Raw genomic sequence first — 450,861 nt, 5'->3', positions numbered from 1 at the left:
GGGAGGTGAGAGAGTGGGGATCCGGGAGCCGGAGCCCGCGTGGGTCCTAGCGCCCCACCTTTCTCCGAAGTAGTGCACAGCTCTAACCTTCCCCCTACCCCCCTCTCCCGACCAATATAGATATACACGCACACATACAGGCCAGAGTGGGAATTCCCCCAACCCCTCAATAGGAGAGACGACACACCCTACCCACCAAAAGCAAAGAAAAACAACGGGGTCATGTAGCCCTGCTCTGCAGTGCCCCCCCAGATCCTGCAGCGGGTTCTTGGGGAAAACCCCCTTCTCTCACTTAACCCTTGCTGCCTAGGCTTCTCCAAGCCCAGGTTTCCTGCATTCACACTCAATCCTTGCAGAACTCTGGCCCCTAGGCTCAACGATTGATTGCCCTAACATCCAGCACTGAGCTTAGGGACAGCAGCCCCTCCTCTCCCCCTGGCCTGAGTCAAAAGCCTGCCCCACCAGTTTGCCTAGCCCCCGGGGCACGGCTTCTTGCCTGCAGTTCTCTTTACGTCCAGCAGAGTCCACTGCACTCTGTCTCAGCACTGAGGATGGGGACAGCAGCCCCACAGCCCCACTGCTTCCCCTCAACCCTCACCACCCTCACCCCTCCAACTTTAGCCCAAGGGCCTACATTCTCTGGTTAAGATTTTCTGGAATAAAACCCAGCTGGGCCCAACCCAGGTCAAAGGTCAGAATTTTAGTGCTTTTGGCTAAAGGCCAAGGCAGAGACCAAGTGAGGCTCTAGACTCTTTCCATTCGGTCTCTCTCAGAACTTCTTGCCTCACATCCTATGCCCTGCTATCTTCCTCCCTGACTTCAGCATCTATAGGGAGATGTCTCCCTTGAAACACTGACCTCAAAGTTTTTGTTCTCCTACACTCCATTAGATACTGATCTCCACCACTGACCTCAAAGTTTTTAGTTCTCTTACATTCCATTAGATACTGATTTCCACCCCAATTGTTAATACTCTACCTCCAAAAAAATTCTTTGCATGTTTATATTTACTTATCTATGTATGTGTTGTTTTCTAGAAGCTCCTTGAAATCAGATACTGTCTCATTTTTGCTTTTGTATCCCTAGCCCTAGCATATGACCAAGTACATAGCAGAAAACAATTAATAAATGCTTGTTGCATTGAATTGAGTTGGAGGAATATCAGGGAAGGCTTCAAAAAGGATGTGGCATCTGAATTCTGGTGCTGAATAAAAAAAGGAACTTCAATAGGCAGAGGGTTCAAAACAGAGAAATGGAGAGTCCATTCAGGGCATAGGGGTGATATAATAAAGGCTCAGGCATAGGAGTGAGAGGGCAGTGCTAGAACAGGTTGGGCTGAAACATGCTAAATGTGAAGGGGACTATCATAAAGGCAATGCCAGCTGGTAAGAGAAAACTGGTGATAGAAAGGCACCAGTTTACAAGGGTGGCTGTGAAAAAAAGCATTTGTCAACACAATAGTACAATATTTATGAATTTCCATTATTTGATAATTTCATAGATACACAATCTCACTGATGTGGACATTCACTCTGCAATGCAGATTGCAACTCATTCACACTTCCTAATCCTTTGTAATTCTTGTTCAAGTTGTCCCATAAAGCCTTCATGGCACCTTAGATTTGGAACTGAAAGGGACCTCAGACATTATCTGGTCTGATTCCAATTATTTTATGGATGAGGTAACCAAGATCCAGAGGGTTGGATGACTTGATCAAGGTCACATAAGGAACAGGGTCTGGATTTAAATCCCAATCCTCTGACTCCAAATCCAATATTCTTTCTACTCCACAACATCCTTGTCCATCCTAGGCATTTAATAATACTAATAGCTACCATTTATAAAGCACTTTAAGGTTTGCAGAGTCCTTTTCATACATTATCTCATTTGATCCTTATAACTACCCTTAAAGGAAGATACTTTCATTATGCCTATTTTATAAATGAGGAAACTGAGGCTGAGAAAAGTTAAGTGACTTGCCCAGGTCATACAGCTTGTTAGTGTCTGAAGCAGGATTAAATTCAGGTCTTCCAATCTCTCCAATGAGCCAGTTAATTGTCTACATTTAGGGGATGTTAGTAGGGCACTCAGGCAGGTTTTCCTTACTTTGTAAAATTGTTATTTTCAGTTCCAAAACCTCTCCTTCCCTCCACCACCTCTTTTACCCATTGAGAAGGCAAGAAATAGGATACACATTATACAGAAGAAGTAATGCAAAACATCTCCACATTAATTACTTGGGGGGGGCCACCAAGAAAAATAAATAAAGACAAAATGCTTCAATCTGCATTCAGAGTTAATCAGTTCTCTCTCTGGAGGTGGATATCATTTTCCATCATGAATCAGTTCAAATTATTGTGGATTATTGTAGTGATCTGAGTTTTTCACGGTTGATTATTGTTACAATATCACTATTACTATCAACATCTCCTAGTTCTACACAACTCACTTTGCATCAGTTCATATGAGTTTTCCCAGGTTTTTCTGAAAACATTCTCTTCATTATTTCTCACAGCACAATAGTATTACATTACAATTATATACCACAACATTTTTGGCCATTCCCCAATCAACAGGTATCCCCTCAGCTTCCAATTCTTTGCCACCACTAAAAGAGTTGATATATTATTTTTTTTTACATATGGGTCTTTTTCCTTTTTCTTTGGTCTCTTTGGGGTATAGACCTACCTAGTAATAGTATTGCTGGGTCAAAGGGTATGCACAATTTTATAGCCCTTTGGGCATAGTTCCAAATTGTTGTCTAGAATGGTTGGACCAGTTCATAGCTTCACCAATAGTGTATTAGTGTACCTATCTTTCCACATCCCCTCCAGTATTTGTTATTTTCCTTTTCTGTAATGTCAGCCAATTTAATAGATGTGAAGTGGTATCTCAGTTATCTTAATTAGTCCCTCTCTAATTATTAGTGGTTTACAGCATTTTTATATGACTATTGATAATTTTGATTTCTTCTTCTGAAGACTGACTGATATACCCTTTGATTATTTGTCATTTGGGGAATGACTTTGAAAAAAATAATTTTGACTCAGCTCCCTGTATATTATTATTGGGATTGTAAGCTCCTTGAGGGTGGGGACTGTCTTTTGCCTCTTTGCATTCCCAGTGCTTAGCACTATTTGCCTAGCACACAGGAGGTGCTTAATAAATGCTTATTGATTAATTGAAATCTTCCCCTATTCATGTATCTGACAGGTATTTTTTTCTCCTGTCCCCCTGATTTGCTGATAATATCACCCTTTATGTCTAAATCATGTACCCATTTTTAGCTTATCTTGATTTATGGTATATTATATTAATCAAATCCTAGCTTCTACCTGGCTGTTTTCCAGTTTTCCTAGCAGTTTTTGTCAAATAGTGATTTCTTGACTCCAAAGCTTGGCTCTTCGGGTTTGACAAACACTAGGTTATTATGGCCATTTACTACTATTTTATTATGTACCTAATCTATTCCATTGATCAACCACTGTATTTCTTATCTGGTTTCAAATTACTATTATTATTTTGTGAGGTATTTGGGGTTAAGTGACTTGCCCAGGGTCACACAACTAGAAAGTATCAAGTGTCTGGTGTGAGACTGGATTTGAACTCTGTTCCTCCTGACTCCAGGACCAGTGCTCTATCTACTGGGTCACCTAGCTACCTCCAGATTATTTTGATGATTACCATTTTCTGGCATAGTTTGAGATCTAGTACCACTAGGTCAACTTCCTTCACTTTTTTTATTGATTCCCCTGATAGTCTTGACCTTTAGTTCTTCCAGATGAATTTTGTTATTTTTTTTCAAGCTCTAAAAATCATTATTTGGTGGGTTGATTGGCATGGAACTAAATAAGCAAATTAATTTAGGTAGTATTGTCATTTTCATTATATTGGCTTAGCCTACACATAAGCAATTAATATTTCTCTGATTGTTTTGATCTGTCTTTATTTGTTTGAAAAGTGTTTTGTAATTGTGTTCATACAGTTCCTGTGTGTGTCTTGGCAGCTAGACTACTAAACATTTCATACTATCTACAGATATTTTATTTTATTTTATTTTTTTGTTTTACCGAATCTTTTTTTCTGTATTTTCCATCATGAGTCTTTTGGAATTGTCTTGGATCATTGTATTGCTGAGAAGAGCTAAATCAATTATAGTTGATTATTGCACAATGTTACACTTACTGTGTACAATGTTTTCCTGGTTCTGCACACTTCACTCAGCATCAGTTCATGGAAAATCTTTCCAGCTTTTTCTGAAATCTGCCTCATTATTTCTTATAGCACAATAGTATTCCATTATATTCACATACCATAACTTGTTCAGCCACTCCCCAAATTATGGACATCCCCTCAATTTCCAATTCTTTGCTACCACAAAAAGAGCTGCTATAACTATTTTTGTACATGTGGGTCCCTTCCCCTTTTTTATGATCTCTTTGGGATACAGACCCAGTAGTGGCATTGCTGGATCAAAGGGTATGCACAGTTTTGTAGCCCTTTGGGCACAGTTCCAACTTGCTCTCCAGAATGGTTGGATCAGTTCACAACTCCAACAACAATGCATTAGTGTTCCAATTTTCCTGCATCTTCTCCAGCATTCATCATTTTCCTGTTTTGTCATGTTGGCCAATCTGATAGGTGTGATGAGGTACCTCAGAGTTGCTTTAATTTGCATTTCTCGAATCAATTGTGATTTAGAGCATTTTTCATATGACTATAGATTGCTTTGATTTCTTCATCTGAAAACTGCTGTTCATATCTTTTGGCCATTTATCAGTTGGAGAATGACTTATATTCTTATGAAATTGACTCAGTTCTCTATATATTTGAGAAATGAAACCTTTATCAGAGAATACTTACTGTAAAAATTGTTTCCCAGCTTTACTGCAGTTATTTTTTAGGCCTCTCTTTGGTCTTGATATTGGAGATCAAATTTTTTGTCCAGTTCCGGTCTTCTCCTTATGAAAGCTTGAAATCCTTCTATTTCATTGAATGACCATTTTTCCCTTTGAAGTGTTATGCTTAATTTTGCCAGGTTGGTTATTCTTGGTTGTAGTCCTAGCTCCTTTGCTTTCCAGAATATCATGTTCCATGACCTCCAGTTCTTTGATGCTGCAGCTGCTCAGTCCTGTGTAATCTTGATTTTGGCTCCCTGACATTTGAATTATTTCTTTCTGGTCACTTGCAGCACTTTTTTTCCTTGACCAGATGGTTCTGTAATTTGGCTATCATGTTCCTTGGAGTTTTTATTTGTGGATCTCTTTCCTGAGGTGATTGGTGGATTCTTTCAATGCCTATTTTGCCCACTGGTTCCAGGATATTGGGGCAGTTTTCCTTGATAATTTCTTGAAAGATGCTGTCCAGGTCCTTCTTTTGGTTATGGTTTTCAGGTAGTCCAATAATTTTGACATTGTCTCTTCTGGATCTATTTTCCAGGTCAGCTGTTTTCCCAATGAGATATTTTACATTTTCTTCTATTTTTTCATTCTTTTGAATTTGTTTGATAGATTCTTGATATCTCAGAGTCATTAGCTTCCACTTGACCAATTTGAACTTTTAAGGAGTTGTTTTCTTGTGATTTTTTGTACCTCCTTTTCCATTTGGCCAATTATCCTTTTTAAGCAGTTCTTTTCTTTTTCCAAAGCTCTTGCCTCTTTTTTTTCATAATTCTCTGGCATCACTCTCATTTCTTATCCCAATTTTTTTCTATCTCTCTTACATGATTTTAAGCTCCTTTTTTCCCCATTCTTCATCTTTCTTCTTCCTTCTTCCAGTTTATCCCTCTTTCTCACCCTTTTGTTCTTTAAAAAAAATCTCAACATAATAGACTCATACCCATGTCTTCCATCTAAGTAGACTACTTCTAACTGATCTAATAATGATAAAGTTTTTAGGAGTTACATGTGTCATCTTCCCATTTGGGGATGTAAACAGTTTAATCTTATTAAGTTCTTTATGATTTCTCAATCATAATTAACTTTTTTTGCTTCTTTTGAGCCTTGTGTTTGAATGGCAAATTTTCTACTCATCACTAATCTTTTCATCAGGAATGCTTGAAATTCCTCTATTTCATTAAATACAACTTTTTCCCTTGAAGGACTATACTCAATTTTTCTGGGTAGGCTATTTTTGGTTGTATTCCTAGCTCTTTTGCCTTCTGGAATATTATATTCCATGACCTCAACTCCTTTATAGTGGTAGCTGTTAAATCTTGTGTGATCCTGTCTGTGGCTCCACAGTATTTAAACTATTTCTTTCTGGCTGCTTGAAGTATTTTCTCTTTGACCTGGTAGCTCAGGAAGTAGGATATCATATTCCTGAAAGTTTTCATTTTTGGATCTCTTTCAGGAGGTGATCAATGGATTCTTTCAATTTCTACTTTACAGTCTGGTTTTACGATATCTGGGTAGTTTTAGTTTATAATTCCTTGAAATGTGATGTCCAGGATCACTTTTAAAATTATGGCTTTCAGGTAGTCACATAATTCTTTTTTTTAAGTGTTTTTTTAGGCAATTTGGGGTTAAGTGACTTGCCCAGGGTGACACAGCTAGTAAGTGTCAAGTGCTTGGTCTGAAGCCAGATTTGAAGTCAGGTCCTCCCGACTTCAGGGCTGGTGCTCTATCCACTGCGCCACCTAGCTGCCCCCAAACAATATTTGTAAGGCAAGACCTCTTCTTTTTTTTTGTTTTAGTTTTTTTTTTTAGGCAATTGGAGTTAAGTGACTTGCCCAGGGTCACACAGCTAATAAGTATTAAGTGTTTGGTCTGAGGCCAGATTTGAACTCAGATCCTCCTGACTTCAGGGCCGGTGCTCTATCCACTGCATCACCTAGCTGCCCCCACATGATTCTTAAATTATCTTCCCTAAATCTATTTTTCAAGTCAGTTATTTTTCTGATGAGTTATTTCACATTTTCTTCTATTTTTCATTCTTTTGATTGTGTTTTCCTGTGTCTTGATGTCCCGCGGAGTCATTAGCTTCCACTTGACCAATTTTAATTCTTAAAGACTTATTTTCTTTAGCAAGGTTTTATACTTCTTAACAACCAATCTGTTAATTCTGTTTTCATAATTCTCTTGCATTGCTTCCATTTCTTTTCTCAGTTTTTCCTCTACTGCTCTTCTTTGATTTTTCAAGTCTTTTATTTACTTCTTTTTCTTTAGCTCTTCTAGGAATTTTTGTGGGGCTTGTGTCCAATCTGAATTTGTTCTTTGAGCCTTTGCCTATAGTTGTTTTCAAGTCATTGTCTTCTGAGTTTGTGTCTTGAGCTTCCCCATCACTGTAAAAGCTCTTTTATGGTTCATTTCTTCGTTGTTGTTGTTGTTTGCTCATTTACCTCATCTATTTCTTGACTTTGGACTTCTTGTTGCAGTTGGGCTCTGCTCACCTTGGGGGTAGGGGGATAACCAGCTTGAGCCCCTGTAGCTTAATAAGAGTAGCTTAATGTAGGTTTTTGATGCCTCTCACTCTGTGCTCTGATCCTTACCCAGTAAGCTCCCTGCTCCCTTATTTTTGTAACCACTCCTCTCCATGATGGAATTGTGACCTGGAATTGTGTGATAGACTATTTAGCTGCCAAATGGCACCAGATCCTGTGCCCAGTGCTAGCCCAGGGGTCCCCTGCAATCTCTTTCTAACCAAGTATTCAGTCACTTCACCATCCCTGTGCGTTTTGCATGCTCGATGTTCCTGCTACTATTGCTGCTACAGCTACTGCCTCCAAGGTCCAGAGCCTGTGCTGCTTCCATCACAACTTGAACCAGGCCAGCACCCACCTCAGTGCTTCTTTTTCTTTCTGTCTAAGCTGCCTTGGGCTGGAACAATGACTCAGCCATACTTTTTGTTGGTTTTTCTGCTCAGAATTTGATTTGTCATTTTCTGTGTTTGTTTTGTAGGAGAGATCTTGGGGAAAGTCTCGCACTTGTGACCCTTCACTCTGCCATCTTGACTCCTTCCTCACTCTTAATATATTTCCTTTTCCAATAATATATTTCCTTGATATTATCTTCCAGGATACTTCTTACACGCAAATCATCATTAGCAATAGACAGCAGCCTACTAATCCCTATGCCTCTATCTATTGCCTTTGAGTCACTTATAATTTGATTCTTCAAAGATCATGGTGTTCCATAATTCATTGTCAGACAGCATCAGTGGGAGATAATTGTTGTTAAAAATATGGGCTGTTGTGTCAAGGGGCAACTTGGGACCATTGAAGGTCGTACGTAATTTCTGAAATGTTCTCCAGCTTCCTGCCTTCCTTCTATTCTGTAGGCTGTGCTTCTCACTTTCCTCGGACTTCATCTCCTTGCCAGCAGTTTTCTTACCCTAAAGATATCTCTGACTTAAGGCCCACTCTCCTGATTGGTAAGTCTTTAGCTCAGACCACAACTTTGTGAGCTACTCAGGTCATGCTCATATCATTTCTGGATCTATTTCTCATTCTCTGGGTTTCTTCACCTCCTCACCAACAGCCTTACCTCCCTCCCCTGCTTTTCAGCTTCCCTTTATGTCTTGTTCCGCCCCATTATACACATCTTGAGGATAAGGACTGACTTTTGTGCTTATATTTTTATCCCTAGAACTTATTAGAGTACCTGGCACATAGTAGATATATAATAAATGCTTGATTTAGCCATGCAATTCGGGGCCTTTCTCAGTTTAGCGTCTATTCAAGATATCTAAACTGATGGATTCATTGGGTTGTCCATCCAGCTGTATGGCATAGTTTGGGTCGTGTGCACTTGTCATTCACTTGGTTTTTCTAGTATGAGTTGTTGGTCCAATATCTTTTGAGGAGCCAGGATTTCACTGAGGAGATCCTATAGTTTTCTTGTGCTGAGCTCAATAAACACAATGTCACCCACAGACAGTAGCATCTGGAGCATCTCATTGTCAACTAAGAATTCTTCTTTCAGTTGCACTATGTGTAGGACATCATCCATGTCAGTGACAAATATCTTTGGTGAGCATGTGTCTCCATATTTGATCTCACTTGGTACTGATAAACAGAATTGTTAATAGTTGTATTTGTGTTTTAATTAGCCTGTGAAGGAATCTTATTACTCTTTTGCTCAGGAAGCTCATGCAACTGTAGAATGAACCATAAATTCATCTATTTGATATTTAAAGCCCCTCACAATATGGCTCCTGCCTACTTTTCCAAACTGACTATCCCTTACTACTCACACTCATGCATTCCACCTTCCTGCCTACTAGTTGGTCCCTGGTTATACCTCTGTGCCTCATGCTGAAAATGTCCTCCCTCCTCATCTCTTTCTCTAAGAACCACTAGCTCTCTTTAAGGCTTAGCTTAAGTACCACCTCCTTTAAGAGACTTTTCTTGATTCTGTAGATTGTTAGTACCTACCCCCACCTTCTTTCACGTCTTATGTATTTTGTATGTATCCCACATTTACTTACCTGTGAAAATATTCAAGCTCCTTAAGGGCAAGGTCAGACTCACATATTCTTTTTTATCCCCAGCAGGAGCACCTGAAACAGTTACACTTAATAAATACTTGTTGGATTGATTGTTTGAATAGGTCATATTGGAGCTGTTGTACAGTGTCTTCTGGCTCTCTTTATTTTTCAGTCTAATTTGTTGCTCATTTTTTTTGGGTGGGGGTTAGGCAATTGGGGTTAAGTGACTTACCCGGGGTCACACAGCTAGCATCAAGTGTCTGAGCTGGATTTGAACTCAAGTCCTCCTAATTCCAGGGCTGCTGCTCTATTCACTGCACCACCTAGCTGCCCCTAATTTGTAACTCATTTTGACCTTTGCTTTAACTACTTGATAGTCTGGCTGCATATAGACGGCTGATTTGGAAATGTCTCATTCATTTCTTGCCTGTTAAGACTGAGTCAGTTTTATTCTTTGTGGTAATATTCAGTGATCACTAGGTCTTCCAAGTCAATATTTTTAGTCTTCTAATTACTCCTATTTAAACATAGTTTTCAAGGATGGTAGTGTTCAGATAGATTGCACAAATTTTTAAAAGGTAGTTATTTGCTCCTCTAGAATATCTATTTTAACTTTATAATCTCTAACTGCATATCAGATTTAAAAACTATTAATGCCAAATCCCACCAAAGATTACCCTGATTGAATCATCTGCCTGAATGTTTCTGATATAATCCTCCCATCTAACTATACCTGCTTCATCTGATCAAGGTTTCACTTCCTCTAAGAGGAAGGATTTGGCAACAAATACAGACTTTTTGGACTTCTTTGATATGTACTAAGCAAGGCATTCTTATTTTTGTATCTTTGCTTTCTTAATTCTCTTCCTCATCAGATCCAAAGAGATAAAAAAAATCAGTATTATCACCTCCTTTGTTCTTGTAGGTTCCACTTTTTATAGTGTCTTCTGCATCAATGGCGCCATAGTTGTCCTTCACCTTCATAATCTCTACTTCATCCAGTCTTACAGGTTTTTTTTCAGGCTTCATTTGAATTCTTATCCAGCCTGGACTCCATGGTCTATTCCAAGTCATTCTATCTGTATGATCTCTTAGGTAAGTGACTTAACCTGTCTGAGTCTTAATTCCTTTTTTTTTTTTTGTAAAATAGAGATGAAAATAATGCCTTTGGGTTCTCATCATTAATATGTATTGTCTATATCTTGACAGAAAATGACTGTTCATCGGTCATTTCTGAATCTTATATCTGTGTATGGTCAGATCAAAAGGTTCAAAACTTCACCAAATTAGAAAAAGTAATTTTTTTTAGGTAATTGGGGTTAAGTGACTTGCCCAGGGTCACACAGCTAGTAAGTGTCAAGTGTTTGGTCTGAGGTCAGATTTGAACTCAGGTCCTCCTGACTTAAGAGCCGGTGCTCTCTCCACTGTACCACCTAGCTGCCCTAGAAAAAAATGATTTTTAAAAGACATGAAAATATGACACAGAAATACGACAGCTCCAAAATAACCTACTCAAGTGTACTACTGATGCTGAAAAATGGGAAATAGATAAAAGAAAGACAGACACAGATTATCACCATTTTCTATGGAAGTTTAACAAAGTTACAGTAATTGCCACAATGGGGAATTCAATTAAATTTAAATCAGCACACATTTCTTAAGACCTCTAGCTACTTAAGCCAGGTGGGGAGAAGCCTTGATCTCTTTGTCAAGTACAGAGATAGCAATAGAGGGCAAGAGCAGTTCAGAATAGAAACTTAAAAAAAAAATCCATTTATTCATTGTCTTTCTTCCTTCCTGCTTCTAAAATGGGAAGCCCCAACTCTTAAAGATTTGTGCACTGATCAACTATGATTCCAGAGGACTGGTTTTTGTTTGTTTGTTGTTGTTTTTAAGTGAGGCAATTTGGGGCCAAGTGACTTGCCTAGAGTCACACAGCTAGGAAGTATTATGTGTCTGAGGTCACATTTGAACTCAGGTCCTTCTGACTCCAAGGCCAGTGCTCTATCCACTGCACCACCTAGCTGCCCCAAATAAATGTTTATTAAGCACCTACAATGATCTAGACACTATGCTAAACATTGAAAAAGAAAAGTAATCCCTGCCCCTAAGGAGTTTACCGTCTAATGAGAGAAGATATCACACACATACACAAAGCTGAAAGAGGGGGGGGGGAGTGGTAAGGTATGGGACATGGTGAAGTGCAAAAAAGTGCAGTCTGCAGAGGAGTGGGAAATGAAGAGATAGCTGACTTGCAAACCCTTCTTAAATAGAGGCCTTGGGAGGAGCTTCTTCACTCCTCCAATCGGGGGGCAAAGGTACTGATGAGGTCTTAGTACCAAAGCAGTTGTTTCCTTAAATGCTCTAACTTCCAAATTCCTTAATCTGTTCAACTCTCATAACTTACTCTTCCATTCTAACTCACCAGCACAAGGGAAGGTCATACCCTTGATCTTGCTTTCATGTACAATCATTCCATTTCCATATTTAGGAATTCTGAAATTCCTCTATCAGATCATTGTCTTTTATTTTCCTATCTCTCCTTATGCCTCATACTTCCTAAACCCATTCTTCATTCTCACCATGACCTCCAATCCCTCCAGGACTTGGTACTTTTCCAGGCCATCACCTGGTTACACTGCTCTGGCTACACTCTCCTTCCCAATCGCAACTCAACTGTTAGGTGAACCAGGTCAAATCTACACCATTTCTTATTCTAGAATCTCGTATCCCTTGAGCTATCAATGACCATCTCAAACTTGGATCGCTCCCATCAGCCACCCCCTTTGATCTCACATACTGCTGAATTCTAAATGGAGCTAGAGGAAATTATGAAACTATGCTTATTGGGTTCACTACAAATTTGTGTTACCTAGTCTCAACTGTACCTTCACTGCAGTAGGGTAATCCTATTACTTCTATCTAATCGAGTCCCTACAACAGCTCTTCCAAAACTTGTCTCCTTAAACTTTCCACATCCCTTCCACCTCTCACTTTCTCAGCTAAGAATCTTGCTGGCTACTTCAATGGGAAAATTGAGGCCATTCACTGAAAGTTTCCTCATCCCCTACCATCTTCATTATAGTCTTTGAAGAAAAAATTGCCCTTTCTTGCCAAGACAATCCCACTTTGTGAACCATTGTTTCCTCCCATTACCTCACATCTTATACGACATATTGCCCCCAATGTTATCCTCACTCTCTCTAATCTTCAGCCTCTCCTTATCTACTGATTTCTTCCTTACTGTTTCAAAACATGTCCAAATCTCTCCTATCCTTAAAAACCCTCACTAGATCCTGCTACGCTTGCTAGTTATCACCTCTATCTCTCCTAATCTTTTTAGATGAACTCATTACTCTAGTTCCTCTCTTTTCACTCTCTTCTAAATAATCTACAATTTGGTTTCAGATTTCATTATTCAACTGAAATTGCTTTCTCCAAAGATACTAATGGTTTCTTAATAATAGCTAGTTTACATATAGCACTTTAGGGTTTACAAAGCACTTTACCCAGGTTATTTCATTTTATGATCACAAAATTCCATGAGGTAGGTGATATTCTTATCCTCATTTTATAGCTGAGGAAACAGGTTGAAAAGGGTTTATTGACTTGCCTAAGGTCACACATCTAATAAAGTACCTGAGGTAGGATTTGAACTCCAGTCCTTCTGACTTGAAGTCCAACACTCTACCCATTTTGTCACTTAGTTGCCTCCAACTAATGGCTTTTTCTTGACCTTTTTCTTCTTGAGTTCTCTGAAGCATTTGACACCATTGACCACCTTCTAATTTCTTGATACTCTCTTCTATCTGTGCTTTTGTGATACTGTGTCCTTTTAGTTCTCTTACATCTCTGACTGCTCCTCATCTGACTTTGCTCCTTGCTGACTCTTCATCCATGTCACACATACCATTGTGGCTGTCACCAAGGGCTCTGTCCTCAGCCCTCTTCTTTTTTTCCTCTGTACTCTCACATGGTGATCTCACTGGTTCCAATAGATTCAATTATTATCTCTATGCAGATGATCCCTGATCTACATAATTGATCCCAATCTCTATGCTAAGCTTCAATTCCATGTTACCAAATGTCTCTTGGACATTTCTAACTGTTCATTCTATGAGCATCTTAAACCAACATGTTCAAAACAAAACTCATTTTATTTACCTCCAAACTTACTCTCCTTCCCAATTTTTCCATAACTATAGGAAGCACCACTCTTAATTATCTATTCTCTTAACCTCAGTGTCATTGTTGACTCCGAATTCTCCTTCATTGTATATCTCCAATCAGTTGTCAAATCTTGTTGCGTCTTTCTCCGAAATATCTCTTGCATCTGTATGGCTCCTTTGCTCCATTCACACAGGCGCTATCCTAGTTCAGTTTCTCACCATCTCTAGCCTGGATTAGTACTGTCTCAAGTCTTTCTCCATTTCAATTCAACTTCTACCCAGCTGCCAAAGTGATCTTTTTAAAGCATAGATTTGACCATATCATTTCCCTCTCAATAAACATCAATAGCTCCTCATAACATCTTCTGTTTGGCATTTAAAGTGCTTTACACTCAGACACATTACTTTCCTTCAGCCATACTGACTGACTTGCTGTTCCTTACACATGACACTCCATCTCCCTTTTCTGTGCCTTTGATTGTCTTTTTTTGCCCCCTGGAATTCACTCCCTCTTCACCTTCACCTCTTAGAATTCCCTTTTTGATTCAGGCTTCAGCCCAAGTGACACCTCATGTAAAAGTTCTTTCTTGGTCCCCCTAACTGCTAGTACCCTCCTTTCTAAGGCTACCTTCCACCTATTCTGCATGTGTGGTACTAATTATATGTGCTTTAGAATGTAATTTTCTTTATGGAAGGGACTGTTTTAATTTTCTCTGTATTCTCTGCTTAGCACAGTGTGTGGCCCATGATAAGCACTTTAATAAAAGCTTGTCAATTGATTTATTGGTTGTAAGAGCAAAGATGAAAGTGGAAGGAGAATAACAAAAAGGCAGAAAAATTGAATAGGTCTCTCTGCATTCTGACATGAGTGGCAGTGGAATCACCACATCTGGACTCTAACATCTCAATCCTTAATGTGCTTCATGAGGAGGTTGATGACTGAAAGTATAACTATTATATATATATATATATATATATATATATATATATATATATATATATATATATATATATATATATATATATATATGTATACATTTCCCCTCTGTGAGACTGTACTGAAGTTGATGAAGATAAAGCCTAACCACACTAAGCATCCACAGTGAAAACCCATGCTGAAGGTGTCACAGTTTTGTAGGCAGTGAGCAATCAATTGTTAAGATATTTGGTAGGGGGGAAGATACCAGACAACTGGAAAAAGCAGAAGAAAGTTTTTACTACTGAAAAAAAAATACAGATAATATCAGTAACCACTGACCCACATGCCTACTTCTTTATCTCTATAACAGTTGTAGGAGGGATCCATACATGTGTCTAGTGCATCCTTGAGAGAAAGTTCGAAAACCTTCCCATAATCAGTTTTCTATAATAGGCCACACCTTTACAGCCACCTGATTGAATGAAAGGTGAAGAGAATGCAAAATTTCAGTGTGTTTATTGTTTGTTGACTATAAAAAAAAAGCATTTGACTTGGTAGAGAAAAGGGCAACCTTAAAGACTCTTCTCAAACAAGGCGTCTCCCACAATGTGATATGATCATGTGAGATTCTTTGACAAATGCAACAAAGGTGATAACATAGTTCAACAGGTCTCTAATGATCAATTATTAGTATTAAGTGAGGCAAAAACAAGGCAATTCTATTCTTACTATGGTTATTTGCCACTGTCATATGAGGTGCTCACCAAAGAGTCCAAACTGAGGAAGGATTTCCTATAGATGGTGAAATCATCCCACCACTCTCATTTGCAGATGACATTGTGCTGATTGTCCCATGGTCCTGTGTCTTTCCTTTCCCTGTAAAGCTTTACTCAGAAAAGTTCTATCCCCACAGCATGCATTTCCCCTCTTACTGCTTTGTCCTTAGCCCCTTAAAACGTTACTTCCAGGCTAAACACTCTACTTAAGTTTTCATTTTGAAGGTCCAAAAAAAAAAAAAGAGAGAAAGAAAAATGGGGACGTGCATTCCCAGATCTCCAATTATACAACAAAGCAATACTTACCAAAACTATTTAGAACTGAATAACATACAGAAAAAAAAGTCAAAGGCATAGATTGACCTAGATTCGTATAGTAGTTTAATGTTCAATAAGCTTCAGAACACAAGAAACTAGGCAAAGCAATCTCTGTAAAATAGTATTTGTTGAGAGTTGGGTTTAAAAAAAGGGAAAAGACTAGCATCTCATACAATACACTACCACAATAAATTCCAAATAGCTCAATGATACCTGTTATGGCTAGCCATTATTTAAACTTCTGCCCTCTAGAGCAGAGAAGAATAAATTTACTTCCTCTACCACAGGGTAGTCCTCCAAATATTCCCCTTATATTTTCTCTCTTTTCTAGTCCCCTCATACTTTGTTCCACTCTGGGAAGTGAATTATCTCTCACTGCCATTAACAATCTTTTCTCTCTAAAACCTGAAAGCCAAGCCTCTTTCGGTGTGGTGTAATGGAAAGAACACTGATCTCTTGGAGCTCTGAAGGGAGTTGGCTAACCCCTGGGCAGAACTGCAGTTCATCAAAAAATTAAGGGAATTTATTGATCATCTCCCACACACTTAGCACTGGGCAAGGTGATGTGAAGGATACTAAACTCTAAGGCTTGGCTTCTGCTCTCAAGATTGTTCAGTCTAGTTGGGGAGGCAGGACTAAAAAACACAAAACAAAATGAAACAAGATGGAGCAATAGGAGACATAGTCTTTCCTATCTAAATCTCAAGACTCAAACCCTATTTTTTAGCTTTCGTTATGCTCCTACTCCTCTGAAATCCTGTAGCACATACAATCTGACACATTTCAATAATGCACTATTTTGTATTGTTCCTCACTCTTCTTTACCAACATATCCTATGAATTGTCAAATATTGTTGTTTCTTTCTCCACAACATTTTTTGGATCCATTCTTCCCCCCCCTCCCCCGCCCCCAGCTACCACAATAGTTAAGGCCTTTAACATCTCTCACCTGGACTATTGCTATAGCTTTCTAATTGGCTTCCCTGATTCTAATCTCTTTATACTCCAATCCATCCTCTCCATGGCTACTAAATTGATTTCATTCACACACACATAAACACAATATAGTCAGAAGAGATACATGCATGTATATATATAAATACATATATACACACACATATCTCTATGTGCATACACACACACACACACACACACACACACACATACACACATCTATCTTTCTTGACTATATTGTAAGGTCCCCAAGGTTAGGACCACTTTACTTTTGTCTTTGTGTTACTAGCACCTAGCACAGTACCTGGCACATAGAAGATGCTTAAAGAGGACCTGGATGGTTCATGAGTTCAACATGCGTTTGGAAAATTTGATTTTTAAAAGAAAGAGATAATTTTGCTAAAGGGATAGCAAAATGGATGAGCACTAGAGATAAAAATTCATAAGCAAAAATATATAAGTTCCCATTCTCAACAAGCATACATTCTAAAGTGGAGGATGTGTGCATGTGTGTGTGTGTGTGTGTGTGTGTGTGTGTGTGTGTGTGTGTGGTGGCTAGGGAGAGATATTTTGGTTTGGAAAGTTACAAGGATAGAGAGTAGAGAGGGAATAAATATGTATTAAGTGCTTACTATGTGCCAAGCACTGTGTTAAGTGATTTACAAATAATATCTCATTTGAGCCTCACAGCAACCCTGGGAGGCAGATGCTATTGTTGTTTTTTAAATAATATTTCATTTTTTCCCCAATTCATGTTAAAACAATTCTCAATGTTTTTTTTAAGTTGTGAGTTCCAAATTCTAACCCTCCATCCCTCCCTAGTGTTCCCCTTCCCTGAGACAGCAAACAATCTGATATACATTATACATGTGCAATTGTGTAAAGCATTTCCATGTTAGCCATTCTATACAAGAAGACTCAAACTAAAAAAAAGAATGAAAGAAAGTGAAAAATAGTATGCTTCAGTCTGTATTCAGGCAATATAAATTTTTTTGCTGGAGGCAGATAACATGTTTCATCATGAGTCCTTTAGGATTGTCTTGGATCATTGTGTTGCTGAGAATAGTTAAGTCACTCACAGTTCTTCATCATACAACATTGCTGTTATTGTGTACACTGTTCTCCTCCTGGTTCTGCTCACTTCACTTTGCATCAGTCCATGTAAATCTTTCTAGGTTTTTCTGAAATTCACCTCTCATCATCACAATAGTATTCCATTGCATTCATATACCACAGCTTGTTCAGCCATTCCCCAATTGATGGGCATTCCTTCAATTTCCAGTTCTTTGCCACCCCAAAAAGAGCTACTATAAATATTTTTATATAGGTAGGTCCTATTCTCTCTCTTTTTTTGAAGGTAGATGCTATTATTATTACTATTATTATCATTTTCATTTCGCAGTTGAAGAAACTGAGACAGACTTCCCCAGGGTCATACCACTAGCAAGTGTTTGAGGCTAAATTTGAGCTCAGGTCTTCCTGACTACAAGTCCAATGCTCTATCCCCTGAACCACTTAGTTGCCTAGGGTCCTAGGAGAGCACATTCCCTTTCCAAGAACAATTATTGGATTATGGTTGGCTGATGGTTAGAAGTCCATGGATTGTCATGAATCATGATTGGAGCCAAGGTCTAGATATAGTGAGGCAGTTAAGGCCACCACTAATCATCACTGGGGTCCCAGAGCCAGAGTTCCAGGCATTAAAGCACCAATTCTTCCTGTATTTGGTTGAAGACAGAGATGAAAGTACCAATGGAAAAGAAGAAACTGAAGATTTTAGAGGAGAGAAATATGGAGAAAGTCAGGAGTGTGCTGATAAATGTATAGCAATGGGGGGGCGATGTATGCACACATACTTTTAAGTTTAATTTGCATTAATAACACTTTTTAAAGTCTAGACAATCTACAAAACAATAGATCAAGCCCTATTTTATAAGCATTACCTATTTCTGAGGTGTAAAGGCTTGTATTGAACATTTAATGATAGTTTCTTGTAAGCCTCAGTCAGTTAGAGCTGGCTCCAGCACACCACTGGAGAAGGTCCCTTAGCAGCTGGAAAGCAATGGAAGATAAGCTAAAGGCAGAGATGGTTTAGTCCAAGAGAGGAGGGGCTCCGAGATGCAGCTCAAGCATCACTTTTTCATGGATTATTTCTTCATATTCCCAAATGCTGGTGCCCTCCCCCAAATGACTGTATATTTATTCTCTATTTATTCTGTGTACATACTCAGACATGTACTCGTTGTCTTCACTAATTGAATATAAATTTCATGAGAGTAGTTATTGTATCATTTTTGTATTCTTAGCATCCAGCATGTTGCCTTAAATGTAGTAGGAACTTTTTTTGGACATTCTCTCCTCCCTTGTCTTCTCATCCTCCCCCAGGGGAAAAAAAGAAAACAAAAACAAAGCCCTTGTAACAAATATGTAGGATGTTCCAAAAGTCTTAGTGAAGTTTTAAGTTTAGCTTAAACTTAAGCTTTAAAAAAGTGGAAAACCTTTTAAGTTCAGCTTAAAATTATATAAAATCATTTTTGGATGCCCTGTATATAGTCAAGAAAAACAAATTACAACATGGCTGTGTCTGAAAATGTATTTCTTATTCCACATCTTTATCTCTGTGGTAAGAAGTGTGTAGCAAGCTTTATCATCAGGCTTCTGGAATCATGGATGATCATTGAAATATCAGACCTTTCAAAAACATTTTCTTTATAATTTTGTTATTGTATAAATTGTTCACCTATTTCACTCTGCATCAATTCATTCTGATCTTCCCAGATTTTCCTGAAAACTGAACACTGCACAATTTCTTATGGCACAATAATATTCCATAACATTCATATATCATAATTTGTTTACCCATTCCCTAATATATAGGTACCCCCTTAGTTTCCAGTTCTTTGCTATTACAAAAAATGCTGTTATAAATGCTTTTTGTACATATGGATCTTTTCTTTCCTTTTCTCTCTTTGGCATCCTATCCAAAACTTAAAGAGTAGAGCTGAAGCTCTTATTTACTGATCACTGTCCCACACCGATACCTCCTTCCAAGGAGTTCTTGTCACAGCTATGAGGTGATCTGGGGTACAAGGTATAAGTATGAGGGTGCAGAATTTTCCCAGTGGTCCTTGATGATACTCCTGTGGGTAATAGCTCTAAGGGAGACATGGTAGAGGGAGAGAGCAGAGTGGAAGAATATTGAAGAATAATGTGGGTGTTGTTATATTGGAGACAAGCTCCATAATTGGGTGTCATAGGGAGAGTGGGATGTGACACATCCTTCCACCCTCATCTTTGTTGATTACACACCTTTTGAAATCAGTCTTGTTTGTCTTTTGTTTTCTAAGAAGACCAATGACAAGGGATGATGTCTTCACTTGTGTGTGAATTAGATTGAAGTCAAGCAGAATTACACAAAGTCATCAGCTTCACTCTCTTTCCAAAGCCATTGAAGTCCAGCTGCAATACAAAAGTCAGGACAACTGTTGGTGACCTTGGATACAGTGGATGACCTTGGCATCTTTGATATCTGAGCAAGATCTAAGCATTCTAAGGTGCCTGCTTCAGGCACCTTCATAGCTGTTGGAACAAATTGTTTTTATCTGCCCGTTACACTGGGGGAAGTCTTCACACCCTTGGGGTAGACTTCCCTTTAACTCACCAACAGGTTTTAGGCCTATTGGTTACCCTCAACCTCATTTAGCCCATCTGCTGACCTGTTTTTACCAGGGTATGGCTGCTGTACATGCTATAGCTTTTTGGAGCCACAGGGAAGAGCTAGGTGACTGGAAACCAAAGGTGGATGAGCAGCCTTGAAAAGGGCTCAGCAAGCCCTCACACCAGAGGTGCCAGTCGTTACTTAACATTCCATATACCCCTGGAGTTAGTCTAAGGCCCCTTTAGACTCAGTTCACAGCCTTGCAGGGGACACTAGCCCTTACTTTGGAGAATATATGACTATAAGTTATAAAACAGTTGCCTACCTTCCCTGGTCAAAGGAATTTCCTACCAAGAGTTCTGTACATTAACGAAGTCATAAATCTGGGGAAAATACACATATATACAAATTAATTTCCAGGGAAAGGGTACAAGTCTCATATGAAGAGCAGCTTGGTAATCATAGAAAGCAAGTTCCAGTGGGTACAATGGAAAGATAGAGGAGGGTGGGATAGGGACACAGCAAGGATGGGACTGGCATGGGTGGGTGTTCTATAGATACAAGTTTATTAAGGCAGAGGCTGAAGTGAACTAACTCTTCAGGTCACTAAGTTCACCACCTCCATTCAGCATCAATGAGAAAACCTGGGGAGGGGCTGCAGTACATGTGGCAGAGGCATTGTCAAGATAGAAAACCTTGGTGTAAAGCAAGGCATAACTTTGCAAAAGTGAGGGAAGGAATCATACACTATAGTATGACCTCCTGCTTGGATAAATCCATGATACTCCTTGCCAACTTATTTTGTGCCACAGAAGCTCTACTTCCTCCTTTTTTGCTTTGGCATATCTACAAGTTGGCCAATAGTTACTGCTGGCATAGATGATGGAGGACAGTTACAAGCAATTCTGTTTGCACAGGTGTAAATGAGAATATGATCAAAACAACCTACCACTACCACCTCTCCACTACCTCCAGTAGGTCTTGAATAATGAATCCATGAATCTTTGAAAATCTATGAGGGGCACTGAACCAAATAAGGCATGTGAATTTTAGGCATACCAGGTCTGTAAAACTGTCCTCCATTCATACCCTTTCTCTATCTAGACTACCCCCTAGGGTCCAACTTGGTGAATATCAACACAGTCACTTGTCAACTGGTCCACCAGGTCTAATGGTAGCAGTACTGGATGGTGATGATATTCAGGACTTGTGCCAGAGTTTTAATTCCTCACTTGTTAAACAGTCTTGAGGTTCTGGAGGGAAAGGTAGAAAGCTGGGTGAATTGCTTCTTTCAGTCCTTTCCCAAGAATTCTGTTAGGACTACCATCTCTGACCTGGTCAATAAGAATATCTGGACAGCTGAGATTGGAGGTCCTGGAAGCTATATTGATTACACAATGACATATGTCAATGTGGGGTAACTTCTCTGCCTTGATCACACTGAGGGTACCTTGATAGTCCTGCTATAGGACAGGTAAGCTCAGTCTCATTATCTGACTGGGAGTTGGGGGCAGGAAGGTGGAATGGTCAAAGCCACAGTCTGCAAGAGGATAATCCCAGAATTACAAAGTTTCAGAATTGGAAGGGACCTTAGAGGCCTTCTAGTTTAACTTGTACCTGAAAAAGAATTAGTATCAGAATACACTCAACACAGTCATCCAATCTCTGTGTGAAGACTTCCATGATGTCTTCCCCCACTGAGGGACCCAGTACCTCCTGAGGTAGCCCGTTTTGTTCTGGAATAGCCCTGTAGCTCAGGGGAGAGACTAGGGCTAGAAGCTATGAGAGGTGACGAGATTATCAAGTGAGAAACTACAGATAAAAAGAGAAGAGGGCCCAGGACAGAGCCTTGGTGGAGATTTATAATAAGTGGGTGGCGTGGCATGAGTGATTCTTCACCCATCTTCACTCGTGGCAAAGAAGACTGCTGTGTTTTTGGATAGATAGGAGGTGAACAAAGAGCTTTCTCATGAAAACCTCAAGAAGAAAGACTATTCAGGAGAAAGTGAATAGTATCAAATGTTTCATTGAGTCAAGAAGGATAAGAATTGAGAAAATTATATTAGATTTGGCATCTAAAAGATCTTGGGAACTTGCCAGATTGCAGAGCATTTATAAAAGTGGGGGGGGACAGGAAGTAGGGTTGCTGAGTGTCAATTGCTACTTTAATGAGCTTAATTATGAAGAGGGGAGAGATATAGGACAATAGCTAGAAGAGCTGGTAGAATCAAGAGAGAATTTTAAAAGGGTGGGCATATTTGTGGACAGCTGGAAAGGAACATTTCAGGGAAAGGAGAATTGACAGGGAAGGACTGAAGATAGAAGATAGTGGGAGAAAAATTTTGCTAGAGAAGTTGAGAGGAGATGGCATCAATGGTGTACATTGGCAAAAAAGGACTGTCTCTTCATCAGAGACTTGATTGAAGGATGAGATAGTGGGAGATGTCTGAATGATGTCAGATGAAGACAGGAGAAGAGGGAGCTCCTGTTAAATGGTACTTTTTTTTTTCTCAGCGAAGAATGAGGATTCACTATTATGGTTGTTCTCCTCTGGACACTGTTCAGCTTTTCTAGCCCAACCTCCACCTCTCAACTCCGATCTCCATCCTTCCCAAGTCTACTACACCAATGTCCTATCTTAATCTTGCTCATCCTTTCCACTGTGCTTCCAAGAAATTTGTTCCATAATGAGAAAACTTTCCTTTATCCTGGGGCTCTTTCTCTCATATTCCTTCCACGTACTAATTCTTAATGAGACCTATCTCTGTCTAATGATAGCACTAGCTGTACCTTCTCTCACATCCCCCAAATACACCAGTGCTGTCAAAGGTAATTAGAATACTCCTTGTTCTCCAGTGCCACTTCTTTTACCTCCATCACTCAGTAACCTCTCCCCCTTTTAATTTCATTCAATCCAATTTTCCACCCATTCGAATCATGATGGTGGTAGTGTACCAACTCTTAGGTCATTATTTTCCTCCCCTCCCTGATTCCTGCCCCCAGCTTCAGTATTGGTGGATGGAAGGGAGAAAGGGAATAATCATTTATTAAGTGCTTCCTATCTAGCAGGCATTGTGCTAAGCACTTTATAAATATTATGTCATTTGATGCTCACAACAACCTTGGGAGGTAGGTGCAATTATTATCTTCATTTTACAAATGGAGAAAACAAGGCAGATAGAGGTTAAGTGACTTGCCCAGAGTCACACAGCTAGTAAGTATCTGAGACTGGATTGAACTCAGGTCTTCCCGACTCTAGACCCAGGGCTGTATCTTCTGTATCACCTATTCCCATCAACGCTCTTTCAAAGTCCCTACCCTCTCAATTCCTTAGCCTCCTTAAATCCCATGACCAGCTCCTTGAACCTACTTCAGCCACATGTAGGAATGGTCACACAGAGAGATCTCACCATTGACCACAAATGTTCCACTTAATTAATTAAAAATTCTGAACTTAACTTTGAGGAAACCTCATGTTATCCCAAATCTCCTTATGTCTCACCTATCCTAAACAGATTCCTTGACCTCATTGGGACCTTCAATCCCTCCATACTTTATTAGGAGATTAATCCTGTTCTGATTTCACCTTCTTCTCTTTCTAGTCTAAACCCAGGAGTTAGCTATTTCAGTTCTACACTGTCTTCTGCTCTCAAATCCTTTTCCCCTTGTCCCATTGCAGCTCATTTCTTGCCAAACTCTAGTTCTCTATTATTTGCAACATCCAATTTCCCTACTTCTACCTACTAGCTGCTGACTGGAGTTGGAGGAAACCTCATACCTGTACCTACCAGGCACATTAAAAATTCATGTTCTCCATCTTCAGTTGGGTCCTCACTGCAGCCAGGGAGTCCTTTTGTTCCTCTCTAATTGATTCCCTATCCCATTCTCCACAGAAGTTATTCCAAATATTCGGTTTTTTCCAACAGCCCCCCCCTTCTCCTTCCTCTCCCCATTCTCTCTCAGGTAAGGACTTTGCCTCTTATTTCTCTGAGAAAATTGAGATCTTTTGATGCAAGTCCTCTCTTCTCCTATCCTTTCTCTTTACTGAAAAGTAGCATTTTAGTGATAGATATGGGAGAAACAAAATATACACAGGCCCTCCCAAATGAAGAAAACACAATGTTGAAATGTCAGTTTTATATCAGTAACTTCTCTTTAATAAAAGTTTTGATAAAATAACAAAAGACAACTTGAAACTGACGTGTAACGTGGACATTTAGAATTCAAGTTTTAAGAGATTTTGCTTAGACGTTAGGACAGAAGAACAACATTTAATCATGCTAACATAAAGGGTTAAATAAATATTTCTCATGGAAGATTTAATACCCTCTGTAAATTTTTTTAAAATCCAATTTAGAAATTCCTATCACTGCTGCACCTCTCCATTAAGGGAACGAAACTGGGTGGGGGTTACTGTTTCGATGGTAATTTGCCCAAGGAATCATCAGACTTCAAAAAAGAGAATTTGCCTCGAAAAGCACTAGGCTTCCTGAAAAAAAAAAGCACAGTCTTTTTAACACAAGAAAAATTTTCTCCAACTCTTTTCATCTAAAAACCCAGTGACAGCATCCCCCACTATCCTCCTTTCCCTCAGTCCCTGAAAAAGAGGTGGCCTTTCTCCAACCTTCTACACATGCATTTGGTTCCACCTCCTCCTGCTTCTCCAACAGATTGCAAACTCTACCCCCATCCCACCACCTTGAATCTTTAATCTTTCCCTAACTTCTGTAGCATTTTATTTTATTCTCTACTGCCTTCAAACAAGCCCAAGGTTTGCCCATCTTTAAAAAACTTTCATTAGACCTTACCATTCCCTCAAGCTATCATTCATTATCTTCCTCCTTTTCTGAGCTAGATTCCTTGAAAAAGTTCCCTATGCTTGTTGCCTCCACTTCCTCTCCTCCACACTTCACAATCCTTTTCTGTTTGGCTTCCAGTCTCATCACTTGGTGGAAACTGCTCTCTCCAGTTACCAGTGATCTCTTAATTGCCAAAACTGGTGGTATCTTCTCAATCTTTTTTGATCTCTCTGATGAATGACACTGTTAACTGCCCTCTCCTTTTAGATACTCTCTCCTCTTGGTGTTTTCATGACATTCCTCTCTTCTGGTTCTTCTCTTACCTGTCTGCTACTGGCTCATCCTCCATCTTGTAATTGTAAGTTTTCCCCACGGTTCTGCTCTAGGTCCCTTTTCTCCAACCTGTCTTTTCCCTAAGCCTCAGTCCTGTATTGCTAATTGCTTTTTGGATGCATCGAACTGGGTATCCCAGAGACATCTCAAAATCCAACATGTCCAGAATTCATTATCTTTTCCCCAAAATCTTCCCTTCTTTCAAACTTCTCTACTTCTGTCAAAGGACACACCGTTCACCCATTCTTTCACATTTGTAACCTCAGCATTGTCTTCATCTTTTCCCTCACCCTATATATCCCACCTGTTGCCAAATCTTGTCCTTCCTACCTCTATAGCCCTAGCATTCAACTCCTTTCTCTCTATAGACACTGCTGCCACCTTAGCTCAGGCCCCAATCATCTCTTGCCTGAATTATTGCAACAGTTTCTTAATTAATCTTCCTCCCTCAGATCTCCCTCTGTTCTAGTCTATCCTATATACACTACTGCCAGGTACAGATGTGACTATGTCCTGCTCCCTACTCACTAAACTCTAGCATTTCCTATTGCCTCTAGGATAAAATATAAATTCCTCTGTTTAGCTTTTAAAACCCTTGACAACCTGGGCCCAATTTTTCTTTCCAGCTTTAATGACATCACTCTCCCTGCTTCCCACTTTTCACACATACACACTGCAATCCAGCCAAATTGGCCTTCTCTCTGCTCCTCATACACCACATCCCATGTGTCTCATCTCTATGCCTCTGCACTGATTGACCCCAATGCTGAGAATGCATTTCTTCCTTACTTCTGCTTCATAGAGTTCCTGTTTTCCTCCAAGACCCAGCTCAGGCAACCTCTTCTACATAAAACCTTTATTAATCCTCCTAGCACTCTTCCTCACAAACTTCCTTACATTTAACTGCTTTGTATATATTTGTATTTATTTACTTCGTATTTATTCTATATATACACATATATGCATTGTTGTCTTCTCCATTAGAATGTAAGCTCTTTACAAGTAGGGATTGCTTCATTCTTTGTATTTGTTACCCCACACTTATTATAGTGCCTGAAAGAAAGTAGATATTTGAATGTAATCCTTGGCTCAGAGGGCCAATTGCATGAGACTGTCTTCATTGGTGGAAATGGATTGATTAATCAGTGCTCCAACCTTGTATGAGATGTGGTGTTTAAGAGAGCTAAAGAGGAGAACTCCTGGTCTCCTGGCTTCCAGCTTTGAAGGAGAAGACATAGTTGCAACTTCTCTTCAACCTGGAAGAAGCCAATGTGTTGAGGAGCCAGTACTTCCTATTAAAATGCTTGCTTGAGGTCAAAGGATATGAACAGACAGTTCTCAGATGAAGAAATTAAAGTCATTTATAGTCATATGAAAAAATGTTCTAAATCATTATTGATTAGAGAAATGCAAATCAAAACAACTCTAAGGTATCACATCACACCTATCAGATTGGCCAACATGACAAAACAGGAAAATGGTAAATGCTGGAGAAGATGTGGGAAAATTGGAACACTAATGCATTGTTGGTGGAATTGTGAAATGATCCAACCATTTTGGAGAACAATTTGGAACTATGCCCAAAGGGCTATAAAAATGTACATACCCTTTGACCCAGCAATAGCACTTCTAGGGCTGTATCCCAAAGAGATCATACAAATGGGAAAAGGACCCACATGTACAAAATATTCATAGCAGCTCTTTTTGTGGTGGCAAAGAATTGGAAATTGAGAGGATGCCCATCAACTGGGGAATAGCTGAGCAATAAGAAATGATGAACAGGTTGACTTCAGAAAAACCTGGAAAGACTTGTATGGTCTGATGCTGAGTAAAATGAGCAGAACCAAGAGAATGTTGTACAGAATAACAGCCACGTTATTCGATGACTAATATTAATAAACTTAACCCTTCCCAGCAATACAAGGATCTGAGACATCTCCAGAAGCCTCATGATGGAAAATGTTATCCACATCCAAAGAAAGAACTATGGAGTTGAATCGCTATCTTTTTTTCTCTCTTCTGTTGAGTTTTGTTTCCTCTTTCTGATGGTTCCTCCTATTGGTTTTAATTTTTACTTACAATTTCACTAATGTAAAAATATGTTTAATAGGAATGTAAATGTATAGCCTATATCAGATTGTGCGCTGTCTTGGGGAGGGTGGTGGGGAGGAAGGGGGAGAAAAATTTTAAACTCAAAAGTATATGGAAGCGATTGTTGATAAATCAAAATAAATTAATAAAATAAATTTTTAAAAAAAATACTTGTTTGATCATCTATGTCCTTCCCAAAATGTGGTAGCTAGAATACAATACTCCAGGTGTGGTCTGACAATAACCAATAATCATCTCCTCATTCAAGGAATTTTCATCATATAGTCTAAGCTTGCAACAGTTTTTTGGTTTCTCTACCATATTGTTGACCCACATTGAGCTCATTGTAGCCTAAAACCTTTAGATCTTTTAAAGACAAACTTCTGCCTAACCATGTCTCTTCTCTCTCATGCTTGGGAATTTAACATTTTGAACCCTACAGTAAAAATTTGTATTTTTCTTTCTTGATGACACTTCTGATTTCATCTGTGGAGGGATCTCCAAATGAGGAACTTCCTTTACCAAGACCTTACAATTATTCCTATTGTTTATCGTTCTTTGATCCCATCAAGTGGTCTAGCCTCTAAGACTTCTTTGGATCCCATCATCCAAGGATTCCAGCTAGCCTGTCCAGCTTTGTGTCATCTGCAAACTTGATAAGCATGCCTTTATTGAAATCATTGGTGAAAACATTAAACAGCCTAAGGCTAAACATAGACCTCTGTAGACTTCCTGGACTATTCTTTGAGAATGGCCGTTCAACTGGGTCCAAATCAGTACAATTATCTAATACAAGAGTTCTTAACTTTGGATCCATGAACTTCTTTTAAAAATATTTTGATAACTGTATTTTAATATAACTAGTATCTTTTGTAACCTTTTGTATTTTATTTTATGCCTTTAAAAATGTTATTTTTAAGAAGGGGTCCAGGCTTCACCAGATAGCCAAAGGAATCCATGATGCAGAGAAAGGTTCAGAACCCCTGCCCTAATCCATATTTTTCCATTTTTTCCACAAGAACAGTGTATTTTTATCCAAAACTTTGCTAAAACATAAGTAAACTAAATCTATAGCTTTTTGCTCATCTACTAGTTTAGTAATCTTGTCAAAAAAAAGGAAATGAGGTTGTTCTGGCATGACCTGTTCCTGATTAGGCCATGCTGACTTTTTGTCAACACCACTTCCTTTTCTATAGTTTCATTACTCAGAGGCCAGGGCAGGTCAAGAACCAGTTTCTCAGGGATACCCAACTCCAAGGCATTAGGAATGGAGATGGGAACAGGGGATACTGAGGAAGTTTCAATCTGGGTCGGTCTGCATAAAACTGACAGAATGGTGGTTCTTCTAACACAGTCTTTCTTCTTGTGGCTTTTCCTCCCTTTCCTGAGGATGATGTGTGTATTCTCTGTTCTCACCTTGCTCTGACACATCAGCATGCTCACAAGTGGGTGGGTTTGTCATTTTGGTGATACTGTGAGATTTTCCCCTCTCTGTTCTCTCTTGTCACTTCCTATCCTGAACCCATTACAGGGGGCTAATACCCTGCCCTTTCTGGGGTCTTTCTGTAGCATATAACTGAGATTAACAGAGGCCAGTCCTCCTAAGGACTCCTAAGGAGCTCAACCCATACTGGATCTGCCTTAGGATCAAGTCAAACAATTTATCAATTCCCCGCATTTGCTGTCCTGTGTCTTCTTTTTCTAATTCCTCATAATCCTAGGCAAATTTTTCTAATACACTTACCCATAACCCCCAACCTTGCACTAACACACATATAGAACACTGTAGGCCAAGGTGATATTCCTAAAGTACAAGTATGACTATGTCATTTCCCTATTTAAAATACCAGAGGGTCAAAGTACAAAATTCCTATCTTTGGATTTAAAGGCCAACCTGTTTTTAAAAGACTTTTTTATTGTGAACTTAACAATCATCTACAAATAAACATTTCAACATATGAAGAAGAATAAGAAAGAGGACTATTCAGGGAACTGTGAACTATTACATAATTTTAAAAAATAAGCATGTGCTGTATATATTACATTTAATAAAGCAATAACTAAACTGATCTATTTGTTTCCCTGTCTGTACTTTTTATTTTCTTCTGTGCATTTTAAAAAATGGGGCAGCTATTTATTTCCTCTCCAGGGTCAGGTAACTACAGCCAAAAGACCAAATCTAGCCCTCCTCCTGTTTTATATGGCCCCATGAGCTAAGAATGGTTTTTACACTCTAAAATACAATTAACTTTTATTTACAAATGTAAAAGCCATTCTCAGCTCATAAAAAACAGGCAGTGGGCTAGATTTGATCCGAAGGCCATCGTTTGCTGACCCCTCATCCATACAAAAGACTTACAAGTGTGCATTAACAGATGACTTAAACAAGCAGCAGCAGTAACCGTAATTACTATTAATATTATCAATAGGTTGAAGCTTAAAACATTAAGACATGATACGGTTTGTGGAACTGCTGAATAAACATTTTACATTTACCCCAGCTCTGCACTATCAAAACAATTCCATCCAGTTCCCCACTTTTTGGCAAATCACATCCTCCTTGGAGCTCAACCTCTCTAAGACAGAAACTCCTCCTGATGCCAGTCAACTCTCATCAAAGGGACCCAAGGTCTCTGGCTCTCAGGACCTCTTGAACTCACCATGTTACTTTTAAGGCTGGACATATCCATCTTAGAATTGCTGTTCATTCATCTATACTCAGGAAAGAAATAAAAGAGAAGTAGCAGCCAGGGGTCCAAGGCCCGTGCTCAGGTTCACCTAATTCCATAGTCCTCCAGGGAAAGGCTTAAAGACTCCTGCTATGCTCAGCAAATAGGAAGAGCAGCCCTTCTGGGCATTTAAAAAGGTTTTATTGGTGCTCTGTGTATGTTTGTGTGTGTGTTGCATGTATTACTGCCCACTAACAACTCCCCCACCCCCATCCCAGAATAGAAGCCCTCCTTTTTTTTTTTTAACAAAGATATATAATTTAGTAAAATAATCGAACCCGTTGGCCATATCTGAGAATATCTCTGCCAAGAAGTGGGAGGCAGGTTTCATCATCAATCTTTTGAAGTCACTACTGTTTACTGCTTTGATCAGAGTTCTGAGGTCTTTCAAAGTTGTTTTCCTTCACATTATTATTATTCTGATGGCATAAGTAAGGCAGCTAGGTTGAGCAGTGGATAGAGTGTTGGACCTGGAGTCAGGAAGACCTGAGTTCAAATTTGACTTCAGACACTTAGTAACTTTGTGACTGTAAGCAAGCCAGTAAAACTCAGCCTGCCTCAGTTTCTTCATCATCTATAAAAGCAGGTTAATAGCACCTACACTTCAGGATTGTCATAAGGATAAAATGAGATAATATTTACAAAGTGCTTTGCAAACCTTAGAGTGCTAGATAAATGATAGCTATTTTCCTGATTCTTCTCACGTCACTCTATATCAGTTCATTCAAGTCTTCCCATGTTTTCCTGAATCCATCATTTTCACCATTTTTTATGGTACAATAATATTCTATTATATTTATATATTGCAATTTATTCAGCTACTCCTTGATGGTTAGGTACCTGTTTTGTTTTCAGGTTTTTTGCTATGATTAAAAAGACCCCCAAAACCTACTGCTATAAATATTCTTGTACATGAATCCTGTACCTCTTCCTTGTCCTCCTTCGGACATATGCCCAACAGTAGTATTGCTGGGTCAAAGGAGATGTACAATTTAGTGACTTTTTGGTTATATTTCCAAATTGTTTCCCAGAATGGTTGAATTAGTTCATAACTCTGTCAATAGTGTATTAAGGTGTGTTGCCTCTCCCCTCTCCTCCAATTGTTATTTTCCTCTGTTGTCATTCTTGACAATCTTATGAATAGGAAATTGAAGTTCAAAATTCTCTTAATTGGAATTTTATTATTATGGATTTGGAACTTTCTCCCATATAATTATAGATTCTTTGTATCTCTTCATTTGAGAACTACTCATTCATACCCTTTGGCCAATTATCTATTGAGGAATGGTGTTTGTTCTTATGTATTTATATTAATGCTTTATATGCCTTGAATATTGGGTCTTTATCAGAGAAATTTACTCTGAAAATGTTTAATTATTAGTTATTCAACATTAATAATTTTCTTCTCATTTGCTTGTGTAAATCCATTCTCTTTTCTATAATCAAAATTGTCCATTTTATCTTTTGTAATCACCTCTATACTTTGTTCATGTAAGAACTCTTTTTCTAAATAGAGTTGTGAAAGGTATATTCATTCCTTTCCCTCTAATTTTAAATGATCTGACCTTTTCTATCTAGGGAATATATCCATTTGACATTTATTGCCACATATGGTACAGTTCCAAACTGTTTTCTAGGCTACACATTGTTCCCTTCTTACACCCTCTGCTTCAGCCAAATTGGCCTCGGTGCTATTCCACATATGCCATTCTAGGTCCTTTCCCCCTGTCCTTGCATGGACTTGCCTCCCTTGAATATCTCCCTCCTCAGTTCTACTTCTGGATCCCCTAACTCCCTTTAAGGCTGTGCTCAAGCACTGCTGCCTTCAAGAGACCTTTCCTGATTGCCCCGGTCGTTAAGCCTGTCTTTCAATTGCTCCGCGGTATTTATTTTGTATATGTAGCCCTCCTCCACGCTACCCCCAAATTGTACTCCCTAGTTGGGTCCCCAAAGGGAATGACTACCTCAGGTTCCTTGGGCCTGTATTCATAAGACAATAGCTCACAAGTCCGCACTAGTACACTGATCTTTAAAAAGTCAGTCAGTAGATACAATTAGCTTAATGAAGAAGCATATATAATGATAATGTCACTCTAAGAACAATCAAACCAAAACATTCCCTCCAAAATCCAGGGTGTACTCTCCCACAACTATATACAGCATCAGTGGGAGGAGTGGGCAGTTGCATAGGAAGGCATACACATGGGGAATACATGTGACCCAGGTAGCTTATAGGTGACAACTGGCACCTTAAAATCCTGATGTCCTTTCCCTTTTTGTGGTGCAGTTTGATGGTTAAGTCATTCAGCTGGGATCCTTGGGCCTCTTAATCGACACAGGTCAATTTCCCGTGGTCCAAGGCTACCTCTCTTCTCAGCTCACAGAGCTCATCCTCTTCATAATTGTCTCTTGCCTTGATTCCTTGATTGACTTGGGGATCTCTGCTTTGTGTTTCCTTCTGGACCTGTAGCTCTATCAGACCCGATAGTCAATGTTGTGAGATGGGAATGGGGAAGTTGGCTCTCTTCTTTGCTCCCAAAGGCAGTCAACCCTCAACAAGCAAAGCAAAGGTCAATCCTCAAAATTGTCTCCTGATCAATTTCTTAAAGGGTGTGTCTTGCTTTCCAAAGGGCTGCCGGGGGTCTGGCCAATCCTTTGGTCAGCCAGGGGTTATTTGTCCTCTTGTTCCATCTGGCTTAACAGAAGAATTTCTTCACACCTCTTATTAAAGAAGTAACAAAGTGTGACTTTGAAGTTACTCCAGTAAAGAAACAACTTCTTCCCTCCTCATTTAAGACTTTAACATCTTGTCTCAGTTATATTCTATATTTATATTTTATAATTTCTATAATTCTATAACTTTATCACCAGGGTGGTGGCAGCGGTGGAGGGGATGGGACCAATCCATCAGGAGTGTTCTGACCAGCTCTTTCCAATTATATCTGTATTCTCTAATTACTTATCCATGAACACATCGTATCTCCCCAGTATAACGTGAACTCCTTGAGGGCAGGACTTGTCTCACTTTTGTATTTGAGTCCCTCACACCCAGCGTAGCAATTGGCATATAGTAGGTATTTAATAAATGCTTATTGAGGGACTGGCTGAAACGTGGCTGACAGATAACAATGCTCTGATTGATAAACATGCTTCAATAGCACACCCAAGTCTGGTAAGGCAGGCTTTCAATTACACTCTCTGCTTTAAAGAAATGATGGGGAACAGGAAGGCAGATGGTCTACATCTGTCATGTCTTCTGCTAACTTCCTTATGATACTAAATGAGATAAAAATGATCTTCTGAGCCAGGTGCTTTGACCATATCCTTCCTTTGCTTAAAGTCTTCCCTTCTGCCACATTCTGTCTGGTTTGATGATTACTCATCAGATGTGTTGCAGTAGAGATTCTTTCTAGGGTATGACCAGGGCTGTATGCTCACTTGAGGTCCCTTCTAACGCTAAAACTATGGAATTCTGTAACTAACATTCCTCTTGTGGATTGTGGTTGGGTTCAGAGGCCAGTAGGACAATGAGCCAGAACACTCTAACTCCTTATGACCCTAACCCATGGAGCCTCTTTCTTCTCTCATTCAACTGTTTTCCTTTAATTCTCATCATATCTTGCCTCACGCAGGAAGCCTTTCCAGGAGAAAAAAGTAATCAAATTTTAAAAGGCTTTTAATGGGGTGCATCATTTCTAGCCTTTTATTTAAGAGTGTGTGAGAACAGAGTTCCTGGTTGATCCCTTTTTCCCTATGTCATGAATGCATCAGGAAGAGGATTGACTCCTCAACCAGGAAGAGCCATCCCCCTCCTTTGGATTTAAGGGGAGTGACTCCACGCTTTCTCACTCTCTTTTTCCATCTACATCAATTCGGTTTCAGACAGTCTCTTCCCTGGAGTTCTATCAAGGGGTGGGAGGGAACCTTTCCTTCTCTCTTCCCAGTGGCTCTGATGGCTGGCTACAAGCACATGATAGTAAATACATGTGCTGGGCTAGGTGAGCCTGAGATTCTTGGCAACCTCTTCTGCCCTGGGTTCCTTTCCCTGAACACAGGTGACCAAACATTAATGGTGAGATGAATGTTTCTAGGTTTGGCAGCTACTTTATGAACTCAAGAGGTTAGTAGCTACTGAGTCTAAGTATTGACTCCTAAGAAGGAAGTGATCTCCATAACAACTTCTCAGGGAATTTGACCACCACCAGAAGGATGAGCGATTATCTCTCACGACACTCAGATTCTGTGATTCTGTGGTGATATAGATCTTAAATGAGTTGTTTAGACACTGCAAATCACAGTGGATGTGAAATGCATGTTCAACAATATCAGAATATGTTTCATGCTTTCGTGATCCTAGTATCAATTTCCTGAGTGAATATGAGGTGTTACGTGTTAGAGTTACATTTTAAGTATTTGTCAATATGTGCTTATGAGTCTTTTGTGTCTTAAGCATTTCTTTTGCGGTGGAGGAAACAGCTGTCCTATACCTCATCTACGAAGCACATTGAAAATGTTTTTAGAAATGATCTTATTAATCTCTTTTGATGGTAACTTTATATAAAAATTTTTTTGAGACTGCATCTCCCTATTTTACCTAGACTGGAATGCAGCAGCTGCTCACAGTCCTGATTCCATTGCTGACTGGCATAAGAGCTTTGCTTGCTTTGCCCCGCCTTAGGCAACCTGGTGGGTCCCCGCTCTCACAAGCTTTCCATACTGGTGCTGGATTTGGTTGCAGATACTTGATTGGCTCAGCACACAGCAGCTCAGAACTCCCAACCTCAAGCCCTCCACCAGACTCAACCTCCCCGATAGGAGGGATTGATTACAGGTATGGACCACCATGCCTAGCATGTGAGCTCCTGCTTAGTTTTGTTTAAGAGGCTCTTCTGGAATTGCTAGGTAGGGACATAATACATGAGAAAGTTCAATGAAAGCCTGGTCTCGTCTTTGGGGACAGATTTCCCAGAGACAGAATCCTGTGTACTTGAGACCAGAAATCTTCACAGGTTGCTCACTTTTAATACAGATTTTTAAAGTTAGAAAGCACTTAGAGACCATCTGGTTCACCACCTCACTTTTTGTTGTTATTGTTGTTGTTTTTGCTGAGGCAGTCAGGGTTAAGTGACTTGCCCAGGGTCACACAGCTAGTAAGTGTCAGAGGCCAGATTTAAACTCAGGTCTTCCTGACTCAAAGGTCAGAGCTCTATCTACTGTGCCACCTAGCTACCCCCTTACCACCTCATTTTACAGGTGAAGGAACAGAATCCCAGTTAGTTGATTCAACTGATCCATCCATCCTTCCTTCCTTGCTTCCTTCCTTCTTCCTTCCTTCTTCCCTCACTTCCTGCTTTTCTTCCTCTTCCTCCTCCCCCTCCTCTTTGGTGTGAGCAAGTATGAGACAATATATTTAGGAAATTATATATAAAAATAGCATAAGGTTATGGGTTATGAGTTACAAACAAGAAAAGGGACTCAGGAGTTCCCTTAACATAGTGGCACACCATGCTGCTACGGTTAAAAAGCAGAAAATACAGATCCTCATTGAGAAACATATTTAAAGCCAGACAATTATATTATTGCTATTAATTACTATATTTTACTGTATTATTGCTATTAATTACTATATTTTACTATATTATTGTTATTAATTACTATAACACCTAGATGTACACAACCAAGAATATTGAAACTTCTCTTTTTTGCAGTCCCTGAAAGACCCAATGAAATAGGCAAATGTACAGGAAAGGGCGGCTCAGGCAAGCAAAGGGCTTCAGTTTAAGGACAGAATAAAAAGTTAGAATAAATCAGTCTGCAAAGACAAAAGCTGTACAGGACCAGTGTTTATGAAACTATAGAAACATATAGAAGTGAATCTGGACTTGTTCCCCAAATCCTGAAACATAGAACTAATGAGGCACTTGAAACTCAGAAACCATTTTGGGACAAATAAAAGGACTGCTTTCTGTGGCAGGCAGTAAATATATGGATAGTAGTACCCTGAAGGATGGCATAGGCTGAATATTAAGAGGTTCGGAAAGGACTTGGAAAAAAAAGACACTAGGGGTAGCTAGGTGGCGCAGTGGATAGAGCACTGACCTTCAAGTCAGGAGGACCTGAGTTCAAATCTGACCTCAGACCTAACACTTGACACTTACTAGCTGTGTGACCCTGGGCAAGTCACTTAACTCCAACTGCCCCCCCAAAAAAAACAAGGAAAAAAAAGACACTGGTTATAGAATCATTATAGGTCATCTATTCACCTCTTAGCCTCAGTGTCAGAAGCTGGATATTATATCCCTGTGTGGCATTTATGGTTTTATGATGTGAAAAAAAAAGACTTTAAATTTTCATCATGTAGGGTTCAAGCTAAGATAAACTTACAAGTAGGTCACAGAATCAGAATTGGAATGAACCTTAGTGATATGGTGCAAACCTCTCAACTTATTCTCATGCTCATCTTTCTTTCTTCCTTGTTTTTATTTTAAAAGTGTTTTTAAATGGATTTATAGCCTTCGTTCTGAAATCACCTTTATTTCCAAATATTCTCCTCCCTCTTCTTTAACCAGAGATCCATCTTCTGTAAGAATGATTTAAAAATAAAAAGAGAAAAAAGCAGTTCAGCAAAATGAACCAAAACACCAACTGCTTCTAACAATATATATGATGTTCCCCACCTTGGAAAAGAAGTGAAGGAGATTCATTTTCTCATTTCTTCTTTGTGACCAAGCATGGTCATTATTATTATACAACATTCTGTTGTTGTTGTTGTTTGCTTTTTCATTTTCATTGCTATTGTGATTGGATGCATTGTTTTTGCTTTGCATCAGTTCATATAAATCATCCCATGCTTCTCTATAGTCTTCATAGCCATTTCTTGTGGTGCAGTGATTTTCAGTTTCATATATCTACCACAATTTATTTATCCATTTCCCAACTGATAGGTTATCTATTTAATTTCCAGTACTTTGCTACTCCAAAAAAGCACGATTATCAGTATCTTGGTCTATGTGGGCCCTTTCTTTCTATCTTTGACTTCCTAAGTGTATCTGCCTAGTGGTGGGATCTTTGGGATAAAGGATATTGACATTTAAATATGCTTTTACATCACAATCATTCCCTATACCTCCTCCATATTGAACCTTCCCTTTTGACCAAGAAAAACATTTAAAGAAAAATATCTGAGACAGAAATCGTCTGACACTCTATATAATATTCTAGTAGCACCCTGTTTCTGTGCCATGACAGAGAAGATAGAGTTTAATATCTCTTCTCCAGAATCTTCACTGGTTTTTCCATTACTCAGAACCCAGCTTCTTCTTAGAGACTTTTTGATTTACACAATTATATCCACAATTCAATACTTTCTATATTATACCAGCACGCTTCCTCAATTGCACATTGTCATATCTGTTTATTAGTGATGCTGTTATCCTTAGCACTGAGAAATTGTTGGGTCTAGAGGGGGCTGTGAATCTGAACCATTCCCTGTTGTATACCCAGGCATGCAATATGGAATAGGTTCATTTCTGAACTGGGCCTATAATAACAATAAATCATTTATATAGTGCAAAGTACTTGGCAAATCTCACTTAATTTCATCTTTATAACAAGTTGAGGCAGCTAGAGGTTAAATGACTTGCCCAGGGTTATACAGCTAGTAAGTGTCTAAGGCCAGACTTGAACTCAGGTCTTCTTGACTCTAGGTCCCATGCTTTATGCACTAGGCCACCAGGCTGCCTCTATAATGAGAGAGGATAGGATCCCTATTCTCACATTGACTCAGGGAGAAGTTACTTAGGGCTTAGGTCATGGTTTCTGCCTAGACTTCCTCAAAGTGTGAAGTGAAAGATGTACTCAATGTACAATATGAATCTAGCATGTGACAGATAATTGATTCTTACCCGACAAGGAATTCTGAACATAGAATATTCACAATTAACAAAAACAAACTTAAAGTTGTATTCAGTAGCAACATATAACTACTGGTAAGTCAGCTAGGAGGCTACTGTAAAAACCTCATCAGAACAAAAAGTCATTTGTAGTACTACTAATTAGGCATTTTGTATTTCACCTCTGCTCAGCACTACCTTTACAACCACTGATAAAATGGCCAGACTGGGGCCAGTCCTCCCATCAGCAGCCATTCTCTCTAATGCAGAAGCTTGCCCTTCCACCAACCACCTGCAGCCAGATGAAAACCAGGCCTCTGGACCTCTTAAACTCACAAGGTTTCTTCCAAGCTTGGACATGTATATCACAGGCACTTGTTCCTCTAAGATCAGGAAAAAACCAAACACAAAAGAGGCAAAGGCAGTCAGGCATACAAGCACAAACTTGCTTAAGCAGGGCATGTGTTCACAGACACATGGAAGCTAGGCGGGAGATAAGAGGCAATAGCCCATCCCCCCCCAACTTTGAGGAAACAGCTTAAAACAGTTCTTCACAGGCTAGAAAGGAAGAGAGGGGGAGGGGCAGGGGAGGTTGCTCCTTTTTGTACATCCACTGAATCATTTTTATTTTGGCTTCACAGATGAAACAGGGGATTCTTCTTCCTCTTCAAGACCCTCAACAATGAGTCATATGTAGCTGGAAGTAGTTCTCTCATCCCAAGCTTCCACATGGTTACCTGGAACCAGAAATCTTGATTGAGCATGCTCCATGGGAGAGAGAAGGAAGGGCCCCAACTATAGCATGTTTTGGTATCTCTTTTCCAAGATCTTCATTGTTTTTTCCATTACTCAGTTCAGTTTCCTTTCAGTGACCTTTCCACTTACATTATTTTAGTCATAATCTATTGGGTTTTTTTTCCACCAGGCCAGCTTCCTTTATCAATTGTATACTGTTAATTCTGTTTGTAAGTGACATTTCTCCTATAGTTCAATTCAACAAGCTCTTCATAAATGCCTATTATGTGCAAAGTACTATGACAGTTATTGGGATAAAAGAGGAATATGGCTCATATCCTGTTCTTGAGATGCTTATGATAGGACATGTGCCCAGAGCTGTTTTTCCCCCCAAGGCAATAATTTGCATTGAATCAGACTCTTCTCAGCATCCCCACATGTGACCAGTGCTGTGCATTTGTAAATTTGTAAGAGGGCTATGAGACAATGATTATACATATCACCGAAATCGTCATTTCACAATCCTCCTATGGGGGTTGGAGAGGGAGAAAGGGAGAGAAAGAGAAGGAGAAGAAGCAGAGTTTTCATCCTTTTTTGTGAAGAAAGAAGCTCTAACTACCTATATGGCCCTGGGCAAGTCATTGACTTCTCTGGCCTTAGTGTCCTCATCTATAAAATAGGAGAATTATACTAGAAGACATCTGGTGTTCCTTCAAGCTCTAAATTTATGAAACTATGAAACTAAGATTGGTAATGTAGATAGGGTCACAAACCAAGAAAAACTAAGATTCAAATTCAGATAAATCCTATATTTCTTCTCCCTTTCAAATGTTAGAACATGAATCAACAAGAAACGAAGAAGTAGAGTCATTGCATGAAGATTTATAATTTATAGGAAGAGTATATCCAGACCTAGAGGTTTCTGTAAAATGGGGGTAGAGTGGCATTGGACTTTGACCTACTATGGATTGTTTAAGGTCTAAGATTCTATGATTGTTTTACCCAAGCCTTCTTGCAATCAACAATCAAACCTGTGTAATCTATGGCTTCAGAATCCATTGGCAAATTATTGTCCTTAGACTAATTCAACATTTGTTAAGCACTTATGTCTAAGACATTGAGCTATGCTCTTCCCTATATACAATCTAAGAAAGACTATGGTCATTAGTGCCCAGTACCATGTGTAATTAGGTACTTAATTGCTTTTGATAATGGTGGTTATGACGATGACTGCTGACAATAAACAGGAACTTCTGTTGTGCTGATTTTCTATTTCTCCTTTCCTTCAAGGCCTACTCACTATATGCTCTATACTCTCACTATATACTATTATGAGCTCAATCAGGACTCCTGTCTTCTGTCTTATAATTTACTACCATCTCCCAAACTACATGCAACTACAGGTCATAGTTTCTTTACGAGTTACTTCTAGAAGGGACTTTCAAGGTTACCTAGTTCAACTCTCTCGTTTTGTTTGTGGAGAAACTAGGGCCCAGAAGGTTGATCTGACTTCCACTCAAGATTACACAGATAATGGCAAAGTCAAGATTAAAACTCAGGTTGGATATGCAAGGAGCAATAATGAGTATAGCCTCGTGAACGCAGAACAAAGGTCATTTTCAAAACTCCATTTTGACCCTCTTATTTTGCTTAGTAAAAGTCCAGACTAATTTGCAGGGCCCTAGTGCTAAATGCCAGGGACATAATGATAATTTAAATTAATATCTTCATAACTTTCTAAATATCAAGCAGGCCTAGAGTAAGATCCACTGAATGAGAAACAGAATACTTCCAAAAAAGGTAGATTTGATCTGAGTGCTTTTGCTGTGCTGGCTAGGTACTTTCTGATTCACAAAAGAGCAGAAACAATCCTGGGGCTAAGGAGTGGCTCACAAAGGCTTGAAACACTCCTTGCCATCAAGCAAGTGCCATTTAGTAGAGAAGCAGCAGGTGGCAGTAGCAGATAGTGGAGAAAGAGCCTATCAGCAATTCGCTGGGGAAGCAGCAGATGGCAGTGGCAGGTTAGTAGAGAGCAGCTGATGGCAGTGACATCTCAGAAGAAAAGCAGTCTAGCAATTCAACACAGAACAGCAGATGACAATGTAAGGCAGAGAGCAGCCCAGCAGTTAACACCAACATCTCTTCAGGAAAATAGCTGGTTGTGTAGGAGAATATGCTTTTATGTGTATGGGATGGATTTTGCCTTGTTCTCACCTCCACGCCTTTGCACACCATCCCTCACACCTGGAATGTAATTCCTCATGACTCCACTTCATACAATAATAGAGGGGTCCTGAGGGCCACAACAACACAATGTTGTAGTGGAAAGAGCATTGAACTTGGAGTCAGAAAACCAGGGTTTGAGTCTCAGCTCTGCAACCCTGAGGGTCACCAAGTGCCTACATTTTCCTTTAGAACAGGGGAACACTGGTGCCTGAGACTGAAAGATGCCTGGAGAGATTCTAGAAAGGTTCAAATCTTCTGCTAAGACTTGAAGATTTGGGTTAGAGATGCTTGCCATCTTTTACCTTCCCTATTGGGTTGAACCTATGATCGGAACAGGACTGACAGCAGGAAAATCAAACATTTAAGGAGCTTCTAAAAGTCCGGGTTCCTAGCTATTGGCTAGTATTGATGCTCTGATGGGTATGAATGCTCCTGACTAAATAGCAGTGACAACTTATGTTTGTTTGCCCTTTAAGGCTTACCCAACATTTTCCTTACAATAACATTGTGAAATAGGCATTAAAAAAACCCCCAACCATTCATATCTATCCCTATGGTTTACAAAGAATTTGAAATATGTTACCCTATTAGATCCTCACGATAGTCCCACGAAATAGGTCAGTCAGTAAACTAGTCAGTCATCTTGCCTATGATGTACCCAGCATTGTGTTAAGTTCTGGTACTGCAGGTGTTATGATCCCCATTTTATAAAAGAGAAAGGCGAGCCTCAGATGTTACGTGACTTGCCCAAGGTCAAAATCAATAAGTGGCAGAGCCGGGATTTGAACGTGAATCTATGGGCTCCAAGGCCAGTGCTGTTTCCACTATAACACTGCAGCTTCTATAAATCAGAATGTGTGCTGAGGTCCAGACATATGCTATTGATAATAGCAGGAACACAGAGCTGCTTCAGAAAACCCCGCTCTTTGGACACTCAGCAGGAAGCTTAAAGCCTCACTAAGCTCTGGGGGAAAGACACACCTGATGATGGAAACTTCATAGCCTTGCTCTGAGCAACAGGAGGAGTCCAAGAATGTGGACAAATCAGACAAAGTGACCAGGTTTCCAACTAGACAAGTGGGGATCATAGCAGCACATACTGAGTATGGCAAGTGTGCCCAGGCAACTTCTAATGTCTCAAAAACAATTGGGCATTTTCATTTTCAAAGTTTCTATTTTTAAAGAGGCAACATGGAATAGTGGATATAGAGACAGCCTCATTATCAGGAAAATCTGGGTTCAAATCCCACCCCCAACACATTATGGATGTGAGCTCAGGTGAATCACTTAAACTCTCTGAATTCTACTTAACCCTTTTAGACTACAGGTTGTAATGGAAATATTGTATGCTTGACATAACCTATATCAATTTGTTTGCCTTCTCAATGGGGAAGGGGGAAGGAGGAAGGGAGAGAATTTAAAGCTCAACAATTTTTAAAAAACATATGTTAAAAATGGATTTTACATATAATTGGTGGGAAAATAAAGTATGAAATTAAAAAAAAAAAGACTAGAGGCTGTAGAAAAGGTGTAGACCTGCACTGATAGGGGGAGTTTCTTCACTTCCCAGTACCAAAGAAATCACAATTCCAGTATCTATCTTTTAAACCTTTTAAAGTTTAGTTGTTAGTTTTTTTTAAAATTAAGTTTAAACTTAGTTGCTTGTTGAATAAAAATAATATTCTTTGTAATTCAGTATTTGATAAATATCCAACTTAAAATAAAAATAAAGTTCCCTGGGTGCATACCCCAGAGAAATGTACTTTGTAGGCCTATGGGTGGGATAGTGTTTATGGGTGAGGCAAAGGGGTAATTCAGATGGTAGTGGGAGGAGGTGACAGAAGTCTGCCTCCACTTCCTCCATAACCCTCCAGGCTGAACTCTGTGGTGGTGATAAGCAGAGTTTTTCTGATTAGCTGTATTGATCCAGAAATTCCAATTTTAGGTCATATCCCCAAAAAAGTCAAAGACAGAAGGAAAAATACCATATACGTAGTGTTCCAAAAGTCTCAGTGCAGTTTTAACTACTCATAATGCAGTGCACAATATTTCATCATTGTTCTATGGGGCTGTCATGGATACTTCCCTAGGACACCCACCCACCCAGCACAGATCATCAGAAACAGTGATAGCAGCAAAGAAGGTGAGGTTTGTTTGGGGGTGCATTCACTCCATATTTCAGCATTCTACTTTGCTTATTCAGATCCTGTTCTCCTCTTTCTTTTCAGCACCCCCCTTTCCCTCCAGTCCCTTATCTTCCTGGGGCACATTCTTAAGGTCCCACCTTCCCTGTCCTCTCTCTACCTCCCATCAGCTATTTAGGTTTTCTCTCTGCTTCCCCAAGAAGGCCACCCCATAACAAAAAATCCCACATGACTGTGTGAATTCTATTTCTATGGGGTGTATTAGGGGGCTGGGTTAATGGTATATAAACCATGGCTTGGAAAAGGATTCTGGCTTATGTAAAGTCTCTTGACTTCCATTCACCTTTTCTTTTTGTTTCTTTCCTGCATTCCTCAGACCACACACAGATGAGACACCGGGGTGATAGTGCACAGCTCAGCAAAGTGGTCAGGCTCCAGCTGGCCTTGCTGGGCTCCCAGATCAGTAAACATTAGGCCAAAGGTAGGTTTAGTCCTGCCTGCATTGGAAGAAGATTTGGGGAGGGGACAAGTAGCACCCAGACCTGTCAGCTAAAATGAACTTGGCAACTGAGTTGTCATCTTTGTAGATATAGTAACTCTTTGTTAAGTATTTATTGGGTACTTGGATGTCTGGAGAGAGCTCTGGGCTTACTATTGAGGGATTTATCTACCTTGTGGATTCGAATTTCAAGAACCATCCTGTGGATTGAACCTTTTAGGGCTTTTAAATTCTGAAACAATAGGTAGAGTGTCAGGGGCCTCTGAAAAAATTCATAGACTTTCTAGAGTGGGAAAGGAATTTTGAGATAATTTTTGTCCAACCTTCCCCCCCCCCCTGCAATCACTTTGTTTTTACACATGGGAGAACTGAGATCCGTGGCAGCAAAATGATTTTCCCAAGATTGCACAGGTAGTTACTATGACCAGAACCCATTTATTTCACTGATCACACCATGCTGACCCTTCCTCACAGGACCATCAATTTAGAGCTTAAAAATAATGGAAAGGTCATCTAATCTGATCTCATTCTGTTTACAGGTGAGGAAACTGAAGTTAGTAGAGGTTAAATGACCTTTCTAAGGTCACATGTGGACAGCAAGGTGGTACAGTGGATAGAGTACCAAGCCTAGACTCAGGAAGACTCATCTTCCTAAGTTCAAATCTGGCCTCAGATACTTACTAGCTTTGTGACCCTGGCCAAGTCACCTACCCTATTTGCCTCAGTTTCCACATCTGTAAAATGAGCTGGAGAAGGAAATGGCAAACCATTCTGGTATCTTTCAAATGGGGTCACAAAAAGTCAAATACAACTGAAAAACAACTAAACAATGAGGTCATATAAGCAGTAAGTGAAACAGCCAGGACATGACCCCGAATCCTCTGACTTTCCCAGTCAGGAGTTAATTTCTTTTTTGGCAGTCTGATGAAGCCCATGGACCCCTTCCTGTTGGGTCCCAAGTTAAGAATCTTTGCCACCACGTTACATATGCATCAACCCCTTAGTTCTCTCTTCTATCACATGCTATACCCCTCCCTACTTCCTATTTCATCCTCGTTAACACTTATACAAAATAGGCACCCCCACTTTTTTTTTAAAGCTCTCCTAATCATTATTGAGGAAGGAAGATCCTTTCTGTTTGGACCCTAAGTCCAATTTGTAGTCCCACATCAAAAAAGCTCTTTTTCCTTCTACCAAAAAAAAAAAAACCCAACTAACCCAGCTTGCCTGGTTTCTATCCACGAGCTCTTTTGACATGGGCTCCTCCTTTCCTGACACATAGCCCAGGATCAAGGTCCCAGAAAGGCTTCACAGTCTAGCCTAACTCAAATCTGCCATAAGGCCCTAAAATGTCCAGCTTCTCTAAAAGCCTTCTGTTTCTTTTTTTCTTTCCCCATAATTACACACAACCAACCCACCTAATGGCTATGAAACTCACATCCCAAACTCCAGTTCTCAGTCTGTTCTGGGATAAACATTAGCATAAGCATTAACACAGTGAAAAGGGTCCAAAGATAGGTGAAGAGAGAGTAAGACGGCCAGCAGCTAGTGTCCAGGCTCCGGTGAATTCCATCCCAGGGCAGCAAAGGAAGTGAGCAGTGAGGAGCCCTTTGAGGGCAGGCACTTTGTGCTACCTCTATCTTTTCCTCTTTTCCCTAGCCTTGTACAATGTCATGCAGATGAATGCTTAATAAATCTTTGTGGACTCTGCCCCAGAGAATGGATGATGAAATATAAGTTTCTCCTCTTCATAGAGAAATAGGAGACTGGATGAGATATTTGATATAGGCCATCAGACACTACCCCTTTGCCTGAAGGTTTTGTCTAAATATTTTTCTTTGCTATAAGAGAGTGTTTGGTAGTAAGGTGGGTGTGGGGGATGGGATGGGGTAAGGGAGGAATGATTGCTGTATTTAAAAAGGCACCAATAAAAACTTTTTTAAAAAAATCCTACCCAAGATATCCTCTGTGTAAATTGGATGTTTCTCTGTAACTATATAACTTTACTTAGCAAATTTAAAATAGAATTTTCCTTACTGGCTTGAAATATTGGTTGAACATTATTTCAGGAACTACTGTTGATAATGTTTGATAAATCATGGGAAATTAAAGCAATTGCAGAAGACTAGAGATTGGCAAAACTTTTTTTTTTGTCAAAAAGATTCTGGAAACAACAGATTGGCAAGCTTAGCATCTGTTGATAACAAAATTCCAGGACAGGTTACTAAACAGATGGTTTATGAGCACCTACAAATTTACATTACACATTCTCAGTTGGGGTCTTATTGCTCTTAGGCAATCCTACCACGCTCTTATCAATTCATGTTCCAACTCTCCATAGAGGCTCCTCCCAACTTTTTTTTTTAATCCCTACTCCAACCTCCCATGGCTTTTCTCCCCATCCACTCTCAACTGAGAACTTTGACTCATATTTTACCAAAAAACCTGAGACAATTTAGCATGAGCTCCCCCTTTTCCCTTTTTCCTCATTTCATATCATTTCATGGTGGCTTTCTGCCACTGTATCCTCCTTCACCTTTCTCATATACAAAGATGTGGCCTTACTTCTTACCAAATTTGCACAAGCAATACCATTCCATCTTGTATCTTTCAACTGATTGTCCCCCTCTCCTGTCTCACTTATCTTCAGTTTCTTCTTATTACTGGCTCTTTGCCCGCTGCCTACGAACATGCCCATATCTCCCCATCCTCAAAAAAATCTTCCATCCTTCATTCTTGATCCTTCCAGTCCTGCTAACTATGATCTTATATCTCTTCTGCCCTTTGTGGCTAAAGTCCTTGAGGCATCCTACAACAGGTGCCTCTACTTTCTCTCCTCTCACTCTCTTCTTAACCCCTTACAATCCAGCTTCTGACCTCCCCATTCCACCAAAACTGTTCTCTCCAAAGTTACCAGTAATTTCTTAATTGACAAATCCAGCGGCCTTTTCTCAATCCTCATTGTTCTTGACCTCTCTACAGCTTTTGACACTATGGATCATTCTGTCCTCCTTGATACTCTCTTATCTCTAGGGTGTTGGAATATCACTCTCTCCTGGTTCTTCTCCTACCTATCTGATGGTGCCTACTTTATCTCCTTTGTTGGAGCTTCATCCAGATCATGTCCTCTAACTGTAGGTGTCCACAAGGATGCTCTTCTTTTCTCTCTCTATCCTCTTTCACTTAGTGGTTTCACCAGCTCTTACAGATTGAATTACTATCTTTATGCTGATGATTTTCCTTCATTTGGGAGGGGTGTCAGGCAATGAGGTTAAGTGACTTGCCCAGGGTCACACAGCTAGTAAGTGTTATATGTCTGAGGCCGGATTTGAACTCAGGTCCTCCTGACTCCAGGGCCAGTGCTCCATCCACTGTGCTACCTAGCTGCCCCAACTTGATACTATTTAACAGGAAAGGTCTGCCACTGGGTGTACCATGCTCACCCTGGTAAATATAGCAGAAGTTCTGGAGAAGAGCCAACCTCTCTGTGGTTCTCAGAGAGTGAGGGACCTTCTGTCCTCTAACTCTGCTTTTCTTTGGGTGGCCTTCTCAGCTTCACAGTTAGAGGATGGGGCTAGTATGTGTTTACCCCATCAAAACCAGCTCTCAAACCCACACTTCTGACAATCTCTGCCTTTTTCTTAAACTTGCTGTGTTCCACTGAGCCCTAATCGTGTGCTCTTGGGATTATGTAGTTGATACCTGGATACTGTATATAGCATTTTACTCATGGCATGCCATCAATAAAAGCTATTAAAATAAGCTTAATAAATGTTTATTTCTTTTCACCAGTCTAAGGGTGTGTGTGTGTGTGTGTGTGTGTGTGTGTGTGTATGTGATGTACTCCTTTGGAAAACTACAGATCCCTTCTTAGAAAAATGTTTTGAAATGCATTCAATAAAATATATAGGACTACAAAGGAAACCAATGATATTGAAATAGTAATCAAAAGACATTTTTTTAAGAAAAGTTCATAGACCCCATATAAAGAACCAAAGGGACCAAGGAATGAGTGACAGAGAATCAGCTAGAGTCAGACAAATGCAAACTCCCTAGTACTCCCTGGATCTCAGTTTCCTAAACTCATACTTTTTTTTTTATTCTGAATTTCTACCTAGTAAACAGTCTTCCATCTCTCTTAATCCTTAATTCTGCTTTGTAGACATAAGGTTACAAACCTGGGTTAGCTTTTCAGTTTATACTGTTTCTTCTTCCAATTTGAACTCTGCCCCCTTGGTCCCAAGCAGGAGCTGGCCTTGTCTTACCTGGAGGTTTGCATAGTGCTTGGTTTTGGCTCACCCAAACTGGAAGGCCACAGGTAGAGTTAACAGTGTGGTTCAATGACCATTCCCAATGTCAAGAGGAATACTCCCAAGAATTCTTCACTCAAGGCAGGAGAAAAACAAACAAATCCACCTGCAAGCAGCATAAGTCGTATCTACCATGTAATACCAGGGAGTAAACAGAGCTGTCAATGCTGTGGAGAGAAGCCGGCAGCACGTAATGGTACAGCAGGTCCCCAGGGGCCATGTGGTCGCCATCACTGTCATTCACTGTTTCTTCCCCATGCAAAGCAATTATCATTCAGGGAGTAAAAGCCAGAAGAAAATGTAAACTTCACCTGGCTTTGATATCAGGGGTCCCTTATTCTTAAATGCCAGAATGAGTATTGAAGCTTGAGTACCATTAAAAAAAATACCTGTATGACAGGTATCATTTATTCATCCCAAGTCTGAAAACTGAGGGAGTTCCTGTGTTGGCAACTGTTAGGTGAGTCCCTTTCTGCTCATCACTCTGTCTGTCTGTCTGTCTGTCTGTCTCTATCTCTCTCTCTCTGCATGTGTGTGTGTGTGTGTGTGTGTGTGTGTGTGTGTGTGTGTGTATCTGTCTATCTGTCTGTCTTTTGTTCTACTTGGGGCCCATTCCAGGGTCTGCTGTCCAGGCTGTGAATATCTACAAGGGACAAGTCCTTTGGTAAAAAGCCTGTCATTCTGCTTGTCTGCAATGAAGTATAATGAAACCAGGATAAGCCTATATGAGTGAGCCTAAGTAAAATCAGGCTACAGGCTACATATAAGCCATGTCTAAGATATCTCGTTGTTGAGGTGTTCAATTTATGTTTTGTGGAGAATCTACTCTCAGGAAGTGAACAGTTTCCTCATACCCCAAAATCATTGATTAATGTGTAATGGGGACTGGCCACCATGCAGGGTACATTAGTGTGCTCAGCTGATGAAAATTTCTCATGTGGAAGAGGATGGAAAGCCCGCTTGTGGGACGGTCATGAATGATGCCTAATGGACAGATATTGGAGTATATGTAGACATTTTGTAAGTGACTCAGGTTGGCTAACTACACGCTGAATAGGAGGTTCTTCATGGTAGATTTTTTAAAAAAATAAGTTTTTATTGATATCTTTTGTTTTTTATATCATATTTATCTCTAGTACCCTTTTCCTTCTCCCCTTCCCTGAAAACCATCCCACATAACAGCTAGTATTTTTTAAAGACAAAAAAAGGAGAGGGGTGGGAGGAAATCAATACCACTGATCAATACATTGACAAATTCTATAAATATGTGCAGTGTATAATACCTGTGGACTTCCCACCTCCATGAAGGGGTGGATTGAAGGTGTTCTCTTATATTTCTCCGTTTGAGTCCTGCTTGATCTTTATAATTTTGTTACATTCGCCTCTGATTTTTTTGTATGTAGTTATTCACATTGTTAGAGTTACTGTGTATACATACACTTCACTTTGTGTAGATCACTCCATGCTTCTCTGAATTCATCATTTATATTGTTTCTCAAAGCACAGCAACATTTTATTACATTCATGGGCCACCATTTGTTTAGCCATTCCCCAACACATGGGCATCTACTTTGTTTCTAGTTCTTTGGTATTCCAAAAAGTGCTGCTATAAATATTTTGGAGTTCATGGGGATTTTTTTCTGATCAATGGCCTCCTTGGGGTTTAAGCCTAGGAATGGAGTCTCTGATTTGAAAGGTATGGACATTTTAGTCAATGTGCTTAGTTTCAAATTGCTTTCCAAAATGGTTGTACCATTTCACAACTACACTAACAATGTATTAGTGTGATTATCATTCCACAGCCCTTCAACATTGATATTGCCATCCTTTGTCACTTTTACCAGTTTGTAGGATTGTTTTGATTTGATACGCATTTCTCTGATTAATAGCGATTTGGAACATTCTTCATGTGGTTGTGAATATTTTACAGTTATTTTGAGAACTGTTTGTATCCTTTGACCATTTATCTGTTTAGAAATGGCTATCATACATATATGTATGTATATATACATATGTATATACACATATACACACATGTATATATAGATATAGATATAGATATATTTATTGTTTAAATGTCTTGGATACCAAACCCTTACTAGAGAAATTTGATACAAAGATTTTCCCCCCCACTTGACCACTTCCTTTCTTATCATGGGTGCATTAATTTTGCCTATGCAGAAAGTTTTCAGTATCATGTAATCAGAGTTACATATTTCATCTTTTGTTTTCCTCTATTTCTTGCTTGGTTAAGAATACATATCCCATCCATTGCTGTGAGAGGTGGCTATGGAGGCATTTAAAAAGGATAGGTAACCAGAGCCATCAATATTTTTCCTTAAGTTGTGCATTTGGTAGATCTATTGACCTCCTTTAACGATGGTGTTCAGTGAGAGACATTGCTATAAGGCAAGAGGACTTTGAACCTCCCCACTAAGGCTAATATGGGGCCTTTGAATAGAGGCCTAGGTCCTTTGCCTGTCTCATCATTTCTCTTTTTTTTTCTTTTTCTGTTTTAGGTGAAGAGATCAAAGACTCTGACCTTCCTAGCATCTGGGTTTTATAGCATGCCTGATATCAGTACTGGAAAGAGTTCTCTTTGGGAGCTATATTCAGCACTCACTCCAACAGTAACCAAAACAAGGACTCACCCAGCAGTCATGTAGCATATGGATGCAAATGTGATGTGAGCAATAATATGTAGGAGCTGAGCTAAATTTGAGCCCACTCTCCCCAGAGATCAAGGTGAAATAAGAGAGAATGTGTCCACAGAGCTTTGGGGGGGGAGTATTTATACTTTGGTTTTTGCCTTATCTTCAAAGCAAATAAACGCTTGTAAGAGCTAAGTTATGCTATGTGGCAAAATAGAACTGGGGCACTACTCACTGGCACCTGCCAGCAGGAAGAACATAGCCAGTGGTGGCTTGATCCAATAGCACTGGAGAAAATAATAATAGTAACTAACATTTATATAGCATTTAATATGTGCTAAGCACTTTATAATTATCTTATTTAATAACATGAGATAATCACATCTTCACAACATCTTTGAGAAGTAGTAGGTACTATTATTATCCTCATCTTACAGATAAAGAAACCAAGGCAAATGGAGATTAAGTGACTTGCCTAGGGTCACATAGCTAGAAGTGTCTAAGACTGGATTTGAACTCAGCTCTTCCTGACTCTGGGCCCAGAGCTCTTTCCACTGCACCACTTAGCTGCCCCTAAAAGCAGTATCCCTAAATCCCTCAGGGTACCTGTAGAACCAGGAGGGGTATATGTAGCTGGCCTGATTCTGGGAAAGTGAGTGGGAATGTGCTTGCTACAAATAGATCAATGACAATCTTATGGGACATTGTAGGGCTCTATAACTGGTTTTATTTTGTTCAATATTTTCATTATTGATTGGTTAAAGGAAATGAAAAAATTTATCCAGTCTCTGAACAATTCCAATCTAGGAAGGAGAGTTAATATATATAATTAAAAGGTGTTACTAATACGTTGGGCTGAAGAATAAAGACTTTAAGAGATTGACAGCTTGAACCAATAGCCTGAAAATTAGAAAATAAAGTTTAACAGAGATAAATGAAGTTTGATACTTAGATTTTTTTAAAAAAATCATATATAAATACAGGATATGGGAGAATAGATTTGCCAGCAGTCCAGGTAAAAAAGACTTAGAATTTTTAATAGACCTTCCAAAAATTAGTTACTTCTTTGAAAAAGAGCTTGTTAACACAAATTAATTGATAATTGTTGGAATATACAGAGAGAGACAGTTGTTGTTGTTTTTAATAGGGTGACCTTCCTGGTGTACTTTCCCTGTTTTGGAGTGATACATAGACACCCCTGTCAGAATAGGGATTAGCAACTTCATGTCTGACTTAAGAAAATTTGCCAACCCATGATCTAATGGATATTGAAGTTCATCCCAATTTCCTCTATGTGCGGCATATGATGGAGCTGCCAAAAAATGAATGTAATCTTAGGCTGCATTAATAGAAGTAGCATGCCTGCATCAAGGACAAGAATAATCCATCTATTCTACCCTGGTCAGAACATGTTTAGAGGATTGTGTTCTGTTCTGATGAACATATTTTAGGACAAAACAAAAACATCCCAAGGAGAGTAAGTAGGAGAGTGAAGGGCTTAGAAACAATGTTATATAGGGAAAGGTTGAAGTGACCAGGGATTTTTCCCCCACTTAGTATTTTATTTTTTCCAATTACATATTTTATAAGATTTTGAGTTCCATTTTTTTTCTCCCTCCCTGCCTCCTTCCCCTCCTCCCACCCCAAGACAGCAAACAATCTGATACAGGTTATACATGTACAATCATATTAAACATTTTCCCACATTAGTCGTGTTGTGAAAGAAGAATCAGAACAAAAGTGAAAAACTACAAGAAAGAAAAAAAAGTGAAAATAGTATGCTTCATTCTGCATTCAGGCTCCATAGTTCTTTCTCTGGATGTGGATAGCATTTTCCATCATGGATCTTTTGGAATTGTCTTAGATCATTGTATTGCTGAGAAGAGCTAAGTCTATCATAAGTGATCATCAAATAATGTTCCTGTTACTATATGCAATGTTCTCCTGGTTCTGCTCACTTCACTCAGCATCAGTTCATGTAAGTTTTTCTAGGTTTTTCTGAAATCCACCTGCTCATCATTTCTTATAGCACAATAGCATTCCATTACATTCATATTCCACAGCTTGTTCAGCCATTCCCCAATTGATGGGCATCCCCTCAATTACCAATTCTTGGTCACCACAGAAAGAGTTGCTATAAATATTTTTGTTTGTGTGAGTCCTTTTCCCTTTTTTTATGATTTCTTTGGGATACAGACCTAGTAGTGGTATTGCTGGATCAAAGGGTATGCACAGTTTTATAGTTCCAACTTGCTCTCCAGAATGGTTGGATCAGTTCACAACTCCAACAACAATGCATTAGTGTTCCAATTTTCCTGCATCTTCTCCAATATTCATCATTTTCCTTTTCTGTCATATTAGCTAGTCCGATAGGTGGGAGGTGGTACCTCAGAGTTGTTTTAATTTGCATTTCTCTAATCAATTGTGATTTAGAGCATTTTTTCATATGATTATATATTGCTTTGATTTCTTCATCTGAAAACTACTGTTCATATCTTTTGACAATTTGTCAGTTGGGGAATGACTTGTATTCTTATGAAATTGACTCAGTTTTCTATATATTTGAGAAATGAGACCTTTATCAGAGACACTTGCTGTAAAAATTGTTTCCCAGCTTTACTGCAGTTATTAGTTTTTTCGATGTGCATTTCTCTAATAAATAGTGATTTAGAGCATTTTTTTCATGTGACTATAGTTAGATTCAATTTCTTCATCTAGAACTGCCTGTTGATATCCTTTGACCACTTATCAATTGGAGGATGACTTGTATTCTTATAAATTTGACTCAATTCTCTATTTTAGGAATGGGGATGTTTAATCTGGAGAAGAGAAGGAAGAATACAATAGGCTTCTGTTATTTGGATGGATTAGATGTTCTGTGTGACTTTATAGAGCAGTACTAGGACTGATAGATGGAAATTACAGAGAGGGAAATTTTACCTCATTATAGGAAGAAGAAAAAAAACCAGCTTCTAATAACCAGAGTCATGCAAAATGGAATGGGTTGCTTTCTTAGGCAAATACAAGTTCAAGTAGTAGATGGGTGTATAGGATTAGAAATTAGACAAGATAATCAATCAAGTATTTTATTTTATTTTTTGCTTTTTGGTGAGGCAGTTGGGGTTAAGTGACTTGCCCAGGGTCACACAGCTAGTAAGTGTCAAGTGTCTGAGATCGAATTTGAACTCAGGTCCTCCTGGCTCTAAGACTGGAACTCTATCCACTGCACCACCTAGTTGCCCCAATCAAGTATTTTAACATTCCTTGCTTCTATAATGAATAAACAGTCCCTGCCATGGTGGAGTTTACATTCTAACGGGGGAGACAACATGAACATATATAGGTATGTGCAAAACACATTTTACTGTGTATATGTGTGTGTGTGTGTGTATACACACACACACACACATATACAATATAGATGTATACACACATATGCACATATATAATATCTATAAGGATACCTTGTTTCTGCAGCATAATCTTGGAGGGAAAGGCTCCAGTAGTTTAGAAAACCATGAAATGCATTCTGCAGAAGAAAAGGCTTGAATTGAATTTTAAGTTCCTTCCAATGATAAGATTTTAAGAGTACTATACACAGGATGTCCTAAAAGTCTTGGCGCAGTTTAAAGCTTTAGTAGCTTAAAGGTTTAACCACGAGTAGCTTAAAACTAAACCAAAACTTTTGGGACACTCCCAGTAAAAACCTGATTGCATTTCAGTTAGCCCATCCTAATCAGACTAGGGTTCCTGTCACCTACACAGATTTTTAAGGAAGGCTGTTTTCCTGGTTATGGGCAATATCGAGATGGTATCTAGGGCTAGGAATGAGGACAAGAGATTAGAGAAGGTCTTGCTGGTTACTGAGACTCATTTCCCCTTCCTCCCACCCTCAAATTCCTAGGACTCTGTGAAGTATATCTCTTTTTAGTTTCCAGATTCCATTCCCAGACAGTCATACTAACTAAAATGACAACAACTCACATATCTATAGTTCTGTAAGGTTTACAGAACTCTTTCCTGCCCAAAATCCTGTGAGGTAGGTTTTATAATATTTTTCAGATGAGGCAAGAGGCTCAGACTTTGATTTGAATGGAAAAAAAAAGTGCTAGAGATGCAAATAGAAAAAGGATATAGTCCCTGCCTAAAGGGACTTTCATTATAATAAGCAGAAACAACAGTTTCTTTTTTGGGGCCAAGTTTGATCACTATAATTATTAAGGTAGGGGTTGACTGAATAAATCAACCAAATCACCCCATCCCCTCAGAAGTAAGTGATGAGATGCTGACTCACCTGGATTGTTCGCCCAGTCTGAATAAGGTCTGAATGCCTCCCTTGGTGTGACAAAAAGTGTTTTGATTTGTTGAGGGACTTTGTAACACTCTCTTGGGCCTGTATAGGACCAGGGAGCTAGTTGGAATCAGAAATTTGAGTGAGCATACACCCAGAAGAAAATATTCTAGCGAAGTCCTTGAGAAGGAATCACTTGTAAGGGTGAAGAGAAGAGAGCACCTTAGCCCCAGCCTCAATCTTCTCCTTCCCACTTCGGTCAGAGGAGGACTTAGTGAGTTTCAAAGGGTCCAGAGGATTTTGGACTTCCCATTTTCCTATCAGAGTCCTGGCAGTGTCCCTGGAACAAACAGCTTATGTCACTGTCTGGATCTGGAGCCAAGGACAGACTAGATGTAGAATTAAAGTTCTACAAAGAGCCCACTGCTGTGGGGAGAGAGGGTGATGAGGGGATGAAGTGGGGATGGGACAACAACAAAACCCAAAAAACTGACACCATACCTAAGAAGGGACATCTTGAGAATACCAGTAAAGAGAATCCCAGGAACTGTCTTGCCAACCCCAGCCCCATGCCCCTTGCCACATGTGCTTTTTTTTTTAACTTTTTCTAAAATTCTGTTTTATTTTATTTTCAGTTCCAAATTCTCTCCTCCCCCTCCTCTTCCTTCACCTATTGAGAAGGTAAGAAAAAGTATGTACCAGAAATAGGTATAGTCATGTGAAACAAATTCTCATATTAGGTATGTTTAAAAAAAACAGAAAGAAAAAGAATCTTCAGTCTGTATTGAGTCAGCTCTCTATCTGGAGGTGGATAGCATGTTGTGAGACCTTTGGAATTGTGGTTGGTCAGGTCCCATGTACTTCCTAAGCTGGAGCCCACTTTCCCCTGGCTCTGCATGTCTTTGTGGGAGAGTGAGTCACAGACTTTTGGAGGGGGGTGTTTGTACCAGTCATCTTTTTTTTTTTTTTTAGGCAATTGGGGTTAAGTGACTTGCCCAGGGTCACACAGCCAGTAAGTACCAGTTATTCTTATGACACAATTTTTAGTAAACAGCCCTTTCTAAAAGCTCATTAACTCTGGTTGATTAATTGATCTCAACTGATAATCATGGTGGGAAACACATTTACTAGAGTTCAAGAGCTAAAGCATTAGGAAAGAAGCTCTCATCCCCTCAAGATTAATCCTAGAGTCCTGAGGGCATACATAGTAGTACATGTAGTAGTGCATACATACACTCTGGGGACCTAACAGTGCAAGCAGGAGTTGGGAAAGTTTTTTCTGAACATGAGCTATGTAATTATACATTGAAAAGCTTGTTTCTTCCACCTTGTTGTTCTTTCCCTTTACATTGTTTTAATTATATAGGTATTGTTTTCCTGTTTCTTTTTACCTTGCATCAGTTCATATAAGTTTTCCCATGGCTCTCCAAGTTCTTCAGATTGTTACGCACAGTAATATTCCACTACATTCTTGGCTCATAATTTGTTCAGCCATTTCCCAATCAATGGCCACCTACTTTGTCTCCAGTTCTTTGCTGCCACAAAAAGTACCAATCGATTTATGTCTTGCTTAATCCAGCCATCTCAATTTACAAATGAAGAAACTGAGGCCCAGTGTGTTTACCACACCGAATAGGGAAAGGTCATCAGGAAGATCAACCTGATGAAAAAGACTCCCCTACACCTTCCAACAACTAGCAATTCATTTGTGCTTGGTCTAGTCCAATTGTCTTAATTTAGAGATGAAAAAGAGAGATACAAATTGTAAAAGTGACTTGCCTAAAGTCACACAGGGAGTGTCAGGGACAGGATTTGAACCCAAGCCTACTGACTCCAAATCCAGTGCTTTCCTCCAACATGTTTAGTTTATAAACCAGAGGTGATTATACAGAAAGGAAGACTCTCAAGGAGTTTAAAATATGTGTCAAGCCACATATTATACACTGACAGTACAAATTATATTACAAATATATGGGAGAGTGTGAATAAGAGAACTAGTTTGGATGTGTGTCTACAACTCTTAATTCCTCCTTAAGACTTTTCCAAATGGATTTAAATGGACTTTTCTTGATTCAGCTTTTAGCCTAAGACTCTATCAAATACCTCCTCTGGCTGCCCTGCCCTGTCACACTGGACATCAGTTTTGGACACCTAGGCAAGTGATGACCCTCTCTTGAAGCTGTACTGACAGCAGCCTCTGTGTGTGTGTGTGTGTGTGTGTGTGTGTGTGTGTGTGTGTGTGTGTGTGTGTGTTTAGGACAAGACTAGGGGAGGATGGAGGTGAAGGGTGGGACTACTGAGTATGGAAATTTTTTTTCTATTGAGAATCATTAACCTATATGAAATAATAAATTGAAACTGATTTGAAAGTATCTTAATTTAGTTTTTATTTTTAAAGAAATTCATCTGTTTTTTTTAAATAAGAGCAGAGAACTTAAAATTAGGTAAGAAATTACTTCATATGTTGTTTTTAAATTAAATTTTATTTTATTTTCAAACAAAGATCAGCCTCCTCTCCTTCCCCCCTCTCCCCTTCCCTTTGAGAAAGCAATAAAAACAAAACTCCAGTTACAAACACATATCGTTAAGCAAAACACATTTTCATATTGACAGTCTGGAAAAAAAAACCACGTTTCAATCTGTACTCTGAGTCCATCACCTTTCTGTCAGGAGTTAGGCAGCATATTTCATCATGAGTCCTTAGGAATTAATTGGTCATTGTATTGATCAGAGTTCTCAAGTTTTATTTCTTTAAATTTTTTTTTGTTTTAATCAGCCAATACCTACCTTCTCACCTTCCCATCCCACTCACCCCAATTGAGAACACACACACACACACACAAATCCATTACAGACATGTATAGTTTATCAGAACAAATTTCCACAGTGGCTATGTTCTAAAAAAAAAAAATCTTTGTCTCATTCTGAATTCTGAGTCCTCTATTCTCTATCAGCATGTTACATCCTGTAATCCTGGTTGGCCATTACGATGATGAGTTTAGCATAATAGTATTCTATCACATTTATATAGCTTAACTTGTTCATCCATTCCCCAATTTATGAGTACCCCCTCAGGTCCTCATTCTTTGCCACCTCAAAAAGAGTTATAAATATTTTTATATATGCTTAGAATTCATTCTGCTTAGGATTAATTCCTTCCTTTATCTATCCTTTCTGTAATTCCCCCTTCTCCTTTCTCCCCTTTCCCTCCTATTTCTATGTGGAGTAAAATGCATTTCTATACTGCAACTCCTATGTGTTTTCTTCCTTCTTTTGACCAGTTTGTGAGAATGAGGTTCAAGTGATAGCCACTCTGCTGCCTCCCCTCCTCCTTGTTTGTATAGATATATACTTGTACACCCTGTTACATGAGATAAATTTTCCTAACCTTCCTTTCCCTTCCCCTCCAGTGCATTTCCCTCTCCCCCCTCCACTCTTCTTAAGATCATCAAGACATAATAGGGCCACTCCTAAGCCTTCTCTAATTGGACTCCTTTTATGAACCCTGGCTATGATGAAGGAGCAGAAGGGACACACATGCATTGTATCCCATATTTGAATGCAAGCAGTTGCTACTTGTTTAGTTCTTTATTATTGTTCATTCATACTTACCTTTTTATACTTCTCTTGAGTTTTGTGTTTGAACATCAGATTTTCTCTTCAGTTCTGGTCTTTTTATCAGGAATGCTTGAAAGTCCTCTATTTCATTAGAAAGCCATTTTTTACTTTGTAGTATTATATTCAGGTTTGCTGAGTGTTATTCTTGGTTATAAGCCTTTGCCTTCTGGAACATCATATTCCAAGTTCTCTGCTCCTTTATAATGTTGACTGCTAAATTATGTGTGATCCTGACTGTGACTTCTTGGTACTTGACTTTCTTTCTGGCTGCTTACAGTATTATTTCTTGCAACTGGAAGCTCCGGATTTTGGCTGTAGTATTCCTGGACATTTTTATTTCTCGGTTTCTCTCTGAAGGTAACTGGTGAATTCTATTTCTACTTTGCCCTTCTAAGAGATCTGAGCAATTTGCTTTTAAGATTTCTTTGATGGGATGTCTGGACTCCTTCTTTGGTCATGGTGTTCAGATAGTCCAATTATTCTGAATTTTTTCCACCTCTGTTTTCTAGGTCAGTTGCTTTTGCTCTGAGGTACTTTATATTTTCTTCTATTTTTTTCAGCCTTCCATTTTTGTTTTAATATTTCTTGTTGCTTCATGGGGTCATTAGCTTCTATTTGGTCTATTCGAGTTATCAGGCAGTTTGTTCTTCGGCAAGGTTTTGTATCTCTTGTGACAAACTGTTCATTTCCTTTCTAACTCTTTCTTCTATACCTCTCATTTCTTTTCCATCTCCACTGTCAACACCTGTTGCTTTCAGTGGGTTCTTTTTTTCTTTTTAAATGTCTTATTAACAACACCATTACTAGGATTATACCCCAGAGAGAACACAGAAAGGAAACGATCATATGTGTACAAAAATATTTATAGCACTTCTTTTCACGGTGGCAAAGAATTGGAAATTTAGGGGATGCCGATCAGTTGGGGAATGGCTGAAAAAATCATACATGCGTATGACGGAATACTATTGTGCTGTCAAAAATTGATGAAGGTGATGGTTTTAGAGAAATCTGGGAAGACTTGTATGAATTGAGACTAAATGAAATGAACAGAACTAGAATAATTTATATAATAACAATATTGTAAAAACAAAAAGCTTTGAAAGACTTAAGAACTCTGATTAATGCAATGGCCAACCACAAACCCAGAAGACTCAAGATGAAACATGCCTCCCAGCTCCTGATACGGAGTTGATGGACTCAAAGTGCAGCCTGAGACATATTTTCAGACAAGGCCAGTGAAGAAATTGTTTTCTTTGACTATACGTGTTTGTAACAGGAGTTTTGTTTTTCTTGCTTTCTCAATTGTGGGGGGGGGGAGAATGTAGAAAAGAGAAAACACAGATCTGAAAATAAAATAAAATTTAATTTAAAAAATAAATGTTTTATCAATTTTTAAATATCATTCTTTCCAATTATCTCCCTTCTTCTATCATACTCCCCTACCTTGTAACAAATAAATATAGCCAAGCCAAAAAAAAAATTAATGCATTGGTCATATATGTCTACAATACAATTGGAATAGTATTGGTTCTGGAATCATAGGATCTATCAAATATGGCCTCTGATACTTACTACCTGCGTAAGGAAATAAGGGATAGGGAAGGAATGATTCAGTATAAGGAACAGTTAGCTAGCAAGAGAGGCTAGAACTGAATGGCCAGGGGATTCTGTAAAAGATGGTACCAGTTTGAGGTGAATTAGGGCTCAATTAGTTAATCAACATAATATGAGGACCTAGGGGAAATACAAAATTATAAAATATATGCCTCCTGCCCCCATAAAACTCATAATCTAATTGGAAAAATGATACAAATATAAAAAGGGGAACTAATACACATTTATATTTTTAAGGCTTACAAAGCACTTAATATACATGACTTCATTTGAGTTTCACAAGCAGGTACTATGGGTAATATTGATCTCTGTTTTACAAATGAGGAAATTGAGAGTCAGAGAGCCCAGATGAAACATGCCTTTAAGTATGTCACTAGGTATGACAGATGGGATTTGAAGCCACATTTCCCCTGACTCCAAGTCTAGAAGGCTTTCCAGTACATCACATTGCCAGTTAGTATAAAATAGGTGTAAAAGAATAGCATACACAAGAAATGATCTAGGAGTTCAAAGGAAGGAAGTTAACAAAGAATGGATGAGGCTCAGGGCACAGGTAGGAGATGATTGAACAGGTTCCTTGAATAATAACAATAATAACATTTATATAGCACTTTACAAACATCATCTCACTTTATCATAGCACCAACCCTTAGAGGTAGGTGCAATTATTATCTCATTTTTTTAGGAGAAAAGATGAAAGTTTTATTAAAGATTTCTTTTTTTAATTTAATTTTTTATTTTTTATGGAAGAAAATAAGCATTTCCATAACATAATATAATAAAAAAGACAAATCTACATGAAACTGTGAATCTGCTATACACAACTTGCTATTCCTTTCAAATATACAAGAGACTCATCATGTAAATTTTTTTCTTTTTTTTCTTCCCTCCCCCCCCAACCCTAGAGATTAGACACAAATAGGCATGTATGGAGATATATATATACACACACATATGTATTTACATATATATGTAAAGTTATTCTACACATACTTCTATTTATGAGTTCTTTCTACAGATGAAGATAGCATCTTTCTTCATATAGGAAATTGAAGCTGAGAGGTTAAGCAATTTATCTAGGGTCACATAGTCTGAGGTCAAAATTGAACTCAGGGCTTCTTAATTCTAGGTCTTGTGTTGTATCTACAGGACCACCTAACTGCCTTGAAGATTGGGTAGGGTTAAGGTAGGTACAGAGGAGGTGTTGAGGGCATTGAAGGTAGGGGGAGCATCAAAGGCAAATGTACAGATGCAAGAATAAGGAAGGCTTATTTGAAGGAAGCAAAGGGAAATCTAGTTAGTATTGGTTGGGTAAAGAGCTTACAGAGGGAGACAGTGGGAGATAAATTCTGAAAAGTAGGCTGGGACTAGACTATAGCCCAGCCAAAATAGTAATGTTCAGACTTTATCCTGTCAGTAATGAGTAAACACTGAGGGTTTATGAACAGGGAAGTAACATGATGAAAGTTATGTTTCAAGGATGGTTATTCTAGCAACAATGTGCTAGAGAGAAATGGGGAGGAGGAATGGAAGCTGAGTAGAGCATGCAAGCTCTGTGTCACAGTCCATGATAAAGACTTGGAGCTAGGAACTTTCTGTGGAGGAAGAAATGAAAGTGAGAGAATCAACAAGACTTTGGGATTAGGGAACTACTTTGTTTCCTCAGTAGCTAGAATTCAGAGAGTTCTAAGTTTAATTGGCAATAACAAATTTCCATGGTTTCCTATTACCACTAGGTTCAAGTATAAACTCTTATGTTTAGTAATGCCCTTTGCAACTTAGATCCAACTTATCTTTCCAGTCTTATGGCACTTCATTCTCCTTTACAAAATTGTAAGACCATTCAAGCTGTCGCTTTTGCTGTTCCTCACATATAACACTACATCTCCCCACACTGAATACACTCCATCTATACCTCTCATAATCCTTAGTTTCCTTCAAAGCCCAACTCACATAGCACCTCCTACATGTGGCCTTTCCTGATTCTACCCTTCCCTGACTCTTAGCTGCTAGGGCCTTACCACATTGACTTATTTATTTTGTATGTGTTTTGTGTGTAATTTCACCTCCAGGCAGCCCCACTGATGCTGCATATGTAGAAAGTCATGATTCCTGATTGACTGAAAAACTTTTAGGAGAGAAAATCAGAAGGAGACCAAGGAGATGGGCAAGGACAGAAGGTATGGAATTGGAGTGGTGCACATATGGACTCAAGGGCCATAGGAATCAGGGGAGGAGCTGGCAGATCCTCAAAGACTGCCAAGAATGATTAATTAGTTGGCTTTGATTGTTCTCTCCTTCCTTGATCTGAGATTCCATCCTGCTCCCAGGTCACAGAGTCACCTGACTCTTGTGTTCCATTGCCCAAACTAATCTGTATGACTTGCTCAATGACCATTTTATTGCTCACTTTGATAAATATCTTTGCTTGCTACCTATGATTAGTTTTTGTGTAATAAATGTATGGTGGAGCAGGGAAGTTAAGCTGGCTGAGATTAAACTGTTTCTTCCAACTCTGGACAGAACTACTTTTTCCCTATAGAAAATCACTTTTATCTTGAACTTCTCCAAAATTATCATGCCCCTAGACTTCAAATATATGTTATGTAATAGATAGATTATAATTTCCAGCCCATTATCCCTTCTGAACATAAGAGAATGAGAGATTAGAAATTAAGAGTGGACTATGGCTAGGAGTGATTGCCCAGCCAAAATCATCCTTCTGCTACTCACAAAGGTGGGTCTCCAGTCTTCCTGAGACATGGAGTAGGATTCCAGATCTTTCTACATATTCCTATAACAGGCAGGCTGCATTGTCTCTGATACATGGTCTAATTATTACATGGATAGACTTCTTTTGCATGAGAGACAGCAATAGCACAGTAGATAGAATACTAGCCTTTGAGCCAGGAAGAGCCTGGTTCAAGTTCTTCCTTATTTACCTGCTGTGATCTTGAGCATATCACTTAATCTCTCAATGCTCTAGGTCATTCTCTAAACTATAGTAGGGGAAGTTTCCTCCTTAAGAGTTCCCTTTACCAATGAATTCACAAGTCCAGTCCTCATCCTTCTTTTGTATGGACTCATTTATATGCATGCTGTTCATATTGTCTTCTCCTATAGGTTGTAAGATCCTTAAGAGCAAGGAATATTTTTTTTGTCTTGTATTCCCAGCAGCAACTACAGTGCCTAGAACTTGAATGAATGAATGAATGAATGATAAAGCATTTATTGGGTGTTAACTCTGTGTCAGGTCTGGTGATAAGTAAAGGGCATAGCAGGATGAACAAACAAGCCAGGAAGTCACTACCCTCATGGACATAAAGAGAAACTGGATGGGGGAGGGGCTCACATGTACAGCCATGTGGTTTGGAAATGACCAGGAAGTGATATCACTGCAGGGAAGATAAGGTCACCCATCAGAACCCAGAGTCACAGGGGCAGAGTCCAGGGTCTCACAGCAGAGGAATGAGTTTGATGAGTATGATGCTCAAAGTCAAGGTGACATGGTATAGAAATGGCTAGAATGTGCTTAATAAAGCACATGTGGTGCTTGGTGATTGGTTAATTAAATAGAAACAGGCAGAACCAAAAAGGGAAGAAAAAAAACTTGGGCAGCCAAGCAAAGATGATAATTTATGAGACTAGATAGGGATTTAGAATAGAAAACAAAAACAAAAACAAAACAACAACTTCCTTCAAGGTGGTCTACTGGGAGATGGATCAGACATTGTCACAGGATGAAAAATGGCAAGGCTTACAGTTCTAAGGTCCAGAGAGACAATCTTCTACCCCGAAGCCATCCTGCTGCCTGCTAACTTTGGGGAGATAGGGTGAGAAAGTTGAAGATACTTCCTTTATGAGCCACCCTTGAGAGTCAAGGTCCCCTTTAAGTGCAGGGTTAGCAACAGATGGCCCATAGTAGGGCTAGGTGTGGCCAGAGCCAACCAGGTTGCTAACTTCACAGAAAGACTCCAGCTGACTCCCATCCCTGACTGCTTTCCCATGGGGCCAGAACTTAGACCTACCTCTTCCTTTTTAGGATCTGACCTACCTTTCCTCTCTCTTGCTTTGAAACTTCTTGGCTTTGGCTCATGATTACTCTCTTAATATTCTGTCTGAACCTGGCCAATGGCCAACTGTTTCTGCACTTGAACTCCAGCTCTTCCCACCCACTGGCTGGCTCCAGCAGATCTACCCCAGTAAGCACCTTCAAGGGTTTCTCTCTGTTTGAACAGAGATAATGTGTGTGGGGATTATAATTGCCCAATCTGCAAGAAAAAACATTGAGGCAGAGCTCTGAACCAATGGCACTTTATTAAAGAGCCCATGGTCCCCTCTAATGAAGTGGAACTCAGATCTTGTTCATAATCTGAGATGCCTTCTTCTTCCAAGGCCTTATTTTTATAGGGTTTGATACCAGATTTGATACATGAACATTCTAGAGGGGTCATACAAAGGACAGAATCCTATTAGTTGATAAACCTTGCTTTGAGGGCCAAAAAATGATGTGTCAGATAGAAATGGTATGTCACTGGGGGTGGGGGTGGGGTGGATTTCAGGTTGGGCGAAGCATGGGGCATCTCCATTGATTAAGTGGTCATAAGATGGTCACCTGCTCATGTTGGACAAGAGAAAGTGGTCCAGAGCTACAAAAATAAGTTGGGGGACTTTCCGTGTAATTGAGTCACCTCTGTCACACTGATCTTGGTCACCATAACAAGGAAAAACAAGAGTGGAGGGTTTCTAGTTAGCTTCCTATGATTAAGCAAGTGAATTTGCAATCTGCAGTTCACAGCTCTGGGGCCTGATATACAGAACCTGTAATCACTACCCTGTGGACTCATATCAAACTGATTAATACTGATTGGTATAGAGCAGGGGTCCAAATGAATCATTTCTCTCAAATGGTTCATTCCGGACAAGAATGTCTTCTATGGTTCCTAACTGTAGGGAAATGGAATAGGTCATTATAAACTAGAGTGGGTGCTACCCATCTCTCTTTCTAGTCTGTAAACTCCTCTAGGCAAAGAACCATATCTTCAAGGTGATCAGGTACCTTTGCATGGAAGAATTGACCTCTACACTGCCCTGGTCTTTGAGGGCCAAGCTAAGTGGAAGGTCCCTGAAAGATCTAGGAGAACCTAGGACTGGTTGAGGCAGCTGGGTGACTAAGTGAATAGAGCACTGGGTTTGGAATCAGGAAAACTCATCTTCATGAGTTCAAATTCAACCTCCAACACTTATTAGCTGTGTGACCCTGGGCAAGTCACTTAATCCTGTTTGCCTCAGTTCCCTCATCTGCAAAATGAGCTGGAGAAGGAAATGGCAAACCATTCCAGTATCTTTGCCTAGAAAACCCCAAATGGGGTTATGAATCATTGAGTATGACTGAAAAACAGGGACTGTTTGAACTTTTATCACTTGGCTAAATTAAATTTAATTTATTAAAATGGTCCCAGTATCATATTTTGTTGTCTGATATATAGCAATTCATATATCTATATAATCTACATGAGAGGTTGCTTCAGAGCTGGCCTCAGAGTCCAGAGTACCTGGCTTCAAGTTTTCCTTCTGACACATGGTGGCTGTGTGACCTGGGGTGAGTTACTTAATCTCCCAGTGCACCACAGGCAATTTTCTAAAACTATAAATTACAAAGAAGGTGTCTGTCTTTATGGAGAATTCCCCATAGCAATGAAATCACAGGTCTAGTGCTATCTTTTATATAAACAGCATATTGCTGAACAATATAAATAATTTGTACCATATGTATTTGTTTTGTTCAAATACAAACTCTGGGAACCCTAAAGGATAAAGTCTTTCCCTAAGTACAATGAGGGATACAAAAAAAGTATATCTCTCACAGGCTTCATTTTCGTTTTTTGTGTCCTTAATTCTGAGCCTAGAGCTTCACACATAGTAGGTTCTTCATACAGGATGTCCCAGAAGTCTTTGTGCAGTTTTAAGCTAGCACAAAGACTTATGGGACACCCTGTACATACTTGTTAAATTGAAGCATGGCCCCTGCCCTTAGGAAGAACACAGTCAAGTTGGGAGAAACATAAAATAACACACATGGGAAGTTAAATAAGACTATGAGTTTATGTGTGACTCAAAGGCAAGTGGGTGGGATGTGTGCATCAGGGTTCAGAGGAAGCAAAGCTCCCTGTGGGCTGGAGGGGTTGGGAAAAGAATCACGGAGGTGGAGAGATATGAGCTGGGCTTTAAAGAATAGGGCAGATTTAATTCACAGAGTAAAGGAGGGGGGGGGAAAAAACCTCTTTAATTCCATCTCCAATACAAGCCAGAATGGTTTCTCATGGTCCCTTTACTTACTTGAGGAAGTTGTCTGGGATCTTGGTTCCCCCTTTCAATGTCAGGAAGACATTGTTCTTGGGGCCATTCAACCCTTTGGACTCTTCCCAGCACCCCTTTCTCATGGGTGTCTTTTCCAGACTCTTTTAATCATCATAATGAACAACAGACATTCACATAGCACTTTAAGGTTTGCTGAGTACTGTACACACACGATCTCATGCGAGCCTCCTCCAGCCGACCCTGTGAAGGTCAGTCAGTATTACAGGTATAATCTTCATTTTACAGTTCGAGGAACTAAGGCTCAAATTTGTCTTGCATGACTACACATATTTATAATGGGCTTTGTTTTTCTTGCCTTCTCAATAGGTGGGGGGAGGGAAAGAAGAGGGAGAGAATTTGAAACTGAAAATAAAATAAATTTGAATTTAGAAAAAAAAAGAAACTGAGGCACAGAGAAGCTGTTTTACTATGTCACAGTTCAAGAGGCACCAGTGACTACCTTATTGTCTCCATTGGGCATTTAAAGCCCTTCATCATCTGGCTCCAACTTGTCTCTTCAAACTGATTTCACATTAATGTTGACTGCACTCCACCCCCACTCTCCGCTCGTGGTTTCAGCCAAACTCTGTTTTTTACTGTTCCCTGCATACAAGATCCCATCTCCCACATCTAGTCCTCTGCATATGCTTGGGGTATTCTCCCTCTTTTATTTAAACTTCATGAAATCCCTATTATTCTCCAAAAGACAGTGTAGGAACCACCTCCCACACAAGATCTTCCCTGATTCCCTATTGTTAGTGCTCTCTAATCTACCTGAAAATTACTTTCTATTAATCGTATTACATATTTTATATTTACTTGTCTGTCTACATGTTGTTTTCCACTCCCCCTCCCAAGCCCCTTGAAGGCAGGGGGCTGCTTCATTTTCATCTCTGTGCCTTTATTCTGAGCCCAGAACTTCACACATAGTAGGTTTTTCATACAGGGTATCCCAAAAATCTTTGTGCAGTTTTAAGCTAGCACAAAGACTTATGGGACACCTTGCACATGCTTGCCAAATTGAATTGTAGTGAAGTGTAGACGTGGTCACATAACTAGTAAATGTTGGGAGTGGGATGTGAATCCAGGTCCCCCTGCCTCTCATGTCACCTTTGACATGCCTTTGAAGTGCTAAGCAAACTACCCAGTTTGGCTACTTCCTGCTTTCTTGCTTTCAAACCTCTTGTCACCAATTTTTCTTTGTTGTGTTAGACTCTTTTAGTTGTCTGTATGAGGCTTTATTGAAAAATATGAAAACCATTCTTAGCTCAGGGCCAAATTCAGCTGTAATTTGCCAACTTCTGAACTAGAGTAATCATGTTCTCCCCTTTTCAGTTTCCTCATACTTTCTGGATTCCCTAATTCTTCAAAATCTCTTCCCTTTTACTATTAATTCTCATTCCTCCTACCCCCTGCCCTTAAATTAACACCCAGGGATTGGTTCTGCCTGTCCTAAGATGGTCCCATAGATGTTGTGTCTGTAAAGTGTGTATCTCCTGCCTCTGTTATTTACCTGTGTGACCTTGGTCAAGCTGCTTAACCTTCTGGGCCTCAGTTTCCTCACCTCTAGAGTGATGAGGTTGAACTAAATGCTTCTAAAGCCCTTTCCAACTCAAGATCTGTGATCCCATGATCCTGGCATTACCAGAAGGCTGATGTCCAGATCAACATAGAAGAACCCCTTGTTTGCCTTTATACACTGTTACAGTGCAACTCCCACACAGCTGGGCAGTAAGGCTGTCATCACAAGAGGCTCAGTTCCTTGGGTGGGGAGCAGAGAAGTAACAGCAAGAATGAGCTGCCGGAGCTGGGCATGTTGCTGGTGGCCAACCCAAGCCATGAAAGACCTTCCCTGAAAGCGCTTTAATTAAGTGTTTCAGCTTGATCCTATCCTGAAGTTCAAGTGTGGCTTCGTTATTCCTCCTGGGCACCACTACATCATGATAGTAACAATTCACATAGAACACACAGTGATTACCAACATTTGGGGAAGGCTACATGTCAGAGCTCAACAGTGAACACCATTTTAGAGGCAGGGCAGTGCAGTGCAGTGGACACTGCTGGACTTGGAATCAAAAAGCCCTGGGTTCAAATCCCAGCCCTGAATACCTGTGTGACTACGGGCACCATCACTTAAAGACTCTAGCCTCATCTTCTTTACCTATAAAATGAGGGGTGTTAAGTATAGTACCTACCTCACAGGCTTAGTGTGAGGCTCAAATGAGGCCATGGATGTAAAAGCACTTTGTGAACTTTAAGGCACTATGCAGGGGGTCCCAAGCAAGTTTTAAGTTAGTCAGTTTTTATTTAAAGCATTGTTAGGCTCTATTCTAGTCCCTAGTAATTGCCTCTTGGCCCATCCGTAGAACACTCCAATATCTGAAGTCCTCATTAAATGTTTACTACATATACAGTATTCTTCATGGTTTGGAAGCTGGTTCAGAGAGAGAAATAAACAATTCAGGCCATGGAAAAAAACAATGGCACCTTTGTTCTTTGTTTGGCCATGTGGCCCCCCAAAAGTCTCAAGCAGCTCACGTTTAATAAAGGAAGACAGCACATGGAAGTGACCTAGAGTTGGAAGGGGTGTGTGCTGAGAGTCCACAGAAGATGCCTGGTTTGGAAATGGCCAGGAAGTGGTGGAGAGACCTGGTTCGAGGAGGAGGAGGAGGAGAAGGAGGAAGGCCAGAGTACAGGTGGTATGTTTGAGAAAGTGTGTGGAAGAGAGATTCTATGGGAACACAGATTTAGAACTGGGAGGAACCTTAAAAGTCATCTTGTTAACTCCCTCCTCTCTCTTTTTGCAGATGAGGAAATTGAGGCCCAGGTTGGTAAAGGTCACAGGCAGTCAAGATTTGAACTCATAGCCTCTCATACCAAATTCAATTGTCTTTCTACTGTACTGTTCTAGGTATGGATTTCAGTCTTCTTTCTGCTACTTACAGATAATTTGACCTCTGAGCCTCAGTTTCCTCATCTGTAAAATGGCAATGACAGTAACTACCTATCTTACAGGGTTGTTGTGAAGAATAAAAAGTTCTTTGTGAGCCTTAAAGTACTATTAGAAGGTGAGGTACTATTATTGAGCATAGCCATCCAAATCACCAAAGATAGGCTGAAGATGAATACAAGATCTGCACTGCGGCCTAACTGGACCTCTGACCGGAGAGAGTGTAAGAACTCTGGGGACCAGGCTTAGGCTCCAGTCACTAGGCCTTAGAACTCTGGAATTCACACTGAGGAAAAGGAAGACACAGAATTCTTAAGTCAGTCTGCAGAGGCAGCAATCATGTATTGGAAATCCTAGTTCCACTCTGGATTAATAGAGTTTTTTGTGGAAAATATTTTGGAACTTCTGCATATAACCCCAAATCAGAGTAAGAGACAAGGAGAAAAAAGCAGTTGAAGTGAGGATATTAGAATCAAAAGAATTGTACAAAATAATAGGGATAATGAGTCAGGGGTACACAAAGGTGTAAACTAGCCTGCAAAATAGACTTCAAGCCTCAGTCTCTGGGTCTGCAGAGTTAAGCCAATAGAATTCTCTAAGTGATGGGAGGGCCTTCAGTCTCATCCTCACTCTAATTTTTAGCTTGTTTGAGTTCATTCTGATTCCTTCTCTCTTCAATCCCTCACGCTCTTCACCTGGGGAACATGATACGTTGAGAGGAATTTGAAGCTTCTGCCGTTCATTTACATGCTTGCTAGAAACTCTTGGTTTTCTTAGCTTAATGAGGCTGTTTTTCAGGCTGGAATCAGAATTCATCAATGGGTTCATTCCTCTCTCAGTCACTGTCAAGCAAGGCCAGAGGAGAGATTTTTCTCATGAAGGTGACTTCAGAGAGTGTGCCCTATGGGGACAGCAAATAGAAGTGTGGAGGTACAAACCATTTTAAGCCCAGAGCTTGGAGCCACTGTCCTCTTTACCCAAATGGGATCCTTGGGCCTTTGATATGATGGGCTCCATGCTATGTTCTTAAGAAGCTTGGGATCTATTACTGATACTGCTTGTCTTCTGAATTGTTCCTAGCTGCTGTCTCTCCTTTTGAGACACTGGGGCTCAGTGGGGAAATGGAAGAAGCCACAGGGGCAGATTTCCAACATTACTGTTACCAGCAGCTACTGTCTGCCAATAGTTCAGTTGAATCAAGGGACTCTAAAGCAGATTTATTCTTTCACATGCTAGACTTCCTCATCCCTTAAGAATCACAGGAAACAATGCTGAGTAGTGAATATATGCAAAAGAATATTAGGTAAGCCTTCCTGTTGTTCACCCCATCCACCTTCTGAGGATAGGTTAAAAGGAGGCACAGGAAAGATACAGGGAGACAGAGATGCTGGCCATTCTGTTCTCACCAGACCATACTCTACTATGGGGAAGTACTTCTTCCTCACCTCCATTTCTTAGCATCTATAGCTCCCTTCGAAGCTCAGCCCAAGGGCTATCCTTTACATGAAGCTTACCTGATCCCCCTTTGGCTTGTGCATCCCACCACACCAAATTATTTGGTGGTGGTGGTGGTGGTGGGGTGTGTGTGTGTGTATGTGCGTGTGTGTGTGTGTGTGTGTGTGTGTGTGTGTGTGTGTGTGTGTGTACATGTTGGTTTTGATTGCCCTGATAGAATGAAACCTTCTTGAGGACAGGGATGTTGTTTTTTTTCCCTTTCTTTCTATCCCCAGCATCCTAGCATATAGTAGGTGCATAATAAATGCTTGTTGATTGATTAGTTAGAGCAAAAGGTGATTGTCAGAAATAATTAAACAACGATATAAACAGGATTGGATAGGCCAGGTCCTGGCCCAAAGAGGCTGAATATTTTTTTTTGCTCATCCCTTCCTTCATCCCTTGAACTGAGGGAGCTGAATTAGATGGAAATATATGAAGGAACCTCATTGGCCTGGCATCTTGAAGAGTCTCAAGCAAACTTGCTTTGCTCAGATTGCCCTACATCTCATTTCTAAGCCTTCCAGCTTATAGTTTTAGAGCTGGCTAGGACCTTAGAGCCCAGACAGGTTAAGTCCAGGGTCACACATCTCAATAAAGGTCAGCTGTGAAATCCAAAACTAGGTCTTCCTGATTCCAGAGCCAATGTTCTTTCTACTATACCAGATGTATTTGTGAGGTAATCCTTTTTTTTTTTTTGCTTATGTTTTATGTATTGGGTTAACTTTGTATCAAAATGACTCTGACCCTTTACAAAGTCAGCCTGCTAAGTTATTCACCCCATTTCACCTTGAGGGGTTTAGCTTAAATTAGCATATTCAGAATGATATCGTAACAGGTCTCAATATTAAATGGAACTTTCTCTAAAAACAGCTATGAATAGGCTGTGTGACAGACAGGTAGGAAAAGTAATTGTAGCTCAAACCTGTCCACATAACCCCCGTATTCAAAAACCTTTAATGCCTCTAGGATTAGATACAAACTCCTCAGCCTGGCATTTAATTTTCCATGATATGGTTCTCATCTACCTTTTCAATCATATTTCTTACTTTTCTTCACTCACCATTCAGGCAAAGTGGGCTGCCAATTAACCTCCAGATTAGACATTTTATCTCTCCTATCTCTGGCACTTTGTAAAAAGATTTGCCATATCTGGAATTCACTTCCTCCTCACCTTCTAGAACCCTTAGCCTTGTTCAAAAAGCACTGTTCATTTGCCACCTCCTCCATAAGGTCTTTCCTGATTTTTTCCTATCCCATGAAATTACCTTGAATACATTTCCTATTTACTTACATGTGTACATATTGTATTTCCTCAGTAGAATGAAAAGTCCCTGAGGGTAGGAATGGTTTCATCCCTCCATCAATAAGAGCAATGCCTGGCACATAATAGCTGTTTAATGTTTGTTGGGTGTGCTTATTGTACTCAAATCCATTATTTGTAATTTTTTAAATATTGCTCAACATATTCATATTATTTTTGTTTTCATTGTGACTTCTTCCTTCTCTGAATTTCTATAATACTGATAATAATATTTACACCACTCAAATGCATCTATGATCTCATCAATAAAAATGTTCCCTTGAACAATGTGGAGAGCAGCCTATCTCTGCCTGTTCTTCTTGTGAGCCTTCTTGTCTATCTCCTCCTATAAGTTTGCAACAGGAGGTCCACTTCTTCTTTGTTCTGTCCTGATATTTCAAATGTACCAGTGAAGGGGACCATTTGAAAGGTCCCACTCTGGCTGTTCACCTGTGATCCCTCACCAGACCAGACCATCTTTTTTACTTATCGTACAATTCCTCGATGACATCTTTTATTCTTGTTTCTCTTGGTTATATGCTGCAGCCTGTTTGTACCTACCATGTGGATCTCCATTGCCTGCTGTGTGATACTCACTCTTAAGTTTTCCAGGGAGGTTGCATTCCATGTCTCTATTTCATATAGCAATATTGATAGAATGTTACTATTAAGAAATATGGGCCTTTGCTCTCATGGGAATCTTGAAATCAACAAAGAAGCTTTGCACTTTTCTGAAGAACATCCAGCAGGAGGGAAAGAGGCTTTCTTCCTACAGTTCAACTCTGGGCCCAACTTTTTGTCCATTTGTACTGTGTCACATATATGCATACATTGTGTGTGTGTGTGTGTGTGTGTGTGTGTGTGTATGTGTGTGTATAGACAAGCTGTACAGAGTCTATGTCTTTCCAAATATAAGTTGAAATCTGTCCAAAAGACATTTTTCATCCACTTGGTCTTTCTCGTGTGGATGGACAGGCAAACTCCTTTGATTAATTACAGATCTCTCCCAGTTCTGCTCCTGCTGTAGCATCTGGAGGACCTCATCCTCTACAAGGAACATCTCTTCAACAAGGACTCTACACTGGATGTTGTCCATCATGGTGCCAGCATTCATCTGCTGTATTTTGGGTTTTTTTTTTTTGCCTTACCTGATGTTTATGATCAGAAGGTTATTAAACAGGGTTATTTCTATTACGGCTTCTTAGGAATTTTGAATTATTTTGATGTATGGATGGGAATTACCTTGCTGCAAAGACCCTATAAGGTAGTATTTTGCAACAAACAAAGAATAGGCATGATGGAATCCTATGCCCTCTACATTTTTCAATTAACTGTGAAATGGTAAAGATATTGCCCACTGTTGAATATCACTAGCAAAAGTCTGTTTATTCCCAACTAATGCTCACATCAAATATGTGATTGATTTGGGTATAGGCTATTCTTATAAAGTCTTTAGGAGAGTAGGCCTATAGGTTGTTAGTTAGTGATGTTCTCCTCTGTCTTTTGGGGGTATTAATAAGGTCTGGAAATTTTTTCGATACTTTTGCTACTTCTCTTCCTTCAGACACCTGGGACATAAGTCTCTCAATGCCCTTCGCATTCTTTTACCTCGAGCACGAATCTATTCTATATACACTGGATCCAATCTAGCTGCTTTTTCCTTTTTCGTTCTCTTTAGTATCTCTTAACTCCTTTATTAGCACATCCAGAACTGTGATGCTGGGGCCCAAATATAGTGGTTCTGCTATTCTAGATGGAGAAAACAATTTGTTTAAATCATTTTTGGAAATATTTTCCATTTTTTTCTGTTTGTAGTACTTCTTCCATTTTCCTACTTGAATGCTCTTGGGATGACTTTGTTTAGTTGGATACCTTGCCAAGTTTTCTTTAAACTTATTTAATGCCTCATTGCTTCTCTCTGCTTTGTGTGAAAATACTGTTTGTAATCTCTTGTTTCATCATCTTCAAGCATAAGATTTTTAAAATAAGTTTACATTTTAAGTCAGTATTGTCTTTGGTAACCATCTCCATTTGGCAAGTAAGAGAGTGACAGATAAATGTGATAGAGAGATAAGAGTGGGGCAGATATGTGCCATATAACATTGTTAGTTGACTTTGGGGGAAATTTTCAGAGCTTTCTGTCTCAACTAGATAGTAAGCTCCTAAAAGGGCAGGGATCTCTTTGTATCCCACAATGGTCTACACACAGGGAATATTTGACACAATTTTATTAGTGAAAATTTAACTATTGCTTTGCCTTTGGTAGCCATCTCCATTTGGCAAGGAAGTCAGGTGTTTTTGATTAAGGCACTTTCTGGCATTTTTGCTCCTCCTCTTGTGACAAAAATTTGTGGATAATATGATTATAATTGATGTTGTTATCATTTTTGTTGTCCATTTTCCATTGTTGATTGTCAGCTGCTTGGTTAAGTAGTTCTGGGTCAGGTTATTTCACTTTTACACTATCTTTTTCTTATTCTTTCTCTCTTCCTTTTTTCTTAAAAAAGATCAACACTAAGTCTGATCTTAGCTTCGATAAGTTGATGGTATGATTATGCACAGATAGCTGACTTGGGGCTAACTTGTGCATCAATAGCAAGTTTTTTTCTAGTTGGCTAAAATATTTTATCTCATTCTTTATGGTGTTATTTGGTACTCATCATGTCCAATGACTACCAATTATTTCATTTTATTTTTTAGGCAATTGGGGTTAAGTGAGTTGCCTAGGGTCACACAGTTAGTAAGTGTCAAGTGTTTGGTCTGAGGCTGGATTTGAACTCAGGTCCTCCTGACTTCAGGGCCAGTGCTCTATCCACTGTGCCGCCTAGCTGCCCCCTACCAATTATTTTCTTAAAGAGAATGATAAAGAGAGGTAGGTATTTGTGCAATCTATTAGTCTTTGGTTTTTCTCATTCTTTCTTCCTAAACATATTTTCTCATCTATTTCTCTCTATTTCTCTCCTTTTTCCACCTTTCCACCAATGTCACCAGGTATCAATGTATAGGTTGGTCTGATTTGGAGGGTCTTAACAAGTTCTTCACAGACTTCACTCTTTGTCAGCAGCCAATGTTGTGCACAAGCTGAAATTATTTTCATGGTGGTCTTTATGCAAATGCTCATCATTAGTACTGCAATATGATGATCAAATATACTTATATATACTTGATATAATACTTATTATTGCCTTTGGACATTCAACAAAATCCACTCTCCCAATTCCTTTCATTGCCTCTCCAAGGAACCAAGGAGAGCCATCCTTCCATTTAGATACAACTTCTTTCTATCTTCTGGTTCTGTTTATAGTAAGAATGTCAAGATAGAAATAATTCAGCTCTTCCAGCAATATATTCATTCATTATTCACTGGACAGGAGTTTTACATCTAGAGATCCAATAGTAAAATTAAGTTTATTGACAGCCTAAAAGCTGTGATTCTTAGCATCCTCTGTCCCCTTTTCCAACAGTCTGACATTACTTAGAAACAGAATGAGAGGAAAGGGAAAGGTCCATTTAAAATTTTTCTTTATTTTATGGGTTGTTCTGTGTGTGTATTTATATATATAGGATAAATACACGTGCATGTGTTTACCCACATATGGGTATATATGCATACATGCATGCACAATACATATATGTGTATGTGTACATGTCGGGTAGCCAGCCTTCTGGTGATGTGCCTCTCTGTGGTTTGCTAGGTTGGTCCTTAAAATAATGGACTTGGGCTGTTGCAAAGCTTTTCCAGCATAGTAGAACTAGCTGTAGCTTGTACCCTGTTGGCAAAGCCTTCAAGAACCCAGGGCCACCTCTATGCCATGTTGAGACACCGGAATAGGACTTGAAGCAGATGTATGTGCCATATAACATTATTTGTCTTTAAAAAAATGTTTTAGAGTTTCCTGTCCCAACTAGATTGTAAGCTCCTGTGAGGGAAGGCATCTTGTTGTATCCCCTACTCTTTTATTCACAGGGGATATTTGATACAATTATATTGGTTGAAAAGTAATGATTTCCTTGTTATCATAAATAAAAGCCTGTACTTGTGACTAAAGAAGGATATTACTTTATCTGGGAAATTATTTGCTTCAACTGAAGTAAGAACTTTAGAAAGGCATCACATGGGATCAGTGGAGCAAGGGGACATGTACCTAGCCTGACAAATTACTTTTGTCATTGGAGTGGTAGCCAGAGCACCCTCCTATCTATGGGTGTATATTATACATAATCACTCAACAACCAACCACTATTCATGAGCCATTGTGTTAGATGGCTGATGAAGACAGGGCCAGGCTTAATGATAACTAGGACATCTTTGCTGTTTTATTCTATTCTCCTGTCATTTGGCTTTTATGGGAGCCTGTGTTTGCCAAGGAGCTCTGAGCAGCTGTGGCAGTTAGAGGCTGCATTCTTTTAACCTGGTGCTATGGGGAATGAGAAGAGATGGGAATGCCCAGAGGTGGAAAGGATGGCATTGGGAAATGCAGTTAGAAAAATGGTAAATTTTGTGTGTCTAAAAGTATTTTTTTGGTGTTAAATAGTTTTTGAAAACTTTCAGTAGACCTGTCTAAGAATATGTCTCCTGCTGTGATTTTCAAAATCACTAACAAACAACCAAGCACCAGTCAGACTAATCTACTTATGACCTCACACCTGATTCCTTGTTTCCTACCCTAGGACTTCTTATCCTTTTTATTTTAAACTTATGCAAAGAAGGAAATGAGCATTTATCAAGCACAAACTATGTGCCAGGAGCTGTACTAAGTGTTTTACAAATGGTATCTTATTTGATCCCCACAACAACCTAGATGCTATTATTATCCCCATTTTACAGTCAAGGAAACTAAGGCAAACAGAGATTAAGTGATGCCCCCAAGGCCACACAGCTAGTATCTGAGGCTGAATTTGAACTCAGGTCTTCCTTACTCCATATCCAGCACACTGTCCACTGAGCCACCAAGTTATCTTTAGCTTATTTTCTCTTCAGCAAAATTTTCCTAAAGACTCGTCTCTTTTATGAAGCCATCTTAGAAATTTCTCCATGGCTCCATTTGCCCAATCACTTCAGCATCCTCTTCCCAGTAATGTAGATACCTCTCTTTCAACTATAATTGATGATGTGTTTTGATGTTGCTGTTGTTTATACTCCCTCCCTCCTTTTCCCCACCCAATTTGTGTCTGTTTTAGAAGCCTCTTAAACAAAGAAGTCATGTCTTCTATTTCTCTCTCCTTACAGCACTTGATGAGGTTGTCTCTACACAATATGTGTTGAGAAAATGGAATTGATTGATTGGTGTTTCCCTTGCCTTATGGCTCCTGGATCACTCAACAATTCACTCTCCTGCCAAGTCTTCTCTTGTCCTGTGTATATCTCTGAGAGGGTAGTTGCTTCATGGACCCGACTTTGTGAATGCTGTTGAATTTGATCCTTAAGAAAGTGCATCGGGGCAGCTAGGTAGTGCAATGGATAGAGCACCGGCCCTGAAGTCAGGGACCTGAGTTCAAATCCAGCTTCAGACCAAACTATTGACACTTACTAGCTGTGTGACCCTGGGCAAGTCACTTAACCCCAATTGCCTGCAAAAATTAAAAAAAAAGAAAGTACATCAACTAAGGGGGAAAAACCACTTTATATCAAAAGTGGACCAGTAGTTGAGATATAAACAGTTTTGGAGTCAGGCTAGGAGTAAGCTGTGGGCAGACTGTAGCAAGGGTATGTAATGAAGATAAATATGAAATAAGTAGATTTCTTGTTCTGTCTTTACTCAGGGCCTCCAGTTCTTATGGATTGGCCCAATCTCCTCAGACCTTCTAATCATCCTTCCCAGCTCATCTTAAATCTTGGGGCAAGAATGGAAGATGAACTGTGTTCTCTGAAGCAGATTGCCTCCAAGGAAATTTTACTAATTCCCTTGGCTAATACAAATTAAGTTGGGAGTAGGAGAAAGGAGGAACAGTGTTTGGAGAGTGGGCCAGGCCTGGCAGCCAGGTCTAACTTTCCCATTCTGTGAATTAATAAGGGAGTACAGTGACAGGTAAGGGATGGAATTGGGGCAGGAACAAACATTTGTGGTTACAGACCCTGAGATTAAGCCATCTGCAGTTCCATGTACATATGTGCTAATCCAGGTTCTAGGATGGTGGAAACAATGGAAGGTGTAATTAGGGACAAACATAAAGGGCAGCATAAAGCACCTGGACTTCAGGATCAGGGACAGGCCATGGAGTTTCTACTCTATTCTGCTTTCTTTCCTGCCTACTTTTTCCCTGGCTACCACCTCTTTTCATCACCGTAAAGGCAACTAGGTCCAGCACTGAGTCTAGAGTCAGGAAGACTTGAGCTCAAATCTTGACTTAGATGCTTACTGGCTGTGTGACCCTGCAAGTCATGTAACCTCTGTCTACCTCAGTTTCTTCAACTATAAGATGAGGTTAACAATAGCACTTGCCTCCCACTTTTTTTTTAAGATTAAATGTGATATTTGTAAGGCTCTTCGCACAATGCCTGGCACATAGTAGGCATTTAATAAATGCTTGTTTCTTCATTCTACTCTTGTACTAGCCTCACATTTTCAGTCTGATTGAAAGACCTCCAAGGATCAAATAATTTCTTCTTTGAACTCCTCCTACGATGTCCAACAGTCCTTTCCTTTTATAATCTTCCTACTCTTCCATGCTCTTCTATCTTCTTCTTCACACTCCATTGTAGTTTAGCCCCTTCCCCACCACCCAACTGCCTTTAGCTCTCTTCTTTACTATTCTCTTTGTCTGTTCTTTAGCCATTAGTGCTTAGCTTTTAATAAATAAATTGATTGATTGACCATATGGGAAGGAAAAGAGGATTTGGGTTCACTGAAATGGATATAACAGGGATTCTGGTGAGGGAAAAGGTAGCAAGCATAACTGATAGGGAACCCAAGTTCCTTTAAAAAAAAAAGTCCCACGGAGGAGAGGTAGAGATTAGCTAGAAACTTCCTTCTTCAGGATAGTTACTTCCTGTGATGGGTAGTCCCTGCTGCCTGGATTCTGCCTATTTCTTCCTAGACACCCTGGACAGCTCCTTACTCCCTTGCCTAGGCAAGCTTTTGGGACTAGGAAGGACCAAAGAGTCTGGGGCTTGAGGAGTCTACCTGGAATCATTACCATATCTTAGCCTGAGGATTCATGTTCAAAACCTCATCTCTACAATCTTAGGCAATTTCCTGAATCACTCTGGACCTCAGTTTTCTCATTTGTAAAATGAAGAGATTGAACTAGAAGATCCTTAGAGTCCCTCCCAGTCCTATGACCATATGTTGTAGAGACAAGGCAAGTCAAAATAATGAAAGAAGGCCAAGGAAGAAAGCTGACATTTAGCCAACCCTGGTCTAATCACTGTCTAGGTCTTCACAGGCTTCTCACCCTAATACTAATTGTGAAGAATGTATAGTTGGTCCAGAAGAAACTGAGGACCTGATTGTACTTCGAAATATGAAAACTGCATGGGCTCTGTCACTTTGGACCTCATACTCTTAAAGTTTGGTCATCAAGCCCAGCTTGGTGTGATTTATCATAGCCCTCGGAGCCCTGTACTTGGAGGCAGAAGACCTAGGTTTGAGTCCCAGCTCTGCAAGGTACTTGGTAGTGGGACTTTGAGTAGCCCACTTAATTTCTCAGCGCCTCATTTTTCTTATAAATAACATGAAAGGGTTGAGTGACATGATTTCTAAAGCCTCTTCTAGCTTTAGTTACCATTCTATGATTCTGATCAGCTCATTTCACCCCTCAGGGTGAAAACCATTATCAGGCTCACAAGTATATTCCCTTGAATCATTTAGTTTCCTTAGTTCCCCATCCTTTTAGTTCTAACCTGACCCTTCCCTTCCACACTGTTCCCCTCTTAACACATGGAAGTTATTCCAAGAGATCCCTTATTTTAGGACATTAAAGAAGAATGGAATAAGATGGGAATGAAATTAAAGAGAGAGAAAATGTGGGGAGAAAGGGTAAATGAAGGCCAGAGTAAAAGCCCAGTGACTGTTGTAGGGCTGGGGAGGCTGAGTAAATGAAAGACAAGATTTTCATCATCACCTCATGATTATTACCATGTAAAATAGTGGGGAGCATAGACTTTAGATCTGGAAGGGAACTTAGAAATCATCCAGTCCAGGCCTCATTTTATAGATAGGAAACTGAGGCCCAGAGATGTTTGGACTTTACCAAGGTCTTAAAGGTAGCAAAAAGAAGAGCCCAAGTCTTCTGACTCTGACTCCTGGACTTTTGCCATTATCCTATGCTGAGAGAGCCAAAAGGTTGGTTTTTTAGAAAGGATTTAGAACAGCTGAGAGATAAGGATTAAAGGGAAGTCAGTGAATTCAGGTAGAGAGATGACCCTTTAGAGGCCTTCCTTCCAGGACACAGAATAAAAGGCTTCTTTGGGAGAAGGAGCAGGATAAGGGGAAAGAACTATTATTATGGAAACCTTCCTTGTGGAGAAGAGCACAATTTGAAAGAATGAGGTCATGGAGCTGGCTATAGCCATTGCTAAAGGCTAAGAGGACTGATACAGAATCTAGATTCTCAGAGAGGAATAAACTTTATTAGAGACATTGAGCACCTCTAGCCTAGGGGCTCAATTCTACCTAGGTGGTGCTGAGTCTAAGGTCTTGACCAAGCAATAAAATGATAAGCACCTAACTGGCCTAAACAATGGGACTTTAGCTCTTTATGGAAGAAGCCACTGTGCTCCCTACCTGAAACCTAGTGGTATTCTTGTCTGATAGCCACCCAAGGGTGTTAAGCTTTATAGAATCGTAGGATTTTTGAGCTGCAAGGGACTTTAAAGGTCATCTAATCCATCCTCATTTTATAGATGAGGAAATAAGCACAAAAAGGTAAAGAGTTACTCAAGCTCATATAGGTAATAAGTGGCAGAATCAGGATTTGGACCCAGATCTTTTAACTTCAAATCCAATACTGTTTCCACTATACCACATTGCCTCTAGTTAAATAAAATGCCTGTGAATCACTGGGAGAGTAATATAATTGTCACTTAGGAGTTTTCCCTCAACCAGTTGAGACTTTTTCTTAGTTACAGTAGAAATTCCTGATCTAGGCTTGGAGACTGGTTGCTGGTTTCTTCATTTGGGCTCTGATTAATTTTGAATTTCAATAAACTCATTAGCTAAAGCATTTCTGGGCTACAGTGGGGATTATAATGGGTTTATCCTGTACTCTGATGTAGTCCCACTGCATCCAAGCTCTTTATCTCACTCAGGGTTCCAGAAAAACTTTGATAATCTAGACTGAGACTACACCAGTATTTGAGCCTATGAGCTGCAAACCTTCACTTTTGTCTTGTCCTAAGCGGCACCACTTAGCTTACATAATCCTCGTGGGCAGAGATCCATTTTTTTCTCAAACATTACTCCCTAATTCAACCAGAAGCATCTGTACCCTCCCTATCTTTGAAGAATAGTTGTCATGTAAACTGGCATGCTGGCATATAGCCTATAGAGACCTGAACACTATCTTGGGAATATACCCTAACTCAAGTTGGGGGATGAAGCCTCCTAGAACTAAGATACATTGTGCAATAGAATATTCCTATTCATTTATAGATGAGGACAGGACCTGTGATTTCAAGTATAGGAAACTTTTGGGTGAGAAAACTCCAATGCAGGTTGGCACCTTTACTGAAGCTGATATTTACTTAGAGAATTGCTTATAAGACTGAGTGGTTGTACCTTACCAAGGATCACATGGCCACATAGGTGTCAGAGGGAGGACTAGAACTCAGGTCTTTCTGGTTTTGAGGGCAGCTCTTCATCCATTTTGCCATACTTTCTCTAAAACAGGCAAAATAGCCTTTTCTAACATCAGCAAAATAACACCATCTACTTACTAAGGTTCTGGATCCCTGTACTGCTCACACTCAGCCTGATAGACTTCACTTAAGAAAATCTTCTATGAGCAGCAAATGGAGGTCACTATGCTGTGCCCATTTCTTACCAGAGATATTTAGTCAATGTCTATTGAATTGAATGTTGAATTAATGGCTAGCATATAAAGAGGTATTTAGGTTATAGGCACCAGCCCAAGCCTATTGTGTCCAGAATTCTCAGGCACACAAGGTATAGTGATGTGATTTTGGCACTCCCTTCTTTCTTTTCTTCCTCCTGTAGATAGTTTCTTTTCCTAGCACTTTCCTACCTGACTGGATAGAATTCTTCCATCTCTTCAGGGGTCAGGCTGGAGGTGGGGGTGAAGGGTCTCATTTTTACAAGCGTATTATATTATTTATTCACCCTAGGACCCACCTTTTCATACACAGCATCAACTGCTCATAGATTGCAGCTTTGTCTAATACAGGCACAGGGAGAATATCTGCGTGGGCTCTGGTAGGGAAGGTTTCCTCTAACCCAGACTGACCTGCCTATTAGCTGAACCCCTTCTTGCCCAGGGGCTCATCTGGCACTCAAATAGGCTAAGTTAGCTGCGTGATTGCTTTGAAGCCAGTCTTACCTGTATAAACAAAAACATCCCAATACCAGAGAGTGCAGCAGGTATAAGGGAGGACCATATCCATTCTCTAGGCAGGTATGGCTTAAAATCATAGCATCTCAGAGACGGAAGGGACTTCAACCATCATTCAGTCCAATCCAGAACTGAGAGGGAGCATACACTTACAGCCTGACAAATGATTTAAAAGCCCTACCAGAAAGTGACAGAGAGCATCCTTCTAAGGGAGTTCATTTCAGTTTTGGACAGCTCTAATTGTATTGTCCTAATGTTGAGCTAACACCCACTTTACTGTAATGGATAACTTGCCAGTGATTATATGGCATGGAGTAAGCAAGGAGGGGCAGCAGCTTTCATCTGAGTCTATATCTATGGTTGAAAGACGAACCAGCTGGGTAGGCTATAAGAACAAATGGAATCACAGGAAGAAGCCACTCTAGGGTAGAGTGACCAGCATGAAAATAACAAACATAATTGACACATGCAGTGCTTTAAGGTTTGCAAAGTTTTTACACATTATCACCAGAAAAATTCTCCATAGAGAAGGATGATTTATTGGTTTCTACCTTGGCATAATGGAAATGAGGAGAATGTGGTACAGTAAAAAGAGTCTGAGAACCTGGGTTCAAATCCTGGCTCTGCTAATGTATGACCTTGGGCAAATCACAATCTCTTTCTCTGGTCCTTAGTTCGTGGCCTGGGGACCATGTCATATAAGAATCAGCAGAAGGAGCTGTGGATGTTTAGCCTAGAGAGAAGACTGGTGGGGAAGGGAGTAGCAATTGGATAGCTGTCTTCCAGTAATTGAAAAGCTATCATACAGAAGGGATATTGGTCTTTTTTCTCTTGGCACCAGATGACAGACTTGGGAACAACTATTTGAAGCTGCAGAGCTGCAGATTTAGGCTTGGTATAAGGATCAAATCAAATGATGCTCATTAAAGCTATTTGTAACCTTCAAAGTGCTATATTAATGTGAGCTCTTATTATTGAAGGAAAAATCTCTGAATAATTAGAGCTCTCCAAGAGTAGAATAGGTAACTTTAGGTAGTCATAGGTTCCTTCAGTGGAGGTCTTCAAGCAGAGGATGGGTGGAAGGGATGCTGTAGGAGTGATTAGTTGTTCATGGATGGATTGGCTTGGTGACCCTTTAATGTCAGATGACATTCTGACACCAAAATATTGTAAATGGGTTTTTATTGGTCGAAACACTACTGTGGCCAGTGCTTGCTTCTTAAAGACTCTGATGTTCACCTACTGAGAGGTACCACTAAGGCTGGAGTCCCTACTCTTTAAGCAAATGCTCTAAGGTTAATAGTATGTGTGTATGCCAATTTTGCCAAAGTCAATGCTCCTCATGTCCAAATCAGGTATTTAAATGATCCTAAAACAATTAGTAAGGAGGCTTACACTTCCAATCTCCATAAGAACTGGGATAAGAATGTACTCTAGGATCCACTGAAAAAATGTCATAATGTGACAGTACCTTATATTCATATAACATCTTGGACATTGCCAAGCATTTTCCCATCCATTATCTCATCTGACCTAATCAATAACTGTTTGAGGTAGACAAGAAAGTTATGTGCTTCCATTTTATGATGGGGGAAACTTCAGCTTGTCAATTCACTGTCTTCCAAACCTGGTTTGAAAAGAAAGTGGGGCAGCCTGAGTATGGGGTCATTTTGGGAGGATCACGTCCTCTGCTGCTGATTTGTAGGTGTCCTGAAAAAAAATTAAAGCCACGTGCTGACTGGGCCATGGACTGGAGGTAGAGGTCTATGAGAACTACTACCTTTATCTGAAGTGTTAGAAAATAAATTAGTCTGGGAAATTAAACAATAATTTATACAAAAATAGAAAATATAGTCTACCACATTACTGGCCCCATACTTCATCACTGACCCTTATGTCTTATCCTCAGGACACTGTAAATGTAAGAAGGGGGATTTTCTTAGGGGTAGTAGTTTCTTTGAGCCTTTGATGTTGAGTGTGTTGTTTCCTGCTTGTGGCCTGTCATTCCCACCCCCCCAACCCAAACACTGGAAGAAAGTTGGTCAAAAATGGCTCCCTGTGGTAAGCAAAAGGCAAAACCCTTAATGTTTCTGGAGACCTCAGGCAACTTTGCAGAGGCTAGGTGACCTTGTAATGAACAGAGTAGGCCTCAGAGACAACCATTTGAGACCTGACATCCTAGCTCCATAGCTCTCTTTGAGGCTCTCTCTCACATCATTTGGGACTCCTCAAGGCCCAAGTCACAATGATGGGGGCGGGGGGGGGTACTGTGCTGTCCTGAGCACATGCTATTTGATTTGGAATTCCAAGAGCCCCTAAACCCTGGGAAAGTAGCTATCCTCCTCATCTCCCATTTTCCTTCTTGCCCTTTAATAATGATTCAGCTCTTTTTCTGGCCCTTTCTCCTTCACATCCAGGCCTCAAAGAAATGCTAAATGTCTCAGCCTAAAAGTGTCCATGATTTCCATTCCTAGATTCCTTAAGGGTAGTAGAAAAGGAGAGATGACAGGGTAGATGGGGATGTAAACAATCTGTTGTCCATAAATATTTCTGTTCCAGCCTGACAGACTCTACTTGTTTCCATAGGAAACCATTTGTAGCCACGGGGCCCAGTTCACAGGCCTTCCTGGGCTCTTCAGGCAGAGGCTAGAGGTCAGCTGAGGCAGAGAGTATGCAGGGAGCCAGCTGTGGAGTCTGTTACTTCATTCCAGCCACTGCCCTTTATAAATATTTATAGCAGCTCTCCTTCTAAAAATAACACACTGGAGCCCAAAAAGGAGGGAAAAAAATGAAAAAAAAATCACCAAGAATTGGAACTGATTATCATGTATGCCAAGGAACTATTTAAGCACAATGAAAGGCAGAGCATGGCTTCACCAAATGGCCTCCAGGGAAAACCAGACAGGGCACATTGCTCCCGTCCACATCCTCCCTGGCCTACAATATACTTGCTTGTATTCCCGGTATAGGAAATGGTTTGGACTCTATGAAGCCATAGCAGTGAGCACTTTCTTTCCCCAGGTTACAGAGCATGCAATGTCAAATGTAGCGGAAACCCAATAGTGAGAGGCAAGACTATTTTTAGCATGTGGCCTGGGTAAGGGTGTCTATAAAGCTGAGTACGGGCCTGAAGCTTTCTCTGTGTGATAGAAGAAAACCTGCTGGTGTGGTTTTTTTAAGGTCAAAGGTCATGTGCGAAAACAGTGTCCCCCGCCCTGGGAAATCACCCACATTTTAGCAGCAAGTCAGAAAGAAACCCAGGTCACTGACACAGAATAAGCGCTTTTTTTCTTTCTTTCTTTTTCTTTGTTCCTTGTTGCAGAGATGAGCCCATGCCCTGAGGGGAGTGGTGATGATGCTAGTACATGCAGGAATCTGAGAGGGAAGGGCCCACCAGGAGGACCCTCTGGCAGCCCCTACCCTCCTCCCATCATCATTGGCTCTTCTTGTCCTGGCGCTGTGGTGACAGGCAGACTGCAGGCTTGGTCCAGGTGTGCACTGGGAAGATGATGGATGGGAAGGTGCCTCTGGGGGAAGGCTCTGCCTTCATCATGTCAATGCCAGCTTGCTCTGTTGTCCTCCGAGTCTCTGCAGGACAGATCTACTGTTAGTAAAAAGAGAGATATACGTTCTTTCTTGCAATGGGTTCTGGGCATATGTTGTTAGGGTTTGTTATCAAGAGAGTAATCTATGTGGGTCCCAAGCTGCTGAGATCCTTATCTTAAAAGCACAGTGTATCTTAAGAAGGGTTGGGCAAATTATTTCTGGTACTCTTCTAAGGCAGGGGAACACTGTTCCCCTCATGTGTGGGGGAAGGGGCAGGGAGAGGGAAGGAGTGTCTTTTGGGGCACCTTTCAAGGTCATGTTCAGGCTTCAGGTATAGGGCATGTTTTCGAGGGGAAAAGGCCAGGGTTGTGATGTCTTTTTATCTTACAATACTGGTCAGCTTACTTGCCTTCCAGCTCTGTGAGTCTACGAGATGAGAGGTATCAAATGGAGTCTACTAAAGATACAGACAAAAGGGTCTGGAAGAGGGGATGGGAGAGGAGGGAAAAGCATCTGGAAATATCAGGAAGGGAAAGCAGCATTGCCTATGAATTAGGAAAAGAGCAGAAACTGAAGGATATTTCATGTGATACAAGGTATCAATAACTCAGTTACTAAGAGTCTGTGTTACAAATGAACAAACTATGGTAAGCAGGATTCTCTTACAAATCCTACCAGATAGAGAGATTGGTGAAGAGCAAGTCCCCTGGGCTGGGATTCTGTCCTAGCTGACCACTTACGGAAAGCCCCCTTCCCTGGGGATCAGGGGACTTTGACTGTAATGCCTGCTCTGCCACTGGCTATCTGTGTGACCATGGGTGAGTCACCTCATTTCTAGGGCCTCTGTCTGCTCCTCTGTAAAATAAATGAGTTAGATGAGATGGTCTCTGAGGGCTTTCTCATCTCTGGGAGTCTATGTATTCTCATCTGTTCTTTAGGGAAGTCAGGTTTGTTATTCCCAAGTTACCAGCAGGAAAAGCAAGAGAGGACTTCCTTAAAGAGAGTAGATACATGGAAGAGCTACTCAAAGGTCATTATCTCAGAAGAAGAAAGGATTGCTTTTCCTTTGGATACTAAGCTGATCTTTTTGTATCTAATCAGTCTTTGTTGCAGAGCTAGGCTTTGTGAGATGCCCTATAAACAAAAGAAACTACATAAGAATTAGGGAAGAGGAGGTAGTAAGAGGGGAGATGCTCAGGAGGAGAATTAGAGTTTGACCCACAACAGGAAAAAAAGTCACTGGAGAGTTTGTGATTGCAATACTGTCTTCCTCCTCCATCCCCTCCCGAGGTGTTCATTGGTTATAGTTTTTGGGGCTGAGCAATTCTTTCCTTATCCTGTTGTGGTAGCTCTGGCTACCACAATGGATACCAGACTGGCCTGGAAGACTTGAACAATTAGCCCTGAAAAACTGTAACCTAGAAAGATGATTATGGGGAGAAATCAAGGAGAAGATATCATGGCTCCCCCTGAAGAACCTGTGCTTCAAGAATTATGCCTCTGTTTACTGTTCCCTGGCATCTTAATCTGATTCCACTTCCTTTTGTATTAGTTAAGCAGCCATGAAATTGTATCATTTGGGAGAAGGAACTAGAGTCGAGGTCTTTAGTTAAAAATGAAGAAAGGATGAGACTGGAGAAGAATGAAGCTATCTCAGAGGGAAGTCAACATTTTTCTTGAAGCCTATGTAGGAATCTGTAGTTTCATATTTTTCTAGGTGGTAGGGAGGTACAAGAATGGCCTGACACTTCTGGACACCAGTAAGTGGACTGACGTCACGGGGATTTGTACCACTTGCTTTGCAGACACAGTTTGACCCTGGACAGCTTACTGTCAGCCTGTGGTATAAGTATTTGTGTCCAAGTTAATGCTCCAGGATTAGATCCTAAGGAGGAATGGGAGAAATGGTCTAGATTATTTGGGGAGGGGGGGCAGGAGAGGAGAAACTGTGGAGGGAAAAGTTGTTGCTGTTAAAGTGGCCAGGGGAGAAGGGGATGTGCAGCTCCATCCTTTCACACTCCACCACTGGGTGTAGAAATTGACAGCTGCTTTTAAGGTAGTGATTTCTCTGATTTGCTAACCTCTTCCCAACTCAATTCCCTCAAATAACAGCTTCTCACAGAGGACTAGCCACATTTAAAGTATAGTTCCTGAAATGTATTGGTTTTAGAAAAAGAATAATGGGATTAGGGTGACAGGTTGAAGTGAGGCCTTTTTTCATTCAGCATGGACTTGGCCTCTATAGTGTATTTTGTAAGCAGGAAGAGAGAAACTAAACCTCATTTATGAAATGGAGAGATGGGAGAAATATGAGGAAAGAGGAGAAAGGGATGGAAAGAGAGGGAACAAGGCTAGCCCATACTCACTTGCACTACCTCTTGGTCCAGACTCTCCTGGCTAACCTGTGCAGCAGAGACAGAAACAATATATTTAGGTCACACTTAGGTTTCCCAGTCAAAAGCCAGCTTTTCAGAGGCTATTTGTCATATCCCCATGATTTCTTTGTTTTCCCTTCTCCCCTTTGTAAACTGATTTCAGGCCCCTCTAACTCTTACTACAGGGTAGGGACAAGTAAGGCCATGTAGCTCTTAATAGCAAATGCAATGGACACTAAACGAAATGCCCACATAGAGAAATGCCTGGCAGGAGGCAAAAATCAGCAGGAAATGAATATCTGACAGACAGATGAATATAACTTAGTGAAGGCCAAAAAGGCACCAAAAATCTGCCCCTAAAAATGAACAAGAATGTTTTTTTTCCTGCTTTTGTGCTTTGCTCAAAATGTAAAACTGTAACTATACACACCCTAGAAGCCTCTAATATTGCCTCAGAACATAAGACATTCAAATCTGGCTTCCAGCCTGTTCTGATTACCTCTGCTTACTTGCCATGAGAGGCAGTGTGCCCTAGAGAATGAATGTTGGACTTAGTGCCAGGTGAGACCTGGGTTTCAACCCCATCTCTGACATTTACCTGCTCTGTGACCTTGGGCAAGTTGCTTAAATTTTCCAACCCTTAGGTTCCTCATCTGTAAAATGGGGATGAAATGCCCCTAGTGCTTATCTTCCAGGGTTGTAAGCATAAAACAAGATAATATATGTAAAATGCTGCATCAATATATATATGTAAAATGTTATATGCACTATAAATGTCAGTTATCATTACCAAGCACTCAGAGTATCTTTTAAGTAGGAAATTGAATTCCTAGCCTTCTACTACTTGGACAGCTGATAAAACAATACCAATATTTTTCTTATAAGATAAAATTCAATTTAGGCGGGGGAGAGGTATGGAATCTGTATCAGGAAATGATGCAAAAAATGGTGTAAAAAAACAAAGGGCATCAATAAAGCAAAACAAAAATGCCAAGAGTTGACACAGGGCCTCAATAAGACAAACAAACAAAAAGCTGAGAGTTGACATTTATATAGTGCTTCATCCTTACAAAACACAAGATATGGATGAGGTCATTTCATCCTCCATTTTACAGATGAGAAAATGAAGGCTCAGACAAGTAAACTAACTAGTCAGGGTCCCACAAGCTAGTGAATAGCAGAGCAGGACTACAGCCTCCATTCCAGTTGCGGTCTTCTGACTCCAAGTCGACTATTCCTTCTACTACATCATGACTCCTTTACAGAATAATCAAGGAAAAGATTCTACGGGGGACAGGAATCTACTGTGAGGGTCTGGAGGACCTGAGATGAAATTGGGATTCCAGGGTAATTTGGGTAGAGTTTGGGATAGTCCATTTTTAACCAAGTGATTTGGGAATACTATTTGTCACCCCTAAAGCTATTTTGGGATCAGGTTAGTGGGTGGGATGTAGGAAGAGGATCTAGATGAAGCAGAAACACCTTGAAGGATAGAGGATTTACTAGGCAGAGCTGGCAGGGGCCTAGGATGGGCAAGAATATAGTTGGGAAGATTGAGAAAGTCACTGAATGTTTTATATGTGGTCCTTTTTGGCCTCATTTTTGTACTGAGCATACCAAAACTGCCTCACTGCGACAAGTTGTATGCAATTTATCTAAAAGGACTGAGACCATTTTTATTTCATTCATTTTTGTTCAGTATTATTGATCTTAGTATCTTAAACCAGAGATGAGTATTTAATATATTATCAGCTCCAGAAGCTTCATATATAAAAAGGACTGATCTCAGGACCATATCCAAATCTAGTGAGCTTTTACCATAAGAGGAGCCATACATTTTGGCTTCAGGACCACATCTCAAATCCTATTAAATTTTGCAGATCACAAACTTATGGTCCACCTCAATCTCCTAATATCTCAGCCTCATCTAAAATCCTGTCTCATGGGCAGACACTTTCCAAACCTCTCCCAGGAGGAAGCAGACCCAGGCATCTAGAGACAGAAACTCTGTACACATGGAAAAGCAAGTGGTGAAAAACACAGAGTAGATGAGGCATAAAGATCAAGAAGGGCCGGAGTCCAGGAGACACAGGTCAGGGGCCACTATACCTGTTGTTGCTGCTGTCCCCATGGTGCGGCACCAGTTATAGCTGTTTGTAGAGGGCTGGGAACCTTCACTGAGTAGCCACTGCTTTCTCTGTGGGCCATCCACCCACTGCCATAGTTCTAACAAGTTACGGGTTGCTAATGAGGGAATTAAATCACTGCCAATTGTACCCCTCTCTCCCTCTCTTCCCCTAAAGTGGTAATGTGGCTGCACATTGGATAAAACAGAGTCATCAATCCCTAGTCCTCTATCATGATATTTGTCAACCATAATGGTACTCTAGGCTAGTGTTTGGCTCAGGGAAAATAGCTTAGTAGGCCAAGACTGCCATTTTTCTCAATACTGCTATAACTTACACATTCTAAGAGAAGCTTAGGATCAAGATCAGACCCCAACAGGAATTACAATCAGGCCTACACCTGTAGGATGACAATTACCACAAAATACTAAGCCCTTAGGGTAGTCTTCTCTAGTGGTGCCAGTTGTGAATGCATACAGGAAGCCGAGGAGGTGATTACATGGCATTTCAAAGCCTCTGTGTACAGGCTGTTTACATGCTACAGATGGGAGAAGCTGTGTGAATTGTCAGGCTTCCTTGGAAAAATCCCTGCCCCTAGGGCATATTAGGGGCAGCTAAGTAGCCCAGTGGATAGAGTGCTGGACCTGAAGACAGGAAGACTCATCTTCCTGAGTTCACATCTGGCCTTAGACACTTACTAGCTGTGTGACCCTGGGCAAGTCACTTAACCCTCTTTGTCTCAGTTCCTCATCTGTAAAATGAACTAGAGAAGGAAATGGCAAAGTGCTCCAATATCTTTGCAAAGAAAACTCCAAATGGAGTTTTGAAGAGTTGGACATGAATGAAATGACTGAATAACAACAACAAAGGACATGTTAAGAGAGAAATTGGGGTGCAGGGAACAGAATAATCACCATTTATTGTTGTTTCCTTCTCCAGCTCATTTTACAGATGAGGAAACTGAGGCAAACAGGGTTAAGAGACTTGCCCAGGGTCACACACCTAATAAGTGTCTGAGGCCAGATTTGAACTCAGGAAGACGAGTCTTCCTGACTCTAGACCCTCCTTCTATCCACTGTATCATTCACCTAAGCTTCCCCATTTGTGCTAGGACCGGGAGCCAAGGCTCACTTATTTGACATATAGAACATGATAGTTTTGAAAATATGGAAGAAGGTTGTATAGTGGAGGAAGAGGTAGGGGGAATATGAAAAGAATCTGTGGGGTACTGTTGCATGGGAAGGGAGATAAGTAGAGAAAGAGGAGGAAGACCATACCTTAAACAGTACATTTACAATGATGGGGTCATATGTACACTACTGTTGTACTTACACATTGGTATATCTTAGTGTCTGTATGTTTGCACTTCACCTCTTTGCTTTTCCCTAACAGAAACCTGGCTCTTCCCTTGACGACTATCCTCTCATATTGAGGCTTCACTTTCTCTCATGTTCCTGATTCAATGGCCAAGGTAGAGGTAAGCACCTGCTACCATTTCTGGACCATTGAAACAACATGCTATTCTCCACTTGTCACTTGCCATTAATCTAGGCCGTCCTCTTCAAATCATCCTGTGGTCTATTGTCCCTCATGGACCCATTCCACCCTTTTAGAAGCTCCAGCACCTAGCCTACGTTCAAAGTCCATATTGACAACTTTCAGCCTCTTTGAATTCAAAGTTCCTTTTTCTCCTTGACTCCCCGAACCCTCATTTCCACTCTATACTGGTCACTCCAAACAGCCGATCTCTAACCTGGAACTCAGTATCACAGGCTATATTCTCCCTCCAAACACAGTGTCTTTACCTGTTATCAATCTCATTGTTCTAAACTGCTCACCTCTAGTCTTTCTATTCCTTAATGGTAATTTTGCCCTGTACATTTGGCTGACTCCTAGTTACAAGACCACTTTCTTACTCTAGATACTATGATGGACTACTTCAATACTGTCCTCATCACATGAACCCTCAAACTATTATCACCCCTTTGCAGTCTACTTCTTTTTTCTTTCAAAACAGTCTTGATCTATTAAAGATTACTGTAGTCCAACTTCAGATTGGCTTTCTGTGCTACTTGTCAACTTTAAAATTAATTTTCATCGTATCTCTAATATTCCCATTATGGCTATTCCAGACCTATCCTCAGACCCCAATTCTCCTTTCCCCATCTCTATTTTAGAAAATTATATTTCCTCCTACTGTGATAATGAGGTTCACAATATGGCTGATCTGGAATGGAGATGAAGGTCAGTGGAACTGAGGAAATCAAGGAACTCTTAAGTCATGTTACCATCCTTCCATTAGCTTTATTTTCTGACTTATTTCTTCTTATTTTTTCTTTGTCTTACACACTTTTTAAAATGAATCCTGAAGTTATTTCCTTCAGGGGGCAGCACACTACTGTTTTCCTGCTGCATTATATACTACAACTAGTTTTAGGAAGATGCCCTCATTTTTCTCTTTGATGTATGTAGCCATAAGTGTGGATATGTTTGTGTCAGCCCTTAGAGAAGGCAGCCTCTGGTTTCTCTAGTTTGGCAAAGATGATGGTGATGTTTTGTTCCTCCTCTTGTTAGAGGTAGGGACGTAGGTAAGGTTAGAGGTAAGGGGTAGGGACGAAAATGAATTGACATTGTAATGACTATTTGAAATCTTTGCCCCGAAGTTGAAGGCCCCTACACCAGGTCTTACTGAAAGAGAAAGGAGGAAGATATTCTTATTTTTGTTTTCTGGCTAGCCTGGAGAGAAAGAAATCAGACTCTAACCGAGCAATTAGGTTATGTGTATATGGCTTATAAAGTAGGAATAGAATCAAGGTCAAGAGAAGGTGATGTGATTGGCCTTTACGAGTCCTATGTCAGAAGAATTATGATTAATATGGCTGGAGTAGGTATGAATGATAGTGGAACACAAGTGTTCAATAAGTCAATAGTCAGATATGGTAGCCCAAAAAAAGCTAATGTGCTCTTAACCCACATTAAGAGAAGACTAGTATCCAGAATAAAGAAATTGATAGTTCGACTGTGCTCTTGACTGGTCAGAGCAAATTTGGAGTATTATGTTTGCTTCAGGATATCACATCATAGGAAGACTGTGCTAACCTTGAGTGTGTCTAGCGAAAGGCAACCACTTTAGTGAATGGCCTGGAGATCATGCCATACAAGGACAGGCTGAAAGAATGAGTGGTTTTTTAACCTGGAAAAAAAAGAGGCTCGGGAGCCCATATTTGAAGGGCTTTCATGTATAAGAAGAGGCAGCTAGGTGATGTAGCAGATAGAGTTATATGCCTGGAGTCAAGAAGACTCATCTTCTGGGTTCAAATATGGTTTCTTGAGTTCAAATCTGGCCTCAGATACTTACTAGCTGTGTGACCCTATGTACTTAACCCTCTTTGCCTCAGTTTCCTCATCTGTAAAATGAGCTGGAGGAGGAAATTGCAAATCACTTTAGTATCTGCCAAGAAAACTCCAAATGGGGTCATGAAGAGTCAAACACAACTGAAATGACTGAACAATAACATATGTAAGGAAGAGGGATTAGACTTGTTTTGCTTGGTTCTACAGTTCAGAACTAGGACCACTGGGTGGAGATTGTGTTGAGATAGACTTTGGCTGGATGTGAGGAATAACTTCCCAATAATTAAGATATTCCAAAGTGAAGTGGTCTGATCCATGAGGTGGTAGGTGCTTTCTCACCTGAGATTCTCAAGTGAAGGCTGGATGGGTATTTGTTGAGGATATCATAGAGGTGATTCTTCACTGGGATAGGCTGGACTACATGGTCTCTGAGATTTTGTCATTTCCCAATTGCTATTTGTCTATATAAACTGGGGTATATGGAAAGAAACACTGTATCCAACTAAATTGCATTAGTGTCTTGGTTATTTTACTGACTCTAATACCCATTCTTCCTATGTCTTAACTCTCACCTTTACTAATCTGTTCTCTGTCTCTGTCTCTCTCCCCCTCTTTTGTACTTACAACAATGGACAATAAGCTGACTCAAAAGTGCCCAAGACAAACCTAAGGAAGAGCTGTGGGTCTCTGAGTTCACAGCCTTGTCATACTCCAGAAGAATCCTAGTAGGACCACAGAATGCCATGTGCCACACTGCAGAGGGTGCTCTGACAACTACCACTGCATGTTTGGATTCTGTGCTATGAAAAAATGTGGCAGGCCCTTTAAATAAACAACCCTGGGCAGGCAGCAGGCCAGGAAAGGACTGGAAATGCTAGAGAAATAGGGGCTGCTAGTTTCAGTAGTTCTGGTTTTATGTAGAAAGAAGAGGAAAAAAATTAGGTAGAGTTGTTCCTTCAAGTACTGCTTCTTGCCTGGAGTCATTTCTTGACGGCTACTCTAGAGAATTTTACACAGTGGTTAGTCTGCTCTATGGCGGAACGGATAAAGTGCTAGGCCTGTAGTTAAGAGATTTAGATTTGAATTCTGTCTCAGATGCTTATGAGCTGTGTGAGCATAGGTGAGTCACTTAATTTATCAAACTCTCAGCTTTCTCTTACACAAAATGGAAATAATCATACTTGTATAAAGGTGGTAATTGGGGGCAGCTAGGTGGTGCAGTAGATAGAACTTGGAGTCAGGAGGACCTGAGTTCAAGTCTGACCTCAGACACTTGACACTTACTAGCTGTGTGACACTGGGCAAGTCACTTAACCCCAACTGCCTTGCCAAGAAGAAATAAAAGTGGTAATCAATTGAGTCAATTAACCACACACAGACCCCTCCCCACTTCAAGTAACTAACAAATCACTTTAGCCTTTACATCAGGTGAGAACACCTCTAATGAATGAATAAATCAATGACATTAAACTAATACATGTCCAGATGTACCTTGTTTTCTATAAAACAGCTTGCCAGTTCAAACCCCACTATTCTGGGGGCAGCTAGGTGGCGCAGTGGATACAGCACTGACCCTGAAGTCAGGAGGACCTGAGTTCAAATCCGGCCTCAGACCAAATACTTGACACTTACTAGCTGTGTGACCCTGGGCAAGTCACTTAACCCCAATTGCCTAAAAAAGCAAAAAAAAAAAAACCCAAACAAAGAAAAAACCCACTATTCTGGTGTCTGGCAGTTTACAGCAAAGAACAGTTCTAGCCAAGCCCCTGAGAGAGAATCACTTCAGGAGTTGAGGAGGAGGAAGGGAAAAGCTTTAATCTACCTACAGCCCCCTTGACCAGAGGAGGAATCTGTGAGCTTTGGAGGGCTGAAAAATCTGGACATCTCCCTGGCTTTCTAACAGTGTTCCCACAACAGCAGTGACTGGCTGCACTGACTGTATCAGGGGCTGAGGATAAGCTGGATCATCTAAGGGAAGGAAGCTTTTGGATTCTACCAGGAGCACAAATGGCTAAGGGAAATGTCATGATGGTCCCAGGAAGGGAAGAACTGGACTTCTAGGAACGTAAGTTAAGTTATCCCTTTGCTACAACACCTGCTCTAATCTTGAGGCCTCTTCCCCTTGGATTCTTTCTGCCTGTACTTCTGGTAAGTAAGCACCTTGTTAGTAGGGATGTTTGTACCAACTTTTCTTACTGTACTACCTTAGTAAATACTGGTTTCTAATAGCTATTTAAGTCTGGTGGACTGATATCAACTGATAATCAGTAGAGGGAAGCACACCAGTGGGGGGATTGTGAGCTTCTGTATTTGAAAAAACCACCCATAACCCCTCAAGGGTTACCCTAGACCACTGAGAGAAGAAGCCATCCCTGGAACATGGTTTCTGAGTCAAGGCTGGAATAGTTAACTCCAAAGCATTTGCTACACGTGCATTAGCTGCCTCACAGGGTTGTTGTGAGGGAACTGCTTTGTAACTAAGTGCTATATAAATGTATATTATTATTATTTGTGTATAGGGTGGAGTGATGCATTAGGCTTTTATTTCTATGGTGGTATGTGTCTGCTGAGAATAATTATGGATAATAACAGCTGATATGTAGAGTACTTTAAGATTTTGCAAAGTGTAAATATGATCTCATTTGAACTTCACAAAAGCCCTGTAAATACCACAGGATCAATATGCCCATTTTACAGATAAGAAAACTAGGGATGCTAAGGGATTTGTCCACAAAACAAAACAAAAATCAACCAACAAAATCCCCAAACAATTTATAAGTGCCAGAAGGAACTGAACCCAGCCTCCTTGATTTCAAGTCCAGCACTCAACCCACGGCACCATATTGTCTGATGCATGAATTTTTATATGCATACATTGCAGAACAGGTGCCCATCTGCATTAGCAGAGGTAGTTTTTCCAATAAAAGTACCCTATATCAATGAAACCATAAGTGTGATCTAAAAAATGTCAATTATCTATATCCATATGCACATACTACATCTAAGTAAGTGTGTACACCTGCATATCAATTTAGGGTACTGTTTGTATACATTTGACTATCACATATGTATATTCTTGAGTGTTTTTATAGTTGCATGTCCATATAGGGTATGGGTAGGATTACCTACATTTGTATGCATGGAGAGGAGTGTGCCTAAAATTAAGATATGTTGTATGAATTGGGTTGGGAAGGTTACCTCAATTTCTTCTTCATTTTCTTCTAAAGCTGCCTTAATTTCTCTGTATCTGACCATTTGCAAGAGGAATAGACTTATAGGTTTTTCTTCCTTTTTATTTCTTGTCTGGATACAATGGCTCTTCAAGCTCTCTCCAGCCTACTTCCTAACTTCCCCTCCCCTAAACCTTGATGGCTTTTTTCTAGCAGTATCTCAGGAGTAGGGGTGTGGTTTGGTAGTGGAGGGTAACAATCATTCACCTGAATTAAATTAGGAAGCAATGAAAAGTCTGCCCAGAGACTGTTTCTGGACCAACAGGAATCCTGTGTGTTACTGTAAGAAACATCAATATGTGTCAGAAATAAGTCAACTCTCAATTATCCAAGGGAAGATTATCCATGGGAAATCTTTTCAATTTCTGACATCATAAACCAGGAAAAAAAAATTACTTCCTTTGCTGACATTCTGGTTGAATTTTACTCTGCTAGGCACCCTATAGCACAGTATAAGCCCTTTTAAGCCTAAATCTTCATCTTTGGTTCCAAGGAAGGTATAACTGGACAAAAAGGGTAAAGAGAGAGAGGACAAATCCACTTAGGCTTCTTTGTTTTGCCTCAGTCAAGGCTAAATATGTACAGCACACAGAAGGGAGGTGAGAAGAGCCCTGAACAAGAGGACAAAATAGAGAACTTTCCAGCTCTTCTTGAGTCATATCGTCACCATGTGACTCCATTATTCTAAATACTGTAATTCCCCAAAAGTAAAGGCACAGCTATATTCAACTATTAAGTCCATGAATACAAATGGGCTACAGTCTCCATATTTGATTTACACCCAGAGTTTGGGGATCTTGTCAGAAAATGTAACTTACTAAAATGGAAGTAAGAATCAACAGAAACTATAGGCTATTGGTCACTTGCAGAAGAAACCCAATTTAAGAGATGGCTTGTAAATGTCTCATTTACTGATAAGAATAGGCTATTCTCCCATATTTTATCATGGAAACCAATAGGTAACTAACATAAGTAAAACTGTAGTCTAATTGTGACGTATCCAAGGATAGTGATCTGCATGGGGTCCAGGGGGGAAAAGAGCAAAAAGTAGTAATTTCTCATTTTTTATCCAGCTACATTTTCTCAGAGAAAAAGTGATCCTTTCCAGCTCTAATTCTATGATCTTGTGATCCATGTCTAGTGGACATGAGTATGCTAGTCACTAGGAAAGTGTTTTGTATAATGAATTTGATCTAGTCTGTACATACACATATATATGTATGTATTCTGAACACTTATAGTGATACATAGTCTGATCAATTATAGAATTACAGGACTCAGGGTTCAAGGTACCATCTCATTTTATAGATGAGGAAACTGGGATCCTGAGAAGTCAAGTGACTTGTCCAAGATTATAAGTAGTAGAGTTGGAATTTAAACTCAGATTTTCTCAATCCAAAGGAGTCCAAACATCCAACTGTGCTTGGTTTCCATATTCACCAACAAACCTGGGATCACTCATTCATTTTTCTAAATATGTCCACAGCAGGTAGGGAACAGACTGGATGAACTGTCAGGTAGGGAATAGACTGGATAACTGATGGATACTGAAAAAGCCCACTCTCATTATAAATTTATACATGGCTTTCTGGTTTGTCAGTTGGGTTAGTGTGAATCAGTCCCCTAGAGCATTAACACCTCCAGAGGAATTGATAAAATGGAGTTCCTGAATAGGAAAAGCTGAGAACCACACCCTGCAATCATGTTAGACATCCATGAGTCTCCAACTGAACAGTCAGTTGAAGTCACCTCCTCTTTTTCAATACCATCTCAACTACAACAAACACAGACATTCCAAAGCCAAAGAGAACTAACTTATTTTTAGATTGTCTGTAACCAGAGCTCCCCCTCATTTTGGTGGATAACCAAGAGTTGACTGTATCCAAACTGACTACTTGTTCATTGAATATTGATAAAAAGTGCAGGTTAACTTTGTGGTACCTATGATTCTGATCACACAAATTCAGGAATTTAAGCCCTCACAAGGGCCAGCAGTGCCTCATTCTGTCACTCCCTTTGTCCCCATACAGAATGGGTTTCCTTAAGATATTAGCCACCGGTTTTTCTAGTTAGGAAGCATTGAATTAATTAAAGACATGTACAATGGCCATGGGAGGTTGAATATTTGGGGGCTTTTACAAAACCAGGATCCAAGAAGCCCCATTACTGACATTGGTACAATCTACTGATGATACAGCTATAGGAGGAGAAGGGCAGATGGGCACACATCTACAGAGAGAAGGTACAATGGAGCACATAGACACAATAGCACTTACTTTCACTGTTATTTTTCTATTATAGCAGTCTTTTCTCCAGGCTTTCAAGGTCTTCCACAGTCTGGCTCCTCTATACCAATCAAGCTCATTTACTACTAGAATGTCCTCTGAGTCTCCATGTGGATTTCCCTCCTTCCTCCTCTCTACTCATTTAAATTCTATCCATCCCCCAAGGTCTAGCTCAATTCCCAGCTCCTCTGTGAAGCTTTTGGTGACTACAGCTCACACGGACTTCCGTTTGCACTTATATTCCAAATCACAGTTAAGCACTGAACTGTTCCCTAATTGTTTCATGTGTATAGTCTGATACTGTTTCTGAACAGATTATAAACTGATTGAAGGAAGAGGCCATATCTGATATTTCTTTGATATTCTTGCCTTTCCTCTGGCTCCCCCATAACTCAATAATATCTAGCACATGGATGGTCATGTAGGAGGCTCAGCATTTAAATGCTTGTGGATGTGGTGCTTTCATGGGCTTGGGAAAGTGGCAGTAGGGAAAGAAGCACAGAGGAGGAGAAGGGAGATATGTGCTTCATGGAATGTATGGTTTTGACTTTCTTCTAGGCCAAGGGACCTGCCAAGCTGCCTTTACCTCTGTCTTTCTTATTCTGTGTCTTCTCCTCCTCTTCCTCTCCACCTTCCTCTGCTGAAAAAAATAGAAGTCCAAGGAGGCCAATGACCCTTCAGCATAGTGAGCAGAATAAGAGGAGCAGGGGAGTGACACATTGGGTTGATGAGCCTATGTAAGTGTTTGTAAGTAAAGGTTGCGAGGCTTGCTTGGTGGAGGTGTGTGAGCATGGGGTGTGTGTGTGTGTGTACGCACACGTGTGCATGCATGCGGCACACATATGTATATATGCATGCATGTGGGTGTAGTGTTGGTATAAATTTACCACCAACCTTCTTCATCAGAAATGAATAGAAATCACATGGCTATGATGTACAGAACTGTAGTGCTGCTCTGCTACTTGCTCACCTTGAAGATCTTTGTTCTTCCTAAAAGGAATATTCTATCCTCTTCTCTTGGAGCAATATGAAATTCAATTTCATCTGAATGAAGCCTGGAGCTTACTAAGGGCCAGTATATGGCCCCCTCTGACTAGTGATTTATAAGAATACACTGACTAAAAAAACCAAACTGAACCATTTTCACTTATCCTGATGAAAAATTGTCATCAAACAGCTAAATAATGTTTATAGGCTCATAGATCTAGAGTTGGAAAGGACTCCACAGGTCATCAAGTTCAACCTTCTCATTTTATAGAGGAGGAAACTGAGGTCCAGAAGCATCAAGTGGCTTGTCCAATGCTTTAGAGATAATAAACGAAAAACACAGAATCAGAATGAAGGTCCTGCAATTCCAAATCCAGTGCTTTGACTATTGTACCACATTGCATCCTCCACTGTAGGGCCAGCTTATGAAGGCCTTGAAATCCAGACAACAGATGTTAAGATACCATGGTAGGAAACAGGGAGTCATTGCAGGTTCTTAAGTAGAGGAATGACATGATGAAAGAGATGTTAGAGGCAGATCAAAGTATGTCAGAATAGGAAAGGACCTTAGAGAGATAATTTCATTTTACAAAAGAATAAAGTATATCACAAAGAAGTGAAATGCCCACAATCACACAGAATTACAGTAATATGTGAGGTTGGTTAGAAGGATAAACTGGAAGTGGAGGTAGTCAATAAGGCTATTACAGTAACTCAAGATGATGAAAGTAGTGAAAGAAGAAATGGAGAGAAGGGATAGATCTGCGCAGGCATGACCTCAGATACAATTCTGAAGTAAACAAGTATAATAAACCTTATGTGAGAAGCTCTGATGAGACATTAAGAACCTGAGTACACTTTGGGGGACTGCTTATCTCCCTTGCTGACAGCCATATGTTGAAGGTACTCAAACTGCCTTTACAATGGATGGACCATTCCAATGAGTCATATGCTCCCAGACCCGTCTAGGCTGCAGGGTCCAAGAAGGGAGGGCTTGTAGCCAAGTTGACTTCTCTTAACCTCCTCTTCACATCTTTGCCTTTACCAGCACCTGGGGGGATCAACTAAGCCACTGGCTACAATAAGCGGTCCCCTAAGTACCAACAAAAGCTAAGAATGTTCTCTTTCTCTATTGGTGCTAAGGCTTCAGAGTTGCTCTTTGGGAAGTATAAAGAACAGGACCCTGCCACACCTATTAACCAAACAATCCATAGCTTTCCTTGCAGATTAAGGCATATTTGGAAACATATTTTTGAGGAAAACAAGATCTTAGGTCATGCTTTGGTTTGCTTGTGCAAGGTTAAAGGTTGGTTATAATGGATACTACTTTCTATATGAAGTATTTACTGGTCTATCAACTACTTAGTGCCCTCTCTCCCAAACTACCTTGTATTGAATTTCTTTGTTTTTCTTAATATTTATTCTATAGGTGTGTATATGTTTGTATACATATCTTCCTTTAGAGTGCAAGATCCTTAAGAATAGGGATTGGTTAATTGTTGTATTTAATCCCCAGAGCCTAGTACAATGCATGGCACATAATAGGTACTTAATAAATGCTTGCTGATTGATTGATCAAATGAGACAGTGTATAGGAGGTATTTCTTGAATCTCAAAGGGCTTTATAAATGTCAGATATTATGGACAAGTCCAAACTTTCAGAGCCTCCTTTCTCATCTGTAAATGAAGATAAGGGAAGGGAATCTCTATTTCATGGAGCTATTTTGAGTAAGTAATCTTAGTAATGTATAAAGTGATGCCTAAATGTGAGATATGCTCATAATTTTTATTAATGAAATTAGTAATAATAATAATTCCTGTACTATAGTAAAAACTCAACTGCACAAATGCAGAATGGGGAAGAACTGGATTAATGTCAGTTCATATGGAAAATATCTAAGGGTCTAATATCTAAGGGTTGTCTACAATCTCAAATTCTGACAGAAAGACTGTAGGAAGTATTGCTATGGATTGCAAGTCTTTGGCAAGAAATCAAAGCATACGGTGACCCAAGGGGTATTCTCATGATTTCTACCATTGGAAGGTAAGGTCTTCAGAAGAGAAGGCAAGATAGGAATTGAACAGCTAGTTAAGAAAGTAGTATCTGAGGAGGGAGAACTTAAGGATTATGGCTTAAAATATAGGAATTATTGGACAGGAATGGAGCTCGCCTAACAAAGGACTAATGAGGCCATATTTGTTTGGTGTCTTAGAAATAAAATCAAAACTTCAAAGTGAAAATGAAAAAAAAACTGCCTAGGCATATCCAAGCTAGATACCACAGTCACTATAATGAAGGAAGAACAGTAACAGAGATGTCCAAATATTTGTAAGAGACAAAACCCAAGAAAGAGTACACAGTACAGCTCATGGCTTCAGATATTTATATGCAAATTCACAAAGTACAGATAAGCAGAATGGACTAGAGATCCTAAAAGAAAGAGGCCATTTTGACCCTATACAAACACTAAAACTTGGTGGGATGAAGTTCATGATAGGAATATGGTTCTGGAAGGCTATACCTGGTTCAAAAAGATAAAAGTAAGCAGAAGGCTAGGGATAGGGATGGAGTAGTATTGTATGGCAATTAGACATATATTCACTTGAGTAAATCAAGGAATGAGAGAATGGTTCCATAAAATGATAAAGGGTCTCAAAATCATGCCATATAAAGATAAGGACCTAAAGATGTAAAAAAGTAGACTTGCAGGGGGGTTAGGAGGATATAATTGTTTTCAAGTATGAGGACTGTTACATGGAAAAGGGAATAGACTAGTTCTGCTTGGCTTCAATTAGAGCAATTAAAAGAACAAAGTAGAATGGGCTGCCCAAGGAGGGAGAGGAGTTTTTTTTCATTGGAAGCATTCAAATGAAGGCTGGATGACCACTTGCCTAATATGTTTGTAGTAGGGGTTCTTGTTCAGGGATTATATGGCACCTAAGGTCCTTTCAACTCCCAAATTGTGTGATTCTATGAGAGAAGGCAGCTAGGTTGTAAAAATTATAGAAGAATTGGAAGTTAGTGGGACAACTACTTTATTTAGTAATTACTAAATATATAGCAGTTAGTTAACTGATCTATTCTTTGGCAGTGGAAAAAGAAAATCACCAAAATTCAGTTTCTGATAGACAATTCTGAATGTCAACTAATCATTCCTCTTTTGGTTTCTACCAAATCAAGTGGAAAAGAAAAGAAGAAGGGGCTAAAAGTCTCTGGTAGATTACTTCAAGAGCCAAGAGAAGAGAAAACAATCAAAGAAGAAAATAAGCATTATACTGTGAAGGAAGAGGCCAGGTGGGATTCTTTCTTTCCAAGTGAAGTCAGATTGGAGTCAGGGAGTCAGATACAGAAATGCAGAGGAACCAGCAGGATAGTAGAGCTGAAAGAGCACCAGATAAAATGTATTTGCCTGGAGCCTTGAATGCTGACTCTGCCACTTAATATCTGTTTTACCTTGGACAAATCATATCCCCTCTGTGGACTTTTCTTTCCTCATTTGTAACCGGAGATGGTTGGACTACATGATGTTTAAATTCCCTTCCAACTCTTTACCTATGATCTTAGAAATGGCAACACCATCTCTTTAATCAGGGTAAGTAGAAGTTGCAGTAGCCTGGGGAAAAAATGATCAGGAGCTTTTGTTATTAACTTGGATTAATGATGTTAAGCTGTCCTCAAAGCAGGGTCCAACTCCAAGTAAAATTCATAGTGAATTAGTTCTATTCAAGCCTAGAGGAAAAGCAAGGTTAAATTAAGCAGCAGTTAAAAAGGGTTATGGATCGGTAAGTAAGGTACCTAAACAGCAAATTGCTTACTTCAAAAATTATTATTCTAACTTCTGTACCCTATTTATAGGTTTTGACAATACCAGGTAATGCCTATACTTAGCTGTTTTGATATCATTTGTTATTGGAAAAAGTTTGAGTGAAAAGGTATAGTATTCTATATTTTTTAGCTAACACAGGAAACCAAATTGTTCAGACCATGAGGCCCTAGACAAAGCAGCACTGTCCACCTGTGGCCAGCTTACCCTGACAGCAGGTCAAAGACCTGGGAGGAAATAAACAACCTTTTGGTTAGCCTAGACTTGCAAACTCAAACTTATAATGGTAAAGGCAAATATGAGTGTCTTTCCACATTTGTTTTGTATATTCATTGTATGTTCATTTTTGTCTTTATGAATTATCATCATAATGTTAAATTTGTGCAAAATGTACAAGTACCTCTATAAAGACATGTGGGTGCTGGACACGAGGAAACAAATGAAGTCTGCCCTCACTTAATGGGAAATCCTTAACCGAGGAGCTCACTCATGTAGGATTTGTAATGAAGTAAGAAACATGTGTATGTGTAAGAGGATGATGTGGCAACATGGGGCTGGAGCTCTGGGCTTCACCTGAATGGAGTTCCTTCACCAGAGATGACATGGTGTTGGTGATGGAATCAGCAGCCACAAGCAGATCATTTCGGAGGTTTCTCCTCGTACCTGAGGGGAGTCAGAGCAGATGGCGATGCCAGAGTGGGCATGGAGAGGAGATATCCAGGTTGATGAGCCACTTCTGCAAGGTCCCAAGACATAGATAGCCATAGAGGTGCTGAGAGGTGCTGGCAACATCAATGCCATCTGCTTCCAGCCACAGAAGGTGGGTGCTTTGAAGCCTGATACTGCATCTCAGGATGCAGCATACCAGTTTGCTGGATGCAGTTTACCAGATACCCACACATGCTAGCCTCATTTCATATGCCCCTTTCAGACAAATAGCAGACTCCTGCCACCTCTGTTCTCTGGTGCTAACTATATCAGAGGAAGTTCAGGACTCAGCTTACGGCACAGTATTTTTTTGCATCTTTGGCTGGACTTTATTTGTACCAGTGCCCCTTCCAACTTCTCAAAGGGTCATCACCCAGTCAACCCAGCACTTGCTGTTGCTACTATTCTGCTACTAACATCCAGTTCTCCAGGAGAACTAGTCTGTGCCAAATTTATAATTGTGCCACCTTCAGCAGGTCTATGCAGGATGTGGAATACAGATGATGTATGTTAAGAATATTACCCACAGACCCAGGTATTTGGTCTGTTTTAAGCCTTCCCAAGGTAGGACATCCTTTTGACAGACATCTACCATATGCCTTCCATAGGAAGGAAGCAGAGCCCAAATGACAAGAAGCACGTCTCTCCTAAAGAGAAAGGAGATGTCAGGATCCAAGCCTCTGGATTGGCACTTGGTCCAAGTCTATGAGGCCTCTCCTATACGTGTGCACCAAGACTGTATTGTACTGCTTATATTTAGTACTTTCAATTTCAGGTTAAGTCCATTTGAAAGTAAAATACTCTGGACCAGTTCTTTGGGTCAATTTATTTACAGTTCATATGAAGGTTTCAATATTTAAAGTTCAGACTTTAAAAAGTACTGGAGAAGTCTCAAGATGCATGTAGTTCCCCAACTCCCTTCTTTCCATTGTGCTCCACTACTGAAACTTACCTTGTGCAAAAGCTTCCTGGATGTCTCCCCCAACTCCACTCAATGAGTCCTGTGGCCCGTGAGTAGGAGTAGAGCCAGCAGATGTTGAACGGACAGGCATGGGCATTGGGCGGCCACTTCCATGAGTTGGAGAAGTGTGTGGGGATCCGGTAGCCTGGGCCTAGGAGAAACAAAGACATGAAACAGATTATCCCCGAGACTCTGTTGTCTTGCTGCTTTGGAGAGGGAAAAGACCCTATCTTGAGTCACTGCTGTGAACTCAGTAAAGGACTGTGGCAGAGATTCACATTGTAGATGAGTCTGAGAACAAGTCAGACTACCCCTGAGGTTACTGGAGAAGGGCAGACAAAGGTAAAAGAAAAAGAGAAGGAAGAGAGGAAGCAGGGATTAAAACATGGACTGGAGGGAAAGGGTAGGAATAGCACAGAATGGAGATTTAGAGGTAGCAGTTTGAGGCTAGAGGTGGACTTCAGGTAGACAATGAAAGGAATATGTGGGTCAAAGGTGGAAGAAGGATGGTACAAGTCATCACAAAACAGGCTACGCTGCTGAGAATCTATGTGTGAGGGATTCAGCTTCACAGAAGCCAGAGCTCAGCATGTCTGTCATGGTGAACACAAATGCAACGAGTTTCTGATGAAACCAGGAAAGTAGGACATAAGTGAGAGCTGGAGTTGCTAAGTAGAAATCGACTCGTGATTTGGGAGGGCCCACAGGAAGTTTGTGAGAAGGTTTGGTGCAATGGGGATGACATATAGAAATAAGTTCAAAAACAAATAATCCCCACTCCCACTCTACCCCTGTGACCACTCCCTAGGGCCCAGGGTCTGAGTTCTGTTGCTGTTCATAGAAAGAAATGCAGAGCTTGGAATATCGGCCAGGACCTTCTAAGGAAATACAACTGGGAAAAACTAAGTCATGAGGAAAGGTTATGATTTGAGCATCTCAGAAAGACAAACACAGAAGGATCTTGTCTTGGATAGGTTACATCTATGACCCTAACCTGACATCACATTAATCATCATCAGAGCTTCAACCTGCAAATGGTTCTGGGCTAGTCCCCAAGCTAAACATATGATTTTTTTTTATAGCAAACAGAATCACAAAATTTTAAGAGTTGAGGGTAAAGGGCCCTTAGAGGTCATTTAATCAAATCTTTTTATTGTAGAAGTTCCTGCTATAAAATCTCTTGAAGTAGCTGGGAACTCCATTACTTTACCAGATAGGCAATCCCTTTATAGAATAAATGAATGAACAAATGAAAAAGCATTTATTATTTTGTGATAAGCTCTGAGGATATGCATAGAAAAAGCAAGACCGTCCCTGTTCTCAACACGCTCCCACTCTAAATTAGTGAGAAAATACAAAAAAGAAAATTCAAACATGGGGTATATAGAAAATTCCAGAAGCCCTAAATATTTAGCTTTGGGTATGTGGCAGTATCCAAGCGTTCTAGGTTACTTCATTAAGTCAGATGACAGTGCTGATGGTCTGGTCTAGAGGATATGGAGGCAGAGAAAAGGCCAATAGGAGCTAAGGGAAGTAGTGTCCCTGACTCTTGTTCAACTCTGGGCCCAATTTGTCCATCTACGCTGTTTACCCCAGATAGACAAATTCCATAGGGTGTTCTCGAAATGCATGTTGAAGTATGGGCCGTAGACATTTTTAATCCACTTGTAGAATATATGGTCAAACTCCTTTGAGGGATTAGGTGCAGCGGATAGAGTACTGGGCTTGGAATCAAGGAGACTCATCTTCATGAGTTCAAATACAGCCTCAGACACTTAACAGATATGTGACCCTGGGCAATTTTTACTTAACCCTGTTTGCTTCAGTTTCCTCATCTGTAAAATAAGCTGGAGAAGGAAATGACAAAACATTCTAGTATCTTTGCCAAGAAAACCCCAAATGGGGTCATGAAGAGCCAAACACAACTGAAACTGAACAACAATAGCAAAGATCTCTTCTAGAAAGTTCTGCAATGTTTAATGCAATCAGTGCAATGTCCTCCACAAATGAAGCAGTTGGTAGATCTCACATTTCCAAAATCCTTCTGTATTCTGTCATCACAGAATACATCTGTATTCTGACTCTCCTCCATCACTGTTGTGAATACTTTTGATGAGTATACATTTCTCTGTTTTTGCCTCACCTGGTATTTATTATCAGAGGAATGTTAAAAAGGGGGTATTTCTATTGCTGTATCTTCCAAGGAATCTGAAATGATTTTGATATGACAGATGGGAGAAACAGTATTGTAACAGAGCCTAGAAAGCAGCATTTTGTTTTACTGAATTAAATGCTCCCTCTCCACCTCCCGCCAGTCAACAACAGTAAGCACACTGGGAGCGGGCACAAACTACAGAATGTGAGTGCATGTGTGGTGAAACGACAGTAATGCACAACTCCCAGTTACTGGAAGTCCTCTTCTCCCTTCATGGAGTCCTCATGAAGTATCCTGAGGTGTAGTTCTCTACTGGGCTCCAAGGGTGGGTGCCTTTGTAGAGTCTATAATAAACACTTTTCTCCATCATAAGGGATCATGCTCATAAGAAGCTGCCTTTTCTCAATTAATTATTATTCCTGGCTGGCTGTGTTGTATTCTACTTGTCCAATTTTTCTATTCCCAGCTGGATGCACTATGTGCTACTGGCTCAGTCTCTCTGTTGACATGATTAATAGGGGTGGGGTGGGGAGGGAAGACTAAGAAATTCTCTCTCCTCCTCCCCCTCTAAGGGTTATTCTCTCTTGGGGCTTGGCTCTAACTCTTGAACAAGTATTCTTTAAACTGGAATTCTTCTACTGCTGGACAACAAAAACTCATTCGCTGCCTGACTGGCTGACTCCAAACTGGCTTGATGTTTTTTAGATGTAGTTAAGGTGTGATCTGATCTACTCAAACCAATTGCGAGATATTTCCTGTTTCCTGTGTGGGGTCCTGTTTTTATACAATGGCCAAAACCCCTCAAATTGATTAAGGACTAATTCACAAGTAAATTTATGCTTTTGATTGATTGATTCAATCAAGGAGTGTGTGTGTGTGTGTGTGTGCGCGCACGCGCACACACACACACACACACACACACACACACACACGCCTTTGTTAACTGGATTGGATGGAATAGAATCCCACCCTTACATCTTGCTGGAGTATGTCCTTCATACATTTAGATGATCCTCCAAAAGACTGCATAAAGATGGGGGAGTAAGCATATAAGTCAATAGTTACTGAAGTTATCTTGCAGTTTTTTTCTGATATTATTAAGGTCTAATTTTTTTCCATGCCTTTGCTATCTTTTACTCCTTTAGATATCCTGTATATTGTTCCCTTAACACCCTCATAATTGTGTTATCTTCAGAATTAATAAATGTAGATGACAATATTTATCAAATGAACGGAACATTCTCTGTGTTAGATGCTACAGACAGCAGAAATATATGAATAGTATTTATACATATGAAACAATATTTTCCCTCAAGGAGCTTACATTCCAGCTGTGTAGAAAAACATTTATTCAAATACATATAATACAAGTCAATATATGATAAATGCTGAAAAACATATAAATAAGGAACTCTAAGAGAAGAAGGAACACTTTTGGGCTCTCTCTTATAGCACTTACTGTTTATACAATTAACTTGGCAACTGCTCTTCATAATCTGGTACTCACTCACTTTCCAGTCTTCTTATACCTTTTACCCCATTTCTCTCCTCTACTCTGTGATTTAGTAACACTGTTTTGCTTGTTGTTCCTTGAATAAGACATTCCATCTCCTGACTCTGGGCATTTTTCCTGGCTGTCTCCCATACATAAAATGCATTCTGTCCTCTCCTCTGCCTCCTGTCTTCCCTGGCTTCCTGCAAGTCCTAGCTAAAACTCCACCTTCCACGGGAAGCCTTTCCCTAACCCCCTTAATTCTGGTGACTTCCCTCTCTGTGATTACCTCTAATTTATCCTGCACATAGCTTGTTTGTACATAGTTATTTCTACGTTGTTCCCCATCCCCCCATCCCTCATTAGACCACAAGCTCCTCTGAGGGCTGAGACTGTCTTTGGCCTTTCTTTGTATCCCCAGCACTTAGTGCAATACCTGGCACATAGTAGGTGCTTAACAAATGTTTACTAATTGGGAGCTCTCATATAGGGTTGTACATTATTGTACATAGTAGGGTATTAATAAATATCATTTTACTTTTCCAATGTTTATGCTGGCTCCCCAACTGTAGCCACTCTTTTTTTTTTAAACTTCTATATTTCCTTTCCCTCTCTCAGAGGAAGTACAGCACCATGCACACAGCAAACATTTAATGAGTATTTATTGATTTCATTTTGCATAGGAGTTATTCTCTCTGAAAACCCTTCTAGGGATCTCTAGAGGCCCAAGGGATGGTAGGGGAGAAAAAAGCAAAAAAAAAAAAATATATATACATACATACATACATACATACATACATATATATATATATACATATATGTAGGTCTCAATAACTGAAGTGTAAATATTTCATGAAAATAGTTGTAGACATGAGACTAGAGCGATGGGGGTCTACATCTGCACACAGCTGATTCTCTGAGTTTATAGCACATGGAACCAAATCACTCCACCTTTAGTTTGAGAAGGACCAGATCATACCCAGTAAGCTTGCTACAGAACACAAACTTTTAATAGGAAAATAAAGACTTAAAGGGGTCATTATCAATGGCTCAGGATATGAACCTAGCTGGTAGTGGAAGAGTCAAAGCTGAGAAATACTGGTAGAATTCTTCCTTTTTATCAAGGCAGACTTCACACATACCTGGCTCTATTCCTTTCAGAATCAAGTGACTTTGTAGGTGCTAATATTTTAAAATGGCTATTATATATGGAAATGTTTTACATGATCGCACATGTATAACCTATATCAGATTGCTTACCACTAAAGGGAGGGGGGAGAGGAGGGAGACATGGATAGAATCTGAAATTCAAAACAAAACAAAAACATTAAAAATTGTTTTTACATTTAAGTGGGGAAAAACAAAATATCATTTAAAAAAGGGCTATTATACGTCCTATACTCATCAAAGCTATCATAACATATATCATTCTCATGAGTGCTAGAGTAATAGGCACGAAGAGATACTCCAATAAATGAAAATATACCAAGACTTTGGAAACACTAGCTCATAACTTGAGACATGGAGGTCGGAGAGATGATCTCTGGAGTGCAGGTTACAACCAATCCAGTGAGAGACCATTCTATTAACAGACGAATTCTCATTCTCCAGCCTTCTCACCCTGGAAACCTCTGCCTTGTGGCCCTCTCCTGATTTCTGAGGTGTCCTGGGCCACCATTTCATGAAGTGTACACACATCTCTAATTCCTGGAATTAATTATAATGTCTATGCAGATGACTTGTAGATTTATATACATTCAGCTCTAGTGTCCCTCCTGAGAGGGAGGATAGAAGTGGATGCCCCATAATAAACTTAAATTCAATCTATTTTTTTAAAAATTAAAAATTTTTATTTATTAATTTTTAATAGAAAATAGAAAAAAGCTAAATTTTAATTCAACATCTTTTCTTTTTTTTAAAGACATGATTTTTATTGGACATTTGTGAGACTTGCTCTCACATTATTACAAATACCTTACAATAAAAAAAAATCAGCGTTAAAAAAAGGTACATTTTCCTGGATTTATCATTTCAACATTTTTTAATGAATAAAAATTTTTCTCTCTCCTACTTCCTCCCTCCATTAAAAACAAAAACAAATCCAAAATCTTTTTTTAAACAAATATTGCCGAACAAATTTGTTCACTGATCATGTCCTAAAAAGATGTCCCTTATTTGTCCTCTGGAATTGTAGTTGGTCACTTGGTGTTCCTAAGTCTTGCAAAGCTGCTTGTCTTAAACAACCAAATGACAAACCACTATTCCAGAGGGCTCATGAGAAAACATGTTACTCACAACTCCAGATACAGGAGTAATGGACTCTGATAGCAGATTGAGGTATCTATTTTTTTCTGACAAGGCTAATGTGGGGATTTGTTTTGCTTGACTAAATACATTAGTAATGGATTTTGTTTTTCTTGCTGTCTCAGTGGGATAGGAGAGAGAATTGGGAGGGAATGAATTTGGAGGTGAAAATGAAATAAAATTGAATTAAAAAATAAACAAAGGTATTTGTCTCAACAATATTGTAAAACTTCACATGTCCAAAACAGGACTCATTATTTGTACTGCATTCTCTTGCCCTCTTCTGAACTCCCCTATTACTACTAAGGGTACTACTGTCCTCACCCAGTCACCCAGGTTGGCCACTTTGGAATCCTCCTTGAGGCTTCACTTTTATTCACCCCTTCTATCCAAACGGTAGCCAAATCTTACTGTATCTACCTGCACAGCCTCTCTTGTATACATACCCTTCCCTCTACTCACACAGCTCCACCATAGTTCAGTCCATTACCTCTCACTTGGATTACTGCAACAGTCTGCCTCCTTTCTCTCTTCATCTACATAGCTGCCAAAGTCATTTTCCTCAAGTTTTCCTAAAGCATAAGTCTGACCATGTCATGCCACTCCCTTCCCCCCCAACTTAGTAAATTCCAGTCACTTACTATTACCACTAAGATCAAATACAAAATCTTCTATTTGTCATTGAAGGCTCTTAACCTTGATCCCTTCCTATATTGCCTGTCTTCTCATACTTTACTCTTCTCCATGCATTTGAAGGTCCAGTGACATTGGCCTACATCCTGCTCCTCATGTCCATTCTCCATCTCACATCTCTTTGCTTTTGCATTGGCGTCTTCATGCTTGAAGTATTTTCCCTTCTCACCTCTTTCTTTTGACATCTTTTGGTTTCTTTCAAAATTCAACTCAATGCCACCTTTTTCAGGAGGTCTTCCTGGTTCCTTCTGCCATGTGAACAAGAATTTCCTTTTAATGTTACCTTCTTTTTACTCTGTAATCTTGTATGTACCTATTTATTTACATGTTGTCTCCTCCATTAGAATGTAAACTCCTTCAAGGAAGGGGCTATTTTTGCCTTTCTTTGAACCCCTACCATGGGGCCTGGCATACAGTAAGCACTTAATAGTACTTATTGATTTAATCAATTGATATCAAAGGCAGAATTCTTTATCTCTCCCTCAAAATCCAGTCCCCTCTTCTTAGTGTCCACTTTTTCTGTCAAGTATAGCACCATCTTTCCAATTACCAGGTTCAAAACCTCATTGTCACCTTTCACTTCTCATTTTCACTCGCCCCAAATATTCAGTCAGTTTTCAGATCTTGTTATTCCTACCTCCACAATGTCTTTCAGGAAACCAGCCTCATCCTTCCCTGGACTACAGCCATAGCCTCCTTATTAACTTCCCTGCCTTGTCTCTCCCTATTTCAAATCATTCTTCTATTCGATAAACTCCAGTGGTTTCCTACTACTACTGCTGCTGCTGCTGCTGCAAATACTACTAAAAGCTAACATTTATATTGTGTTTTAAGGTTTGCACAATGCTTTATATACATTATCTTATTTGGTCTATTAGCATTCCCATTTTATAGATGAAGAAATTAAGGCTCAGAGAGTACGAAATGACCTGACCATGATTATATAGCTATTAAGTGTCAGAGATAGCATTCAAATACAGGTCTCCTCCGGCTCTGAATCCAGTGTTATTTTTATTGTGCCAAGCTGCTTTTCTTTAATCATCTTCAAGGTTTGATTAATTTATGACTCTGGCAATAGCCTCCTAACTGGTCTCCTTACTTCTGTCTCTTGCCTTTCTAATTCATGCCCTATACAACTGAGGTCAGATTAAGTTTCCTAATTCATAGGTGTGATCTGTTATGTAACTCTACTATTGAAAAATCTATTGAACAATGAACAATGGCCTGCCATTTATTACCAAAATCTAAACTCCTTAATCTGGCATTTATAGCTACTTTATCTCATTACTTCCCTTCACATAGCTCATACTCAAGTTAAACCATACTACTCACTTGTTCCCTGAGCATCTCAGACTTTCTTATATTTATGCCATTGCTCACCCCCTCCTGTCTTCTGCTTGGCGAATGTTCTCCCTTTTCTATTTGCTGAAATTATATCAGTCCTACAAGGCCTAGTTCAAATACCACCTTAACCATGAAACTCTCTGATGACCCTAGCTAGAAGTGCTCTCTCTTCCACTGAACTCTCATAAAGTTTCACATGTACATCTTGCCCATTTACCATCTTCCATTTTGTATTATAGTTACATACACACATAGCTTCCAGACTTTATAAGCCTCTTGAAGGCAGGGACCAGGTACCAAAATTATATTCTTATTTCCTTTAACACCTAACAAAAACAATTTTTGAGCTGTTGTTGGAGTCATTTCATCTTGGAAAGCTTTAATAAATAGAGAGAGTCACCAACTGAAGTACTTCTAGACAGAAGCCATGAGCCAGAGGATCATAGAACTCTCTATGTACTAGTTCTGACCCATACTTCCCACAAGTGAGATCATGACTTAAACCTTCCTCAGGACCTGAGTTCAAATCTGGCCTCAGACACATGATACTCATTGGCTATGTGACCCTAGGCAAGTCACTTAACCCTGATTGCCTCACCAAAAAAACAAACAAAAGCTCCCTCAGCAGAATTCTGGAGGGGAGATTCAGTTAGCCTATAGCAAAAAAAAGATCTGTTGAGACATTCCCAAAAAGACCCACTGACATAACCAGGTATTCTTAACCAATTAATCAGTTACTCAAATGTCCACCATGTGCAAGACACTGGGCTAGATTATATATTAAGTGGAGTTAGATAACTATGTCATCTTCAAGGTCCCTTCCAACTCTAAAATTCTGTAACTATGATTCCAAAGGATACAGTTTTTATAATGTCATTTCCTCATACAAACACAGTACATTTGCTTTACAAATTTGTTATACAAAGTGCAATACTTGAGGGAATATCACATATGTCTGCTTGAACCCTTAGTTACCTCACTTTCCCACACTGCCCTTTATCTAAATACTTTGGAATGAGTAGATTTGAATTCTGTTTGGTCAGATCAGAGATGTACCTTTTCTTTTAAAACACATCTCAGGCTTTGATACACACATACACACATAAACATATATATGTATATTATATATATATATATATAGAGAGAGTGAGAGAGAGAGAGATAATGTGTATGTGTGAGTGTATATATATATACATATATACATATATACATATATACATATATATATATATATACACACACACACATATATACATATATACATATATACTTAGCCCAGAGATATGAAAAGTCATGGTCCTGGGTACTCTCCATCCATCTATAGCTCACAACAGCAGCGGGCAATACAGGAAACACATCACAAAAGTATTATTGATTAACAAATACATATGACAAATGTGCTGGTTACCTTGCTTGTGGAGAATCAACTGTTCTCTCCAGCATCTGTTTGTACCTCATCACAACCTCAGGGCTGCAGGGACCTAAGGATCAGGCACAAACCTTCAAAGGGTTTGCTATAAGAAGAGTGAACTGATAGGATAGTTCCCTAGAAACTCCTCTTTGGCACTGCTCCCTGGCAATGAACAAAAGATCAGGAGAAACTACAGAATAAAATGACTGATGAATGTTTAAAATGGTTTTGTGCCTCTAGGCTCCAGCTGGCTAAGAGAGGGGTTTGGGGTGGGGGAGAGGTGGGACAAGACAGAGCTTTATGCCATCGCACAGTACCTTTCAAACCTTCCTCAATACAAGTATAGTGTAATGTTTTTATAATAGAGCTTGTTATTATATAGATTTGGACATACTATAGGTCCAATCATATTCCTTGAAACATAACTATATACTAAAGGTCTAATATACCATGGTTGACCTATAATGTACTTCCTAACACATAAATTATAATGCACTTTCCCTGCATTTGAAATTGCCACTGTCTTTTGGACATAGATAGGATGGGAAGTTGAAATGGATTGCAGAAATAACTCAATTCAATACAAACACTTAACAGATGAAGAAACTGAGGCTTGGAGATGCAGAAGAATAGTGTCAGGGCTGAAACTAGAATCAGGATCTCCTCATTGTTTTACATGTCTGGGAGGGCCTAATATAGATAGGATAATAGCTTCAGCTACAGGTATGTATCAAGTGAATAATTTTCAACAAGCCCTTTGCTGAAATATAGGTGTATTCTAAAAATGACATTTCTCTGATCTGATCTACCTATTAGTGTAATAACTTTGTCATAAAAGGAAGTGAACTTGCCTAGCATGGTAAACAAGTCTTTCTCAATAAACTCATAGCAATATTTTGATTATAATTGACTCATAACAATAACAGCTTCCCTTTTCTAAATGATGGGAAATCAATCACTCCTTTAATTTTTACATTCTAGAATCTTGCTAGGAATTCAAGTTAAAATCACTAGACTACTCTGGAAAATTCACGTTCTTTATGTTTTGAAAACTGAGACATCTGCTCAACTCTGGTCTTGCAGCATCTTTCCTATTTTCCATTATTTTTCAAATATCACCTTCAGCAGACTCAACATTTATCTGTTCAAGTTCTTCCAGTATCCTGGAATACCATCCGTCAGAGTCTGGTAACTCAATTTTGTTGAAAGGAAGTAGGTTCTCTCTTCATATTGAATCTTCACTTTTCATGGGTCTCAATATACTGTTCTATCCTTTCCATTCTGAAAATTGTTTTCCTTGCTAGAGAAAACATAGGAACAAAGTAAGAATTCATTAATTTTGCTATCTCTGTGCCATACATCAACAATGTTTGATTCAACTATTCCTTTTCTGATCTTCCTCTTTCCTCCACATAACCTAATTGGTATTTGGCATTCATCTCAAGCTTCAGCTCATTCTAGGCTTTAGAGTTCCTGGAGTATTCTTAGAAGATCATGCTACTCAGTCACTTTTCTTTGCTTTCATCTTAATAAGTGCTTGATTCTCTGTCAGTCTTTTACAATATGTTTTTATTGATGTATTTTGCTTTCACATCACTTAGATTTTCCTCTGTATATGTCTTCCAAACCTCCCCACTAAGAGATATAATAAAGAATAAAGTATAATAAAGAATTTTTAAAAAGTGAAAGAAGAAAAAAGTTTCACAAAACTAATAAATCAAAGTTGTCTGATATCATATATGGTATTCTCCACTCATGGTTCTCCAACTCTGAAAATAGTTGTGTGCAGGTCTTATCTGGTTTTTGGGGTCCAGACTTGGCCAATAAAAGTTTGCAGATTTCAGTTTTGATCCATTTACATTGTTGTAGTCATCATGTATTTTATTTTTCAAGTTATGTTTACTTCCTTCTTCATCAGATCACACAAGTCTTTCCATGCCTCCCTTTATTCATTATGTTCATTTTTTCTTACAATGCAATGATATTCCATTACATTCATGTGCCACAGTTTGTTGGCCATTTCTCAATCAATAGGCCTCTACTTTGTTTCAAGTTCTTTGATATCACATAAAGTACTGCTATAAATATTTTGATACATAGGGGCCTTTATTTTTATCAATGGTCTCCTTGGGCTATATGACTAACAGTGAAACCTTTGGGTCAAAGGGTATGGACATTTTAGTCATTTTTTAACATAATTCAAAATTGTTTTCTGGAATGGTTAGACCAAGTCATAGCTTCAGCAACAGTGCATTGGTGTGTCTACCTTTCCACAAGACCTTCACTGTGGAGTATTCCCATCTTTTGTCATTTTTGCTAGGTATGAGAAAACACCTCAGCATTATTTTGATTTCCATTTCTCTTGTTATTGTGATTTGGAGCATTCTTTCACATGGTTAATAGTTTACAATTCTTTTGAGAACCACTATTCATATCCTTTGACCACTTATCTATTGGGGAATGGCTTTTGGTTTTATATATTTCTGTTAGTTGTTGAAATAGCTTGGATTTCAGACTCTTACCAGAAATATTTGATTTCCCAGTTGACTTTTTACTTCCCTTCATTCTAGTTACATTAATTTTGCTTATGCAAGAACTTTTCAATTCCATGTAATCAAAATGTTCTATTTTGTCTTTTGTAATTGCCTCTATCCCTTGTTTAGTTAAGAATTCAGCCTTACCCATAGCTGTGAAAGGTATTATGGTCTACTTTTCTTCTAATTTTTTGTTATCTGATATTTAATATTCATGTCATGTATCCATTTAAAATTTATTGTGGAACATGGTGAAAGATGTTCATCTAAACTAGAAATTCACCAGATTGTTTTCTACTTTTCCCAGCCATTCTTGTCAAACAGAAAGTTCTTTCCTGGGTAATTTAATTCTGGGGTTTATCAAATACTGATTGTATACGTCTTTTTAAAATGTGAATTAACTGATGGATTCCCTACATTTCTACAATAACTCTTTTATGGACAATTCCTTTTCTAACTTGTAAGAAATATTTGTGGGGCAGCTAGGTGGTGCAGTGGATAAAGCACTGGCCCTGAAATCAGGAGGACCTGAGTTCAAATCCAGTCTCAGACCAAACACTTGACACGTACTAGCTATGTGACCTTGGGCAAGTTACTTAATCCCAATTGCCTAAAAGCAAAACAAAACAAAAAACATTTGTTTGTAATATCAGAATTTTGTTCATGAAAGTATCCCATCCATTGTGGGTCAACTTCTCTTTTGTCATTTTAGACCATGAGATCTTATCTTTTCTTTTAATTCTTTGAAATTGGATTTGCCAAAACCTGTAGTGGCCAGCTTTCCCCTTTTCATCTATCATGAGCTCTAAGATAGTGTGTTAAGGTTTTTGTCATTTCTCTTTTGCCGGAATTTCTCATCAGCCAGAATCAAATCCAAGAACAGTAGCAACTATATATAATATACTACCTCCACTGAAATTAACTTACAACAAGAAGGGTGCTTAGAGACCATCTGATCTGAGCCCCAGAATTTAAAGATGAATAAACTGAGGCCCAGAGAGGAAAAGTGATGAAGGTACTCTTAGATGAACTTGTAGTTTGCTACATTGATTATGTAGAGGAAAAATTAATAAAGAAAAAAAATAGGTCATACCAAATGGGCAAATATGACAGAAGATGAGATTTGTCAATGTTGGAGGAGCTGTAGAAAGACACACACACTAAAAACCTGGCTTTGGAAGGATATATCTTAGTCAAAGGAGCCACGAGAGGTAACTTAGCACGGGAATGACACGGTCAGATCTGTGCTTAAAATGCAAAAACTGTAATTGTTCCCCAATATCCAGAATGCAAATCCAGAATGTGAACTGGGAATGCAGGAGAGTTTGATTCATATGGCAATGTGACTTCAATTGAAATAAATAATTAAATGCATACTTATTCACTGCTTTATTACATACAAAACACTGACCTAGGGGTGGGGAACCTTGGCCTGAAGGTCACATGTAACCTTCTAGGTCCTTGGGTGTGGTCTTTCATCTGAGTCCAAGTTTTACAGAACAAATCCTTTAATTAAGGGGATTTGTTCTGTGAAGTTTGAATTCAGTCAAAGGGCTACACTTGAGGGCCTTGAGGCCACAAGTTTCCCACAGTGACTGACCTACATATCTACATTTCCACCAATATAAAATGCTGGTGAAAATAGTCTACAAATACATCAAAGACTTTCTTTTTTTAAATATAAATTTGTTTATTTTTGGTTTTCAACATTCACTTCCACAAGTTTTTGAGTTCCAAATTTTCACCCCATCTCCCCCCTCCCCCCACCCCAAGATGTCATGCATTCTGAATATCCCTTCCCCTAGTCTGTCCTCTCTTCTATCTCTCTCCCTTCTCTTATCCCCTTCCCCTTCTTTTTTCCTATAGGGTAGGACAGACTTCTGTACCCTATTTCCTATATTTCTTATTTCCCAGTAGCATGTGAAAACATTTTTTTTAAACATGTTTTTAAAACTTTAGGTTTCAAATTTTCTGTCTTCCTCCCCACCCACCCTCATTGAAAAGGCAAGTAACTCAATATAGGTTGTACATGTGCAGTTATGCAAAACACGTCCATAGTAGACATGTTGTGAAAAACTAACTCTATTTCCCTTAATCCTATCCTGCCCTCCCATTTATTCTATTCTTTCTTTTGACCCTGTCCCTTCTCAGAAGTATTTACTTCTGATTACCCCCTTTCCTAATATGCCCTCCCCTCTATCATCCCCCTGTTCTCTTGTCCCCTTCTCCCCCTATTTTCCTGTAGGGTAAGACAGATTTCCATACCCAATTGAATGTGTATGTTATTCCCTCCTTAAGCCAAATCCTATGAGAATAAGATTCATTCATTCCCTCTCACTTTCCCCCGTTTCCCCTTCTACTGTAAGAGACTTTTCTTTTCTGTTTTTTTTGTGAGATAATTTACCCCATTCTACCTCTCCCTTTCTTCTCTGAGTATAATCCTCTCTCATCCCTTAATTTTATTCTCCAGATATGACCCCTTAATCTTCACTCACCCTGTGCCCTCTATCTATCTATCTATCATATATACATACATATAATTTTTTCCTCCAACTACCCTAATACTGACAAAGGTCTCATGAGTTATAAATATCATCTTTCCATGCAGGAATGTAAACAGTTCAATCTTAATAAGTCTCTTATGATTTCTCTTTCCTGTTTACCTCTTCATGTTCCACTGAGTCCTGTATTTGAAAGTCAAATTTTCTATTCAGCTCTGGTCTTTTCATCAAGAATGCTTGAAAGTCCTCTATTTCACTGAATGACCATTTTTTCCCCTGAAGGATTATACTCAGTTTTGCTGGGTAGGTGATTCTTGGTTGTAATCCTATCTCCTTTGCCCTCCAGAATATTATATTCCATGCCCTGGGTCCTTTAATGTAGAAGCTGCTAAATCTTGTGTTATCCTGATTGTGTTTCCACAGTACTTGAACTGTTTCCTTCTGGCAGCTTGTAATATTTTCTCCTTGACCTGGGAACTCTGGAATTTGGCTATAATATTCCTAGGAGTTTTCCTTTGGGGATCTCTTTCAGGAGGAGATCTGTGGATTCTTTCAATTTCTATTTTGCCCTCTGGTTCTAATATATCAGGGCAGTTTTCCTTGATAATTTCTTGAAAGATGATGTCTAGGCTCTTTTTTTGATCATGGCTTTCAGATAGTCCAATAATTTTTAAATTCTCTCTCCTGGATCTATTTTCCAGGTCAGTTGTTTTTCCAATGAGATATTTCACATTGTTTTCTAATTTTTCATTCTTTTGGATTTGTTCTAGTGTCTTGATTTCTCATAAAGTCACTAGCTTCCAATTGCTCTATTCTAATTTTTAAGGAAGTATTTTCTTCAGTAAGCTTTTGGACTTCCTTTTCCATTTGGCCAATTTTTCTTTTTAGGGCATTTTTCTCCTCATTGGCTTTTTGGACCTCTTTTGCCATTTGGGTTAGGCTATTTTTAAGGCGTTATTTTCTTCAATATTTTTTGGGTCTCCTTTAGCAAGCTGTTGACTTGTTTTTCATGATTTTCTTGCATCACTCTCATTTCTCTTCCCAGTTTTTCCTCTACTTCCCTTACTTGCTTCTCAAAATCCCTTTTGAGCTCTTCCAAGGCCTGGGACTGATTCATATTTTTCTTGGAGGCTTTGGATGTAGGAGCTTTGACTTTGTTGTCTTCTTCTGGTTGTATATTTTGATCTCCTTTTTCACCAAACTAAGATAATATAATCTGACTCTTTTTGCGCTGCTTGCTCATGATCCCAGACAATTATTTGAGTTTTAAACTCTTTGTTAAGGTACGAATCTGCTTCCAATGTGGAGAATGTACTGTCCCAAGCTTCAGGGGTTTGTACAGCTGTTTTCAGAGATACTTGTAGGGACCTGTAAATTTTCAGTTCTTCCAAGGTGGTATGATAAGGGGTGAGGTGTTTACTCCTTTCCTGGCCTGCGACTACAAGTACTCCTTTCTGTCCTGTAACTGTGAGGAGGGGCTCCTCTCCACAATCACTACAAGCTCCACCAAGCCAGTGGTCCTCCTCACCCCAGCACTGCCTCCCAGAACTGTGACCCAGATCCACACACGGGCAAAGAAAGAGGCTCCTGTCTCAGCACTGGCAAAGAGATCCCTGCAATCCCTCTCTGATCAGCCACTGGATTCCCTCCCCAGTCTGTGGGCCAGAAGCTCGGGAAGCAGCTGTCCCCCCAGTGCCAAGTTCTTGGGGAATGGAGCCAAAACCCCACCTTCCTTTCTCAGCACCGACAGAAACAGACTTTTCCCACTGACCTTCTAAGCTGTCTTTGGCGTTGGTGGATTGAGGAGTCTGGAAACCTCCACAGCTGCCCACGATTCAGTCCTCTGGGGCCTGCTCCAGGTTCATCGTGGCCTGTGCACCCACACTGCGCTGCGCTCCCAACCCGGCGTGATACACCTTTCTGATCAATCATCCAGGTTGTCTTGGGCTGGAAATTTGTTTCACTCTGTCTTTTTGTGGGTTCTGCTGCTTCAGAATTTGTTTAGAGCCATTTTTTATGAGTATTTGCAGGGGTTTAGAGGAGAGCTCAAGCAAGTCACTGCTTTCACTCCATCAAAGACTTTTTTCACAAGAGTATTAATAAGAAATAGATCATCTTTTGCAAATGATATTTCACAAGAGATCACATTTTTTACTATTATACAACTGAATAAAGATGTAGAGAATATAACATCCCGGGATGTCCATTGTCTGTTGACTCTTAAATTATCTGGTTGAACAAAATGCAGGCTTTAAAATCTCTCTGCTAACAAGGTGTCTACACACACACATAAAAATTGGGTAAGATTACTTGAATGTTATATGGAAAGAGTAGAGGGCAATCAGTATGTGCCACTGGCATTCTCATGTCATGACTATATAAGGAAGGGCCCAGGACATTAAATGGACATCTCATGAGAAGCTTATGGGAGGATATGAACAAGGGTGGCATAGGTTGGACAGGTGTGAGTAGGCTGCTATCTGCAATGTCCATGTCATTGAGATTACATATCCATTTGAGCATATGCAAAGCAGTATATCAAGCAATGAAGATTTGAAGACAAGCATGAGAAAGCCCCTGTCCAAAGAAGCTTTTTCTACTATTACATGTGCAAAGACAACTCAGTGTAAAGAATACACAAACTTAATACAAAACAATTTTAGGACAGCAAGAGAGGTAACATGTGTGTGTGTGTGTGTGTGTGTGTGTAAACAGAAAAAAACTTTGTGTAGGAAGTGGTACCCAAGTTTTACCTGGAAGGAAAGAGAGTGTCTAATATGTAGATGGGAAGAGAGAATGCCTTTCAGGCATGTTGTTCATCATGTGCTCTGAGGTGGGAGAGGTAATGATTCATACAACAGACAGCAAGTGGGCTGATTTGGCTAGAATATAAAATGTATGAGGGCAAGTAATGTGAAATAATTTTGTCACAGTGAAGTGGGGCCAAAGTGCCTAATATGTGCAAGGTACTGGGGATATACCACATATACTTAATGTGTGTAGACTTAGTCAATTATGGTATTTAGAAGAAATCCACAACCCACTGGAGGGTGACCTGGCTAGGCAGGAGACTAGCTGTCCTGAGAATAGGATCCTGTCTTTGTTAGGAAAACAATGCAGCATCTCAGTTCTTGTCTGTGGTTAACTTCCACTCTATCTCATTATTGAGTGTGTGCATATTTTATGTCTCCTCAGAACAGATTAGTGAGGCTTGGGATCAGTCCCCCAGAAGCCCATGGAAAAAGCCTAACTTTGAGAGCTAATACTCTCTATGGAGCATTAATAAAAAAGAAAAAAAACCCAACAACAACCCACTAAAACTCTGAGCGAGGCTGTTATCATGGTAACAGAATGAAAGAGACACTTCAGCCTACATTTCTGTCTCCCTGACTCATGGATACCCGCCAGGTAGCAGATGGTTTGTGTGGACAATTACCTTCATTCTGCTGCAGTGTGTTTAAATTAAACAAACTCTGGCCTCTTTGCTGCTGATTTTCAGAGTCACTGTTTGGAGAGGAGGAAAATGGCTGGTAGAAAGGTAGTCTGAAATTTGGATGAGGACACAACAAACATAGAGAGGTGAGATTCACAAATGGAATGGATTTTATTAGTTTTTTTTTTCTTTCAAGGAAATGAAAAACAAAACAAAACAAAAATCCCACGTAGTATTTTGAGCTGGGGCTAGCAGCAACTCTGTTAGGAAAATATAACTGTCTAATCAAACATTGGAGTAGAGAGGGGTGACAGGATGATTAGATGCTATATTATCTGTCACCCTGCAAGGTTTGCCTATAATTGTTTGACATGAAAAGATTTAAGGCTACAGGACATATAAGGGGGAGCCAAAAGGCTCAGGAGGGAAAGCATGTATGTAGATTATGTATAGAAATGGGAGTGGAGGGGGTGAGGGGACACTCAGATGGCAGTGAAAGAGCCAAGTTAGCCACAACCCTTTCTGGCAGCCCCATGCATTTCACACATTGGAATAAATTAGAAACAGTCAAACTGGTAAAGAATGTGGCTGGAAGCCTTTCCTTCCCTAGAAGAGGCCCTGCCTGAAAGCTTAAGTGCATAGCAGTCTCTTAAAGACCAGCTTGGCTCCTCATCACCTGAAAGAAGAGTGGTGGGGAGTTTCAGAATTATTGTGAATGTAACAACACAAATTAGCCCTGTCAAAGGACTGCATCCACCTAAAGGAGGCAATGTTGACCGTTAGCAGGGAAAGCCAATCAGTCAATAAGCATTTATTAAGTTCCCTCTATATGCTAGACTCTGTGCTAAGTGCTGGGAACACAAAGAAAGGCAAAAAGTAGTCCCTACTCTTGCAGTTCATAGTCTAATGGGGGTGACACCATGCATATAACTGTGTACAAACAATAATATACATATTACATATGTATACATACATACACACACACATATATATCTATTATGTGTGTATACATATACACATATACAGGATAAACTGGGGATAACCTCAGAGGGAAGAACTAAAAATAAGGAAGCCTAGGAAAGGCTTCTTGTAGAAGGAAGGACTTTAGCTGAGACTTGAAGGAAGCCAGGGAAGCCAGAAGGCAGAGATAAGAGGGAAGGAATTCCAGGCGTGGGGAACAGCCAGTGACAATGCTTGGAGCTGGGAGATGAAATGTACAAGATAAAGCAAGGCAACCAGAGTTACTGAATTAGAGTATGTGAAGGGGCACTAGGTGTGAGAAGACTGGAAATGTAGGAAAGGGCAAGGTTATGAAGGGCTTAAAAAGTCAAACACGATCTTAAATTTGGTTCTAAAGGTACCAGAAGCCACTGGGGTTTACTGAATATGGGGGTGACATGGTCAGACTTATGCTTAAGGGAGATCAGTTTGACAGCTGAGTAGAAGATAGACTGAAATGGAGAGACGCATGAGGAAGGTAGACCAGTCAGCAGACTACTGTAATAATCTAGGCATGAGAAGATGTGGCCAGCACCAGGGTGGTGGCAATGTTAGAGGAGAGAAGGGGGTGAATATGGGAGATGTTAGAATGGCCAATAACAGTCCGCAGCCCAAGCCTCTCTGGATCATTGTTTAAGGTCTCACAGCTGATAGCATGCCTGTACAACCTGCAGCCCCCCAAAAGATTTGGGGTGGCCTGCGAAAAATGTAGAGGAAAACATTTGCAGCCTGTGAGCTGCAGGTTGTGCAGGCCTGACTTAGAGAAAGTATAAACAGAAATTGTTTTCTATTCTGGCCAGAAACTTTGAGGATCTTCCCTTCTCAAGACTAACATTTTTTTTTATGGTAAATCAGGCCATCTTCTGTCTCAACTGTTACCTAGCCCCTAACCAATGAATGGGTGTTGCCTCAGACACACTGAGGCCTAGGAAAGACCTTAATTTAGAAAGGCTAAGGTCATCCATTGCATCCCTGGGTCTTGCCACTGGACTTCAATGACTCTGGAGTGAGGCTGACAATTTTGCACAGCTCTGCCTCACTTAAATCCAATTCACAAGCAAGGCCAGACATCACTCTTGTGATATCATTGGTTCTTTTCAAGAAAGAAGGATGAAAAACAAGAGAACTAATGAAAATGAATGCAAGGGAAGGTGGCCTAGCTTCACTAGATCTTAAATTGTATTATAAAGCAGCAATCATCAAAACTACTTGGTATTGGCTAAAAACACAGTGTGGTGGAACAGTGGAATAGGTTTGATACACAAGACACAGTAGTCAATGACTATAGTAATCTACTGTTGGATAAACCCAAAGACCTCAGCTTCTGGGATAAGAACTCACTATTTGACAAAAACTGCTTGGAAAACTGGAAAATAGTATGGCAGAAACTAGGCATAGATCTTACACCATATACCAAAATATAGTCAAAACGAGTACATGATTTAGATGTAAAGGCTGATACTATAAGCAAACTGGGAGAGCAAGGAATAATTTACCTGTCAGATTTATAGAGAAGAGAAGAATTTATGACCAAACAAGAGACAGAGAACATTAGAAAATGCAAAATGAATAATTTTGATCACATTAAATTAAAAAAGTTTTTGTACAAACAAAGCCAAGATTAGGAAGGAAGCAGAAAACTGGGAAAGAATTTTTATAATCAGTGTCATTGATAAGGGCCTCATTTCTAAACTATATAGAGAACTGAGTCAAATTTATAAGAATTCAAGTCATTCCCCAATTGATAAATGGTCAAATGATATGAATAGGCAGTTCTCAGATGAAGAAATTAAAGCTATCTATAGTCATATGAAAAAATCACTATTGATTAGAGAAATGCAAATCAAAACAACTCTGAGGTACCACATCACACCTATCAGATTGGCCAACATGACAAAACAGGAAAATGATAAATGTTGGAGAAGATGTGGGAAAATAGGAACATTAATACATTGTTGGTGAAGTTGTGAACTGATCCAACCATTTTGGAGAGCAATTTGGAACTATGCCCAAAAGGCTATAAAAATGTGCATACCCTCTGACCCAGAAATACCCATACTAGGTCTGTATCCCAAAGAGATCATTAAAATGGGAAAAGACTCACATATACAAAAATATTTATAGCAGCTCTTTCTGTGGTAGCAAAGAATTGGAAATTGAGGGGATGTCCATCAATTGGGGAACGGCTGAACAAGTTGTGGTATGTGAATGTAATGGAATACTATTGTGCTATAAGAAATGAAGAGGAAGCAGACTTCGGAAAACCTGGAAAGACTTGTATGGGCTGATGCTGAGTGAAGTGAGCAAAATCAGGAGAACTTTGTACACAGTAACAGCCATGTTGTGCGATAACTAACTTTGATAGACTTAGCTCTTCTCAGCAATGCAAGGATCTAAGACGTCTCCAAAAGTCTCATGATGGAAAATGTTATCCACATCCAGAGATAGAACTATGGCATTTGAATGCAGATTGAAGCACACTATTTGCTTTCTTTTTTCCCTTCTGTTTTGTTTTGTTTCTTCTATCTTGTGGTTTCTCCTATTGGTTCTAATTCTTTACAACATGACTAATGTGAAAATATGGTTAATAGGAATGTATATGTAGAGCCTATATCAGATTGCACATCATCTTGGGGAGGGAGGGGGAGAAAATCAAAAATTCAAAAGCTTATGGAAGTGAATGTTGAAAACTAAAAATAAACTAATATTAAAAAAAAGAAAGAAAGAAGGATGAACAACAACATCGTTCCATATAAAGATAAAAAGGACAGGAGTTGACAACTTTATCTGTCGCTGGGAGTAGCTTCCTTTCTCAAAGCTAAGATTATAAGTCGTTTTGGTGACCTAAGAAGAGGTTGTCCTGATGTCCCAATCCTGGGGGCTGACTCTCACTTGCCTATGTTATCACTCTGAGTATAAACATAGAGGCTTCTTACATATAGCCCCTCTTTCCCCTTCTCAATTGTGGCAGGGGGATAAGGGAGGGCAATGACAGCCAATCATGAGGCTTGTCTCCAAGACAACCATATTTGCTCTTCACCCATAATCAACCAATACTTCCTTACTCCATCCCCAACTATAGCTATGCAATCTCCCAACTTTCCCTCATCTATACTGCCCTTGGCCCCTCAGGACACATGTCCAAACCCCAACCTGAGTACCTACTATAGCAGCTGTACAGATGCTACTGTGAAAACTACCTTTTCTTTAGCATTCCCATCCAAGTTTACCTTGCGGACATAGTGTCGCCCCTCCAGCAGTAGGCAGAGCCCAATAACAGCCCCAAACTCTCCCTTTTTTTAGGTGGCACAGAAGGAGTCATGGGATGATCAGGAATGAATAGTTCATAATGTGCATTTCGGATCTCATTACATCATCTTTCCCCTGTCCCTTTTTTGAATGTTCCTATTTCGGTTTAGAACATCACCATTCTATGAGTCACCAAGGTTTATAAACTTGGGGTCATCTTCAACTCACTTTTACTCACCCCATATATTCAAACAGATGCCAACTCCAGTCATTTCTGTCGCCACAATGTCTCTCACATCCACCTCCTTCTATATCATAATGGTCTCCTAATTGGTCTCCCCGACTCAAGTCTTTCCCCATTTCATTCAATCATGAACACAGCTGCCAAAATGACTTTCCTAAAGTGAAGCTCTAACCATGAACTTCTCACTTCCCTATTAAATAAAATTCAGTGGCCTTTAGGCCAAAATACAAACCTCTTTGCTTGGCAGTGGAAGTCTTGTTAATCATGCCCCAACCTCCTTATCTAGTCTATTATATGTTACTCCCTTCCTGCACTCTATGGTCCAGTTAAGTGAATCTTTTTCTGCTGTTTGCTCTTATACAAAAACACTACTAAACTATTCAAACATGAGTGGGAAATTAAGAAATGATACCATCCATTAAACAGAACCATATAAAGAAAGAATAGATTTATACAGAAAACTTTTGAGTGATTTGAAATTAGATCTCATTTGGTTTTGCTTTCTGCTTTTACACTTGGGATGGTGAATGTCTATATGGAGAGAAACATGACTCCTGCTGAAAAGCTATGTTCAGATCTATTTGACTGTTATACTCTGTATCTTTTATTTTAAAAAGTACCTTAAAAATGGAAACTTGTTTATTTCATCTTCATATCAGTCTTTAAAAATTTTGATTCTAGGTATATTTTGAAAGGCATCTGTACACTTGTATATGTCTTGCTGTGGTGAGATATGGCCCCCTTATGCCTTATGACCCAAGAGAACTATATATGGCTGCCAAGCCTGAGAAGCTAGATGTCTCCACATGGATGTCTTTAGGTATCTCAAATGCAACATATCCAAATGTGGAACTACTTGCCATATTTCCCCTCAAGCCTACCCCTCCTCCAAACTTCCCTATCTATTTTGAGGACACCACCATCCTGGCAGTCACAGAACCACAAAAGCATAGAATTACAAATTTCGAGGGTTGGAATGTTCCTTGGAAGCCATCTAGTCCAACTCATACATGAGAGGAATTCCCAACATGGCATACCCCAATTGTTACTGCTCTAATTCTTAGAAAAATTTTCCTGACATTGGGCTTAAATTTGTTTCTTTACAATTCCTATCTAGTATTACTTTTGGCTCTGTCTTCTGAGGTGATAGTCTAGTCCCTTTTCTATATGATGGACTTTTAAATACTTGAAAAACACTGTCATATACCCCATGAGTCTTCTCTTCTTCAGGGCAAACATGCCAGGTTCCATCAATTGACATGGATTCTATGTCTTTCAACATCCTGGCTGCCATCTTGTGAACACTTCTCACCTTTTCAATGTCATTCTTTCAATGTCTCATGGTGCCTAGAACTGAACAAGATGCTCAAGATGGGGTCTAATGAGGGATTATCAATTTCCTATTCCAGGAAGCCATAGTTCTCTTAACACACCCCAAAAGTGCATTAAGTTTTTTAGTTGCCACATGACACCGTTGACTGAAATTGAGCTTGCAGTTAACTAAAACCCTCATACTTTTTCCAAACTGTTGTCTAACCATTCATCTCCCTCCACCTACCCACACCCTTCCCATCACCATTCTGCCAATCTTTTACTTATGAAGCTCTTGAATTGTTTCCAATTTCTTTGCCAAAAGCTTCAAACACCAGTTGACTCTGTACCTATTATTAGACTTCTAGTACACAACTGGGTCAGCTACAAATTTATGTTATAAAATTTCAACTGGGCCTTCATGGCAGGAAGGAAATCATTTTATAAGTGATTCATTATCCCACTCATCACAGCAGCTATCCTGAACCTTTCCTCCCTCAAGTATCCCAAGCATCCCTTTCCTCTACTTTTGCAGCTGAGGATCTTGCCTCATACTTCAGTGAAAAAATTAAGGCTATTTGCAAAGAGTTCTCTCTTATTCCCCCCCCATTGCATCTCACATTACTCAGATATCTTTTCCCATTATCTTGTCCTTAATCTCTGTTTCACACAAAGAGGTGGCCTTTCTCTTTGCCAAAGCAAACCCTGTGCTGTGCACCCTTGAGCCCATCCCCTTCTGTCTTCTCAGGCAGAATGCTTCAGTCTCTTACTAATCTTCAGTCTCCTTATCTATTAGTAGGCTTTCTTCTGGCTGCCTTCATGCTGGCTCTCCTTCATGCCTAGATTGTTCTTCCTCCCCGTCTCTGTCTCCTGGCTTCCTTCAAGACTCGGTGCAAATTCTAGCTCCCACAAGTGGTCTTTCCTGGTACTTCCCACTGTTAGTGCCTTCTCTCTGAGATGACCGCTATATTACCTTCCCTCTGAGATTTACACTCTCTAGCTCTTGTACGAATATAGTTGCTCACATTTTGTTATGCCCCTTCCCTCTTAGAATGTCAACTCCTTGAGGGCAGAAGACTGTATTTTTGCTTTTCATTGTATCCCCTTTCCTTAGCACAATGTTGTTGCCTTTCTTTGTATCCCCAGTTCTTAACACAATCCCTGGCACATTGTAAGGACTTCAAAAATACTGCTTGACTAATGGAACAAAGAAATGAAGTTAGTCTGCTATGATGACTTACTCTTGATGAAGAAGCTGTGCTGACTCTTTACAATTGCCACTATGGTTTGCAGATTCTTGCCCCCACTTTTTAAAAATCAGTACATTTGCCTTTCTTTGATTTCGCAATATCTCTTCTGTCTTTCATGTCATCAAATATCACTGATGGTGGCTGAGCAATCACATTGGCCAGTTATTTCTGCATATGAGGATATGATTCATTTGGGCCAAGTTACGTGAATCAGTCATGTACAAGAAGATGTTCTTTTACTGTCTCATTACTTATCTTTGATGTTGACTCCCTGCTTGTTACTTTTTGTACTTTTATTTCCAGTACAAAGATCATTCTCCTTGGCAGAGAAAACAGAAGTAAAGCAAGAATCGAGCAGTTTTTGCTTTCTTTGCCATCAGTTATCATCGTCACATCAATCCCAATGGTCCTGTTCTTTTTTTTTTGTTCTCCTTCCCACTCAGTTATGATAAAATGAACAAACAAACAAGCCCAACCCTTTCTTCTGTCTTTATCTTCTCTCATCAGCCTCGGTTCAATTCCCATCTTCAGCACTCCTGATAATTTTATAGGATTCAGCATACTCTTATATTGTCTATTTCTTGGCCTAGCTTTCATCTTCTGTACATTTCTTAAAATATAAATTAACTGGTGACTTCCCTGCATACCACCATTGGTCTCTTGAACAAGTCCTTTTTTTCCTCCACACTGGAATTATTTTCTTTTTTATCTTCTGAATTTCGTTCCTGAGCATCTCTTGACTGTCTTAGGATGACCTCCTCTGTAGCTTTGCAGTCCATTGCATTCTACCTAAATTTTCTCTGAAAGCCTGGAAATCTGCTTTCCCCCAAATCTAGGATACATGACAGACTGATTATACCCTTATTTCTTCTTTCCCTTTATCACAAATTCCATGAGAGAGTGGTCTCTGCTCCCTGGAATTTTCTTAATTTCAATCTAGCAAACAGTTCCTCTCAGTGAGAATCAGATCCAGAATGGATTTTCTCCTTATCATGAAAGTGAATCAAGAAGTTATTAGCTGCTCTGCTTTTGGTGTGTGTGTGTGTGTGTGTGTGTGTGTGTGTGTGTGTGTGTGAGAGAGTGAGAGAGAAGAGAGAGAGAGAGAGAGAGAGAGAGAGAGAGAGAGAGAGAGAGAGCGAGCTGCAGCAGATAGATGTTTAGATAACTGAAATTCCCCATCACTATTCTATCATGCCTCAGTACAGGGTTGTGATCTGCTTCCCAAAATGTTCATCTATTTTCTCTCTCTGTCCACGTGGCTTGTATTATATTACAATGACAAAAATCACTTCTGTTTCTACCACCATTGACTTTCACCAAATTACTCTTACTATATTGAGGTATGCCCTTGAAGCTTTACCTTCACTAAAGGGTATGCCAAGCTACCATTGTCTTTTTCCTATCTACACCTACCACCACATGTTTTCTTTCTCTCTGGTTCCTGGATAGTCTCACATGAATATACTTTTTTAATATAAAATTCTCCCCACTCCCATTGTCTAGCTTGTTTCTTTTTGAATACCCATCATATACTCATTCAGTTTCCAAGCCTTGTCTATTCTACTTTTACAACATATCTTGTATCCAGGCCCTTCTCTCTACTCACATAGTCTCTATCTTACTTCTGCCCTTATTGTGTCTTACCTAGACTTAGGCAAGTCTACTTGCCCAACTAATTAAAACAGCCTCCTAATTTGCCTCCTTGTTGCAAGTTTCTCACCTCTCTAATTCATTTTCCACACAGATACCAAAGTGATATGCTGCTACTGTGCCCCTGTGCTTCTCCTCTAGCTCTCACCTTAGGACCTGAGTTATTTTTAAGGGTTTTACTATTTTTATGGAAATGGATCAAGTTGGGGGAGGAAGGGTCCTCTCCCTATGTACTGACCCCCAAAAGATCATCTCGGAGGTGAGACTGGGTGGAGTTGAACCTCTGGGAAGGAATAGATGAGGGCATACTCTCAAGTCAGAACTCCCCAGTCTCCTTGGATAATCCAGAAAATGCCCTGAGAAAACAGGGTTCTATGAGAAGGGCTAACTTAGGAAGAGGGTGGCCCTGTTGATTGACTTCCACAAGCAACTGGAAACATACACCCCCTCCCATCACTATCCCAAACAGAAAAATACATCCAAGGGAGCCACATAACACTCCTGGGGAAATAAACTTGAAGGGACCTTTGAGGTCTGCTTCAATCCATTCTTCAGATGAGTAAAAGTCACATGCAGCAGAGGGAGGATTTTGAAACCATGTCCTTTGACTTTCAATGCCTTTCATGACCTAAGCCTCCCCTCTTTCAGTCTTCTTATACCTTAATCCCACACTGGCCTCCTTGCTCTTCTTTAAAGACCCATCTTCCCACTCCCAGTATTTTCAGTCTGTCCCTCATGCTTGGAATGCTCTCCCTTGCTTCTACCTTGCTTCCTTCAAGACCCAGCTAAAATCCTACCTTCTACAAGAAGCCCTTCCCAATCACCCTTAATTCTAGCACCTTCTTTCTGTTGATTATTCCTTGTTTGTCCTCTCTGTGGTTTGTTTGTGGCAGCTTATAGGTTTGTTATGGTTTATTTGTGATAGTTTGTAAGTGGTGCAGTAGATGGAATGCTGGGCCTGAAATCAGGAAGACTTATCTTCCCAAGTTCAAATTGGGCTTCATATGCTCACTAGCTGTGTGCCTCTGAGCAAGTCACTTAACCTTGTTTGCCTCAGTTCCTTATCTGTAATATGAGGTGGAGAAGGAAATGGCAAACCGCTCCAGTGTCTTTGCCAAGAAAACCCCAAATGGGATCATGAAGAGTAAGGCCCGTCTGAAATGACTGAATAACAAATGGTTTGTCTGTACATAGCCATGTACAAGTTGTCTCCTCAAAAAGACCGTGAACTCCTCAAGGTCAGGAACATTTTTTTTTGCCTTTGTTTATATCCTCAGCTCTTAGCACAGGACCTAGCACATAACAGGAGCTTAATAAATGCTTTACCCTTAGGGATTATCTAGTCCAAACCCTCTCATTTCACAAACAGAGAAAATGAGATCCAGAGAAGGTAAGGGACTTGACTGGAAACAGTTAATGGCAGAGCCAAGAAGACTAACAGTTATGTCCCAGATATATGACCATCCCAGGGGCTCTTCCCACTTAGCCCTAATTTCTCCATTTCTCTCCTCCCAACCCCAAACTGCATTTGCAGACACCCTTAGGCAAAGGGGAATCAACTCTCAGATCACTGAAACATCAACTCACAGTCAACAATACCCAAAACAGTTCCCATTATAACAATAATGTGGGGGTGAAGATAGGCTGTCCATGGGCTCTGCAGGGACCTCCCATTTCTCCAAGCTCACCCACCAGTCCACAGATCTTCACAACTTTTCCAACTTATTTAAAAAAAAACCAAGCACACTCTTTAAAAAATAGCTAAGCTCCCAGTACTGGACTTCTGTAGTGTTTCCAAACTGTTTCTCATGGGTCTGTGGGACACAGCTGGTGTGAGGAGGCTGTTGGACTGAATTGGCCTGAAATTTCCTCATGTTCTTGGACCATGTACAGTTCTGTTAGGGGTTTGTAAGCTGTGTCAGTGTAGGTGAGGTTTTCATGATGGAATTGCCTTACAGCTGAGCCAGCCCTTTGAAGTTCAGTTTTTGTGGGGCTTTTTTCTTTTTTTTGCAGGTTGGGAAGATTTCTTTGAAGGACTCCATAAGGTTAACTTAACGGCTTTAAGGTTGGTTTATTTTTTTTCCTGATCATCATTTCATGCAGTATTGCCATTTTAGAAATGGGAGGGATCTTAGACACCACCAAGTCCAACCCTTTCATTTTATAGATGAAGACACTGGAGTTATGAGAGCAAGAACTGACTATCCAAGGTCACACATGTGGTAAATGATGTGGATTTTAACAGGGGTGCGGGTGCTGGCTCAAAAAATCCAGTATTCCTTCTATCGCACCAAGGAGAGGCAAATCACTCAACATTCTATGAAAATCATGTCCTTTCCTACTCGGGGAGGAGGGCAAGAGAGCTGGTTGTTCCAGCTATTCGAGTCATTTTGGGGGTAGACCCTATTATTTTTGATTTTTCATTCTTCTAAATTATAGCATGACAGGATGTCCAAGATCACAATGAGCCACGACTTAGAACTGAGATCCTCTCTCTCCAGCCCAAACCAGGCCTTTTCCTTCCATTATAAGCTAGTAGAGCCTTTGGGAATTGTCTAGCTCCACCCCCAAAATTCTGTAGGAAGGGAAATTGAGGCCCAGAAAGGAGAAGAGAATTGTTTAAGGTTACAGAGGTGATAAATGGGCAACTAAGATTTGAACCGAGATCCGGAATCCAAATAATGAGGTTTTCCTTTACAAACAAATTTCTTTCTCATTAAGAAATTCTTATTTCTGAGCCAGGAGATAGGTGGTTTGTGGGAGAAAACCTCTTGATTTGGATTTCGGATCTCGGTTCAAATCTTGGTTGCTCATTTTGATTCAGCATAGAGCAGGGAAGGACCCGGCACTCCCTTCATTCCTCTATAACACCTGAAATTTCCATAACCCCTGATCCTTGTAATCCAGGAAATCAGCTATTGTGTTAAAATTGTGTTTCCAGGCACTTCTGGGAACTTTGTAATCCAGGCAGTCCACAGAGCTGAAGCTCAGGACCCCAGCCCAAAATTTTGAACTGAGAGGGAGGTTAGAAACCAGGCCTGAGCTTTTGATGATGAAACTTTATCATATCCAGGTACTTGCAGAGCCCTCCAGGATGGACTTTGGTACATGTACAGTAAAATTCTCCTTCCTGCCCCCCTTCACTTCTTGTTCTGGAAAGAGTAATCAAATCAACTCTACCATTCCTAGAAAGGAAGAATCAATCAATTGCCCAATGACTCCATTCACCAACCCAGTGAGTTCCAGTACAAAACACTCTTCCCTCAGCCCCTAGTCTTTTCTAATTATTGTCTTTCCCTATTGGAATGTAAGTTCCTTAATGGCAGGGATTATATTGTTTTTTGGATTTGTATCTGTGCAGTGCCTGGTACAGATTAAGTATTAAATGTTTTTTTAATTTAACATGGCTCCTATCTACCTTTCCAGTTATTCAAGTATATAGTAATATCTAATATTCATAATTCTCCCTTTCAGTCAAACTGGCCCACTTTCTGGTTCCGCATTCACGACATTCCATCTCTTTCTCTGAACTTTTGCAAAGTACTTCTCTCAGGTTTGTTCTCCTTCTTCACCTTTGCCTCTTAGCATCTCTAACTTCCTTCAGAACAACTCAGATATTACCATCTTGACAAGGTGATTCTACCAATTGCTTGTTCTCTCTCTCTCTTGAAATTACTTTGAACAAATCTGTATAAACTTTGTCTCATGGAGGAGAGGTCATGTGAAAGACTTTACAAGTTCTGACACTCTGGAAGGGTCGGTCAGTAGGAGAGGGATGGGATGGAAATTACACTACTTCAAAATAATTTTTTTAACTACCTAGATCATCATCAGAGCAACTTAGAACCTCTAAGGAGGCTCTGGAGTTGAGATTTCCCTACTCCCTCAAACTCTATGGGCCTTTGTGTCTCCCTCAGAATAGTTTTAGGTCCAAGTAAGTGTCCTAGATTCCTGCCCTGACCCTCCCCCTCCCCCTACCTTATGCTAGGATCAGTTCCACAAAGGGGCAAAAAAGCAGTTGCTAGAGAACAAAAGACCTGTCCTTGGAGTTGGTTTTGTATACAGCAGTTACTTGTCGGCATGAAGCCACAGTTAAGCTGGCACTTGAGGTAAAGCTAAGGTCACTCTCTCCATGGACTACCTCTAATATTAAAGTTACCCTTCCATACCTTTTAACACTGAGGCATCGACACAGCAGCCCTAATGAGAAAAAACCTATAACTGACAGCTTTTTTAGAATTGGAATTCATTAGCAGCAAATTTAAGAGACTTTAAAATACATGGTGGTTAATGTACTTGAACTAAACTATCCTCCTCTACCCTTTCTAACCTATACCTAGCAGAACCCCATGACCAGATTCAACCTACTCAGGTAAGGAAGCTTCTTGGTTAAGTCCTGGGCTAGAAAGCTCTCTGCCTTACAATGAATTGTTGATCTTGAAAAACAACACAATCCTGGAACTCACTCTGAGTAGATACTATAGGTTAGTGGAAGAGGAGTCAAAAAGTTCTCGTTCAAATCTTGTCTCAGACTCTTACTTGCTGTGTGACCCTGGTATCTTGCTGTAGGTGTAGGAATGCTCGTAATACCTTTAGCATAAGGAAACATGGAGCACACAACAAGACAGTAAAGAAAGTCAGCTTTATTGAGGAAACATACTTACAATATGAAGGGCAGTTAGGGAGGATGTCTGCTGGGACACAGGTGAAGCTAAGCACCTGGCTGGGGCACTGGATGGAATGGAAAATCTCCAACCAGTAAAGCCTAGAGAGTTTTTATAGGGTTTTTCTCTAGGTCAAACAAGACCATGCACTGGGGGAAGGTAGTAAGGAGCTCTGACCTGGGGACTGGTGGTGATCATGCTAGTTGGGGTGGGGAGAAGGCAGGGGAGACTCTAGAGTATTTGGTAGCTAGCTAACTGATACTCAAAGTCTCCTGAGAGAATGGGATTTTTGGTCATTTATCTTATTTGGACAGAGTGCCTTATTTGGACAAAACCCCTCAGGGGTTTTGAGCTTCCCTGGCCTTCTTTATTTTGTAAGGATGGAAGGGGCTATATATATGGAATAGGGTCATTATACCTATTCAAGTCACTTAACTTCTCTGAGACTCAGTTTCTTCATCTGTAATCTGGGATTAATAATAGCAATTATTCCACAAAGGGCCATTATGAGGATCGAATGAAATAATATAAATGAAGCATTTTACAAACCTTTAAGAGCAATTATTTGCACAGATCTTACTCCAGGGTGGGAATCAATGTCATGAATTGAAAGAACTATGGAAGCTCTCTCAGTAAAGGGTCACATATTTAATTCTCAGCCAAGGTAGAGCTGAGAAAGGGGGCTGGCTGCTGGAGAAAAGCCAAGCAGAGAGTGCCAAGGAATCCTTCCCTCTTGCCAGAATGGTCTTTGGCTTTGGATCACAGAAATAAGCCAGAGAAAGGCATGGTGGAAACAGCTGATGATGTCTTAGAATACTTAGACCAGTATAGGGAAGAAAAGCAGGAGATGGGAGTCTGGCATGAGTGCTGCCTGAAAGAGAGCCCAGGCTTTATTAAATTTATTGGCAAGGAAGTCAGGGCAGAGGATTTCAAAGGAACAAAAGAAGAAGCCAGTCGACAGACCTTGGGGAAGCTCTATATCTGAAAAATGGGCTTCCTATAATAAATAGAAGGGCAGAGCCTAGGATCACATAACTATAGAATTTTAGAGTTAAAAGAGATCTTAGAAATCATTTAGTCCTACTCCTTCCTCCTTTCTCTCCTCTTTACAGATATGGGTACTGAGGCCTAGCAAGTGTAAATAACTTGCCTGGATCAAGATACTGAAGTAAAATAAGGTTTAGCCAATGGGTCTTAAGACAATTCCTTGATAGACACAGGCTAAGTGAGAGAGATACCATAAAAGGTGTTGAGCTGGACAAAAGGTAAATCTCCCTCTTACTCAGATCCTGTTGGGAAGGCATCTAAGACAAAGTTCCTTTCCTTTGTTTCTGATTTGTTTGTTGTGCTTATTTTTTTCTGTTCTGGAATGATTTTCATTTCTCATTTCTACTTGTTCAAGTTTCTTATAAGAGCTGTATAATGGTGATAAGAAATTTGAAGGGGTTTCCATATTTCCTGACATTGCTGACTTTTCTGTTTTGTTGGAACACCCAAAATGGCTTGACAGGAGGTGGCTCATTGCCAGCACAGGTGTTGGTATGCTTGTACCTAGAGACCAAAGCCAGAGTCTGAGTGCTATGCCACACAATGCAAAACAACTGCAGTGTAGTCATCCACACTAAGGCATAGCCAGCCCTGGTAAATGGTAGATAAATTCCTTGAACAATTTCTTTTGAAGAGACAAGGTCATGAGACTTAATATCCAAGAGGTGAAGGGAAAATCACCAAAAATGAATCACCAAGGAAATATCTCTGTATAGTTGTCTATATCTACTATTCTATTTCCTCACTACCGACTCTCTCTAGAATCTTCTTATAATCTAGCTTATGCTCCCACTTTGTCTATTGAAACTGCTCACTCATTCACTTGTGACCTCTTTTATTAGTCAAATCCAATGGGCTTTTCCTTCGTAATTTTCTTCTTGGACACTGCTGACTCCTTTCCTTGAAAATCTCTTTTGGTTTTTATATTATTACCTTGGTAGTCTTCCTACCTCTAGGACAGCCCCTTCCCTAGATCCATTTCTTCCTCCAATTTCCTAGCTTTGCATTTTCCCTGCGTTAGCCCTCAGACCTCTGATCTCTTTTCAGAAAGCTCTCACTCATGTAGAAGAAAGTGAGCACACTTCTGGAGAGCTCATTCATTCTCAGAGTTTCAACTATCACCTACATCCTGAAGACTGTAAGACTCATATCCTAGTTTCTGTCCTCTTATCAAAACCTCAGTCCTATCTACTCCTCTAAAAAAACTGAAGCACAGCCAGAAAAGGATAGCCAGAATGATGAAGGGTTTGGAAACCATGTTATATAGTTAGCATAGAAAAGGAAAGACTTAGGAGGGACAGGGTAGCTGACCTTAAGAGCTGCATAATTTAGACAGCTGAATAGGAACAAATGATATAAGACTCAAGGAAGTAGACTAGGTTAATGTAAGGAACAATTTTCTACCAATTAGAGCTGCTCATAAGTGGAACATGCTGCCTCATAAACTAAAAAGTTCCCTGTCACCAATAGTGTTCAAATAGAGGTTGGATGACTCTCTGCCAGGTGTGGTATAACAGGGATTCTTGTATATGGTGGGAAGTTGAATAAGATGATCTCTAACATAACTTCCAACTCTATAGTTCCATGATTCTTTGACCGTCCCCCCCCATCCATTCTTGCAATATGAGATTTCGTCAGTAGAGGCCCTCTCTCTACCAATATAGAACAAACAAATCCTTTTACAATTCACATCTTTATGAGTTCTGTGATCAAAAAATTAATCACTTAGTGGCCGACTTTCTAATGATGAACATTTTCATAGCTAGCTAGTTTGGTCTTTAGGAGACAGACATTTTGTGGAACTAGTATTCACATGCTTAATAGTACCTTGTGCTCAGTTGAAATGAATCTAAGGTTACTTCAGACTTCTGTAGGAGATGCTGTGTTACATTGCTACCTCAATTTACACTCAATGTCTCCTCTGACTGGGGCATTTATGGCTCTTCATAATTTAATCCAAATCCACATTTTTCTAACTATATTTCCTACTACTTACCAATCAACAACCTCCACTCTAGTCAGGAATGTCTCACCAAGCATGAATATGTTAATGTTCGTACCCATTTCTGTGGGACTCAATGCACACACACTTTGGAAACTATGATGAATTTAGCAAATGTCAGCTACTGTTATTCCTTTCCTCTTCACCAAACCAAATCCAATTTATCCTCCATTATTGAGCTCCAGGTTCACAATATTTTAAGGCAAAAATTACAAATGGGGGCAGGCCAGGCCTGGCAGCTATAATGTACAGAAGGGATCTGGTAAGACAGTGCAGATCAGACAGACAAGGGGTCACATATTTATGGAAATTACAGGATTAAAGAACAAGTAAGTACAGAAAGCCAGGTAGGCCACATCAAACCCAGGGAAGTTGGCTAAGATTGTCTAGAAACTTAAGAGATCAGTCAGTTATTACAAGTGATAGTAGTTCTTCTCCTACATCAGAGATCATTCGCTATTATAGTATTTACTCAGTGTGTTCTGCCTTGGGTCCATAAGTATTTGATTGTAGCCAAGAGGTAATCAGAGTGAACACTGTCCTTGATCACTGTAGGAGGGAAGAGGTATCTGAATCAGTAGATCACAACTACTTCCCATTCTATTGAGGTGGGAGATGTTCTTACTATAGCTAAAGGCTGTAACACTAGTGTGGAGAATGGACCTGTCTTACAGACTCTTGTGATCATTCTTCTCCTCATACCCCATTCAGTCTATTCGATAACATTTGGTCTATTGGATATCCTTAGATTTACCTGGATACCAAGAAAAATGGACATAATAGTTGTCCTATCCTTGAATTATCACTGGGTGGAGGAAGGAAACAAGCCCTTATCAGGCACCTACTATGTGCTAGGCTCTGTGTTAAGCACATTACAAATACTATTTTGCTTGATCCTCATAACAATCCCAGATGTCAAGTGCTTTTCTTTTCTCCATTTTACAGTTGAGAAAGCTGAAACAAGACCGATGTTAACAGATTTGCCAAGGGTCACTTGCCTAGTAAGTGTCTGAGGCTGGATTAGAATGCAGATCTTCCTCACAGCAGAACTAGTGATCTATCCAGCATACCACCTGAGGAAGAATAATTCAGCCTAGGAAGGAATTTTCTAAGAAAGACATGGTATTAGTATTGTATTAATAATATTACTAATAATATCTTATTAGTACTTCAGACTGGCAAAGTACTTTACATATTCTCATTCAATCTTTACAACCACCTCGAGAAGTTGATGCTATTATCCAAATTTTACAAATGAGATTCAGAGAATTAAGATACTTCCTCACGTTCACATAGCTCCTAAGCGTTTGAGGAAGGAATTAAACCTAGGTCCCTCTGACTCCAAGAAGCCAGTGTTCCTTCCATTATGCCATGTCATATGAACCTTGAGCAAGTTTGGGAAAGCAAGCTTGAAGACAGAAGAAGAAATCTAGATAATGGAAAAGGGGCTGTATCATTGACGACTGAGTTTTGCAAAAGTGTGATTGTTTCAGTGGTGCTTGAGATATACTTGGGCCTTGTATTCTATGGAAAACAAGAGGCTCTTGTACCTGGCTTTCTCACCACAACTGATCTGCCTAGTCTTTGTAAGCTTGATTGGCCTTCTTTAGCCACTAAGTCAGGTTGTTCTAGGTCACGCACCACTCTCAAATAAAAATTGTAGGGGTTGGTGAAGGGTTTTGCATAGTAAGGTTCTTGGTGTAGAAGGGCCTCTGCCGGGCTGAAGCAGCAGAGCAATTGGTTTAGGCACACTCATAAGACTCAGGAAGGGGAGTCAATGCTCTCACAGACACTCAGGAGGGCACCTAAAGAAATACTCAATTATAGGGTCCATCCTCTCTTGTCAGGCAGCTACCTTGGAGATGAAATGCAGGGAGCAGATAATCCAATTCATAAAAGAGCCCAGCAGGGAACACCATGACAATATGGGAATTGAACAGGGAAGAAATGACATTTCCGTTGCTGTTAGTGTAATGTGTTATTGTATTTAAAAGCATATCAGAGTTTGTAAAAATGTAAGAAGGGATTCCAGGACAGGGTCACAGTTAATAAGTACCAGAGACAGGATTTAAACCCAGGGGAGCACTTGAGGAATGACTCATCCATATGAAGACCTAGGGAAGTCTGTAGGGGCAAAGAAAGGTGTGAAATATTGACTGGACTCAGGGGTATCTGTTATCCCAAAACATGTTGGGTGTGTTTTAGTCAGGAAGAAGAAAAATATTCAAATATCTTCTGGTCAGGCAACCATGAAGTCATTGAGTGAATTTCTAAATGTATTACTGACAGTCTTAAAAAGGCAACAAAGACATGACACAACCTAAGAGCCATCACTTTGTATTAGAAAGGTCCATGTCTAATTCCAAATATAGTTTTTCTACTTGTCTCTCTTACATCTTCCAACTGGAATGCAAGCTCCTCATTGATCCAGTTTCAGTGTAATTTAGTGTTTAAAAGCATGGCTCTTAAAGTTCTTTGTTTGACTCCATTGAATAACACTTACTATGTGACTCTGGTTAAGTCTCAAATTCTCTGAACCTCAGTTTCCTTATTTGCAAAATGGAGATATTAGTGCTTGTACTATCTACTTTGCAGTGCTTTGTAAACTTTAAAAGATTGCATAACCCTTATTATTTTGATCATAAGCCACTGGTCCCCTTATAGACAGCTAAAAATCACTGGCATGAGGGGAAGTAAATATTCATTTTTAATAATTATACTGAATGAGTTCTCTACCTTTCTGAGAGAGAGAGAGAGAGAGAGAGAGAGAGAAGAGGGGCAGACCCACATCCCAACATATGATATAGTCCTGCTCTTTAGGAATATATATTGTAATCAGGGAAATAAAACCAACACAACATAAGATGATAAACAACTGTCCTCAAGGAACTGTTGGAACCAAGTCAATAAAATCCAATCATCTCTGTTAGTGCAAAAATCAGAGCATGTTTCCCTTGCAAGAACTCTAACTTTTTTCTAATTATGGATCACCCTGGCTCTGATAGATGAGTCTTTTGCCTTATCTTGTTAGGAACCAGGCCTTCATGCCATTTCAGAGAGTGTCTTTGTTATGGCCCTATTTCTGACCATCTCCATTCCACCAGAAGCTTGGACTCTAAGAGGTGAGTCTTTTGTTTTATTTTGCCAGGAATCAGGCTTCTATGACACTTCTTGCAATCTCCTTGACATGTCCCTGGTACCTTCTCTCTCTTTTCCCCACTCTTCTAGCTTCCCTTTATGTTTTGTCTTCCCCCATTAGTACATAACTTCTTTAAGGGCAGGAATTGTCTTTTTTGCTTGTTTGCATCTTCAGTGCTTAGTAGAGTAGCTGGCATATTTTTGTTTGTTCGTTTGTTTTCAGTCATGTCCCATATCACCTGTCACTCTTCATGACCCCATTTAGGATTTTCTTGGCAGAGATATTGGAATAGTTTGCCATTTCCTTCTTCAGCTCATTTTACAGATGGGGAAACTGAGGCAAACAGGGTTAAGTGATTTGCCCAGGGTCACATAGCAAGTGTCTGAGGTTAGATTTGAACTTGGAAAGATACAAGTATTCCTGACTCCTGGCCCAGCACTCTATCTTTGCCACCTAGCTGCCTACAGTAAGGGCTTAGACGTTTCATCTATCTATCTATCTATCTATCTATCTATCTATCTATCTATCTATCTAACTATCTATCTATATCAACACATGTTGGTGTGGCATTCCTATTCTTAGCAAGCAGAAAAAAAAAGATGACAGAAAGCAAATAGCTTCAGCACTAGGATTAGAGGTAACTTTTAAGCATCATCTGTTCCTGAGTGGCCCTCTTGCTTATTTTTTCTCCTTTTCTACACTACAGACTTTGCCAAATTCTCTCCTCCTTTAGCTGACTTTCTTGGACTTGACCTTTTGCCTGAAATTCAGAATATGCCATATTCTTCTAGCTCTGTCTGCTACTCTGGCACTTGAATTCAGTTTGTCTGACCTCTGGCATCTGCCAGACCTTATCTATTTTGTTAGACTCCCTGTTCTGATTCCTTCCCCTGCCCAGTGTAGTTAACACAAAATGGAGATTAGTCATTTAGAGGAAGCTTCCCAGAAATAACTTATTTTACATTGTGATTTAGAGATAGCTTACTGATGAAGATTATGTTGTCAGGAAGCAACCACCCTAGAATGTAACTAATGAAAGATAAGTTTTGTCATGAGATTTTTAATAGCTGAAGCATCTGGTGCCTAGTAAGGAATATTTTTTAAAAAGACAGTTGGAATCTCTCTGCTGATCTCTAAACTTGCATCTTCAAATGCTTTTTAGACATCACAAACTGGATGTCCAGCAGACATCTTAAACTCAATGTCTAAAACTGAACTCATCATCTTTCCCCCCCCCACTCTCTCCCCTTCCAAACTTCCCTATGACCATTGAGGGCAACACCCTACCCCCAGTCACCCACGCACGAAGAACCTAGGGGTCATCCTCTACTTCTCACTAATTCTCACCCCCATACCCAATCTGTTGTGAAGAACTGTTGATTTCACCTTTGCAACATCTCTCAAATATGCTCCCTCTTCTCATCTGATACTGTCACTACTCTGGTGCAGCCTTATGCTTGAATCATTGCAATAGTCTGCTGGAGATGTGGAGGGGGTCTTCCTGCATCAAGTCTCTCCTTACTCTAATACATCCTCCATTCAGCAACCAAATTTTCAGAGTACAGGTCTAACTAGGTCACTCCCCTACTTAATAAATTTCAGTGACATATACTAAATCCACTGTTTGGCATTCAAAGCCCTTCATAACCACCCCTCCTGCCTTCTTATATCTTATGCCCCTCTTCCCCTTTCTTTTTGATCCAGTGTTACTGGCTTCCTTGCTGTTCCCCAAACAAGTCACTCTATCTCCTGGGCTCGCTGTCTCCCAAGCTTGGAATGCTCTCCCTTACCTCTACCTCTTGGCTTCCCTGGATTGCTTCAAGTCTCAGCTAAAATCTTACCCTCTACAGGAAGCCTTTCCTAATCTCTTTTAATTCTAGTGTATTCTCTCTGTTGGTTATTTCCTATTTATCCTGCACATAGCTTGTTTGTACATATTTGTCTGCATGTTGTCTCCCCCATTAGATTGTGCTTTTGCCTTTTTTTGCATGTCTAGCACTTGGCACAGTGCCTGGCACATAGTAGGCACTTAATAAGTGCTTATTTACTGACTATGTCAATGAGCACTGGACAAGGGAAAGGGTAATCTGGTTCCAAATGATGAATACCTGTTCTTTAGCTAGAAACATTTCCTAACTTGTGGCATAGCAACATTCTAAGCTATATACAAATATCTTTTTGGCAACATCTCATTTAATTTACCCACAAAGTAAATTTTTCCTCCATCAGTTAGTTTTCAAGTGAACCTACCTACTTGAGCAGATGACTTGAAATTGGTTTTCCAGCTAGGCATATCACATCCTTCATTATAAAATAATAAATTATCATTACGGTTTCTTTGTTGTTTGTGATTTTGGTTAGTATGAATAAAACCCAAAACGCTGGAAGAAACTAATAAAATCTAGTTCCTGGACCTTCGAGCCTGAAGATCAGGTTCCAAGTGGCAGTGACCCCATCAAGACCCAACTACACAGTGAAGCCCTGACAGAAATGACCCACTGTCTTTATCCTTAATTAGAAAATTCAGGCACAGGGAAAAAATTAAAATAAAGAATTATTAGTTGAAGCAGAAATGTTACCTGAAACATGAGGAAAAAAATTGACAAGACAGATGAAAAAACCCAGAATACACATAGCTTCCATAATACTTTCAAATCTGTAGTAGTCATTATTGAGCATCTCTCTTATATTTCCAGTTGTCCCACTGTATTACTAGTTATTACCTTATTCTCTTCAATTCCTACAGGGACATGATCATGTTTCGGTTGCCTGCAGAAACTGAGAAGAGACACTGCTAATCACAGCAATGTTGTCAAAGTTGTACTGTAGAGGCCACAGCTCCTAATCTGGAATTTTTTTTCCCTAGATAACTCTATTCTTTTAAAGTCCTTGGTGTTATCTCATGTTTGCTGAGGTTAGTATTTTCCCACATTTTGAAGACAGATGAAATTTGGGGCTCATACCTGAGCCTTATTGACCATATTCTCTACACTACAGTCAGAAGGCCCATGTTTCTAATTACATTTGATTCAGCTTCTGTTCTTCAGGCTCTATTTATATCTGTAGAACAACAATAATTTTCCTAACATCAAAGAAGAGAAAACTGAGGGAAAAACCTACACATATCCATGTGTGAGACAGAGAATTCCAATTTTCTAATTCTTTGCTGCAGTGAATGAGCTCAGTTCCTGATCAGTGAATGCTTCACTAAGCCCCCTAAATTCTGGCAAGCTCCTCCCTTGTTTTACTTTACTCTCATCTACTTCATCCTCTGGTGGCCCAGTGGATAGAGCATCAGGCCTGGAGTCTGGAAGACTCATATTCTTGAGTTCAAATCTGGCTTTAGATGGTATGACCCTGGGCAAGTCACTTAACTTTGCCTCAGTTTCTTCATCTGTAAAATGAGTTGGAGAAATAAATGGCAAACCACTCTAGTATCTTTGCCAAGACAATGGGGTCACAAAGAGTTGGAAATGCACCATCTCTATAAATCTAAATCACTTACGTCCCTCCCCTGCTATATATGTTGTCCCCTCTATTAAAAGGTAAGCTCCCTGAGAACAGAGCCTATTTTTGCTTTTGTATGTTTATCCCTAGTACTTATCACAGAGCATGGCACATAGTAAATGATTAATAAATGCCTTTTAATTAATTAACTCACTTTCTCCACTAGTGGTAGTTTTTACCAGTCTAGATTATAGCTATTGCTGAGTCATTTTTCAGTCACATCCAATTTTTCATGAAGGGTGAACTTTGTGAAGCCAGTGAACTGAATATACAGTTATTTAATTTCTTGACCCTTACAGATTGTCTCTAGGTTGGTTGAGAAAATGGTCCAGTAGGGGTGGGCAGCTAGATGCACAGTGGATAGAGCACCGGGCTTGGAATCAGGAAGACTCATCTCACTGAATTGAAATCTGGCATCAGACACTTACAAGTTATGTGACTCTGGGCAAGTCACTTAACCCTGTTTGCCTCAGTTTCTTCATCTGTAAAATGAGCTGGAGGAGCAAATGACAAACCACTCCAATATCTTTGCCAAGGAAAAACCCCAAAATGAGGTTAGGAACTGCTGAACACAACTGAAAAACAACCAATAATAACAATAATGACAATAATGATGATGATGATGATGATGATGATGTGTTGGGAGCCTCTTGGCTGTGTGCTGATCTCAGTTGGCTTACAGGAAAAAAATTCCTAAGAGTTTCAACTGTTCAAATCAACAAGCACAACATTCTGTGCAGCGTGGAGAAAGTCTCCACGTTAAGACGTGTGGGGCCTGACGTCCTACGGCAGGGATACTTCTCCATTTGGAGACAACCCTCAGGAGCTTTGGGTCAGGTTAAGATGTTAGGGATTTTAAGCACATCAAGCACTGGACTAAAGGAAGAGTGATCTGGAATATTTGAGATTCGAAAAGTAGCTGGGAGACAACGGATGCAGATGGTCTTTCTTACCTTTTGGTCCATTTGCTCTGTTTAATTCTCAATCAACCTCTCTCTTCGGCATTCTCTCTCTTCCCTTTTACTCTCTATCCTTGCTCAGTTCTAGCTTCTATCCCTTTCTTCACTTTTTCCTCCTTGACTCAATATTTTTCTGCCTCCTTCATTGTTTCATTGTCTTTTTTTTTCTCTCAGCCTTAACTGGCTAGAATATGGAACTGCAGCCTATTTTAAAAAGCCATTATCTTTATCAAATAGTTTTATGTTCCTAATTCTAAATCTAAAAAGTGAATGAACTAAGCAATTTATATTTCCCTTTCTCTCTCATAAAATTAAGTTGCTTTTTACTTGTGTATGGCCTCAACTGAGTTTCTGTGGAATCAGTGTCCCTCAGGGAATAAAAGGTCCCTTCCCTATCCCCTGTGCTATAATAATGCATTTCAGAAAAGCAAAACAACTCCCTCTGGAGTAGATCTCAAGAATAACATTAGATGGAGGATTCTTAACAGGAAAACTGGTTAGACAGCATATTAAAAATTAGCTTTCATTAGGTAGCAAATTCTACTAGTGAAGCTGGGGCAGCCAGAGAAATCTGATCAATTCTGTGGAATGACACAGACAAATCTAAGGTTATGAAAAGTAATTATTTTTATACACATACTTGTCCTTAGAAAAACATTCAGATTTAAGATTCCTCCTACCTTCCACCATCTCCCCATCAAACCCATGAAGGCTTTTTCAAGCAGATATAAAGTCACTCCAGAGGCAAAGGAGCAGGGTATGTCTCATACAGTTATTTGGTGACCGTGAGCTCAAAATCATATCTACAGCTGATCATGCATAATCAAACACACATACACATACATGATGAATGTGGACTTGTGGACACGAACTAAACAAGCTTAGGTTTCTCATAGGAGCATGCTTTACTGGGTGAAAGCTGGAAGGCTTTCACTTGGAATTGTGAAAAGCTCTGGGATACCTCTTAGGCCATAGCATAAGAGGTTTGGAGAGAAGCTAATCCTTTATGTGAATCCAATTTAACCTAGTTGAGTTATGGATGAGGAGTAGGAATGGAGTATGACAACTGGAAGGGGGGGGTTATCATGCAAAAAGAGCAAGGGTCAGATGGTGCTCACACTGACAATCACTTACTGCCTGCTTTTGCTCTTCTTCCTGCAGGTGTTGGCCATGGGGAAAAAAACAGGCAGAGGGAGAAAAGGAATAAATTAGTAGCAACTCTGAAAGGTAGCTCATCCCCATAAACCTTCAGCAGAAGTGATTAGAAGAACCAGGCACATCAGAAAATAGAGGTTCTCTGAGAGCAACAGGTAAATCAAGCACCAGTTTTTCCTGCCTTACCAAATGAATCAGTAACAGTATCTGGAAGGGACTGATGAGATCATTAGTTCAAATCCCTTATTTTATAGGTGAGGAAACAAAGGCCTAGAGATATTCAATGACTTGCCCAATGTTGTAAGGTTGATTATTGGCAAAAACTAAGACTGGAACCTAGGTCTCTCCCCACTGCATGATGCAGCTCCTGAGGTGAGATGGACTTCGATATCACTATCTAAGTATTTTACCTCAATTTCCAAACCATCTTATTTATCATTATCTCTTTGCTATAATCTATGTTGACTTCCCCACCTAAGAATGTCTTTCTTCCACTTCTGTTTTTAAATTCTGCAATTCCTTCAGGGCCCAACTGAAGACCTGTCTTCTCCAACAGCTTTTCCTTGACTATAGTTCAACTCCTCAGATAGTCTAGCAAGGTCTTAATTGAACAAGTGTCTAGCCAGTACCAGGGATGGGATGTGCTGCTGTGCTTAAATAGCCAACCAGCTGCTCTTGGTGGAAAGACAGCACTCCCTACACCAATGCGGTGGCAACTTATCTGAAGCATCATCTAAGTGAGTTGTCTGGGGCACCGAGAAGTTAAGTGATTTAACAAAGGTCATGTAGAATGTATCAGAGGTAAGATTTGAACTCAGGTTTTAATGACTCCAAGTTTAGAACTCTCATTGACCATACCAGGCTGCCCCTCTAATAGTAAGATGAAATTGATATAACAATCTCAAAGTTTGTAAAGTTCTTTACATTTACCTTATTTTATTCTCAAAAAATAATCCTGTTTTAAAGAATCATTGTTGCAATTTTGTAAAAGAGGAGACTGAGGCTCAGGGGGTTAAGTGACTTGCCCAAGGTCACACAATCAATAAATGTGGGATTTAAACTCAGGTTTCTCCAGATTTCAAGTACGATACTCTTATTTCTAGACCACAAGGTTTCTCTGGTCAGGATGGGATAAGTATAGGTAGGGAGGAAACAACTGGAGAAACCCAGAGTGTGGAAGCTAATAGGGCTCAATCCCAAGAAGAAGGCTTGTTCTGGGTCATGCTCCCAGAGGTTTCTAGGCGATTGTAATAACAACCCCAGGTAACTAAGGTTACAGGAAACTAAATGCATAGCAATAACCTTTACTCAGAGGAAGCCAGGCAAAGATGGTTTTAATAATTAGCTTATAATGAAAAGAATGAGAATGAGAATTTGAAGCCTCTTCTTTTCAACTTTTGATATCCCTGGCTCCATTTGAAGGAGAAATTAGGATCGGAGAGATGTTTTGCCGTTGGTACGTCTTTTCCTGAGATTGAAGGATGGGGATTTCCATACCCATAAAAGGTCAAGAGAGGTCTTTGTAGTTGGAAAATATTTTTCTTCCATGCAACCACACCACACTCTGGGAATATTTCATTACTTCCTCCAAAAAATGGGCCATAAGGGGAGTCATCTAACCTATTTCCAAATAATGATATAATTTTTCAGACCTTGTCAAGTTCAGCTCTCATGTATGGATTGGAACTGGACATAGGGGAATGCAGTGATAGGCTGAAACTACTCCTGAGGATAGAAAAACAGAATATAATTCTCCAGAGCTATTCTTTGGGTTCCTCCCTACTTCCATCCTCAGAACTACTCTTGTTTGGATCCCAAATAACAAGTCCTGCTGGGTCAGCAGAATATGGAACTAACATTCCCACATGCCAGTGTACCAAAAGTTTTACACTTGCACTATTAGGTGAAATGACTGCAATTTTTGTCTAATGACAAACATGAAGCCATCACCTAAAGTTTGAGAGGGGATATGTTTGAGTGGGGTGCAGGGACTGGGGAGGTGTTCAGAGACAGAACTTCTAGTATACATGAGAGAGTCTGATGGGCAATAGCTGCAATTTTTTTTCAAGGAAGCTGCATTTCAAACTCACAAAATCCACGTTTCTGCCTCAGTACAGGCAGCAATATTCTTACTCGCTAAGAGGTTCTATTTAGAATTTTTTTGTTAGCAATTAGTCTTTAGGGTCAATAAACATAGGATGACAGTAGCAGAAGGAGGTCACTTAAACATAGCAGGGATAGTAACACCTTCTTTGTAAATTCAAATCAGGAATTACTTATAATTGTCTGAAAACACCTGAAAATATCTTTGCCACTTTTAAATAGGGTGTTTGGTTAAACACCCAGAAGCAATGGCGCTGCTAAGGTGGTTGCTTATACAACCTATTTCAATATAACAGGTACACAGTCTGGCTGTTGATTCACATTAGCTGTAATGATCTGCTTTTCCAGTCCTCGTGACGTTATCCCCTATTCTCACCTCCTTTTTCTTTGAATGTCTCTGGTGAAGAGATGCTGATCCAAGGTTAAATCCTTCCATTTGATCTTATTCCCTTCCATCTTCTCTGGCAGATTACCTCCACGATTATTACTTTAAATTTAAATCTGTTCCTACTTACTGCCTCATTCCCTGCTGCCTTGAAAACATGTCACTCTTTCATGGGTTTTTTTGTGTTTTTTTTTGGGGGGGGTTGTCAGGGCATTCTTTTTGCAGACTGAAATAAAGACTGTCTTGTATTGGATACTGTTAACTTGAGTGCTTGCATGGCAGCTATTGAGACTATAGATGTAATCTCTATTTTGAACTTTCCAGGGAAACCTAAGTGTAGGCAAGACAAAGCAAATAAATAATAATAAAAAATAGAAATAATTTGCTGTGGCATTTGCCCTGCCCTATGTCTCCCATAATGATTGAACTCAGTTGATATAAATACAGAATTCGGGTTGTGGGTCATACACAAGTTATACCTGTGTTTGCTATCTATTAATGTATATTTTATATCTCTTCCCCTTTTACCTCCAATTAGAATGTAAGATTCTAGAGGGAGTGGATTGTTTCATTTTTCCTTTGTATTCTCAGTGCCTTGTACATAATGGTGCTTGATATATGTTTGTTGAACTGCAGACTACAAGCAGACTACACGTCAAAAATGGCAGGACGTGCCTGTGAAATGAAAATCAGGATTCTTTAGAGATGATTTTTGTTGTACTAGGGGACAATTTTTTTTCCCTGTGGGAGAACATCTATAAAATTATAATAGAAATCAGCAGGGGAAATGACTTATTACATACTCTTAGAGCAGAAGAAACCTGATTCAAATTTCTTCATGTTCTAGATGAGGCCCAAAGAGTTTAAAGTTAAGTTGTTTATGGTCATGTAGCTAGTTAGTACAGATGAAAGCCCATATGTACTTCTCTTAGAAATTTGTCCACTAAAGAAATGAGATTTGCACACTATTAAAAAGATAAAAATTTATTTTTGCGTCTAGCATGTACCAAATGATCTTATGACCTGTTTCTATATTGCCTCCACAGATCATAGGAAGGGGTTAAAATCTGGCTCTACATCTAGACTTCACTCCCTTCCTTTTAACAGGGAGTTTTTTCCCCTTCTTTAATTATAGCTTTCAGGGGTTCAGAGAAAGAGTTGTAGTCTGTGTTCGTGGCACTTGAACCATTCCAACTGGTGGTATTCAACATAATGGTGGTTGTGCTCACAGAACATAGAAGAGAGTACATGAGGACCTATGACCAAGAGGCAGTAATTTAAGGCCTCTATTAGAGCAACCAACTGATCTAAAAGGACCTACTCCAGGTGACCCAGTTGGAGATTAGGATAAATCATTTCTCCTGGAATTAAAAAAAAATAATTATATGTCACATGGGCATTTGTGTTTGAATAGTAACTGAGAACAACTCTCTAACTGCTTAATAGGGAGACAGTGAGTAGATCTGACCACAGTGTTCTGCCCTCAGAGTGTCCTAGTGCTAATTCCACATGGAGTTGTCATGAAGCAAGGCTTTCAAAGTCCCTCATGGCTCCAAATTCTGACATGAGCCAAACACATTTACAGGTCTATGTTCCCCAAACTGTGATACTTTAAACTGGTTAGAGTACAGTCTATCTGCCTGACAACCAACAGGAACCTTGGGTTGGACCTTGGCTCTGTCTCCATTGTATATGCTTTAAATAAGACATACTATTTTTGAGATGACATTTCCGTGCTCTCTTCAGGGAAGTCCTTGGAGATGGGGAAGCTGAACTAGCTTCATTTTACTGATGAATTATCTTAGCAGAGCACAGGAGAGCTAAACAAGCTAAGGCCATAAATGAAAGATGCTCTGAGATCACTGCCATACCCCCTGCTAATTATTTCAGTCCAATGCCTAGTGCTCACTGTATAATTCAGGGTATCTGATATATGGGCTGTATGGTATAGCTGAAGGAGTACTAGACTTAGAATCAGAATAAGGCTGGATTCAAACTCTGTCTCTGATAATTGCTAGCTATATGTTGATGGATAAGTCACTTAACCTGAGCCTTAGTTTACTCCGATGTTAGACAAGGATAATAATAGCCATGATGTTCACTTCCTATGAGTGCTGCAAGGTTCAAATGAGATAATAAATGGTGCTTTGTCAACCTTAAAGTACTATCGAAATGACAGTTATTATTATTGATATAAACTCATTGAGAGCAGAAACCATATCTAGAACAATCCCTTGAATATATTTGGTATTTAATAAATTTTGTTGAATATAAAGACGTTCCTCACATAAATTTTCATGATTATATAGGCTCGGAGTCAGAAAAAAATAAATTTGGACCAAAAGAAACCAGGCCTTAACCAAAGGAAATGTATAATAAAAACGTAAAGTATAACTCCTAACATTAGTATTACATTTTTTCAATTTCCTCAGGCTAACTAGAGTCAGAGATTACAATGTCAGGCAAGTGTCTAATATGGAAAATTTACATCTTGATCTTCCTCTTGTCCTTGCTATTATTCTGTTGTTGTTGTTCAGTCATTTCAGTTGTTTCTGACTCTTCATGACCCCATCTGGGGTTTTCTTGGAAAAGATACTGGAGTGGTTTGCTATTTCCTTTCCAGCTTGTTGTACAGATGAGGAAACTGAGGTAAACAGGGTTAAGTGACTTGTCCAGGGTCACACAGATAGTAACTGACTCTAGGCCTGGCACTATCCACTGTGCCACCTAGTTGCCCATTAAAATTCTACCTCTCCTTTAAATTTCAACCCAAGTCTCCTCTCCCCAAAGCTTTCTCATATGACTCCATTCTAGCACTTATTTCCATATTAGTCATTTTTTTGAATCATACAGGTACTAGTTTGTGGTTGAAGTGTTTCATGTACTTACGGCCTTTTCCCTCAGCTAGATTATGAACCCTTTAAGGGGAGGTATTCATCACAACACCTAATAGAATGTTGGACACATAGTGGTCACTAAAATATCTGTTGAATTGAATTGTATGAACAAGCCTGCATTTGTACCATGACCTTGAAATAACCCCAGTTAATCACAATCTTTCCTCACTCCCAAAATATGTCTCTTTGAAGGAGGTAGGAGAAGTCAAGGAGCATGACTGATCCCTGGAAAAGAATTTGGGGATATCTGAATGGTAACGGAATCATGGCTTTTATTCTGGCAGGCAAGTTAGTGTCCTCCCTGTATAGCTTAATGGTGTTAAACAGACAGGACCTCAAAACTAAGAGCATAAGCAAAAGCTGCTTTTGGATTGCTGACACATTGCTTTGTGAACAATGCCCAGGACATAGTGTCAGAGGGAGAACATTCAAGTGTCAGGATGGTCTTTCCTTGTTTCAGGTGCTTATTTAAAAAGGCCCAAGTGCTGTAGCATATTTTCTTTCCCCAAAGGAAAGTGGGACCTCAATAAGCCCTCTCCTATACAGCATCCTAATATGCTTAACTTAAAGCCAGCCACTTGTTTCACTCCAAAGAAAAGAATTTAACTAGAACAAGGACCAGATTGGTCTTTCTTTGTATTGTCCATGAAGAAAGGGTTTCTTAAGTAATGCTTTATACTTACTATTTGGTGCACCTCTCCCCACACCCCCAATAATAAGAATCACACAGAATAGGTATGACAGATGAGTTGTGGTCAGCATTATTGAAGATTACAGATCCATTTGAGTATCTGTTTATACTTAAACACCATACCTAATGTTTCTTTAATATGTCAATAATGTAAATAACTATAGGCAGAATGCATAAAATAATGTAAGTGAAAACTATTTTCCTAAGAAGCAACTATTTTAGAAACATTAACCTGTAGATAAATTACAAGCCATTCTCATCTAGTCATTAAAGCAATTATCTCAAGGTCATTAATTTAGTTCCAGTTGCCTTATATACATAAAAGTAATAAAGCTGTACTTATTTTAAAATATTCACTTTTTCCCTAATTGAGATGGGCATTTCCAATAACTAATGAGCTTTTGCAAAATACTGGTCCCAGAAGGAGCAATTAACACTTAGTCCTGAAATTGAGTGGACATCCATCGATTGTGGAATAGTTGAACAAGTTGTGGTATATGAGTGCAATGGAATACTGTTGTGCTGTAAGAAATAATGAACAGGCAAACTTCAGAAAAACCTGGAAAGACTTACATGAACTGATGCTGAGTGAAGTGAGCAGAACCAGGAGAAGACTGTACATAGCAACAGCAACATTATGCAATGATTAACTATGATAGACTTAGCTCTTCTCAGCAATACAATGATCCAAGACAATTCCAAAAGACTCATGATAGAAAATGCTATCCACATCCAGAGAAAGAACTATGAAGTATGAGTGCAGATCGAAGCATACTATTTTCACTTTTTTTGTTTTTTCCTTCTCATGGTTTCTCCCTTTTGTTCTGATTCTTCTTTCACAACATGACTAATGTGGAAATATGTTTAACGTGATTGTACATGTATAACCTATATCAGATTGATTGCTGTCTTGGGGGGGTGGGAGGAAGGAAGGAAGAGAAGGAGAAAAATTTAGAACTCAAAAATTTATAAAAATGAATGTTGAATATTATCTTTACATGTAACTGGAAAAGAATGAAATACTATTAAGGGGGGGAAAACTTAGTCCTGCTCCAATATCACAATCAGGGCAGAAACTGCAGCTACGGAGGAAGATGGAGAAAAGGTCCTGGGAGGATGAGAGATTTCTAAGTGGGTCGACAGGTCTTACCTTCAGTAGTTTCATGAGCCCTTCTAGCTGTACCATCAGCTCTCGCCGGCTCTCCTGAAGTGCAGACATCCTTTGTTCCAATTCATCCTTCCTCTGCCTGTTCAGGAAGGAAAAAATTATCAGAGAAGAAATCTTTGAGAAGAGGATTATAAAAGAGAGTAACTCTTGCTTCTTCTCCATGCTGAAATTCTCATTTTGAAAAACTATAAAATCAGTTTTTTAATCATGGATAAAAACTGCCTTGGGAAAATAGAAATTTAGAATTCACATAATCATAGCATTTTAGAGCTCATGGAGACCCTCCTCAGAGGCTATCTAGTCCAGTCCAGACCCCAGAAGGAATCTACATTGCAGTATACCTGCCACTGGTTCTTAGACTTCTATCTAAAGACTTCCAGTGAAGAGGAAGTCACTACCTCAGGAAGGAGTTGACTTCACTTTAGGACAGTTCTAATTATTAGGAAGTTTTTCCTGACATCAATTTGCCTCTTTGAAATTTTTACCTACTGCTCCTGCTTCTTCCTTTTGAGGCAGAATAGAACAAATCTAATCCCTCCCTCACAAAAAGCCATCCAAATACTTGCATACAGCTATCATGTCCGTTCTCTTCAAGCTAACCACACCCAAATGATCCTCATATCACACAGACTCAAGGCCCTCCACCTTCCTGGTCACCCTCTTCTGGACACTCTCCAACTTATCAATGGCCTCTTTAAACTGTGATAGCCAGAACTGAATATGATGTCTGGATGTGCTCTGACCAGGACAAAGTATAACAAAACCATCACCTTCTTGGTTCCCTGCCTTTCTTTAAGCCTAAGCTCCTCTTATCTTTTTTGGGATGCCACATTACTCTCTTAACTCATATTGAGCTTCTGGTCTATTACAGCTATTAGATCTTTTTCTGACAATTACTTTCTAGTCATACCTTCCCCATCTTATACTTACAAAACATGATTTTTAAAAATCCAAATGTAAGACTACATACAATTATCTAAAATGAATTTCATCCTATTGGATTCAGCCCAGTCTTCTAACTTACAAAGATCTTTTTCAGGATCATGACTGTCATTCAGTGGGTTGGCTATCACTGCCAGCTCTGTGTCATCTACAAACCTTATAAACATGCCATTTATCCTATGCCTTCATCCATGTCATTGATAAAAATGTTACCCAGAAACGACCAAGCAGAGATCCCTGGGACACTCCACTGTAGACTTTCTGCCAAGTTGACATTGAACCATTAATAAATACATGGAGTCAGAAAGAGTTCAAACTTGCAAATCCATCTAATTGTATTATCATCTAGTACATATCTCTCCATCTTTTCCATAAGAATGAGATCTTTTATCAAATGCCTCACCAAAATCCAATCATACTTTATAGTGTTGCCTTGATCTACCCATTTAGAAACTGTTAAAAAAAATGTTAGTTTGATATGACCTGTTCTTTCCTTTAAGATAGCTATTGATTGATGTCTTTTGTTTTTACATCACCTTAATTTCCAAATATATTACCCTCCCTTCTTCGATTAGTGAGTCATTCCTTACAACAGGGAAAAAGAAGGGGGAAAAAAGCATTTCAGCCAAACTACCCAATACATAGACCAAGACTGAGAGGATATGCAATATTTCACATTTATAGTTCCCCACCTCTTCAAAGAAGGGAAGGGAGGAACACTTTCTCAGTTCTTCTCTAGGACCAGGCTTAGTCATTATAGTTACAAAGTATAACAGCCTTGGGCCTTAAGCACACCCATTTTCCTTCTTTGAAGATGTGGGTGGCTGTGGATGTGGGACATAGCACATCCTGCCAGACTTGGCTGATGGGTTATTGGTTGGTTTTGCTGAAATTCTTTCACCTTCTTTCTTTTTCATTCTTTGTTATGAGATGGCTTTTTAGGTGTAGGAGAGGGGAGGTATACATTCAAAAATGAGGGTGATGAGGTTTTGTGTGTGTGTTATATTGTTACAGTAGTTTTGGTTCTGCTTATTTTATTCAGCATTAGTTTTCCCAAGCTCCTCTATACACATCATATTCAATGTTTCAAATGCCACAGAATTATCCCATTATATTCAAATACTGCTTAGATACTCCTCCAACTGATGGATATCTACTTTGTTTCCAGTTCTTTGATGTCACAAAAAGTACTGCTCAGTGTATTCTGGTGTATATGGGGCCTGACAGGGGAAACAAGCCAGACTAGCTGAAATAGCAAGGAAGCCTGAGGAAGCCTGAGGGACAGAGCATGTCCCAGAGAAGTCAAACCACTTGCGCCACCTCAAACACAACCTTGTCCTACCCCTTCCCCCCAGACCCTGATGGAGACAGTCTACGACCCTGAGCCCAGAAGTCCTTGGAATAGCAGTGGCTCTGTATCAACAGGCCTGCTCTCACCTCAGCCCTCTACATTTTGTATTGTCTCCTAGCTTAATGGTACATGGCCCTATCTATGTTCATACATCAGCAGTTGTCTTAAGATACTATCATGCGGTTATAGGTGTTTTGCCTCCCTTATGTCTAATATACCTGCTCTTAGGTTTGAAAGATTCTCAATGTCCCCCTGGTACATTTGTCTATTCTAAGGTATCATTCTCCCTCTCTTCAGTGAAATCTTTCTTCTCTTTGTACTTTATAACTAGAATAGAGAGATCTTTGAGAAAGAAATGTCTGTAACAAGAAGTCATTAGAGAGGAAATCCTCTGCTTCCATGGAGCTCAGCCTGCCTTCCCCCTTCTGCACAAAGGCAAGGTGCCCTAGTGCACAGAGAACTCTGGGAGACAGGACTAACTCTATATGTACTCATTCAGTTTGAGAGTAAATATAGGGAGCACCATCAGTTGTTATTATGATGCTCATCAGGGTGGGCAGCTGCCCAGAATGGCTTAACATAATAATGACAAAGATTAACTGATCCAAGTCTGTCTTCCTGCTCAAGCTTATTGAAGTCTTTATTTTTTATCTCTACACCAACAGCACAGAATTTTTTTTTTACAATTTTATGTGTGATATTCTGGTGTCAGGGCTTTTGGGTAGTAAGACCTTTAGTATAAGACATTACTCCATGAACCTTTAGGGATCCCAGGACCACTGATGAGCTATATGAGATTCTATGTAGCTTAAGGTCTCATTTGTTTTCTCTCTCTTCTAATTTCATTCACTGCACTAACAGGCACTATTTAAATGTAAAACATAATATTATTCTCAAGAAGAGACTCAAAAGTTAAATAATGCATGGTCCTTTTGAACCATTCTCTCTTTTACTGGCAAAGAACCTAGGTTCACATTTAGTTCTACTAGTTAATATCTGAGTGAGCTTATATAAGTCATTGAAACTTCTTGGCCCTAAGTTCCCTCATGTGTAAAATAAGGAATTAAACTAAATTATTTCTAAGTTCTTTGTAGCACTAAATCATATCCTAATCAATCAATCAATAAGCATTTATTAAGCTCTTACTATGTGCCAGGCACTATGCCAACCACTGGGGATACAAAGAAAAAGGAAAAACAGTCTCTGCCCTCAAGAAGCTTATGTTTTAATGGGGGAAACAACATATACAAATCAAGATATATAAGATAAATACAGAGTAGATGGAAGACCACCTTAGTGGGGATGGGTGGGGTGGAAAGGCCTCCTATGGGAGGTAGCATTTGAGCCAAGTTTTAAAGGAAGTCAGGGATTCTAAGAGGCCAAAGTTGGGAGAGAAGCATTCCAGGCATGAGGAATAGTTAATACAAAGGCTTGGAGATGGGAGATAGAATATTCCATACAAGGGACAGCAAGTAGGTTAATATGGCTGGATTTCACAGAACCTGGAGGGGAGTAAATGTAAAAAAGATTAAAAGAACTTATAAATTGAAAGTTTGGGGGAAAAGAATTTCTGTTTTGGACATGCTGAACTTGAGAATCCTAACATACATCTAGTTTAAAATGTCCAACAGGCATCTGGCAGATGGGACTGGTGCTTTGGAGAGAGACTAGAGCTGGATAAATAGATCTGGGAATCTTCAGCGGATAGTTGATATTTCAACCTACAGTAACTGAGGAGATCACTGAGTCAGAAGAGGGTCCACAATAGTTCATGTTTACAAATGGTCTAAAAACTTTATAATTCTTAATACCTTGTGTTCCCCTTTTTGCAATTCTGGCACCTTCACTGAAGGAGGTCACACAGGATTGAGAATCATTTTGTATTTTTGTTTTCACAGCCAAAGATTATATCACTCAGTGGCCACTGTACTAGTGATGGGCTGCTCCATATTTAGTGAGGCCAGTCCTTGGAAGGCAAACACAGTCTGCTACTGAAACCAACCAAAACCCTGCAGCATAGCTGAATCTGCTGGAGCTTGTACCATGCGAAAAAAGTCTCTAAGAATGCAGGGTTACTTTCACCCCTCTATGTGGCAAAAGAGTAGGACTTTGTGGAGGTTTATAAAAAGAGAACTATAAAATTCATCTACCTCTATACAGACATGAGGTACAACTCTGACAGGAAGTTATGAGTGACCCAAAGGAAAATGGAGGGAGACATAGAGTAGTCAAAAGTAGGTTGAAGCATTTTTCAAATGATGGCTTATGGGCAAGAACTGATATTTAAGATATCATTAAAGACTTACATGGAGGTATAAAAGAAATGGAGGTACATAGGTTATAAGGCTATATGGTAGGTAGGTTATATGGTTATAAGAGCAAAATGGGTAACTAGACCAACATAGAGTATGAATGCTTCCCTTGTACTCAGAGACTATAAAATGACCTAGAAGACCTCTACTGTATCAAGTAGGTCCTCAGTAGCTGATCTATGGAAGACCATGGATAAGAATAACAGAAAATTAAAAGACATGAATTAGTTACAATCTTTACCAAAGAAGAGAATACTAACATTGAGTGGATCACAGATCCACCGAAGTAAAACATTAAAAATGAAGATAATGAACTGAATCTTGTTGCCTCTTCTATTCCAAAAAAAGACTCCTCTAATAGTCACTGACAGTGTGTCCTATTGTTTCTGTCTCCAAGGAGTTAAATTCTCCCCCTAAAATAGCGTGAAAAGCAAATTTGGCCACAAAAACTGATGGTGTGGAGAGCTGCTTCTTACCTAAGTAGCCGGAGCTCTGCCAAGAGTGTGGGGTTCTGCTGAGCCTTCTCAGGAGTTGGTTGAGAAGCTTGCTCATGCTCTAAGCGGAGGCGCTGAATCTCCTGAAGAATTTCTCTGGAAAGAAAGGGGAATGTCAATCAGGATAATGACAGCTATTCAAGAGGTAACATTTTCTAGACTTCATAGTTTTATTTTCCAAAAATGATGCTGTCTACGAAAACACCCTATCTAACCATCCCTTCCCTGCCTCAACACTCTTCCTGGTATTGAATGTTCCAATATGAATTAAAATATGAAATGAATATCTTTCAAATACAATTTCATTTAACATTTTCTTGAAGACAAAAACCATGATAATAGCTAAGGTTAAGAGAAATACTATTGCTCAGAATTTTAAGAAGTTTAGAAAAAAGGCAACTGGGAAATGTTAATCAATTCTTCCCTGGGTAAAGTAAAGGGAATGTTTTATGGTCTTGTAATGAGAATTTAGGAGAAACCCTTATGCCACTCATCTCCTAGGAGCATAGACCTTAGTCATGCTCTGCTTCTGATTGCTATATTCCATTTTTCCCAGTCAGATTCATTGTCTCACCCTCAAAAGCCCTAACCCTGTGCCCTGGTTCATTTCTCTTCTAAGCAGGCAATAAGTTGTTTGTTCTGCCAATATTTTAACTAATTCTTAATTAATTTTACTTATGATGATCCTTGAGTTTCCTTTTGGTAGACAGCTGGTTATCTGTAATGTTGTTAGTTGGGCCAGACCAACTAACATGTAAGAAATTGGCTAGATAAAACGGTGAACAAAAGGCAAGAGTAGGAAACTGGAGAGGAATAACCGGAGGCTGCATTGGATGGCACTGGGGAAGTGATGGACAGAAAGACATCTATTTTACAATGAGTTAATTTCTTAAAGAAAAATGTAAGTTAACAACTATTTTTCAAATGACAGTTTGGGGCACTCCTTCAAACAGGAATGAACTAACTAAGCAGTGCTCTAAAGGGTGCTTCCTTCCTGAGTGATGAGTTTGCTGCCCTGTAGGACCAAGGCTGAACACCTATCATAGTACAATCTACAAAATAACTGCTTGTTTGCAGTGAATAGAATTACCTGTTTTTGTTTTCCAGTTCTGCGATGAGCTGCCTTTGCTGTTTGTTAGCATCAAAGTTAAAGCTGAGGTCAGTTGGGGGCCGGGTCTGGAATGAAGAAGGGAGCAGAGGATCGTGAAAAGGGCCATTAAAAATGATTCAGAATCCTATATTTCCCTCTAATGGATTTTCATCCTATATTTCCCTCTAATGGATTTTCAATCCTTTCTGCTTTGTGTAGATTGAAAGGCTTATGGTAAAGAAGAAGGTGGGATCTGAGTGTGAATTTTGTTCTTAACATTTAACTAGTTGAAGACCCCAGACAAGCCACTTAACCTCTGGCAATATATATTTTCTGAAAGGTAAGGTGGAGATAGATAATAATACCTATAGTTGCTAAGTCACAGAATTGTTGTATGTGTTCTGGACTCACACAGATTAGGTCTAATTATAAAGGCTTTTGAACAACTTTATGGCTTTTGCCCCAACCCAGGATTTTTCCTGGGAAGATCAGAACTTAGCTCATGTCTAGGCTTTCCCTCCCAAAAGGAAAAGGGTCCATAACTTCCATTCAAATACATCAGCTAATAAAACATTGGTTTTATTTAATAAGCAAATCCAACAGGCATATACTCAGCCCAGGGATAGTCAAGAAAAACTTTTCTTCACAAGGGTTCTTAAACTGGAGTCCAGGAACTTTTAAAACATACATATTTTTATAGCTATTTCAATATAATTGGTTTCCTTTGTATTCCTGTGTATTTTATATTATGTATTTTAAGGCATTTTTTCTGAGAAGCAGAATAATGTACCTTCTCAACTGCTTCTCCCCTCTGATTAGAGAGTGGAACAATAAACTCCTCCCAGACCCTTCCTTTATAAAGTGCTCAGAGCTTTTCAGGTAACTTCATTTTCCATCAGCTGCTCTGCTTGGTTTTGACTTCAAGAACATCATGCCCAGCACTCCCTTAGGCCTACCTCTACCTCCTTCAGCTTCCTTTTGTGTTTTGTCATCTCCTATTAGATTATAAGACCCATGAGGGCAGGGGCAGTCTTTCTTATTCTTATCTATGTCCCCAGCACTTAGCATAGTTCCTTTCACATAGTAGGCACTTAATAAATGTTTATCGACCTTATTGACTAAGAAAGGGTCCATAGGCACTACCAGACTGTGCCAAAGGGGTCCATGATACCAAAAAGGTTAAGAATCTACACTCTACTGTCCCACTTTCCCTAAGCACTTAGTTCATGGGCCGTATAGCATCCTTTCATTGAAAAGGTACTGTACCTCTTCCAAGTCTCAGATCTTTCTCCTGGGGGCAGGGTAGGGGGAAAGGGGATACACAGACTTCTCCAAGGAGCTCAATCCACCCTAGCTCTATGCTTCCACTCCTGGTATATGAGTGTGTGTCACTTCCCTGTTGATAGGTGTGTGACTGCTACTCTGCTGCTCTCTCTGAAGAGGGAGATGTCTTTCTGTTTCTTGCCTTGTACCAGGGCTTCTAATTCAAGGTTCTATACCAATCTACCTGTTCTCATAAGTGATCCTTCTTGATGGGCAGTGGCTCTCTTTCTTGTTCCAGCTGCCTCCTACTGGTGAGTATTTGTATAATTTTAAAGATATTCCAAGAGCCAATTCCTCTCTGAACTTCATCAGAAGTAATGTGCCAATTTATTAATAATCTTTGCTGCTGCCAACAACATAAATTATAATAAAAGGTAATATGTAAGTGCTAGGACCTCTATTTTTTTGGAGGGTAGGGTATCAGTGTGATTTCATTTTGTGGCAAATTCCTTTACCAATATAGTCATTTTACCACTTAGTCTTATAAAGTTACTTGGAGCAGTGAGAGGTTAAGTCAATTTTAGAAGCTTTTATCAAGTACATACCATGTTCCGGGCACTGGGTTGTACTTTCGTTGGAATAGGTTGTCCCCTTCTACCAACACAGAGTTAGCACCTGCTCTACAACCTGTAGTTTTTGAGAGTGGCTTGGGACATTGGGAGGTTAAACTGAGGATCACACAAGCATAAGGTGTCAGAGGCAGGATTTAAACCTGGGTCTTCCTGCCTGTGAGGCCAGATCTCTGAGGTACCCTATTCCATGCTGCCTCTCATCCAAGATCCATGTGTCCCCCAGACCCCAACAAAATCTTCCCTCATAATAAATAAGTACAGTCAGCTAAGACAAATTGACACACTGGTGACATCTGCAAAGTATGCCTCATTTTGCACTTAGAGTCTCTGCTGAAAGGCAGAGATATGATTCATTATCAGTTCTCCACATATGCTATCCAACTGTGACTACATATCGTAGACCAAAATGCAGTCACACCTGCATGTTGTGGCATTCTATATTCTTTATTCATGTCTTCCCCCTCATGTGAATCGCTAACACCTTGTTGAAGAAGCTTTGTAAGTGCTCTATATTTCAATGCAATCAATTCAATGTCATCTGTAAAGAAGAACATATGAAAGACTTCACCATTTATAGGGAAAATCTCTTCCACTTGTTCTTTGTGTAGGATATCCTTCATGACATTGGTGAATACCTTTGGTGAGCATGTTGCTCTTACTGTTCACTTGATACTAATGATCAGAAGGTAACAGAGCAAATTTTCCTCTACGGTTGCAACTAACAAGGGATCTTGTATGACAGTAACAGGTATGGGCCACATTTTGAAGGAACCCTTAAGACTGCATTTTGCTCTGAGTCAAATTTTTTTGCAATGAGTAATAAACAATAAAATCTTATATCTCCCCCACAATTTTTGATCAATCAAGTGGACATGGTCTGTGTTGAAAATCAACTGGGGATATTTGTCTGTTTCCTTTTGATATTTTCACTAAGCATGCCTTTGATATATGCATAGATCATTGCGAGATCTTATAAAGATGAGAAGGAAATGACAAACCTCTCCACTATCTTTGCCCCCCAAAAAACCCCCATGGATGGTGTATTGATGTGCTATGGTCCATGGAGTCACAGAGAGTTGGACATGACTGAAAGACTGAACACCAAAAATAAAGATGAGAAAATAGATACTTGAGCTTATTAGCTGCTGCTGTCTTCTTCTTACTCCTTAAAAAATAATACTACTACTTGTGATCTTTTCCATTTTGAGGAAGTTTTCCTTCTTAGATGTCTTTAAAATCAAGTCCTGAGTGCCTTTAAAATTGTGCTCCAAAAACAGACCTCTTCTATGCATATTTGGTCAGGTCCAACCACTCTTCTTGGCTTACTTTTCTAAAGTGCCCATTTATGTTTCTTCTTCATTTAATAATGTATGTGTCTAAATGTGATAGTTCAAATGTCATAAATGGTGACAGATTGTTAAAGAAATGCTAGCAAATTTATTCCACTGGATGTCTATTTGTTGTCCTTCCATTTCATTTGTTGGTGCTCTCAGAATGGTGGAAGGAAATTTCTCTTGCCTATGCTTATTATGAATATTGTAAGGCAAGATGATCAAAGATCCTATAAAATGATGTTTCTTGATGGGTTTGGGAATATAGCAAACTCCTAAAACTCTCCTTATTCGCCTTTTCAAGAAGACCCTGTGGGTAATCCTTTCACTCAATTGCAACTTCTCTGTATCTTCTTATTTATCTATTGGTTGGTGTCTTTCATTTGAGAAGAAGACCAAAATGACATCACTATGTTAGAATCAAGTCACAGTATGTCCTACTGTGGTTGATCAAACCAAATATGAGCTCAGGATGTTCTACATGTGATACTAATAATGTATCACAGAATGCTCTACCATAGGTCAGGCACAAATAGTCCATGTGAACTTTTGGGGTGGATTCTCTAAATTTGTGCACCTCATGTTTCTTTTGAGCTACTTCAATTCTGCTTTGCTCACAGAGCACAGCACCTTCTCTGATGAGGGCATGCCATGCTGGGAGGTCCTGTGTAAGTGCCTCCCATGTCACACAATCAATTCCAAAGTTCTTATGAAAGACCTTGAGGGTGTCCTTGTATTGCCTTTTCTAACCACCATGTGAGCATTTGTCCTGTGTGAGTTCTCCATAAAATAGTCTTTTTGGCAAGTGTATGTTTGGCATTCAAACAACATGGCCAGCCCACTGGAGTTGCGCTTTCTGTGGTAGAGTTTGAATACTTGGCAATTTAGGTCAATAAAGGACCTCAGTGTCCAGTATCTTATCCTGCCAGGTGATCTTCAGAATCATTTGAATTGCTATTTTGTTTGTAGTAAGAATGTCAACATAGGTATGGTTCAATTTCTCTAAAAGTGTATACACTCACACTGGTCATGAGACTAAGATCTCATATTTATAGCATGAATATAATGTTTATACAGAGTCTAAAAACTCTTGAGTCTCAGGACCTGTTGTTACCCTTCTGTACCATACAGAAGTGGCTGAAAGCTGCTCGGGATTATATTTATGTATTTTTGTTTATTTCACAGATTGCCATGACAAAAGAATCCATCATTGTGTGGTTAGCAAGTGGCTGATGAGTCTTTCTATGCTTAGTTATCTGGGTCCTCAGATGCACTCAGACAGAATCCAAAACCAAAACTGTGCCAACAGCTTTTCTGGCCTTGCACATAGCTTGTGTTTTATTGGCACAGCTTTTGAGAACCCAGGGTCATTTCTATACCACAACGAAACATAAGAGTAAGACTTTACTAAAGAGCAAAGTGGAAGGTTAGGATCATTTTCAGTTCTGCAATTGGAATATGTATTTTGCTCTGCACATTTTCCTGTTGGCTTGAGGTCATTTTCCTCTCTGTATCAAGAAGCAGACATTTCATGTCTGAGCTAGAGCCTTTTTTTTCTAGTTTCAAGCTAGAAGACTTAACAGATACCTCTTTAAATGAATGGTGTCTTGCAAATAGTGGATGTTCAATAAATGTCTGTTGAATTAAAATTGAATTACATTTAGTATTCCAAAATAAATAGGGAAGAGAGAACAGAATAAAATAAATCCAAGTTGGTTATTTATGACTAAATCTTAGCAAATTAATAAACAAGCATTTATTAAACATATACTATGTACAAGACCCTGTGCTTGCTGTTGGGGATACAAAAACGAAAGTGAAGCAGTCCTTGTCCTGTCCCTGAGGAACTTATGATCCAGGGAAGGAAGACAACATGCAGGTATATAAAAATAAAACATAACTTTTGAGAGGTCATTAATAGCAAGGAGAGGACCAGGAAAACATGAAAGGCTCACGTAGAAGGTGTCATTTGAACTGAGCCTTAAAGGAAACCACGGATCGTAAGATGTGGAGGTGAGGAAGAAGTACATTCTTAGCATGGTGAACAACCAGTGCCAAGGCATGGAGACGGGAACTGGAATGACATGTATGAAGAACATACTAGGTACGAGGACCACAATATGTGTACAGGGAAGTAAGGTGTAATAAGGCTGGAAAGGCAGATTGGGGCCAGGCAGTGAAAAGCTTTAAATGCCAAAGGATTTTACATTTGATCTATCTCACCTATTATCTTAAAGATAATACAGAGTTACTTGAGTTTACTGAGTAAGGGGGTGACATAGTCAGATCTATGCTTCAGGAAAATCACTTTGGCAGCTAAGACGAAGATAGATGGGAGGGGAATGAGGAATGAAGCAGGAAGACCAGTTATGAGCAGATGTTCCCAAACTTATTTGGCCTACTACCCCCTTTAAAAAAAATTACTCAGTGCTCCCTTGGAAATCTACTTTCTTTAACCCTTTAAATTTTTTTATTTGTGTCATTTCAAATATATATATATATATATATATATATATATAAATTTGATAATTTATCATAAATTTGTGGGGTTTTTCCTGCATTGAAATTTTGATGATGCAGTACTGTGTCATGTAACTGTATATTATTGCATTGTAATCAAGTCATTACACGACATATTCCTGCTGATGCATGCTGGACTTCCCAACAATGAGTAACACACTCTACTGCCAACACTTGCTTGTTAAGACCTGTTGGTGGATTTGACCACTGATTGGTTATAAGTTGCATTTTGTCTGTTTATTTAGAAAATGATGTAATCCCCACTATTTTAACCCTGTTACATAACAGATGAAACCTATAGGAACGGTTTTTCAAAATTTTTCTTCTCTTCTCTTCTTTCTTTATGCTTCTACCACTCTCTTATTTTTATTCAATGCCCCCTAATTGCACCTGAGGGTACTACCATCCCTCAGGATCATTTCAGTGCCCCCCAGGGGTGGTATCACCCACTGTGGGAACCTATGAATTATAAGGATATTACATGAGTCCAGGCAGGAGGTGATGAAGTATGGAACTAGAATGATGATCATGTGAGTGGAGAGAAGGGAATATATATGAGATATCAAAGTATAAATGACAAAATCTGGCAATAGATTGGATATGTGGAGTAAACGAGAGTAAGAAATTGAGGATGGCTCACCAAATGTAAGAGTTGTAGTGTCTTCAACGGGAATAGTGAAGTTCATAACAGGGGCAGGTTTTGGGAGAAACATGAATTCTATTTTAGATATGTTGAGTTTGAGGTGTCTATAAGACATCCAATTTGAAATGTCTAAAAGGCAGCTGGTGATGCGGGACTGGACGTCAAGTGGGAAATTAAGGCTAGACATAAAAAACTGAGAATCATCAGAATAAAGTTGATTAATAAACTCTTGCAAGCTTATGAGGTCATGAAGAGAGCATGTAGAAGAAGAGGCTTGTGGGACACTCACAGAGCATGACATGGAAGATGATTTACCAAAGGAAAATAAGGAGTATTCAGATAAGTAGGAAAAGAAATAAGAGCAGTGCCATGTGAATCCAGAGAAGAAACAGATGGTTAACAGTGTCAAATACTAAAAAAGTTGAAGAAGAATGTGAATTGATAAAAGACTATCAGATTAGGCAGTTTGGAGATAATTGGTAACTTTGGAGAGAGGAGTTTCAGTTTTGACTCAGGAATTTTACATTTAGAATACTAAATGTAATTTAATCAAAAAACTCCATAATTCTGGTTTTTTAAAATGTTAGTTTCTTATTCTCACAAATTTCTAGGTCACTCTAGGAACAAAGGTATCATTAATTCATAAAATCAAACAATATCAGAATGAAAGCAACCTTAGACATGATCTAATCCAACTCCCTAATTTCTGCAAGCTACACAAACTAAATTTAGGGAGGTTAAATATTTATTCAAGGGCACACAACTAATTAGTGGCTGAGACTAGGACATATTCAATATAATAGGATTTCCTTCATAATTAAAGATGATACTACTGACCCATCAATTGGATATGAAGTTTATGCTAAAATACTCTAATGCATTTGTGATCTCATCAATCAAATCCCTCCAATGACATATATTTCAATCCATACATACCCACCCACCCTATGCAATTCTCCAATTGATTTAAATCTATGAAACTTCTATATAAAATCATTATAATCAATGGTTCTATTCTTTCTTCCATTAATTTTCCATTTTCAGCATCAAAAATTCTTTTAAGTAGAATTATTTTAATTATATGTCGTATCTTTTCTCATTTTTCATTTTTCTAGTTTTGTATTAATTGTTATCTTTGCTCTAAGCTCTAACAAGTTGGTGGTCTGACTGCATGTAGACAGTTATTCATGTCTATTAAATATTATCAATTAAAAAAAATTTTTTAGTTGAATATATCCTATGCCTCCCAATTCTTTCCTTGGAGAAAGCATTCATGAAGTATAGCTGTGAGGCTTCTGCATAATATCTTAGTCTTTGGTCTCTGTCATTCTTTATTCCTGAATTGTATTTTCCAACATATAATTTGCTATTCTCTCCTATGCCTACCTTTGCATTGAAGTCACTGAATATCAAAGTACATACTGATTTCTTTGGAAAGTTTTATTGCACTATTTGCATAATTTCTCTACTTCTGTATCCCCTGTAAGAAGCTGGTGCATAAGCTATGTAATTATTTGTATGACCGTCTTTTTTAAAAAAAAATATGAATTCTTATGAGCCCTGCAATATGTTGACCAAATGTCCTATGAAATAATGATTCTTGTTGCCTTTGGATGTATAATAAAAATTTGCTAGGCTAACTCCTTTGTTTGCTTCTGAAATGAAATTCTGTGATCCATTCTGTTATTGAGCCACAACTTTCTTCTGTCTTCTAGTTTCATTTGTAATAAGAGTGTCAATTAATTTCCTCTAATATTAGGTCCATTTACTGGTTATTGGACAGATATCTTACATTTATAATACCACAAGTAAGTTTAATTTTTACAGATTGTCTAAAATGGTGGGATTCTCAGAACTCTCTCCTCCTTTTGCTGACATTCTACTACACACAATGTAGCAACATAGCACTGAGGGCCAATTGGTACGGATTTTTTTTTGGTGGGTTGCCTGGGATAAAGAATTTATCACCATGTGGACAACCTACTAGAGATGAATTTCTCCATATTCAGCAAGGTTGTAACCTTGAAAAATAGATAAGGTCGATTACTGTGACCATTCTCAAAACCTTCCAGCATGGATCATGTATTGCTGGCATAACCTTCAATAACCTACTTACTGCCACACTCTGATACAACAGTGGAGTAAGGTTTACTGGTTTATGTGGTTCTACAAAATTTTGCATTCCTCCCATAGCATTTCTGCCATTCAGAATTTTATGACCCATAAGCTATAAAACTCAGATTGGGTTTCAAGTTCCATGAGTTCCTTTGGGGTCATAAGATCTACCTTGGATTAAGCCCTAGGGATAAACTCTGACATAAGACTAGCAACAGGGGAAAAATTCTATGCCAGGGCCAATCTGGATGACTTTTACATAAGTGCACTGTTTCTCAGGTTCTGCAATTGATTTTTGAGTCAGCTGGAGAAGGACCCGAAAGTCTCCAATTAAATAAAAATCCCTTTAAAATTTATCCTATAATTCCAAAAATGAATCAGAACCTTTTGGAACCAACATTTCTATCATAAAAGGCCTTTAGCACCACCTTGGATTTTTAATGTAGATCTAAGGCCAGTCTACAACAGAGCCTCCCTTGGGCAATTGGAGCCTATACTCTAGGAGTCTCAGAGTAAGCCTAAAGATATGGCTCAGACCCTGAGCTACAAAACGGCACATCTTTCTTAGGCAAAAGTACTGTTCCATGAGGACAGCATTTTTGATAACCTAACAAATGTCAAATACTTGGATAACTCTAGGTATATGAGTCTTCTTTCAGTAAGTAATGGAGAGAAATAAAACTTTATGCTTGTCATTTTCCAGTGTCACCTTTTGGATATCCTGCTAAAGTCAGCTCTTAATTCCCAAGGGAGGAAAATTTAAGCTCTCTAAAGATGCTAGTCTCATCATATTTAGAGAAGATACATTTGGTAAAATTACGCTGACAGTTTTCAAGATACACTGTCATGTGAAACCTCTCCCTAGTGACAAATACTATACTTGGAAATTCAATATTGTGTTGAGGTTATGGGTCAGTTTAAGAACATCTAACTATTTTCATGTGGGTCTCATGTTATACTTTATATTTACTGGCTTCTTGAATTATCCTAATTACAAAAGAATGATTCTTCTCTAAAATTTCAACAGACCTCTGAGATAATGTGGTTACTCTTTCTAACAGTATAGACTGCAACCCATTCCAACATTATCCTGTGTGATATTCACAATGCTCTACCACAGATCCTCCACAGAGCATCAACCCAATGTGTTAGAGATCTTCTCTAGGTCTTCTTACATTTTGTGGGCACCAATGTACACTCAAGCTGGTTATCTATTTAGGCTGTTCGTCTATCTCCCTTTCTTGCTAGGTGACTAGGCCATTTCCTTTTCTGGACATAGATTTTTGGACGATATTCTGAATATAACTTCTTGCATGTGAGTCATTACTGGGAATGTGTTCCATATACTCTGTACCCACTATGTATCTCCATTTACCTTTAGATCACCTCCAACTTTGATTTTTCAGTGACCAGGTGTCTCCAGATTTGCCAGTATACACGATCATCAGGAGACCTTTTTTCTATTGTGCTGATTTCCTTTTGTTTTTAGATAAGTCATTTCCCCATAGGATTCCTCCACTGATCCCTCCCTCATAATAAAGAAAATTTATTAAATCCAACCATTTCATATAATGACCACATTTTAAGAGTATTTACAGGATAAGATAGTGGAAAAATGGCAGCAACTTGTCTGAGCTCTCCCCAAAATCTCTCTGAATACCTTTAAATAATGTCAAAAAACAATCTACAGAGTGGAAGAACCCAGAAAAAGGACAGAGCGAAATGCTTTTCCAGCCAAAGAGAACTTAAAAGGTCAGCAGGAAAGGTGTGTCCCACCTGGGTGAGAGTGGAGCACAGTCCACCACAGGCTAAGCCAACTCAGACCGCAGCAAACCATGAGCAGACCTTGGTAGCCACTGAATCAGCAGCAGCAGTAACAGCTCCTTCCAGAGTTCTCAGCCCATAGATAGTAAGGGTGTCAAACAACTGGTCAGAAGGAAATTACAGATTTGCTAGCACTGAGGCAGGACTTATTGCTCTGCCCATACTCAGATCCGGGTTGCGGTCCTCAGTGGCAGTCTCAGGGCAAGGAGCAGCACCACTACACCAGAACTTGTGGCCACAGTGCAGCAGGAACCCTCATGATAGTTTCAGGGCAGAAAAGAGTGGTTGTGGTCACTCACAGACCAGAGCAGATACCACCTTGGAAGAACTGAAAACTCTGAAAACAGATGTAGAAAACATCTGAAGCTTGGGACAGGGTGCCCTTCATCATGGAAGCAGAGCCCCACTTTAGCAAAGAGTTAAAAGTCAAAAAAATAGGGTAGAAAAATGAGCAAACAACAGAAAAAAATTCTGACCACAGAAAGTTACTATGGTAACAAGGAAAATCAAAACACACACTCAGAAGAAGATAACAAAGTCAAAGCTCCTACATCCAAAGCCTCCAAGAAAAATACGAATTGGTCTCAGGCCATGGAAGAGCTCAAAAAGGATTTTGAAAATCAAGTAAGAGAGGTAGAGAAAAAAATTGGGAAGAGAAATGAAAGTGATGCAAGAAAATCATGAAAAATGAGTCAACAGCTTGGTAAAAGAGACACAAAAAATACTGAAGAAAATAACACCTTAAAAAACAGACTAGACCAATTGTTAAAGAGGCACAAAAAACCAATGAGGAGAATGCCTTAAAAAAGCAGAATTGGCCAAATAGAAAAAGAGGCATAAAAATTCACTGAAGAAAAAAACTCCTTAAAAAGTAGAATTGGCCAAATTGAAAAGGAGGTATAAAAGCTCATTGAAGAAAATAATTCCTTAAAAATTAGAATTGAGCAAATAGAAGCTAATGACTTTATGAGAAATCAAGAAACAATCAAACAAAACCAAAATAATGAAAAAATAGGAGACAACATGAACTATCTCATTGTGAAAACAACTGACCTGGAAAATAGATCCAGCGAGATAATTTAAAAATTATTGGACTATCTGAAAGCCATGATCAAAAAGAGCCTAGATAGCATCTTTCAAGAAATTATCAAGGAAAACTGCCCTTATATGCTAGAACCAGATTTTGAAAGAACCCACTGATCATCTCCTGAAAGACAGCCCAAAATGAAAACTCCCAGGAATATTATAGCCAAATTCCAGAACTCAAAGAGGTCAAGGAGAAAATATCACAAGCAGCCAGAAAGAAACAATTCAAGTGGAGCCACAGTCAGGATAACACAAGATCTAGCAGCTTCTACATTAAAGAATCAGAGGAATATGATATTCCAGAGGGCAAAGGAGCTAGGATTACAACCAAGAATCACCTATCCAGCAAAACTGAGTATAATCCTTCAGGGGGAAAACGAAGATTCATTGAAATAGAAGGTTTTCAAATAACATTGATGAAAAGATGAGAAGTGAATAGAAAATCTGACTTTCAAATACAAGACTCAAGAGAAGCATAAAAAGGTAAACAGGAAAGGGAAATCATAAGGGACTTAACAAGGTTAAACTATTTACATTCCTACATGGAAGATGATACTTGTAACTCATAACTTTTCATTATTAGGGCAGTTAGAAGGAATATACATAGACAGAGGGCACAGGCGTGAGTTGAATATGAAGGGATGATATCTAAAAAAATAAAATTAAAGGGTGAGAGGAATGCACTGGGAAAAAGGGAAAGAGAGAGGTAGAATGGCGTAAATTACCTGACAGAAAAGAGGCAAGAAAAAAGCTTTTACAGTGGAGGGGAAGATAGGGATGGTAGGGAGGAATGAATGAACCTTACTCTCATCAGAATTGGTTCAAAGAGGGAATAACATACATACATACTCAACTGGGTATAGAAATCTATTTTACCCTACAGGACAGTAGGAGAAGGGGATAAAAGAAGGTAGTGGGTGATAGAAGGGAGGGCAGATTGGGGGAGGGGGTAGTCAGAAGGAAAACACTTTTGAGGACGTATCAGGTAAAAAGAGAGAGAATAGAATAAATGGGATAGGATAGAGGGAAATAAAATTAGCAATAGTGACTGCAAAAATTTTGCAGCAAATTTCTCTAATAAAAGTCTCATTTCTCAAATATATAGAGAACTGAATCAAATTTATAAAAATAAGAGCTATCCCCAATTGATAAATGATTAAAAGATATGAATAGTTTTCAGATGAAGTAATCAAAGCTATCTCTAGCCATATGAAAAAATGCTCAAAATCATTACTGATTGGAAAAATGAAAATTAAAACAATTCTGAGGTACTACCTCATAACTATTAGACTTGCTAATAGGAAATAAAAGGAAAATGACAACTGGTGGAAGGGATGTGGGAAAAATGATACATTAATACATTACTGGTGCAGTTGTGAACTGATTCAACCATTCCGCAGAGCCATTTGGAACTATGCCCAAAAGGCTATAAAACCAGCAATACCACTATGAGGTTTGTATCTCAAAAGAGATAAAAACCAAAAAGAAAAAGAAGCTATATGTATAAAAATATTTATAGCAACTCTTTTCTGGGGGCAAAGAACTGGAAATTGAGGGGATGCCCATCAAGTGGGAATGGCTAAACAAACTGTAGTATGTGATTATAATTGAATACTATTGTGGTATAAGAATTGATGAGCAGGATGCTCTCAGAAAAACCTTGAAAGACTTACATGAGCTGATGCAAAGTAAAATGTACTGTGTACAAAGTAACAGCAGTATTTTGAGATGATCAGCTGTGAACAACTTAGTTATTCTTAGCAATACAATGATTTAAGACAAGTCTGAAAGATTTATAATGAAAAATTCTATCCACCCCTAGACAAAGAACTGATGGTGATTGAATACAGATTGAAGCATACTTTTTAAACTTTATTTTTCCTTAGCTTTTTTTTTTTGGGGGGGTCTATGTTTTCTTCCACAACATGACTAATATGGAAATGTTTTGCATGACTACACATGTGTAACCTATATTGAATTGCTTGGCTTCTCAATGATGGAGTTCAGTAGGGAGGGAGGAAGAGAATTTGGAATTCAAAGCTTTAAAAATGAATTTTAAAAATTGTTTTTACATGTAACTGGGGAAAAATAAAATACTAAATTAAATTTAAAAAGAGCACATACAACATTCTGTACTCATGGAGCTGCATTTCTGTACTGATGGATGGGGCAAGCATTTATGAAGCGCCTTCTCTGCATCACATGCTGTGCTAAGTACTATACAAATACCTGATCTGAGGAGAGAAATATGGCTTATCATCTGTTCTCCTGAACTGGCACTGGTCATTATAATTAATCAGAGGTTGGCAACTTCTTAGCATTATGTTCATTTACACTATAGCATTTGTTTTCTATAGTTTTTCCTAGTTTTGCTTATTTCAAAATGTACGACTTCATATTAGTCGTCCAATATTTCCCTGAATTCCTCATACTTGTCATATCTCATGGCATAATAGTATTCCATTGCAATCAAATGTCATAATTTGTCCAGTCATTCCCTAAGTACTAAGTATCTATTTTATTTCTAGATTTTTCCTACCACAAAATGTGCAGCTATTAATATTTTGGTGGTACATATTAATATTTGGTGTATATAAAGAAGGAATTCCCTGCCCCCCCAACCTTGGGATACATCCTAGTAATGGAATCACTGGATTAAGTTTAATAACTTTCCTCCCATAATTCTAATTGTTTTATAAAACAGTGGCAATGATTCAGTCCCAAAATCATGTATTAGTATGTCTATCTGTGCCCTTCAATATAGACTTTTAACCTTTTTTTTGACCAATTTGAGGAGTACAGGGTGAAATTTCAGGCTTGTTTTAATTTCTATTTTCTTGTCTTCAGTAATTTGAAGCACTCTATTACATAAATGGTAATTGATAGTCTGCAATTCTATTTTTGAAAACTGCTCTTTAATTACTTTTGATCACTTGTCTAAAATCAGTCAAACAACAGGCATTATTGTCTGTGTGCTAGAGGCACTGTGGATACCAAGATAAAAATTAAATATTATCTGCCTAAAATTCAAGGAGCTTACATTCTACTGGAGGAGATAATTCATATGTATGTGTGTGTGTGTGTGTGTGTGTGTGTGTGTGTGTGTGTGAGTGTGTGTGTGTGTATATATATATATATATATATATATATATATATATGAAAGTATATACCAAAACATGTAAAATAAATACAAGGTAATTTTTTAGGGGGAGATATGAGGAGCTGGGCTCATCATATCTGTGTAAATTCCCTGTATATCTTACATGTCAGCAATATGTGATTCAAATATTCTTCCTGCTCAACAGTTTCCTTTCTTATTCTAGGTGCAATAATTTGATTTGCATATAAAGTACTGCTCCTTTTGCATATGAACAGTTTGGTTGCAGAAAGGGAACTTAAAAAGAATATATGTATAAGGAAAAAGTATGAAGTAAACTTATGAAAAAAAGTTTCACAGATGAAATGCTGAGGGGAAACACACTTAGGAGGAATAGGTAGAGAACTGCCCCCCAAATGAATGTACTAAGAGGTCCTGTTTGAAAGCAAAGAAATAACTGAGATAAATGATTTCTGCAGAGCATTATGATCCATTATCTCATTTGCATGTGACTGTTTCTGAGAATTTTAAAGTTTAGAGAAGATTCTGGGAAGATGGCAGAGAAGGTCAGAAAACTTTTGGCTCACCAAATCTCCTCCACAAAAAATACAGAACATCACCTCAGAACAGCAGAAATAAACATAGGGTAAAGCAATTGTCCTCCTAGATAATTTGAGAAGGCCTCAGGAAAGACCCGACCACCAGGGACAGAGGTTCAGCTTGTGCGAACACCTCCAGGCTGACTCTGCAGAATCAGTGAACCAACCCTGTGGGAAGTTGGGTTGAGAGGCAGCCTTAGCCTTAGAAACTTTCATCTTGAAGACTTGTCTAGGTCTGATGGCTTAGTAGGAAAAGATTGAAGGACCTTCCACCGTCAATGCCAAGCACAGCTGTGCTGACCAGATGAGTCCTGGCTGTGGCTGTGGGGAGAAGGAGGTAGCACAAGTGCAGTAGCGAAGGGCAAGGACCCTGCTGGCTGTGGGCACTGGCAGGAGAGCAGAGTCCCTGGTTTCAGTTCTAGGGCAGAGAAGACTGCTGTAGTTTGCAGCCACCAAGGGACTGCAGGGAGCAAGATAATTTGTGGGACAGTGTGGCTGGGGCCCCTTGCCATGGCTTAGGAGTGAAGATGAGAGCCCAAAGTTAGGACCTGAGACAGATGTCAGAAAATAACAGTAAGAAGGACCTGAGACTTGGGGCATCATTCCCCATACCTCAAGACTACATCTTAATTACACTAATAGCGCTAAAAACAAAATAAAACAAAAAATAAAGAAAAATGAGCAAGCAAAGGAGAAAGAACCCAACCATAGATAGTTATTATGGGGATAGAGAAGACCTGGGCTCATATTCAGAGGAAGGTAATGGAGCTAAAAAAGACACACCTTTTTCAATGAGAAACTTCAAATGGTCCCAAGCACAAAAAAAGTTCTTAGAAGAACTTAAAAAGGACTTTGAAAATCATATAAGAGAGACTGAGGAAAAAATATAATAGCAATCCAAGAAAATAAAGAAAATTATGGGAAAAAAAGTCAACCAACTTGAAACAGAGAGGCAAAAACTTAAGGAAGTAAATAATTCATTGAAAACTAGAATTGGGCAAAGGGAAGCTAAGCTAGTGATATTCTAAGACGCCAAGAAATCATAAAACAAAATTAAAAGAATGAAAAAATAGAAGAGAAAATGAAATATCTTTTATTTTTCCTTTATTTTTTTCATGAATCAACTGTGGTTAAGTGACTTGCCCAGGGTTACACAGCTAGTAAGGTGTCATGTGTCTGAGGCCAGATTTGAACTCAGATCCTCCCAAATCCAGGGCTGGTACTCTATCCACTGCACCACCTAGCTGCCCCGAGAAAATGAAATATCTCATCAGAAAAACAATTCATCTGGAGAGCAGATTGAGGAGAAATAATATATGAATAGTTGGACTAACTGAAAACTGTGATTGGAAAAAAAGAATCTTGATACAATATACAAAGAATTATCAAGGAAAATTGCCCTGAAGTTCTAGAAGAAGAAGGCAAAGCAGAAATAAAAAAAATCCACTGCTCACCACCTGAAAGAGATCCCAGGAAGAAAACTTACAAGAATATCATAATCAAGTTGCAAAGCTCCCAGATTAAGGAGAAAATATCAGAAGCAACAAGGAAAAAAAACCAATTTAAATACCATGGAGCTACAATGAGGAGTACACAAGATCTAACAGCTACTACGTTGAAGGACCGTAGGTCTTGAAACATTATATTCCATAAAGCAAGAGGGCTGGGATTACAACCAAGGGTAACTTACCCAGCAAAGTTAAGTATAATCCTGAATGGAAAATAAAGTGAACATTTAACAAACTCAAAGATTTTCAGGTTTTTGTGACAAAAACTTTAGAAATTAAGGAAAATTTTGACATATAACATCCAGAAGAAAGCTATGGTAAACATTAAAGACCAACTAAGGACTCAATGAGGTCAAATTGTTTACTTTGTATATATGAAAATATCAGCAGCACTCTTACGATTGTCATCAGTATTTGGGTAGTTTGAAAGAAAGGCTTGGAAGAGCTGAGTATGACGGGGTGATTCTAAAAAAATAGAATTGTGTAAGGAGAGATAAAAAGGATTAATTATCTCATACAAATGAGGCATAAAAGGAAAACTGATCCACAAGAAGCTAGTAGGGAGGAGGATGGGTAGGGCTGGAACCTTACTCTCACTGGGAATAGGTTAAAAAGCAAAATACACACACACATGCACACACACATATGTATAAAAGTCTTCTAAATTCAGAAAGAAATAAAAGGGCAAGGGGATAGGGTGGGGAGATGATAAGAGAGGGACTTTTAGAGGAGTGGGTAAGGTTAAGGAATACGATGGCAAGGTAGCAGGTAGAAGTGAAGCAGAGGAGTGAGAAGAGATAGAGTAAATAGGGTGAGAAGAATAGTGAGGAAAAATAGGAAGGAGAAAAATATACAAGTAACTGTAGCTTAGAATGTGCATGGGATGAATTTACCCACAAAATGGAAAATGATAGTAGATTAAAAATTTGAATTTACAATATGTTGCTTTCAGGAAACATTATAAAAATGAGAGATACACACAAAGATAAAATAAAGGGTAGCAGTAGAATTTATTATGTAAAAAAAGCAGTGATAGTAATCATGATCTCAGACAAAGTTAAAGTTAAAATAAAGTTAATCAAAAGTGAAAAATAGAGAAACTACACGGTGTCAGCAATATTAGTCAATATTGTTTTAAACCATTTAAAATGCTTAGTATAAGATACCTGAGCATATACCTGCCAAAACAGACACAGGAACAATATGAATGTAAACATAAAACACTTTTTATGCAAATAAACTCAGATCTAAATAACTAAAGTAATATTTATTGTTCATGGTTAGGTAAAGCCAATGTAATTTTTAAAATGATAATTTTACCTAACTAATCAATGTCACCCCAATTAAATTATTAAAAATTATTTTACTGAGTTAGAAAAAAATAATAACAAAGTTCATTTGGAAGAGCAAGGTCAGGAACTTCAAAGAAACCAGGAAAAAAGATGTAAAGGAAGTAGATTCAATAGTATCAGACCCTAAACTATATTATAAGGGAAAGCATTGTTGAAGTATAAAAAGCATAATTTTGATTATTTTAAATTAAAATTTTCTTGTATAAATAAAATCTATGTAGCCAAGGATAGAAGGAATACAGAAAATTGGACGGAAACTTTCATAGACAATCTCTCAGATAGGATGTGATTGGGTTGGAATATTGCTGTGGTATAGGAAATGATGAGCTGGTTGATGTAGAAAAACATGGAAAGACTCCACCTTCAGAGAAACAGATGACAGGTGGAAATGGGCATAGCAAGGTCTTACAGATGTGTGTATGAGTTTATATGTGTGAATCCATACTTAATTATAGCCTTCTTTGGCGGGGCGGGGGGGGGGGGGATACAAAGTAAAAAGTCACAGCAGAGAACAAAAGAAAGCCAACAAGGAAGCAAAGAAAAGCTAGGCATCTTTGAAAACAATGTATAGTATTTATTATATAAGTTTTCTTGAAAGGGAAATTTATTGTTTTATATTAAATCCTCTCTAATGGTCTGGCAATTTTTTCCTCATTTTGTATTTAAGTTTAAAATTTTAAAAATACCAAAAAAAGTTTAAAGGTCATAACTGACAAAATGGCAAATTAAATAGCTGGAGACTATGGAAAGATTAAATAAGGATTGCTGGGTTCACACCTGATGGAAGGCTGGATTTGTGAGTTTTACTTCAGAAAGTAAAGATGAGTTGTTAACTACCAGGAAGCTCTGATTTAAAGGATTAAGAGATTAAGAAAAGTAAAAGCCAGGTATGAAAAAATTGAGTGTGAAGAAGATAGCAGGAAAATGAGTCCAGGAAAGGTTCAGCGGCTGAGCTGGGAGCCTGCTCACTGGAAGAGGGGCGTAATTTTGCTGACTGGATGGAGAAAGGTGGGAGCTGCCGAGAAACTCACAAAAGACAGCTGCATTCAGCCACTGTTTGAGATTCTTATTTTCTAGTGCCATTTACAGTTTGAGAAAGGGGAAACTTCTCAGAGATATCTAATTGCTCCCTACTGCTCCCTCTAATTCAACGGGGAGAAATAGAAGGGGAAATACAGGCTTTGTATCTTATTTGTTGTGAGAAAGGGTTTGACTGGCTGAAAGCTGATTGAATAAAGCAAAATGCTATTGGTTGAAGAGCTAGTCTTGTTACATTGCTCAGAGAGTCAACCCCAAGAGCTTTATTATTTCTTTGGCTTATGATAGCATGATACTCTCTTAGCTGTTAGGGTGACTGTTAAGTTAAAAGAACATGTCACTGCTTTTTAGGTTTAAGAGCAAAACAGGTGCAGTTTTGTTTTTTTGGTTTTTTTTGGTTAGGCAATGGGATTAAGTGACTTGCCCAGGGTTACATAGCTAGTGTTATGTCTCTGAGGCCACATTTGAACTCAGGTCCTCCTGAATCCAGGGCTGGTGCTCTATCCACTGCGCCACCTAGCTGCCCCCCCAAACAGGAGCAGTTTTAGCCAGTAGGAGAGCAGCTATCAGAGAAACAGCTTCATGTGTGAGCTGCCTCAAGAACATGGATTTACCTACTCATGCATTTGTTTTGCATTACATAATTGTGACATGATTGTTCTTTTTGTTTTACTTCATTAAATTACCATATTATACTTAGATCCTTAGAAAGTTTGAGCTATAGCCTTGTAGCGGTGGCCCCCTCTCTGAAAACTCTAGACCTGCCAGTGTAAAGACAAGTAATAATAGTAACAATATTAATAATAGCTGGTATTTAAATAGCACCTACTATGTGCCAGGCACTGTGCTTAACATATAGTATCCTCACAACAGCCCTGCAAGATAGGTCCTATTATTATCTTCATTTTACAGTTAAGAAAACTGAGGTAAACAGAGGATAAATGACTTGTCCAGTGTCCTACAGCTAGTAAGTTCTGACACTGGATTTGAATTCACCTCTTCAGGCCCAGTACTCTATGTGAAGTACCATCCAGCTACACAATTAAGTGACATAAGTTAACCAGGTGAATCAGTCCTGGGAGAGAGGAGATAGTCTACACCTTGAATGGGCTACATGATCAAAAGTCTTTTAGTTTTATGTAGTCAAAATTGTCCATTTTTATCTTTTATGATCCTCTCCGTGAATTGTTTATGAATATCCCACCTAGCTGTATCTGTGAAAGGTGACCCTCAACTTCCATAACTCTACATCCTTAGTCCTCCTTAGCCATCCACTAGAATGGTCATACTTTAGCCATGATCTTTCTACACTTCTCTAATTTTCTGATGATGTGATTGTTCTGAATTTTTAGATTGAATATTAATTGGAACTTAGTGTAAGTTGACGTTCTAAATCTGATTTCTGCCAAGCTGCTTACTATTTTCACAGCAGTTCTTATCCAACAGAAAGTCCTCCTTCTACCCCCATCCTCCCAGTTTTTTTGTGTTCTTGGCTTTACTGCACACTGGACTGCTATTTTTAATTGCTTGTCTAGTCTGTGCCATTGGTCTACTTTTCTGTGTTTTAACCAGGGACAAATAGCTTTGGTGATTATTGTTTTGTGATATAATTTGACATTTGGCAATGCTATGGGGCTTTCATTCCTGCTTTTTTTCATTATTTCTCTTGTGATTCTATAACTTGCAGTAGAGCATTTTGAAAATGGATTTTTGAGCCAGGAAACAGCTCTATACAATTTCCCAAATGCAACCCAGTTTGATATTTTCTTCCTAATCAATTCTGGGCCCAGCTTGGTGTGTGTAGTACCTATCCTAGACAGATGTAATCATATATTAATTAAATGGATTGACTGCCTGAATAATTAACCTTTATCCCCAAATCATCAGCTTCTCTTTAGTGTATTCATGGACCTAGTCCAAGCCGAAATTAAAAACAAGTTTAACCTGGACCAAATTTAAACCATGGCTGGGTTTCTATCTGGAAAGGTTTTCTCCCAAAAAAAGTTCACAGAAGTTGCTAAACAATGAAAATAAATGTCTAGTTTCTTAGGTCAAACTCTCCTTCAATCTAATCTTTTTCTTCTTATTCTTTTCATCTTGTGCTCACAGAATCCTGGATCTCTCCAGAAGACAATGAAGTCTATGTCTTCCTCCAAAACTGGATGCTCTTTCTCTCATGCCCTCTGACACTCTGAAGGAGTAAGCGTACTCCCACTTCTAGACTTTTCTCTGATGCCCTCACTCAGTGACTGTGTCTTCTTTAGACAGAAATAAGTCTTTTTTTTTTAAAGGCAATGGGGGTTAAGTGACTTGCCCAGGGTCACACAGCTAGTAAGTGTCAAGTGTTTGGTCTGAGGCCAGATTTGAACTCAGCTCCTGCTGACTTTAGGGCCAGTGCTCCATCCACTGCGCAACCTGGATGCCCCAATAAGTCTTTCTTTTTAAGTCCATCTGTCTAAATCAGCTTGTCTGGATCCTTACTATAAGTAATGTACCTGCTTTCAGGTAATCTTCCTTTCTTTCTTAAGGAGTTTGGTACTTGGCTCACAGATTTCCTCTCTACTCAACCTCTTCCCTAATGAAAAAAGGACTTCAACACTCTGGCTTTTCAGCTTATTAGTATCCTTACCTCCAATGACTTAACATGTTTACTCCCCTCAACCACCCACAGGGAAAGTTATACCTTATATCTCACCATCATCCATTTTTGTCCTACCTGCGTGATCCTGAATTTTGAAATTCCACCTTTCTGATCATATTCTTTTATCCTTCTGTCTCTACATCTGTTTCACTTTCCCCAAACATATACTTTGTCATCAGCATGACTTTCAGTACCTTCAAACCCTCCTTATTTCCCAAGTCTATCTATCACCATTGTTCTGGCCTCACTTTTGTTCCTTTAGGGCCTTGACCCTATAGATGACCAGTTCTACGATGACTCTTTTTAACCCTTGAATCTACTGCCTTCTTGTCCTATCACCACTCATAGTTTACCAGATCTTAACCTTGGTTACCCCTTTACTATACACCTTCTATGCTATTTATATGCTGCTGAGTACCTCTTTAGACAGTAACAGAAAGGTGTTGACTGGTCTACTATAGATTTATTTTATTTCATCTTAACTTGGCTCTTTCTGCTATATCTGAATCTCTATTACATTCCATTCGGGAAATATTCCTAAACATCTCACTCCCCAATCCCTGTATAACATTCCCTTATCACCACCCCTGTGCAGAGGACCTGAAAAGCAATGTTATCCATCATGAGCTCCTTCTTCTCTCTACTATATACCCCAAAACTCATCTGTTCCCCATCCTCTCCTCCTTTACATTAGTCTCTGAGTTAGTTGATAAACACTTAGAAGTATCAGCTATATACCAGGAAGCTCTGGGGATACAAAGAAAGGCAAAACAGAGCCCTGGCTCTCAAGGGGTTCACAGTGTAATGGGGGAGATGACATGTAAACTGTTTAAGTGAGATGCATAGAGGACAAATTGGTGATACTTAACTGAGTAAAGGCATCAGCATTAAGTTTTCTGGTATAAAGTAAGACTTTAGCTAGGATTTGAAGGAAGCCAGCAAAGGGGAGGAAAAGTATTCAAGGCACACAGAGGACAGCCAGTGAAAATGCCCAGATCAGGAGATGGAGTATCTTATCTGAGGAACAACAATGAGGCCAGTGTCACTGCACTGTGTAGTATGTGGGTAGTGAGTAAGGTGTAAAAAGACTGGAAATGTGTGGGGTGGGGGGAAAGGTGTGAAGGACTTTGAATATAAAACAGAGGATTTTATATTTGGTTCTAGAGGTTATAGGGAGCCACTAGAGTTCATCAGGTGAGGTTCTTTGGGAAGATCATTTGGTAGCTGAGTTGAGGGTGGATTGCAGTAGGGAAAGCCTTTGGCAGGGAGTCCAACAAGCAGTCTAAATTGCATTTACTTCAGGTGTGAGGTAATGAGGGCCTGCGCCAAGATCCTAGCAGTGTCAGAGGACAGAGGGGGATGTATATGCGGAATGTTATGAAGGTAAAATCGATGAGACTTGAAAACATTAGCTGGAGGGGGGCATGAGAGAGAGGAATGTAAGAAAAGGCGCCACTTTCTCTTTACCTTTACTTGTACCCTCCATCACTTCTCCTCTAAGAGATTCCTGCTTCAATCCCGTTCTCTCTCATTTTTGATCCCTCCTTTCTATTAGCTCTTCCCCAGTTGCTGGCAAACATTCTCAGGCTTCCTTCTTCATTAAAAGATCTATTGATATCCCTCAAAATATTGTTCTAAATCTCTTCTCCTTTCCTCTAAAGTAATCTATATTCCTTGTCTTCACTTCTTCAACTCCCATTCACTGCAATCTATCTTTTGACCCTACTTTTCCTCTGAAAATGCTTTCCAAAATTACCAAGGCTCTCTTAACTCTGAAGTTCTATGGCTCTCTCTCATTCCTCTTTCTGCTTAACCTCTCTTCAGCTTCTGACATTGTTGGCCACTCCTGAGGCTCCAGGAAAGTCTCTTCCTCCTCGACTTCTATTACACTGTTCTTATCTGGTTCTCCACTTTCTCTCTGCCTCTTAGAAATTCTAGCTTCCTTCAAGGTTCAGCTCCAATGCCACCTTCTAGGGGGGGCCTTTCCAAGTTACCTAGGTTGTGCTTATGTAGTCTTAATCTTCAGTGACCTTTCATATACTTATGTGTGTATACATTGTATCTTACCCTTCCATTCCTCTAACCCCCATGCTCCCTTCCAGTAGAATCTAAACGCTTTGGAGGCAGGAACAATCTTGTTTTTGCTTATGCATCACCAATGCCATGCATTCAGTAGGCACTTGATATAGGATAAATGCTACCTCAGAAGAAGCTAACATCCAAGAAGTACCTTTTCAATTTTTATTTAGTTATATTTTTCTTGATGTGTTCTAAATGTAATTAAGATCTCCAGAACTAAGGAAACCAGAAATTTGCCTTTAATTTTGCATGCTTGGCCTCTTTAGTCCAATACCAGATAATAAAGTTTCTACAGTGGGGGAAGCTAAGTCTAGGAATTCAGAGAGATTCTGAAGAGTCAGACTAAAAAAAAAGATTTGTTCAGTAGGCAAATAGAAAAACTGAAACCAGAACCCAAAATTGTTGCTTTACGGTAATTTCTAGATAGTTAAACATCAGATTCTAGGCCCCATAACCCCTAAATCTTTTAATATCCATATAAAATGAGTACCAAAATACACATCTCAATTTGTTACCCACTAAAAACCAGAAACATGGGTTAGCTCTCAAAAGGGTTATGGCTTATTTAAAATATGAAAGCTCTTTGTAACACAAAGTTGTTGGTTGATTACCAATAAATCTTGCCCCTGCTTTAGATGGCTAAATCACAGAAGAATTCCAAGCTAAATCAGGTTGGGGAAGGAGAAGGGAGAGAATTCAAATAAAAGATATGTCACACATCAGTGAAGACAACTAGTGGATGCCAGAAGATTAGAATTTAATTAGGGATCAGAGGAAAAAAAGGTCAGGTGCCAGAAGATCAGAATTCAAGCTTGGCTCACAGGAAAGGAAAAAGCTAAATGATGAGAAAGAAGATGAAGCTTCAAAAGAGCTTCATCTACATATTGCTGCATTGTGAATTAAGTTCTTTGAAGTATTTTTTTCTGTGAGGAAAGGTAATGTGACTCAGAATCTTTGAAGTTTGATGGGTTAACCCACAGGAGGCCAGGGTAATAGGGCATTCACAGAGTTCACACCCTCCAGAGAAGGACAAGAGAAAAACTTCAAAAAAACAACAATATCTCCAATTGATAAATGGTCAAAGGATATGAATACGCAATTTTTGATGAAGAAATCAAAGCTATATAAAAACATATAAAATGCTCTAAATAATTATTGATTAGAGAAATAAAAATTAAAACAACTTTGAGATAACTCACACCTATCAGAATGGCTAAAATGATAGAAGAGTAAAATGGCAACTATTAGAAGGGATGTGGAAAAATTGGGATACTGATACACCACTGGTGGAACTGTGAACTGATCCAACATTTTGGAGAGCAATTTGGAATTATGCCCAAAGAGTTATTAAACTGTGTATCCCCTCTGACTCAGCAATAACACTATTAGGTCTATTTCCCAAGGAGATCAGGAAAGAAGGAAAAGAACCTATATTTTCTAAAATGTTTATAGCAGCTCTCTTGGTGGTGGCAAAGAACTGGAAATTGAGGGGATACCCATTAATTGAGGAATTGCTAAACAACTTGTGGTATATAGTTGTGATAGCATACTACTGTGATATAAGAAATGATGAACAGGTTGATTTTAGAAAAACATGCAAAGACTTGTATAAAACAATGAAGAGTGAAATACGCAGAACCAAGAGAATGTTGTATACAGTAACAGTAATATTGTTCTAAGAATAACTGTGAATGATTAAGTTATTCTGAGTATTATAAATACTCAAATCAACTACAAGCTATCTCCTTCCCTTCCCACCCCATACTAGAGAAGGATACCACTTGACACAGTTATGTGTGTGTGTGTGTGTGTGTGTGTGTTTATGTGAAACCATACTTTTCATATTTCTATTTATCAGTTCTTTCTGTGGAGGTGGATAGTATCTTCCTTCATAGGTCCTATGAAGTCAGCTCAGAACTTAAAATGTAAAAAATAAAAATAAAAAAATGACATCTAGCATTTGTATAGCTTTAAAGTTTGCAAAATGCTTTATGTATTTTAGTTAATTTGATCATCACAACAACCCTCTGAGGTAAATGGTGCTATTTCCATTTTACAAATGAGGAAACTGAGGCTACGAGAGGTTAAATGACTCATTGTTTGAGGCACAATTTGAGCACAGGTCTTCCTTTCTGACACCAAGTCTAGTACTCTATCAGCTGAACTACCTACCTGCCAAGTAAAACATAATTTTTCTTGGTATAGAAATGAGCAAGTGTTAAAAGAGAAAACAAATCAGAAACAACTGGCAAAGGATACAACACAAAAATATTTTTTCTAGGATGTAACATGAGAAAATTTAAAACTACCAATCTTTATTTTTGAGAAGAAAGAACACTGGACTAAGAAAACCTGGGGTACATATCTGGGCTCTGCAGTGATGTGACCATAGGTAAGTTACTAAACTTGAGTTCATGCTTATTCTCTGGGTTGCCTAAGAGAAAATGATTTTCTTTTTTCATTTGTAAAATGGGAATAATAAAATTAGTATGACTTACTTCATAGAGCTGTTTTGAAGATCAAATTAGATGACACTGGTAATTCACCTTATAACTCTAAACCATTACACAAATGTGAGTTGTTATATGCCACCTATATTTTACTTAAGGCTTGTTTTAAGTCTGCCAGTGGGCACTCAGTCCACCTTAAAGACTGTTAACCCTCACTCTGCCACATAACTCACTAATGAAAAACATGATGAATTGGTTAGGGATTTCCAGGCTACTCTGTCAATCAACATTGTTTCCTAAGAATGGAATATGCACTGGGTAATTCCTTTACCTGTGAAGACAGCTTAAAAATCATCTACATTTTGTCAGAAGTACCTGCATTCAAATAATGTTGTATAATTGTTCCTAGGGACTAAAGAGTAACTGGAACAGCATCAGAAGTCTACTCTAAAACATAATTAAGATGTATCCTCTCCTTAGCAACTTTCTGCAGTTTCCTATGAATTAGCTTTTCTTTTGGCTTTTCTAAATCTGTGCATTTGTAAGGAGTAATAATGAAGGCTGTATCACAGAGTTTAGAAAACATCTGCTTGTTGGGTTTATAAAAAAAGCATTGAGAAATAATAGGACCTGTGGTCTTTAGGTAAACATACCAGCATCAAGTATTTCTACACAAGTATTTCACCCCTCTAGGGACTGGAAGGACCCCCTAGAAGTTCTCATAGAATGCCGACATTGGTGAGACACTGTAAAATGACAAGATCTGTGTGCAGGTAGATACTTTCAGGGTGCCCTACTTCCTTTTCCTTTGTCATTGAGAGATATTTCCTGTCTGCCACTGTGGGTGGCAGGTAGCCTAGGGCTCCTTGCCTGAAGAGTTTTGTTACTGATATCTTCTTTAACTCTGTCAAAGATGAAGTCCTTCTCCTGGTCAAAGTAAACCCTTTACTTGCACAAATGATCCCATTCCATCCTATGTTTTCCAGCACATTTGCCCCTGAATCAACCCCATTCACTCATTAATCTTCAATCTCTCCCCAGGCTGCTTCCCTATCTACAAACACACCCATGTCTCACTTATCCTCAAAAACCCCTCACTTGATCCACCCAACCCCACAAACTGTCACCCTATATTTCTTCTCCCTTTTGTGGCTAAATTCCGAGAAGGCTGTTTACAACTGGTGTCTTTACTTCCATTTCTCTTACTCTCTTCTTAAGTCTGAAATCTGGCTTCTGACTCCATCACTCAACTAAAATTGCTCTTTCCAAGTTACCAATAATCCTTAGCTGCCAAATCTTCTCAACCCTCTTCTCCCTGATACTCTCTTCTCTCTAGGTTTTTGTGACACTGCTTTCTCCTTGTTCTCTTCCTACCTGTTGGAGTGCCCCTTTTCAGTCTTCTTTGCTGGATCTTATCCAGGTCTCACTTGCTAAATGTGGATAATACTTCTCATATATACTCCTTCTCTCCTTTTATAGTGCTACCACCCTGGTGCAGACCTTCATCACCTCATACCTGGACTACTATAATAGCCGGATAGTTGGGCTCCCTGACTCAAGTCTCTTCTCATTTGTCCATCTTTTATTATTCAGGTGTAAAAATGGATCTTCCTTAACAACAAAGTTCTCTCTCTCTCTCTCTCTCTCTCTCTCTCTCTCTCTCTCTCTCTCTCTCTCTCTCACACACACACACACACACACACACACACACACACACACACACTTCAGTAGACTCCAGTGGCTCTCAATTATCCCTAGAATCAAATACAAAATCCTCTGTTTGGCTTTTAAAGCCCTTCATAACTTGGTCCCCTACTTTCCCATTCTTTTTTCCCCTTGCTCATCTCCAAGTACATAATCCAGTGATACTGGTGTTCATGCTGTCTCCCTCAGACAACACACTGACACAATATCTTCTTATTCTGGGTATTTTCACTGGCTGTGACCTATGCCTGGAATTCTCTTCTTCTTCATTTCAGCATTCCCTGGATTCCTCCAAATCCTAGCAAAAATCTCACCTTTTACAAGAAGTCTTTCCTGAGCCACTTTAATACCACCTTCCCTCTTTTTATTATCTCTAATTTATCCTGTATACACACACACATACACACATAATACAGGGCTACTGTTGTTGGCAACTCAGGAGTGTGATCAAATCAAGTCAGATCAACAAGTATATACATATTTACACACACACACACACACACACACAGTTTGTACACAGTTATTTGGATGTTGTCTCTCCCATTAGACTGTTGCATCCCCAAAGGTTAATACAATGTGGCACATAACAGGTGCTTAATAAATGCTCATTGACCTGACTTGGTTTGATCAGACTCCTGAGTTGCCAACAACAGTAGTCCCACACCTTTACCTTAGAGAAGTCCAAGTCAGTACTGAAATCAGTATGTTGAGCTGGACAAACAAGGACCAGAGTACAAAGGCAAGGAGGAAACAGTGGCCAGGAACTCACAGATTTTGAAAATCTTTATTAGGTGGTGAGCTTGATCAATAAAGCAAATATTTATTAAGGGCTTATTATGTGGCAGGCACAGTGACAGGTGCTGAGAATACAAAGAAAAACAAAACTGTCTTTACCCTCAAGTTTCGACTCTAGAGAGAGAGATAGCTACAAAATATATCCATAAGACTAAACACATACAGAGCAATTGAGAAGGTATTAGAAGCTACAGATCAATATAGGGGTAGAAGAATCAAGAAACACCTGATGAAAGAAGGAGTATTAGAGCTAAGCTTTATTTTATTTTATTTTATTCATTTAAATTTAATTTTTTTAATAAATTTATTTATTTTCAGTTTTCAATATTTACTTCCACAAGATTTTGAGTTCCAAATTTTCACTCCATCTCACCCCTCCCCCCACCCCAAGATGGCATGCATTCTGCATATCCCTTCCCCTAGTCTGCCCTCTCTTCTATCTCTTCCCCCTTCTCTTATCCCCTTCCCCTTCTATTTTCATGTAGGGCAGGACAGACTTCTGTACCCCATTTGCTGTATTGCTTATTTCCCAGTAGCATGTGCAAACATTTTTTTTAAACATATGTTTTTAAAACTTTAGGTTTCAAATCTTCTCCCTTCCTCCCTCCCCACCTACCCTCATTGAAAAGACAAGCAACTCAAAATAGGTTATACCTGTGCAGTTATGCAAAACACGTCCATAGTAGACATGTTGTGAAAAACTAACTCTGTTTCCCTTAATACTATCCTGCCCTCCCATTTATTCTATTCCTTCTTTTGACCCTGTCCCTCTTCAGAAGTATTTGCTTCTGATTACCCCCTTTCCCAATCTGCCCTCCTCTCTATCCTCCCCCTGTTCTCTTGTCCCCCTATTTTCCCATAGGGTAAGACATATTTCCTTACCCAATAAGCCAAATCCTATGAGAATAAGATTCACTCATTCCCTCTCACCTTCCCCCATTTCCCTCTCACTGTAAGAGCATTTTCTTTTCTGTTTTTTTTTGTGAGATAATTTACCCCATTCTACCTCTCCCTTTCTTCTTCCCCAAATATAATCCTCTCTCATCCCTTAATTTTATTCTCTGGATATGACCCCTTAATCTTCAACTCACCCTGTGCCCTCTATCTACCTATCTATCTATCTATCTACCTATACATACATATAATTTTTTTCTTCCAACTACCCTAATACTGACAAAGGTCTCATGAGTTATAAATATCATCTTTCCATGCAGGAATGTAAACAGTTCAACCTTAATAAGTCTCTTATGATCTCTCTTTCCTGTTTACCTCTTCATGTTCCACTTGAGTCTTGTATTTGAAAGTCAAATTTTCTATTCAGCTCTGGTCTTTTCATCAAGAATGTTTGAAAGTCCTCTATTTCACTGAATGACCATTTTTTCCCCTGAAGGATTATACTCAGTTTTGCTGGGTAGGTGATTCTTGGTTGTAATCCTATCTCCTTTGCCCTCCTGAATATTATATTCCATGCCCTTTGGTCCTTTAATGTACAAGCTGCTAAATCTTGTGTTATCCTGATTGTGTTTCCACAGTACTTGAATTGTTTCTTTCTGGCAGCTTGTAATATTTTCTCCTCGACCTGGGATTGAGCTAAGCTTTAAAGTAAACTAAAAATTCTAAGAGGCAAAGGGGAGGGGATGGGACATATGTTCCAACTGTTGCTACTGCAACCGTTCAGGTCTGAGGTGACTGAGGTCCGAATTAAGATGGCAGCCATGTGGGTAGAGGGAAGCAAATAGCTGTGAGAAATGCTATGGAAGCAGAATTGACAATATTTGGCAAGATGTTAGCTATATGGAATGAGGGAAAATAAGATGGAACCTCAGCAACTACAAGAACAATTACGGCCTTGATTGAAACAAGACAAGTTTAGAAAAAGGGTGGGTTTGGGTAGGTAGGACTTCTGTTATAAATATGTACACTTTCTGGAAAAACTGATGCATAGTGAAGTGAAAACCAGGAGAACGTAGTACACAGTAACAGGGATATTATTTGATGAAGAACTGTGAATGACATTTATTCTCAGCAATATAATGATCCAAAACAATCCCAAAGGACTAATGATGAAGCATACTATCCACCTCCAGAGAAAGAACAGATATTGTTCGAATACAGACTGAAGTATGCTATTTTTCACTTTCTTTCAAGTCTTCTTGTATAAAATGACTAACGTGCAAATGTTTTACATAATTGCACACGTACAACCTATATCTAATTGCTTACTGTCTCAGAGAGGGGACAGAGGAAGAAACAGAGGAAGGGGTAGAATTCGGAACTCAAAACTTTTTAAAAATATTAAAAAATTGTTTTAACATGTAATTGGGGGGAAACAAAATATATATATAAAAAATTTAAAAAGAAAAAGAAAAATGAATATGTTGACTTTGAAACATCTATAGGACATCCAGTTTGAAATGTCTAACAAGTGGTGGGCAATTTGGGACCAAAGCTCATGAGTGAACTTAGGGCTCCAGATACATAGCTAAGAGTCATCTGGTCATCTGCGTAACAATGAAAAATAAACCCACAGTAGCTGATGAGGTCACCAAGAGAGAAAATGTAGAGAGAGAAGGTAAGGGGGCCAGTATAATGCCATGGGATAAACCTACATACAATTAAGGGGTGGGGTATAGATGATTATACAGAAAAGGGACATCAGATGGGTAGGAAGAAATACAAGAAAATGGTGTCACCAAAGCCTAGAGAGAAAAGAGTAATCAAGAGAAGAGAGAGCATGGCCAATAATGTTAAAGTCCTAAAGAAAAGTCAAACAGGATGAAGATTGAGAAAAGGTCATAAGAACTGGCAACTAAAGAGACTGCAGATTACTTTGGATAGAACAGTTTCAGTTGAGTGATGAAGTTGGAAACCACATTGCAAGGTGATAAAGAAGTGAGAGGAGAAAAATATGGAAGAAATAATCTTAGACAGTCTTTTATAGGAATTTGACTGTGAATGAAGAGGAATAGGCTATAGCTTGAATAGATGGTATGATCAAATGACGGTGTTTTAAGGACAGAGGAAAAGTGGGTATGATTGTAGGCAATAGATAGCTTTCTTCCTCCCTTGTGTCTCCTCTTAATAAGAGTTTAGACCCAGAGCTAAGTCCCAGGTCCTCAAAGACACCATTCATTCCTTTCCATGATCTACAGTTATGGAAGAACTTCCTGGGGATGGTTGTATAGACAGACTGGACATGAACACTTGGTTGATTTTTTTTTATGAGTTTAAGTCAAACATTTGTAAATCATCTCCTATGTGAAGAGCAACATGCCAGGCATGGAGAAAGATAGAAAGTTTAAGACAGATACTATCCTGCCTTCATAGAGCTTACAGATTGGTTATGGGTATGATAAAAGAAATAATTGCTATTTAAAATACAACAATACTATAGGGTCAGTGACTTCCATGCAAGTCTTCCCTATAACAAATCATCTTTTTTTTTCATCAGCTCTCATTCCCGTCACCTCTTATCACAGAATTAACAACATCAGAAGTTCTCTCATTTAGCAGTCCATCTTTTTAATGATCCTCTACCAGGCATTTCAGTCACTATTAAGTAATTCCCCTCAGAGGAGGAGCTAAGCTTTCTGAATAACAAAGGATTTTGATAGAAGATTCATTAGAACTTATCTGTGTGAACCATATTCATATATGACTCAGTATCTGATCAAAGTTACATACTCAGCCACATCTTTTAGCATCTACTAGTTTTTTCCACATTGGAAAAGCTTTATACAACATGACTTGGTTTACTCAAGACTTTTTCATACCAAAACAGCAAATACGAGGTCAAAAAGCATGAATATTATAGAGTCAACATTTTAATTGTTTTTATTATGAAAATTTTAAAAAGATGAAGCTTAGAACTAGATCATTTGGTTTTTCTCTTCTAGTCTCCTCCCAGTTCTAACTGCCTCCATCATTTAATGGCCAGCATTCTCAAAAACCAGAAGTTGGGTTCAACACATTCAAACCTCAGTTCAATCTTCTTGATGGTCTTGGCCTTTTTTTGGGGGTGGGGCTGGGAAATTGGCTTTATCTAACCATGAGAGGGACTGTGCTTCTGGTCATAGTACCCTTTTTTCCAAGCATATTTGGCATTACTTGTACTGTATAGTTTTTGTGAAGGTGGTACTTGTCATACTTGCAATAAGTTTTGTGGTTTGGGGGAGGTTTATCATGATTACAACACACTATTATCAAGAAGAGGGTCCATTTTTCTACTTTCTACAATCTCCAATAAATTAGGTGGCCATAGTAAACTGAGGGTCTGCATTCTATGAATGTGAGAGGTTATTCAGAAAGGAAGGTTATAGATGTAGGATTAGATGGAGCCTTAGGTTGTTTTATTTTAAAAAAAAATTCTGAGCAATACAAGGTGTCCCCCAAAACTCTTCATGCCATTTTAAGCTATTAAAGCTCAATACATTCTGTATTTAATTATCCTCTAGTATACGTGTAGAACCCAGCCAGTATGGAGTTTAACTATATAGTTGCCTGGAGCTACAACATTTAGTGACATGAGAGGCTTCTAAGCACATGTGCACCAAAGGGACACTGATGAAAGAAACCATTTGGTTGGTAGTTTGTGTACAGTGCCACTTGGTGGATAACTCAGATATAACATGTCTTTATCACTGGTTAATTACCACAGATAGATAGATATTCTTTGTGTAAGTTTAAGAAAGGATCGACATGTAGTTATTAAGCACTTACCATGTGCCAGGCACTATGCTAAGCACTTTACAAATATCTCATTTGATCCTTACAACAACGCTGGAAGGTAGGTCTATTTTACAATTAAGGAAACTGAGACTGATTTGGCCAGGGTCACAAAGTTAATAAGTGTTCGAGGCTAGAACTTAACTCAGGTTTTCCTTTCTCCAGGTCCAGTGTGCCATATACTATGCTGCCTCAGTGGACCATTTACACCAATGTCCCAAGTATAACATAGGTATTCAGTAAGGGTCACATGTAGCCTACGCCCTTGTCTTATATTTTCTTAAACAGTGTCAATTCTTTTAAGCAAGCAATACATTTCTTGAATAATCTCTTTATTCAAATGATAGCAGCCTGAAGAAATTACCAAGGTAGAGGAACTGAGGTGTGTGTGTGTATGTGTGCACATGTGCACATGCATAGACATATAATTCTCCATATATAGCTATAATTTCTATACACACATGTACATATAGATGTGTGTATATATACACATATGTGTGTATATATGTATATATGTGTGTAGGTATATATATGTATGAATACACACACACACACACACACATTCACATACATATATTCCTGTCCACGTCTACTACCCAGGAAGGAGAACTGGTTACAATGAAACTAAAGTAGACACAAGTATGGAGATGGAAAGAGTTCATAATCAAATCAAATAAAGGACAGACAATCACAGATGATAAAATGAACAATTTTGGTTACACAAAATTAAAAAGTTTTTGCACAAATAAAATCAATGTAGTTCAAATTATAAGGCAAACAGTTAACTGGGGGAAAACTTTAAAACTTTTAAGTTTTTCTGATAAAGGTTTTATATCCAAAAAATATACAGAACTGATTCAAATTTATAAAACAAAAGCCATTCCATAATAGATAAATGGTGAAAAAATATGAACAGGGAGTTTTCAAAGAAAGAAATGCAAGATAGAAACAATCATATAAAAATGCTCCAAATCGGGGCAGCTAGGTAGTGCAGTGGATAGAAAACCAGCCCTGGAGTCAGGAGGACCTGAATTCAAATCCAGCTTCAGACACATAACACTTACTAGCTGTGTGACCTTGGGCAAGTCACTTAACTCCATTTGCCTCATCAAAAAAACAAAACAAAACCAAAAAAGCTCCAAATAACAAATGATTAGAGAAATCCAAATTAAAACAACTTTGAGGTTTCACTTCATGCCCATCAGATCAGTAAAGCCGACAAAAAGAAAGAAAATGACAATTGTTGGAAGGTCTATCTGAAAATACACACATTAAATGTACTGTTGATGTACTGCAATTTGGAACCATGACCAAAAATTTACTACTGTACATACATTTTGACCCAATTATACAATTAAGTAGGCGTTTATTCCAAAGAGATCAGAGAAAGAGGAAAGGGACTCATTTGTATAAAACTATTTATAGCAGAGTAGTGGCAGAGAAGTGGAAACTATCAGTTTGGGAATGACTGAACAAATGGTATCTGAATATAGTAGAATACTTGTGCCATAAGAAATGACAAAAAGGATGGCTTTACAGAAAACTAGGAAGACTTGTGCGAAGTGAACAGAACCAGGAGAACCATTTATATTATAATGAGTGTTGTGGTAAAGATACACAACTGAAAAAGACCTAGGAACTCTCATCAATGCAACAACCAACCACAGTTCCAGAGGACTGATGATGAAGTATGGTACTCATCTCGTAAAAGACTCAAGTTGGAGAATAAGATATGTTTTCAGACATGTCTAATGCGAGGATTTGTTTTGTTATGTTATGCACATTTGTCACATAAGTCTTTGTTTTTTCACCCTGTGGGGATAGGGTAGCTCTCCAAAAAAGGAAAAAATAAAGGAGGTAAAGAGGCTTTTTTGATGATTTTTTTAAAATGTACAAAAGAGAACAAAAGGAAGTCTGAAAGGACCACAGTTAAGCAGGACAGCTTTAAAAGTTACAAACTGAAATTATTATATATTCAAAAAGAAAATCAAATTGTACATAATAGACTTCCAATTTCACATATAATTTTCTTTTTCTGTTCTACTATATAATATAGCTGTATTTGTTTTATTTGGTGTTTGTTAAATTTTTAAAAATCTAAAAAAGAGGAAATTGAATCCACAGGAGGCTACTCATTGCTTAGACCTTTAAGGATTTAATTATTGTTAAAGAAGAATTTGAGAAAGTCAAGCAACTGGACTCTGTAAAGCACTTGTATTAGCTATAGAAATGTTGGTTTAGTAAATTAAAGAAGTTCTCCAGTTCCTTTCTAGCCAACAAACATGTGTTAGCTGCCCGCTAAGAGAAAAGACCTGCTGATACACAAGTAGTGAAAAGCAAAGACAGAGCTCAAGTCAAGCATTCTTTTCACTATGCCTCTCAGAGTAGCATAAGACCAAGCCCTGGAAGGTTCATGCCCATGAATCATATAGTTAATACATCTGTACCTTGTTGGCAGAAAAGAGTGTATTCTTTCTATCAAAGCCAAATGTCTTCTGTGCTCTCATTTACTTTCTATAACGAAACCAGAAGAAGTATGACTATACGAGGGCTTTAGATTTAACTCATTAACCACCAACTCTCTCCTGTTTCCTGTCCTGGAGTTCTCGATATTCTGTTTTATTGTTTCTTTTTTACTAATAAGTTTACTTTTATGATTTCAAAATCAAATATGTGAGGAGCATTAGCATTTCAAAGAGTGGATGTTGAATTCCTAAGTGTTTATGTTACAACAAAATAATTACTCTCATTTATCTTTCCAGGTTAACTTTGAAAGTTAGATGTTGAAATCATCATCATTACTATATATATATATATATATAATAAAATACATATTCTACATATCTTCCACTTCGGCCAATGACTACAAGACCTTTTTCCCCCCCTCATAATATAAGCTATTAAAAAGTCTTTGAAGCTATCAAGTATACATATACTCTGGTACTCTTAAGAGAAACTCATTGTTGTTTGGGGAAAGCAGGAACTCATTTCCAATTTGAGCTTTGTCAGTCTCCTCATTCCTTAGAAAACAAAAACTTAGAAAAGGGAGAAGGAAAGAGGATAGAGGCAACCTAAAATGGGCATGTACTACTTAACAGTTCTCCTCCATTCACTTACTACATTTCCTGCCTCTGCAGCTAGCCGGGCAGCATAACGGGCAATAAGTCTGTGTTCTTCATCTAGTCGGCTGGGGCTGTCCAGGACACTGCCAAAGAGACAAAAAGACAATAGATACCCATTAATTATGCCTCACCTTTTCTTTATTCTTGGAAAATTGGGGCATTTTTCTATAGAAGGGAAAAGGGAAATCCTTCTAAAATCAGGATGGTAATTTTAAAAAGAATGTTCAAGTCACAGGTATTATCAGTCCTCTGAGTCAAAAAGGACTTATAGGGGTAGCAGGCTGAGTATTTAGGTCCCATTTAAAAAGTGCTTTGGTTCCTTCTCACTTACCCATTTTGCTGCGGCAATCAGTGGTGGAGCTGCAAGTTTATGTCATTTTACAGAGAAAAGACCTACCACTTGTAAAAACTGAAGAGACATTTTATCAAGATGTTGAGAAATAAGGAGGGCATCAAAGCCCCAAAATAAGTGAGCTCTGAAAACACAGAAACCAAGGAGAAACTAAAACATCATAAATAAAATAAGTATTGAGAAAAAGTAATAATTTACCTCAAGCTAATGAATTTTTCAGGGTCACCTTTTGAATCTCAACTGTTTTAAAACTGACATTTAACTCTCGCATTATATAGAGCACTTCCTGGTCAAAAAGTGAAGTTAGATATTCCTTGTTTTCTCTTTTTAACTTCCTTTTTCTCTTTGAATCTTAGTTCTCTATGCCACAAGTACCCTCTCCTCCAACTTTAATGAGTCATTAATACCTTAATGTGAATTTGTTTAATGTATTCTTCCCAGAAATACGTTTAAAATTTTATTTTTGTTTCTATTCAATCAATTCCCCAAAATTTACCCAAAAGGCCTTCCTATTAAAGTGTTAAGCAAAGTTGCTTCAATCATATTATGATCCCCATTGTTTCATCCATATAAGTATTGTATTAGACTATTAAGGACTATGTCTATGGAATTATCTTTGTATAGCACTTAGCAAAGTGCTTGTCACACAACTTGGAGCTTAAAAATGGCTTTTGGATAAGGGTCTTTTTACATCAGCCTTAGAAATGAACAATAATGATAGCTCGGACTCCTTTCTTACTAGTTCATCAGAAGAGGTTACTATAGAGCTCTTTGACATCCCTTTGGGCTTGATTAACTGGAAAAATCTTTTGCAAAAATCTACTTGCAGACAAAAGATGCAAATCACAAGAAAATACACCTTGATTAGGGACTCCATTAAAAAAGGGCCTATGAGGGTACATACTGGGGTCAATCCAATTCAGCTCAGGGTCCTACAGATCCCATACCCATGGTACAATAGTCACGTACAGTACAGTACACTAACCAAGGTTCAGAATAATGACTACAAGGTTATTACAAGATAATTAACTGCCAAAGAAAAATGCAAGAATGCCCTCCCTACTTTTCCCCTCTGATAGGAAGGAAAAGGAGAGAACCATTTATATTTTTGTTTTGTTTTGTGAGTTGCCAGGACCAAGGCACTACCACCACCTGATGGCAGTTTATGATAATTGCTAATATAAAGTGATGGCAGAAGTCCCTGTTGAAGAAAAGACTAAAAGTCAATAAGAAATATTCTTAAAAGCAAAGTTTAAAGACCTCGAAGAGGGAAAAATAATTATGTTTCAAAACAATCTTTGTACATGCCCAATATATTGAGATGAGAGATGTAGATAGCATATGTTGAGAAAACAGCAAGAAGAGGATCCAGGGCATAAAAAAGTTGGCCTTTTTGTGATTTGTCTTCACTCTTTCTAGATTCTTCCTGTTCCAGTAACAGGACTTGGTTAATGTTGAACTCATTTGTCTTTGGATATCATTCAGAATCTAAAGTTGTTTCAGCAGTATTGTCCAAGTGATTAATCATAACTGATAGGGGAACACCGGTTAATTTAATTTTCTGATTAACTGAGCATTGGTTTAAAAAATCTATTCTGTTTCAACTTTTGTTCTAAAATGAAGTAGTTCACTTTCTTGCCTTAAGTGCAATTGCATTTTTCTCTGACAATTAAGCCTCTTGCAATAACCTTATAGTCATTATTCTGTTTTGGGAGGAGATAGAAAGTTTTTCTATTCTATTGCATAGGGTTTCCTCTTTTTATAATACTACATAGTAACTTGAGTGCCTTCTAGAAAGTATCATGTTGAATTCTTGGTCTTGTTTCTTGGACACCACACCTCAAGAAGAGATGAATTCCCACATGGCTTTTGGCCAGCAGATCCTTGCTCATGCACCCTATATTCTCTAGTCACCAAAGTTAAAGACCTTGGCAAAACCTTCACAAATCTTCCTGAGTTAAGCAGCAGCTTCAGGCCAGCCTTCTAGAATTCTGAAATTATATTGGACCAATGGATAGCAGGGATTCAGTCCTCCCCATGGAGTATAGTGAGATCTTCTTTTCAGTAAGCATAAAAGTTTGGGTCAGAGCTCACAGTGGATATTTCCTAGATGGGTAAAATAATAATAGTTGAAATTTACATAGCAATTTATTGTTTAAAAAGCACTTCTTCACAACAACCCTGTGAGGTAGGTAACATAGATACTTTCAGAATAGGAAACTGAGGCTTAGAGAGATGAAATTACATGCCCAATATCACACAGAAAATAAACAGCAGGGCTGAAATTTCAATCTATGTTTGCAGACTCGAAATGCAGGGCTCTTTCCACTATATCATAGGTACTTCTTTGTGTCACAACCATCAATGATCAAGTCATATTTTTTCTCCTAAAGATATGGGAAAGATCTCCTAAATTTTGTGAAGCTTCAGGGATAGATAAAAGGACAAAAATCAGGGGAATAGATTGCTTCTATGAGACAAAAGGAAACACTATGAGGAGGCATTATGTAGAACTGGCTCTTTGCATCTCAAAACTTGTGTGTCATCCTTTTAGGCAAAGTTGAGGAAAAGAGGACAAAAGTCTGGAGAAAGGCAGATGGGGGACTGCATGGTATGGTTTTTCTCAAGGATCCATGGTTTATTATTGATAAAGTTTCTCAGTAAAGGCCGCGGTGATTTGCTTTTTCAGTTGGCAATCCCAGGAAAAGGAAGACCTCCCTCCCCTTTGTATGCCCAGCTGCTGTTCAAACACTGACCGTGCACAATGCTGTAGACGTGACACATACGAAGCTATCAGTGCATGCTCATCAGCCAAGTGACTGGATATTTCCTGGCTATACTGTAACCTGGGAACAATGGAGGCAAAGACAGCAAGTGTAACACACACACACAAAGAGGGAGAAATAAACATGGATTAACATGGGCAAATGATAGGGAAAAATGGGGAAAATCATAAACCGTAATGAGAAAAACAATTTTAAAAGCACATTGCACAATGGTGACGTTATTAGGATGGGACACTTCACAAATATGTCCAGTGTACCCTGTAGATTAGTTTGGCAGGCTGTACCAAATCATGAGAAGAGCCAATATTACCAGGCTTTTCTAGAATTTTGGGCCCTGTAAAAGATATGCCTCCTAGGAAAGCAGGAAAAGAAAGCTTAGCACTCAGAATGGTGTGGAGAATGGCTGTGTGTAAAACATAAGTAGAAATAATTCCTCTTCATTCAGGTAACAATCCAATTATAAAAGGATGGGGACCAATGATTACTATTGGTCATGTTGGAAAATTTACTTAATTACTTAGGTAACATTTTGAAGAAAATGTTAGGAACTGTGAACCCTTCTATGATTATACAGCTGGCTGGCTGCTAGCTTTGTCTGCTACCCCATCTAGTCTCTCTCAGGGAGATGAAGAAGCATTCCTTTCTTTCCTATAAATTGTTCCACATGCAACCATGGACACATTCAAATGCACACAAGGTGGAGTCTAAAGGGGGTAAATTAATTCTACTATAAGATAAGAAAATCATGGAGAACTACCCTCAGTTGTATGATATTCAATGAATCAACATTAAACATCTATAGTATCACCAAAATTGCACTAGGTGTTGGGGGAGGGGAGAATACAAAGATGAAAAGGAGATAGTCTCTGGTCAAAGAAACTAACATTCTATTAGGGGAGACAACATTGACATGTAGGAAAGAACAGAATACAAGCTAATTTTGTTTGGAGGGAGACTCTAATATTTGGGAAGGGAGTGAGGATAGAAAAAGCCTCATGCAAGAGATAGTACTTAAGCTGAGCTTTGAAGGAAACTGGGGATTCTAAGAGATGGGGGTGAGAAAGGAATACATTCCAGGTGGGAGGGACAATTTCTGCAAAGGCATTGAGAGGGAGATGGAGTGTCTTGGGTGAGAACAACAAGCCAGCCAAGTTGGCTGGACTTTAGAGTATATGAAGGGGTGTGATGTATAATAAAGGTAGAAGGGTAGGCCTGTGGAGGAAAATTGGGCGAAATTACAATGGTGTCAACACTGGAGTAGAATAGTGAGAAAATTTAGAAGGGAGACAACAAGCAAACAAATATATGCTAACAAGCTATATATAGGAAAATAGAAAGTAATGAAAAGAGAGAAGGTATTAGAATTAAGAAGTGTTGGGAAAGGTTTCCTATAGAAAATGGGAATTTAGTTGGTACTTGAAGGCAGTCAGGGAAGCCAGTAGGTAGAGATGAGGAGGAAGGACATTTTAGGTAAGGAGGAGAGTCAATAAAAATGCTGGAGCCGAGAGATGGAGCATCTTGTTAGAGGAACAAGGAGGCCATTATAACTGGATCAAAAAATATGTGAAGGAGAGTAAGTTCTAAGAAAACTGGAAAGGTGTGTAGGTGTGTGTGTGTCCACTGTCAGTGAAGGGCAGCAAAGTTAGCTGCACCATAAACATGGGTTGGAAAAAAGTTGGATCAAAGTACATTCAGTTAGTTCTCCTTCCAGAAGAAATAAGATACCTGTTCTTTCTTCCTCTCTAGAGGCCCCAGTATCTATTCAATCAACAAAGCATTACACCTGCGTGCCTAGGGCATTAGATGTAGGAACAAAAGACCTTTCACACAGAGCAAAGTATAGGCAACTGTCGAGGAGTTTCATAAGATCTTCACGGTAACTGACACCAGTAACTAATTATTTCAGCAGGGTGTTATACTCTTCTCCCCAACCAAAGAACATTTCAAGGCTATGTTCAAAGGATGTTAAAAATCCATGAATTCACAGCACCATTTGGACAATGGTTTAGATAGAAGTGGTCCTGTCATGTGAAATGCATGTAATGCCAAACAAGTTTAGGCTTTTAGTTATTATGAAACAGGGCTGGGTTAGGTCAAGTGGTTGGAGAAAAATGTGTATTAAGCCTTGGCTCAAAAAAAGGAAGATAAAGTTCGCAAAGAATGCAAAAACAAACCTTCCCAATCATAGATTGTGCCCCTAATTTCTATTTTATTTATATAAAATTATATATTATATAGAATATATTAACATATTATATTCTATATAATATATAACATATTTATTATGTAAAATATAATTATATAAATATAATAATATAACTTGTGCCCTAATTCTTTTTGACAAGTACATGCTACACAAAATGCCAAGCTAGTTGTCAATGTGTAACACCCTGCTGAAATAATTAGCTCATTTTAAGCCTAGGAGTTGATAGAATGGCCCCCAAGATCCACATGCTTCCCTTTTCTTCAGCTTTAGGAAATTATGAGATGAAGTTATAAGTATAGCCACAATTGCTCTGAGCCACCAGTTAAGAAAATTTTCAACATTTGGTCAAAGGTTGAGTACTCTGCCTAACTTTATGTCAATCTCTCATTAACCCCCAGGCTCTTTGGTTGAGGCAAAAATTCAGTTTTCTGGAAAAGCTTGGGTAATGAAACAACAGACTGTTATAGTGTCTGTGGTTAGAAAGGCACAGGGAGGAGAAGTTGGGGGGAAAGCTGACCTTTTCCTGCAACTTCACTCCATCAGGGTCTTCTGCACCAAGATATCTGTGGTGCTGATGACTTTCCTCTATTTCTCCTTTGGGTTATGACTCAGTTCTACTTTTGCTCTATAGGAGTTGGCTGGAGTACTCTCCAACCTCTCAAAATCTATCCCTCATCAACCCATTTGGTAATTTATAGGTAATCTCTGGGGTATGACCAAATTTCCTTGGACTTTATGAATACAGTTTTTGTGCAGTGTCACTACAGCTTGAAGGACGTGATTTTTGTTATTCTTTCTATATTTACTTTGCCCTCAGGCTCTCATATGTCTGGAAGGTTTTCAATTATGACTTCTTGAAATATATTGTATAGCCTTTTTAAAAATCATGTTTTTCATAAAGTTCAATGATTCTTAAAATATCTCTCCTTGGCCTATTTTATAGGTCTGTTGTTTTTATATCATATATCTTATATTCTCTTCTATTATTTTAATCTTTTGATTTTGACCTAATATTTCTTATTGGCTCATACAGTCACTGATTTCCACTTGATCTAGTTTAGTTTTCAGAAATTCCATTTAAGATAAAGGTTTGCCCCTTTCTCTTCTAAGCTACTTACTCTACTTTTAATTCTTTCCTGAAGAGCTTTATTTTTTCTTTGCTTCATTTCTTCTAAATATCCATGTAGTACTTCTGAAAAATCCATTTTTCCTTTGAATGTCTGCTTGTTGTAGTTATGGAGTCAAACTTGCAATAATTTGTAATACAATACCAGATAGTGTTTTATTTGACTTTTTCACTTCTCCAGCTTTAGTTCCTGAATTGGGGCTTTGTGTCAGGGCTAGGTTATGCCCCCTGCTAGACTTCTGGATGTAGTGATGGACTCTGCTTAGTCTCATCCCAGGTCACTTGTGCTCTTGCACTGATCTCTTCTACTACATTGGTTTGGTCCTCTACACCTTTTGAACTTCAGAGCACTAGGTTTCAGGACCTTCTCTATCAGCTCTGGACAAAGTTTTAAAAATTTCAGAGCCCTAGGCCACGGATGTCCCAGTATGAATACTGCAGCACTGAGCTGGTCATTCCAGTCAATGCTTCCCAAGGAAGTCCTCTGCTCTTGCTGCTCTTGGACACAGAGCCTTGCAGGCTACATATGCCTTGTCTTGGGTTGCTCTGGGAGGCCATGGAGTTAATCTGGCTGGAAGAGGGGAGCTCTTTTCTCTGGGCTGTGGCCTTTTGGCTGTTTGTGCTCTTCTGTGGTGGAAGATATTACTGTAGTCTCTCATTGGATTTCTTGATCATTATTTGATCTGGTGCCAACTTCAAGGTTTTGCTGAAAGAATTAAGTGGGAGCTGGACAGCCTACCTCCCATTCAAGCAACCATTTAGAGTTCTATTATAATAGTTTAATTGAGAGGTGAAAAGACCTGAAGTAAAACTGTGGCTTTATCAGTGGGGAAAAAAAGGAGATGTTATAGAGGTAGAAATAATAATTAGCAGTTTATTGAATATATGGGGTGAGGGTAAGGAGTCAAAGATGACACCAAGGTTTGCAAGTCTGGGTGACTGAGAGGATAGTGGTACCCTTGACAATTCAAGGGTGGCAGGACAGCTAGGTGCGCAGTGGATAGAGCACTGGCCCTGGATTCAGCAGGACCTCAGTTCAAATCCGACCTCAGACACATAACACTTACTAGCTGTGTGACCCTGGGCAAGTCACTTAACTCCACTGCCTAGCCCAAATAAAACAAAACAGGACAATTCAAGGGTGGAAAGGGAAACACTTTGAGTTCTGTTTTGGACATGTTGAATTTAAGATGCATATAGCATATATAATCCTAGAAGTCTGAGACTAGAGCTCAGGAGAAAAATTCAGGCTGAAAATGTACATCTGGGCATCATCCATAGTAATGATAACTGAATCCACTGGAGATGATGAAATCACCAAATGAGATAGGTTAGGGTTAAGAAAAGAAGGGTCCCAGAACAGAGCCCTAGGGGACACCCATTATCAGCAGACATGACTTCAGCACTAGACCTGTGCTTACATTGATGCAGAGCTCTCTCAGATGAAGATACCCAACCAGTGCAATCTGGCACCTTCTCCACAACTTACATCTTAGAGAATTGCCTAGACCCGCAGAAGTAGGGAACGTGTGGCCTCGAGGACAGACGTAGCCCTCTAGGTCCTCAAGTGCAGCCCTTTGACAGAACATTCTATGAAGTGTGAATTCAGTCAAAGGGCCACACTTGAGGACCTAGAGGGCCACGTGTGGCCTCAAGGCTACAGCTTCCTCACTCCTGGCCTAGGGCATTGAGAAGTTAATTGGTTTTCACCAGGATCATAAAACCAATGTGTTACAAGTGGGTCTTTAATCCAAGTGTTTCATACTAAGAGATCAGTACTGTATCTACTATGCCATACTGCTAGTTTTACATTCCCGCTACATTCAATATCTCAGAATCATAGAATATGAAAACTGGAAGGACTTCTGTGGCCAATTAGGAAACTTCAGGATAATGTACCTGACAAGTGATCATTCAGCCTTTGCTTGAACACCTTTACGGGGATGGAGCCCACCACCACCTGTTAAGGCAGTCCACTCTGCCTCTGGTGTTGAGTCATTTTTCAGTCGTGTCTGACTCTTCACGACCCAATCTGGAGCTCACTATATCCCCCAGTTTTTTCACCAATCACCTTGCTAGATGGACTAGAGACCACACTTTTGGAGGACTTTCTCCTCCAGAACTCATATGCTAAGGACTCAGTGTCCTGTTTCATGAGTGTCTCATGCCACTGCAGTGTACTTTATTTCAGCCAGTTCAAGCCATGTCTCACTTTATTTCCTGTCCATCTTCTAGCTGGCTACCTTTCTACTGTATCTGTTGCTACACTCCAGTTCTAGAACCATAATCAAGTCAATGGCGTTATTGTTATTGGAAAAGGTGTGTCAGTCTATTCCACTGTGGTTCTACTTACTATCCCTGTAACTTTCCAAACCAAGATATTCCTACCTAGCTACTACTCCCCTACATGTGTTGTCTATTCATGTAAGGGCAAAGACTCCTTGCTCCTTAAGGCAAAGACTGCTTCATTTTAAAATTTGTATTCCCAGCATTTACATATACATATACATATATATATATATATATATATATATATATATATGTACACACACACACACACATATATACATATATACACACACATATACATATATACACACACATATATATACATATATACATATATATATATAAGGTACTTAATAAATGCTTTATCATTTATTCATTCCTATGACATGGTAATAAGGGCCTCTACCATCCTCATTACCCTCCTCTGGGCACTCTCTGACTTCTCAAAGTCTTTCTTTAAGCACAGCACCCAAACTGAAAGTGTTCCAAATGATGACTTGGCAAGCGCAGGGTATAGTGTTATGCTGTGCTGTGTTGCTATTATCTCCCCTCTTCTGGAAGCTTTACCTCTCTTAATTCAGCTCAAGATCATATTAGTTTTTTTGGCTGCCACAACACACTGCTGACTCATATTGAGATCCCCAGTCCACTAAAACACTCCTATCTTTTTCAGAACAGCTTTAGTCTATCCATTCCTCCTCAATCTTATATTGCAGACCTGATTTTTTTTTTATACTCAAGTAGAAAACTTCATATTTATCTCTATTAAATTTCATCTTATTAAATTCAGGCCAATGCTCTAGGTCAAAGGTGTCAAACACATAGCCTGAAAATACAGCTCACAACACTCAAGTACAGCCTGAATCAGATTAAAATGTAATTGGGAAATATTTAACAAAATAAATAAAAATATAATTAAAGTTAGATAACATTACATTTTAAAACTAAATTTAAAATGTGGCCCACAGGGATCCTTATGTACAGGTTAGTGGCCCCTGCTTCTATTTGAATTTGATATCACTGCTCTAGCCTGTAAAGATCATTTTAAATCCTGACTCTTTTAACCACTGTTGTTAGCTATCACTCCCATCTGTGTGTCACAGGCATATACACTACCTATGCCTTTTTTCAATTCACTGATAAAAATGTTAAGTAGAACATGGCCAAGCAGAGATGACTAGAACACTAGAACCTCTTGTCATGTTGATGTTGAACAATAAATGACTCTTTGAAAATGGTCATCTGACCCATCTTAAATCCATCTAATTCTATTTCCGCCTAATCTAAATCTCTCTACCTTCTCCTCAAGAACAGTATGAGAAACAATCAGAAAGCCTCAGCTAAAATTTAGATAAGCTATATCCATGGCATTTTCCTCATACAGTAGGTTTAGTAATCCTATCAAAGAAGGAAATGGGGCTAACCTGGCATGATGTATTCTTGAGAGAGCCATGGTCATGAGTTTTGTAATTATGACTTCCCTTTCTATACGCTCCCCAAACAGCTTTTTCGCTGTCTAATCTAGAATTTTCCAGGGGATCAACCAAATTACATTAGACTTTTTTCTTCCCTAAAAATTAAAACATTTGCCTAGTCTTGTGGTACTCCTCCTGTTTTCCATCCTTCTTTAAGGATCACTAACAAGGATCTGATAATGACCTAAAGCAGTGGTGTCAAACTCAAATAGAAATGGGGGCCACTAATCTATATGTTTGGATCCTTGCAGGTCACATATTGACTTAGTTTTAAAAAGTAAAATTATCTGTCATTGTATTTTAATTTGTTAAATATTTCCTAATTATATTTTAATCTGCGTTGCGCTGTACTCCAGAGAGTTGTGGGCTGTATGTGGTCAATGGGCCACGTGTTTGACCACTCTGGTCTAAAGGTTTGCAAAGTACTTTACTCCCACAATTCTGCAAAGTTAAAAGTAAAACAAGTATTTTTTAAATCCTCATTTTACAGATGAGGAAACTAGAGCTCAGAAAACTTAAGTGAACTTCTCATAGTAATAGATCTAGAATGTGTCAGAGTGGTGAATCAAACCCAAGGTAAGCACAAGTATTTTCACTCTTATTTTATAGATGAGAAAACTTAGGCAGAGAAAAGTTAAATGGCCTACTTATAGTAAGAGAACTAGAAAGTATAAGAGTTGAGAATTAAACACAAGCTCTTCTGACTTCAGATCCAATGTTCTTTTCTGTTCACCACAGCTTTTAAGTTCAAGTATCTGTGCTTTAAGTCCAAGAGTCATGGGGCTATAAGTAAGCATTGACATCTGAAATAATATGGGTAAAAATGAATTATAAGTTCTCTCTTTAAATGGCATAGAAAACAATTAAGATTCATAATGGTTGGAGCAGCTAGATGGCACAGTGGATAGAGTACTGGCGCTGGAGTCAAGAGGACCTGAGTTCAAATTCCACATCAAACACTTATTAGCTGTATGACCCTGGACAAGTCACTTAACCTCGATTGCCTAAAAAAATATATTCATAATGATTAAGACTAATTGGAAAGGTCACTAAGTCCTTTAAATATTGTTCTAAATTATGGCTCTTAAAATGTCATCCACCTGATAGCAGAATAACCAAACTATAGTACCTAAGAAGCAGGATCATACTTTTAGAGCTGGAAGTGACCTTAGTGGACATCTAGTCCAACCTTCTCATTGGAAACTGAGTCCAGAGAAGTTATACAACTTGGCCAAGGTCATATAAGTAATGAGGGGAAAGGCCAGGATTCTAGAGCTGGAATTGGAACCAAAAATCCTTTACTTCAAACCCAGTGTCCTTTCTGCTACATCATGCTACTTCCCTACTGTAAATAAACAATATAAATGGAATTAGCCTTGCAAATTTACCCCTAAAAAGTGATGCAAATGCTACAAGGAAGATATAGATAGATAGATAGATAGATAGATAGATAGATAGATAGATAGATAGATAGATAGATATAGATATATCTTTGACAGCGAGAGCTGATACACGTCAATTTGCATATAGATCATAGTATCATATTTAGAGATAGAAATGACCTGGGAAATCATTCAGTCTAATATTACAAGCAGAAACATCAGGGTTTGAACCTCAAATCCTTTGATTCCAAATTCGGTGTTAAGTCAACATAGAGTTATAGTATATGAATCTCTACCCTGTTTTGGTGAAAAGTATGGTTGGAGGAAATTGGGGGAAATGTTTACAGCAAGTTTCTCTGATAAAAAGCCTAATTTCTTAAATATATAGGGAACTGAGTCAAATTTATAAAAATAAGAGCCATTCCCCAATTGACAGTCACATAAAAAATGCTCTAAATCACTAATAATTAGAAAAATGAAAATTTAAACAACTCTGAGGTACCACCTCATACCTATCAGATTGGCTTACATAACAGAAAAGAAAAAGGACAAATGTTAGAGGGGTTGTGGAAAAAACAGATACATTAAGGCACTATTGGTAGAGTTGTAAGCTGTTCTGGCCAATTTGCAACTATGACCAAAGAGCTATAAAACTGTGTGAACCCTTTGACCTAGCAATACTGTTACTAGTTCTGTCCCCCAAAAAGATCCAAGAAAAAGGAAAAGGACCCATATTTACAAAAATATTTGTAACAGTTTTTTTTGTGGTGGCAAAGTACTTGAAACTGAGAGTATGTCCATCAACTAGGGAACTGTTAAACACATTGTGATATATGATTACGATGGAATACTATTGTGCTATAAGAAATGATGAAGGGGATGGTTTCAGAAAAACATGAGAAGACTTATATGAACTGATGCTGATGCAAAGTGAAGTGAATGGAACTAGAAGAACATTGTACACAGTAAGAGCAATATTGTAATAATAATCAACTGTGAAAGACTTAGCTACTATGATTAATACAATGATCTGTGACAATTCCAAGGTACTCATGATGAAAAATTTTATCTACCTCCAGAGAGAAGTAATAGATCCTGAGTTCAGACTGAAGCATATTTTTTCACTTTTTAAATTTTTTTGCATTTTTTTTACAATGTAACTAAATGTGGAAACGTTTTACATGGCTTCATTTGTATAATGGGCATCATATTTCTTTCCTTCTCAATGGGTGGTGGGGGTGGGAAGATGGGGGTGGAGAGAGGAAGAGAATTTGGAACTAAAAATAATTTTGTAAAAAAAGTATAGTAGACATATCTTTTCAGTTGTTCTTCACTTTCTCCTATGACTACCTGGATTTTGTTCTTCTGGCGTGAGGCTGACAAACCTACTTCCTTTTACTAATGTGCTATTAAATTCTCATGTAGATATATCGGGAGACTTCTGTCCAGACCTAGTCTTGTTTGTCAGATAATTAGGGGAATGAGTCAAAATAAAAGGGCTCATGAACCCACAGGTATTTGTAGTAAGAAAATGTAATAGCCAAGAATTTTCAAGAAGTAGCTTCATTACAAAAATCTTTATGCAGAAGTAATAATTCTAATAACATCTCAAGCAAATGTAATTTTTCCAGTTATATTTTGTAAATTTAATCTCTTTCTCTTGATGTCTCATATCTGACATATCATAGTCTTAGTGCCCAACTCACAAAAAGATTTTGTTGTGAAAAGCTGTTTATTAATTGAAATTTGAATTTTTTATAGAAATATTATAAATAATGGTTCCATGCTCAGGCCAAACTATAAAAGGTTTGTTTATTTATTTAACCCATAACTATAGTAGAATAACAAAACTAAAGCACTATAAAACCCAACTACCATTTATAATATTTCTATGGAAAAATTCATTTAGAGCCCCAATTTGTTATGAAAACAAGTGGTAGTGGGAATACAGTGAGTGGTGGCTTGCAAGGCTTAAGGTAGAGGGAGTATAATTGGTGGGGGTGGACTCTCATACCTGGGTGATGGAAATGGGAAGTGGGCTTCAGAGAGGAATGGGGTTCTAACCCCATACAGGGGTCAGTTAGGAAGAGCTGTGACATTTTGAGAATTGAAGTTCTTTATAATAAGAGAAGCTTCAAATTTATATATGATTTAGATATAAAAGGTCACATCATATCCAAGACACATAAGAAACTGATTCAAATTTATAAGAGCTACTACCCAACTGATAAATGTTCACAGGAAAGAAAAAGGAATTTTCAAAGGAAGAAATCCAACCTAGCAGTAACATATTGAAAAAACACTCCAAGTCATTAATAATTACAGAAATGCATATTAAAACAACTCTGAGGAGCCACTTCCCACCTATCAGACTGACAAAGTTGACAAAAAGGAAAAATGACAAACGTTGGAGGGATTTCAGAAAAACAAGCATAATGGTGCACTGTGGGTTAAGCTATGAATTAGTTCAGCCATTCAGGAAAACAATTTAGAACTATGCCCCAAAAGTTACTCAACTATATATACCCTTTGAACCAGCAATGCCACTACTAGGTCTATATTTCAAAGAGATCAAAGAAAGAAGAAAATGTATATGTACAAAAATATTTATAGCAGCTCTTTTTGTAGTGGCAGAGAACTAAAAATTAAGGGGGTGCCTATCTACTGAGGAATAGCTGAATGAATTTCAGCATATGAGTGTAATGAAACACTACCATGCCAAAATAAATTATGAAAGGGAGGTTTTAGATAAATTTGGGAAGACTTGTATGAATTGCTGCAGAGTGAAGTGAACAGGACCATGGGAACAATTTGTACAATAACAATAATGAAGACAAAAACTTTGAAAGAAAGATGATAGACTCAAGATGCAGAATGAGATACATTTTTGGATGCGGACATTCAATGTTAACAGTTATGTTTATATTTTCCTCCATCTGTCTCTAATATTTTTTCAAGTTATAGCTTTTTCCTCTCTTTTGCTGTAAACATGGTACTAAGTTTCTTCAATTATTTTAGCTTCTTTTTTTAAAAGTGGCTCTATTCCCAATGGCTCTCACCTCCTTTCCTCTTCCTGTTCATCCTCTTATTCATTAGTTCTTTAAAATTTCATTTTTGCACTTTCTTTTCAGAGAGGGTTTCTCTCACTCTCTTGTCTTCTCTTGTAGTCTAGCCTAGACTTTCATTCTCTCATTTTTGCACCCTATAATTATCTAGTCTCTATTCTCTGTATTAAGGCAGCTAGGTGGCACAGTGGACAGAGTGCCAGATGTGGAGTCAGGAAGACTTCTTGAGTTCATCTTCTTGAAGTTCCAATCTGGCCTCAGATACTTACTAACTGTGTGACTCTGGGCAAGTCACTTAACCCTGCTTACCTCAGTTCCTCATCTGTAAAATGAGCTGGAGAAAGAAATGGCAAACCACTCCAGTATATTTGCCAAGAAAACCCCAAATGGAGTCATGAAGAGTCGGACATGCTTGAAATGACTGAGCAGCAACATTCTTTTTATTCCTGATAGACTCATAACTTCCAAGGTATCTATTCTGGGCTCTCCCCTCTTGACAGTTTTTGCCACTGACTTGTACAGCTTGCACCAAAGAATACCCTTTTCCATTGTGCCTCACTCCCAAAACAAAGTTGATTACTGCACGTAACAGAGAAGACTTTTTTATAGTAGGATTCCCAAGTCCCCAACTACAACTCTTGATTATACAGTCCACCACTAATAAATATCTTTCCTCTGGTTACCTTCTTTTTTCCATTTGCTTCAAAATCTTCTCCCTAGGGTCATGCCCTTCCACTCTCCCAGGCACCAGGTGCCCCCAACAGTTCCAATTCCCCAACTTCTGAGGCAGGACAAGTGGTATTTTCAAGTATCAAATCCCCCAGACATACACCACAAAAAGTACCCATCTTCCTTCCACAATATGTTTCTTCACCCATAGGAGCCTCTATCAATGGGACTCTCTTCCACTACTAAACCAAAACTTTCGCCCCCCCTCCCTTTTCATTTCTTTCCCCTACCTCCTCTCCTGTAGGCATTTCTCTTTCTGACACCACAGCGGTCATCTTCTCCTCACTGTTAACCCTTGATTTGACACATGTACATCACATACTTCCTTCTATCTTCTTGCTCCCCTCCTCCCCTTTAATCCTCCCTCCCATTTTGTAATATTGTCCTACAAAAACAAAACAAAACAAAACAAAACAAAACAAAACAGTGATTCACCTGTAGGCAGGGTATCACCAAGTTCTGTCCATAATACCCCAGGCTTATCTCTTCATTGTTACACACTGGCCTTCACCTCTATTTTTTGTGTACATTTAGAAAAAAGTCTCTTATTGGTCTGAAGTGAATTTTTAAATTTAACCATTGCATGTCTTGGAATTTGCAGTCTTGGGGTTTTTTCTGGAGGCAATCTGTGAATTCTTTCAGTTGATATTTCATTCTCTATGTTCAGAAGCTCTGGGCAGTTTTCTTCTATTATTTTATGCATTATTGCATTATGGTTTGATCCTGTTATGTTCTTCTGGGAGACCTATTGGTTCTTAGGCTTTCTTTATACATCCTATCTTCAAGATTAATATGTTTTGTTTGCATGGTGAGCATATTTTTTAAAAAGAAAGTTATTGATTTTTGCTTCTCCTAAATTGTCCTTTGCTTCTGTGTATTTGCATTCCCAATCTATTGTTCTCTCTTTTGCTTTTGTTTTGTTTTGTTTTTGGTGAGACTTGCCATGGCAGATTCCAGTTTTTTTCTATTCTGTCCATTATTTTTGCAGTGTAAGGCACAAATTCTTCTCATACTATTCATTTCTGTTTTGAACCAGTCAGGATCAGCATACAGGATCTTCTGTCTCATCAAGTGTTAGATCATTGTCCTTTGTGCTGCAATATGTACCTAAGCTAATTTACTAGATCTGAAGGCTATTTCTTTCTGCTATTAATGTTTTCCCTGTTGATTTATGTTCGTCTTTAAATTTTTTTCTTCTTGAAACTTTTGAAATTCTAGTCTCCCCCCCACCCATTTTTGCCTCTATTGTTCTCTTTATGACTCTCTGACTTGCTCTCCTTAGAAAGGTTTCTTTGGGGGCTGAATCTCAAAGCATCTCAGCCTTCTCTCATGCTTAGTAATTCACAGTACACCAGCCTAGGTCTCTGCCTCAAGGGACTTTTGGGTGGTCAGAACCATATCCAGCTGGATGCTTAAGTACTTTCCCTCAGGCTTAGTGGAATATTGGGCAGCCCTTGTCCCCCTCCCACTCCCACACACACTATGTCCTCTCCTGCTCCCTTTGTTCCTCAGTTCTTTGGCCCAGCACCAGCAGTTCAGAGAGCTGTCATGCTGGTGCTACAGAGTCAATGTTTGTAGTTTGGGTCAGGAGGCTCTAGAAGAAGAGAGTAGATCTGGTGTTGAGGTCTATTTCCAGCCCCAATACATGTCCTGCATCTTTACCTGTGTTACCAGCTCTCCTGCAGAGTTCTACTGCAGTACAGAAAGCAGCCTACTGAGGTGCTGACTGTATGGCCTCAGCAAGTTCCCATAGTCTGGTGTGCTATAATAAGTATATTATTTGTCTTGGTCCAAGCAGATGCCCTCAGCCTAAAGCTGGGATCTCTACTTCATTAAGAGACCAGGATATGGGGTTGGGTTTTGTTGTGAGTTTGCGTGGGTTGGCTAATACAGCTCCTCTGATGGTTGTGTAGGGTGTAGGAGAGGGGTGCTGAGTTAATTCAATATATTAATCAGTTCATGTGTTAGTTTGTTTTTTAACCTTGTTTTGGATTCTGGGTGTCATCAATCATGGAAATAGCTTAAGTTTCTTTATCTTTGGCATATAATTTCTGTTTTGAAGAGGTCTGAGAGATTGAGTAGATCAGAGGAAATTTCTAGCTCTCCATCTTGCTTATCACATCAGAGCCATAGATTCTTTTGATTATTGGAATGAATAGGTTTGGCAATGGAAAAGTAAGCAACAGTTTGGGGCAAAAGGGAAGGAAAAAACCAGCATTGATATTAAGGAGTTAAAGGAAATTAGATTAAAGATCACTAAGGTCCCTTCCAGCTTCTATGATCATCTAGTCATACTAGCCATGGAAGTGAGTCTGTCAACTAGGACAGCAGTTTACCCATGAAAAGAATTCATAATGGAGGACTGCTTATTACTGGGGAAAGGCAGCTCTGAGATGCAATTTGGGGCTGGAGATTGTGTTCTACTTTAAGCTCATACTTTCACTGTAAAAATGAATTAAAGAGCTTATTTCCTCATGATGCCTCAATTTCCTGGTCTGATAAAATTAAAGAATTAACAATACAATATCTGACATCTGAAGAATTTAGTAAAAATCCCAAAGTTTTTGCCATAATAGAATTGTATATATCTATCCTCTTCATATCTTTTATCCAACAAAGAGAACCCCTAAGAATAAGCTGACCCTGCCTACTACCATTTTTAAATATTAAACATTTGGGGGAGTAAACTGTGAGAAAAGCTAAAGGTCCAAATAGCCTTCTCCAAGTGATCCTTGGACTGAGTTGAATTTAATGGGACCAATTAAACTATTTGAGATTATTTACCTCCTAGACCAAATTGCACCAAGCAGAGGACCCTGCCCCTACTGATTAATTAATTACAAGCCAAAGCCTCTGCACTAGACATCAATCATACTCTTGCGTGTGTTTGTTTGTTTTCACAGTGAATTGACCACTTAGCTTCTCCTCTCATATGGCCCTACAAGGTGATGAAGTAAGATAATGCAAATTAGTCTCTACTCTGTACTAAAATTTCAAACTGAAATAGATCTGTATCTTTTGACAACTGCTATCATAGTAATACTAATGATGAATTACAGATTAAAAAAGCTTAAAAGTACAGTAATACATTTATTTATCTGACTTCACAGAGGCTAAAAATGAATTGCTGTTTGTTGATCTCTAAGGTCTTTAACTTCTAAAATTCTATGGTTCTAAGAAATGAAGAAAAACTTAAGACATAGCTCAGTCTTAAATTTTAACATTTTCATCAGTGATCCAGAAGAAAAGATGAACATCTTAAAATAAACTGACCCATAATATAAAGCTGGGATATTTAATAAATACCCACAAGACCAGAAATAATACCCAGAGGCCTCAAGAGGTAGAGGCTTGAGCCAAAAATAACAAAGGAATTAACCTGGGAAAATGAAACTTCCATGAAACCAAATTAGAAACAGTCAGTGGAAGGCAGAAGTCTAAAAAGTGCTAAGTTGAAGGACATTAGATCCAGAGTTGAAAAAAGAGATCAATTTGCTCCACAGTCAGACAACAATTTGGTGTTAAGGCTCAAAAACCTTGAAACAAAGTCATCTGCCAACAGCTCTCTACATTTTCTGCTTTCCCCTCTATAGTAGTTATACCACAGTTTGCTACTGCCACAATCATCAGCTGGGGATTCACTTTCCTAAACTGCACCCTAACAATTAACTCTAAGGCTTATTTGCAACTGGCATAATTACTCCTCCTCATTCCCTGTCACACTGTTCTTAGTTCCTGGGCCAGCCAAAACTTAAGCTTGGTATCCCAGACTGGCCACCATTCATTGCTTTTGGCCAAGAAGCTTATCAGTTTGTTAATAACATTCGCTAGACATCACTCCCATGCCAAGAACTACAAGGAAACATGAAAGAAATAAAAACAAAGATCTAAATCTGTTTAAGAGGCTAGAATGCATGAAGATCACGTATAATGTAATTAATTAGCATTTGCTAAGTGCCTACTAAGTGCCAGGCAATGTGCTAGATGCTACAGAAAGTAAGATAAAAAATGTGCTAGTCTCTTATGACATTACAAATACATGTAAAATGATACATTTTAGATATCTCCCATGATTGGAATACATTATCCAACTGCTGGATGGGGTAGAAGGGATGTCTCCTTCTGGATGAGTCACTCCACTCTGAGATGCCATAGCCAATCAGGTGGAGTCTGAGGGAGGGGGGAAGAGTAATAGGAAGAGAACATTTTTTCTCCACATGCTTCATCTGGCCTCTAATCCTTTGAACTCTCAAATTCTGACTGTCTCCAGGGCTTATCTATTTAAAGCCACCAACAGTACAGCCAGTTTTCAGTCCAGCCAATTGGATTGTTCCTTATGATTCAAGCAGAGTGAAATGTTCAAACTTAGAAAGGGATCATCAGGTATTAGTTTTATTATGACATCCACGTCTAATCATGTATGACTACATTACTGAAGGAGAAATCCTTCCTCTCTTACACTTATAAATGAAATTGGAAGAACAACAAATAGATGTGAAAGGAATCAGATGTACCAGGTTTTTGGTAGTGATTTATTCTTATTGCTGATAATAATGGAAGTGCTTCACTTCAGTAGTTGATATGCTACATGAGGATGCAGAAATGGCTCATATTACAAAGTCTAGATGAACAGTTGGATCCATTCACATATAAACATAAGAAATCCATACTAGAAGAAACAAAATTTTAAAGCCACTCAGGTTCAATATCTTTGTATCTTAATAAATATATCAAAGAAAGGAAAATTCCAAAGGAACGGAAGACTGTGGTTAACAACATCATCAAATATCAATCTATTTTCCATTTTGAAAGAATCTTTATGGCAATAATCTATGAATCAAAAGTATATTTGATGAAAACACAAAAAATAATAAGCAGACTTCTCATACCATTTGCTACATCAAAGCATGGTTAAACAGATTGACTGTAAGATATGGAAAATATCAAATCACTCATGTGTTTACTGTTTGTTGATCACAAAACAGAGTTTTTCCAGAGATCAATAAACAGTATCAGATAAATAAAGCATTTATTGTTTACTATGTGCTAGGCCCTATACAAAACACTGGAAATATAAATACAAGCAAAAAAAGAGTCCCTGTCCTCAAGGAGCTTACATTCTAATGAAGGAAGATAACACAAAAAGGAGAGGTGGAAATGGTGTGGACATATGGCATGGTGTGAATATGGCTAAGAAGTGGCACGGTGGCTTGGTTCCAGGTAAGATAAGATGAAAGCTCGCCTATCAGAGCAGAGTGACACAGAGTTGGTGTTCCAAAGGAATCCTTCAAATAAGGTGCCTCCCATACATATTTTAAAACTGTACAGTCTCCATTATAGAGGCTCTAAGTATGAACATCAAGAGGCATAAAACAGAAAAATAAAAGCACCCCAAAGGTATTCATCAATGTCAATGAATATACCATGCACAAAATCCAAACAGAAAATTCCCTATATAAAGTCAGGCTCTCCATATACTACATTTTCACTTTGTATTAGGCTGATTGCATCAAACAAGGTCTTCTCAGCTGAGTGACTGACACAGGCAGAAAAAAACTAAGTGAATGAGAAATATCTATTGTATAGATTATAACACATTCACATATAATAAGATGGGTAATCCAGTGAATCAATCCTTCAGTACCCATAGCTTAGACAGGCACTACAGGTAGGCAGTGAGCTGGCCCAGAGATGAATAGGAGGAAATATGGCTGGATCTCATTTGGGAATCTCATCTCAAATTGCTCCCTGCTACAAGAGCCTGTCTTTTGAAAGAAAAAGAAATTCATCATATATTTATTAAGCACCATGATGTGCTGAGTAAGCACTGGGGATCTGTGTATAAAGATCAATCTAGAAAGAGTACAAAGGATAGATTGGAAAGGGGAGAGAGTAGAAGTAGGAAGCTCTACTAGAGGCCATTTGTAATAATACTTCAGGCAGAGGGAAATGTGAACCTATACTAGGATGATGATAGTAAGAAAGGGAGCAGCTAGGTGGCACCATAGTGCATAGAGCACCAGGCCTGGAGTCTAGAAGACTCATCTTCCTGAGTTCAAATCTCCCTGGTCCTCACACATGATACACTATCCCCTGGCCATCTCCCATGCACTCCCTCTTTACACCCATCTTAAAGAATCCTCTCTTCCTTTAGGATACACCACAGGTGCTTCTTTCTTTCATAAGTGAAGCCTTTTCTGATCCCTGTTGTGCCTTCTTTCTTAGGCTACCTTGTATTTAATTATTTTATATTTGTATTTATTTTCTTTATATTTACATTCTTTATGTTTATATTCTTTATATATTTCTTCATATATTTATGTCTTTGTCATCTCTCTCATTAGAATGTAAACTTTTCTGAGTAGCAATTGTTTCATTTGTTGTATTTGTGTCTTCAGTATCTAGAAAAGTGCCTCCCGTATTATGTGCACTTAATAATTACTTGTTGATTGATTCAGGTGAAAGCTGTTGACCACTTGTCATAAGTGTTTTATTTTAGACTTTAGTTTCAGAAGAATTGAACTAAATAATAGAAATCCCTTGCAACTCTGAGAGTCTGATTCTTTGTGCTTCTACTTTTGTCATTGGTACCACCACTCACCTGATTTTCCATCTTCAAACACTTGACTGATTCTCCCTTCCATCCCCCTTACCTCCATATCCAATCATTAAATTCTATTATGCAACATCTTTTATATCTGTCCTTTCCTCTTTCTTACTTCTTGTTGTTGAGTCACTTTCAGTTCTGTCTGACTCTTCATGACTCCATTTGGGGTTTTCTTGGCAAAGATCCTGGAGTGGTTCACCATTTCCTTCTCCAGCTCATTCTAGAGGAAATTGAGGCAAAGGGGGTTAACTGACCTGCCCAGGGTCACACAGCTAGTAAGTGTTTGAGGCAGGATTTAAACTTAGAAAAATGAGTCTTCTTAACCTCAGGCCTTGAGCTCTATCCACCTCATTGACCTTTTAGCATATGCTATAAAAAAAAACTTGCATTAATTTTGTATATATTCTATATATACTCATACAGAGGAGGTGTGGTGCCTTCTCATATCTCTTCTTTAGAGTTAAGCTTATTTTTTTGTAATTCCGCAACATTAATTTTCCATTGTTTTACTGTTGTTCTTTCCAATTACACTGATATAGTTATATATACTGGTTTCCTGGTTCTGCCTACTTCACTTAATCTATATATTTCCATGCTTTTCTGTATTCATCATATTTGTTTCTTACAGCATAGTTACATTCCACTATATTCAAGTCTTATTCAAGTCAAGGTTTAGTCATTCCACAATCAGTGAGCTTCTATGTTTCCAATTCTTTGTTGTTACAAAAAGATGTTGCTATGAATATTGTGGTGTATGTCAAGGGTCTTTCTTTTTGTCACTGACCTCCTGAGGCTATATGCCTAGCAATGGAATCTGTGGATCAAAGAGTATATTCTTTCTAGTCACTGTATTTGAATAATTCCAAATTGTTTTCAAGAATGGTTGGACCAATTCAAAGCTCCATCAAAGGTCCATTAATGTACCCTACAAGCTCTCCAATATTTACTATTCCCATTTTATTTTGCCATTTTTACCAATTTGCTCTATGGGGATTGCTTTGATTTGCATTTTTATTATTATTAATGATCTGGAGCTATTTTCAAATAGTTGTTAAATAATGTTCCTTCCTTTGAGAACTATTTGTTTATAGCCTTTGATATTTATTTAATGGGAAATAAAATTATTTTTAGTCTTATATTTCTATTAACTTTATTAAAGGTTATCATAACCTTATTAAAGATATTTGATAATAAAGATTTTCCTCTAGTAAACAACTTCTTATCCTAGCTACATTAATTTTGTTCATGTAAAAATGTTTCATTGTCATGGAATCAAATTGAACTATTTTATCTATTGTAATCACTTTTATCTTTCATTTGGTTAAGAATTTATCCCACACCCATAGTTGTCATGCCCATAGCTGTGAGAAGTATATGATCTGCTTCTCTCTCTCTCTCTTTTTTTTTTGGTATGACCTTTAATATTCAGGCCACACATGTTTTAAATTTACTGTAATATATGGTATAAGATGTTGGTCTAAACCTAATTCCTCCCAGACTGTTTCCTAGTTTTCCTAGTAGTTCTTAGCAAATAAAGAGTTCTTTCCTAGGCTAGTTATCTTTTGGGGTTTATTGAAAACTGGACTAGTGCAATTATTTCTGATTTCTGTTCTACTGATTCACTTTCCATTATTTAACCAGTACTAAATGGTTTTGATGATTACTACTTAAGAGTGGTTCAGAGAACTCTTATTGGTATCTACAATGACAAAAGATCTAGGAGATGGCCTCTAACATACTGAATCCCTTGTGTAAGATTTATAGGAGGACAGCATAGTTAAATTAAACAAGCATTCATTAACTACCTACTATGCTAAAGCTACTAAAGATACAAAGACAAAAATGAAACTTCCACAGGCTGGTGAGGCATGAATGAAATGCAATCTTTGCCACTGGAGGGATTCTCTCTCTCTCTCCTCCCTCTGTCTCTCTATATATAATGTACATACACACACACACATATACATACACATTATATGTGTGTGGGTATACATATACATATACATACATACACACATACATATATACACACACACACACATATATACTTATATGTATGTGTATATATATATATATATATATATGTATAAATGAGAGTATAGCTCCAAGGAAAGAAAGAAATGTTTCCCAGGAAATGACAAAGGGGTTTTCTATTCAAGTAAGACCAAAGACTCTGGAATTCCTTGCTAGCTCTAGAAGCTTTGAGCAGTCACAATTATGCAAATATGGGTTAAATTCTCATCCAATGCCTTCTCTACCAAAAGCAGTCAGGAACCATGAACTCAAATAGCATTTAATTAAAACAGAATAGCAACCATAGATAAGGAAGTTGTCATCTCTCATAAATTTCCATCCTGGTGGGAGAGGACATACTGCCTAGATAACTGAGGCTGCTAAGATGACTGGATATGTAATATGATTGGAACACTTGTCAGAGCCGCCTTTCCTGGCAACCTGCTATGCTTCAATATTGCTTTACTTTTTATAACTAGTGAACCCTCTGACTCCTAAGCTGCCTTTACCAAGTTACTGCTGCCATTTGCTGCAGTATTCAAGTGTTTCTGGGGACTCTTCTTCCTTAGAGGTAGAAGAAATTTTTCCTCATGACATCACTTTTATGAGTCTAGCCTGAGGCAAGATGTCTGGGGACTAATCAAAACATTTTACATCTTCTGACAGCTCAAAATCGAGGACAGCACACAAAAGAGACTCTCAGCTAACTGACAAAACATCTTTTCAACTTCATTTATCTTTCCCTCCATTTTGAACAAATAGGAAGTATCCTAGGATCCCTTGAGTTAGGTTAGGGAGAATAAATTCCTTTAAACCTCAGTGGGAATGGTGCTGGTGACCTTTGTTCTCCATTCCTGTCACTGTGGCAAAGGCCCTTGTTCTCCTTGTATTGCCTCGAGTCTCATGTTATTAATTTGTCAGTAGCTATCAGAACAGGACGTACCAGAAACAGGTTATTCACCTTAGCACTGCTTAATAATGTTGGCTGACTTCCCAAACAATCAAAATTTCTTAAAATGAACCTGGGTTATAGTTGCCTTACTTACCCATCATTAGATTTCATTTTAGTTGAAATAGCTGAGGTGCAGATAGAACATTTTGGCCTGCCCTGAGACTACTGGGACTGGCCTGTAGTACACAAGGAGGGCAGACAGCTGATCTCTGGCCCAAACTCATGAAACTTGGGTTGATTTCTTGGACTTCAAAAGATCTGATGCTACATTAAAATCTTTTATGGCCTTCAAGGTACTCCTAGAAGTCTGAAACAATTGCATCTGGTTTTAGAAATTCATTTTGGCTCAGAGAAGATATTAAACATTTTAGACTCACCTTTAAGAGTAATATAAACCCTCAGGGAAATGAAGCTTTGAATAAAGGTCCTTAATCTGGAGTTCATAGACTCCCCCAAGCACTTGGGGGGGGGGGCTCTAGATAGAGTTCAGGGTATCTGTGGACTTTTCTGTGGACTCAGATGGGGGGAAATGACATCTTTATTTTTAGTAACTTCTAATTGGAATTTAGTATTTCTTTCAATTATTTAAAAATATTCTGATAAAGGGTTTACAGGCTTCATCAGACTGCCAAAGAGGTCTTAACTAAAAAGGCTAAGAATGCCTGCTCTCAAATGAACACAGGCGTCTTGGGGTCAGCTAGGGTGTGTTCCCTAAGTGTTGGAGCAGTTCCAGACTAGAATGGGGTCTTTAGGTCTGCTGTTATACACACTCATCCTTGTGATGCAGGAAGCTTAGTTACTTCTGTTCTTAAGTTTTGCAACTGAGCCTAGGCTCCTGGATACCAGAGATCACCTCAAAGCCTAGGAGCCAGTGTTAATATCTTGGCACAGGGCCAGGTCATGAGGATAGAAAGCAAATAGTGCCCTAGTAAGTAATCATCATGAAGAACCAAACATTAATCAAAATCAAGAACCACAGGACTAGCTAAGCCAAAACGCAAGCTAGAAGGCAGAAGGCAGAAACTGAAGCTGGAGTCCTAAAAGAAGTGAGGTTGTTGCAGCATCAAACATCTAAACAGAAATTATTGTTGAACAAACAGTACTTTCAATTTTTTTCCTTTTTCAGCAAAAACAATAGTATTTTCTTATTCCCTCTCAAAGACAGGAATAGTCTAAGAGGGCCCTTCTAGCAACAAAAATGCTATGAAAATCAACCAAGAAGGAAAGTAAGGAATTTATGACATTTGTTGTATTTCTTTCTATCAAAAATTTCCATTAATGAACTACTTTATTGACAAAATTGTAGTATTAAATCTTTGAAGAATTTATTCAATCCTTTTGTTTTTAGTGATGACTTATTTTAAAAGCATTTATTAATGCATTTTGTCGCTACAGCATATTTATTTCTATTTCCTTTGCTACCCCCAACCCAGCAAGCACTTCCTTGACACAAAGATTTTAAAATAAAATGGGAAAAAAGTAGTTAAACAAAACCAACCAACAATTAACCATGTTAGACAGTATATGCTAAATTCCATATCTGCAATCTCCCATCTTTGCAGTAAAGGAAAGGAGATACATTTTTTCCTTTTTTCCCAAGGTTAATCTTGGTAATTATAATACAGAGTTCCATTTCACTTTATCTTTCCTTTAATTTACATTGTCATATTTACCACATATTACTTTTCTGGTTTTGCTTACTTTGCTTGGTATTTGTTCACAGAAATTATTTATGCTTCCATGAATTCTTTATTTTTTTGTTTCAGGAAGACCCATCTTCCTGAGTTCAAATCTGGCTTATGATACTTACTAGCTATGGGACCTGGGGCAAATCACTTAACCCTCTTTGCCTCAGTTCCCTCATCTATAAAATGAACTGGAGAAGGAAATGGCAAACCACTCCAGTGTTTTGGCCAAGAAAGCCTCAAATAGGGTCATGGAGAGTTGGACATGCCTGAAAAATGACTGAACAACACCATCCTATTACATTCATGTACCACAATTTGTTTAGCCATTGCCCAATTAATGGGAACTTTTATTTCTAGTTATTTGCTACCCCCAAAAGAGCTGTATTATGTTGGTATACAGGAAATCTTTCTTTTTGTCCTCGATTTGCTTGGAGTATATATGTGCCTATAGCAGTGAGATCTCTAATGAGAATGGATATCGTGATCACTTTTAAAGCATCATTGCTTTACCGCATATGACTGACCTAAGTCATAACTGCAGCAACACTGTACTATAAATGAGAGATTTTATTATAAAAAGAATGGAAATATTATAGTTGAATATGGCATATCTGAGCAGTGTGACCATAGCAATCTTGGACTTTTTAGGGCTTAAGGCTTTAGTCCTCAAACTGCATGGCTGTGAGATCCATCTGCCACCTGGTGGCAGCATACCAAATTGCAAAATCAGTTTTTAGACCCTGAAATAAACCCCTTTTTTTATTTTTTGAGTTTCTTTTCTTTTCTTTTTCCTCATTTACTTGTGAAACAAATTTTAACATTTTTTAAAAACTTTGAGTTCCAAATTCTCTCCCTTCCTCCTTCCCCACCCCTCCCCCCTCACTGAGAAGGCAAGCAATTTGATATACATGTATAGTCATGCAAAATATTTCCATAAAAGTCATGTTGTGAAAGAAAACATAGGGAAAAACCCTCGAGAAAAATAAAGTAAAATAAAAGTTTGCTTTAATCAGCATTCAGACACCATCAGTTCTTTCTCTGAGGATGGACAGCACCTTTCATAAGTCTTTCAGAGTTGTCTTGGATCACAGCATTGCCAAGAATAGCCAAGTCGTTCACAGCCAAACATCTTACAGTATTGCAGCTACTTTGTACACAGTACATTTCATTTTGCATCAACTCATGTAAGTCTTCAAGGTTTTTCTTAGAGCATCCTGCTCATCATTTCTTATAGTACTATAGTATTCCATTATAATCACATACCACAAATTGTTCAGCCATTCCCTAATTGACGGGCATCCTCTCAATTTCTAATTCTTTGCCACCAGAAAAGAGCTGCTATAAACGTTTTTGTACATATGGGTCCTTTTCCTTTTTGTTTTTTATCTTTTTTGGGATACAGACCTAGTAGTGGTATTGCTAGGTCAAAGGGTATGCATGGTTTTATAGCCCTTTGGGCATAGTTCCAAATTGCTTTACAGAATGGTTGAATCAGTTCACAATTCTACCGACAATGCATTAATGTCTCATTTTTCCCATATCCCCTCCAACATTTCTCATTTTCCTTTTCTTTCCTATTAGCCACTCTAATAGGTATGAGACAGTACCTCAGAATTGTTGTAATTGCCATTTTTCCAATCAATAGTGAGTTAGAGCATTTTTTTGATATGACTATAGATGGCTTTGATTATTTCATCTAAAAACTGTTCATATCTTTTGATCATTTATCAATTGGGGAATGGCTTTTATTTTTATAAATTTGACTCAGTTCTCTATATCTTTGAGAAATGAGGCCTTTATCAGAGAAATCTGCTTCAAAAATTTGCTTCAAAAAATTACTATTGCTAACTGTATTTCCCTGTAACCTATTTCCCCACTGTTTATTCTATTCTCTCTCTCCCCCGTCCCTCCTCAAAAGTGTTTTGCATCTGACTATCCTCTCCCCCAATCTGCCCTCCCTTCTATCATCCCCCTTCTTTCTCCCCTTCCCCTTCTACTACTTCCCTTTAGGGTAAGATAAATTTCTATACCAACTTAAGTCTGTATATAATTTCCTCTTTGAGCCAATTCTAATGAGAGTAATGTTTATTCACTCTCCCTCACATTCCCCCTCTTCCCCTCCACTATAAAAGCTTTCTTGCCTCTTTTATGTGACATAATTTACCCCACTCTATCTCTCTCTTTCCCTTTCTCCTAGTACATTCCTCTCTCACACCTTAATTTTATTTTTTAAACATCCCTTTTTGATTCAAAATGGCAACAGTGATTGTATTCCTTTAGAAAGGCTATTACTTCTTTGCAAACAAGGCACAATATTTTGTCTCTCACGTAAGTAAATGAGTATCTATTTGTCCACTCCAGATTACACACTCCATGTTCTGATTCAATCTTCCATTTTTTTTATCACCCATTTTACAAAATCACCCCCAAAACTTTAATGTTAGAACCAAAAAAATCTCCACTGCAACTGCTCACATACAAAGAAATATTGAATTGAGTGTCTGACCTTGGAGAGAACACCAAACATTCATGTAACTTGGAGGTCGGCCAAGCAGGGAGGAAGGGGAAGAAGCCCTTGAGGTATTGCCGCTCATTGCATAGCAGGCATCAGTTGCATTGGTGTGTGGCTGCACTTACTTCATCCCTGTTCAATATCAGTAATAACTGAAAACACAGAGAAAAGATAAGACTCTTGCTCTTCTCGGACAAGAGACAAACTGATGATGGTTGGTTGCTGTGGGTCATGTAACAAATAGCAGAAAATGCGCAGTGGCAACCCACCTGACAGGCGTAATAGTTACCAGTGGAAGGCAGATTAAGTGGGGCACAGAAAAAGTACTTATTACATCTTTACTTTCTTTTACATCCTCTACATTTTTTTGTAGGTCATGTGAAATCCTTTGGCAGGCCACAAGCAGCCTGCAGACCATATATTATGTAGACCTGGTCTATATATACTCCTCCTATCTGCCCCAATAATGAGAAAGTTCTTATGAGTTACCAGTGACATCTTCCCATGTAGGAATGTAAACAGTTTAACCTTATTAAGTCACTTATGACTTCCCTTTCCTGTTTACCTTTTTATGCTTCTCTTGAATCCTCGTATTTGAAAGTCAAATTTTCTATTCAGCTCTGATCCTTTCATCAAGAATACTTGAAAGTCCTCTATTTCATTAAATATCAATTTTTTCTCCCTGAAGGATTATACTCAGTTGGATAGGTGGATTCTTGGTTGTAATCCTAGCTCCTTTGCCCTCTGGAATATCATATTCTAAGCCCTCTGGTCCTTTAAAGTAGAAGTTGCTAAATCTTGTGTTATCCTGATTGTGGTTCCATGATACTTGAATTGTTTCCTTCTCGCTGCTTGCAATATTTTCTCCTTGACCTGGGAGCTCTGGAATTTGACTTTAATATTCCTTGGAGTTTTCATTTTGGGATCTCTTTCAGGAGGTGATCAGTGGATTCTTTCAATTTTCTATTTTATCCTCTGGTTCTAGAATATCAGGGCAGTTTTCCTTGATAATTTCTTGAAAGATGATATCTAGGGTCTTTTTTTGATCATGGCTTTCAGGTAGTCCAATAATTTTTAAATGATCACTCCTGGATCTATTTTGCAGGTCAGTTGTTTTTCCAATTAGTTCACATTATCTTCTATTTTTTCATTCTTTTAGTTTTGTTTTATTGTTTCTTGATTACTCATAAAGTCATCAGCTTCCATTTGCTCAATACTAATTTCCAAGGAATTATTTTCTTCAGTCAGCTTTTGTACCTCCTTTTCCATTTGGCCAATTCTACTTTTTTTAAAAGAGTTTTTTAATTCAGTGAATTTCTATGCCTCTTTTTCCATTTGGCCAACTCTGCTTTTTCAGACATTCTCCCTGCTCCACTGTGGCCACAAGTTCTGGTGTGCTATTGTTCCTCCTTGCCCTGGGACTGCCCCTGAGGACCGTGACTTGGATCCAAGTATGGGCAAAGTAATAAGTCCTGCCTCAGGGCTAGCAAAGAGACCCCTGTAATCTCCTTCTGACCAGTTGTTTGACCCTCTTAGCATCTGTGGGCTAAGAGCTCTGGAAGCAGCTGCTGCTGCTGCTGCTGATTCAGTAGCTACCAAAGCTTGTTCCTGGTTTGCTGGGACCTGGGTTGTGCTGCCATGGCCTTTGCTGGACTCTGTTCTACTCTCACCCAAGTGCAACAGACCATTCCTGCTGATCTTTCAAGTAGTCTTTGGCTAGAAAGTTATTTCACCCCATGCTTCTGTGGGTTCTGCTCCAGGAACTGTTTTATGGAATTATTTAAAGGTGTTCAGAGGGGTTTTGGGGAAAGCTTAGGAGAGCCGCTGCCTCTTCTCCAATGAACCCCTTTTAGAAGCAGAAACTGAAATTTGAGTTATGAAGTGACAGCAAAATGTCACCAAAAATATCACTGTTACTAAAATCCTTATAACAGACTTCCCATTCAATGACCCATGTCAACATTAAAGACAACAAAATTCTATTGGACAAGCCTTTGGAGTTCAGTGTAACCAGAATGGAGGTGTGTGTACCTACCAGTTTTTGTCCTTGCAAATCCCAGAAAGTAATCTGACTGGGGAAGGGGGTGGGGTGGGATAAAGATATATGTGTGTGTGTGTGTGTGTGTGTATACATACACACACACACACACACACACACACACACACACACATATATATATATATATATATATATATATATATATATATAATTTAAATTGATCTATTAAATGTCATTTTCCAAGTTCTGAACTTTTCTTAGATTTTAGTTTTATTAGGTATTCATCAATTTAATTAATAACAATTATATAGGCATCCAGGAGAAATACAGAGAAAGAGAGCTCTTAAGAAAGCCAGAAAAGTACATCTTGACAGGAACATGCCCTGAGGATCTGAAAATAGGGGCTGTGTCATCTTCTCCCCATCATATGGGACTGGGCATACTGTTCATTCCTTAGAATCATAAGAGTTTGAGTTTAAAGGAATCAAAGGTCATCTAGTCCAACTCTCTAAATTATATGAGGCAACTGGGGCTTAAAAGCTAATTGACATACCCAAGATCACATAGCTATCTGTCCCTGGAACCAAGGTCCTCTGACTTCAAATATAGAACTCTTCCTAATATATCACACTGCACTTCTTTCAGTAGGGAACACATTATAGTTTTTTGCATTCCTCTACCTGTAAATCTCTCTAAGAGGTAGGTAAAGCTTCCTTACTTGACTCCACCATTGTTGACCCTTTCTAGTGTCTAGAGAGAAAATTATGTAGGTGGAAAAAATGTCCCATGCCTATGTTCAAAGCTAAATAAGACAGGACCCTTTGATGAGAGGTCTCCCTAAAGCTGTCAGATGATGATTTGCTTAGCAGTTAATCAACATAATGTATTTACTTTTTCTTTAGCTATACAGCCAGTCAACATTTTTTAAGCACCTACTACGACCAGGGACTCTGCTAAGTGCTCACCTGTTCACTTGCCTGGCCAGTTTAGATTCAAAATTATAAATGAGGCTGAAAAATTTCTCAAGACAATCTCTGAACTTAAAATGAAACTCAATAGTACTTTGAAGGTTCTATTGCTTTTCCTAAAGCAACCTCAGAGAGAAATTTTAAAATAGTTCTGCATTACTTTAAGTAATTTCCTGAATGCTACCTAAAAGCTTTTAAATCTGTATGGGTCTTACCTCCTCCAGCAATTGTTATTTCTTCTTATCCCTAATCCTTATTACTTTCCTGTTCTTTAAGGCTGCCCCTCTTTGTTACTTGGACTCACTACCATGAAAATGAAGGGTATATGATTAGAAGGACTTATAAACAGAAAATTGAAGAGACTGAAAATAAAAAAAAAGACAAAATTAACATCAACACATAAGAAGGAATGATTTGTGACAATTCCCAGATAATAAAGCTTGGATAGTGTGGGGAATAAAAAAAATAGTACTTGGCTTACAACTAGCTTTTTATAGCTTTTCAAGTTCCAATCAATCATAAACATCAAGTAATATTAATTAAATTACATATGCACACGTACACACACACATGAGGCTAATACCTAATCCTGCCTCATCACTGTAGTTGTCTATTAATTGACAATCTATATATGGAACTATGCCTAGGCTCAGTTAAATAACAGTTATAAAGTTTTGGATGGTAGGTGTTATACAAACACTTCTGAATGTTAATGACTGCAGCAGCCACTGCAGCCAGGAGGAGCTGCCAAAGGGCTCTTGCCCTTGCTTTGTGGGCTGGATTGGTCATGAAATGCAGCCAGTATGGGCTGAAGCCTATAATGGATGTGATTCCTGCTCTAGTTTAAAGCAGCAAGTCTAAGTCTGACAGGAGAGGGAAACTAATAATTACTGTGTTTGTCAGAAACAATTCTTTCCAATGATAATTCTCTTAAATGATGATTTAGAAATATTCAAGCTTTTAATCGATGATATCTCTCAGAGTCAGATTTGGTGAATGTCTATGCCAGAAGGTCTCAGTTAAATGAGAATGGAATTCAGCCACAAAAATGGAGCAGTGGGAAAGCTGGAAGTTTGCTCAGTCCTTTGGGTGGACTCTGGAAATCTGCCAGGATGGAGGACCCTGAAGTCATATAGGATTATGGGTTAATTTTGTAATTACTCAACTTTTGTTTCTACTTTTTGAAAGAAGAAAAAAATCAAGAACAATGAATTCCTGCTTAGACTCGGAAAGAATGTATAAGGACTAGTTATTTCATGACCATATTAAATGATTTTTTTATAATCATACAGGAGAAAACAAATCACTAGTCCCAACTCCCATATGGGTTTCGATCTGGGGATCAATTTTTCCTTTTATGTTAAGTTCATTAGCCTCCTCGTAAAATTTCTTCCATATCTATTTTTAATAAGAATGCAGTGTAAAGCTGAAAAAAATACACTCATTTCTATCATACTCAAGCTGGACCTTTAATTTAGAAATAAACTGATACATCATTCTGTAACTGTGGTAGTGCCACTTGACTTTTAACCTGTTTGTGCTTCTGAGGCTCAAAGACAGAGACATGTACATGTATACTGACCCTTTCTGCCCTTTAATTTTCCATCTTGTGAGTCATCTTTTAGAATAAAGTTCATATTTGAACAAATTTTGCCTATATATAAAGTATAACATGTTCCTCTTCGTATAAATAAAGTTAAAGGCATAAATATAATAAAATTGTAGCAGTCTTGGAGAAGTGGTTAAATAAAAAAGGGCCTAAAGAAAAAGGACAGAAGCTATAAATAGAAATAGGAAAAGATATCTGATACTATACAAATATCATGGAAATGGGTTTATGGGTTTAAATAATATTTAGGTCTGGAAAGAACTTTAGAGATAACCTAGTTCAACTTCCTTATTTTACAGATGAGGACACTGAGGCCCAGAGAATTTGCCAAAGGGAGTGAGTGGCAAAGCTCGGTTTAGAACTCAGGTCTTCTGCCTCCAAATCATGGTATTATAGAAAATGCCCCAGATTTTACGTCAGCTCTTTCAAATATTTTAAGATATCAACCATGTTCTCTTTAAAGCTTTTATTTTCTAAGCTGAACTTTAGTTCCTTCAACCAATTCTCCTATGATGTAATTTCAAAGAATTTCAACATAATGACTAATGAGCTGGACAGAGTCGATCCAGAGGAAGGCAAACCATTTGTATAACAGGCAATTAGAACTGAACATGATATTCTACATAAGCTGTGATAGGACATCAGAGTACAGTGAGGCCATCACCGACCTTGTTCTGAACACTATATTTCTGTTCATATACCCCAAATTTTATTAGCTCTTTCCTGACTGTCAAGTTGCCTTGGTATTACTATGATGATGAGCTTCAGAATGTAGTTGCATTGTTTTACAGCTGAGGTAGAAGAGCAATTAAAGTCACAGAACATCAAAAGTTGGACAACAGATCAGAGATCATCTAGTCCAACCTGCATCTGACCAAGGATCTCCTTTGCAACTCCTCCCCCAATAAGGAATCACTCAGACCTTGCTTGCAAAAGGAAGCATCTGACAAGAATGCCATCTATGTCTGTGTCCGTTATTGACAGTCTCTGTAACCAAGAACAATGAAGTCAGTGGTTTCTTTTCTCTCATCCCGAAATACTTTATTATATCCTATTTCTAAGTTTTCAAAAAGATAGGCAGAGAGTTACTAAACACAACTATATTTAATAATATGAACTGCAGCCTCAAAAGGCAAAAAACTAGGGAAGAAGGCAACCATTTTGCTACTCTGTCTTAGGAGTAAGAAATAGTCTTTCATATCACAGACCATATTTTTGTAACTTTAAGATTTTGACACCTTTGAAAATTAAATTCATTTTATATCTAAGATCAAAAGATCACAGAATTAGAGTTGGAAGGGGCCCCAGAGATCATCTAGCAGGGTAGCCTAACACTCTCATAAGAGCTAGTAAGTGTCTGAGGCAGGATTTGAACTAAGGACTTTTTGATGCCAAGTCCAGTACTCCACCCATTATACCATAATGTCACCACCTTATATTTGTTAGTATGGTTTTACTGCCATTGTTGTTCTGTTACTTCATGTCTGTAGAGGAAAAACTTTTTTCCCGAAATCTTTGTATTTACTAGCTTCTCTCACTGTGTCCATGTCACAAAGAAGTTGTTAAGAACCCCTGTTGCAGGACACCATCTGATCTGATATAGTCTGTCAGGGGGCACAATTCTGAATGCATTCAACTTCAGACTCTTCTCTTTTAGCTGCATTGTAGAATGAACAAAGAAAAAAGAGTAAGTCTTTTGAGGAGGTACATATAACTACTGTCTAGGAATCTTCATCATTTATCACAGGGATCATGAAGAACCAATGAAGAAGCTCACATTTATACAACAAATGCTCACCTCTCATATTTTGAGTCCATGCTAAATATGCAAGGGTTATCTCCTTGGAAAAGCCAAGTTGTCCAAACAGTATTTTACCATAAATTCACCTCTTTTCCTAAGTACTGTATTCCTGACCAGTTTGACCCAGTTCAACAATCTCTTTTAGACCTGTTACCTAGCTTTTAACTCATTTATTTTGCTGTCCATCCTCCAAGGCAAATACTCATGGACCTAAAGATTCAGGCACTCAGAAAGCTAACAATTTCACCCAGAAACCTCCTTGGTTAAACCGCTGGATGCTGGAAAATGTCTTAATTCCAACTGAACAATAGATCTGATGGTGACTTTTGAATGTGATTGTTAGTTGTTACTAGCTAGCTTACAAGGGTCAGATGCTAAAGAATATTGGAAGCATGGCTGCAGGATGACTTTTATGCCATGACCACTGATGCTACTCAATCATCTCCTGCCCTCCCCACAAGTTAATACCTTTTTCACAACAGCAATGGCAAGAAACAGTCAATTCCTCTAGCAGCCATGTTGCTACAGTAACAAATGTAGCATGTTTTATAGCCTTTCATCGGTACTCATATCCAGCAAGCATTTATTAAGGACTGACTACATGCAAGACACTGTGCTAGGTACGGGGGATACAAAATCGAAACAAAAAACAGCTCTTGGGGGAACTTCCATATTAAGAGTCTTGAAAGAAGAGAAGTATTTTAAGAGGCAGAAGTAAGGATGAAGTGCATTCTAGACACGGAAGACAGCTTGTGCAAAGGCAGACAGGCAACAAGCCTGGAAAGGTAGGCTGCAGCCAGAAAGCGAATAACAGGCATTCAGCTGCCTTGGGTACGCAGCAGTGATGTTAAGAACAAAAACTTAAGTGACATACATACACAGAAGAATGGTTCTCATGGTAGACTTCTCCATTGTACAACTGTGAGTTAACTTTTTGGTGACTTACTTTTGCCTCTTGGATCTGTAATGGCAAAGTTCCTCTATTATAATTTTGCTTGTTTTTTTCCATCTGAAACTGCCCTTTAAGGTAAAACACTACATGTGTTTCACACAAAAAATCTGAGCAGTAAGGACAGGAGAATTTCTCTGGCATATCTAGGGAGTTAGGAGAGATTTAGTTATTTTGAACTCTCTAAATCCAAGGTTTGATAGCATATGAACATTTTCAGTCAAACCTCAAATGCAAGAGGGTCTTCCTTATTTTGCCATCTGAGGATAACAGAAGTTAGAGTGAGAAGAGACCTTGGAGTTCTTGTAGTCGAATTCCATCATCATTTTTCAGATGCAGAACTCAGTATCAGAGAGGATCAATGATTTTCTAGAGGTCTTCTCAGAGGGACTTGAACTCTGTGGAGTTTGTGGACATTGAACTGGTCACCTGCCAGAAGCCCAACTGCCATGACTGATTAGACTAAAAAGAAACCAAATACATCTTCCTAACTGCTGTCCAAGTCATTGGAAAAGTGCTCATGTCCTACAATCAGGTATTTATATTCAGGTAAAACAAATCTGCAGGGTTTTGTGTCTTCAAGTGGACCCTACATCACCTGCTTATGCCTACTGTAATAAGTTCCTAACTCATTAATTCTAGAACATCCAGTACTATGTTATACTCTTTCTCTCCAGGGGATATGGCCAGTGAAAACTTCACAAAGATAACTATAGATGGAGACCAATATAATAATAAGGAAGGATAGTCTAAATGACTTTAGAAACCTGAGATAGTTAAATTAACATAAAGTTATGTTTTGAAAGGGAAACTTGGGGAATGGGTTGTAATTTGTTCCTAATTTTTTTCCTACTGAAGTAATAACTGCAAAAAAGGATTCTCTGGTTACTATATATACACCCTTAAGGAACTTCTGTTTGCTACAGTATAAAATAAAGGTAAATCAAATAGAAAGGGAGCCATTTTATACTGCCCTCTCAAGTCCTGATGGAAGAGCTGATACTTGAGATAAATGAACAAGAAACACTGTTCTCAGTGCCTTGACGGTTCCTAATGGAAACCCCCATACTCCTCTCAGAGATGGAGTTAAGTGCTTGAATAAAGATGTGTGTGCATTTTAGAATCATAGATTATTAGAGCTAGAAGTAACACTAGAAATGGTTTTTAGTTGAATCCTCATGATTTACAAAGCAGCAAATTGAAGCTAAAATGAGTAAACGAACTTGCCAAAAGTCTAACAACCAGTCAGTCAGGAGCAGAATTCAGGAAACTTGAATAATGTTCTGTGACAGCATGCTGTCACCTTTCTGCATGAATGATCAAAAGGAAGTTCAGATGATTAACTCAAGAAATACCTTTCAGGAACCAAAATGGATCTTCTGGGAATCAAAGAACTAAAATTCTACACTTGCTGTACCTCCTAGCTGAGACTATCTGGGTCCTACCAGCCATCACCAAGGTGAAGGCATACATAAACATAAGCTCAGGGAAGTAGTAATACATACTTGAACCTATCTGCAACACTGGCAATGAAATGTTGAAATAAAATACAACTGCATGAAAATGCTTTTTTTGGGGGGGGAGGGAGTCTGTAGTAGACTTGATCTGCCTTGGTAAAATATTCTGAGTAATAATAGCTAGCATTTAAATAGTGTGTTCAGGTTTGCAAAGTGCTTCACATATTAGCTCCTTTGATATTCAAAACAACCTTTTAAAGTAGATGCCATTATTATCTTCACGAAGAAACTGAGCCAAAGAGGAGTTAAATTGCTTACACACGAGTGGTATGCAGCAAGATTCAAACCTAAGTCTTTCTGGCTCCAAGTCCAGCATACTTTCCACTAAGCCACATTGTCTTCCACAATAAACACTACTTAAAACTAACCTAATTCTACCACTATGTTTTTGGTGTTTATGAGTAAGCAAGAGAAGAAAAAAACCCAAACACTGACTTCATAGAAATTAATAAAAGGGAAAAATAACAACTCATATGGCATATTACATTTTACAAAGTGCTTTCCTCATCTAGTGTTTAGCATGGTGCCAGGCACCCAGTGAATGCTTAACAAATGCTTGTGGACTTTACTGTATTGTGAAGTGAATAGTTTAAATATTATCATATCCATTATCAAGATAAGGAGACTAAGGCTCAAGGGTTGAGTGACTTGACCACGGTAACATTAAGACTTGAATCCAGGATGTTTTCCATATACAGAGGAGTCAGCCATGTAAAAAGCACAAGAAGACAAGAGGAAGGCCTTCTCTCTGGGGAGGTGATCAGCAGAAGAAGAGAAGCATGACATACTGGGTAGACATCACTGATGCTTTCTAACTTCTATGACCATGTGCAAGTCACTTAATTTCTCTGAGCTTCAAGTTTCCTCAAAAGAGGAATGGGGATAATCACACACATAGTAACTACCTCACAGGATTGCTATAAGATTAAAATGATATACTCATTTGAGAACACTCAAATACTATATATTACATAAAGCTCTTTGCCAACCTGAAAATACCAGTTTGTGTCAGTTTTGTTGTTGCTGTTTTCTTGTCATTAATATAGCTCCTAGGAGCAAGGAACTAGGTAACAATACACATACCTTTTGGTGGGAGTGGGAACTCCAGAGGACGTATGACTAACCACTGTATCATTCATGTTGGTCAGGGGGCGAGGAGGGCTGGAAGAAAAGATATTTCATCTCTATTAATCATTACTCATATGACTTAAAAAAACATGAGAGAAAGCAGCAAAGACAAAAGAACCAACCCTTTGTCACATGTGAGAAGCCTGTGGCAGCCAAGCAGATAGGGCACAGAAAAATTTTAAGCATAAACAAGTTAAATGTAAGCCATATCCTCTTTCAGAGGCCCCATAACCTTTGTTGCAAAGATTATGCAAATAACTTTAAACATCTCATCAGAAAGATGTCACTGAATGTTGTTTCTGCAGTTTTAGAACTGAGGTCCTAAACATGCACCTCTACTCAACTACCATGTGGGGGCAGTGTGCTGCATATGCCACAGTCAAGCAAGGCTGGCTCTTAAAACTAAAATATCACATGGTAGTTCTACATTTTCATCCATCACCCACTCATATTTATAATCACAAAGTTTCACTTTTAGTTATATAAAATAGATAACATTAATAAATCAACTAATCTTACAACTTTAAAGAAACATTAAATCCAAAGAAGATACCCCAGGATCTTGACTTTTTTCCAGTATGAAGTATTTTTTTAACATAAATTTTTTTTCTAGACTCTTACTGGACAGTAGTTATATTATTAGTATTAATTAAGGAAATATATGATTATGAAAAAATACAGTGAATTCAGCAATTCTACTAAAATAGTCTATGTTTCATTAAACTTAACAGTATCTACCAACATCTATCAATATATACTTATTAAATTCCAGTTATGTGCCAGTAACTGCGCTAAGCACTGGTGATACAATGAGAGGCAAAAGACAATCCCTACCCTCAAGGAGTTTACAATCTAACAGAGATAACATGGAAACAAATACATTCAAACAAGCTATATACAAGATAAATAAGAAATAATTAACAGAAGACACCAGAATTAAGATGAGATGAGGAAGGCTTCCAGCAAAAGAGATATTAGTTGGTAATCAAAACAAAGTCAGTAGTCAAAGCAGAGGAGAGAGTGGTCCTGGTGTGGGAGACAGCTAGGGAAAATGCCTAGAGCATGGGCAGCTAAGTGGCGCAGTGGATAGAGCACCAGCCCTGAAGTCAGGAGGACCTGAGTTCCAATCCAGCCTCAGACCAAACACTTGACACTTACTAGCTGTGTGACCCTGGGCAAGTCACTTAACCCCAATTGCCTAAAAAAAAAAAAAAGAAAAAGAAAGAAAAGAAAATGCCTAGAGCCAAGAGATAGCGTCTTGTTGATGGAACAGCCAAGAGGCCAGTGTAACTGGAATGAAGAGTATGTGTTGGAGAGTAAGATGTAAGAAGACTGGAAAGGTAGGAGAGGGCTAGGTTAATGAAGGGCTTTGAATGCCAAACAGAACATTTTGTTTTTGATCCTGGAGGCAATAGGGAGTCAGTGGAGTTTACTGAGTGGGCTGGGTTGGGGTGTGTGATATTTCAGACTTGTGCTTGAACCAAATAACTTCAGTGGCTGAATGGAGGATGGGCTGGAAGAGTGAGAGACTTGAGTCAGGAAGACAGACCCAACAGTAAACTTTTCCAACAGTCTAGGAGTGAGGTGATGAGGGCCTGCACCAGAGTAGTGGAAAAGTCAGAAGACAGAAAGGGATGCATTTGAGAGATGTTGCAAAAGTGAAATCAACAGGTCTTGGCAACAGACTAGATATGGGAGGTTAGAGACAGTGAGAAGTCCAGGATGACTCCTAGGTTGCAAGCCTGAGGGACGGGAAGGATGGTGTTACACTCCATAGTAATAAGGGAGGTGGGGAAGGTTTCACTGGGTCAAAGGGTATGCATAGTTTAATAGCTTTTTGGACATAGTTCCAAATTGCTTTCTAGAATGATTGGATAAATTCACAGCTCCACCAACAGTGTATTAATATACCTGTCTACTTACATCCCCTTTAGCATTTATCATTTTTGTTTTTTCTTAACTTTGCCAATCTGGTGGGGATGAGGTAGTACTTCAGAACTTTTTTTAAAAATTGTATTTCTCTATTATTAATTAGAGCTTTTTAAAAAAATTGTATTTCTCTAATTATTATTGATCAAGAACATTTTTTCATATGGCTATTGATAACCTTGAATTTCTTTCACTAAATGAGTCTTGAAGGAAATTATGAGGTTGAGGTGAGGGAGAGCATTTCAGGAATGAGGGGCCTCCAATAAAAAGACGGAGTTAGGAAATGGAATTTTATGTGCAAGAAACAGCAAGAAGGCTAGCATATATGGATGTTAGAATGTGTGGAAGGGAGTAAAGTATAAGAAGCCTAGAAAGATAAGAAAGGGTCAAGTTATAAAGGACTTTAAAAAAAGAACAAATAGCAGATTCTGTATTTGATCCTGGAAGTAATAGGGAGCTACTGTAATTTACTGAGTGGGGGAGAAGCATAGTCAGAAATGTGCTTTTAGTACTTTGGCAGCTGAGTGAAGGATGAACTGCAACTTGAAAAGACTTTGGACAGGAGGAAGCTTTCTCCCATCATACAAAATAGCACGAGGAAAAAGTTCTAAAATTCATGTCATTCACAAATGACATGAAAAAAATGAGTAAAGAAACATGTCATGAGCTGATTCTTGTTTCCCCCTCCAAAAGCTGAAAAAGAAGGCCCATCATTGTGGATATATCTATCTGCCATCCAGACCACACACTGCTCTCAAGGCTACTACAATTTGGGGGCACCTGGCTTTTAAGGTTAGCTCCTTCTTTGTTTCCAATGGAGTTCTCCACTCTCAGGCCCAAAGCAGTACTCCAGCCACTAGTCACAATCTATATTGGCTGGCAGGGACACAACAGTGCTGGGCCTCCTGATGGGAAGGCATTGACAGTAAACATAGATTACTGTGAGGACTAGAGAGAAAACTGCCTCTCAGATAGATGTACTGAGAGGTTCTGTTTGAAGCACAACACCGATTGAGCCAACAATTTACAAGGCATTGCAGTCCATCAGCTCAAGCTGCATGGAAATGTTTTCAATTTTGAAAGAAATGGCTGATAAATTATAAATCAAACATGGGAAAATTATGTAATAACTGTTTGGATCATAAATGAGAGGTAAAATTTTTTAGTTTTATATCATGTCAAAGATGGGTAACTGCTCTTGAGGCACTGGAAGCCATTGGATAGGAAGGGTAGGAGATGAAGAGATAAAGGTAGAAGAAAGAGAAAGCTGAGCATAGAGGTGGTCAGAGACAAAAGAAATAAAAAGTGTGAAAAGAGGCAAGAAGCTGCTTAGAAAACTGCTTATTGGACATTTCAAACTAAATGTCCTATAGGCATCACAAATTCAAAAGATCAAAAACAGAAATGTTATTTTCCCTTGCTAAGCTTCTCACACACACATTCTAATTTACCCATTTCTTCCAAGGAGACCATACTTCTAGCTCCTGAGGTTACTAAATTCAGTCATACCCAATTCCTCTTAGTCAGTCAATAAGCATTTATTAAGCACCTATTATTTACCAGGCAGGTTGGGGTATAGGGTGTGTTCAGGGAAGACTAATACCTCTGGTGTGAGGGCTACAGAGCCCTTTTCAGGCTTGCTTTCCACCTTTGGTGTCCACCTGATCCACCTAACTCTCACCTGTGACTCCAAGAAGCTGTAGCATGCACAGCAGCCACACCCTGGCAAACCATTTTGGCAGATGGGCTAACCAGGTTGAGGGTAACCAAGGGGTCTCAAACCCATTGGTGAGTTGGGGGGTATCTACCCCAAGTATCTGAATACTTCCCCAGGTGGAATGGGTGGATGAGAACAATTTGTTCCAACAGCCACAAAGGCAGCTGAAACAGGTACTGTGGGTCATCCATCCACTGTATCTCAAGGCATCACCAGTCATCTTGATTCTATCCTGCCACTGTACTGTGATGACGCTGGAAGAGAGAGTGAGGCTGATGACTTTGTGCTACTCTGCCTCACTTAAATCCAATTTACACATGGATCAAAAGATATCACCCATACCATTTTACCATTTTTGTCTATCTCAAAGTCCTACCATGACAGGTAAGTGATGAAGCTCTATTTTATGGAGAACTCACACAGGGCAAGCGCTTACATGGTGGTCAGAAAAGGTGATACAAGGACACTCTCAAGGTCTGTCTTAAGAGCTCTGGAATTGATTGTATGATGTGGGATACACTGGCACAGGACCTCCCAGCATGACATGCCCTCATCAGAGAAGGTGCTGTGCTCAATAAGCAAAGCAGAATTGAAGTAGCTCAAAAGTAACGTGAGATGTCCACATTTAGAGAATCCACCCCAAATGTTCACATGGACAATTTGTGCCCAACCTGTAGTAGAGCATTCTGAACTCGTATTGGTTGGATCAGCCACAGTCAGACACACCAAAACTTGACTCTAACATAGTGATGTCATTTTGGTCCTCTTCGAGAGTGAAGGACAACAACCAACCAACAAGCCGGGTCAATTCTACCTCCACAGCATCCTTTACATCTGCCTTTTTTTCTCTATTCACATGGTCATCATTTTAGTCATGGTTCTCATGAACAATAGTTGATGTAATTGTCTTCTAATTCATCTCCCGGCCTCAAGTTTCTCTCTTTTCTAAACCATCTTCCACACAGCTGCTAAAGTGATATTCCTAAAGCAGAGGTCTGCCATGTTACGCTCCCGCGCATAAACTCCAGTGATCACCTAACACTTCTAGGATCAAATATAAACTCCTCTGTTTAGCATTTAAAGTCATTCACAATGTGGTTCCAAACAATTCTTTCAGTCACATCATACATTACTCACTTTTATGCATTTTACAGTTCAGCCAAGGCAGCTAGGTAGCTCAGTGTCATGCCTGGAGTCAGGAAGACTCATCTTCCTGAGTTCAAATCTGGTCTCAGAAACTTGCTAGCTGTGTGATTCTGGGCAGGTCACTTAATCCTGTTTGCCTCAGTTTCCTCATCTATAAAATGAGCTGGAGAAAGAAATGGCAAACCTCTCCAAAGTCTCTGCCAAGAAAACCCCCAATGGGGTCAAGAAGAGTCAGGCATGACTGAAATAATTCAACAACAAACAGTTCAGCCAATACAGCTTGATTGATACTTCTCTGCCAATATTCCATACCCTTTCTTGTTGCTTTTGCCCAGGCTACCCATCCCACCTATCCACCCACTTTTCTAGTATGGTCTCCTTGGAAGAATTTGGTAAGTTAGAAAGTGTGTGTGAGAAGCTTAGCAAGGGAAAATAATATTTGTTTTGGATCTTTTGAATTTGTGATGCCTATAGGACATTTAGTTTTAAGTGTTCAATAAGCAGTTTTCTAAGCAGCTTTTTGCCTCTTTTCTCACTTTCTATTCCTTTTGTCTCTGCCCACCTCTTTGCTCAGCTTTCTCTTTCTTCTACCTTTATTTCTTCATCTCCTACCCTTCCTATCCAATGGCTTCCAATGTCTCAAAAGCAGTTACCCATCTTTGACATGATATAGACCTCCTTTGACATGGAATAAACCTCCTTTTCACCTCAGCTTTTTAGACTCTCTAGTTTCTTTTAAAGTTCAATTCAAATGTCACTGTCTATATGAAGTCTTTCCTGATCCCTTCCCCTCTTCCTAGCCAATAGCAACTTCTCCACCAAAATGGCTTTGTATTTATTTTAAATTTATTCTTCTCTACCTACATGTATATACATTATCTCTCCCAACAGAATATGAACTCCTTGAGGACAGAGACTGTTTCTCTTTTGTCTTTAGTACCTAATATAGTGCCTTGTACATTTTTAGCAGTTAATAAATGTTTATGGACTGCTCTGACTTCAAATTTAAATTTCCTTCTTTGTAACTTCCATTCATTGCTTCTACTTCTGCTTTCTGGTGCCAAAAGAAACAAATTGAATCCCTCCTCCTTATGACAGTGTTTCAAAAACTTAAAAATACTACCTCCATTTTCCTTCAAGAAATCTTCATATGATATGGCCTCAAGGCCTCCCTCATTCTAGCTGCCTCCTTTGGACACTCTTTAGCTTAGCAATGTCTTTCCTAAACTGAAGTCTCAAAGCGAACACATTTCTCCACAACTGGTATGACCAGAGCTGAGAGCAAGAGTACTATCACCTTCCCCTCCCTCCACCTCTGGAAGCTAAGTTTCTCTTAATGGAACCCAAATTTACATTAGCTGCTTGGATTGCTTTATCTCACTCATAATGCATACGGAGCTTACAGTCTACTAAAACTCCCAGATATTTTTCAGACAAAACGCTATATAAGTATGCTTTGCCCATCTTGTACTTGTAAAGCTAATTTTTTGTACCCAAGTATAAAACTTTATATTTATCCCAATGAACTTCCATACCTGATTTAGTTTGGTGTGCTAGTCTATCAAATCTTTTTGGATCCTGACTCTGTCACTCAATATGTTAGTCCCTCCCAGTTTTATATCACTTGTGAATTTGAATACTTCACTCTCTATGCTTTTATCCAAGAAACTTATAAAATATTAAATAGCATATAGCAGGCAAAGGTCTCTAGGTCACTCCTTTAGAGAATCCTTTCAAAGGGTCATAGAATCATTTTTTTCAAATCAATCAATAAACATTAATTACATTAGTACTTTGTGGCAAGCATTGTACTTAGTGTTGGAGATACAAAGCCAAAAGTAAAACAGCCTGTACTTTCAAGAACCTTATTTTCTTTTTTAAATTTTTTAAAATTTCTTTTATTAATTTATTTTGATTTATCAACAATCACTTCCATATGCTTTTGAGTTTAAAATTTTTCTCCCCTTTCCTCCCCACCACCCACCCCAAGACGGCACACAATCTGATATAGGCTATACATTTACATTCCTATTTAACATATTTTCACATTAGTGAAGTTGTAAGTAAAAATTACTCACTAGTGTTTTGCTTTTGACCACCACCTCCATGGTGTAATAACAATACAGTTCTCAAGAGTTGCAAGTGTCATCTTCCCTTGCAGGGATGTAAACAGTCCACCCTTATTAACAATATATTGTATCTTTCTGTCCCATTTACCTTTTTATGTCTTTCTTGGATCTTGTACTTGAAGATCAAATTTTTTGTTGAGCTCTGGTCTTTTTATCAGGAAGGTTTGGAAGTCCCCCTATTTCATTGAATATCCATCTCCTCCCTTGAAAAATCATGCTCATTTTTGCAGGGTAGCTGATCCTTGGTTGCAATCCAAGCTCCTTTGCCTTAAGGAATATCATGTTCCATGCCCTGCAGTCTTTTAATGTAGAAGCTGCAAGGTCCTGTGTAATCCTGACTGTGGTTCCGTGATATTTAAATTGTTTCTTTCTGCCTGCTTGCAGCACCTTCTCTTTCATCTGGTAATTTTGGAATTTTGCTATTATATTCCTTGCATTGTCAATTTGGGATCTCTTTCAGGTGGTGACAGTGTATTCTTTCTATGGTTATTTTACCTTCTGGTTCTAGGACTTCAAGGCAGTTTTCCTTTATGATTTCCTGAAAGATACTGTCCAGGCTCTTTTTTTCATCATGATTTTCAGGTAGTCCAGTAATTTTTAAATTGTCTCTCCTGGATTGATTTTCCAGGTCGGTTGTTTTACCGATGATATTTTAAGTTTTCATCTATTTTTTCATTTTTTTGTTTCTGTTTGACTGATTCTTGCTCTCTCATAGAGTCATTAGTTTCCATTTGTCCAATTCTAGTTTTTAACAGATTGTTTTCTTCTGTTAGTTTTTGTACTTCCTTCTTCAATTGGCCAATTGTATTTTTAAGGGATTTGTTTTCTTCAGTGTACTTTTTTTCCAATTGGCCAATTGTATTTTTTAAGGACTTTTCTACCTCTCTCATGAGACTTTTAAAATCCTTCTTGAGCTCTTCTAAGAAGGCTTTTTGGGCTTCAGACCAGTTCATATTCCCTTTTGATGTTGCAGAGGTGGGTTTGTTGACAATATTGTCCTCTTCAGAATTTCTGTCTTGATCTTTACTCTTCTCATAATATGAATCTATGGTACGTTTCTTTTTACTCATGGTGTTTCTTTATTCCCTGGCCTTTAAAGAGATTGAGCTCTCCTGCTGGAGCACAGAGGGCACTGACCCAAGCTTCTTGTGTTGGGAGCCTAGGTCTTGGTCACTGGTTTTGTGTGCTGGGGCCTCTTATGTTGGCAATTGGAGGCTGTAGGGTTCTGGAAATTTACCTCGTGTTGGGCTGGAATCAGCAAGGCTAGAACTTTCAGGCAATTCTAGGTTGCCTGCTTTTCCTTTCCTTTAGCTTTCTTCAGCTCCTTTTAGATGGGTGCTGCAGGGTGTTTATCTGCCTGAGGCCCCTTGTAATGCTGCCTCCCTCTTTCCTTTGCAGTAGAGTGCTGAGGTACCTGGTGGTTTTCTGATCTGGTTTCCACTGGTTTCCCTGCCCTCACTGAGGCACTTGGAGGTCCAGGTGTTGCTGTTTGCCTGCTCTACTGCCTAGGCTTCAGGATCTTCTCCTGGTTGACAGTTGGAGGCTGTAGGATTTTGACAGCTTACCTGGTATTGGGTTGGAATCAGCAAGGCTGGGACTTTAGGAAGACTCTAGGTTGCTTTCTTCAGCTCCTTTCAGATGAATGCTGCAGGGTGCTTATCCACCTGGGGCCCTTTGTTGCTGCTTCCCTTATTTTTGCTAAGGAATTGGGAGACCCATTTGCTGGGCTGTTGTACTGCTGTTCCCCGCCTTTCTTCTAGTTCAGCTGTTCCAGGTTTTTTTTTTCTGGGTTTTCAGAGGTTGATAGGGGAGGGTGAGAGTGACTACCTTTTTACTCTGCCCAAGAACCTTATATTCTAATCAAGGAAACAACATGTACATATATAGGTACAAGATATATAAAGGAAATACAAGATAATCTTGATTGTATATCCAATTACTAAAAATGAAAGCTAATATTTCCATTCTATTTTGAAGGTAAATAATATTTTTGTATCCTCATAGTATTCTAATGCAGGTATTTAATCAATATTTGAATGAATGAAACCAACTTTTCTAGCCAACTTCCTTGCCTATAAGTACAGATACTCTGTAGTAAATGCCACTGCCAAATCTTCTTCTGTGCTCATTAACATGATACTGTTCCCTTCCTTAGGAAGGGAGGAAGAAAACAAGCATTTATTAAGTTGCTACTTTGTGCCAGGCACTCTGCAAAGAACTTTACAAATAACAACCCTGGGAGGTGGGTATTGTTATGATTTATTTTACACTTGAGGAAACTTAGGCCTGAGGAGTTTAAATGACCTGCTTAGGGTTACATAGTAAGTGTCTGAGGTCAAATTTGAACATAACTCTTCCTAATGCCAGGCCTAGTGCTCTCTCCACTGTGTCTTCTAGCTGCCTAGAGCTTGCTGCCTTAGGGAGTGGGGACCCTGGTTACAGTTCCAGGGCAGAGAAGAGTGCTTGTGGTTGCAGACCACAGGCCAGGAGAGTAGCAACCATACTTCTCCTTATATCATATCACCTTGGAAGAACTGAAAACTTACTGACTCCTCGAACTAATTCTGAAAAGAGCAGCATGAAAAACCTGAAGCTTGGGACAGCACCCCATCCATCCCAGGAACACAGTCCAACTTTAACATGAAGTTAAAAGTCAAGAAATAAGCTGGAAAAATGAACAAACAACAAAAAAGGAACCTGACCACAGAAAGTTACTATGATTACAGGGAGATCATAACACAAAATCAGAAGACAATAAAGTCAAAACAGCTTCATCCAAAGCCTCAAAAAACAATGTGAACTGATCTCAGTCAAAAAAACAAACAAACAAACAAGAATTCCTGGAAGAGCTCAAAAAGGATTTTAAAAATAAAATAAGAGAGGTAGAGGGAAAATTGGGAAAAGAAATGAGTGATGCAAGGAAATCATGAAAAAGATTCAACAGCTTGATAAAGGAAGCACAAAAAATACTCAAGAAAATAACACCTTAAAAAACAGAATAGGCCAAATGGTAAATAAATAAATAAAATTTTAAAAAGGCACAAAAATCCACTGAAGAGAAGCAGAATTCACCAAATGGAAAAAAATGTGCAAAAATTCACTGAAGAGAACTCCTTAAAAAGTAGAATTGGAAAAATAAGGTGCAAAAGCTCACTGAAGAAAATAATTCCTTAAATTCCTTAAAAGTGATAATTGAACAAATAGAAGCTAACGACTCCATGAGACATCAAGAAACAATCAAACAAAACAAAAAGAGTGGGAAAAAATAAAAGAAAATATTAAATATCTCATTGGAAAAACAACTGACCTGGAAAATAGATCCAGGAGAGGTAATTTAAGAATTATTGGATTGCCTGAAAGCCATGATCAAAAAAATAGCCTAGACAGCATCTTTCATCCTGATATCCTAGAACCAGAGACTAAATTAGAAATTGAAAAACTCCAATGGGGGTAGCAAGGTGGCATAATGGATAGAGCACTGGCCTTGAAGTCAGGAGGACCTGAGTTCAAATCTGGCCTCAGACCAAACACTTAACACTTACTAGCTGTGTGACCCTAGGCAAGTCACTTAACCCCAATTGCCTAAAAATAAAATTTTAAAAAAAGAAAAACTCCAATGATCATCTCCTAAAAGAGATCTCAAAATAAAAGCTCCCAGGAATATTACAGCCAAATTCTAGAGCTCCCAGATCAAGAAGAAATTAGTGCAAACAGTCAGAAAGAAGCAATTCAAATACCATGGAGCCACAGTCAGGATAAAGAAGATTTAGCAACTTCTACATTAAAGGATCAGAAGACTTGGAATGTAAGATTCTGGAGGTCAGAGGACTTGGAATTACAACCAAGAATCAATTACCCAGCAAAACAGTATAATCCTTCAGGGGAAAAAAGGAATATTTAATGAAATAGAGGACTTTCAAGTATTCCTGATGAAAAGACCAAAGCAGAATAGAAAATTTGACTTTCAAGTACAAGAGAGGCATAAAAAGGTACACAGTCAAGAGAAATCATAAGGGATTCAATAAGATTAAATTGTTTACATTCTTATATGAGAAGATGATACTTATAACTCCTAAGAATTTTATCATTGTTAGGGCAGTTAGAAGGAGTATACGTAGACAGAGGACACAGGTATGGATTATGATACAGCAATATAAAAAATATAAAATAAAATGAAGGGGTGAGAAAGAGGGATGGACTTGGAGAAGGGGAAGGGAGAAGTAGAATAGGTAAATTATCTCACATAAAATAGGTGTGAAAGAGCTTTTACAGTGGAAGGAAGATAAGGAAGGTAGCAGACAGTACTTGAACTATACTGTCACTTAAACTGGCTCAAAGATAGAATAGAGAGAATAATATACAGACTCAGTTGAGTATAGATAGATTTCTATCTTAAGATAGATAATCTATCTTAGCCTACACAGAAGTAGAAGGGGAAAGTGACAAAACAATATGGAGATGATAGAAGGGAGGGAAGACTGGGGGGAGTGGTAGTCAGAAACAAAACACTTTTGAGGATGGACAGGTGGTATAGTTTCTCCTGTGTTTCTGAAGAGGACCATGATATCAGGAAGGTGATATCATGACTTGCAAGTGAATTAGATTTAAGTGAGGGAGGATTGTGCAAAGTTGCCAGCTTTATTCTTTCCTCTGTAGCCATCTGGGTCCAGTGGCAAGATATAGATCAGGATGACTGGAGATGACCCTGGATGCAGTGGGAGACCTTGGCTTTTTTAAGTTAAGATCTTTCCCAGATCTCAGTTTGTCTGAGGTAACACCCATTCAGTAATTAGGGCTAGGTAAGAAATGAGGCAAAGAATGGCCTCTTTTACCTAGTTAAAAAAAAATCAATCTAGGAGGGGAAGACGCTCAGGGTTTCTGGCCAAAACAGAAACAATTGCTATTTACACTCACCCTGAGTCATCAGGATCCCAACAACGACCAACTGAGGCTTTAGCTGGGATATATTATTGGCCAATCAATGAGGGCCAGAGCGATTTAGGTCTAAGGCATGGCCCTCTGGAAATAAATCTAGCCCATAAACCCCAAGATATCTTGGGAGGTTTCAATGATCAAAATTTACGTTACTTTGGGCAGACCATTCACAGATAAGGGTATGATACCCTACATGGACAGAGGGAGAAGAGGGAGGGAGATAAGAAGGGAGAGAGGGAGAGAAGGAAGGATGGACAGTGAAAGAAGAGAAAAATATGGATAAATATGGAAAAACTAGGGAGGTGGGAAATACACAGTAATCAACTGTGTAAATTTTTATTTTTAATTATTTTGATAGTTATAATTTATTTTTAATAATATTTTTCCAATTACTTGTAAACACAATTTTAACATTCATTTTTTTAAAATTTCAGGTACTAAATTCTCTCTCCCTCCCTCCCTCCTCTCCTACCCCTCCAGACCATAAACATTTTGATATAGTATACATGTATAATCATGTAAAACATATTTCCATATTAGTCATGTTGTACAAGAAAACACAGGCCAAAAAAACAAAAAATAAATAAAGTAAAAGGTAGTAAAAAATTCAGATTCTATCAGTTCTTTCTCTGAATGTGCATAGCATTTTTCATTATGAGTCCTTTGTAATTGTTTTGGATTATTATATTGCTGAGAAAAGCTAAGTCATTCACAATTTATCACGGTAAAATATCACTGTTACTGTGTATAATGTTCTCTTGTTCTGCTCACATCACTCTGCATCAGGTCATGTAAGTTTTTTTACGTTTTTCTGAAATCAATCTTGTCATTCCTTAAAGTCCAATAGCAATCCATTACAATCATATACCACAACTTGTTCAGCCATTCCCCAATTGATGGACATTCCGTCAATGTCCAATTCTTTGCTACCACAAAAAGTGCAGCTATAAATATTTTTGTACGATAGGGCCTTCCCCTCCCCTTTTTAAAAACAATTTCTTTGGGATACAGACCTAGTAATGGTATTGATGGATCAAAGGGTGTGCACAGTTTTTAAAGCCCTTTGGCATAGTTTGAAATTACTCTCTAGAAAGGCTGGATCAGTTCACAACTCTACCAAGAGTGCATTTGTGTCCCTGTTTTCCCACATCTAATCCAACATTTATCATTTTCCTTTTCTTTCGAATTAGCCAATCTGATAGGTGTGATATAGAGTTGTTTTAATTTGCATTTTGCTAATCAATAATGATTTAAACTGCATAGTTTCCCAAAGTGCCCCCTGAGGGGAGCTGGAATGATCCAGGGGGGCTGTAGTAGCCTCAGGTACAATTGGGGGCATTGAATAAAAATAAGGGTTAACCTAACCTAACCCCAGAGGAGCACTGAGCAAATTTTTTTAAAAGGGGATGATAGGACACATAAGTTTGGCAACCTCTGATTTAGAGCAATTTTTCCTATGACTATAGATAGTTTTGATTTCTTTGTCTAAAAATTGACTACCTGTTCATATCCTTTAACCATTTACCAACTGGGGAATAATGTGCATTCTTATAAATTTGACTCAGTTCTCTATATATGTTAGAAATGAGGGCTTTATCAGAGATACTTGCTGTAAATCCCCCTCCCCCACCAGCTTTTTGCTTTCCTTCTAATCTTGGTTGCATTGGTTTTGTTTGTGCAACCCCTTTTTAATTTAATATAATTAAAATTATCCATTTTATACCTCATAATGCTCTCTATCTCCTGCTTGGCCATAAATTCTTTCCTTCTCCATAGATCTGACAGGCAAACTATTCCTTGCTCTCCTAATTTGTTGATGGTATCACTCTAAATCTTGTACCCATTTTGACTTTATCTTGACATATGCTGTAAGATATTGGTCTATGAAAAAAATTTTATTACAAGTATCTCTGATAAAGGACCAATTTCTCAAATATATAGAGAACTAAATCAAATTTAAAAGAATGCAAGTCATTCCCCAATTGATAAATGGTCAAAGGATATGAACAGGCAGTTTTCAGAAAAAGAAATCAAAGCTTTTTATAGCCATGTGAAAAAATGCTCTAAATCACTCTTGATAAAGAAAACACAAATTGGAACAACTCTAAGATACCATCTCACACTTATAAGAAAAAATGACAAATGTTGGAGAAGATGTGGGAAAATTGGGACACTAAAGCACTGTTGGTAGAATTGTGAACTTATCCAACTATTCTGGAGAACAATTTGGAACTATGCCCAAAGGGCTATGAAATTGTGGATACCCTTTCACTCAGCAATATCACTACTAGGTCTGTATCCCAAGGAGATTTAAAAAAAGAAAACACAAAGGTCCTATATGTACAAAAATATTTATAATGGCTCTTCTTGTGGTGGCAATGAACTGGAAATTGAAAGGATGCCCATCAATTGGGGAAGGACTGAACAAGTTGTGGTATGTGACTGTGATGGAATACTATTACGATATAGGAAATGATGAGCAGGATGCTTTCAGAAAAATCTGGAAAGACATATATGAACTGATGCAGAGTGAAGTGAGCAGAAACAGAACAGTATATACAGTAATGGCAACATTATACCATGATCAACTTTGAATGACCTAGCTATTCTCAGCAATACATAATAAAGGCAATTCTGAAGAACTTATGATGAAAAATGTTATCCACCTCCAGAGAAAGAATTGATTAAGTCAAAATGTAAATCAAAGCATACCTTTCTAATTACTTTATTTTTCTTGTTTTGTTTCTTTTTTGTCTGTGCTTTCTTTCATAACATGACCAATATGGAAATAAGTTTTTCAGCACTTAACATGCATAATCCATATCAAATTGCTTGCCTTCCCAAGGAGAGGAAAGGGAGGGAAGGAAGGAGGGAGAAAATGTAGCACTTAAAATTTCAAAAAGCAAATGTTAAAAACTGTTTTTACATATAATTGGAAAAAACACATTAAAAAATTTCATCATTGCAGAAGCTTATCAGTTCCGTGTAATCAAAGTTATTTATTTTATCTTTTGTAATTACCTTTATCTCATTTAGTTAACAATATAACTTCTACCAACAACTGTGAGAGGTATATGATTTGCTTCTCTTCCATTTTTTTATAGTCTTACCTTTAATATTAAGGTTGCATATCCATTTGGAATGAATGGGGGAATATGGTGTAAGATGTTTTGAGCTTAATTCCACCCAGACTGCTTTCTAGTTTTCCTAACAGTTTTTTATCACACAAGGAATTTTTTCCTAGGTAATTAATGTTTTCTACTTTATCAAACATTGAATATTGAGCTCCATTGTTTAGGATTCTTTTCTATCTAGTCTCTTCTGCTGACCTCTCTATTTTTTTTAACCAATATTAGATGGTTTTGATGACTGTTGCTTTATCATATAGTTTGGGGACAGCTAGGTGGCACAGTGGATATGCACTGGCCCTGGAGTCAGGAGGACTTGAGTGCAAATCCTGCCTCAGACACTTGACACTTCCCAGCTGTGTGACCCTGGGCAAGTCACTTAACCCCAATTGCCTCACCAAAAATAAATAAATAAATAAAATTTTTAAGGCATATAGTCTGAAGTCTAGAAGTGGTATTTCTCCTGTCTCTACCTCTATGCATTAATTCCCTTGATATTCTAGATCTTTTGTTTTCCAAATGAAATTTGTTACTATTTTATCAAGTTCTATAAAGTTTCCTCTTGAATGACATTTTAACCTAACTAATCTATATATTCAATGACATCCCAATTAAATTACTAAAAAATTATCTTAGTTAGAAAAAAATATAACAAAGTTCATATGGAAGAACAAAAGGTCAGGGACTTCAAGGAAACCAGGGAAAAAAAATGTAAAGGAAGCAGATTCAGCAGTATCAGACCTTAATCTATATTAAAAGGTGAGAGCATTGTTGAAGTATGAAATGCATAAATTCAATTATTTTAAATAAAAAATTTCTTGTATAAATAAAACCTATGCAGCCAAGAATAGAAGGAACACAGAAAACTGGGGGGAGGGGACTTTCATAGACAATTTCTCATGTAGGATGTGACTGAGTTGGAATATTGTTGGGGTGTAGGAAATGATGAGCTGGTCGATTTTGAAAAACATGGGAAGACTTGGACTTATGAAGAAAGATGCTGTCCAGCTTCAGAGAAATAGGTAACAAGTAGAAATAAACAGTACAGACGTAATTACACGTATGTGTATGAGTCTATATGTATATGTATGTGTGTATGTTTATCTATCTATCTATCTATCTATCTATCTATCTATCTATCTATCTATCTATCTATCTATATGTCTGTCTATCTCCAACCTTAATTGCAACTTTTCTTTCTTTCTTTCTTTTTTTTTTTGGTGAGGCAATTGGGGTTAAGTGACTTGCCCAGGGTCACACAGCTAGTGAGTGTTATGTGTCTGAGGTCACATTTGAACTCAGGTCCTCCTGACTCCAGGGCTGGAACTCTATCCACTGCGCCACCTAGCCGCCCCTAATTGTAACTTCCTTTAGGAAGGAGGTGGGGAGGGAGAGGGGAAAAAATAAAGTACAAGTGTTCAGCAGAGAACAAAAGAAAACCTACAAGGAAGCAAAGAAAAGCCAGGCAGCTTTGAATACAATGTGTAGTATTTATTACATAGGTTTTCTTGAAATGGAAATTGCTTGCTTTATCTCATGTTGTGCTGTATACATAGCAATGTTTTATTTTTTCTTTTTTCACTTTGTGTTTAAGTTTAAAATAAATAATAAAATTTACCCAAAAAAAAGTATTCCCTTGGCAATTTAATTGGTATAGCATTAAAACAGTACACTAATTTTGGCAGTTTGTCATTTTAATTATATTGTCAAAGCCTAGCCACCAGCACTGAATATTCCTCCAGCCATTAAAGTTATTCTTTGTTTCTTTATGGAGACCTTGGTAACTGAATCTATATGAATCTTTCGTGTGCTCTGGCAGGTCAATCCCCAGATATTTTAAGCATTTTGCAGTTTTTTGAAATAGGATTTCCCTTCCTATTATGGCTTCTTGGGTTTTGTTGTTATTATTATATAGAAATGCTGTAATTTTTGCCAGTTTGCAGTATGTGAGGTAAAACCCCAGAGTTGTATTAATTTGCATGTCTCTCATTATTAATAATTAGGAACCTTCTTTCATGCAGATATTTTGAAATCCTTCTTTAGAGAACTGTTTGTTTATATCTAGCAATTTTGCTGAAGCTATCGCCTCAATTAGTATCCTTGTGATTCCCTAGGATTTTCCAAGTAAACCATCATACATGAGTACCTTCACACCTTTAATTTCTTTCTTTTGTCTTCTTGCTATTGCTAGCATTTCTAGAACCACATCAAATAATAGTGAGGAGAGTGGACATTCTTGTTTTACTTTTGCATTTATGTGATAAAGGCTCTACTTGATCTCCATTCCATATGATGCTTGCTTTTGGTTTTAGACAAATGCTTTTTACAATGTTAAAAAAAAAAGGTCCCTCCAGGCCTGTACTTCATAAGGTTTTTCATATTAAAGTGTTGTACTTTGTCAAAGGCCTTTTCTCAATCTGCTGAAATGACTGTGTGGTTTGGGATATTTTAGTTTTTAATGCCAATTACTTGTATTGATTGTTTTCTTAAGGTCAAACCACCCTTGCATCCCTGGTATAGGTCCCTCTTAGTCATAATGAACTAGTTCTTGGATAATTTGCTGTAGTCTGTTTGACAGGATTTTGTTTAAAAGTTTTAAGTCAATGTTCATTAATGATATTTGACCTATTAGTTTTTTTTGTGCATTGTGTTTCATCTTTTTCTCGTTTAGGTATTAGTACTATATTTGTCTCATAAAAGGATCTTGGTAGAGTGCTTTCTTTCTTAGTTTTTGAGAAAAATTTTATGAAGTACTGGTACTGTTCTTTCAAAGTTTCACAGAATTTTCCTGTGAATCCATCAGGACCAGGAATATTTTTCCCGCTTTGGTAGCTCCTTTACAGCTAGACCTGTTTCCTTTTCTGGGTTATTTTAGATTTCTATCTGGTCTTCTTATAGTTTGGGTATTTTTCAGAAGGTATCTCTCTATATTTGTGTTCTCAGTTTTGTCAACATAATAACTGTGTATAATATGTTTTAATTATTCTTTTTATTTCCCCCGGTTTTGTTGTTATTTCATTTTGGTAGGACTTGTCATTGCCAATCCAAGTTTTCTATTCTGCCCCTTATTTTTGCTGTGTAGGCCATAAATTGTGCATTCATAATTCTTATTTCTCTTTTGAATCACACAGGAATGGTGTGTTGTGGTTCCACAGTCTCCTCACATTCTGCAGAGTCCATTGTCTCATCAAATGTTGGATCATCTTCCTTGCTTTACAGTATTTATTCATAAATGTATGAACTCATGTACTAGATCCAGGGGGCATATTTCCTTCTGCTGTTGATGTTTTCCCTGTTAATTTATTTGCTTATGTTCAAGGTCTTTGAGTTTTCTTCTTCTTGAGATCTTTGGCAACTTCAGTCTCCTAGCCCCCCCCCCAATTTTTCCTTATTCATTTTCTGACTCTGTCCCTGAAGGTAGTTTCCCCTGGGGGCTAGATCTCAAATGTCCTCCTACACTGAGCAATTCATGGTTCACCAGCCTAAGTCTCTGCTCCAGGTGACTTCTGAATGTTCAGATATGACTCCAGCTGGATGCTGTGGTCTTCCCCTCAGGCTTACTGGAGTCTAGCACAGCACCACATCCCCACCCCCACCCCCACCCCCCAACACACAGAGTATCCTATCCTGTTCCTTCTGTTCCTCAGTTCTTGGCCCAGCACTGGCAGTTTAGAGACCTGCTGCACTGGTGCTATGGGGTTCTCCATCCAAGTACACAGCACAGAGCTTTGCACTGCTGGTGATACAGAGTTATCTGCCCCAGTACCAAGTAGTTCAGAACTTTGCCACACTGATGCTATGGGGTTGTCCACCCCACATTTGCTAAGTAAATGAAGAGAAGGGTGTTGAGTGAGCTCACAGTTAGTGAGCATCAGTTCATGTGTTTTTCGTTTTATCTTGTTTTGGACTCCTGATGTCCTAGTCTACAGAGACAGCTAAAGTTGCTTCATCTTTGGCTCATAATTTCTGTTTTGGAGAAATCTGAGAGTTTGTGGGAATCAGAGAAAATTGTCTACTCTTCCATTTTGTTGCTCATGTGACCCACTAGCTGCCTCCTTATGGTTTATACAGGTCTTTCCCATTGTTCTACAAAGCAGGCCAAAGATAAAACAATCTTTGCTTCAAAGGTTTTGCTAAAATATCTCCAAATACTTAATATCCCTTGTCTCCTACTCCATAGCCCATCTCCTCTCGTTCATTTATCTTATTCTTAATTAAAGTTTTCTACTACAAGTTATACTCATAATTTCCTTCTCAAATTAGTTCTCCTTTCTTACATTCAAGTAGTACCTTAAGTCCTATGTCCTCCATTAAGTTTTTGAGAAGTATAGCAAATTGCCATCAACTCCACCCAATTAAATATGTTTTAATCAATTTCACACGCCTAACACTACCACCACAGAACACTACATGACTTTGCATTTATATAGCACTTTAATATTTTCAAAACACTTTTTTTAGGCAATTGAGGTTAAGTGACTTGCCCAGGGTCACACAGCTAGTAAGTAAGTATCAAATGTCTGGTCTGAGGCCGGATTTGAACTCAGCTCCTCCTGACTCCAGGGCCAGTGCTCTAGCCACTGCACCACCTCGCTGCCCCTCAAAACACTTTCAAATAAACTATATTTCATATGATCTTTATGCTATCCCTCTAAGTTAAGCAGAAAAGATATCATCTACATTTTGTAGATGAGAAAAAGAATTAGGCTAAATTATTTGCCCAAAGTCACAATATATGTAAGTGGCAGACACAGTAAGATCTGAGTAAGCCCTCTGTTTCTTCCTCAACTGTATTTTAATTTAATTTGATTTACAATCTCATCAATTCACATGACTACTCATCATTCACCTGATATTTTATATACTCATTTCTCTATGTTATTACAATATTTACACATAAAAAATCTATTTTGACAAGTACCATTTTAACTCAACAACCTGTGTGACATTATATTAACAAGTCTTAAAACTCTCGACCAATTATTTCAAGATACATTAAATAACCAAGATTCCAGTATAAAAAAATAATTTTCATAATTCTTTCAGTTCATTGTAATAGAATTTAACATGCATTTTGTCAACTACAATAATTCTTGTCCATTGCTCAGTTGCTCAAAATTTTTGCTGATAGACTACTCAATGAGGGAGATCTTAAGGTATTAAATTTCTTTTCTTTTCATTAATTTCAAAGAAAAACAGTCCAATGTTCTTAATTCATCACACTCAATACACTGATCAAAAAGGACACGAGTATATGATATTAATCAACAGACATTTATTAAATACTTTCCTGGGCTACGGGCCATAGGGCTAGTTAGGTTCTAGGTATATAAATGTAAGAATGAAACAATTTCTATTTTAACAAAGCTTTATTCCTAATTTACTTCTTATATTTATTCAGAGAGTTAGCTTTCTTAACTTCCACAACTTTCCAAATTTCTACCAAGATAATATTATTATTCTCCATCCAAATCTTACACTGATTTAGGGATGGTAAAAAGTCCTGGCTGACAACTCCATTACTCCTTACTCCATTTCTCAATTCTAAAAACAGGCACTAAATTACTGACATCAGCAAGGAAACACTATGCCAATGTGTGCCCCTTCCTTTCACCCTGAATTAGGGGTGATTTGCTCTCAAAGGAAAGGGATCTAAATGTCAATCTTTAGAATACTATCTTGTTTAGATCTCTCCAGAGGTGATTATCCTAAACTTGAGATATTTGTAGATCGAAGTTGTATTTATTCTTTTCATGGTCATTTACTTTATCTTTCACTTACCAACCTATAGATCTTTACACAGGACTAGAAATATCACCATAACCAGGAAAGAAAACCAGCTTGTCCATCCAAGTACGCTGCAGAGAAAACATAGGATTTGATTTGTCCATTAATGCTGCTACACTGGAACTCTGCTGGAGCTCTCTGTTGGAGTTCAGAAAACAGATTCCAGAAATCTGGACTCTCTATAGCAATGCCTTGCCTCTAGAGACAGCAGATCTGACAAATGTAGGTTCTTTTTAATCCTCCTTGACAGTGTCATTTTTTGTTCTTTATTTATCTCCATATAATAAAATAACCACCTCAACATTAAGTCAGGTTGTACAGTACCTTCTGTCATATGAAAGAAACCACCTTTTAAAAAATTACAAGCTTTAAAAAATTTATAGGCAAATGATTTTACAGTTTAAATATTATATGTTTAAAATAGGACCTTGGACTTTCAGGGAAAGGTTGTTTTGTTTCTTACCAAAGGAAGCCAAAAGGAAAAAAATAAATTCTGAAAACCAACTCCAAAATATAAATGAACTGCCTTGCAATAATTTTTTTTTAATTGAAGCAGGGCTAGTACAGCACTTGTTTTAGATTTCACATCTCTGGCAGCTCCAAATACAACAACTATAATATATATATGGTAAAATCCTTCCTGAATTGAGGTTTAACACATATGCATCCCTATATACTTATTCCAATATAATACTTTTACAATGAAGCAATGGTTCTGAGTCAGAGATAGGGATGAATCCCAGCTCTCTCCTGTTTGGTTCCGGGAAGGGGCAAGCTGCATAATGAGGTAGGAATTAGCATAACAATTCCAGTGAACTATCTGATGCCATGTGTCAATTCAGAATCACTGCAATGAAAAACCAGCCAAAGGTTCTCCAAATTGGTAATCAGACCAAAGGAACCCAGCCACTTTTTCCTTAGAAAGCTCTCTATTAATCCTCCTTCATTCATCCTTGTTTTCATCCTCCATTAAGGAGTTAGAGAACAAATTGTCACCACTCCACACAGACTTGGCTCATAGCATTTCTAGAAAGATGATGAGAAAATACTGCGATTTAAATGCTTCAACAAGTTACTGCTAAAAGGTCAAGAAAACAGCCCAAACAATACCCCTTCATGAACTATTGCTGTAATCTACCTACGATAGCAGAAACAAATATACCTCCATAGAGGACAGGCATACTCTCAGGATGTTAACCATACAGGAACACATAAACGGGTCACCTCTTTTACATCAACTCCCAGAGAAGTTACAGAGGGTTGTGGCATCCTGCCAAGAATACATAATCTCCATAAGCCCAGCAGTAAAACATAAATGCAAGCAAAAGACATCAAACCTTGGTGCTCTGTAGCAAATGTCTCTTCTTTCTCTATAGAACTGGCATCTTAATGCACTACACTGCTGGTGTCTCTAAGGAAACAGAACGATCACATGACGAAGGATCTCCTCCACAAGATAGTTTACCCTACCGAGCACAATGAGGGAAGAGTAGGTACAAGAGAACAATTCATTAGGCGAGCACACGTCTGTACTTCGTCAGCAAGTCCAGAAGAGAGTCAAATTCAGCCAATGATAGAAAGTCACATGAGGCACAGAGAGTAGGTGCCACTATAGAGATGCTTAAAAATTAAACCCACACACACACATATACACTGGAGTATAAGCCTTGCTGCAAAAATCTCGTTACCAGCAAGCCAGTTACCAATGCAGTTCTGAAGTAGATTTTCAGAAGAATCCCTCATCACCACCATAAAGACTACTGGACGCTGTGTACAGACTTTCTAGTTGTAAATTGCTGGTAGCAAGAAGGTAGCAGGAAGGGTTTATCTATCTGCTAAGAAACATGAGAGATTTTGGGGATGGGGAGGGACACTATTAAGGGAAAATCTGTTGCAGAGTAGAATAGCAAGCAGAATGGAAGTAGTAGCAAAAGGAAATCAGAGCACCTTCCCATCTCTTTGCGCCTGAAGCAAGGGGCTCCCATAGAAAACAAAAGTATATTCTATAAGAGATGGCAGCTGAGCGTGCCATTTGTCGGGAAGGCTTTCAGGGTCATTATGACAGAAGAGTCCAAAATCTAGCAGGATAAACCTCAGACTGCTGAGAAGAAACAGTGTCTCAAGGAAATAGGGAATCCACATGGTGAGGAAAAAAGGACTTTAGAGGGGAAGCACCTTCCAACCAATGCCACAGTGTCCTCTTGTCATATGGATGTTCCTCCAAGAAATGAGACAATTCTAGGTCAGACAATGGCAGGTGATGGTAATGGGAGACGAAGTTATTGCACGTACAGATAGCTGAGCTTGTATAATTGTGAGGGTCACATGACAAAGAGAAACATCATGCAGTACATAAAAGGCATTTTTCAGGAGCAGAGAAATACTGTTGATAGCTGGAAGCAGGAACATACAGAAGAACAAACGAGGTATGTTCATCTTGTTGACTGATAAATTAGGTAGAAACTTCGTTAAAGTCAGACTGTGTTGGACAATTTGTTTGAAGTCTGGCCTAACCTCAGACTGAGGCTGGTACTTTCTTCATGGATAGCGTCCGTGCTTCATTGCTAACCTATTCTTCTTACCATGAAACATGAAACCTGCCTTGGGCCCTTGGCTTATTTGCTACCTACACAAATGGAGAAGCAGTACTTCTTCAACTATGGGTCGCAATCCCAGAAAAATTTGTCAACAATAAAAGGATTCTGAAAACGTAATGATCAAAACTCAATTAAAAATCAAATGCATAATGAGTCTGAGGTGTTTCTGGGCAGCGCCCTGCCCATGTTACATAGCACAACTTCACTGCAGCCTTGGTTCTGAACACACAGCATGCACATTTTGCACTGCACATGCCCTCAGGCCATTCAACACCACTAAGGCTGCCCAAACAGGAAAAGAGGTCCCTAGTGGAAAGTTTAAGAAGTCCTGGTCTAGAAAACCAGTGTTGAGTCAGGACACACTGGGTTGAAGTCTTGTCTATGATATTTGGCTGTATGATCCTGGGCAAATGACTTAACTTCTCATTCACTGTACCAGGCAACTCTGTGTAAACTGTAGGTCAACAAAACAGTTTCCAATCTGCGTTAGCAGAGAGTTTCCCTATAGCTTCCCACACTGTTGAAATCACCCTTTGACCCAGTTTTTGCTTCTATTTCTTCATGAACAGAGACTTTATCACTGTGGATGTTTTCTGCATTGAACAGGCTCTCAGTCACAGAGGAATCTTAGCTCTGCCTCTGCCCTCACACCTGTGGGTAACAGTACGTAAAGCATTTTGGGTCAAGGAACTTGCATATCCAGCTAGCTGTGGGTGGTATTAAAAGGCCTCAGACTTAGAACTGCCCTTGTTGAAACCATTTCATTAACTTCTCATCCTGTCCTACCACTAAAACCCAGAGCTTATATACTAATAATCAGTCCACAGCTAGTACTCTGATCCATTCCGCTTTTGGCTCTTTTTACTTCACAAATATTGTGCTGATTCCTATTTTGATATGAGTAAACATTTCTGTCTAAGCTGTCCTGATTTTACCTTACCAACTACCAATTTTACTTACCAACCGGCATTAAGCCGGACTTGCTATTCCTCAACCAAGACACTTCATCTTTCCACTCTGGGCATTTTCATTAGCTATCCCTCATGCCTGGGCTGCTCTCCTTCATATCCACTTCCTAGATTCCCTGGTTTCCTTCAAGTCCCAGCTAAAATCCCACCTATCACAGGAGTCTTTCCTTTCCCAGTCCTCCCTCTGTTGATTATCACCAATTTATCCTATATATGGCTTATCTGAACAGAGTTGTTTGCACGTTGTCTCCCACATTATATTGTGAGTCCCTTGAGGGCAGGCTCTGTCTTTTTACCTTTCTTTGTATCTCCAGCACAATGTCTGGCATATAGTAGTTACATATTAAAAGTGTATTGACTGACTATCAATTACCACAGCAATGTAAAAATGCATAATATTTTAAATTACCAATCTCCTGACTACAAATCATTCAATTTGTTTTCACTATGCTTAACCTGTAGTTGGGAGAAATATTCATAATAGTGTGATTTTATCTACCTTGCAACAGTTCACAAAGCATAAATATAAAAGAATAATAGTAGGAGAGTGACATCCCTTGAACATGCCTTACATGGTTATATTTCTGTACCTTTGCCATGCCATCCTCACTTAAATAAATGCCTTTCACCTCTTCCAGTGTTTTAGAACTTCATTCCAGTCTTACATTCTACATCTTCCTTAACCACCTCCATCTCCCAATTTTCTCATCCTTCTCTGAACTCCTATAATATTTTCTCCCTATTTGGCATGTCTCTATCTTATATTGTTAGTTTTTCATGTATACATGGCAAAATAGACAAAGCACTGAACTTCAGAGTCAGGAAGACCTAGATTTGAAATCTGTCTCAGACAAGTGATAGTGTGTGGCTCTGAGCAAGTTACTCAATATCTCTGAACCTCAATTTCCTCATCTGTAAAATGGGACTAAGAGATTGTACCTTACAGAGTTGTCAAGAAATTCACATGTGATAAAGTATTTTAAAACACTTTGTAAAACTTAAAAGTATATGTAAATGTAAAATGCTGTTAAAATATCTTATTCTTAACTTTTTAGATGGAGTTCAGATAAAAATAATCCTAAGACAAATTGCTATCCTACTATTACATTTTGTATTTATGTTCTGAGAACTAGTACACAGGTGGATAAAATGCCTTCTTTTGATTATTATTTTTCCCCCAGCTAGAGGCTGAACTCAATAGAAATAGACTGGACTATCTGTAGCCAGGGGCCCTAAAGTTCCAGCTCTGACATTTACTAGCCATGTGTTTCTAAGTAAGTTCCTTGACTTCTCTAAATCAAAACATCATAGATTTAGAACTAGGAGGGGCCTCACAGGCTGTCTAGTCCAACCATATCATTTTAGAGGTGAGGAAATTGAAGCTCAGATAGGCTAAATCACTTGCCCTTAGTCATATAGCTATTACATGTTAGAAGCAGAATTTGAATCCAGGTCTTTTGACTCCAAATACAGCATATTCTCTATAACACTATGCTTCTTCTCAAATCTGTTTCCTGTTCTGTAATATGAGATTAACAGTGTTTATATTATTTCACAGAAGTGTGAGCAAAATATTCTGTAAACCATAAAGTGCTATATAAATGCAAACTATTATTAGAATGCCATGGATTACTTAGAATTCCTTGTTATCTCCTATACAGTTATTAGTAAAGAGTTTTACATGTAGTAAGCCTCAGATATCTATGGATTGCCTAATAATAGCCACAAAGGACATCAGAACCAAGTGAAAGGATCTGTGACTTTTTTTTTAAGATAGGGAGACATGGATGTGCTTGAAGGTAGGAGAGACACCCAACAGAGAGGTAAAAATCAAAGTTTTTGAAGAGAGGAGGAAAAAGTCTAAGAGCGAGATTTCCATTTAAAAGATGAACTCTAGAGCAGAGGAGGATAAGACAGCTTTAAAAAAGGAAACTGCTGCCTCTTTCTCCAAAATTGGTGAGATTAACAACAACAATGACTAACATTTACACAGTGTTTACTATGTGTCAGGCACTGTGCTAAGCACTTTACAATTATTATTTCATTTGATCTTCACAGCAAGGTGATATTATTATCCCCATTTTACAGATAAGGAAACTGAGGCAAACAAATGTTAAGGTATTTGAGGTAGGATTTGAACTCAGGTCTTCCTGACTTCAGTCCCAGTGCTATATCCATTGTACCACCTAGTTGCCTAAATTTTCTATCCCATCCAGCACCTAGAAATCTGAATATAGCAAGCATTCCTGAAATATGCAGGAATATTTATGCTGAATAAATATTCGGGACAGACATAGGTATGGTAATATGTTGAAGTGAGGACAAGAGGGAATACATGAACAAAGCCACAGAGGTATAAATACATGGTTATAGTTACAAAAGCCGATAGGGAGAAGATATTTGGATGCCAATATTTATCTCGCAGACATTGAAGAACCACTGCAGATTTTTGGTAAGGGAAGTCAAATGAGAAGAGATATATTACTCAACCCATCTTAATTCTAGTGCCTTTCTTGTCTTAACTCTTTCCTATTTATCTTGAATAGAGCTTGTTTGTACATATTTGCTTGTTGTCTCCCTCATTAGATTGAGAGCTCTTTAAGGAAAGGGACTGTCTTTTACCTCTTTCTGTATCCCTCTTTTAGCACAGTGTCTGGCCCATAGTAGGTGTTTAATAAATATTTACTGACGGCTTGATAGCCAGTGCTATCAAGGAAATGGAGTGCTGTGTGTGAGGAAAGGGAAGTAGGCTAGTATAGCTGGATTTTAGAGTGCATGGAGGGAAATGTAGTGACTGGAAAGGCAGGAAGTAGTCAGGTTCAAAGGTCTTTAAATAGCAAAGGGAGAATTTCATGTTTGTTCTTGGAGGTAGAAGAGAACCACTGGAGTTTATGAGTAGGGGCATGGCATGGTCAGACATGTACTTTAGGAGGATCACTTTAGGAAAAGTAGGAAAGGAGGGAAGGGATACAATCAGGGATACCACCAGAACCCTAGGCACAATGGTCTTTTAGCCATGGTAAGAGTAGGGAATCCATGATGGTTCTGCTTCAAGCATACAGTATAAAGCATGACACAAAAATGAGAAGAAAAAAATGAGAGGTTAGGTAACTTGACTAAGGGTACACAGCTAGTAAATATCTGATATGGGATTAGAACTGAGGTCTTTCTGATTTCAGCTTCAATACTCTAACTCACTACATTTCCTCTTATTACTACGCTCCTCTTATTATTTGACATAGTTTAGAAATGCCAGTAATAACGATGAGACAATACAAACAAATCCAGGGAACAAGGCCTGGCAAAGATGGGGCAAAATGATCTCTATTCATGAATGAGAGTTAATGTGGAAATCCTTAAGAATCTATTCTTTAAATTTGTTTCAGCAAAGTAAAAGGACATATAATAAGTACACAAAAATCACTAGCATTTCCGTATTACTAACAAAAACCAGGAAGAAGAGACAGAAAGAGAAATGCCACTTCAAACAATAAGAGGCAATACATATCCTGAAGTCAACCCACTAGGACTTAGGATATAAATACAAGTAGAAAAAAATTTTCACAGATAAATGATTTACATAAGTGGAGAGAGAATTAATTAGTATAATATTATAAAAATGATATGAAAGTAATTAATCTATAGATTAAATACTACAACAAATTACTAAAAGGATAATTTTTAGAGTTTGACAAAATAATTTTAAAATTCATATAGAAAAACAAAAGATCTTAAATAATGACCAAAAAAGTATGAAAGAAAGTGGTCTAACACTGGCTGATATCAGATTACATAATATAGCCATAATTATCAAAACTATTTGGTGCTAGACAAAGAAAATGGAAAATCTGACCAAGGAAACAGATTAGATAAGCAAACAAAAACACAAAGTACCAGGGAAAGTTCTGTTTATGCAGTAAGAAGTATTGGGAAAATTGCATAGCCATAAGGTGGAAAATAAATTTAGACAAACATTTTCTACCATGCATCATTAAAACATTCCAAATAGATAAAATAAGGCAAGTATAAAAACTTACACCATTAAAAAAGTTAAGAGTTGAAGGTTCTCTCTCTCTTAATTACGGATAAGGAATGAATTCATAACAAACTGTAACAAGGAGTATCAAAAAAGAAAAAAAACTTTGATTTATAAAAGTAAAAAAACTTTTAAAAAAGAAACATAGACATAATAATAAAAGATATGGACGGATAAAAAAATCTTTATATGAAACCTCTAATTAAAGTCTGGCTCCAAAATCAATAGGAAATTGTGATGAATATATAATATTGAGAACTATTGTCCAATAGATAGGTCAAAGCATATCAACAAAAAATTCTGAAAAGAAGCGCAAACTATCAACAACCATATAAAAGTATTCAAAATTGATTAACAGAAAGATACAAATTATAACAACCATCACCTAAGAAGAGCTATCATCCATGGCACAACACTATTTTAAATAGAATAGCAAAGGCAATGAGTGCCAAAAGCCACTGAAGTTTCTGAATTAGAAGAGGCAGATGTTGTTTTCCCTTTCTTTGTATCTCTAATAATTAGCCTGGGACACAGTAAGCACTTAACAAATGGATGTTCACTTGAATATCTATGGATAAGTAAATTTTTTTTACTATTATAATGGGAGGGAATAACACTTTTTATTTATTTATTCTTTTAACCAAGAAGCAATCATCCAATATAGCCAATTAATTGTGAAATATTTTTACTTCTAACTTCGCCACATCTGTTCCATCTGATACCCTCTCATCATGTACCTGGCTAACATTTTATCTTCAGGCCCTCATCGCCACTCATGTGGATTATTCCAACAATTATTCCTAATTTTTCTCCCTGCCTTAAATCTCTCCCATTCCAGTCCATCCAACATATTGCTACTGAACTAATTTTCCCTAAGTACAAATCTGACTATTTTCTGTGAGTCTGTCATATCATTCTCATTCATTCTCTCTCTCTCACTCTCTCTCTCTCTCTCTCTCTCTCTCTCTCTCTCTCTCTCTCTCTCTCTCTCTCTCTCTCTCTCTCTCTCTCTCCCTTTCTCTCTCTCTCTCTTTCTCTCTGTCTATCCAAGCTTTGGTCTTTCTTGAACCTCCCCCAACTGGCCACAATACGTATATTTTAAAATATGATTATAAAGATTAAGCTTTATGCTCTTAATTTACATATCAGGTAAATTCAACCCCATATTTTTTGTCTCTGTCACAAAAATGAGGGCAAATATTAAGAAACATGGAAAGACTTTTATGAGGACCAAAAAAATAATTCACATAATTACCTCAAAAAAGTAAATGAAGACACCAAAAAAGCAACCACTCAATGTTGGTTCCAAATTATAAGTTTAAAACCACACTCTTCCTTTCTGTTAACAAATGATATATTATAAAAAGTGAAGACTTATACTGTGAGTAATCACTATATTAGATGATTTTGCTCAAATATTTTATAGGAATGTAAGGGTGGTGATTGTTTCTTGGGCAGAAATTGACATGTCAAAATTACATCACTTTTAAAACTGTTTTGCTTTTCATTTCTTGGTGGTTCCACAAATGGCACTTTCATTTGTAGAACAAATGATCCACAGTGTAGTACAGGGTTCCTCTATAAAGAAAGGCTGCTCTCTCCTAAGGAAAGAACAAATTATATTATACCTAGTGCAATAACAATTTTTTAAAAGTGCTAGTGTCCTTCTTAAAAACGAGTTTCTAACACTTAGGTCCTAAACTTACATGTAGATGATGTTAATGTAAGACTCAACAAATCCCAGGCAAGCTCATTTCATTCTTCACCACCAAGCAATTTGAATTATACTACCACAAGTGGAAGGAAGTCCATAACACTTAACAGTATTGTTAAGGTGTGCCTGAACTTCCTAATCTACTACTCTAGCTTAAATGAGGGCTTGGGGTCTGTTTCCTATATGCACTCCAAGAAAAAAGAAAGGTGGGTAGATAGGGTAGGCAAAGGGACTTCTGGTTACTGTGGTTTCTACTTGATCTGTACAAGAGTTAGGCTGGTCAGAAGTTCCTACCTCCTTCTTTGACTCTTTCCAGAGGTTCCCCAGTGATCATAATTGAATTTTTTCCTAAAGCTAGGAACAGAATGTTCTACAGTAGCGTGCCTTTTTTTTCTTTCCTTAAACACTAAGAAATTTCTTTTGGATCCTAAATTTAGGGATTAATTCCTAGAAAAGAAAATCTATCAAGTCTTCTGTTATTATCGCTGCTAAATTTAGTTGTTGTAGAGAACCAGCTTCCATGCACATCCCCACACCTAGGGAACCAAATGGCAATTGCAGTATGGCTGTGAGTTAGCACTTGATCTTGGACTGCAACATATATATAAAGTCAGATCTCAAGAGGAAAATAATTCACACGTAGGTTTTTACTTACACTATATGTGCAAGGTCAAGTGGCTTCTCTGGTTGCTCAGGAAAAACAGGATGTGGGGGCTCCCTGGTGGGTACACAACCCAGAGATTTACTAATTGCATGGCTCAGCTTCTTTGCAGGTGATTTCTGTATCAAAGGAAAAAATAATCCATTAAACCTTCAAATGAACTGACCATTGTGCTTCCAGAGATGGTAAGAAACATCTTTTCAAATACAGAGCAAGGTATCACAAAGACTACTAGGTTAGAAATTAAAGATCGTAGGTTCTTGTACTGTTTGCCATTAATGAGCTTTTTTTTTTAGTCATTTAACTGTTCTTGGTCTCAACTAGATGAGATGATATTGATGGTGTCTTTTAGCTGGAACACTGCTTGGCTATGACTGAACAATTAAATAATGGCAAGAAATGAAAGGAAATCAAAGCTGCTCCAAGGTGATTTCTATTTCATATATTCTCAGCACACTATATTCCAAACATTTCCACCATGAAGCAGTTTTCCAAATCAAACTTTCTTTTCCTTTCTGTTCATCTTGAAAATTTTTATGTCAATTCCCTCTGTCTCTATAATTATAGCACCGTCCAAGCATCACCACAGTTAAAATACTATATTTCCTCAATCATATGCAAGCAACCTTGCCTCCCAGTGAAAGAAAATATGAAGGGATATGTACTAAAAGAAAAGAAATAGACTTTAAAAACATTTGTAAAACTTTCGGGTATAGTATAAGAGAATGAGTAGTTCAAAGAGAAATTTTTAACACATGGGCATAAATACAATTTTTACACATACTATCAAGTTCCCTCTTTTGCCTTTTGAAACACAGTACAGACACTGCTATGATAGGGATAGCAACATTCTCATACCAAAAATCTTTATTTGCTAGATACATGTCAGAAATGGAAAATATGATTATTCTTTTAGTCTTAATCTAAAGGAATAAGGACTGTTCCAAAACTAAACTCTTCCTCTCCTATCTAATGTTTATTTTAAAAAATCAAATTACAGAACTAAAATCACTTGTGATACAACTAATTTAAATCTATATTTCAAACTCTTGTTCAAATTCAATTTAAAATATTCAAGAAAAAAACAGGTCTTTTAGGGGGAAAAAAGCTCTGAACAATTGTTACTTTAATGTTATAGCTAGACTGAAAAACAATGCATGATCCCTGTTAAACAGAATCAACTTTCTTTTGAAATTTATCCTATGATAATTTATATTACAAATAACCATATCATTAAAAATTTGGCCACCAGGAGATGAATTATTTTGGCCACAGCAAAACATTGCAAACCATGAAGGCTGTCTACTAAAGGCAGAGACGGTTTGCCATCTGCAGTGAACTTGCAAATTCCCAAGGGAAATCTGATCAAAAATATTAGCAGACTCTAAATCCTTAGAGTGAACTCAATAATTAAATAGCAGTAAAATAGTTTTGTTATTAAAACAGTAGTTCTGTGAAGATTTATCTCAATTTGTAAAAAGGGATGATTAGATTCAAGTCCTTCCTGAAGTATTGTTATGCATATTCAATTAGATGTATCCAACAACTACAGGTGAAAATATTCGATGGAGTGGCAAGGATATTTTATTCTTCTTTAGGAGATCCAATAGGAAATGACGTCCTTTTGATTGCTGTCAGGACGGTAATGGGAGATTTTTACACTTAACATGGAAATATCTACCTTGTTTTTTCTCTATTTTTCTTTCTGCAACATAATAGGGAATGAGAAGAGTCAGAAGACTAATTTGGCTTGCTGGAAAAGCAAATTAATACTATCCATTTAATTAGCTTCAACTGGCTTATTAGCAGGTTGAATGGACTACCCCTGGCTGAAAATGGAAAGAAGTCACTGAACTGAAAAAAACTACTTAAAAGGGTTTTCAGATGCCAAGCTTCTAATTTTGGCAGAGAATCTAATTTTAAAGTGGGATTGAGAGTATAAAGTGAATTCATTCTAAATCAAATCTAGCAGCCAATAATCTTTTAAAAAAAAAACCTATGTATACTAATCTTTAACTCTTAGCAATCATAACCTAATAATAAGAATGGAGATTTGATTAAGTTGCAATTGCTCAGTTATGAAACAGTGAGAAAGGTACTAAATAATAACTAGATGTTTCTTTAAAAGTTCATTAAAAATCACCTTTAAATATACTATTTTTTTTAAATCAAGAGAGCTGAGAGGTCAAAGTGCAAGTCTGAGAGCTTGATATCCTTATGTTAGTAGCTGGGGGACTTTACAAGTTATGTTAATGTTATTTTATGCCTAGCTTTATAAATAGAATTATATTCTTCATTTTCAAATGCTGTTAAAAATCTATTACTATAATCATGGTCTTATGTAAAAGTTGCCCATAGCACATACATCATGTTTGGACTATATTTGGTTAGGCCATGGCTCTAGTATCAACATCTGCCATATTCCCCAGATGTAGGAAAAACAATGAAAAACCAAGGGGAAAGTCACCTGAGTGTTATTGTTATAAAGAATATAATAAACTGACCCTTGTGTAACTATAATGACCAAGAATATCTCCAGGGAAGAGTTAGGAAAATACATCTTCCTGTTTGATTGGACTATATGTGGAATATGGCTTGTTTTGTCAGATGTGTCCAATGCATTAGTTGGTTTAAATGATTTTTTTTCTCTTTTTTTAATATAAAGGGAATGTCTTAGACTGGGTAGGAGAGAAAGAAGGGATATATTTAGAAATGGCAGTTATATAACAATAAAAAGCATCAATAGAAATTTTTTAAATATTTAAATTAAGTGACAATAAAGGTCACATTTCTTAAAATGTAACACAGTACAAATCCCTTCTAAATCATGTTAGACAAATTTTTGCGTATTTAAAAGATTTTAGTTTTATTTATTTAAGCACCAAAAATGAGAATTTCCATACATACAGAACATAAAAAGAGGATTTCATATGAAACTGGGAAGCTCTATCTAATATCCTTTGGCTTAAAAAAAGTATATATCAAATTTTATATATTACTTTCAAAACTGATCTACCTATCTGTTTTTCTTTCTGAGCTTCCTTTCATTGGCCCCCTTCTCTTTTTTTTTCAGTCATCAGTATTGCTAACCCTTTCTTCCCCCAACACCCCTCCCAATAAAAAACTGAAAGAAATGGGAGGGGAGGGGGTAAACCCTTGCAACATATAAGCGCAGTCAAACAAAAGATATCCATACAATGGCCATGTCCAAAACACATGTCTCTTTCTGCACCTTGTGTCCATCACTTCTTTGGCTATGTCTCACCATAAGTTTTTCTGGGGACACGATTGGTCACTGCATTGATTAGAGTTTTTAAGTCTTGCAAAACTGTTTCTTTTACAATATTGTTGTCCTTTATAAAGTGCTCCCCTGCTTCTACTCATTTAATATTTCAACAATTCATATTACCCAAGATTCTCTGAAATATTTTATCATTTCTTATGGTGCAATGATATTCCATTATATTCATATAACATGATTTGTCCAGCCATTCCTCAAATGATAAGCACCCTGTGAGATGCTAGTGCTTTTCCTTTTTTCCCTTTTAATTCCCATTTCAGGATGAGGAACTTTGTTTCACTTGTGATTATTTTGAGTAATTCCTGTCCCATTTGCATCCTCACTTGTTTCCTGGTTCAGTTTGATGAATATCTATGCCAAAACGTGTCTGTGTACTCAAACCTCCTCTGTGAGGTTCTTCTGAAGCCCTTTTCCCTACTCCTTCCATATTTGTATACAGTCTTTTTTTTCCTCATGTACACCTATAAGAAATCACAAGTTCCATCTCTTCTTCCTCCTTTTTATACTAGTGTATTCCCTTCTCTCCTCTTTCCTTCCTTTCCCCACTCTAAAATTCTCTCTTACAAGAGAACCAACTTACCCAAGGACCTCTGTTTTCCTTATTTAACTCCTTCAATACCCTTTGAAGACATTAAGATCCTGAAAAGATACTTGTTTCTTTTCCCACTATTTGTATGTTAACCCCATATCATCATGTAACACCAGCTAGTCGCTCAAATAATCTTTTTTTGTTTCCCTAGACTTTTTTGTTTGATTTTCAAAGATCCTGGTCAGCTCAGATCTTTTCATCAGAAATACTTTAAAAAGCCTTCTAATTACACTAAAACTCTAATTTTTTCCTCATGTAGAAGTATACTCAACCTTGCAGGATAAGTTAGTTTTAACTGTAAGCCCATATCCTTTATCTTTTGGAATACTGTATTGTATTATATTTGTTTATATAGAAGCTCTGAGGTCTTTTGTGGTCCTGAGTATGTTTCCCTGGTACCTGAACTTTCCTTCTTTCTGTATGTTTGCAATATTTTTACTTGATGTGTGAGTTCTGGATCTTAATTATGACATTTCTAGGACTTTTCTTTTCGGGGTTCCTGTCAGAAGGTAAGCAGATTCTTCCTATCTTCACTTTGTCCTCTGGTTCTAATAGATCTAGGGAGTTTTGATTTCTGATTTCTTGAAATACAGTCTAAGCTTTTTTCTTTAATTATTGTTTTCAGGGAGTCCAAATGTTCTTAAATTATTTTTCATTGACTTATTTTCCAGCTCCGTTATATTTTTAATCAGCTATCTTGAATTTTCTATTTTTCAATCTTCTAATTGTGTTCTAATATTTTTTTTCTTGTGTCATAGAGTCATTGGTTTCTGTTTGATCTATTCACTGAGTCAATTGCTTGGATAAGGTTTACTACTTTCTCAGTAGCCTTTTTTTCCCACCCCTCCTAAACCATACCCTACCCCACAAATCCCACTTCTGATCTACCCACTCATTCCACTTTGCTCTCTGGAATGCCTGCTCTATCTTTAACAAGGTTGCTTTCATATTAAACCTTTTCCTTTCCTACGCTTTCCATTTTCTGGCACTCACTGAAACCAAGTTCCCTTCTGATGGCATGTGACTCTTTCCAGTACTGATTGCACTTTCATTCATGCCCTCTGCCTCACTGGTTGTGGTACAAGTGTGTTCCCCACTATATCTTCTAGAGTCTCCTTCTACCACCATTATTCAGTAATCTTTCCTCCTCTCTGAAGTTCATTCAATCCATATTTATCAACTAATCAATATTCTGGTAGCTGTTAATTACTGATTCCCAGGACACTCTCATTCCTTTCCCAGTGAGTTTAATGCCTGGCTCACAATCTTTCTCTTCATTCCAACTCCTGACTTCATTTTAGGGGACTTTAACATATATACTGATATGCTCTCAAAAACTCAACTTTTGAGTTCCTCAATTCACTCATTTGTCTTGACCTACTCTTCTACTCTACCTTAGTTAAAAACAAATGGTCATCACCCATAAGTGTTCTACTTCAATGTTCATGAACTCTGAAATTCCATTATATGATTATAGTCCCTTGTCTTTCTATCTTTCCCTCTGCTTTATAACTTGTGAAACTGTTCTTCACCCACCCCGTAACCTCTAATTCCTCCATAACCCTCACTACTTTTCCACTAGCTACCAATTAAATACCACACTTTCAAATGAGTTCCTTGTCCTCTTTTTCCTATCACTGACACATTTTGCTGATCTCAAAACTTATTACTTCCACCATCTGCTGTCTTCATTCCTATTTATGTGCTACTGAATGGAACAGGAAAAAAATCACAAAACTATGTTAAAACTAGGTCCACCACAAACTTTTGTTAAATATTTCCAACTGGGTTCTCACTGCAGCAAAGCAATTTTTTTATACATCCCTAACTGATTTTCTATCCCACTCATCAGAGTAGCTATTCCAAACCTGTTTCATCTTTCCTCAAATTTCCCATGGCACCCATTCCCCACCCCCTCTCAGCTGAGAACCTTGGCCTTATATGTCACTGAAAAAAATTGAAGCCATTCACCAAAAGCTTCCTCTTCTCTCTTCTCCGGCCTACATCACTTAGACTTGTTTCTCCACTATAAGAGGGAAAAAAACCAACCATGCTTCACATGATCTGACCCTTTATGGTTAAAGTCGTTGAGAAAGCCATACACAATCAGTGACTCCACTCCTCCTTTCACTAAACCCTCTGCAATCTAGCTTTCCACCTCATCACTCAACTGAAACTACTCTCTCAGAAGTTACCAATGATTTCTTAACTGTCAAGGCTACCCATTTCTTAATCTTCACCCTTCTTAGCCTCTCTCCAGTCTATATTTATATGTAATCATGCTTGGCTCTTAGAGCCCTTCACAACTTGGCTCCTTATTTTTCTGGTCTTCTACTTTACCCCCAATCCATAACAGCTCTGACATTCTTGCTATTCCTCAAATATGACACTCTTTCTCTAACTCCATGCCTTTTAACTGGCTGTTCTCTATACCTAGAATGCTCTTCCCCCTCACCTCTGCCTCCTTGCTTCCCTCAGGACTCAGCTCAGATCTGACCTTCTTCAAGGCTTTCCTAGAGGCAGCTAGGTGGCGCAGTGGATAGAGCACGGACGCTGAAGTCAGGAGGACCTGAGTTCAAATCCAGCCTCAGACCAAACACTTGACACTTACTAGCTGTGTGACCCTGGGCAAGTCACTTAACCCCAATTGTCTTAAAAAAAAGAAAAAAAAAGAAGTCTTTCCTAGATTCTTTCCCTCCCTCTGACTGCTACTGCCTTACCAGAGCTACTGCTCCCACAATCACACAGATTACTTCCAATTTACCCTATATGTATCCTGAAAGTTCAATCCTATGCCCTCTTCTTTTCTCCATCTATACTATTTTTCTTGGTCCCTTGCACTTCAGCTCCAGATCAACAATTACCTAGTGGACATTTAAAACTGTGTATCCTGCAGACATCCTAAACTTAAACTCATTATCTTTCCCCCCATATCTTCCCCTCTTCCAAACTATAATTACTCAAGAGTTTGACCTGACCATCCGCAGAGAAAAGACAAATGGATCAAGAATGTCTATTGCCCAGATTACAAAATGCATTTGGATAGAAGACCTATAATGCTTGTCCATCAGTATATAATCGGGATTACATAGTACAGATGGACAATAAGCTAGATCCAGAGTTAAATAGAAAAAAAGTAAGCTGGATTGCTTTTGGGAAATTACAAAGCTCTTTTACTGATCCCAAGCTTCCCATGAAAGTAAAAGCCCATCTTTTTAATAGCAACATTCTACCTTTGTTATTATATGGCAGAAAAAAACAAAGAATAAAAGTCTTCAAAGAGTTCAATGGAGAGGTGTATTCTGAACATGAGAAAACTATAACATGAAACCAATAAGTAACTATGAAGATTAGGAATAAAAGATATCAAAGAGAAATTTCATAATAGGAAGAGAAAATGGGCTAGTCACACAGGATGAGGAAGGGATGGCAGGTGGAAAGCTAAAGTCCTGCAATGGTACCTTCACAATGTCCAAAGAAAGTGAAGAAGGCCACCAACAAAGTGGGTGTATACCCTGTGAAAAACTTATGGGAGGTCATAAAAGAATCGCATAGGAGGTACAAGCATGGATATGTTACAATCTGCTTCATTAGGTTTATCAAATCAATGAAATGACAGATCTGAGTTAGGAACTATGAGTATGAAGATTCAGAAAAGTATAGGAAGACTTATAAGAACTTATATGCAAAATGAAATAAGGTGATGAACACAGAAAACAATATAAAAATGAATACAAAAATGTTAATAGAACTGAACAACAACAAAAACTCAAAACTTATTTTATTATAATGGTCAAGCTTGGCCCTGAAGAAATGAAAAAGCAAAAATTTTCTCTTCATGGGCAACTTTGGGTATTGAACAATATGTACATGGTCAGACTCGGTGACTTTTCTAGTTTCGCTGAATTGTTTTTCGTAAAAAAAAAATTCTTTTAACTTTTTTTTGTTACAAAGGAAGTACCACTAAATAGCAGAGGCAGAAGGGATATATTTAGAAATGAACATGATAGCAAAACAAGATAGCATAATTTTTAAAGGTGCTATCATAATAGTCTATATGAAGAGTAGACTAGACTAAGATAAGGGAAATGCAACTGAGAGAAAGGAAAATGTTTAAGAGATGCTATGGAGATACAATTAACAATATTTAGCAACTTATTATATATGAAGCATAAAGAAGAGAAATCTTGAAGAATGTTCTAAGATTACATTATCTCAATTACATAATACACTGAAATCCCCAGATTCTTTTTCAGATGAATTATTTTCTGGCCATGCTTCCCCATCCTGAATTTCTGGAAGTGATTTTTTGAAATGAAATATAAGGCATTATATTTATCCCTATAAATTTCACCTTATTAGATTTGACTCAATGTTCAAGGCTGTCAAAATGTTGTGGATCCCAGTTTTGTCATCCAGTAAGTTAGCTACCCTTCTCTGCTTTATATCATCTATAGATTTAATAAGTACACTATCTGTACCTTTATCCAAGTTGCTGATAAAAACAGTTAAGACAGTACAAGGCCAAGCAACAGATCCCTAGGGCACTTCACCAAAGAACTTCCAAAATAACATTGAATGACAGATGGTTCCTTTTTGGATCCAACCATTCAATTCGTTCTCTATTTAGGTCAAATCTATCTTTTTCTCAACAACATGAGACACTCATATGCTTCATTAAAATCTAGGTGAACAATATCTACAGTCTCCTCCTGATCTACCAGTCTATTAGCTGTATCAAAAAAGTCAATTAGTCTGGCATAACCCATTCTTGATGAAGATGTACTTTGTTCATTTAATATCATAAAGGTCCCTGTAAAAGGCAACAGGAGAGCACTGAGCACTGAGTAGTACAATGTGGACTATTTTCTCAGCCAGCCATACATAAAGGTACAAGAGAAATGTGCTAAAAGCTCACATCAGAAAGTGTTCCAGTTACTCTGCATCTCAAAAGCAGGAATAGAAGAGAAGATGAAAGCCAACAGAGTCAAGCCTTTAAGGGTTTGGGATTGGCACTGGTGAAAAGAACACCCATTCACAGGTGAAGTGCTGGATCTTTTAAAGTACCCCTAATGAGCTTCCAAACTCTCAATGATACAAATATGGTCTTGATCCTTAAACTGGAGGGAGACAAAGAAAACTACAAAATAATATCACTAATGAATACCAATGCTTACATAGTAAATAAAATATTAGCAAAGAGTTTGCAACAACATATTTTTAAAATTATGTATTACGACCAGACTGAGTTTATGCGAAGAATACAGGGTTGGATCAATATATGAGGAAAACTATAAACATAACAGACCATGTTAATAACAAACATAATAAAAACCACATGATTACATCAACAGATGCTGAAAAAGATCTTGACAAAATCTCACATCTATTTCTGCTAAAAACACTAGGAAGAATAAAACTAAATGAATCTTCACTTTATATGGTTAAGTAGAAGCTATCCAAAACTGAGAACCAACATTATATATAAAACGGAAAAAGACTAGAAGCTCCACCATAAGAGAAGACTGCTAAAGCAAGAATGTTCATTATCACCACAATTAATTTAACAAAGTGCTGGAAATACTAGCTATAGCAATAAGACAAGAAAAAAAATAGAAGGAATGCTATCACTTTTTGTAGATGATACAAGAGTCTATAGAACCCCAAAGAGTCAACTAAAAATTAAATAAAATGGTGACAGAGAAAGAGACTTTCTCCCTCCCCTTCCTCGCCCCCATATGAGGTAGGCAGTACAATGGATAGAGTGCCAGTCATGGAGTCAGCAAATCCAGCAGCAAGTCACTTAAGCTCTGTTTGCCTCAGTTTACTCATCTGTAAATTGAGGGTAATAACAGTAACAACCTCCCAGAGTCATTGCAAAAATCAAATGAGATAATCATTGTAAAGTGTTTAGCACAGTGTCTGGCACACAGTAGATACTATATAAACGTTAGCCACTACTTCTACTACTACTATTATTATTACCAGTTCGTCCCTGGGAGATAACTTCACAGGAGGGTCCAGCTTTGTGTCCTAGACTCTATGTCTCTCCTTTCTCAGTGTTTATCTCTAGCCACTTCTCCTGTCTCTTTCTCCTAGGATTTGCCACCCTCCCTACAGTACTTAAGCAGTATCTTTTATTTTTGTCAACATCTCTCTGCCTCTGCTGTCCTCCTTGTCTCTGTCTCACTCCACTGATTTCCACATCTATATTTCTGTTATTTGTAAGCATCTGTCTCCCTTGGTTACACTCTTTGTCTGTTTCTCTCAGCATTACTCCCCCTTCCCCCAACCACATAGAGTGAAGTAAGCTGAACAATTTATACAATAATGACATCATTATGAAGGGAAAAAAAAACTTTGAAAGATTGAAGAACTCTGATCAATGCAATGACCAGTCATGATTCTAGAAAAACAATGATGGAGCATGCTACCCACCCTCTAACAGAGAGAGGTAGATTAAAGATGTAGAATAAGTTAGACATTTTCAGACTGTGCCATTATAGGTATCTGTTTTGCTTGTCTATGAATATTTTTACAAGAGTCTTGTTTTTCTTTTTTTCCAGTAGAGGAATGGTGAAGGGGGAGAGGGACAGGCATAGATAAGGTTGTCCAAACCAAAGGAGAAAGAAAAAACTGTCACTGAAGAAAGAAAAATGCACAGAAGAAAACAGAAGGAAAGCCAGAAGAAATTACAACAAGCAGCATGGCTTTGAGAGTTACACGTTGAATTTATTACATACTTGAAAAGCAAACTGTACATCACAAAAATTCACAGTTTCATGTATATTTCCCAAAATCTCCATTTTATTTGGTGTTTAAGTTCAGAACAAAAGTAAATAAATCCCCTCCCCTCAAAAGTATCCCTAGCACTCAGCATAAAGCATGCCTAGTATTTTAACCTAATGCCAAGCTTAAAAATTGAACGAGGAATCACAAAAGATTAAAATTGCAATGAAAAGCCATTTTAATAAATCAAAAATTAAAGAGACAATGTAAAGGATATAAGGTGTGTTATTGTTGTTATTATTTCTCAGGGTCCCATTTAATTGGTTTTTATATAGACAATGGTATGGGGGTTCTTGTAGGAATATAAGTCTCTTCCAGAATACACAGGGAGAGCTTTTAGAAAGAACAGGGACAAGGGAGGTGGTGGAAAGGAGAAGAATTAAACTAATTTTTACAATTTTCCATAATACAGTCTAAGTCCAAGAATGCAGCAGCTCACCCCACAGGCCAAAACGATCTCCAGCAGAAGAAAAAGGTCGATCTCAAATTCTGACCATGCCCCACATGAAACCAAACTCTGACTTCCCAGAGACTGACAGTTGATATTGGTTTCAACAGTCCCTTGACAATAGTCATAGGACTAACTCCCACTTCTTACCAGGGGCATGGTTTCCCCAGCAGTGTAGTCTCAAGTTCAGGAAGCTTAAGCACTTATAGCTCCCATAGGAAAAAGGGCAACCTCCCTGGCCAGAAACATTAGATCTCCTCTGTAAAAGTCTTTCCATAGGCTGGACAATAGCATGATCACAGGGTGGTAGCAACAAGGTACCCATGGAGATGGATGGAGCCAACTTGTACATGGAAGCGAGGAGTAGAAGCAGAAGGAAGAAGAGCCACAAGAAACAAAATAAACCAGATATAGATTCTGGGTTTGGGGCAGAGATGGTGGCCATTGTCAGGTATTTCTACTGGCCCCTAAAAGGCACCCTAGATCTGGGACCCTCCATTAAATCCTCTCAGGAGGTTTCTGTTCCATGCCTCTTTGGCAGAAAATTCAACCCTATCCTTAAGGTTCACCATCTGCACAAGATCATTACCTAACAGCTCTTTCAACTTTTTGGTCCTATGGGCAGTCAATATGCTCTTCTCCTCCTACACAACCTGCAGTGTTTTCTTTCTGGATGAACCACTGCAGCCCAAAGTCCCCATAACAACATAAAGAATACAGTAGCTTCTTTGACCTGATAAATAAAGAGGCCTCCAGGAAACTTCAAAACAAAACACACACACAAAAAAAAACCCTTTAGTAATCCTGTCAAAGTAACAGCCCAAAGCCCCTTTTCCCCAGCTGCAAATTTCTTCCTGCATTCTCTCCAGTGAGTCAGCATCAGTCTTGAACCTCGATAAATACCCAGGTCTAAACTCTCCACTCCCTGCCTCCAATGCCTGGTGTTACTTGATACAGATAAAAATCCTTTAAAAATCCACCCTCCTTCACCCACATGGGATGCCTAACTCAACTCAGGATCCCAGCAGATTTCTCTATGTCCATCTTCCTTGACTGCATCTGCACTATTTGAGTATCCCCTCCTCAATAAAGCTTGCTGCTTTACTTTTTCGCTACCCCCTCCCACCTTGGGTTGCATTTTGTCTGGCAGTTCTCTTCTTAGAAGCATAACATCATTCAAGTCTGTGACTAGTGGTTAATTAGCTGCACCTATTTCCCAAGTTTTTGATTCAGGGAATATTGAGATCAAGGGCTGAACTGGAACCATGTGCCTTGATGGCAGAGCTCCTCTCTTTCTCCCCAACACCAGGGCTATGACAAGGGATCTTCCCCAAACCTCAAGTCTCTCAGGTTTTCTTCCTCTCCCACATAAGCAGCAGATAAGGTTAAGAAGGCTGTCTTTTCTTTCACTGGGATGTTTGTATTCTGAATCTCCTCACTACCAGTATTAAGATACACAGAAGCTATTGGCAATGTGACAGGGTGCATAGGCACACACAGCTGTTCAAAACATAGGTTAAACGGCGTCCACAGCTCCAAAAGCCCCAGTCCTAAGCCTAGTTCCACCACCCTCTGTACCATTCTATCTGCCAGTACACCTTGTACAACCCTCTACCTCACCAGCCTGCCAGACCAATATGATGTTTAAAATAACCACTCTGCTTTTCCTGGAGAGTCAACACCACCAGCAGGGGATTCCTGAGTAGGCAAGAGGCAAGGTAAGACTTCTAACCTCAACTGCCCCTGGGCTGACTAGATCAAGCAACAAGGAAGAGACATGGCTTTGCCAGCCCCTTAAAGGACTAGAACAGCTGAACTTGCACAAGATTGGAGTTGCCCTTACAACAGTAGAAACCTAACAAAATTTTCCAATTGAATTGACTATGCTAAATTTACATAGAGCCTTAATATACAAATGGCTACTTAGGCACAATCACCCCAACCAGGGGGCTGCATGGCCATTCTCAACCCAACCATTACTAGTTCTCGTCTCCTCTCCTTTCACCCCCTTCCCCCCCACTCCTAGCTGCTCAAGAGGATATCTTCCCCAACCTCACTGTTGATTTCATTCACAGCATCCTAACTCCTTTTCTACCTTACACCTTGATCTATGCTCCTCTTTAAATCAGAGCACCTGCCTGTTTTTCTTATGCCAGGTACTCAATGGACTTGGAGACATGAGGTTCATGAGCTTCAGTCCTAGTTCTGATCCTTACCAGCCATGTGATTCTAAGTGACTTCACCTCTGTGAATCTGTTTCATCTTCAATAAAATGGGGATATTTGTATTATCTGTCTTATAAGGTTTTGTGGAGAAAGAGCATTGTAAACTTCATATATAAATATATATCATATATAAATATATATCATATATAAATATTATCATTATAAGGAGAATTTTCAATTCAACAAAAAGAAATACTCCCTAACAATAAGAGCTATGCCAAAGTGTCATAGGCTGCCTTAGCAGGTTAAGTTCCCCTTCATCAAAAGACTTCAAGTAAAGGCTGGATGACCATTTATTAAGGATGCTTAAGAGGGAATTCATACCACACTGATGGTAAATTATTTAATTTGAAAAGACTATAAGCCAAGACTAAAATGGAAGGAGAGTTGGTGCATGACTTGTTATTCGCAGATAATTGTGCACTCAATGCAGCCTTTGGGGCTGAGATACAACAGAGTAGGGATCAGTTCTCTGCAGCATGTGCTAATTTTGGCCTGACAATTAACACCAAGAAAACAGAGGTTCTCCACCAGCCAGCATCACACCATCTACACGAACCATAGGTTACAGCAAATAGAAAATTTTTGAATGCCATGGATAAGTTCACTTACACTGATAGCATACTTTCCAGAGATGTACACATAAGTGATGAGGTTGACATACACATTGCCAGAGATAGCTCAGTGTTTAAGAGGCTCTGAAGAAAAATGTGGGAGAGAAGTATTAGGCTGCCTACCAAACTGAAGGTCTACAGAGCCATCATGCTCACCTCATTGTTGTATGCCTGTGAAATCTGGACAGTATGCCAGCTCCATGGCAGAAACTGAATTGCCTCCATTTGAATTGTATTAGGAAGATTCTGAAGATCATCTGGCAAGATAAGGTACTGGACACTGATGTCCTTTCTTGAGCTGAATTCCCAAGCATTCAAACTCTTCTGCAGAGAGCACAACTCTGGCCACATTATTCGAATGCAAAACATTTGTTTGCCTAAAAGACTATTTTACAGAGAACTCAAAAAAGGCAAGCACTCACAGGAGGTCAGAAGAAGCTATACAAAGACACTTTCACAGTCTCTCTAAAGGACTGTGGAATCAGTAGTGAGACATGGGAGACAATGGCACAGGACTGCCCAGCATGCATTACCCACATCAAAGGAGGTGCTGAGCTCTAAGAGCAAAGCAGAATTGTAATAGCTCAAAAGAAACATGAGCTGTATAAATTTAGAGATATCTCCACTCCAAATGGTCATATGGATTATTTGTGCCCAAACTTGTGGTAGATCCTTCCAAGATTACAATGGTCTGATCAGCCAGAGCCAGGCACACTAGACCTTGACCCCAAAAGATAACAAACAATGGTTGGACTAGATCAGGGGTGGGAAACCTGCAGCCTCAAGGCCACATGAGGACCTGTACGTCTTCAAGTGCGGCCTTTTGACTGAATCCAAACTTCGCAGAACAGATCTTTTTAATTTATTATTTATTTATTTATTTATTTGCCAACTCCTCATAAGTATGAATGAGCCAGCAATGGAGGAGTTTGCTGCCATTGATAATGTTACTGCTTCACCTCCTCCATGAATGTCACTATCACTGCTGCCATCTCAGGAGCTCTTAGCCCCACTGCTAGAGCTCCAATATTGGAGTTGATAAATTAGGTGCTCCTACCCTGGAGACTAATATGACCACCACTTAACTGTGGGCTAAAATTTCAACTCCCATCAGATAACAGAAAGAGAAATGTTACATGGCTGAATACTTATTACTTTTTTCTAAATTAGTGTATATCCATAGAGATACATATATATTCATTACATTTTCAGTTTATTCAGAAAAACAGCTGTATCCCACATTTGTAGTATGTGTAAAAAGGATTAGTCACAAGTCACTCAGACAGAATAACTTACATTTCTATAGTACTGTAGGTTTTATATAGCACGCTATTTTTGCTTGTAATGTATTATGATTAATATAAAAACAGGCAAATATCTCCATTTAATAAAGCCACATCTCAGGGGGTTACTAAAAACACCATAAAAACAGAGGAGAAGAAACACATTCCCTCAAATCCCACCCTTTCCTACACATGGAAATTAGATGTGCATTCCTCATATTAGCTCTGGTGGCCACCTGTCAGGCTCAAAAGAGATCTAAAGAAGTGGGAAGGTTTTTGGAAAAGTGATGAATTGCTCAAAGGAAATTGTTCTTTTGAATAACTGCTTGGAGTAAGTCATCCATGTCATCTCCTTACTGTCAAAGTTTCACTGCTTATCATCTACATACCAATTCTTCCTTTGTTAGGTCTCCATCTCTTGAATAGTTGGAAATACTTCAAATATTCTGTTTTTGGAATCAAAGTTTATGCATCTGGACATGACAACAAGAAGAAAATAATTCAAAAAAATAAAACAAATGTCACATGATATGGATTGTGTTAATATTCAGCTGCTGAAATGACCAAGACTTAAGTGTTTCCAACAACCTGCTGACAAGTGCCATTAGGCTCACCAGCAATCCTTCTAGTACCTGGAGAAGCTCAGAAATCTCAAGGATCCTGAGCAAGAGAGGCTTTTAGTGATCTAGGGCTCTTAGTGATCTAACTCTGGAGACTGGCTTCCAGTCTAGAGTACTTCTGACTGGTTTAACAAGGTCAAGGTCTCCTTGGGAATATCCCACCACTTATGAGAAGAATCCTGCAAATTCTACTTTGCTTTAAACCATTAAACTGGATTAGAATCCCCTGATGGCCCTAGGATCAACCAAACTATGGAGGGGCAAACCCAGGGTCAGAAGTTTCTTCTTCTTTTCTTCTGGTTTCCTCTTGAGATCCACAGTTCCCTGGAAAAGAATTAGGAAGTCTAGCATTCTCTGAGAAGTATGTATTTGTAAAACTGATGAGCTAAAATGTGTAAGTCAGCAAGCTATGGGATACTAAGTTGTCTATGGGGAGATACTTTCTCCATAAAGACAAAAGATCAAAAATACTCCCCGCTGAAGTAAACAAGTTACTAACTTCTCTATCCAAAGATGCTCTATTTCCAAAAAACTTTAAGCACAACTGAAACTCCTCTCTGCAAGCAGATATAAAATGGAGGTCACATGGGTGTGAAGAACCTTTCTAACCCCCAAACCACTCCATAATCTTTACCCAATTGCCTCAATTTTAAAGCAATCTTACAAACAGCCCAGGGCAAGTAATAACTTCTGCTGTAAGAGAAATAAATGTTAATTTTGTTTACTTCACAGTACACCATATGAATCTCTTAGGATGTGGTGGAAGCAGCTGGATGTGGGGGTGAGGAAAGTGCATGGGGCTTTACAACAAGGGAGAGATAATCTTCCAGATGAATAGACTCTATACTAACCATCTGTACTTCCCCCTACCATCCTCACTCCAGAAAATAAAGTTCTAGAATTCCATAAGTAGCAGGAACATTGGTTCTGACGATCAGTTTGGGGTTCAGGCCACAAAAGCAGGAGAGGTAACAGGGCAGGGGGCTCCACACCATTCTTTGGCTAGTTAGACAGGATTTCAGAGCCACATGCTAGATCTGTAAAAATTTGATATTTATTTTTAAGATTAATTAAAGAAATCTATTCTGGACCTTGGCAGCAGAAGAGATAAATAACAGCAAATGGGAATAAAAATAAACAATTCTCTGTGAAGAACAAGCCAATTAAAAGGTAGTGAGTTCCCAAGGACAAAGCCAGAATTCAACAGCATTCCACAGCTATCATTTTCAAGTACCATCACCCGTAATCATAATCCTTAGTGAGATGGTGCTAGGAGAAAAATAATTTACCTTACACTTAATCTGTATATTTTGTTTGCACTTACATGGGTACATTTTGTCTCTCCTGATAAAATGTATGCTCCTTGAGGGCAGGGCATATTCCATTTTTGTCTTTGTATCCTTAACATTCAGCACAGTGCCTAGAATGTAGTGGACACAATAAATGCTTGATTGTTGAAAACTGAATAATTGGTGAAAAACTCTCCTTACTGGCCCCTAGGTCATACCATGCCATAACCTCATACCTATCTCCACTTATATTCACCCTAATATAGATAACACTGATCCTTTTCTTAACTCCTTTTTCACTATTCTATATAATCTGACATGATATATTATCTTGTTTTTCACTCTATTTATGCCCTCCTTTAAGCCTCATAGTGGAATGGAGGTGACCCTAAAGCAGGGGTTTGAACCTGCAGTCCACTGTACATGTATAAATGTCAGGGGTCCATGAACCTGGAAAGAAAAAAATCTTTGGTTTCCTTTGTAATCCTACGGTTTTTATTTTATGTACTTAAAAACACTGTTCTGAAAAGGGGTCCACAGACTTCACCAGATTGCCAAAGGAGCTAAAGACAAAAAAAAGGTACTCCTACCCTAAAGATTCTAAAAAGATACATCCGAAGGACATAAAGACTGGAAGTTCCTTTCAAGATAGGCCATCTGACTTTCTATCATGTGAGGACTAGCTTCATTGAAGCTCATCACCAGAAGGCTGAACCTCATGGGATGAGTTTGTTTTGTCATAATAACTCATGGAGGATCATTCATTACATTACAGAGGGGCTGTGGCCTGTGCTAGTGGACGAAGCACCCAAGATGAAAAAAAAACAGAGACCTTCTAAGTACTGAAATATGTCTTTCTGTTTAATCAATTCAAGTGTATAAGTCTTCCTCAAAAATCTGCAAACCCCTTGAGGGTAAGAGTTATTTCTTATGTTTCCCTCTGTAACCCCAAGTGTTTAATGATGTGTTAGGTACATAGTGGTCCTTCAGTGAGAGCTGTTGGATAGACAATTAGTACCAGGCAACACAATGATGAACTAGAGACACAATGGACCCATATTACTTGATAGAATTTAGGGGAGATGAAGCAAATGGTGAATGTCCAGCTACAAGAACATGATATGCTGCTCTTGACAAGAATAAGTTACCAAATTCTTGTTAAGTACAAGGTCTAGATAAGACCATTAACCCATTCACACAACTTCTTTCATAGGATTATAGATTTACAGCTGGAAGGGACCTCAAAGATCATCTTGTCGGACCCTTTGTTTTATAGGGAAGGAGGCTGATTGAGGCCTAGAGCAGATGATTTGCTCAGGGGCACAAAAGTGGTTGGCAGGGCCAGAATCTGAACCCAATCTTCTGAATCTAGATCCATTGCTCTTTCCATGGTTCCACTAGACACTGGCTTAAATGGTCACCAAACATCCAAACGACTCCATTGAGCTGGTGTAAATTGTTTCTTAGAGTATGTAAAATGTGTCAATATACTATTATATTACTGTAGGTTGTTAAACCAAAATAAATTACTGCTACCAAAAAGAATGAAGCCAGTTAAGTTTGCTGAATGGAGGAGACTGCCATCTGCTGGGAAGAGATATGAAATGGTCTAAGAATTTCTGTCAGGCAGAAACACAAAAGGTCTTCAGACAAAAGCAAATGCAGGCTAGGCGTCTGAATAAGCTGGAGGCAAAGTATAAAAGCCAACTTGAAAAATAAATTTAAAAGCACCATACCGGTATTGAATATACATATTACCTAAAGTCATTTTAATTGTGCCAAGAAAAAAATACATGCATATATATTTATATATAAATGTAACATATACACATATAATGTTTAAAATATATAAAGAGAGGGCTAAAAGTATTTTTAATTACTTGAATTTCTCATATTCCTAAATACTACAGCACAAGTCACCAGAATCAAATTATCAGTAGCACTTCCAGTACAATACCACATACACTTTTCTGGCAGTCTGAACTTGCTAAGCCATCTAAAATGTGGGCATTATAGTTCATTGTTATGGAAATAGGCCTGGACTGAGAGTCAGGAAACTTAGGACGCAGCCCCAGACTTACCACTAACTGACCCTCACTTTGTGACCTTAGACAAACCTCTTTCATCTATGTCTCATGATTTCCTCATTTGCAAAATAAAGAAGTTGAACTAAATGATCTGCAAAGTTCCTTCTACCCCCAAATATTATCAGCATCTATATAACAGAAATTCAAAATTAAAACATGAAGTCTTTTCAATAAATATTGTCCCACTATGAAAAAAAGAATATACCAAAATATAGTAAATATGTCCTTCTTGAATAACTTATTGGAATGGGCCAAAATTCCATTAAAAAATAAAACTTCTGGGGCAGCTAGGTGGCTCAGAGGATAAAGCACTGGCTCTGGAGTCAGGAGGGGACCTGAGTTCAAATCCAGTCTCAGACAGTTACTTAGCTGTGTGACCCTGGGCAAGTCACTTAATCCCAATCACCTTGCAAAATACATACATACATACATAAACAAATAAATAAATAAAGTTTCTATTAAATACAATACTTACCTTTCTAAAAAAGTGTATACTCAAGGTTTCAAGGAGCAAGCAATAATATCAAAATAACAATCTGATTCTTCAAAAAGAATCAAGTCATTTTAAGAGTTTAGTCATCAAAGAAGAACTAACTAGTTTAAAGATATTAAATAGAGGGTGGGAATGTATAACAGTGAGTCTCTCCAGGCCTCAAAAATCACTTATTATTTTTAATAAAAATTCTTTAATTTTGCTGAAGACCCAAAACACTTTCATGTTACAAAATCCCAGTAGTGTTAACTAGCCAGAATATCTTACAAAGCCATGTGAAAGAGCAAAAAAGTGGCGAATAAGTTATAATGTGGACAAGTCTAATATACAACAAAGTCATACTTGTTGATAATCCAAATTTTATGTTGGTTCATGGGCTCCTGGCCACTGGCTATTACCTAGAGACCTGGGAATCAACATAAAAGGTTTCCTGAACAACTCAAATATACTGCTGTAGCCAAAAGGCCCAACAGAGTGTTTGACACCATAAGCAATGAAATAAAACAAATTACATTCTTACAAAATCTATGTTATAACTTTACATGGAATACCCTGTATAGATCTGGTTCCTCCATCTCAGAAAGACATAATGGACCCAGAAAAGATCCACCGAAAATAAATTAGTATGATATAGTCAAAAGAGCACTGAATTTGTAATCAAGAAACCTGGGTTCAAATTCTGACACTACTTGATTCAATATTCAACATAAAATTATTAAGTGCCTACTATGAAAGGCGTTATATTAGGTGTGAGGTACAGGTATTTATAAAGATAAATAAATACATGACAATTTGAGTAAGGAAAGAGCACTAACAATTAAAGGGATCAGTAAAGGTTTCTCATGTGAAGTGGAACATGGGTTAAGCCTTGATAGAAACTAAAGACTCTAAGTAGATGAGGAAGGAAGGACTTATATTCCCAGGTATATGGGGCAGATAGCTTTGGTAAAAGCTTGGGGAATAGAGATGCAATATCACGTTCAGGGAAAAAGCACACAGATCAAGTGAGTAAAGGGAAGAAATGTGAAATAATTCTGGAAAGGTAGAATGGAGCCAGACTGCAAAAGGCTTTAAATACCAAGCTGAGAAATTTCCATATTATCCCACAGGCAATGGAGAGTCATGGATAAATTACAAGTATGTGAGAAAACAGTCAGACTTATACTTTAAGGAGGTTGCTTTGGCAGCTATGGAGAGAAAGTACTGACTGAAAAGGGAAGAAATCAACAGCAAAAAGGCCAATTAGAATGGGACAGATTTGGGAGATATTTGGAGACTGAACTGACAAGATCTGACAATGGACTGAATATGGGGGAGAGGAGTCCTTGCCCTTAAGGACAAGAGAAACAATATGTACCCACAAAAACATATACAAAATATATACACAGTAGTTTTGTAAGATAGGGTGCTAGTAGCTGAAGGCATGGGGGAGTGGAGTCCAGGAAAGCCTTCTTATAAAAAAAGATAGGACATGGACAATGATTAGGCAAAGGTGTGATTAAACCAGCAAAAGAAAAACCAGGATCATATAAACCAAGGGAAGAGAAAGTGTCCAGGAGTGAGGTCAAACAGTGTCAAAAGCAACAGAGAGGTCAAGTAGGATGGGGGCTAAGAAAAAGCCACCAAGTTTCACAATTAACAGGTACCTGGTAACCTTGAAAAGAACAGATTCAGTCAAATTATGGGATTTGAAGCTAAAATGCAAAAGATAAAAAAATGAACTAGAGGTAAGTCGATGGAGGTAAGGATTGTATATTCCACCTTCTAGGCCTTGGTCTGCCCATCTCTAAGAGGAAAGAATTGGACTAGATAATCTCTAAATCTACCTCCCTTTGCTACAAAGAGGTAAAGGAGGAGAAATAAGAAATATTTTGTCTATGGTCACAGCTTTCCATAATTCTTTCACTTCTGGGTTTCCAAATATCTTTCCCTGGAAATATTTGAAATCTATTCTCCCAAAATCTTGGGTGTATGTCAGATCATGCCGAGCTTTTCTCTCCTCTATTACCAATTCTAGGACAGGAGGTCCTTTTCTTTCTGCACACGCGCACACAAAAAAAAATTGTATTTTGCACCCTCCAAGTTATATTTAATAGGGAATTCTGGAAGAAATTAGAGGTAAGGTGTAGAACAACATGAGGAAAGAGTTATGGGGTGGGAGACACAGAAGGTAGTGGTAGCTGTACTCCAATTAGTTTTTATACTGAAAATGTTTTTCTTCTCATTGAGAAGACCTGTATAGATGAGCTTCTCTGTCGTTGCATAAAGGTCATGGATAGCAAAGCAGCAGAAGTCTTTAAATTAGTCCTTCTTTTCCTGGTCAACTATCCTAGGAATATGTATACTGGCTTTGTGGTTGGACACACCAGCAGAGAACTAAATGATGTTGGATGTCTCATGGAAAATTGTTAGGTGATGGCCATGTTGCAGGCCAGAGGGTCCCTGAATTTATTGTTTTTAAAAAAATAATTTGTAAATTGTTTTTAGTAGAATTAGTTTCCTTTGTAATCTTATATATTTTATTTTATGCATTTAAAAATATTATTCTAAGAAGGGATCCTTTGGTTTGAACAGATTCCACCAAAAGAGGAGGAAAGCTAAACCCAGTCTGATTTTGCACCCACAATTTTGGTAAAATTAAGTTTGAAGAACATCCATATGATGTCACAGCTTAAAACACTATATATTAACTTAAAATACTGTATATAAGGGAAGTCAACATGAGAAGGATAGAATGTTCTCAATAATGAAATTTTGACAACATAGAAACAAGTCATTCTAGGAAGTAAGAAAAGGAAGTGCTGTCTGTATAAACATACACAGGGAACTCATCAACCAATTTGCCCAAGAATAGTGTGTGAAGGAACTGGGAACAGTCAGCCTGAAGAAAAGACATAGGTAAATATTTTAGCTGTCTTCAATACCAGCAGGGCTATGTGAAAGAACAAATAGGTTTGCTTTATTTGGCTCCAGAAGACAGAAGTAGGAACAATAAGTAGAAACTGTAGAGAGGTAAATTTTGGCTCTATACATGGCAATTAGATCTGACTCAGAGTGGAATGGACTGTTTTGGGACATACTGGAGTCCCAAAAACCAGAAGTTTTCAGGCAGAGGGTGCCTCTGGGATCCAGCAGAGGGGACTTCTTTCAGGTATATATGGGACTACATGGCCTCTGAGGTACCTTCCAATTAATATACCAAGACTTCACATTAAAAAAATGATGATGATTCTGTTAAGCATTCCTCATGTGTCACTGGGTCACAGACCAGGAACTATTTTTTTTACCGTGTGGAAGTCTATGTATATTATGGGCTAAATACAAAGAAATCTTCTCATGAAAGCTAACTTTGCAAACCCATATCGTTACTACTATTATGAGCATATCATTACCAAATAAGGATTACTGTGTTGGAGAGACCCTGGGTTTAATTCGGTATGGCAAATATTATAATTCCAGGACAAAATGAAACAAAAACAAGCCACAGAACTTCTGAATCTCATAGAAAATTTGAGAGAAAAAAAAATTTATATATTTGGATTTTATATATCACATATTTATTAAAAAATTTTATTTCAGTATAGAAAAGAACAACTTTAGGATCACAGACGATAGTATTTTAATTTTGGAACAAGTATTTTAGTTTATCTAGTCTAAAGCTCCTCATTTTCTTTATAAGAAAGCTGAAGGCTATGGAGTTGTGACTCACTTAAGGGCATAGCAAGTAAATAAGAGCTCAAAGACTTGAACCTAGGTCCTCTGATCCCAGATTCAGTGTTACTTCCACTGTAACTCATTAACTCTAGCCAACAGCTAGTTACAGTTAACATTGCAACTCTTAGACAAAAAAGTGCAGTCATCAAAACCTACAATGTACTACATAACACAGGAATAGACAAAATGAACTCACAAGTTCTTCTATCATAAACACATAAAACTAACACCTGTACAGAACAGACAAAGTGACTTCTTTCTGAACTGGAACTGTGGGCATGCTGATTCTTGACCTCAGACTAGTCAGGCATATTTTCACTCAGAGCAGGTTTCCCATGTCCTCACTTTTCCACTAGAAAAAGACTTTATTTTTTTCTTTACTGTCAAGAGTTAAAAACACTAAACTTAGTCTAAACCTGAGTATACCTTAAGACGTCACGCAGACACAAAGAAAATAAACATTAATTTGAACACCATATTCAAATACAATTGCAATAAACCTCACATACATCTATACCACAATCCAAAACTATGAGATATCTATGACTATGCATCAATTTTAATATTAAGAATGCCTCTAAGATCTGATTTTTAAATTTGTAATCCTCATGACTCTTAAGTTACAAGTAGAAATGAAACCAATAATGAAATAGGTTAAACTTAATTTGCAACTAAAACACCAAGAAACAAATGCCAATAAAGAAAAGAATAAAGAAAACTTTAGTCATCATTCAACTACCACCTTATAGGGAAAAGTCACTTTTAGAAATTAATAATGTGCCATGTCCTAAAAGTTAGTAAAAGCACATAATCCAAGTCAGGGTGCATGAGGAATTCTTCTGCTTTATTTCTAATACTAGAATTTGAGAACTCTTAGAGGAAACACACCAGCTGAACCAAGTGCTCTGAAAGGCAATGAGGAAGGATGACATCTCTAAGAAGGCCAGGCCCTAAATAAGATCAATTGGAAAAAAATGTGGAACATCAGCAGAGCATACTTTAGAGGAAGTAGAAAGTGGTACAATTAAACACACTTCTGACTCATGATGGAAAATGCTATCCACCTCCAAAGAAAGAACTGATGGAGTCTAAATGGAGATCAAAGCATACTATTTTCACTTTATTTTTTTCGTGGTTTTTTCCCTTCGCAAACCATAATTTTTTTGCAAACCGTTTCTTCTTCCACAACATGACTAATATGGAAATGTGTTTTACATGATTGCACATATATGACCTATATTAGTTGCTAACAATCTCAGAGACAGGGGAGGGAAGAGAGAAAGGAAGAAAACTTGGAACTCAAAATTTTATTAAAATTGAATGTCAAAAATCATCTTTACATGTAATTGGAAAAAATAAAATATGATTTAAGTAATGTGTATGCGTGTGTTTGTGGAGTACTGAAAACTTACAGTTCTCAGCCTGAGATCCAGGAATAACACAACACATAATACCTCCAAACAAGTAACAGAAAGACCATTCCAAACCATCTCTCCAGATGTACACAGGATCACACACAAGCTAGCAGCAGCCACTTATAAAGGCACAGAAAGCTTAGAATACTATATTCCAGAGGGCAAAAGATACATAGGCTTATAGCCAAGAACACCCTACCCAGCAAAACTGAGTATAATCATACAAAGGGAAAATTGGACCTTTAATTAGAAGACTTCCAATCCTTCCTAATGAAAAGTGCAGAGCTGTGTAGACATAGGAGGGAAGAAAAACATAAAAAGCTCAACATGAATACTCCATCATAAGGGACTAAGCAAAGAAAAACTGCTAACATTAAAATTATGGGGATATGATTCATGTGTTCTCTCTGAAAAAACCTAGGAATGGTTGTTATATGTTTGTGATCACAGAAGAATGGGAAGAGAGGAGAAAAGTAATATACTAGGGGAAGAAGGGAAAGGAAGCTTAGGGAAAATTATCCCATGTAATCTCAGTGCACAAGTAGATATTTATACAGACAAGGAGGAGGAGGATGTGGGGACAGGAGCAGCTGACACTTGAACCTCACTCTTATTTGACCTGGCCAAAGGAAGAAAGAACACACACACACACACACACACACACACACACACACACACGATTTTAGAAATGATGAAGGGCATAGTTTCAGAGAAACCTGGGAAGACTTGGGTGAACTGATGCAGAATACAGTGAACAGAACCAGGAGAACAATTTATACAATGAAAAAAACATGACAAACAACTTTAAAAGAATTAGGTACTATGATCAGTGTAATGACAAACCATGATTCCAGAGGATTTATGATGAAGCAAGCTATCCACCTCATAATGGAGTGGTGAATGACTCAGAGGGCAGAAGAGACATAATTTTTAGAATATGACCAATGCAAAAATTTGTTTTTTGTACGTTTGTAATATGTGTTTGGTTTTCTTTCATTCTCAATTTGTGAGGAAGAATTGGAGAAGTTGGAGGAAGAAGAGAGATAAAGTGGATTTTTACTGATTAAAAATACATATACATACATATGTGCATATATTTTTTAATAAATTCCTACACAGCTCAGAAAAGTAGGAATAGAGTATTACATGTCTTTTTTTTAACTGAAGTCTGTCATGATACATAAAATTAATTACCTTAAAAATAAAGTGAACCAAGCCTTCTTCTAAAGCACAAATTAACTAAAACACTCCATTCCCCCAAATCTTTGGTGATAGAAATCTTTCTAATTTGTATTTTTCATTATTATCACTACCGTCAATTTAAAGGACACAACCCACTTTCCAATTCACATTGGATAAATCAACTGCAGTTATTTACCAGGGAATGCAGAGTATATTTCATTAGAGTGTGAATGTTTGTTGGGAATGTTGTATTGTAACAAACTAAAATATCACAAAGTTTTAAAAAGTAAAACGCATTCATCTTCCTAACTTAAGTACATAAAACATTATTTCTTTGGTAATTTAGGATCTTGTAGAACCTTAGTTAAAATTTTTAACACAATTTCCACAGCACTAAGAGATTTCTAAAGATTATCATACAGTCAACACAACCTTTCAGTGCCCCTAAGAAATTTTCTAAGAGGAAGCTGCAGAGAATTTGCTCATTTGCATTGATGAAGGAAAACTCCTCTTTGGTGTTTCTAACCCTGAAGTCACAGATTCCCTCAAAAAACATAAACCCACAAAAAAAACCCTGAAAATAGAGCATCAAAAGACCCTTTCACCTCAAAGAATCTATAACTATGACTGGTCTTACTATTGCTATAAGAAGGTATGGAAAACTTGTATTGGTTTTAGGGCATGTTCTAGAAGTTTAGTATATTTTATCCTTGTTTTTACTGAAGTTAGATTTTTTAAAAATGTATCTTATTTATGCCCTTTTTCTTTACATCACAGTCATTTTCCATCCACCCTCCAGAATGAACCCTCTTTTGTGACAAAGAAAAACAATTTTTAAAAAGAATCTGATTGAATGATCATACCTGAAAATCTATACAACATTCTATCCTAGTAGCCCTGAGCCTCATAAATTTTTCTTCTTAATTTGTCATTCAAGTAAATAAAAAAAAATTCAGTTAACTGAGGATTCCTGTTAGATGAGTTCTGGTAAGCCACATAGATTTAAGAACCTTGCTCTCATATGAACTGTACATATCTGAGTACAGTACCTTTACATTTGCCTGAAGGCAAAAATCTCCCTAATTTATTAAATTCTTTTAAAATTTCAACTTTATATAAGACAAAGAGAAAACTTGATCAGAATTTACACTGTAAAATGTTTTAATGCTTATCCAAAGCTAGAAATTATGCTTGTTGAATTAAATTAGAAGTCCAAATATTTTGAGGGCCATCTTTCTGACTCAATTTTGAAAAGTTTAAAAATGCCTCATACTCCTTGTTCCAGAAAGAAATTGATTTTATATCTCCTTTCTTCAGCTAAACATTGACTGGGGAATGCAAAAGCAATTTTTTTTCAGGTCTAGGTCAGCCCAGAGGACCAATGAGTCTCCTTCCAACTCTGAAATTCTGTGACCTTTCTTTATATGAAAATGCACCTTTTATCTGGAGTTTTCACATATTACCTATCTTTCTAGAGACAAGTAGTGATGCAGTCTATTTTATAAACTAGGGGCATACTAGTTAACTATTATATTAGATAAAGGGATTTCAGTGCTGACAGGGAACCTAAAGGGTAACTAATGTCCTCATTTTACAGAGAGAAGATTTAATGTGCCAAACACTTATTAACCTATTAGCAATATCTGTCCATTTAGAAGTTGTATGTTTCTGGACATTTGCTCAGCAAAGACTCAAGGCAAAGACAGAAGGCAAAGTTACCCAAGAGGAGTGTTCCTTCATCTGGTGTTGGTTGCTGTGAGGGCCATTGGCATGGCCCCGCCAAAAGCAGTTTTGGCAGAGCTGGTAGTTGTGGCACTGCTGGCATCTATATCGGAAACCCATCATACTCTCACACCGGCAATATGAACACTCCACAGGATGGAAGACTTGAAGAAGGGAAGTAAAAAAGGGTGGGGAGAGAAGTGGAGTAGGGGAAAGAAAAGAGAAAAACATTCTTTATTTAAGTGAATGAAATCAGAACGAAAGAGTTGAAACTAACAAAAGAAATCAATGATTGAATCTAAAATAGAACTGAAAGCCAGCTATGTTGTTCCCTGTCGTCTTTCCCCTCTAAAACACCTTTTTTTAATATTAAATGATTTAGTCAAAATAGTATTAGTACATTTGTACATAAAACATGTTAAATTTTTAAAATACATTTCAAATTATATCTTAAATGAAAACAAAATTGGGCACCCAAAAGCATCTTCATTTTTATAATAATAATTGTCATTGTTATTATACCTAGGGCAGAGGTGGGGAACCTTCAGCCTTGAGGCCACATGCAGCCTTCTAGATCTTTAAGTGTGGCCTTTTGACTGAATCCAAATTTTATAGAACAAATAAAATTTAGATTCAATCAAAAGGCTGCACTTAAGAATCTAGAAGGCTACATCTGGCCTCAAGGCGACCCTCCCTGATCTAGGGGTCTATAAAGCTAGAAATGGCCCAGGCCTCTCTAGATCTCTGAAAGTCCTTGAGTAAACAATTTCTAAAAATCAAAACATAAATCTTTAGTGGTGAATGAAGAATGGAATTTGGGAGTCAAGAGCCCCTAAGCACTAATTACTGCTTCACAAGTTAGTACCTGTGCAACTTTAGGCAAGTGACTTAATCTCTCTTTATCTCACTAATTTTCCCCACCTATAAAACAGAAGCCCCTCTTTTCTCCATAACACTTGATTGTTGGGAGCTGTCTATAGTGTAAAATACAAAATATTATTTTCAAAAGAAATCATATTCACATAGGCAGGAAAAAAAAGGCCAAAACTACTGCCGCTACTCAAATATCAAGAAATAGGGTACTTTAACTTCTCAAAGGCATGAAATTACATTTTCTGGCTTGTTCACCTTCTCTGTAAAATAATCTTAACCTACGTTTCAATCAAGAGTCTCAATTTTGTGCTTAGCTTTTAACAAAGAACACTGCATATTCAATTGTTAGCATTCAAAATTGTGAACAGAATTAAAGCTAACGTACAAAAATTAAAATGTTCCTTACTTTTCAATACTCCTTAAAAATCCACATTCATAAATTCATAACTCATAAATTCAAGTTCAGAGCCAAGGCATATTTCTGTGGTCAGGAAAATATAAGAAGCTAATTCAATTTTACGACATATGATTATATCTAACTTTGGGTGAGTGATTTATACCTGATTCTTCTACTACATTTGATGAAATTATAGATTCATAAAACGTTTTCTTTCTTTAGGCTAAAACTTAGGTCTCAGAAAGCTAGAATAACATAGAAGAGAGCAATGGAAAAGATGAAAGGAATAAATAAGATTGCACTTTTAAATTTACTGTTGCTGTCTAGGAATATCCCAACTATGACCGAGGAAAAGTGAGCAGCTCTATACAAAGGAAGATTGGGAACACCTATACTACAAGTAGTTTGCAAATGAAAATTATATTCATGACCAAAACCAAGAAAAATATTCTGCACCAACAAGTGGGCAATTACAGGGAGGTTTGGAGGGTGGGATTCTGCTGCCACTTGTTACTTTCTCCCCACATCATGGGGCACAGAAATATAGGAACAGGGCACCTTCCACAGTATAGTGCCTATTCAGTAAGATTGCTCCAGTCTAGACCTCCAGGGGTTCTAAAAGATTCATGTACTTTACTGGTGTCCCCCCTCAGCTTTCTCTCAAACTGGGATATGTTTCAGGTGCCATTAATTCATTGGGTGGTGAGTTCACATCATAATATGCAATACATACCTGCATACTAAGCTATACTTCACTATGACACAAGGTTCTGATTCAATATTTAACTGTTAATATAATTTTTTTTCCTGTTAGATCATATCTCTAAGTACACACAATGGAAGACAACAGGAAAGTACAATTTGTTATACAACCATGAGCTTTGCAAACTTTTTCAAGAATATATCTCATATGCAAATCAAAGCTGAACAGAATTATAATTCAATCTAATCTCCACATGTTTAGAATTTAGATTCTCTCTAGGAAAACTAGTTTCTAAAAGAATAGAGCAGGTGGGGGCAGCTAGGTAGTGCAGTAGATAGAGCACCAGCCCTGGAGTCAGGAGGACTTGAGTTCAAATCTGGCCTCAGACAAAATAACAGTCACTAGCTGTGCGACTCCGTGCAAGCCACTTAACCGTAATTGGCTCACCAATAAAAAAAAATAAAAAAAAAGAACAGAGCAGGTGAGGGAAATTACAAAATGTTAAGAGTTCAATACATTGTTAGTGGAGCTGTGAATTGGTCCAACCCTAGAGAAAGCAATTTTTAATTACACACAGAGTAACTAAAATATCTGTGTAATAATAATGATAACAATAACATTTACATAGTGCCTACTATGTGCCAAAGACAATGATAAGCACTTTACAAATATTATCTCACTGATTACATCCTTTAACCCAGAGCTTACAATGTTAGGCATATGTTCCAAGAAGGTTAGCAAAACAATAAAGTTCTCCCTTATACACAAAAAAATTTATAGCAGCACTATTTGTGAAAGCAAAGAACTGGAAACAAAGTAAAGGCTCATTGGTGGGTAATGGTTAAACAAATTGTAGACCATAAAAGTAATAAAATGTTATTACTAAGCTGTAAGAAATTGTTAATACAAATACTACAAAGAAATATGGAAAGTCTTCTATGAACTGCCTCAAAGTGAAGTTATCAAAAGCAGGAAAACAATACACAATGATCACAATAATGTAAATGTAAAGAACAACAACAAAATAATTGAAAGGTAGTACTATGAAATTATAATGACCAGACTTGGCCCCAAATAAGAGACATGAAAATAAATCTCCCCTCACTTCTTTGTAGAGGTGGAAGACCATTGACAGGGGACATTGTGAAACACTGCATATAACATCCAATTTTTAGCTTTGCTGAACTTTCTTCTTCTTCTTTTAAAATTCTTTATAATGTGATTTGAAGGAAGGGATACTGTGAAAAATTTATATTATTATGTAATAGATTTAGAGCTGGAAGAGACCTCTGAAAACACAAAATGTAACTCTCATTTTACAAATAAAAAGGCTGAGGAACCAAGAGATGGAGTGATTTACCCAGAGTTGCAGAGTTAATAAACTTCTGAGGTGGGATTTGAACCCTAGACTTCCTGCATTCTATTCACTACTCTGAGATCTTAAAACACTAAGAGTTAGCATGTTTTGGGAATTGTTTCACATAATAGAAAAACTTTTAAGTACTTAGATAAATGCTAATGTATTTAGTAGGCAATACATGGAATCCCTGTCTGTGGTTTCCTACCATTCTTTATCCCTAAGATTAGAGTTGTAAAAATGACTCAAGGGAATCTAAAAAAAATAATTAAGAGATATTCTAAGACATCATAAAACAAAGTGCTAAAGCTTAATAAAAATGCTGCGATTTGTTTGTGTTTACCTAGGAACACTGAAAGCAGAATGACTTGATTAAAATATTTTTCCCTGTAACTGAATTGGATATGAGACAAATGACAAATTCTGAAGACTTTAAAAGAGGTATTGCCGAGGGCAGAAATTAATAAGTTAGTACATTGTCATGAAACCAACTTAAATCTGTACAAAATATTCAAAGAGTTTAATCTGTTTAAAAGATTCAAGGATTCTAAGTTTTGAAAAGCTCATCATTTCTAGCTGCAACACTTGGGAAAGCAAAGTAATACTGTGTACAAAGCAAGCTACACCTAGCCCTAATTAAGAAGCTAAACTGTTAGTTTACTAGTTTAAGCTTTAGCACTTTGTTTTATGATGTCTTAGAATATCTCTTAATTATTTTTTTTAAATTCCCTTGAGTCATTTTTACAACTCTAATCTTAGGGATAAAGAATGGTAGGAAACCACAGGTAGGGATTCCATTTATTGCCTACTAAATACATTAGCATTTATCTAAGTACTTAAAAAGAGAGAAAAGATTTCTATCTCTCTAGTGGGAAAAAAAAAACAGAGAAGGAGGCTTCCATGTTTTTCAATGGCAAGAGGAATGGAAGTAATAGTGGGGGCAAAAAGCAAGGTAGAGAAGACAAAGGCCTTCCTTTGATTTAGGCCTAACGTCCTAGCTAAGGAAATAACTACCACTTGCTAGATCTGAGAAAAGGCATAATGGACCTTTGAGGAATAAACTCAAAGACTGAAGATAAATCGCTGGAAAAGACTTCTGATTCCAACCTAAGAATAAAAGTGATTGACAAAAGAAAAGTCAGTGACTGGTTAAAAAAAAAATTAAATATCAACAGTACCAAATTGTCCTTGAGGCACTTATATCTTTAAAAATTCTCTGCAAAGCAATTAAATGTTTGTATATTTGATTTTAAGTTCAACTGCTTTAAGGAAGAAAGGCATCCCAGACATCAAAAACAAGTGGAAAATCCATGGATAAATCAAGTGGGCTCATGAAAAAAGCCACTCCATGTAAACCCATACAAAAGTGCCTCTGTAGCCATGGTACCTGAGTACCACCTGGTGGCAATGTACCTAAAAGTTACAGATTTAGCTTGAGAAGAAAAGTCATCAAAATAGAAACCAAAAAGTTAAAATCATGAAATGACTGCAAATGTCAGTTATGATCATCAATTATAATACCTAAGACCCTATTTATATTTATTACATACAATTTTCTACAGAGTAAAGAAACATTATTAAATAGTCTACTTACCATTTTCAACATGGGCAAGTCTGTGCATGAGAGGTAGCCAGACAAGGCACTGGGGAGGAGGATCAGCCATCAATGTGTCTAAAAACATATTTAGCATTATCTTTTTCTGTAAATAGAACAGAAAACAATTTCTTTAACAGAAAAGATTTTTTTCTTTCCCAAATATCTCTCCAATACAAACTTTTAATTCAATTTAATAAACATTTACTAAAACCTACTATTTACAAGGTACTAGGCTTTTAAGATTTAAATTATTTTCTTAAATTCAAATCTTTACTACATGTGAAATTACAATAACAAAAACAAAATACCACCATGTATATGTACGTATATATTATATATGCCTATATGTATGTATGTGTATATGTGTATGTACATATGTCCATATATACACATAACCCACTTGTTTTTATAAATTATTGAAATGTATTTCCATTTGTACCCTGTAAAAATGTACTTATAGCACTGTTGGGTACATATGCTGAAAGTACAGTGATTGCTCAAATATAAGGAAATAGCCCAATGAACATGGTTGTGGAAGGGGAAAGAGGGAAAAAAACCTAGTCAGATGTAACTTGTCTCTGTTGTAATAAACATGTTAAAACAGAAAAAAGTGTGTATATCTGTATGTATATGTATCTGTGTGTGTATATATATATGTATGTGTGTGTCATTTGATCCTAACAACAATTTTATAATAAAAAGATCACACATTTTCACCTGCATTTTATAGAAGTGAAAAGTCATACAGAGGAAATGTATGCAAGTTAGTGACAGAACCAGTTACAGAACAAGTTAGAAAATATAAACTCATTATGAGTTAAAATTATTTCATTCTTTGTACCTACATCTTCAGCACCTAGAAGAATGCTTCACACATAACAGGTGCTTAATATATTGTGACCTCTCCCATTGATTGTTGATTTACTAAATTACAACACAGGCTTCCTGCCTCTAGGTCAGGGCTTTCTTTCTGTTAACCACCATGGCTTTATATCCTAGCAGTGCATGGATTGCTTTTATTACCTGAGATATAAGGAGTTTCTCTTGTTCTTCTTCATCCCACAGGCCCTGGGATTGGAGACTCTCCACCTGTCCCAGTAGTGGGAGGTAGGAGCTCTAAAAGGAGGCTGGGGACACCAGCGTGGAGCGGAAGGAAGAAACAAGGAGAAACAAACCAGGAATAAGAGATACTGGGCATCAGGGATTCTACAATTCTCTGTCAATAAATAGGTTGCCTTATGATACATCAGAAGTGATGGGAGAGGTTACAAATGTAGCGGATTGATACCCATTGGTGATTGGTTCCATGTAATGTATATATTGTATATAACTTATGCTTGATTTATAGAATGCTTCTATGCTATATTATATAACTTTGCTATATGTACATAAATTATATTTCAGCATGTGACCTAACATCTGATTACTCTATGCAACTTTGATATGACACTGTCATATTATATAAGGTCTACATGATTGGTCTACACTATCTAAATCTAATTACCTATGACTGTTATATGTTAGTTTATGAATGCGTATTGTATGTAGCTATAGACAGTCCAGAGTACCCCATGTAATTTATAGTGATTGCAAATGTTTTACATAAGGGAGAAGGTTAAGATAATCTTTAGTCAAGTTCTAGAGATCACAGTCTGCCTGTCCAAGATGACTATTCACAGGAACACTCCCTGAAAGAATTTTTTTCTTTAAAAAAAAAAAGAAATTGTTGCTATATTTGTAACATAATCTTCATTTCCGTGTGTGTGTGTGTGTGTGTGTGTGTGTGTGTGTGTAGTTGTTCGACCATTTCAGTTGTGTCTGACCTCTTTATGACTCCATTTAAGGTTCTCTTGGCAAAGATACTGGAGTGGTTTGCCATTTCTATCTACAGCTTATTTTACAGATGAGGAACACAGGCAAATAAGGTTCAGGGACTTGCCCAGGGTCATGTTGCTCATATCTGAAACCACATCTGAACTCCAGAGAATGAATCTTCCTGACTCAAAGCACCTTGCTCTATACATCGGGGTGTGTGTGTGTGTGTGTGTGTGTGTGTGTGTGTGTGTGTGTGTGTGTGTGTGTGTGTGTGTGTACTGTGTGTGTTTACCTCTACCTCCCCCCCCAGAGAGCCATGCCTCATAATAATAAAAACAAAAGACAAAAATTTAAGAGAAAAAAAAGTTCAACAAAACTGACACATCAACTGAATCTAGCAGTATATACAATGCTCCACACCCTTCATCTCCCACTTCAGCAAAGGAGGAACAGAAAAGTATTTTCTCCTCTTTTGGGGCAAGCTTGAATACTAAAATGCAAAGCATTCAGCTAACTTTTTTATTCATGTTCTCTCTACTCACACCACAGTGACATTGCACACAGTTTTCTGGTTCTACCTCACTTGGTCTTAGTTCTTATAAGTCTCCTTATATTTCTCTGGAGTCTTCATGCACACCATTTTTTACTGTGCAATAACATTCCATTAAATTCAAGTACCAAGCTTTGTTGAACATTTTCCAATAAATGTACATCTTATTTTGCATCACATTTTTTTACTACTACAAAAAGTGGCCCTACAAATATTCTGGTGCATAGGGGAACTTCTTATCTTTGATCTTCTCGGAGTTTATGCCTAGTAGAGGGACCTCTAAATCAAAGGGTATGGAGATTTTAGTCATGTTATTAGCATAATTTCAAACTGCCTAGTCGAATGGCTAGATTAACCAAAAGGTCCGATATTATAGTGTTTGTTTTTTCCCAACCTGAAGAAGGCTAGGGATACTCAGATAGATGAAAGTGAAGGAAATGGTTGTAAAGAGAGGATTATGAGTCATCCAAATGTGGTCTGCAGACACTGAGACTTTATACCTCTCCTCCAGCAATTCGATCACACATGCTTTGATGTACCAGAGGAGCTAGAGATTGCCAATAGTTCTGGAAACAAAACAGGAAGGTCAGACTAGGAAAAGAAATGTTAGAGAGAAAGTCTGCGAAGAGATGTGATGAGTAGCAATTCCAGATGTCCTATTCACTCAATAACTGTGCAAAGAGAACGATGACTAATGGCTATGGTTTGATCAAGTGAGGGTTATTTTTTTTTTAAGAATAGGGGAGACACATTTGTAGACAGCAGGAAAGGAGCCATTAAATAGGGAGAGACTAAATATAAAAGAACAGGAATGAAAGTGGAGGTAATCTGTTAGGGAAGATGAGAAGGAATGGGATCAAGGTGCCATATAGAGGGGCTGGCCTTGGCAAAGAGAAGGGCCATCTCTTCATCCAAGATCGGAGAAAAGAAAAAAATAGCTCAGGAAGATGTGTGAGTGATGTGGGAGAGGAGACCTTACAGAAAATAGCTTCAATTTTTTTTAGTGGAGTAGAGGCAAGATCCTTAGCAGAAAGGGTGGGGAAAGTAATGAGAATGGACACCTGAAGAGAAACAAAAAGCTTTGGAATAGTAGCTGAAGAGAGTGGGATAGCAAACTGATTAGGAGGACTAGAATGATTGCCTTACTAAAGCAAAGAGTCAGTTGAGATCAGATAACATAAATTTATAGTGAACCCAACTGCCATAGCTTCATGCTTTCCTTTAGCTACTGACAGCCGCATGTGAAAAGGACTGAAGGAGGTGGATGAAGAGAGTAATCCAGGGTTAGGGTTTATAAGTTGTGATAAGTGATAGTACAAGGACACAGAGGATTTAAGAGTAGAAGATAGTTGAGTTGGTTCAATGAGAAGTCAAGACAGAGAAGGGAAGAGAGTATAATTGGTAGAAGAGTAATAGGGTTGAGTTGTTTCAACAAGGGGTCAAGATGGAGAAGGGAAGACAGTCATAATGGGTAAAGGGGCAATAGTCTGGGAAAGAACTGAAGGATGGAGAGAATGGAGGTCATGGTGAGGATGCAGAACAGGGTTAGTGGTCAACAGGTATAGGTAAAAATGGAAAGATGAAAAAATACTATCAGATTAAAGAATTTGGATTTCATGAAACAGAAATGGAAAAACTCTGTAGGTGATGGCAAAATGAAGCAAATAACCATATCTGTGTGCATCTCAGGTTACACAGAAGAGGAGTTCATGGAAATTGAGCAGATGAAAGAACTTGGAATTTAAGATATTTGAGGGAGTATTAATATATATGCTGAAGCCCCCTCACTGAGGAAGGAAGGAGAACGTTGATTAGATGATAAATTTGGACAGCATGAACCCCCAAGAAGACCTTGCTAAGTGATAAGAGTCAGAAAAGGACAATGGGAAGCAAGGACAATTCCAATTCCCACCCTTCAACCAGTCAGTCAGAGGTTATGAGAGACTATAATCAGTGCTAGCAAGGGCAGAGAGGGAAGCAGTGTTAGCAGAAGGGTACTAGAGCTGCTAATCAGTCAATGCCAGTGAGAAAGGCAGAGATTTAAGGTGAAAAAAAAAGTTTGTTAAACCTGAAGCAGGCATTCAAGAGGGGAAAGTAGAAGGGGTAGGTAGATCTGGAGCAAAACATTAGGGGTGTAGGATTGAGGTCGACGGAAATAAAAGAGCAGACAGTTGGGGATTGAGTAAAACCTTAGAGGTTTGTATATCAATAGTTGGGATATACAAGGGAGTAGAAGTATGCTAACCATTGAGGAATAAGTCCAGGCAAAGTATCAATGGTTGGAGAGCAGTCCCTTGAAGGAAATATGTCTGAGATCCTCCACTGAGGCCCAGCCTTGTGGCAGATAATGATACTGTGTACTATGAAGACTCAGGAAACCAGACTCACAGCAGCCAGGAGCAGGAAATTTGGGAGCTCAGTTAGGAGGCAATGGTGTCTTGCCTGTCTTGAAGAAGGGTAGGAAGTAGAAACTATCTTGTCTTGGGACAGGCCTACACTGGAAAAAGTCCAGGAGGCCATGGAAAACAGAGGTACGAAGCAGAAGTCTTGTCCCCAGCAGGCAGCCAGACGCTTGAAATCAAATGCAAACTCCTGTGTTTGACATTTAAATAACTTTACGACCTAGGAATCAAATCTAGACTTGTGTTTCTGACATTTAAATCTCATCACAATCTTACCCATCCTTCCAGCTTTCTTACATATTAATGCCCTCCACATAATCTATGATCCAGCCACTCTGGTACACTTGTGGTTTCTGCACATACAACACATCGGCTCCCATTTGTATGTATGCCTTTGCACTGATGGTCCACCAGTTCTTGGAAAGCTCTTCTGCCTCACCTGCATCTCTTGAAAACCCTGATTTCCTTCAAGCCTCAGCACAAGCACCAACATATGCAGGAAGCCTTTCCCAATGTAAGCCTTCCCATAACTAGTTTGTATTCATTTGTACATATTATGTAAAAACATGTATATACACATGTCTCCCTGTCAAAATGTAAAGCTTGAGGACAGAGACTGTGCCACTTTTGTCTTTGAATTCTCAGCATACTAGATACAGTACCCTTAATAAATATTTTTTTAAATGACAGATATACAAACACTTAGTTTGTGGTTATTTAGCTCCTTCTCATCGATTAAATGTATTTATTTTTCTAAGTTTCTCTTGACTGCTGTTTATACTTGAAATTTTCAGTTCAGGTCTGGTCTTTTTATTAGGAATGTTTCAAAATCCTCTATTTTACTAAAGGCCACACCCACCCTCATCCCATAAGATTACACTCAGTCTTGAAGGTCAGGTTTTTCCTGGTTGTAAGGCTGTATTGTTAGTCTTTTGGAATATTGTATTTTGTGATTTTCTTTTTTTAACATAGTTGTACAGTCTTAAATTATCCTGACTAAGGTTTCTTGGTAAACTTTTTTTTCTTTTTAGCTACTTACATAATTTTTTTTCTGTCTACTCATATCTCCAGCCTCAATGTCTGGACTGCAACTTTGAATAGTCACAGCAGAGTATGGCCCCACTCCCACAAGCTTGCCTTCTGTAACATAACACTGTACCCAACTCTAGTTAGAATCAGATGTTGAAAATCTCCAGCAAGTATATTAATATGACACAACTATAATCACAACTCTCTCATCCTGAGTAGAATTCTACCCTAAATTTGAATAATAGAATTCATGATAAGGACAAAGCCACTTCTTACTAGAATCTGGGATGGGGATGGGCCCACACTGATTCCATTCCCTCTCTCATCAAGATACACTCGTACTGAATGTCTGGAAAGGGTGGTTAAGATTATGCTCTACCCTTTGCCATCATCCCTGCCTTCTGAGTGCATTTTCTTGTGTCCCAAAGTGGATTTTTGGCTCTTCTATGGCTCCTCCGTGAATAATCTACAATTGGCAGTTGACTTTCTCCCATGTGGTTCTCCCAACAGGCCTGCTGCAAAGCCTCCCCTACTAAGGCTCTCTGGCAGTTATGTTAGGTTGTCTCTTCTGTTGTTTCCAATAGGAACACTGGTTCCATGCCTCTCAGAGAGCCCACCAGTGCACAGGCTGCCCACAAGCTGGGGTAACCCTGTCTTTTAATGTGGTTCCAACACACAGGTTGTCCAGGCACTACATTGGCTTTTTCTCTTGTTGTGGCTCTGACAAAGACCCAGAGGGCTCCAAATCCAAGTGTCTGAAGGGTTCAGCTATCTGTGCACTGCCCAGCCCTGTCTCTGAGTGATTTGTAGGGGTTACCTCAGTCCCCTGATCCTCGGATAGACTATGGCCTAGACCCACGGGCTTTAAGTCCCAGGTCTTCCTCTTCTCTGGGTTGCTTCACCTCCGAAGGCTGGCACACTTGTAAAGCCTTGGGCTGGATGAACAAGCTTACTACTATTTTTCCATTCATTGTAACTTCTGCTGCATTTTAGATCATTGCTGGAGTATTTGTGGAAGAACTGGTCTCCTCAAGCATTTCTCATGTCATCATCTTATCCAGAAGTCTAGCAAAGATATATTACCTTGTATTTTTAATTTAATTTTTTTTCTGAACTTAAACACCAAAAAAGAGACCATTTCACACAGCAGAACAATAGAACTGTATGTGAAACTATGAATCTCAATTTTATACAGCTTGGGATTTTTCTTTTGAAGGATGTAATAATTCTACTTGCTAATTTCAAAACTATCCTGCTTATTTGTGCTTACTTCTGAACTTCATTCTATTCCCTCCTGTGTATTAAAAAATAAATATCTCGATGATCCTCCTTTTTTGGAACAATTATTGCTAACCCTCTCTCCTCCTTCCTATGTCCCCCCCAACTAAAAATACAAGAAAATGAAAAAAATTGGTAACAATCATAGTTAAGCAACAGTTTTATCTAAAAAGGTATGCCTGTTTTTGCCGCTTGTGTCCATCACCTGTCTTTTATGAAATGAATAATATGCTTCATGTCACAGGGTCCTCTGGATATGTAAAGTTGGTCATTGCACTGGTTAGAGTTAAATTTTTCAAAATCATTTTTCTTTACAATGTTGTTGCCCTTGTATAAATTATTATCCTGGTTCTGCTCACTTCATTTGGCATTAGTTCATACAAGTCTTTCTAGGTTTCTCTGAAACTGTCCCCTTCATCATTTCTTGTACGATAATAATATTCCACTGTATTCATATTCCACACGTTGCTTAGCCATTTCTCAATTAGCAGACACACCCCCTTAGATTCTAGGATTTTTTTTCTTTTCTTTCTTTATAATCCCTTCTTCTACATCAGGAAGTTTGCTCTACTTACTACCATTCCTCCTCCAGCATTTCTTCCATGTTCACTCCCTTCCCTCATTACTGTTTGTTTCCTTGTTGAGTCTGATATATTTCTTCACCTAATTGTGCACATGTTCAATTCTCCTTTGTCTATTTTAGATAAGAATGAGGTTCTTCTTATGCCTGTTCCCCCACCCCCTCCTCCATGATTGTTTACTTCTTATGCACCCCAATTATGAGAATTAATCATTTCACCCTTTTCCTCTTTCTACGCCTGCATATTCCTTTTATACTCTTTTTTCTTTTCCATCTTAAAATCCTCAGAAAAGTAACAATATACCTCAACCCCGGACCTCACTACACCTTGAAGACAAGTTTCAGAAGGAACATATGTTTCTTTTCCTTCTATTAGAATGTTACTATTACATCAACCCCTTATAACTGCTCAAATAAATTTTATCTTTATAGATTTCTCTTCATTCATGTTTACATTTCAGTTTCTACACAGATCTAGCCTTTTCAGACTGAAACCCTTTGTTATATTAAAGGTCCATTTTCCCCCATGTAAATATACTCAAAATTGCGGGGTAGTTAATTCTTGATTATAAGCCTATATTCTTTGCCTTTGAAATATTGTATTGCAAGATCTCCTTTATAATAGAACCTCTTTATAGTAGAAGCTGCCAAGTCTTGTGAGATCCTTATTGAGGTTCCTTGGTACTTAAACTGCTTCTTTTTGGATGCTTGCAGTATTTTTTCTTTAGAAAAGGATGCAGATTTTTACCATGAAATTTCAGGAACCTTTCATTTTGGGGTTCTCTTAGGAGGTGATCAGTTGAATCTACCTTCATTTTGCCTTCTAGTTCTAACAGATCTGGACAGTTAACACTTAACGATTTTTTAAAATATAGGGTCCAAATGCAGGTCTTCTTAATTCCAGGTCCAATAATGTATTCACTGGGCACCTGCTTATCACTCTGCTATTGTATTTTTACTGACCTAATTTTACTTCTTCTGGCAACTAGGTGACACAATGGATAGAGTGCTGGGCCTGGGGTCAAGAAGACCTAAATTCAAATCTGGCCTCAGACACCTACTAGCTGTGTGATACTGAACAAGTCATTTAACCCTGTTTCCCTCATCTGTGAAAGGAGCTGGAGAAGGAAGTGGCAAACCACTCCATTATCTTTCTCAAGAAAACCCCAAATGGTGTCATAAAGAGTCACATACAACTGAAAAGGACTAAACAACAACAATTTTACTTCTCACAAAAATCTTTAGTTAACCCAGATATGGGTCTTTCCTTGAGTCCATTTGTGGGTAGTATGAGTGTATAGTCAAATACCACAGGCAATTCTAGCCACAAAGAAGGAAAATGACCACGAAACTTTCTTCCTAGTTCAAGGGTGGGGTCCCAATTGCTGGCTCATTGTTAGAGATTATCCCTCTGCCAGGGAATTTATTTCACCAGGTATTCATCCTGTATTTCTGTTTAAAAATAAAAAATAAAAACAGGAAGAAAAAACAAACTTCTAAGGATAAAGTGCTTCAGAAAGGTACTGATCTGCATTGGTAGACAGACCAATAGGAGCCTCATACTCAGAGCAGGCTCAGTGTGCATTTACTGTTGCCCAACACATCCAAAAGAGGCTGGGGGACTTGCTTCAGAAAGGTGTGCTGATTTGTAATGGGAGGGTCCAGCTTCCTAACTGAGAGCATGCACAGGTGTTACCTGTTGAGCTCAAACTGAAACTGCTTACATAGAGCACTAACCAAGTAATTTGCTCCTTTTCCTTCTCTGGTGGTCAGGATGCTCCAGGTGAGAGAATGGCCTTGTCCCCTCTTTCAGGAAAAGCCATGGAGCATTTTCCTTCATGCCCAGTCCAACATGTGGCCTATGAATAGGGCCTCTATTCTTTGCCTCCTTGTGTTGGTTCTTTTTTGCTTTTAGGAAAAGAAGTATTAGTGATGCTTATGATCTTATGAGTTTCAAAATGTCAGAAGAGGGACCTCAAGTCAAGGCACTGGAATCCATGCTGGAGCCCAGATGAGGTAGGAGCAGAGGCCCTGAAGAGCCTAGCAGTGGTTAAAGCACCAGTTCATGCAGCTACCATGCTGCAAAAGGAAAGGAACCTGGTGAGATGAGTGGTTGGTAGCAAATGTTTTATGTAGGAGACCATTCTTCCCAGGGACTGAGGTGATAGGTGAGAAACCCCCCACACACACACACCAGCTCAAGGGTTATTTTATGCTTCCATTCTTGCTATATTTTCTCAGTAAATATCCCCTTTTAAAAGCTGAATAACAATCTCATAGAACTCATGATGAAACATGTTATCTACCTCCAGATAGAAGAGCTAATGAACTCAAGAGTACAGATTGAGACATGTTTTCTTCTCTTTTTCTTTCTTTCTTTTTTTTGGACATGGTTAATGCCTAAGTTTATTTTGCATGACTTATACACATTTGTAATGTATGTGTTTTCTAGCCTTCTCAATGGAATCCCCTCAAGGGGAAGGAGAGGAAGAAGGGAGAGATTTTGGAATTGAAAACAAAGTTGAATTAAAAATAAATTTTTTTTAAAAAAGCTAATTGATGTTACTAGGTTCAATGTAACTGGGGCTCTAATCATCGATGACTGATTTGGGGTAGAACATTCCCCAGTTTAAGGAAAAGTTTACATTACTGGTCTTGCTATATCTCCTCCATAAATATTCCTTTGTGAAACCTAATTGATGTTAACTGGTTAAATGAAATTCTAATCACTGGTGATTAACACTGGGGAGAACACACCAAAAAATGTGTACGTGAGCTGACAGCATTAAAAAAAAATCACCTTGACCCCTCAAGGATACCCCCAGAATCCAAAGGAGGGGTAGATTTGTTTGGGAATGTGGGGGGGGGGAGGCTTGACACATTATTTGTGAGTGTGAATTGGGATGAAATTCTTTAGAGTCTATAAGGTCAACAGCTAGAGAGATAAAACATTTATTAAGTGCTTACTAGAAATCAGGCCCTGTGCTAATAAACCCTAGGGATACAAATACAAGCAAATAAGACAATCCTTATTCTAATGGAGCTTGCATTCTAATAAGGGAGGGGAAGGTGGAAAATAAAGAAGAGCTGGGGGGGAGGGGTGCAAAGAGGGAGAGAAAAGCAGAGCAAGAAAGTTGATGGCAAGGTAGTTAGTGAGATGAAAGAAAATTGCAGAGTGAGTCAAAGAGTGAGATAAAGCATGGCCTCAAGGTGGAGGTTTCTACCTCATCAGGAAATGTCTCTATACAAATGAAATCATAGGACCAGTAATTCCGTCCCTCCTCTCCCTCCAATTCTTATAGAAATTCTTTAAGATTTCTAAAACTATGTCACGTAGGAAAAGCAAGCGTAAAGAGTATATATATATATATATTTCTACTGGAAAATAGTGTTTCTCTGTTGAATTAGCTAGTAGTCTTAGAATATACTTTTAATCATTGTGAAAAAAAAGTCTTCTTAAAAGAAAAAGAAAAAGCTTTCTATTCCTGTTTTGAATTTATAACACAAATAAAGGTTATGTAACTGTGTGCCTTTTATTTTGTCTTGTTATGGTTGGTAGGGACTGTTTTCCCTGTAATAAATCATTCCTGCATTCCAATTAAAGATCTTTTGGTCATTTGGATTGTTTTTTTTTAAATGTACAACTATATTCTAACATTTTAGTGTAGATTTACCTTAATGACATTGGTCTATAATTTCTTCTCACTTTGGCTTTGTCTGGTTTTCATATCAATATTAAATATGCCTCATAAAAGGAACTGAATAACATATCATTTTCCTCTATATTCCAAAACAGTCCAGCATTTATTTGTAAATCCATGTAAATCTATCTTTTCACAAGTCTTAAAGATTTCTCTGAGATTGATCTATTTAGACTATAAACTTCCTCTATACATTTTAGTATTTTGTATTTTTTGTAAATAATTCTCCGTTAGCAAAGAGATGGATAATCTTCTCTGATAAATGACTTAAGTTCTTTTGATGTTGCTGTGATGACTCATTGTTAGTTATTTCAATGATCGGGATAATTGCTTATCTTACATTATATGTTATTCAGTCCAACATAACATATTTTATGATATTTTATAGCAAATATGTTGTCATGTCATCTGCCTGTATTACCCCCTACTCAATAAAATCCAGTATTTCTTATTATCTTTGGGACCAAATACAAAATCCGTTGCCACTTAAATCTCTTCATGACCTGGCTCCTTACTACCCTTTCAGTCTTCTTACACATTATTCCCCTCCATGTACTCTGCTATCCAGGAATACTGGCCTTCTTGTTGCTATTGAGAAAAAAAAACACTTCATCTCTAAGTCTTAACACAATCTATCTTCTGTGATGCTTTCCCCTTTCACCTCTACCTTTTAATTTCCATAGCTTCTTTTAAGACTGACCTCCAATAATACCTTATTTTGAAGGCTTTTCCTGGTCATTCCACTCACCTCAGTGTCTTATTTGTGGAGACTGCATTCCATCTACTCTCTTCATATCTTATATGCACTCAGTTATTTGCCTGTTTGTCTATCAGAACGTGAGTTCCTGGAAGGTGAGGACCGTTTTGCCTTTCATTGTATCCCTAGTCCTAAGCACAATACCTGGCATGCCATAAGGACTTAATAAATGCTTAGGGACTAAATGACTACTAAGGACATCTTTTTGTCAACTAAATGAAGAAAGCTGTCTCTTGTTTAATAGTGACCACACTAAAAGAGGGAACAGTCATTTTCAGGAAGACATCTTATTCCAGGCAATGTGCAACTGTGAACATTGACCTCTTTCATATGTAACTGAAAAGATCCTAAATGAAGTTATTTGCTTCTGTTTTACCACTGCTACGGAATTTCATCATCTGCTTCACCTGATATAGGAATTTCTCCTATAACTTATACGAACATTGGCTACCTTGACTTCACTTAAAGAAAAACATCTAGTGAGGAAAAACTCACAGTGACTTGCAAACAGGAAGGGTTTAATAAATACTTTGAAATACATTAAACTGAACTTACTATCTCCTATTCCACTCTTCAAAAGTTCTAATTCTTAAGAAGCTTTTTCCTTACAAAAATCTGTTTTTCTAAAAAAAAAAAAAAGTAAAAATGAAATTTAAAATCTGTCTTTCTGCAAGGAAGACCACTGCTTTTGGTTGTACCTTTTGAGGCCAGGAAAACATCTAACCCCTCTTCTATATGAAAGCCTTCCAAATATTTAAAGAAAGCTATTTACTTACTTCCCAAGTCTTTTTTTTAAGGCTAAATATCCTTAATTACATTAAAATAATCCTCCTAAAACATGATCTCAACACCTTTTACCATGCTGGTTATCCTCTTCTCAATACTACCCAGCTTGTCAAGGTCCTTAAAATGTAGGTCCAAGAACAGAATACAATACTCTAGATGTGATCTGACAAGTGCAAGTAGAGCAGGACTGTCACATACCCAACCCTGGATGCTACATCTCTCAATGTAGTCTAAGATCAAATTAGCATTTTTTGGCTATTTTATCACCTTGTTGACACACGCTAAGCTTATTTATATTTCATTAAAATGTTTTTTAGATGAACCGCTGAATACAATCATCTCCTGTCTTCTACTAGTTAAGTTAATCTTTTGAGAAAAGGCCTAGTGACATGCATGAACACTTTATCTTAAATATAAAAATGAAATATTTCAATAAAATTTGTACACAAAGGATTTGTGGTTTCATCAGCATGGGGAACTTCTACCAATATATATTACAACCCATTTATAAAACTTAGATTAAGTTTTAGGAAGTTGCTTCTAGAGGGAATGAAGCAATTACCCATCATAACCTAAAATGTTTCATGTTTCATGACTTTTTTTTTCAGAAACATGCATAAAAAATGGTCCCTTTACCCAATTTTATTTTTCAGTTCTCCCAACCCTGCCTTGCTCCATCCCTAAGTCCTTTGTATTCTAGAAGCCATTTCAGAAGCAACTGGGTAGATAGGTAGTCAAATCTACCCCAAAGTAAGGGGATTAAATCCCCTCTAGCATTAAGAGTCTAAGAATATTATATAACAGCAATTGTACTTACCTGCTGTGGAAAACATGTTCGTACTGAATGTTCTGTGTACCCAAAAGAAGGGCCTTCAAAAACAGCTGTAGGGAGCTTCAAGACTTCCTTCAGAAACTGGTCAAATTTATTAAATATCATTAAGCCATTGGAATCTGACATCTGAGAGAAAATATCTACAAGCACAAAACAGAATGAAAAAAGTCAGAGCATGCTGTGTTATGTCATGTTATATTATATTACCCTTCTATAAACTACTACATAGCTCTTGGAACTACTTAACAATTTGAAAGTACCTTAAAATAACTGTGATTTTCAGAAAAGGATATAATCTATTTTCACTGTTTCTTGCTGTTACTTAACCGATGGCACACTCTGTGTCAAACATTCACCCTTTTTCCAGCCATGAATGCAACCTAACAATTTAATCTTATGAATGTGCTCATAAGAGTCACCTATATCTATGTACCTTGATCTTTCTTTGCATTTATGAAAGATGCTTTTGTGCACATATATACATATACTTGAGAACTAGTAAAGTGCCATAAGTGCCAATACTAGTGTATGTTGGTAAAGGGTGTTCAAAGGGAATGATACCTGCGTGCCAGGGATATGATGCACAAATATTAGAGCTGGAAGGCCCTTACTGATATCTAGTCTAACTCCTTTATTATATAGATAAGAAAACTGGGGCCTACAGAAATATACTAACTATGTATGATGCAATGGGTAAAGACAGTGTATGTCCATTTTCTGTTCAACGTACACCAAACTGAAATAGGAAGGTTACTGAGAGAAATGACTCTTAAATAACAAATTGTTGGGGAGATCCAGTGTTTTTTCCCTTCCTATATCTTCATTCTCTACTAGGGCAAGCCAGCATCTGAAGGACATTGCTGATAAGGAGATTGGATCAACTGTCTCCTCAATCTTATTCAGACTCCACCCAAGTGGGGAAGCCATTTGTGTTGTACTCAGGCTTTTTTTGGGGGGGAGGGGAGGGGTGTTCCTGGTAGTGAAAGTGATTAGCCCCTCATTGGAATGGGTCCACTTCTCATTATAATATTAATTCTTCTTATTAATTGTTGACCACCACTCTCTCTTCCAAGGGCATATAAGTATTGAGTGAGTTTGAGGATTGTTGTCAGGATCAAATGAGATAACATTTGCAAAAAAAAAAAAAACAGTGCTTAGTACAGTGCCTGGTCCATAGTAGGTACTATATAAATGGTTATTCCCTTCCCTTCCCCTCTCCCTAGCCACTTCCACATAAGGGTAGACAGGTAATCAAGGTAACATTTTTCTGCTAAATTTGTTTTACCTTCTATTTGGACTTCTATGATGCCAGCTAGTTAATCCTTTTCCACTTAAGAGTTAATATTGAATTCTCCTTAGAAACAATGAGGCTAGGGTGAGGAAGTGGAGGAAGAAGAATAACCACACATTTAGAAACCATGTCTTCACTGAATGAATAGGAGTTTAGGGATTAGACTCATACCAACAGGAAGTTCTATGGATCACAGATGGATAAACTCTTAAATCAAACAAACATAATAAAGGCAGAGCAATCAGCTCTTCCCAAATCCTTTTCTCAAACATGAAAGGTCATCCCATTGAGAACATAAAGGAAGTAGCAAGAAGAGAAACACAAAAATGAGATTCTCAAGAACCAAACAGAGATGGGCTGGGATTATCAATATAGTTGCTGTCTAGGGACCCACTAAATCCAGGATCCCAGAGCCTCAGAACTAGCACTGACCTGGACCTGGTCCTTTCCTCCACTGGCATCTGCATCTAGTCCCTATCTCCCACTATTGAATCAGAGGGATAGTGGCTGCTAAAGTCCTTTGCCAACTTCCCTCCTGTACTAGAACAAGTCCAAAAGCCTGATCCATGGATCAACACAAAGAGGAGACCCCAGGATGATCTAACCAGAGGTCAGCCTGAGTTAATACAAACCCATGGAAACCATTCCATGTTCACAGAACATTCAGACCTGAGTATAAAAATACTTATGTGCTCTGAACTGACCACAATCTAAGAAATTCCTGGCCCACCTTAACCAAGCTCAAGAAAAAATGAAGGGAACTCTCATCCATTAGGCCCAATTTCCCCCAAATCACATGGCAATAGGCTGAAAGCTGCTGGATATCCCCACTTCTCAGTCACAGTATTTTTGGCTAGTGGCAGAAGACCACATTCCCTGCAGCCCAGTCTCACATGTTAGTAGGCACTGGAGAATACAGGCTTAGAAGCACCTATCCCTGTTTTCCAGAAACTGACAATAAGGCTCATGCTCCCACTTGTAGGGGAGTGCAGGTGGGGCCAACTTCCTTACCAATTTGAAAACTTCTTTAAAGTTGAACCAATTGAAAACTTCAAATTCAAATTCTTTGAACCAACTTCTCAAGCTAAGAGGACTCTGCCTTGGCCTTTCCCTAATAATTAGATTATAAACATTGCCTGAACCCTTGCTAACTCCAAAAGTAGACAAAAATCTTAAACCTGGTCCAAAAATTCCAAATCATACCTAGGCTCTTTTACACTCCCATCGTGGGATAGGAAAAAATGTGCAGTACATTAAAGAAAACCTACAGTTTAATAAAGATATTTTGCAAAGTGTAAGAGCTCCTCCAGAAATCCATGTTGAAGCATCAATGGATGGGACCAAAAATGATCCAAGGCAGTTTTCAAAAACTACAACAGACAAAGCAACAACTAGAGAAAGTGTTAATTAAAGGAAAAACTCATTTAGTAATAGAATTGAAAAGGTCACTAATGAATTTGGAAGACAAAATAATATATTTGTAGGATAAAGCAAGAAGCACAGACAACAGATTAACAGGAATCTCAGAGGATCCTCAGAAAAGAAAATAACAGCTTGCATTTAGTAACAGCTAACAGTTACATAATGCTTCAAGGTTTTTTTAAGTGCTTAGCAAATATCTCATTTTATCCTTACAACATCAGAGGGAGTTTGGTGCTGTTATTATCCTCCTCTTTACAGATGAGGAAACAGGCAGACAGAAGTTCAGTAATTTGCCCCAGGTCACACAGCTAGTAAGGGTCTAGAAGACATATTTGAACCAGGGGCATCCTGACTCCAGGTCCAGCATCCTATCCACTGTGCCATTTGGCTGCCACAGCTAGAATACACAAGTAACTAGAGGACATCTTTCCTTAATGGCTTTGATCAAGGAACTTTCTACAAGCAGAAAGAATATACAAGACACCAGAAAGAAGAAATTCTAAGCTTAATCTCAAAGTTATATAATCATAAAATACATACAAGAAAATATTATTTAGTCATCAATTTTAAAAAAATTTTAAATCACAGGAAGAAATATGAATTAGAGGAAAAACATCAAAACTGTACAAAAATATACAAGATTTTATAAATATGTATATGGGACAAGACTCCAAATTTATATGCCATGTAAGCATGATTATATTATTCACACACAGAAGAACTCACTTGAAAGATAAATAAAATATGGGAAAATTTCTTAACAACTGCCAACATGAAAGATATTCCTAACAAGCAGGAGAAAAGGAAATTGAAATGACTGAATAATTTATTTAGGAAAATAATAACATACCTGAAGCCTGTTGTTGCCTTATGTTAAGATTTAATGTACAGATGTTAATATATACATTTAACATCTAGAAACTTTTCTAACTATAGTAGAAATAATTTGTAATAAAATGTACATTACACTAATCAACAGAAAGTGTAAAACACATTAAAATCCATATATCCACTATTAAAAAAGGACTTAGCAAACATGAAAAAGTCATAAGAACAAAAAAGAGAAAAGAGGAAGAAAGAAGATAACAATCCCAAAGACAAAAAGCTCCTCTAGCTGGACTAATAAATGGGGTTTAAAATTCAAGGAAGTATAAGAATTAAAAGTTTGAAGCCTAGTAATACTTTTTTTTAATCTCTATCCTTGAGAGACTTTAGGAATTATTCTTCTATCATTGTTTACCCATGGACTTGATCAGAGTACATTACACATTCCCCTTTTTCTCCACCTCCCCTTTCTCTTTATGTATCTTCCCATTCTGCAACTTCATCCTACATAATACACTGAATTTACCTGAAGAGGCTATTACAGGATTTAGTATATGGTGTTTGAAGGCTGATCCTCTACCATGACTTCTCCCATTTCTTTACATTCTACTTCTGAGTCTATTTGCATATGTACTTTTAGAAAGAAATCTCATAATAGTCTCATGATTGTTATTGTCATTTCTTTAACTCAATAGATGTCCTCCTCATTCTGGATTTTTTCTTGTAACACTCTACTGATAGGGTAATTTGTTTCATTTCTAATTCATTCCTTGCTTATGGTTATTTACTTTCTTGAGTTTTGAGATGTTTCCAAGTCAAACAGTAAATTCGCACCTGTTTTGTTTTGTTTTGGTAGGAATGCTTCAAATGCCTTTTATTGTCTTTTTTTACTGTCCTTTTACATTGATGATTATGCTCAGATTTGGAGAATATGTCATTTTAGGTTGTATTCTGAGCACTTTTACTTTTAAAAATATATTATTTCACTTTCTTCTGCCATTTCTGGGGGCAGAGAAGTCCTCTGTTACTAGAATCTCCATTCCTTTATATTCAAAAATAATTTGCATACTGCTTACATTACTTGTTTGTAACTGGAACTGTTAGGTTTAACCACTCTGTCTCAGTGTTTTTTTTTCCCTAGAAACAATGTGTACATTTTTTAAAATCTGTGCTTTGTCTTCTGTATTCAGAAGTTCTGGGTAGTTTTCACGTATTATATTTCACACTATGGTGTTTAGGTTTTTTAATTTGGCATGACTAACAGTCCTTAACACATCCCATCTTCAAGATCAATGAGTTTTGCTTGAATAAAGGTCATATGTTTTTTTTAATGTTAAAGAGTTAGAAAAAAAATAACAAAATTAATCCGGAAGAACAAAAGGTCAAGAACAACAAGGGAATCAATGAAAAAAAAAACATGAAGGAAGCAGCCTAGCTGCACCAGATTTCAAACTACATAGCAAAGCAGTAATCATGAAAACAATCTGGTACTGGCTAAGAAATAGACTGATGAATCATTGGAACAGATAAGGTACCCAATACACAGTAGTAAATGACCATAGTAATCTAGTGTTTGATAAACCCAAAGATCCAAGTCATGGGGGCAAGTATTCACCATTTGAAAATAACATTGCTGGGAAAAGTAGAAAGCAGTTTGGCAGAAACCAGGCATAAACCAACCTCTCATACCAAGATGAAGTCAAAATGGATAAATAATTTAGACATAAAGGGTGACATCATAAGTATATAAGGCAAATAGGGAAAAATTTACCTGTCAGATCTATGGATAAAGAAAGAGTTCATGACCAAACAAGAGACAGAGATGATCAATCAAATGCAACAAAGCAACTGAATTAAATGCTATGATATTATGATGACCAAGCTTCACACTAAAGAAGAGATGAGAAAAAAACAGTCTCCTGTCTTCTTTGAAGAGGTAGGTGACTGTGAGTGTGGAATATGGTATATACTATGAGAGTCCACTCATCTGTTGGTTAGTTTGTGAGATGCTTTTTCTGTGTGTTTCTCTCGTATTTTTTGGTACAAAGGATGGCTCTTCTAGGTAAGAAAGAAAGAGGAGATATTGAAAAAGAAGTGACATAAACAACAAAAGATCAATAATGTTTTAAATACAGGGAAAAAAGAGGGAAGGGAATAAACATTTACAAATATTATCTTAATTGATCCTCACAGCAACCCTGCAAGATAGGTGCTGTTCTCCCACTTTGACAGCTGAGGAAATTGGAGAAAACAGAGGTTAAGTGACTTGCCTAAGGTCACAAAGCTAGTGAAATGCCTGAGGTTGAATTTGAACTTAGCTCTTCCTGACTCCAGACCCACTGCTCTCTCCACTGTACCACCTAGTTGCCTCTAATAAAAAAATAAAAAAATAATAAAAATCAATGGTCAAAATTATTCTGCAAAATGTTACAGAATGGATCAAGAAACAAAACCCATCAACATGTTGTTTACAGAAAATGCCTTTAATGTAAAAAGATGGTAATAAATTGTTCTAAAGTATATCATGTAACATCAAGTTGAAGAAAAAAGTAAGGATAGCAATAACACTATAGGATAAAACAGAATGCAAATTGGAAAAATTCAAGAGATAATGAAATTATACAACAGCTAAGAAAATAATGAATGACAAATATGTACTAGTTCTCAATTTTCTATATACTAAACCACTTGATAAGTTCATAAAGAAAAAATAATCTGCATTTAAGCAGAAGCAGACAGAAATATAATAATAGTAAGGGGCCACAACACTCCATTATCAGAATGTGGAAAAAATGAATAAGAAAATTTAATTAAAGCAAACAGATTTAAATTGTCTACTTAATTTGGGGTTAACAAGACAAGAAAACAAAATAGAAATATGCAATTTTTTTCAAGTACAAATGGAATGTTCAGAAAAACAGATTATAAAAAGAGAAAATTTATGTAGATAAGATTTAAAAGGAAGAAAATACATTTCAAATCAAATTGAAATAAAATAAGAACTTTAAAATAGTTACAGGTATAAAACTACATGGAAGCAGAAGTTTTATTCAACAAAAAATGGGTTAAAGAAGAAGTCAGAAAAATAGCAAACATTAAACATTTTCTTTTAGCTTAAATGGTTCTGAGGACTAAGGCTTGGGCCATTGACTAGCATCCTAGTGACATAAATAAAAAAGCCAGCCTATAAGAAGTCAGAAGTAGCTAGCTCATGTGTTTGGATCACAGAGTTCAAAGAAGGGAGGTTAAGAAAACCAAAAAAGTGGAAAGGGGTCAGGTTGTGAAAAGTTTAAATGTTAAATAGACTTGATCTTAATCCTGGTAGCAACGGGATGCCACTGGAATTTGGAGTTAGAGGAGAAGGGAGAAGCTTGATCTGAACTGTGCTTTTGACAGACAGCTGTGTAGAAGATGGATTAGAATGGGGAGAGGCTTGAGGCAGAAAACCCATGTAGGAAGATATTGCACAAGTACAGTAGTACAAGTGAATGGTAGTGAGGGCCTGAAACAGGGTGCTTGTTGTAACTGGAGAAAAAGAAAAAAGGATTATATAAGAGATAGAAATAGAAACTGTAAGATCTGGCAACTAAATGGATATGTGGGATAAGTGAGAGTGAAAAGTTTAGGATGACACTAAGTTTGGGAACACAGCTGAGTAAAGGATGGATAAGTTGTAATCTCTGTCAATAGGAAAAGTCACCTATATCCATTAAATAACTGATTAAAGTATTAAAGTCAAATATAAATATTGATAGCTTGTAATGAATTTTGGGTGGTGGTTTTTTGTTTGTTTTTCAGAAAAGGAAACCTGTCTATAGTATCACAGAAGTGGAAGAGATCTTAGAAGTCATCTAGTCCAAAACCTAATTTTTCTTTTTTTTAAATAAGTGTTTATTGATATATCTTCTATTTCTTAAATTATCAGTTATCCCAAGTACGCTTCTACTTGTCCCTTCCAGAGAGCCATGCCATAATACAAGTGATATTTTCTAGAGAGGGGGAGAAAATCAGCAAAACTGATCAATACATTGAAAAAAGTCCAAAAATATGTGTGATATTTAACACCTGTCGACCTCACACTTCCACAAAGGGGTGGGTATGGGATGTTATCTCATTTATCTTCATTCAAGTCTTGCTTGATCTTTATAATTTTGTTACATGTTAATTTTTTTTTAATATGTAGTTGTTCTTTCCCTTTACATTGTTGTAACTCTTCCATATATTGCCTCTTGGCTCTACCTACTTGACTCTGCATCAGTTCAGTCTGTTGGGATCCACTGATCTCTTTATTTTTTTAACCAATATCAGATGGTTTTGATGATGGCAGCTTTAGAACATAGTATGAGGTCTGGAAATGTTACTCCCCTTTTGTCCCTACTTTCTTTGTCCCTTCTTTTCATCATTTCCCTGGATATTCCAGATATTTTGCTTTTTCCAAATGAATTTTGTTATTATTTTATCAAGTTTTACAAAGTGTCACTATGATAATTTAATTAATACGGTATTAAAAACACAAATTAATTTTGGTAGTAGTCTTTTTCATGGTGTATGGTGTAGCCATGAGCACAAAATATCCTGCTAGCTATTTAAGTCGCTAAATATTCCTCTAGCTTTTAAAGTTGTTCTTCATTTTTTTAAAGAGCACTTTATGATTGAATCCATAGAAGTCCTTTGTGTGCTTTGGTCAGCCACTCTCCTGATACTTTATGTGTTTTGTAGTTATCTGGAATAGGTTTGCCCCTTATATATTTGTTTCTTGGGTTTTGTTATTATATAGAAATGTTTTTGATTTCTGAGGATATAGCGTGTAGCCTGCAACTTTGCTGAAGGCTATTAACTGTCTCAATTAGTATCTTTGCTAATTTCCTAGGATTTTCCATGTAAATCATATCAGCAAATAGGGGTAGTTTTATCTCCTTTTTGCCTGTGTGCCTCTAATTTTTTTCTCTTATCTTATTGCTGTTGTTATCATTTCAAAACTATATCAAATGATAGAGGGGAGAGTGGCATCCTTGCTTCACTCCTATATTTGATGGAAAGGCTCTTATCACCATTGCATGTGATTCTTGCTTTTGGTTTCAGATACATACTTTTTATATTAAAAAAAAGGTTCCTCTATGCCCATACTTTGTATGGTTTTTAGAATAAAGGAATGTTGTACTTTGCCAAAAGTTTTTTACTGAGATGATCATGTGGTTTTGAATGTTTAGGTTTTTAATATGATTATGTTGCTTGTTTTCCTAATGTTGAATATTCTTGCAACCCTGGTATAAATCCCACTTGATCATGATGTATGATTTCTTTTTTATATAATTAATTTATTTTTTGTTTTCAACATTGACTTCCATAAGATTTTGAGTTTTCAATTTTCTCCTCCATCCCCTTCTCCCCCCTCCCCAAGACAGCGTGCAATCTGACATAGGCTCTACTTATACTTTCATATTAAACCTATTTTCACATTAGTCATGATGAAAAGAAGAATTAGAACCAGTGGGAGGAACCACAAGAAAGAAGAAACAAAACAACAAAAGAGAAGGAGAGCAAATAGTATGCTTCACTGCATTCAGACTCCAAAGTTCTTTCTCTAGATGTGGACAGCATTGTCCATTGTGAGTCTTTTGGAGTTGTCTTAGATCCTTGCATTGCTGAGAAGAGCTAAGTCTTTCAAGGTCAGTCATCACCCAATATGGTTTTACAGTGTACAGTGTTCTCCTGGTTCTGCTCATTTCACTCAGTATCAGTTAATATAAGGCTTTCCAGGTTTTTCTGAAGTCTTCCTGCTCATCATTCTTATAGCACAATAGTATTTCATTACACTCATATACCATAACTTGTTCAGCCATTCCCCAATTGATGGACATCCTCTCAATTTCCAATTCTTTGCCACCACAAAAAGAGCTGCTATAAATAGTGTTGTACTTCTGAATCCTTTTCCCAGTTTTATGATCTCTTTGGGATACAGACTTAGAAGTGGTATTTCTGGATCAAAAGACATGCACAATTTTATAGCCCTTTGGGCATAGTTTCACAACTCTACCAACAATGCATTAGTGTTACAATTTTCCCACATCTTCTCCAACGTTTATCATTTTCCTGTTTTGTCATGCTAGCCAATCTGACAGGTGTGATGTGTTATCTCAGAGTCATTTTGATTTGCATTTCTCTAATCAATAGTGATTTAGGGCATTTTTCATATGACTACCGATAGCTTTAATTTCTTCCTCTGAAAACTGCCTGTTCATATCCTTTGACCATTTATCAATTGGGGAATGACTTGTATTCTTATAAATTCAACTCAGTTCTCTACATACTTTAGAAATGAGAACTTTATGATATACAATTTCTTAGATAAATTGCTATAGTTTGTTTGATAGAATTTTGTTTAAAATTCTTGGGTCAATATTCATTAATGATACTGACCTGTAGTTTACCTTCTGTGTTTTATCTTTTCCTGGTTTAGGTACTGGGACTACATTAGTATTATAAAAAGATTGTAGAAAGGTACTTTATTTCTCAATGCTTGAGAATAATTTGTGAATTGTAAGTACTAATTGTTCTTTAAAGTTTAACAGAATTTGGGGCAGCTAAGTGGTGCAGTGGATAGAGTACTGGCCCTGAAGTCAGTAGGAACGGAGTTCAAATCTGGCCTCAGACCAAACACTTCACACTTACTAGCTGTGTGACCCTGGGCAAGTCACTTAACCCCAACTGCCCAAAAAATTAAAAAAAAAATTTTTAAGTTTGACAGAATTCTCCTGCAAATCCATCAGAAACAGGAATTGTTGGGTTTGTTTGTTTGTTTTTCCTTTGGGGAATTTCTTCATAGCTAGATCTATTTCCTACTTTGATACTGGGTTATTTGATAACTCTATGTGGGCAGCTAGGTGGCACAGTAGATAGAGTACTGGGCCTGCGGTCAGGAAGACTCCTCTTCATAAGTTCAAATCTGGCCTCAGACACTTATTAGCTGTGTGACCATAGGCAAGTCACTTAATCCTGCTTGCCTCAGTTTCTTCACCTATAAAATAAGCTGGAGAAAGAAATGGCAAACAACTCCAATATCTTTGCCATGCAAAACCCAAAGGCAGTCACAAAATATTGGACAAAATAACAAAAAAAAGTTTTCTGATAGTGAGGGTATTTTGTATTTTTTAAGGTACTCCTCATTTTTTTTGCGTGTTCTCAATTTTGTTATTATATAACTGTGCATAATATGTTCTGATTATTCTTATTTCTTCTGATTTTGTTGTGATACTTTGCTTATTTGCTATTTTTCTTATTTGATTTTCAGCTCTCTTCTTATTTAATCAAATTAGCTAAAGGTTTATCCATTTTATTAGTCTTTTCAAAGAACCCAGCTTTTAGTTTTATTTATTGTTTCTACAACACCCTAATTTTTCAAATGGAGAAAGAGAGGTTGAGGGAGGTTGAATGACTTGCCCAATGTTTTAGGAGTAGTAAATAACACAGCTGATATTTAAAACTAAGACTTCTAACTCCAAATTTAGTGCTTTTTCTGGCACACCATCCTGTCTCCCTGAAAAGAATGGGACAAGAGACAGAGCGAAATTAAAGATTGTTGGAGAAAGAGTCAATAAGTGTGAAAATAAAATTTTTCAAGAATTGAAAGGAAGAAGGCATAGAGGTACACCAAACCACCTAACCCTTATCCTCTGTGATGTGAAAGGGATCACTGTATGTGTTACCTGATAGCTCTTGTCTTCACTTTAGATTATTCTATCATGTACAATGGTTTCTGTCTTAACCTCAGCAACATTCTCACCAGTTTTTTTTCCCTAAACCTGGGTTATCTTTGTTTTCTCAATTTCATCTGTTCTATTTATTGACTTGACATTCTGTTTTGGTTCCCTGTACTCACTCCTCTTCTCTTAGCTTCCGAATAGCAGCTGTCATGAGAGGATAAATGTACTTCATACAGTGATTGGGGTCACTGAGGATTTTCTTATATTGCCTTAAAGCAAACTGAGGGGAATTTACTTTTGTAATAAGATCCATTTTGTGGTTGGCATGCTTCCTATAACTGTATGAAAACCTCTAGTACAGTATTAGTATAAATCATGTAAAACATGAAAAGTAAAAGTATGCTCCAGTAGAAAGTGCATGATGAGGGGCAGCTAGGTGGCACAGTGCATAGAGCACCGACCCTGAAGTCAGGAGGACTTGAGTTCAAATCTGACCTCAGACCAAACACTTAGCACTTACTAACTGTGTGGCCTTGGGCAAGTCACTTAACCCCAAACTGCCGAAAAAAAAAAAGAACAAAACAGAAAGAGCATGATGTATAAGATAAATTTTAAATTTATTTTTAGAATGTCCTCAGAAAATTCATGGAATTATAAGTAGCTGTTAAAGAGTGATCTATATATGTGGGTAGGTATTTAAAATTAAATGTTTTCTTAAAAAAATTTTAAATTTAAAAATTAAAATTTTAAATGTTTTCTTAAAAATTAAGACTGAACATCAACATGCCAACTAAAATGCTTGGCAACTATTTATATTTGAATTAACTGAAGCACAAAGCAACATCATAATTTTTCAGCAATTCCTAAGTGTCCATCAATATTCTTTGTCCATTAATTCTCTAGCACTTTTCCTCTTATATCTATGGTTATAGTTATTATATGCTGAATTTCTGCATTTTGATTTTTTGAAGCTTTGCGTTATTGAATAAATAACGCAATATTTCTTTGTATTCCTCATTTTTATTGGTTTTGACTACATTATAACATTACATTATAACTCACGTAACCATTCCCCTAAGGTTGGATATTTAGATTGCTTCCTTTATATGATGGTATGATAAAAATTTTAAATAGCATTTTTTGTTTTTTATAACATTTTAAGGATATATTTCTAACAATGGAATTCATGAGTTGAATGATATAATCATTTTCATAATTTTTGCTGCATGTTGCTAGATGTTGTCCAGAATGATTTTAGTTTACAATTAAACTAGCAACGAACAATTGTACCTGTCTCTAGAACCTTGCCAGCATCAAATTTAACTGCTTTTAATTATTCTTGCCAATTTCATGAATGTAAGCTGATTAATAATTTTTAAATTTGCATCTCTTTTGCCCATCAAATAGGAAATGGCTAAACAAAACATGATACGCGAATGTAATGAGTATTACTGTGCTATGAGAAATAACAACTATAATGAATACAGAGACATATGGAAGGACTGATACAAAGTTAAGTAAGCAGAACCAGGAAAATGATATACACAATAACTGTAACAACGTAAATGGAAAGAACAACTACAAAACAAAGGAAAATTAATGTTTCAGAGTTACAAAGAACAGACTTGGCCCCAAAGGAAGAGATAAGGGAAGATATCTTCCCAATGCCTTTGCAGAGACAGGGGGTCTAGAGAAGTGGAATACATATAATGTAACATATTTTATAATAATTTTTTAAAAAGCCAAAGAAAACATAGACCCAAATCTCACACCATATACCAAAATAAAGTCAAAATGGGTTTATGATTTAGATATAAAGGCTGATACTATAAGCAAACTGGGAGAACAAGGAATAGTTTACCTATCACATCTATGGAGAACAGAAGAATTCATGACCAAACAGGAGATAGAGAACATTATGATAAGCAAAATGGATAACTTTGATTACATTAAATTGAAAAGTTTTTACACAAACAAAGCCAATGCAACTAAGATTAGAAGGAAGGTAGGAAAGAATTTTTACAACCAGTCTCTCTGATAAGGGCCTCATTTCTAAAATATATAGAGAATTAAGACAAATTTATAAGAATACAAGCCATATTGATAAATAGTCTAAGAATATGAACAGACAGTTCTCAGATGAAGAAATTAAAGCCATCTATAGTCATATGAAAAAATGCTCTAAATCATTATTGATTAGAGACATGCAAATCAAAACAACTCTGAGGTACCACATCACACCTACCACATTGGCCAACATGACAAAACAGGAAAATGATAAATGTTGGAGAAGATGTGGGAAAATTGGAACACTAATATATTATTGGTGGACTTGTGAAATGATCCAACCATTTTGGAGAACAATTTGGAACTATGCCCAAAGGGTTATAAAAATGTGCATATCCTTTGACCCAGCAATAGCACTTCTAGGGCTATATCCCAAAGAGATTATACAAATGGGAAAAGGACCCACATATACAAAAATACTTATAGCAGCTTGTTTTGTGGTGGCAAAGAATTAGAAATTGAGAGGATGCCCATCAACTGGGGAATGGCTGAGAAAGGCGTGGTATATGAATGCAATGGAATACTATTGTGCTATAAGAAATGATGAAAAGGCTGACTTCAGAAAAACCTGGAAAGACTTGTATGGTCTGATACTGAGTGAAGTGAGCAGAACCAAGAGAACACTGCACACAATAACAGCCACATTGTGTGATGACTAATAAACTTAACCCTTCTCAGCAAGACAAGGATCTAAGACATCTCCAGAGGCCTCATGATGGAAAATGCTATCCACATCCAAAGAAAGAACTACAGAAGTTGAATCGCTACCATTTTTTTCACTCTTCTGTTGAGTTTTATTTCCTCTTTCTGATGGTTCCTCCTATTGGTTTTAATTTTTACTTACAACTTCACTAACATGAAAATATGCTTAATAGAAATGTCAATGCATAGCCTATATCAGATTGTGTGCCGTCTTGGGAAGGATGGTGGGGAAGAAGGAGGAGAAAAATTTTCAACTCAAAAGCATATGGAAGTGATTGTTGATAAATCAAAACAAATTAATAAACATTTTTTTAAAAGTCAAAGAAAAAGAGCTAAAGGCAACTCCATCCAATCTACAAGTGCATAAAACAACTGTCAGAATCATGCCAAAGCAGAGTGAACACAAAGGAAGGCAAGCAGAAGCACAAGCACAGGTACAGCCCATACTAAGTTCAGATGTCCACTTACAACTTTTGGTCAATTCCAAGGAATATTTATTGCATATTTTCTGGTAGAGTAGAAGTTGTGTGAGCAGAGGAGGGCTGGTCCACAACCATGAACACCACCCCCTGCCCAATCTTTCCCAGATGGTGGGAACCAAGGCACAGGCCCAGCAACAGCCTGAAGCCAAAGACACCACCACTTTTTATTGTACTATTTATGTATTTCTTAGCCATTTAACATGCATAAAACTGTTGCTACTGTTTTTATTAAGTATTACTGTTTTATGACTTAAGCCATCAAACCTCAGATCTGAAAGGGACTCTTAGGATCATCTAGTCCAAGGATTCTTGACCTTTCTTTGTGTCATGTACTCCTTCTTAGAAGAAGATTTTTAAATACATAAAAAGAATTACAAATGAAATCAATAATAGAAGAATGGAGATGTATTTTTCCCACTCAAGTTCCTAGACAACCTCTTAAAGTCAATCCATCTACCCCTTGGGATCTATGGACCCCAGATAAAGAACCCCAATCTAGTCTAATCCTCAGATTTTACAAAGTAGAAAAGTGAGGCTCAGAGAAATTAAGGGAATTACCCAAGCTTCACTGATTGTTAGTAGAAGAATGAGGGCTCTCTCATATCTCCAAATTTCAAATGCAGTGCTTTTGCTTTTATATTGCTTCCTGCCATATTCTGATGGGTAGTGGCAGTTGGATTTGAGTCCCAGACTGACTAAGCACATTTCTAAAAGATCATATTTCAGAACCAGAAGAAGTAAATAATTACATCTTTGCATTTTCATTTAAGTAAATGAACTTACTTTGCTAGATAGTTAATTATTTCATGAATTTGCTTTGAGGTATATATATTCTCAGTTTAGTCACTGTGCTATAACTTAAAATTTTATATTTTGATAAAAATCCTAAGTATATAGAGTCCTAACTATGCTCCCTCAGAATTTAGTGTAAGTATATGTGTATATATACATATATGTATGTATATATACACACATATAAAAATATATAAAACATATACACATATACATATATATGCATGTGTGAATATGTACATATACACATACATGCATATATATATATATATATACATATATGAGAAAGAGAGAGAGAGAGAGAGAGAGAGAGAGAGAGAGAGAGAGAGAGAGAGAGAGAGATGTTGATTCCTGAGGCTGTCAAATTGTTTAGCCATCACATCCACAGAACTGGCACCAAGTCACTGTAAAATCTGAGGGTCGAAATGTTAGATGAAATCTGAAAAAAAACTAATTAAAAATTACCTCAAATCTTTGACAACAGTCAGAAAGGTTATTTGATACTAAAGGAAATTATATAGAAAAGAATAGAAAGAACAATTTTTTTTAAAAAAAGAAAGGATTGAAAAATGAAATGTACAAGTGTGATCAGAAAAGGCCAAATTAGGAAAAGGAAGAAAACTGGATAAGTGAGCACAGTAAATATGAATCTGAAGGTATAAGAAAATTAAAGATAAATATTACATAGAACAGAATCAAAGATTTGAAGAATAGGAGACAACAGAAAGTGTGAACAAATGGTAGGAAAAAAGCACATCATCAAAGTACCAAAAAATAATCATTTAATATTTCCCTCTGGTACTTATTAATACATTGACATTTCATTTATAAGACAATCTGAACTACTTGCAACATTCTCAAAAATTAAGAAGGAACCAAAATATAAGTCTCTGGACATGTAGAGGTCATAAAGTCCGTATACTTTACTCAAAGGAGAATCCTCTAATATCCTTACTTAAGTCTCATTTACTTTACAGATACAATTTTTAAAAGATTGTTCAATAGTTTTCTTATCTGAATTTATTCTTACCTTTATCTGATCTGCTAAGAGAAGAAGCCAAGTACACAGTACATATATAAAGTATATATGGAGTGTGTCTTATGCCTTGTACATCTTAAAATAGATGAAGCTAAGGAGCTTATGTCCTCCAGGTGTTCAGTCTTGGTCCCAAAAACTCAATCATCAGGTTGAACTTCCTTTCATCCTATTTCTCTTACTTTCACACACTATGTCTTCTTGCACTCACTCTGGAAGACATTCCTGGTCTTCTTTAGAGCTGGTTGCTCCTTCTCTCATGTCTCCCGACAAACAGAGCCAGGAAAATGAGCTGGTATATTCCTTGCTCCCCACGGCTACTTCCAGCCTCTGTCTGTCATCATTAGTTAGTAACTTCTCAAGTATTCTGGCCTCCCAGTTCAGTCACTCCCTCAACTCCCATACAAGGATCAGTCCTTCTAATTGCTGTACCAATTCCATGATCTCAAACTATGAAATTCTGTTCTCTGATCACAATTTCCAATCCTTTTATCTTTCCTTTTGGATCATTCCTTCTGAACTTGATCTTTGTACACATTCCAACCTTTAATCCCACTATATGTTTCTGCTCTCAGTCCATCACTCCAGCTCTAGTTTCACTGCTCCTTACAGTCTCAACCTTAGAGCTGACTAGTTCAGCTGCATACTTTGTTCTACCTTTGAATCACTTTCACCCTTGTCATATCATTATTCACAGCTTGCCAATCCCTGGCCACAGGTTAAACCTTCTGTGTTCCTACTTCCAGGATGAAAACTGCTGAAGGAAGTCCCCATCATCTGCTACCCACAGAGCCAGTAAACTAGCCTAGCTTACCAAACAAGGAACCCTGAGGACAGATAGAAAGGAGCATGTACCAGGGAAGTCAAACCATTGCTACAACCTTGACCAGCACCCTCCCTTCAAATTCTGATAGAAAGAGCCTAAGACCCTGGGCGCAAGAATCCTAGAATAGCAGTGTCTCTTCTACCCCCACCCCATAGACTACCACCCATGTTTCCAGTCTAGTTCCTACAATCATAATCCAGTGAATGTACCCTTGTTAAGATGCCACAGGCCAACTACACTCTTGCAGGTACTATAGCCCCTTCCTTCACGGCAGATATAGCAAAAGAAGACCCAGAAAAGTCCCCAGCATTGTCAAAGGGTTCAACATCAAAAGTTGTTAAAGCTTTAACCGTGGAAAGAACATTAAAGAAGATGATAATGCATCTGTTACAACACCCTAACAACCAGAGTCATTCCATCTGACTCATAGTTGAAAATCTCCTATTTTTGCCTTCTCCCCTATTAGAACGTAAACTCCTTGAGAGAAGGAACTGTCTTTCATTTCTATTTGTATCATCAGAATTCAGTACGGTGCTTAGCACATAAGAGCTTAATGAATATTTTTTCCAATCATTCTCTCTTGAATTCCAGTGTTGTATTATCAATTGCCTATTGGGCGTTCTCTTGGCAAGGCAAGGAAGGAAGGAGAGAGAGATGGCCAGGGATTGGCAAGCTGTGAATAATGATATGACAAGGGTGAAAGTGATTCAAAGGTAGAACAAAGGGAAGAAAGAGACAAAATATTTATAAAGCACTTACTATGTACCAGGCACTGTTCTAAGTGTTGGGCAGACAAGCACAAATACAAGCAAGCAAGACAGTACTTGTCCTCTAGGATCTTACATTGTAATGAAGGAAGATAATACATAAAAGCATACTGGAAAAGAGGTGGGAGGTGAGGAAATGTGAACAGACTAAAAGCTAGCTCCCATATTCCATGCCTGGAATATACCCCCTTCTTCATTTCTGCCTCTTAGAATCCTTTAGAGTTCAGTTGAGGTACCACCTAATCTGCGAAGCCTTTTCTAATCAGTCCAGTAATTAGTGTTTTCTCCTTCCTATTACCTTGCTTTTCCTTTTCTGTGTATTAAAAAAAAAAGGCAGAATTGTAGAGGCATTTAGTCCCTGTCTGTAGTCCCTGACGACATTAAGTACTTAAATGCTCTGTTTAGGAAGTTAAGGATGGATGTTATACATTTTGGAAAATCTTCCATCTAAAATGGTTAATCTAACAAAAGGCTTTTTGTCTTTTTAAAAAATATATTTTAAGAAAAAAAAAGATACAAGCCATAAAGTATATTTCCCCTGAGCAAAACATAACAAAAAACTGAATACAAAGGAATTGCTTGTAACCCTAGTGATTGTGGGTGTTGCTGGAAGGTACAGTTGGTCACATCTTCATCTCCTTAACACTGGGAGATTTAATCAGTCACCACCTCTTATAGCAATTAGCTCCTTTAAAAAAATAGTAATATAATTGCTCCTCGGGTCAATGGGGTTCCTTGTTCTGTTGTATTATGGAGTTTATATTAAACAAAAAGTTAGGAACACAATCACAATTACTCAGTGCCCTCAGTCAGGAAAATTCCTAACATTTAGGCAAAAGTCTAGCTTTCTGCACTAATTCAATATTTTTTATTTATAACTAACCCCTAGTCTTTTTACAGTCAAAGCAAATATTTAGGTAACCAGAAATGCTGTAGATCTACATCAGTACAGAATTGTGGAGGAAGAGCAAACTTTCATAGAGGCAGTGTGGGGTTGTGGATAGAGGGCTGGATTTGGAGTTAGGAAGACCAGAGTTCAAATCCCATCTCAGACACTAACTAGATGTGTTACTCTGTGCCTCTGTTTCCCTATCTATAAAATGAGAGTTTGACTCAATGGCCTCTAAATTCACTTCAAGCTGTAAATCTATGATACTATGTTCTATGTTTCTCCAAAAAAAGAAAGATGCTGAAAGTTTCAATTATCTAAACAGTTTTCATCAAGTGATTTGTTGGTATCACTGGAGATGTGAGGCATAACAGAGTTATAGTGAGGATAAAATAACCATAACATCGACTCTCCTTATTAACGCTAAAGCACATTACTGCTTTTACTTAACTGGCACAATGTTCAAACAAATAATGTAAGAGGTTAACCTCATCACACATGATAGAAGCTACACTATCAGAAATCCCCCAGTCAGTAGAGTTTTATTCATTGCCTGTTAGCTAATTTTGCTCTTCTATAAGGTTTACGTTAGAGGCCATTTAAAGAAAATTGTCACCATCTGAGTTTTAGGGACCCCGATATACCTCAATACACATAAGTACAACAATCTGAACACAAGAATACCCATCTTCGGGGGCAGCTAGGTGGTGCAGCAGATAGAGCACCAGCCCTGAAGTCAGAAGGACCTGAGTTCAAATCCACCTCAGAGCAAACACTTGACACTTACTAGCTGTGTGACCCTAGGCAAGTCACTTACCCCCAATTGCCAAAAAAAAAAATACACATCTTCCCCAAACCAACAGTAACATGAAGAAATTAGAGTAATTATGATACCCCACTAACAATGATTGCCAATCCTGTTTTCTGTAAATGTAAAATATTTTATCACTCACAGAAACCATACACATCATATCCCACACACATTATATCAACCTCCCTCCTGCCCTCCCAGCTGAGAAAGCTACTGTTGCTTCCAATTGTTTAGCACATAGCAAGCCCTTAATAAATACTTGTGCATTGATTAATTGATCATGCATAGTATACAACCAATTCCCTATTTCTCAGTTTTTGCTACTCCTAATTAAACTGGCAATTTTAGCAGTCTGGAGACTACACTTTTCAATCACCTCCATAAGAAATCTCAACTTAGTTTCTTTTTCTCCTCAAATTTATCTCATTTCATTATAGTTCTCTCTACTACTTCTCTAGTTTGGCATGAGAGAATACAAAATGAATTCTAGCCCTCAGATACAATATCTATGGATGCCATCTTATAAATCACCAGAAAAGGGAAATTTTAATTATATTTTTATCATCAAATGCTTTCAGCCTTTTGTGGTCAAGGGTAATTCTATTCTAACCTTTTTTTTAAAATTCTCAGATAATTGAGATGATCCTACAGATCAAAATCTTTCATTAAAACACAAATGCAGGCAATATTCACTACCATGATAAAGTACAAGATATGGACAATTGGGGCTCACACCTAACATCAAACTGACTTGTAAGTCAGGTGTTTCAATCTCACCTATTATGAATCTACCAGAGAAAAAGAAGTAAAATTAATTAGGTTTGGATTTCATCTCCTCTTTTCCCCTAAGCTCTACTGGAGGGCTTAAGAAATAATGAAATGGCCAAAAGTGAGCTACCACAGGGAAAAGTAGCAATGACTGAAAAAAAACCAAGTTGTCAGAACCTAAGTGCCTAAGCTATAGTGAAATAATAAACAGCTTAAATATAATAAATACTCTTGATAAAGAATGGGGAAATGAAAAGTAAGCAAAAAGCAGTTATCAGATTTCTTCTCCAAATACAAGAGACCAATACTTTCCTGTTGTTTTATAAATCTTTTGATATTGTATAACATACTAAGGATGGGGCAACAAAATAAATGTCACTATTGACTCTGACTCTTTCCTCCTCCTCCAAAATGAAAGACTGGTTAACGAAAATTAATCAAGTCAATTAGTCAGAAATGTTTCATCTGAACACTAGCCAACATTAATTACAAACACATCTGAAGTGAGCAGCTAGCTAGGAACACAGGGCAGAAAAAATAAAATGTATCAGCTCAAACATTTTAAAAGTTAACTGCAGACTGTACAAAGGCCTAGTCTGATAAAAGAATCTTTGAAATAAGAAGAAAATACTTACATCTTAATTTGTCCAGCATTTTTCCACCACACATAGTTGCTAACATAGCTTTAACTGAAAATACCGTCAACTTTCCTCGGCCCTCACTGCAAAACAAATTACATTAGAAATAATTGCTACCTGGAGCCATTAAGTCAAATAAACAAACTGAATTAATAAAGAAAAAACAACCAGTTAATCTGTATTGGGCTGTCAATCCACATGTGATAGAAGTTTCTCAAAGTTCAAGTATTACTCAAGTATTTTCTGGAATTCTTGGAAACACTGGATTATTCTCAAGCTGAGCCATGGCTTCTTCTAAACTAACACAATAATACTTAGATTAATAAAAGTAATTTGATAGTGAATTTTTTAAAAGGCCATAACAGCTAATGAAGAGAGACTGGACACCTGTAGTTTCACTGTTATAGGGAACTCTCAGGTAAGAAAACTCCCCTCTACCAATTCAAGTAAGCACCTGGTCTGCAACTTACTGTCTTGGAGGACAGAGAGGTTAGAGGCTTAGAGGACTGAGAAGTTAAATAACTTCAGGGTCATACAACCAGTATTTATCAGAGATGAGACTTGAACCCAGACCATCCTGGCTTTGAGATCAGCTCACTATCTACTATACCACAATACCTCTCTTGCTTTAAAAGCACCATTTGGGCATTATTCACATTTGACATTATACAGATAGACAGATGAACAGGCATTTCAACCTAGTCATAAAGAAATTTGTATACATGACATGTTATTGGCGTAGAAAAGCAAAAAGGATATTAATGGCAATGAGTGTGAATATGGACTAATGATACATTAAATTCTTCATTATTTATTGCCTTCAAAGGATTAACAATAAAATATAATGAAAGAGCTAAGGCAAACAAAGAAAGTGAAGAATGGTCAAGGCACACTCTTAGCTGGAATGGTTTCATGCACACTAATCTGTCACCAATCTGGCTTCTGTCTCAACCAAATTGCTCTATCTAAGGTTACCGATGGATATCATTACTGCCACTTCTAGTCTTCATCCATTCTAACCCCTGCAGCATTTAACACTGTCGACAATGACCACCACTTCCTCCTCCTCCTCTTCTTCTTCTTCCTCTTTCTCCCCCCTATCTTTTTCCCTCCCACCCCCTCCCAGCTCATCAGTTCCTTTGGCTTAAACTATCAGCTCTATATATATAACTTTCAAATCTATACATCCAGCCCTAACCTCTTCTGAGATTCAGTCCCATATCTCCAACTGACTATTAGACATTTCTACTTGATTGTATCATGGGCATCTTAAACTCAACATGTCTAAAAACAGAATTTATTATCCCCCACCCACCCTGACTTACCCCTCTTCCTCATGTAACTATTTCTATTAAGGGCACCAACATTCTTCCATTTATCTATAAAACAGCTTTGGAGAATATGGGTGGGAAAGAAGGGATAGTGACCATGTTAATATATTTTTGGCAATTAAATAAATTAAGACTAAAGAAATTAAATGAGCGTATTATCTCAGGTTTCCTCTGGAACCTTATTCTATTATTACCTTGCTCATTCCCTGGCATCTTCAATTTCTCCCTGTGTTAACTCAATTCCTTCTGCCTAAAAATATTAGATTTCACCATTCTAAAAAAGCTAATATAACAACCACTACCTTAACTTTACTTTGCCCTCAAGGCAGCTATTTGGTATGGTGGAAAGACGGCTCAGCCTGGAGTCAGGAAGACCCAAATTAAAGTCCCATTTCAGACACTTACATGTCCTCGGGTAAGTCAACTGACCTCTGTTTGCCTTGGTTTCCTCAACTACAAAATGAGGAAAATAACAGCACCTACTTCCCAGGGTAGTTGTAAGGATCAAAGGAGATGATATTTGTAAAGTGCTTAGCACAATGCCTGGCACATAGTAGGAATAATACAAATGCTAGCTATCATTATTAAATTATCATCTACTATTTCTACATACACACACACACACACACACCCCAATGCCAAATTCCCACTAATCAACAAGCACTTAATTAAAGTCCTTAAAAAGAAATCTACATTTCCATTTCCTAATACACTCAGTTTCCTGCAACTTTACTTCCATACCCAGAATTCTATTTAAACTGTTTCCTCCAAGATAGCCTTTTCTCAGCTGTCATCCTCCCTGACTTTTCTAAAACAAATCTCTACTTTAAAATAATCTCTCCTCTCTCAGTTTCCATTATAATACTTTCTCTATGTTTTTCATTCTTCTACGACCAATGATTAGTTATCATTTGTGTCCTTCTCTCCTCATTACATTCTGTCACTTGGCAAAAAGTATTTGTTGCCATTGCTTCATTATCCCCTCTACATTTTTAACTAAAATATTTCCCCATAATGAAAATTCCACATCACCAACTGCCTCATGCTCATCTCCAACAAAATGTGCTACAAATATTTCCAACTCAATACTGTAAAAATCAAACTCAGCATCTTTCCCACAAGACTCATCCCTTCAACCAGTCTCCTACTGCTGCCACCATTCTCCTGCTGACCCTAACTAAAAATCTTAGGGTGACATCATAATATAGTAAACAAAGCAATGGACTTTGAATCAGATAGACTTGGGTAAGTTATTTTTATCTTCATAATCCCACTGCCTAACTGACAGGAAGCACCACTAAAGTTGGTTAAATTTACTGAATTAAATAAGAGTACAGGGTAAAGAGCACTAGATTAAAAGTCAAGGGATCTAGGTTCAAACCTCAGTTCTACCACGTACTGCCTTTGTGACCCTGGGTAAGTTGTGTCATCTCTCTGGGGTCTCATTTACTTATATTGTAAAATGAAGAGAGTTAGACTAAATGACCTCTTAAGATCCCTATAAGAAAACTATTATCTACAGCATTACTCACTCTACCAGTTTATTAAGTCAAAGGGGAAGAGAGGGGAGTGAGGTTAGCCTGGCATAACCTGTTTTGGATAAAGCCATTCTGGCTCTTCATAATAACTGCTTCCTTATCTAAATGTTCAATAACCATTTAAAAATGATCTTTTATGGACTTCTCTCAGGAATTAACTCAATCAAGCTCACTGGCTAGTAATAATATACTTGACCCTCTTTCATTTTTTTTAATGGCATAATTGGGCAGTAGTCCTGAAAAAAAATCTAATGGTTTTAGTGAGCTGAAGTTCAATAAGAATTAAAAGTGTCATGAAGCAGATTAAAAAACAAATGCTGTCTTGGGCTGAATTAAGAAGAATATAACTTCAGGAAATAGAAGTGACAGTCCCACAATAATTCTGCCGCTGTCACACTTCATATGGAACATTGTGTTCAGTTCTGGGCACCATAGTTTAAAAAGGCCATTGATAGGTCAGAGAGTATTCTGAGGAGAGCAACTAGAAAGGGGACTTTGAGCCCATATTATATAAGGAGGGATTAAAGAAACTGGGAATATTTGGCCCACAGAAGAGAAGATTCGAGGAGGACATGGTAGCTGTTTTCAAGTGTTTAAAGGGCAGATATTAGAAGATAGATCAGATTTTTTTTTCTGTTTGTCCCCAGTGGGTAAAACCGGGAAATGGATAGAAATTGCAAAAAGGACATTTTAGGCTTGATATCAAGAAAAACTTCATTATAATTAGAGCTGTCTAAAAGTAAAAGAGACTGCCTCAAGAGGTGGGTGAGTCCTCCTACCTTGCAGGCCTTGTTGGGCATGTTATAGGAGGTATTCCTTTTGCATACAGGTTGGCTTAGATGGCATGCAGAAAGTATTAATGAGTGTTAGGGTAAAAAGCTAGAAACCAAAAGAATACACGATGTATGATCATTATTGCTGTTGATATGAAGCAAAGGACTCAGAAGATCTGGAAGGTACACAGTTGATTGAGTAGATGGGGTCAAAAAATCAAATTTAGATTTTTGGAACATGGCTTAAAATACAATACAGACTTTCTAGCTAAGGATACTTAATAGGCCCTAGAGTGTGTGTTTTCCTGGAACCCTTCCAATAACTATCGTTTTCATATTTTCTCATCCTTGCCATTCCCATGAGTGTGAAGTACAACATCAAAAATGCTTTACTTTGCATTTCTCTAATTATCAGTGGCTTGAAGCATTTTTAAAATGTTTGTTAATAGTCTGGATTTCTTCTTTTTGGGGGGAAGGGAGGACTAGGCAATGGGGTTAAGTGACTTGCCCAGGGTCACACAGCTAGTAAGTGTCAAGTGTCTGAAGCTGAATTTGAACTCAGGTCCTCCTGACTCCAAGACCAGTGCTCTATCCACTGTGCCACCTAGCTGCCACCAGATTTCTTCTTTTATAAACTACATATTCATATCCTTTCACCATTTATTTACTGGGGAATAGCCTTTGATCTTATAAACTTTAATTAGTTCCTTATATATCTTGTATATGAGATCTTTATCCAATAAGCTTAATATGAAGATTTTTTCCCCCAATTACCTGTGTCCATTCTAATTTTATCTACATTAATTCTGTTTGTGCAAATTTTTTTTAATTTAATGCAATCAAAATTACTTTTTCTTCATAACATTATCACTTTATAAATTGTTTTCATTTTGTTTCAATCCATATAAGTCTTTTCAGTTTTTTCTCTGAAACTATCCATTTTGTCATTCCTTATGTCATATTATGTTACACTGCATTCCTATACCATAATTTCTTTAGTCATCCCTCACTAGGTGAGCACCGTCTTAGTTTTCATTTTTGCTACTACAAAAAGAGTAGCTGGAAATATTTTTGTATGATAGGGTTCTTTTCCTTTCTTCAATCTCTTTGGGGTTATAGGGCTAGTAGTGGTATTGCTAAGTAAAAGAGTTTGAAGAGTTCAGTAGTATTTTCTGGCATAATTACAAATTGCTTTCCAGAATGGCTAGACCAATTGTATGTGTTTTCTTCTCACATGGAAGGGAAATTAGACTCTTCTGTTAACCTCAAAAGATAAAGATAGGAAGAACAGGAGAAAGAAGCAAAGAGACAAATTCAGACTTTGTGTCAGGGAAAGCTTTTTGACATTTTGTGCTGTATAAAAGTAGAATGGGGGGCAGCGGGGTGGTGCAGTGGATAGAGCACCGGCCCTGGAGTCAGGAGGACCTGAGTTCAAATCCAGCCTCAGACACATGATACTCACTAGCTGTATGACCCTGGGCAAGCTGCTTAACCCCAATTGCCCCGTAAAAAAAAAAAAAAGCAGAATGAGCTTCCTTGGGAGGTAGGAGGTACCCCCTATCTAGAGGTCTTCAGGCAAAGGATGGATGATCCTTTGTGGGGTATGTTATAGAAGGGATTATTTTCAGAGTATGGGTTGCACTAATGGTTACTTAAGACCTCAATTCTGAAATTCTGTGATTCTGTGAATATTGGATATAGTCAATCAATCAATCAATAAACATTTATTAAGCATCCACTATGTGCCAGGCACTATGCTAAGTGCTGTCACATATGTGCCCTACATTTTCAGAAAGTAAAATTTCAAAGGAACTAAAGAAAGGATAGATAAGAGTCCATGAACTAAAATCTTCCAGGGAAAGTCAGCCTACAGAGATGGGAAATTAAAAATAAAATTTTGAAAATTTAGCATAAATTATAAATCCATAACAGGGTGCATTTAATGTGTCAAAATTTGACTAATGCAATTTGCATGAACTAATACAGGGTTTTAACATAGATCATCAGTCTGCATTTGCCTATCATAGCATGTGGATGTGACGCACTGCTGCATACCATATAGCAACATTTGGGTTAAAAAATAATTTGTGTCCTTTTTTGTTAATGGACAAAAGGAAGAATACTTCAGATGGAAACTGCCAACATAAAAAAAGAGGCTTGATATTACATTAGAACAAAATTTGCATAATTAATAAGCATGAATATGATCATAGTGACTCTGAAATAGAGCAAGATGTCAAATTGCCTGAATCTAAGTAAAAGTATTATAAAATACAGGTAAAACAAAATAAAAAGGCAAAGTTGAATCAGCTTTTTGGGGTTTGTTTTTGTGATACAATGTTATTTGTCTTGTGATACAATGACAGAAATGGAGAATGTGTTAAAGGTATAGTTTGAGGATTGCAATCAAAGTGCATTCCTTTTGCCAGAGTAACCATTCAAACAAAAGCTTTAAGTTTATTTAAGGTAGTGAAAGAAAATGGAAATGAAATGGATAATGAAAAAACTTTTATTATAAGGAATGGTTCAATTGCTTTAAAAAGTGAGTTCAAATGTGTGTTAAAATTACCAGAGAAGTGAACAATGCAGATGAAGACATGGCAACCAAATAACCTAATGTCTTGAAGAAAATATTAGAAGGTGGATATGCTAAATAAAAAATTCACTAAGATGCACATAAATCTTTCTGTACTTACAAGTATGTGTATAAAGACTTAAAGAGAATCCAGTTGATGATGCTAAAATATTTTAAATGACAATAACAATGTTTTTGTCATATCATTAGTGTAGGCTTATCCTTAGGTATTATATCCAGTAATTTTTTTTAAGTTTGCTTTCTGTAACTACTTTACTTTGTAATAAACTTGAGTCAGAAATATACTTTCTCTAATCTTTTGCTGTTATGTTACACGAAAAAACATAAACTTAATTTTTAAAAATTCCATTGCATATTTCCATTGAGCTAGAACCAACTACCATATTTTACATATAACTATAACTTCAAATAGTGTAAACAAAAAAAGCAACTTCAATGGATTTGTTGATCACATTGACTAAGAACTAGCTGTACCAAAAATGACCCAAACTTATAAGAATAAGAGCCATTCTCTAACTGAGATAAATGGTCAAAGAGTGTGTGTACGTTCAATCATCTTGCAGTCATGTCTGACTGTTTGTGACCCCATTTGAGGTTTTCTTAGCAAAGATATAGAAGTGGTTTGCCATTTCCTTCTCCAGCTCATTTTACAGATGAGAAAACTGAGGCAAATAGGGTTAAGTGACTTGCCCAGTGTCACATAGCTACTAAATGTTTGAGGCTAGATTTGAACACAAGAAGATGAGGTTTTTTTACTACAGGTCCTGCACTGTATTCACTGTGCCTCCTAGCTGCCCAGTCAAAGACTAGGAATAAGAAATTTTTAAAAGAAATCTAAACTATCAACAGTCATATGAAAAAATGTTCTAAATCACTAATAATCAGAGAAATGCACACTCAAATAACTTTGAAGTTCCACCTCACACACATGAGATTAATATATCTGATAAAAAAAAAAAAGGAAAAATGACAAATACTTGAGGAGCTGTGGGAAAACAGATACATTAATGCAGTCAGTAGAACCATAAACTGGTACCGTCATTCTGGGTAGCAATTTGGAACTATACCCAAAAAGCTATTAAACTGTTCATACTCTTTGATTCAGCAATACTACTACTAGATTTATAGTCCCAAGAGAACAAAAGGAATAAGAAAGAAAAGATCTATTTATATAAAAATATTTGTAGCTGGTCTTTTTGCAGTGGCAAAAAAATGGAAATCAAGAGGATGTCCATCAATTAGAAATTGGCCAAAGAAGCATGAATGTAATGGAATACTATTGTGCTATGAGAAATGATGAGGAGGATGGTTTCAGAGAAACCTGGGAAGACTTGTATGAACTGATACAGAGTAAAGTGAATAGAACCAGGACAACAATTACACAATTACAACATTGTAAGTCAAACACCTTTAGGAACACTAATCAACATGATGACTAACCACAATTGCAGCGAATGAATGATCAAACATGCTACTGATCTCCTGACATAGAGTAGATGGACTCAGTGTACAAATTTAGACTTTTTTTGACATGGCCAATGCAAGAATTTGTTTTGTTTGACTATACATGCATGTAACAAAGATTTTGGTCTTTTTTGCTTTCTCAGTATGAGGTAGGGGAATTGGAAGGGAAAGAAAGTAAATTTTCATTCATTGAAAAAAGAAAATTTAATTTTAAAAAGATGCAACACTTTTAAGGGGTAGCATGTTGAAGTAGAAAAAGCAGTAGGCTTGAAGTGGATAAAACAAAATGCTCAAGATTACTAATAAATACAAAAATGCAAATTGAAATAACTCTAATGTACCACTGCACACCTACCAGATTGGCAAAGCTGACAAAAACGGAAAACAGCATTTGAAGGGCTACAGCAAAATAGGCATATTAATGTGCAGTTGGTGAAGGTAGGAATTCACGCAGCCATTCTAGAAAGAATTTGGGATAATGCTATAACTACAAAAAACACTGAATTGTGCAAACCCTTTGACCAAGAGAAATATGTGAAATATATCAAAGAAAGAAGAAAAATCCCTATACGTACAAAAATATTTATAGCAGCTCTTTTTGTAGAAGCAAAGAAGTGGAATTAATGGGGTACCCATCCCATTGGGAAGTGACTAAATAATCACATAAGAATATAATGAAAGTTCCCTCAACCTCTGGGGCCTGCCAACCTTGGAACATCCATCTTCCCATACTGTCCCCTTTTTCAATTGATGAGTTCTTCCTGGAACCCTCTATTTTGAGAAAGAGCATAGACTAGGCATCCTACATCCTTTCCTGGCTCTACTTCTGACACTCCCAACTTCACCATCATTTCCTCCTACCCTTGCCTGCTTTTCAGCTCTTTCATGTTGTCTCCCATCATGTTCTTCCTGGAATCCTCTATTTTGAGAAAGAGCATAGACCAGGCATCCTACATCCTCTCCTGGCTCTACTTCTGACACTCCCAACTTCACCATCATTTCCTCCTACACTTGCCTGCTTTTCAGCTCTTTCATGTTGTCTCCCATCTATTAGAAAGTAAACTGCTTGAGAGCAAGGATTATCTTTCTTTTTGCTTCTATTTGCAGACTCAGCACACAGCACAGTGCCTGGTAGATAGTTAGCATTTAATAAATGCTTATTGACTTAACTTGAAATACTATTATGCTTTAAGAAATAATGAAAAAAAATGGTTTCAGAGAAACCTGAGAAAACTTAAACAAATTGGTGTGGAGGGAAGTGAGTAGAACCAAGACAACAAATTTTACAATAACATTGTAAAAACAATCAGTTTTGAAAGACTTAAGCAATCTGATTGACAACATAATGACTAACCATGATTCCAGAAGACCAATGATAACAGAAAGGTGAGAGACTCAGGGTGCAGAACAAAAAATATACTTTTTGGGGGTAGCTAGGTGGCACAGTGGATAGAGCACCGGCCCTGAAGTCAGAAAGACCTGAGTTCAAATCCGGCCTCAGATCAAACACTTGACACTTACTAGCTGTGTGACCCTGGGCAAGTCATTTAACCCCAACTGCCTAAAAGCAAAAAAAAAATATATATACACACACACACACACACACACACACACACACACTTTTTGGCCATTACCAATTACGAAATTTATTTTGCTAGGCAATATGTGTATATGTGTGCATACATGCGCATATATACAGATATATACACATACACACATATATATTACATGTGTGTGTGCATGTATGTATACATATATGTTACCAGGTGGATGCTTGTCTCTTCCTCTTAATGGGAAGAGGAGTGGGGATTGACAGAAAATAGCAATTTTTGTACCTATTTGTACATTAAAAAAAATTTTTAAGGGAATCTGACTCCAGATACATCAAAACAGTTATAACAGTACTTGTAGGGGGAAAAGAATTGCCTACTATGTGCCAAACACTTGACAAATATTATCTCATTTGATCCTCACAACAACCCTGGGTGATAAGTGTTATTATTACCCCTATTTTTACAATTGAAGAAAATCAGGCAGAAAGAAGTCAAGTGACTCTCCCTGGTTTACATACTTAGTAAACGTTTGAAGATAGACAGCATTTAAACTTAGGTCTTTCTTCCTGAGTCCAGGCCTGGCACCCTAACCACTGTACTACTTAGCTGCCTCTATTTGTAATAACGAAGAACTGGAAATAAAGCAGATTCCCACAGGTTGGTTAATTGCCAAATATGTTGTGGTAATATACAGGAATATTATTGTGCTGTAAGAAACAACAAAGATGAGGAATACAAAGAAGCACAGACTTACATAAAGCGTAAGAGAAGAAAACAGCAACAAGCAAACACAATATACAATCACACAATATAGATGGCAAGAACTACCACAAAAATCAAAAATGAATGTTGCAAAAATGATCATAAATATGTTTGGCTCCAAAAAAGGGAGACAAAAAGACACCTCCTCCCGCTGCTTTCTAGAGGTAGAGGAGTGGAATGTTGCTTATAATGTCAAATTTTTTATTTTATTGATCAATTTCACATTATTTCCTCTTCATCCAATTTCCCTTTTCTTTCAAAAAATTATTTGATATGTGAACTGATTCCATGGAAAGGGTAAGGGGGAGGGATACAGGGGAAAATGAAGACAATGTTAAAAACAAAAATGATCAAAAATGTATTTTGCAAAAAATAATTTTGTTAAGTATAATATATGGTTTCCCAAAAACTGCATCTTTTTAAAGAATGAAATGTTTTAAGAACTATTAGATTTTCAAGAACTGTTTTAACTATTTCAAATTTCCAACAAATAAATTTAAATAAATTCTCTCTAATGTTATTATCTATAATTTTTTAAAAAGTAAAATGATAATCCTTTCATGACAGAAAAATTACATAACCGGTTTGAAGATAAAATTCACTCAAGCAGCTGGAACAGAAACAAAGACAACAAAAATAACTTAAGTAGCATACAAGCAGGAACACAAAGTAAAAATAGTCAAAAAGCATTTATTAAACACCTACTATATGCCAGGCATTGTGCTAAGTGCTGGGAATACAAAGAAAGTAAAAAGACAGGCCCTTTTGTCAAGGATGTCACAGTCTAAAGAGGGATGCAACATGAAAATAACTATGTGTGAACAAGATATATACGTGATAAATTGGAGGTAATCAACAGAAGGAATTAACATCATTAAAAAGAGTCAGGAAAGCCTTCTCATAGAGGATGGAATTTTATCTGTAACTTGAAAGAAACCATGGAAGCCAGGAAGTAGAAATGAGGGAGACAGCCAATGAAAATGACCAGAGTTTGGAAATGGAGTATCTTGTACAAGAAACTACATAGAGGCCAGTGTTGCTGGATCAGAGAACGTTTAGGGAAGTAAGGTATAAGGAAGCTGAAAATGTAGAAGGATAGGTTGCGAAGGGCCTTGAATGCCAAACTGAAGATTTTACGTCTGATCCTGGAGGTGAAAGGATGCTACTAGAGTTTACTGAGTAGCAGAGTGGCATGGTCAGATCTGTGCTGAAGGAAGTTCAGTTTGGCAGGGGGAACGGAAGATGGACTGGAGCAAGAAGAGACCTGAGGCAGGAAGACCAGCCAGTGAAGTACAGCAATAGCCAAGGCAGAAGATAATGAAGGTTTCCACTGGGGTGGTAGTGTGTCAAAGGGGAGAATGGAGTATATATGCAAATGTTATGAAGGCAAAATTCTAGGACCCGGCAACAAAGCGGATAAGGCAGGATAAGAGAACTTCATAGGAATGCTTTAGCTGCAGAAAGCATAAAACCCTCTAAACTGAAATGATAGCCTGAAATCCTGTCTGTAGCATTTACTTTCCATGTGTTCTTAGCAAATCACAAATCCCTGGGTCAGTTTCCTCATGTATAAAATGAGGGGGATAGATCACACGGCTTACTAAGGTCCTAACTAGCTCTACATCTATGATCTAAATCTAAGTGTACATGCAGTCTACTGCCAAGTTTGGTAAATGTGTTGGTTAATTTTGCTGAACCACTTTTTTTTTAATTCACTTTTTTTTATTCTTTGATGTTTCCCTTGTCAGAGGAATGGGAAGGGATATAGTCAATCAGTAAATAATATCAATCCATAAACATTTATTAAGTACTTTATGCACTGTGCTAAGCACTAAAAAATGAAGGTGACAAAAATCAATTAAAACGCTAAAAAGAAAATGTATAAATATATTAGTAAATATATGCTTGACCTGTGGTAGAACCTTCTGAGGTTATATTGGTCTGATTAGCCACAGTTAGAACACTGTACCTTGACCCCAACATAACGATGTCATTTTCGTCCTCTTTGAGAATGAAGGACCACAACCCAACCATTACTGAAACAAAAGAATTTCCTGAGAAAATTAGATATTTTCAATAAATAAAGACTAAGTTTTTCACAAGTCATATTTTGTGATATCAAAAGGATTGCCTGCATCATAAGAAGGTTGCTTACAGAGAACTAAGTATAAAAAACCTCATTCGATATGAGAAATGTTGATGCTACTTACAACTACCACTGTAGTTGAAATGATGCGTACCAAATGATATGTATAACAGCTTCAAATGCAGATAATATTGTGAGGAAAGTCAATTACCCATATGTCTAAAGACATCTGGAATCAATTAATCAAGAAACTAAAAGCTCCCTAGTTTGCTCTGCACTGAATAAAATAAAGGAAAGATATGATTAAAGATGCTCAGTTTATTATAGATGTATATATAATATATTGGTGAAACTAATGGTAGCTTAGGTAAGGTTTTTTCATTTCAAAAATCCATTCGTGGTAATGTCATATCAAGATAAATTTTCAATAGACAAAATTTTTAAATGAAATTGCTATGTGAGATAACATATACACTGATTACGCACTGAAGGAGCATAATCAGGATTGATTTTCTTTATATTGCTAGTGCTTAGCATAATTACTGGCACACTATATACGTGTTTTAAAAGCACCTCCTAACCAAAACACTGACCTATAAGTATTAGTTTACATGTGATCCTTTATCCTTATTATGACAGTAATATCCTTATTATGACAATAAAATCACTGTCATAATCATTTATGCAGAAAAATGAGTGAAAACCTACGTAGTTTTTCAAATTGTTATAAGTAACTGATTTATAAAAATATTCCATTAAAAAGCAGACTTTTAAAAATTGTGAAAACAAAATACAGAAAGCTTTCTCAAGCCAAAGCACTTAATGCTAGCTGATCTAAGAGAAATTAAAAACTTTTGTCATAATAATAAAGTAAATTCATTTCATAACAAAAATTTCCTCCAGAAATAGGTAGTTACTATTCTTAGAAAACTATTCTCCTGAAAAATCAATGTAAAGTCTTCTAATTTACACTCTGATCAAGAATGATCAAATAAATATTTGGAAAAAAAAGAATAATCAAATAATAACTTAAATGTGTTAGAGCTATTGGTAACAAATATACAAAATAATATTCTTGATGTTTCCAAATTTAAATATCTGCTGCTAAATGAAACAGAAGTAAAGACCTGTTTATTAACTCTTTTGCAAGTCTACAGAAATAATTCTCATTTCATTTTGAAAGTCTAAATATTTATAAATGTGAACGGCTGAAGAACCTGTCTCAGACAAATATGATATATTTGGTTTTACTCTATCTGAACAAGAACTTATCTTCTGTTACCTATTATGCTGAAATAAGCATTTAAGCCTGAAAATCTTACATTTTGGCTACAGGTGAATAAAAAAAAATCCTGGTTTATCAAACAAAGCATTACAAATTTATTACCAAGAACTTATTTGCATAAAGTGGGGTTTTCTGATGTTGCTGTAAGGATAAAATATCAATTAGTAGCTAAAAAATATAAGTAACAACATAATGGCACCACATATTTAGAGAAATTGCATCTGAAAATAAGTTCACATATTTCACTAATAATATTAATATAGTTATTTTATGGATTGAAAATATGAAAATCATAAAGAATTTTATCAATTGAGAATCTGTATGTTATCTCATTTTCATAATATTTTTGAAATTTTTATATTATAAAAATGTGACTTCTTGATTTTATTTGAAGTTCATTACCAGTAGGCTTGCCACTTGGTGATGACTTCTTTGGCCATCTCAACTCATGAAACCAAAAAAAGAAAAAGATACAAAATGACCCTCAGTCTCAAGGAGTTCCCTCCCTTCCACTTCTGAAGAGAAAGAAGAACAAGAGAACAAAGGGTGCTAAAGAGCTTACTGTTCTCAGACTGACTCTATAAACTTGAGCTTGGGCTTTAAATGAGAGATCTTTGTCCAATAAATAATTGGATATGTTAATCGAAGAAATGAACTTTATGCATCTTGACATTCTCACTCTAAATGAAATCAGAAAACAGAAAGTAGAAGCAGCTAAACAGGATGGTTTATGGGCCCTCCATAGAGAAGGAATTAAATAAGTTGACAGAATTGGTTTTATTTTCTGTCCAAAGGCAACAAAAAATATTGCATGGGGCATTTGACTATTTCATATTTCAGTGCTCATAAATATTTGCAAAAAGACCACTAGATAAATAACTGTAGCTCATGTACTAACATCAGCTGCAAAGGATGAAAAGATAAGAAAATTGCAGCTAGGTCCTGATTAGTTCAAGTAATGGAGCCTCTGTAGAGCTCATATATATGCAGATTCACACGATTCAAACTTGTAATTATGTCAAATACGGTTAAGTGGTTCCAGTGCAATGGAAATACAGTGCTAATTTGAGTAATGGAAGATAATGGAACCTAGAGGAGTCTAACACTCTCCCAGATGTGTTTATTTTATAGAAGGTAGAAACACCACTGAAGAGAACAAAGATAGGAAAAAGAGATGGATTAGGCCAAATATACAAAGAGAATACTTGTGCAAGAGGTCACACAACTGTAAAAGACGCTGAAGGATCAAGTCACAAGATAGCTGAATGATGCAAAGATACCAAAGATATGAAAAAATCAGACTTGACTAATACCAAAAACAAAAAAAAAACACAAAACAGAAAAACCAAAAATCTAACCAGGAAAAAAAAATCAACAACTACAGAGTTATTTTACTACTCTCCCATCTATAAAATGCTTTCTTGAGAATCCCCTACACACACACTGCAGATATCCTTGATGAGGGTGTCACAGGGAAAATAGCACACCATATTACTGTCATCATACTTTTGACTAAACAACATGGGATCCCTCTGTGTTTAGTTTCATTACAGAAAAGCCTCACATTCTCTGAAGGTGTTCTTCATCTTCACTGGAACCTCCTATCTCTCAATTCCTCAGGACTCTCCCAGGTCATCATACTGGTTCTAAATTCACTTTCTTCCCTTTCCAATCTGGACTCTAAAACATTAGCCAGTTCACATTTACACTGTACTCCACAGTTTGCTCCTTCATCCTATCAACTCTCTTGACTTGCCAAAACCCAACCCTCCCAACATTCTCCTCCTTTCCTCACATGTTACCAAACAGAGCTGGAAGAAATCATGTAATCAAGCCAACTGTTTGTCCATTCTCAATGTTGTCAAATCTCAACCAGGCCCTCACCACAACAGCAAAGCAATTCTTTCATTTCTCTTTGATTTTCTATACCTCTCCCTACAAAACGGCTATTCCATAATTCTTTCTTCAGATCTACTATACTACTACCCTTTCATCAGATGACTTTGCCTTATACTTTACTAAGAAAATTTTTAAATCTAAGGGGTAAACACACTATTCTAGTAGAAACCCCTGCAGGAAAGACAAGGGCAGCATGTGCCAGGCAAGTCAAACCACTACAAGCGCTTCATAACCACCTACCCTCACATCCTAATGGAAAAAATCCTAAGAACCTGAAACCATGAACACTGGAAATAGCAGGGCCCTCCAGACCACTGCATTTTGACCCTGGGCTCCAAATCCATAAAATGGAGCAATCACTGAGGAAAACAAGCCCACTTTCTTCAATACCACCATACCAACTGCCACTGGTGGAAAGGTAAGGACCAGTGTGCTAGCAGTGGCAGCATCCACCCACACCACTAGTCCAGCTTCCAGCACAGGCTCCATACCATGATTTCAGGAAGCAACCATTATGGATAGAAATACGACCTCACGGTAGCATCTGTGGGCACTATAGTCCTGCTTCCTTAGAAGTCACAGCTAATGAAGACCAAGAAAAGAAAATTCTTGCTACCAATGACTTTCGCATTGTCAAATGGTTCAACAAGAGAAATGGATATGACTCTACCAGTGGAAATGACATCAAAGAAAATTCATTACTATCTGCTTTGCTGCTATACCCTAAAGACCACAAATTCTTTTATCTGGCTTGCTTCTCAAAGTTCCAGTATGTGTTCTCTCTCCCATTAGAATGTAAGTTCCTTGACAGCAGGAACTGTCTTACTTTAACATCTGCATCCCCAGCACTTAGCATAAAGTACTTTGCACATAGTAAGTGCTTAATAAAAGGGTTTTTTTACTCATTAAAAAATAAAATTCACTTGATACAAACTCTTCTCTATATCTCACATGCTTTTGACATTATGTACTATACTCTTTTCCTTTACTCTAGTTTTTAATGAAGAGGTGATTCTGATATTATCCCCTCCCATCTTTTTTAGCATATTGCCCCCACAATCATCCACCTTCATCTGATTCTTTAATCTGCTCTTAGTTACTGCGTCCCTCTGTCGTGCTTATAAACATGCCCAAGATTCCTCCATCCTGTAAACAAATACACTATACCTTACCATCTCTTTAATCAATCACTCTATATCTCTTCTCTCTTTCAAAGTCAAACTGATGATGATGGTGATAGCTAATATTTATACTAGACTAAATGGACTCTAAGGTCCTTTCTACTTCTAATTCCTATGATGCTATAAAATAAAATTATGTGTAAATACTTTTGAGTTCCAGGCAAGAAACAGTACACTTGAAATGTAATATATTTCCTTTTACCAAATGTATTTTTGCTGAAAGTAATTCTGTGGCAGGTAATATATTCAAGTAAATTTATGTTTTCAATGTTAAAATATTTAGACTCTTAAAATCTAATTGTTTTGTAATATATTTCCTTTAAATTATTTAAATGTTTAAAAATATAAAACATGCTAAATATAAAACACCAATATTTTGATGATAAGGACATAGGTTCATTTTAAGTGGAATTTAATGGTGAAATAATATACAAAGTTGTTTTAAAGTCAACTTTCTTAGAACACATATATTAAAAGATATCTATTTTCTTTTGCATTCAGAAAAAGCAGGAATATTAGCTATTCTTCCAGGCTAACTTAAGTCACCTGAAAAATGGGTCGATATTCATCTGTGACTATGACCTCTTTCAGAAACCACTATGTTCAATCATTTAGTGACATCTCAAGAGACAAGCTATTAGGCTTTTGGCTAACTTCCAAACTCAGTAATCATTTATTTCCCTTAATTCTAGGCTTAACCTCCATCAGATACAATAGTTCTGCCTCCACTGATAAAGTGTTTTGTTGTATTAATGGGTTAGGAAAGTTTAATTTACCTCTTCAAAATGGGCCATTAACAAAATTGAATCAAGAAGAGTATGTCACACCTAATGCATTTACTAGCTGTATGACACTGGGCAAATTACAATCTCTCTAACTTCAGTTTTTCTGTAAAATGAGAACAACAACAAATGTAACAATTATCTCACAGGGATACTGTAAGGATCAAATGAGAAAACGTTTTAAAGTGCATTCTAGGGGTAGCTACGTGGCGCAGTGGATAGAGCACCGGCCCTGGAGTCAAGAGGATCTGAGTTCAAATCTGGCCTCAGTCACATAACACTTATGAGTTGTGTGACCCTGGGCAAGTCACTTAACCCCATTGCCTAGCCAAAAAAAAAAAGTACATTCTAAGTTTTAATGTGCCATAAAAATATCAGTTATTATTATTAAATTAGTATGTAGATTTTTAAAGCCATAATTAACTACAATTCATGGTTTTATGTGTTAAATGGAACCTATTTGAAGGGTTTTTATGTTTATCTGTAATTCCTTGAGATGAAGGTATAGCAGTGAGCCCAAGGAAGAATAATTTCTTGGTTTGCTGCAACTCAATTTAATCATTTTGCATTTGGAAGTATTATATTCAGCAACATTCATTTAATTTGAACAGTGCTAACATTCAAGGTTGATATCTTGTTCACTACTCTATAGAGGCGTTGTTTCTTTTGACTTGATGTCTTATTACTGTATAGACAGCAAAGAAGCAATTTACAAAAGGGAGATATGTATTTTTTGGAGGGTGTCAGTGTGTCCTTGAGCTTGATATGGTGGATATAATTCCTCTTTGTAGATATCAGAGAGTTTGAGGGAAAAAAAATCAAACCCTATAGTTACAAAAGAAAAAATTAGTTAGTAAAAATATATTAAATACATATGCATACTTTTTCATGTAACTAGATCTTCATGAGGCTAAAAGCTCATAAGAACACAAAATCTACACAAGAAACAAAATTAGTTTTAAATGAATATTAACCCATTTATTCTGGAGGTTGGGGAGTAAGCAAAAAAGATCAGTAAGTCCCTATTATAGACACACCAGGAACCATTTGGAATGAAAACTTTGATCTGAATCACCAAAAAGGTTCTGAACAAGTAAACAAATATTGTTTCAACATCATAATTTTCAAGTACTATGGAATGAGACAGCCTGAATCTTGGGTTTTGTTTTGTTTTGTTTGTCTTTTGTGTTTTGTTGTTTTGTTTTTTCAAAAGAGTGATGAAGGTAGCATGAAGGTAGCAATGTATACTAGATAACTGATCTTGTTCCCTAAGGGTGAAAATTAAAGTCCTATAATCCAAATCATTCCCTGAGATGTTCAAATTACTTAGAATTCCATGGGAAAATAGACCTCAATTTCAAAAAAAAACTTTAAACAGAAAAGCTAAAGTTAAATTGCAGGAAATTATGTTAGTATGCATATGGTCACTAAAATGATACCGCTTATTCTGATGCCCATAGTTCAAATAAACCAGGTCTAACATATGCACAAACACATCACGAAATCTACTTACTCTATCCATTTCCCTTTCTCCTCTCTTTTAACATTTTTCTGATTTCTTACCTCTCTTCATCTAGCTTAAATTAAATTCAATAAGCATTTATTAAGCACTTACTAGGTGCCAGGCACTGTGGTAGACACCACAAATACGAATTCAAAATGCAAATATTCCCTGCCCTGAAGGAACTTATATTCAGCTGAAGAAAAAAAATTACATTTACGTAGATAAATCCACACAAAATATTTACAAAATGATTTCAGAGGGGAAATGTTAATGGAAGGAATCAGAAAAGGCCTCATATAAGAGTTAGCACTTAAGTGGAACACTGAAGGGATTCAGAAACTCCAAGAGGCAGAAGCGAAAGAAGAGGGAATTACAAGGACAGGAGACACATCTGTGCAAAGATGGAAAGTCATTTATGGAGAACAGCATGTTGGCCAGTCTATCAGAAACATGAAACATACGATGGAAGCAATGTAAAATCATCCTAGGAAGATGGAGCTCACAGGGATTTCAGGAGGTCATCTATTCTAAACTCCTTATTTTAAAGATAAGGAAACTGAGACACCAGAATAATGAAGTGGCTTATCCAAGGTCACAAAAGTAATAAGTGGTACAGCTAGGATTGGAACACAAGTTCTCTGAATTTGGCATACAGTTTGGCGTTGGAGCTAAGTTGTAAAGGGCTTCAAATACCAAATACTGTAGAAAGAATCATTGTTGTTGTTGTGGAGTCATTTCAGTCACGTCTAACTCTTTGTGACCCCATTTGAAGTGTTTTGGGCAAAGATACTGCAGTGGTTTGCCATTTCTTTCTCTAAGTCATTTTACAGATAAAGAAACTGAAGCAAACAGGGTTAAATGCCCAGGATCACACAGCTAGTGAGACTGTGTAAGTGTCTGAGACTGGGTTTGAACTCATGAAAACAAATCTTCCTGATTCCAAGACCAGTGTTCTATCCACTGTGCCACCAAGCTACCCCCATAGGAGTCTACTAAAGATTCTTCATCATGAGAGAGAGATGCCAATCCTGCATTCTGTTGTTGTTATCGTTGAGTTGTTTCAGTCACGTTCACTCTTTATGATCCCTTTCGGGGTTTTCCTGGCAATGGTACTGGAGTAGTTTGCCATTTCCTTCTCTAGCTCATTTTATAGATGAAGAAATCTGACATAAACAGAGTTAAGTGATTTACACAGGGTCACACAGCAATAAATGTCTAAGGCCAGACTGGAATTCAGGAAGCTGAATCTTCCTGACTTCAGGATAGGCACTCTACCCACTATGCCACCTAGCTGCCCCAGCCTGTACTTTAGGAATAAATATTTGGCACTGAGGAGGCTAATTTAAATCAACCTCTGCCTATATATACTATATGAAAACTATCATTTATAAAGCACCTACCATGTGCCAGGCATGTTTATAAATGTCTATAAATATTATCTTCTTTTTTTTTTTCGTGAGGCAATTGAGGTTAAGTGACTTGCCCAGACTCATACAGCTAGTAAGTGTTATATGTCTGATGCCAGATTTGAATTCAGGTGCTCCTGCAAATATTATCTCATTTGACCCTCACAACAACGTGGCAAGGTAGACTGGAATTTGTATTTCCATTTTACAGTTAAGGAAAGAAAGTTTACAAATTTACAAAGAGAAGTTAAGTGCTAATTTAATTATTCCGGGTTACACAGATAGGCCATATTTGAATTCCTGATTCCAGGTCTAGCACTCAATACACTGGCATGTATTCCTCTCTGTAAACCTTTTTCTTTCATTTTATATATTCCTATTCTTCCTTTTCTCTTTCTATCTTTTCTCATTAATTAACTATAATATATACAGAACCAAAGAACAATTTTCATTATGGTTACAATTACTGAGTGATGTTCTTCTGATATAAACTTTAAAAACAGGTGAGTAAAATATTTTATATTACTTTATCTTAAAACAAAAATTTAAGCTGCTTTTTTATACTACATGGGTCCTCATTAGATTTGTTCTATGGGTCAGTGACATACAAAAATGTTTCACATCCCTCCCTTAGAACAATTTTAACTAAAATTTCTTAGGTTAAGAACACATGTTATCAATTAGAATGAAATGAATCCTAGAGAATCATTCAAATCTGAGTCCTTTACAATGAAAAACAGTTCTGACATTGGCATAATCTGGCTGACATTGCATCTAAATTCTTTATTTTCAAAGAGCAAATTTCTGTATGTCTTTTGACAGGAAAAAGCAGGAAAGCATACCAAAATGATATGCATTTTAATGGAAGTTACCTTACCCAAACAGTGAAAAAAAAACTAAACATCATAATAATTTGCCCATGCCATATTTATCATCAAATATAATAGCCACTATATCATTTTACAGATTCATATGATATTGCATAATGGTTTTACAAAGAAGGAAAGTGAGGCAATGAAAGGAAAAATTCCTCTTTTTTTCTAGGTTCTAATGGTTAGACTTTGTCCTTTTTAAAATTATTTCTATCTCCTGTAGAACGGCCAACTTTTTGTTATTACCATGAAAAGTAGAGGACAAAATATTTTTTTTAGTTGTGGAATGCTGTTTTGTAGGGCCTTTTTCAAACAGTAAGTTTACCTTTCTCATTACATTTTTCAAAGGCTATCATTAAAATGGGCTTGTACTTCCTAAATGTAACAGAATAGAGAGCAGGAAAAGTCAGTCCAAACTTTTGCTCCTGCAGGGGAGCAGAGATTCAATATAATGCTTTGACCCATGTGTAATGTTGTTAGAGAGAATCAAGTCACAAGACTGAATTTTTCCCTATGTTTCATAACTGGAAAAGGTACATAAACAATGGCACTTACTTTTTAATTGTGTTTCTACAGTCAGCAATATTTGACAAGGCCAAATTATGAAAAGGAAAATCAGCATAATATTATCAAAATGAAGCACACAATCACATAGAGTACTAGCCTGTCATATGCTGCAATCATGAAATTGAGGAGAAGGCTGATTGACTGTTCCACACTGATCTGGTGAGTAGAAGGCAGGCGCTTGTTCAGTTGGTAGTAGATGGATGAAATGATGGTTTCCAGACGGGACACACTGATCTCAGTGTTATGGTCCAGTGTGTTAAGGCCATTGTCTCGGAAGGCTTCAATCATGTTCCAGATATCAACAAGGTGCACTAAAAATGAAGAAAAAAATAAACTATCACCTATTTTAAAGCATAAAACATGTTTCATATCTATCAGATTTGTATCTTGGACTTCAGGAAAACAGATTCCCAAAAATTCAGAGAAAACATAGTTCCAATCATTCATTCATCAAGCACTTATTAAGAGGCTACTATGTTATATGTAAGGCAATGCTAGGTATTGGGAGATACAGAAAAAAAAAAGTAACATCTGTACTTGAAGTTTACTTATATTCCACTGGGGGAAATGACATGTATATAGATAAGTCAAAACAAGGTACATAAAAATGAAATACAAAGTAATTTTTGGGTCTGGGGGAAGGGAAGAACAGAAGAATGACAGGGTCCCACTTCTACTTTAGGAACATCAAGGTGGTAGCTATGTGAGAATGGATTAGGGGACAGAGATTGAAAGTTGACAGGGTGACCTAGGAAGAGGGATCAGGGTACATTAGTGGGGCTGGTGTGGACCAGAAGAGAAAATGGGGAATGGTTTCAGGATTTGGGGGTATAGAAAAGGTAGCTCAGGACAAATGAATAAGAATTTCTAGTAAGAAATTACAAAATCAGGCAAAGTCCTCTGTGGAAAGGAAAGAAGAAGGAATGGCACAGGGCTTAAGGAGAGAAGTTAATGTTTTGCACAGCATTCTGAAGAGAATAAATGAAAAGGCCACTCATGGAAAAATAAAGGGATTATCATATACTAGTTAAAATTAGATAGGATAAATCCACAGGGAACCCAATCAGTACGGCAGTATTACTTCTTCCAGAACCAATAAGCAGTACATAAAAAGCATTCAGAAGGCAGGTAGTGAAGGTCACCCTGGGCTGGGGTTTGGCAAGGCATGAACAATGAGAAGTTAAGGGAGCAAGGGTTTCAAGATGAGAGAAGTGGGTTCATTAAATTATTACCTACAGGGTCAAAATTAGAAAGAAAAGAAAGTAAGATCAGGCCAGGGGTGATAGGTTGGGTAGAATAACTGGAAATTATGATGAGGATGAAAAACAGATTTAGACATGAAGGGCAGGGGAAGATGGAGGAACAGGAAGTTAAGGTCAAAATGACTCCAGAGTTCTTGACCAAAAAAGTGAAAAACTTCTATGACAAGTGATAGTAAAATCACAGGTATGACTTTCACTATGAGTAACTGAGACAAGAGTACATGATACAGGTTATGAAAATTGGGGAGACTAATGAACTTGTTGGCCAGGGTATTACAGACTCTAAAATGGTATAATTGAAAAAACAATGAACTGGGTGTCAAAGACCTTGTGTAGTCAATTGACAACCTCTCAGTATTTCTGGGAGTGGGCTTCAAAGTCACATAATACAACCTTCTCATTTTAAAGTTTAAGAAAAACTGTGGTTCAAAGAAATTAAGTGACTCAGCCAAGATCATACAAGTATAGGTATAAAGTATCAGGGTGGAGATTCAGGTAATTGTTCTGCCTATCTCACAGAATTGTCATAAGGATTAAAGAAGATAATGTCAAATAACAAAGTACTCTGTAAACTATAAAACACTATATAAACATAATATATGGCAATGTAAGATGAAGCAATGTGATTTATTAGGCAGGAATGAGTACAGAATGAAATTCCAATTATATAATCACAAATAATTTACACATTGAATTGTCTTAGCAGATAGAGAGCCAATCTTGAAGCCAAGAAGATCTGAGTTCAAGTCTTGTCTCAGGTACTGACTGACTATGCAACCCTAAGTAAGCAACTTAACCTTTCAGTGCTCTAGACAAATCCCCAAGATTGTTGTTACTGAAAGGTGAGTATCTGCATTGATAGAGGGGATTCCCAGTGAAATCACAGGTCCAATTCTTTTTCTAATCTTTATCCCTATTCAATTTTTAAGTATAAGGAAAAACACAGCTATCAGTTCCAAGGTAAACATAACCAGCTATCCACGTGACCAGATATCTCTTTCAATAACAAAATCACTTTGTAATCTGTTTTTTCTTTTTTTTCCAATTTTATTAATTTATTGATTTATCAACAATCGCTTCCATATGCTTTTGAGTTGAAAATTTTTCTCCCCCTTCCTCCCCATCACCCTCCCCAAGACAGCACGCAATCTGATATAGGTTTTACACATACATTCCTATTAAACATATTTTCACATTAGTGAAGTTGTAAGTAAAAATTAAAACCAATAAGAGGAACCATCAGAAAGATGAAACAAAACTCAACAGAAGGTAAAAATAAGTGATAACGATTTGACTTCCATAGTTCACTCTTTGGATGTGGATAGCATTTTCCATCTCGAGGCCTCTGGAGATGTCTTAGATCCTTGTAAAGCTGAGAAGGGTTCAGTTTAACAATATTAGTCATCGCATAATGTGGCTGTTATTGTGTACAAAGTCCTCTTGGTTCTGCTCACTTCACTCAGCATCAGACCATATACGTCTTTCCAGGTTTTTCTGAAGTCAGCCTATTCATCATTCCTTATAGCACAATAGTATTTCATTACATTCATATATCACAACTTGCTCAGCCATTCCCCAATTGATGGGCATCCTCTCAATTTCCAATTCTTTGCCACCACAAAAAGAGCTGCTATGAATATTTTTGTACATGTGGGTCTTTTCCCATTTGTTTGATCTTTTTGGGATATAGCCCTAGAAGTGCTATTGCTGGATCAAAGGGTATGCACATTTTTTTAGCCCTTTGGGCATAGTTCCAAATTGTTCTCCAAAATGGTTGGATCATTTCACAACTCCACCAATAATATATTAGTGTTCCAATTTTCCCACAACCTCTCCAACATTTATCATTTTCCTGTTTTGTCATGTTGACCAATCTGATAGGTGTGATGTGGTACCTCAGTGTTGTTTTATTTGCATGTAATCTGTTTTGTTTTGGCACCATAATCACTAAATAACACAATATAAAATTGTACAGTATTACATAAACCTAGACATCCAACTTCACAGTACAAATGATGTAACATATTTTTGCCTAGGTAACAACTCCATGAGACACAAGAAATATTAAAACAAAGTCAAAAGACAAATAGAAGAAAATGGAAGATATTTCAAAGCAAACCAACTAACCCTGAAAACAAGTTTGGGAGAAAAAAATTAAGAATAATTGGGTCATCTGAATGCCATGACCCAGAAAAGAGCTGGAATCCTATTTCAAGAAAAGTAAGAAAACTACCCAGATCTACTAGAATAAGAAGGCAAAGAAGACATTAAAAAATCTACTGGTTACCTCCTGCAAGAAACTCCAAAATGAAAATTCTCAGGAACACCAAGCCAAAATCGACTTTAAAGTCAAAGAAAAAATACTGCAAACAGCCAGAAAGAAAGAATTCAAATACAAAGGATTCACAGTCAGGTTCACACGTGATTTAGCAACTTCCATTACAGAGACCCAGAAAATTTGGAATACAGTATTCCAGAAGGCAAAGGCTATTGGCTTACAGCCAAGAATAACTTAACCAGCAAAACTGAATATAATACTGCAGGAGGAAAAAAATGGATTTTGGAGAAAATAGAAGATTTCTAAGCATTCCTGATGAAAAAATCAGAGCTATATAGAAGTTCTGAAGTTCAAACATAGCAGCAAAGAGAAACATTAAAAAGGTAAACATGAATGAAGAACGACAAAAGATTAAACAAGGATAAACTACTTACACTGAAGTATGGGCAGATGATACATGCATACTCTCTTAACCATAACACCACTGGGATCATAGAAGGAGTCCAATTAGATAAAATTTCATAGTGGTTCTGTTATGTTCTGATGATCTTATGAAAAGAATGGAAGTAGAGAAGAAGACCACACTTGGGTGGGAGGGAAGAGAGGAGGCAAGGCAGGCTGAAGAAAATTATCTCACATAATCATGGTGCCCAGGAAGACATCTACACAAATGGGGGTAGGGAGAGAGAGCTGGAGGGGAGTGACTGACATTTGAACCTTATTCTCATCTGGTAAGAAAAAAAAAAGGAAGAATATACAAACATAGTTGGGTACAGACACATATTTCACTCAACAAGAAAATAGGAGGGAAAAGGAGAAAAGGAGAGGGGGAATTAGAAGGAGGATAGATTAATGGAAGGATTAATCCTAAGCAAAAACAAACTTCATGTAAAATATATATATGGCTCTTTTTGAGGTGACAAAGGACCACAAAGCTTCAGTGACTTGCCAAGGTCATACAGGAAATAAGCATCAAAAACAAGACTTGAACCCAGGTCCTCTGATTCTAAAGCTATTGATTTTTCTAGCTAGTTTTCTTTGAACACCAAATCCTACAGCTGTCTACCTACATCTGTAGTGGAACATTCCAGATTTCTTCCAACACATATTTGTTCTTAAATTTATTATCTTAGATTTTCTTCTATATGTCTTTTGACTTTGTTTTAATATTTCTTGTGTCTCATGGAGTCATACATTCTGCCGCCACCACAAATTTATTCCTCCATTTAATACATTCTTTTAATAGTATGTATAATATACTGTACTGTGATATCTATAATGTCTTCTTTACACAGTTTAAAATTTTAATTTAGTTTTGTTACTTTATACCAGTGTATTAAAAATGGGTATTTGGAGCCATAAGTATTTGTTACAAGTATCTTTCTCGCTATTTTTACCTAAGGCTTACTGGATCCCACTTTTATGCTAAAGTTTTCTATATCATACATTGTCCTCCTTTGAATGTGGTTCTGTGATTTTTTTAAAGTACTTATCCCTCTAAATAGAATTCAAAGCTTTCTTAGTCAGGTGAGTAAGCTTCCTGCAAAATATGCATATTGCTTCCAGTCTTCAAGATCTATACTCTCTCCCTCAGTCATCTTCCTGGTATCAGAAGCTATATCTTAGGGAAAACCAGATATTTCTGTGATGGCATCTATATCACTAACTATTCATTTTCTATATTGTCTTCTCTTACAAATCCAGTGTCATCTAAAATGAGAATAAAAAACTATGACTCCAAATCCTACAACTGTCTACCTATATTTGTAGTGGAACATTCCAGATTTCTTCCAACACATATTTGTTCTAAATTTATTCAATGTTGAAAAGTAAAAATATTAATTTAATATTAATTAATTCATATTAATTTAATGTTAATTAATGTTAATTTAATATTAATTAATTAATATTAATTAGCAGGTTTGATGAGTCTTACAAGCACATATCACATCTCATAGAGTGCTCCCTTCAAGAATAGTGCATACTAGTTTACAATGCCAGGTCTACAACCAACTGATTATGTCTCTTGCCCTTGAGTTCTGCCTGTAATGTCTATAAATCCTTTGTGTTTCACTGAGGATGGAATTTCCTCAGAAAATCCAGAATCAGTCTCTGAAATGAACCCTTTATCTGTTATATAAGGTGAGTGATACAGGATTACTTCTGCTCTGTCACTATGTAAATCCCAAAATGTGACAGTGCTTTTTCCCTTTGAGGAACAGACCAGTCCAAAGCAAGCCTGCTATAAAAGGAACGCACCACTAGAGAGCGCATTCAGGGCATCAAACTGCCACAGAGCATTTCAGTTTACTCCCTGCTTCCTCAACCCTTTGAAGTATCCAGATACCTAAATTCAACTTCTATTTTCTGTCTTTTCCCCATGGACTAATCCAAGTTGAACTTTAAAGTAAACTAGGTATTATTACAAGAGAAAGTGAGGAGGAAATACATTCTACCTTAACAGAACCCAAAGAGATGTCTGGGCTTTGGTGAGTGGGAAGCTGAGGATGTTAGGAAGCAACATTCTTCAGGACCCTGGACTAGGGTGCATTATTTACCCACCAGCTGCCACTTCTCTTTATTACTAAGATCAAAGGGCAAACAGACATCAATAACTTTGATGAGGAATTCACTGGAGAAGTCCCAGATCTGACACTATCCTGGGAAGGTCATCCCCCTCTTAGCAGCTGAGCAAGAGGCATTCAGGGACTTTAACTATGTTCCTAAAGGTTGCTGGCACTGGCTCTCCAAAGAACAAGGAATAGACCCAGGAGTGGGGAACCTGACATCTTGAGGCCATATGTGGTCCTCTAGGTCCTCAAGTGTGGCCCTTTGACTGAATCCAAACTTCACAGAACAAAACCCCTTAATAAAAGGACTCAAAACCAGATCAGGAATTTGCAGAGCTCAGACCAGGTAGGTAGTGAGCTAGTTATTTTACAGATCACTTTGGGAGCACTGCGAAGAATACTAAGTCCTCCATTGGAGATGTTCAATCTGAGATGCCTATAATAAATTTAGTTGGAAAGATCAAAAAGGCAATTTATCGTGCAGGACTAGAGCTCAGGAGACAGTGTAGGGTTGGATATCGTTTGCAAAGAGATGATAGTAGAACCCATGGAAGCTGATAAGACCATACTATATAAGGAAAAGAAAAGAGGACCCAGGACAGAATCATGCTCCCCAACTTCTTTGCAAAGTGGAGGATCAACAATGCATATGTCAGACTTTTTGGTTGGTTAGCTTTGCTGAAGTATTTTTTCTTTTTTTTCTTTTGTTATAAGGTATGTTTCTCTGGGAGGATATATTGGGAAATGACAGTGATAAATTAAAGTGATGACAAAAAATACCAAAAAATTACTGTCTTAAAATCAGAGCAAATATGGCAAATGCATTTCACTACAAAAAAAATACAGGAAAAATACATCCCTCCCATTAAAGTATGCTGACATGATAAAAATAACAACTAACAAATAGTGCTTGAGTACCCATCGTGGGGCAAAGTGTCATGCTGTTCACTGTAGGAGATATAAAAGAATGTGAAACCCAAACTTGTGCTTAAGGAATTTATAATCCAAATGAAAAGATAAGGCATAAATACATAAAAGATAAAGAATAATGCAGCTAGCACATTAAAATTTCTTACATTATAATACTAGGCATTAAAAAGATTCACGCATGATCTCACAATGTCAAAAAAACAAGTAGAAATAACTTACATTACATCTTTTTTGTACAAATCTTAGTTTGCAAGCTGTCCGGTATGTTGATAGCCTGATGACATCAAAATTCTGAGCACCTGGCAATCAAAAACAAAACATATATATTAAATACATATACAAATCCTTTAACAAAGTCCTACTGTAATGTTTCATAGAGTGGAGGTAACCCTGGGTTCGCAAACACTATACCAGAAAGTGACAAAATCTAGTAAGTCCTACCAAGGCTTCATGTAATCAGTAAGTGTTGAAATATGTCTGGGATCCAAGGATGATCTAATAAGGTGAAAAGAGTAGCGAACTACAGTGGTGAAGGGTGTGCCTATGCAGGTGAAATCTTGGATTACATCAGTATTGAAGTATGTGTGTGTGTCTGTGTATCTGTATATGTTTCTATGTATGTGTTTATGTATAACTGAAGTATGGAGTAGGAGTACTATATTTCCAATATTTTCCTAGACATTTCTATTTTAACCAACACCTCCACATTCAACTTGTGCAAAATTTAACTCATCTTCCCTTCAACATGTTATTTCTATTAAAGTAGAAACATTATCTTTCCAGTCATTGAGACAAATAACTTTAGAATCACTTTGATGCTTCCTTCATGCTTAAGCTCACTGAGGACAGAGATTCTTTTATTTTTGCTTAGTAGGTGCTCAATATATTAGTGGAATTAAATTATTTACACCCTACCTCCAATCAGTGGTCAAAATCTCTTGATTTTTATCTTTACAGTATTTCTCACATCTATCTTTCCTCACACTGCAACCACTGACCTATCTTACCTTTTCTATTGTAACAACTTCCTAGTTGGTCTTGCCACCTTTAATTTATCTCCTCCTCAATCTGTCTCTTAGTTGTCAAAGTAAGCTTCCTAATGTACAGGTCTAAACATGTCACTCTCCTGTTTTAAAAGCCTTCCTATTTCATATAGGGAACTACTTAGACTATTATTTTTGTTGCTGTTCAGTCATTTCAGTCATGTCTGACTCTTCATGACCCCATTTGGGGTTTTCTTGGCAAAAATACTGGAGTGGTTTGCCATTTCCTTCTCCAGATCATTTCGCAGATAAGGAAACTGAGGCAAACAGAGTTAAGTGATTTGCTCTAGGTCCCACAGCTAATAAGTGTCATAAGCCAGATTTGAACTCAGGAAGATGGATCTTCCTGACTCTAGGCCCTGCACTCTATCCACTGTGTCACCTAGCTGCCCCAGCCTATTACAAATGGCCCCCAATTAGTTCCTTTTGTACTTTGCTGCCTCCTGACCTTCATGCACTTGGTCTTTTGAAATCTCTCTTTTTTCAAGGCTCAGTTAAGGTGCAAGCTCCTCCATAAAGCATTCCTATCTTCCCACCAAACTTAGGGTCATAAGGTGATTTCTCCTCAAAATTTTATTATAGCATTTTTCCTGGATCACTCCTTTGCACTTATCACATTCTATCTCGTATCATACTTAGTATATAACTATGTATAGGGACAGTCTCCTATTAGATTGCAACCTCATTTTAAAAAAATACTCAGAAGAGAACAAAAAGAGATGTACAAGAAGACAGAGAGGTGCACTATAGCTTTAAAATAAATGTGAATGTATACTTTTCTTTTAAAAATGAAATCTGCATATTATAAGGATTACTACTATATATATATATGTCATTATTATGAGGTTTAATGTACAATCCTCTTTTTCTGTTCTTTGTATATTAAAATGCTCTTATTTGTTGATGTTTCTGCAGTTCAATGTAATAAAAAAAAGTTAATTTTTTAAAATATTCTAAGCCTCCTAAGGACAGACAGAGATTATGTCATTTTTCAACTCTATTTACCTACTCCTTGAAGGACTAGAAAATGCATAATAGGCACTTAACAAATGTTTGTATGAATCAAGGAAACTTGGGATTCAAATTCAAGTCTTCCACAAGGTAGCTCTGTGCTTTCACTTAATCTTCTTGGAACTAAAGTCTACTACCAAAATGTTTATATGTATATATCATTCTTTTCAAAGAAACCCAGGATTTCAGAGAAAGAAAGGACCTAGGTGACTATCAGCCTAATACATAGTCAAAAAAACAGATACTCAGAAAAACAGATATTCAATATATACACCAATTAGTCACCCAGCCATGGCTTGCAGACTTTCATGGGGGGGAGGGGGGAGGGGGGAAGAGACTCCTGAGAGAGCCCATTATACTTTTGGATAGCTCTAATTGCTGAAAAGCTTTTTTTTCCCCTGACACCAAGCCTAAATTTGCTTCCCAAACCCACCTACTCATGGAGGTGAGGGGGCCACAGTTGTTACATATTGAACACGCAATATTGAATGCTGTGAGATTGAAGGGAAACAAACCATTAAAGTTAATCTCAAGGTTTCAAATAGAAATCTCAAACAAAAATGTTATCCAGTCATTTCATTAGTGTCCAACAACTCTCTGTGACCCTTTTGGGGCTTTTCTTGGCAAAGATACTGGAGTGCTTTGCTATTTCCTTCTCCATCTCATTTTACATTTTACAGATAGATGAGGAAACTGAGGCAAACAGCACTCAATGATTTGCCCAGGGTCAACCAGCCAGTAAGTGTCTGTAGCTGGATTTGAACTCAGGAAGATGAGTCTTCCTGATTCCAAGCCTGACACTGTATCTACTGCACTACCTAACTGTCCTCAGTTATCAAGTCCTTTTAAATCCACCCCTACAATATTTCTCAAAAACTCCTGAATGGGCCAAACCAGATTAAAATGTAATTGAGAAATTTTTAACAAAATAAATAAAAATATAATACAAAATAGATAATATTAATATTTGGTTTTTTAAAAGTCAATATGCCACCCAAAGGAATTCATTTCAATTTCAGTTTGATACCATTGCTCTAGCCAAATGGGGAAAAAAAAGATCTTTGTATCAAATTTTTCTGACAAGGGTTTGGTATTCCAGATATATAAACAATTATTAAATATGTATGTGTGTGTGTGTGTATATATATATATGTTCGTGTGTGTGTGTGTGTGTAATAGCCAGTCCCTAATAGAAAAGTGGTCAAAGGACACAAAGGGTTTTCAAAAGAAGAACTGCTAAGTATTTACAATCAATTGAAAGAATGCTCCAAGTCATTAATCATACCAATACAATCCTGAAGTTTCACTTCACACCCTGCAAATTGGCAAAGACAACAAAAAATGGCAATATTTAGTGTTGCAGGCATTGTGGAATGATAAGCATACTAATACATTGTTGGTATAGCTGTGAAATGGTATAACCATTTTGGAAAGCAATTTGGAATTATGCAAATAAAGTGACTAAAGTATCCATATACTCTGAACCAAATACTGTAATTACTGAGCTTATACTCTGAGGAAGTCATCAAGAAAGTCCCCATGTTCACCAAAATATTTATAGCAGCACTTTTTGCAATAGCAAAGAATTGGAAACAAAGTAGATGCCCAGTGACTGGGGAATGGCTACACAAATTGTGGTATGCGAATGGAATGGAATATTACTGTGTTTTAAGAAATGGTGTGAGAATACAGGGAAGCATAGAAAAATCTAAAAGAACTGATAGTGAAGAAAGCAGAGACAAGAAAACAATACACACGGTACTTACAATGTCATTGGAAAGAACAACCGCACACCAAAAAATCAAAAGTGAATGTAGCAAAACTATAAAGTTCAACCACAGCTCCAATGAAACAGTATGAGGAAACACCCCAAACCCACCTATTCACAGAGGTGAGGGGGCCACAGTTGTTACATATTGCACATGCTTTGGTACTTTTTCAACCTATCAATCAGTTGTGCTGATTTTTCTTCTTTAAAAAATATTGTTTGTTGTACGGGATGGCTGTCTAGGATGAGGAGGGGAAAAGATACTGGGGATACCTATGATGATGTGAGAAACAGAATACCTCAATAAAAACTTATTTAGTAACATAAAATAAAATTTTAAACATCTCTTCTTGACCTCTACCAACCAACCCAGTTTAGGCCTTAATTATGACTTATACATTTTCTAATTTCCCCTCTTCCTTCCCCTCCCTATATACATGCCACCATCCATATATGAGCTGCTGCCAAAATAATCTTTCTTACACACCAATCTGGTCATGTTATCCTCTACTCAAAAGATACAAATGCTTCCCTTTGACTGCTGAGTGAAATTCAAATTCTTCTGCCCAGTTTTCAAGACCTTCTATAATCTAGTACTAATTTATGTTTCTAATCTCTTATATTATTACTCTCCATGCACTCTACATGTCAGACAAACTGCCTCCTCTCTCTTCCCATATTCTTTTCCCATCTTATTCTCCTTTGTTCTAGTCTCTAAGAGGATAAGGCGGTCCAACTCCTGGTTAAGGTTAACCCCTCTGCTTGTGCTTGAATGCTCCTTCCAAAGATTACCCCACAGATCACTTTTTTTCCTTAAGGGACAGAACTATCTCCTTTTTTTTCTATTTTATTATATTCCTAGTATAATGCCTCACACACAGTAGGTGCTTAATAAAAAGTTTGTTGCTAAACTGAATTGCTCATACTTTTTCAGCACAATGTACATAGTAGGTACTTAATACATAGTATATAGTAGGTGCTTAATACATGATTGTTGATTGATCTCTAAACCTAGAATGACCTCTCTCTTCATGTACTCAATTCTTAGTCATCCTTTAGAACCCTATTTAAATACTATCATCATGAGAAAGCATACTCATATCCTTTCAGCAGAAAATGGCTTTTCCTTTTCTACCTCATAGAGAACATCATTTCACAAATCTCTAATGAATTTACGTAATGTTGCATACCTGTGTTTGTCTTTTCCTTATACTAGACTATAAATTCCAAGAGTACAGGAACCAGCTTTTATACAAACTTTGTATCTCTTCCAATGTTAGCAGAGTAACATGAAACAAAGTATTTAATAAATGTTTGATGACTTGAATTTTAAAATTAGTTTTTACTATAGCCACTTCAGCATATCACTGCCAGAATAAAAGTATAAAAAGGGATTTTTAATTCCATGATAGATGTAATTTCTGTATTGAAAAAAGCCAATGGTTCTCAATCCATTTTCTATGCAGAATTTACATTACTAACAAGAATCACAACATTTTCCACCCCAGAACTGGTTTTTCCCCTTAACTGGTTTTCTTGAAATCACTCTCTGCATGTATTTGAATGATTTTTTATGCATTTGAATAAACTCCTAACTTTTTTTATTCACACTTGTTTGTAAAAATGGCATTGTTCCAAAGAGTAAAAAAAACTTTTATTTTTTGTAATTGCATAAACAATGCAATTTGGAAAGAAATCAAGCAAACTCCTTTGAGCAACAAATAACTCACAAATAGATAAATGTCAATAGTTTCAATATCTAGAATTACATTTTAATAAAACACTTTCCTAAAAAACAAATACCTAAAAATAAATGTCTTTCCTAAAACAAATACCAAGATAGTATGGAATGATGGCTAGACTGCTGGACTTGAAATCTAGCAGAATTGAATTCATATTCTGCCTGGGGGAAGGGGAGCAAAACAACCATAGAAGACCATGTTCAATCATAAAAAGATTGTGTAATCTACACAGATCCATGAAGTACTGAAATATGATCATGAGAACTACAGAATATTAAAATGTCATATTAAAGATAATTAAATCTGATCAATTCTAGTTCAAAGCTTTCCAGAGCAAAATACTCCAATTCTTTAGGCCCCTAACATATGGGACTTAGATAGGACACACTGCAAATTTAGAAAAATCTACAAAATGTTTTTCTAAAAGAAATTTCTATTTTATCCATTTTCTTCCACAACAGCTCCAATTCAGGTAATAAACAAACTTCTCTCAATTAAAGCCCATGTTTTCGTAGGTATAATCAAATGCAAATATGTGAAAAGCTGGATATTTAGAGTTATAATTAGTAGATCAGTTTCTTCATATTTATTATTGAAATTTCTTTTTATCCTCATAGAGAATGGTTTCTTATTTTTCTAGAGCCATCTTATGATCTATATGAATAAAAGAAACCTTGTTTTCTAGTACCTGTTCCAATTACTTGATATATAAAGTAATCATCTTCCTGAAATTCAGCTTACTTGGATTCCTATGTTTCCTTATCTCTTTGTCCTGGGAATCCTTACTAGTGCAGCTCATCTTTATTTGCTTTATTGATTAGTGAATACTGCTTTTAGGAGTTTAAGTATGGATAAAGGAAACTGACACGTCATATCTCCTGTGTTACAGCTCCTGATTTAAGTTTTTGGGAACTCAAGAGACACCTACATTTTCCAGACAAAGAATCTCCTCTTTGCTGAGCTCACAATGGGTTAGGCCAACACTTTTTTTCAATAATGATTAACTTACTATCTGATAAGATCTATATTAGCTTTTTAGTTATCACCACTTCACTTTCTAAACAGTAATAACAATATTATAAAATCTGCAAAGTACCTTAAATGTGTTATCTTATGTAAATCTAACAATAATATGTGAAGAAGGTACTAAATACTCACCTTCTCCAATAATGCATTCTAAAATTTTTCCATAGCAACACAGCATTGTGGATAGTCAGTCTCAGTCACAGCTAAATCTGGGTTCAAATCCTGCCTCTCTCTCTCTCTCTCTCTCTCCCTCTCTCTCTTTCTGTGTCTGTGTGTGTGTGTGTGTGTGTGTGTGTGTGTGTATGTGTATGATTCTGGGAAAATTATTTAAACTCTGTGCCCCAGGCAACCCTCTAGGGCTATAAAATGTAAAACCTTTGCCAATAAGCCCAGTTGTAGGGATTTCTCAGCAGGAACTCCCTACATTGATGAAAGTCAAGTCAATAAGCACTTATTAATCCTGATATGTGCCAGCTACTGTACTGAGCACTGGAATTCATACGTCAAAACTAAAAAGACATTTCTCCTTACCAGGAACAGAAATTAAACCCACCAACCTTCAGTTTGAAAAAATCCATCTTCTCCTTTGTGAAAACTGGGACAACATATGTCCTTCTCCTATCCTATAGCAATTCTCATATTTTCCAGCATTTTTCAGAGATTACTGATGGCAATTCAGCAATCACATCCACATGTTCTTTCAGTTCACTTGGATGTAGTTTGTCGGGGTCTGGTGACTAACTCACTCAGGACAGCTAATTATTCTCTTCCTGTCTCCCCCCTCCTTACACTGGGTTTCAATTCTTGGTTAATCACTTATTGCATAATTCCTAGTCATTTTTCCTCATTTGAGAAAATATAAGCTAAAAAGAGTTAAAGAGTTTCCTCTGTCAAATATTATCATCCTTTCATCTATCTGAAGCAGCAGTTCAATTCCTTCAATGACCTTCTGCTTTCTTCAAACTTAAAAAAAAAGTAGTTTTTTTAGTTGGCCTTCACATTTATCACCAGCTGTGGGCTTCTCTAAGCTTTAATACTCATAACACTCTTCTTAGAGAACCATGTTGTTTTGTATTCATCCTCAGTTACTTATTCTTGTGTTCCATCTACTATATAAGTTCTTTTTTAAAGTTTAAGTTGATTGGAGAGTTTCTTATGCATCAACAACACTATCTTTAGATAGCTCTTCCTTGGTATTCCCCAAGGCAAGGTATTTCCCCAGAATGCAAGCTTCAATGGAAGCTACCAAACTAAAAAACCTTTTTGCCTAAGCCATATCTTACTGTCTGAAGACCAGCCTAGTTAGGTTAGAAGAACCTCACTACCAGTTTGGTTTACCCCAATGGAATGATTTGTATTCATGTTTTCATAATTTTGTTCCTAGGAGCATCCCCCATTCTCCAAGTGCCAAATTCCCCTGTAGGATTTGAGATTACAGGATCCTAGCTATCAAAGGAACTCCTTAAGATCTCCTCTCCCCAAACCTAGGTTCTAAGTCTAACATTTCTTTCCTTATTTACAAGAAACTCTAAGGCAGAAAGCAAGATCATGTATTCGCCAGCTTCCTATCATTTCTACATCAGCAAGGAGTTCCTACTTGTTCAAAGTCAGATTCATTCACATCACCAGTTGGTCTCAAAGATGTCTCCATTTTTTTACTGCAGTATGAAATGGCCTTTGTTATGAGAAATGTTTTATCTGATGAAAGCTATATTGTAAACTACATCTGTATAAAAGGTGGGGACATTTAACAATTATAATTCCAAATGTATCATTTATAAATATAAACATGATACAAAAATTTTTCTTTTACCAGAAGAAAAAATTTTCTTTTTTTAAAATTTTGTCTTTTATTCAGTGGTTTAGGGAACTCTCAGTAGATAACTACCTCTTCCAGTATAGATCACCATATGTTGTGCAACTTGAGAATCTTTGAAAGCTGTCTGAGATACTGAGTAGTTAAGTGATTTGATGAGGGTCAAACTGCCTAGATGTCAGAAGCAGAACTTGAACCCAGATCTTCCTAATTCTAAGGACAGCTCTCAATCTACTACAATACTATGTCTCCACCGGAAAAAAATGAACCCAACCCAAAATCTTGAGCAAGAAATAGATGTGATGCTTCTTAACGATATGTGCCCATTTTCATAAATTTGGAATTGGACTCAATCAACAAATATTCACTAAACACCAACTATGTTCCAAGAACAGTGCTAAAGACCTTAAATCATCTATTCTAACCCTTTTGTTTTATGAGAAAGCTGGGGCACAAAGGTGTTAAGTGATGTCACAAAATCAAAGAATTTGAGAATTGAAAGGGCTCCATCTAGTCTAATCTATAACTAAAAAAGAATCTATACCTAATAAACCAGAATAACAATCAACTAGCCTTCACTTTGCTTAGCTTCAAATGAGATCACTACCTCCTAAGGCAGCCCATTCCACTTGTTATAATCCAAGAACTCCAAATCCAGTATTCATTTCACTGTACCACAATGCCTGGTTGAACTGATAATCAATCACTAAGCACGTATTAAGCAATTACTATGGGCCTGGCATTGTGCTCAGTGTTGAGGATACAAAGAGAAAGCAAAAAAGCCCCTGTCTACAAGCAGCTAGCTAACTCTGCCCTTAACCCTAATGGGGATTTATTATTATTATTATTATTAATAACTAAAATGTATATAGTACTATGTGCCAGAAACATGTAAAGTCATTTACAATTATTATCTCATTTGATCCTCACAACAATTATGGGAAGTAGATACTATCATTATCCCTATTTTACAGATGAGAAGACTGAGACAAATGGGGGTTAAATGACTTGCCTGGGAATACATTGTTAATAAGTGTCTTAGGTTGAATTTAAACTCAGGACTTCCTGACTCCAGGCCTACACTCTATCCTCTGCACCGTCTAGCAGCCTAAAATGTAACACCTTCAATAATTCTGATAATAGCAAAATTCTAAATACAATACACTTATAAGTACCATTCTTACTATGGAAAACCCCTTCAAAAACACAAGCACACAAGTTCTGAATTTAAAAACACACAAAAAAATGACATATTGTGTGTTCTTTTGAATATTAAAATATTGTGAGTGTCAAGGTAACTTAGGGGTCATTTACTCCAAAATCTCACACAATATAGGAATCTTTCTTTCAATATCCCTTTTTTAAAATAGCATTTTTCCAATTATTGTAAATACAATTTTAGCATTCGTTTTTATAAAATTTTGAGTTCTGAATTTTTCTCTCTCTCTGCCCTCCCCACTTTACTAGCCTTTGCTAAAGGTATGCAATTTCATACAAGTTATATGTGTGCAATGACATAAAACATATTTCCACACTAATAACAGTTCTAAAAGAAGAACAGGTCAAAAGGGAAAAAACACACAAAAAAATAAAGTGAAATACTATTCTTTTTTTTTTTAGGCAATTGGGTTAAGTGACTTGCCCAGGGTCACACAGCTAGTAAGTGTCAAGTGTTTGGTCTGAGGCCAGATTTGAACTCAGGTTCTCCTGACTTCAGGGCCAGTGCTCCACCCACTGTACCACCTAGCTGTCCTTGAAATAGTATTCTTCAATCTGCATTCAGAGTCCATCAGTTTATTCTCTCGATTTTTTTAATGAAATCACAGATCTAAAGCATTTATTTCTTTTTCCTTTTTTGAGGCAATCAGGGTTAAGTGACTTGCCCAGGGTCACACAGCTAAGTAAGTGTCTGAGGCCATATTTGAATCCAGGTCCTCCTGACTCCAGGGCCAGTGATCTATCCACTTAGCCACTTCACTGCCCTTCAATATCCCTTAAAATGATCATCTAGCCTATGCGTGATTCCTCTAAGAAAAAGAACACATTCTCTTAGAAAGCAGCCAGTGCCACACCTAGAAAGACACAGTTTATACAAAGTTCCTGTTATGAGCCAAAATCCCTGTAATATTCCCTAATTACTCCTTTCAAATATATTTTAATGAAAACATGAAATCGCAAAGTAGTGGTTTTCCACCTTCTAAGCCTATCTCTCCCTACAATGTTAACAGAGCTGTCTTAACATTTTATATGTATTCTGGCTCAAAATCAGTCCATGTTAACAGTCCCTCAATCACCAAATATAATGACTATTACTCAGTCCTCATTCTTCTTTGTTCCTCTGCAGTATTTTGACCCTGTTGATCACCCTTTCCTCCCAGAATGTGTGACACTGCTCTCACTTGGTTTTCCTCCAACTAGCGTGGCCACCCCTGCTCAGCCTCTATTGAAAGCGTATGATCTATGCCACTCCTCCTGAGGGTATTCTAAGCTCTGTCTTCGGCTTCTTCTCTCTTTCTACATTTTCTCTTTTGGTGATTTGATTATGTCCTACAGGTTTACTTTTCATTTCTACTCAGACAACTCCCAAGTGTATATATCCAATTCTAATCTCAAGCCCAACATCACTAACTGCCTACTGGAAATTTCTCAATGTCTAGCCCACAGACATCTTAAATTCAATTCAGAATTCATCTTTTCCATGCTTCTCTCTTTGAAATTTCCTAATTAGTGCCATGGGTACCAACATCCTTCTAGTTACCCATGCAGATTTCTTCAACTCTTCACTTTCCCTGACCTAACATATCCAATCAGTTGCTGTCTTTTTTTAACATTTTTTTTTATTTTGAGTTCCAAATTCTCTCTCCTTCTCCCTGGCCCCTTCTCCACCCATTGAGAAGGCAAGCAATATCACATTAATCTTACATGTGAAGTCATGCAAAACATATTTCCATATTAGTTATGATGCAAAAAAGAAAAAGTGAAAAAACTGCTTCAATCTGTACTCAGAGTTCATCAGTTCTTTCTCTCTCTAGAGGTGGATATCATTGTTTTTCATGGGTCCATTGGAACTGTTTTAGATTGTTGTCTTAATCAGAATAGCTAAGTCTTTCACAGTGGATCATAATTATAATATTACTCTTACTGTGTACCATGTTCACTTGGAAACTCACTTCATTGTTTATCAGTTCATGTAAGTCTTCCCAGGTTTTCTGAAACCATCCCCCTTGTCATTTTTTATAGCACAGTAGTATTCCATCACAATCATACACCACAACTTGTTCAACCATTCCCCAACTGATGGGCATCCTCTCAATTTCCAATTCTTTGACACCACAAAAAAAAAACCTCAATAAATATTTTTGTAAAAATAGGTCCCTTTCCCTTTTCTTTGATTTCTTTGGGATATAGACATAGTAGTGGTATTACTGGGTCAAAGGGTATGCACAGTTTTCTAGCTCTTTCAGCATAGCTGCAAATTGTTCTTCAGAATAATTGGACTAGTTCACTACTCCACCAACAGTATATTAGTCTACTTATTTTTTATATACCCTCCAGCATTTATCATTTTCCTTTCCTGACATATTAACCAATCTACTAGGCATGAGATGGTACCTCAGAGTTCCTTAATTTGAATCTCTCTAATCAATAGTGACCTAGAGCATTTTTTCACATGACTATTGCTAGCTCTGATTTCTTCTTCTAAGAACTGCCTATTCATATCCTCTGACCATTTATCAATTGGGAAATAGCTCTTATTTTTTATAAATTTGGTTCTGTTCCCTATATATTTGAAAAATGAAGCTTTATCAGAGAACTTTTCTGTAATTTTTTTCCAGTTTCCTGATTTCCTTCTAATTTTGGTTGCATTGGTTTTGATTATGCAAAAAAAAATTAATCTCATATGATCAAAATTTTACTTCCCATGATCCTCTCTATCTTGTTTGGTGATAAACTCTTATCTTATCCATAGATCTAGATAATAGACATATTTTTCCATGCTCCCCTAATTTACTCATGATATCATCTATCGTCCTTTGTGTCTAAATCATTTACCCACTTGGACCTTATTTTGGTATACAGTATGGGACGATAGTCTATGCCTAGTTTCTATCAAACTGCTTTCCAGTTTTCCTAGCAATTTTTGTCAAATGGAGAGTTCTTGCCCCCAAAGCTTAGATCTTTGGGTTTATCAAACAAGATTATTTATGATCATTTACTACTGTGAATTTGGCACCTAATCTATTCCACTGATCCACCACTCTATTTCTTAGTCAGTACCAGATTGTTTTGATGATTACTGTTTTATAACATAGCTTGAAATCTGGTACTGCTAGGCCACCTTCCTTCACATCTTTTTTCATTGATTCCTTGATATTCTTGACCTTATTTTCTTGTAGATGAATTTTATTCTTTTTTTCTAGCTCTATTAAATAAAATTTTGGTGGTCTGGTTGGTATGACAGTGAATAAGTAAATTAATTTTGTTAGAATTGTCATTTTTATCATACTGGTTTAGCCTACCCATGAGCAATTTACATTTCTCCATTCAGATGTCATTATTTATGTGAAAAGTCTTTTGTAATTGTGTTCATATAGTACCTGAATTTCTCTTGGCAGGCAGACTCACAAATATTTCATATTGTCTGGAATTATTTTAAACGGAATTTCTCTTTCTACTCTTCCTGCTGGGTTTTGTTGGTAGCATATAGAAATGTTGATGATTTATGTGGGTTCATTTTCTATCCTTCAACTTTGCTAAAGTTGTTGATAGTTGCAGTTAGTTTTTTAGCTGATTCCCTAGGGTTCTCAGAGTATAGTATCATATCATCTGCAAAGAGTGATGTTTTTTTCTCATTGCCTATTTTTATTCCTTCAATTTTTTTTCTTGTCTTATTACTATAGTTAGCATTTCTAGTGTAATACTGAATAATAGTTGTGATAATGGACGTCCTTGCTTCACTCCTGATCTTACTGGGAAGGCTTCAAGTTTATCCCCATTATAAATAATATTTGTTCTTGGTTTTACATAGATACTACTTATTTTAAGAAAGGCTCCATCGATTCTTATGCTTTCTAGTATTTTTTTTAAAACAGGAATGTGTATTGTATTTTGTCAAAGGGAGTTTTTTGCATTTATTGACATTTTTTATGTTTTTGTTATTAATAAGGTCAATTATGCTTATAGTTTTCCTAATGTTGATTCAGACCTACATTCCTAGTATAAATCCCACCTAGTCATACTGTATGATCTTTGTGATATATTGCTATAATTTCCTTGCTAATAGTTTATTTTAAAATTTTACATCAATATTCATTAGGGAAATTGGCCTACAGTTTTCTTTCTCTGTTTTTGTTCTCCCTAGTTTAGGTATCAAACCTATATTTGTGCCATTGAAAGAATTAGGACTCCTTTACCTATTTTTCTAAATGGTTGATATTTGCATCATAAAAAGAATTTGGTGGGACTCTTTCTTTACTTATTTTTCAAATATTTTATATATGTAGTAAGATTAATTATTCCCTAAATGTTTGGTAGAATTCACTTGTGAATCCATCTGGTTGTCAAAATTTTTTCTTAGGGAGCTTAATGATGACTTGTTCAATTTCTTTTTCTAAGATGGGATGATTTGAATATTCTATTTCCTCTTCGATTAATCTAAGTGATTTATATTTTTGTAAACATTCATTCATTTCACTTAAGATTGTCAATTTCACTGTCACATGAGTGGGCAAAATAACTCCTAATAATTGCTTTAATTTAATTTTCATTCATTCTTCACCTTTTCATTTTTGATACTGGTAATTTGGTTTTATTCTTTTTTAAAAATCAAATTAATGAATGGCTTATCTATTTGATTGGGTTTTTTTTTCATAAAATCAGCTCCAGTTCCAAATTTTATTTTTAGTTCAATGTTGTTTTTTTTAATTTTCAAATTTTATTACTTTCTCCTTTGATTTTCAAAGTTTCCATTTTGGTGTTTAATTGAGGATTATTAATTTATTCTTTTTCTAGGTTTTTTAGTTGCATGCCAAATTCATTGATCTGTTCTTTCTCTCTTTTATTGATATATACAGTCAGAGACATAAATTTTCCCCTAACGACTGCTTTGGCTACATCCCATGAAATTTACAATGTTGTCTCATTGTTTGTCATTACCTTTAATGAAATTATTGATTGATTCTCCATAAATCTGACAGGTAAACTATTTCTTGCTCTCCCAATTTACTTATACTATCAGTCTTTATATCTAAATTATGTACCCATTTTGACTTCATCTTAGTATAGGGTATAAGATGTTGATCTATGCGTAGTTTCTGCCATACTATTTTCCAATTTTCCCAGCAGTTTTTGTTAAATAGTAAGTACTTCCCATAGAAGCTGGAGTCTTTAGATTTATCAAATAGTAGATTACTATAGTCATTGACTGTTGTGTCTTGCATACCTAAACTATTCCACTGATCAACCACTCTATTTCTTAGCTGGTACCAAGTAGTTTTGATGATTGCTAATTTAGAATACAATTTAAGATTTAGTACAGCTAGACCACCTTCCCTTGTATTTCTTTTCATTAGTTCGTTTGGTATCCTGGACCTTTGTTCTTCCAGATGAATTTTACTACTGTTTTTTCTAGCTCTATAAAATAATTTTTGGTAGTCTGATTGGTATGGCACTGAATAAGGAAATTAGTTTAGAAAGAATTGTCATTTTTATCGTATTAGCTCAGCCTACCCATAAACAACTGTTATTTTTCCAATCATTTAGATCTGACTTCATTTGTGTGAAAAGTGTTTTGTAATTGTGTTCATATAGTTCCTGAGTTTGTTTTGGCAGGCAGACTCCCAAATATTTTATAGTGTTGACAGTAACTTTAAATGGAATTTCTCTTTCTATCTATTGTTATTGGGCTTTGTTAGTAATATATAGAAATGCTGATGATTTATGTGAGTTTATTTCATATCCTGCAACTTTGCTAAATGTGTTTATTATTTCAAGTAATTTTTACTTCATTCTCTATACCATCATATCATCTGCAAAGAGTGACAGCTTTGTTTCTTCTTTGCCTATTCTAAGTCCTTACATTTCACTATTGAATAACAGTGGTGATAATGGACATCCTTGTTTTATCTCTGATCTCACTGGAAATGCTTCTAGCTTATCTCCATTACATATAAAGCTTGTTGATGGTTTTAGATAGATGCTACATATCATTTTAAGGAAGACCCCATTTATTCCTATGCTCTCTAGTGTTTTAATAGGAATGGGTGTTGTATTTTGTCAGATGCTTTTTCTGCATCTATTGAGATAATCACATGATTTCTGGTAGTTTTGTTGTTGAGATGTGGTCAATTATGCTGATATACTGATAATCCCTAATACTGAACCAGTCTTGCATCCCTGGTATAAATCCTACCTGGACATAGTGTATTATCCGTGAGATAAGTTGCTATAAACTCTTTGCTAACATTTTATTTAAAAAATTTACATCTATATTCATTAGGGAAATTAGTCTATAATTTTCTTTCTCTGTTTTGGTCCTTCCCGGTTTAGGTATCAGCACCATATGTGTATCATAAAAAGAATTTAGTAGGACACTTTCTTCACCTATTTTCCCAAATAGCTTATATAGTATTGGAATTAGTTGTGCTTTAAATGTTTCATAGAATTCACTTGTAAATACATCTGGACCTGGAGATTTTTTCTTAGGGAGCTCATTGATGGCTTGTTCAATTTCTTTTTCTGAAATGGGGTTAAGTATTTTATTTCCTCTTCCCGCTAATCTGGGCAATTTATATTCTTGTAAATATTCATCCATTTCACTAAGATTGTCAAATTTATTGGCATACAGTTGGGCAAAAGAGCTCCTAATTATTGTTTTGATTTTCTCTTCATTGGTGGTAAATTCACCCTTTTTCATTTTTGATGCTGGTAATTTGGCTTTCTTCTTTTTTTAATCAAATTAACCAAAGGTTTATCTATTTTATCGTTTTTTTCATAGAACAAGCTCTTAGTTTTATTTATTAGTTCAATAGTTTTCTTAATTTCAATTTTATTAATCTCTCCTTTGGTTTTTAGAATTTCTAATTTGATATTTAATTGGGGATTTTTCATTTGTTCTTTTTCTAGCTTTTTTAGTTGCATACCCAATTCATTGATCTCCTCTTTCTCTATTTTATTCAAGTAAGCATTTAGAGATATAAAACTTCCCTTAAGAACCACTTTCACTGTATCCCATCAGTTTTGATATGTTGTCTTACCATTTTCATTCTCTTGGATGAAGTTATTGATTGTTTCTATGATTTGTTGTTTGACCCACTCATTCTTTAGGATTAGATTATTTAGCTTCCAATTAATTTTTAGTCTGTCTTTCCATGGCCCTTTATTACATGTAATTTTTATTGCATTAGGATCTGAAAAGAATGCATTTAATATTCTGCCTTTCTGCATTGGATTGTGAGGGTTTTATGCCCTAGTATGTGGTCAATTTTTGTGAGGTGACATGTACAGCTAAGGAAAAGGTATAGTCTTTTATATTCTCATTAGATTTTCTCCAGAGGTCTATCATATCTAACTTTTATAAAATTATGTTTATCTCTTTACTACTTTCTTATTTATTTTAAGGTTAGATTTATCTAGCTCTGAGAAGGAAAAGGTAAGGTCCCCAAATAGTATAGTTTTAGTATCTATTTCCTCCTGTAACTCATTAAATTTTTCCTTTAAGAATTGGGAAGCTATGCTATTTGGTACATGTTGTATTGATATTACTTCATTGTCTATGGTACCTTTTGGCAAAATGTAGTTTCCCTGATTATCTCTTTTAATTAGGTCTATTTTTGCCTTTGCTTTGTCTAAGATCATGACTGCTACTTCTACCTTTTTTTTACTTCAGTCTGAAGTATATAAGATTCTGCTTGAGCCCTTTATTTTAACTCTGTGTGTCTCTGTTTCAAGGGTGTTTCTTGTAATAAAATATATATACACACATATATATACGTGTATATATACACACGTATATATGTGTGTATATATATATATATACACATGTATATATGTGTATATATATATATATATATACGTGTATATATGTGTATATATATATTTGGAGTCTGGTTTCTAATCCATTCTGCCATCTGCTTCCATTTTAAGGGTGAATTCATCCCATTCACATTCACAATTATGATTATTGTGAATTTTCCTCCATCCTACTTTCTTCTGCTTATCCTTCCCTCTCTCTCTCTCTTTTTACCCTGTCCCTCCTCTAAAAACTGTTTTGCTTTTTACCACTGCCACCCTTAATCTGCCCTCCTTTTTATCAATCTCTGATCCCCTTCCCCTAATACTTCCCCAGAGAATAAGACGGATTTCTGTACCCAACTAATTTTGTATGTTATTCCCTCTTTGAGCCAATTCTGACAAGAATAAGGTTCAAGCATTGCCCGCCACCACTCATCTTCCCCTGTAAATGCTCTTCCTTGTACACCTCTTTTATGTGAGATAATTTTCCCCATTCTGCCTATCTCTTCCCCCTTCTCCCAGTGCACACTTCTTTCTCACCCATCAATTTTTTTTAGGTCATCCCAAAAAATCAACTCATACTTATGCCCTTTCTCTATGTAGACTCCTTTTAACTGCCCTAATAATAAGAAAATTCTTGGTTGTTACATTTATCATCTTCCTGTATAGGAATGTTTACAATTTAACCTTATTGAGTCTCTGATGATTCCTCTTTCATATCTGCCTTTTTATGCTCCTCTTGAGTCTTGTATTTGAAAGTCAAATTTTCTATGAATCTCTGGTCTTTTTATCATGAATGCTAGGAAGTGCTAAATTTCATTAAATATCCAGTTTTTCCCCTGAAAGACTGTACTCAGGACTATACTCAGTTTTGCTAGGTAGTAAATTCTTGGTTGTAATCCTAGCTCCTTTGGCTTCTGGAATGTAATATTTCAAGACTTTGCTCAGATTGTCTCCATGTCTGGAATGCATTCCATCCTCACCTCTGCTTTTTAAAATCTCTACATTCCTTTCAAAGTTCAGTTCAATACTTTTTGTGGTAGCAAAAACTCAAAACAAAACACACAAACATTGATTAGGGAATGATCAAAGAAACTAGGATATAAGAATGTAAGGAAATATTACTGTGCTGTAAGAGGCAAAAAATATGATGACCACAGAACATGGAAAGACTTACATGAACTGATGCAAAATGAAATAAGCAGAGTCAAGAAAATAATATTCACAGTGACTACAATGTAAATGAAAAAAAAACACCATAAATAATCAAAAATTAATGTTACAAATTTTAAAATTATAAACTTCTCTCCAAAGAAGAGGTATGAGAAACACTTTCTCCCTCATTTCTTTAGAAGTGGAGATCCATGGGTGTGAAACACTGTATTTTTTTCAATGTATTAGCTGGTTTTGCTGATTTCTTTCTCTTCTTCCTCTTTTTCTTTTTCCTTTTAAAAAATTCTTTGTTAAAAGGGATAGCTCTTTTCATGTGAGGAGGAAGAGAGGTATAAGAGGAAATTTAGGCAATGTAAAAACAAAGATATCAATAATGTATTTCTTAAAAATAGCTAAGCTCATATACCCTCTTCTAAATGAGACCTTTCCTGTTCCCATCAGCTACTAGTAGCACCCCTCAAAATTAACTAACATTTACCTTATTTTGTACCTACTTATATGTACAGGTTTTCATACATATTGTTCCCCTCATCTCACAAAATATAAGCCCATTGAGGGCAAGGGTTATTTCATTTTTGTCTTTGTATGCTCAAAAACTATAGAACAGTGCTTAGAGCAAAGTAGGTAGTTAATGTTTGCAGTATGACTGACAGATTGACATTCAACACCATCCATAAATATTTTTCTAAAAGGAAGAAAAGCTATAGTTCCTCAGCTAAGATAATCATAGACGAAAAATCAATTCAGTATGTCTTTTTAGAATTCATAAAAACACTCTTGAAAGAACTGAAATTTAATTCTGACTTTTCTATTTTTAAAAATGTTAATTTAAAACTTTTGGCTAATTAAAACCAGCAACTTATTTGGAAAAAATAAAAGAAATACCCACATAAATAAAATGGAACACAAAAGAACTGAGAACTTACGCATTTCCATAAACAGCTGCCTCTTCTCTGCCATGGTCTTTCTCTTGTTCCCACTTTCCTCAATCATCCTAGACACACAGAGAGATAAAATACTATATAACTTAACAATTCAACTAAATGTTTATCATACTACTGCTGTCAACTTTAAAAAATACTCGTGCATATATTAAAATTGAGTTGGTAAAAATAAGAAGTTGGAGACCTAAGTTGGAAAAAAAATCATTCATCATCTTTATATCCAATAATCATCATAATCATCATCATCATCATTATCCAATTTACAAGGTATTTTCTCATATACAGCATTTCATTTAAAACTCACACAAAAGTTCTATACTCCTAGTGACCTTACACATACTCTGACAAATTCTACTAAGTCATAAAGATTGGTATGTTCCCAGTTATCTACTGCATCTAAAAATACAGAATGAGACACAAATTACTGGACACATCCAGTATGGGAATTGGTTTTACTTGGCTATACTTACTTGTTGCAAATTTTTTTTACTTTTTTTTCCAGGGAGGTAAAGGATAGGAAGGAGAAAAAAATAAATGCTTGATAATGTTTTTTAAAAGGAGTACTAAAATTTCAGTAGTGCAGTGTTTAGGTATTGAGCCCAGAGTCAGGAAGACTTGAGTTCAAATGTAGCCTCAGACACTTAGTAGCTGTGTAACCCTGGGCAAGTCACTTACCCTATTTGCCTCAGTTTCCTCAACTGTAAAATAGAGTTCATAATAACATCTGCCTCACAGGGTTGTTGTAAGGATCAAATAAGGTATGCATTAAACATTTAGTATAATACCTAGCCCACAGCAGATGCTTAATGAATGCTTATTCCCTTCCCTCCATTTTATCAGTAGGAATTACATTAAAGAAGCAGCATTAAAATTTGCTTTGTCACTGCACCCTACGGACCATGGGACTTTCCATCTCACTTGTAGCTAAAACATTCCATATGTGTTGTCTCCCTTTCAAATGTGAGCTCCTTGAAAGCAAGGACTGTCTTACTTTTCTATTTTTATTCCTAGCACTTAACATACAGTGCTTTGCACACAGTAAGAATTTAATAAGACCTTAATTCATTCATTTTTAAATATATACCAAAATATTCACAGCAGCACCCTTTGGAGACCCAGGATGGAACAAAGTGAGTATCCACTAATTCTGAAATGGCTGGGGGGAAAAAAACCTATGATATATGTTTATAACATTATATTATTGGTAGCAACGTTGACAAAAATGAAGAATTTGAAGACATGAGGAAGATCCATATTAACTGATACAAGCCAAAATAAACAGAATGAACCATAACAGGACACTGAAAATCAGTGTTTGCTGTTGTAGATATACTACCCAAAGTCTGTCTACCTAAGTCCCTAGAGGCTATGACTATCTGAGTTATCCTAAGAAGGGAAAGAGCTGAAACTTCATGAAAGGCAAGAAATAAACAAGCAAGAGAGTTCCAGTCAGGAGTTCCAGTAGTACCATGAGTTCATTGCTTCCACTACCAGCTGCTGCAACATCATAGGTATTCACAGATCACCCAGATGGCTTCAATCATGATACTGAAGGAGGAAAGAACAAAGAATGCTATGGCTCCAATATTAGGACAGTGTTACCCAGGCTAATTGTATACTGGGTAAATCAATTTAGGGGCTTCCACCCCTTGTTTTGTGGAAACAAAACCTGATGAACTTACACCCCCATCCACTGCCTCTTCCCATACCCTTTCATTTTCTCTCTAGGGTAAAGGTTCCCAACTGGGGGTCCATGAACTTGTTTTGTTAATATCTTGGTAAGTGTATAACGATAAAATTGTTTTCCTTTGAAATCTTGGGTATTTTATTTTATTTTATTTGATACATTGTTCTGTGTTGGAGTTCATAGGTTTTTACCAGACTGCCAAAAGGGTGCATGACAAAAAAGGTTAATAACTTTGCTCTGGATAAAATATGATGTCTCTGGCTTAGCATTTTAATTTCTGAACTCTCTGATTTCTACCCCATACACTGCTAAAAGCACATAAACTTACCGTAAGAAAATACACAATAATCACAACAGTATAAATTATAAGATCAATAAAACAAAGTTGAATACTGACTAATGGGAAAACTAATGAAAGTACTGAAGAAGAGATAATGAAAGGTATATCCTTTCTCACAGCAAAGAGGTGGATGACTACTAGGACAGAACATTAGTGTCACATATGGTTACAGCAGATGTTTTTTCCTTGAATGTTTTTCTTTGTAATAAGGGACAGTTCAATGTGGATGGGGGGATAGAAGAGAATGACTATCTTGAAAAGACAAGAGGCATCAATAAAATATATGTTTTTAAAAAGAAGGTTATTACCAAAGTCCAGGAGAGGAGAAAAAGTAGAAGCTACAAGTATAGACAGTTTTTTCTAGGAAACTGATTGTGAAAAGGTCACACAAGATGTTACCTTGAAGGACTGGTAGGATCAAGTAAAGAGTTTTTTAAGGTCTAGGAATATGTGAATATCAGAGAAGGGTCCAATAAAGATAAATATATGCATATACACATATGTATATATAATGCATGTATGCACATATATACATGTGTATATATGCACGTACATGTATGCATATATGCATTACGTGTATGTATACATGTGTGTACATGTGTATATGTGTGAGTATATATAAATCAAAGGCACCATAAACTATAAACCAAAATATTTATAGCAGCACTTTTGTGGTAACAAATAATTATAAACAAAGTGGGTGCCCATAAACAAGCTGAAAAAAAAAACTGTGGCATATGAATGTAATGAAAAATGAATGTTATTTCTAAAAATCATATATAAAATTAGTATATGGTATGAAGCAATAAACAGTCAAATAGATAGAACCCAGAGAATAATATCTACAATGAATAAAAACACATGAAGATAACACTAAAAGGAAGAAATGCTTATCAATTGAAGAATAATTTTCCAGCCCAAAACAACTTAGAAGGTCAGCAGGAAAGGTCTGTTGCACCAGGTGAGAGAGGATCACAGTCCAGGGCTGTACCAGCACAGACCAGAACCCAGAAAACCAGGCCTCTGGGCAACTGAGTCGGTGGCAGCAGTGGTAGTTTCCAGATCCCCCAGCCCACCGATGATGGCGGGGGGGGGCAGACAATGGATCAGAGGAGGTTTACAGGGGTCCCTCTGCTGGCACCAGGGGCAGGACTTTATTGCATTGCCTATTGTTGTTGTTGTCCTTCATACTCAAAGAAGACCAGACGACATCACTATGTTAGAGTCAAGTTTTAGTGTGTCCAACTGTGGCTGATCAGACCAATATGAGCACAGAATGTTCTACAGATCGGGCACAAAGAGTTCATGTGAATATTTGGAGTGGATTCTCTAAATTTGCACATCTCACATCTCTTTTGAGCTACTTCAATTCTGCTTTGCTCATAGAGCACAGCACTTTCTCTAATGAGAGCATACCATGTAGGGCAGTCCTGTGTCAGTGTCTCCCATGTCACACAATCAATTCCAAAGTTCATAAGAGAGACCTTGAGAGTGTCCTTGTATCACTTCTTCTGACCACCACGTCAACACTTGCCCTGTGTGAGTTCTCCACAAAATAGGCTTTTTGGCAAGCATACATTTGGCATTTGAACAATGTGACCAGTCCATCAGAGTTATGCTCTCTGCAGCAGAGTTTGAATGCTCAGCAGTTTAGTCCAGGAAAGGACCTAAGTGTCTCTAGTATCTTATCCTGCCAGGTGATCATCAGAATCTTCTCAGACAATTCAGATGGAAGCAATTCAGTTTCCTGGCATGTCGCTGGTATACCGTCCAAGATTCACAAGCACACAGCAATGTCAGCACAATGGCTCTGTAGACCTTCAGTTTGGTCAAACACTGAGCTAGCTCTGGCAATGCTTGTGTCAACCTCATTATCAATGTATGGCTCCCTGGAAAGTACACTGCCAAGATAAGTGAATTTATCTACAGCATTCAAAACTTCTCCATTTGCTGTAAACAATGATTCCACATATGGATGGTGTGGTGCTGGCTGATGGATCACCTATGTTTTCTTGGTGTTAAGTGTTAGGCCAAAATTAGCACAAGCAGCAGAAAACTGATCCAGACTTTCTGGCACGTCAGCTTCAGAGGCTGCACTGAGTGCACAATCATCTGCAAACAGAAAATCATGCACCAGCACTCTCTCCACTTTGGTCTTGGCTTGGTAGCCTTTTCAAGTTGAAGAATTTACCATTAGTGTGGTAGCTGACCTTGATGCTGTGTTTGTCTTCACTGAAGGCATTTGATAACATGGTTGAAAACTTGCTAAAAAGCTTGGGAGCAAGCACACAGCTTTGTTTCACTCCATGGGTATCTGGGAAAGCATGACAGCATTGTCCATCATCCAGAACCCAGGCAAGCATGCCATTGTGAAATTGACATACAATATTGATGAACTTCCAGGCAACCAAATTTTGACATAATTTTCCATAAGCCCTCACGACTTGGTCAGATCTACAAATGTTGTGTACAGACCTCTGTTCTGCTCCTGCACATTTCTCACGGAGTTGTCAGGCAGCAAACACCACATCGACCATTCCTAAACCCTTTCTGAAGCCACACTGGCTCTCAGGTAGATGACCATCTTCCAAGTGAAGGATCAGCCTATTAAGGAGAACTCTGGCAAGAATCTTGCCAGCAAGGAGTAAGAGAGAGACACCCCGCCCCCATGATTGCCCCAGGACAATCTATTTCCTTTACCTTTATAGAGCTGGACAATGGAGGCATCCTTGAACTCCTGGAGGATAACTTCCTCTTGCCATATAACCCAGCTCTTGTATGAGCAATGGACTTCTAAATCTCAGCTGGAATAGAATCAGCACCAGGTGCTTTGCCACACAAAAGGAGCCTAATGGCATTCAAAGCCTCTTCTTCAGTTAGAACTTCAGCTAGGGAGGGATTGACTTCAACCTGAGGTAAATAGTCAACAGCTTCAGCACTGATTGATTGATGACGGTCTGTTGTGTACACTGTGGAAGTGTTAAGCCCATCTCTTTAGGAACACGTCCTTGTCAGTAATCAATGTAGCTCTATCAGCACTAAGTAGTTGAGATACACCATAGGTCTTTGAAATGAAATGCTGCCTTCTTAGAGATGGATGAACTACCCTGCTGGTAAACCCTGTGGAGTTCATGTTTTTCATTTAACAGCTTCTGAATTTCCCCTTCATTTTCATTAAACCAGTCTTGATGTTTGTGAGTTTTCTGACCCAGATGAGCAAAAGCAGTGCTGTACACCAAATCACTGAAAGCTGCTAACTCCTTTTCTGTTCCACTGTTGCCAACCATGTTTAATTACCTCTGAAAAGAGGTGCACAAAAAAAGCTTGGGACAGTGGACCCTCCACTTGGGAAGCAGAGCCCCACTTGAGTATAGAGTTAGAAGTCAAGACATAGTGGGCAGCAAGGTGGTACAGTGGATAGAGCACTGGCCCCGGAGTCAGGATGACCTGAGTTCAAATCCGGACTCAGTCACGTAACACTCACTAGCTGTGTGACTCTGGGAAAGTCACTTAACCCCAATTGCCTCACAAAAAAAAATTGATAGAGTTGCTGTGCTAGCAGGAGGAGAAAGATTGCAAGGAGTTAAGGAGCCAGTGGATGGTAATTACATTCAAGGAGAGAGAGAGTAAGCCATTCTTACAAGAAATAGAAGAGAAAACAAAGTAAAAACTAGGTACCTCGAGAGGGTATCAGAGTCAAAAGAAGTCTTTTTCAAGATAGGTTATAACAACTTAATTAATGCTTAATAATAATATCCTCACCTTTGCCTTCCCTTCCTCCCTCCTTCCTTCCTTCTCTCCTTCTCTTCCTCACTTCTCTCCCTCTGTCCACCCAGGGAATCATACCCTTACCTGCAGGTGCTCTGCCCAAAGGAAGATAAATTTTGATTGTTGAACCCTCACAAGATATCTTGGGATTTGTGCGCTAGATTTCTTTTTTAAGGACCATGCCTTAAACCCAGTTCACTCTGGTTCTCATTAATTGGCCAACAAGAGGTCCCAGCCCAAGCTTCATTTGGTTATTGTTTGGGCTCTGATGGCTCAGAGTGAGTTAATAGCAAGTGTTTCTGTTTTAGCCAAAAACCCTGAGGGTCTTCCTCTCCTAGATTAACTTTTTTTTTTGGACTTGGCAAAAGAGGACATTCTTTGCCTCATTTTGGTCTTACCTAGCCTTAATCGCTGAATGGGCACTGCTTCAGACAGAGACATTGGAAAGATTTTGCTTAAAAGGGCCAAGGTCTCCCACTGCACTGGGGGGGGCATCTCCAGTCATCCTGATCTATATCTTGCCACTGGATCCAGATGGCTCCAGAGGAGAGAGTGAGGCTGGTGACTTTGCACAGCCCTGCCTCACTTAAATCCAATTCACTTGCGAGTCATGACATCACCTTCCCAATGTCACGGTCCTCTTCAAGAACTAAAGTCAAACAACAACAATGTCCCCTGCATTTTTTGCCTAGTACAAACCTCATTTTGAAAAGCCTGTCTGGTACTTCAATAGCTAGCACATCTTTTCTTTCTCCTTTCTCTTCCCCCTCCTCAATACTCAAAGAGATCTGTGACCTCATAGATTCAGGACTCCCTTCCAGTGATAAAGATTATGTAACACAACCATGCCAGCCCACCTGCCTATCTCATATGATTCTTATCCATGTTTCCCCATAGGTTCATCACAAGTGGTCTATCCAATGTGCTGAAGGACCTCCTCTCTGTAAGTATCAGTGAAATATTCTACCTTTTCTCATCCATCATTCTTGCCACATGACCAGCAGTTCTTCTCTTCCTGTTACGCAATTCTTTAATAATGCCCTTTACTCCTGTTCTTCCTCAGAGTTCCTCATCAGTTGTTTTTTGCAGCCTGCACACCCATTATGTACCTCTCCATTACCCTCCATATGACAGTCATCATTAGTTCTATGAATGCAATGGCATCTCACTTCCATCTAACAACATTAGCAAAATGTTAGAATTGAAAAGAGAGGTCTTTGCTTTCATGAAAAGGTTCGCATAAGTAAAAGTGCAATTTCCTAAAAACAATCCAAGTAGGCTCTCCTGTCTTTCAAGCTCATTGTCCAGCTGTGCTATCTGTCCCAGAAAAACATTCTGTTGGGCAAACTCTATCTGGTATCCATCTAAATGTATATTGTAATTCTAGCAATAGTTTTATCCACTTTGTTTTTCCTGCATAGATGTTTAGGCCAAATTTCTATGAGTGGTTTCTGATCCTTTCCAAAAGACTCTTCAGTGTTCCAGGGCTTGAAGCAATCAATATAATATCATCCTCAAACAGAAGTTTATGGAAATGATATCATTTACAGGAACTCTCTCCCTCTTGGGACTCTGCAATGAATCTCCTGTATCTCAGTGGCAAGCACAGGTCCCCCATTTTTATTCCTCACCTGATGTTTACAAGAAATTAAATAAGGTTATTTCTGTTTTTATAACTCTTTGCTCCATTTAGTGGCCATTTCTACTTCCCTGTAGGTACATTCGAGACTTTAATGTTAATAGTACATATATAACAGTTCTACTATCCTTGATAGAAAAAAGAGTTTGTTATAATAATGTTTACTATTTTCCATTCTTCTGTTCGATGTTCTCTTTCATTTTTGTCCTTAAATGCCCTGAAGATGACTGTTTACTTGTATAATTTGACAAACTTTTTTTTAAACTGGTTTTACCCTCCACCGCCTCTCACTGTTTTATGAAATTATGCTGTTCATAATTGTCCATTACTCTTTATAAGATTTTCAAAGTGAGTTTATATCTTAACCTGGTGTTGCCTTTGGCAGCTGTTTCTCTCTGTTTAACAAGTAAATCATATGTTTGCTGACTAAAGTGCTTTCTGAGCTCTTTGGGGCTTCTGGTAATAGCAATTATATTATACTGATTAAATTTCTGCATAAAAGAACTATGATTGCTGCCAGTATAACTTCTGTCAATTACAATGTTTGTTTAAACAATTTAGGATTGAGTTGTTCAATTATACATATCTTTTTTTTATTATAAATTTTGATACAAGTTCTAGCAAATCAGTGATTTGGCGGGGCCAGATGGCTGACTCAGAAATAACTAAAACCTCATCCCCACCCCCCCACCCCAATTATAAGCTTTTCCTATCTGTTACAATGTAGTCGGTTTCATTCTTCCTTATGCTATTTGATGGCTGCTCAGTCTAGACCCTATCAATTTTTTTTAAAGTGTTCATGATGTTGTAGCACAAGGCTTTATAATCCAGAACTCTTTGGCATCTCTCATTTCTTTCTCCTGACCCAAACTTTTCCATATATTTCTCCCTATTCCTATCCCCATCTTTTCCAAGTTTTGCATTGAAGTCACCACCGGTCATCGGAGTGTATGCTGATCTGAAGGGTTTCATCAAGTTCTTCAAAGAATTTCTTTCCAACTTCTTCCTCCACCAAACATGTTGTATAAGCTGAAATTATTTTCATAATGTTTTTCCTTTTGTAAATACTTATCACTAATAATGAAATATATGATGACCATAAAATAATATCCCTTGTTGATTTGGGATATACAATAAATACAATCTACCAACCCCCTTTCTTTGCTTCTCCAAAGAGTTACCTGTAAGCCATCCTTTTCATTTATCTGCAGCTTCTTTCTTTCTTCTGGTTTCCTTTATAGCAAGACTGTCAAGATTGATATGAATAAGGTCCTCCAGACATATGTCCACTTGTTGATCACTGGATGATGATCTAATATTTAGAGTATTAAATCCAAATTCAAGTTTATAGATGGTCAGACCGGCTTTGGCAAACTGCAAAGGTACTTTTTAAAAAAATATCATTTCTGTATTCTAAACTTAAACACTGAAAAAATATTTCCAAATACATAGCAGAACAAAAAAGGACTGTATATGAGACACTTAATTTCCATTTCAGACCATTTAGTTTTTTTAAAGTATATAATCACATACATTACTTTCAAAACTGTCTGCTAGTCTATGCTTCCTTCTGTGCACCTCTCCACATCCTCATCTTTTCCAAGTTTTGTAATGATGTCATCAAGTATCAGAGTATATGCTAATTTGAAGTCTTATTCAATACTGAATTATTTAAACAATTATTGTAATTAATGGAAATTGTATGGACATCGACTATAATCTGTTCCCTTGTGTACATTTTTAAATGCTTCAATGGCCTTCTTTTTATTTCTACAAAACTATTACTAATCCCTCCTTCCCCTCCAACTCTCACCACCAATTTAAAAAAGAGAAAAGAAAAAAACCTAACAAATAGTATAGTCAACCAAAACAAATCCACACAATAGACATGTACAAAAATGTATGTCTTTTTCTGTACCTTGACACCATCACCTCTCTGTCAGAAATTATACACCCGGCTTCATTACAGGTTTTAAGCTTTTCAAAGTTGCTTTTCCTTATAATGTTGTTGTCCTTGTATAAATTATTCTGGTTCTGCTCTCTGTATTCTGCACCAGTTCACACAAGTCTTCTCAGATTCTCTGACCTTATCCTTTTTGTCATTTTTTTACAACACAATAATATTGTTATTACATTCCTATAACAATAATTTGTTCAATCATTCCTCAGTTGATGGACACTACTTTAGATTATAGTTCTTTTCTTTTTTCCCTTTTAATCCACTTCAGAATTAGAAAGTTTGTTTTGCATGTGGCAATTCCCCTCTTTAATATTATCTTCCCTTCTAACTATATCTATATCACCTTGTTTCCATGCTTTGTTTGATGGATTTCTACACTAAACTGTGTGTCTGTGTGAGATTTCAACCCTATTTTGTCCATTTCAGATAAAAGTTTTACCTGATACTTGTTCCTTCCTCCATGTTTACATACTCTTCTTCTCATGTACCCTAATTATGAAAAAGGCAAGTTCCAATCCCTATTTCCTCCTTTCTACACTAGTGTATTCCTTTCATACTCCCTTATCTTTTCCCTCTTAAAACCCTCAGAACAAAACCAATCTACCTGTCCTGTTTTTCTTAATCACTCAAAATTCTTTGAAAACATTAGTTTTGAAGGGATATTTGTTTATCTACCTTATCATAATGTTAACATTTTATCATCATACAGTTCTTTCCAACTGATCAAAAAAATTTACTTTTCTAAGTTTCTCCTGACTCATTTTTGCATTTCAAAGTTCCAACTAAACTCTGGACTTTCTACCAGCTTCAAAGTCCTCTATTCTACTAAAAATCCATTCCTGGGGGCAGCTAGGTGGCGCAGTGGATAGAGCACAGGCTCTGAAGTCAGGAGGACTTGAGTTCAAATCCAGCCCCAGACCAAACACTTGACAGTTACTAGCTGTGTGACCCTGGGCAAGTCACTTAACCCCAATTGCCTTAAAAAAGAAAGAAAAGTTTCCAAAAAAACCCAAAAAGCAAAAAATCCATTCCTACTCCCAACCCCCAGATACTCAGCTTTGCAGGGTAAGTTATTTTTTGTTTTAAACCTCTGTCTCTTGTTTTCAGAATATTGATCTCCTCTGATTTTTAGTAGACACTTCCAAGTCATGCGTAATTCTAACTACATTCCTTGTTATTTGAACTTCTTTGTAGATGTATGCATATATGTATAAACAGGGACGTGAGAGAGGGAGGGATGCAAAGAGGGGGAGGTAGGAAGGGTGAGAGTGAGAGAGAGACAGAGACAGAGAGACAGAGAGACAGATAGAATGTATATGTTTAGATGTAGACATATACTATATATACATAAATATGTATTTACAGATTTACATGCATACATACACAGTTATGTATATATATACATACAGATATAGACAAATTATATGTGTGCATATGTATACATACATACATACATACACAAAATGTGTGAGTGCTGGATTTTGACTATGACGTTCCTGGATTTTTGCTTTTGGGGATTCATTTCAAGAAATGATCAATGGAGTCTATCTCTATTTTGCCTCTAGTTCTAATAGATTTGGGAAGTATTCATTTATGAATTCTTAAAATATAGCATCTAGGGCTTTTTTTAATCATGGTTTTCAGGGAGTCTAGCAATTCTTAAATTATCTCTCCACTTGTTTTTAGCTGTTTTTAATATCAGATATTTTATATTTTTCCATTTTTTCAGTCTTTTTATTTTAATACTTCTTGCTGTCTTATGGAGTCACTGACTTCTGTTTGGTCTATTGTAGCTTTCAGGGAGTCCTTTACTTTGGTAAGATTTCCTACTTTCCCTTCTAAGTTACTTATTCTCCTTCCAATTATTTCCTCAAGAGCTTTTATTTCGTTTTTTTTTTATCTCTTGCTTCATTTCTCCTAGCTGTTCAAGTAGCCGTGGAAAATCCATTTTTTTACCTTTGAGTTTCTGCTTGCAGTTTTTTATACTGACCAATCTTTCTATTGCTTTACTCATTTCCCCAGCTTCAGTTCCTGAATTAGAGCTATTTAGAGGGCCAGGATCTGCTCCCTTTTTCCATTTTGGGTGATCTCACTCTGGGTCCTCTGGGTTCCTGCACTGACCTCCACCTCTAGACCTTTAAGGTACAGAGTCCTAGATTTGTGGAGTCTTCTACAACATCTCTGAATAGTGTGCCAAGCACTTGGGAGCCCCTGGGGCATCCCAGTCTGACTGATGCCACAGAATTCATTGCTTCTGCTCTCCCACCCCAAGGCTTTCAAGGTCTCCACACAGGCGCTTTCAAAGAGGAGCCTTCTACTCTTGCTGCCTTTGAACAGAACTCTGTGGGCTACAAGTGTCTCTGACCTGCATCTTGTGCTGGGAGGCTGCTGGCTTATTTGCACTAGCTTTGTTGGTAGCCCTCTTTCCTACTGCTCATAGACTTTTTACTTCTTTTGAAGTTCTGGAGTAGAAGTCACTTACTGTAGTTTCTCTTTGGATTCTTGATCATTATTCAAGCTGATGTAAATTTCTGGCTTTTGCCAGAGTAGATTTGTCAGAGCTGGACATGCCTTTAGTAAAGCACTTCTCTTGGCCAGAAGTCCAAAGATCTTTCAGTGACCCCAATCTTCCCATGAAAGCAAAGACTCATACTTTTAATAGTAACATTATACCAGTGTTGTTATACAGAAGCAAGAGAAGGAATACAACTTGAAGGGAAAGGAATAAGAATTTATATAGTGTCTACTACGTGTCAGATATTGTGCTAAGCAAGTCTTACAAATATCACCTCATTTCATCTTCACAACAACCGTATGAGATAGTGCTATTATTATCCCCATTTTGCAGTTGAGGAAACTGAGTCAAACAGAAGTTAAGTGATTTGGCCAGAGTTATACAGCTACTAAATATTTGAGGCCAGATTTGAATTCAGGTCTTCCTGACACCTGGCCAAGTGCTCTAGTCACTGCACAATCAACTGCCTAGTTATTTGAGGACAGTAAATTACAAATAGGTAGATACAGAAGTCTAAGAGGTCCAAGAAATCCCTACAGAAACAGGAAGTTCACAATGTTATGCTATTCCTGGGAATCAATCCCATGCAGTTGAATAACAAAAATAATAAAATATTTGAATTTTAACCTACCAAGACATATACAAGACCTATACAAAGACACTTTTAAATGATTTTGACAGAATAAAAGAATTGAAGAATTAGAAGGACATTCCCCATTTCATTCCCATTTAAAAATTAGAAAACATAAAAATATATTTATCTCAACTATTGAGTAAAAAAAGTTAACAAATAATAGCTAACATTTATATAGAGCCTTAAAGTTTTCAAGGCATTTTAAATACATTATCTCAACTGATCTTCACAACAATGCTATGGGGCAGGGGATAAATTTTGGATTTGATTACATAAAAACAAAAAGTACTTAACATCCTATAATCAGACAAGACCCTTGGAAATGGCCTCAAGGAATGCTGTAACTATCACTATCCTCTCCCCCCTCCACCAAAAATCCCCACCCTGAGGCTAAAGAATGTTCATAATATCAAGAGAGAGAAATTATCTAAGATCAAACAGTAAAGTCCTTGAGAGTAGAGGCTACTTCATTTTTGCCTTGGTACCCCTAGCACCTAGGACAGCTCCTAACACATAGAAGATATTTTTCAAATGTTTGTTAATTTAGTGATCTAATCCAATCCTCTCATTTTATAAATAAGGAAAATGAGCCCCAAAGAGATTAAGTGATTTGCCCCAGAACATATAGCTAGTAAGTGGCAGAGCCAGCTTCAAACTCAGATCTTGGCACTCTAAAACCAACATGACTTTCACACCATACAACTTCTCTTCATTCATGTTTTTGTTTTCTAATGTTTTTTCAATTATAAGGATAGTAACCATTTCAATAAATACAAATTGTCATTGGTCAATACTTCCACCATATGGATCAACACTTGAATGGGACCCCAAGAACTAGGACAAGTAGATGGCATTGCTCAAATAGTATTTCCTGGAATCGGAGAAAATCGGAAGAAAGAGTGCAGGAGTAGATAAGTCCTTAGGCAACGAAAGTGAACAATAAAAGAAGGTTATGTTCCTACATAAGAGAAAGATAGGTTTATAGAATCAGAATCAAGTAACTTCAAGGTTCAGAATAGAGAATGAAGTCTTAATGAATTCAAGAAAAATTAGAAGTGCCTATCACAAGGTTGAAGACTGTTTTATGGGTAAAGGGACTTAGATACTCAATTTCTTCAATGTTCATGAAGGCAGCCTTAAGTCTAATAAGAATGCATCTAGCCTCTATAAATCTAGCACTTAATCTTAAAGATGCCCCACCATTGATTATGACTAGTACTGAAAGCATTTTCCTATCAGAGCACAAATGAATCCAAAGGATAAAAATTGAGCATTTTGAGGTTTTAATCCACCCCTTAACATGGTAGGGTAAGGTATTTCCCAAGGTCATGGAGTCTGGAGGCTACACAAAGCAGAATCTGACAACAGGCCGGGGTAGCTCAGTAGCACTAGCTTTTACCCTCTAAGAGTATCCTGTGGATATCTCCATCAGGAAATCAGAACCACAAATCCCTAGAAAGTTGCTTCTTCTTAGGAATACTTTCCCCAACCCCCACCATTGCTCCTTTCACAGGTAGAGTTAGTCAACTGATATGCTATCTGAATGCAGAGTGTGATGACATCATCCAGCACTAGACATGCTTGTCATGTATGGCCACATTGAATAACTATAGGAAAAGAAAATGCCTGGTTAGAATCTGCAGTATATCTGACAGCCATTTCAGTCACATAGAGATTTCCTTACTCAAAAGTGCTATCAATGAAAAATATCCCAGTCCCAGTTCTTGGTATTGAAAAATGGAAAAGCCTACTAAAAAGCTATTCTATGAACATACTAAGGATAAGGTTCACCCAACTTTATTCATAAGAACATGCTAAGAAGCAGGTGCAAGGAACTGAGCAACTTCACTAATTCAGGCAATCATATGGGTGTAGAAGCTGAGGCAGAGCAGAGTAGATGATTAGCATATCCACGAGCCACACAAACCATAGGGTGTGACTGTGCAGAGGTAACTGTTAACTTGAAGGATTCATAATAATCCTAATCAAAGCACAGGGAGCCAGCCCTAGGATAATGCTAGGACAGCATTTAAACAACCAAACCACTCAGGAAAGGCTAGGTAGTAAAACACATTATTTTATAGTTGGATGAAAGAAGAGAAAACAGAAAAACAGAAGACTTGATGGAGACCAAATAGCTGTCTTCAAGTTTTTAAAAGGCTACTTTGTGGAAGAGGAATAGAGTAGTTCCATTTGGCCCCAGAGGACAGATCTAAAAGCAATGGAAGGAAATTCCAAAGAGACAAATTTCAGCTTCCTATAAGGAAAAAATTCCTAACAGTTAAGGCTACTCAAAAGTGAAATGGATTACCCAAGATGTGACGAGTTCCTCCCTCACTGGAGGCCTTTAAGCAAGGACTGGATGATTGCTTTTTGCTTGTAGAGGGGACTCTTGTTTCTATTGAATGGCCTCTTAGATACTTTATAATTTTAGCATTCTGTGATGGTATTACAGAAAAACACATAAAGACAGTACATCCTTGCTAAATTGTGAATTCCACAAATACAGGAGCCATGTCCTAAATACTGCATTTATCCAATCAATCAACACGCATTTATTGATCATCTATTATGTGCTAGGAGCACTTGGTATACAAAAATGCAAAGGAAACTATCACTGCCCTCAAGAGTTTACATTCTTTAGGAAGAAACTTGTATAACATTTACACATATAAGTCTGTATCAAATAAGTATATACTAAATATATACAAAATAAATGCAAGTTAGTTTTGGGAAGAGGCACTAGCAATTGGAGGGATAGGGAAAATCAAGAAAGGCCTTAGGTAGATGATGGTATTTGAGTTGAGACTTGAAAGAAGCTAGAAATACCACAATTTCTTCAGCCATTCCCCAAAGGTCATATAATTTATTCCTAGGTCTTTGCTAATTTTAATTTTTTTAATTCTTATTGATTTGTTTTTATACCATCTTCATTTCCCAGTATCTCTCTCTTCCCATCTCTATTTAGACAACCATCCCTTATAACAAAGACGAAAAAAACGCAATTCTATAAAATTAACCCACACAACAACCAAATTCAACATTATATGCAGTATCTGAGACCCATAGTTTCCCATCTCTACAGAGAAAGGAAGGAGGTTCTTTTTCATATCTCCTCTTTAGGGTCAGATTTGGTCATTATAACTGCAATGTTCAGTTTCTATTTTGTTGTTGTTGTTCTTTCCAATCACATTGCTGAAGTCATTCTTATGTTATTTCCTTTTTTCCGTTTACCTCATTTTGCTTCCACTTAGATAAGTCTTCAATTGACCTACCCATTATATCATACTTCTTTGTATTCTTCATACCCTTCATTTTTTATGGCTTAGTAATATTCGATTATATTCATGTACCACAATCTGTTCAGCTATTCCCCAAGCGTTATCTCCTTTGTTCTCAAATATTTGCTACTACAACTTCGGACTATATGGAACCTCACTTTGACCTCCTTGGGGTGTTGCCTGAGATCTCTGGTTCAAAGAATATAAGCATTTTAGTTAATTTCTTAAAACATTTCCTAATAGTTTTCCACAACGGTTGAACCAATCCATAGTTCCATCAATCATGGATTACTGTGCCAGATGGAAAACACAGATTCTCAGAAGCAAAGGTAAGGAGGAAGTGCATTCTAGGCATGGAAGAAAGCCTGTACAAAAGCACAGAGATAAGAGTGTCATGTGAGGAACACCAAGAAACCCAATATGACTGGACATAGAGTTCAGGAAGATAGGATGGGGCCAGGATGTGAAAAGCTTTAAATGTCAAGCAGAAGAATCTATGCCAATTCTAGCTCAACAAGAAACCACAGGAGCTTAGTGAGTAAGGACTGACAGTCAGATCTATACTCAAAGAATATTATTTTGGTAGCTTTATGGAGGTTAGAGTGGACAAGAAAGAGACCTGAAGTAATTAATTAGGAGAATTCTACAAATATAGGCCAGGCCGTTGGTAAGAAAAAAGTATATATGGTAGACTACAAAAATAATAACAAGGCTGATCTCAGAAAACGACAGATTTAAAAGTGAAAGTGACATTAAATGTCATCTGGTCCAACTCACTCATTTTAAAGATGAGAAAACTGAAGCCTAGATTAAGCGACTTGTCCAAGTTTATACAGATAGCAAGTAACAGAGCTAGGATCTCTGTCAAGTAAAAGGAAAAAGTATGACCTGCATACAGTTCCCAAACAATCTCATTATATTATCTCTAGAACTTAGCAATGCTTTGTACTAGTCAGCACTTTAAAAAGGGTTAAAGTAGGCATTGTAATATTTGAATTGAATTAAATTAACATGACACCATAGAGCACTTTTTTAAACATTAAGGCTTACCTCAGTTTTTTTTTCTTTTCCAGGACTAAGAAACAGTTTTCATTCACTTTAAATCTTTTTTCAGAATTAGAAACCTAATTATTGGAAATTTCTAGCCTTGTGAACATGAAAACACCTCAAATCAAGCAGGGGTGTGCTGGAGCCATTTCAAACAGGCTCTCCAGCTCATTGTTAGTAGGAGCATTTACAACTTGGAAATCGACAAATACAAAGCAAGGCTTGAATTATTGCACTGTTGACTATCTAGACTTTAAAAAGTGATGGAAAATGTTAATAATGCATATTGAACTTAATAGTGTCTGCTTACATTTTTTTCCAGTGATCCAGCCGTTAAACATTTACTGGCACTCCTGCACCCAGCCCTCCTGACAAGACTGACAACTTTTCTCCTATTGCCCCCTTAACTGAATAGCTGATAGCCTGAGCTCCTTCTGTTATCAGCCAGGACTCTGCTCTAACTAGTATTTCCAATAGAAAACTACCTTCCTAATCAAAGGTCAGTACTAAAATCACCTTCCCCTTTACTGGAATCCATTATTACTTCCATCATGTTGCTTTCTTCCCAAAAACAGGTAAGAGAGAAGAACAAATACACAAGGTGGTTAACTTTATTCTCGTTTTTTTAACTCTGGTCACTCTATCTTTTTTAGGGCTCTCTTAACAATTAAATTATTCTTTCTTTGCAAATGTGCTCAGAATAGCTAAAGATTGTCCTTTCACAGAATAGCCTATCAAAATACCTGAAAATTATTGTGCATAGTATTTGTTATACTAGTCTAACCCTTGCCAGATTTTTTTGCAACCTATTTCAGGCTTTTTCAACAAAAGAACTCTTCCCGCACTCCCAATATCTTAAATAGATTTGAAGAAATAGTGCTTAACAGTTATTTCTAGTGTCCTCGATATCTACCATCATCCCACTTGGTTTAATATTAAACAAGGAGACAAGAAGAATATGTATTCCTGTACATCACTTTTCTACACTGTCTCTTTTCCTAAGAGCTTTTCACTCCAAATACTAACTAGGTCTGACCCAGCACCTTATATCATTCGAAGAACCCAACAGGTACTTAGTAGATAGATAATAGCTAACATTTATTTACTACTTACTATGTGCCAGGCACTGTGCTAAGGACTTTATAATTATTATCTCATTTGATCCTTACAACATCCTTGGAATGTTAGTACTATTATTTTCCTCATTTTAGGTAAGAAGGAACTGAGGCAAATAGAGGTTAAGTGACTTGCCCAGGGTCACACAGATATTTAATAGTGATATTTTACCTAGAAAATGAAAGGGTTGGACCAAAAGAATGCTAAAGTCCTGTCCAGCTCTAAATCTAAGACCTTCCTTCAGAACTGGTATTAAAGAAAGAAGAGGTAATTTGTGATTTCAAATAGAGAGATAAAGGTTCTTCTTACTGGTTTAGTCCCCACTCTACCACACTCTACCTACCATACCTGACCCCCAGCCTACAGGAAAAAAAATGTTCTACCTGCTGACTGAGACTGACCTTCAAATTCAGCTGTGACACTTGCTCCTGATTAAAATGCAGATGCCACTCAAAGAGAATAATACTTTAAGGTATGTCAATTATTCATACCTTAGTGTGGATTAAGGATCTGAGAACTCTTTTGACACCAGAAATGGGAAAGATAAAGTGAGCAGAAAGGAAAAGGAACCATTGGAAATGGAGAGCATGCAGAAGAAATGTCCCCATCCCCTAATTTATATTTCAACAATTTTGTCTTGTGCTAACCCTGCCTTGCTTAGTTAACCTGAAGGCATTTCAATCCCAAGCAAAAAAAAAAATTTCTGGATAATAAGTAAAGCATCTGACCAAAGGGGAAAAAATTAAGAACAGAAAGTTCTGCAGTGCTTGTCCCCATTTCCTTTATGAGAGATAATTTTCGCCCATAATAATATTTTGGAAAGATGGGCCTACTTGTGTGTTTCTATGTTTGATCTTGTCCCAACAGCAAGGTAAGAATATGTGTGTAAAATCTCTTTTAAGTAGTCTAGAGGAAAGGAAAACACATACAATCAATTAATATTTCTCTCTCTCTCTCTCTCCCTTCCCCCCCCGTTGGCAAATCAGTTTTCATTTCATTTTCTTTCTACCATAATAACTATGGCACTTTTTATTTCAAAATTGCTGCTCAGTATAGAGTATAATGCTTCCTATTTCTGAATCCTTATTATCTTACAGTAATTTATTAGAGAGTGAAAATTTTACTTTCACCTGACCACATCCAAAGAAACACTTATCACAGAATCACATAATTTTGGAGTCCAAAGGGACCACACAAGTCACCTAGTCCAAAAGAACCAACTAACTTCCTCTCTCCCCATTTTACTGATAGGCAACCTGAAGCAGGATATCAGAAGATTTTTTTCCCAAATAAGCTCCAAATGGATACATGATCTGGATATGAAAGATCACATCATAAAAAAAAATCAGAGGAACAAGAAAGAAATTACCCATCAGATTTATGGGTGAGGGAAAAATTCATGACCAAACAAGGGATTGAGAGGATGACAAAAGATAAAATGAACAATTTTGATTACATAAAATTAAAAGGCTATGACAAAAAAAAATTCCAATGCAGCTAAGAGTAGAAGGGAAATAGTTAACTGGGAAAAATCTTTGTAGTGAGTTTCTCTGATAAAGGTCTCATTTCCAAGACATGTAAAGAACTGGTTCAAATTTATAAGAACAAGAGCCACTTGTCAAGGGAAGAAATCCAAGTTTTCCATGTCCATATGAAAAAAAAATGTCCCAAATCACTAATTAGAAAAGAATTTGCAAATTAAAGCAACTCTGAGGTTCCACCTCACACTCAACAAGTTGGTAAAGTTGACCAAAAAAAAAAAGGAAAATGACAAATGTTGGAGGAAACTGGGCGTACTGATACATGTTGGTGAAACTATAAACTGGTCTAGTTATTCTGAAAATCATGGAACCATACCCAAAGAGCTACTAATTCTGCATACCCTTTGATCCATACATACCACTGCTAGACTTATACTCCAAAGAGATCAAAGAAAGAGGAAAAGTTCCAATCACATACAAAGATACATGCTCGTATTGTATTAGCAAAGAATTGGAAAATAGGAGGGTATGTGTCCATTGGGGAATTACAGTATATAAGTATAATGGAATACCATTGTTGTATAAGAAGGTACTAAAGAAACAATTTCAGAGGAACCGGGTGAGATGTGTATGAATTAATAGTGAAATGAAAAGAACTAGGAGAAATAATTTATACTATAGCATCAACAATGTAAAAATGAACAATTTTGAGAGACTAAAGAACTGTGATCAGCACAATGATCAACTATGATTTGAAAGGACCAATGAGGAAAAATTCTACACATGTCCTGACCTAGAGGTATTGGACTAATATGCAGATTAAGATACACATACTTCAGGGGCAGTTAGGTGGCACTCTGGATAGAGCACCGGCCCTGGAGTCAGGAGGACCTGAGTTCAAATCTGGCCTCAGACACATAACACTTTCTAACTGTGTGCAAGTCACTTAACCCCACTGCCTAACCAAAGAAAAAAAAAATAATAAGATACACATTTTTGGACATAGCCAAAAATGGAAATTTTATTTCCTTGGCTATATTTGTTACAGGATTTCATTTTCCTTTTTTCTCAAGGATAGGGGAAAGGAGTTGAGGAGATAAGAAGAAAAAATAAATAAATATTTGGCTATTAAAAAACAAAGAAATGGCATGTTTAAAAGAGGACAGATATTCCCTTACCTGTGCAATACAAACATGAATGTATATAACATATCACAAAACACTGAATTTCACCCAACAAAAAAACCAATCTTGCCTCACCAAAGCATCCCTCATGATCAACAAGTATCTTAGTTTGCTTGAATAAAGAGAACAATTTTATATGTCATAATCTTCTTGTTAAAAAAAACACTTGATTTCAAAGGATACAGAATGCTATTGTCATCAAAAAGAAAGTAAAATTAAAAAATATTTAATTGGCCTTAGTTTTTGAGAATTCAAAGCTGAGAAAATTATTAATGGGAAGTTACTAACTGGTATATACAAGGGTAACATTGAAGGGTTAAAGCTCTCAATTCAACATTAATAGCCCACCAACTTCATTCAGCACTGGATATTCCTTCTAAGATATGGGACATTCAGGGAGAAATAACACCTCTGTTGTGAGGGATTGCTGAGCCCTTTCCAGGGCTGCTTTCCACTTTTGGTGTCCATCTGGTACTCAACTCTCACCTGTGACTCAAAGAAGCTGTAGCATGCACAGCAGCCACATCTTGGTAAAATTGCCTAGGCAGATGGGCTAAAGTAGGTTGAGGGTAACTGGCAGGCCTCAACCTGTAGATAAGTTAGGGGAGGGAGGGATCCCACCTAAGCATATGAAGATGCCCCCAGCAGAATGGGCAGATGAGAACAATGTTCCAACAGCCATGAAGGCAGCTGAAGCAGGTGCTGTGGAGCACTTAGAACTTGGGCAGATATCAAAAATTCCAAGGTCATCTACTGCATCCTGGGTCGTTGCCAGACATCCAGACTTTTGTCTTGACACTGGACTTCAATGACTCTGGAAGAGAGTGAGGCTGACAACTTTGTACAACTCTGTCTCACTTCAATCCAATTCATGCATGAGCCAAGACATCACCCTTTAATGTCATTTATCTTCTTCAGAACAAAGGACAAGTAACTTCTCCAACCTTCAGTTTGAAAGGTATGAAGAAATTACTATTAAGTTTGTTTAAAAATTGCTATGTTCAGGTGTTTTGATCAGGAATAAAAGACTAGGTACCTTTAAGAACTATCCCTGGAAAGAAGCTGCAAAAGATTAGTAAGGGCCAAGTAATAAAATTGAGATAAGATCCTTGACTGAATAAACACTAATAAGGTTTCTCACCAGAAGGGAAAGTTAGAGCAAGGATTACTCCTTTAAAAGGAAGGCGTTAAGAAATCAATTAAAGGCATGATAAGTAAATAGGAACAAGACTGAACAAACTAAGTGCAACTGAGAAGTCCAGAGGCAGCCCCATAGGTGAGAAAAGGTTTGATTAAACTCTGATGACATAAAGTTCAATGAAAAGAGAACTTATACATAGGTGGTATTTTGAACTTGGCTCTGACTTGCATATCACGTTTTTAAGAGAAATTAGAATCAAAATACTAATTGCTAATTTAAGTAAAATTTTTGTAGATAAGGAACACAAGAGGATCATGTGCCATGTACCTGCAACTCAGTTATCCATATTTGTGCAAAACCAAATCTCTGAATTTTGAATACTTCAATTGATCTGTGACCCCATCAATAAAGATATTACGTCCAATGATGGTAAATCATTCCTCCCCTCTTATCCTGTGCAACCAGTTTCTCTACATTTACCCCAAATGCTGGAAGCCTTCCTGTAGTTCTCTTAACACTGTGTGGGGTATCAATAGAGCATTGTGGTTCATTAGTTATCCCTTACTCTCAATCATTTCACATCATAAATTTCTCTGACACCTTTTCCATTTGCTGAACCCTCAAACCAATATATAAGCTGTGAATAGTAAATACTGTATGTCCTCAAAGGTATTTGTGCTGTTTTGGTGTGTTGGAAAGGGCACTAAAGAACTGAGAGTTAGTAGACCTGGGCTCTTCTAGTCGTGATTCTACTGTTTAACTTCTCTAGGACTTAATTTCCTTACCTTTACCTTGTAAAATGAGAAGACTGAGCTAGATGATTTCTAAAGTCCTTCCACATCTTATGTCTATGGCCTGGTGCAACTACTAACAAGGTACGGTGCCTAAGAAAAATTATTTGCAGTAATCTTATCAACTCCCATTGAGTCAATTGTCATCTCTATGCAGATGATTCCCAATTCTACATATACAGCCCCCATCTCTCCTCTAAGTTCCAGTCCCACATCTCCATCTACCTACTGGAGATTTTTATCTGAATTCTCACCGGCATCTCAATCTCAACATGTCCAAAACTGATTATCTTTCCTCTTAACTTCCCTAATTCTGTCAAGGGCACCACCATTCTTCCATTCACCCAGGTTCCCAACCTAGGAGTCATCCTCAACTCTTCACTCTCCTCTCTTTCTCCCCTCCCTCCCCCCATCCAATCGTCAGTTCTTGTTCTTCCTCCTTAGTTCTGCCTCTAGGAACTCCCCCACTTCCTTTCAAGACTCAACTCAACTGTTCCTTCCTTCAAGTGGCCCCTCCTAATTCCCCCAGTTAATTCCTTCCAAACCCAACATTTTGCATCTATGTTGTATTTACTTATCTATAAATATGGTTGTAACCTCACACCCAGTGAATGTAATTCCTTGAAGTAACTCATTTTTGTATTTATATTTCCCCCACCTGGCACACATTAGACATATATTAAATGCAGGCAAGTTGACATCTAAAGCTCCTTTACCGGCAGGAATTGTGTTTCAGAGGAGTAGCAGCACACACATAACAGAAAATGTTCACTCCCTGTGTAGGCAATATATTTTAAATGTCTAGAATTTACAAAACACGTTTAGAACAGTTAACAAGAATATGCTGCCAGCATCTCCTCCTGAAGTAAATTTCATGAAAACTTCAGAATGTGCAATTTAATAGCACTAAAGCACAAACAGTAGTGTTTACTACTATCATTGCTTTTGCCTCTCTTTGTATCCCAAGATCTATTGTTTTTTGCCTTTCTTTGTATTCCTAATGCTTAGCACAGCAGCTGGGCATATAGTATGTGCTTACTGAAATAAATGCTCACCAACTGAGGAACTACTCTGATCTTTTGAAATATATCAGTATTATCTCAAGTACACTATACTCTAAATGCCAATTCCACCTATGGGTACTAAGAATTGTCTCAGAACTCATAAAAGGTCAAGTTTTAATTTGGCAGACAAAGTAACCCAACAGGCAGTGCAACCCAATGCAAGTCAAACAACAGCCTGGAACTTGAGACCCCTAAACCCAACTAAGAAACAGAACAGGTAGAAGAACCCCCATCTTCACAATCGACAACCAGTAAAAAACATATAACTTTTCTATCATAAATGTCATGATAAAACTGAAAGGACACAGGTCTTTAAGTAAAAGTAGCTATGTCTTCCAACAACATGAAACTAGCACAGCACATGCTGGAAGGAAAGACCAGATCATTCTAAGAATCTAAAGAAACAAACTCCTTAGATACAGCTTTAAAATAATCATTTAAAAGTGTCATGATGCAGACAGGAAAACAGTGTATCCCATAGTAGTCTGTTTTGAAAGGTCACACTGAGGAGCTGACATGGTTGGAATGACCCTGCATGTGTAAAGTCCATATGTCCTCCTTATTCTGGAGTGGTGATTCTGCACTGCTCACCCTAAATAAAGGGTAGCCAACTGAGCAGCTAATGAAATCCTAGCTCTTGTTTCTTACCAACCTCCCAAGTATTGAATTCGAGGTCTTCCAAGATAACCCAAAACTGCACTCAGCTATTCATTTGACCCTTGTGCTTTTGTCCCACAAACTCGTAGTTTAAGGTCCAAATGTCCAGACAAAGAAGTAAAGGAGCAAAGAAGATTAGCAGGCTGAAACTAAGTTATGAATTATAAAGCTCACTGCCACTTTATTGTTCACCCTTAAATATGTTTCTTGTCTCCCCAAAGAGACTACTGGCCCTTCAAGAGGCCTTTACAATGCCTACCTAGCACTGTGTGTCCTATACCTGCAGTAGGCACTCAATAAATATTTGTTAATGATCATGCCAGAGGGCCTGATTCCAAGGCCAGACTAAGGAACTTAACAATGAGGCATACACCTGATCTCAAACCCCACAGCTATTTTCCTTTTAGGGGCTCAGAACTCTGGGTCGCTTTAACTGCTAGTCTCTTGTTTTCTCCCAAGATTCGATGACCAATAATCACTTCCCTCTTCCAGGGCCTGCCTCCTTCACCTGCCCTCTGCCAGGACCTGCCCCATTCACCCCTTCAGCAACTCGCTGCAGACTGTCTTCTTTCGAAGCTGCTTCTTCCAGGCAACAGCACGCCGGCTCATCACCGCTCTCCGGAACGAATGCGCCATGGAGTCCCCGGCGCCGCCGCGTTCTCGGGTGGCAAAGAGCAGCAGCAAACCTGGCACGGGGCGGGCCGGAGACAGAGAGGGTGGGAAAGGAGGGGACCCTCCCCTTTCCCAAGGCTGAGCATATATTGCAGTTTGCCCTGGGATCGCTCCCCCTCCAGCCTCATAGTCAGCCCCGGTCAGCGACTCGGCAGCTGCACCGGGCACCCGAGGTCCTGCCTTTCTGGCATGGCATACCGCCGTTAGCACCGGCCCGGTCCCGGCCCCGCACGCTCTCCAGGGGCACTGCCGGGCACCCCTCCCCCTCGGGCCCCGATGCAGACCCGGGGTCCCCCGCACTAACAGCAGCCCCTCTCCCGCGCGGCGCTGAGCCCGCCCGCTAGGGGCCGGTCCAGGCGGGCTCCAGGGTCCGCCAGCTCCCCGATCGGAGCTCGCGCCCGTAGGCACCCCAGCAGGCTGCAAAGCTACCGGGCTGTCTTCCCTCAGGGACACAGCAGGCTGCCTTCACCCCACTCCCTCGGCCTCCTCCTCCGCCGCCGCCCCCCAGTAGTACTCACTTCCCGGGGGTTGGGGGGGGTCTCCGGCGGCGGCGGCAATTGGAGCCTACTCCTCCTCCTCCTCCTCCTCTTCTTCCTCCTCCTCTGTCCGCTGCCCGCGGCGGCGGCGGCGGCGGCGGCAGCAGCAGCAGCGCCCGCTCAGGCCCCGGAGCCGCCCCCGCGCCTGAACGTGAGCAGCCGCCCGGCTCGCGCCGCTTTCCCTAGCCCAGAGCGCGCACCCGAGCTGAAACGGAGGGGGAAGGGGGAAAGGGTATTGGGGGGATGGAAGCGCGCAGCAGGGAGGGCGGGGGTGACGACGGCGCGCGGCTCACCGCCTCGCCCGCGCGAGAACAGGCACGGGGCGGGGGCGGGGCCTTGCGCACGGAGCTTGACAACGGTTCGTACGAGCCCTTCCCCCCTCAGTCCCTGCGGAGCTCGGTCGGCTGCGGGACGTCCTGGGGGTCCGGGATCTGAGGGGCCCCGGAGAAGTCTCTCCTCAGGCGATTCTCCAGGCCCTTAGGACAAAAAATACCACCTGGAAGCGGGGCATCCTTGAGGATACCAGCCCCTTGCCAGTGGGAGCTCAAGAGTGCCTGCCCCAAAGGTGGGAAGGAGAATGTCACCCCGTGAGGAGGCTTATTTCTACCTGTTCTGGTCGCGGCGGAGGCGGGGAGGTCTGGTGGATGGAGCAGAAGATTTGCGTTCACTGTGCGCCGCGCCCCTCACTTAACCACGAGAATCCTCAGCTTCCTTATCTGTGAAGGAGGTGGTGAGGAGCTCATGAGATAAAGAATTTTGTGAAGCCAACGTGCTATTATGTAAATGTCATTACCGTTGAAAGGGTGGTACATCCCTGTGCCTGAGGCCACTTTTATCTTTACATAGACTAGAAGATGTGACTTTTTCGGATAATTGAAGCTTAATTCCTTTAAAACACACTAAGTGATGGTTATTATGTTATAATAATATAACATTATTTATGTTATATTATAATCATATTAATGAGACGATGTAGCCCAGCCTTCAAGCCGTGGGACACCCGCATTCGAGTGGATTTATATCCCAGGGCAAGTCACTTAATTTCTTAGTGTACTAGGCAGCTCTCTTAAAAGAGATTGTGAATTGCAGAGAAGATACTCAGCTGAATCGATAGGAGTTTTCTCACCCGGGGAGTTCCCTTTTACCCGTGAAATCACAGGTCTAGTCTGCATACCTATATACTTTTATATTCACGAAACTTCCATCACTTTTATGCTCCAGCTAGAGCATGCCCCTTTAGACTATGAATAAAACCGAGCTGAGCTCTCCTGACCACTTTTAGTGGGTTGCTTATGCTCTGGTTTAGCATGGGAGAAATCTGGATTCATGGATATATAACAATACTTTGGTTCCAATGGTGGCAGCAAGGGAAGAGGTATGCTTCGAAAGAGAATTGGCCACTGAGCCAGAAAGAGCCATCCCCTCAGTAATCCTTAAAAAGAGTGACTGCCCTCTGGAGCACTGCTTTTCCAGTTTGCCAAGAATGGCATGTTCTGAGGCTTTCTCTTCTCATTAGAGAAAGAGGGGCACATTCCTCCCCCAACTTATCAGAATCTCTTCCCTCATTGAAGCTAGAGCATGTCTAAGGGTGCCTGGGTGGGAATCTCAAGGCCTTGGCTGCCTCTTGCTTTTTGTTTCCTTCCCTTAGCATAAGTGACCAAATAGCAATCCTGAAATAGACATTTCCAGGCTTGGAGGCATCCTCAGGAGTCTGACAGGTCAAGAGATCTTGGATCTCATAGTTGAAGCTGATGACAAACAGGAGTTTTCTGTAATTACTCCTTTCTCAGAGAAGGTGACCACCAACAGGAGGAAAAACTGAAGCCCTGGCTTGTTTTGCAAGAGAATTGTACCTTTAAGAAGCTCTTCAAAGAGGGCAGAGCCAAGGTGAAGATTAAATGATTGTTTAGCAGTTCCACAAAATGTTTCATGTTTTAATTTTTTAAGTTCCAACCTCCTGAGAGGGTAGAATGGGAGTTATGAGTTACTGTATCATATTTTCATGAGTTATGGTAACATTTTAAATCTTTGACAGTATACATTTATGAGTTTTGTATTTTGAGCATTTCTTTTGTGGAGAGGAAATAAATGGCTGTCCTCTAACGAAGCTACATTGTACATTTAGCAACTGTCCGATCCCTTTTGGGGAGATTGTACACATGAACTAAGCCTAAGCTTTAATTGATTTTCCCAAAGTTTCTGGCATAGGGACATAACAAGCAAAAGACTACACCTTTAAAAGAGCCAGATTCCTTTCTTCCGAGTCCAGGTTCCCCCAAGATAGAATTTTGTGGACACTTTAAGTGATCTACTTGCTGTCCAGGGGACTCTCAAAAGTCTTGTCAATTCTATTGTGCTTAGCTTTCCTTATAGTCCAACTCTCACAACCATACAGTGCTATTGTAATAACCATAGCTTTGATTATATGGACCTTTGTTGGCAAGATGATATCTCTGCTTTTTAGTAAGCTGTCCAGATTTGCCATTGCCTTTCTTCCAATGAGCAAGCATCTTTTAATTTCATAACTGCAGTTGCTGTCTGCAGTGATCTTTGAGCCCAAGAATATAAAATCTGACACTGCTTTTGTTTCTTTTCCCTCTGTTTGCCAGAAATGATAGGAACAGTTGCCAAGATCTTGGGGATATTTTATGTTGTTTCAAGCCAGCTTTTATACTCTCCTCTTTCACCCTCATCAGTAGTCTTCTTCATTCTTCTTCATTTTCTGCCATCAGAGTAGTATCATCTACATATCTGAGATTGTTGCTGTTTCTCTTGGTAACCTTAATTCTGGTTTTTGATTCATCCAGCCTGGCATTTCACATGATATGTACTCTGCTTATAAGTCAACAATGGTGTAAGGTAACAATGTACAGCATTTTTGTACGCTTTCCCAATCTTAAACCATTCTGTTGTTCCATGTTTGGTTCAAACTGTTGCTTCTTGGCCTGCATACAGGTTCCTCAGGAGACAAGTAAGATGATGTGGTATTCCCATCTCTTTGAGGACTTCACACATTTTGTGGTGAGCTATACTCTCAATCAAAGGCTTTAGTGTAGTCAATGAAGCAGAAGTAGATGTGTTTTTTTTCTGGAATTCCCTTGTTTTCTCCATAATCCAGTGAGTGTTGGCAATTTGGTCTCTAGTTCTCTTGCCTCTTGGAAAACCAGCCTGCACTTCTGGTAATTCTCAGTTCACATATTGCTGAATCCTAGCTTTCAGAATCTTAAGTATAACCTTGCTGATGTGTTAAATGAATGCAATTGTTTGGTAATTTGAACATTCCTTGGCATGGTCCTTCTTTAGGACTGGGATATAAACTGATTTTTTTTCAATCCAGTGGCCACTGTTGAGTTTCCCAAATTTGCTGGCATATTGAGTGAAACACATCTTTTAGGATTTTAAATAGCCCAGCTGGAACTCAGTCATTTCCACTAAAGCCTTATTGTTTGCAGTGCTTCGTAAGGCCCACTTGACTTAATTCTACAGGATGTATGGCTCTAGATTAGTAACTGTTGTGGTTATCAGTGATGTTAAAATCTTTTTTGTAAAATTCTTCCACATATTCTTGCCACCTCTTTTTAAGTTCTTCTGCTTCTGTTAAGTCCCTACCATTTTTGTTTTTTATGATGCCCATTTTTGCATGAACATTCCCTTGATATCTCTAATTTTCTTGAAGAGATCTTTTGTCTTTTCCATGCTATTGTCTTCTATTTCTTTAAGAAAACCTTCTTATCTCTCCTTGCTATTCTCTGGAATTCTGCGTTCATACAGTTGAGTATATCTTTCCCTTTCTCCTTTACCTTTCACTTTCCTTCTTTCCTCAGCTATTTGTAAAGTCTTAATCAGACAGCCATTTTACTTTCTTGGTCTTTTTTTTCTTTGGAATGTTTTTTGTTGCTGCTTCCTATACCATATTCAAACCTGTCTATAGTTCTTCAGGCACTCTACCAGATCTAATCCCTTAAATCTATTCATCACCTCTACTTCATAAGGGATGTTATTTAGGTCATACATATGTAGTCTGATTTTCCCTACTTTCAATTTAAGTCTGAATTTTGTAGTAAGAAGCTCATGATCTGAGCCACAGTCAGCTCCAGGTCTTCTTTTCACTGACCATAGAGAGCTTTTCCACTTTGGACTGCAAAGTATATAATCAAATTGATTTACATATTGACCATTTGGTGGTGTTCTTGTGTTGTTCTTGTGTAGAGTTGCCTTTTGGGTTGTTGAAAAAGAGTATTTGCTATAACCTGTGAGTTAGTTATCTTGACAAAACTCTATTAGTCTTTGCCCCATGTCATTTTGTACTCCAATGCCAAGCTTGCCTGTTATTCCAATTATCTTTTGATTTCTTACTTTAGCATTCCAATCCCCTATGATGAATGCAACATTTTTTGATGTTATTTCTAGAAGATATTGTAGGTCTTCATAGAACTGAGCAACTTAGGTCTCTTCAGAGGTTGGAGCCTAAACTTGTATTCCTGTGATGTTGAATGGTTTGCCTTGGATTCAAACAGATAGCATTGTCATTTTTTAGATTATACCTCAGTACTGCTTTTCTCTTTTATTCAGTATGAGAGTTTCTCCCTTTGTTCTAATGGATTCTTGCCCACGGTAGTATATGTAATGATTACCTGAACTAAATTCTCCCATTCCTATCCATTTAAGTTCACTGACACCTAAGATGTTGATGTTTAATCTTTCCATCTCCTGTTTGACCACATCCTGCTCACCTTGGATCATAGATCTTATATTCCAAGTTGCTATGCAATACTGATCTTTACAGCATCAGACTTTCCTTTCATCACCAGACACATCCACAGCTGAGCTTCCTTACAGCTTTGGCCCAGCTGCTTCTTTCTTTCTGGAGCTACTTGTAATTGTACTACTCTCTTCCCCAGTAACATGTTGGACACCTTTTGACCTGAAGGGCTTATCTTCCAGCGTCATAATCTCTTTTATCATTTTCATATTGTCCATGGGGTTTTCTTGGCAAAGATACTGGAGTGGTTTGCTGTTTCATTCTCCAGTGTATCACCTTTTGTCAGAACTCTTCACTATGACCTGTCCATCTTGGATAATACTGCATGGCATAGCTCATAGTGTCATTGAATTAAGCAAACCCCTCCACTCCGACAAGGCAGTGATCCAGGAGGAGAAATGCACATCTATTAAGCATTTAATAGTATTAAATGTGCCAGGCACCATGCTAAGCACTGGAAATACAAAGAAAGGCAACAAACAACACAGCCCTACCTCTAAAGGATCCCGTTGCTGATGGGAGAAACAACATTTAAATAACTATATACATACATGATATATAGAGTATAAATAGAAAATAATCTCTCAAAGGGAAGGGACTAGTAATAGAGAAATAGGAAAGACCTCCTGTAGAAAGGGAGACTTGAGCTGAGTTTTCAAGTCAGAAGACCTAGGAATTGGAGGTGAGGAGGGAAAGTATTCTAGACATTTCCAATGAAAACTTCATGAAGTCAGGAGAGCAGCAAAAGCATGTGAGGGATCAGCAAGTAGGCTAGTCTAACTAGAAGAGGGTGCAAAGAGGGAAGGGAAGTGTAAGAAGACTGGAAAGGTAGAAAAGGTCTTCCTACTTTTGTTGTGAAGGACATTAAATGCCCACAGAGGATTTTACATTTGATCCTGGAAATAAAAGGGAGGCACACGAGTTTATTGAGTATAGGGATGACAAACCTGTGTTTTAGGAAAATCACTTTAGCAGCTGAATAAAAGATGGATTAGAGTGAGGAGAGACTTGAGTTAGGTAAACCATTTAGAAGGCTAAAGATAATAGGCTAGGCAAGAAGTGATGAGGGTTTGTACAAGAGTAGAAGCTATATGAGTGAAGAAGAAAAGGATATGTGGAAGAAATATTGTAAAGGTAAAAATAAGATTTGGCAACAGATTAGCTATGTGGAGTCAGTGAGAGTGGATAGTGAAGGATAACACCAAAGTTTAGATACTGGGAGAACAGTGGTGGCCTTAATAGTAAAAAGGGAAGTTGGAAAAAGGAAAGAGTTTGGGGGAAAAAATAATGAGTTTTGTTTTGGACGTTTAGGTTTTGAAGTGCCTATAGAACATCTAATTCCTGGTGTCCAAAGCTGTCCCTATTTGATTATAAAGAACTGGAGCTCAGGAGATAGACTATGGATGGATATATAGATCTGGAAACCATTTGCTTAATTGAACCCATAGGTATTGATGTAATCATCAAGCAAGAAAGTATAGAATGAAATTAGAAGAGGGCTCAGGGCAGAGACTTGAAGGATGCCCACACTTAGTGGGTATGACCTGGATGAAAATGAAGCAAAGGATATGAAGGAGAAGATGTGGGAGGAGAATCAGGAGAGAAGAATAACATGAAAACCTAGACAAAAAAAGGGTAATCCAGAAATAAAAGGTCATCAATAGTATCAAAGATTGCAGAGAGGTCAAGAAGGATCAGGATTTTTTATATTTAGCAATTAATACATCATTGGTAACTTCAGACAGATCTTTTTCAATTAAATAATGAGGTCCAAAGCCAGATTGTAGAGGGTTGACAGGTGAGTGGGAAGAAAGGGGAAAAAATGCCAAGTGTTGATGTCTTTCTCAAGTTTAGCCAAAAAGAAGAGAAAAATAGACCAGTAGCTAATGAAGATGGACAGATAAAGTAAAGATGAGGGAGAAATGGGTGGGCTTGTAGGCACCAGTGAAGAAGGCAGTAGATGGAGGAGAGGTGAAGATTTTAGAGAAAATAGGGTGTTAGTTGGAGGCAGTCTCTTGAAGAAAACAAGGAAGGAATGGCATCAAGTATATTTAGTGAGGTTTGCCTTGCCAAGGAGAAGGGCCACATCTTTCTGTGAGATTGGGGTGAAGGAGGAGTTAATGGGGAAAGATGTTTGAGTGATGTGAGAAGAGGAAGGAAGAAGAGGAAGCTCTCAGTGAACTTTCACCCCATTTTTTTTTTTACTAGAGTATGTTTTGGTGAATTTTCTTGGCTGGGATGGTAGAAAAAGGATTTATAGTGGGAGACCTGAGGAAGGATAAAAAAAGTTTGGCATAGCTGTTGTAATGAGCAAGATATTGAATCTATTCGAGTTACAAATTGTTTGTGGTAAGGGTGGCCCCATTGAAATTATGAAGTATAAATTTGTAGTGGATGTAATCAGCATGTTTTTTGTGATTTTCTCTAGCTCTATTTAGCAGCATATAAATAAGGACAAAGGAGGTAGATAGGTAAGTAACTTCAAGGTTAGGGTTTGAGTAAGTATGATAGTTGATAGGATAAGGGGAAAGAGATTGAGTGTAGAGGATAGTATAAATTTGAACTAATTCACCAGTGGGTCAAGATAGTAAAGGGAGGATAGTGCAGTCTGTGAATGGGTGAAGACCTTTCAAAAAGTGAAGGAAGGAGAGACTGGAGAGCACAATGAGGATGAAGAACAGTATCAGGGAGTTGTAATAAATACTAAAAGATGGAATGATAAAAGGTTGTAATCAAATAAAGGAATTTTGGAATTTGTCAACATGAAAGAGGAACACTTGTGGGAAATGGCCAGATCAAGAGCATAATCATCTTTGTGTGTAGTTGAAGTGGAGCAGAAGAGCAAAGCATAGGAACTGAGTAGATTGAGAAACTGGGAAGTAAAGGTAATTGAGGGACAATCAAGATATATATATTGAAGTCCCCTAATATGATAGTAGGAGCTGAGATGAAGAGAAAAACCATAGCCAATCACTAAACTCATTGATAAAGGAAGAAAAATGTCCTGGAGTCATAATAGATAATGGTCATCAAGATGTGGATTGGGCAATAAATGTGGATAGCATGAATCTTAAAAGAGAAGAGACTGCTGAATGGTGATGGTAGAGGAATAGTAAGGAAGTAGCCATAGGGAGCAAAGAGTATTCTGAGCCCTCTACCATATTCTATGAATAAGTGGGTTTAAGAGAAAATGCAGTCAGTATTAGAAAGGGCAACAAGGGAAACAATATCCTCATAGAGGAACCATATCTCAGTGAGGGCCAAAAGGTAGAAGTAAAAAAGGAAAAGGTTTAATGTAAAAGTAAGTTTATTAATTATGGAGTAGGCATTGTATAGAGCACAATGGAAGAGATAAACAGATCTGGAGTCAGACTTTAGGGGAATTTGGATGAGGAAGATGGGAGTGAGGGAGGCAGTGATTAGGGAATGTATAGGGTCTATACATTGAGGTTTAGAATCATTGTAATAAGAATAGTATGAAGAGGTGCAAGTCTGCTAACCATTGAGGAATGAGTCTAGGCAGTTTATCAGTGGTTGAACAGAGGTCATTCAAGAGAAATAGGTGATTAAGCTGTTAACGGTCCTCCCTTAAGGTCCAACCTCATGGCAGATTGGCATGGCAGGTAATATTGGGTTCTCAGAGGCCGAGGAGACAAACCTTATAGTAGGCAGGAGCAAGTTGAGATATAGCTGGGGTTGTCTAGTCAAGAGATAGGAGATAATAGTACTAGGCTGAGGAAGTTAGGAGTGGAGGGAGGGTCTTATCTGGGAGATGAGCATTGGGTCAAGGACAGAGACTTTAGAGCAAAAGAATTACAGGGAAGAATCAAGAAGAAGCTTTTATTAAGCACCTATCATGTAGTTGGCAGTGTGCTATGTATAGGAATATAAACACAAAAATGAAAGTCTCTTCCCTTAAGTACCTTACATTCTATTGAGAGAAACAATATATATACATGTAAAAAATAGAAAATATATAAAAACTAAATACAGAATAATTTCAGGGACACATGATTAACTAGGGACATTAAGAAAGGTCTCATGTAGAAGATAATACTTGAGCTAACCTTGGAAGGGAGTTGGGGGTTACAGTATGTGGAGATGAGGAGGGAATATATTATAGGCTTTGTAGAAAGCCTGTACAAAGGAACAGAGATAGGAGAAGAAATATGTCTGGATCAAAGAGTATGGTAATAAGTTGAAGAAGGTCATCAGAAACAATACTGGAAAATATTTTAAGTGCTAAACAGAGAAATTTGCATACTCTATTGTCTTTAGACCAAGAATTCTTAACATGAATCTGAGAATTCTTTAAAATATCTTTATAACTATATTTCAATATAATTAGTTTCTCTTATAAGCCTATGAATTTTATTTTATTCATTTAACAACATTATTCTGAGAAGGGTTCCATACACTTCAGCACACCACCAAAGGAATTCATGACCCCAAAAAAGGTTAAACCCCCCTGCGCTAGGCTAATAGTGAAGCACTTGAGTTTTTATGAAGGATTTTAAAGAACAGCAATAAGGAGATGTATGATTTAAAAGGAGATGAGCAAATAAGTAAAATAAGTAATAGATAAATAATAGAAAGCCCACAAAATACCAAGAGACCTAGAAGAAGGCTCCCAGGATATTGGGTAGAACTGATGTGGAGAATTTATGAGAGGACACTAGACAAAAGTTCATGATGATAAGCACAATGTTTATAGACTTGGACTCAGGAAGATATGTATTCAAATTCTACCTCTGGCATTTACTAGCTGAATGATCACAGGCAAGTTGCAACCTCTCTAAGTCTCAAATCCCTAAGACATACCTGCTAAGTCAATAATTAATAATAGCTAACATTTATATTGTATTTATCTTGTGTCAGGCACCCTGATGAGAAGAGAGTTCTTATGAGTATGTACAATAGCTTCACAATTATTATCTCATTTGATCTTCACAACAACCCTAGGAAATAGGTACAATTATTATCCTTATTGTTCAGATGAAAAAACTGAGGCAGATGTTAAATGATTTGCCCAGGGTCACACTGCTTATGTCTGAAGGCAGATCTGAACTCAAGTCTTCCTGATACCAGGCTCAGCATCTTATCCCCTGCACCATCTAACTGTCTCTCATAGAGATGTTAGAGATATTTTTCAAGGATTTTTAAAAAATGTTTATATAATACTTACTCTGTGCCAGACACTGAGCTAAGTGCTTTACAATTACTATCTCATTTGATCCTTAAAACAACCCTGGGCAGAAGGTTCTATTATTATCATCCCCCTTTTAAAGATGAGGAAACTGAGGCAAACAAAAATTAAGTGACTTGCCTAGTGTTACATAGCTAGTCACTGCCTGAGGCTAAATTTGAACTTATGTCTTCCTGACCACAGACACTGCACTCTATCCACTGTACCACCTACCCACCCAGAAGAATGTTGTAACCTTTCAATAAGATAAATATAGGGGCTGCTAGGTGGCGCAGTGAATAGAGGACCTGAGTTCAAAAACAGCCTCAGACTTTTGACACAGACACTAGCTGTGTGACCCTGGGCAAGTCACTTAACCCCAATTGCCTCACCAAAAAAAAAAAAAGAGGGGCAGCTAGGTGGCATAGTGGATAGAGCTCTGATCTTGGAGTCAGGAGGACCTGAGTTCAAATGTGACCTTAGACACTTGACACTTGCTAGCTGTGTGACTCTAGGCAAGTCACTTAACCCCAATTGCCTTACATTCCACAAAATGCTAACAATTCTGTTTATCCTAACCCACAATAGATTAGAAGCAGTAAATTAGAAAGTTGAAAGAGGTTGCTAGAGGCAGCCATACTGACAGCCTGACAAAGCAAAAAAAAATAAATAAATAAGATATATATTAAGTGCTTTGTAAACCTTAAGAACTACATACATAATTATAATTCTTATTATATATTGCAACTTGTACTGTAATGGAGTACCCACATCAATGAGATTGTAGATTTATTAAAGTATTAACATGTGGAAAAGAATAGTGCAATATAAAAAGTGATATTCATATAGTGATCTGCACTGGGAGAAGTAAATGTCCACATGGATAACTTAATGGATTTGACAGAGTATTTAAAGGAAATAGAAATCTTTACCTCCCTTTTTAAACAAAAGGGTACATGCACAATTTAGCTTTTGCTTAATGACCATCATGAACTATTCATGTCTTATCCTGAAACACTATGGTTACACTAATTCTGTTGAAAAAGACTTAAAAAGTCATCTGGTTCAACTTCCCACCACATGTAAAAATCATCTCATACAATCCTAGACATGTGTCACTCAAGCTTAGATCAAACACTACCAGTGCTGGGGAACTTACTTTGGAATGACTTGAGGTGCATGGAAAAATTTGCCAGATGCTTAGTGACCCACATTCCCCAACTACCATGTTGTCTTGATTTTTAAAATTTTTGTCACTGCTTTTTATGTTTTTTTCTTTCTCCTCACTCAGTTTCAGGCTGTCAATATGGCTGCCTCTAGCAACCTCTTTTAACTTTCTAATTTACTGCTTCTAATCTATTGTGGGCTAGGATAAACAGATTTGTTAGCATTTTGTGGAATGTAAGTAAATATATCCTAAGTGAGGAGAGTTGTGTTGGGGTGCGGTATTGAGAAAGGGTTTCTTATGAGTATGTGCAATAGCACCTAGATTTGGGGGCATCTATTTTAGCTGACCAAAGGCTTATTTACTTATTTCCTGGGAAAGTTGAGGTTGCCAAATAAGTAACCACTGATTCAAATCATTAATTTATTCAAAAAATGCATATTGACCATCAACAATGTGTACCTCTTACTCTTGAGGAGCCTATAGTCTGACAGGAGAGATAAGATACATAAGTAATGTAATAAGGGACTGGACAAGGAAAAGCTAGTCTTTGTGAATATGTATAACATGCTTGGTGTGATGCAACACCCCCGACATGGACTTCCAGGCATTTGTGTATTCTGTGACTTTCCAGTCTACAGGCAGGTGAGGAAAGTTTGTTGTTCTGAACCAGAACTGAATATAAATACAAAAGGCCTCAGTTACTTAATCTTATTCTTACCTACCTGGCTCAGTATGGTAAATGGGAAATCCCAGACTATTGTAAGCCTCTGGATTGGGAAACAGAGAGCTAACACTAGTGGCCTGTTCTCCCCACTTGGATCTACATGAAGCCATAAGCACATGGCCCTGCTGCTGCTTCTGTCCTTTGATAGACTTAGCTCTTCTCAGCAATGCCAATATCTAAGACAACTCCAAAAGACTCATGATAGAAAATGCTGTCCACATTCAGAAAAAGAACTATGGAGTCTGAATGCAGATCAAAGCATGCTATTTGCTCTCTTTTTGTTTGTTTGTTTCTTCCTTCTCATGGTTTCTCCCATTGGTTCTAATTCTTCAAAATATGTTTAATATGAATGTATATATATAGCTTATATCAGATTGCATGCCATCTTGGGGAGGGGAAGGAGAAGGATGGGGAGAAATTTAGAACTCAAAATCTTATGGAAGTGAATGTTGAAAAGTAAAAATAAATAAATAAAATGAAATAAATAGAAAAGTGATTTTTAAAAAAAAAGTAAGCAGCCAGAGGTCTAGTCATATGAATCTATGCCAGAATTTGTGGGCAGACCAGGTTGGTGATGAGTGAAACCCAGAATTACTTGATTGACCCAGCATAGCAGTGGGTCAAAGTTACCCAAAAAAGAATGACTCATCCATAGGTTTTGCCACCTTTGGAAGTAAACCTGGTTGGGTGAATGCTTTGTATCAACTACTCAGGGACTGAGGTGGCATAGGGGAAGTATGGACCTAGGTCTTGAGGGGGGAAAATTTGTACTTCAGTTCTTACTATATCTTCTCTATAAAAATCCATTTGTAAAAGTTTATTGATATTAATTGGTTAAATGTTACTAGGGTGATTACATTGGGGAGAAAACACCAGAATGGGGGCTCAGGCCAATAGCATTAGAGAGACATCAAAACCCTTCAGAAATATCCCTAGAATGCTGAAAGGAACATAAAGTCTTGCCCTAGGAAGCCCACTTTCCAGTGAGAGTGGGAGTTGAAATAAAGACACACCCCATCCCAGAATTTAGAAAAGGCTACACTAATACTAGGTAAAATATTACAAGTGCTATAAAAATGTAAAGTATTGTGAGAATTTAAGGGAGGGAAAGACTTCCTGAAAGAGGCAGCACTTCAGTTAGGCTTTAAAGGATGGCTAGAATTTTTGACAGGCATAGCTAGAGAATGGAGAGCATTGGAGGCAGAGGGAACACCATAACAGATATTCATTGAATTGATTTGAATTGAAAGGCATTAGAAAAGAAAGGCAGAAAAGTTTGAGAGGCATAAAAAGCCTTCCAGAAACTTATAATCTTCTTGGGATAGTACATGAAAAGTTACATAGGGGCAGCTAGGTGGCGCAGTGGATAGAGCACCAGCACTGAAGTCAGGAGGACCTGAGTTCAAATGTGGCGTCAAACACATAACATTCACTAGCTGTGTGACCCTGGACAAGTCACTTAACCCCAATTGCCTCACTCCCTCCAAAAAAAGTTATATAAGAAGCAATCAAGGATAAGATTAAGGATCTTTATTAAAAGGTACAATATATTAAGGGAGTTAAAGGAGGGAAAGAGTAATAAGAGCTGGAGTAACTGGTTAAAGTTTTATAGAGGAGCTGGAACTAGTACTCAAAAACACCTGAGAGAGAGAAATAGTAAAACCTTGGTATGTGAATAGGAGCTTCTCTGTTGGGAGATTTTGCTGAGGGCCTGAAAAAGAACAGGGCAGCAGAAGGATGTAGTAGCAACAATTGTCATACACTATAGGGCTATCCAGGTTTTTGTGTTCACCTTTTGACTCATTTGTGCCAAGCAGAAATACCATCAATAGTCATAAAAGAGATGTTACTTTGTATAACTAATTAATCACACAGCTGGTGGAATCTATAAATGGTAGAGTCATTGAACAGATGAACAAGCTTAACCTATTAGGGGAAAGCACTATGTTCTCTGTAGAGGAAAATCATGCCAAACCATCCTATTAGAGTTCTTGATGATGTAAATGAACCTGTGGATGAAAAGTACCATGGACTCATCTATTTATTTAAACTTTGAACCTTAAAGTTCCATAGCAAAGGCCAATTTTAAAATGTGTTACCATGTAAATCAAAGGAATATTTTATAGAATGAGAACTAACTGAAGGACTAGTTAAAGTTTTTTAAAGAATTAGAGCCATGTATAGTATCAGAACTGGAAGAGGCCTCAAAGTCTGTCATCTAATCCAACCTGAGACTTGGGCAGACAAATGACTTGCTGCAAAGTATACAATATGTTAATGGCAAAGCTGGCATTTGGATCCAGATCTTCTGACTCCAAATCCAGTGTTCTTTCCACTTAACACTGTCTCTAATAACTGAAATATGCTTGCTAGTAAACCTTTTATAATAGTGTGAAAGAATATACAATAAATCCCCAATTGACAGATAATTCTTCCAGGTAGTGAAATGATAGGAAATAGGGACAAACTACAGAAATATGTCACAAGGCTATATAGGCAGGCAGGAAAGTGACAGATAAGCCTCAGTATGTACAAGTACAAGGTAATTTTTAAACAAGAAAAATAATTCAAACTACACTTAAAAGATGATGGATCCTGAGCTATTACAATTCAGGAAAGAACTAGCGTTTGGTGGGAAGGGAGTCAAGCCTTGGATATAAAATTTGGGGTCTTCCTTTTCCTATAAACAGTGATCAGAAGCTTAACATGAACCTGAAAATCACATCCCCTTAGATCAATATGATATTTAAGGGAGCAGAGAGGAGAGTGGACAAGCTTTTGGCCTCAACTTCTTGTTTCCCCTTCTGGAAGGAAATAGTCTCTCTTGGAGCAGGGTAGAGGAGAAGAGACTAGTGATATCTGTTTTGCCTCTCTTTAAGCCACACCACCATACCCCTATGCTACGTGTGGGGGACAGCCCTCACATCATCATTTGCATATTGTCTCTCCCATTGGAATGTGGGTTCCATGAAAGTAGGGACTATGTGTTTGCCTTTATTTTATCCCCAGTGCTTTGCACCATGCCTGATATAAAGTAAGTATTTAATAAATGCTTATACACATCTAGTCCTACCCTATCATTTTATAGATGAGGAAACTGAAGCTCAGATATAGAACATTATCACAATATATATTATAGATTTATTAGGGATTTGTATAATAGGTTTCCAACTTCAGGTCACAACTCAAATTAGGGTCTGTGAGAGCCAATATAAAAGATATGCAATGATCCTGAGAAAACTCATATACTCCCTACCTTACATGGCAGCACTCATTTAACCTTTCTGACCTTTAGTTTCTGCAGCTATAAAATAGAAATAATAATGTCTGCCTAGCCTACCTGGCAGATTTATCAGGAGGATCAAGTGAAATATTGTACACAGAAATGGAATATAAATTTAAGGTTTTGTGATTTAGTTATATATGTGTTGTGTATACATATAACATTGTTACTTTATATAAAAAGAAAGAGGGAGGGAAAATAAAGAAAGAAAAGAGAGAGTGGCCAGAAGAGGAGAGCATCGAGGGGGGGGAAGCATGGCAAAGTGGGTAGAATAGAAGCCTCAAAGCCACAAAAGCATGGGTTTGAATATGGCACACAGTGACTGGCCCTGGCCAAGTCATTTCACTTCTCACTGCCCTTAACAACTTTTTAAGATTATAAGTTGCAAAGAAGGTGCTAAAATGGGTAGATGGAGTTTCCTCAGTGGGAGCCGCCAATATCAATGAAATCACACACACACACACACACACACACACACACACACACACACACACACAATGTAAGGTTTTGTTATTGAGTTTATATCATTCAAATATAACAAATGCATGTGTATACATATATAATGTTATGTATAGCATGTATATTCTACAATTTGATTCTATAAACTCAATAACAAAACCTTACATTTTACATATATGTTGTTTGTGAAGTACATTATATACATGTGTATATATATATATACATATATATGTTATTTGTGAATGTTGGTGTGCAACATTTTCAAAATAATAGTTATTATATACATTTTCACTCTGTCACTGTGGAGCATTAGAATGCTTGTCTTGTGACCAAATAGGTAAGGGGTGAGAAAGAAATTCTCTGTAGACTCCTGGATCTGCCTAAGGGCTAATCTTGGGATGGGGCCTTCCCTGGATAAGCAGCCCGTAAAACATGTTCCTAGGTCATCCTCTTGAACACTAAGCCAGGAGTGGCTTATATACTCTGCAAAATAGAAAAAAAAGCCTCTTCAGAGATGTGCTTCACCCCCCTGCCACCCCCAAAATTAACATAATTGGGAAGCATTTACTGTCATACTCAGCTAAACACTGAAGGACTCTCTCTAAATGAATCAAGCTTAACAAGAAAACACCATTGTCCAATGAAAGGTCTATGAAAAGGGAATAGAAAGCTCTAGGGGGAAATCTCCTCTAGAAAAATAGAACTAGGGGAGGGGGGAAGAGGAGGAAAAAACAAAATACACCCTCTGACCCTTTACTACTGAGGGGAAAGGGCCAATATTGCTCTGGCTTTGCTCCCACTCTAGCTGCTAATGCCCACTCTGCCTATGATGGCTGTCTTGCTTGAATTCAAACAGCCGGTCAGTGTTCTGTTCCTCTCTGAACCTTTGTTCTCTGCTCCACTAGATTCTGTGAGCAACAGGACTGCAAGATCTCAGCCTGTCCAGACTCAACCCTGCTGAGATCATGAACTTGCCTCTTACCAGGGAGCTATGTAATTAGTCCCTGCAAGCTTGCAGGAGGAGCTATAATAAAATATTATGGTGCTATTAAAAATGACAAATATAAAGTACACAAGGGCATAGCAGGCATTTATATAGCAATTTTAATGTTTATAAAGTATTTTATACAAATAGTATATCTCTTTTGATCCTCACAACAGTCTTGCAGAGATACCATCCTCATTTTGCAGATTAAGAAAATGAGAGGTTTAATGACTTGACTTTGGTCACATAGCTAATAAGTGCCAGAGTTGAGATTCTAATCCATTTGTTCCTGATTTCAAGTCCCTTACTCTATCCATTAAAAAACATTAAGAAGGGCAGCTAGGTGGCACAGTAGATAGAGTACTGGCCCTGGAGTCAGGAGGACCTGAGTTCAAATCCGGCCTCAGACACTTGACACTAGCTGTGTGACCCTGGGCAAGTCATTTAACCCCATTGCCTAGCAAATAAAACAAACAAAAAAAATTATGAAAGTGATGCAAAGATCAACAGAACCAAGATTGTAATACACATACATATATATTTGACTGTAATTTTGATATTTAAAAAGACAAAACTGAAAGTAGAAGAATTTTAGATAGACTGGGAAAGGGACACAGAACAAATGCATTTTTGTTTATTGCCTGTTAACTTGGTCCTTCTTTATTAAATGCTAAGAGTTTGCATAAGATTTTCTTCTGTTGTATGATTATTTGATTATCTGTTTTAATTGACTGGCGCTATTCATTTAAATATATACATATATATAATGATTTTTTTTTAAATTCCTACTGTTGAAGAATCTTTAATTTTATGAAATACATGCAGAATCTGTCTCATAAGGATCCTGTATTTCTCTAATCCTTTCAATATTTTCATCCATCTTCTCTTCTTTTCTTGCAGTCTTAAAAGATGAGACAGCTTTCCTCCTTACCTAAGTTACTCTTTCCATACTATTCCCTCTCAGCTCCTTTATGGCTTTGCCCCACCGTTCATGCCTCTTCATTCTCTCCCTTACTACTGGGTCCTTCTGCCCAGCCTACAAACATTCTGCATCTCCTATACCTTGACTTTGCCACCCTTCAAACCATCTTCCTCTCTCCTTTCCTCCTCTCTCGTCTCTTCTTCTTCCTTTCATTATAAAAACATTAGAAAGCATAGTCTGAACTCAGCTTCCACTAAGTTAACCTCAAACCCTCACAATCTGCTCTCTAGTGCTGCCACTCTATTGAAACAATGCTCTTCGATGTCAGTAGCAAGTTACTTATCTCTATACTAGCACCTTAAACTCAATATGCCCCCGAAACTGAACTAAGTACTCATCCTTCCTCCAAAACTTAGCTCCTCCTCTAACTTATCTATTTATGCTAATGGTATATCACCTTCCTCCTAGTCACCCAGGCTCATAAAGTGGGAGACTTCTTTAATCCTTCTTTTTCCTTCATTATGTATATCTAATCACTCTTAACATCTTGTTAATTATACCTCTATAATCTCTCTCCTGTGTATACCTCCTCACCTCCAACTCCTAGCTTCCCTGGCTTCCTTCAAAGCTAAGTCCAAATCCCACTTTCTTCAGGAGGTTTTTCACGTTCTCCACACCATCACACATAGATATATCCCCTTCCTTCTGAGATTATCGCCCAATGACTCTGTATATATCTTGTGTGTACACAGCTGTTTGCATGTTATCTCCCTCTTAGAATATGGGCTACTTGAGGGCAGGGATTGGGTTTTTGTGTTTCTTATCCCCTATGCTTAGCATAAGTAAAAAATACTAATAAAATACTTGTTAACTGCTTGACTTGACCCTCTTATTCTCATGCTATTTATCTCTGTCACCCATTTTACCTAAGGACCACAAGAAATTGATCCCCCTTTCCAAGTATAACTTATTGGCTCTTAAGTATAACTTTAATATTTCCCACTCTACCTCCCAACCTACTTACTCCTTTACATTTATCTCACTTTCTCTTGTATCATAGTTATTTGTAGATATGTTCTACCTACCTCAACTTCATACACCCCTGAACTATAAGTCATAGATTCAAATAGTTCACAGTTACAGTGCTTTTAAAGTTTACAGAGTGTTTTTTCTCAAAAAAATAACCTCGTAAGATAGAATGTACAGAATAATTATAATAATATAAATGAAAACAACTCTAAAATACCACCAAACTGATTATTTGTGATGACTAAGCTTGGTCCCAGAGAAGAGATAATAAATCAAACTTCCCTTTTCTTGACAGTAACAACAAAAATAGTAATAGCTACCTTTTACATAATATTTTAAAGTTTGCAAAGCAAATAGAGGGTCCCAAAAGTCTTAGTGGAGTTTTACATTTTAATAACTTCAGAAGTATAAATGCTACAAACTTACAAAAAGCAACATGTGAAGGGTCAATTACTTAACACTTTAAAATATTAATGTTTCTATTAAAATTAAATGTCACCACCATCTTGTGCCATATATCGCTGTGGTCAGTTTTCAAACTTTGTAAAAACTTTTATCAGCCACTGCTCAGTAACTGAAAGGATTGTTTTCATGATCCTAGCCTTAAGAGCATCCAAAGAATGAAGATTTGATACACACACAACAGTTTTGACATGACCACACAAGAAAAGGTCTAATGAAGATGGAACAAGTAACTAAGGTGGCCAAGTAAGAGAGACCTTCTCTATAGATCCATAGATCTGAATGTCATCTAGAAATTGAAGCACATGGAATACATACTGATAGGGTTCACTATGCTGTTAAAATTAAAATTAAAAATTTATCATTCAAAATTCATGAAAGCAAATAAGTACAAAGATATAAATAATTAAACTTTCTTTTTATAGATTTTAATATTGTATTTTTTCCAATTACATTTAAAAACAATTTTAACATTATTTTTTTTAAAGTTCGAGTTCATAATTCTCTCTCTCCTTCCACCACTCATTGAGAAGGCAAGCAATTTGATATGGGTTATACATATGCAGTCATGTAAAACATATTTCCATATTAATAATGTTATGAAAGAAAATACCCAAAACCCACAAAAAAATAAAGAAATTTTTAAAAAAATCTTCAATCTGCATTCAGACTCCATCACTTCTTTCTCTGGAGGTGGATAGCATTTTTCATCATAAGTCCTTTGTAATTGTCTTTTGTATTGGTGAGGTCAGCTAAGTCATTCCCAGTTGATTATTGTATAATATTGCTATTAATAAGAACACTGTTCTGAAGGCATCCTGCTTGTCATTTCTTATAGCACAATAGTGTTCCATCACAATCATATACCACAACTTGTTCAGTCATTCTTCAATTGAAGGGAATTCTCTCAATTTCCAATTTTTTGTCGTCACAAAAAGAGCTGCTATCAATATTTTTGTACAAATAGGTCCTTCTCCCTTTTCTTTGATCTTTTTGGGATACAGACCTAGTAGTGGTATTGCTGGGTCAAAGGATATGCACAATTTTATAGCCCTTTGGGCATGGTTTCAAATTGCTCTCCAGAATGTTTGAAGTGGTTCACAGCTATACCAACAGTGCTTTAGTGTCCCAATTTTCCCACATACCCTCCAACATTTGTTATTTCCCTTTAGCCAATCCACTAGATAGTGAGATGGTACCTCAGAGCTGTTTTAATTCTCAATTTTCCAATCAGACCATTTTTTCCCCATATAACTATAGGTAGCTTTAATTTCTTATGAAAACTGTCTGTTCATATCCTTTATTTATCAATTGGAGAATGATTTGTATTCATATAAATTTGATTGAGTTCTCTATATATTTGAGAAATGAGGACTTTATCAGAAAAACTTACTGTAAACATTTCCTCTTGGTTTCCTGCTTTCTTTGTAATCTTGGCTGCATTAGTTTTGTTTGTGCAAAACCTTTTTAATTTAATGTAATAAAAATTACACATTTTACATCCTGTAATGCTCTCTATCTCTTGTTTGGTCATAAATTCTTCCCTTATTGTTACATCTGACAGGCAAACTATTCCATACTCCCCTAATTTGCTGATGGTAATTAATTCCATTTACATTCACTGTTACGATTACTATGTATTTCCTTCTGTTCTACTTTTCTCCTGTTTATCCTTCTTTCTCTCCTTTCACCATGTCCCTCTTCAAAAGTATTTTGCTTCTGACCAACACCTCCCCCAATCTGACCTCCCTTCTTTCAGTGCCTCTTCCTCATCCCCCTCCCCTCCTACTTTCCTGTAGGGTAACAGATTTCTATACCCAACAGAATGTCTATGCTATTCCCTCTTTGAGCCTATTTTAATGAGATTAAGGTTCAAGCATTGCTGCCATTCTACCATGTTCTCCTCTACTGTAAAAGTTTGTTTGCACTTCTTTTATGTGAGATCATTTTGCCTCTCCCCTCTTCTCCCAGTGCATCCTTCTTTCTCCCCCTTCATTTTATTTTTTGGGGATATCATCCCATCATAGTCAACTTACATCCATGCCCTTTTTCTATGTATACTCCTTCTAACTGCCGTAAAAAATGATAAAGTTCTTAAGAGTTAAAAAGAGTTCTTAGGAGTCATCTTCCCATATAGGAATGTAAATAGTTTAACCTTACTGAATACTTTGTGGCTTCTCTTTTCTGTTTACCTTTGTATGCTTCTCTTGTATTTGAAAGTCAAAATTTCTATTTAGCTCTGAGCTTTTCATCAGGAATGCTTGAAAATCCTAGATATAATTAAATATCATATTTTCCCCTGAAGGATTATACTCAGTTTTCCTGGGTAGGTGATTCTTGGTTGTATTCCTACATCTTTTGCCTTCTGGAATATCATATTCCAAGTCCTCCTATCCTTTAAGGTAGAAGATGATAAATTTTGTGTGATCCTGACTGTGGCTCCATGATTTTTGAATTGTTTCTTTCTTTTAAAAAATATTTAATAGTAATTTGTATTTTCCAGTTACATGTAAAGACAATTTTTAACATTCATTTTTTGAAAGATTTTGAGTTCCAAATTTTTCTCCCTCTTTCCCTCTTCTCCCTCCTCCCCAAGATGGCAAGCAATCTGATATAGGTTATACATGTGCAATCATGTAAAACATATTTCTGCATTAGTCACGTTGTGAAAGGAGAAATAGAACAAAAGGAGAAATCACAAAAAAATGAAAATATTGTTCTTCAATGTACATTCAGACTCCATCAGTTCTTTCTTTGGATGTAGACAGTGAATTATTTCTTTCTGGATGCTTGCAATATTTTTTTCCCTGACCTGGGAGGTCAGGGAATTTGACTATACTACTCCTGCGAGTTTTCATTTTTTGATCTCTTTCAGGAGATGACCGGTGGATTATTTCAATTTCTATTTTACCCTCTGGTTCTAGGATATCAGAAGAGTTTTCCTTGATAATTTCTTGATAGATGATGTCTAGGCTCTTTTTTTGATCATGGCTTTCAGGTAGTTCAATAATTCTTAAATTATCTCTCTTTGATCTATTTTCCAAGTGAATCATTTTTTCCAATGAAATATTTAATATTTTCATCTATTTTTTTATTCTTTTGATTTTATTTTGTTTCTTGATGTCTCATAAAGTCATTAGCTTCCCCTTGCCCACTTCTAATTTTTAAAGAATTATTTTCTTCAGTGAACTTTTGTAACTTTTTTTCCATTTGGCCGATTCTACTTTTTAGGAAGATCTTTTCTTCAGTGAATTTCTGTACATCTTTTTTCATCTGACCAATTCTGCTTTTTAAGGAGTTCTCTTCAGTGGATTTTTGTGCCTCTTTTATTATTTGACCTATTTTGTTTTTTAAGGTGCTATTTTCTTCAATGGCTTTTCTTTTTGTGCCTCCTTTACTAAGCTGTTGACTTTTTTCTCATTATTTTCTGGCCTCACTCTCATTTCTTTTCTCTATTTTTCCTCTAGCTCTCTTATTTGATTTTTAAAATCCCTTTTGAGCTCTTCTATAATTTTTTTGAGCCTGAGACCAATTCACATTTTTCTTTGAAGCTGTGTATTTTGACATTGTTGTCTTTTGTGTTTGTATTTTTGATCTTCCCAGTCACCCTAGTAACTTTATATGGTTGGGTCCTTTTTTTGTTGTTTGCTTATTTTTCCAGCCTATTTCTTGACTTTTGACTTTATGTTAAAGTTGGACTCTGCTCCTGGGATGGAGGGGGCACTGTTCCAAAGTTCAGAGTTTTTGTGCTGCTACCTTCAGAGCTAGTTCTAGGTATCTATAAGTTTTCAGTTCTTCCAAGGTGTTATGATCCAAGGAAAGGTGTGGTCACTGCTCTCTTGGCTGGTGCCCTGGTCTATGAGTAACTACAAGTATTTCTCTTCACCCTGGAAGTGTGACCAGGGTCCCTGCTCCTGCTAGTACTCATCCTCAACCTGGGATTGTGATCCAAAACTACATATGGGCAATGGAACAGAGTCCTGCTCCCAGTGCCAGCAAAGGGTCCTCTGCAATCTCCTTCTGACCAGTTGTCCTCCTTACCATCTGGGGGCTGAGAGCTTTTAAAGCTGCCTCTGATTCAGTTACCCCCCAAGGCCTGCTGCTGGCTTGCTAGGGCATGGCCTGTGCTGTCACAGCTTGTGCTATACTGTGTTTGACTGCACTCCACTCTCACCTGAGAAAGACAGACATTTCTTACCAAACCTCTCAGTTATCTTAGGCTGGAAAATTGTTTCACCCCATCCTTTTATTGGATCTGCTACTCTAGAACTTATTTTGAGACATTATTTTAATGTTTGGAGGGGAAAGTGAAAGAGGTTAGGTGAGTCCTTGCCTTTACTTCACCATCTTGGCTCTACCTTCCATAATTAAACTTTCTAGTTTTAAGTTTGTATCTTTTACATTTCTGAAGTTATTTAAGCTGGAAACTTCACTAATACTTTTGGGACAACCATTATATTATCTCATTTGATCCTCATAACAACCCTGTGAGTTGAGTGCTATATTATTCCCATTTTACAGATGGGGAAACTGAGTCTTTGTGGGTAAGTGGCTTGCCCAGGCTTTCACAGCTAATAAGTGTCTGAGTGGATATAAACTTAATTCTTCCTCATTACAAGCATAGCACTTTATCTACTATACCATGACCTAGCAAAAGGGCTGGGGAGAAGCACATAATATATATACTGTTAGTTAGATACGGTCACTTTGTTAATTGGTTTTATTTAATTATTTTTCTCTGCTACAAGTGCAAGTTCAATGATGGCAGGAGAGAATTTATTGGGAAACAACTGGGATATAAAAACAAAAGGCATCAATAAAACTTCATATTTTAGTAAAAATTATATAAAAGAAGACTTAGGGAAAAAACCAAACTTGAATTATTACCTGATTTTTAAGGAGGAAAAATGGAGGCTCAGAGTTATCAAGTGACTTGCACAAGATTACACAGCTTGTTGTTATAAAAATTCAAAAGTACATATCTTGACTCTAAATTCGGAATTCTATTTGTCTGCATTGTACTTCAAAGTCTCTATTGAATCTATTTTTTTTTTGTAGTATGTCCTAGAGCAGGGTTGGGGAATCTATGGCCTTGGGGCCACATGTGGCCCTCTATGTCCTCAAGTGTGGCCCTTTGACTGAATCCAAACTTCACATTTTGGACTTCACAGTTCACTTCAGATCCTTGTTCTGCGAAGTTTGGATAGCCCAAGTTGAAATATTTTGGTGAGTAGAAAGGTAGGCAGCCAGCCTCATGCTGGGCACTATGGTATATTGGTTTTATTATGTCTGCTGAATTTATAGTTGTTGTTAGGGATATTCTTACCTGAAGTTAGAGCAGGTAGCTGCCTGGTACCTCTCACAATTTTAGATGGACTTCCTACATGTACACACACACACACACACACACACACACACACATGCACACAGACACACACACACACACAGAGAAACTGAAACAGAAACAAGCAAAACCACTCATCAATCTACTCAGTGATTCCTGAAATTTCTTTAACAAAATCACAGAGTCTTAGAACCATAAAGGCCTTTAAGGGTCATCTAACTATTTTCTCAAGCATGAATCCCCTCCCACAACATTCCAGACAAGTACTCACCACAGCCTTTATTTTTAGATAAAGCCTGTTATTCTCTGGTTAGAGAAAAAGCCAACCAGAGATGACTATAAGGGGAAGCTAAGTGGCGCAGTGGATAGAACACTGGCCCTGAAGTCAGGAGGACCTGAGTTCAAATCTGGCCTCAGACCAAACACCTGACATTAGCTGTGTGACCCTGGGCAAGTCACTTAACCCCAATTGCCTAAAATGAAACAAAACAAAAAAAGCAGAGATGAACATACAAGTAATTACTACTAATAATAACAATATTAGTATAACTGATATTAATAACATTAATAATTTATACTTTAGTGTGAATATAAGTGAATAGTAATTACTTGTGAATAGATTCCAGAAGGAAGGACAGAGCACCTTTAGCACTCTGGTTCCAAGGAAATGTTCTCCTGTGGAGGCAAGAGGCAAAGAACAGCTGAAAAATATTAGGCAAAACCAGAAGTTCGGATTTTGTTCTGTTTTGTTTTTAAATTGTATTGTTAGCTTTTGATTTTCTATCACAATTATTGATCCTTTAAATGTTAGGTCCCTGTCCAGTGACCAACATGTAGAAATATTAGATGAACTGAATTGTATCAGTCTTGAAACTCTGACCATAACCAAAAGCAGAAAATAGAAATATGCTCACAAGTTCTCTTTGGAGAGATAAATAAGTAATGCACTTGGTTTTTATCATGTATCTAAAGGCAATAAGAAACACAATTCCATGAGGCATTTAGTCATTTAGTCATCTTGTGCTGAGTATCTCAAAAGTCTTGGTGAAATTCTAAGCATCAATAGCTTAAAGATTTTTAAAAAGACCACCATGAAAATAATTGCAAGTCTCTGCACCAAAATAGGAACAAAGACTTTGAATTGGCATAGACCTCATAGATCACTTAATTTCGCCCTCTTCATTTTACAGATGAAGAAATTGAAGTTCTGAGTAATGAAGTGACTCCCCCAAGATCCTAAAGGTGGCTTATAGCAGAGCCAAGGTTTAAACCCCGGTTCTTGACTGAATCTAGAACTCTTTCTGTGGTACCATGTTGCTTCCTCTTGCAATGGATTAAGAGGTAGAGAAAATTTACAAAGATCTAATACCTAAATCAACATATATTTTGATATTCAGTTACTTTAAGGAAAATGGAAAACATGGATCAGAAATAAGGAATGAGAGAGGCTAAATATTTTTAAACTACAGAGACACTTCATATTCATATATCATGAATTCTTTTGTCAAGAAGAGAATCAGAAGGTATTAGAAATGGCACCAATCACACACACACAAAAGAAAGAAATCTACTTTGTTTTAACAGAAAGGAAATGACTCATTACTGACACAGGAGTCATTCTTGAATAATTTGCCTGTATAGACAATTCATTAGTCAGATCAAAGATCAAAGTTTGTACAAGTTAGAGAAGTAAGCCAGCTGTGGGGTGCATACCTATGGTTCCTGCTGCTGGAGAGGCTGAGGCTTATGGATCACTTGGGTTTAGGGATTCTGAGCTACAACAGGCTAAAACAGCTTGGGTATTTAACTCTAAGTGTGGCACAAAAATGGTGAGCCACTAGGGGAAGAGGGCCATCAGGCAGACTAAAGAAGGCTTAATTGGTCCAGGTTGGAAAAATGGGACAGATTAAGGCTTACATGCCAAACAGTATCGGAACTGGGCCTGTTAATGACCACTGTACTTCCAGTTTAATTAAACTAAGTCAAACATGACCTATTTAAATAAATAATTTGTATAGAGTATAGACAGAAGAAAAGACATAAGCAGTAAATACAACATTTTCATCCAGAAGTTTCACTGATGTAAATCAATTGCCAGAGACCAAAAAAGCCTTAAAAATGTCCTAAGCAACAAAGTCTTGATATATTTGCCAAGTGGAAAGATATATTAGCCAAGAGCAACATAATTTAGAATATAAACTCATTTGTAAACTCTCATGGAGGATAGGGAAAGATTACAAGCAGTATTATTTCATAAAGCAGAGAAAAACAGTGGAAAGTAAAACAAATTCTTTAAAAAGCTTGACAAGACATTCATCTAACCAAAGTTGTCCCAAGAACATTTAACAACAAAACAGGGCAACAAAGATGGAACAGATCTACAGATATACAATTCTTTATCAACAAGAACAATGAAGTGATTACAGTTGGTTTGTATCATCACAGTCCCAGGTGTCTTTATAGAGGATATATAAATAGCACTAAAAGGAACAAAGATTAGAAAAGCGGGATTCAGTCAAACAGACATGAAAGAGAGCTATGCTGAGGGTGATGCAATCATGAAACCACTGAGGAATCAGTTCATAAGCTGTCTGAAGGAGGAGAAAGATAGCAAAGGTATGGGAAAAAACTCAAACTTTATTAATGCCAAAATAAAAAGTGAGAGAATAGCAATAATTACAAGTCTAGATACATATATGTGTGTATATATATATAATATATGTATATGTGTATATAATTACATATATCACATCTTATATAACAGCATATATCCTCTGTGGCATATATATGTGCATATATCTGTGTGTGTGTGTGTGTGTGTATCCATTATATCTTCTATTTAAAGCTATATTCAATGATGGACAAGCACTGTGTGTCTTCAACCTCACTGCATGTCATAATCTAGATATCTTCGTCTACTTGGTTTTTCCTGTGTGGAGGGTTAGGTTTTTCTAATAGCTGTGCTCCTGACTCTGGATTTTTCCACTTTCATACTACATCCTTGTGACCCTGAAAAATACTTCCATCCTGGTGACTCTCTCCTCTAATGAGTGAATTCTTGCCCAAGACTACCATTTCAGGAAATGTCCAGGCCTTCCGTGCTTACTTCTCTTCTAGCTCCACTCCTGACATTCCTATCTTGTCTACCTCTGCTCCAACAGCCACTTCACCCTGGAGCTCCGATGCCTGTGGCTCTTTCCTCTGATTGGAAAGGTCCTCCCCAGGAACACCATTTCAGGAAGTTCCCAGGCCATCTTTGATCACTTCTCTCTTAACCCCACTCCCGACTTTTCAGAATTGCCTCCATAGGGGTAACCCTCTCACTGGTGCTTTCTGACTCCCTTTTATGTGTTGTTTCCCCCCTTTAGAAAGGAAGCTCCATGATGGTGGGAACTGTATTGGTTTTGCTTGTATTTGTATTTATAGTGGTTAGCACAGTGCCTAGCACATAGCAAATGCTTAATAAATGCTTTATCTGTTAGAAAGCAATGGTGTATGTAAGCAGTTTGCAGCATATAACAAGTAAAGAACTACAAGGGATAGCTAGGTAGCATAGTGAATAGAGCTCTGGCCTTAGAGTCAGGAGGACCTGAGCTCAAATCCAGCCTCAGACACTTAACACTTACTAGCTGTGTGACCCTGGGCAAGTCCTTAACCCCGATCGCCTCACCAAAAAGAAAAAAAAAAAAGAACTACAAAGAAGAGCCAGAATAAAGGATATCATCAAAAAAATATAGAATAGGAAAAAAGGAAAGACTGTTGACATGATGAGAATGAGGGATAAACAGTGGACAGCCCATGTGTTACATTGGTATACTGTTGATGTAAAAAAAAAAAAAAGCCAAGAAGTACCACCCCATCCCCGGGTTGGGTGGGTGCCCTTTGGCCAACTTAATGAAGGACAGGGACAAAAGTTTCATTAGATATTCAAGAATGAATGGGTCTGCATAGTTAAAGGAAGCACCCCCTTCAGGGATAATTCACATTCATTTGAATATTTTGAGACCTTATCATTCTCTCATTCAATAAAATCCAGTTGACTTTCTTTTGCCTCTAGAATCAAATATAAACTCCTGTTTCAATGCTCTTTACAACATTCCTCCACACCAATTTTTCCAACCTTACTGTATACTATTCTCCCACCTATAATTTATTATCTAGCTAAACTGGTATTCTCCTTGTTCCTCACACGACACTCCTTCTCCCATCCCCATTGCTTTGCACTGGCTGTCTTCCATGTCTACAATGTACTCCTTCACCTCTACCTCACAAAATCTCTCTTACATCAAGATGCAGCTCAAGCACCTTCCTCAAGAAAATTTTCCTGATCCCCCCAACTGCTAGTGCCGTCCCTCTCAAACTACTTTGTATTTAACTATTTTGTATTTATTTGTATTTTTTCTCTTTATATTTTTCTGTATATGCTTATATATATCCTTGTTGTTTTCATCATTGAGCTCCTCATGAATAGGTGTTGTTTTACATATTGAATTTTATCCCTAGCATCTAACAAGTGCCTGGCACATAACAGTTGCTTAAATATTGGTTTATTGATTGAAGTATACCTATTACTCTTCCAATAGAACTCCTACTTGTAACAAAGAACAGTTCAGCATAACCTTCTGTGTGATAGCACTTATAACACTCTGCACTGATGCCTTGACTCTAGGGAAATCTAGGAGAGAAATCTCTTTACATCAGCCATCCTAGAATATCTGGATTGATTACTGTGTTAACTTTGAGTTCAGCAAGCAGTTTCATCATTGAGTTCAAGCTAGAGCTCTTCTGGTTATAATCAAATGATCATATGGACAGCACAATTTGAGGAACAGCTCTAACTAGCTAATGAACACATCCACCTAGAAGCTTGCAAAGTTTTAAGGTTAAGGCAATTTCCAAAGCTTAGCAAGGTAGCAGGAAATGCAGGTATCCTCTACAGAAAAGACGCTGAAGGAGCTGACCACAGAAGTGAATATTAGAACTCTCTTTTGGGAGATTTTCAGAGAACAACTAGATTCTTAAAGGTTTGCAAAAGGGCTATATTCATAAAGATCCTATGAGATAAACATAGTTCTAAAATAATAACTTTATATATGAGAAAACTGAGGCTCAAAGAGGTTAAATGACTTACCTAGGGTCACACAGGAAGTGCTGGAGCTGAAACTGTCTGCTAACTCCAAGACCAATGTTCTTTCCACTATACCCCAAAGGACATATTCCTACCAGATATAGTTGAGAAATATTTTAATATCATTCTATATGTACTTATTGTTAAATTTGTTAGGAACTAGCTATAAATGTTGTTAATATTATCCAATTTAGTTAAGAAAATGTACTTTTTCATTTTTCAAACACCCATTTGCAAATGGACCACTGAGCTGATAACAAGACTGTATGCTGACAAATGCAGTAGTCTGCCACCTAGTGGTTAAACAAGCTTGTGAATTGTAGAGAATGGACCTATGTTACAAATTTATACATCTATGAAGTTATAGCAATACACCATAGTAATTACTTGTTTACATAAAGTGCTTACTATTTATATCTAATTGCTATGGAGCACAACAATGATTATGTTCATCATTAAATGTCAGATTAACTTTGTGATGAGTTGTGATTATTGCATTATCCTCTGTATTCTCATCTTTATTAGTTTGTTGTTCATGTAGCATAATCATCTGTTTACATCTTTAAAAAAAATTATAGGGAACAATGGATTATATAGCCTGCCTAATTCTTCTTGGCCACAAAATGCCATTACTGCTTTTGTTATAAAAAAGAGGAGATATAAAATAAAAAGGAATGTTATATTGGAAATCAGGAGACCCAGGTTTGAGTCCCTGCTTTTCAACTGGCCAGATACATAAGTTAATAGAATTAAAACTGGAAAGGCCTTTACCTGCCATTTAGTCCAAGCCTCTAATTTTAGAGATGAGGAAATTGAGACCCAGAGAGTTAGCATACACAATGGTCACACCTAAGTAAACTGCCTTGGCAAATGGGCTAAACTTGATTGAGGGTAACCAACAGACCTAAAAGCTGTTGGTGAGTTAGGGAGATGTGAAGACTTTCCCAGGCAGAATGGATGGATAAAAACAATTTGCTCCAACAGCCATGAAGGCAACTCAAACAGGTGATGTGGAGTACATCAGACATTGAAGGCACCAAGGTCATCCAATGCATCTCAAGCCATCACCAGTCATCTTGACTTTTGTCTTGCCACTGGACTTCAATGACTTAGGAAGAGAGAGTGAGACTGATGACTTTGTGCAACTCTGCCTCACAAATCCAATTCATATGTAAGTCAAGACATCACCCCATGATGTCATTGGTGCTCTTCAAAAACAAAGGAAAAACAACAATATTTCTACATATAGAAATATTTATTTATGCACATATACAGACATACATCAATACTGTATTAACCTTTTATAGTTGAAGGAAATCTTTACTAAGTTAAGTATGCAAGGAGAGTGGGTTGATCAGGAGACTTCCCCAATCAATTTGATGAACATTCATGGATACAGCACCAGTCCTGGATTCAGGAGGACCTGAGTTCAAATCTGGCCTCAGACACTTGACACTTACTAGCTGTGTGACTCTGGGCAAGTCACTTAACCCCATTGCCTAGCCAAAAAAGAAGAAAACAATTTGATGAACATTCCTCTCTCCTTATAGAATATGGACATGCCTGCTGACAACTTGTTAAGAGGAAAAAGACAACTTGGTTCCAGTGCTTTGGTGTTTTGCTCACTATGATTAGCTATCTAGGATTCTGCGGATGATGGACTGTTATCAAAGGAACTGTCTTTCTGTGCTAGACTATAAAAGAGCCAAAAGAAGACCCCTCTCCATACTTTTTCACCTTTTTGTTGTTCAGAAAACAGACTAGAGCACAGATATCAGAATCTAGCCATCTAGCAGTGCTATCTTTGAGAATTGGCTCAAGAATAACCTCCAGTTCTAGAGTTTAGGGACCTGGCTTTGAGAGAGAAAAGATAAGTTAATGCTATTTGGAGAAAGAAGAGGATCACCCATGTTGTCCATGTAGCTGGAGAGCAGAAAAGGATTAAATCCATAAGATGGTGTAGCAGAAAACCTGGTCTTTGCTGTCCACTATTTCTGTCAGAAATTCAGGTTGTAAAGATTCTGATGGAAATGGGGCTTTCCACTCAACAGCCCCAAAGTTTTAGTCTTTTAGGGGAAGTTCAGGCCACAGAAAGTTCTATGAGTCTGGGAGGCATTGTGTAAGGTCTATGGCAGAAGAAATTCACCAGAATAGTAGATGTGCAACCTTGCTTGCAACCCAAAGTTCAGTTCCTTCCACAAGAAACTACTCTGAGTGCTTAATGAATTTTCTATTCCTGTTTATGGGCTCCTGTGAGTCTTCTGAATCTTCTGTATTTTTGGTGGAATGAAGTAGAAATTGTCCTATACCTGACATTCATTTGTTGTCTTGGCTATGTGTATGGGGACTCTGTTACTCACGTTTGTAGAAACTCAGACAACGTATGTTTGGAGATTTCTCAGAGTAAGTACTTGGTAAAAGTATAATGAGTCTAAAAGGAATTATCCCTTTTGGGGTCAGCCTCCAAGATCAAATTCAGTCTTTTGAAGTCTAGAACTTGGGGAGTCCTAGATCATGGCTTACATCTATATGAGTATATTCTAGATAACTCTGCAAATGAATCCATACCATTATGTTTCCAGAACTAGTAGCTTCATCCTGCTATAGGCTACAGTAAGCTTTGATGAGAATAAGCAAGTATTTAGTATCTGTGAAACCAGCAGGCTCACAAAAGTTTCACTGGCAGCAACAGAGCAATAAGGATTGACCTATATAGGGAGCAGAGATCAAAATTTGGCTTTTTGTACAGAAAAATTAAAACTATAGACTAGGATGGTCAATTCATGTCTTGTGCCATAGATTATTCTACAATGGCAAACCAACTCATCTGCATGGGAGATATGACAAAGTGACATGAAATAAGTCCAACTTGGCTCCACAGTCTGTAATGGGGGTGGATCTGGGATAACAGCCTATAAATATCCCAAGGGGAGCAATTGTGGTGGTGATGGTGATGGTGGTGGGAAGGAGGGGAAGAATGGCTACTAAAGAGTGAAATTGTTAAAGCAGGTGGTGTTACTATGCAGTGAAACCAAGCTGGTGGAATATTAACCAGGATAAGATTCTCCAACAAAAAGCTTAATCAGTAGAATAATTTTCTGTTTTGTGGAAGAAAATAGTAAGGAGAATTCAACATTATAAGTGCATTAGAGAATTGCAAAGCTAAGTGCTACGTGAGGTATGAAGGGGAAAGAGTCACTGAGAGAGAATCAAGAAAGAAGAGGTAGCATTTGAGCTGGGATATAAAGGATGGGTAGAACTCAACAAAAAGAAAGAAAGCATTTCAGGCATAGGGAGCCACACAAGTTAAAACATTGAAGCAGGTATTTAGAGCTGAACTGGTAGTCCTATTTGGCTAGATGGTAGAATCCCCATCTTCGGGGGCAGCTAGGTGGTGCAGTGGATAGAGCACCAGCCCTGAAGTCAGGAGGACCTGAGTTCAAATCCAGCCTCAGACACTTGACACTTACTAGCTGTATGACCCTGAGCAAGTCACTTAACCCCATTGCCTGCCCAAAATACTAATACTAATACTAATACTAATACTAATACTAAGGGTACATGTTAACTTTGACAAACAAGTAGACTATCTCATCCTCTAAGACTGAATTAGGATGGATAAAAACAGAAAGGTGGAATGAGTGGAAATTCCTAAGAAGCCAATCTAGTCTTGATGTCAGGAAAAACTTCCTAATAACAAGAGCTATCCAAAAGTGAAAGGGACTACTTTAAAGTACATTGAGTGATTCCCCTTCCTGGGAAGGCCTCAAGAAGAGGCTAGATGATTACCTGTCAGGTATGATATAGTGAACATTCTGTTAAGTATGGGTTGGATTAGATCTTCTTAAACTTTTTCCACTCACAACCCCTTTTCATGTTTCTCAGTGTTAGATGGCATGGCGTATCCTGAGGGCATGCACAGTGCAAAGAGCTTGTGCTTTGTGTTCAGAACCATGGTTGCAGTGAAGTTGATCAATGCAACAGCAAGCGCTGCCAGAAACACCTTGCTTCCATTACACATTTCATTTTTAATTAATTTTTGGTCATTTCATATTCATAAACCTCTTACTGTTGCCAACTTTTTTGCAACCCCATATGGGTTCGCCACAACCCATAGTTTAAGAAGCACTGGAAAGAGGGATGGAACCAAGATGGTGGAGTAAAAGTAATGACTTGCTTGAGCTGTCCCCCAAACTCCTCCAAATACCTGTAAAAAATTGCTCTAACCAAATTCTAGAGCAGCAGAACCCACAAAAAGACAGAGTGAAACAAATTTCCAGCCCAAGACAACCTGGATGGTTGATTAGAAGGGTCTATTGCACCAGGTTGAGAGAGGAGCACAGTTCAGCGTGGGCTGCGCCAATAAAGACCAGGCTTCAGCAAACCTGGAGCATGCCTCAGGGGACTGAATCAGGGGAAGCTGTGACAATTTCCAGACTTCTCAACCCACAAACACCAAAGACAACTTAGAAGGCCAGTAGGAAATGTCTGTTGGATCACAGTGAGAGAGGAGTTCTGTCCCAGTCCCAGTCCTGGTGCAGACTTGAGGCCACAGCTGCTTCAAGAGCTCTCTGCACACAGACTGAGGGGGAATAGAGTGGCTGATCAGAGGGGATTGCAGGGATTTCTTTGCTGGTGATAAGGCAGAATCCTCTTGTTTTGCCCGTACTTGAATCTGGGTCACAGTTCTGGGTAGCAGTCATGGGGCAAGGAGGAGCCCTGGTGTGGTGGAGCTTGTAGTGGCAGTATAGAGAGAATCCTCCTCATGGTTCCAAGGCAGAAAAGAGTGCTTATGGTCACTCATAGACCAGAGCACAGGCCAGGAAAGGAGTAAACACCTCACCTTTGATTGTACAACCTTAGAAGAACTGAAAATTTACAGGTCTCTAGAAGTATCTCTGAAAACAGCTGCACAAAACCCCTGAAGCTTGGGACAGTACATTCTCCACACTGGAAGTAGACCTCTACCTTAACAAAGAGTTTAAAAGTCAAATAATTGGTTGGGATCATGAGCAAACAGTGCAAAAAAAAAAGTCAGACTATAGAATCTTACTTTGGTGATAAAGAAGATCAAAACATACAACCAGAAGAAGACAACAAAGCTAAAGCTCCTACATCCAAAGCCTCCAAGAAAAATATGAATTGGTCCCAGGCCATAGAAGAGCTGAAAAAGGATTTTGAGAAGCAAGTAAGAGAAGTAGAGGAAAAACTGGGAAGAGAAATGAGAATGATACAAGAAAATCATGAAAAGTCAACAGCTTGCTAAGGGAGATCCAAAAAAATACTGAAGAAAATAACATCTGAAAAAACAGACTAACCCAAATGGCAAAAGAGGTCCAAAAAGCCAATGAATGTCTTCAAAAGCAAAATTGGCCAAATGGAAAAGGAAGTCCAAAAGCTCACTGAAGAAAATACTTCCTTTGGATGGCAAAGGAGATAGGATTACAACCAAGAATCACCTACCCAGAAAAAACTGAGTATAATCCTTCAGGGGAAAAAAATGGATATTCAGTGAAATAGGGGACTTTCAAGTATTCTTGATGAAAAGACCAGAGCTGAATAGAAAATTTGACTTTCAAATACAAGACTCAAGTGAAACACAAAGAGGTAAATAGGAAAGAGAAATCACAAGGGACTTATTAAGATTGAATTGTTTACATTCCTGCAAGGAAAGGTGATATTTGTAACTCATGAGACCTTTGTCAGTATTAGGGTACTTGGAGAGAAAAAATAATATGTAGATAGATAGATAGATAGATAGATAGATAGATAGATAGATAGATAGATAAAAGGGCACAGGGTAAGTTGAAGATGAAGGGGTGATATCTAAAAAATAAAATTAAGGGGTGAGAGAGGATTATACTGGGAAAAGGAGAGAGGGAGAGGTAGAATGGGGTAAATTATCTCACATAAAACAGACAAGAAAAGGCTTTTACAGTAGAGGGGAAGCGGGGGAAGGTTAGAGGGAATGAGTGAATCTTATTCTCATTGGATTTGGGTTAAAGAGGGAAAAACATACACACTTAATTTGGTATGGAAATCTATCTTACCCTACAGGAAAATAGGGGGAGAAGGGGACAAGAGAGTAGGGAGGGCAGATTGGGGGAGGGGGTAATCAGAAGCAAACATTTCCAAGGAGGGACAGGGTCAAAAGAAAGCATAGAATAAATGAGGGGGTGGGATAGGATTAAGGGAAACAGAGTTAGTTTTTCACAACATGACTACTATGGAAGTGTTTTGCATGACTACACATGTATAACTTGTATCGAGTTGCTTGCCTTCTCAATGAGAGTGGGTGTGGAAGGAGGGAGGGAGAGAATCTGGAACCCAAAGCTTTAAAAACAAATGTTAAAAATTGTTTTTACATGCAACTGGGAAATAAGATATACAGGCAATGGGATATAGAAATCTATCCTGCCCTACAGGAAAATAGAAGGGGAAGGGGATGAGAGAAGGGGAGGGGTGTGATAGAAGGGAGGGCAGATTAAGGGAAGGGGTATTCAGAATGCACACTGTCTTGGGGTGGGGGAAGAGGTGAGATGGGAAGAAAATTTGGAACTCAAAATCTTGTGGAAACGAATGTTGAAAACTAAAACTAAAATAATTAATAAAAAATGAAAAAAGATAAGAAAATAGTAAGGAATAAAAATATACAATGAGGAAACAAAAAAAAAGCACTGGATTAGATGACCTCTGTGGTCCCTTTCAGCTCTTAAATTCTACGATTCTATTACATTTAGAAGTGTGTAAGAAGAGAGATGAAGTTCATGTCAATGTAGACAATTACCCACCTAAGTTGAATTAATAAGATGCTACACTCTAATGCATTTATAAACTCATAACACAGTTCTACTTTTTCACTAGATGTGAACAGATCTGGAGATCTCCCAAGGCAAGTTTATTCAGATTGGCTGAGGTACTTAGTCATGCTCTCTGAGGATTATATAACACTATTAAGCTGGTTGGAACTGGAGATTTAGAATGACTGTCAAGCCAAGAGAGAATTCCAGCCAAGACTTTGAAAAGAACCATTTTGGGGTGAGGAGGATCACCTCAGCCATGGCCTCCTCCCAACCCTTAGTTGGAGGAGGATCTGATGAGCTTTTGGAATTCCTAGCATGTCTGGACTATTTGATAATGGTGAATGCATTTGGGAGCCAAAAAGAGGCTAGACACAATGAAGAAAGTAGATTGAAGGCTCTACAAGGGTTGAGAAGAAAAGCTGTACCATATCTAAAAGGAATATCTTAAGGGCACCAGCAAAAGGACTTTCAGGAGCTATGAGTTATCCCTTTGCCACATGGTCTCCCTCTAACGTTGAGCTCATTTCTCCCTAGACACAGTATGTACTAATAGGAGAATATGTCACAGACTTTTGGGGAGATGGTCTTACTACACCACTTCAGTAAATTCCTCCTAATTAATATCAACTGATAATCATGGAGGGAAGTACACTGGTTGGGGCTCACGAACTACAGCATTAGATAAAGAACTCTTTAACCTCTCAGAGCTAGCCCTAGTGTCCTGAGGGAGAAATAGTAGTCATGCCCTGGATACCCAACTTATCAGAGTAGGAGGTAGAACAGTAGCCCTAGCGTATGTGCTACATAAATAAAGCAGAAGACTAGATATGAATTAAAGTTACAGAGCCTAAAAGGAGGAGGAGACCCCAGAGGGAATCAGTTCAATCAGCTGAACAATAATCCCTTCTACAACATACATGACAAATAGCCATGCTACCTCTGCTTGTGGACCTCCAGTAAAGAAGAACCCATCACTTCTGGAGCAGCCTATTCCATTACTAGACAGCTCTAATTGTTAGGAATATTTCCCATATATCAAGGCTAAATCTGCCTATCTGAAATTGTCATCTATTGCTCTTTGCTCTTTCCATTGGACCCAAGGAGGTCAAGCATCATCCCTCTAGACCATGTAACCATCTATCAAATATTTGAAGACATTTATCATGTCTCCATAGTTTGTGCATTTGGGTATACACATCTGAGGCTGCAGGTTTTGTTAATTACTTTCTTCTTGGTTATTGTCTTCTATAAATTATATTTTTATTCCAATGTTGTACCTGCTACTCTATGGTATCACACTTGGAAAATATATGTAGGGAGTTTTTTTTCTTTTATTCCTTTTTCAACTCTAAGGATAATTTTGATCAGTCACAAGACTCCAGGAGAATGTATTTTTTATTATTCCTATTAGGTCCTTTTGGACAAGGGCTGTTGCTTAGCGTAAGACCTGGCACATAAAAGGTACTTAATAAATGTTTGTTGACTGATGAAATTAAGCACACATCCATACCTCAAATCCACCTTTCCCTTTTCTTTCTTGCTTATCAAGTCTGTAGATGACAAAATTAGAAAAGCTAGCTAACATACTGGATGATGGAATCAGGATACATGAAGATCTTGGCAGCCAAAAGCACCAGACTAGATCTAATAAGAAATTCAATAGGAATAAAAGTAAAGTCTTATGCCTGAGTTAAAAAAAAAACAAATTCACAAGCACAAAGTTGTGGAGGTATGGCTAGGCAAAAGTGTGTCTGAAGCAGACCTTAGAGTTTTAGTGGACCATAGGCTCAATGTGAGTCAGCACTATAATGTGTGGATCTGAGACATCATTTCTTGGAGTACCAGAAGCCGATTTCTCCTTCATGTGGGGAAGTAAGGGGCAGTGTTCAGAAATAAGGGATTAAGGAGAGAAGAGAACATATGTTGTGGGAAATGTGATATAGAGACGTCTTTTTTCTAGTTATATCTTCTATCTTCCTCCTCTGGTATCATGTATAGGGGATGCTCAGGGCAAACTGATCTGGTAGGGTTTTTATTATCTGAAAGATGCATTCTTAAATCCCTACAAACAGAAATTTGTGATTAGTATTACTATTGCTGGTGATATTCTCTTGCACAACAACTAAAAAAATAGACTAAATAGCATTCATTTAACATTTTCAGCTGTCTTAGCATCTGAAATAGATTCATTGATTGGGCATACAGCTCTCTATGAAAATATCTTTTTAAAAAATGATTCTATTAAATCTATTAAATTAAGCTCCAAAAGTAACTACATACTGATATGACCTGAGAATTTATACAAACCTTTAAAAAAAATTACATGGCAAAAATTATTACATGCACCCATATCTCTATCACAAGATTCAGTTGCATGGAGAAAGAATATTTTTATGGTGACCTTCAGAAAGCTATCCAGAGAACAGGAAAGGTAATCATCACAGAAAAAAACTGTAATTTACAGATCAACTAAACGTAAGGAAGGGGTTATAGTATGACAGGAGAAATTAAGAAAAATGTTATTAATAGTATATTAGTCAAATCCTAATAAGAAATGCCTTTGGTATATAAAAGAATATAACAAATCCTATAGGAAACAGTGGGTACAGATGCAGAGGGTAAAAATGCTGATGCATCACTGTCCTAGCAGAACTAGGAAAATTATTGTGTGATGTGAAGGTTATAAGTGGTATAGCAGTAAATGCTGTCAGGTCAGCCAACCCCTCTGTTTAAGCAGCTGCTCTTACCAATTGGGAAGTTCTGAAGCACACCTTTCCCTCTCTCACCAACCCTTACCCCGTACATACCTGTTAACCCTTACCTCCCCACACCTGTCCTAATTGTAAGACTAGGGATATGAATAGCTAGAGCCTCGATCTTTATTGTGCCAGTAGTGTGGCCCTGCTTACTTATATAGGGCCCTACCTCCTGTATACCCCCATTGCTTAGAATGGATTTCTGTATATCAGGGACATGTATATGATCCCACTTTTCTTGAGACTCTCTCAGGTTAACTTGATACCCAAACTGTACCCATATTGGCAGATTGGAAGTTTCTCAAATGGGGATGATTACTACTACCCAATAGAGAGTAGTAACTCATTCTCTCAACATTCTACAGATAACCCTTTGGGGGGTGGGATGGGGCAAGGGGCTAAATAACACGCCTACTATTAACATTTTGGCTCCTATGCCTCCAATGGTATGCTTCCCATTGAATAAATCAGCCCCTTGACTCTATTAACTCTTAATCCAAACATTTACTAAACAGAAGACAAAGAGAGCAATAGCAACATAACATTCAACCCACAGACCTGAAGTATGTTGTCTCACTAATATATGCAGAGTCTATGCAGGAGAAAGGACATAGACTTAAAATACCATGTAATGAGGCTCATGGGTAGAGAAGCCATGTACCCAGGGCAACTGGCAGCTCTGAGATGGGGTCTTGACATCTTTTCTTTTCCTTAAGAATAGTCTGCACCGAGGCAGCTAGGTGATGCAGTGGATAGAGCACCGGCCCTGAATTCAGGAGGAGCTGAGTTCAAATCTGGCCTCAGATACATAACACTTACCAGCTGTGTGACCCTGGGCAAGTCACTTAACCTCACTGCCTAGCCCCCCCCCCAAAAAAAGAACAGTCTGCACCAATTAATTATGTGAAAGCATATTGCTTGTGTTGGATGAGTGGCTCTTTTGATAGGCTGGTCCATTTTTTTTTAACCACTAAGGGAGTAGTGCACTCTCAGAAAAGGCAGAACTCCTTGGCCTGAGATTTGCAGAACTTTCCTATTTTCACTCCTTTGGCTGAGTACTAAGAGGTTTCTACCTCCCAGGTAGTAGGTGAAGTACAGAGAAAGGTAGTAAAACCTTTCTGTAAACTCTTCTAGGCATCATGTAGCAATTCAAAGAAAAGTAGTAAAGCTTTTCTTTCACCAACACTCAATAACAACAAGCATTTATTAATTAGAGTATGCCAGGCACTGTGCAAAACAAGGGAAATGTCCTGGAGGATGATCCAGCAAAAAAGATTGAGAGGGAGTGGTGAGATAGGAGGAAAACTAGGAAAGAAGAGTGTTGCAAAAACAGAGAGAGAAGAGAGTATCAAGGAGGAGATAAACAATTATCTTACAGGGTCTTTGCTTAGACCCATTTACTAGTGCAAAGCAAGGTCCCTAGTGAAAGGTCATACTTATAACACAAGATGATTTAACAAAAATCTTCATTTTTATTGTCATAACCAGGTAATGTACATTTGTCCAATAATAACAAAATATTTCTTCTGTCTACGTTTACCCAGTTATCAACTTCAGAATACTTGTGTCAGTTATAACCAAATTAGACATTAGGAAATAGGACATAGCAAATGACTTTACCCTGAGGAAGTCCCTTGTCTCTGCAGGTTGCT

At 37.9% G+C, this 450,861-nt stretch overlaps 1 protein-coding gene across 12 annotated transcripts; it reads right to left on the bottom strand.

Moving 5' to 3' along the window:
* Positions 1-86,225: 86,225 nt before the first annotated feature.
* On the bottom strand, positions 86,226-393,416 carry DTNB (dystrobrevin beta). Of its 12 annotated transcripts, XM_020983941.2 has the most exons (21): positions 393,302-393,416; positions 384,669-384,736; positions 365,367-365,450; positions 358,209-358,422; positions 336,510-336,595; positions 315,479-315,633; positions 301,761-301,866; positions 296,834-297,000; positions 269,060-269,184; positions 238,274-238,351; positions 202,274-202,363; positions 199,161-199,248; positions 162,642-162,727; positions 161,534-161,647; positions 156,435-156,531; positions 149,188-149,208; positions 106,157-106,316; positions 105,070-105,159; positions 100,272-100,325; positions 88,682-88,717; positions 86,226-86,357 (listed from the first exon to the last, which is right to left on the bottom strand). In XM_020983941.2, the coding sequence occupies exons 1-20, from the start codon at positions 393,319-393,321 to the stop codon at positions 88,713-88,715; spliced, it is 1,908 nt and encodes a 635-aa protein (XP_020839600.1). In that variant the 5' UTR covers positions 393,322-393,416; the 3' UTR covers positions 86,226-86,357; positions 88,682-88,712. The 12 variants fall into 12 exon arrangements, 9 of the variants coding, with proteins under 9 accessions (XP_020839600.1, XP_020839590.1, XP_020839586.1 ...); XM_020983931.2 differs by lacking the exons at positions 365,367-365,450; positions 384,669-384,736; positions 393,302-393,416 and having other exon boundaries at positions 86,226-86,373; positions 358,209-358,417; XM_020983927.2 differs by lacking the exons at positions 365,367-365,450; positions 384,669-384,736; positions 393,302-393,416 and having other exon boundaries at positions 358,209-358,417.
* Positions 393,417-450,861: the final 57,445 nt, after the last annotated feature.

The sequence above is a fragment of the Phascolarctos cinereus genome, unplaced genomic scaffold, assembly GCF_003287225.1.
Source record: "Phascolarctos cinereus isolate Bilbo 61053 unplaced genomic scaffold, phaCin_HiC Scaffold_2;HRSCAF=192, whole genome shotgun sequence".
Classification (NCBI taxonomy): domain Eukaryota; kingdom Metazoa; phylum Chordata; class Mammalia; order Diprotodontia; family Phascolarctidae; genus Phascolarctos; species Phascolarctos cinereus.
The sequence above is the reverse complement of the archived record's forward strand: the minus strand, read 5'-3'. Positions and strand labels throughout refer to the sequence as shown.

Coding starts and splice junctions, on each gene's coding strand:
- DTNB (XM_020983941.2), bottom strand. CDS start 393,321: ATGAAAAGGATGGCTTACAG. Junction 336,596..358,208: donor ATGATTGCAGCATATGACAG/GCTAGTACTCTA, acceptor TTTGTTTTGCAG/TGAGGGCCGAGGAAAGTTGA. Junction 149,209..156,434: donor GGCTCATGAAACTACTGAAG/GTAAGACCTGTC, acceptor CAACACCTGCAG/GAAGAAGAGCAAAAGCAGGC.